Below are 501,965 nucleotides of genomic sequence, written 5' to 3'. Positions count from 1 at the left end.
AAACTCAAGGTGTTCGGTTTCCAGGAGTAAAAGCCTGGATTAAAAAACAAATATTACACCTTGCTTTGTTCTCAAGATTTGTAATAAATGATTCAAATTACAAAAACTGTCAAAACCACATGATTACGTCATCTAGTAAAAGTGTATGTTTGGTGACGTCATCGGTAATATTTGTTTTAAACCAGACCTTTGCCAGACTTGTATGGTGTGATGGTAAAGCTTCAAAGGATGTTTATTTCGATCTAAAAGACAATGAAACCACGCCCTTTCAAATCATTTCACAGTCACTTCCCGTTTAAACAGGTCAAAAGGTCAACGAAAGTTCACCAACATATCCATTTCTATCAAGTACGTAAAGCCCTTTCATACGATGTACAGATTGTCAAAATAGCTTATGTAGTTTAGGAAATATGAACTTAGGAAATATTGACTGACGACTGAAGAAAATACTGTAAGGGGCATGTATGTTTTAACCGCCTTGAACGAAGACTATTCTTCATGAAGCTTTTTCGCGCTCTATTGATAGTATTTTAAAAAAGAAGTAAAAAAAAAACGTGGATCAAAAATAATGATTTTTTGAAATAATAATTTGAATTTTATATTACTCAAGAATGGATGACGTCATCATGACCTAACTCACACATTATTCCACTCCTAATGCATATCTAACTATGTGCGAAGTTTCAAGTTCATACGAGTTTGGGAAGTGTGCTTTTGTTCGAGGACAAGGGACGAAGAGAAGAAGAAGATGAAAATCTGGATTGTTTTATTGATTTGTTTGTACTAAAGTTTTGTTTAATCCGGCAGTTTATTTTAGCAAGACCACTCCTAATTGCTTGGGCCTTATGCTTTAACCATTCTGTTTTCTTTGAATGTTTTGTATTGTAACATCCATGTCTGTGCATGGAGGTAGAAATAGATTAGGTTACGTAACGTCCTTTCCTACTAGAGAAAGTTTGAAAGGGCTTATGTTATTTCAGAGATTTTTTTTCTTCAAAATATTTAACTCAAAATAACTTGGATAGTTGTTTTAACAAATAATCAAAACAATTGATGATTATGCTAAGTTTAAGAAGTAATAGATATCGTAATACTGACGTGAATTCCGTGGGCCCAAAACGCCCTTCACCCGGGGGGAGTGGTCGATCGATGTAACGTCTCTATTCTTCTCGGTGTTTAACCAAAACATGACCAATGTTCTTCATTTTGTACTGTTGTTTTCTCACATAATTAAAAATCCCATGAATCACTGAAGTAGGTGGCCATCTCAGCGAAACTTCGTCTTCAATATCACATTGACCACTAAGCCATCAGAAGGGTAACATTTGAACAATTTGACGCTGAAGATTGAAATGAAATCGTTTTCGCAGCGTTCTGCATAGCTATATAGCTCTATGCATATCACGCTATGGCACAGAGTACAACAAACTTGGCAGCATGCCACCAAATAAATTATGCCTAATACACTACACGTGTACGTCACAAGTGTTACGCACAACCAATGGGGAAATTTCGTAGTTCTTTGTACAAGAAATTGTGAATTTTCAAACTCGATTTTGAACCAGAAGACGAGATCAAAATGGGATCACGTCTGCGAGGCATTTACGGAGTTTTTAACGAACTTTCCGATGATGTGTCGATTGTAACAACCCATCATGTAGATCAAAAGTTATGATTTTTTGAAATAATAAACTTTGAAAATTCATAACTCAAGAATTGATGACGTCATCGTGAAATAACTCAAACGGTTTCTTCTCCTTATACATATCTAACTATGTGTAAAGTTTCAATTTTATATGTGCTTGGGAAGTGTGATTTTTTTAGCGGACAATCGCCGCTAATAAGCAGAATGGATGATCACTGGAGCGTGCTCTGCTGCACCGCTAATACACTACACAATGTGTGTATGCCTACGTGCAATGTTTATGCACATACCAATTGGGATTTACGTTGTTCTTTAGACGTGAATTTTGAAATTTTCAACCTCTCTTTTGAGCTGGAAGACAACATCAAAATGGGGTCATGTCTGTAGGGCGTTTACGGAGTTTTCAATGACGATTCAGATGATGTTTCGATTGTAAGAATCCCTCATGTAGATCAAAAGTTATGATTTTTTTAATTAATAAACTTTGAATATTCATAATTCAAGAATTTATGACGTCATCATGACGTAACTCACACGGTTTCTTCTCCTAATAAATCGCTAACTATGTGTGAAGTTTCAAGTTCATACGAGTTTTGGAAAGGCGCTTTTGTTAGCGGACAAGGGACGCTGAGAAGAAGAAGAAGAAGTATGAAGAACTAGAGATTGAGAGTTTGTGAACAAACTCAAGGTGTTCGGTTTCCGGGAGTAAAAGCCTGGATTAAAAAACAAATATTACACCTTGCTTTGTTCTCAAGATTTGTAATAAATGATTCAAATTACAAAAACTGTCAAAACCACATGATTACGTCATCTAGTAAAAGTGTATGTTTGGTGACGTCATCGGTAATATTTGTTTTAAACCAGACCTTTGCCAGACTTGTATGGTGTGATGGTGAAGCATCAAAGGATGTTTATTTCGACCTAAAAGACAATAAACCACGCCCTTTCAAATCATTTCACAGTCACTTCCCGTTTAAACAGGTCAAAAGGTCAACGAAAGTTTACCAACATATCCATTTCTGTCAAGTACGTAAAGCTCTTTCATATGATGTACAGATTGTCAAAATAGCTTATGTAGTTTAGGAAATATGAACTTAGGAAATATTGACTGACGACTGAAGAAAAGACTGTAAGGGGCATGTATGTTTTAACCGCCTTGAACGAAGACTATTCTTCATGAAGCTTTTTCGCGCTCTATTGATAATATTTTAAAAAAGAAGTAAAAAAAAAACGTGGATCAAAATAAATGATTTTTTGAAATAATAATTTGAATTTTTATTACTCATAAATGGATGACGTCATCATGACCTAACTAACACATTATTCCACTCCTAATGCATATCTAACTATGTGCGAAGTTTCAAGTTCATACGAGTGTGCTTTTGTTCGAGGACAATGGACGAAGAGAAGAAGAAGATGAAAATCTGGATTGTTTTATTGATTTGTTTGTACTAAAGTTTTGTTTAATCCGGCAGTTTATTTTAGCAAGACCACTCCTAATTGCTTGGGCCTTATGCTTTAACCATTCTGTTTTCTTTGAATGTTTTGTATTGTAACATCCATGTCTGTGCATGGAGGTAGAAATAGATTAGGTTACGTAACGTCCTTTCCTACTAGAGAAAGTTTGAAAGGGCTTATGTTATTTCAGAGATTTTTTTTCTTCAAAATATTTAACTCAAAATAACTTGGATAGCTGTTTTAACAAATAATCACAACAATTGATGATTATGCTAAGTTCAAGAAGTAATAGATATCGTAATACTGACGTGAATTCCGTGTGCCCAAAACGCCCTTCACCCGGGGGGAGTGGTCGATCGATGTAACGTATCTATTCTTCTCGGTGTTTAACCAAAACATGACCAATGTTCGTCATTTTGTACTGTTGTTTTCTCACATAATTAAAAGTCCCATGAATCACTGAAGTAGGTGGCCATCTCAGCGAAACTTCGTCTTCAATTCCACATTGACCACTAAGCCATCAGAAGGGTAACATTTGAACAATTTGACGCTGAAGATTGAAATGAAATCGTTTTCGCAGCGTTCTGCATTGCTATATAGCTCTATGCATATCACGCTATGGTACAGAGTACAACAAACTTGGCAGCATGCCACCAAATAAATTATGCCCAATACACTACACGTGTACGTCACAAGTGTTACGCACAACCAATGGGGAAATTTCGTAGTTCTTTGTACAAGAAATTGTGAATTTTCAAACTCGATTTTGTAACAACCCATCATGTAGATCAAAAGTTATGATTTTTTGAAATAATAAACTTTGAAAATTCATAACTCAAGAATTGATGACGTCATCGTGACATAACTCAAACGGTTTCTTCTCCTTATACATATCTAACTATGTGTAAAGTTTCAATTTTATATGTGCTTGGGAAGTGTGATTTTTTTAGCGGACAATCGCCGCTAATAAGCAGAATGGATGATCACTGGAGCGTGCTCTGCTGCACCGCTAATACACTACACGTTGTGTGTATGCCTACGTGCAATGTTTATGCACATACCAATTGGGATTTACGTTGTTCTTTAGACGTGAATTTTGAAATTTTCAACCTCTCTTTTGAGCTGGAAGACAACTTCAAAATGGGGTCATGTCTGTAGGGCGTTTACGGAGTTTTCAATGACGATTCAGATGATGTTTCGATTGTAAGAATCCCTCATGTAGTTCAAAAGTTATGATTTTTTGTGTGAAGTTTCAAGTTCATACGAATTTGGGAAAGGCGCTTTTGTTAGCGGACAAGGGACGCTGAGAAGAAGAAGAAGAATTAAAAAAATCCGAACAAAAATAAGAGGTGTTCGGGTTCAATACCCGAACACCTAAAAAGAAAAAAAAAACGAACAAAAATAAGAGGTGTTCCGGGCTGTTTGCCCGAACACCTAAAAAGAAAAAAAAACGAACAAAAATAAGAGGTGTTCCGGGCTGTTTGCCCGAACACCAAAAAAAAAACAGAAAAACATACATGAACCGTAGAAATTAGAACAGCAACAAAATAATACAAAATATCAAATGGCACAAATAAATAGTTTTTAAAAATACACCGGAATTAAAATATCCATCAAAACATAAAATAAATCAAGGATGACTTTGAATTGACATGGGGACAGAAAAAGGACAGAAGGAGGGGTGGGGTGGGGGAGTGGGAGTGGGAAGACAATACATGGGAACGAGGGAGGGACTCATAGTCTGTATAACGAAACCTCACGTATATTTGACCCATGGTTGCCCATCAGAGCCTCACGGATGCCCGTACATTCGCAGTGTTCTGAAGCCTCATGTTGACTTTTAATGGTCGACCATAAAGCCTCATGAATGTTGTATATTCGTATTGAATCCAAAAGTAAATTCGTAATTATCACTTGGTGTATCTAAACAAATGCATAAAATAACAAACCTGTGAAAATTTGAGCTCAATTGGTCGTCAAAGTTGCGAGATATGAATGAAAAAAACAAAAAACCTTAATCACACGAAATTGTGTGCTTTCATATGCTTGATTTCGAGACCTCAAATTCTAAACTTGAGGTCTCGAAATCAAATTCGTGGAAAATTACTTCTTTCTCGAAAACTACGTTACTTCAGAGGGAGCCGTTTCTCACAATGTTTTATATTATCAACCTCTCCCCAGTATGCGTTACCAAATAAGGTTTTATGCTAATAATTATTTTGAGTAATTACCAATAGTGTCCACTGCCTTTAAAAACCAGTAAATGTGTTTAATTTCCAAAGCCATAAGACAAACAAAAGCTGCTAAAAAAAAAAAAACACTAACCACACCATACCATAAGAAACGAAAACACTAAAAATGCACTGAAAAAGAGGCACCCGCTTTATTTACAGACATGTCGTCGTCGACGTCCTAATAAGAGTCACGACTGACTCCTTTGTGACCCTGATTATAATGAAGTTCCACTTCTCTAACTATATCGGTCAAAAGTAACCAGCATTTTTGTCAAGGGTAAAATAACAATTTATAGACTTGATTCAAGTCCCGTTCTCGATCGTGCGAGAGGTCCCTAATCCGCCGTCGAAATGGTTGGGGGAGTTTTCTGATGGTAGGCGATGGGTCTGAAAGTTAAAGCACTCGCACGAGATTGGGACTTGAGTAAAGTCTACTGGAGGGACTTCTGATATACTTTTTGTTGCTGTAGTCTGTTAATATTTGATTCTTTGGTCTTATCGCACATTTTACGATAACCAAACTCCTGTAGGAAGAGAAGCAATTAAAGTAAAGCATCCTGCTCAAGAACACAAGTGTCACTTTTCACTGTGATGTACTACCGTTCTACCGAAGGCTACCTACCGGCGATGAGCGCCGGACTTTCCGAGCACTCCCGGGGTAATTGAGCAAACTTAATTGTATTTCTTTAAATATTCTATTCGGCCGAATCTTACTTTATTGTACTGATTCATTTCACTTACGAATTATGCCTTGCGATTATGCTTTATCTAACTTCATTTTGCCATCACCCTTTGATAGGCTTCGATGTTGTTAATTGTTACTGTACACAGAATGTTTCGACTGTTGTCTTTGTAAGTTGCTGGTTTCCTTTTCTTTTTTAATCGTTTTGGTAATGCCATTGTTTTATTAGTCTGCCGTGCGTACCAACTGTGGGTTGGTTGTACATATCAGCGCCTTAAAAAAATTCCGACGAGTGGCTTTTCACTCTTTTATATTAAAGACACTGGACACTCTTGGTAATTGTCAAAGACCAGTCTTCTCACTTGGTGTATCTTAACAACATGCATACAATAACAAACCTGTGAAAATTTGAGCTCAATTGGACATCGAAGTTGCGAGAGAAAGAAAAAACACCCTTGTCACACGAAGTTGTGCGCTTTCAGATGCTTGATTTCGAGACCTCAAAATCTTGTTCGGTTAAATTGTAAGTGATGAACAATGTTATGACGTCAGAAATCCAAAATTCATTAATACTCCGTATTCTGATCCAGGGGCCACAAATGGGTTAACTGTGTTTAAACACGTCTGGCTGTGTTTATATCACCCGTGTAAGCACCCGAATGTGATGTCCTCTCAACCAATCACAATGGAGAAACTGCCCCAGGTATTTATGAAAGGTAGTTTTTACAAAGTATAAAGTCCTTGTTACATCCTGCATTGACGCAATGTGAGGGTTGAAACTTAAGCGCTGGTCTCTGAAAAAAAAATTGTTATTTTATTGGATTTGTTCTAGATTTTTTGCGAAAGGGTATTAAAGTTTAAGCAAAATAACATGAGACCAACATTCACTGCTGACTCTTAGCACTCGACGGTTAGACTTGATTTTAGATCTGCTTGCTTCTCCATAGCCAGCGTGAAAATGACAACTTTTGGAAAGTTGTGCTTGTTTGCCACTGTCGCCTTCGCAGGTTAGTACAAGTCGATATCCGTCATCATTAATCTTTAATGAACCCCATCGCTATTACTATTGTTATACTATTCATAATGTTTACAGATTTCGATGTATTGTTTTGGTATTGTAAATTGTTAGTGTGTATTTATTAGGTATTATCTTATTTTTTGACACGCAAAACCATCTGTGAAAATTTGGGTTCAATTGGTCGAAGAAGTTGCAAGAGAATAATGAAATCCAAAACACCCGTTTTTTTTTTAATAACACGAGTTACCGGCTTCAAAAACTACGTTAAAACAGAGTGAAATGCATTTTAATGAGGCCCTGCTAAAAAGTAACCAGAACAGCCCCTTTTTATTTTTCACATTCTTTGATACATTCCCCATTATGCTTTACTATAGCGGCGGCATCCATCCATACGACTAATCTGGTCCAGTTTGGTGACATGATTCAATGCCTTACGGAACGGTCTTTCCTCACCTCCTTTTTGGACTACGAAGGGTACGGTTGCTGGTGCGGAATCGGCGGGAAAGGCACTCCGCTAGATGGAACTGACGAGTAAGGATTCTTTGTTGTTAGGCCTACTGTACTCCTAAAATATTACAGAAGTCTCCCGAATTTAAAAAATTCTACTCTGCGGTAGTAAAATATACAGCAAGGCAATAAACATAAGAACAGCATGACAAGTTTTCAAAAGAACATAACCTACCCATCGATCGTTGTGGGTTTAAAAAGCAAGCAAACACTCGCACCATTAGTTTACTTTTACATCTAATATCCAGTACCGTCCTTTAAAAGACAGAAAACTCTCACATTTAGAAATTTCTATACATTTTATTGCCGAGTTATGTGGCATCCGTCGCTTCAAAGGTATACTCATTGTTATGTCTAATTTGTCAATGTTAGCATGAAAAATTAAACCGAATTGATTTGAATTGAATTGAATTGAATTGAACTGAATTGAATTGAACTGAATTGAATTAAACTGAATTGAATTGAATTGAATTGAATTGAATTGAATTGAATTGAATTGAATTGAATTAAATCGAATCGAATCGAATCGAATCGAATCGTATCGAATCGAATTGAATTGAATTAAACATTGAAGGTCTACATCGAGCCCTCTGGCAGCCTTACACGTTCATTTTATACTACAGTGTATTTGTGTACAGCACAGAGGAAAAGTCCTACATATGAGGCTAAGTTTATAGCTAAACTGAAGTATTCCGAATGCTGTCAACCTCGTCCCAAGGGTGTGTCGAGCGGTTACAAGGGAAGGTTGACCGCTCTCTCACCCTGGTATTGGATCGTTTGCATCCGAAATGTTTTAATATGTATGCAAATTCAAATAGTCTGGCTACTTTTCGAAATTCGCATCTTCGTCATAAACTCGTAGTACGGTACCAGATTTCATAGCTTGTTTGTACATTGTTGGTTGCCGGCGGTTGGCTGTACCTATGAATATGGAACATATTCTAAGATTGTAAAGTCGTTGTCCAATCAGGGTCCAAGTAAAGGAGTTTCCATCCCAAGGTTTACTATTGCAAAAAAGGTTGAAAATAAAAAACACCATGGAGACGAGGTTGAAATGTTGTGTTGTGTTTTGTAGGTGTTGTATGATCCACGACAGATGCTATGACGCAGTGATGGCAGGTGGACGCTGTCCATTAGACGAGTATGTGTACATTGCTGTATACATAACCTCCAAGTATGACTGCAAATCACCCAATGCCCGCGTTACCTTTGGTAAGCTAACATACGTTATAGTTATGAAAGTAACTTTTTATAAACTCTTTTATGGATTTTGTTTTCGCATTTGATTGTTTTCGGATGGATTAATTTTCATAGTTTAAATTTATTTTTAGTGTTCATAATATTAAATTACTTACCGGAATTGTGGTTTTGTTGTGCGCTATCGAACAAGCTGGTCCTGGAGAGAGCGCAACCTAAGGTCAATAAATTATAGATCGAATAATACTTTTCCAACCAAAACTTTGTTATAGTAGTCGACTCACAATTTAGTGCGCCACCAATCGTCCACGTTAGCCTTCCTACGTCAAATAAATGTCTGTTAAAAACATAACATTAATGGAAGTTCGGCCCAAACGAATGGAGCTACACACGAAGCACAATTATTTAGGGAGAAGAGAACTTGGGGTTGCTGAAGGTAGGAATTGACAGCTCTTCAAACAGTCTACATTGTCCATTATAATAATGAATTCAAGGTTTACGTAAAAATGTTTATTTAATTTCACCCAAGTAATGTAACATTCTTGTTTCTTTCCAATTTTGTTTTATAGCGAGGGCCGAGGACTATGGGTATTTTAGCCCGTGGCCCTATTGCCGCGAAGCCGTTTGTCAATGCGACCGTGCTGCGGCAGAGTGCTTCGTCGCAAATGCCTTCGACACGACCTACACCAACTGGGACAAGGACATCTGTTAAGTAGGTCTTTACCCGAAAAGCTTTCTACGGTTTTCAATTGATCATTTTTCAACTTCCATTAAATTCATACTTCAAAAATAAAGCAGATACTCGGTAGGGTAACACAAGCGGGGTTCTTAGATCCCGGATCATACTTCCTTTGATATTTTTATTTTGCCCAAGTTGGACAAAATTAGTCCGTTTGAGGGAAAAACAATATGAGACCATTCCATGTCTAATTTGAAAAGTGACACATAAAGGCCGCTGGGCACTTTTTGGTTATTTCTCAAAACAATTGTTAGCATAAAAAATTACTCGGTACCGACCGATGTATTGCTGTTTATAAGAAACTGTAACAAACGGCTTCCTCTGAAGTAATATATTTTTTTGAAAAAGAGTAATTTCTTACTCAAAAAGTGTAAAGCTTCCGGCATTTAAAAACACACAACAAAGGTGTTTTTTCCTTATTATGTTCTCTTGCAAATTCGATGACTAACTGAGTTCAAATATTCAGAGTTTTGTTATTATATTTATATGTAAGGATACACAAAGTGAGACGACTGGTCTTTGACAATATTACCAAAAAGTGTATTACCTGTGTGTTTAAAAGAACACGTTGCCTTGGATCGGACGAGTAGGTCTATAAAAACTGTTTGTAACCGCGTTTTATAAAATGCATATGGTTGGAAAGATGTTGTACAAGTAGATTACAATGATCCACACAAGTTTGCCTCGAAATTGCGTGGTTTTTCCTTTTATACTGTACGAACTAACACGGTCGGCCATTTGTGGGAGGCAAAAAACTGACTCCCATAAATGGCCGACCGTGTTAGTGGACGACGTAAAAGGAAAACGGTGCACATTGACAACAAGAAGAGGTCATCTTTTGCTGTCGAATTGTTCCTTGAAAACTGTTCTATATGACATGGCCATAAATTATTGAAGTTGCCATATACCACATTCATGGAATAAGAACGATCAATAGTGAGCTTGGAACAGTTTACTATAAATGTATTTATTGAGGTCTATCCGTTGACAAGTTTGTAATACAGCAACAAAATTCATGCTAGAAGATTAGTTGGTATTTAATTACTTTATAATATTAAATAATAAAATTAACATTTGGGGATTCTTTTATTACCCTTTCTTTCAGAAGTGTGATGGGCTACCCTGGGCTGAAAATCAATATTTAATAATAACTCTATAGTTTAAAGTTGTACTAGAAATGACAGCTGAATTAGAGCTTGAATAAACACAAACTATGATAAACTCATGGGATTGAGATGTCATTATATAAATATCACTCACTTTAATTAATGTCGTCAATGTGTATTGCTCCTGGTTGCAAAACAAGACTGCTGTATAATATATGGTAAATTTGCATCGGGGATAAAGAATATTAATTTTTGTTTTTTACCCATACACCGATGTGTGTTAGCACTGTATACTCAGTACTTTCCCGAGTCCTGTGAAAAAAATGCCTGTTAGAAGACTGCTGTAGTAGTAGAATATAAAGCAGGACAAAGTCCCCCAAAAGCACAACCAACCCAGAAAGTATACACATGGTATAGAATAGTTTGCGGTAACACATAACAATCTCTAAACGAGTTCCAACTCATTTAGAGATTGTTATTACATGGTGTGACCGCAAACTCTTCTATATCTTATTTCCGCTGTGCAAAGTTTCAAATCCTACTTCATACACATGGTAATACCTCAAATCAAATATACATTGATACCCGCAATGTAGACTTGACTCAATTCAAAATCCCGTGAGAGTCCTTTTATTTCCAGTTCAATCGTCTAACATTAGAAAACTCCCCCAACCTGTGCCGCGGGACCACAATAGCTTGACGGTGGATATGCTTTGGGACCTCTCGCACGAGCACGAAACTTGAATCAAGTCTACTCACCATGCATCGCCCGTATTTATAAACTGCCTAAAAAAATACTTTCGGGTCGGAATAACCCGGGTCCTGATTCCATTAGGTTTGACCCGTTTTAAATAGGACCCGGATTCTATGTTGATATGACCCAGACATGGGTCAAACTGAAGCAGAATCTAAGTTTATATCCCATTTTTTAAACCGCCTTCTTTGTCAGCCTGACCCGGATACCCATCAGATCCCAAGATACCCATCAGATCCAAGTTACCGGTGAATTTAGGCAGCTGCAGTGTAAAGCCAAATGGTACGACCGTGTGCTGAGACCAGGGAGGCCACCCCGGCGCAGCTATAGTCTGACTACTATTAAAGCTTACTGCCTACAGGCGTGGCAGAGGTCGCCCTGCTGCGCGCTGGGTAGACAACGTCACAAAATGGAGTGGTATAAGCATAGGAGAGCTGAGAAGATTGAACGAGACCAGGGCCCAATTTCATGGCTCTGCTTACCGTAAGCACAGAATCGGCGCTTACGGAAGCAGTGAATTATGTGCTTACGGCAAGCGTATTTCACGGGTTAACGGCGAATTTGGGCTTCTGGGCGTGCGTACTCCACGGTACTATAGGCATTCTACGCTTACAAGGCTAGCGCAGAAATTTGGCGCTTGCACGTAAGCGGGGAATCGGGATCGTAAGCGCAGAATTTGGCGGTAAGCAAAGCCATGAAATTGTGCCCAGGGCCCAATTTCATAGAGCTGCTTAAGCAAATATTTTTGCTTAAGCAAAAAATTCATTGCTTAGTAAAATCAGATTACCGGCCAAGACTCCACTCAATTGTTATGCTAAGTAAACAACAGCTAAATACTAGTCATAAGCAATGTATATGGCATGACATTTTGGCCAGTAACATGTGTAAAATAAGCGAGCTATTTTCGTGCTTAAGCAAATTTTTTGCTTAAGCAGCTCTATGAAATTGGCCCCAGGAGTGCGCCCCCATTACAGTTTGAGGACGAGGCGGCCACGGAGGACTCAAGCCTTTGCCGAATAATGATGATGATGATGCAGTGAAACATACCAAATATCAGGAATTTTAACTGTCACTACGTGTGCTTAGCCATTCGGTGCTAAGGTCTCCGACACGAAATGAATTTTGAAGGACAATAAATAAAAGGTAATAACTCACAACAAACTTATACAAAATAGTTGGTGTCGTATTTGAGTAATATCAGACTTTTTATTAGGCTCCCATAATGTATTGTGACTAATTACTTCATAGAATAGTATAATATTGAGTGGCGACGAGGTCCTGAACTGCATGACACATCAACGTCACCATAACGCGAAAGCCCTAGTTTAACACTGCCTGTCACCATCGAAATTTGTTTACACCCTTGCGTCATCGCAACACTTTTTATATATTAATAGTGTGTTATACATTTTGTGAAGACCACAATTTCTTTTAACTGGCCCAAATCGTTAGGTATGGGCTCATTCTTGAGACTAAATAAAACAAATTTAATCTAAACAAATGTTTTGATGACCCCACAAATTGTCTATTGAGAGTTCCTAGGTACAACTTAATTTTACTAGACACCATTAACAACTGCACATATACTACATTATGGCATTTTCAACAGTTGGTTTTTAATATCTCCTAAGACTAGTCCTAAGTTAGGATAGTCATAACTCTTTGCGAAATCCACCCCTGGTCTCTTTATGGGTACCTACTCTTAGAACCCGCTATGTACTGTGAATCTAGCCTGAATTGTGAAGTTCAAATTTCATGGAAACTGAGTATAAATGATCGACTGAAAGTCATAGAGAGTCGTTTGGGTTGGGTGAGATAGACCCACCTAACAGCTGTCCTTGTCCCAGTTTTTGTAGGTCTCGTCGAAGGCACTTGCGGCGAAGCACTCTGCCGCAGCACGGTCGCATTCACAAATGGCTTCGGAGCATTTAGTCCACCAACGGGAACTTGAATAGTCTTCGGCTTTCACTGAAATTAGGGAGATATACAAGAAATTATGCAATGTTAAAGGCAGTGGACACTTTTGGTAATTGTCAAAGACTAGCCTTCACAGTTGGTGTATCTCAACATGCATAAAAATAATAACAAACCTGTGAAAATTTGAATTCAATCGGTCATCGAAGTTGCGAGATAGTAATGAAAGAAAAAAAAACCTTGTCACACAAAGTTGTGTGCGTTTAGATGGTTGATTTCGGGACCTCAATTTCTAAATCTGAGGTCTCAAAATCAAACTTGTGGAAAATTACTTCTTTCTTGAAAACTATGGCACTTCAGAGGGAGCCGTTTCTCACAATGTTTTGGACCATCAACCTCTCCCCATTACTCGTCACCAAGAAAGGTTTTATGCCAACAATTATTTTGAGTAATTACCAATAGTGTCCACTGCCTTTAAGATTTGAAATATGCCAGGATCTGGACGAAGGCTCAAGCCCAATCTCTGGCGTAAAATGAGACTCAAAGTGGGACGTCAGGTGTCAAGCAACTTTTTAACTGCCTCGTTTGATAGTTTGTGTTCCCTCCTATGACAGCTATTGGTGGCGCTATTGTGAGTCTCCTATGTATGGTCAGGGTAAATCGTACATATGTAGTGGATGCATAGGTAACCATGGAACATTGACTTGTGGGTGGCAAAATGGCTGCCGCTCGGACTTGCCCCTTAAATGGAAGTTTGTGTTCTACCCTATGGCAGCTCTTGGTGGCGTCCTGTATTGTGAGTTTCCTAACAATGTTTCGGATTGGAAAGGTTTACCTATCATAACAATATAAACGCATGCTGTAAACTTACTACATGTAGCACGGGCATTCGGCGTGTCGCAGTCATATGTGGATGAAATGTACAAAACAATGTACTTGTAGTATGAGAACGGACAAACCCCATCGGCAGCTTCATAGCATTTGTCGTGAATCTTACAGCACCTACGAACAAAACACAACACTTGTTGACGTCATCATCACAATAATCTTGGTTGCGCCATTTTGGAACTCCGTCTTCCTATGGTAAAGCGCATGTTAAGCGAGCCGGTGTCCCAGGGAGATTCAGTGTCCCACAATGGGAAATTAACGTTGGCTAAAGAAGGATGTTTCAAAAGAGGGAGCTTTCAGAAGAAGTCTGTACACAGTTCGCCTTATGGGGGGGGGGGACACACACAGAATCTCATGCAACACCGCCAACCAAACCATCTTTTACCATTACAATTTAACGTAATCAAAATTACAAAAAGGAAATATTTCTCGAAATACTTTATACAGATAGATCATTCGCTGATGTGCTTCTAAAATCACTGGATATTTAATAGTAATATATAAAACATAAACTTATCAATGTTACTTGCTGTAAGATTGAAACAAAGTCTTATGAGGCGTAATTTTGTCCATAAATCAAAGTATAGACCCACACCTAGATTTGAGTCGCTGTCCTTCAAATTAGGTCTGGATATTACAGTAATCATGTAAAAGGAAACTGGTACGAGTGATTGCTTGTTGATTGCTTTTGAAAGCTACAACGACATCATCATTGTGTAATTTGGTTTGCGGTAACACCATTTGTAAACTGCTCACAAAAAGTTATGAATCTTTTTGAATCAGGTATATATGTTTTTATTTATTAATTTGTATTAAGTTATACATCAATGCAAAGCTGAGGTGTTCCTCTTTCAAAATGATATCACATTTGCAATGATGACATGTTGCTGAAATTGGCTACATGAATGACAATGAGGCAAAGTCACAAATCAAATAGGTAATGATCAATAATCAAACCGGTCAAGCTTCATAACCTTACACAAAGCGCATCAGTGAGAACACCACAAACACCACACACCCCCATCTCTTGAAAAACACTTTGATTTGGGTACTTTGCACGACTCGTTTCTGAACTTCTTGTCTCAATATAAAGTGGATTAAGATCAGTAAGTTGCCTTGCTTGCTTGCTTGAATTACTGTGTCACCACACAGCATCACAAAATTGCTAATTTTGGCACCGTTGATTTGTGACTCTGTCTCTTTCTCACTCATGTGGCCAAGTCCAACAACATGTCATCATTGCAAATGTGGTATCATTTCAGCTTTGCATTGATATATAACTTAATACAAATAGAGTAATAAATAATAAAAAATATACTTGATTGAACACAAAAAAATCCTTACTTTTTGTGAGCATTTTGTATTGCGGTATAGTTTATGTTCTTTTGAGAACTTGTCTGCTGTTTATTCTCCTACCGCAGGGTAGTATTTTCGGAATTCTTATCAGTAAGATTGTCACAACAAAGTTTGCTTACTCGTCAGTTTCATCTCGCGGAGTGCCTTTCCCCCCGAGTCCGCACCAGCAGCCGTACCCATCGTAGTCCTCGAAGGAGGTGAGGTATGACCGATCCGTAAGGCATCCAATCATGTCACCGAACTGGATCAGATTAGTCGTATGGATGCTGGATGCCACTGTAAAAGATGAGTGTTTGGGAAAAGTGTTCAAGTTTTTAGTCCATTTATGTGTTTTTTGTATGGATATACCAAAAGCTTTGGCTTTTCTGGTAATACCATTATTTCAAATTTCTTTGTAATTGTTATTTTGATTATCTGCCGATATGCGTGTTCTATGTTAACAAAGCTAAATTTATTACGTTTGCTGCTTACGGATTGGCCATAAGCAGTACGTAAATTTCTTTTAAAGTCACTGGACACTATTGGTAGTTTTCAAAGACCAGTCTTCTTACTTGGTTTATCTCAACACATGCATAATATAACAAACCTGTACAAATTTGAGCTCAATTGGTGGTCGAAGTTGCGAGATAACTATGGAAAAAACACCCTTGTCACACACACAAGTTTTGTGCTTTCAGATGCTTGAATTCGAGACCTCAAAGTCTAATTCTGAGGTCTTGAAATCAAATTCATGGAAAATTATTTCTTTCTCGAAAACTACGTCACTTTAGAGGGAGCCGTTTCTCACAATGTTTTAAACATCAACCTCTCCCAATTACTCGTTACTAAGTAAGGTTTAAGCCAATAATTATTATGAGTAATTACAAATAGTGTCCACTACCTTTAAAGGATTGCGATATACGACGTTTGTTTATTGGAACTCGCTGTTTGTTTCAATCCATAGTTGTTATATTTATGCCATAAAATAAACTGTGACAATTTCAATTCAAAACGGGTAACCTTTTTATATAAAAAATGCCGAAAACCTTGAGCAGTTATGTCCACGCATTCCTAAGAACACAAGCCAGACAACTTGAAAGAACGCAATTAACAACAACACTTCTTCTTTATTTAATCATTTAAAATTTACCCAGTTGGTTTCCCTTGTGGTTTATATTGATATCTGAAACAAAAAGTCGCATCCCCTTACGGTGGTCCCCTTGCTGCCACTTGGTATCGTAGTTAGGGTGTGATATGGCTACACGGAACAAAGGTGTTGACAAATTAGGGAGGCCACCAACTTAGGGCTAGATAGCTTATAGGGCGCGTTTATCCGGAGGTATTTGGTTCGAGTCCCACTCTAGTCAATTTGTCTTTGTTCAACCCCCACATCACTCTTCTTTATAACAGATAAATACATTTGTACTAACCTGCGCAGGCGACAGTGGCAAACAGGCACAACTTTCCAAAAGCTGTCATTTTCACAATGGCTACGGAAAAACACGCAAGTAGTTTCAAGATCACTTCACCAAGGTTGATTGCCAGTATTTGGTGTCTCCCGTGATATTTATAGCAAGATCTGTCCCACTCTTGCAGAAAATTGCCAATTAAGTTATGCGTAAAGACCACACGGGCACCAGCATCTAAAAGCACACCCACATTTTGTGTACAAAGTCATATTATTGTTTGCGAAGTCGTAATTATTCGCAACACGTGCGAATTATTATTTGCGATGAAGTCACAAAAATCGCGAAAACGTGTTTGGCTATATTATTATTTGCAATGTCGTAAAATCTTTTGCAAATATTCACATCCTGAGCTCGTTTGGGGGGGGACTATGAAGAGCAAGGGTACGGCCTAGTCTGAGAAAGGAACTCGGTGGGTGTCATGGCCGAGTGCTTTAGAGCATCGAGTTAACCACCAAAACTTGTCACTAGACTTCTCTCAAGTCCCAATCCCGTACCATTGTTTTGTGGTGCTCTGCATTCCCCAACAACCTGTTCCGCATTCTCGGGACCACATTTTGACGGCGAGCTCGCACTCTATATTCGGCTTGTTTGCTAGTTGGCGCGATATGCTTAGAGGTAGGAACCTCTCACACGAGAACTGGACTTGAATCAAGCCTATTAATTCTAATTAAACGCCCTTGGTCGACGGAACACGTTCGCCAAGCTAAGTGCTTGTCATGAATGACATGGGAAATGTTCGGCCGTTGGGTGTTCGCTGCAATGGGAGACTTTTTGAAAGCTCTGCCACTAGAGGGCAGCAGACCTACCAGGTAAGGGTGCACAACTCCTATAGCAAACAATGCTAAATGCTAAACATTCAAAAATACTCAAAAAATATTTAGAAGTCTCTCAGCCTCTTGAAAATTACATCAGGTACATTGTCATACAACTAAACTTAGATTTCTTCTTAATTTTTGGTAGGTCAGCATTTTGTAATTTTTGCTAATTACCCTAGAAGAAACACTCCCCAAAACTCATGCACACCGCTTGTTATCCTTGGGGAACTCGTGTTCCAGTACGTCCTGTTCCAGAACAGTTTGGTTTATGCTGGCAATGTGTTATGAAAAACAAAATACAGTTTGGCTAAATCTAAATACAAAATCAAAAACACGCAAAACACAAGGTATTTGCTGTCAGTGACCGTCACTCATGCTTCTCCTATTCCTAAGTTGTTGACGTTACCTGGTAAAGAGCGCCCTCTCTTGGTGATTGGCAGATAGTCTAAAGTTTCCCATTATAAAATACGTGAATAATCATGTTGCATATTTTGTAGGTTCAGTGCATGCACGCACGCTCACACATACATGTACAGCCATGTACATGTACAGCCATGTACATGTATGGGGCGCCGTTTGTCCATTAATTGTTTGACAATTTTAAGGCATGTTTTTACCATGGTTTACAGCAATTAGATGTAAACCATAAAAACTGTTGCCACATCCTGTTATGGTTTACATACCAGTAAAGTATTTGTTGTGTCTAAGTTTATGGTTTACAAACCATGAACATACAAAAAACATTTACAAATCGTGGTTCATAAACCAAGAAAATTTACGCATCTTAAAAACATGGTTTATAAACCATAGAAAATGAAGCATCAAATTCATGGTTTAGAAATCATGGTTTACAAACCAAGAAAATTGAGACATCTAAAAACATGGTTTATAAACCATGAAAATTTAAGATAAAAATCGTGGTTTACAAATCATGGTTTATAAACCATAACAAATGAACCATAAAATCATGGTTTGTGACAATGGTTTATAAACCATGAAAATCGAGACTTCTTAAAAAACATGGTTTATAAACCATGAAAATTGAGACTTCTTAAAAAACATGGTTTATAAACCATGAAAATTTGCACATCTCAAAAACGTTGTTTGTAAACCATAAAAAAAAGTGCACTTACAAATCATGGTTTACAAACCATAACAATGTGCACTCACAAATCATGGTTTATAAACCATAAAAACGTGCACTCAAAAATCATGGTTTACAAACCATTAAAAAAATGTGCACTCACACAAATCATGGTTTACAAACCATAGAAAAGTTGCGTACACAAATCATGGTTTACAAACCATAAAATTCTATTACGATCGTCTCTAAAACCTCCTTCCCAACTCTGATCGGTTCCCATTTCACCCCCATTTCCCCCCAGCCACGTGCGAGCCAGCAATAGCAATTCACCGTGTGTGTCAATGCTGTGATCAATGCACCGTGTGTGTAATGCTGATGCAATAATTATGGTGGCCCTGAAGGGACATCGCATATCGTAAACGTGTGCGCATACGTATGCAATGTCGTGAAACAATTCGCGAATATGTGCGCACACGTATGCAATATCGTGAAACAATTCGCAAATATGTGCGCACACGTATGCAATGTCGTGAAACAATTCGCGAATATGTGCGCACACGTATGCAATATCGTTAAACATGATACCATGTTGCATACCTTTGAATAAAATATCTAATAATCTGGGGGGTTTCTTTCCAACAGTGAGATAAGCGGTAGTCATTGCAGCAGTAGTCTTTGTTGTGAGGCAAGCGAGGCGGGTGGTCTTCCTTGGCCTGGTGCCAAGTTCCTGGGTATACACATGCTTTACAGAGGGAGCCTGCTGTAGCGCCACAGTACTCCCTAGTTCGGTAACAAATTATCCACAACTATGACATCATCCTAATGGTATGCAACATGGTATGCAATAAAATTCACGACATTGCAAAACAAATCGCATTCGTGTGCGCACATATTCACGATTTGGTTCACGAGATTGCATACGTGTGCGCACATATTTGCAATTTGTTTCACGACATTGCATTCGTGTGCGCACATATTTGCGAATTGTTTCACGACATTGCATACGTATGCGCACACGTTTACGATATGCGATGTCCCTTCAGGGCCACCATAATTATTGCATCAGCATTACACACACGGTGCATTGATCACAGCATTTACACACACGGGGAATTGCATATTGCTGGCTCGCACGTGGCATGGGGGGAAATGGGGGTGAAATGGGAACCGATCAGAGTTGGGAAGGAGGTTTTAGAGACGATCGTAATAGAATTTTATGGTTTGTAAACCATGATTTGTGTACGCAACTTTTTTATGGTTTGTAAACCATGATTTGTGAGTGCACGTTTTTATGGTTTATAAACCATGATTTGTGAGTGCACGTTTTTATGGTTTATAAACCATGATTTCTGAGTGCACATTTTGTATGGTTTGTAAACCATGATTTGTGAGTGCACGTTTTTATGGTTTATAAACCATGATTTCTGAGTGCACATTTTTTATGGTTTGTAAACCATGATTTGTGAGTGCACGTTTTTTATGGTTTGTAAACCATGATTTGTGAGTGCACGTTTTTATGGTTTATAAACCATGATTTTTGAGTGCACATTTTTTATGGTTTGTAAACCATGATTTGTGAGTGCACGTTTTTATGGTTTATAAACCATGATTTTTGAGTGCACATTTTTTATGGTTTGTAAACCATGATTTGTGAGTGCACGTTTTTATGGTTTACAAACCATGATTTTTGAGTGCACGTTTTTATGGTTTATAAACCATGATTTCTGTAGTGCACATTTTTTATGGTTTGTAAACCATGATTTGTAAGTGCACTTTTTTTATGGTTTACAAACAACGTTTTTGAGATGTGTAAATTTTCATGGTTTATAAACCATGTTTTTTAAGAAGTCTCAATTTTCATGGTTTATAAACCATGTTTTTTAAGAAGTCTCGATTTTCATGGTTTATAAACCATTGTCACAAACCATGATTTTATGGTTCATTTGTTATGGTTTATAAACCATGATTTGTAAACCACGATTTTTATCTTAAATTTTCATGGTTTGTAAACCATGTTTTTAGATGTCTCAATTTTCATGGTTTGTAAACCATGATTTGTAAACCATGAATTTGATGCTTTATTTTTTATGGTTTATAAACCATGTTTTTAAGATGCGTAAATTTTCTTGGTTTATGAACCACGATTTGTAAATGTTTTTTGTATGTTCATGGTTTGTAAACCATAAACTTAGACACAACAAATACTTTACTGGTATGTAAACCATAACAGGATGTGGCAACAGTTTTTATGGTTTACATCTAATTGCTGTAAACCATGGTAAAAACATGCCTTAAAATTGTCAAACAATTAATGGACAAACGGCGCCCCATATACATGTACGCCGGACGGTTTTGCTTAGCCCCGGACACGATTGCATATTGTTATTCTTTTATGAGAGTATGGAAATAAATGTATGCTTGAATTGAATTGGATATGCAAAAGTGTCCGGAGCGGACATTATTGCATGGCGGACACAATTGCATCTTACACCGTCTAAGACTACTCTCAATTGTTATGCTAAGTAATTACCAGTCACAGGCAAAATACATGTCATGATTGTTGGGCCAGTTACCTTGGCCCTGCTAAGAAGAACAATTGTTGGGCAATAATTTGTGCTCAGGCCCTGTTACTCACTGATACCGTATGGTTGACCAGCTAATATGCTGCTGGCTCTTCGGAAATTAATGGACTGTTGCGGCCCAATGAAATTGAATGATCTTATTTTTACCAGTGAATACTAAACTGGAGAAATTAACCCCTTTCGACTTACTTTCGAATGCTACTTCAATGGAACGTTCATTTTCAGAAGAAAGTTGTTGAAAACAAAGAAAATTTAGTTGAAATTTGCCGGGAAAACTCTGAAATGGAATTTGTTATAATAAAAAACAGGGGTTGACTACCCAAACCCCGTCCACGAAAAAATTAGAATACCCGATCACTTTTATTGTTCTGAGATATTTTCTCCAATAAAAGGCTTACTGCCTGCCATTGTCTTCTTGTGCATTCTTTGAACCTGGGTTTAACTGTGGAATGCCATGTGGCAAGACACCCATTGTTGTGCAAGTAACGAGTTTGACCTATATAGGCGAATGCAGCACGAATGCAGCGCGGCATTCAGTAGACCCTGGACACTCGCAGCCTGGAAAGCACCACGCCCTGCAGCTCCAACGTGGGACTCGCACCTCGCCTTTTTCTGATGAACTTTTACTGATAAATTTCTCGAAATTCTCACCATGGCAAAGCATGTGCATTCGGTAATATTTCGGCAAGGACTATAGCACTATTGCTACCATTTGATATTCTTTATTCTGAGCCTTGACCTTGGTCAAGATGCGAAGTCAAGAAGTATGAACATTGTGTTGTGAAGGTTTCTCACTGGCTAGACAAAGCTAGAGAGAGCTATGGTGATGTGACTCGCCGTACACTGCAGTGTGAAACTTCGCTTCCAAAGCCGAACACATAGCTCCAACGCAACTTGTTGAGGTAAGGATTGGGAAATTACCTTCGAAATTGTTCGACATACTATCCTCTTAGAACGTGAACTGTAGGTGTAGCACTGGTGGTTCTTTTTTATTTGGGGTTCAAAGAACAAAGGAAACTTAACTAGAGTGGGACTTGAACAAACTAGATCTCTGGGAAAACGTGCCGGCGCTCTATCGAGATACCTAGCCCTAAATTGCCGGTCAGCCTATTTTGTCTCTTTTTACTGACACCCAAGTCTTGTAATCCCACAAAGAATTGTTTAAGCTGACTTTTTCCGTGGACATATTATACTCTTGACCCATTTTGGGAATTAATTTGAATTAATTTTCTCAGGTAAAAAGTCGAGGACCGAGCTGGGGCCTTATCTTGAGCTGCAGGATAGAGGGAACACCACTATGCTGATGGCCCCCCATGAAAGATGGGTGTTGCATGTCTTTGGATAATGTGGTTTGTGGACGTAACATTGGAGTTCACCAAAGGACCAAGGTCAGGAAAACTTTGCCGTTTATCCGAACTCCACTTGTTGAAGTTCCCTTGTGCTCTTCACTTCTTTAATTAAAAAAAGTTGGACTTCATGTCCCCTTTTTCAAATCCCTCAAACAACTGTTTAGTACCCCATTCTAGACAAAAATGTAGAGAAACCATTAACACTATTTTTATATATATTTGGGGGGTTTTATGGTGAAAAACACACAAATTGGGATGAACGGAATTTACATAAAACTCAGGCCTCTTGTGGGTTGTGATGGTTTTAAAAAGAAACGTTAAACAAACAAAAATTGTTGGTCTTTAAAAAAAATATACATTGATCTTAAAAATAAAAACAATAGATAGCAATCCCGATATTGGATGCATCAGGGTCACACTGCTTGGTTTCGGTAATTTGTATCTGTGAACCCAAGTCAACCAGCGGACTCCTCTTGCTCCACCCCCCCCCCCCCACCCCCTCAAAAAGTTCAGTGGAGGTTGGATAACGCAAGTTGGTATTCAAGATCAAGACAAGACGAAGACTGCAAAGAGTAAGAGGAGATCTAACCCGTTCTCTTGCAGAGTCCCACCCCTTTGTACCGCCCCCTCCCCCACCAATGTTCGGCGATCTTGTTGATGTTGTCCTTGCATGTAGTTTCAAAGTTTACCTCACAATGTCTTGGCATTTCTTGAGATGCATATTGGTCGAAGCCAGTGATGCTTTTTCATTAGGAGACTGTTCTTACTGGAAATTTCTGTCATCAGGGTTGATACTTCAAGTCGTCAGTTGCCATATTTATTTTTAGTTGTCATGATTTGATACTTCAAATAGGGTAATGTTTTTAAACAAAAGAAATACCAAATCTAACTTCTTTTAAACAAAAATAAATAATTCCATTAAAAGTATAAGCAAATTTTCTTTTTAAGTAAAAAATTAAACTGTGTAATCAAAGCATTTCAAGTAATTTCTGCACTTTTCTCTATAGCCTTCAATTTGATGGTAAATGTTCGATATAGGAGTACTGAATATATAATTTAGACATTAGCTAAATTAATATTTACATATTCCTTATATCAGCATTACATCAATTCTGAATGTAGACAAAGTCCTTGAAAACTTGTTGATAATATTGAAGAAAATGAATAAATCGTATAACTAAATGCCAAGGTTAAAAAGAAAATGAGGCAAGCTCCAGTCCCGTTAATTAAATTTTGTATATTAAAGCTTAGGGCTCATTGAAAATAGCTTCTTAAAACTACTTACTTGCGAGCGCTTCGAGATTTAAAAACAAAGCGAAAACGGTTGCAAGATAAGAAAGAAAAAAGACTGAAGAGGACACAAGAGGACTTAAAGGAGGTGAACAGAGCAGATCATCAGTGAAGCGTGTTGCCTTGGTAATGTATGAATGGTAAGATAGTCCAGGCCTAGGGGATTTATAGTTAGTTAGACTAGAGATAAGACTAACTCTATCTTCTAACATGTTCCTGAGGCAATAGGTAAAGTATAAGGTGGTGTAGTGCTTAGTCTTGATTCAAGTGTCTTGAAGCAAAACTAACTACTATGCCGTCATCAGTAAATGCCGTACTTAGATGTCCCTGATGAGTGACTGGAAGCAAGTGAGGCCGGGTGTTTGCAGCAATGGTTAAGTATAACAGGCTAAGTATCGGGGTAGTGACCGAATAACAATCGTTTTTTCAAAGGGTCTAATAACAAGCGTTTTTTGCCACAGCCTTTTAACAAACGTTTTTTTCCACAGCCTTTTAACAAACGTTTTTTCTACAGCCTTTTAATAATCGTTTGTTTTCACAGCGACTCTCCCTTTATTGCATTCATGGTTAAGTATAACCATGGTATAACAGGTCAAGTATGAGGTTAATTGGGAAAGAAAACTAACGATTCCTCTACAGCTTTTTACCTTTAATCTGCACTCTTTTAATACCTGACTATCTTTTTTTATTTTCCAGTTTGTAGAGGTCAGTGGGGTCAATGAGGTCAGGTCTTTTGAGCAAAGGTCAAGCGCCAGGTGAAGTATTGGGTAAAGTATCTGGTAAGTCTGCTCCACAGGTCATAACATTCCTTTCTGCATGCATTGATGTTGTTTTTATTTTGTCAACAGATTGTGACATGTTATCGCTAAAGTGGATGTTGTTTCAAGCTTTGAAGCGATGGCTGATTGGGGACACCGTAGCTGACATTGGTTTTGGTAAAGTATTGAGGTTTATCTCAAGTGGGGGAGAGGTAGTGCTTTATGCTCTAGCAGCCAGACTTCTGATGTCTGATACCCAAGCATGGACTATATAAGGGGTAACCCTGTTTCAGCCCCAAGAGTAGGTGGCATCGGCCCCTCGGAAGTAGTTGATTTGTAGCCCACACCTTGAAGTGACCTTCAGGCCTCAAGTTAGACTTGATTCAAGTCTTGGATCGCAGGTTTTTTTTTCTGCATCTCAGCCACGAAAAACGCCCACACTATTGGCTATGCTAAACCGTAGGCTAAATAAATGACGATGGTTGATCATAAGAGGGCGCTGTTTGTAGCGGCTATCAGGACGACTAAAAAACCACGATCAAAGACATGGAACAAAGTCTATTCTCAAGTGTGTATGACCACCTGCATAACAAAAAGTGATGTATATAAGGGTGGACCTCAGGTTGGTTAATTTACCTTAAATGCTAACCTTTCTAGGCATTTTGTGCTTCCAAATTGCAGATCATGTTTTCTTGGAGATGATGTAGAGTGTATAAGATGACATCTTCTCTGAGCCGATGTGACGCCTATATAAGCAGGATCAGTGGTCCTGCAAGAGATTTGGTAATGTATTGGTAGTATCAATTACAAGTAGCAGGTGGAGAGATTTCCTAATTCTTTGACAACAACTCATTTTAGAAATTTTGACAAATTTAAACTAATTCAAACCTATGTTTATTGATGACTTCGAAGGAAAAACGAAGCATGCGCCAACAACAAAAATAGGTTTTTAATCAATTACCAATTACAACTGTCATTTTAGATTCTACAGCAGCCAATATGAAAGACCAGCCAGGTTTAGAACCAGTTGACTTGCTTCCAAAAAAAGAAATTTCTTTTTACAATCCAAGCAAACTGAAATCCTTCCTTATACATTAGAAGTCGACTCTTCTTGGTTACAACAAAAGTGATGTATAAGGAAGGGTGGATCCGACTTTGTCTTTTTGATATTAAGACCCCCAAATGCTTACCTTTTTTAGATATTTGTTTTTTCAAATTGCAGATCGTGTTTTCTTCCTGAAGATGATGAAGTCTGTGTGCGACGACATTTATTCACTGAGCCGGGGTGATGCCTGTTTAAAGCAGGATCAATGGTCTTGCGAGAGATTTGGTAAAGTAGTATCAATTACAAGTTACTGGTGGAGAGATTTCCTAACTATTTGACAACTCATTTTATAAATTTAGGGGATTGTGAGTAAATCAAAACCTTAGTTTATTGACGACTTTGAAGGAAACACGAAACATGCGCCAAAGAAATGTTTTAATCTGTTAAACAAAGTAGAGACAGTTGTTACCAACTGTCATTTGAAATTTTACAACAGCAAATATGAACGACCTGCCAACTTGAGAACCAGTTAACTTTCTTTTCAAAAAGAATTTCTTTGTACAATCCAAGCAAACTGAAATTCCTCCTAAGTCATTAGAAGTTGACTCTTCTTGCAGTTTATCATAAAGATGTGTAAAATAATTAATAAATTGACCCTCAGTTGAGCAGTCTCTTGTGGAGTAGTGACTACAACTGAACCTGTTTGGATGAGCATCGTTGGAGGATACAGTGAGTGGTGCCATACCTGGTTGGATGAGCATCATTATGAGGACAGGAGATCAAAGTCAACAACAGACGACATGGTAACTTTGTTTGTAAAAATTCATCTACAACTTAACTTGGAAGGGAAGAATAGTCTTACAACTTTGGCAGGGGGTTAATGTTTAAGAATTTGTATTTTTGAAGGTTTCAAATCATCAATTTGAAATAGTCCATTTTCAAAGTAGTTGCTGGTGAATGAACTACCTATTAAATTGGACAACAACTCAATCTACAAATTTTCAGGATTATGAACAAATTAGTCTTATCCTTTTTTTTATTGATAACTTTGAAGGAAAACCTAAGCATGCACCAACAAAATAAGGTTTCTATTCCGTCAACAAATCTTTTAGTAGAACCGGTTGTTTCCAACTGTCATTTGATATTCTATAATAAGCAAACATGAACGACCAGCTAACCACTGAGCAAAACAAAACTCGAGAACCAGTGAGCTTTGCTTTTCACAGTTGTACAACCCAAGTTGAAAACCCTCCTGAAACAGTAAAAGTTGGTTCTTCTTGCAGTTTCTCTTAAGGAGGTTTAAAATAATTTAATTTGTCTGTGCCTATACTATTCTCCCTCATCAGTTGAGCAGTCTCTTGTGGAGCAGTGACTACAACCGGACTTTGTATGGGCATCGTTTGAGGAAACAGGTGTGGGAGACAACAGTATACTGCATGGTAAGTTTTAAAAAATCATATAAAACTTTCACTTGAAGAGAAGGTTGCCTCACAAACTGTGGCAAGGTGTTTAATGTTTCAGCACCTTTAAAGGGAAGGGACACTATTGGTAATTACTCAAAACAAGTATTAACTTAAAAACTGACTTGGTAACGATAATTGGAGAGCTGTTGATAGTTGAAAACACTGTGAGAAACGGCTCCCTCTGAAGTAGAATATATTCTGAAATAGAGGTAATTTCCTATCTGAAAGCACACAAATTCGTCCAACAAGTTTGGGTTTTTTTTCATAATTTTCTCCCAACTCCGATTACCGATTGAGCTCAAATTTTCACAGGTTTGTTATTTTTTGCATATGTTGAGATACACCATCTGTGAAGACTAGTCTGTGACAATTTCCAAGTGTCCAGTGTCTTTAAGAGCCTGTCCATGAGAGGACCATGCAGTCCGTGATAAGGTGGGGGTCAACGGATTTGGCTGAAATTTTGGTCGTAGGTGGGTCATAGGTAGCCTTGAGGCTGTGCACAATATTTGGTCAATCCGACCTCCCTAACAGAAAAAATAGCAAAAAATGTGTTTTTTAGTGAAAAAATTGCGTTTTTGATGATTTTTGACTACAAAAGTTTAAACGCTTGCTGCTGAAAGGTGGAATACAGTAGAGCAATGAATTTTGCAGGGTCTTTGGTTAGTATCCTGACCTAAACCACGAACTCAAAATTTTGGAAAACCAAGACTCTTAAGAGGCAACAGTAACTCTTCGTTTAAGGGTACCCCCAAAATTGCGTCACATCTTTGAGTCGCTGTAGAGTCACTAGTGCAGGTCTGTGAGCAATGACATTCAGGTGAAAGAGAGGTCTTATTATGGTCCTTAGGTAGCATCAATAAAATATTTGCCAGCAGTTTTTTGTTTGAAATGGCAGGTGCCTGTTTTTGCCTTATAATGGCGGTTTAGCATTGCATCATTCAAAACTGGTACCTCTTGTGATTTGCGATTGCCTCGTTTTCAACGGTAGTCTCGATGCATTGGACATGAAGCAAACCTCTCATCACCCTACATGAAACAATTATGTTGGTCCCTGAATCTTTAATTAAGTATTTTTGGTAAACATGACCAATTTCCTCAGGATTCAGACACTGACCTTATATTTAAATGTTTTGTTTAGTTTGTCATACTCAAATCCTGATTTATATTTTAATTATAGCCCCCTCCTCCAAGCCTTTCACCCTTTCTGATTTGTATGATCACATGAGTAGCTATCAGTGCCAGTTATTTGGTCCTTGTCAGGCATTTGCAGTATTGCAAAGCCAATATCCTCTTCAGAATAAGTTAATTAGAAAACATTAGATAACAAAATAAACACACCAGGACTTTATTATAGTTTAGAGAATAACACAATAAGTGTCAATGGTTTTATTTATTGACATCATGAGTGCAACAGTTCAATATGTTTTAGTTTTTACCTTCACACTACCTGTGTGTGGTATTCCCTGACTACATGTACATGTATACAGTCAAGATAGAGTGGTACAAGTATTACACCATAGATAATACTCAAACGGCATCACAGTTGAAAGCAGTACTGGCCATTGAGTGATGGATTTTTGGGGGTGTGAACATCAGCCCTGATGGTAACGAGACAATTGGAAAGCTAATTGGCTAGGTGTAGTTTGAGAACATCAACATTTTGAGATTTAAAAAAAATAAAAAATGGAAGAGTAGTACTGACTGTTTAATCAAAAACGAACACTTGATAAGCGTCTGATGGCATCATGCATTTAAATGCCTCAAAGCTCACACTGGTTCTGTACAGCATCCACGAGAACCTGTCTTTCTACCAATTCTACAGCATTATTTTGCACATCAGTCCAGCTCTTTGATGGCAGTGTCCCAGATTTTTGTAGGAGAGCAAGACGTGAAAAATAGCTGGCTATCTGTTGGGTAGTCAACCAGTCATCTCTGTGAAAGTGACTTTTCAATCGCCGGGACACAGTTTCTGGGTTTTCCTTTTTTCCTGTACTGGCGCCAATCATGAACTGAGCAAGCAAAAAATCCTTCACTTGCTGTGAAAACCTCTTCCTTGCCTTGGAAATCTTGCGAGCCCAGCCAGGAAGGATTGCCTGGGACATAGAGGCCGAAGCTGCTCCAGAACTGACAGTCTCAACACCTGTACTGGAACAAGAAGGGCCAGCTTGCATCTCGCCATTCTTTTCAGTCCACTGACGTGCATAGTAACAATGTAATGTTTGTCATGTTGTGGGCCAATATTGATAAAATCTGTCGTTTGGTACACCAGTTGTCTGCAGCTTGATAGCACACAACTAGAGAGCTGGTACTGCTGTCAACATCTTGATCACTTTGTGATAAGTCAGCAGCTTTTTCACCAACTGTGATCTTCATAAGCCCATCTTCTTGACCAGGTGCCAAACAATTGAGAACTAAACCAAAAGCTTCCTTTGCCTTTCTTCTATAATAACGAATGGTACTATCAGATGCTTTTTCTAATGGTCGACGAAGCTGTCCATCAACAGGAGACCTTCCACTCTGGATAAGGAAAGTGTTCAGGGATTGCAACTCCACATTCTTTGGTCGGGGGGTTGGAGCCCAAGAAGAGTCAAATGCACCTAGATCATGTGTAACATTGTCATCAGTTGATGAAGACTCGCACGTTTGCTGAAAATTTGAGAAATTGAATAAATCCAGTGAGGTACTGTATGCTGCATAAAGCAAGGATGAAACAAGTATGTGCTTATGAAGAAGCGTGTTAACGATTCTGTAGCGGACACTTTGTATTCATACTTTACTATTGAGAGGTACTTGCCCATTAGGCGCACCATGAATGCCAAATACATTGTGGGATTGAATACACGGTGTTGACAAGATGGCTCCTGTGAGCTGCGCACAGGTATATAATAAATCATCTGTAATTATTGTATTTTGTATCGTCAAATCCGTTGTAGCCTTTGTCCTGTTTGCGGAATCCGAACAATAAAGTAACGGAGAACCCGTTATAACAACACTCACACACACAAACAGCATAAACATGGCGGAGTTCGATGTCACTGGAAGTCAAAAACGGCCCAATTTTGACCATTGTTTACAAACTGTTGATGTATATTTGCGGTAACCCTTCTTCTCAGGTAGAAACAAATTATGTGGTTTTGGAGTTAATTAACGGCGGATAAATTGGTGGCGACGTGCGGAAGATTATCCCACCTCACGACTAGTTGTTTTATTCGCACCACGACATGGTTTGCCTTTCCCTTCATGAAGTGGATGGGGGGGGGGGGGGGTTGCAATGCAATGTGGGGCGCCCTCTTGCGGTACTTCGCGCTAACTGGGTGGGCGGTTCTGGACGTTCCACTTCCATTATCACGGTCGTTGCTGCAAACAAAACTCTCCCATCCACCTTAATACACACAACTTGCAAAAACTTATGTATCATCTTTGTTGATGTATTTGTTTAATGTTATATAACATCCTATTCCAGACGTAAATTAAAGGCAAGCAATACTTTACTCAGGACTGTATGTAGGTTTGATACAGATACTTATGAACTTTTCCATCTTTGTTGACCCTTCGCAATCAAAATCAAGAAGAGCTGGCAATGTTTTAATTTTTTATTATTGTAGTTGGATATCTAAACTATACTTCCACCAAGTTTGTTGACACTCAGCCCTGCACTAATTAAGTTATGGTTAACTGCGTAGATGGCTTATTTCCTTAGTAGAACTGTCAAGTGTTTTCCTAATGCCTAGATATCTAAAGTGAACATTTTCACACATTTTTGTATTATTTCATCGTGAAGAGGACGATGAGCTCTTTCTTTTGATGTATATGTCGACAAAAATTGATACAGTTTAATGGAATTAACGGGGCTCTAACAGTACGCCAGAAACACTACAAATAAACTCCCCAGAAGTGTCAATTTTGCGCTGAAACTAGTTGGTGCCCGTACTCAGCCACTGTAAGATTTTTGAGCGAGCTGCTCCACCAGGTGTTATGGTCCCAGGTGGGGATCAAAAAGCCAAGATTTGAGTTTAAATCGCTGACCCCCCACCTTGTCGATTTTTGAAGATTTTGCATGGTCTTCTCGTAAACGAACACTTAATGAGTTGATCAACTGATTGGAGTGCGAGGAGAAATTTCTTGCATGACACTTTAACTAATCATCTGAACGACCGATTGTATTTATTTGAAGAGTTTATTATATGAATATTAATCTTTGGAAATTGTATATTTTCTACAACAGATTGAGGCGATGACCAGAGATGACATGCGTACACCCACGGCCTAACCAACGCTTTTCGGACAGTCTATAAAGATAATACTCCACTTATCCAATGAAGTCACGCATGACGATGAACTTTTTGACAGACAATTTGGAGTGTCACCAACTAAAGATAGACTTTGTCAAGTCTAGCCAGGGATGTTGAGGCTTAACCAACACTTTTTGGACTGTGTTCCACCAACTGAAGGACTGCGTGAAGTCTATAAAGATGACTCTCCCTCCACTACAAGTCTGTCCAATGAAATGACGTAATAGTGATCATTGATGAACTTTGAAGCAAACACTTTGGAATGACACCAACTAAAGATAGACCTCTTTTCAAGTTTAGCAAGATGGCTCCCCACTTGTTCAACTAAAGCAAACTGGAACCATGACGAAGCCATATTAGATATAAAGACACTCTAGTATAGGTTGTACCACATTAAATAAGCTCATCATGCTAAATATTTATAATAATAATTGTTCAAAAAAACTCAACAGTATTTTGAAAACTCAACAGTATTTTGAAAACTCAACAGTATATTGAAAACTCAACAGTATTTTGAAAACTCAACAGTATTTTGAAAACTCAACAGTATATTGAAAACTCAACAGTATTTTGAAAACTCAACAGTATTTTGAAAACTCAACAGTATATTGAAAACTCAACAGTATATTGAAAACTCAACAGTATTTTGAAAACTCAACAGTATTTTGAAAACTCAACAGTATTTTGAAAACTCAACAGTATATTGAAAACTCAACAGTATATTGAAAACTCAACAGTATTTTGAAAACTCAACAGTATTTTGAAAACTCAACAGTATTTTGAAAACTCAACAGTATTTTGAAAACTCAACAGTATTTTGAAACTCAACAGTATTTTAAAAACTCAACAGTATTTTGAAAACTCAACAGTATTTTGAAGACAACCAAATATCTTGTCTGGTAACTTTACTTCAATTTTCTGAGCAATTATTTTAGTAGATTAGTCGTTTAGCTTTTCAGACAAAAATAAACACACATGAACGACATGAACTGGTAAGACTCCATCTTTCAAAAGAATTCTGCGATATTATTAGAAAGAAGATATTCAATATAGTCACGGGACAAAAATTCCATAATCAGTGAAGTTTTCAAATTCATCCATTAGAATATGGAAAGATTTGTTTTATTTTCATGGACTCCTTTGCAGCAGAATCAGTGAGAGTTGGCAAATTTGCAGTTATTGTGATAACATTGGCACGCCTGGGCTGGGGTCGATTTCACAAAGAGTTAAAGGAACACGTTGCCTTGGATCGGTCGAGTTGGTCTTTGAAAAGCGTTTGTTACCGTTTGTTATAAATGCATATGATTAGAGAGATATTTTAAAAGTAGAATATAATGATCCACACAAGTATCACTCGAAATTGCGTGTTTTTTCTTTTACCTCGTCGACAAACACGGTCGGCCATTTATGGGAGTAAAGTTTTTTACTCCCATAAATGGCCGACCGTGTTAGTTAGCAAAGTACAAAAACAAAAACGCAGTTTCGAGGCAATATTGTGTAGGTCACTGTATTCTACTTTTAATATATCTTTCTAACCATTTATGTATTTTATAAAAAAACGGTTTCAAACTCTTCTCAAAGACCAACTCGACCGATCCAAGGCAACGTGTACTTTAAGACTATAGTCTTATCTCGAGTTAGGACGAGTTACTCGTTCCGCCCTAACTTGGGACTATAGCCGCAAGTTTTTAATATCTCCTAGGACAGTGCTAACACTCTGTGAATTCGACCCGTTGGTGCGGCTTGTTTAAGTGTTTTGCTTGCTAGAACCCTTGACCACAAATAAGTGAAACATGTCATTTAGTTACAAGATTAAATATGCAGGGGGGATTTTATCACAATTTGAACCAAAGTCAATCTCAGACATTTCAAAACCATGGCAATAAAAGCTCAGGTTGGGTCACTTTATAGCAAACTTTGTAAATTAATATATTTAAAATTTCACAAAGAGTTAGGACTAGTCTTGACTTGGGACCAGTCGTAAGTGATATGAAAAACGTATAGGCAATCAACTCGAGATAATACTAGTCTTAACTCTTGTGAAATCCACCCCTGAATAAAATCGTTAAACAAATTATACAAGCTATGGTATATATGCTTAGTGTTTAGAGGTTATAATGTCTAATCTTATTGCAAGGCAAACCTTACACATTGCTCCATAAGTAAAATTCAAGATGTGTAGGAAAGATAAGAGCGTACACCAAAGCGCAAAATAAACAAAATTAATGCACGTTTCAGCGAAATGCACATTTTAGCAAAATTCCTGAGCAGCACTGGGGCCCAATTTCATAAAGCTGCTAAGCAATCACAAAATTGCTTAGCATAAAATTTCTTACTTGATAAAAACAGTATTTTCAACAGAATTTCCATTAGCATATCGCTTGTTACTGTATTCAGCTGTGGCTTATCCTGAAATTAAATCACATGGAAATTAGGTTGGTAATTCTGTTTTTATCAAGGCAAAAATATCATCCTCGGCCAATTTGTGTAGGTTGTAACCCAAACAACCTTGCAACGTCACAGCACACGTGGCTAGGTTTCACAAAGAAATGGGATTGATAAGAGTTTACCAAAGTGTGATAAATCACTATGGTTATCAACAACTCATCTTAAGTTAAAGACACTGGACACTATTGGCAATTACTCAAAATAATTGTTAGCATAAAAAACTTACTTGGTAATGAGTAATGGAGAGCTGCTAATAGTATAAAACATTGTGAGGAAATGCTCGCTCTGAAGTTTTCGAGAAAGAAGTAATTTCTCACTTAGAAGTATAAAAAGACTTCAGCCTGAAGCCTTTTGAAGGCATCTGAAAGCAAACAAAATTGTGCAACGAGTTTGGGGTTTTTTTCAACTTCGATCACCAACTGAGTCCAAGTTTTCACAGATATGTTTTATGCATATGTTGGGATACACCAAGTGAGAACACTGGTCTTTAACAGCTATTACCAAAGGTGTCCATCATTGCCTTTAATCAACGGCCATCATAGTCAAGAAACACGAGAGTTTGAGATCTCGAGAGAGAGACGTTTTTCAACTTGACCTTTGAAATGACGCCAACACAATCACAGCATGTCCTGATCGAAATGTGAGGGTATCAATGTCAGCTCTGAAACGAATGACGTTCTGCCACAGTGCGTAAAATGTTAATAAAAGTCACTGGAGTATAGCATAACGTGTAGGCCTACTGCACACAATATTAAGCACAAACAACGTGGGTCATTATATTTTGCCTCCAGCAAAATTTGTCATGATCCATGTAGAAATTATCAACAATTATATTTTAATTTAAACCCATCATGATCTAGTCACAAGAGCTGCTTATGCAGAAAATATTGCCTAACAATTTTGTCTGCTTAGCAGAAATGAGCTGGAGGATCGTCACAAATTGTACATGTGTCATTGTAGTTTGGCTGGTAATCTTATTTTGGTAAGCAAAAATGGTAGAAACATGTAGAGCCGCATCCGTTATATAACCAGACGCTGTTTCAGTCATAGATCTGCTATTTTCACATTATTTTTTTTAAGTTTGGCGTTAATTTTTAAGCATCTGCTTGTGTCTGCTGCCGAATATTCTTGCTAATCTGTGAGTTACGCTTATGCTCAAGCTATTTCTTGTCTGCGAAAATTTATAATAGAGATCAATGGTTCTCTAATTAATGTGACACAAAAATTGCACATTTTAATTAGATGACAGATTCACTCTACGCGCCCAGCTGGTATTCCGCAAAAGAGGCATCGTGTCAATAGAGCAACTGGGCCCTATTTCATAAAACCTGTAAGTACCAAACTTGCTTAGCACAGAACAATATTATTACTTAGCAGGAACTGGTTATCGGCCAAAATTCATTGAAGTGACTGTTATGACTGGTATACGCCACCCCATCTTTGCTTAACATAAACGTTTGGTTAGCAGTATTTTCTCTCATTCGTCTCGATCATGTGCTGTCTACCGTATGCATTTTAGGATACGTTAAGATATGATTCATTTGAAATAGATTCGCGTCAAAATACTCGCATTTTCATAACTTGTAGTGACGAGAGGTATCAATGCAGCGCTTGGTGGCACATCTTAAATTGCACAGGTCGGACTTCAACAAGTCTAATTGATAACTATAACACACACCCAACGTTGATGCGACTGGCGCAAGTCTAAGTAATTGATCGCCGAGGCGAGACCCGACTCTGTCCCCGCACTGCTCATCTCTTTACGAGGTTATCTGTCTACAAAATCACCACGCTCCAGTTCGTTCAAACGCTGCACAATTTTTACTCCAAGAAAACTATAGTTTTCTATAGAAACACACACTGCGGTATCAACCACATCTCTAAATCATCACTACTGCATCTGAGATATTTATATAGTGCCTTCAGATTCAGAAAGAGAATCTAACGCAACAACATTGCAACACAAGGAGAAACTGTGTGTACGTGAGGAGGTTGCTGTGATGGTTAGAGCTGAGTAGTGCTGGCGTTCATGCTGTTTGACATCGATTCTAACGGCAGCCCTATTACAAGATGGAGAATGCACGCAGGTGGTCGGTATTGTTCGTTGTTGTTATGGCTTCGGCAGTAGTCTCGGGTAGGTATTGATTTGGCAACATTATGTTTTGGGGGCGGTTGCGATTGATGTTTCCTTTTTCTGTAGGGGTGTGGGTTTATTCTCTGGATGAACCTCATTATTTATTTATTTATTTATTTGTTTATTTATTTATTTATTTATTTATTTATTTATGATCTCAAAACCTCAAAAAATGGAGAAGATAAAAAGATTTATAAAAGTGACATCAAAAATACAAAAAAGGGACATAAAACACGCAAAAAAAAGAAACAGGTTAACCCTGACACTCTCGGACGACCCCATACCATCCTGACAAAATATGAAACAAAGGGATTGTCAGAACGATCTGAGTAGCAGACCGAGAGTATCAAGGTCATCATAATCAAGAAACTGATTACGAAACAAAACTGTTTTTACACTATCAAAAATACCTTGGTTGACGCAGTTTACATATTATTATGGTGTGATGTTTCTTCGAAAGAGGATGGATGCTCTATCCTTCAATGCAATATCACACATTATCTTATTGAAACAAGTTATTTTAGACTCGGAGGTTGCATTCAGAAAGCGGGGCTTGTGTTTGGTAGCCTATGTCTTAAGACACAACAGTATAACAAATTTAACATATCCTTTCTAGGAACAACACTCAATAGGGACAAAACATTAACGGTATATACTAGCAAAAATGGAACTCATTATGTTGTGAAGATATGCCCCATAATGCTTGGCATTTTCTTTCAACGCAACATTTTGTTTACACTAAAACGCAACTGTACTGACCCCACCCCTTTTGTCTCCCTATTCAATGTCTATCCATACCCTTTGTGCTGTCCGACTTTCTCTCCCTAGAATGCAATCCACTGCTAATGTTATACTGTTCAATAAATCTAAATGTGTTGTCATGTGACCTTCGGGAAATATTTGACAGAAAGGATCGAAACGCCAGGCCATTGACTGACTATTAATTGTTTGCATTGAATGAGTTACTGCAGAGGCAGAATTAACAACAATCGGAGCTTGTGTTCGATATGCAGCACTGTGGATATGCCTTGAAAACACAACAGTTCAAAACAAAAAGAGAACGGAGCTTTAAAGGGACACGTTGCCTGGGATCGGTCGAGTTGGTCTTTGAAAAGCGTTTGTAACCGTTTGTTATAAAATGCATCTGGTTAGAAAGATGTTTCAAAAGTAGAATACAATGTTCCACACACATTTGCCTCGAAATTGCGTGGTTTTCCTTTTACTTTGCGAACTAACACGGTCGGCCATTTATGGGAGTCAAAAATTTGACTCCCATAAATGGCCGACCGTGTTTGTCAACGAGGTAAAAAGAAAACCACGCAATTTCGAGTGATACTTGTGTGGATCATTATATTCTACTTTTAAAATATCTTTCCCATCATATGCATTTTATAACAAACGGTTACAAACGCTTTTCAAAGACCAACTCGACCGATCTAAGGCAACGTTTTCCTTTAACAGTTACTACAATAACACACAGTGCACTGCATTGCTTAAAATGAAATCATTATTTTGTCTGCTCTGAACTATAAAGTCAATTTCAAATAGGCCTATGCGTCATGAAATATAAAATGTGAAAATTTGAAAATGATAAATCAAAATCAACAATGTGTATATGTTTTACTTAACAAAAACAAATGTTTCTTTTTTCCAAACAAATACTTTTGAAGACCACTCTGGATCAATAAACCCCATTAACCAGGAACTCCAAAACTAATATGCAATTTAAAGACGGTGTAGGCTAATGGTAATTGTCAAAAGACGGGTCTTCTCACCTGGTGTATCTCAACGCATTCATAACATAACAAACCTGTGAAAATTTGAGATCAATTGGTCGTCGAAGTTGCGAGATAATAATGAAAGAAAAAACACTCTGTTACAAGAAGTTGTGTGCTTTCAGATGCTTGATACCGAGATTTCAAATTCTAATTCTGAGGTCTTAAAATCAAATCCCTGGAAAAATACTTCTTTCTCGAAAACTATGTTACTTCAGAGGGAGCCGTTTCTCACAGTGGTTTATACTACTAACCTCTCCCCATTACTCGTCACCAACACCAAGTAAGGTTTTATGCTAATAATTATTTGAGTAATTACCAATAGTGTCCACTGCCTTTAAGCAGTTTCAAAAAATTCATATAAATTGCACTAATAATAGCCGATTATGATTACGTAAACTGAAAGGGTTAATGTCCGTATCCTGCTACCATTTTTCCATTCGTTATGAAATAAATTGATATCTTTTTTTCTCAAATTATATATATATTCCTTTTGGTAAAAATGGTTGACAAAAAGGTGGGAGGTTCGGAAATCTTTCCACAGATGGATTTGAGAAGAAGATGAATGAATGTAGTGAGGACTATGAGAGTATAGGCCCCTACTTAGGGGGAAACTAGAAGGGACTTGATCTTGTTGAAAGTAATTCACCCAAAGGGATTGATATTAAAGGCACTGGTCACTATTGGTAATTATTCGGAACAATTTTATTGTTAGCATAACCACTTTCTTGGTAGCGAGCAACGGAGAGCTGTTGATAGTATAAAACATTGTGAAAAACGGTTCCTTCGGAAGAAACTTAATTTTGAGAATAAAACAAATGAAATATTTTACACCCAAATATTTAAAGACTTCAGACCTGAATCCCTTTATTTAGGCATCTGAAAGCACATCAATTTGTGCAACTAGGGTGTTTTGTCATTAGTTTCTTGCAACTTTGTTGACCAATTGAGTTCAAAATTTCACTGATTTAAATTTTATGCACAGGTTGAGATACACCAAGTGAGAATGCTGGGCTTTGACAATTACTAAAGGTGCCCAGTGCCTTTAAAAGCTTCAAAGAATTTTGCTTTAATTAAAGGCACTGGACACTATTGGTAATTACTCAAAATAATTGTTAGCATACAAACTTAGCCTACTTAGCCTAGGTAACAAGCTTGATGTATATAAAACATTATGAGAAACGGCTTCCTCTGGAGTAACGTAGTTTTTGAGAAAATTATAATTTCTCAGATCACCCAAATTTTAGGAAGACTTCAGGCCTGAAGGAAGCCTTTTATTGGCATCTGAAAGAACACAAATGTGCATAAAGGGTGTTTTTCTGTCATTATTCTCTTGCAAATTCATTGACCAATATTGAGTTCAAGTTTTCACAGGTTTGTTATTTTATGCATAATATGTTGGGATACACCAAGTGAGAATGTTGGTCTTTGACAGTTACCAATGGCGCCACTGCCTTTAAGAGAAAGTTGTTATCGATTATTCCAGTTGACTATATGCATGGCTCGGTAAGCTATGGTGTGTTGAGAGAAAGTGTTTTTGTACCTTGGGGCAGTGTTGTCTGAGATAGGAAGACAGCTATAATTTGGTTTATGTTGGGGAGAGGGGGGAAATGTTATATCTTTAGTTTATCTATCCGATTAATACTTTTGAGCTGAATTATTATAATGTAGACAGGGAAATAATATTTTGTTAAATGTGTAGAATTTAAACCTGCGATGCCCCGCCATTTGTCAGTTTTACACAAATGCAACCACGTATATATACCTACTGCAGACATTAAACCGTCGGAAAACGTGACAAAAACTCATAGGTTGTTTTTACAATGCTTAGTTCGTTTCAAGTTGTAGAAGAGAATAAGTAATGATTAATTTTTAATTTGATACTATGTTAATTGGTATGTGTTACACTTTAAAACTGCGGTATTATATTTCCAAGCCTATGCAGAAAGTGTTTTCTGGTAACTGGAGATTCTGACCATTGAGTCTTAAAAATAGGCCCTGTCAATCCGTCTGAAGTTAGAACTTTAAAGGTTTAACCTTTTGCTAAAAAAACTAAAATAACGAGTTTAGTTATTAAAACAAATAAGTTTTCGGTCTATGGGCTGCAGACCGGTAGGGCAGCGTAGAGTTAATGTAGATTAACAGGCAATCATGACAATGCTTTCATATTAATTAATATTATGACAAATGTTTGTTTATTGTATCATCAAAGGCTCATACACTATACATTTATACATGTACATGTATCTCTTTAAATGTGCCCATTTTCCGGACGCAAAAAAACACACTAAGACGTCATGCTTTTCCGTGTTATTTATTTTATAGGGGTGAAAGCTGACGAAAGCAAAGTTCGCATCCCACGGAACGTAATGGAACTAGGCGGAATGGTCGGTAAGGTAACGGGCAAGAACATCTTCGACGTGTATTCGTCTTACAATGGCTACGGCTGCTTCTGCGGTATCGGCGGTGGAGGGCGCCCTGTGGACGGTGTGGACAGGTGTGTTACCTTTTACGTAGACTGGACCCAACTTAATATTGTTAGCCTGCTATCTTGTTAATGTAAACGAGTGAAAAATCCACTCTCTTGTCTGAGTGGTGTCATTTTCGCTCTTTTAAGAGTGATAGTAAAGCTGTGTCACACTTTTTGGGTGAAAGTGGTATGAATATCACTCTCAATCGAGTTGAAAGTACCCGTCTTTCTAAATTTTTGATTAGCAAATACATTTGTGATCCCCTGTGTCTTTATCTTCTACAGAATCAGTGATTTCATTGGATACAATTATTTCATTGGATACACGTGCTTCCCACTCTGTTTTTTGATTGGTCGGAGGTTATGTTTGGCAGCTGCATAAATGCAGCAGCGTGCATTTGTTTTAGGTTTTAGGTGGAACTTTACTGAGAATCTTTTGAACGTGGAGTGATGTAGACTCAGGGCAGATCTCTTGTGAAGTTATAGAATCTCTAAATTAAATGTGACGTCAGAGGTTCAAGCTACTTTGACCACAGCACGGAATCTACCGGCAAAAAAACATCGACTGTCAATTTTAAAACCATAATCGTTATAAACATTTTTGATTTCTTTGTTTTAATTATTCTTTGTGTCTTCCTGTTTATTTTATCTCAGTGTTATGAAGAGTTCCATTAAGTGGGCCTGTGTGCTGTTCGTGGTTTCCATTTAGTGCACCACGATGTATTTTGATGTTTGTTCATGCAATATTGGGGGAAAACTAAACTAAATTAGCTATTATACACATGTATTGTAAACTAAGTAGGCTTTGAATCTTTGCATGGTGGAATTATGGTATGGAAATGTTTGTGGTAACACCATGTAATGAGTTGGGATGGTCGTAACACCATGTAATGAGTTGGAATGGTTCTGAAAAGAAATTTTGGTTTCAACTCGACGTGTCAATCAATATGCTGTGATCGTCTTGAAACTCGACGTTGAAACGTCGAGTTGAAACTAACGGTTCTTTTCAGAACTACCCCATCCCAACTCATTTAGAGATAGTCATTTCATGGTGTTACGGCAAACCTTTCCATATATAATCTACTTATTGAACAATGTTCAAATCCTTCATGTTGAATAACGGTGGTTGAAAAAAAATGATGAATACATTTTATTCTCCATACACAGATGCTGCCAGGCCCATGACAGCTGTTTTGGCGATGCAGAGAAGGGTGTCTGCTCCCACGCTAAATCCATATACGACGTGAAGTATGATTATCACAGTAAAGGCTCCACCAGCAACGGCAACCATGTGATGGTCAGATGCGGTACGTAATGAATACCAACACAAAGTTGTGTTTGCAATTGTTGGTTTTACAATCGTTGTTTGGTGCCTTTTTGTTGTTTTATTAATTGTATATTCCTCATCCAACCCCGTACGTGTGTGTTTCTAACCTGTTTTAACCCTAAATTATATTTTTCTTAACGTTTTTTTTAATACTATTTATTGGTATTACATCATTGTAAATCACGTCCAATTTGGCCTGTGGGCCACGAAACGTAATGCTAATGAAATGAAATGAAATTGAAGTTCAGTCTTTGTTAACGGCATTATTTTCTGTCTTATACCCTTTTACGTGTAGGCCCTTACACACTTGTATCTCCTGCATGCTCTTTTCATGTAGGGGCTATGTCTGTCTTTTTGTCTGTCCGTCCATAGGCCGGGGACAAAAGCTGTCGCTTCACCCCAACCTAGATGTTGTAACTTTGCTTAAAGTTCACTAAGTGAACCACCTCTATAAAAAATAATGTATATTTTGACTAGCATTTTGTATTGTCTAGCATTTTGTATTGTTCATTTTGAATTACTGTGATTTATGCAACATTGAATACACGTATTTTGATTGACTGTTTTGGGAAGCCTTGAAATACATGGGTTGAAGGGCATCATTAAGAGTGACATTTAGTGGAATCTGTTTTGTATTTCTCCTCTTGAGTGTAGTTTTATCGAATTTGTATTGAGACAAATAAATTAATAACAATAATAGTAGTTAGAAGAGGAAGACATCCTAACCACGCTGACTATGTCAAATAATTTAAATTATAAAAAACATAAATTGTGTTTGTTATTTTTCACTGCTTATTCATTTATTCTTTCAGTTATGTATTTATGTGGTTATACTATATAAAGTTCATATTCATTTTTTATTCTTTATTCTTCATTTATTTATTTTCATCGGGGGGGGGGTCATTCGTTCATGGTCAAAACATGACTAATATTGGCGAATTGTCTTACACAAATTCGACAAAATGGTGTATGATTGATCCCGGCGTATTTTATTTCTTACAGCCCCTGTTTCGACGTACTCCAACACCGGTGACGGTACATGTTCGAAGACAATCTGCGAGTGCGACAAAGCTTTATCGTTCTGTTTCACTGAGCAGAAGTACAACAACAAGTATCGAGGATACGACAGGAACAAATGCAAGTGAACCTACTTATCATTAATTGTATCGTCAATTATGTTAATTTACAACAGTAATTGAACACAAAATGCATGAAGAATAATATAATGTTACTCTTGTATTGACCTGTGTGTTAGCCTATCACTCTCTTAAATTGGGGAACTGTGTCACACTATTGAAACAGATATAATTTATGAACCTTAATAGGTTTAATTTAACTAAGAAATTACGACCAAGAAGTTTGAAATACCTTTTTTATGTGATTTTTTTTTATGGAAGAGATAGATCAACTAAAAATACAGTTCAAACTATGAGTTTTTTTAAGCTTCAGTTTTAAGAGTCAGTTTTATGGGAGATTTTTGAGCGCTAGATGGCAGCATACTTATCAGGTAAATTATGAGCTCGTGCACATTTCCGAGAAAAGTGGATTTGAAGTAAGTCTGCTGCCACCTGCTTTTGTTGTTTGACAATCACAACGAACATATCAAAGTTACCTAAAATGCGATCCGTGTTTGAAAAAGAAATTGACTCTCTCAAACTTTGCCAAACTTGGCTTAGTTGTATATATGTCCACTTTTTTAACACGTGAACTTTTTAATTAATCTTATTTTTAAAACTGTTTCGAAACGTTCGTCTTTCTTGAGGATTGAACACTGGTCACAACGAATTGAACGCCATTTCGATTTTGGTGTAATGCGAAATTTTCAAATGTAAATTATATCTCCATTTTAAATGTTAAAAGGTATTTGTACCAGAGATGTTTCTAAAGATTTCTTTTTTAACTGACCATATTTGGTTTTCAAGATTTGACATGTAACTTAAAATAATCTATGTTATCATGAAGCAATAATCCATATTTAATAGACACATAAATGTTCAATGAGAATGTATTAATGTTTTTCACAGAACCGTCCCTGTATGAGTGAGCTGAACAATCTATAACAACTCCTGGGTCAGAAATTGATCTGGGTCCCGTGGGGCCTGATCCATTTAGGGGTTTGTACAACTCGGAATATGTATCTATATTACCCAGAAACGAGTCAAACTTACCCAGACAGGGGATCTAGCAACATTGACCCGGAAGCTCTTAAAATTAACCTTGAACTTTAAACCTTGAAAATGTTAACCTTTTGATATTCACCAGGGAAATGTACACGCAGACATGTACATAAATATGTACAATGTAAATGTACATGTATATATCAAAGTAACGGCAGTCAGAAATGTTTCCATACTCAAAACATTCGCGTGCAATCAATGCATTGTAGAAAGGATAACCGAACCACCACGACTTCCTCACACATGGTTTGCCTTGAAACAGCGCCATCTACTGTTTCATGCACGATGACCCACCATGGGTATCCTTGCGCCTTGAATAAAGACTATGTTGACAATGTAGACCTTTCCATTTGACATGGACGGTTATCCTGAAAACAGATGTTGTCATAAAATTTAACATTTCCTGAAACTTACAAAAAATCGCGCCCGTGCAGCATCGCTTGATGCACCACGGCGATGGCAAGCACGTTTAAATGCCACACCAGCATCCAGGTTGTAGTACAGCCAAGTCCAACATCACATCCGCAATATATAAAAATGTTGCCAGTTTCTTCATGATGTACCAAATTCTAAGTGTCAGTATCCTGCCACTTTAATTACGAGCTACCCATCGTTATGTATACTTCATAATTTCTATTTTCCATGATATCCTGTATATATTTTATTATAATAATATTGTGCGAAAAGTATTGTAACCTTTTAACATAACATATACACACATTCTGTTATTAATTATAAGCCTATATTGCTCGTCAATGTGTGTTCAATCTTGATTAAAGTTGGCCTGCTTGGTCTATACCAGAGCTTCGAATTAAGAAAGTTGCGACTATATTGAGATTAAAAACCATTATTTCTGTTCAAAATCGAGAGAGTTCTTACAAAGTGTGACCAAGGCCCAATTTTATAAATCATGTAAGCACAGAAATTTAGCACAGAAAAGTATTGCTCAACATAAACAGGTTACCAGCCAAAATTACTTAGATTTACACTGTTGTGACTGGTACCCCACTCAATCTGCCAATAGCAAAAGAAATCGTCAAACGGTATTTTCTGCGTAACAACTTTATGAAATTGGGTCCAGATTTATTTGGTCACGTGGTTGTTGGCCCTCATTTTAGGTCCAAACGAAGCACAGCCGTGCAGTGTATGGTCTGGCACTCTGTGTGTTCACCATGCTGGTTGTTTGATTGATGATGCAAATACGGCTCTGTTCTCATTCTTGCAGAGTAAATTATTTGCGTGTTCAATTGGCATAATTCCATTTAACATTTACAATAACAAGGTTTTCAGTTCGACCTTCGTTGTTTAGAAGTGCAGACAAAATCATAAATGCAAATTTTGACTCATCTTCATGTTTCTGTGACTTCAGCATGCGTACTTAGATTATTCCGAAAGCATGATTATTGTGTACTAACCTGTATCAGAACAAAATGCTTGCAATAAATGTTACACCAAATGCATAATGTATCGACTGTGTGGCTAGGGGGATTTTTTTAAACGTGTTTGTGCATATACTGAGGCAATGGTTCCGTCACGTGACTTCCCCACAAGGAGCCAAGTTCATGGAGTTCAAAATTTGCTTAGCATGAATTGTTAATATATATATTTGTTTTATATAACTGACATATAGATCCTTGTCATTTTGATGTATTTTAAAAGTAAAACATTATGAAAAATCACACAAATTACTGACATCCAAACTCATAGTATCGCCGCGTAGCGGCAACAATGCACAAATCGGATCACAACCTTTTGCACAGGTGCTCCTTTGGCGGCGCAGTGGCGCTGTACTGCTCAAAAACATTGGGAACAAGGATGATCCCAACTGTTGAATGGGAAATGCTATTCCCCATGGGCGAATAGGTCTTTTTGATCGCCGGTGCAGATGGGAGTAATAGTGAATGTCACGTGAAGTAAGTTCCACCCAATCAAATGACAAGGATCTGTATGTCAGTTATATAACACAAGATCAAATGACAATGATCTGTATGTCAGTTATATAACACAAGATATCGGCCTATGTGCACCTGGCAAGATTCGGCTGGCCAGGTGTACCTTTAACCTCGCATCCCATACTTAAAGACAATGGACACTATAATTGGTAAATGTCGGACAGCAGTCTTTCTGACTTGATGAATCTCAGAACAATATGCATAGAATATCAAACATGTGAAAATTTGTCACACGTTGTTGTGTGCTTTCAGATGCTTGATTTCAAGACCTCAAATTCTAAACTTGAGGTCTCGAAAAAAAATCCGTGGAAAATAACTTCTTTCTCGAAAACTACGTCACTTCAGAGGGAGCCGTTTCTCACATTGTATTATACTATCAACCTCCCCTCATTACTCGTTACCAAGTGAGGTTTTATGACAATTACTATTTTGAGTAATTACCAATAGTGTCTACTGCCTTTAAGGAGATTCGTAGTCGTAGTGAATAATTACATTATTATATTTACATGCTTACAAATATTATAATGGATACCCAGCAGACGCTCAAAGTATACACCAAGAGCGAGATAGTTTGGCCCTATGGCAATCTGCATCGGAGTGATGGGTTGACATTTTGAAGCTCCATTGTTGATGGCATGTGCCGGTGTTTGGGCGCAAAGTTCCGCCCACGTATATTGGATGGGATTTTCACGTTTCCTGCTTGATTGGCGAGGGTTGTCTGTTCCTTCCCGCCCAACCCTTCCGCTCGGCATGCTGCCAAACCCTTCTTTTTAACGTTATAATAAATGTATGATTACAAGGTTGGCGTTAGTCTAAAAGTTGGATAATCCTATTCAAAATCTTGGACATAGAAACACTGGACTCACTAATGGTATAGGTTTTTCTCGGCCTTCGGTTACTGAGCAGCCAATTTAACCACCAAGCTTTTCTTTTTCGCGCGAAATCGAATGCTACTGAAAACAGTTATTCGATTTCATTTTATGATTAGTCAAATGTAATGTTGCGTCATTCGATTTAAAAAAAATAATCTTTCAAATCAACAATTCATCAAAGCAGCATTCGAATTCGCAGACGCTCCTTAAGGCGTGTTACCTCTTTATAACATGAATGTTCTTATAAGAGAGAAGCAAAACAAAACAACCATGTACTTCGTATTTCCATGTTAGGCCTAATATAGGTTTTCTCGGTCAAATTCGGCAAATGGGCAGCCAATTTCATTTTCATGCGTTCGAATTAAAGCTGTTTTGCCTCTCTAGTTGTTACTGCGTTTCAAATTCAGAATTCGGCCATTCAATTTCGTTTTGAGTCGAGTCAAATCCCTTTATCACTATGTTCAATTTAGTGTATTGTCATTCTTTTTCGAGACACACACGCTTCAAGAAGCGACTGAATTTGAATGCTGCTTTGATGAATTGTTAAATTGAATGATTATTTTGTTAAATCGTCTGACGCAACATTACATTTGACTAATCATAAAACGAAATCTAATGACCCTTTTCAGTAGCATTCGATTTCGCGTGAAATAGAATAGCTTGACGGTTAAATTGGCTGCGCTTTTTCCGAAATTGGCCGAGAAAACCTATAATATAAACAAAAGTTATCATACATTGTTGTGCTTCAATATAGCTCTGTGGTTAAAAAGTGTGTTCGGCGTGCTGCTAAAACAAAAGTATTTTCCCCGGCCCATATAAGTACTTTCTTCTGACTCGTTCTAATGTCGACGGTCTTGCAGTTTACATTGGGGAAACATCGGACCAGACACGGCCATAACAGTTGACATTTAAAGTAACTGTGCGTCATTTCCATGTTACCAAAATAATTTCAACCTCAACGAAGTTCCTGTGCTACAAATTTACAGCGATGAGTCATATATAACTTGAACCGTGTAGCATTTATACACCACCGGTATAAGGTTTGAAGTTGGTTTTCGGTTTTTTTATAAAGACTAACGAGAGTTCCAAACTTTAGTGTCAGTGCAGCGAAAAAGTTGGCACGAACTTTTTAGACGGGGTGAGAAGAGTGTGCAATAATGGCGGGAAAATTATCAGCACTTCTTGTGTGGACGGTCTGCGTTTTGGCGATCATATCTAACGGTGAGTATAGTGAAATTTGTTTCTTATTTTTGTTTGTTTGGCGACCCGGTAGTTTGTAAATGAGATCAAAATAATTATTAGACACTGGGCATAGTTACATAAAGCTGTTAGGCAGGACTCACTGCTTAGCAAATTTGTATGCCAAGCAACAAATGTGTGGGGCACCCGCCGGAGGACCAAAAGTGGACAACCCATTTTGCCAAAAAACTGGCACACTAAAACAAAAACAAGAAATTATATTACAGTACCTTTTCAAAGTTTTCATTTTCGGCTCTCAGATAGTACACAGCAATGTAAACAAGACAGTTCCCTAAGAACAAACTCTACCTGGCAATTAGATACACACATGGTGTTACCGCAAACCAAAGATACATTGATACCTCACCATGCGATGCCTCAAATCCTATATGCAATGTAAACTTTATGGACTTTTGGATGGTGTTTCTGCTAAGCAATGTTTTGTCTATGCTTAGTAAGTTTTTGTGCTTACATGCTTTATGAAATTGGGCCCATACAGGACATCAATTAAAATTAAGGAAAGCCAGGTGTTATTGCACCTCCTTGGCAAAGCTTATAACAAGCAGTTTTCACAAACAATTTGTAAAAAACATGTCTTTTCTATTATTTCCCCGATTACAGTCTGTTAGCAGAAATGTTCTTAGCAATGTCTCAATTCAATGCTTGATGGAGACATGGTTTTGACTACCATGCCTTAATTAGTGTCTATGTTTCTCGAGATGTGTCAGCAAAAAAAAGGGTACAGAAAAACAATCCCTTTATTATAAATGCATATAGTCAAAGCCTATATCAATACGCCTGGGATACTACTGTACCTCGCGGAGGATAATGAACAGGAGAATTTAAATTGAGAGTAAATTAAGAAAAGAAGTGTTAAAAGAAATGTCACAGCTCTGTGCGTTAGAAGCCTTGGCCAAATTGCATGGGGAAGCAATTACTTATTTTAGGCTGCTCAAGTCGGTTAGATTTAGACCGCAGCGAAATTTACATTAATATAAGTGAGCAGGATAAATCAAATAAATATGGTATATGGGGCTGTTTTGCATAAAGCCTGTAAAACGGCCAGACATACAAAAACACTTTTTTTAAAAGAGGTCAATTCTCAAATAAGTGTTAAAAAATATTCAGTCATTTTCTGAAAGCACACCAATTTGTTCAACAGGGGGGTTTTCCTTTCATCACTCTCTTGCAACTTCGATGACCAATTATTGAGTCAAAATTTTGACGGATTTGTTATTGAATGCATATGCTGGGATACACCAAGTGGTAATACTGGTAGTGACAATCACCAGGGCCCAATTTCATAGAGCTGCTAAGCACACAGATTTGCTTAGCATGAAATTTCTTCCTTGATAAAAACAAGATTACCAACAAAATTTCCATTTGTTGCAAATTGCTTTTTACTGGTATTCAGCTATTGTTTGCCTACCCTGAAAATCACATGGAAATTTGGTTGGTGATCCTGTGTTTATCAAGGCAAAAATTTCATGCTAAGCAAATTTGTGTGCTTAGCAGCTCTATGAAATTGGGCCCTGATGTGTCCAGTGCCTGTATGTAAGGTACATTTTAACATTATTTTAGTGGGATTATAGTGACCTCTTATGTCCCTTTCAACAGGGGAATGTGCCACAAGGCAGAAACGCTCCGTGCCGCAGTTCGCGCTGATGATCGCTTGTGCCGTGGGAGGAAATCCACTGGATTATAACGGCTATGGATGTTACTGTGGATTCGGTGGGGGAGGAACGCCAGTTGACGCAACAGACAGGTAACTATTAATTTGTAGCGATGCTGTTTCTGGTCCCGGGAGGTTGACATTTGGCGGGTGGTTTGGAAGGAACAGACGTACACTACACCGTCATTGGTGACGCTACTTTCAAGCCCATACGTCATAGCTGTACAACTTAAAATGTTAACGCAATAAGATTCGTCATAAACCTCCAGACATCCTTGTTGCCACAGGCTCATCATTGATAAGTCACAATGACTCAACTTTCCCGCCAAATTTCACTTTCCCGCCGTTTTCTCGTCCCATGTTGTTTTAGGTGCTGTTACAACCATGATCGGTGCTACTCCAGGATGAAGAGCTCGGGCAAGTGCGACAAGGAGACTGGTGATGTGTACATCATGGTGTACCAAAGCAGCCAGGCAAACTGTGGTACCAATAACCCACAAATTACATGCAGTAAGTGTGTGATTATAGTATTGAGATGTTAAAATTAGGTACTCTATTAAGACCAAGGGGTATACAGAAAATAAAGGGTTTCTATGACCATGCATGTGGGAATTCTTGCAGGGGTTCTCCACAAGAAAATTTTCGTAACTTGTCGTGACACTTGTGTCTTTATAAGCAAGACAGTTAAACACAATGCTTCGTCCTTCGGATGGGACGTTAAGCCGTTGGTCCCGTGTGCTGTAACGCACGTAAATGAACCCAGTGCAATTATCGAAAAGAGAAGAGGTTCGCCCCGGTGTTCATGGTTGATTGGCAGCATATTGCACCACATGGTACTATAGAGGAGTATAGATCTTATAATCCAAAAAAAGTGTATTATTGTGTTGTGACAGCATTGAAAATAAATGTTACTGAACTGAACTGAAGGAAGAAAATATGGAGGTAGACCATGGTCCGACATACCTTGCATGAAACTACTGTATGTTAAAGCGTATGGAGCGCCACTGAGTGACGGATATGTGCAGTATATAATAAGCCACTATTGTTATTATGACTCTATCTTAAACGATTATTTTCAGAGCGATCACGGAGGTACGGGTGGCTGGAGAAGTTTATCATCGGTCAGAAGACAGATTGCGCAGAAGGACTGTGCAAATGCGACAGAGATGCCGCCATCTGCTTCAAGAGAAACAGAAACACATTTTCTCCCAGTTATATCGATTACCACAAGCACACAACTTGCTTGAATTAAGAGTTTGGGTCATGCATTTGGTGACCGCAATTAACATTCTCAGAAAACTTTCTGTCTTATAATTTTGCATTCATCATCACTTTGCCGAACTGGCTTTGGCAATAAAATATTGCAACTTTATACCTTATTTTATATTGATAATATTAATTCATTTATGATGTGTATGGTCGACGAGCTGTAATCCAACTAATGTACAATATCCATCATCGATGTTGTTTGTAGTAAATTTTTTGTAAATGTTTTTAATTCAATTCACCTCAACAATGTATTTTGATTATAGGCAAGGAAAAACTTCACCTTTATCTACCGTTTCGCTCAATAGATGTTTGTATCAAAAACATATTGCGAAAAAAATGAAGTAGCTGTTGAAAACAACTTACCAACCAAAGGGGGGACCGATGGTATAAAAATAGTTAATGGCCTGAAATTTCGATCCTAGCAGACTCTTTTTCGAAGGCTGACGTTTCGAACCTGCATCAGAGTCTTTTTCGACCTTGCTAAAGGACTCTGCTAGGGCCGAAACGCCAGGCAATGTTAAACAAAAAAGCAAAAACATAAAATGAAAATAGGTAAAAATTTGTAAGTTTCGGTTTTATTTATTCAAGATCAAAAACTGTTATGTAAATTTGTTTTGGTTATATATAATTGTGCCTTCTAAAGTTTCTCTCTGTTAATCTTAAACTTATGCTTGCCATAAGGTGAAATTTATTTCTGTGTGGGAAAAATAACAACATAAAGATTAATAAGGAAAAAAAAATATTGTTTTGTTGTATTGCTTTTATTTGCTTCATTTCACGTTAAGTTGTTGTAGGTTGACCTACCATTTTTGCACGGAAAAGCTTCATTTAACAAGTGGCTTTGGGGTTTTTTTTTTAACACAAAGGGACACATATAAAAGGAACGCGTTGCCTTGGATCGGTCGAGTTGGTCTATGAAAAGCGTTTCCCGTTTGTTATAAAATGCATATGGCTAGAAAGATGTTTTAAAAGTAGAATACACATGCCTCGAAATTGGACGGTTTACCGTAAAGGAAACTTAAACAAATAATGTGCACTAAGTAGGCCTAACTAGTTTTGGTTTGAACAAAGCAAACAATATTACTGGAGCGCGACTTAAACCAACGACCCCTGGATTAGCTCTGCCAACTGAACTATCCATCGTGTTGGCAGTCTCCCTTATTATTCGTCAGACTTGAGCGTATATGTTCCAGTTTATATATTATGCTTAAAATGTCAAACAGGCTAAAACTACTGGTCAATTTAAAACCTGTGTTAAAGCACATTGTTCAATCAGTGTAATCAAAATTTTTAAAAATTCTACCCTTTTCAACAAATTTCTTTCGCTCTTTAAAGCGTGTACGGTGATGCGCTATAATATAAGACTGTCTATTGTTAAAAAAATATGTTAGATTGCTGTGAACTATAGCCCATTTTTCAACAAGTAGCATCGTCAGTGGCCTGCTTACGTTGACCTCAGCAGAATCTTTTCCGAAGGCTAAAATAACCAACTACATAAATAAGAACTGCATAAAAGGCAGTCGAGTGAAAAGGGAGAGAGAGGCAGAAAGCTAAAGCAGGGTTTGAACAATGAACTGAACAAAGATTCATGAACATTTCAATGATAAATCAGCCTGCATGTGATGTATGGATTGTGTCGTGACCTATAAGTTATTAGGCAGATTTATCAAGTCGATCAAAATATGTGTTATCACAACAAACCCAACGGCACACCCGCAGTTTAACAATGCATTCTTCCGTGCACCAGACTTGAACCACGTTATGTTGCTCAAAAAATAAAAAATAAAAAAAACTTTACTGGCTCGAGGTTGGCTTCGTTCTTTTTCCCACAAAGAACTTTTAGAGTCGAAAAAAACAACACCGTTGTTCACAGAGACTTTCGAGATTCCAAACTTAGCGACAAAGTTGTTACGAACTCCTGAGACAGAAAGAAGAGTGTGATAGGATGATGGCGGGAAAATTTCTAGCACTTCTTGCAAGGACCGTCTGCATTTTGGCGATCATATCTAACGGTGAGTAATGAATGGTTCTATTGCAGACTCAGTATAGCTGATAAGCTAAACAGTAGGCACCAGACATCAGACAAAATGAAGGTGGCAAAAAGAAAATCAGGATATGGGGTAATTGTGGATAACTATGTTTTTATCAGTGCCAACCCTGTTGCATCTTCTTGGTCAAAGTCCACATACAATTATTTTCACAGAAATTGGCAAAAACAAGAGGTTTTACCAGAACAGCTTGTAGAAATCGGGGAGCCAACAGTTCGCGTGAGAGCAGTGATCTCGCGAGAGCACCGGCAACTCGACTATCTTACCGCGTGTGGCCGATTTTAACGACTTGTCCACAAGTCTAGGTTGTTAGCGAAAATACAATGTTTGTCTGTTATTATCCATTTCTCGCTTACTGTTACACTATATCAGAAAGTTCTGGGGTGATTTTCAATGCTTTTCGATATCATTGGGACTTGGTGTAGGCAAACGTCTGTACGTGTGTTTCTCTATTTCTCTTAGATTTTCACATATAGATGAAAGTGGAGATCCTAAACCATGCAAATTTGTGGTTCTTCTTATCACGTCAAAGTACGTTTAATTAAGAACAGAGGGGGGGGGGGGCAGAGATTGACGAGTTTCTCTAAACATCTGCGCGAACGAGGTTTGTGTGCAGGGACAGTGCAGCACGGCTGTTAGTGAAAACCAGGTCACACAAAATTAGTTGCCTTTCGTATGCGTAAAACTCTAAACGCAGAGTAGTCGTTTTTGGCCAAGGGCAGCGCTATTGATGTAAAAATATCGGCAAATGTGAAAGTGTGGCTGGTCGTGAAAACGCCTAAGTGGGAGTTTGGTAAAAAATGGTCATTGGGCTATATAGTGTAAATAGAAAGAAAACAAATTAGTTAGCACTTGAAACTGGGAAAATGTGGATTTCACTAAGCAAATTCGAAAATGTACAAAAACACAGATTTGCCAAAGGGTGTGTTTTTTAAAGAATTTTCTCTTCGTAAACTGGTTTTACGAAGTATTAAATGTACTGAACCATATCAAGAAGAGTAATAAATAACCAGATCAAGTTATCAATGTTGAATAACTGTACATAAACCTACATTAACTTAGGATTAAGATCACGGTTAATCAAAAACCTTTCAATCATTGAAATCCAATGCAATTGAGCGTTCCTATTCAAACTTAATTTAAAGAAAGGTCGAGTGTGAATTTGAACTTAGAGGTTTTGGTTGAAAGTTATATAAAAAACTTTTATTAACCCAGAAAGCTTAACATGCTTATCGAGGTTGCATGGTGTGCCATTTAAAAAACTGTTGGGGATTTATTGTACCATTTTCCTGTCCCTTTCTGCAGCGGACTGTGCCCAAAGGCATAAGCGCTCAGTGCCGCAGTTTGGGCTGATGACCTCTTGTGCCACGGGAGAGAATCCACTGGATTATAATGGCTATGGGTGCCACTGCGGAATAGGTGGGGGAGGAACATCAGTTGATGGAACGGATAGGTAACTATTGTTTCGGCCTATATCGAGGGGTATCCGAATTGGCGTCTACAGCTACGGCTACGGCTGTTGCTAAGGGTGTTGGTAAGGCCGTCCTATAAAAATCAATGCATAATGTCGCGGAAATCTAGCCGTAGTCGTAGCTGAAGCCTCTAATTCTGAAAAGTCATAAGGGTGTATAATATAACAACATATTTGTTCTTCGAGAACTTGTGGCTGTTATTTTACTACCGCACAGTATAGAGTTCAGAATTCGGGAGACTATCTGAAAGGAGCTGTCCCGGATACTTAAACTATACTATATTTATACCCGGGCACAATTTCATTAAGCCAAGCCTGTAAGCACAAAATACTTGCTCAGAACAAAACAATCTTGTTAACCATGTAGCGACTGGTGCCCTACTCATTTTTTGCTTAGCCAATAATGTTAAGCAGTATTTTCTGCTAATGAGCTTTGTGAAATGGCCCCCAGCCGGGTGGAAGAGTTATGTATTGTAAACCCATTGTTCTCAGAAGTATGCGCATGCTCAGAGTTATGTAAGCATGCAGTTAAAATCTACCTGGTAAGTCTGCTGCCACCTAGCGTTTCAAAGTTGGTCAAGTTGGTCAACGTGTCGACGCAGTACTTCAGACCATGGACCTCCATTATACTTCAGACCCATTGCCCTACATACCCTAACACAACTATTATCAAGATTCGTTACTGCATAAAACTCCAGAAATCTCCCAGATCCAAGGCTCCTTATAATCCGTCACAAGGAGTCAATTTTCCCGCCAAATTTCAATTTTCTCGTCCCATGTTGTTTAGGTGCTGTTACATCCATGATCGGTGTTACGATTTGTTGGAGAGAACGGGTTTGTGCGATGATGATTCTAATGACGTATACATTATGTTGTACCAATACAGCGCATCAAACTGTGATACCGCTAATCCACAAATTAAATGTAGTAAGTATGTTTCAAATAATTATGGTTTTATGGGCGGTTGCGCTGGAATTTTTGTTCTTTCTCATAGTTTATATACAATATTTTGGTAGGCAAGCACCCATACCTGCAAGGGAGATGTTGCCGACAGTAGAGACACACTTGAAACACAAACTTTTTAAGACAACTTTTTAAGGTTATTTGATAAATGAAGTCTGCAGGTATCAATCAATAAAATTCAAAAATGTCAAATGATTTTCCTTTCGGGGAGCTGTGTGTTTGTGCTAGTCTTGAACACGTGCACGTTTCATTGATGAAGTTGGTCAATGACAAGTAGGATTTGAAACTTTGCATGGTGGAAATACGATATAGAAAGGTTTGCGGTAACACCATGTTATGACTATCTCTAATGAGTTGGGGTGGTTCTGAAAAGAACCGTTGGTTTCAACTCGACGTTTCGATCAATATGCTCTGATCGTCTTCTGGAGATCGTCTTCTTTCAGAACCACCCCAACTCATTAGAGATAGTCATAACATGGTGTTACCGCAAACCTTTCTATATTGGTAAATGACGTCATGCGCAATCCATTGTGACTGTTTGTTTATCTTTTTTTCAGAGGAAGCAGAGAAGTACGACTTGCTGGAGCAATTGCTCGTCTTTAAAAGGACTGAATGCGCAGAAGAACTGTGCAGATGCGACAGGGAGGCAGCACTCTGCTTCAAGAGGAACAGAAACACATTCTCCCAAAGTTTCGTCAACTTCGACAAAGAAAAAAATTGTGTCGATTAGTCATTTTATTACACTGCCATTTATAAGCAAAATGGCTAGTTCAGTGTTTTGCTTTTAACTAACTTCTGCATATACAATTTAGTTTAGATTCCATTTCCCCCGACTTTTAAGAGAAACAAAGTTCTGAATTCTTATTCTGAATGGACTGGGGTAAGTCACCCGTTGGATGTTTAACAACCTACAATCCATGGCCATGCTTCGTCGTGTATTTCCGAGGATGGGGTGGGGTGGGGCGGGGGATGGGCACAGCCGAAACTCCGGAAGGACAGATTTGCCTGCCACACCAGCCCCACAAGTGGTGGCTAATGGCTACATATGCGGCAGTGGCTAAGGCTCAGGATTCTTAAAAAGGCCCTTTATTCAATTTTATTTTAATGAGTGGCATTGAACTGGTCATGTTGTTTTAAACTTCAAACAGGGATCCTGTGTGTGTGCCCTTCCTGCAAGAGGTTTTGCGGAACGAAGTTAGTTATTTTTGAGTAGAAAGTAGTTTTATCAACTTTTTTATCAACAAGTGGTTTTGGGACGACTTTGTTTATTGGATGTAGATTGTTTAGAGTTGTTTTGAGTAAACAGCAATAAAATAGTTTTTATTAACGGCAAAGCTGTAGTAAATGTATTGTTTTGTCTCAGTACGAGTTTACGCTCCATTCTAAGCGGGAATTGTATAAAGCCACTGTTGGTAGTAATTGTCAAAGGCCAGTTTTCACTTCGGTGCATGACTTGCATAAAATAACAAACATGTACAAATTAGTACTCTTGGTCATCGAAGTTCGGTAAGAGAATAAGAAAGAAATAGCACCCTTGTTGCACATTAGACCCAATTGGGTTTTTTTTTTCAAAATTTGACATTATCGGCTAAATGACCATTTATGTCAAAATTTCGGGGGAAAAAAAATCTAGCGCCCCAGTCACTGGGTCTAGCTGCACATAATGTTTTCCTAATGATTTCAAGCGAAGTATTTGAGCGGAATGACCTATACACAATGTGATATAATATCATCCATTACTCGTTACCAAGTAATTTTGTATGCTAACAATTATTTTGAGTAATTACCAATAGTGTCCAGCGCCTTTTAACAACCATGTTGATGCCGAGCTTTGTGCTGTTTATTTTACAACACCAGAGAAAACGCAAAATGGGTTGCCCGGTTTTGGTTCATCATGATCTGCCGCTGTAGCAGCCGACTCGAAAAACGTCTATATCACGCTCGTCACCAGAATGAAAAGTATTCGCTCGTCCCCGTTAGTTTAACACATTGTTTGTTTGGATGGTTGACAATGTACACACATTGACACGTTAACAACATGGCGGCGGACAGTGGGACTGCGGATGGTGGTGAGCCGACAACCCGGCTTTCTCGAATTGCTGCTGCAGTTTTCTACGGTGTCACTTCATTCTCCATCGTCATGATAAATAAAAACATTCTGACGAATTACAAGTAAGTGATATAAGGTTTCATGCTCGAATTAACTTTGGTTCACCGCCGACGTGGACGCCAATCTGCATTTTTATTGATTGGATTGCGACAACACCCCCACCTATTCGGGTCCTACTACTTGACTTGCCGTCAACTCGCCGTCAACTCACTTGCGCCGTCAACTCGCCGTCAACTCCTCCGATATACATTTAAAATCCACAAAAGAAGCATAGAGGGAAAAGTTTCCGTATGGCGCCACCACTTTTTCATTTGATATGAAATAATATAGGAACTTATTTACCTGATTGATATATCCCTTTTTCTAAAAATGAGTGAAAAAGTGGTGGCGCCATGCGGAAAGTTATCCGCATAGAGCTGTAAAATATCAGTTCAAAGAGATTTCGCGAAAGTTTTAGGTCAGATTTCGGAATAAAAATTGAGTTTTTTCCTCGTGAAAAATTATCTTGAAACAGCAAAACCATTTTTTAACCATTGCACGAATAAAAGCAGTCAATATTTGTTTTATAACACCCCAAACATTTCTAAATACTGTACTATTATTATTAAGTTACAGACCTGAATGCTACAATCTACGGACGACGCGAATACAGATTGCAAACACTTTTACTTACTGTGTTGCATGTAGTGTCGTGCAATCCGAAATGGTTACAGACTATTAATTTATCATCCTCGTACACGCAACGGACCTCTGGATACTGCACGCCATGTGCTAGTCTGTCGGACTAGTGCACGGCGCCGTGTGCTAGTCTTCGGACTAGCGCATGGCAAACCGACGCACTATCACACAGCCGTCGTCTAGCAAAACTAAGACATGTCATGTGACGCGCTCTAAACCAATGAGCAGGCAGAATACTTGCAAGGGGTGTTATAATAGGCCCTATAAAGCTATTTTTTTAGATGTATGAAAAATTAGTTGTTGAAGCAGGGTTCCTTTTCAATTTCTGCAGGTCAGGACTCAGGAGGCTTTTTAACTATTGTTATTTTTTCCCCTATTTTTTTCTTCTTATATCCCTGATGAGTTTACATTAAAATGTGGATTCACCATTTTCCTCCGCTCTTTTTCGTTCAATCTCAGATTTCCCTCCTTCCAGTTTCTTGGACTTGGACAGGTATGTATTATTTTTTTGCACATTATTGACATTTAATGTATAGGTACAAGATAACTCTTCTTGTAAACAAGGGTTTTACATGGTAAATAGGGGTGCAACCCCACTAAATAAACTTCTATAGTATACAATGCAAAATGCCCAATATTATGGCTGTTCAACTTAATTGGGGCAAACTTGCATGAAAGAAAACATTTAAAAATGCACCTACTCATTTGGACGAGTGCCTAGTTCCTAATTGACAATTCCTGTAAACTGCAAATTTCTGTTTCCCTCTTGAACAGGAAGTTGATCATTTGTGATTGACAGATTCATTTACCATGAGGTGGATAAATAGGAAATTTAACATTTGATTTAAAGATATTGAACGCTATTGGTAATTGTCAAAGACCAGTCTTCTCACTTGCTGTACCTCAACATATGCATAAAATAACAAACCTGTGAACATTTGAGCTGAATCGGTCATCAAAGCTGCGAGATAATAATGAAACAAAAGAAACCATTGTCTCACGAAATTGTGTGCTTTCAGATGCTTGATTTTGAGACCTCAAGTTCCAAATCTGAGGTTCCAAATTTTGAAATCAAATTTGTGGATAAGTACTTTTTTCTCGAAAGGTTCTCTACATCAGATGGAGCCGTTTCTCACAATGTTTTATGCTACCAACCTCTCCCCATTACCCATTACCAAGTAAGGTTTTATGCTAATAACTATTTTGAGTATTACCAATAGTGTCCACTGCCTTAAAAGGGGGGCTCCAATATCAAATTAAATTTTCTAATCGAAAATGGATTTGAAGTTCGTGTGATTTCTAATCGAAAATGGATTTGAAGTTCGTGTGATTTCCCTGCAAGTAGACACTGTTTTCAGCTGTAACTTTCAATAACTTTTACTGTATCTTTCTGGATTGTTTTATTTACACAAACCAATATACGACAGTAGTGTCAACAATAAACAAGCAGACGAGATAGACAAGTTATTAAATGTAATTTGTTATTTTTTTAATAGATGGTTGCTACACTCATTGTCTTGTCTGTTGCCAAGCAACTCGGACTCATCACTTACCCTGGCTGGAGCAGAAATATCTTTGGGAAGGTACAATCAATATTTCTTATATCAGGCCTGTGGGCCTAAACTTCGTTTTTGAAAGGGCAAGGGCACCAAGGCATTTCCTACTTGGTAAAGGGCACCTTATTAGGAAATTGTTTATTTCTACTATAGCATTTCAAGGGCACCAAGGCAGTGACCAGAGGGCGTGGAGGTTCGCCTCCGTGGAGTATCAGGCCTATTATATAGAGCTCCTTTTAAAAGCTGAAACAGATTTGAGTAGGGCTCAAATGTAGCGTAAAGTTCCTTAAGACCGCAGGGTTTGTAGCCCAAAAGGTTTACTGGACCAGAATTTATTTTACAAGACAAGAATATTCATAACAAAGAGCTTTCCACAGAGTTTTAACTTGTTAATTGTGACCCAGTCTGTGAAAATGAGTCAGATGTAGGCAATTACAGAAATTGAGTTATATGCAGGGCTGGAAAGAACACATCAGCAGCAGTAATTTGGTATGTGTCTAAGCTTTGGGGTGTATCGCGTTGCTGAGTTACTCCAGTTTGAAATTAGCCACTACACCATTATTTGTGAAAAACGAATTACAAGTAAAATGATATTTTAAACTACCATTGTGTGCAAAAGGATACAAATTAGACATAAGTATGATCACAAAATTATGTATTCATAGCTTTATTGCCTAAATATAAGTGTTCTAAAGGTTAACCATGCAACTAAAGATCTTAAAAAGAAGGGGAAAAAAGGTTTTTTTGTGTGTGTTTTTAAAACATTTTCCACATTAAACTGTCCATAACTTAATATTTTACTGGGCGACATGTGACTCATTTTCACAGAGTGGGTCACAATTATTTTCATTTGGCCAAGCACTAAAGGAAGATTGATCTCATTTGTGTTATGGGTTAGTATGTTTAGATACTCAACGGATTGTATTTCCAAACTCAAAGTTCAACATAAGAACATCATTTCTTTGTGTCTTTGGATTTTGTTAATAGTGAGTGAGGATTCTAAGTAAATCACCCTAAGGAGGTAGGGTGTGATGTTGTAACTCGGGAAGTGTAACTGAAAACCCCCCCAGTAATAAACAGTTCACAAGGCTGTAAGTGATTGATTCTTTTCATTATAAGGGAGGGTATTTCTTTGGTAACTACTCCAAAAATTAATGGCCATCGGGGCCCAATTTCATAGCGCTGCTTAGCAGCCGATTTTGTGCTTACTGTGTGATTTCTGTTTCATAGCACTGCTAACAGTAAGCACATGAATTGGCACGCTAACCTTCTGGTGTTTACCACGCGAAAATAATTGACGTCACAATGCAAATCCACAATAAAAACTCAATATGGCCGCTCAATTTTTCTGCTAACCTGTGAAATACGCTAAGGCTTAAGCAAATTGTTCTGCTACAGTAAGCACACAAATCTGCTTACTGTTTAGCAGCGCTATGAAATTGGGCCCGGAACTTACTTCATAAGAAGCACTTGTGATTCTTTGAACATTTTGTTCTCTTTTCAGGTATGGCCCCTACCCTTGATCTACCTTGGCAACTTGTGTTTTGGGCTTGGTAGTACAAAGAGATTAAAGTAAGTCATTTTGTAAAGTAGGAACTTTTCAATGGCTTTGTATTGCGCTGTATTTTTGACCGCGTGAGGGCGCTCTCAAATGTATTTGTATCACTTCCGGGGGTATATTCATTCTTACCCAAAGTCTTGAACACATTACCGGTACCACCTCAGACATCATATCCAGCACGAACAATAAGCCTTTATAGGAGTTTTTATAATCCACCTCTAAAGCAACTAAAAAATATGGTGCAGCAAAAGTGAGAGAACGCCTATTAAAACTGTGCAGGACAATTTATGTATCCCCCTGCTTTTGAAAGCGCCCTCTTGTGGTCAAAAAGAAGGTGCATTGCAGGAATTTTTTTTTTTTTTCCAAGTTATTTTTTTCCCTTAAAATAAGTAATATTGTAAAGTAGGGATTTTCTTCGTGGTTTTGTAATTGCAGGCATGTTACTTTTTTTAAAGATTTTTGTTTGTATATTTTTCTCTTGCAGTTTACCGATGTTTACAGTTCTTAGAAGATTTTCAATACTCTTTACAATGATTGCTGAATACGTAGTATTAAGGTGAGTGTGTAGAATTTTCATCGGGAATTTGTTTTTTGTTACCTAATACTGATGTGTCATTTTGGGAGGCAGTTTCCTTGTACATTACTATACATTGGACAGTTAAGGCAACAAACCTGTAGGCCCAATTTCATACAGCTGCTTTTAAAAGAACAGAAATTGACTGAGCACCCGACAAATTTGCTCACAGATATTAAAGGGTTACCAGCCAAAACACCATGTCCTATGCACAGTTTTTAACAGGCTCCCTGCCTATTTTTGCCTAGCGAACAATTTGTAACCATTATTTTCCAATATGAAATTGGTCCCTGGTTATGTAGAGACATGGGAAGGAGGTCGATCCTAAGGACTAGGATTCACCAGAACACAGCAAAATCAGAACCATATTTTGACGTCGTAAAATGTAAATAATCTCCTGGATTATTAAGGGTGAAAGGTCAACGCAACACGAGGCTGGACACAAGCTTTCAAAGATTCCATCAGTCCTAAAAATGACAATATTTCTGGAATTAAATAAGGATTAGATACTAAACAATACCCGCAGATAGCTCTCTATGTCCCTATCACTCCCAGATAAATATTATTTGGAGCTTGGCCAGAGCCCATGCTCCGTAAAATAAAGAAAGAAATACCTAGAGAAAATTAATGTGCTTTCTTGTTTTTATTCAGACGGAAAGCATCTTTACAGATACAAATTGTTGTCATCACGATGATAGTGGGTGCCTTCATTGCAGCTAGGTGAGGTGAATTTATTCAATCACTTCATTACCTTTTTTATCATTTTTTTGAACACACCATAAAGCCTGTGTGTGTCAGGTTTTCTCCTTGTTCTAGGACATAGATTGGTTTTTGTCCATGTAATACTGAATAATTTGCGAAATTATGAAGACAAATTAAAAAAAAGTCATGTGAAAGTTTCCTTGATGATAAGGAGTGTCTACATGCAAGTACCTTCATTTGGCTCCCGGTGGTGCTTACTCCTTAGAAGTTTATTCACCGGAGTGTTGGGTCGAATCCCGGTCGTGACACTTGTTTCCTTGAGCAAGATACTTTACTATAAGTGCTTCTCTTCACCCAGGAATATAAATGGGTACCTGCGAGGTAGAGGTTGATATTGTGAATGAAAAGCCTTCAGAGCGCCATGGCAGCTCGGGGCTGTATACTCCCTATTGGGAGCTGAGAAATATTAAAGAGATTTTGGCCCAATGACCAGGGGACTAATGTAAAGTGCATTGATACGGTTTATTGTGAAATGCGCTATTGAAGAACCTATTATTGTTAGTAAGCAAGTAAGCAAGCATTTGTTGGTTGCAAGAGTTCTCTTGTCCAGATGAACAGGAGCAGTATAATGGCGAAGTTGAGCTTCTCTATTATGCGGGCAATCACGTGAGCCTGAACAGTAAAAGACTGTGGTGTTTCTTGGTGACGTCGCCACTTTGGGCTTATTGCATGCTCACGTGTGACGTTTACACGCACGTCTGAACCTGAAGTGAAAAATGTTAACTTCACGTATGCTAAAAATGTGAGAATTTAACAACAACATTTTCTGGTGGGAATGTGCGGCTAAACCTCCCTATTACTGGAGGGCCCTTACAAAGTCTAGTTTGCCTATCAATGTTATTATCTCAGTCATGCTAAATATTGGGCTCCGGAAATGGCCGCCGCAATGTAATGACCTCAGGTTGACAATTTCAGTTGCAATTTGACCCCTTGGTAATTTTTCACTTTCAGAAAGCACTGAATACACTAAACTTGTGTAATGCAAAAATAAATCATGTTGACCTTGATAGATGTTTGTTTTCTTGCTAGTGATGATTTGGCGTTCGACAGCTTGGGGTACTTCTACATTGTAATGAATGATATCTTCACTGCAGCCAACGGAGTATATACCAAACAAAAATTAAATTCAAAGGTAAGTTATAAGAGCAACAAGGCATACAGGTCAAGTCACACTGCAGTGATACAAAAAATGATAACAATCACGACGCAGAGAGAATGTATTCATTGTTTTGCGTCGTCGTTGTTTTTGTCAACTGCACTCACACCCCCCCTTCCTTACCATAGGTGACCTTACCACTGTACTCATACTGAGAAACAGATTAGATAGTTTCTTATGTCATTTTTTGTTTTTATTTTCCCATCTTCATTAGGATTTAGGTAAATATGGTCTTCTGTACTACAATGCTGCCTTTATGATCATCCCAGTTAGTCTCATGTGTTTCTACTCCGGTGATGTAGAGAGAGTTCGAGAGTACCCACTCTTGACCGACCCGTCCTTTATTTTTCAATTCTTCTTGTCTTCAATCTTTGGGTAAGTTATCGGTGTTCATGGTTTTTTCGTTGAGGTGGCTTGCTGGGTTCATAGTCTGGGCAGCTCTTATATGGGGGTTTTCTAATGGGCGATGGAAGATTTTGTTGCTTTGTCCTTGTTGTATATTAGGGCAATCACCTATGCTCTCTACTCCCCATTTCATTGCGGCAGCGCCCTCTATATATGCAAAATACATCGCAAAATTAGTGTCACAGGATGTTGTGCTCTCCCTGCTGGAGATTCAGAGACAAGCACAAGACAGGAGAGAATGGAAAAAGCTTGTGTCCGCCTGCCGTGCAGCCGACTGATGATGATGATGATGATGATGATTTGTGTATTAAATAATTTTTTATAAAATATATGGAATTTTGAAATCCATTTTTTGTTTTTGTGGCTTATATTTTTATGAGCCTTATTACCAATGTATTATTGCACAAGGGATGTTGGGTTGAGAATCCCACCTGAGGTGTGTGTACAATTTCCTACTTGTCCAATTGTTCATTAGTTACTCTTTTTATTTACTTTCCAGGTTTATATTAATATATTCAGTGGTGCTTTGCACTGCCTACAATTCGGCGCTCACAACTACAATTGTTGGCTGTTTAAAGGTAATCATAACATGAAAAGGTCATAGGTTATAAGAACATTTTGGAGGCATATATACGTAATTTATTTTAAAGCCATTATACACTTTCGGTAAACAGTTTTGTCCAAGTCCCACACTTCGTGTATCACAACTTATATATAAAATAACAAACCTGTGGAAATTTAGACTCAATCGGACATCGGAGTCGGGAGAAAATAACGGGAAAACCCACTCCTGTTTTCGCGCGTTTCGCTGTGTCATGACATGTGTTTATAACAAATCCGTAATTCTCGCTAACGATAATTTATATTGTTTTACCGTTTTCTCAAAAAGTAAAGCATTTCATGGACTAATATTTCAAGAGAAGTCTTTCACCATTACCTTCTGTAAACCCTGTAAATTATTTGTAAATCTGTGAACTTTTTTTTTTTTTTTCTGTACCGAAAGGGTCCAATGGCTTTAATTCAATTTGAATTGACACTGGACGATCGAAGGCAACTGCTGACTTGCAGCTCGACTACTTCAAATGTTACCGAAAGCTCTTGGTTAACAAAAATATTATACTGTTCGTTTTAGAATGACATAGTCAGTTGAAAAAGGATATGAATTAGTTTTGCAAGAATGATTTATTATTATAGTTTTAAAATGGAAGTTTCTGTTGGTTTTATGTAGTTAAGGTGTACATGGTGTATGGCAGTAAGGTGTTATTTTTGACAGGCAATTTGGAACATACAGTCATGCATTTCGCGTCAGAATGGCGCATACGCACATTTCACCAACCTAGCAGTTTTGAGAAAGAGGTAATTTCTCACCAACATATTTAAAGACTTCAGGCCTGAAGCCTTTATTGCACATCTAAAAGCAGACACATTTGTGCAACAAAGAGTGCTGTTTTTTCTTTCATTATTCCTTTGCAACTTCGACGACCAATTGAGAGCAAATTTTCACAGATTTGTTATTTTATGCATATGTTGAGATACACCTATTGAGAGTCATTTAAGTTGATGTGTTTATCTTTTAAATGGCAGAATATGATTATTACGTATGTCGGGATGTACTTCGGAGGGGACTACATCTTCAGTTTGGTGAATTTCTTCGGTCTGAACATTAGGTGAGTGCACCTGTGTGGACAATCATGACATACTGATCAAAACGTTGAGTTTGTTTACCTCTGGTTCATTTCAGAAAGGCCACTACTCAAAAAGAGATATTGAGATGGTGTTACGGCAAACCTTACTTAGTTATTCTTCCACCATGCAAATCCTACTTATCGTGGCTTTCTCCTGAAGACAAGCAGAGTGTACTGTTCAAATAAGTCGAGATCACACAGACTCTTTTAAGAGCCAACACTCCCTCAAAAAGTGTACTGTTCAAAATGTGGAGACCAAACTGGCTCTTTTCAAAGCCTACACTCCCTAAAAAAACTATGCTGCTCAAAATGTCTAGACCAAACCGGTTCTTTCTAGAACCACCATTACTCAAAAATATATATTCCTGTTCTGGATTCACTTGACAAGTCCCCTCAACACACCTTTTTTATCCTGTATCCCTGATGCAAACCTAGCATTTATTGAAGTTTCTTCACTTTTTTGTGTTGACAGTATCTGTGGTAGCATAGTGTATGTTTATTACACATTCAATGAAAAGCAACCAACGCCAATTGCAAGAAAAGCATCACCGGCCGACAACAACGCTAGCAAAAAGGGTATTTACACTTCTGTATAACAGTCATAACTCTACTGTCATATTATTCCTATTCATTTCTTGACATCATAGAATAGTAGTTGAATATCAGTGAGTCACTCATGAAACAGTAGTTAAATCTTTCTTGTTCTTCCTTATCATGTTTCGTCCCAACTTGAGAATCATCCCAACTATAGTTTGATCGTACACCAGTCCCAACTTGAGTGTTACAGTTGGGCGGCCTAACTATAGTTGTGATTATCTGAAAGTGACAGTGATAGAGGTCCTTCTGTTAAACCCACACTTGTCAGTGGCCAGTAGATATCTAACCTTAAAACAGTAGCTGAATATATTTGACTCACTCTTAAAACAGTAGTTGAATCTTTAGTGTACTTCAAGAGTGTGCTCCATTCCAACTTAACAACTGTCTGAACTGGCCCAACTCTAGTTGGGATTGCTTGATAGCGATAGTGAGAGAGATGTGCTGCTATTATAAGTCACTTTATATCCTTGAGTTTATCTACTCGGCTTAACATGATACATGGTAATGAGAGACTTTTGAACGATCCTTTTTCTTAGTTGTCGCCAGTCATGGGCGTGCTCAAACCTACGCACACAATACTGAGCATGTGCACGCACGCGCAGAGCCGCACTAAAAGGAGCGTCGTGTCTGCCTTCCGATTGTGTCTCAAAAGTCTCCCATTATCATGGCAAAATTTGAAAAACAATCATCTGTTACTCCGTCACGTTTACGTAAATGAATTTACCCTCGCCCCCTGCCTCCTGGGAGCAGTCTTATTGTTGGGAAGAGAAAGTTGTTGGCACCCTGCATACTATTAGAAGCTCTCTGGACCCAGCTTTAGTTGGGCCATACCTCTGTCCATCCCAAGAATTAAACTCAACATGGGACCAGTCCCAATTACTCAAGTTGGGACTGGTCCAAACTGTAGTTTGGGCGAGTCTTAAGTTGTTACTTATGTTCATTGTTGCCTGAGCTTTCAAAACAAGGCTGATGCATCAAACTTTTAATAGGTTGGGCAACTTACTCCAGTTAGGTAGTAATGGGTTTAAAATGGGTTCATGTTGGGTTCAAAGTGGTTTTTAAAGCACCAAAATCTACTAACTTCAGAAAGGTGCAGAAAGGTTTAAAATGGGTTCAAATTGGGTTCAACTGGGTTTGTTATAAACTTCAAAAACAGACCTTTGATCATTTACTTTCATTCTCGTTATTCATACCACAATAGGCATTTAATAGGCACTTTTAACCCATTGTATGACAGTGTCTGAACCTTTGAGCCCTGCTCAGTGGACCCCAAGCATTCATCCCAGAAACTATTTCAACTCTTTCGGAGCATGCGGCACCGGCAGCCAATTAGGCACTTCTCATTCACATCAACCTGTCTACCCTCCCATTTACCCAAACACTCCTAGGAACTATCACAACTCCTTGGGAGTATGCAGTAGCGGAAGCCTAAATGGTGTTTATCATTCACGTCGATCTGTCTACCCTCTCAGGTGCCTAGTAACTCCTAGGTGATGAGAAGTAATTATTGTAAAATGTCTTGCCCAGAGCCACGACCAGGATTCGAACCCACACCCTGTAGATTGATAGAATTTGAATCTGATGCACTAGACTACTTAGCCACTCGAGGGTGTCCAAAAGTAAGTTTGGATAAACTAGAGGTACAAAAGTAAATTACAGATAAACTGGCGGATACTAAAATAAATACTGGGTAAACTAGGGTACAAAATGCAATAATGGATAAACTTGGGTGCCCTCAACCTTGTCCCCAGTGTGTGTCGAGTGGTTACAAGGTTGACCGCTCTCTCAGCCTGGTATTGGATCATTTGCATATCCAACATTTTTGGATACGTATGCAAATTAAAATAGTCTGGCTGCTTTTCGTAATTCACATCTTTGCTGGCTGGCTGGCTGTTTTGACAAAAGGTAAACACTGTAAAGTCATTGTCCAATCAGGGTCCAAGTAAGCAGTTTCCCAGGGAAACTCCTTACTTGTATACATGGTTGAAATATTGTATACATGGTTGAAATATTGTATACATGGTTGAAATATTGTATACATGGTTGAAAATAAAGTAAACCATGGGGACGAGGTTGGGATGCCCCTAAATAAATAATGGACACACTAGGGGTGCAAAAGTAAATAATGGACAAACTAGGGGGTACAAAAGTAAATAATGGACAAACTAGAGGGTACAAAAGTAAATAATGGACAAACTAGGGGGTACAAAAGTAAATAATGGACAAACTAGGGGGTACAAAAGTAAATAATGGACAAACTAGGGGGTACAAAAGTAAATAATGGACAAACTAGGGGGTACAAAAGTAAATAATGGACAAACTAGGGGGTACAAAAGTAAACAATGGACAAACTAGGGGGTACAAAAGTAAATAATGGACAAACTAGGGGGTACAAAAGTAAATAATGGACAAACTAGGGGGTACAAAAGTAAATAATGGATAAGTATCAAATAGACAAACTACATATGGTGTCTAAAAGAAACCCAGACTAGTTGGTACTTATTTTTATTCAACTGTACATTAATGTGTATCATAGTTTTTGATAAATTATTATTATTTTTATATTGATATAAATAGCTTTCTACATGATATTTGTATTTTTGTATTTGTTTGAGAGGGAGATTTGTTTTCTTTAAGTTGATGGGTCTTCCCCTTTTTATTGCTTACACCCATTTTTCATCAGTCCTCACCACATTTCATGCCCTTTATCTATAATGGCCTATCTACATGTATAACAACTTTGACTGCAAAAAAAACTAAAATATTTGCTTCCACCAAATTGTGAAAGTTTTGTTTCTGTAAGTTTGATTACTAATCGAAAAAGAAGTTGCTGCAAGCCACTTCAGCTTGTCTTACTAGTGTTCATAGGTTTTGGAAGTACGTGGGTCGGTCGACCACGTCAGAGCCAATTAACAGCTCTCCCTGGGTAGCTACACCCACAATTTACATACATGACGGACGTTGCAAAAGTTTCCTTTAATCTGATTCATCACAGCAGCGTGAATATCCATCGGCCGAAGGGTTCAAAAACAGTCAACGTGAGTTGAGTCGGTCCTGCACTGTTTTTAACAGAGGGAACTCTTTGTGTTACTTGGTATGCCACGAGCACACAGTCTATTCATTTGCCTTTGAATAGCGCGGGTAAACTTGCCAAGTTTTTACGTCATCGCAGCAGAGACCGAAACATGAATATTCACCCTGCTGTAATGAATCAGAATAAAGAAAACTTGTACAACGTTCGTCGTGTATGTAATTTGTAGGTCTAGCTACCCAGGGAGAGCTGTTCATTGGCTCTGACGTGTTCGACCGGCCGACGTACCTCCAAAACCTATGAATACTACTGTGAGCCACTTTCCTGCAAGTCGCTTCAGCTTGTTGGTGCATGCCTTTCAGCTTGCCTTAAAGGAACACGTTGCCGTTGATTGGTCGAGTTGGTCTTTGAAAAGCATTTGTGACCATTTGTTATGAAATGCATATGGGTAGAAAGATGCTGTAAAAGTAGAATACAAAGATCCACAGGAACATGCCTCGAAATTGCACGTTTTTCCTTTTACCTTGTCGACTAACCTGGTTGGCCATTTATGGAAAAGTCAAATTTTTGACTCCCATAGATGGCCGGTGTAGTTTGCAAAGTAAAAGGAAAACCACACAATTTCGAGGCAAACTTGTGTGGATCATTGTATTCTACTTTTAAAACATCTTTCCAACCATATGCATTTGTTACAAACGCTTTTTATAGACCAACTCATCCGATCCAAGGCAACGTGTTTAATGCAAGCCTCTTCGGCTTGCCTTACTGCAAGCCACTTCGGCTTGCCTTACTGCAAGCCTCTTCGGCTTGCCTTACTGCAAGCCTCTTCGGCTTGCCTTACTGCAAGCCTCTTCGGCTTGCCTTACTGCAAGCCACTTCGGCTTGCCTTACTGCAAGCCTCTTTGGCTTGCCTTACTGCAAGCCTCTTCGGCTTGCCTTACTGCAAGCCACTTCGGCTTGCCTTACTGCAAGCCTTTTCGGCTTGCCTTACTGCAAGCCACTTCGGCTTGCCTTACTGCAAGCCTCTTTGGCTTGCCTTACTGCAAGCCTCTTCGGCTTGCCTTACTGCAAGCCTCTTCGGCTTGCCTTACTGCAAGCCACTTCGGCTTGCCTTACTGCATGCCACCTCAGTTTGCCCTATGCAAGTCACTGAGTGTTTAGAATGATAAATTTACCAGCCACTATCAGATAATTCATGTTTCATACCAATAATCCAAATGCCTAACACTAACATAAATAATACCTCATTTTGAAGTCTTGTACATACCTTCTACTGCCTGCTAGCAATAGTTTTCTTCCTTGTTTTTGTAGGTAGCTACATGTAACATTGCACCAGACTAACTGGGTAGCTAGTGGCACTAACCTCACACACCTACCCAAGATTTTATTTTCCTGCTTATCACGGATCTTTTAATGCTGATTGTGGGTGGCCATGTTTTCAGATGATCACGATGTCAAAGTCGACACTGGGGTTCCAACGGAAGACTCTGCACCCACTACCACTCCCAATAACCCATCGTTGAATAACAATGCAAACGCCGTAGAGGAAAGTGCTGTTTAAACATTGCAGAATTGGTTTTTACTCACAAAACAGTCGCTGAAAGTGTAAGCACCTTATGTAATCCACCATCTACTGAACATAAACTGACAAATCTGAGAAGTTGAAGATCGGTTGGCCATCTGGGTCACGAGAAAAATAATGAAAAACCGATTACACGTTTTGCATGACATCGATTCAAAAACAAAATGAATAAAACGCTCACTGAGCGGTAAACTCTAAATCCTACTATCATCATCATTAGACCATGTAATTTTATGTAAATCTGTGATCTTAGACAAGTTTTTTCTTTTCAAATCTGTATTTTTCCCTTAATGGGAAAAAGAATAAAGTTCTTGTTTTTAATGTTCATTCCAATCGTCACAGATTCAAAATGCTTCCTAGTAGAAAAATGAACCTTCAAAGGTTGGTACATTTTTACACTGACTTTACACGCGACTATTTTCCGTTTATAATGGTCAGCCATTTTGGGTTCAATTGCATGTAACACTATGGTGTGTATCTAATCACTGCATGGGTTGTCTTAATATGCACTGATCCAACCTCGATTCCGGGGGTGATCGATCTATCTGCACCGTTTGTTCCTAGCATGCCTTGCTCTGTTATAACCCCTGAAATTGGTTCATTAAAATGTGCTCGAATCTGGCACATTATAAGTAGGCCTGTGGCAGATCCACTCTACCTACCCGCACAAGTATGGTAATGCGCAAAAGAGGCACCAAGTCAAAGAGCAACTGGTCTCCTCTCATTCATCTTTGATCTTGTGATATGTCAGACTGTATGCAGTTGAGGGTGACTGTTTAAAGCCATTATACACTTTCGGTAAACAGTATTTTCCAAGTCCCACACGTCGTGTATCACAACTTATATATAAAATAACAAACCTGTGAAAATTTAGGCTCAATCGGTCATCGGAGTCGGGAGAAAATAACGGGAAAACCCACTCTTGTTTCTGCACGTTTCGCCGTGTCATGACATGTGTTTAAAATAAATCCGTAATTCTCGCCATCGAGAATTGATATTGTTTTAATGTTTTCTCAAAAAGTAAAGCATTTCATGGAATAATATTTCAAGAGAAGTCTTTCACCATTACCTTCTGTAAACCCTGTAAGTTATTTGTAAATCTGTGAACTTTTTTTCTTTCTTCTTTTCTGTACCGAAAGTGTATAATGGCTTTAAACCCAAGATTCATTTGAATGGAATCGTGTTAAAAAATACTTGCATTTTCACATGCGCATGCTATGTGACCTACAAAGTGCCATACAAGCGCTTGAAAGCTTTTAACAAGCGTGCATGCAAAGTATTCACTTTTGGTTAGCCAATTGGCATTGCTTTTTAGCACATCCCTGCCAGGGGTTATTGACGAGAGGTTTCGCATTACAGGAACACTCCATTAAAGAAAGGGGCTTAAAAGTCATCCTTTTCATCTGGCAACTTACACCTGTTATCTACATGTAATTGCTTTCCCAAACAGTGGACTTAATTAGATCATAGAGCAATATCATACACAAACCAGTGTGACTGCTGAATGCCCCGGGCAAATTAACTGCTTATCCATTAAGTTTAATGACCCAAGTAGTTCACTGTAAACTCACTCACTAGGAAGGATGTATACTTTCCGAGTTTTTGTGGCCAAACTCGGACCAGTAATGGATTTGGCGCGCTGCCCATGGTAGCGAAGCTGGCACTGATAAGGGGGGGTAATAACATAGAGCTGCTTAAGCAGATAACATTGCCTAACAATTGTCTCCTAAGCAGAAATGAGCAGGATACCAGTCACAAATTGTACATGCAACATGGTGGTTTGGCTGGTAACCCTATTCTGGTAAGCATAATTTTGGTGTGCTTTGCTAATTTTTATGCTTAAGCAGCTCTATGAAAATGAACCCAGGAACATTATTTGGAACCTTGATACAAAATGGTGCTTTAATGGGTTATGACGTCAGGGCCCAATTTCATGAAGCCTATAAGGGAAATATTCATGATAGGTAATAACGCTTTCAATACCGCTTGCATTGTTTATAACCAGCCAAAAATTTCAGTAACGCTTACATTGCTTTGACTGGTGCCCTGCTCACTTTTAAGGTATACACTCCTAAAACTAATGCCAATTGGTTAGAAGTACTGGAGCGTTGGTTAGTATGAACAATTTAGAGAATCATTTCACTTTGAAGTAATGTGGTTATGGAAAAAGATATCGGTTTTATCCCCCCAAGTTTGAATCTGAGAAACATTACCGTCAGATTCTGTATTCCAATTACAGATTATTCTTCTTGCAAGGACATAAACCCTCCAAGTTTTCGGTGATATCTGAAATACGCTTCCACCTTTTGAAATAAAAGTTCCACCGATTAGTTTTGCTGAGTATACCTATGTGTAGGATTTATTAAAACAAACAAAAAATTCCCCAAACAAAATTCCTTTTAGAAGAGAAATTTGCTAAGTACGTGTAGTATTTGCTGCTAAACAGCTTAATGAGTATTATATGGATCAAAGTGAATTGGATCAAAAAAGAGGCTTTTTAAGAAGAAGTGGAGAGACTGTGGTGAAGTCTATTTTACAAGTGCCTAAGTAGAATTTGTGTAAGTGGAATTCGTTTTTGAGAGTCTAGGCTCATTTATTTTTGCAGGGGGTGGGTGGGAGGAGGGGTCTTTGAGTAAAATCTCTGACCCCCCCCCCCCCACACCCTTTTTCTTGGGGGAGGGGGGATTATTTGACAAATGAAATAAGGTTAACAACTGTTTTTGTGTGTATATTTTGTTTAATTTAAGTTTGTAAGTTTGATGCATCATTAATAATAACATTCTGTACACCTTTAATAATGTTACATGGCATTAATGTACACATGTAGGAGGCAATGCAAGTCCTATGACTATTTAAAAAATTTCAGGGGGAAAAAAAATCACTCGTTTTGACAAGATGAATAGGACTTGTCCTTTGAGTTTTTTTTTAAGTAACCCACCGGGCTAGTAAAGTTTGACTTTAAAGATACTATGTCAGATTTTTGGCCCCAAACATTAAAAAATAGATTTTTTGAGTGAATGGTATTTCAAAGAGTTGTACCCGCTATAACGAAAAAAAGTTTAACTTTTACTTTTAATGGTCAGGAACCATGACAACAATTTAAAACGTTTCTTATTAAACACATAAGAATTGGTCATGTGATGTTTTCAGCACTTTATTTCACTGCTACTAACCATTGGAATGGCTCAAATGAAAGCTTGTAACTTACTCGACCCCCATCAAAATACCTATTGAATTTTAAATCAAAACTTTTTGGTCAAATCGGCCAAAAATCTGACATAGCATCTTTAAGTTGCTCTCAAGAAGTTCGAGTTGTCTATATTCCAAACATGTTTTTCATCTTATGTATCTTTCTGACATTAATGGAGTGATCACAACCAGTTTGATTTTCAAATGAAATTACTTTCACTGATTCAAAATATGTTTATTTGTAAACCTGGGTGTGACCCCTGGCTACAGGTTGTGAAGTGCAAAAATTTGTAAATCGCTCAAATGTTGATAAAGCAAGTATCACAACCAATCAAATAAACCCTGGTTTGAAGAAGAAACGGATTACAGCCTTACTAAAACCAAATCTGCAGACACACAGAGGAGTGAAATCTTAACATTGTACAGTTCTCAGGTACTGGCCTAAAATTCTTAAATACAGTAGACACTATTGGTAATTGTCAAAGACTAGTCTTCACAGTTGGTGTATCTCAACATGCAAAAAATAACAAACCTGTGAAAATTTGAGCTCGATTGGTTGTTGGAATATGGAGATAACTATGAAAGAAAAAACACCCTTGTCACACGAAGTTGTGTGCTTTCAGATGCTTGATTTCAAGACCTCAATCTAAACTTGAGGTCTCGAAATCAAATTCGTGGAAAATTACTTCTTTCTCGACAACTATGTCACTTCAGAGGGAGCTGTTTCTCACAATGTTTTATACTATCAACCTCTCCCCATTACTCGTTACCAAGTAATGTTTTATGATGATAATTGTTTTGAGTAATTACCAATAATGTCCACTGCCTTTAAAGAGAAATGGAAATGTCATAATTATTAAATTTTGTGATGTACATTTTCCAATAGATAGAGTCATTGTGAGTGGGGAAAAACTTACAAGTCTCTAACCTCACTTTAAGAGAGAGTAAATTGTAAATTATCCTATACCTTTCTTGTGCAAAATGTGTCAACATCCAATGACATAAATCTGGGGGGGGGGAGGGGTCATACATTTGTTTAAAGGGGATCTTTGGTTTATTCCTGACTTTTTCATAGCAAGGTTCGAAACACTAAATGACATTTGATTTTAACACCTAGTGGGACTTTAGATTCTAAGGAGGAATATTGAAATATTTCACAGTTAGTCAAAATATCAAATTTAAGACAGTTTTGATTTAAAATCATTGAAAGGACCCATTTCTCTCAGAATGATGTCATGGAATGTTTTTTTCAGTGACAAGTTTTGCACTAGAAGTGTATCAAATACAATGGCAATTCACACCATTTTAACTTGAGGTTAGAGACTTGGAGTTTTGTCTTCACTCAAATGATCGTGACTTTATTTATTGAAAATTGCAGAAAGACTCTGCTAGGATCAACGTCAGGCCATTAAATATTCTTTGAAAATTTATTACCAGGTTCATCACAAAATTTAGTTAAACTTTTCCTTTTCTCTCAAATAAACTTTGTAGAAATTATGAGTCTTTTTCTACCGTAATTATTTTATACAAGGGAAATATTTATTGTTCTATTAACTTAACAAAATAGATCTATAGTGTTTGTTTTTTGGAATTAATTTTGTAGTTTTTATATTGGAAAAAGTGCTTAACGTTAATTATTATATAATTTCTGAATGTGTTTTTGCTATAAAAAATAAAATGAAGTTCTTTTTATTTAGATACGTTTTATTGTTTTCAATTTGATTTTCTTGTCTTTATCAAATTTCTTGACTCAACGGCATTAATTGTGCCCAGGACTGAATTACATGAAGGTAGTTGATAGGAATATACAATGGAGGTAGCCTCAACGAATGTACTCGGCAAAGTCAAAAGATGTTAACGGTAATTGTCAAAGACTAGCCGTTACAGTTCGTGTATCTCTATCTATGCATAAAATAACAAACCGGTGAAAATTTGAGCTCAAATCGGTCATCAGAGTTGGGAGAAAAAGATGAAGAAAAAACACCATTGTTGGACGAATTTGTGTGCTTTCAGATGGGAATAAAAGACTTCTAGCTAGAAGTCTTTTAATATTTTAATGAGAAGTTAACTCTTTTTCAAAAATCTATGCTACTTCAGAGGGAGCCGTTTCTCACAATAATTTATACTATCAACAGCTCTTCAATTATCGTTACCAAGTCAGTTTTTAAGGTTTTGTTTTTAGTAATTACCAAACGTGTACCTTCCCTTTAACCCAAACATCGATCTGTGTAATTACAAGTCCCTTGAAATAAAAATTCACAGGCATATATGAGTTTTACTCTGGAATGTGCATCAGTGCTTGACACACATTGGTGTCTTGATAAAACCATAGAGTATTAAAGGTACATTACATAATTGGTTTTGCTTCCAAGTAAGTTGCTGGCAGTGTAAACACATTATATTATTCACCATAATATACACAAACTGACAAACTTGTAGAAGTTCGAGATCGATCGGCCATCTGGGTCACGAGAGAGTACTGAAAAACCGATTACAATTTTGCATTGCATGGATAACAAAACAAAAATGAATAAAACGCTCACTGGGCGATAAACTCCAAAAACGCAAAATTAGATTATTTATTTTCTCATCAAATATGAAATTTCAGACAGAAATACTTCAAGGGATGCTTTCTACTATCATCATCATCATTAGACCGTGTAAGTTTTATGTAAATCTGTGATCTTCACATTTTTTGTTTCTTACCAATTCTGCGTGCTCCTTATCCCCGGCTCCCCTGATACTCGATCCCAAATGGCCAGTGTGACTAGAGCATCAACAATAATTTTCAATAATAATATTTTCCTGCAAGTATATCGGAAGGCATCAGTCAATAATGGGCTTAGAATTTTATAAAACCACAAGGGTTAGGCCTTATTGCATTTTAAGTAAAACTCTGACAAATCACAAGGGGGTAAGCCTTGCATGATAAGTAAAAAAGAAATGCCAAGATAAAATCACTGTTTAGTAAAAACAAAAACAAAACAAAAAACAAACAAAATGTGCTTGGGAAAAATAATATTTCACATCTTCTAAAACCAGTTTCCCGGTAGTGCAATCTTTATTTTATTTCCGAGTGCATATTTATATTGTCAATGCAGCTAGAGTAGTTTCAGGAACTGTTACGAAACCAAGTTTGGTTCGCGAGGCTTATGGAACAACGCACAACATAAAATCAGGCATAAAGTTCAATAAAGGCCACAAGACCGCATATTCTTTCAGCCACTTTTGGTGTTACATTTTTATTTGTTTTGGCGAGTGCATTTGTTAATATATTTTCAGTGCATTTATTTTTAGTTATGCATATCTATATTTTCAATGCACACGCAGTGAAATATTTGGTTGTGAAAGTTTTTGATGGATTTTGAATTAAACATCATGGACAGTCATGGTTTACATTATCAAATTGTCCAGGGCTTAATCAATTACCAAAATAATTAAGTTCATAGTAAGTTTGGTCATCTCAGACTTTGTGAAAGGTGTAAGGGAAAAATACAACCTTGCAGTTTTGTGTGCATAATTAGCATGTTCGCTGGTGTCCCGTACTTGAGACGCCCCCTACGTGTGGTTAAGAAATCAGAACCTCGTTCAATGTGGCCTGACACCAGCGACATTTAACCGGTTGTGTACGTTTTTATAGGAAGTGTTTATTTGGCAGGTAAAATTTCTTAGTCATTTAGAAGAGGAGTTTTTACCCGTAGTTTTCTTCACTTGTAACCCGTGATTTTATCAACATGTCTCATGATGAACTTTGTGAAAGTCTATTAACCTGGGTAAGTGTACTTGGTTGGATATTGTTGTCGTTTTTTTTCATGGAGAAAGGAGTTTGTTGACGTTCCTTTTACTTAGTTTTTCTTTGCCGCGTATGTATAGCGTACACGGTATGGGGATTCCACGTTATGTGATTGTGGTAGGTACTAGAGGAATCTCCACGTAGAGTTGCCCACTCTTTGGACAATCGAAATGGGGGAGGTTTCTTCTTCCTAGGTAGTAGTAATAGTAGATTATGAGGTTCTTTAACATGAATAAACTGAGTGCCAGGGATTGTGTTTAAATGAAAATGTGTTTACATCACTGTGTTGTTGTTTTTGAGAAAGCTTTCCTTATAATATCCTAATTTAGACCCAGTAACTGGGACGCTGTACTCCTTTTTTCGAATTTTGACATTATCGGTCGTACGACTGATAATGTCAAAATTCGAAAAAAGTTGTACAGCCGATAATGTCGTACGACCGATAATGTCAAAATTCGAAAAAAGAAGTACAGCACCCCAGTTATTGGGTCTAATTCTAATTCTGCCACCAATTTGTCACTAATTTTTCCAAAAGAAAGAGTAAATCGTTTGACATGTTTGACTTTGACTTTTGAGCAAATTCATGAAATATTGAAAAAGTGGTGGCAGGGTACGAAAATATTTACAATCTGGTCACTGACACATTTACTCACAGAAACTATTCTTACAAAAATGGTTGAAATTGCACGGTATGACATATTCTATTGATTTGTTAACTTTAAATGAATATGAGGTTGTCTTGCTTTTCATGCTCAGAGACTCAGACATGTCAGATTCGGAACCCCCAGGTCATGCTGGTCTGCAACCCGACCCGGGTCCTAGCTCTATGTGATGAGTAACTCCGTTCGTAGTGAGACTTACGATAATCCTTATCAATTGTGTTTATAAAAATGAAAATCTGTAGGAGGTAAAACAAAAACACCCTCAAAAACTTGTTGAGTATGTTGTCTTTTATTTGGAGTAAAAATGTTATTGTTAGATTGGGACTAACTAAGTTTTAGACTTTTAGGCTTGTTTGTTGGCCCTAAAATCATCATTATGGCAGATTTAGTACATCCATCGTGTCTATTGTTTTTTGCAGGTGCAAACTTTTAACTTAGAAGCCAATCCAGAGACAGTAGATGAGCTGACAGATGGAGTTGCTCTCAGTCAGATTCTGTGTCAAATGTAAGTTTGTTTATTCAGTAATAATGTTAGAGATGAGTAAGTTATCGTGGCATGTCATGACTAAACCTTGGCGACTCGTGCGACTAGTGTTGTAGTTATGACTATTGATTACTTAGTCGACTCATGACTACTACAAAAGTACAGTTGCAACTACTACAAAAATAGTTGCGACTACCTGCTTAGTGAACCAATTGTGCAGCTCAAGACTACTCAGGACAACATGACAAAATCTAATGAAACGCAATCAGACATCAGTGACAATCCTTTCAGCTTGAATTTTACTATTGCACCTGCGACAAACAATGCGTCTTGGGAATTGAAAATTAGCGACGACTTGTATCGAAGTCGCAACAATCTGAGGCACGACTAGTCGAGTAGTAAATTTCACTAGTCGCCCAGCCCTAGTCGTGGCAAAGCAGTCTAGTTCACCATACTCGAGACTCAAGCAGAGTGTGTGTGTTCAATTCCCTGCCCTTGAGCGAGGCATTTAAGCATAAGTTGGGAAGGTAACATTTGCTATCAGCCAGACTCCTACTCCTAGAACTTAGAGGTTTCGTTCGGCTTTCGTCTAGCCGAACGAAACCTCATAGTTCTAGGAGTACCAGGCTCCTACTTAGTAGATGATTCTCGAGCCTACTTCTTTGTACTGTGAAGGGGGCGACCCTGTTTCAGATCCAGGAGTAGGTGGCAATGTATCTCTGGTGACAGTTAGGTCAATAGCACACTCAGTTTTAGTGAATAGACCTCACCTTAAAGCGGCCTTGTGATAAATAGGCCTAGGCAAATTCTCATTAAAAACAATAACAAATTTGTGATACATGGTTGTGACTAAAGCCAGGGTCTTAGCTTGTTTGTTAAAAGTGGCTGTACACATTGTTAATTGAACAAGTTCTGTGCGCACAGACTGCTAATTGAGTAGCAAATCAAGATTTTCGAGAGTAACATTTTATGTTGCATTTTGCTTTAACGGAAATCATTGCAAAATGTCAGGAAAATGGTTCAATTATGTACGTGTGGTTTTTACAGCAAGTATTCCATTTTACTCACTCAACCACCATGCATACATGTAACCTTAACTCTTTGAGTTTTAATTATCAATACTTTTAGAGGTTTGCATGTAAAGCTTTTTGTACTTTTATGAGTACACTATGGATTCAATATACCTTAGGTCAGGATACTAACACTTGCAACCCCCCCCCCCCCCATGTTTGAGGAGTGGATAGAACAAAACTAAAAGATTAACAAAAGCATTTAGAACCCGGGAGCATTTAGCCTTCAGGGTATCCTTGGAAGGCTACTTATAAGTCTTAAGTCGGAACTCGGATTCTGGAATCCATCTCTTCTTTCCAACGAAATTTTACCATCAGAATGGGAAGTGTTTCACACCCATACAAAATCCCAGACAATTAGCTCAATGGTGGAGACGGCTTCACAATTGATGAAATGGAGTAATTGTGACTTATTTATAGCATAGAGGAAGGACAGTTTGGTGAAAGGCCATTGAGTGTACCCTTTTTTCATGGTTCAGTGGATACATGACCACGGCATAATCTGGGGTGGTTTTCACAAAGAGTTAGGACTTATGCCGAGTTAGGATGAGTTTCTAACTTAGGGCTAGCCTTTAAAAGTTTTTAATAACTCCCAGGACAGGACTAGTCTTAAGTGTTAAGGACTATCTTTGTAAAATCAACCCCAGGCTCTTTGGAATCAGTCCACATCTTTTCTGGTGGCATTGATGAGCAGGCCTGTATGCTTCGTTTTTGAAAGGGCAAGGGCACCAAAGCATTTTGTCCTTGAAAGGGAGAGTAAAGAGAGTAAAGGGCATCCTATGAGTAAATTGTTAATTTATATTGGAGCATTTTAAGGGCACCAAGGCATCGACCAGGGGCAACGAAGGCGATCGCCTTCGATATCTCCGTAAAGTATCAGGCCTGGATGAGTGTACACCAGTGTTGTTGGCTCGAGTTAGTGACTTAGACTTGAGTCACCAATTTCACTGAATTGCGACTTGACTTGAGGGAAAATGACTTGTGACTTGATGCAAATAATTTGACTTGTGACTTGACTTGACTTGAGCAATAAGTTACTTTTGACTTGAATTTAGAGCAAAGATGACTTGCAACTTGACTTAAGAAAAAAATTACTTGGTTATTACAAAACTGGTGTACATGAGACATACAAAGTACCAGTCAAATTTGAAACAAAGCATGAAATACATCACATGTTTACACAGGCCTTGAGATAACCCACGGCACCCACAGCAATTGCTGCGGTGCCCAGTGCTTTTGCTGTGGTGCTCTCTGCAAGGTTTCAGGACATATTTTGTTTTATCAGACATGAACATGCCCCTTACCAGAGTGAAATTGCTGTGACCCTTGATAGACTGTGTTTATGTAGACACATTCAAGCTTGATGTTCAATATCTCTGGCACATGTTTTCTGGTTTGGTTCTGTAGTATTTCAACACAAATTCAAAGTGAACCTTCAAACAACAATGACATTTTTGATAATGGAAGTGCCCCTGTGTCCTTGCTCTGTCTGTCAGTCCTGAATTCAATTCAGTGTCTGTGTCATAATGCCTTTGAGAAAGTGCACCGGGTACATTTCATGTACAGGTAGTGTATCACTTTTAATGTTGACATGGATACAATGCAATTGTTCTGGATTGAATGGCTGAAGTTGAGTAGGAGGCTATTAGGGAAGTGCCAGGGTCAGTCACAACACAGCCAAGGATCTATGACAGCTGAGTCGATGGTAGGCTTATAGATTGAAAAAGATAACATGCATAAAGTCCTACCGGATTGAAACAAAAACTAGGAATGCAAGAACGTTTGTGGATTCGCCCCTGGTTTTGATGAATTGTGGGAGGATCTTGGTGACAGTTCACTTGAATGATGCAAGTCGTGTAATCTGAGAGTCCTTGGCTTCACAACCAGAATAAATTAAATGAAAAACTTTGTTCTTGACTTTAGGGAAAAAAAAATCTTTTGACGTGGGATGTTAAAAACCAGCAATTTTTGTTTTGCAGTGGTTTTCATTGACAGTTTTTTTGTTCTCTTCTTCTTTTTTCAGAGCACCCAATTTCTTCAACGCAGGATGGTACGGGAGGATAAAAAAGGAAGTTGGGGATAACTGGCGAATACGAGTCAGTAACCTCAAAAAAGTTTTAGAAGGCGTTTTAGACTTCTACAACGATGTAAGAAATCTTGGTGTTCGGTCTTTCAAAGGGATACAAATTTCAGACCTGATTTTTTAACCAATGCATTTTGCCCACTGGTAATTGCCTTGGTCCTCCCATAGATGAAGATGGTCCTCCCTGATGTTTCAATAGAAATCTGGAATTTCATTTTTGAGGTGCCCTTTACCAAAAACGCCTTAGTTTTCTTTGCCCTTTCAAAAACGAAGCATCAGGCCTGAAAAATTTGTCAACTTGACAAGTTCAAAGCTACTGTTTGGCCTAGTTGTGTATGGACATGTATAGCTACATAAAAAGGCCAAATAAAAAAGCATCCCTGCCTGCTTTCTTTTTAGAGGCTGTCTCCTTTTTTTCCCCTTTTTGTTTTGAAACGAACTAAATAATAAACGTTTTAACGATCTCAGACAAAAAACAAAACAAATTATTTGAAAAATACCCCATCCGGTTGTCTTTAAAAATGTGTCGAGTGGCTTTTTAAATATATTAAAACAGGAGTTTAACTCCATCCTGTTTTCGATTTTGTCTTATGGGTAGCCACAAATTTAGACTGAACTTATTTTGTGCACACTGAAGGCCAATATTGAGTAGAAAATCATGATTTTTGAAAGACTGGCGTCTAATACAGTTTGTGTAGCATTTTGTTCTGCTATGCAAGGGAAATCGTTCGGGGCCTTATGGGAACTCCATTTCCACCCTCACCTCGTAGTAGTCCAAACGGACCCTTCCTGTAGCATTGGGGACATCTAACGACCTATTAAAAACATTTCCTGTGTGGTCGATACTCCCACATGTACATATAAATATACAGTCCCGTCAAAATAGTCCAACCTTCCAAAATAGCAGAGAAGCTTAATGGTCACAGGATATTGGATTAAGGATCGAAGGGCGCAGATCCAAAATAACCCCATCCTAACGTGTCTGGTTTGTACTTGGGCCGTCATCTGAACATGTTAGCTCTGTCTCAAGGCTTTTAACACAAGCACCCAGCTTTGATTTCACACCAGGTAGCATGAATAACAATACTGGCATGGTACTGCAGTACTTGGTGACAGTATACCGTGGGGTCGAAGAATGTTTTTTAACCTCGTACAAGGAAGCCGAAATACGAGGTTGAAAAACCATGATTCGACCCCACGGTGTACTGTATATATCAAGTACCGCATGCAGTACCGTGCAGTTTGTTGTCCACTGTATGATTCATGCTACCAAGTGAACTCAAAGCAGGGTGCTTGCATTACAAGGGTTCGTAATGTGTCAATGTTAGACACCTGTTGTGTTTACGTGTCTCGGACTGTCAAGCGCAGCATGTTGTTTACTCGTTTAATTTGAATGAACCTACATGTAGTCATTAATTTGGGTTACAGGGTTAATAACATGTACAGTTGTCTATATTGAAAGGAATTGTATACACTATGTAGCCATTTCCGAGTTACATGTAGATTTGAATCAAGTCTGGTACATTGACTTGCAAACTTGCTTAGTCGAGAGGTCACTGCTTACATTTGAATTTCTCAGACTATTGAGACTGTTGCTATGTCAAATGGTTACTTCCAGATGAGCAAACCCTGGTACCATTGTGCCGAACGACTTCACTCAGAATTTGGTGTGGGTGTTCGGTGTTCACCATCTCCTTTGTAGCTACCAATAACCTTACCCCAAATCATGTAACATAGCAACTGTCTTGATAGTCTGAGGAATTCAAATTGAAGTGGTAAATTGCGATCAAGCAGTCATTGTACCAGGCAGTTTTCAAGTAGAACTTACTGTACATTGTATGTCTGTAGCGAGCCTCTGTCTTTCTACAGAAATTTTCATTGAAAATGTTTCGGTCTGTATGCTTCGTTTTTGGAAAGAGCAAGGGCACCAAGGCATGTTCTCCTTGGTAAAGGTCACCCTATACAAGGAAATTGTAAATTTCTACTTGAGCATTTCAAGGGCCAAAGGCATTTACCAGGGGATATGCATGGAGGCAATCTTCTTTGTTGCCTCTGCGAAGTATCAAGTCTGAATGTGCCACCAGTGTGTCTGACCTTATTACTGTTATCAGGATGTTTGAGTGTGACACCAGACTTTCTGCTTATTCTCACCCTCATACACTCTTGCTTTGCTGAGATGCCAACAGCTTTATTTCACGTATTGCATCTCTTTTGAACACTGTTTTTCTCCATCTTACAATCTAGACTGTTTCAAGCAGAATATTAATTCCTACTTTTAGCTCACCAGAGTTCTTTCCTACTTGTCTTCTTGTTAATGTAGCGCCTTACCAAGAATGGCTTAAGGCTGGTTTTGGCAAACTTGTATTTTTATAAGAAAAACAAATAATACAAAAATGCACGCTGCATACATTTTGAAGAGTTCCTAGTTAATTGACAATTCCTGTAAACTGGATATTTCTGTTTTCATCTTAGATTTTTTTCTTCTTGTACATGATGTACATGTACTAAGCCTCTCTGAAAGAGTGGCTGTTAGCCTTACTTGGGTTGAACTTGCCCAAAAACAAATCTGACCCCAAAATCTTTTCACCTAAAGTATTGTGACTATTGTTTGTGTGTTTCTTCTTTGAAGGTTTTGGGGCAACAGATTCGAGATTTCAAGCATCCTGATGTCTCGAAGATCGCTGAAAGGCGTGACCTTGCAGAGATGGGTCGGTTACTGCAATTGGTGCTTGGATGTGCGGTGAACTGCGAACATAAAGAAGGTTGGTGTACTTATGTATAATATAGGGTGTTAATGCAAGGGCTCATGGCCTAGCAGTTTAGAGCATTGAATTCAAGTTCTGTGCCAAATTTTATACAGCTGCTTAAGCACGAAGGGTAGCTAAGCATAACAAAATTAAGCTTAGCAGAATAAGGTTACTAGCTGAACTACTATGTCGCATGTACAAGTTGTTGAGTGATATTTAATGCTTAAGCAGCTCCATGAAATAAGGACCTGGTGACTACATGTAAGTCATTGGGGTGTAGGTTTAAATCCTGGTCATAAATAACACTTGTATCCTAGAGTAAGATAGTTTACTATAATTGCTTCTCTTCACCCAAAGAGTATAAATGGGTAACTGGAATCGTAAAGGTTCATAATGTGTACTACAATTTTGCATTTACATGGTTTGGGTACTTTTTGTACGACACGTAACACAAACTTCCACAGATTTACATGACACTTGCACAGATTTTTAAGATTATGATGGTAGTAAAACATCCCTCAAATTAACACTTGCTGAGTTGCTGTAGTTTTTGGAGAATGAGTAAAACAATTTCACAAGAATATTTTTTGTCTCAGTGAGATGAAAATTATTTTAGCATGTACGACGTATTTACCCGACTCGCCTGAAAACAATGCTCTATGATTTATACATTTCCCTAAAAAACTTGCGACTATTCAAGCTGCTACTTGTGCAGGTAAATTATACTACATATAGATCTTCATTCACAGTGAGTAGGTATTCATGTCATGACCAACAACTACAGAAGGTATCAAAAACGGTTTTCCGTAGGATAGATCATTGTGATCATGCGAATGGAGGAGTATAGAGTCAATTAAGCATGCCTACACAGAAAATAATGCTAGGCAAATTTCTTTACTGAGTAAAAATTGAGTAGGGCACCAGCCACAATAATGCAAACTTAATATAATTTTGGCTGGTAGCCTGTTTCTGCATTTAAAAAAGCAATTAAAACATTTTAAATGTAGATACTATGTACATCGAAGATATTATGTACAGCTCTTTGTAACTTTTGGAAAAGGCGCTTTATAAATACTATTAATTATTATTATTTGGTTGTGGTTTTTTTTCTTTCCGTAGAATACATCAACGTAATCATGGGAATGGAGGAGTCGGTTCAGCACGCTGTGATGAACGCCATCCAGGAGCTGATGTCCAAAGAAATGCCCTCCAGCGAGCCTCCTCCCGAGGCCTACGCTGAGATAGAGCGTCAGCTAAAAAGGACCATGGATGATCTCCAGCATGCCCTGCTGGACAAGGAGGAGGTCCTGCAACGATGTCATGAACTGGATGTTCAGGTATGGTTTTACATCGATTAGCAGAAGCTTTTCAAAACCAGGAGAAAAGAGGGGTGGATTTCACAAAGAGTTAGGACTAGTCTCATCTCGAGTTAGGACTAGTTACGTACTCATCAACGAGTTACTCGTCTTAACTTAGGACTAGCCTTAAGTTTTGGAGTAGTCCTAAGTCCTAAGTTAGGACTAGTCCTAAAACCCCAGGGCTAATTTGATAAAAACCTGTAAGCAGAAAAACTTGCTAAGCACAGAAAAGTTTTGCTTACCAGAATAGGGTTACCAGCCAAAATGGCACAACGTGTACAATTTGTGACTAGTACATGAGCTCTTATTTGTTAAGCAATACTTTCTGCATAGGCAGCTCTATGAAATTGGGCCCATGGGGAAGTTTAACTGTTGTGATACTTGTGTCCCTGAGCATCATCACCATCCTTCGTCCTTTAACGAAATAGTAGAAGCAGCTTTGATGAAATGGTGCCAGGTCCCTGAGCAAGACACTTTCTATAATTGCATCTCTCCACCCAGGGGTAAATGGGTACCCGTGAGGGCAGAGATGGTTGTTGTGATTAATTTAGCTTAGTAGCGCTTATTTGTTGCACGCGCTGTATACTCCCCCGGAAGCTGAGATGGTTTAATGAATGAATTTCATGGCCCAGTTAGAAAGTACCAGGGATAAATGATGTTGGAGCGCTTTGAGAAGTTCTTTTCATTTTGCAAAGAGCAATTCCATTGGAAAAGTCTTTGGGGAACTTTTAAAGGGGCACCAATGTTTAGACTAGACAACAGAAGCTGTGGCTTCCGCATTCAGCATTCAAGACCTATGTTGATATTAAATGTATGCACAGTAGGAGGGTCAAGAGTAAACATAAACCTTTGACACCATTGTATTCTAGGTCGCTACCATGACAGAGGAGAGGAACACTTTACAGATCGAGAATGAACACCTACACCAGAGGCTCGACCAAGGCGACAGCGTAGACGACCCAAGGTAATCTCACACTCCTAGACGATTCATAACAACATCCTTCTGAGATGTCTTGTATTTCTGCATCCTGGTTTAGACGATATTAATAGGAAATACAAACGACAATATGTAGAAGGTTGGATTGCGGATGTAAACATGGGGAAGGTACCACGTCCCAACTCCAAAGAGTTGCTTAAGCAGAAAATATTGCTTAACAATTGTCTGCTTAGCAGAAATTAGTAGTACACCAGTTACAAATTGTTCATGTGACATAATTGTTTGGCTGGTAACCTTGACAGGGCTCTTGAAGGGGCGAGTATTAAGAGGGCCCACCGATGATGAAACACATCTAATGAAACTGAGCAGGTTTTTTTTTATACCTATGATAATTCTTTCTGGGGGGGGACAAACTGTAAGAGCAAGAACTTTCCTGTTACGCACTTTTTTGCCTGACATTATTGATCTCTTGCACAAAGTGGAAAGCACAGCATGATGTGCGTTTACCATTTCCAACGTTTTTAGGGGTCGCTTTTTCTGTGTGCATTTGACTCTAAAAATGGCGGATCCAAGATTATTGTGATGATGGCATCAGGTGAATAGACCCTTCCCATGAAATATGTAAATTTCACATAGCGCGTGCGCACTAACGTTTTGGTTGGCAAAATGACGGAACATCGCACGGTTTTGTACACGACTAATGGCTGCGTGACGCAGACGCGATTGCGCGTCTGCTCAGTGGACAACTCTATGGTGTTTGCCAACCAACAGGGTCTGTATACATGCGTGAATGTAATTAGCATATTTCATGGGAAGGGTCCATTGGGTTAATAAAGTAACTACAATAACTCTTATAACTACTTCATTTTCATTTCAGTCATTCATTCAATCTGCATATTATTCATAATCTCTTGACATTTACTGCCAATGGAAGTTCTATTTCTGTGGCTTTTAACGCTGATAACTTGTTTAACCTATTAAAAAAAATTAAATCCAAAGTATGCTGTATGAAAGAAAACTAACTTTTTTTATTCTTATGCCCTTATTCCCGCTTCCTCAAGCAAAAAAAGTGCAAAGCCAGAAGATCAAATCAGGTAGTTGGCCAATCAGTGGCTTCCCGACTATGCATAATGCATGACATGAATTATTCATGAAGCACGCCTGGCATGCTACTTTGCATAATGAGCATGTACTCTCTATGGTCTCAGGGACAGGGAGAGCTACTTTGTTTTAAATGCACCAATAAGCCATTTGCGAGTTAGACTTGAATAATGTCTGGTACAATGACTTGCTTCGTCACAATGTACGCCACTTACATTTGAATTCCTCACACTATAGAGACAGTTTCTAAGTCAAATGGTTTCGGGCAAGATTTTGTATAGCAACCTCCAGATGAGCAAACCCTGGTACCATTGTGCCATACACATCCATTCAGAATCATGTATGGGTGTTCACTGTCTCTTACGTAACTAAGCAAGAGCTTGCCCCTATACATGTGACAAAGCAACTGTCTCGATAGTCTGCGGAATTCAAATTTAAGTGGTAACTTGTAATTCAGCACGTCATTGTACCTGACAATATAAAAATCTAACAGGCAAATTGCTTAGTTGCAGAACTGCTTGTTATGTATGCAAGGCTTGCAGAGTACATGGTCATGAATTATTCATGAATATTGCTTGAATATTGCATGAATATTGCAAGGCTTGCATAATGCATGGTCTTGAATTATTCGTGAATTATTCATGAATACTGTTGTGCATGCTGGAAATTTCCAGGTGATGTCCAATGTTTTCTTGGTGGCTGGGACAGTGAGTGAACCCTCCTACTTTTGTTCCCTTCTTTTTTTGTTGCCTTCTTTCGGTGATCCTAGTTTGTTACCAGCAATTTTATGCCTATTTTGATGTAGGTTCTCTTAATACTTTAGACATTTTATGTTGATATGTGGCAAATACTGTAGACATTTTATTTTGGTATGTGGCTATTGAGAGTAACCAATGTAAAGAGGAAATTCTAAATTGGGGGTCAAAAGAGTTGCCTAAAAATTTCAAATAAAGTTTAGAATTAAAAGAGGGGAAAATTGTTTGGATAACCGACCTCCATTATTCTAGATGGCATGTATTTCCTAAACTACAACGCTGCCAGGAAAAGCCATTGAAAATCTCAAATATCTGCCTCATTTTAAGCATTTCTTTTTTTGTTCAGTGTACATGTATACATATGGTTATATTTTTTTAAATAGAGTGTCAAATATTTATAAATTGAGAGTTGGGCTGGGTTGAAGAAAAAAAAGAATTGAATGAAAAAATGTTGATTACTCTGAATGGTCAAATTCTTTTAGTCTTTTGTTTTAGGAAGGAGTTTTTTCTTTTTTTTCTTTCATTTAAATCAAATGGTTGTGAACTTTCCTACTGGTGGCCCCTGTAATAATAAACATAATTTAATTATAATGGTACACAGTCTTTCCCTAGGCTTAATTAAGTCTGTTAAGGCGAACATTGTTAAAGGAACACATTGCTTTTAATTGGTCGAGTTGGTCTTTGAAAAGCATTTGTAACAGCATTTATAAAATGCATACGATTAGAAAGATATTTTAAAAGTAGAATATAATGATCCACACAGGTATCACTCAATTTCGTCGACTAACCCGGTCGGCTATTGTGGGACCATAAATGGCCGACCCTGTTAGTTCGCAAAGTAAACGGAAAACCATGCAATTTTGAAACAAATTTGTGTGGATTATTGTATTCTACTTTAAAATCATCTTTCTAACATTATACTTTTTATAACAAACGGTTACAAATGCTTTTCAAAGACCAACTCGACCGAACCAAGGCAACGTGTTCCTTAAATGGCATGACGTTTTGACACTAGCACAGTCTCTTCAAGGGATAAATGTCTCTAAAACACACATTATGAGAGTGTGCTTTGGTCACATAGAGACTGTTTTGGGGGGTCAAACGTAAGGTCATTAAAAATTGTTAGACTTTGCTTGTTTTGTGATGGTGTTATTGAAGACTAGAGAATGAGATTCTCAATGTAGTGTGCCCTCTACACTTTTTATTTTTTAGTTTATTCCTGCAAATACCAACAGACCAATGACATGATGTACTTTCCCCTTTAAAAAAAAACGCATGATTCTAACGTTAACACCAACTAACAAGATGCTTGCTATTAATATGGTTTAAATTTAAAAGTATTTTCTCTTGTTTGGAATCTGAACAGGGTGGTTAAGCCTTGTAATCTTGCTACGCTGTGCTGCATACATATAGCTTTGCTTTTTCAGGGATGTGATTTCCTTTTTTCAAAAATCCAGAAATCCATTTTTTGTCCCCCTCTTTTTTGTTCTTCTACATTTAAATATTTTATAACGAAGGTCAAACTCATTAGAAAATTAAGATCAAACTGTATGTAGCACCCGATATGACAGTGTAGGGCTTTCAAAACCAATTTTTGCATGTATGTAAGCAGGCTTCGCACTTGAAAGCTTTCGCGCTCGCAAGCTTGTACACTTTGCGCTTTCAAGCTCATAGTTCAGGGGTTTTGTTTTTTTCCAACAGCCTATCTTATCCCTGCTTTTGTCAAAACAACTTATGTTCCAAAAACTGATTCACTTTCTCCTGACTGGTTCACAACTCAATATTCAGCACCCCCTCCCCCCTCCTCAAAAAAAGTACCAAAAATGGTTTTAAGCTGTGATTTCTGCTCAATAGCTTAAAGACATTGAGCCCATACATGTACATTGTCAGATCTGTATGCTTCGTTTCTGAAAGGTGGAGGGCACCAAAGCATTTTCTCCTATGATGAATGTGCACCCTTTGATGAAATTGTAAAATTTCTACTGGAGCATTTCAAGGTCACCAAGGCAGCGACAAAGGGCATGGAGGCAACCGCCTTTGTTGCCTTCATGAAGTATCAGGCATGGGTTGTGGTTTTTTCCGTCTTCAAATGACCTGTGAGCTCCTGTGTAACTCTTGAAAGTGAAGTTGCTTCTTGTTAATTCTTGGAAAGTTTAAGGTGTCCTCCTGTTTCATCACTTGCCTTTGACTCCTTCTTTGCACAAAATGTGCTGCTTAAATCTCCACATTTATGTAGGGTGTTTCAAAGGCATATTTATGAACTCTACGTACTGAGCTGTCTTGATGAAGCACGTAGTGAGAACCCCCCTTTTGAGTGAAATTCTTTTTGTTCTTCTTGTCGCAACTCCATGAAACTAGGCTCAGGTCTGAAATAAAAAAAGTTTTTCTGATTGGCAGTTATTTTGCTGTCATTTTTAATATCTCCTACAGTTCTTTTTCAGAACTGAGAAGTCTCCCGAACATCAGATAAATTTACTCTGCGATAGTAGAACAAAAAAAAACAGTTCTCTAAGAACAATTATTACCTGGCAAGTAGATACACACATGGTTTTGCTGCAAACCAAATATGTTTGAACTTGACGCACTGAGCTGTCTTAATGGAGCACTAGTTTTGAGAACCTCTCTTTTGAGTGAATATTTTTCTTGTTCCTTTTTGTCGCAACTTCATGAAACTAGGCTCAGGTCTGAAGTAAAAAGGTTTTTCTGATTGTCAACTATCTAGCTGTCATTTTAACGCCTTTGATTTGTCATATTCCGTAAATGTAGTACCCCAGCTGGACGGAGGCATCAGCACCTTCAGCAAACCGTGGAAGAGTTCCAAGAAGAGAACTTCCGTCTTGAAAACCAAAAAGATGATCTCCAGATCAGAGTTGACATTCTGGAGAGAGAGGTGGTCGAGATATCCCAGAAAGTAAGATAGTTCTTGGGTACACTCTCTCTAGAGAATTTCTTATTTTGATTTCCCTCCAAATAGTAATATTATTTAGGAGACATACGCCTTTTGGCGACAGTTATTTTTTAACTTTTATGCTCTCCTGGGCACCCCACTGTTGTTTTTCTTTGTTTTCTTAAATATTTTTAATGTATGTATATGTGCTTGTAAATGTGATTGCCCGAATAAATATTATTATTATTATTATTATTATTTTCATTTTGTTTTTTACCCATATACACCGATATGTGTAAGCACTGTATACTCAGTACTTTCCCGAGCTTTGTTTGAAAAAAACTACAGGCATATGACTCGGGTTGTATTCAAACCCTCGACCTTTGCACTTTTTTGCCAACTAGACAACCGAGATTGCCTGGTAGCTAGAGGCAGTTCGAATCGCTCGTTTTAGCAGCGGGTACTGCAAAGGATTTTATGGAGGTTGCTGGGCTGAATCACACCTGAGTAAAATGCCTTGGCTTTTTTTTCCACAGGAAAATACCAAGTGCGCTTACACACAACGGTGTATGTGGGTAAAATAAAAAAGATTTACGATGTTAAATTTGCGTCGGGATAAAGAATTTTCTGTTTGGTTTTACCCAAACACACTGACAAGTGTTAACACTATACATTTAGTACTTTCCTGAGTTATTTATTTAAACCCTTGGTGGACTTAAAAAAAGTTTGATTTATTAGTCACCACTAAAATTGATCGAGCTACAATCCTGGCCGGACTGACTTTACTTTACTTACCCCTCTCCTTACTTCCAGAATGAGCAGCTAACGAGTCTTGCGGAGGAGGCAAGATCCTTGAAGGATGAAATGGACGTCTTGCGGCACACCTCAGACAAAGCCGCTAAGTACGAGATGGCGATAGAGACCTACAAGAAGAAGCTGGAGGACCTCGGTGACCTGAAGAGGCAGGTCAAGCTTCTAGAGGACAAGAACACAATGTACATGCAAAACACAGTTGAGCTAGAAGAGGTAATAAACCATGGACAGGGAACGATTTCATCCAGCACTTTTGCCTTGCAAAATATTTTGACTGAACAAATTTTGTGCACACTGAATGGCAAAACTGAGCAGCAAATGATGGTTTTTTTGAGTAGCAACTGGTACATTTTGCATAGCCCTTTGCATTGTTATACAAGGGAAATCATTTACTGATGGACGACCGAGTTTGTAGCGACGGTGGGTGGTGCTGGCCTGCCAAGGAATTGTAATTTTAAGTAAAATACACTGTGCCGCCCAGCACAAGTTTCCCCTAGAATAAATCAACATTTTTTTCCACTGTGCATTGATCTGAGACGCAGCTTATGATAAGGAGTGTCTAATGTCCCAGAGAAAGAACTCGGGAGTCGTGGCCTTCAAGCCCTTTTCAGGAATAATCACAATTTTGTTTATTTCATACTTTTTTGTTCGGGCACTTCAAAATGTGTCCCTTCCTTAAAGGATTTGGGTACTTTTTCAAAATGTCCATAGATTAACACTAAACTTACTGGGTTTGAAGATAATGATAGTGGAAAGCTTCCCTTCAAATATTACTTATTGAGGTGCTGTAGTTTTTGAGAAATGAGTAAAACAATGTCATGAAAATATGTTTGTAAATGATTAAAATCATTTTCATCTCATGAGACGAAAATTATTTTTGTGACATTGTTTTACTCATTTCCCAAAAACTATAGCACCTCAGCGCGTAATATTTTTAGGGAAGCTTTCTACTATTATTTTCTTCAAACAGTGTAAGTTTAGTGTAAATCTGTGGACATTGTGTTTGTTGTCCTACACAAGTTACATAGACCCTTTAATATTCTATTCTCGTCCTTTCCAGGAACTAAAAAAAGCAAGTGCCTTAAAGTCACAGCTTGAAAATTACAAGCGGCAAGTGCACGAGCTGCATGCCAAAGTCTCGGAAGAAACCAGGCGGGCGGACAAGGCAGACTTTGAAGGCAAGCGACAACTTGAAAGAGTTGGTCAGATGCAGACAGAATTAGAGGTATGTAGTTAAGTTTACAGTTATGGTTTGAAATAGATGCAGGGATGTGATTTCTCCTTTTTAAGAGTTTTTGAGAAATGAGTAAGACAATTGTCACAAAAAAAATGTTTTACTTAATAATAACCATAATAATAATGGTGCCAAATTATAATGCGCCATGTCTGTCTAAAAAGACACTCCTGGCGCAGGAGAGATGCCGAAGCCAGATTGCAAAGAATATAGTTAAGCACAAAAATAAGTTTTCAAATGGGTTGTGAAGCTGGAATAAGTAGTGATTTGTCAGAGTTTAGGGAGGAGTTTGTACATGCTAAAATTACTTTCGTATCACTGAGACGAAAATTATTTTTGTGACTTGTCTTACTCATTTCTCAAAAAGTATAGCACCTCTGCAAATAATATTTTCAGGGAAGCTTTCTACTATCATTATCTTTAAACTGAGGTAGTATAATGTAAATCTGTGGACACTGTGTTTTGTAAAACAAACAGTACCCACACCCTATAACCAAATACAAAACTTTTACTTCTAACTCTTTGCAGCGGTTGAGAGTTGAGAGAGACTCACTGCGAGAAACTAATGATGAGTTGACCTGCAACCAGCTCGCTGGCAATGTCGGTATGGGTCTGTCATCCGACAGGCCATCCAGCCCGGGCAGCCCCTTGTCCTCAGGATTTGCTGATATGCTTCCTTCAGAAATAAGGTATGTTAAAGACATTGGACACTATTGGTAATTGTCAAAGACCAGTCTGCTCAGTTGGTGTATATCAACACTTGCATAAAGTGACAAACCTGTGAAAACTTGAGCTCAACTGGTCATCGAAGTTGAGGGATAATAATGAAAGAAAAAACACCCTGGTCACACAAAGTTGTGTGCTTTCAGATGCTTGATTTCGAGACCTCAAATTCTAAACTTGAGGTCTCAAAATCAAATTCGTGGAAAATGACTTCTTTCTTGTAAACTACGTCAATTCAGAGGGAGACATTTCTTACAATGTTTATACTCTCAACCTCTCCCCATTACTCATTACCAAGTAAGGTTTTATGCTAGTACTTATTTTGAGTAACTACCACTAGTGTCCACTGTCTTTAATACTTAGCCTGTGCGACTAGTGTCGCGACTATTGATTGCTTAGTCGAGTTGCAACTACCGTTATTTAACTACTCGGTTAGTTGGCCGCCACGACAACTACAAAAATAGTTGCGACTTCCTGCTTTCGAACCAATTGTGTAACTCAGAACATCATAATTTACATTCAAAACACAACCAGACATCAGTGACACAACCTGTCAATCCTTTTTCACACAAATTTGACTAAATTGCACCTGCGACAAACAATATGCTGTAATGCATCATGGGAATTATAAATTAGTCACGACTAGTGCCAAAGTCGCAACTGTTTATGGCGCGACTAGTCTTCTAGGCTTAGTTAACACTCAACCCGAAGGCTGTATCTAATTTGATGGCTACTACTTTGGCTACAACTCATTGCTATTGTTGCTAAGGACGTCCTATAGTCCAACGCATGGTAGCTAAGTGGATTGAGTGGCCTAGCGGTTAAGAAACTGGACTCAAGCTTTGTTGTTTCTGATCAGCAGAGTGTGTGGGTTTGAGTCCTTGTCTTGACACCTGTGTCCTTTGTAAAGTTGTTGGTCCCATGTGTTGTGTGATGCACTTCACATGAGGGAAATGAGTCAATTTTATTTTATTTTTATTTTTATTACCTTCATTGCACAAATACATAAAAAATGACACCAGTGCAAAATTTAACTTCCCATTTCCCTTCATCATTAACCCTCTCAAGTACCACTTTTGTGAATTATTTCCTTACCGAATAAGCAGGTCATAATAGCACCCATTCTGAAAACTGTGTGTTTGTGCTGTCTTTATTTTTTGTTTAACAACTCTTTTTCTGAAGCGATTTTCCGGTTGCTAGTGACCTGTGGGCACAGGGAAGAGTTAAGAGCTCTTTGTTTTGTTAAAGACAAATTGTTGTCGTCTCATTTATAAGAAAACTGTTTTCTCTTTCAGAGAAAAGATCATCCGTCTTCAGCATGAGAACAAGATGTTGAAATTGAAAGCAGGAGAGTCGAGCGATGAAAACACACAGCTGTTACAGAGCCTTCTGGACGACTCAAACGCCAGACGGAACGACCTAGAGTCGGAAAACAGGTATTTATTTATTATTTATTTATTAGGGTGTCATGGCTGAGTGGTAAAGGCGCATCAAATTCAAGCGCTGGTGGTTAAGTCATCGGAGTTTTGGTTCCAATCCCGGTCATGACACTTGTGTACCTGAGCAAGACACTTAATTATAATTGCTTCTCTTCACCTAGGGGTAAATGTGTACCTGTGAGGGCAGAGTTGGTTCTTGGGATTGATTTAGTTTACTAGCGCATATTTGTAGCACAGGATGTATACCATGTATGCTCCACAGAGAGCTAAGATGTTTTAAGAAATGAATTTAATGGGCCAGTGACCAGGTGTTCATGTAATGATGTTTGAGCGCTTTTAGAAGGCAATCCGGTGTGAAAAGCAGGATATAAAAACCGATTATTATTGTTATTATTATTTATTTATTTCTTGATTACCCTCTCAGCAAAAATTTTTTTTTCCGAGGAGCCCAACAGCTACAAACAAACATTAGAATTTTTTTAGATGACAAGAACATTAAAAAGATATTTTAAAATAAAGATAATAACCGCCAAATTAAGAAAAAGGCCAAATGTCTTACCAACCATACGACAGAGCGGTACTCCCTGCTAAAATATTGGATTCAAGCTGCCTCTAGCTACCAGGCAATCTGGGTGGCCTAGTTGATAAGACACTGCTCTAGGTTTGCACAGGTTGTGGGTTTGAATCCCACCTGAGTAATATGCTTGTGATTATTTTTCACAGAGCTCAGGAAAGTACCGAGTATAAAGTGCTAATACACATTGGTGTATAAGGATAAAACCAAATTTGATTTGGCATAACTCGTTCCTTGTCTTCTTTCTCAGGATTTCCAATCAGCGAATTCTCTCACTGGAAGTGGAGGTTGAAGAGCTGAAGCTGCAACAAAGGGAAGAAGGCGTATCGTCGTCGGTCGTTGGAGAGGTAAAAACAAAACACTTTTCTCACTTCTGACTTTAACTCAACTGATTTCTGCCATTACGTGAATCATGCATTAAAAGCAGACCCGAGTTTGCCAACGAGAACTATGGGTTGGTACTCGCTGGTTTGGGAAAGAGCAGTTTTCAACACGATCTTTCTTATCTGAACAAAAGTTTACAAGGCGTAATCATAGGGTTTAGGTTATCACTGCATTTGTGTTTACCGGCACAGATACCTACAAAATTTCACAGGTTCTTGTTTATAATTTTTAGTAGTGGGAAAAGATGTTATCAACCAACAAAATGTATCTTGAGAAATCGAATTGGGAAACAGGAAGCAACTTTGATCATAAAAGACAACCAAATGTATCTGGAAAATCGAAGAACAAACAGCAGAACTTTCTGCTCTTAGCCAAACTTTCTGCTCTTTAGCATTTCGGGTATTTGACACCAATAGTAGGCTTGTGTGCCAGGATCACTGGCCTTGGGGAAGTGGGTTCCAGGGTGAATGTTTATATAACTACTTTATTGATAAACGGCTTGTAAGAGTCACATGCAAAGGTGAGTAGAATTCAGAGATTTTGGATGATGGGAAATTCACGTAGTGGCCGTAGTATAAATCATGCTGCGTGGTTCACCTATTTTGGTCGTGTGGTGGAGTGCTTTGACCATTTGACTTGTGCATGGTTTGATGCCAGCCGCCAGTAGCATCTCTTTAGCGTAATGTAGTAGGTCTAGTGCAAGATCATTGATGCAGTGCTTTGATCAATAAAAACAGACGGTAGTCTTTAAGGCATTGGACACTGGTAATTACTCAAAATAATTGTTAGCATAAAAACTTACTTGTGAACAAGCAATGGAGAACTGTTGATAGTATAAAACATTGTGAGAAATGGCTCCCTCGAAACGAACTTAGTTTTTGAAAAAGAGTTAATTTCTCTCTCAAAAAGACTTTAGGACTGAAGCCTTTTATTACACATTTGTGCAACAAGAGTGTTTTTTTTTTTTTTTTTTTCATTGTTCTCTTGCAACTTCGAAGACCAATTGAGTCAAAATTTTCACAGGTTTGTTATTTCATGCATATGTTGGGATACACCAAGTGCGAATGCTGGTCTTTGACAATTACCAAAGTCGTCCAGTGCCTTAAACTCGGGTACTGATGGAATGCCAGTGGTTGATAAAAACCATTATCTAATATAGCTGCCAGCTGATTTTTCAAATAACATAACGTACCTCTTCCGATATTATAAGTTATCACACAAGCGCGAGTGGACTACGGAAAAATATAGCCCATCTGCTACCCGTATGGGATGCAGACGCGCTATATTGTCCCGTATTTCCACGAGCGCGCAAACTTGGCGCGTGACATAGAACACATAATATGCATGGTAGTGATATAGCTGTGCAATATGGGTTTATATCACCCCTCCATTCTGCAAATCTGATTGGAGGATTAGCGTGTACTGGAAGATAATGAATATAATACTTGTCTTTTCACAAGGGTTAATTTTGCGTTTTTTCTGATAGGTGCTTTTTTTTTTTTTTTTTAATCCACATTAACAATCTGTGTTATATGTCCACATTTATTCCTCACCGTTCACACTCCAGTCTTCCCAGAAACAAAGCCAAGAGGTAACCCCTGAGAATGAATTTGACCTTAAATTTGCCTGCTTGCATACGTTTGGAATGGCTTGCTGTGCTGCCTGTAGGCATTATCATACTAATCAGTTTTGATTTACAGATTTTATTTTGATTTTTTTTTTCCTTTTTATCTTTTGTGGTTGTTGTGGTTTTTATAATTTGTGTGGTGTTTAACTTGATGATAATGTGGAGTATGTATAATTTACTTGTTTTCTTTTTTTTTTAATGGCTATTAGACCTTAAAATGCCATAGAAATCAAGATCACAAGTTTATTTTATTTTGGGTGAACATTGAGAACTTCAGCCGATTTGAACCTGTATTCTCCAGACAAAGGGGGTAACCCTGTTTCAGCCCCAGGAATAATGTAGGTGGAAACGTTCCCCTGCAGGGGTGGCAGTTGGTTTGGGTCGATAGCCCGAATCAGTTTAAGTGTAGCCCTCACCATAAATGGGCTGTGGTAGCCTTGTGATGTAAGGCCATCTCTCATAAAGAATAAGGGAATCAATGTGTGGTGAAGAGGTTTTCAACTAGTGGTTTAATCCCAACGAGGCCTGGTTCTTGATATATTACCGAGACAAAGTCAAGGTAAATTATAAAGAACCAGGCCTCGGCGGGTTTAGACCACTAGTTGAAAACCGATTCAACACACTTTGATTCCCATTCATAAATACCTTTTCGGTCAAAAACATCATCACTTTTTGGTCAAATAGTTAAATAAATGCAAAAATTATAATTGTTAAATGATTTCTTTAAACACAACACCCCTCCAGCTATGAAATGGTAGAGCCATCCGCTGCCCTCGCGTAAACAACTCCTTATAAGGGAATGCTGTGGGCGTATTGCGTGATGTGGCACAACTGTTTCAGCCGTTGCTCTTGACCAATAGGAATGAAGAAATTGTCTTATAAGAACAGGTGCAAGGTTGCGTGTCACGCTAATGAATTAACACTATTTACCGGTCATTAACAAAAGGTTTATGCACACCCACGTCACGCGCTCTCCACCAATAGGAGTAGAGAAACTGTCTGGGGTATTTATGAATAAAGGATAAAAACCACTATTATATAAGGCACTGGCTTTAAAAAAAAATTATCAGTTATACTCAGAACTTTAAAGTTACATATTAAAAAGGTGCCTTCACATCGTATAGAACTTTAAGTCAGCGAGGCAGGAATACTCCAAATTTATCTGCACTAGGTGCACCGTTTTACAAGATTCTTTTGGCTTTATTGCATTTGATGTTTTAAATCTGTCTGCATTATAGCATGGGAGGATTGTAGCATGCGTATCCTGCCATGCAGAGTTTTATTTTCTTTATGTCAGATTTGTGTTTTCTCCCCCCTCTGTTGTTGATCGTTGATATTTCCAACATATCATCATGGCATTTATGCTCTAAATGTACCTTTATGACTAGTACCATCCTTTATCCTGGACAAATTGTACACTGTGGGGGTATGTCAGGCCTGGAATTTCATCTCTGAAAGGGCAAGGCCATTTGGATTTTGCAAAGGGCACTAAGGCCAAGACCAGGAGCAATGAGGGCCGTGGCCTCCTGTGATTCCAGGCCTGGCCTTTATGCGTTTTGTGGGTCTGCATTTTTTTTTCCAGCTGATTATCTCTGATTTCCCTGTTTTTGATTTCTCTGCTTTGGAGATGAAAGTTGGAAAACACAGGTCAAAGTTCGGCTGTGCCTGACACTGCCTCTGTTTTCTGTGTCCCCAGCAAATTGCAGCTGCATGCCTCAATACTGAATATGGCCAAACCATATAGAAAGGCCCAACATAATGGCCAAGCCAACCCAAATCTAGGACATTTGTGACACTAGTGCAGTCCTGTATGCTTTGTTCATGAAAGGGCAAGGGCACGAAGGCATTTTCTCCTTAGGGCACCCTACAAGGAAATTGTAAATTTCTACTGGAGCATTTCAAGGGCACCAAAATATGACCAGGGGCACGAAGGCAATCGCCTCCAGTGGCTCTACAAGTGTTTTGTGAAACTGTGCCCAGTACTCTCCTGCCAATAAAACCATACAATTGTGTGACTCCCTGCATGTACTAAAATTGTCTACTTTCATTTTAATTGGTTTATTTTTTTGGTTTCTGGCATGCATGCAAGATCTCTCTGTGTCTGGTAACCTAACTCATGGTATTTCTTTGTATTACATTCTAACCACTGTGCCTGGATTGCATGGATGGATTAACCAGTTTGTGAGTACCATACTAACTTTTTTGTTCATTTTGATCCGTCATATTCCATCCATCCATTATAAGTATTTGTTTGTTTGTTTTTGTTTCTCCATACCATTCTCCTCCTTTGCACGAGTCACAACCCCCCCCCCCCCCACCCAAATAAAATAAACAAGAAAACCTAAAAAATAGATGGTGGTAAGTAAAGAAATAAATACTTTTAATAAACCTCGCAATGTCAAATTGGGTTGGCATGCTCATGTTCACCTAGTTAATCAAGGACATCTTTTGTTATCCCATTCCTTAGACTTTTAGTTTATTTGAGGGCCACATGTATCTATAAAAAAAATGGAAGACCTCGGTTTGTCACACCACCCCGATATCTTTTGTAACAGTCCCTGATGTGAACAGTAAGCCTGGGCGACTTGTGAAATTTACAACTCAACTAGCCACGCTTCAAAAAGTCGCGAGTTTGACACACGTAGCGACTTATTTTTAATTCCCAAGATGCATTGCAGAATATTGTTTGGCGCAGGGCAGTTCAGTAGGATCGAAGGATCGCGTCACTGATGTCTGATTGTGTTTCGTAAGTTGGATATGTTGTCGTGAATCGTGATGAGTTACATAATTGGTTCACCAAGCAGGAAGTTGTGACTATTTTTGTAGAAGTGTAACCGAGTAGTTGAAAAACGGTAGTCACGACTCGACTAAGCCATTAATAGTCGCGACTCCGACACTAGTCGCAATAGTCGCCCAGGCTTGGTCAATAGGTTGCCATGCTCGAATTGAGTGAATCACTTCAAGACTCTTTTAAAGGCAGTGAACACTATTGGTAATTACTCAAAATAATTATTGTTATAAAACCTTTCTTGGTGACGAGTAATGGGGAGAGGTTGATGGTATGAAACATTGTGCGAAACGGCTCCCTCTGAAGTGCCATAGTTTTTGAGAAAGAAGTAATTTTTCACGAATTTGATTTTGAGACCTCGGATTTAGAACTTGAGGTCTTAAAATCAACCATCTAAACTGTGTGAAGGGTGTTTTTTTCTTTCATTATTATCTCGCAAGTTCGATGACCGATTGAGCTCAAATTTTCACAGGTTTGTTATTTTATGCATATGTTGAGATACGCCAACTGTGAAGGCTAGTCTTTGACGATTACCAATAGTGTCCACTGTCTTAAAATATTTAGTGGATAATGCAATAAGCCTTTTTGAGGTATGGCGGATGTGATAGGAGTGTACTGTTTGGTTTGGGTGTATATACACAATTTTACCCAATCCTTATAGTGTTGTAGCATTGTGTCTGCCATATCTCAAAAAGGCTTATAATATCCTCATGCAAGTAGTCTGTTTCAGCGTGTAGTTCACTGTAGAGATTTCATTTTACTGGTCAAGGTAGTGTCTTAAAAGTCTGGGCCTTATTTCATAGAGGGGGAAAATGGAAGTGTTGGACAGTCTGTTAATGGAACTGATGCAATAGACCCTTCCCATGAAATATGTAAATTGCACATAGCGCATGCGCACTAACGTTTTGGTTGGCAAATTGAGGGAACATCGCGCTGTTTTGTACACGGGTAATGGGTGCGTCACGCAGACGCGATTGCGCGTCTAGTGCACAACTCTATGGCGTTTGCCAACCAACAGGGTCTGTACGCATGCGTGAATGTAATTCGCATATTTCATGGGAAGGGTCCATTGGGTCCATTAGTATGCTACTGCCATTTTGACTTTTTAGGCACTCCCGTAGTTGTAGCTTTCTTCACACATTAAAAAAAAAAAAAAATGAAACTGTTAAATTTTTCAAGCGCATAGATCTCTTCATATCGACATGCAACTAATGCCATTCTGCGCATGTGTCAGGATTATTGTGTATGAATGAACCCTGCGCAGTGGTCGCCATCGGCAAAGTGCGCACATGTATGTGTGATGCGCAACTCTCAGCCAATGAGTGGTCTTCCTCATAGGGGTCTTTGTATTGGTAGTGAGCTTAACAGATGCCATTTTTCTAACATGCTAAGCTTCTTACTTTACTTCTTTTACATTTGTGTTGTCATTAACTGCACCCGTTTACTAATATTGTCAAAAACTAACTTTATTTTTAACATAATTAAACCAACACTATGCATTAACTCTGGTTATAAAACAGAAAAGCAAACTTAATCACCATACCAGCCAAGAACCCCATACGAAGAAGACACCATTTCAGTTTTAGATGTGGGAGGAAAACCCCAGACACCTATTTCAGGAAAAAAGTAGGGACTGGAAACCCTATCCACATAGAAGAACCCCTGTAGGGTTCGAACCAGGTCCCAGAGTTGGAAGTTGAGGAAAGAATCCACTGAGCCAACCTGACTGTCCCAATTTTATTCCTCTGAAATATTTATTTCGTTGTCTTCAATCATTTTCATGAAATCTAACACTTATTTATTCTTCTCGTCTTCTAGAATCAAGATCTGAGACTGAAGCTGAATGAGCACAAGTAAGTCATTGGAACATTGGACACTTTCAGTAAACAGTATTGTCCAAGGCCCACACTTCGTGTATCACAACATATATATAAATAAACAAACCTGTGAAAATTTAGGCTCAATCGGTCATCGGAGTTGGGAGAAAATAACGGGAAAACCCACCCTTGTTTCCGCACGTTTCGCCGTGTCATGACATGTGTTTAAAATAAATCCATAATTCTCGATATCAAGAATTGATAATTGTTTTCTCAAAAAGTAAAGCAGTTCATGGAATAATTTTTCAAGAGAAGTCTTTCACCATTACCTTCTGTAAACCCTGTAAGTTGCTTGTAAATCTGTGAACTTTTTTGTTTGTTTCTGTTCTGAAAGTGTCCAATGGCTTTGTCAATGTTCTGATGAGACAAAATCCAAATCTCCCTGATTGTAGAAACCTGTTCAGTATTGTGTCGGCTTGTCCTGGCCGAGCAGTCAAGGTCTGCAGACTCAAGCTCTGGTTATTCTGGTCAGCAGAGTGTGGCTTCAAGTCCCGGTCAAGACACTTGTGTCCTTAAAAAAGACACTTATTGCTTAGTCCTTCAGATGGGGCGTAAAGCCAGAGGTCCAGTGTGTTTTAAGAACACTGCACTTGGTTTGATCGGCAGAATATTGTGCCACAGCACATTGGAAATCATTACACAGTGCTATGTGAAGGCATAGGTCCAGCAATACCTTGCAGGAAAGTACTGAATGCTGAAGCACAATGAGCGTCACTGAGTATTGGATATGTGTGCAATAGAAGAAGCCACTATTATAATGGAATATATTTCGTAAGTTTTTTTACGGGCTAAGATTTTGTTTCATGACTGGTGATGTCCTTTCAAATGTGTTGACAAAAAAGATACAGTTTCACAGTAATTCATTTGTCTTTACTTATTATTTTTTTTACAGAGAGAAGCTACGGGAGACCGATACCGAACTTCGACGCAATAGATCCTACATTGATGATCTGGAGCCCAAGTATGTAACAAGCTGTAAGTAAACCTACATCTTCCTGAAACCTTGTACCCTAAGTAACCCATAGTAACAATCTGAGCAATTGTTGTTAACTTCTTGGAATGTAGATATACAAAATAAACTGTGGTCACCTTTTTGTATAGACAAACATTTTTACCAGCGTTACTACAGTAAGGCTATTCAGATTCAAATGTTGAAGCATCAAAAATTATATATATTTTTTCATGACTACATTACTTCAAAGTGAATTGATTCCAAATTGTTTTTATACTATAAGCTGATGTAGGCTTCCAGCCAAAAGTTTTAATAGACAGACCCAGTAGGCTTCGCCCACGACGCACAGGTGAGCAAGAACACGTGGGCTCTCCAATGCCTTTCTGCACAACTCTGCCGCATGCGCCAAGATACGCGCACGCATGTCGGACCTTAGTGTCGGACCTTCGTTGTGTTGTGATTCGTCAATACGCAATGGGGCGGAGCTTAATGGATCGGTCTATTGTAATTATCTTTAAAGACACTGGACACCTTCCGGTAATTGTCATAGACCAGTCTTCACACTTGGTGTATCTCAACATACATATCCACAAAATAACAAACCTGTGAAAGTTTCAACTCAATTGGTCGTTGAAATTGCGAGATAATAATGGAAGAACATAAACCCTTGTCACACGATGCTTGAATTCGAGACCTCAAAACTCTGAGGTCTCGAAATCAAATTCAAATATTTTTGTGAGAAATAACTTCTTTCTCAAAAACAACGTTACTTCCGAGGGAGCCGTTTCTCACAATGTTTTTTACTATCAACATCTCTCCATTGATCGCTAACATGGTAGTTTTTATGCTAACAATTATTTTGAGCAATTACCAACAGTATCCATTGCCTTTAAGAGTGATTAACAAACCTGTACCTTCCCTTGAATAATAATGGCCTCTTATATAGCTCATATCCGTCACTCAGTGGGGCTCAAGGTGCTTTAACATTCAATTATTTCTTTAAGAGGAGAGTTTATTCTTATTTGAACCACCAGCCGGTCAGGTGACCAAGCTCCAAGACATGCTGAAAAAGAAAGAGGAAGACATGCACTCCATGGAGGAACGCTACAAGAAATACCTGGAGAAGGCTAAGAGTGTGATTCGAACCCTGGACCCTAAACAGAGTCCGGCAAGCACTAATGAGATACAGCTCCTTAAGACACAGCTTAATGAGAAACAGAAAATCATCGAGCACTTAGAGGTAAGAGGAGGAGACGAAGGGTGGGGGGATTGGTTTGTCTTTTAACCCATTAGACAGAGACCATTAATTTCTGTATTTATCGTAAAAATACGCCAAGATTTCGCTAACATTGTTAATTTATTTAATCAATTTTTTGCAGTAAAAAATGTTAACACAAATAACGTGACACAAACATTTTCTTTGGTTTTAGAAATTTGATGCATTATTAACAATAAACTGCCGGATGTATCTTTCAAAATGTGGTGGATATACACGCCAACCGACTTAAAATGGTTATTGTAATTTTTTTTTATTCTTCTTCCATTTCATTTTCCTATCAAAATATGCATGTATGAACTCACAGCAGCAAGGGCTTTAAGATCCAAAATAATTCAGAATTGTTTTGGTTCAAAATAACACACGTTTAAAGGGTCTATGTACTTTTTGTAGGACAAAAAACACAATGTCCACAGATTTACACCAAACTTATGCAGTTTGAAGATAATGATAGTAGAAAGCTTCCCTGAAATAGTGTGTGCAGAGGTGCTGTAGTTTTGGGGAAATGAGTAAACAGTGTCATGAAAATAATTTTCATCTCACAGATCATGAGACGAAAAACTATTTTAAGCATGTAAAAACGTATTTTCATACCATTGTTTTACTCATTTCTCAAAAACTACAGCACCTCAGTAAGTAATATTTGAAGGGAAGCTTTCCACTATCATTATCTTCAAACCCTGCAAGTTTAATGTAAATCTGTGGACATAAGTGGAAAAAGTACCCAAATCCTTTAACAGCACCTTAAAGGACATTGGTTCAAAACACGCCCAAGTCAGTTTTTTCTTGTTCAACCCAAAATTATTCTAACTACTTTGCTAAAATGCACAATGGCTGGATGAAATCGTTCCCTTACAGGGAATGTGTTGATGAAATACGCAATCTTCTTTTTTACTTTTAAAGCATGAGCGAGAGAAATCGAAGGTAATGAGAGATGGGGAGGAAAAGCTTATAGTTTCAGCTTGGTATAACATGGTAAGTCGTTTTCTAACCTACATCATTCATTGGCTCTAAAGCTTTTAAGCATAACTTAAATTATTTACGCATTTGTAATTGGCTGATTTTGTGTTTGGGTGTTATTTTTTCATGTGGTGTTTGGTGTTTTATCTCTGATTTTTTATGCCTTAACTTTTTATTAGTATCATTTTGTGGTCGACCGCAGAAATAATACTAATAATAGTGGCTTCTTTATAGCGCTCATATCCGTCACTTTAATACGCTGAGAACTAGAACAAGCATCAAACGTCAGGTATCATTGTGTCTCTGGTCCCCTCCTTCTGCACTTTACACTGGTTAGCATAAAACAAGGCTGTGAGGCTGGTTCTAAACGGCCGACTACAGTAGTCAACCAATGGTCGACCAGCCCGGGTTTTATTCAAAATAGTCAACCTTAAGTTTGTTGTGCACTAGAACTTACTCAAAGCTTCAAATGTGTCTCTTTTCCTATTCTTGATGGGTATGCTCATGCACCATAAGGTGACCGAGGACAAACTAGCCAACTGCTATAATACTAATAGTAGTGGCTTCTTATAGAGCGCTCATTTCCGTTACTCAGTAAAGCCGAGTACTAGAACTTACTCAAAGCTTCAAATGTCATTTATCATCGTGTCTCTTTTCCTATTCTTGATGGGTATGCTCATGCACCATAAGGTGACCGAGGACAAACTAGCCAACTGCTATAATACTAATAATAGTGGCTTCTTATGTAGCACTCATATCTGTCACTCAGTAAATAATAATAATAATAATAATAAAGAATAATTATAAGCCGCCAAAATCCACCACAAAGAGGTGCTCAAGGGGCAAAGTAAAGCTGAGCACTAGAACTTGCTCAAAGCTTCAAACGTCACTTATCATCACGTCTCTTTATCTCTTTTTGAAGGGTATGCACATGCACCGTAAGGCGGCCGAGGACAGGCTAGCAAACTCCTCCACCGGTCAGTCATTCCTTGCCAGGCAACGTCAAGCCTCCAGCCGACGCTCGCAAGCCATCATCAGTGGTCACACCTCAAATACCACCAGGTGAAATGGTCACAACCCCCCCCCCCTCCCCACCCCAACCCAAGCTGTCATGCCACTGTCAAGCTAAGGTATCCCCGCCCTTGATGAAGATACTAACAGGCAATTGATGCTATCAAATAGATTCATTAGGAATGTTCATTAAAACTTCAGCAAAGGTCAAGTTCGAGCGAGGGACAAAAGTCGACCATCATTGAATGCATAGGTTACCATGGAATATTGACTAGTGATTGGTCACCACTCAATGCATGGATGAAAAATGGAGGACAAACTCACAATTGTTTAGTGCCGTTTCAACACTACCGTAGTGGCTTCTTCAGACTGGCAACTCATCACGCTGGCAGCTGGTGTTTTTTTTCCCTTTATACCACTTGATGAAAAAGTCCGCAGACAAAGGACTCCATCCCTCCACCGTTTTGAACACGCAGTTGGTGTCATTCCTCTGTCACTACTTGATGAAATGTCTCATGCTAAGGAACCTCGACCCTGATGTGGTTTGTGAACGCACAGCTAATGTAATTTCTCTGCTACACATCTTAATGATGACCTCCCGGGCTTAAGACTCACTACCCCTAGCATCCTTTTTAGATAGGCGCGCCAGATTCGCATTGAACCAAATAGATTAGGAGCAACTCTAGGTTGTCCCAAATAAATTTTGGTTTTAGACCGGCAACATCGTGACAACAGTAAATCTTTTAACTTCTAGCGCGTTCAGTCGCTCCTTTCTGTTTCAGACGTAGAACTTTTCATGAACTGAATTCAGAATTTGGTTCTGCGTGACTCTGGAGCGCCTGTCTAAAACGGGTGTTACCGATGCCATTGCAAATGCGCAGTTGGTGTCGGGCACTGAAAACTATTGGACACTGGTGACGCCCCCCCTCCACCCCCAACCCATCATCACCACTATTATCATGTCACGTTGTAGTTGACTTGCAGGTGAGATTGTACACCGATCATATCTCAGGACGATACTTTCAAGTCTAAAGAATTAGGAACCACTTGTTGACTTGTATTAAAGGCACTGGACACCTTTGGTAAATTGGTCAAAGACTAGTATTCTTACTTGGTGAATCCAAACATAAGCGCAAAATAACGAATGCGTGAAATTTTGACTCACTTGGTCATCCAAGTTGCTAGGGAATAATGAAAGAAGAAAAAACACCCTTGTTGCACAAATTGATGTGCTTTCAGATACCTAGTGAAAGGCTTCAGGTCTGAAGTCTTTTAATAATTGAGTGAGAAATTACCTCTTTCTGAAAAATAACGTTAATTCAGAGGGAGCCATTTCTCACAATATTTTATACTATCAACAGTTCTCCATTGCTCGTTACCAAGTAAGTGTTTTTATGCCAACAGTTATTTTGAGAAATTACCAATAGTGTCCGGTGCCCATATAGAACACACAGAGTGCCGTGCTGAGTTGCTGTCTGGGAGTGCTAGAGCTCGCTCTCTATGGTCCTTTGGAATCCATGACTCTAATCTAATGCATCAAAAGTTACTTATTATTATCTGCTAACTTGTGATTTGTCACTTGAAAATATACTCTTTAATTAACATTTGTGTCCAGAATACCTTGAAATTACTCTAAGCATTGTTAAGAAATTTTGTTGTTTATCAAAACTACATGTAGCAGCGGGGCCCAATTTCATGAAGCCTATAAAGTACAAAACTTGCGAAGCACAGCCAAATCTTGCTTAGCAAATCAGGTTACAGCCAAAATTGTATCAAGTTCGCATTGTTACGACTTGTGCTCAACTGATATTCTGCTTAGCAAACAAACTCGCTTAGCAGTATTTCCTATTGAACACCTTTTTGATATTTGGCCCTGACCATGTTCAAAACCTAAAGCTTTTTATGTCCATTCAATCAGACTGGTGCTTTCGAAATGATTAGCTACTTAATAGATATCTTTATAAACAGAACGTAGGAACTAGACAGAGAGTACATGATGGGTAACTTTTTGCCAAATTCAAAAAACACCCCCAATGCCACCCTAACGATTTGCTTTCCTTTTATTTGTCGTCCCATTCCCGTTAAAACTGTAAATAATCCAGAAGCGTACGTTGTCATACACTTTTTGGACATTAATATATGGTATACATTATATATTTTAATATGAAAACTAAATCTATTCACTTGTTGAAGTTGAGTGCCTGCATGTGGCACTATATATGCATTGTAAATACACAAAATCCTAAACGACAAATTCTTGTGGTTAAATTTTATCGGATATTTTTAATTTAGATGATGACTGTGTTTTGATAGTGATTACGTGTATCGTTTAATATTAACGAGCCTAAAAGTGTACCATAACCCACCTTGGCAATTCTACGTATTATTAATATATCATATTTTTAAATACTCTATTATTTTAGCAATTACGAGGGAGAGGACGAAACTTAACTTTTGTAATGTCCTGTAATGGTGTTCTTAATCTGCTTTCTTCAAATGTTATTAGCCTCCATACTTAAATCCGTTGGCCGCAGGTTCAAATCCCGCTCTAGTAGAATCGGTGGAAATTTTAGATTTATTATTATTTTGTGTTAAAGGGTCTGGTTACTTTTTGTAGGACAAAAAAACACAATGTCAACAGATTTCCAACTTACACAGTTTGAAGAAAATGATAGTAGAAAGCTTCCCGGAAAATATTACTTGCTTTGTGAGAAATGAGTAAAACAATGTCATGAAAATAGTTTGCGTCTTGGTGATCATGAGACAAAAATCAGGTTAGCATGTAAACACGTATTTTCATGACATTGTTTTACTAATTTCTCAAAAACTGAAGCACCTCAGCAAGTAATATTTCTGCTATCAATATCTTCAAACGGTGTTAGTTTTATATAAATCTGTGGACATTGTGTTTTGTGTTACAAAAAGTACACAAATCCTTTAAAGGAACACGTTGCCTTGGATCGGACGAGTTGGTCAAAACAAAAGCGTTTGTAACCGTTTTTTATAAAATGCATATGGTTGGAAAGATGTTTTAAAAGTAGAATACAATGATCCACACAAGTTTGCCTCGAAATTGCGTGGTTTTCCTTCTACTGTGCGAACTAACATGGTCGGCCATTTATGGGAGTCAAAATTTTGACCCCCATAAATGGCCGACGTGTTAGTCGACGAGGTAAAAGGAAAACCACGCAATTTCGAGGCATGTTTGTGTGGATCATTGTATTCTACTTTTACAACATCTTTCTACCCATATGCATTGTATAAAAAACAGTTACAAACGCTTTTCAAAGACCAACTCAGACCGATCCAAGGCAACGTGTTCCTTTAAGGTTGGGTCACATTTATACTTTGCAGGGTATTTCTGATTTGTAGTGAAGGATTTTTTGCCGGGCATTTGTGAATGGGGAACTTTTAGAACACTAGGTGGCAGCAGACTCACCATGTAAAACCCTTCTCAGAAATGCTCAGAACTACCGAAACGATAAAAAGGGAGTGCGAGAAGTTAAACACAGAATGGTCTACCCTTTAGAGATTGTACTGGGCCCAATTGTATAAAACCTGTAAGCACAAAATCTTGCTAAGCACTGAATAGTATAATAGAAACAAGCGCTTAATAGAAACAAGTTACCAACCAAAATACATTTTACATTATGTTTTTATTCTTAAAGCTGGTGCCCACTCAACTTTTGCTCAGCAAAGAAATTTGTCAAGCAGTATTTTCTGGTTAACATGAAATTGGGCTGTGGACGAAAGTTGATTGAACTACATGTGTTACCACTATTGCAGCTAAAATTCATCCAGCAGTATTTTCTGAGTATTTGCAGTCTTTGTTTTACGTTTTTTTGTGGTTCTTTTTGAGGAATTTCAACTTTGAGAGGGAAAGGCCATTTTCATTGTGCGAAGTAGGCACTACTGTTGCTAAATTTAAAAGTCTATTAGAAACTTTTGGCCAGAACAATGGGTAGCAGAGGCCATTTCCTCCCTGGCTGGCATTTGTATTTTTCCTGGCATTTTTTTTTTTTTTTTTTTTTAAATCAAAGGTGACATTTTGCAATATTTCCAGACACATTCCCTGAAAAGGGGTTGTTTCCAAATGGCGCTCTCTGTACTTTTTAATTATGCTTCTACACGGTCTCTCAAAATTTTGTGTAACAAAATGTTGAGCTCTAAATTCCTCCTCCATTCCCCACCAATCGAATCTCATTCTATTGATTTGTGCTAATTTTTGGTTAATTATGTATATGTATAGCGTTATTGTTTTATGTATTAGCATTATTGTTTTAACATGTATATACAAGTATAAAATGTACAACTTAAAATGCTGCAGGTTGATTGTGTTACATGTACTAGGGGCATGAATTCCATGGGTTTCGTACAGGAGAGGGCTTGGTCAAACCATGGCACAATGTCACGAATCTGCTTACCGCGTAATTCAGCGCTTACAATCAAGATCCTGCTAACCTGTGAACTACACTTGACGAGCTTAGAGTTCCCTGCTTCCACAAGCGCAGACTCTTTGCTTATGGTAAGCAGAGCCATAACATTGGGCCCATTTGTAACTGTGGACAACAGGGGAAATCTTTTGTTTGGGGATTTTCTTAGCTATGCCACTCAAAGTCCTAAGTCCTCCTGTGCCTTAAATACTTTCCTTGTATCTGTTTGGTCATCTTGCAAAACAAGGTTCATAGAAAAGTTAAAATAAGTGGGAGACTTTCACAACTCAGTTCTCAGTGTCACAGAATTAAGTCTTGGGTCTACTATGATGCTGAAATTCTTCGATGATAACTTTCAATTTCGTATAAATCAATTTCAGTTTCGGTAGATTTTTGTTCTTGGCAAAATTCATCATAAAAAATCCTTTTTTCCCTGTGTACTTAATTGTTTAATTCTGTGTTTTAATGTTTTAATAATATTGTAATTTAAGTAAATTGCCATGGTGATCAATCTTGTTTTATGTTAGTGTACTTCTTTGAATCGGGTGTAGGACGCTCAAATCAGGTTGTTTTAAGTTTAACTATGAAAAAGTGACTAACAATTCCTTACAACGACTGGCAAACATAAACTGTTTGTGCCGTTGGTGAAAAAGGGTAAACTGCATTGAATAGTGTGTCTTTAATTCTGAACATGTTTAGCAGCAGTACTTGATTGTATTTTAAGATCATACACCCCTTTTACTTGAAATTAGTAAACCCTCCATTCCTTCGCTCTATGTCAGGCTTTATCAGCCTTGCTGGCTAGTGCTACAACTACAACTGTTGCTCGATGCTAGACTTGTGGACAAGTCATTAATGGTCTGCTGCGGTGAGATGGTCGATTTGTGTCAGGGCTCTCGCGAGATCACTGCTCTCGCACGATCTGCTGGTTGCCGACCTCTAGTCCCAATGAAATGGGACCGTAGTCGTGAGAGCAGTTGTCTCACTGGGCCAGCAGTCTCGCGAGAATATCGCGGGAATCGCGGAGAGAGTCGGAACGCTATCACCGCGACAGACATTTAACGACTTGTCAACAAGTCTAGCTCAATGCATGATGGTGCGCCAATCTAGCCGTAGCTGCCAATTTAGACATGGCATAAAAATTACCTCCTCCCCAATATTCCCGCCGATAGTACTCTGTATAACTATACTGCTAACAATGATGAGTAAATGCGGGTGAGCGACTTGTCTTGACCAGAAACTGTGATGTAGCTCTGGACTTGACCATGGTTGACTATGCTCCAGTGCATGTCTCGATATAGTCAATCTCTGCTCTATGGTTACTGGTTAATCTAGTCAGTTGTCAAGTCTAGTTGCCACCCGAACTTGGTTGATGATGGAACTTTGATCACAAAGCAGCCATTTTTTGTTTCTCCAATTCAGCGCAATGTAACCAAACCGAGGCTGGAAGCAACAAATAGTCTGGTACTTCATTAAAGCTTAGAATAAGTACCTGTCACTGTCATTGTGTGTAGGGGATACCTGACCAAGTTATGATGAAAGTACATTGGACTATCCAATAAAAGTATTGGCGACTCTAGCTACCGGGCAATCTTGGTTGTCTAGTTGGTAAGACTCTTAAGTTGCAAAGGTGTTTTGCTTTTAAGCAGCTCTATGCCTGAGATTGAGACCCAGGGCAAATTTTTATAGAGCTGCTTAAAGGCAGTGGACACTATTGGTAATTACTCAAAATATATTTTAGCATAAAACCTTACTAGGTAATGAGTAAAGCGGAGAGGTTGATAGCATAAAATGTTGTGAGAAACAGCTCCCTCTGAAGAAACGTAGTTTTCAAGAAAGAAGTAATTTTCCACAAATTTGATTTTGAGACGTCAGATTTAGAATTTGAGGTCTCAAAATCAAGCATCTAAAAGCACACAACTACGCGTGACAAGGATGTTTTTTCATCTCACAACTTCGACGACCGAATGAGCTCAAATTGTTATCGGTTTGTTATTTTATGCATATGTTGAGATACACCAACTGTGAAGGCTAGTCTTTGACAATTACCAATAGTGCCCACTGCCTTTAAAGCAGAACAAGTAGGTACACATGGTGATATTGACTCCCAAAATTATGGTTAAATCTTGCAGATGATTGTAATGTGGGAAATCCACTTGACTGAAAAACTATTATTAACTAATTTTCTATACTTTGTTCAACTAATGTTTACAAAATGATTTTCAAATGCAACAAATAAACAAAACTTAATTTTTGGTTCATAGATCATGGTAAAAATGTATATACAATATAAGTGTATAAAAAACAACACAGGTCATCAAAGAAAATAAGAGTATTATTTTTAATTATTAAATATATAGGCCTCAAAAAGTGTGATTTTCTTGTACAGTTTCTTTAAATTTGTATAATGTAATGTGTATAAGTTAAGAATGTTTATGGATCTTTGAAAAATCCAGAAATAGTAATAAAAGAAAAAAAGAAATGATACATACTTTATTTGTTAAATGTCGTCGAAGTTGTAAAGCCACAGATTCACACTTCATGTGAGCATTGAGGTCAATTTAAAATGACATCCACATTTTCATTTGCAGCCTATAATTTTATACAGATATGACATAAATTATTTGTTTTTTAATTTCAGCTCTTTCTTTTGTTCAATGTCAACTCATATTTTTTACAAAAAAACTAGGCGTAGCACTCCTTAAACTTCGTAGTGGCCCACAGTCTGGATTGCCACAGTGTCATGCAATTAAGTTTTTAGTTTCTTCTATTATTATTAGTTTTACCTGCCAATTTCAGGCCCTCTTTCTCAAAAACCTTGGTTTCGAAAAGACTGCGATTGTCCGACCGAGAGAGGGCGCAGCATAAGCGCTTTTGCGACGCGCCAACGACTGTTTGATGTTTTAACCGGACAAAGACTGACTAGACACACACCACACAGGACAGAAACCGGCGGCCAAAGACTAGAGAGAGGGGGTCACGGAGGTGTCGTTTTTGGTGGAAGAAAGTGACCAAAAGTACGTAAATATTGTTTTAGTTACTTCAATGTCGTTTACAAGTTACATTTCATAAAAAATGTCGGGGTGTTTTACGGCAGTTTTTGTGAAAGTTCCTTAAGTTAAATTAATAATAAATAAGACTAGTAAGTTGGTCGAGAGTTCAGTCGATTTCCCCGATCGTTGTTGTCACGTCTGTCATGATCATGTTGTTGTTGAATGATCATGTTGTTGTTGATTCTTTGTTTTCGCTTAGACCATGGAGGTAGAATTAGATCTCCATGCTTAGACCCAGTGACTGGGGCGCTAGATTTTTTTTCTCGAAATTTTGACTTATGACCGATAATGTCAAAATTTAGAAAAAAAGGAATCTATCTAGCGCCCCAGTCACTGGTTCTAGTTTTCGCTGTATCTTTGCTTTTTGTAAACATAAGTTTGCCTTCGTTTCGGCCGTCGGGAGGAGGGTTACGTTATCGCAACTAGCCTTCGTTCACATCTATTTCTACTTCTATTTCAGTACTTGGCATAGTACTTCAGTCAGGATGTAAACGCCAAGAATAGTAGTTGCGATAACGTAACCCTCCTCCCGATGTACGGTGCCAAGTGTTGCGGGTGCATTTTAGGAAAAGTTTCCGTATGGCGCCACCACTTTTTCATTCGAAATAAAATAATATAGTATCTAATTTACCTGATTGATATATCCCTTTTTGTAAAAATGAGTGAAAAAGTGGTGGCGCCATACGGAAAGTTATCCGCATTTTATTGTACAAGGTGCAAGTAAAACTAAAAAGTTGGGAGGTAGCTAAATGTTTGCTCTGTAGGTGCAAGATGCAAGTAAAACTAAATAAAAAGTTGGGAGGTAGCTAAATGTTTGCAATGATTCGCAACAGTTGAACCGTGTTCAACGACTGCAAAACATTCGCTGCAAAAAAATGCAACTAGAGAACTGTGTAACACGTACACCTGCAGGCGGTAGCGGCCAACAGGCTTTCTTCACAGTCATCACACCTACATTATTGAGCAATCTTCCTCTTCACATCCGTCAGGCCTCCTCCCTTGAATCTTTCAAAGTCACGTTAAAAACTCATTTGCTTTTAACACTAAATAAAGTTATTAATATTTTGTGTTTATTTGTAGACAATGTACAGAGTTTTTGTAAAAGTCATTTTATAAATATTATTAATATTAATGTTATTAAAGCCATTATACACTTTCGGTAAACAGTATTTTCCAAGTCCCACACTTCGTGTGTCACAACTAATATATAAAACAACAAACCTGTGAAAATTTAGGCTCAATCGGTCATCGGAGTCGGGAGAAAATAACGGGAAAACCCACTCTTGTTTTCGCGCGTTTCGCCATGTCATTACATGTGTTTAAAATAAATCCGTAATTCTCGCTAACGAGAATTTATATTGTTTTACTGTTTTCTCTAAAAGTAAAGCATTTCATGGACTAATATTTCAAGAGAGGTCTTTCACCATTGCCTTCTGTAAACCCTGTAAATTATTTGTAAATCTGTGAACATTTTTCTTTTTTTCTGTACCGAAAGGGTCCAATGGCTTTAAACTAATGACCTGTCTTTTTCACTAGGGCTTTACATCATGCCTCGTAGTAACAGCGGTAGTGACTCCTCACTGACTTCACTCCAACCAAGTGGATCCGGTTGCACAACGCCGACATCGCAGAAAAAGATGGTCACTTACATATGCCGCTGGGAATCGTGCAATATACAGCTGGACACGAGTGCGGATCTCGCCGACCACGTCCGGATTGAGCATGCCCAGAAACAGGTATAGTAAATTGTAAAAATACTTTGGTTTGGGGTTTTTGTTTTAACCCTTTGGTACACAGATGAGTTTAAGATAAAAAAACAAATTCAACTGTGTTAATTCTCAAACAGGCCTGGAATTTCATTTTTGAGAGGGCAGTGTCGTTTTCATTTCGAAAAGGGCACTTCTATTGGAAAATGATTGAATCTTTCGGAACCTTTTGAATGGGCATCAATCTCAATCCTAAGCAGTTTGGTAAGTGGTAACCTGAAAGGTAGTTCAGTTTCGCATTATCTTGTTGACATGATGGATACAATACATAAGAATATTGATAAGGGTGGAACATCAGTCAACTTGTGTACTGTTGATTTTAGCAAAGCTTTTGATCACGTCAATCATACAACTGTTGTTGAAAAATTAATACAACTGGAAGTTAATCCAGCCTTCCTTCCCACCATATGTAGTTTTCTTACAGGTCGAACCCAAAGTGTTCGGTATCATGGTGCAATCTCAACCCCACTGAGACTGACATGTGGTGTCCCACAGGGCACAAAATTGGGACAATCCTCGTTTTGGCCATGGTCAATGATGCTGCCAATGATATCCAAAATCGATGGAAGTATGTCGATGATCTCAGTGTGGTTTCAAACTTACAATCTGGTGTTAATGATCTTGTGCATTGGTGTGATGTTAATGATATGAAACTGAATCCTTCCAAATGTAAGGTAATGCAGATTTCTTTTCTTAGAAATCCGGTTTCATCCATTCAGCTGCATGTCAATGGTGTGCAACTTGAAGCTGTCTCATCACTGAAGCTTCTTGGGATTACCATTCCAAATAATCTCAAATGGGACCAACAAGTTCAACAGATTGTCAGTATGGCTTCACGACGACTTTACATACTAAGTAAATTAAAGAAAAATCAAGTTCAAGCCAATGACCTCATTGTTATTTATAAACTATACATTTGCCCATTACTCGAATCCGGTGTTGCTGTTTGGTCATCGGGAATCACTGAAATACAAGCTAATAATATTGAAAAAGTTCAAAAAAGGGCTTTGCGTATTATTGCTTATCCGAATATTTTGTCTTATCTTGATCACGTGAATTTTTTTAGACTTGAATCATTGAATGAAAGGCGTAAACACCTAGTTCTTAAATTTGCCAAATCTCTGCTCACTTCTGATAATCATCGCCACCTCCTCCCCCCAAAATGTAAATCTAATTATTTGTCAGAGCCTACTTTAAGAAACACCAGGCAACTAGAACACCTTCAGATAAAAACTCAGAGATACAAAAACTCGCCAGTCCCCTCAATGCTCCAGATGCTTAACTCAATCAGTTCATGATAACCGCTCCGTTTCATTTCCTTTGTGCTCATGTTGTGTTCAAATCTCCCTTGCCTACAGAATGTTGCTGTTTTGTTTTAAACTCCCTTGTTTTGTTTTTATTTTGTGTCCACAAATCCCCCCTCATGTCCATAGCTGTTTTCCCAATTCCTGTTTGTCTATTTAACTCTAGTAATATTTAAAATATTATTGTTTTATCATGTAAACTTGTACATATATTTTTGATGTAATTTTATTGTTAACCAAATGCCATTAGTCTATGACTTTTTATTTGGTCTTGTATTTTTATATGAAAATAAACCAATAATGAAATTGAATTTGAATTTGAAGACTAGGGCCACGGAGGCCGTGAAGTAGACCGATCCAGTAGGCTCCGCCCACAACGCACGTGTGAGCAAGAACACGTGGGGCTCTCCAATGCCTTTCTGCATACCATTTTTGCGTTCATACCATAGGCCCTTTTGGTTGGTAAGCAGTTTGCAACAGCTAATTCTATTTTCTCGTTAATTAATTTTCCTGGTTTTTTTTGTGTGTGTTTTTTTGCTTTCCAGGTGGACAAGGGGGTAAAGAAGTACGTCTGTTTGTGGGACGGCTGTAAATGGTTCAACACGCCTTCCAGCTCTCGTTCGTGGCTCTTCAAGCATGTCTTACCCCACTGTGGGGATAAACCCTTCCGTTGCCTCTTGGCAGGATGCTTGATGAGTTTCCCAACAGAAAGTGGGCAACTCCGTCACGTACAAACTCATCTTAGTGAGCAAGCCGTACAGAAGACGCCCAGGAGTAAGGAAGACAGTCCCGGCAGGATGATGAAGAAGAAAAGATTGAAGTTCAAGAGACGATTTTCACAAGGTATAAAGAGCTACCAATTCTAAGTACACACAGGCATGATCACATTCCTGCCTCTTAAAACATGTTTGGAATTTTTGGTGTAATGGAGGAGGTGTGGAAAGTTGCCAGATATCCCACACATCCCTGTTGAGTTTTAGGAAATCTTGACTAGCCCTTTCCCTGTATGTTTTCTCTAATTGTTGAGCTCAATTCGTTTCATTTATCTTTTTGGGTTCTTTTTTTTTCTTCCAAACACTCAGCTATAATCGATGATTTCCTTGACACCTGTAGATATGACTAAGAAACCCCCTCCCTACATGTTTTCTCTAGTAGTTTATCTTTTGGGGTTCTTTTTTTCCTTCCAAACATTCAGCTAAAACGGATGATTTCTTTGACACCTGTACGATGGACAGACTGCACCATCAGCTCGTGGCTATTAATTCATCAACTCAGATTGATACGGCTGGACATGGGCGGAATATACTCTTCCACAGTCAGGTAAGATTTCAGTTTTAGTCTTAAGAGGCTTAGATTTTGTAGCTTGATTGAAGGGGCTCTGTCACCATTTGTTGTGTTTCTTTTGTGATTTTTGCTGTTGTTATCATTTTATCATTGACCTTTTGCTGTTGTTGTTTATTTCATTGTTTCTTGATTATTTTGTTATGCGCTTGTGTACATCTTATGAATTGGCTACAGTATAACTCAATAAATTATTATTATTATGATGATCAAAGCAGACCTGTGGCTGTACATTTATTTTTTAACTCTCAGTTACAGCATGCGCTATATGCGTGGGCGCTCTCCCCATAGATATGACAGAGGGTGCACAGAACTTTGTGAGAGAGTTTATAATTCAATGTACAGCTACAAGCCTGCTTTGATCTACGGTGAGCTGTGGTATCATTTGGGTTCTAACGCCGTTGTTGTTATTGCCTTTTTACTATAATTATTGTTGTATAGTGTATTTTGTTGGTATCTGCCCTTCTATCTTTCTATGGTTCACTTTTAACTTTCTATTTAGGCCTACTTTTAATACTCTATTGTACTGTTTAACCCATTTTTAACGTTGGTATTATGTTAAATTGGTACGTTTGTATGTATAAAAAAAAAAGGCGAATGTATTTCCCATGCAGGGACAATAGGTCTTATTGTACTGTCTCTTTAAAGAGCCAATAAAGGATGATCTCTATATGTCAACTATTACCTTTGTATGGCCAAATAGACATCGCAGATACCGGTTAATAACCATTTTACTCTCAAAATTTACATTTAGTAATAAATATCTCGAGTCAAAAATGCACCCGGCCGCGCGGCTTTTTCAGCCGAGAGTCAAAAACGGCTTATCTAATATAATGACCCTGGACGCCACTGCTGAATTTCCCCTATTGGTTTTGAACACAGTTCTCCAGCTTTGGCATTTCCACACCAAATAGCCGCCACTGACGTCACAATTCCTTTGTCGCGCGGGTTTGTTTGACCCCACGTTTTTCAGAAATTTGGCTTGGAGCGTTCTGGAGAAAACCCATTTTTTTTTACCATGTTTTAACAGGAGGTAAGAGACTCGTTATAATTTTTATGTTTCCTTGATGGACTGCAGCTGTTAGAAAAGTGCAATATATAGATTTTTTGAGATCATCCTTTATTGACTGTTTAACTGCCCTACCATTCAATACATAGGGTTCTGAATGGTACAGTAGTTTCAGCCTGCAGTATATGTGGTGATTGCATGTACACATAGCTTATGGTGGTTACTCCCGCTTACTGATAATTTAGATTTTCTTGACCATGCTTTAATGTACCCATGTCACTATATGTTTATTTGATGCATGCTTTTACACGTTTATTATAAATATTTGATACATGCTTTAGTATTTTTATTGTTATTTGTTATTTGTTAAATAATTAAATTGTTATTCTTTTCTTAACTATAGGCCTTTGTGTGTGTGTATTTGATGTATGCTTTTAATTGTGAATTTCAATTTTCTTAACTTTGAAAATACTTTTTACACTTGAATGGTGTCAACCTTTAAAAAAAGAAATATTCAAATAAATATTTATATGCTGTTTGTTTCAGGTTGTTGGTAAAAGAGTTGATCAGAATGATCAAGTCCGAGTTCTACTTCACTGGACTCCAGAAAACATGTAAGTGGTTATGATCTTGAAGTCAAAGGTTGTTAATATATTTTTTGGCGTCGATATCTGATTTACTTAGACTAATTTACAGGGACGCACTACCCGCGGATTGGTGCTTTGGGTTTATTAAAGCCATTATACACTTTCGGTACAGAAAAAAACATAAAAGTTCACAGATTTACAAATAATTTACATGGTTTACAGAAGGTAATGGTGAAAGACTTCTCTTGAAATATTGTTCCATGAAATGCTTTACTATTTGAGAAAACATTAAAACAATATCAATTCTCGATAGCGAGAATTCCGGATTTATTTGAAACACATGTCATGACACGGCGAAACGCGCGAAAACAAGAGTGGATTTTCCCGTTATTTTCTCCCGACTCCGATGACCAATTGAGCCTAAATTTTCACAGGTTTGTTATTTTATATATAAGTTGTGATACACGAAGTGTGGGACTTGGACAATACTGTTTACCGAAAGTGTATAATGGCTCTAAAAGCGATTAATGTAAATAGAATTTTATTTGAAATTTGTTTTGAAGCTAGAATATAATAATCGACACAAATATACCTCGAAATAGTGTAGTTTTTCCTTTTACTTAGAAAACTAAAACAGTAAAACATTTTATAGAACCAAAATCTTTTTGCTCCACAAATGGCGGACCATGATTCCAATACTAACTATTTTGTTCTATGTCTTTACAGCCTTCCAGATTCTTGGGTGAATGAGCGTGAAGTCCAGAGGGAGGCACAGAGGGCTGTTCCAATGACCAGCCTTTCTCCTGAAACAATGAGGCTCTTACATCCGGGCTTAGGTGGGCTCCACAGGTTGAGAAAACATCGGAGGAAATAATACCTCAATATTTCATCCACTAAGTCTTTTTTATTTTTTTTTATTTAACCAGGAATCCCTCAGGGGCGATATTCATGGCTCAGTTTACAGTGGAATTCTGAGCTTATCTGAGATAAAACTTTTCTTACAGGGTAAGCACCTAAATTCTGCACTAGGTGTGTAAGCAAAAAAAGCACAGTAACTTGAAGTACACATGGACTAAAGTGAAAAGTCTTTGCTACACCTGTGACATACATATTTACACTAAGCGCAGATTGTCTGCTTCAGTAAGTGCCGTTTTCCACTAAAATGAAACTAAGCTCTGTGTCCATTGACTGGAAAGTTTTTAGCAAACTATTTGCTAGGCTTAAAAATTATCTCTTAGGGGTAATACACGTGACTGACAAACCAGAAAACAACCTGGACCCATTTTACTGGCTGTGCTTACCGCCGAATTCTGCACTTAGACCACCATTCTCCGCTTACTGTGTAAGCGCCAAATATCTGTGCTAGCTGTGTAAGTCAAGTGTGCCGAGGGCTCCCTTCAAGTAAAATGACTTTCTGAAAGTCGACCTGTTCTGTTTTACCGTTTTGTGCACAGCATGTTTTCAAATTAGTTTTGACCTCAAATGTAGACTTAAGAAGATTTTTGTACTAAGTAGAATTTTGAACTTTTTATGGAGGTTTGCAGAAAATACTATGAAATTTGTTCGTCGAAAATTGGGAAAATCAGAAGAGAAAAGGAAAGTGAAACAACTATTGGGACAGTTTATCCACTCTGATTGGTTGAGAGGAGGTCACATGGCCATGTGTGACATAAACATAGTAAAGAGTGGTTAAACATAAGGTCTGGAGCGCTAGCTTACATGGGCGCTTATTGATGTGTAGTGCAATCAATACATACCAGTACTCGATGTAAAATCTATCAGTATGCGCTCATGCGCAACTGTTGGGCGTTGCATGCAATTTGAACCTTTTCGCAAAATGGAGACCGAGGACAAAATAGTAGGGCCTACGAAACAGGAGTTGAAACTTAACCGTTTTTTAGATTTTTCAAGTAAGTTTTTTAACAAAAAGTGCATTCATGAACGGGAATAAAACAGTAGCAACTCTGTCTTAAACGTTCAATATTAAGGCCCTCGCCTTCAGACGATCAAGAGCTCGTCGCAACTCTTTCATTCACTTCATCAAATTTTTACTGTGAATAACAAAATGGTGCAACTGCAATTTTTAATAGGAGCTGTATTCAGTCCTTTTACTAGTTCACTACTTGCCATGTTAGACATTATTTGGAATATTACAATTTTGAATTTAGCCATACACTGATGGGTGTGTTTTTCGTCCTATAAAAACCAAAATTCATAAACTACCAGGGTTTTATATTGGAGGTGAAAATCCCTTGACCATTAGGGCTGGTAGCTCAAAATGTTTACTAGACCAGCAGCCAATTTCACGAGTAAAAATGAGTAACTCGTCCTAACTTAGAATGGGTTCAATGCGGCTTCACGTCTGTGGATAGGGAAATTAAGTGGTCCTTAGTCGTGAGATTAATCCTAAGTTAGAAGAGTTGGCGACTGAACTCTTTTCACAGGAAAAGAACCATAAGGAGAAGAATATAAACCTTTTATTTTTATTTGAACAAGCGCTTGGGGGAATATTTTCGAGTGTACTTCGATACTCACAGAATTGAAAGACATTACAGTGATTTTTTGTGCAATTAAAAAATGCTACACTTGTCAGGGCTAGGTAAACTGGCCCAACGTTAAAATCATTTCCCTCAAGCCAGGACCAAATTTCAAAGAGCTTCTTTAAAAGTAGAAAATAATGCTAAACAATTTTCCGCTTATCAGAAATGAGCAGGATACCAGTTACAAATTGTACAGATGACATGGTAGTTTGGTTGGTAACCTTATTCTGGTAAGCATCATTTTGTTGTGCCGAGCAAATTTTTGTGCTTAAAGGCAGTGGACACTATTGGTAATTACTCAAAATAATTGTTAGCATAAAACCTTACTAGATAACGAGTAATGGGGAGAGGTTAGTAGTATAAAACATTGTGAGAAACGGCTCCCTCTGAAGTGGAGCAGTTTTCGAAAAAGAAGTAATATTCCACAAATTTCATTTTGAGACCTTGGGCTTAGAATTTGAGGTCTCAAAATCAAGCATCTTAAAGCGCACAACTTCATGTGACAAGGGTGTTTTTTTCTTTCATTTTTATCTCGCAACTTCGATGACCAATTGAGCTCAAATTTTCACAGGTTTGTTATTTTATGTATATGTTGAGATACACCAAGTGAGGAAACTGGTCTTTGACTATTACCGATAGTGTCCAGCGTCTTGAAGCAGTGTCTTGAAATTTGGCTCTGTGGTCAACAGTGAATTTCGAGCCCTGACTACTCGGAAGGGATGTGAACCTATACTCTATAGCAAGACTTGAAAGTAATGAGTGAATAATGCTTTAAAAAAACAGTCTGTCAGTGTATCGGTTAATATAAAATTATATTAATTTTCTCCAATGCAATTATTTCATCAATAATAAATATTACTTGGGTTACTTTTTGAACCTACAATGAAGAATACAACAATTTTCTGAAATTTTAATTGAATTTTTTTTTTTTTTTTATTCCATAATGTAATTACATTCCTTTGGTATTTTACAATGTACATTTGTTGCCAGTTTAGAAATGTGAATTTCTTATAAATAATATTTTAGAAATTGAAATGCAATTTTCTGAATTTCAGCATGAATTAATAATCTGTATTACACACAAGTTGTAAGAATAAATTGTTGGGATTTTAAACATTGTCTTATGGCGGTTTATTTTGTTTGTCTTTTCGGCCACACGGTTTTTAATTGGCAGTGCCCAGGTTAATATATGTCATTCATAAGTAACTGTGTTCAGTACTCAAAAGCATTCCCACATGACTAGGCACTTTATTGGTATTATTATAAATTCTTTCCATTTATACAAATATCTTCAATTTATTTCTCTCAGTAATTCCACTTCAACCTTAAATTAAAAACAAACTACATTGCATTTATACCATAGGTCCTTTTGATTGGTTAACAGTTTGCAACAGCTTATAAGCCATTGACGTGTTAGATTTGAATAGTGTCTGGTACAATGCAAGCTTACGTAGTTACGTAAGAGACGGTTAAACACCCATACACAATTCGGAATGGATGTGTATAGCACAATAGTACCAGGGACTTCTCATCTGGAAGTTGCTGTAGATGCAATTTAAGACTTGCCCCGAACCATTTGACATGCCAACTGTCAACTGTCTCAACAGTCTGAGGAATTCAAATGTATTAGCGGTATATTGTGACTAAGCAAGTCATTGCACCAGACATTATTCAAATCTAACCCGCCAAAAGCTAATTTTACTTCCTCATTTAAATCCTACTACGGCCGTGTCCGAAATGACGACTTCGGCTACAGCTACGTCTAGATCAGCGCATCTACCAGTGTTGAAGAATAGGCAGACGCGTGCGATCTAGCCGTAGCTCTAGCCGAAGTCGCCCTTTCGGACACGGCCTTAGATACAAAATCAATGCTAGCAATCCACTGATAATGATGAAACGTGTACAAAGAGATGCACAGCCTCAGCTTCCTGCTAGTGCACTGTGTTTTCTTAATTACCTTTTTTCTTTCGTCTTTAAAAAAGAGGGTTTATTAAAAATTTAATTTTAAAATTAAAAATTAAAAATTTACATAACGATTTACATAATGATTATTCTCGGGATATCTAACGTGGACCAATGTTCTTTCAGGCAAATCACATCACCTCCATGATGCGTCAGGTCTGATCTGATCTCGCACATCAAATTTCATTCTGCTGTTCATTGGCTTACGAGTCGTTAGTTTATGATGATATATGGGTTTTTAATGTGATTGATGGATGTTCTTTCAGGCAAATCATTGCATGAACTTACACATTGAATCTCTTTCTAATGTACTGTCCAAAAATGTTTATGAGAGATGGGCTATCGGCTAACATCACAAGGCTACTTCAATGTGAGGGCTACACTTAACTGATTTAGACTATCGGCCAAAATCAACTGTCACCAAGGGCTCGTACCACCTTCTCCTGGGGCTGAAACAGGGTTATCCCCTTCACAGTCAGTAAGGATGTAGGCATGGGTATCATCCACTAGGAGTCATGGCTGGTAGAGCAGAGTTCACTACCTTCCAATTATGGTTATTGTGCCTTTAAAGTGTCATGACTGGAGTTTCAACCCACACTCTGCTGCTGAAAACACCAAAAAGCTTGGGTTCGTTGACTTAGACTGCTCACCCTTGACTCGGCACATTGATGTTCGAGTCCTACTACGATGATAAATGGGTGCATTGGTCAAGGGCACAAGTGTCATGACCGGGAATCGAAACCCACACTCTGCTGTTGACTAGTGTCATTCTGTTATGATGATATTTGTATTCCTGACATGACCACTGGCTGTTCTTTCCTCCTCTCCCGCTCCTCCTGGAGAATCTCCTTCTGTTTCTGAACAGCGAGTGATGGGTCAATCTTCGGGAGAGGTGGACATTTACAAAGTTTCCGTAACGCCAGTGCCTGCCATAAATGAGAGAAAAAATAATTGATCGTGTTGGTATAGGAGCAGGCCTGATGGGTTCGTTCTTGAAAGGGCAAGGGCACCAAGGCGTGGTCTCCTTAGGGGCACCTCTACGGGAAATCGTACACCACTATTAGAATGTTTCAAGGGGCACCAACGCTATGACCAGGGGCATGGAGAAATTTGCCTTTGTCACCTCCTTGAAGCAACAGGCTTGTAGAGGTGGTAACACAAGATCTTAGTTCTTTTTTCAAACCACTTCTCTGACTAAGGCTCGATCAGGTATTGTGAACTTGAAAATGTATGATTTTGGTACAGGGTTTCAAATAAGCAGAGCGAGAGAGAGAGAGTAAGCCTGAGCCCAAACCGAAGCTATAGTCTGGAAAAATGGCCTTCGCATGTGAAATTGGATATAACTGTTGATTGAGATCAGTAAAGTACAGACCAACCACTTTCTCCCAGGCACCTTCAATCCTACTCATCCTTCTCTTCCATTCATATGGCCTACTGATAGGCAGTTGTTATTAGGGCCTCAGTACTTAACCAACCACAATCAGACATTATCTCGGAGATGATTTGGGAGGCTTAGGGTTAAAGGCAGTGGACACTATTGGTAATTGTTCATGACTAGCCTTCACATTTGCTGTACCTCAACATATGCATAAAATAACAAACCTGTGAAAATTTGAGCTCAATCGGTCAAAGAACTTGCGAGATAACAATGAAAGAAAAAAAAAAACCTTGTCACACAAAGTTGTGTGCGTTTAGATGGTTGATTTTAGATGGTTGATTTCGATACCATCAATCTCTCCCCATTACTCGTCACCAAGAAAGGTTTTATGCTAAAAATTATTTTGAGTAATTACCAATAGTGTCCACTGCCTTTAAGGTTTTTTTGGTCGGACCCAGAGAAGATTCAACTTACTTGTGGCATGAGGGTGTCTAGTTTATCTGCTCGGTTCTGGTGTGTTGGATGTGTACTCAGCCATTCAATTTCTAGATCCTCGCCACCACCGTTACTCTGTAAGGCCATGGATTCCCAGAAGGCTTTGCTTTCACGGACATCAAAACAGCTCTGTCAGACAAAAAAGGGTGATTTTCAGTGAAGATCACAGGATTTTTTTTTTTTTTTTTTTTTTTAGATGATCTTCCCGTCGAGGGAATTGGCAAACTCCCACAATGGGATACAAACACAAAGCTGGCAACAGCCAATCTCTCTCATACAAATGATTATAAAGTGCACAAATCAAGAAATTGGGATTCAGTAACTAGACGACAATATAATGGGAAATATGTTAGTGTGGGAGGACTCAAAACCACAACCTTGATTTCATAATGCTGGACAGCACATGAACGTTCCGGGTGCAGAGAAACCTTTATGTGAGAATAAAGTTTGGCATAAAGTGATGGACGTAAAGTTGTCAGAGTTTATCTAGAATGGGAGGTTGGCTGAGCTGATTGGGGACGTTGGTGTCTTACAGGTGACGCTAAGTTAATACAAAAGGCTATGTGGTGTGCTCATGTGATGTCACGTAAAAGAACCGAGAACAATTTTCGTCGAAGAGTAGGGTAAGGCCAGTGTTTCTGGTTCGCATAGCAATCACCCTTGTTTACATGTTTCCTCAGGCTTGGGAGCTACAGTGATGAAGTTCACTTATAAAGCAAACTTGTTTTTTATTATCAGAAATGTATGACAAGAGTAACATCATTGTTATCAAACGAAAGTCCTTATTTACCTTTGCTGCAAGGATTAGGCCAACTTCATCTGCCTCAGCTTCAAGATTACGACTGTAGGGCATTTCAAGTACGAGCTGGGAAAAAAACCAAGAGAAGGCAACAAAAAAATCAGCGGTTCGCTTTTATAGGCATCAAACCCATATTAACCTTGTGATACCCACTGGTTTTTTTTTAGTAATCAGTGAGCTGCCTCTAATATTATTAGTTATAAGATTCAAAAGTCAATATATACACTGTCAGACAACTTGAATACAAATGATTTTAATTATGTCTCTACCTCCACGACTTTCTGTTTGAACCACGTTGCCACCAGCGCTATCCCATCATTCGGTAGAAGAGCCCAGAGTGCTGCCAAGACGACGATAAGAAGCAGATCAACAAACTCGGTAAAGCTGACCTGCTCTGCCTGTTGAAATAGAAACAAAGAATGATTGGGTTTAGCAGTAATTTGTCTCCAAGGAAGCTTGAATAACTGTCACCTCAGGTTGTTGATGTTCTGAGACCCAAGAGCATACTAGTGCCAATGACGGGATGGATAGGAAACAAGAAATGTTAAGTTTTAGATGTGGGAGGAAAACCCCAATGGGGGAAACCCAAGCAATTAGGACCCAATTTCATGGCTCTGCTTACCGCCGAATTCTGCGCTTACGATTGCGATTCCCGGCTTATAGCAAACGCCGAACTTCTGCGCTAGCCTTGTAAGCGTAGAATGCCTAGTACTGTGAAGTACGCATGTGCAGAAGCCAAAATTTGCCGCTAACCCGTGAAATACGCTTGCCGTAAGCACAGAATTCCCTGCTTCCGTAAGTGTCAATTCTGTGCTTACGGTAAGCAGAGCCATGAAATTGGGCCCAGGTAGGGACTGAAAACCCAATCCACATGCAAGGCTCCAGTCCGGGATTCGAACCGGGGTCCACAGAGGTGTAAGGCAGCGACAGAAACCACTAAGCTATCATCAGGCGTGGAATTACTCACAGGACACGCATGGCCTCGGTTGCCCCTAGTCTTGGCCTTGGTGCCCCTTCAAAAGTTTCTCATTGACTTTAAGATTTTCCGATGGAAGTGCCCTTTGCAAAATGAAAATGGCCTTGCAAGGCCTGCAAGATGATCCCCCTACTGAGGATATCCTAAACCACTGCAAACTAGCCGAATCTACAGATTGTGTTTTATGTAAATAAGTGCTTACAGGTGAAAAGTGCCCATTTGAATTGTTGCAGTAACTCCTATTGACATGATTGATCTCTCCTCTGATTCAGCGTGAATCTAATAGCGGGAATTTTGAAAAGCTGTTCTTGTCAATAGGAATTACTGCAACAATGGAAATCGGCACTTTTCACTTGTAAGCACTTACCGCAACAACAATACTCGACCGATTGTTACAAAGTGTCAAAATCTAATAATTTAATTGTCCGTCTCCTGGTATTTTCGTTTTTAGAACATGAGTAACAATTTTAAAATATAGGTGCTTTTACAACAGCCGAGTTACTTTTTTTTGCTGTCTTTAGTACATCGATGTGTGTTAGCACTGTATACATGCATCTGCAATTCTAGAGCATTGTCTTACCAACTAGACCACCGAGATTGCCCATTTGTATGTGATTGATGATTGGTCAGGGTGTATAATTGTAAATTATGGAAGGAAGTATGGGTTTATAACTTACAGCGTGGTTTAATACAACATGTGCTATCTCATGAGCAAGCACCGTGCCAAGTTGTTCTTCATTCGCTACAGCTTTCAGAATACCAGTAAAGACAAAGATTTCACCATTCTGTAAAAAAAAACAGTTACAGTGGAATTATAACAGTGTTATCTAAAAGTTCTGTATACATTTGGTAATGTCAAAGACCAGTGTTTTTACTTGGTGTATCCCATCATAAGCATAAAATAACAAGCCTGTGAAAATTTGGGCACAATCGGTCATCGAAGTTGCGAGAAAATTATGAAAGAAAAAACACCCTTGTTGGACGAATTTGTGTGCTTTCAGATCGGAATAAAAGACTTCTAGCTAGAAGTCTTTTATTATTTTAGTGAGAAATTACCTCTTTCTCAAAAACTACGTTACTTCAAAGGGAGTCGTTTCCCACAATGTTTTATACTATCAACAGCTCTCCAACCCTCGTTACCGAGTCAGTTTTCAATTTAATATTTGTTTTGAGTAATTACCAAACATGTACCTTCCCTTTAAAATAAAGTATGTGACATATTTATAAAGCGTAGTGTAAGGGTTTACCAAACCAGAAACTCAATACACCAAAGATCTAAATGACTATTAAATCCAATTCTGAACCATACCACGCTCTCAACCAAACATATTGACTTACCGGCAATACAAATGCATTCTTTTCATCTTTGTCAATGATGTGTATCATCCACGTCCGGTCCGCTATCCGTGGAATATCTTGATTGGCTCCAGTAATCTTCAACACAATTTTTCCGATGGTCAAATAAAGAGGATGTGAGCTGTGCACGCATTTATCAGCGTGTAGCGACTTCATCTTAAAGGAACACGTTGCCTTGGATCGGACGAGTTGGTCAAAACAAAAGCGTTTGTAACCGTTTTTTATATAATGCATATGGTTGGAAAGACGTTTTAAAAGTAGAATACAATGATCCACACAAGTTTGCCTCGAAATTGCATGGTTTTCCTTCTACTGTGCGAACCAACACGGTCGGCCATTTATGGGAGTCAAAATTTTGACCCCCATAAATGGCCGACGTGTTAGTCGACGAGGTAAAAGGAAAACCACGCAATTTTGAGGCATGTTTGTGTGGATCATTGTATTCTACTTTTACAACATCTTTCTACCCATATGCATTTTATGAAAAACGGTTACAAACGCTTTACAAAAACCAACTCGACCGATCCAAGGCAACGTGTTCCTTTAATTGTATGAAAAAATAAAAGATTGCGGAAATGTTAAAAGAAAAATTCAATCCTTAGCTCCCTACATCGCAAACTTGTTGTCAATATCCACAAGCTGACTACTGATTAAAAGGTATAATAGATGTTAAATGTTAAATTTGCATCGAGGATAAAGAGTATTAATTTTGGTTTTTTACCCATACACCGATGTGTGTTAGCACTGTATACTCAGTACTTTCCCCGAGTCCTGTGAAAAAATATCACAGGCATGTTACTCGGGTGGGATTCGAACCCATGACCCTTGCAATTCTAGAGCAGTGTCTTACCAACTAGACTACCGAGGTTGCCCGGTAGTGATTAAAAGGTGTCATGGCAGAGTGGTTTAGAGCATCAAATTTGGGCAGTTAAGTCATCGGAGTTTGGGTTTGAATCCCGGTCATGGCACTTATGTTCTTGAGCAAGATGCTTTGCTTGATTGCTTCTCTTCACCCATGGATATAAATGGATACCTGCGAGGGTAGAGGTAGTCTTGGTTCAAGACTCTCCTGGATTTGTTACAAGAGGGCGCTCTATCATCCCCGACGTGCTATCAAACGATATCACAGGAGAGTCTTGGCACATTCGTTAAATCTCCCCCCAAAATGCTGGCTCTGCGGGAAACCTACGCACGCGCATCTAACGAATGTGCCAAGACTCTTCAGTGATAGCGGTTCTCGGGTGATAGCGGTTCGTGGATGATAGCGCGTTGGGGATGATAGCGCGCCCTCTTGTGACAAATCCAGGAAAGTCTTGAACCAAGACTAGGGTAGAGGTGGATAAGGCAGCTCAGGGCTGTATACTCCCCAGGGAGCTGAGAAAGATTAAAGGAATGCTATTTATTGGCCAGGGCACTGATGAAAAGCACATTGAGAAATTATTGTGAAAGCGCTATATATATAAGAACAAGTTATTTTCATTATTATTATTTTGATTCAGTTTCATTAAAATGAGAACATTGCCAAATTGAAGACTTTTAAGAATAATACTGAGTGATGGAAAATAAAATGGAGCAAAACCTTTGTTTAACCTACTTTTTCATACTCCGTTTCAGCAATTTTCCTGAACTGGTTGTCTGTAAGTGCTATAAAACGTCTTCTGTTAGTGATTGGTGTCATTTGTATGTGACTGTAATAGTAGATAGCACCAACTCCTGTTAACCCGGCCAATGCAGCTGCAATCTTGTACTTGTTCCTACGTAGGCTTTCATAGAAGTATTGTCTTTTATTGTGAGGTAGTGCTTTCCACCAATTCCTGAAGAAACTGTAAGTAAGAATAAAACGTTAGGACATCAGTTGACATTATTAACCCTTTATTCTTCAGAGCCCATCGATTTCTTTACAATCCCTACCAAAATGCTAGATAAGGCTAATAGTTTTTGATGATGTTATTAAAGGCTAAATTTTAACAGAAAATCAACTTCTTTTTAAAGCCATTGGACCCTTTCGGTAAACAGTGTTGTCCAAGGCCCACACTTTGTGTACCACAACTTCTATATCAAATAACAAACCTGTGAAAATTTAGGCTCAATCGGTCATCGGAGTCGGGAGAAAACAACGGAAAACCCCACCCTTGTTTCCGCGCGTTTCGCCGTATCATGACATGTGTTAAAAATAAATCCGTAATTCTCGTTAACGAGAATTTATATTGTTTTGGTGTTTTCTCAAAAAGTAAAGCATTTCATGGACTAATATTTCAAGAGAAGTCTTTCACCATTGCCTTCTGTAAACCCTGTAAGTTATTTGTAAATCTGTGGACTTTTATTTTTTTTTCTGAACCGAAAGGGTCAAATGGCTTTAAAGGCTAAATTTTTAACAGAAAATAAACTTTTTTTTAAAAAGTGCTGACAGGGTTATAAAAAGACTGGCTTCTAACTGCACTGCCGCCACACCTGAACAAAGATATTCACAAAATAGGGGGAACACCTATCGCCGCCAACATTAGGGCTAGATAGCCCAGTCTATATAATGGCAGCTATAACATGCTGACGCTCCACCAAATTCCAAGTCTGCGATCGTGGCTTTTAAGCTACTTGACAGCCAATACATTATTGCCTGAAATATCGCCCTCTTGAAGACTAACCTCCGTTATATTAGGAGATTGCAAGTTAGGGGCGCCTAATAGCTAATCTGTGGGGGCGTTTTTCATGGCTGATGCACAGGAATAACCACGATCTCAGAATTGAAACCAACTCTACCAACTGAGTTATCTAACCCTATGTTGGCGGTCTTCCTATTTTGGCAATATCTTTGTTCGGGGTGCCAGTCATCAGAAGCCATCCTTCAACAACAAAACTTTAATCCTCTTGTGATGACGACTTACCGCCCGCTGAATATCGCAGTTAATTTTGCAATCGGTTTGACAACTAGAAAAGCAATCACAGCAGGAAGGGCCTGATGAGGGGGAGATGTTTTGAATTCTCTCGTTAAAACTTTCACCGGCCTGTCACGCCCATACAGCAAAGTCCTAGACCGACTGGTTGAAAAGTCAAATAAGAACTGTCTAAAGGTTGCTGGTTTCTTGGTGTTCAAACAAAATCTGTTCCAATGTGCTGAAGTACAGATCGTCCGCCAGGTTTGTTTGGTTGGACAGTTGGTCTGGGGAATCTGAGGATGACGTTGAGCCTTTAAGGAATCAAACCATCTTATGTTACAGTGCAACCTTGTGTACTGACGACTTGCAGAAGGCATCCACTGCTGCAGAAATCTTCTCGCCATTGTTTATCATTAAACAACCTGTGTGAAACAAAAAGAAGTTTTATGTCAAATTATCGGTAATTAGTTAAAATAGTCAAGTTAAACAGTAAGATGGCAACCTGTGTATTGTTACTTATGACGTTCAATCAATCAATCACACAATCAATCATAGAAGACATACAATGTAGCGCCAAAATCAACAATACTTGTAAATTATTACTGTTGTTATGTGTCTCATTTTTGCCTACTTCTAGAAACTATAACGCTCACCGGGGAGCCTTGTAATTTGTTCCAAAGTACCACCACTCTTGACTGGGGATACACATAGTTGCGATAACGTAACCCTCCTCCCTACGGCGTGAGGAGAGTTATGTTATCGTAACCCTCCTCTCAACGGCGTAAGAGGAGGGTTACGTTGTTATCGTAGTTATCGCAACTATATACACACACTGACACATCAGCCACATCAGTTTCGAAATTGTCAAAATTTCGAAAAAAGGAATCTAGCGCCCGCCCCAGTCATCGGGTCTAATATATATGCCCTTCTTTAACGTGACCTTCTTGACTGCGCACTCAGAAGCAGTGCAGTTGTTGCAGCCATGGAATTTTCTTCCTCCATGTTAAAGTTGCAATTGTGTTGTCGTTTATAAAAAAGGAAGAAAGGTAGGCCTAACTTTTATTTATTAAATTTTAATAAATATTAACTTTAAAAAAAAACATTCATAGTAATTTGAGCTAATTTAGGGCGGATAAATTGGTGGCGAGGTGCAGAAAATTATCCAAGAGTTTGTTCAAACATATTTACAGATCTATGCAAGAGATATCAGTAATTCACAAACCAGATTATGGTCACATTGAGTTAGAAGAATTCCGCATAAACTGCGATGATGACATTTCCCACACCGGCTTCCCCCGGAATGAAGGAAAATTAACGCTTGGTGGCAGCATTTAATACATCCCTGTACTGCATGGGTTATATGATTGTATTTGTGTAGTGTTCCTTTCTAGCCACAGAGGGCGCTGTTTAAGATGAGTACACACGTGTGTGTAGGCAGGCACGACCAAACAAGATTTTTCAGCTGCTTCTTGCTTCTATTTTAACTTTAGGTCCTAATTAAAAGATGGTTTTGCCAGTTCCACTGTCACATATGACACCCTACATATTCAGTGTTTGAAAGGTGAATTTTTGTTTAACTGTTGTTACAACTTGTATTTTCTTTTCCCAGGTGGGGTAGGAAGTGGACTCAAAAGTAAAACATTTGATTTGTTTTATATAAATATTAAATAATGTATTTTTCAAATAAATTGTTAATGTTGAGGGGGGTGGGGGCGGTGCGGGTTTCGGGAGTGGAGTAGGCTTGATGAAGTATTGTCTTTTGTAGACTGCCACTGGCACTAACGCTAAAACAATAATAATGCCAGTGCATTTATCCTCACATATGCGAGGCTGCACTTCACAGGAAGGAAGGAAGGGTGCGTAGCCCCAACCCAAGTTCTGCCATACTCGGGGTGGAGAGTTGTCCGGCTGGTCTGCCTCTGTCTTTACTTGAATTTTTGATTTGATTCTTGCTAATGCTACAGTTCAGAAACTCAACTTTTTCTTCTAGTTCTAGTTCTAGAAAATCCGTCGAGTTGTCGAACCGTCAAGTTGTCTCAACTGTTGAGTTTTCCGAACTGTTGAGTTGTCTGACGGACGAGATGTCTGACACACTCTGACCACCATCAGCTACCCTGGCAATAAGGAAGTGTGATGACATTGACTTGAGAGCTTGCGGCTTGGTTTTTGTTTTGTTGTTATTTTCTCCTCCCTTAAAATAAAAAATGTGCACTTATTTATAGTTGCGTTTAACGTAACCTTCCTCCCGACGGTGGGAGGAGGGTTACGTTATCGCAACTAACTTATTTGTTACCCAACAAACAAATTTGTGCAGCAAATACATTCATAACAAGAAAATTAAAGATAGTCACAGAACTGGTACGTTTGAATGACAACTGACGTGGGTACGTGTGTGATCGTCAGAGGGTTTAAACACTAATTGTATTATTAGATATTAAAATTTGTGTAAGTTTTTATAACTCGTTTGTCAATTTTGTTGACCTCCTCCACCCATATCTACCCTTTGTTGCATAGCATATTCAACTAGCTGGATTTAGGATTACCCATCGACCATGTCAACGTTCCGTAACAAGATCGCCACCAAGCGAATGCAGAGTGTGTCGTTCTCTTCCTACTGTAGCTCAGAACTGCGTAAGCTCAGTGTCAAAGAGGTTAGGAATCCAAAGTCGTTTGATGACCTGGGTCACGCAAGCACCAGTGGACTTTACGATCCTGTATTTGGTGAGTGATGGCACTGGAAATGAATCCTTAACCGCTTGAACAGTGTGGCGTGTCGTGGCCGAGTGGTTAAGAAGAGCTATGTTCAAGCGACACCAAATAATGAGTGCCTCCGTACAAGTTTCTGGAAATGAAAAACTTCAAATTTCTTTTGGGAGCCTTTACTACTCTGTTTGATCATCTTTTATTTTGACAGCAATATTTCACCTCAATGCTTTGGACAAAGTATCATGATTAACGTTTCCTTGAATAAATTGCTAAAATAGTTCTCTGTGACCGGTTTTGTATATTTTCTTTCTTGTCCAAATTTATTCATCATTTGTAAACGGTGTTATAGCTAGACCAATTTTAGTTGTGGGCTCTAAATCCAATTTAGTCCACTCAGGGCGAGCACGGGCGACAAAATTCTTTATTGGATATGGCGCCATCATTGTTGAAGTGCAGTCTTGGGGAAATCTGTGCTGATGGGTGGCACTTTACTGAGAGTGCTGGGTAAAATTTATTTGTTCTGTGCAGACACCGCCCACTGTGGCTACAACATTGATAATTACAATTTGTCAACCTTAGACTTTATTTGTTCTTTGATCTACCAGGTCCTGTTGGTCGTGATGATCTGTGTGGAACATGCTTCCTCGGTACATTACACTGTCCAGGTCACATGGGTCATGTCAGCCTCCCGCTACCAGTCTTCAATCCATTGTTCTTCAATTTAGTCTACCGGGTATGTATAGACCTTTTTATATAACTGACATACAGATCCTTGTCATTTGTTCGCTGGAACTTACTTCACATGACATTCACTATAACTCCCATCCACACCGGCGATCAAAAAGACCTGTTCGCCCATGGGGAATCGCATTTCCCATTCAACAGTTAGGATCATCCTTGTACCCAATGTTTTTGAGCAGTACAGCGCCGCCGCGCCGCTGCTAAAACAAAAGGCTGCTGTGCAAAAGGTTGTGATCCAACTTATGCATAACTGCCGCTACGCGGGGCTATATGATTTTTGGTTGTCAGTAATTTGTGTGATTTTTCATAATGTTATACTTTTAAAATACATCAAATGACAAGGATCTATATGTCAGTTATATAAAGTAAATATTGAGTGGCTTTAATTCAGGGAATGGAAGGAATATTATTGCTCAGTAAATTTTGGACTGTTCCGTTTGACTCGGCTTCGCCTTGTGAAATGGAACAGTCCCAATTTTATCTTGCGATAATATTCCTCCCATTCCACTCATGAGCCACTCAATATTTGTGCACTACTGCAACAGCACAGCCCGAGTGGAAAGCCATAAATGCAAAACAAAAACAGAGTCCAGCATTCCCTTATAAGGAGTTGTTTACCCGAGGGCCTTACCATTTTATAGCTTGAGGGGTGTTGTGTTGAAAGAAATCATTGAACAGTTATAATTTTTGCATTTATTTTTACTTTTTGACCTAAAAGTGTTGATGTTTTTTGACCGAAAAGGTATTTATGAATGGAAATCAAAGTGTGTTGAATCGGTTTTTAACTAGTGGTTTAAACTCACCGAGGTCTGGTTCTTGATAATTTACCTCGACTTCGTCTCGGTAAAATTATCAAGAGCCATGCAGGCCTCGTTGGGTTTAAACCACTAGTGGAAAACCTCTTCACCACACATTGATTCGCTTAGTTCTTTTCAGAACCAACACTATACTCAAAAAGAGATATTCACATGGTGTTACCGCAATCCTCTTTAACTTCCACCATGTAAAGCTAAAAAAACCTACTCAAATCAAATCAATGAAAATGTCATTCTATTTGTTTGTTTAGTTGCTGAGAGGGGCGTGTCTAAAATGCCACATCTTTCAGCCACCTCGTTGGATCATCCGGCTCATTAAGCTCCAGATTAAGGCTCTCGATCGAGGATTATTAGCTTTAGCCGATGAAATGGCGGAGATCGCAAGAACCATTGTATCAGAGAGTGAGGAGGATAATTATGTACTTGCCGACAACGTGGAGACAGCATTAAAGGAGCGTCTTGCAGCTGCCATGAAAGAAGGTAAAAAAGAATCTCTTGTATTGTCGTGGTCGGGCGGTCTAGTTTACTGAATTCCTTGCTTGATTCTTGGCAGTGAGCAAGGCAGTGACCATAGTTGCTTTGTAAAAAGTTAGGAAGTGTATAGCTGCTCTCCAGTCATGCCAGTTGTTGATAATGTGTCGTGGCCGAGAGGTTAAGAGCACCGAATTCAAACTCTGGTGTTTCTGATCAGCAGAATGTGGGTTTGAATCCCCATCCGTGACACTTGTGTCCTTAAGCAAGACACTTAACCACGGCTGCGTCCTACTGATGGGACGTAAAACCGTTGGTCCCATGCATTGTGTAACGCATGTAAAAGAACCCAGTGCACTTATCGAAAAGAGAAGGGTTCGCCACGGTGTTCCTGGCTGTGGCTGCTGTATGCGCCGTAGCACCTTGTAACGCCTTATAAGGTGCTACATAATTGGGTCTCAGAATTCATCACTTCAATAACCTATCTTTCTGAAAGTTTGTATATACTCAGCTCCTTGAGTACCTTGTTTGGTAGATACGTGCGCTATATAAGACTTCGATATTATTGTTATGATACCCATGGTTACATTTTTACGGACTGTAAAAGGGGTTTCCGCCCCAGGAGTTGGTGGCAACGTGCCCCTTGAGAAAGTTGATTTGACTGCCCAAATCAGTTTAGTGTTCCCTCACCTTGAAGTGGCCTTCCGGTCTTGTGACGTTGGTTGATATCTTATGACAAAAATAATTTTAAAACTTTGTAGAGGGCACCACAGCAAAAGCACAGTGCACCACGGCAATTGTTGTGGGTGAAATTTAGGTGACTTTGAGGCTTGAATCTATGTGCTAAGAAGTTGATTTTTCTCTTCCAATTTCAGAAGGTGACAGTGATTCATCCAAATGTCAGAGTCGTCACGTCCAAGATCACCGTCGTCAGCTCATTCAGGATTTTCTGAAGCAGCATCTTCTCTCCCGAAGCCGTAAATGCTTCAAGTGTAGAGAGCACATACGTGATTTCCGCTGTGAGCACAACAGTAAGCTCTTAACGAAGACAGGGGACAAGAACAAGATGCATTTGGTATTTGTATCGCCCCAAGAAGCACGCACGCACTTGCGGAAAATCATGAAAAATGAAGGTGAGAAAGGGTTAAGCGACCAAATCATTAACTTCTTACATCCAAATGGTGTTTGGAACCGTATACAGATTTACATTAAATTACAGGGTTTGATACCTAAAAGTTCAATAAAGTTCAAAAGTTAAAGTTTATAAACTTGGTGGAAAGAATATCTCACATAGAACTACTAGCACCAAGATCAAGAAATGACACAGAAAAGTGTAATGCGACTGACCATGGAATTGCCCATTAGGATAAAAAATATTAAGCCCGGTTCATACTTCCTGCTAATGCGAATGTGATACGAATGTTGACGCCACAAATTCGCAACGAATAATTCGCAGCAGTTCAACTTTGTTCAACTCACTTGCAAATATCACTGCGAAAGGAAGGTTGTGGCGTCAAATTCGCTTCGCATTCGCAGGAAGTATGAACCGGGTTTTATTTGTTTCCATCAGTGGAAGGGGTGAAAGAAATTAGATGTTTGATCCTGCTGGACTTTGGCATGCCTGAATGTAATGAAAGCCAAGGTCTTGTACTTTGTTTCTTGAAAACATTTGACTTCAACATTGTAATACTAATGAAACAGAGATTTGAAATGGAAGTAGAGATTTGAATAACTCTCGGTTATTTTGGTGTCCGAAGTATGATAGTGTCATTTCATTTCATCCTGGGCCCAATTTCATAGAGCTGCTTAAGCAAAAAATTTTGCTTAAGCAAAAAATTCATTGCTTAGTAAAATCAGATTACCGGCCAAGACTCCACTCAATTTTTATGCTAAGTAAACAACAGCTAAAATTAGCAATGTATATGGAATGAAATTTGGCCAGTAACATGTGTAAAATAAGCGAGCTATTTTTGTGCTTAAGCAAATTTTTTGCTTAAGCAGCTCTATGAAATTGGCCCCTATTCGACGGCAAACATTATAAAAATTGCAAATCACTTGACCCATAAGGAGAAACCATACAAAAGTTTTAAGTTGAATACAACATTGCACTGTACCGTCACAGAATTTAAAATATGAAAAATATCGGTCATGTTTTTTATTAAATTTGTGTTCGTCTAGGGTTTATTTTGAAATGTGTCTTTGGGATGTTGGACGTCGCAGCAGCGATGACTGGAAACGATGAAGGTGACCCGATCGATTACTCCGGGGTAGATGTAGATAGAGATGAGAGTGAAGAAGGACATTCAGAAGGCGGAGAGGAAGATGAAGAAGAGGATGAAGTCATCGAGGACAAGGAATGCCCAACAGATCTCATGTTTCTTGATCTATTGCCTGTCATACCCTCCAAGTTCAGACCGGTGAGTTGAGTATCAAGATTTTGTAGGGCCGGTTCATACTTTCTGCGAATGCGAATGCAATACATTTTTTTTTTTTTTTCATTTTTTTTTTATATGTTTGAACTCAATTCAAGTCAATATTTATTTCATACTACTGCCCTTATCAAGATATTACATACATACAAAATATTGCACAGATGTATACAAAATCATAAGCACAGAGAACAGAGCGAAATATTTAATCTATGTAAACCCAAATAAAGAGAGTATGAGGCTGTCAGATTTAACCAAGGCTTGTAGAAGACAGCCTAGACAGACAAACTACAAACAAGGAGACAAGACGAACAGGTAACAAGGAAACATTTACAAAAAAATAGAATGGGTTGCAACAAGAGAAATATGTATAAACTAGCAGGACTAAAGCAAATGGCTGATGACAGACTTATAAAAGAGAGCTATGCCACATCATAGGGGAGAAGAAATCTTTTGTAAGAATACTTGAATCGACCCACAGAGGGCAATTGTTAAACTTTCGATTTAACTTTCAGGTGACCGGAGTGATGGATAAGAAATTTGACAATCCACAGTCGGCCAATCTGGCTAAAGTAATCAAGGACTGCCAGACTCTACGCCTGCTCTTGAGACATATGGGTGAACCAGTCAAGGAAGTGAATCAGGAGAAAGAGACAGAGACGATTCAAGAAGAGGAGGAGACAGAAGCAGACATTGATAAGGTCAGTTTATGACAACATTGTTTATGGGATTTGAGGAATTGCATGCTGAGGTTTCAATATATATGGGTAAAAAACAATTAATATTCTTTATCCTCGATGCAAATTTAACATCTCTTAGTATCGTTGCGGTACCCGCTGCCAAAACATAGGATTCGAACTGCCTCTAGCTACCGGGCAACCTCGGTAGTCTAGTTGGTAAGACACTGCTCTAGAATTGCAAGGGTCGTGGGTTCGAATCCCACCCGCGTAACATGCCTGTGATATTTTTTCACAGGACTTGGGAAAATACAGTGCTTGTGATCTCAACATTTTGAACAGTATACTCTTCTCGTCTTCCTAGACACAGGATACAATCTTTCGATTGTCGTTGTTTGTTCCAGTACAGATTGAAAGTGTCTGAATTGAATTGTCTATGTTCTTTATAATATCGAAACCTGTTTCTTTTGTCTTTAAACAGACCTTTTTGAAAATGATTCCCGGAAAGACGAATGCAGAGAAGCTTCAGAATGCTTGGGTCACTCTACAAACTCACGTCAATAATGTCATTGATAGCAACTTGGATAAATTATCACGAGATAAACAGCCCGGAATCAAACAGGTGAGATTTAGACCGTGTCTGACTTGGTGGCTACAGCTCTAGCTACAATCCCGGGCCAAAAGGCTTGGCCACCCATTCCTAACGTTGTATGAAACTATTCCCTGTCCACTTCCCACTGACAACAAACATTGTCACCCCCGCCCCTCGTCCCCCCGCTCAATGTTGACTGTAACGCAGAAGACGGGCAATAGACCGATCCAGTAGGCTCCGCCCACGACGCACGTGCTTCGTTGTGAAAGGGCAAGGGCACCAAGGCATTTTCTCCTTGGTAAAGGGCACCCTATGAGGAAATTGTTAATTTCTACTGGAGCATTTCAAGGGCACCAAGGCAATGACCAAGGGGCATGGAGGCAATCGCCTTCATTGCCTTACTGGAGTACAGGCCTAGAGTTAGTTTGCTGAAGTATAAGACCTATTCTTTTGTAGCACCAGGTATGGTTTACAAGGTGCTGTGGCGCAAAATGCTGCTGATCAAAGCCGATCAATCTTATAATAATAATCAAAGCATTTATATAGCGTTCTTACACAAAAGAGGTACCACAACGCTTTACAACAGAATAACAAGCAATTAAATATTTACAATACATGTACAACGCAATGTGAAATAAATAAATAGCTTAAGAAGCGAAATAAGTATGGAAAAGGTGTGTTTTGAGTGATGTTTTGAAATCGGAAAGTGAATTAGCATGACGTATTTGATAAGGAAGAGTGTTCCAAAGGCTTGGTGCTGCTGCATAAAAACCTTTGGACGATGAATGAAGTACATGTAGATGTCCAAGTAAGAGCTTGTCCTGTTTTTTTTTATGCCAGCTCCTAGAGAAGAAGGAAGGACTGTTCCGCAAACACATGATGGGAAAGCGCGTCAACTATGCCGCTAGATCTGTCATATCTCCTGATCCGTACATCAACGCAGACGAGATTGGTATTCCAGATATCATCGCTAAGAAGTTGTCATATCCGCAGCCAGTCACTGACTGGAATGTACGAGAGCTACGGGAGGCCGTGATTAATGGACCCAACGTGCATCCAGGGTATGTACGGCCATCTTGTCTTTTCCTTTATTCTACTCTACTCTCGTCACTCACCCCTAGTAGGGATGGACTGAGAAACCATGCCAACCCTACCAGGGTGACTACTTTGCGTGCACGCTTTTTAAAAACATAAATAATAAATCAATTTTAGGAACTTTCAGTAATTTAGTTGACATCCCTTTTCAAAACATTTTGGAAAGCATCCTACATGACTCTCCAGAAAATACAATCTCCAATTCCATCAAATTCGTCACTCGACTAAAATCTATGACTAATTTTGGGGGTTGAACAAAGAATTGACTAGAGTGGGATTCGAACCAACGACCTCCGGATTAACGTGCCCGCTCTACCAACTGAGCTATCTAGCCCTATATTGGCGGTGTCCCTATTTTTTCAATATCTTTGTTCGGGGTGCCAGTTAGAAGCCATACAACCGTTAACTGCCATGTAGCCAGGGATCACACCCAAATTATGATACATCCTGGGAAGCGGCAGCAAGGGGATCACCTTAAGGGTTGCGACATCAGTTTTTTTTCCGGCCACCATCAATGACTGGAATGCCTTACCCTGTAAGGTGATTTTCAGCAACTCATTAGACATCTTCAAAGACACTCTCACTAAAAGTTTGACATTCTCACTAGAAATTAAGCCATCCCGTCTTTAGAAGAAAAAAATGTCGGCTCAATATACAGATACAGATTCGTAACAACATTCAATATCATCCACTGTGGTTTTGATCGGTAGATGCACTGTGCCAGCCTGTATTATGATATCATGTGGTGGATGCATCTACACAGTACACGGTCAACCCTCCTACTGTCTGACCAATCAATGATTCGTTGTTAACAATGTCTTTGTATTTTAGTGCTTTATTGATTGAGAATGAGGATGGCAGTCAGATGAGATTGAGTGCCTTTGATCCTTCAAAACGTGAGGCAGCCGCTAAACAACTTCTGGTACCTAAGAATATTCACCACGGACCCAACTCTCAGAAAAAGGTTTGTATCTTGAAGGAATGATGTGTCCTTTGTGCCGGAGCTTCTGTTAGTTTTTATAGATAGAGTGCGGAAACGTATATTTAATCTTGATGTCAAAGATTTGGGATCAACATTACAACCTCTTTCCCACCGTAGGTCTGTACCCAGCCTCTGTCTTTTGCGCAGATATTTTCATGGTTTGTGCTATGGGTGTGTCCGACCTGATTCCCCCTATAAAAATGTTTGAGCGTGAAACAAGGCTTTCTGCTTCTTCTCATCCATACACTCTTGATCTGCTGAGATGTAGAACAAAGAGCCAAGGAACTCCTTGCCTGGTGAATGTTTCCCTCCATCCTACCATCTAGACTGTTTTAAGAGGAGAATCAATTTCTACCTTCAGCTCCCCAAGTTATTTTTCATCTTGAATGATGTAGAACAAAGAGCCAAGGAACTCCTTGCCTGGTGAATGTTTCCCTCCATCCTACCATCTAGACTGTTTTAAGAGGAGAATCAATTTCTACCTGCAGCTCCCCAAGTTATTTTTCATCTTGAATATATTTCTTGTTGTAGCCGCAAACCAAGAGTGGCCTTTACCCTTGTTTGAGGCAAATTTTGTAAGAACAATTTAACAAGAAACAAGAAAAACTGTTGGACCATTCAGTGCACTGTTGATAAAGTATTTCAGCCTGCGAAAATTAGCAACTATGAAACTGAGAACTGAGCATTAATATCAACAAACACTATTTTGCCAAACTTTGTGATAGCAAAAGTCAAAAGAACTTCTCCTGAAGACACGCAGAGTATACTTCTAGAAAAGTCTAGAAAAAGGCGGCTGTTTTCAGAGCCAAAACTCCTACAAAAGAGATTTACACATGGTTGCACCCTCAAGTTTACTATTTATTTATTTATTCATTTATAGTTTTTTTCTATTAAAAAGAACCGTTTATTACTACCTTATTCATTTAGTGAACTTGTTTGTTGTTGTATATTTGGTTTGCGGTAACACCATGTGTGTATCTACTTGCCAGGTAGAGTTTGTTCTTAGAGAACCGTCTTGCCTTATTCTACTGCCGCGGAGTAGATAATCGGAGGTTTGGGAGTTGTTGTTATTGATGTTATTGTTATTGTTGTTGTTGTTGTTAATGAGTTATTGTTGTTGTTATTGTTGTTGTTGTTGTCCAGGTGCATAGACATATACGGACAGGAGATATTGTGTTACTGAATCGGCAGCCAACACTACACAAGCCCAGTATCATGGCACACAAGGTAAGAAAATGAGAGTGAAACTTTGTAAATACTCACCAAAAAACTTACTTGTTAGAGAAGCGAGCAGCTGTTGATAGTAGAAACCGTTTCGATTCTCTTTAAAGAGATATTTGTTTTGGATTAATAAATATTCATGTATGCATTATTGATATATTTCTGAGAGTTGGTATCCGTTCGTGAATGCTGTGGCCAGAGATGCGGTTGGTAACTGCTGTCACCTCGCTAAATGTTGATAGACTCCTTGTTCTTGTGAAAATACTGTGACAGTTTGTTTTCTCAACAAGTAGATACCATATTCAGTTGAAACTTTCACAGGTGACTTTTACTGTATCGTTCTTAATAATTCTGCCAATAAAACACCATGACGTTGACATAAAACCAATTTATGACCCTTACCTTTAAGGTCCGCGTCTTACAAGGTGAGAAGACTCTTCGACTTCACTACTCCGCTTGCAAGACATACAATGCTGATTTCGACGGAGATGAAATGAATGTTCACTTCCCTCAGAATGAGCTCGGAAGAGCTGAGGCATTTACGATAGGTGAGTTTATCAACTTCAAATCTTCCTTGACAATAGGGTTTATCCCCGGGCCCTCCGGAAAAATCAAATGTTTGCGATCTGTGGCTGTGCCCTGTGATCATGGGTTGATGTGGCTGGCCGTCTAGGGCACCCTCGCATGCCTGCTTCTTGCACACAAAGACACATCCTTTGCCTCTCAGTAAGAATGATTAGCCTCAAATTGTTATATTGTTGTTATATAGAAAGGTTTGCGGTAACACCATGTAATGACTATCTCTAATGAGTTGGGGTGGTTCTGAAAACAACCGTTGGTTTCAACTCGAACCTTTCTATATCCTATTTCCACCATGCAAAGTTTCAAATCCTACTTATATTATTATTGTTATATTATTACAAGAAAATGTGCCATGTATGTTCAATCAACAACTCTACTTTAAATTCCTTTTTCTCAGTTTCGTTCTCTTCTTTCTCTTGGTGTTTCTACTTGCAAAACTTTTGAACCGAAGTAGGTATCAGTCTGGGGTCTTAACAGCATTTAAGCATACACTCTCATGTCATACCTGACCTAGGTTGACAAATGACTCATTTTGCTTGACCGCATATTGAGTCTCTACCATCTCTCAATTATCTTCTCTCGTTTTGTTTGTTTGACAGCAAACACCAGTCAGCAGTACCTCGTCCCTAAAGACGGTACTCCCCTGGGTGGCTTGATCCAAGATCACATGGTAGCAGGGGTCAAGATGACGGTCAGAGGTCGCTTCTTCACAAGGTATTCATTATTCCAGTTCCGGTCACCAAACCTAATTCCTGCGTCAATGTTTATTGCTGTCATCACATTGACGATGGCTTGTACCCTTTTTGTTGTGCCAAGAACTTACTTTTGCAGAGAGATCATTCTATATGAATGGCCCAAAATGTGGAACAGGCTTCCTGTACATTATAAGTGCCTCAGTACCTTAGAGTAAACTTTGCATTTTTACACTTTATTGACCCAACTCACCTGACGTCAGCGTCAGAAAATCTTGGAACCGCCACACTGGTGGGCAATGCGGACTGTGCGTTATTCAGTGAAGTGAGCACTTTAGGCGACGCGGCGTTTTACACGTTAACCTATTGACCACCAAATTGGTAAGAGTGGCACAGTAGCAAGGGGGTCAATAAACGACTTTTGATTAATTGAACTGATTGAATGATTGATCAGGGATGTCATTTCTCTGGTTTTAACAGGAAATCCGGGTGTTTTTTTTAAACCCCCACCCCAAAAAATGAATAAATAGATGAAGGGAAAAAAAACAATTTAATTTTTTATTTTTGTTTTGTTGTTGTATCTTGTAACTAATATCAAATTCGTAAGAACATGAAGATAAAACCATATGGAACACCCCAGATTGCAAAGTAAGGCTTTCCAAACCAAAGATAAATGTATGTAAGCAGGTTTGGCACTCCGCAGCTGTCAGGCTCGCGAGCTTTCACGCTTTGCGCTTGCAAGCTTTCACGCTTTGCGCTCATTGTTTAGGGTTTTTTATTTTCAACAGCCTCCATTCCTGATTGATTGATTGATTAAAACTAACAGACTGTATTTTTGTAATTTTCTTTTTGTGTCGGGCGCTTTCCTTCCAGGGTTGACTATCAACAATTGGTGTACAACGCTCTGACTGACCATCCTGGTGAGATACGCCTTCTCCCTCCAGCCATCATGAAGCCATTCAGGCTATGGTCTGGCAAACAGGTTGTATCCACACTCTTACTCAATGTGATTCCTGAAGAGTCAAAACCCATCAACTTCAAAGGCAAGGCTAAGATTGGCAGCAAGGTAAACAACTTTGGACATATAGGAAGAAACGATAAATAAATAGTAAACTTGCGGGTACAGCCATGTGTAAATATCTTTTGTGGGAGTGTTGGCTCTGAAAAGAGCCAGTGTGGTCTCGACATTTTGAACAGTATTCTCTGCTCATCTTCAGGTTTATACTGTTCGAAACGTCACAACCACACCGGCTATTTTCAAAACCAACACTCGCCCTAAGAGATTTACACATGGTTGTACCTGCATGTTTACCATTTACTTATAGTTTCTTCCTATGAATACACACCATGCAAAGCTTTAAACAATACTAACTTTGGACATATCCAAGTTAGAGTCGGTTGTTACATCCTGCAAATGCGTTACAAATTTTGATGCACAGCTTTGCTGGAATAGTTTGCAGGAGTTGTACACAGCTCAGCTCTTCTGAATTATCCGATGCGAGTGTGTGACTTTAAACTTTGTTTCGCACTTGCAGGAAGTACATTGTATGAATCAGGTTTTAGAGTATGCTTTTATTTTCTAATGGGAAAATTTAAGAAACTTGTAAAAAGTTGGGCTCAATTGGTCATCAAAATTGCAAGAAAATAATGAAAGAAAACACCAACCCGTTGCATAGAATTGCAGGCTTGGAAGTGTGTGCTTATAGATGACTGAGAAAGGCTTTCTCAGGTTTACAATTTTTTAGGTGTTCGGCCACCAGCCGAACAACTATTGTTATTGTTCTGTTTTTTTTTGTTTTTTTTTGTTTTTTTTTTTTTTTTTTCTGCGTGTTCTTCTCCTCGAACGTTCTCGCGCGATTTTCGCAAAAACTAAAGCTTGTATGAACCTGAAACTTACCATATATATTGATCTTAATGAGTAGACGAAACAGCAACATTTTTGGAATGATGACGTCATTGATGACGTCATTACGTTCAAAAAAACGCTAAAAATTGGAGAGTTCATATCTTGAGAACTACAAATGCCACACACAAGATATTTGGTGCATATAAAAGGTCTTGTAATTAGCTACAAAAGTCGTGCACAACGTGACCTCATGTGACTTTTACTTCCGGTTGAAAACGGAAGTTCAAAATTTCAAAAGTTCATATCTCAAGAACTATATATCATATTCGCAAAATTTGAATATCAGTTTGAAGATCAGTTATCCTGCTCAAACTTTTGCACAAACATAATGCCAGTTGAATTTTGCCTTCTGGTCGTAAAAGCGCGCGTTTGTGTTGACCTCCATTCATTACGCGTAGAAACCAGATAGTATCGCCATTCATGTATGTGAATGCTACTATGTGTGCGTGTAGTTCATGTAGGCCTACATTGTATCCATGCTCTACGACAAAACAGCACTGCGTGGCTGTGGGCATTACGGGTTGTGTATACACATGCAGACTCCGTTGAAGGCGCGCGTAATTCAAATTCCACTACGCTGGGATTCGCCTCATCTTTCTTCGTGCGATTTTGAACAAAATGTTAAACTACTATGAACTTGAAACTTATCATAAACATGAACCTTCATGAGTAGATGAACCCGCAACTTTTTTGGAATGATGACGTCATTGATGACGTCATTATGCTCAGAAACACGTTAAACACTAGAAAATTCATATCTTGAGAACCTCAAATGCTACATACAAGATTCTTTCACTACATGAAACCTCTTGTAATGTTCTACAAATGTTGTACACAACGTGACCTCATTTGACCATTCACCCGAACACCCTGAGTTTGTACACAAACTCTCAATTTCTAGTTTTTTTTTTTTTTTTTTTTTTTTTTTCCCCTGGAGGGGGAAATTTATTCAAGTTTCTTCAATGTACAAAGCTACACAAACTACTGGTAAAACCAACTACTTATAGAACGATACTAAGAGAAAAGGCAAATTGCAAAAACAGGAAGTTTGATGATAATGCAAGGCATTTAGTTGGTACATAGCAATACAAAGGCTCCCATTTGGTATTGAACTTATCTAAGTTGTTATTCTTAACAAAGATCATTTTTTCCATTAAAAAATAATAATGGGGGTGAAAAAATGCCCCTTCCTCTAAAACTACATTACTTCAAGGGTGTCGTTTCTAACAATGTTTTGTACTATCAACAGCTCTCCAGTGCTCTTTACCAAGTAAGTTTCTAAAGCCATTAATTTTTTGAGGTAATTACCAAAAGTGTAACCTCATTTTAATAAATACTGTACTTCCATTTTACATCACTTAATAACTTAGTAACCATTGTTTGTTTTCAGTCTTGGACATGGTGCAACAGAGAGTCTCGCACCTCATCGTTTGGTGGAACACCCCTCTCAGGATTGTCGATGACGGAGTCCGAAGTCATCGTGAGGGGTGGGGAGCTGGTATGCGGGGTTCTGGACAAGGCTAATTATGGAAACACCTGCTATGGACTGGTCCATTGCTGCTTTGAGGTAAAATAGTCGTTTGTAAAAATTATTATCAAGTTTTTTACTTGACATTTTGCACTTGATGTTCCAGGTAGAAGGTGCTGTTAGCTGATGTCGTTTTCCCACCTCTTCCGAGGCCTAACCCGTCTTTATTTGTCACAGTTATTGTTTTAAGTAAGATGCATTTTGGGAGTCTACTGTTTTCCATTCTTACTATGTGGCCAAACCAGGAAAGTTGGATCTTGTAGATGAAGTGATCAACTCTGGTAGGTTACTGCCAGCTGACTCTCCTCCACACCTCGTCCCCCTTTTCCTTGCAAGGAGATGATCAGGGTGTTTAGGAGGCAGCGGATCTGGAAAGCTTCAAACTTACTTTGGTCTACCTTCCTGTTTAAGTAAATCCACTCTGTGTTTGACATTCAACGGAGGTTTCTCACAGTCAACAGTTGAGGTTCAAAGGTCAGGGGTTATAATGTTTTCCATGTGTTGTTTGTCTTTAGTTATACGGAGGACAGGTCGCAGTCAAGCTCCTGAGTTGTCTTGGACGGCTTTTCACGACCTTCCTGCAGCAGTTCACTGGCTTCACCCTCGGTGTGCATGACATCCTAATAACCAAAAAGGTAAAGAGGAGATCTTAGTAGATGGTTCTTTCTGATTTTCTCGAGTCAAATTTCTCGAACTTTGGTTATAATATAATAATATCAGAAACCCCAGAGCCTGAGTCCGGTGCTCTTATCCCCTCGGCCACGACACGCCACACTGGCTTATAACGTTTGTTGATTGGTTGGCTTGTTACCAGGGTAACTACAGACGCAGGAAGATCATGCAGAAGGCAGGTGGGATTGGACCGGACGTCGTTGCTAGCGCTTTGGGATACGATGACTCCACCGATATTACGGCATTGAAAGAAAGATATGAAGAAGCACACAGGTTAGTTGTCTATGAATGTCCAAAAACTATTGGCTCTTTTTTAACTTTAGCTTAGCCCTTTCCTTACCATTGTCGACTTTAGTGGGCCCAACTCACACACAAAAAAACACTTGAGCATGAGGACAAAAGAGTGTATGAGATTACAGATCACACTGAGGAAAGGAAGACAAACAACTTTGACATTTAAAAACCAATCTCAATGATTCTCTTGATTATATGAAAGGGAATTCAGTAAGTAAGACCTTTTCATTACTTATTTAATATCTTCGTTGAGATAATGGAGTTTTTAAAAATGGCTGTGGAACAAAAACATTGGGTTGTGTAAGAATGTGTGCAATAACAATGTGTGCATGGCATACAACATTTATAATTTTAGAAATTATAAATATATTTTGTTTTTTTCTCTGAAGGAAATCTGCTGATACCGAGCTACGAGAGATTGATCTAAAGATGAAGGGTCAAACGGATCGATTCACAAATGAGATTAGTAACGCCTGCTTGTCTAAAGGACTGGAGAAAGAATTCCCTTATAACAATCTTCAGCTTATGGTGCTGTCTGGGGCTAAGGGTTCCCAGGTAATATACTCAAGTTTATCTTCTTCAATAAAGTTTCTAAAATTATCTACAATCATTGATGCAGTTCTGCTCAATTGATGGATTCAGTGCTGCACTTTCAAACCAAATGGCGAGAAGGTCTTTCTCATTAACGTTACAACTGTGTTTTTATCTGGCTTATTAGAGCTTCTTGCTTAAAGAGGATGTTTTGGGGAATCACTCTTTAAAATAAAAACCCTTGGTTAGAGGTCTTTCGATAGAAAAAAAGCATTTTGAGAAACATTTCACTTCAAAGTATTATGGGGTTTCGTAAAAAAAAAAAAAAAGTTTTTATGCCACAAAGTTTTTATACCACATAACGTTTCCTAGATTGTGTAATCCAATAAGGGGGTAATCTTCTACATAATAGTTGCTCCGGATTTTCAGCCATATCTCAAAAACGCAACCACCCTTTGAAATACAATTTCCACAGCTTAGTTATACTGAATACATCTACATTTACACAGGATTAAAACAAATTGGACGATTCCAAAGCGAAAGGTTTAATTTGTCTTGGTGAGAAGAGTATTTGTTTCTTGATGGTAACACTCTTAAGTTCTTCAACTATCTTATTCACAGGTGAACTGTATGCAGATTTCATGTCTGTTAGGTCAGATTGAATTGGAAGGGCGTCGGCCGCCCCTCATGGCAAGTGGGCGGTCCCTCCCATCCTTTCTGCCCTATGATACATCCCCGAGGGCGGGCGGATACGTGGATGGACGCTTCTTGACCGGTATACGCCCGCAGGAATACTTCTTCCATTGTATGGCTGGTCGAGAGGTAAATATTTATTTTTATTTTTTTTCACTCCCTTGAAAATATTGTATTGGGTGTGATCCCTGGGCCCAAGTTCATAAAGCTGCTTAAGCGGAAAATACTGCATCGCACTCTATTGCTTAGCAGAGATGAGCAGGATACCAGTCACATATGGCACATGTAACATTGTATTTTGGCTGGTAACCTTATTCTGGTAAGCATAATTTTGTTGTGCTCAAGCAGCTTTATGAAATAGGACCCTGGTTAATCAGAAATGACGGTTTGAATGGCTTCTGAATGGCACCCCAGAACAAAGATAGTGACAAAACACGGCCAACAATAGATCTAGATAGCTCAGTTGGTAGAGATCGGACATGTTTTTCCGGAGGTCGCAAGTTCCATAGTTTTTCCTTACATGACCACTGGAAAAATATTAACATTCCAAACGTGTTTATTTTCTTTTAAAGAATTTCTGAAAACTGACAGAAAGGTATTTTACTTTGGAGAAAAATTTGGATTAAATAAATTGATCCAACATTTTTAGTGAAACCGTTTGTGCTTCTTTTAATTGATGTTCAATTAGAAAGCTCCCTAAGTGAGTTGTGATTTGTTGTTTCCATTAGGGTCTTGTGGATACTGCTGTGAAGACAAGTAGGAGTGGATACCTGCAGAGATGTATTATTAAGCACATAGAGGGCCTCGTTGTGAACTATGACCTCACTGTAAGTACCATGATTTGAGAGGGGACACTGCTGTGCATCTTTTAACCTTTGATCTCCGATAGTAACACACATTATAGGCCATAATACATGGAGGCAAAATGTCTCTATTTTTTCAATGTTCCACAATTACCATTACAACACTTTCTTTGTTCATTTGATTGTTGGTTAATGTTTTGATGGGGTCTTGTTGTTACCTTTTTATCCAATTTTCAAGACAAAAATATGATGTTGAACTGTGACACAGTATACCTTTGGTTTTGTTCAAGTTTTTCTGTTACCTTTATTAACAAACCCAAAAGATTTTAAATTTACAAACGAATAGTTTTGAGGACTTCTCTGTTGGCCTGTCTTGGCTTGATTCTCCAAACATCTGTTTCCAAAAAAAACTGATGTATGCCGGTTGTCTAGTTAGTAAGACACTGCTCTGGAGTTGCAAAGGTCGTAGGTTGGATTCCCACCCGAGTAACAGGCATGTGATTTTGTTTTCACTGAACTGTAGAAAGTATAATGTATATGGGTAAAAACCAAAATTATTATTTTATCCTGATGCAAATTTCCATCTATAGACCTTTCTCATGGTGCAGCCATTTTGAATTTCCCCCATTGATATCAATGTAACCAAACCGAAGCTGGAAGAACAAAATAATCTGGTTCCTATTTGCAAAACGACTAGTAGCATTCATTATTGTTGTCCGATACAAGGTACATGACCAAGATGAAGGGCAGCATGATAGAGGTCTATTAAGACGTATGTCTTAATCCCGTTACATTTGTTGTCTTTTTTTTACCTTTATCAAACCCCAAACAAACTTTCATAGATTGGTTTTCTTGAATTGTGACAGGTGAGAGACAGTGACGGTTGCATTGTTCAGTTCTTATACGGAGGTGATGGATTGGACATCCCGAGGACGCCCTTCATTAAAGAGGAGCAGCTACCTTTCCTTCTAGACAACAGCGCCAATTTGCTGGGAAGAAAATGCAAAGGGGAAGACTGTGACGCTACCAAAGCTCAAAAAATACAAAAGAAGGTAGTGACCATCATAAGAAATAGCCAGATTTGTAAACTGAAAAAAACAATATCAACTAATGTTCGTTAAAAGAAATGGTCAGAGCTTTGTTTAAATTTTGTTAGAGTTTGTAAGTTTTGTAAGATTTCAAAATATTTTTTTTTGTGATGAGGATACTGATTTTGCTATAATAAGACAGGTTTAAAAAAGTTTGGGCCTTTTTCATCTTTTTTTAGACTTTGTTGTCTGCCCCGTGAAAAATGTAACTGTTTTTTTTTTCTTAATGAATAAAAGAATCCTGCTCTTTTATTTTCATACTTGTTTTGCGGTGAGGAGACTGTTTTTAAAATCTCCTTGAAATCTACAACACTAGGCTGGTCACTGTACCATCCAATGCACTGCACCTGATCTAAGGAACAATCTCCCACACCACATCAAAAACTGCCCTGTTTACTGACCAAAGCGCGTAGAGACTGTATAAGAATCGTTTATTATTTCTATTAATAATATTATTATTATTAATTTTGGTTTTTACCCATACACCGATGTGTGTTAGTACTGTATACTCAGTACTTTCCCGAGTCCTGTGAAAAAATATCACAGGCATGTTACTCGGGTGGGATTCGAACCCACGACCCTTGCAATTCTAGAGCAGTGTCTTACCAACTAGACTACCGAGGTTGCCCGGCAGCTAGATGCAAATTTAACATCTATTATATTGTTGCGGTACCCGCTGCCAAAACATAGGATTCGAACTGCCTCTAGCTGCCGGGCAACCTCGGTAGTCTAGTTGGTAAGACACTGCTCTAGAATTGCAAGGGTCGTGGGTTCGAATCCCACCCGAGTAACATGCCTGTGATGTTTTTTCACAGGACTCGGGAAGTACTGAGTATACAGTGCTACCACACATCGGTGTATGGGTAAAAACCAAAATTAATATTCTTTATCCCCGATGCAAATTTAACATCTAATATTATTATTATTATTATTATTATTATTATTATTATTATTATTATTATTATTATTATTATTATTATTATTATTATTATTATTATTATTATTATTATTATTATTATTATTATTATTATTATTATTATTATTATTATTAATTTTGACTGAATTGTTTGGTGCTCGATATGTGGCATGGTGTACCCCCTACTATTTTGTTTTCATTGCATTCTTGGCCTCTTCAGCCGACCTCAGGTCGACCTTGCGTCAACAAAAAACAGTCGGCAACTAACTTTTCAGGATCACACTGCGCCTGAGCTAAGATCATCGGGAACTTCTTCAGTCAGGGATTATTTACAACCTGAGCGTAACTGCGATGATTTTAAGACAATCTGAAACAGTCGCCCCTCAAAAAAATTAACAGTCCCAAGAGTAGAACAACTCCAACTTGTACGATGTGACCTGAGCACATTTTGTCCTGTATGTTGACGACAGATTGTTGCAGGCGCAAGAAAATCGTAGGTCGACCTGAGGCCGGCTTTAGGCATCCTATAAAGGATTTTAGGAAAGGGAGTGCTCTTGTGCAAGAGGAACCTACTAATGTATGGGAAATTTTGTACTTTTTTGGGGGGGAGGGGGATACAAATATCGGGCATGGTACAGGCTAAATGGAAACTTCTTAAAATCACTGCATTATCATTCCTGAAATTTCTGAACCCGTAAAGATCTCTAATTGGTACAAGAAGAACGGTTCCCGTCGGAGGCAAGATAGACGTTCCCCATTTCTCAGCTACTCCTCCAAGAAGATGTACGACTTGCTTGAGGAGCGAGACAGCAGAACCAAAGTAGACGGAGAACCAATCTCAGTCCGAGATGAAATGATCAAGATGTGGAGGGAAGATGATAACAAGGAGAAGTAAGTAACAGGCCGGAGATTTAAGAAAGCGTCTCAGAAGAAGATTAAAAGGCGCTGGACACATTTGTTTAATTGTCAATGATCAGTATTCTCACTTGGTGTTGTATCTCAATATATGCATACAGTAACAAACCTGTGAAAATTTCGTGATCAAAGCTGCAAGAAAATAATGAAAGAAAAAACACCCTTGTTGCACAAGATTGGGTGCTTTCAGATGCCATAAAAAAATATTTAAAGATTTCAGGCCTGAAGCCTTCTAATGTTGGAGTGAGAAAATGCCCCTTTCCAAAAACTACATTAATCCAAAGGGAGCTGTTACTCACAATATTCTATACTTTAAAGGATTTGGGTACTTTTTCAAAATGTCTACAGATTTACATTAAACTTACAGGGTTTGAAGATAGTGGAAAGCTTCCCTTCGAATATTACTAACTGAGGTTGTGTAGTTTTTGAGAAATTAGTAAAACAAGTCGCCCTTAACCAGTTATGATATTATACCCAAACCATAGCATAACTGGTTAATACGTTTTTACATGCTAAAACTGAGACGAAAATTATTACTTTTACTCATTTCTCAAAACTACAGCACCTCAGTAAGTAAAATTTCAAGGGACGCTTTCTACTATCATAATCTATAAACTGTGTAAGTTTAATGTATATCTGTGGACATTGTGTTTTTTGTATATATGCCCTTTAAACAGCTCTCCATTGCTCAATGCCTAATAAGTTTAAATGCGAACAATTATTTTTGAGAATTTCCAATAGTGCCTTTAAGATTTGCCCAGGCATGCAACTCTTCCGCGTTTCCGCGGAATTCCGCGTTTTAAAAAATATGATTAGCGCTAAAAAAAGACATTCCGCGGTTAGCGCGATCTTAAGACAAATACAACAATGCATCGTAACGCATGGTCTGGCCTCTGCCTCGGTACGCAATCCATTCTACTGCATGGTCAATCTAAAGCCCACAGCAAGCAATGCATACGTTTACACACTGCGTGCGGTCATTAATAGCCGTGTTTACGGTCGAAAAATCTGGAACAGTGGAACGCACCCCGTGGCGCGGGCGAGTTGTGTGCTAAACCAAGTTATTATACAGCCTTGAAATGAGTCTAAGGTTGTGTCTTCGTCTGGTCCCGCTGTTTTGCAATAGTATACACGTGTTGTACATGTATGTGTGTGTGAGTTAGTTACCAAACGTACATGTATACTGTGTGCTTGTCTCACATTGCGTTACGAAACAGTCGCATCTTCAAACGTCCGTCAAAATGACATCCAAAAGAAATTATATTTTAGAGCGGGACCGAGTGGTACCTGGCCAAATTAAAGCCATAGATAAAGGAGTAAAAAATACCTGGAAGTGGTTCTGGTTGGGAAAAAAAAGACGTAGACGGTAAACTGCTCTCCGAAACCGTCCGGAAAGTGGACAAGCCAGGAATGGCATATTGTGTGGTGTGCAAGAGGGAGATTTAACGGCGGCAAGCGGGGACAAGTGGCTCGCACTGACCATTGTAAGGTGGCAAAGCATCGGGAGTTGATTAAGTTGAGGAAAAATAACTATTGTTTCCCAGGTAGTTATGAAATTTGCATAAAATTATTATTCCCCCCCCCCCAAAAAAAAAAAAAAAAAAAGATTTTTTTTTTTTTTTTTTTTTTCTATTTTGGAGGGGGGGGGGGGAATAATAATTTTATGCAAATTTCATAATTATCTGGACAACAATAGTTAGTTTTCCTCAACTTAATTACGGTGCATACATCATGTACATAGGCAAGGTGTTTTTTCCATGTTATTTTAGTTGTATAAAACACTCCACTTTGTCTTACATGCTAACAATGAACCTAAGAGCATAAAAAACCTCAACACTTTTTAGGGTACCATTGTGGGTCTCGAAAAGTTTCCTCTTTTTTTTTCATCGGGCAGTTGCATGCCTGTTTGCCGTCAATTACTTTTGGAAAGAAGTGTTGCTTCATCAAAATGGTTTTAGTCAGTCTTATAAAATTTGATACGTGCATGGTAAAGTAATATTCCTATAAATCTGGTCTTCATTTTGCAGGTTTTTGAAAAATGCATCCCCGTGTCCAGAGCCTGTGCATTGCCAGCTCCGACCTGACACCAACTTCGGTTCAATCTCAGAGAAAATTAATTCCATCATAGAGAACTACATCAACAACACGGGGGTGCAACACCTAGAAAAGTACGTGAAGAGCGAGGCAGAAGATGGGATCCCCCCTGAGAAGAAGTTTCAAGATTTGCTGTATTTGAAGTATCGTCGCTCTCTGTGTGAGCCAGGAGAGGCCGTTGGACTGCTTGCTGCTCAGGTAAATGAAGTTAATCGAAAATGAGAGATAAAATAAATCTGCTACCTTGTGTGGAATTAAGGAATGAAAGAGTGGAAAACGAGGTCTTGAATGACCCTATGAATTTAAAGGTACTGGACAAGTTTCTTGAAATATATATTAGCATGAAAACTTACTTGGTATTGAGCAATGGAGAGCTGTTGATAGTATAACACATTGTGAGAAATAACTCCCTCTGAAGTAGCATAGTTTTTCAGAAAGAGGTAATTTCTCACTCAAATATCTGAATCTGAGTAGTCTCAAGCATCTAAAGGCACAGCACTTTGTGCAACAACTGTATTTTTTCTTGCAACTTTGATGACTCATTGAGCCCAAATTTACACAGATTTTTTTATTTGATGCATATGTTAGGATACACCAAGTGAGAATACTGGTTTGTGATAATTACCAAAGGTGTCCAGTGCCTTGAAGAGGCTTTCTATCTGTACTTTGGAAGGCGAAAAGCACTTTTATCTATCAGTGTTATTTGTCAATGAATTACTGTGTATAACCTGTGTTGTCACCTGTTTCAAACAGTTGAACTTTTGCTTATCTAACTCATGTTTTTTTTTTTGTAGTCCATTGGTGAACCCTCTACTCAGATGACCTTGAATACGTTTCATTTTGCTGGTCGTGGAGAAATGAACGTCACTCTTGGAATCCCCAGATTAGTGTGAGTATAAAGCATATATTATGCTTAAGCAGGAAACGTTTCTGCTAAGCAAAAAGGATCTAGATACCAATCATAAATGTGCCGTGTCGTGGCCTAGTGGATAAGAACACAGTACTTAAGCTCTAATTATTCTTTGATCCTATTGACTTGTCTAGAGAGATCTTAACCGTTGCCAGTACCAACATCAAGACTCCAAGGATGGATGCTCCGCTTCTGACTACGCCTCATGCCAAGAAGAGAGCTTCAAGACTCAAGAAGAAACTAACCAGGGTGGTCCTGGCTGAAGTAAGTAGTCTTGATCAATCTCAACCTGTGAGGATCCAGTTGAAGAACCTCAAGATCTGAAGAACAAAGAATGCCTCAAGTGTACCATATATTTAAGATGAAAAGTCTCCAGCCTTCAGTTTAAACATTGACTATTCTGAGTAACCCCTAATACTAGCGTATTTCATAGTAGAGAGGTTTTGAAGATTTTCATTGCGTTATGTATGTGTTTCTTATCTAGGGCTTTTAATTTTCCATTTTTGTCACAATTGTTTTAATCTATTGTTTTGTCATCTCTAACATGGCGCTAATTAAAGGAATAGGTCTCATATTTGGTTAGAAGGGTTTTGACAGCTTACATTTATAACATTATTGCACTTTTTTAAAACAGTGCTAGACTTGTTATTTCTATTGAGAAGTCATTTAAAGACATTTGACATTTGTTTTTGTGATCTCTTTTCAGGTAATCGAAGACATCTCTGTGAATGAGTCGTATCTTATCATTGACGCAGTGTAAGTAAATAATGTTGTTATGTTCCCTATATACACATTGTTGCATGTAGTTCACAAATGAAAAAAGGAACCTGACTATTTTGCCCTTGCAGCCTCAGTTTAGGCCATGTCCGAATTGGTGGCTACGGCTACGGCTACGGCTAGACTTCCATGTCATCATGTGTTGAGGTATAGGCATCCTTAGGAACACCCTTAGCAACAGCCGCAGCCGTAGCTGTAGACGCCAATTGGATACGGCCTTACATTGCCTTAAAGGCAGTGGACACTATCGGTAATTACTCAAAATAATTATTAGCACAACACTTTACTTGGTAACGAGTAATGGAGAGAGGTTGATGGTATAAAACATTGTGAGAAACGGCTCCCTCTGAAGTGACGTAGTTTTTCGAGAAAGAAGTAATTTTCCGCAAATTTTGAGACCTCAGATTTAGAATTTGAAGTCTCGAAATCAAGCATCTGAAAGCACAGAACTTCGTGTGACAAGGTGTTTTTTTCTTTCATTATTATCTCGCAACTTCAACGACTAACTAAGCTCAAAGTTTCACAGGTTTGTTATTTTATGCATATGTTAAAATACACGAAAGTGAGAAGACTACTCTTTGACAATTACCAATAGTGTCCACTGTCTTTAATGAGAAAACAAGATGGCCGCTTGGACACAAAGGTAAAAAAGGTCAAGTGTTATTTTATTTTAGAAGTGTCATCTTCCAGGAAAGAATGTGATTATCAAGAAACAACCAATGAACTTGACCCACCATTATGTGGAACGAAACAGTCCATTTTTGTCTCCATGATATTTACCGGGCCTTTCTTTCTAACTTTTGTTTGTTTGTTTTGAGTTTCGTTTTAATAAACTCTTGATGAGATTGTCTTTATTTTCTTTTGTTCACAGTGAGCAGTATAGGATTTTCAAGATCAGGGTGAACTTTCTGCCACACACGGAATATAAGGTATGTCTGAAAAACAAAACGAGGCATAGAGGTTTTAAACCAAATCACTTTTATGTTGTATGGAGGGTAACCATTCTGAACATTTAACATTTTTAACATAAAATCTCTTAAAGACAGTGGACACTATTGGTAATTGTCAAAGACGAGTCTTCTCACTTGGTGTATCTCAACATATGCATGAAATAACAAACCTGTGAAAATTTGAGCTTGATTGGTCGGCGAAGTTGCGAGATAATAATGAAAGAAAAAACACCTATGTCACACGAAGTTGTGTGTGTTTAGATGGTTGATTTCGAGACCTCAAGTTATAAATTTGAGGTCTTGAAATCAAATTTGTGGAAAATTACTACTTTCTCGAAAACTACGTTACTTCAGAGGGAGCCGTTTCTCACAATGTTTTATACCATCAACCTCTCCCCATTACTCGTTACCAAGTAAGGTTTTATGCTAATAATTATTTTGAGTAATTACCAATAGTGTCCACTGCCTTTCATCAAATCCCACTTTAAATCTAACAATGGATCTTTGAATCAAATTCCACATCAAAACCCTCGAACAAATCAAACTGGTTTTGACGTTTTGTTTATTGGTTGGTTGGTTTGTAGTTTTGCAGACCGATTCTGAAAAGCTGTGATGAAGACACATTGAGTTTCCACAATATGTTAACAAATTGAGTTTCATGCTCAGTCATGTACGCAGTTGATCCCTCCTATTGGTCATCATCTTTGATGAAGCGTACATGCATGAAAGGCTACCATTGGTTGAGAGTCGCGCGCGTTGGCAAGTACACACATTCATTTTATCCATTGATTCACAGCAAAGATGGTGGTCAATGACGTCATGTGCAATCCATCTATATGTTGTTCTGCGCTTGCTTACTTTTAATCTCTGACCTTTTCCATTTCTTGAACAATTTTTAATCTCTGTAGTGTTTTTTTTTGTTTTGTTTTTTAGGATGAAATGCACATCGACCCAAGCAGCATCTTAGAATATGTCGAGAAACGTTTCTTGAAACGTCTCACAGAAAGCATCAAAAGAAAGACTAGGGGCCTGATGAAAGTCCGGTAAGTTCTTCTCTTTTTCTCTCACATTTCCCTCAAAATAACAGAAACTTTGGAGATAACAATTTGATTACCTGGAGTTCATCGAGATCCCAATTTCTTTGCTGGGGTAGCAGTTGCAGCAATGTCAAATTTCTAAGAGTAACTATAAATATGAATAGTAAACTTGCGGGTACAACCATGAGTAAAATCTCGTTTCAAGGAGTGGTGACTCTGAAAAGGGCTGGTTTGGTAAAATTTCTAGCTGGTAACCAGTTTATGTTCAGCAAGTTTTAATCCTTAACAGCTTTACGAAACTCAGCCAATGTCTTAATTTTAAAGAGCTGCAATAATTTTGTACAATTTTTGTTATTATTATTTTTGTTATTATTTGATCATAGCTTGGTGGAAACAAAGAAAGCGAAAGAAGCCACAACCGAAGATGGGGAGCAGGTTACTGATAGGCCGATAGATGAACCAATCACCATGGATATTGAGGTGGACGCAGCATCAGACGATGAAGAAGGAGAGCAGGATGGAGCAGCCGGAGCCAAATCTCGTCAACAGAGGGCCGAGGAACAAGAGTATGAGGAAGATGAGGAAGAGGATTTGGACGCTGAGCCTAACTCTGGTAACAAAAAAAAGGGCCCAATTTCATAGAGCGGCTTTAGCAGACAATCTGGCTTACAAATTGTGTGCTTAGCATAAATTGGCAGGATACCAGTCAAAAATGGTGCATGCCACATGGTATTTTGGCTGGTAACCTTGTAAGCATGATTTCATTATGCTTAGCTACTTACCTAGCTTGAGCAGCTCTGTTATTGTGTTGATTGATGTATTTATTGATGTATTGATGTATGTACTTATTGATGTATTTTCGATGTATTGATTGATGTATTTATTGATGTATTGATTGATGTGTTTAGTAATGTATTGATGTATTGAATGAAATATAGATTGATGTATTGATTGGTAACTGATTGTTGATTTAATTATGTATTGATTTGTCGATTGATGTATTGATTGAATTATTGAATGGTTGATTGATGTATTATTTGATTGATGCAGTGATCCGTTGATCCAAGGGTAACTGATATTCTTTCAATATTTTGTTAAGATGAAGAAGAAGGAGAGAGCACTGGTAGTCATGATGAAGATGATATGGTGGAAGAAAGCATCCAAGATGAGCCAAAAGTAAAGAGAAAGAAGGGCCAGAAAAATACAGCGAGTGATAAGAAACGTAGAGTCGATGTGAGTCCAAGAATTAGTTACACATTTTTTTTTTCTTCAAATAGTATGGTCTTATTGGTGGTATAAGCATACAGGGATGTGAGATCTCCAGTTTAAACCAGGAATCTTTTTTTCTTTTATTTCTTTTAACCCCCCAAATTTTATAATCTTATTCATATGAAAATGAAGGTAAAACAATTATGGAGCACCCCAGTTTGCTGAGTAGGGCTTTCAAAAGCCAAAGATAAATGTATGTAAGCTGCTTTGTACCCTCACAACCTTAGCGGTCGCAAGCTGTCACACTTCAACAGCCTTTCACATCCCTGATCCTTTCCGCATTATTTGATGTCAAATTTTGTTTAACTAAATTGCATTTTTCTCTTACATGAACTTTCTAAGAAGGTTGCAAATAATGCTGCTATTTTATTCCATTCTATTCTAGATTTGTGTTTCTCTGATATACATTTCCTTTCGGTGTTATTTATTGCAATAATCACTTGCTTTTTTCCCCCTTTTTTCCCAACAAATATTTCAGGATGTTCTTGAGGTCGGTCAATACTTCATCTCCTACGATTTTGATGTCGAGAAGCAAGAATGGTGTGAGTTTGCCATCAAGGTAAGCGTAAATTCTCTCCAACTTCAAACCCTTGATACGGACACAGCACTCGAGCTCTGGTGTTTCTGATCTGCAGGGTGTGGGTTCGAGTCCCGGAGAACGCTGTAAGACGGGCTCTACAAAAATGAGTCGCTTGTCGCACAACCCATTTTCCAGTACAGGGCTGTTGATTTTTGTTATGTGGTTTTATGCTTCTTTAGGGCCTGTATTTTCACATTTTCTAAGAAACAAACCTTTGTTTTTGATCGATTAAGGTGAATAAAACATGTACTTTGTGTTCATCTCCTATACATCAATTGTTGATGTTTTTATTAACGGGCTGTTTGCCCAGTATGGGTTATTTTCAGATTGTGACACCATCTATTTTTCATATCTTATGTACCAAACATCACACAAGTGTGTAAGATATGTCAAACTGAAGCTTGTTGTATGCTCTTTTCAACCATGTATAAAACCCAATAAGTCAATTGTCCCCGCTTGTGACTAATTTTTGCAGAGCCCATCACATATAAGCAGCGTCATTGAAATAGGGCAGATATAATGTAGAAAATGTTTGTGGTTTTTTCTTTCTCTTTCAGCTGCATTTAATTTGCAGTCACTTGGACATGATGTCCTTAATCCACTCTGAAGCTCAGCAAGCAGTGGTTCATGAGGCGCCTGGTATCATGCGTTGTATCATCGCTGATGGTGAAACTGATGGCCTGAAACTACTACAGACAAGTGGAGTCAACTTACAGGTCGGTAGAAACAAATTTCAACATCACCAAAACTTCTTGACACGAGGGAGATTTCTGGACCTGGATCGGGATAAATATTGTCAATTCTCTAATTAGAGCCAACCGAGAAGAGAAGTTGATGAAGAAATTTCAGTTTTAGATGAGGGAGGAAAACCCCACAGAATTATTCAAGGGAAAACCCAAGGTAGTCGGTAGGGACTGAAAACCCTAATCCACAAAATGCCCCGGTGGGATTTGAACCGGTGTCCCAGAGGTGGAAGGCGAGATGTGAAGACGGAGTGAATCGATTCGTTTTGCAAGGAAGTTTTTTTCTTTACCAACTGTTGGTGTATTAAATGTTTTGATCCCTTACATAACGCGGGATGACCCTCCAAAAAATGCTCATCCACCATTTCAGACATTTTGGGAGTTCTTTTTTGTGCATTTTAACTCCCGAAATGGTGGACAGGGTGGGTGCTGCAGGGGTCAGTGCTGGGTCCGGTGGCTTTGTGTATCAGAAGGACCTCCCTCAATACGACCTTTTTGCAATGAAATCATGCAACTCAAAAGATGTAATGAGTTGTTCATCAACTCAAATAGATTTCGTAGTATGAATCGGAGTCCTAAACGAAATACTACTAAATTGTCTTGTCATCGAATGCTATTCAATTGTATGCTTACTTGTAATCTGTTTTTCTTTCACTCATTGTCTATTTCGTCGTTCTCTTTATGCACTAGGAGGCTTTTGCATCAATGTGCTTAACAAATGTCTTTATTATTACTATCATGTGAAATTTGTGCTTTCTTTGATCATATTGTGATAATTTTTACACTCTTTCTGTACAATCTTGTTATATTTCTCAAAGCTGTGTTACTTGCTGCTTTTATTGTTTGTCTGTTTCTTTTATAGCAACCTGATTGAGTTTTACTTTTTTTGAAATCTTTCAGGGGTGCCACCTTTTTTTTTAAAGCTGGTGGTCTATTGTGTTTATCTTTCCATTGTATGCCCAATATGTGTGTGAGGGTGTGTACCCCCCCCCCAATGTTCTTACACCCTTGTCCTCTTACAGAAGTATCCCCCATCATCTTAAGAGTTCCTTAGATACCCCCACTACCATTCTTGATCTTAATTGTTGTTTTGTGCAGTATTTGTCTGCATCACTGTCGTTCAATTAAGGTTTCTTTACCCTACAGTTTATTTGCATAGGCCTAATGCTATTTAAAATCAATGCCTTGTATTGTGTTTATTTTGCATGATTGTATGTTGCATTTTATACAACTTTGTTTTGTTTTTCTTAATAACATGTTTGATTTTTAGTCTTTCATCATATTTTTTCATAAAACTGTTTGATATCAATATTTTTTAATGCTCAATTTGTTTATACTAGGCTTAATTAATCAGATTTTGAATGAACCTAAAATTACAACTGACCTGTTTACTGCTACCTAATGTTAGTTTTTCTTTACGCCATACATAATGTAGTTTCATGTATTTGTAAATATTTTTCATAAAAGTATGGAAATTAATGTTTATTTGAATGGGAGACTTTGGGAAGCTAGGTGGCAGCAGACTCATCAGGTAAATTTCCATTGTTTACGTAGTTCTGAGCGTGAGCACATTACCGAGAACAATGGATTTTACCTGGTAAGTCTGCTGCCACCAAGCGTCCCTAAAGTCCCCTATTCAATTGAAATCAACACTAACAATCCCGCTCTTTTTTTCCGGTATAGGAGTTGTGTCAATATGATAAGATAATTGATATTCAACGGTTATACACCAACAATATTCACGCAATGGCCAACATGTATGGGATAGAAGCCGCTTGTAGGGTTATCATCAAGGTAAGGACTAAATGGAAGTATTAAGGTAGAGAAAAAGTGTTATTTTATTTTATTTTATTTTATTTATTGACATCCAACAGCAGAAAGTTGCCACTTACAGGAATCGTTCAAGTTGGTTTTACAGAGCCCAATTTCATGGAGCAAAATGAGCAGGATACCATGTAGCAAGTTGTGCAAAATATTGCCTAATAATTTTCTACTTAGCAAAGTTAGCAGGATACCAGTAGCAAATTGTACAAAATATTGCTTAATAGTTTTCTGCTTAGCGAAATTAGCAGGATACCAGTAGCAAGTTGTACAAAATATTGCTGAATAGTTTTATTCTGCTTAGCAAAACTGAGCAGAGTACCAGTCACAAATTGTACATGAGACATGGTGATTTGGCTGGTAACCTTATTCTGGTGAGCACAGTTTTGTTGTGCTTAGCTGCTTTATGAAATTGGGCCCCAACTTGGTCATGACCACAGAGTGAAGACCGGCTTTGCTCATTGTATTATTGCTGTATGAATCTAAACAGGGCATCATAGTATGAATCTAAGGCCATATCAAAAATGGCGTCTACAGCTACAGCTTTATATGTTGCTAGGGCTGTTGCCAAGGATGTCCTATACCTCAACGCATGTTGACGCGGAAATCTAGCCGTAGCTCATGCAGCTGCCAATTTGTACACGGTTAAGTAATATGCAAAGTAGCATTTTGATCGTTCAAAGAAGGGCGGTCTCAAGTCATTATTTGTTTCATTGTTCAGGAAATCCAAGACGTCTTCAAAGTGTACGGAATTTACGTCGATCCCAGACATCTATCTCTCATAGCGGACTACATGACACTAGAGGGCATTTACAAACCATTCAATCGTATCGGTCTCGAGTCCAACTCGTCACCATTACAGAAGATGAGTTTTGAGAGCACCATGCATTTCTTGAAGCAGGCAACAACACAAGGTTGGTTTAGACAATAACTCTCGTTTCTTCCCCAAACCTCACCCTATCCCCAACTATACATTTTTTTAACATTGGTAAAGAGCCTCTCACATTGTTTAGACCCTTTTTAGATTTTATCGCTTGACATACTACAGTAATTACATGCGCACGTCCGAACACAAACTGTTCTTTCAAACAGGCCCTTGATGGGTCTTATCCACCATATCTATAATTTTATTAACATGGTATACATTTTTTTCTTTACTTTTGAAAAAATAAGATGAATAGTATTGGCATTTGTTCAGTGAATGGTCGGGTTAATTTATCAATGTTTTTCTTTCTTATCGTAGGTGTATGTGATCCTCTTCAGTCACCATCTGCTCGACTGGTAGTCGGCCGAGTTGTTACCGGTGGAACAGGATGTTTTGATCTTGTACAACCACTTGTGTAGGAAATCAGCAGTAATGATCAAAAAGTTAAAACAGATTAATCGGTGGTTGGTTTGAAGATATATTGTCTTGGTTCAATTATATTCTTAAAGGCACTGGACACCTTTGGTAATTGTCAAAGACCAGTATTCTTACTTGGTGTATCCCAACATATGCATAAAATAATAAATCTGTGAAAATTTGGACTCAATTGGTCATCAAAGTTTTAAGAGAACAATGACAGAAAAAATATTCTTGTTGCACAAATTTGTGTGCTTTCAGATGCCTAAAAAAAATATTGGAAAACTTCAGGACTGAGGCTATTTAATATTTGAGTGAGAAATTACCTCTTTTTTAAAAACTACTTTACTTCAGAGGGATTCGTATTTCACAATGTTTTATGCTATCAACAGCTCTCCAATGGACATTACCAAGTAAGTTTGTTATGCTAACAATTATTTTTGAGTAATGACCAATAGTGTCCAGTGCCTTTAAAACAATACTTTTTTTTTGGGGGGGGGGGGTGATTTTAATATTTTATGTACAGTTTGAAATGCACTGCTGATCCAAAGTAAGAATTGAAGCAATAATCTAGAGGGCGGTGTTCAATTACACAAAATGAAAAACAAAAAGGACTTGAAATGAACTGATCAAAAGAATGACAATAATACAACAGGACATAATAGATGGTTATAAAAGCTTTTATTTACAAACTCAAGAAAGCATGTGCAAACTGGAATGTGACAAGTTCTTTAAAATAAGTTTAAAAAACAAAGATGTACTGATCTATACGCCAATCTTTACACAACAATAGTGCCTTTTGAATTATCAAAACAAAATTCAGTTAATCAGTTAAACCGGTCCGTCTGAATCAAGAAAGCTCTTTCCTCGTCAAAAATTTGTTAGGATTCATTTAAGCATTTCTGAATTACTTTATTGCATGTAATAAAATCATTTTAAGAGTCGAATTAGACAATTAAATTTGTGGTATTTTCTCACTGAAAGTTTTGTACTGAATTTGACTTATTAGTTGTCGATTTGAGAAAGAATTGTTGGTATTTTCATCATACCAAACATAAGAGCACACGACTGTTTTTGATACCCAATTTCGTTTGGGAGGGGGAGTTTAAAGAAACTGTAAAAAAATATATAATTTGTTTTTTCTTGTTTTTTCTAATAAACATGCATTTGACAAGTTGCATCTTATTGCATTGAATAAAAGTGATGCAAGAATTAAATTGCAGCCTTTTGATGGCTCCGGCATCAATTTTGGATTAGTGTTCATTTGGGTGTGGGTTTGACTCCCGCTCATGACACTTGTGTCCTTGAGCGAGATGCTCGTGTCCTTGACCAAGATGCTTTACTATAACTGCTTTCTTGATCCATTGGTATACATAGGTACCTGTGAGTGTGGAGGTTGATATTGTGTATGAAAAATCCTTTGAAGCACCAAGACGGCCCTTAGTTGTATACTCCCAAGAGAGCCCAGAAATATCACGGGATTGTTATTGGGCCAATGACCCGGGAGGGCACTAATGTAAAGCGCATTGATATGTTATTGTAAAATGCGCTGTATAAGAACTAATTATAATTATTATTATAGTTAAAATAAAAAAAGCCAAGAGTAAGTTTGTATGGTACATGTATTCACATAGGTACATGCTGTTGTTTTAAAAGTGGTATGACATCTTATCTATAAAGGCGGTGGTTGTGGGTTCGAATCCCATTGAAGGAGTATGCCCATGGAATTTGTTTTCAGTGTGGGTAAATCAAAATAACAAAGCTGCATAGTTGTCATTAAACCTGTATACTCAAAAATATGACCCATAAATGTATTATTTTCTTATCAAATATTGTATAATTAATGGAAAATAAACACACAAAGTAATAAATACATACAATAAATATTTTGAGTTATACAAAAACGAAGGACCTGTTGTTGATTTTATCTTATGGAGGGTGGCGTTAGAGTAAGGTGTTTTGTTGGGCGATAAAAAACATAAATTGTTTCTGTTCCTTTGTTCCTGTTTTATGTGAAACTGTTGTAACCCGAGGTGTATTTCTCTTCAATTTGTAATTGTGTCAGGCCTGTGTCTAGCCAGGATTTTTCCTGATTTCAAAATTTTCCCAGCAACTCCTTTTTTTCTCCTCGAGCCTTCCCATTACCTTGACAGAAAGTGAAACATTTGCCAAAGGGAGAAAGAAATTGTCAAAACCTGTGGTTGTGTAATTCCGGTGATGCACAGAGTCTGTAACGGAATTGTAACATCTGGGAGGTCTTAAACAAGGGGGGACCCAGGCCCGCTAGCCATTTTCAGGATTTGTTATTTTTAGTCAAATCTAATCCCTTGAAGGTGGAACTTCAATAAGTAACAAGTGATGGTCTGTTCTTTTTGTACTAGATGTTCCAGGAGGCTTCCCCAAACGATTTGATTCCCGAAGAGTTTCACCAGTCTCTTCCAATGAGAGTACTTTTCTAAGACTAAAGTTCTGATGATACTTTAAAGGTATTAAACTAGATCCTTGTTTAGGAACCCTTTCCAGGCTCGGTGTAATTGATAAAAAGCTAACAGGTATCGGATGTTCATTACTCAATGGTTCAAACAAATCTCCTCAATTTTCATCCAGCCGTTTCTTTCATCACATCCGCATGTGGCCATAGCTACCAGAGTATGACCAATGCGTTAATGTCCAAACCCCCGAGTGTTTATTACCACTCATTAGTGGGGTGTGATCAAGTTTACAAGAGATGTGTCATTTTACGTTTTCTTCTAGCAGTGTAAATAAAGATAGGAGGTTATTGAGTTTACCAGAGGAACCTAATTGCTCATCCGTCTTGTTGCGTCAACACACCAGCGTGTGTTCAGCTGAGCTGTGCTAAGTCTATTCTTCCTTTGATGCTATGGGAATAGGGATGTTGCATCAACAGGGAGTGGGTCAGGGATTAGATATTTGAGACTTTCATCTGAATTCAGACTTTTTTTTTGTGTCTGCCTGGGGTGACAAAAATCTGGGGGGGTTTTCTTCAGATATAAAGAAATTCTGTGCTTTGATCTACTTTCTAGGGCTATGGATACTGTTCCTTGAGGCTCCTGCAGCCTATTCCACGAAACACTAGGATTAATCCTAACTCGAGTTAGGACCAGAAACCCGTCCTAACTTAGGATGGGTTCAATTCGTCCTACGTTTTACAATACAGAACATAACCTGTCCTAAGTCATAAGATGAATCCCACGTTAGGAAGAGTTTGGTGAAATCAACGGCTGTAAATCTAAACTCCAGAGGTTACCAAAAGGTGAAAATACCCTCATTCCAATCTCCTTAAAGGCAGTGGACACTATTGGTAATTACTCAAATGTAATTACTAGCATAAAACCTTTCTTGGAATCTATAACTCTAAAGCTTTACCAATGAGTAGAAAATGCCATCATTTCTTTGTACTTTCTAAGATCTGGACCCCAGTTGCAGACTTTTTCATCAACAATGACTCCAAAGAGACAAATTTGAAAGACAGAACCGATTTTGATAACGGATGACCCGCCATTGAGACGGATGTCCACTCCAATGAGCCAGACACCTGTTTCTAAGCAAACGTTAACTCTGTTTGAGAGTAAACATGGACGTTGTTTAGCTTGGAGTCTTTGCAGTCTTGTGGGTTCCATGTGGCCATTACCTTAATGCATTGTAGAGTCAATCATTGTCTTATATGAAGGGAAAAGGTGAATGCACTCCCATATCAAACCCACTACCTCCATATATAGGGTTTTAGGCATTGCATGGTGAGGTATCAATATATATTTGGTTTGCGATAACACCAGTGTATCCTACTTTTCTGAAAGTTTGTATATACTCAGCGCCTTGGGTACCTTATTTGGTAGATACGTGCGCTATATAAGACTTCGATATTATTATTGGTATTATAAAGTAAGCACTGGAAGGTTAGAATGCCTTTTTCGTGTGCTTACGTTCAGCAGCGCTGTGAAATGGAACCTGAAACAGTATTAGCACAAAATCGGCGATAAGCTCTATGAAATTAGGCCTAGAATAAACCATCAATAAAAACCAAACAAATTATTCCTAAAGTAGTCAATTTTTGGGATGTTTAAAAATTAGTATCAAAACCATTTGTCAGATAATTTCCAACTGTGTTCTTCTAAGCCCTAACGTTCACCAGAAACCTGAGAGTTTATGGGGAAAAAAATATAGTTTAACAATAAATAAACTTTTTAAAAAGCATTTTAATCACCTAATTACCACAACAGATTAAATAATCTGTTTTGAGTTAAATTTACGAGCAAGGTGGATATTAATCCTCCTTGTATGAGTGTCTGTAAGTACCAAGTGCAAATGGAATATATCTTGGTGCAATAAATAGTTTGTGGACGGAATTTCAAAAAAGGTTTTGTTGGTGTGTCTTTTAAAAAACAAAACATGTACGTAACTTCTTATAATAAATGCACTGCAAAACTATTAAGCAAACTTTTTGACAAGAAATATCAGTCATTAAAGTCAAGTCAAAAACAAGCTCATCCGAACAAGGCCCAGAGTTTGTGACAAAAACAACTAATGAATTCTAGCCACTATAAAATTTTCCTTTTCTTTTCTAGAATCTATGCATGAACAACTTTTAATGTTGGAATGATGGTGCTTTGCCGTTCAAAATCAAGTCACTCACTCTGTGAACAAACATTTTCCTATGAAATATTTTTAATATTTCCATGTTTTACTTGTAATTGATAATAATTTATATTGTCTCCAAGTTGGTCTAGCCTCCAGTGCTATTAATGCCCTGTAGCTCTTGTAGCTCTTGCCCTGAAGGCAACCTGACTGTTGCTTTCCAGTCAAATAGGCCTAGAAGGTCAGTAGTCCTTGACAATTGCCTCCAGACTATAGTCTACTGCCCAGCCATCCATTACACTAAACTCTTCCCAACTTAGGATTAATCTTAGGATTTAGGACGAGTTAAGTTCCGTATCCGAAGATTATGTTAGGATGCATTGGACCCATTCTAATTAGGATAGGTTACTCGTCCGAGGGTTTCATGAAATCAGCTGCTGGATGTGTGTCCTCCAACTCTTGCCTCCTGTCCACGCTTTTGCCCGAAGGTCTAGTTCCCCATGTTGTTAATTGCATTCCTGACTAATGCCTTCCAGTACAAAATATTGCCCTGAGGTCTTGTTCCAAGCTCTAATGGCCCTCGTCGTCTAGTCCCCAATCTACCTCCTATCAGTCCTGTGTAGATCTCTATGCTGTAATCTGAACTGGGTCGCCATGTTGTTCATACTCTGGGCACTCAAACTGTGGTTTTCATAGACAACGTCTGCTCGGTTTGACTGGTGGTGATGCCTGGTCTCTGACTGAGGCCTAACCTCTGAGCTTCGACTCTTGGATGACCTCTCTCTCCGCTGGCAGAATAGAAACAAATAAAATGGCAATAAGGGTCACTGAAAGTCAAATGCCATCAATCCAATGTGGAGCTAAGCAAGATGTAAATGAATCAACTCTTTTTAAACAAATGCATGCCATGGCCGAGGAGTTAAGAATACGGGACTCAAGCTCTGGTGTTTCTGATCGGCAGAGTATGGGTTTGAGTTTCGGTCTTGACACATGTGTCCTTGAGCAACTTACTTTGTCACAATAGGAAAATGGCACATACCGATTTGTTAGCACCTTGTACCTTGCAGTTTATTACATCAATGTTTGTGTTACATAAGTTGCTCCCAAATTGCTTTCGCGTGATAAACTGAGCTTAACTCTGTCTGGGTTTTCTTCTCACCCTGTAACATGGCAAGGTTTCACAAACCAAAACAAAATATTGTGTCATGTATAATTCCTTCAAATGAATTTGTACAGATTTATATTAAATTTTAAAAGCCTATAGTAGCTAGAGGTAGCGGGGCTGAGACCCTAGTTCTGGTCAAATTTACCAAATTTACACCATAATGTCAGTGGTGTGTGTCACAGAGTTAAAAAATGTATCTTTCAGTAAAAATGCAACACGTATCACGCCCCAAGCTTCAATGGTTGCATTACTGGATCCACCCATCAAGTGCCATTAGGGCCAAATAACGCTGCAGCATATTTTTGTTCCCTGTCGTCCCACGTCCCAACCAGCCTTTAGCCATTCCCCCCTAAATACACGGACTGTCTAATTGTCGTAATGCTAAAAGCATCAAGGAGGCATTCAGACATGGAAATGGATGGGACATGTTATTTATCAGCTGCAGCGAGTCCGAGTCCACGGATAGCCACAAAAAAAAAAAAAATCACACTATCCAGTTTTTTTCTTCTTCTCTTTTAGAATTTGTGGGCCCTTGGGCGGTGCATGATGTTTAGAGCGGTCAGTCAACTCTCTAGTTTTTTTCTCATAACTGATTCTCCGTCTGTTTCTAGATTGTTGCAATTTATCATGGATATTAGCAAACATGATTTTCAAACATTGACAAATTTCAATCCGACTCCAAAACATTTTAATGGAGTGTTAAAAACATTACAAAGTATGGCATTTATTTCCTAAATAATGAACTTCAATTTACATTGCAACACAGCCACAAATCCCCAAGTTGACAACAATTTGCAATTTTGTTTCAAAGACTTTGCGTAGATCACCAAGAAAACCACTTGATTTTTTTTTTTTATTAATCGGGCAGATTATTTGGTATTAAGCTGCACCCAGAACCAATTATCATGGAAATTGTTTGTAACAATTTTCAATAAAAGAAAATGCAAAACTCCCCCCGGAGACAATATCAGGATCGTATCCCTAGTCTCCAAGCCATGATTGGCGGCAACGATACAGGAACAAAAATTAATAATTAACCCCGGGGCTACATCCCCCTCTGCCCCCCCCCCCCCCCCACCTTCCCGGACATCCCTTCTGCCCATTATAGGCTTTTGTTCATCAGCGGCAACTTAATCCACTGACATGAAGGATAATTGCTAAATCATATCATTCAAGATATGTCATCTGGGTTTAACTCATTCTATGAGTAAATGTCAACTCAGTCAAATTGGTAATTTATGTGTCCAGAAAGACTCTACTATTTGGTTCAAAACGTCTGGACACTAATTATTTGTTGCATTTATACCATAGGTCCTTTTGGTTGGTAGCCATTTTGCCTATCCCATTTTTTTTTTTTTTTTAACCTGAAGCAGACCTTCATTCAACAGATCATCGCAACAGCTTGGATACAATTGTGAATCGCTTTTTATTATAACATTTACAGGAAACTATACAATTTTTTTATTTATTTTTTACTGTGTAAGGCCAAGTAAAAAAAAAGAAACATGTTTAGCGTCCCCGCCCGCTTCCTTTTTACAGGCCGCCTCCTTTTTTATTTATTTTTATTTTTTATTTTTTTATGCACATTTTTTTTATTTTTTTATTTGTTTAAATAGGGTTATTTTAAATGATCTCAGCAAAAACAATCTGAATGTCTTGTCTGAATGCCTCAACTAAATTGTTTCATTTATGTTTTGTGTATTTCAGCAGTAGAAAAAACAATGGATATTTGACATTTTAACAAAGAATGGCGGCCATCTTGAAATAAAAAATTAAAAATAAAAAGCCCCTCTTCCTCCTTTTATTGAAAAACCCGGACGTGAAACATGTTTGTTTTTTTACTGTAGAATGGAAGTGGTGTAATTTATTTAACAGCTCTGTTAGTGTCTGTTTGAAATTTTTTTAATTTAAACCTTGCTCGCCTTTTTTAAACGAGAAAACAAAAAAAAGAAATGTTCAGTATTTTTACTTTGGATGTGTATGAATCCAATGTTGATGGTGCAAGTTATAACAGATTGGTGTTTCAAGTATGGTCTATTTAAAGACAGTGGACACTTTTGGTAATTTCCAAAGACCAGTCTTCTCACTTGCTGTATCTCATCATATGCATGAAATAACAAACCTGTGAAAATTTGAGCTCAATCGGTCATCGAAGTTGCGAGATAATAATGAAAGAAAAACACACCCTTGTCACACGAAGTTGTGTGCTTCCTTATGCTTGATTTTGAGACCTCAAATTCTAAACTTGAGGTCTCAAAATCAAATTCGAGGAAAATTACTTCCTTCTCGAAAACTACGTTACTTCAGAGGGAGCCGTTTCTCACAATGTTTTATACTATCAACCTCTCCCCATTACTCGTCACCAAGAAAGGTTTTATGCTAATAATTATTTTGAGTAATTACCAATAGTGTCCATTGCCTTTATCTGGCCATTGTGGAAGCAACCAGAACAGGCAGTCAAGATGATAAAAACTGCAAGGTCTTATATTTCAAAAACAGAGCCCACATACCTTGCAGGAAAAATACTGAATGTTTGAGCAAGGAAATGGGCCTTTGAAAGCATGCTGTGAAAATAAAGTCAATTGGGATTTTTCCTGCGCACTTGAACAATCCCATGGTTATTCAATTTCTTGCATACTTTTATCGAAGAAGGTATGAAGCGTACGGACAGTTTCCTCTTAAATTTTGACCGAAAAAAGAAAAAAAAATTCAATCAAAACCTTCAAATACAAATCCAAAAAAATAACACACACACAAATTATTCCGAGCTCTCAAAGTTGAATGACTCTACAGTTGCTAACCCACAAAGCAGAGAAACATCAAGTTGTTCCTGTTTCCCCAAGACGGTTTAGTGGCGCCCAACGTCGCTAAGCTGGTGGTCAGGATGCTTCAATATCACAAAAGATTTGTGGGTAATTCTATTCGGCAAACCGACAAGACGAGACTCAAGTTGCGAGCATCAATTTTTGATTGGAGCGGTGGACTTCTGAAAGCTGGAGAAAATTACCACTCAGAGCAAGTGGCATTTTTATCTTAGATTCTAGATTCTTGGGAAAGGGGGCATAAAAACATACATCATCTCTTTTTTTTAACTCCGATTTTCCTAAGAAAAGGCTTCAAGCCATGAAGGAATAATCAAGCTTTCTATTCAATCAAACACTAGGATTTGTCCTTATGAATCTAACATTAGGAAAAAGGTCTTAAACTTCAAAAACATACCTTGCAGGAAAAATACTGAATGTTGGAGCGCCATGAGCGCCACTTAGTGACGAATATGAGCGATTTTCACAAAGTCACTATTGTTTTTATTGGTATTACTGTTATTTTTAATACTATTAGGCATGATGGAAACCATAGTGTTGGTTCATGGAGAGGTCAGTTCATTCAAATCGTCAAGTTTCAAAAAAGGTTTTACTTCACATGAAAAATTACAAAGCACGAAAACATTTAGAACTTGAGTTCTCGAAATCAAGCATCTGAAAGCACACAACTTTGACAAGGTTGTTTTTTTTTCTTTCATTATTGTCTCGCAACTTCGGCGACCGATTGATCTCAAATTTTCACAGGTTTGTTATTTTATGCATGTGTTGAGATATACCAAGTGAGAAGGCTGGTCTTTGACAATTACCAAATGTTTCCGGTGTCTTTAATATTAGTTACTGAATCATATTGGTTTGTGTATCGCTCACAAGGTACGTGTACAAGGTGATGTCTTTCTTGAGACAAGCTAACCGCTGATTTCACAAAGACTAGAATAAATAATAGTTAGTGAATCAGATTGATTTGTGTAACGATCTCATAACAATTAACATTTGCCTACTAAATGGCACCCTTGGGTGTTTCATGAAGACCTCCAATTCTCCATCTTGCGTCTTCAGCGTTCTATGATCTTTGCTTTATTAAAGGCAATGGACACCGTTGGTAATTGTCATAGACCAGTATCCTACCTTGCATAAAATAACAACTCTGTTAAATTTTGACTCATTTTGTCATCAAAGTTTGCACACACAAAAAAAACGAAAGAAAAAAACACCCTTGTTGCACAAATTTGCGTGCTTTCAGATACCTGATAACAGGCTTCAGGCCTATCAGCCTGGGGACGATTTCACAACGACAAATTGTCAGTATTACCATAGTGATTCCTATTGTGACTTCACACTTTACTTAGCAACTACGATTGATTTGCAGTTAAGATCAATCTTTTACCTCTTTGTGAAATTGGCCCCTGAAGTCTCTCAATATCTGAGTGAGAAATTACCTCTAGCTCAAAAACTATGATACTTCAGAGGGAGCCGTTTCTCACAATGTTTTACACTATCAACAGTTCTACATTGCTCAAAGGTTTGTATGCTAACCAGTATTTTGAGTAATTACCAATAAGTGTCCAGTGCCTTTAAAATTTCTTTAAAGACACTGGACACTATTGGTAATTGTCAAAGACAAGTCTTCTCACTTCGTGTATCTCAACATAAGCATAAAATAACAAACCTGTGAAAACTTGAGCTCAATTTGGTCGTTGAAATTGCGAGATAACTATGAAAGAAAAAAACACCCTTGTCACACAAAGTTGTGTGCTTTAAGATGCTTGATTCAAGACCTCAACATCTAATTCCGAGGTCGCGAAATCAAATTTGTGGAAAATTACTTATTGATCTTGAAAACTACTTCACTTCAGAGGGAGCCGTTTCTCACAATGTTTTATACTATCAAACTCTCCCCATTGCTCGTTACCCAGTAAGGTTTTATGCTAATAATTATACTGAGTAATTACCAACAGTGTCCACTGTCTTTAAACCAGTCTATTTGTTCTTACCTGTGAGGAATGGTTAAATGGTAGGACAGTCGGCTTGGGTTGAATAAGAGATGTCAACTTGTAATAGTCCATGAACGTCTTAGCAAGGTTGCGCCCAAGCCTCATGTCTGTTTAGCATGACTTGAGTTAAGACAAACTTATTTAGCATTGATTTGGGTTTTGTGTTACAGTAATTCACTTTGTAATAATAATAATAAAGAATATTTATAGGGCGCCAAAATCCACCAAAATGAGGTGCTCAAGGCGCACAGGAGGGGGAACCACACACAGCAAGGAAAATAAGACAAATAGACCAATTACATATAGGCGAGATTAAACAAAGTGGTTTTCAACTTAACCTTGAAAGTATTGATGTTAGAAATATTGCGGATTTGTAGAGGCAAGTCATTCCAGAGTGTGGGTCCAGCATGGGAAAAAGACCTATCGCCCCATGACTTGCTACTCTTAGTAACCTGTAGCATGCATGTATTGGAAGATCGGAGAGATCGCACAGGAGTAAAGTTGTGTAGTTTTACTTATTAGTTTACTATTATATAACTGGAGTTGTTTGGGTACTATTTGTCCGACACAAAACCAATGTCCATCAATTTTCATTCAACTTAAGTGGATTAAAGATAATGTTGATAGAAAGCTTCCCTTAAAATATTACTTGCTGATATGGTGTAGATTTTTTGAGTTATTAGTAAAGCAATGTCACAAAAATAACAATGTCACAAAAACATTGCTCTGTACTTTTTCATTTTTTTCTTTCTCATAAACTTAACTAGTGAAGCTGAAGCTGCTACAGGTTAATTGAATTACATAAATCTTAATTCACGGTGAGTAAGGATTCATGTCATGGTAAAAAATTTGATCTACAAAGGGTATCAAAACCCTTCAAGACAAACTTATTTTGCATTGATTTAGGCTTTGTGTTACAGTAATTACTTTGTGTAATTTACTATAAATTGTATAATGGGTTGATTAGTGTCACAATCTCCATAAGAGGTCATTCACTTGGTGTGCTGTTAATTTGTTATGTCTTTCATCTTCTAAAAGTCAGTATTTGAATGCTGAATTAACCAACGGCACCCACAGCATTGCCTTGGTGCCCTGTGCTTCTGCTGTGGTGCCCTTTGCAAAGTTCTAACACAGCTTCCTTTAAAAATGTCCTTATAGGAGTGCCCCTTGCCGATGGAAACTTCCTGTGCCTCTTCAAGAGTGAAGTTCAAGGCCTGCTGAATGCACCACCTAAACCCTTCTAAGGTGCTACATAAATGGGTCTGCTGCAAAGTCAAAACATAGCTTTGCTTATCCTGTTGAAAACCAAATGAGCACTAAATACGCCTAGGGCTAGGGGTGTGATAAAGCACTAAGAATTGTTGTAATTCAGCCTTTGTGCTGCGAGGACAGTCTTTTAATAAACCATTTTATCTATCTGGCTGGCTTTTATTCTGTCTGGCTTTTATGAGCAAACAAAGTGAACTTGAATATCAACACCTGAAACAGGCATGATATTTGTTTCTTGGTTCACGGGCTAACCTACATGTACACATGGTGTAGGTTTTAATAGACTTTTCAGACTTTATTAATCACAGTTTTTCAGTTTTGTTAAAAGCCAACAAATCGAAGTATAAGAAGAAACTATAAATAAATAGTAAACTTGCGGGTAAATCCATGTGTAAATCTCTTAGGGTGAGTGTTGGCTCTGAAAAGAGCCATTTGGGTCACGATGTTTCTAACAGTTTACTCTACTCATCTTCACGGTTGTACCAGCAAGTTTACTTACATTTCCACACCATGCAAAGCTTCAAACCATACTTAAATCGAAGTATCATGATTGCTATTAATACTTTCACCAATTATTACTGTCAATTTTTTATGAGTAAATAAAGTGAACACGAATTTCACAGTTCCAAGAGTTATTGTAAAAGAAAAGGATACATCCCTCCTCATCATATGGTACTAGTGTACTACCTCCAGTCATTGTATAACAGAAGAATGAAACCTCTAGCGTATAACACAATGAGTTCTCATCTAGAATCCCACCCAGGAAACGACGACCAGTTCCAGCTTTTACAGCGTCACGGTTGAAGGACGTGTTCATCTGTTGGTCCAAAACAGAAACATAAATATTTACGTACCATTTCAATTGTATAGCAGAGCAAAATGTCAAAAATAAGCATTCAGTGTGCAAACAAAGTTCAGTAAAAATTTGTGAAATTGCTGGACGAAATATTTCCCTAAATATGATTGAAAAATTGTAGTTTTATGATTGAGCAAGGCCAGAGTAGGAGCTTATCGGGAAAAACCATGACACTGATCGTTGGTATTATGGGCCTAATTCGTGCAAGAACTATTGTTGACTTTCGACTAAGTTAGCCCCAACTCTGTCTAGTCGACGATAGATGAAATACGCTAGTGGATTATTTTGAACAAATAGGAGACAGCCAACATAGAGGCTAGATAGCTCAGTTGCTAGGTTCAAGACTCTAGTAATTTTATCTTTATTCAACCAAAGATGATTTATGCACTCAGCAAATAAGTTCACTCAACTAGGCAACTCTATGTGAATTTTAGCAATGTCGAATGTTCCCTTGGTTAAAAAACACGGCTTGAAATTAAAAGGATCAAATGTGACTGCTGGACTTGGGGGTTGAATCAAGAAGGAGTTAAAAATAAAAGGGTCGTGCTTTTGACTTTACCTGAATTGACTCGGTTACAACTCTGTAAGGGAGTTTGTTTCAAAGCGAGTCTGTAATTTATCTTCAATTACTGCCAAGGTGAATGAACCAGGATAGTAAAAAAAAAATGTTAGTTGCCATAGGAACATGACAACTTAAAAGGGAGTGCTTTGGGGCATCTTGAGCCGGTTTACTGAGAAATCCACAAACGCAAAATCTTTAGGAGCGAGTTGCCTTTGTGGACACTCCTCATCAGAATAAGGCAGAAACCTGGATGCTGATTAAGGGATTCATTTTGACATAACAGGCTTAAGTACAGTAATATACAGAGCTTTTAGGTCTAATTGGTTAATGCATCCCATCACATGACTGTATTGAATTTCCTGTGGGGTAAAAAAAAAAATATTGAGATTCCCCTTTATGCTGTACTACTCTCATATCAGAAAAAATACATAATAAGAAAAATTGCATTATTGAAATATTATTTCCAAGTTCTTGAAAAGATTTATTTTTGTTAGAACTTCTTTCGACAACTGCAGTTAAACCTCACTTAAACCTAAAGATGCCCACACACAAGGGATGGTACTAACTCGACAGGGCAGTCAGGTTGGTGTAGTGGTGTCTTGCCTTGCCTTCCACCTCTGGGACTTCGGTTCGAATCCCACCAGGGGCACTATGTGGATTGGGTTTTCAGTCTCTACTTGACCGTGTGGGTTTTTCCCTGGAATAATTCTCTGGGGTTTTCCTCCTACATCTAAAACTGTAATTTCTTCATTGTCTTCTCTTCTTGTTCAGCTCTAATTAGAGCGTTTAGAATATTTATCCAGATCCAGATCCAGACAAATATAATCTTTGGCACTGAGTGTATAGTGATTAGAAACATTCAATAATAATAACCCTGGATAAGAACCTTTTTTTTTTTCAGTGTACTGTAAAACTGATCTGGCGCCCTCACTGTTCTGTAAAAAATTCTGTATTGTGCACAGCCAGGAGAAACATAACCGACCATACAAACTTGCAGGAAACTATAAATGCTATGGGGGCAGGTATATCTCCATGCCCATTTGCGTCCACTACCATTGGATAAAACCCTTTCATGCACCATTTATTTTAGTGATAAATTGATGGTAAGGACACACTAATTTTTTTTAATTTTATTTTTTACTTTACTAATGGCAACCTCCAAAACATCATCTTCAGGATTCCTCTTTCCTTTTCTTAAAACTTTGTGGCCTTTTTCGTTTTCACAACTATTTTAATGAAGGAGTTAGAAGCAATGAAACATCTTCCCAATTTTCCTAGAAATGTTTTTAGATTATTACTCCTGGCGACACACACACACAGCAACCTAGTTCAAAAATTATCTCCATAAAGGCAAAGCATCAAACTTCTTAGCAAAAATGAAAACAATATATTTGGTTTGCGGTCACATCATGAGTGTATCTACTTGCCAGGTAGAGTTTGTTCTTAGAGAACTGTCTTGCTTTATTCTACTACCACGGAGTAGATGGGGTTCGGAAGACTTCTCAGTTCTGAAAAGAACTGTCCTGCTTTTTAACTACTACCTGGGCGGATGGTATAGAAAATAGGCTGGGACTACTACTTTACTTACAGGATCGTGATTAACTGTACTACCGCGGAGTCAGTTCTTTTAAAAATTGGTCTCAACGTTTCGACTAGCTTGCTCTCATCGTCAGGAAAATAAGAAAATTAACAACCCTATAAGTACAGACTATATGACAGTTTGAAGACATGCCTTTGAAAAAGAAGGAACAAAAACTAAGCAATCAATGAAATTCAGTAATTGGCTCACTAAATGTAACAGATGTAGTTCAACTTGTAACACAATGATCCGTAAAATAAATTACACCAAATAGCAAAACCAGAATGAATCTCTTAAAAGTAAAATAACAAGAAAATAATTCCACGTTTAATACTCAAAAAACATTTATGTATTTATTAAATTTTATAGCTCTGATTGCGAAGCAAAGGATTCTCAGAAAAAGCAAATTTAACCACTATATTAGCCTATGGGGAGAAGACTATGAAGGAAGTTTTAGTTTTAGACATGGGAGGAAAAACCCTGTAAGCTATTTTAGGGGAAACCCAAGCAGTTAGGCAGGGACTGAAAACACAATTCACACAGTGCCCCCGGCGGGGGATTCGAACCACGGTCCAAGAGGTGGAAGGCAAGGAAAGAAGACACTTTTTCCAACCCGACCGCATAACAACCATTGTCAGGAAATTCCAGCAAACTCTTTTAATTTATGTAATTATGGGTAACATTGTTCAGCAAGTTATCTGATCGATTAAACTTGTAGTCTCCGCAAGCTAAAAGTGGCAATTACGCACCCCGCTCTCTTATTTAGAGACCGTGACTCACAAACAAAAGTTTAGACCACTTAGGACTTTGCCCAACTTGAGAGTGGATGACGCAACATTGACTCAACAGGTGAAAGTCTGTAGCTTTAGGGACTAGGTATGAATCACATCTGATATGTCCCTCGTTTGTTTATCGTTAAACTCTTACTCTTTACATTTCATGTACAGTCATCGTATCTATGTGTATATATGACCTCACTGTGTGGGACGGAACTATATTTCTATACGCAGTCAGGTTTCCGTAATCTACATGAGTGTATCAAATCCGTTACTCCTGTCTTTATCTTCCGTTGCATGTTATGAGAGCTGTTTGAGAACGGGATGGGGGGGGGGGGGCCTCAAGCATTCACTGGGTATCGGAATTTTTTACTCCATCCTCCTCTGACTCATCCGTTAATTCACGCTCAAAAACAGTGCATCCATCATCGTCAAGGTTACGGCGTGTTCGTGGGGGGGGGGATTTGGCGGCAAAAACATCTCTGAACGGACTGGAAATGGGAACCAACCTTCTGACTAATTCTTGATGAATTTCACACCTGACGTGGCCAGTTTCTTACCTTATAAACTGTGCAAAGCAGAAAATATTTGTTGATTTTTATCACCGCTTTTTTTTTTCTTCTTCTTCTTTCTTTTAAGCGTCTACATTCCGTCATGTGTTATGAGTCACTGAATGCTTAATTTCGCTTGCATTGACGTAGGATTTAATCAAAAGGATTTAAGTGTAAAAGCGGAACTTTATAAACTTTTATAATCCAAAAATCTTACAGTAAAAGTAAAAGTAAGACTGGCTAACGGCCTCGCGTTTTCAACCTAGAAGAGTCTTTCTCAAAGGCTTCATAGGCTGCTGTTCTTTTTTTAAACCTTTGAGAACCAAGGTCATAGATGTACAATGTATTTTAGGTAATCTGAAAGTGCCATTGTCATACATGTTGTGCAATTTCTTTTGCGTACTCAAACAGTTTCATCAATAGTACGACCCATAATATCCTTCTTCGTTCGTCATGTGTTATGAGTCACTAAATGTTTAATTTCGCTTGTATTGATGTAGGATTTAATCAGCAAAAAGGAACTTTGTAAACTTTCATAATCCTTTCCAGTATATCTGACAAAAAGTCAAAAAATGGCTAACGGCCTCGCATTTTCAAACTAGAAGAGTCTTTCTCAAAGGCTTCACAGGCTGCTGTTCTTTTTGAACTCACTGAATACCAAGGTTATAGATGTACATTGATTTTATGTATTCTGAAGGTGCCATTATCGTACATGTACAATATTTTGTGCGTATTTAAAAGGTGTCATCAACAGTTCGACCCATAATATACGCCTCTAATATACATTGTAAACTTTCATAATCCTCTTCAAAAAATCTTACAATAAAAGTAAAAATGTCTGAGTCTTTCTCAGAGGCTACTAGGCTGTTGTTCTTATAAAACTCTTTCAGTGCCAAGGTCATAGATGTACAATATGTCTTTTATGTACTATGAAAGCACCATTATCGTACATGTACAATAGAGAATGACTTGGTTATGCAACATCCGGATTAACGGACCACCCCTCTACCAACTGCAAAACCTGCACCCTAGTTTTGTTCGATTTTGTCAACTTCTTGTGCTTTTTATTCCCATTGGTATTTTTTCTTTCTTAACTTGCACATTACAACGCCAGGCTGCACCATCCACATTTGTGCTGCAACGGGATCACCTTACTCAAGACTTGAGCTTTCTAGCCCTATGTTGGCAGTCTCACTATCGTGTCGATATATTTGTTCTCGAGTGCCAGTTAGAAGCCACAAAGATTTTGTAGATAGTCACAAAATGGAGAGATCACAATAGGCCTATTATAAGCTCAGATGTTAGAGCACCAGCACGTTAATTTGCCAGGAGTTGAAGGCTCGCTCTAGTAAAATACCCAAAATTATAAAACATTTACCCGAAACGTTTACTTTGTGTCTTAATACTTGATTAACAAAAACAGTTGACGATATGTGTTTGAAATGCCAAAACATCTCATTTAACAAAAATTATAGTTATTCTTTATGAACAAAAAATGCCAGCCAATCAAAACCATTCAAATGGTATTTTAGCCAATGAAACACATTCAATTACTATTCATGCCCAGTTTAAACCGTGTTGTGATCCATTTGAAAAGCTTTTTAGAAAACTTGGTAAAACCACTAACAACTAAGCCACCCGATATAACTGGTTTGCAGGGTTTTTATTCATATTTTGAAAGTAGCTGTTGCGTGGAACCCTCAAATCTTCACTCTGAATTGGCTTACATTTCACTTAAAAAAATTAAAAAGAGAAAATCTCAGATGATACAGCCACGAAGAAGCACTTTTGAGTGAACCTAAAAATCATTTATTGAAATTCAATTTCATCTGTAAATCATTTTTAACAACTCCCGTAATAAAAAGTAAACTCTCACTCCGGGGATCAACAGAGCTTTGAGTGAATAAAACACGATTGACGTAGATTTTTAATAAATATATTTTGTTTGTCAGTTTCTGTTTTGAGAATGGTGACGATGTGTTACGTTCATAATCTGCAAGTATGATCCTTGATACATACTTCCCAGTGGGCACTATAAAGAAAGTGACGAGCTTCGCTTGTGAGTCAGAATGAATAATCACAAATGAAAGTTACAAACGGAGAACAATTCATCGACTCTGGAGATCGGAAACACAAACTGCAAAGGAGGATAACATGTGACTCTAGAGACTACAACTTAAAACTGATATAATAATAATAATCATAATAACAATAGCATGCAGTTATTATATTATAGCACTTTTACTACCCAGAGTGCATCTCCAAAGCGCTCATATGTAATTGTAGAATCCAACAAGTGTTTTCTTCATTACATGAAATATCATAATCTGGTTATACTGATTTTGTTTTCTAGATATAAAGTTTTGTAAAATTGCAGTAGTGTATTTTATGTTTTTAGTTGACCACTATATATCTGGATTGAACTTTGAAAGTTTGCTAACTGGGTGTTGGTTAAAGAGATCGGAAAAACTGATGATGCTACCTATATCTATTGTTGGGGGTGAAGTAATCGTGCAAGGTTCGAGGGCTCGAATTTGACATTGGACCTCGGGTCCCTGGCCAGTGGTTTTTAGTGCCGGGCCAGTGAACTTATGACTGGATAAGTCTGGTTATTTTATGTTTTTCAATTTAACAACAATACATGTACCTCACTGTGTAGTATCTTGAACAGAAACAAAAACATTTCAAATGTTGACTTTTGCGTCTGATAAATAGGCTACCTTTTTTAGTCTATGAGTAATGAAGTATCTTATTAACCCCAAAAAGACGGATGAGATTAGTCTCATCTCAAGTGTCTTAGTGCTTACATGTAACTGTTAAAAAATATAAACAGTACAATGCTTTCTGTCAGGGCTCGATCATTTTTTTTTCTCGATTTGGTTCTGGTCTAGCACAAGTATTTTAAACAAACGAAGTCAAATAACTTTTGATAGAAATTATGGATAATGTTAGAAAGAGAGAGAGAGATGTATTTTTTACCATTGAGAAGTCCTCGGCGTTTGCGCACATTAATCTCGGGAAGACAGCTTGTTTCTCGTACCTGACTGGATCATCGTAAACATTGCCGTACATAAAGCCGTTCATAAGTGTAGAATGGGCGTGAATATCGACGTAGAAATCTACATCCATTTTCTGTGTTAAAGATCAGAGAGATTGAAACCATGGTTTAGTCCGTTTGCATTTGACAGAACTGCTAATATTTACACCGGGTAGATTTTTTCCAGCAAGCAGGGAGATACTTAGAATAACAATAAACATGGTAGGGGAAATAGTTTCCATAATCCAGGAGATTTTCAGATTTGTTCATCAGAACATCCATGGAAAGATTGGTTTGTTTTAGGGGAACATTCGCCGAATCAGCTTGAGAGTTAACAACTCTGCAATGTTTTCCTTTGTTTCAATAGTAGTGGTGTAATTGTTTTTTGGTGTAATTATAAGTGAAGATGGTAAGATGTGATACAATGTCTTAAAAGACATTGCAGCCGATTTCAAGAAACGCTAGGATTAATCCTAACTCAAGTTCAATGCTTTCTACGTATTTGGATACAGAACTAAACTCCTCCTAAGTCCTAAGATTTATCCTAAGTTATAAAGAGTTTGGTGAAATCGGCGACAGGACACCTTTGGTAGTTGTCAAAGACCAGTATCCGCACTTGGTGTATCCCAGCATGCATAAAATAACAAACCTGTGAAAATCTGGGCTTAATTGGTCTTCGAAGTTGTAAGAAAATTATGAAAGAAAGAAAAACACCCTTGTTGCATAGAACTGTGTGTTTTCAGATGCCTGAGATAGGCTTCATGCTTGAAGCTTTTTTCAGCTTAAGGTTGTATGGCTTCTGTCTGGCACACTCAAACAAAGATATTTACAAAATAGGGAGACCACCATCATAGGGCTAGTTAGCTCAGTTGGTACAGCGTGGAGGTCGTTGATTCAAATCCAGCACTTGTAAATATTTCTTTGTCCTTTGAGGAAAATGTAAATTTGTACTGGAACTTTGCAAATGGCACCACAGCAAATGCACACGGCCCAAATTCATAAAGCCGTTAAGCAGCAAAATTCTACTTGACCAATTTTGTTTGCTAAGAAAAATTGAGTTGGGCACCAGTTGCAGCAATGTAAACTTATATTTTTGCAAATCAATGATTTTCCGTGCTGAACACATTTTTGTGCTTACATCAATTGCTGTGGGTGCCATGTGTTAATTTGAGGCCAGGGCCCAATTTCATAGAGCTGCTAAGCACACAAATTTGCTTAGCATGAAATGTTTTCCTTGATACAAAATGTTCAAGTGTTTTTAAGCATTTACAAACAACAGCTGATTGCCAGTATTACACTAGCAATATACAACAATTAGAAATTTGGTTGGTAATCCTGTTTTAATCAAGGAAGAAATTCCATGCTAAGCATTTTTTTTTTGTGCTTAGCAGCTCTAGGAAATTAGCCCCTGGAAAGCCACCACAAATGTCCGTTGGAAGCCATTGGAATGAAGTATAGATTAAGACAATGGCCTTACATTGCTATCATTCATGTCCATAAGGAGATGCTTATTGGCATGTAGGGTAGGGTGAGCCCAAGGGGATGGTTCGTGCCAGTGTCGATTCAAATCAAATCCCATTAGAGAACATCTGAAGATGAAATCATAAATAAATTTGAGTACATGATCAATACGCGCATGATGACAACATCAAACGCTGACTAGGTAGTTTAGTAGCTCACATGATAAAAACAACATCAACTTTCTCTCTTGTTCATTCTTGGTGTTTTTTAAAGGCAGTGGACACTATTGGTAATTACTCAAAATAATTTTTGGCATAAAACCTTACTTGGTAACGAGTAATGGGGAGAGGTTGATAGTATAAAACATTTTGAGAAACGGCTCCCTCTGAAGTGGCGTAGTTTTCGAGAAAGAAGTAATTTTCAACGAATTTGATTTTGAGACCTCAGATTTAGAACTTGAGGTCTCGAATAAACACACACAACTTCGAGTGACAAGGGTTAGTTTTCTTTCATTATTATCTCGCAACTTCGATGACCGATTGAGCTCAAATTTTCACAGGTTTGTTATTTTATGCATATGTTGAGATACACCAACTGTGAAGGCTAGTCTTTGACAATTACCAATAGTGTCCACTGCCTTTAAGGAAGTAATTTTTTTTATATGCCCTTGTGTGAATACAGTTTAAAAGGATTTGGGTACTTTTTCAAAATATCCATAGATTTACATTAAACTTACAGGGTTTGAAGATAATGATAGTGGAAAGCTTCCCCTCAAATATTACTTACTGAGGTGCTGTTGTATTTTTTGAGAAATGAGTAAAACAATGTCATGAAAATACGTTTGTAAATGCTTAAAATAGTTTTCGTCTCACGAGACGAAAATTATTTTCATGACGATGTTTTACTCATCATTTCCAAAAAACTACAGCACCTCAGCTTATTATATTTACAGGGAAGCTTTCTACTATCATTATCTTCAAACTGTGCAAGTTTAGTGTAAGTCTGTGGACATTGTGTTTTTTGTCCTACAAAAAGTACATACACCCTTTAAGTTTCGATGGGTAAATATTGTTTACTTTAGCATAATTAGTTATTCAGTAATTTTGATAGGTATTTTTGTTTCTGATATGAGCATTTTCAACAAAGCAAATTTTCTTTTTATAGGCAATAAATATTGAATTGAATTGAAGTCAAAACGATATCTTCTTCAAATGAAGCAGCCACAATGGGTACACTTTTTGTTATACAAATTAATTAATCAACTTTAAAGATACTATGGTAATTGTCAAATACCAGTATCCTCAATTACTTTATCCCAACATATGTATTCAAGAAAAAGCATGTGAAAAGTTGGGCTCAAACAGTCATCAAAAGTTGGAAGAAAATAATGACAGAAAACCACCCTTAATTGTTGCATAGAATTGTGAACTTTCAGATGCCTGAGAAAAGCTACATGCCTGAAGTCTTTCTCAGATTCAAATTTTGGGGTGAAAATTTACCTCTTTCTCTAAAACAACATCTTTAATCGGGTCGTTTCTAACAATTTTATAATATCAACAGCTCTCTAGTGTTCTTTACCAAGTAGGTTTTTTGTGTTCATTGATTTGGAGGTTTATTAAGGAAACAACCTTTACACACATACTTGTACATGATGATTTTTGGTACAGCCTCACCTGTAATTGCCCAGGTATACCCCATCTGGGTTTAACATGGGTACAATCTTGAAGACAACATGGTCACGTAGCACTCTTGCTATGGGATGCTGACTCAGTAGAAAATCTATAAGCCCTGCATGTAATAAACGAAAAAAACAGTCTGTCCTTGCCCTTTGACGATGTGGGATTACAAGTGTCCTTAATAAGATGTTGTTAGGGTCATGTCTGAGGCTCAATAGACCGATCCAGTAGGCTCCGCCCGCGACGCACGTGTGAGCAAGAACACGTGGGGCTCTCCAATGCCTTTCTGCACAACTCTGCCACGCGCGCCAAGCATACGCGCACGCATGTCGGACCTTAGTGTCGGACCTTTGTTGCATTGTGATTGGTCAATATGCGATGGGGCGGAGCTAAATGGATCGGTCTATTAAGCTGACAGATACCATCTTGCAAGAAACAGTGAGTGAGGTAAAACAAGAATATCTGCAAGAAACAGTTTTAAAAAAAACCAAGAATATCTTGGGGGAAAAAATTCATTTAGAAAAGACAAGAATATCTTCCGAGAAACAGTGAGGAAAGACGGAAATATTTTACAAGAAACAGTGAGTGAGAAAAGAAGAACAGATTTTTGGGGTTGAGCAAAGAAATGACAAGAATGGGATTCGAACCAACGACCTCCGGATTAACGTGCCGCCGCTCTACCAACTGAGCTTTCTAGCCCTATGTTGGCGGCACGTTAATCCGGAGGTAGTTGGTTCAAATCCCACTCTATAGTCAATTCTTTGTTCAACCCCAAAAATCATTTCAAAATTTACCCAGTCAGTTTCCCTTGTGGTTTATATTGAAAGAAGAACGGACAGACAAAAAAGTTGTAATGAAAGCATCAAAGAGTGGCACCTCAAAATTTACAAACTCTTGACCTATACGGACAGAGATGTTCTGTTTGGAAAATAACAAAACAAAAAATTAGAAAATAAGACTAGAATGCAATCACTTTTATGTGGGCCTTAAACAAATTTCAACCAAACATCCTCTTTAGGAGGTAGGACCTGAAAACCCAATCCACATGATAGAAAGCCCCAGTCTGCGGTGGGATTCAAACCAGGGGTCCACAGAGGTGCAAGTAAGGGATAGAAACAACTGAGCCAACCTGGGCCCATCTTCATGGCGCTGCTTACAGTAAGCAAATAATCGGCGCCTACGGAAGCGGAGAATTCCGTGCTTTATGTCAAGTGTATTTCACAGGTAAGCATGTTTTGCCTGGCATGAGCGTACTCCACCTTTCTAGGCATTCTTAGTTTACACAGTTAGCGCAGAAATTTGGCGCTCGCACAGTAAGTAGAGGAATATGGGGGTAAGCAGAGCCATGAAATTGGGTTCCGATCCCCAAGCCAGTATTAACCCTCACAATACCTTGGCAGACATAAGAAGCGGGCGTTTCTCCAGGGTGTACTCGAGCCGTTACAAACACAACACGTTGTTTAACATCGGGCTCTAGGTTCTCTGCAAATTAAAGAAACAACAGCCAGGGCTAAATTTGTTAAAGGGTTTGGGTAATTTTTGTACGACACAAAACACAAACATCCACAGTTTACATTAAACTGACATGGTTTAAAGAGCTTTCCTTAAAGTATTACTTGCTGAGGCGCTGTAGTTTATTAGAAATGAGTAAAAAAAAAAAATCACAAAAAATATTTTTTGTCTCAGGGAGATGAAAACTATTTTAGCAAACACAACTGATTTTCGCAACTGTACTGAAAAAATTGCTCTACGATTTTTTTTTTTTTTTTCTTCTCAAAATGACTAATGAAGCTGAAACCTCTACAGGTAAACTATATTACACACATATATCTTCATTCACAGTGAGTAGGGATTCATGTAATGGCTGAAAAACTTGATCAACAAAAGGTATCAAAACCCTTTAACTGGATGAACATGTCCTTATGAATTCCATCTTTCTCGTTTTTCTCTTGAGACTCTAAACCAGAATCTAACTTAAATTTTCTCAAAGAGGGAACAGATGTCTCAGATCAATCAGTACTGGAAGCAACTTTGAGACAAATCAACAATTTCTTCTTTAGACAAGACAATATTTGCTTCTGATTTGGGGTTATCAATAATAAATAAAAGAAAAACTTTTAAATCAGAGGTTGAATGACCTACAGTCAAAGGGGGTTGGTGTGACTCCCCCCTTAGGTCATAAATATCCATAGTTTTGAAATTGACGAGGTGGGCAACGTTTCCTGGGGAAACGTTTTTTTTGACTCGCTCTGACGCTTTTTTAACTTGGCATCCCCTGAAGCCTTGAACAAACACTTGAAAGGAGCAATTTGGCAACCAAAAATGTACCCTCGACAGATGTTGATTCTATGTGTCATTCCAATACACACTCTTTAAGTGATCACTCTATGACAGTTTGCTTAGAATATTTATTTGTGAATGGAGACGAGGCAAAATATTCTCCAAAGTCATCGTTGAGGTGCTTGTGTACACAAATATCACTTATATTACTACGATAACTTGTCGAACGGTTGAGAGCTTTATAAATATGTTTTAATAGTTTCGTTTGGGTATTTTTTTTTTTTTTTTTTTCATTGGAGGTGTAGAAGGTCTACCAAGTTCATTACCCTGTACACATTTCCTTGACTTGTCTTCTGATTTTTGGGGGGAAATGCCTGTACGAAGCTCCCAGGCATCTGAGAGCACTTCAAGTAGTTGAATTGCAATGCATTTATCACGGTAAACATTATCTCAAGTAAAAGTCGAATACAGATATATCTATGTTTGTTCTGAAAAGTTTTTTACTCGAGTGCTTTTTAATAGCCGTCTTTCGATTCCATTAACAGGTGCAAATACATTATTTGTTTGACACTTTGGGAATTTGACACTTTCAATATACGATAGAGGCCTACTCTACAATGCATCAGGTTGTAAGGAAACAAATATTTTTAAGTGAACTTCAAAACTGTCCAGCTTTTAACACTAGAGACAAATTTGCTGCACATGTTCAAGATGTTTTTGCTGGTGAACTACCAACAGAGCTAATGTTCATACAGCTTCTCAGCAGAAAATGTTGCATACCAAATGTATATACTCTGCAGGGAACCAGTAAAAAGCTGCCAATACTTACTGAATGGTATTTTATCAAAATAATCCCCTTCTATTATATTAAACAATCAGGAATATCTTTGCTAAGTACCTTGTAAGACAAAAATGTTCCGGCCAATAGTTCCCAGTTGTTGGTTAATTAAATAACTACAATGTACAGGTTGTCTGCATTCCTTGGTACAGTTTGTTTTAAATGCAAGTTTGGGATAAAAATAAAACTTTTGCTCAATTTACGATTCCAATCAAATTTAAAAAACTCCTGTATTCTAAACAGATATAAACTGTAGTGTGTCATGGTCGAGTGGTTAAGAGCATCAAATTCAAGTTCTAGTGGTTAAGTCATCGACTGTGGGTTCGAATCCCGGTTGTGACACTTGTGTTCTTGAGCAAGATACTTTACTATAATTGCTTCTCTCTACCCAGGGGTATAAATGGGTACCTGCGAGGATATTGTGTATAAAAAGCATTTGGAGCACTACGGTTGCCCAGGTTAATACTCCCCAGGGAGCTGAGAAAGATTAAAGGAATGTTTTTGGCCCAATGACCAGGGTAATGTAAAGCGTATTGAGACGGTTATTGTGAAATGAGCGATATATGACCTAGTTATTATTAATATTATTATTATTATTATTATTAAACTGAATCTTCTCTACCCAAATACATGATCTTCGTTTTAGGTAAAGCAACAGACATATCATCTAGTCTGAACACGATCACAGCAGACTCTCTTTCTCAAACTTCAAGAAAACAAAAACAGCCTCTGGTTTTTGCGACACGCTTTGTACATGTTCTCAGCTGCGTTTCCTGTTTAACCCTCCAAAAAAATATGAACCTCGCGGTACAAACTTTGGGAGCCCGGGCAAAGCTGCTTCGATTCATGGCATGGATGAAAGTAAATGTCGCATAATGCTACGGGCAGTGACACCCAAACCTTAGACGGTACTTCACGTGCCTACATGAAAATTCATGGCAGTCTCTTCTACCAGTCCATAAAATTCAAATCATGCCTCTTGACTTCATAAACAAGTGGGGAGAAAAAACAGAGTGTGAGGGATTTTTTTCTTCTTTTTCGGATCAGGACGGCAGGGAAACTTCAAAATGTTGAAGTGAAGAAAACTATGCTGTTTTTTAACATATTTTTCGGTGAGGACCTTGGGGGAGAATTTATCAACCGTCAGACGGGGGTCATTCTGTCTGTGGTGAAAGAAAAACATTCAAAAATGTGGTGATTTTGTTGTTGTTGTTGTTGTTACAATAAAGCCAGGTTCTAACTTCCTGTGTATGCAAGACAAATTTTGTTGTCACAAGTTCGTAACAAATAATTCGCAACAGTTGAGCTGTGTTCAACTCCTGCGAAAACATTTTGGAGCGAAAAACAGCCAGGTGATGTCAAAATTAGCTTCAAGCCAAGTCGTAAATATTTAAAAGGATACTGTCACTTTTTCATCATCAAAACATTTGAAAGTTTAAGGACTACTTTTATCTATTAGGATTTTGAAAAAGTTAACCTACTTATTTCAAAATATTCATAAGTCATTTCAAATTAAAGATTTTTGGGGGGGATTTTTTTTCTTGAATATGTTGCAACTCAATGGGTGCATAAACACCTTGCTAACTAAGAATTAAGTAAGTTGAGTTAAAATTGAAAAACAAGATTAACCTTGTAAAAATATACACAATTTTGGAATGAACTCAATAAGAGTAAAAACAAATTTTTAAAACTCATCAAACTTGTTGTCTCCATTCTGTGTGAATATGAGCAAATTTATGGATACTTAATTGATAATTCTGAAACCATTAGGCTATACTAAAATATTCTTTGGAGTCGGAGAGTTGTCATTAATAGAAAGCAAATCACTTTGTTTGTTGGGAAGACCTTTTCCCTTATTGTTATGGTCATTATCATATCACACACTACCACAGTGCGGACTTTCCCTTGGAAGAAGCCATTTACGGACAAATTTCCCTCCGCTACCAGTTCTCCAAGGTTACCCACCGGTAATCACCGCTACACAAAAGGTTAATAGCATGTTAATGCACTAGCACCGGTACCCACCATGCATCAATAAAGCTGTAATCGGGCACTGCGGACCCTCCGAGTTTAATTAATACCGCAGTTTGGTTTGAAAGAAGAAGGGAGAGAAAATGTAAACCCCAAGGGTACACTCATCAGCTCCTGCTAAATTCCGATCATGCGGGATGCATACATCAAATCTTCAAGTATACGTTCAGAATCAAGAAACACATGTAATCGTGACATGATAATCGCTCTTAAAATGCTTACGGCAATTTTTGTTTTCCCTCGGAGGGGCCCCGCCTTCCTCAAACGCCGCTCATTTCCGACTTTGTAATTCTGAGTTCAGCTGCATTAATGTGCATACAGAGAAGATGTAAGCATTGAGACTATAGCATCAGGACAATTGTTAATAGCCGTTTTCGATTACATCAAGCATAAGTGAGTTTGGTTCAAACTTTTTAAAATGCTCAGCTTTAAAACTTTTGTTTCAAACTATATACAAATTGTAAAAAGGCAATGATGCTAGACATTGCTATAATAACAAAAAAGTTCAGAACCTTACAACTCGTTAGCTCGGTGCTCTAAGGCTGTAGTTGCAATTTTATATCCAAAATAATCAACATGTCATTAAAGGGACACGTTGCCTTGGATCGGGCAAGTTGGTCTATCAAAAGCGTTTGAAAACCATTTCTTATAAAATCCTTATGGTTGGAAAGATGTTATATGTCGTGAACCTATACTGCACGCCATTTTACAAAATGGCCAACCATGTCGTTTCACAAAATAAAAAGAAAACAAGGCAATTAAGAGGCATATTTGTGTGGATCATAATACTCTACTTTTAAAACATCTTTATAACCATATGCATTTCGTAACGAACGGTTTCAAACACTTTTAATAGACAAACTCGCCCGATCCAAGGCAACTTACTCTTTCAGTAAAAACCTTGCACAAGTTTGAACAAATAAATCAAAATCCACCAGAAAATTTTCGTTCTAAAAACTTCTTTTTTGGCAACTTGGTTCTTTGGAGACCACTCTTGATCGTAATACAGCTTATTTTTTCAGGAGCTCCAATAAATGCAAAACACATTTTATGAAATCCATACTTTAATAGAAAGACTATTATGTTTGCGATCAATTGATTGACTGTTTCATGATTGACTGCTAAATACATACACATAAAAACATTATTTCTTTATTACTTGTTATATAAAATAAATCATTAAATGTTGAACAATTTGAAACTTAAGTCTTCCACGCATAGCAATTTGAGCAGAACCTGAGTCAGCCGACATTTAAATCACACAGTGTCCCGAGATCGGGATAAGACCTCCCCTAACGGATACAGTGTAAAGTGCTATTCCCTGTAGCTTCGGTCTCGACACCTCCTTCTGTTCTAGAAACACTTACAAGGAACATTCCGATGACATCGTAAGGAATGTTCCGAGGGTGGCTTAAAAACGCATGTTGAGTCACTGAGACTGTGAGTCATTCTTTCAAGTTCTTTCATAAGAAACTCAAGTTTTGTGTCATAGCGGCAACTTTTTTAAAGGGAAGGTACACGTTTGGTAATTTCTCAAAACAAATATTAACTTAAAACCTGACTTGGTAACGAGCATTGGATTGGTAATAGTATAAAACATTGTGAGAAACGGCTCCCTCTGAAGAAACATAGATTTTGAGAAAGAGGTAATTTCTCACTTAAATGATAAAAGACTTCTTGCCAGAAGTCTTTTATTCCTTTCTAAAAGCACACAAATCCGTCGAACAAGGGTGTTTTTTTTCTTGCATCATTTTCACTTCGATGACCAATTAAGCTTAAATTTTCACAGGCTTGTTACTTTATGCTTTTGTTGGGATACACCAAGTGACAATACTGGTCTTTGACAATTACCAAAAGTGTACATGCCTTTAAAGGGAGGGTATACTTTTGGTAGTTATTCCAACCATTTATGTGAAAAGAAAAACAAGTAAAAAAAAAACACTGCAGCTGTTGATAATGTGTAACATTTTGTGAAACAATTCTCTTCAGAGGGATGTGGTTTTGGGGAAGGTTTCAACAACATTTCAATCTGAGAAATGCTTCAGCATGAAATTTTTTTTTTTTTTTTTCTTCAGATTTTGTTAATGTTTGTAATTATGGATTATATACCTATAATGTGGATATAATCGCTCCAGATTAAATTTTTGAATTTGTGTAGTTTTTTTTTAGTTTTTTTCGGAGTTGCCCAGCTTTGCCTGCTGGTGGGTAGTAAGGGGGTTTATTTGGTCTTTTATTATGGTTTTAAGAACCAAATAGCCAGCCACATTGAAAGTGATTTTCTGTCACTATTGGCTTTCCCTGCCAGTGTTACTGTTCATGTTTAACCACCCCCACTGGAGATTGTTTCCTACATGTATCCACTCCTCAGAAATTTGCTTAATACAATTTTACATTGTACTGTTTGTTCTTTTAGATCCTTTGATTATGCAATTGTTTTTGTGTTTTGCTGGCGTATAAAATTAAATTTTATGAAATAAATTATGAAGAAAATCATTAGGTTAAGATACAAATTCACCAGCCATTTAGTTTAGATTTGTTACCTAGATAGGGCTAGATGCCTCTGTAAAGATCAAAACATTACCGATGCCACAGCATGGTGAGGCAAGGGTGAGGCTAATATAATAAGTAAATATTTGTTCTCTGTTGGCGGGACAGACATATCCCCATAGTTTGGGCACTCTAGCCTAGTGACCAGTCTTGTGATCTCATCTTTTTAAAACGTGTTATGCACTTTTGATCATTTTATAACTCGCACTATAAATCTTAGTTGTTATTATTATTTATTAGCAATTTAATGTTTGAACAAAAACAGTAGTCCCATAAATCCATTGGAACAAGCACAGCTTTGAATGAAAGAAAGCTGTTGATAGTATAAAACATTGTGAGGAAAACGGCTCCCTCTGAAGTGACGTAGTTTTTCAGAGAGAGGTAACTTCTCACTCAAATATTAACAGACTTCAAGCCTGAAGCCTTTCTCAGGCATATTAAAGCAAACAAATTTGTGCAGAAAGTCTGTTTTTTCTGTCATTGTACTCTCGCAACTTCGATGAACAATTGAGTCCAAATTTTCACAGATTCGTTATTTCTGGATGAAAAGTGAAAAAATATCTCCATAAGATTTTAGAAGAAATATTGTTATATTCAGTAGCAGAGCTTTACATGTCATTCTGTAGTTTGAGATTTAGACAGACGGCGCCAGCGTTTGTTTTGATAACTTAAAAGGAATTTACACGTGTATCCTGGCTTGTCAAATGTTGTCACGTAATGTACTACCAGCCAATTACCTTGAGTTGGTCCAGTCTGTTCTTAGTGTGTTCGATCAGTTACATAAGACTTCTGTGGTTGACAGGTTCCGAGTATTCCCTCGGATCAAAGTTGATCCCAGAGAGTGTAGACACACCCCAGGAAGATGGACACAAAAAAGATGGATATATCTGATAATCTTCATGATTCATTTTGCTCAGCCAACGAGAAATGAAAAGAATACAATGGTATTGTGCAAGGCCGGCTTAGCACAATACAACGACGGGAGTACAAAAACACACCGGTGCACGCGATGTGCACCAGGGAGGCCGGCTGTAAAGTCAAGGTCACCCCGGCAGCTATAAAATGAATTAGACTGCCATGGCGAGTGGGCCTCAAATTTGATTTCAAGCGCTGCGGCAAATGAAAATGTGCGAAGCCCCGGAATCCAGCTACGTGCCGCGGCGCCGTGTCGGAGTGAGCAAGGGAAGATTTAAGCGGCTTATTACATGCTGCCCGCTTGTTTCGTTTGTTGTGTTTCCCCTTGTCGTCTTTTTTTTTTTTTTTTTTTTAACTCGCTTCCTTACCACCTTGTGCTAGGCCCGGGTGCTTCCCTGATTGATCTGATTTGTGTGGAAGAGACAGCCAAGCGTGAGCAACGAGTCGCTCTAATGTTCTCACCTCGCTGCTCACACTTGTAGCTGATGTAATCAGTGTCTGGCAGTACTACTCAACGGCCACGCAAACCCTGGCAACTCCCCATCTTGAACGAAGGTGGGGTGGGGGGGGGGTAGAAGGGGAGGTGTTGCATGGTAGTGTCTGCACTCACGCTCGGCCGGTTCACATACTGCCCTCAGCATGTTTAGCTCGCAGGAATTGATGTAATTCTGCCAGGGAATTACCATACGCTTGTAATCACGTTTGCATAAGTAGCTTTAAAAAAAAAAAAAAAAAGGAGGGGAGGGAGGTATAAACAAAAAAAGGTAGCGTTAATGGTCGTGGGGTACTCAGGGTTTTTACACACGTAGGCCGTACGCATCAAGATTACATGATTTCTGCGATTCGGTGAGGGATTCAAATCTATTTATGGATCGACGGCAGAAGACTCCCGGCGCCAGGGAAATTGGACAATACGCTTGGGTGATGGACAAAACTCAGGTATCCTCTCGCTAGGACGTTTATTGGGACTGTCAATTGCCTGATTCACAGCCAACGGAAGCCTTGACACTGAAAGCGCCCAGACTTTTTTTGTCAGACCTTCAAACTTCCAAGCATAAACAAAGCAAGTTTGATTGGAATTGGGCTTGTGTTTTTAAAGTGGTGAACGGGAATTTAATGGCTTTTTTGATGCACCGGCTACGGGGGAGTTTCCGTTTACTTTCTTATTGATCCCAGCTTTAGAAATTGTCATTACATTCGAAAGATTGTAGTAATGAAGTTATTATTTGACTACCTTCTAAGATTATGAAAGTTTTATAGATGATAAAAAAAGTATAGTACATTATTATTTTCAATTCTAGCTTAAAAATGTTTATCATTATCCCAGTGCCTTGAACACTTTATTGGTATAAGTATGTAAAAACTACCCCCTCCTATAAATACAGACTAAATTAAAAGGAAAAGACACTCACGATGAAAAAGTTACTCCCTTAGACCGTTTGTCTGAACACTGTCTCTGGTAGTCTTTATACAATCCATTGTAAGTCGGATTTGAAACTTTGCATGGTGGAAATCTATTGTAGTGATAACAATGCTGAAACCCCCCGCCCCCCCCCCCCCAAAAAAAAAAAAAAAAAAGTTGGTCGAGCACCGCCATATTAATCCAGAGGTAACAGGTTCAAATCCCTGATAAATTTGTTTTAATTTTTTTTTTTACCCCAAATGTTTAAAAAAAAACATCTTTGGATTCATACAAGTATTTTACCTGGGCCCAATTTCATTAAGCCTGTAAGCACAAAAACTTTGTAAGCACAAAAATAGTACTGCTTAGCAGAAACATGTTACCAACCCTAGTTACATTATGTTTGCATTTTAGTGGCTGGCGTCCGACTCGATTTTTGCTTAGCAAACAAAATTTGTCAAGCAGTTTTCTCTGCGTTACAGCTTTATGAAATTGGACCCTGATGTTAAAAGCTCCCCTTCAAGCTTTGTTACAATATTGACAGAAATATCATCTTGGAGACTGATTCACTTTTTACTGAAAAGAATAACCCCAATAAAAACACCTTACAATTTTCTTGGGGGGTCGAAATTCACGTGTATCTTTAAGCCTCGACGGAAGCAGACTTTCCAATCAACACGGTATTTGCACAAAGTGAATGAAGTGGGACTATATGATAAACAAAGACAAAGAAAAAGAAGACTGTCCCATAACAAACAAGGGAACATCTTCTGATTGGTCCAGCAGGTATTACTAATGTAACCCTCCTCCGTATGTGATTGGAGAGTTAATACATACAGACACCTTGACCTTCAAACAAATGAGACCGGTTCAAACCGGTTCAATCAGGCATGAACTGGCTGTCACAGGTGGTGGCTGGCTTGTTAGACATGCATGAGGCCTCACCCTAGCGCCACTATCCACGGTGGCAGAGCCGGTTTAATTCCGGTAAATTATGTGGGCTAGGCGGCGGGTCTCCTATCGATTTTAAGAGTAAGGGAAAATTTGTGAAATGTTTTGATTCGGGACAATCTGGATGTGGCACGTTATTAAATGATGGCTTTGTCGATAAAATTCACCGTGCTGACTGTCCCAAACAGAAACTTGGAGAAAACAAAAATGCATTTACTTGTCGTCTTCAATTGGAGGCGAGGTGCAGTCAAATGTTGTTCTGTGAAGAAATTTCCTTAAAAGCCCACTTTGGACAATAATGCTAGAGAGCATTTTAAACCAATGAAAACCCAAACAGTGGAAAACAAGTGACGATTTGATTAAACAATTCAGCATCAAATGCTGGAGTCAACTTGAATGATTATAAAACTAGTAGCAATTCCAACACAAGAGGGCAGCATTTATCCTTCCATGCATGTCAACTTACACACAAACTGTGTTTTAAAATGTGGTTTCTCCAAAGATCATCATACACAACATGTTCTTATCTTTGCTGCAAATTTGTATTTGACAGGCCTGGAATTTCATCTTTGAACATACTGAAATGCCAAGGCTATTTTCATTTTGGGAAAAGTCAATGGAAAACTTAAGATGGTTGCCAAGGCAAGAAGGCCATGGCAGTTTTTATCCCCCAAATTTGAATCTGAGAAGCATTTCTGTCAGTACATTTCTAGACTGTGTATTCCTACAGGGATTATTCTTCATGCGTAAATATATGCACTGCAAATTGTTGGCGTTATCTCAATATACAACCACCTTTTGAAAGCAAACAGCTTAGTTTTATTGTATACATCTACACTTATATAGGATAAGAACAACCAAACATTTCAAAAAATCAAAGGAACACTGTGCCTTAAAAGGGTCTATGTCCACAGAGTTACACTAAACTTACACAGTTTGAGGAAAATGATAATAGAAAGCTTCCCTGAAAATATTACTCGCTGAGGTACTGTAGTTTTTGAGAAATAGGTAAAACAAAGTCATTAAAATAATTTTCGTCTCACTGATCATGAGACAAAAATTATTTTAGCATGTAAAAACGTATTTTCATGACATTGTTTTACTCACTTCTCAAAAACTACAGCACCTCAGCATCTAATAATTTAAGTTAGCTTTCTATTACCATTATCTTCAAACAGTGAAATTTAACGTAAATCTGTGGACATTGTGTTTTGTGTTACAAAAAGTACCCAAATCCTTTAGCATTTTCTTTGTATACCCCATGTTCCTCTCATCTTTATGTGCCCCTGCCCCTAATAACACCCCATGAAGGAAGGAGCGCTCTTTCAACAGCCTGTCTTCCTACCTGAAGGAAGCTTTCACACACATTGTGCCAACACTTAACAAGCCACCGACATTCCATTAATTGAATTTACTCCCAATGGGCTACATATGACATTTAAGTGACGGCTTTATAAATCATTAAAACAAACAATTTTCTTTGGAAACCTTTTTTTGTTTATCGGGAAGTGTTACTAATCAAAGTTCACCGCTGAATAAAATAAACTGAGCAGGATACAATGTTGACATGAGCCTGACAACAAGAAATTGAAATCGAAATGGTGTAAGGCTTCAACCTATTTCACTCATTGACAGATTCCATTCAACTCCATTCAACTCATTGAATAATGCAAGACTTTGGGGACACTTTGGGGGCAGCAGGCGTTCAAGGTAATTTCCGTGTAGGGTGTTGTTTGATGTGCAACAAAATCAAGTTCTGGGGGTTTAATCAGCAGGGTGTGAGTTCGAATCCTGGTCATGACACCTTGTGCAAGAAACTTCATTATTATTGATTCTCTTCACCCAGGGGTATAAATGGGTACCTGCAAGGGTAGGGGTTGATTATAGTGCTTGAAAAAAAGCCCTAGAATTGCCATGGCAGCCCAGGGATGTATACTCCCCAGACAGTTAAGTAAGATTACAGGAATGTTTCTGGTCCAATGACCAAGGCACTTATGTAAAGCGCTCTGCTCACGAAAAATGTACGCGTGCTCAGAATAAAGCAAACAGTTGATATTAAACAAAAATAATAACAATAATAAGACTTGTAATGCGCACATATCCACCCTACTGGTTGTTCAAGGCGCAGAAATTACCTAGAATTACCTACAATGATGTTCAATTACCTAGTATCAGGCCTAGAAACTCATTTCAAAAAGGGCAAGGCAAATTTGATATTTTGCAAAGGGTACTTCCATTAGAAAATCTTAAAGTCTAAGGCGCCAAGGCTGAGATCAAGGGCAAGAGGCTGGGCTACGTGGCCTTCATTTAATTCAACGCATGTAGTATATCTAGCTGCCCGGGACATCCCAAGATCTCCCAGACTTAATGGCAGTGGACACTATTGGTAACTACTCAAAATAATTATCATCATAAAACCTTTCTTGATTACGTGTAATGGGGAGAGGTTGATAGTATAAAACATTGTGAGTAACAGCTTCCTCTGAAGTGACATAGTTTTCGAGATAGAAGTAATTTTCCACGAATTTGATTTCGAGACCTCAAGTTTAGAATTTGAGGTCTCGAAATCAAGCATCAGAAAGCACACAACTTTGTGTGTGATAAGTGTGTTTTTTTCTTTCATTATTATCTCGAAACTTCGACGACCGATTGAGCTCAAATTTTCACTGGTTAGTTGTTTGATGCATATGTTGAGATACACCAACTGTGAAGACTGGTCTTTGACAATTACCAATAGTGTCCACTGTCTTTAATAAACCTGAAGACCTGAATGAAACTTCAATCGAAAGGTCCATTGTTGACACATAGACAATCCAGCACTAACATTTTTTTTATTTTTTTTTTTATTTTTTTCAATTGCCACAAACAAATCATTATATCTTTGTAGTAAACCAGTGACTTTGAAGCGAGAATTTCATCATTTTATTATTTGATTAATCAATTATGATCTCAATTTGGACAAAGTATTGATTCAATTAAACGATCAACAAAAGGAGCCTGCTTTACAACCCCCCCCCCCAGCAATGTTGCAAATTGATTTTCAAATGTGATTGTTGTGAGTTTTTCGAGGCTTGTTTCATGTCTGCTGAGAACTTGAATATACTCTTCTTAAAACATTTTTACGGATTGTCTTTTAAAATTTAGGAAGAATGTATAATAAAACTTACCAGGAGCTGAGATTGTCAGTAGGTCGAGCTTCCGTTGTTGCTAGAAGAAAAAAAAACGGAAGAATGTGATCATTTGAATGACACTCACATTTTTTTTTTTCATTTTTTTTTTTTTTTTAATCAATTTGTTAGCCTTCGGAAACAGCAGGCCAATAATTTTTTTGTGTTTGCATTTATACCTTAGGTCCCGTTTTTTTTTTAGCAACAGCTAATTCTATCTTTTTCATTTATTTATTCAATCGAATAAAATTAGATCAACCGATCATTAACAGTTTGAAGAATTGAATTGAATTGAGAGTACACAAGAATGATCAGGTGATGTTTTTAGTAGGACTACATGAATGTATAAATCTCCTTTAAGTTCCGTGTTGGTTCTATCAAAGAACCTGTGGTTCTATTCAGAGAGTTGACAACCACCGGTTCTTCGTAGCACCAACACTACTCAAAAGAAATTTACACATGGTGCTACGGCAAACCTTACATGATTATATGCCCACCGCGCAAAGTTTCAGATTTTAATGGGTTAAATTGTGCCATTTCAGCGAAAGACATCAAACTATAAATTACATCTGAGAGTTGTCAACCACCGGTTCTTCGTAGCACCAACACTACTCAAAAGAAATTTTCACAGGATGCTACGGCAAACCTTATTTTATGCCCACCACGCAAAATTTCAGATTTTAATGGTTTAAATTTCAGCGAAAGCCATCAAATTATAAATTAATATCAAGGTTAATCAATCAATCAATATGCCAACTAGAATACTGATTATTTGTCAAACATTGATCATTCTGTATATCTTTATTTTATTCACATTAAAAAAAATAAGGAAGGTTGGACACATACATCCAATGTTCTTAATGCTTTTTATTATTTAATTTTTTTATATAAAAAGGTAAACAAAGGAAAAAATCATCAGTTATGCTGGTGCTGATGCAAGATGCATTTTTTTTTTAAACATAAGAAATGTAATACTGAAATCAACTATAAGCACAAAAATAAAACTATGCCAGTTTAACATCAACAAGCAGTCCTTCAAGTCCGCAGAAAAGAACAAAAAAAAAACATAATAAAAACACAATAACTCTAATCACCTCTGACTAATACCAAAATAGATTGACCTTATCACACTGAGTAACAACCAAGGTCACTCCCACGAGAAATTCATTTCATCAGCTCATCTTCTTTCCCGTCAAAACACAACCCACATCCAACCCCCCCCCCCCCCTCCCAAAACCCTAGTAGTACTACCACTCTTCAATGGCAATGCACTCTTGTTATCACGCAACAATCGGAGGCCATTCCCAATGCCATGCCTACAACGTTAATAGCTACGGATGGCTTCTTTTGTTGGATTCACAAAGACACCAGCGTTGGTGGGAAGCTTTTGTCTTAATCCCCCCCCCCCCCTCATCATCTCATCTTCCTCGCACGGTAAACCGCAGACATGATTGCATGTGACGGACTCAGCGAAACAGCCAATGCTCATGTCAGTCTTTGTTACTGATCAGACCCAGCGAAGATACCACACAGTGTCAGCGCACTTTGCATCGCAGCAAATAAAATATTCATGTGGAATTTGCATGAGCCGCTGGGCGTTTGACAGCATAAAGAGAATGGCAAAATCCCACCGGGATGAACAGCAAGAAATTTTTCTTCTAATATAGGTTGGAGATTGTTTGCCCTCCACTGAGAGATCTGTGTTGGTATTTCTTTTAAAGGCACTGGACTGGTGCGGTATAATTGTCAAAGACCTGGGCCCAATTTCATAGAGCTGCTAAGCACAAAAATTTGCTTAAGCAAAAAATTCATTGCTTAGTAAAATCAGATTACCGGCCAAGACTCCACTCAATTGTTATGCTAAGTAAACAACAGCTAAATACTAGTCATAAGCAATGTATATGGCATGAAACTTTGGCCAGTAACACGTGTAAAATAAGCGAGCTATTTTCGTGCTTAAGCAATTTTTTTGCTTAAGCAGCTCTATGAAATTGGCCCCAGTATTTTCACTTGGTATAGCTATCCCAACTTATGCATCAAATAACGAATCTGTGAACATTTTGGGCTCAATAGTCATCAAAATTGCAAGAAAATATTAAAGGGAAAAACACCCTTGTTGCAGAAATTTGTGTGGTTTCAGATGCATAATAAAAGGCTTCACCTGACGTAATTCTCAGATTTGAGAAATTACCTACTTCTAAAAATATATGATACTTCAGAGGGAGTCGTTTCTCACAATATTCTATACCAACAACAGCTCTCAAATGCTCCTTGTGTCAGCTGAGACTCGAACTCAAGCATCTGAAAGAACCCAACTTGTGTGTCAACTTATTTTTCTTTTCTTCCATTATTCTCTCACAACTTCCATGACCAGTTGAGCTCAATTTTTCACAGGTTTGTTATTTTATGTATATGTTGAGACACACCAAGTGAGAAGACCGGTCTCTGACAATTACCAAACGTGTCCAGTGCCTTTAAGCAAGAAGTTTATAATTGACTTGCTTGTGGTCCTCTTGGAGCTCACTCTGTTCAATTCATTCTTTACACTCAGCTTCTCACACCTTTTATTATGTGGATGGCATCATGCACTGTTTTGGGGGATTCATGCAAGTGTTCTGTGCTTTACAAAATTAGATAATTGCCAGTATTGGTCTGCTTGAATTTTTTTTTCAGGCTTTTTAACATGGGCACTGAAGTCATTCAAAAGATAACTAAGAAATATCATATTTATCATACTGTGTACTGTTGTTTTAAACACAGGGGTGAGAGTCATTACAAACGAAAAAGTCTGAAACTTGGACACAATTTCAAAGGTATGTTGAAATGCTACCTTATGGGAACCCCTGGGGTTATAGATTCCAAGGAGCTTTTGGAAACAGTATCCAAGGCACTAGTGAAGTAGACTAATGAGCAGGATTTCTTTATTTGTGGATAATAATATAGTCTGATTTTCTTCACCAAGCCGACATAAAAAGTCTGAATGCAGCCAAAAGTCTGAACAATCTCATCCCATGTAAACACTCATGACATAAGACTGGAGCTAGAATTGCCCAAAATTGTAATGAAATTTCCCCAAAAATTCCACAAACGTACTTTAAATAAAAACAACAAAATTACATTCATTAAACCTACTGAAACCCATCAACACCCCTCATAAAATCACTCAAAACACATCTCATAACACCCCTCAAAATACCCCTTAAAACCCCCAAAACACACCTCATGAAAAAGCACTAAAAAACGGTAAACTTAAAGAAATCCATCAAAACACAATTCACAAAATCCCTTAAACACACATGAAATCCCCCCCCCCTCAAAAAAAAAAAAAAAAAAAAAAATCAGCACAATCCTTTACACACACCAAAATAAAACTCTTTTTAAAAAACGAACTAAAATCTACAAAAACCAACTGCAAAATCCATCAAAAAAAGCACATCTAAAAATTATCTTAAAACGCGTCCTTCAATCCCTCAAAACACACCACAATAAATATCACACACCATAAATTTAACAAACAAATTACTTAATGCCCCTTCTTCATTTCCTACATGTTTGTTTACATAATGTACTATTAATCATTTTTTTGCACTTAGGTTGAAAACAAAATATCTAAATAATGACTTCAAATCGCTTATGAATTAAATATTCGTGGCTTACACGCACCAAAGTTTCACACACTCTCTGGGTCTTCCATTAGTTCTTGTACGTTATTACAGTACTACAAACACGTAACAAATTTTAAGCACTGCCTTTAAAAACTCTATTTAAAAAAAAATATAACAAAAGCCATTAATCTAGAAAAGCCTTTTGTCAGTAAAATAAAAACCCGCCCCTTGTCAAGGTTAACATACTTTGTCGCGTGACAAAGTAGAAGGTGTTGGTCTGCGCCAACGAGCGCGTCCCTCAAGGCAATCTGCACTCCCAGTTCATCCATTCACTCAGCCAAAGGCGGTAAAAATATTCCGACAGTTTGTTGTTTCTATGACTGTAGGCTCGCTTTAAGACCTCTGTAAAGATAGGTCTCTTATCAGAGTATATAAAATAAACAATGGTAGCCTGGCTTTCTGCTGATAGATGTGTTAGTCTCAAAAATAGCTCTAGGGTTTTTAATATTTACTATTTTGGTTTAGTTGGTGATTATTTTTATATTTTGTGCAGTTTTTTTGGTAGGTGAATTTTTGATTTGTTTTTGCTTTTCTTTTACAATTGTTTTGTTTCGTTTTAAAGACACTGGACTCTATTGGTAATTGTCAAAGACCAGTCTTCTCACTTGGTGTATCTCAACATATGCATAAAATAACAAACCTGTGAAAATTTGAGCTCAATCGGTCGCTGAAGTTGCGAGATAAAAATGAAAGAAAGAAATTCTAAATCTGAGGTCTCGAAATCAAATCGTGGAAAATTACTTCTTTTTCGGAAACTACATTACTTCAGAGGGAGCGGTTTCTCAAAATGTTTTATACTATCAACCTCTCCCCATTACTCGTTACTAAGTGAGGTTTTATGGTAATAATTATTTTGAGTAATTACCAGTGTCCACTGCCTTTAATGGTACTTTTTGTTAACTGCTTCGGGGTATTTAGGTATACACCTTTAACAAAGACAGTGTACACTATTGGTAATTGTCAAAGATCAGTCTTCTCACTTGGTGTATCTCAACATATGCATAAAATAACAAATCTGTGAAAATTTGAGCTTGATCGGTCGTCGGAGTTGCAAGATAACTATGAAAGAAAAAAACACCCTTGTCACACGAAGTTATGTCTGTTTAGATGGTTGATTTCGAGACCTCAAGTTCTAAACTTGAGGTCTCGAAATCAAATTTGTGGAAAATTACTCCTTTCTCCAAAACTAGGTCACTTCAGAGGGAGCTGTTTCTCACAATGTTTTATACCATCAACCTCTCCCCATTACTTGTTACAAAGTAAGGTTTTATGCCCATAATTATTTTGAGTAATTACCAATAGTGTCCACTGCCTTTAAGCCTTCGAGAGAGACTCTGCTAGGATTGAAACAACAGTATGCTTTGCAGATATATCTTTATCACCTTAATCTCATTTTCCTATCATTATCTTTTAATTAGGTCACAGGGAGCAAGGGACTGATCAACAGATTTGGTTAATCAGAAGCCAAAATGGGTCGCAGAAAGTGCTTTTCCTCACTTCATTGATTACGGACAACGCAATGACCGCACGAATCTTTACAAAATAAAATAATAAATAAGTTATATATTTATTTACTTGCAACCATACGGAATCACAAGGTTTAATAGAAATGTTAAATTTGCATCAGGGATAAAGAATATTATTTGGTGTTAACCCATACATCGATAAGTCTTAGCACTGTAAGTTCAATACTTTCCTGAATTCTGTTGACAAAATCACATTCATTTTACTCGGGTGGGATTTCTAGAGCAGGTGTCATACATGCTTGGACTATTTTTACACTCTCATCCCAATTCTTTTTTTGCCAATACAGCTTATTTGTGTGCAAAATGTAATTTCTTTTAGTTCTACCCACTACATTAAAAAAAAAAAAAAACATGTCTGTGCAAAAAATATGTTTTGTCATAGAAGGGCCATTATTTGATGAATTATTCTACAGGCTCTTTATCTTTAAACTGCTTCATACAAGGGCCAAATTTTATGTTTCTGCTTTACCGTAAACGAAGAATGACCGCTTACGGAAGCAGGGATTCCGTGCTTATGTCAAGCGTAATTCAGGGGTAAGTGGGAAATTTTGGACTGTGCCCATGCTTACTCCATGTTACTAGGCATTCTACGCTTACACAGTCACGCAATAATTTGGCGCTTGCAGTTAAAGGAACACGTTGCCTTGGATCGGTCGAGTTGGTATATAAAAAGCGTTTGTAACCGTTTGTTATAAAACGCATGTGGGTAGAAAGATGTTGTAAAAGTAGAATACATTGATCCACACAAACATGCCTCGAAATTGCCTGGTTTTCCTTTAACCTCGTCGACTAACACAGTCGGCCATTTATGGGAGTCAAATTTTTGACTTCCATAAATGGCCGACCGTGTTAGTTCGCAAAGTAAAAGGAAAACCACGCAATTTCGAGGCAAACTTGTGTGGATCATTATATTCTACTTTTAAAACATCTTTCCAACCATATGCATTTTATAAAAAATGGTTACAGACGCTTTTTATAGACCAACTCGTCCGATCCAAGGCAACGTGTTCCTTTAAGCGGCGAATGGTGATTGTAAGAATAGAATTCGACGGTAAGCAGAGCCATAACATTGGGCCCTGTAGACCAACCACAGTCTGTCGGCATAAATTAAAGCAGCCCAAATTAAACTGGCTCAACCTATAATGAGGCCTAGACTCTGGCCATGGCCTTGGCCTTGTACATTAATTTGTCTCGGATTACAAAAATTTTAAACATGGTCTTCAAAGGAAAGCTTGCCAGTCCCAATCACCGGTTGTATTTCCCTTCTAATAATGCCTCTCCCGAAAAGCTATGTAAAAGTATACATACAACGGACAAGCCTCTCTTAACCATTCTAATTAAGTTATCCTCAATTTAATCCCCGTGCATAAACCACAATAGAGCCTTAAAAACCCACAACCAGTTGAGCTACACCGCAGGAATGCATTTATTCATTTAGCCATATTAACCCGACCCACTGCAATAATAAGTAACACTCACAAGGTAAACAAGACCAAAAAAAAAGAGAGAAATAAACACACACACGCGAGACGCGAGACGTTGTCAGCATTTTGCGAGTCCCGCTCCAAGATCAGAATGGGGCAAACATTAGCCTCCAGAATTGTTGTCATATGTCCTTGCATCTACTAGTAAATCTTGATGGGTACCGGGCAGACAGCCAAGGGAGAGATAATGCGTACTTGGGTTATCCGCTCCGTTGAATTTACGTCTACACCGCAACTCTGTCGAAGGGCACACCTCCACTTTCCCTTCTTCAACCCCCCCCCTCTCTTCCCCACCCCCCTTTTCCAATAACCTTGGCAATGGATGTGAGCAAGCATGCATGAAGAAGCTACGACTGATAAAAAGCAAGTGTTGGTTGTTGTGGCTTTAGAGCGTTAATGCTGACAACTCTATCTGACTAAATAAAAAAGCTCAAGTGGACATAGTGTGGGTACGTAATGCATAGGAATAAGTATCATACAGAACTACTTGATAGTATTAATGTTTATAGGAACATGTTGTTGTTTTTTCCTTTTTTTCTTAGTTTGTAAAAAGATAAATGTTTGGTTAATTAAACACTGCCATAGTCACACTACCTAATAATAAAAAAATCTGTTAAGGCAGGGTACTTTTGGTAATTACTATACATGTACAAGTTTATAACCATACAAAATTACTTTGTAAATACCAATAGAGAACTGTTGACACTATACAGCATTGTTAGAAACGACTCCCTCTGCAGTACTGTAGTTTTAGAGAAAATTGTCATTTTCACCCACAAAATTTGTAGCATGGAGCCTTTCTGAGGCATCTGAAAGAACACAATTCTATTCAAAAAGGGTATATTTTTCTTTCATTATTTCTTGCAACTTCGATGACAATTGAGCCCAAACTGTCACAGGTTGGTTATTTTATGCATGTTGGGTTACACTAAGTACAAGAGGATTCCAGGGGTGGATTTCACAAAGAGTTAGGACTAGTCTTATCTCGAGTTAGGACCAGTTACTCGTCCTAACTTAGGACTATCCATGCAGTTTTGTATATCTCCTAGGACTAGTCCTAACTCTTTGTGAAATCGACCCCAGGTCTTTAACAATTTAGTGTACCCTGCCTTTAAGACCACTGTACCATTGCCAGATTCATACGATGTTTATTTTTACTCTTAGAGAACTGCAAATGAATCCACAGCTATTTATTTGACCAATTATTTCCCCTTATTGAATGACATAAATAACAACTTTTTTAAACACAGATGATGAAATTCCATGTGGTCTTGGAAATCATGATTTTTTTTATATATATATATATATATATTTTTTTTTTTTTTTTTTTGGGGGGGGGGAGTTTGTTTGTTCATTCTATTCCGTCCAGGTATATCCCTATCAGCGCCCTCTAGAGTACAAACAGGGCCAGGTCTACCAATAAAGCTTGTATGGTGACCTAACCTGAACATCTGACATCACACTAACTGCGAGGCTCAAGAATTACGCCAGAGATCTACTGTTAACCCATGTACTCAATGACCTTTGACCTCGTATCATTTCACAAGGCCTTCTTGGCTCTGGAGATTTGCAGTAAAACTCGATGTACACATGTCCCCATCATATGCCCTTACCCATGCCAGTTTTTTACCCATAGACCTTTCCATTGTTGATAAACAAACTGCCTTGGTAGGCATGGACGTATCAACAGATGTTTTAACCAACTTTCAATTCAATAAAATACCTCCCATGATTGGTTGTTTTGTATCCAACAAATTCAACACAAGTTTGAATATTTGTGTCACATCATTACTAAGACAGTAGCCGTCTGTTTTTGTTTTGCATTTATGGCTTTCCATAGTTTTCCAACCTAGGTTGGCAAAAACCTATGTCAGGCCTGATACTTCACAGAGACAATGAAGGCGATTGCCTCCATGCCCCCTGGTCATTGCCTATGTTGCCCTTAAAATGCTCCACTAGAAATTTACAATGTCCTCAAAGGGTACCCTTTACCAAGATGAAAATGCCTTGGTGCCTGTGACCTTTCAACAATGAAGTATACAGGCCTACTGCAGTCTGTGCAACCTCTCTGCCTGCCCCTTTCAATATAATCAACAACAAAAATTCCAACTTATTTTATAAGAATTAATTAAAGATGACGGAGCATAACAGTCAGACTTTCCTCTCTTCTCGTCCGGCTCGGCGAATCTTCACGTCACCTCTTCAGCTATCATCACAAACTTCCCTTCTCTTTCCTTCCACCATTTCCCGGTCATCTCTTTGTGGTGTTTCCTTTCTTTAAACTGAAAACAGGTGACACTCCAAACACTGGGATGTATCAACCACCAGAAGAATATTTTTCATTCAGCTTACTCCCTTCTATATCAACCCTAAGGGTTTTTTCGTGTGTGTTTTTTTGTCTTCTTTTTCTTTTCAATGTTTTACATTTTATTTTATTCTTCTTTTTTTTAATCATCAGCCACAGAGACCTTTTCAGCTAATCAACGTTGACAATGAAAGTCAAGGCCACTCATTTTTCCTCATTAGGGTATCTGCAATGTGAGATGGACCATTCTCCTCTCTTCCTCTCACAGTTTATGACTGATATCCGATAATTTGTTTGGAACCAAGGTCGTTTAGCCATTGTTGCCAAACCGGGAATGAGAAATGTTGCTAATGACTAAATGGTCTCATCTCGGTCTCTACACCTGGTGGTCATTTGTGTATTTTGACTGCTGTTTATAGCTGTTCGATTGCCAGACACCGAACACTTTAAAACTTGCAAAAAAATAGTTAATGGCCTGATGTTTCGACCCTAGCAGAGTCTTTCTCGAAGACTAAAATGACAACTCAACAAACATGAACAGGAAACAAAGTGAAACATAAGCAGTGAAGTGGAAATACATGAATGGTGTTAGAAAGCATACAGCTAAAAAAGTAAGGGGTGAACAATGAATAGGGGACAAGTGGGGGGGGGGGGGGGGTTGAAGAGAAGGGACTGGCCATTAGTTATTTTTTGCATTTATACCATCGGTCCATTTGGTTGGTAAGTTGTTGGGAACAGCTAATTCTATTTTCTCACTTTAAAACTTACTTAAAAGCTTTTTAAACAATTTTTTTTAATAGGATAAAAACAGTAGTAGCTTTAGGACTGTGTTATGGAACTAAATGCAAGATATATCTTTGTAATGTTTTGATTAATTATTACCAATTTACCAAGTCAGTTTCCTACGTGGTTTGTTACAAAACATTTCTCAAGATGATTGTTCCAACCAAACACTCAAAGCTTTCCTTTTTGTCCAGTTTGTCTTTAAACTGAGCACACAATCACAAAAGTGCAAGGCTTTTACAATAATTGAATCAAGTCAAGGCTGTCTAAACTTCGTGCCATTCAACGAGTTTGTGTTTCATTAAGAACCTGTAACACTTTTACCCAAACCCCTTAGCATTTATAACCAAAGAATTTCAGATAACCAGCCAACTCCAGTTTGTCTCTAAACTGATAAAAACAAATAACAGTGCAATACTTTACTTAATCAAATCAAATCTTTCTAAACTTCAATTTCTGCCCTTCAACAAAAAGTGTGATGCAACAGGAACCTGTATTACTTTTATCAAAACCACTTTGCATTTATAATCAAAGATTTTCCAATAGCCAGTGAACTCCAGTTTGTCTTGCTTTTGCTTGCTTTTCCAATCTTGCTTTTCCAATCTAATCAAATCTTTCTGTTGCAACAAGAACCTGTACCATCACCCAGACCACTTTGCAATTATAATAAAACAAATTCCAAAAAGAACTAAACTCCATTGTGCCCTTGAAAAGATAATAAAGAAACACTAGAGTGCAATGCTTGCCCAGATGAAATCAAAGCTTACTAAACTAAAATTGTTTCCATTCAACGAATTTGCCTTTCCAAAAAGAACCTGTAACACTTTTAACCCCAAACCACTTTGCATTTATAATAAAACAAATTCCAATCATAAGTAAATTCCAATTTGTCCTTAAACCGATAAAAAAAATAATAAGAGTGTAATGCTTTTCCCTAATGAAATCAGGGCTTTCTAAACTTAAATTTCGCCAAAACAATTTGTGTCCAACAAGAACTTTTAACACTTTTACCCCAAACCACTTTGCATTTATAATAAAACAAATTCCAATCATAAGTAAATTCCAGTTTGTCCTTAAACCGATAAAATTAATAATAAGAGTGTAATGCTTTTCCCTAATGAAATCAGGGCTTTCTAAACTTAAATTTCGCCAAAACAATTTGTGTTCAACAAGAAGCTGTAACACTTTTACCCCAAACCACTTTGCATTTATAATCAAATATTTTATTTCAAGTTCGGAACTTTCACCTTGAATGTCCCTGAAATAAAAGAATACACATGAGGGTTGAAGACAATTGTCAATATTCTGTGAGGTACCCGTAAGATGATGGACGAACCACCATGACAGTAATCCTATAACGCCGGCCTTGGGCCTCGACCAAAACACAGTCAAGGGACAAATATACCGGAGCAGAATGTCAATACTGACTTTGAGATGTCAATCAAGCTGCGAAGATTTACTTTCCCGATTCGGGAACAGCGAACAATATAAAGAAATATATGTAATAAACTAAATAAAATAAAAACTTGGGAGGCAGGTTCTGGTTTGCAAATGGGAATCGCTTGGGAGAAGGAGGGGGAAAATATTGGATTACTGGCTGATTAGATAAAATGATATGCTCACAATTTAAAGGGTAGAACTCTATCGGCGACAATGTAGTTTGAAGGTTTCAATGGGCACTTAAACATTTATAGGTGTACATGTACTCTCACTACAAAATTTAATAAGGCTTTTGAAGAAGAAGAAGAAAACACTCCTAGGCAAGTTCATTCTGTTAAGAATAGGGGGCAAGTGTCTGGAGCTAGCTTGTTAACTTCTTCATGTTCAGCAACAGGGCCCGATTTCATAAAGCCACTAAGTAGATATTTCTGCTGAGCATATGTCTTTGCTACGTAAGAGTTTAGTGGGGTGCCAGTCGCAGCAATGGTAAATGTATGGTATTCTAGCTGGTAACCTATTTTTGATAAGCAGGAGAACGATCAAAGCATACTGATCGAAACGTTGCGTCGTTAACCACCAGTTCTTTTCAGAACCAACACTACTCAAAAAAGATTTTCACATGGCGCTACCGCAAGTCTTCGTTATACTTCAACCATGCAAAAATTTCAAAATCCTACTTTTAAATATGATATCATTTGAGTAGGATGCCCTCACCTAGTTGAGGCCCAAACAGAGGTTTTGTTATCGGCCAATCCTTTGTACACGACATACAAATTTGTGAGTTTCAAAGCAAGACTTTGGGACACTAGGTGGCAGCAGACTTACCAGGTAAATTTTCATTGCTTATGTAGTTCTGAGCGTGCGCACATGACCGAGAACAATGGATTTTACCTGGTAAGTCTGCTGCCACCAAGAGTCCCAAAAGTCTCCCATTGTTTACCTTGGGTGGTTGGGTTGTCGTAGTGGTATCATTCCTTATCACCTTTGACCCCAGTTCGAATCTCGCACGGGGCACTATGTGGATTGGGCTTTAACAGTCCCCACCAGACTGCTTGGGTTATCCCTAGGACTTTTTCTCTGGGTTTTCCTCCCACATCTAAAACCAAAGCTTCTTTCCCTATCAACCCTCCATTTGGTTCTAGGCTAGTACAGTGGTTAAATTCGCTTACTTGAGGGTCCTTGGCTTCACAACCAGAATAAATTTAAATGAATTGAATGGCGTCAATGTATAAGGTCTGTTGCACCCTGTCCGAACCTTGGCTAACAAAGCACTTTCTGAAATTTACCTGTCTCACCTTTAAAACGAAACCCTTCATAGATTTGTTCAGCTAATGTTCCTGAATTTGAAGTTGTTGGCCAGTAAACCAACACTGTAGCATTGCCCTCCGGTAAAGCCAGGTGGTTGAAATGAAACTTGACAACAAACTATGGGGCTCCGTTTGTCAACTAATTGTTTAGCACTTTTTTGACAAGTTTTCACCATTAAAGCAATTAGATGTATAAACTAGTGAAAATGTTACCGAATCCTTTTTATGGTTTACATATCAGTAAAGTATTTTTTTGTGTTTAAGTCATGAACATGCAATAAACATTTAAAAATCATGGTTTATAAACCATGAAAATTGAGGCATCTTAAAAACATGGTTTATAAACCATGAAAAATGAAGCATCAAAGTCATGGTTTACAAATCGTGGTTTTTAAAACCATGAAAATTGACACATCTTAAAAACATTATTGACAATTAAATGAAAAACAGCGCCCCATAACAAACTATTTTACCTACCACGCTCAGACACAACAGCTCCCGATTGAAATAGTCCAACTTCCTTTTCTCCACTGCAGCAAGATACGTCTGCATCCTTGTGTAGGAATACGGGTAACAGTACGCAAACTGGTATGTGTCGCCCTCTTTGTCAAACGCAAATGGAAACGACATGACATAGTTCTTACGGTGGTCGGGGCATCGGTAGTAATAAACATTCTTAGAGGGAATTCTTTGCCTAAATGGAAACATAAAGAGAAGAAATATTTTATAATCTTCATTCAGACATAAAAAGGTTTCATAAAGAAAAACAAACAGTGAAATGTAGAGAACTATAAAGAGCATAATAAATTTATTGTGGATTGAACAAAATCTATTCTATGCTTTTAAAAATGGAGATTCATTTGGGCTATTTTTTATATATATTTTTATTATTAAATAAAAACAAATATTTGTTTTTATACATTTTTCTTTTGTATATCTTCTTTTTCTAAAAGGTTGTGTTATAATATGGACTGCTATTTAGGGGTGCAAAATAATTGTTAAAATTCCATTTTTGAACCTACATACACCATTTACATTTTAACTTAAGAGCTTAATTCACTTTGAGACATAAGCCTCCCAGTTTATTTTTGAAGTAAAGAACCAAATGAAAATACGGGAAAAAAAACATGGATTTTGAATTGAATTTATATGTAACTAATACCGCCATAATGAATGAACACCCAATACACATGCACATACATTAGCTATGCGTAAAATTAAGACACGATCATTCGTAGTGAAAACACAAAGCTTGAGATGTGAGGTTACCAACTCCCCCCTTTGGCACACCATCGCTTTCGACAAGACCCCCACAAATTATCGAGCATGGTTACGTTGTTCTGGGTAGGGGGGCAGTTAGCCTTTGGCGTAAAAACATGAGCCATATTTCAAAATTATATGCAATTTTGCGCGAGCTAATGAAATTAGTTCCTCAAATGTTTTGTGATGGATGTGGTGGAACGAGATTGATTCAATAAGTCGCAGGGAAATCCTTCAGGTGATTTTTTTTCCTCCTCTTTCTTTCTTTCTCTCTTTCTCTCTTTCGTGTAATCAAAGAAATTTGTCAAAGAAAGGTTATTGTTTCCTCAGACAGTCGGACTGAGTTTCAGCACGCACTGCATTCAAATGTTTACAAGCTAATAAGCATTTATTGGTGTCACTGAAAGGGTTATTAAAGAAACTCAGAAGAAAAGGATGTTTAGCGGTGGGCAAAACTGTAACAAATGAATAGCTTTATGTTTTCTCAGGGGAAATAATGGAGCCTTTTCCCCCTACTCATTCCTAAATTTTATGGAACTGCCTTGAGAATTTTGATACATTTGCTTCAATAATGTTTCAAAATGTCAATAAAGATAGCGTATGTGCTTTAATAAATTGAGCGAAAACTAAGCTATGGAAATAGTTCTGGTCAGAATTTTTCCATCCTTAGTTTTCTGTTATTAGCTCTTCCATGGAAGCAAGCTTGAACACTCCTTTACTTATATGTTGTTATTATTGAATGAACTTAATTCAAAGGTTATATACATGTACATCATTGTTTAATGGCACTGGACACCTTTGGTAATTTGTCAAAGACCAGTCTTCTCACTTGGTGTATCTCAACATATGCATGAAGTAACGTGAAAATTTGAACTCAATTTGTCGTCGAAGTTGCGGGATAATAAAGGAAGAAAAATCACCCATGTCACATGAAGTTGTGTGCTCCTCTATGGTTGAATTCAAGACCTCAAGAGTGAGGTCTCATAATCAATTTAAACAGTTTACCAGAGAAATTACATCTTTCTCAAAAACTATGTTACTTCAGAGGGAGCCGTTTCTCACAATGTTTTATATAATCAACAGCTCTCCATTGCTCACTACCAAGTTAGTTTTTATGCTAGCAAATATTTTGAGTAAGTACCAATAGTGTCCACACTGCCTTTAACTGTAGTCTGAAAGGCTACTAAACCTGAAGGTCATAATAGAATTATTTTGGGTGCAATAGTTCCCTCTGAAATGAATATTCAAGAAAATATCTGAAAACCTTTTTAAATTTTTTTTTTTTACCAGCTTATTCTGGTTGTTACAGCCAAAACTAAGTATAGAGTGGTTATCTTTCGGTTTCACCCATACACCAAATGTAAAGCACTGTGTACTAAGTACTTTCCCCGAGTCCTTTGGAAATAAAACCCATACACAGAGGGATTCGAACCCATGACCCATGCAATGCTAAAGCAGATGTATTATCATTACACCTCAAAGACCAAAGTGGTCCCAAAAATGAATACGCGCATGATCTATTCATGCTAGAATATCAATCATTACTACCTGATGGTCCCTCAATATTATATTTCTTACATGATCATATTACTACGATGTACACTTGATGGTGTGATGACAAAGGCTCCTACCCTGCTAGCTATGCATTGACAATTAAGACGAGATGGGACTCATACCAAACAGCTGTTGAGTGTAGTGAGATTTACCACTGGATGTAATGACACATTATGCGGCAGTTGTAAAAACCTTTGGAATAACGACTTCATCAAGTCATTCTCTAACTTTAACTTTAAAAGGAAAATACATCATTGATTTTAAGAATAAATTTGATATTAATACTGTACATTATTAAGCACCATAAATGACACTCCTGGCACGAAATATCCAATTTGGTTGAGCTTGTTAAGAAAGACTTTTACTAGGCATAGCAACTATAACACAACCTTAAAGGTATACCAAGTGAGGTGGTGCATTTCGGTACCAGACCTTGCCAGAAACACCTTTCCAATAAGTGTACTAGGTTTCTTTATGTGCATCGCACAACGTACGATACCAATGGCTAATTGGCTTTACAACCCAGCAGAAAGACAATCAAGGTATCTTGTGTAAGGACACAAGTATCAAGACCAGGGGTCGATTTCACAAAGAGTTAGGACTCGTCTTATCTCGAGTTAGGACGAGTAACTCGTCCTAACTTAGGATTAATCTTAAGGTCTGCATGCTACAGTGCAGGGTTGGGACTCGTCCTAAGTCCTAAGATTAGTCTTTTAGATAGGTAGAGTTTTGTGAAATCGACCAATCCCAAACTCTGACCAAAAAAAACAGAGCTTGAATTTCAGCGAGTTCAGGCAATGACCAGGAGCAATGCCCAGGGGCATCAAGGCAATTTGCCTCTATTGCCTTCATGTTCGAAGGCCTGCTGTTGAAGCATGTTGCTGAGAGAAATGTGAAATTGCACAAAAGCAGTACGGCATTGACCAGGGGCATAAGGCAACTTCCTATGTTGTCTGCCAGTGTGTGTAGAACTATAGTCAATTATTTGTATCTTGTAAATATTTATCCTGTACTTTAAGGGCATGAATGCACCAAGCCAGCAACTTTGTTTGTAAGGGCAAGGCATTTTTTTATGAGCAAAGGGCACCTGCGAATGAGAAATGTGAGCTTGTATTGGAACATTATTGGTTGTACAGGCTGGCAATTTTGTTTGTCAGGGCAAGACATTTTTTCCGGATTCAAGGGCAGCAAGGCAATGACCATGGGCTTGGGGGCAATTGCTTATAATGCCTCCCTGAAGGCATGCTGTATTATGTTCATGGTGTATGCTGTCAGCCTCAGGGAGAAGAATGTGCCACAGAAAGGCCTGACATCTAAATTAAGCACTTGGCAAGTCGGCCAACTAGCACATACTTTTGATCGATACATGCATCCGCTACGTACGCACTGAATTCAAATCTTAAATATCTGTGTGCAACATCCATCAAAGTAAAAGCTTGTTGGTTTTCCCAACGTCAGATAAGCACTTGTATGCATAAATGCTAGTAATTGTTACGCCATTTGTGAAATTAGAACAACTCTGACATCACAAGATTTTACATCAGCTTGCACTGAAACCAACATCATTTTATCTTATTTTATTAGTTCCAAAATATGTCTACATGTTAAGTTGTGGGATTCCGGCTTTGCATTTCAGTAAACATTTTACACGTGTTGCATTTTAGTCTAGAAATTTAAATCTAGTTTCAATGAATCATGCATCGTTATTTTTCAGTAAAGAAAGGTGGCGTTGCTCACTAACATCCACGTACATATGGGCAGGCATTAAGGGCAAAACATCACAAGCAAATACATTGTATGCTATTTTACTAGCCTTTACATGTTGTATAATACAGGTACATGTGCTGACTTTCCCCTAACACCATGAACACATACCCCAAAATGCTTTTTTTTTTAAGGGGAAAAACTTACACAACTGGTAACTCTTACATTTGACCCCTTTACTCTATGCTATTGTATAAATACCCTGCCAGGCCTGGCGCTTCACGTAGGCAATGAAGGCGATTGCCTCCGTTGCCCCTTGCCATTGCCTTGGTGCCCTTGAAATGCTCTAGCAGAAATTTACAATTTCCTCATAGGGTGCCATTTGCCAAAGAGAAAATGCCTTGGTGCCCTTGCCCTTTCAAAAACGAAGCATACAGGCCCGACCCTCTTTACCAAACAAAAACCAAAATCAATTGTTCAAAGAAGATTCACCAATATCACAAGGGTTCAAGCTGTTAAGCTGTTTAAGGTAGTAAAACCAAGCCAACTAAAATATTCCGCAATGATTCCTGCCCAAAGATTTGTTGATGAAGGTGAACCAAGAAAGTTTACAGTAGAGTTGCGTAAATCCGTTGATGTACATGCTAAAATCATTTTTTGTGAAATTATTTTACTCATTTCTCAAAAACTACAGCACCTTAGCAAGTAATATTTTAGGAAATATGTAGTAAAACCAAACCAAATCAAAAGATTTTGCTGTGATAATATTCCTGCTGAAATGTTCATTGATGATTGTGAATCAGCAATGTTTTCAGGAGAGTCACGTAAATCCATCTCACTGAGACGGAAAATAAATTGTGATTTTTTTTTAATTTCTAAAAAAAAACCTACAACACATCAGCAAGTAATTTTGTAAGGGGAGCTTAAAGGGTAGTAAAAGCAAAATTAACCCAAAGATTCTGCAGTGATTTCTGCTCAAATAGTGGTTGACGATGGTGACCCAGCCAGCCCTTTAAAAAGGTTGTGTAGAGGCAATGAGGGAGGGTAGATGATTCCCACATTATTCACAATATGCATCCTGAGCCTCGGGCCAACGCCACCACGAGAGATAGCGACCGGCGTAAACTAACCCGCCGATGCCCCGAGCAATGCGTAACATTGCCTTGACTTTCCCTGACTGCACGGCTTAAATTCAGTAAGAATTATAGATCGGTTGTTTGCCAATCTGCGTACTACGAGGGGGTAATAAACTTCCCGCTTTCAAATTTACTTTTGTACTTTTTATCATTTTTTCCCGTATTCCCCCCCCCCCACCAATGTACTACGTCTCTTCAATAAACACTTTTGTAGAATTTAATCTCATTTGAATTCTTCGGTTTGCTTCATTTCATGCAATGCTTATTTTAGGATGAAATGCAGCCGTGTGTGTTGATTTGACATGCTTCATTCTGTCTTTTTTATTACCCAAAGCAATATTCATGACAGTTTACACGTTCGCCCGTACATGCTATAAACCTTTAGACAAGACCTTGACTTTTTGTCTTCACAACACTGACGCCTTTCGGGCGGATTATGCGTAAATTCTCAAATACACCATTCCAACAGGCATTTTGCGATACACAATTCCAGCTATAAATCCCTCTGAACAATCGTCACCTGCCTGAGAAAACAGCGCTATATATCCGTTGGCGATCCTGCACTACAAACAGCTCCTATATTTATTAGAAGTTGAACATTTTGACTTCTAGACACAAAAAAATTGAAAAACCTTTCCACTTGTCATTCTCAGAAAATCTCGGTAGATTGATACGTAATCAAACAAACCTGGGGTGAAGTTTGAAATTGTAAACCTATGCTGTTTTTGTTTGACAGTCTAAATGGAAATGACAACGGGAACAAATTATACAGAATCTGAAATTGCAACATTCTGAATAACATCATAATATCAAATTTTGGGAGGGGAAATCCTTGAAGTTTCTCGCTTATACTTTTGTTGGACCAGAATTTATTTAACGAGACTGAGAATCTGATGAGAAAGAACTTTCTGCTCAGTTTAGCATGCAGGCCTTGAGTTAACCTACAGCCCCCACATCAATTCAATTGCTGTGGTTCTGTGCTTTTGCTGTGGTGCCCTTTGCAAAGGTCAATACAAAATTACATTTTCCGAAAAAAAAGATTCAGACAGTTCATTGTGCAATTATAGGAAAAAAAACACTTTGACTGTCTGTGTCTCAGGAAATAGTGCTATGCAGTTTTAAACTCCAGCTTCTACAGTCTTCATCTCTAAATCTTCTGCAAGAACCTTCCCCTCCTCCACGGACTCGCTTGTATGGCAGTAGAGCATTCAGCATTGTAGCCCCTTCACTCTGGAACAAATTGCCACCGACCATCAACGAGTCGCCCACCATCGAGCTGTCGCCTTAAGACTCAATCTTTTGAAGCAGTATTTTTTAACATTGTAAAATTTGAATTGGCGTAATTTTTACATTGTAAAATGAAAATGCTGTTTTGTGTCCATTTTACTGTCCAGTATTTATGACTATGACATTGTTTTTAACTTTTATGAATCTCATCTTTTTAAAATGGTTGTTTAACTTTTTAATTGTTTGCCAGTTTTTTGTATCTAGATTCCTTAAAAATTGTTTACTGTGTAATAAAGACAGCAAAAAAAAGTAACTCGGCTGTTGTAAAAGCACCTATAATTATAATATAATGAAAATACCAGGAGACGTACAATTTATTTACGGTGATTTTGACACATTGTTTGTGAAAATTGGTTGAGTATTGTTGTCGCGGTGAAAAGTGCCCATTTCCATTGTTGCAGTAAACTCCTATTGACATGATCGTCTCTCCTCTGATTCAGCGTGAAGCTAATAGCAGGAATTTTCAAAAGCGGTTCTTGTCAATAGGAGTTACTGCAACAATGGAAATTGGCACTTGTCACCTGTAAGCACTTACTGCGACAAAAATACTCGACCGATTATAACAAACGAGGTGTCAAAATCACCGTAATTAAATGTGCCGTCTCCTGGTATTTTCATTTTCAGGATACGAGTAACAATTTTAAAATTATAGGTGCTTTTACAACAGCCGAGTTACTTTTGTTGCGGTCTTTACTTTGATTTGTATAAATTTTGTCTGGTCCAGACTTTTATTGTTCTTTTCCAGCGCTTTGAGGCTGATTCTTTCTGCAATTGTTTTTGCGCTTTATAAATTTCTCTTTATTATTATTATTGTTGTTTAACGATTCTAGTTGTGACCACCGATTAATGCGAACCATTCTTTTATTGGTTATTTATCATTTAACTGCAAGAAATTCAAGAGAATGTTACCTGATTTTCCAAAAAGTATAATGGGGGTAATGAAGGCATTGAGAGAGAGGGAGCGAGAGTGTGTGTGTGTTCAGACCTCTGGTTCACCTGTTCTGTGCAGTAATCATTAATAAGAAGCCACGGACAAAAGGAAGAAACGAGCGCAGTACATCGACTTTGCCGCGGGGACCCAAGCTCAAGATATAACTGCCTCTAAATTTGATATCACAACAGAGCTAACAATCTAAGCTACGATAACAGCCTATGGGGAGACACCCAATATTCCTCCCCTCCACAGAGAAATAAATGTGTGTTTCCGAGAGGATTTTTTAAGTGCTATCGGTGGGCCCTTTTCTTCCCGGTTCTGTTAAAAATGTAGGAAGGGAAGTTGAACACAAACTGAAAGAAAAGGAAGGGTAGAAATAACATTGTTTATTATTCCCATTGTTTTTCATGTAAATGGACTGATACTTATTGATCAAATACTTTGATCAATAACCAATCAGGCGAAAGTACTGACCTCAACAACCAATCAGACATAGAACTGACCCTGTTAACCTATCAGGCAAAAGAACTGACCTCAATAACAAATCAGACATCTTATTTCAGTTAACAAAAACTGACATTTTTTACATCAGGGCCCAATTTCAAAGTTGCGACAACCAATTTATGCACACCGCTCTTTTGTTAGATATTTATCATTTACTACAAGAAGTTCAAGAAGTTGTAACTCAATTTCCCAAATTTCAAGAAAATACTGCTTAAAAAATCACTTTTCGGCACTAATGAGCAGGATGCCAAGTAAGTAAAGTTTGCAGTGACACTATGGGTGCGTTCCACTCGCGCAAACGACTCGCAACTGTTCCCGCAAACGTTTTTTATCTTTTGAACGATTGGTGCATATATACGATGTCAACATGGCAGCGCCCTGAAATGAAGATGGCGCGCACCATACGTAGTTTTTTAAAAACTTTGTTTTTGCTGCAATAGTGCTCTTTTTGACATCATTAAATCAACTAATATACTTTGTTATTCCAAATCTGCATTATCATCTACCAAAAATACAATGTAATTATGTTTGTGACAAAGAAATAATACCGTATGCTTGTCCGCCATTTTAAAAACCACTCGCCAACACCTCCGAAGTATGTTCGCCTAAAGTTGCCAACGTTCGCCAACGGTGGCAGCGAACAACTCGTTCCCCTTGAAATTGTTGGCGAACGTGCGCAACTGTTGGCAACGTTTGCGCGAGTGGAACGCACCCCATGTAAGAATCTCTTTTGTGATTAGAGTAGTGGCTCTAAGCAGAGCCAGTTTGTTCTGTTCAGAATACCAGGAACAAATTGTACAGACACACTTTGCCCATCAATTAAGTTTGGTTCACAATTAAGATTAATTTGAGCTTTGTGAAGTGGACCTGTTCTGTTATCTACTTCTTTTGTACTAAGGCTAGTAACTGTTCCCAAAAGCTCTTAGAAATCTATAACTGCATGTTTTTTCTCCATTGTTTCATTTTTAGTAATCATCCTGTATTGGTAATAACCATAATATTGTACTCTTATAGTAACCATCTTGCACTGCTTATAGTAATCACATTGTACTGGTAGTAACCATAAAGCGAATGCTGTCCTTAGAGAGAAAATTGTGGTTGTAATGAATACGATCACATTCATGTTGTCTACTGGCTAAGCTTGGGCGATATCGATTTATTTTATTCACGATAAATCGCCGACAATATATCGCGATATTCAATATAATGGCGATTAATTAAATTTGACATCATCAGTCTTCAAACTCCCAGTGAAAGTTGTAGAAGAGACAGTCATAGCATACGAGAGGTGTTCTAATGACCTATTCTTCTGGTTTTACTCCAAACCTAGCAAGATGTCTCAGCTAGGAAATACATCACGATATTGCGATACTTAATCAATATATCGCGATATCGCGATATATCGCGATATATCGATATTTCGATTAAAACCAAATCGATCCGATAATCCCATTCATATTGTCAACTGGCAGCACAAAAAATGTAATTATTGTACCTACAAAATCTACAGTGTTTACCTTTAAAAACTTATCTAATGTTTAAATGAAATCTTTGGTTTAATCAAATATTTAATCAACCAAATATTGAGGTGGATTCTCATTAAAAATCAACAATGTAACAAAAAACGCACAATACGGATATACATTGACAGATATTTTGTCAAAAGGACGACATGAATACTTTAAAGACAATAACCCAGGCCCCTCGTGGGGGACTATCTCAAAAATTGAAAAATAAGTGGCTAATGGAAGGTGAAAAAACGGCCATCACGCACCCCTGCAAACATGTTTTATTTTGTGTAAAGGCAGGAGTGAATATATGTCTTTATCACATGAATTGCCGTAGGGGACTGAATAAAGCACAGCCGAACACTAACGTGTTGAGCAACATTGCGTCGTTATGACCAGACTGATCAAATCGGTTTCCAAAAGAGCCTGGGCCAGGTGAGAGGGGCTTGTGTGAACAATCCCATGCCGCCATGGTTAGTTTATTTTCTTCCTCAGTTCCCTGTGTTATTTTTGCCGGCGTTTCCTAAAGTACATAGGTCAAAGACTCCTTAACCATAGGCTCTGCCCTTTTTCAGTGACAGAGCCAGACAGGACCGTTCTCCTGAAGACGAGCAGAGATAATTTCAGAAACGTCGAGACTGACCAAACCGGGATTTTTCAGAGCCAACACTCCCACACAGGAATTTAATACATGGTTGTGCCAGCAAGTATACTCATACTATTCGTAGTTACAATTAGCTTGTCATTTCAATGGTCCCCCAATGTTTTCACTGGTCCATATTTTATATTAAAGCCATTGGACCCTTTCGGTTCAGAAAAAAAAAAAAGTTCACAGATTTACAAATAACTTACAGGGTTTACAGAAGGCAATGGTGAAAGACTTCTCTTGAAATATTATTCCATGAAATGCTTTACTTTTTGAGAAAACAGCAAAACAATATAAATTCTCGTTAACGAGAATTACGGATTTATTTTAAACACGTCATGACACGGCGAAACGCGCGGAATCAAGGGTGGGTTTTTCCATTGTCTCCTGGCTCCGATGACCGATTGAGCTTAAATTTTCACAGGTTTGTTATTTGATATAGAAGTTGTGGTACACAAAGTATGGGCCTTGGACAGCATTGTTTACCGAAAGGGTCCAATGGCTTTAAATGGAAACAAAATTCAAAATACGGCAACATGCGCAACCTCAAGGTTTTGAAGAAAAAAAAGAGACACACTATAAGCTGGAATTAATAAGTCTGAATTCAAATAAACTTCTGAAATTTCTCATAGCTGTTTTTAATTTAATCCTCCATGTGCTGGGAACTTTACCTGATAATGGGAAAGCACTGTGTATAGGGTTTGATCCATTAATCATGCTACTGATGAAACGTTAGAGTCAAGGCCGTTCCGCTTTTTGGAATGAGAGACAACATAATGCGGAGCTACACTCTTAGGTTGACAATGGAACCAACATGGATGATTGATAGCAACATTCATTGTGACAGCTAGGTATGCTGTGACACACGTGGGCCCTGCCATAGAAAACTAAACAAAGAAATACATTTTGAGAAAAGCAATTACAAAGATAAGCAGTTTTGCCTTATTATACAAATAGGATGAAATTGTGAGAGTGGCCAAAATATGGGACATGTTATTGACGATGTGACCTCTGACATCACTCAAAAACGATAACATGATTCGCGCGCACAACCACCGGGCGTGTTTTGGCAGCCAGCTAGAAAATACACGCAATCTTAACATGACTACGTGTCTTCTTGCCCGGCGAAACATGACGTGTACAGTGTTTTGTCAACAGAGGGCGGTTTGAATGTAATCATAGGTCACATTGCTATATTCACATCCATACATCCATTAAAACTTTGAAATGAGGAAAAGCGCCCTCAATTTACCAGAAAATGATTTTAAATTGAAACCCAACATTTTCAAGTTGGAATGTTGAATCTGAGAAGCGTTATTTCGGCGATATCTCAAAAAAAGCAATTACCTTTTGAAATGAAATTTGCATATGTTTGTTTTATTGTGCATTTGACGAGTACACGCATACCCCCAGTTTCTGTGTCTTCGTTATTTTCAGAATAAACCTTCAAACTACATACAGTTCATTGTCCGTTTCCCATATACATCCATTTAAATTCAAACAATCAAATGCATGACTGATACTTCATTGAGGCAACGAAGGTGATTGACTCCATGCCCCCGGTCACTGCTTTGGTTCCCCTTGAAAAGCTCCCGTAGAAATTTACAATTTCCTCGGTATAGGGTGCCCTTTACATAGGAGAAAATGCCCTGGTGCCCTTGCCCTTATAAAAAGAAACCAATGGTATACAACTCCCTTTAAAGTAGAGAAGAGAAGAGCATGAAGAGAAGAGCATGAAGAGAAGAGCATGAAAAATGGCTCCATAAAATGTCCCTACATGTATATGCCTTGGAGATAAACGCCACCTGAGATCAGCTTTTAACAGGTGTGAGTCTTGAGGTGTTAATGGCAAGATGAGAGGGCAACCATAAGGCATTGATGTAGACAGACAGGGCAATAACTCACGTGCACTGCCATTAAATTGTCTAAAGCAACCCCAATTCAACATTTGTCAAACCTCGGAAAAACTTTGAAAAAAGAAACAATTGGAAAGGATAGGGAATAGTTTGTGAAGAAGCAAAATGGAATTCAATTTCAATCATATACACTGGATTGAAATGTGATTGATTTAGAGTTAAAGGGAAGGAGAAGGAACAAAAAGAAACAAAGTAGAAATGATAGGGAATAGTTTGTGCAGAGCAAAATTTAATTCAATCATGAATAGAGGGTATGGACTAGAGTAAAACTGAAGAAGTATGCTCAAAATTATTTTAATCTTTAATAATTCTGTTAAGGGCTGTTTTTTTTTATTTGCGCTAAGCAGTTCTATGAAATTTGGCCCAGGCCAGGAATTTAATCTTTGAGAGTGCAAGGCCATTTTTATTTTGCTAGGAGTATTTTCATTTTAAATTCTTAATGCCCATGTGGAACTTTTGAAGAGGCACCAAGGCCATAAGACCTGAGGGGCAACATATTATGCCTCGGTGTTAAACTATCAACATGGAAGAATATAGGAAATTATCTCACTAAAGTGTTTAAAGGGTGTATGTATCTTTTGTAGGACAAAAAAACACAATGTCCACAGATTTACACAAAACTTACACAGTTTGAAGATAATGATAGTAGGAAGCTTCCCTGAAAATATTACGTGCTGAGGTGCTGTAGTTTTTGGGAACAATGTCATGAAAATTATTTGAAGCATGTAAAACCTGTAAGTTTAATGTAAATCTATTGACATTTTGAAAAGGTAACCAAATCCTTTAAAGGTAAAGTAGAGATTGGCTTTAAAATGGAAACAAATTACAGAATATCTCATCAAACTAAGCTTTATCTCAATGTATCAAACCAATCCATAAAATTGACAACAGTAAAATAGTCTGGTCCCATTTTGGTGAAATCAGGATTCACTACAGCTATTGAGAATGCAGGAAACATGACAAAGATGACCGCCTCCAGACAAAAAGCAATGTCAGGAGAAGGCAAACCAGGGTAAAGTGTTTGGGATCAGTGACCAGTCAATGTTGGTCCGTGCCTGTCCATTATCATTTTATAGGTAATTCAATCCTAGGGGAAGAACAGCAATATCTGTAAGGCTCCCCGCCCCAAGTTCCCAACTCACAATTAAATCATTTCATACAGCAGGCAGCAGATGACACAATAAAATAACATGGAGCCAAAGGAATATTTCACTCCGCAGTCAAGAACAAGATTGACACTTACAAGATAACGCTATAAATAACCAAACATGGCAGAAAATTATGCAAGCAGCTGCTTTTTTGGAAGCCAAATTAGATTTGAGATAATCTGAGACCTTTCTGAGAGTTTCGATACTTTGCAATCTGTGTGGGTCATAGGTCAAAGTTTACTCAATGCCATTATGTTAAGTACTACAATTGAAGAGCAAGGTTGTTCTTGTTTATGGTTTATATTAGCATAACAACTTATAAAACATTGTGGGGAACGGCTCCCTCTGAAGCAACTAAGTTATAGAGGTGATTTCTCACTAAAATGCTTGAATTTGACTTCAGGCCCGCGAAGTCTTTTTAGCAGACATCTAAAAGCACACAAATCTGCGCAATAAGAATGTTTTTTTTCTTTCATTATTGTCTTGCAACTTTGCGATGACCAAATGAGCCAAAATGGTCACAAATTTGTTATTTTATGCATATGTTGGTATGTACAAAGTGAGAATACTGGTATTTTACAATTACTAAACGTGTGCCTTTAAGCATCTCTATCAAATGGGCCCAGAAGTTTCCACTGCTCCTGTAAGGAACAGGGCAAAATCTCATAAAGCTGTAAAGCACAAAATACTGCTTTCTAGCAAATTTCTTTGCCACGTAAAAACATAATTGAGGCACCAGTTGCAACTATGTAATTTTGGCTAGTAATCAATTTCTGTTAAACAAGATTTGTCTATGCTTAGCAAGTTTTTATGCTTAAAAGGTTTAAGCAATTGGGCCCAGCTTGTAAACAAAAATTGCAGATGCATAATAATGACGGTTCTGAAAGGTCTTTGAATTCTTATTCTTTGCCACAGATGTTGTTAAATGCCTTAAAATCCCTCAAGCCTAGATGGTGATAAGTCTCGACCCAGACTGCGCTAAAGAAGGAAGCCTTTTTCCCTATAGGGTCTTAGAATTCACACCCCGGCCTCTCCCTGTTGCATCAATATTTCAAGATGAGCTCCCTCGTTGGATAGTGTTGGGGGAGGATAAAGGGATGCGATACCGGGGCATGGTGGGAGGTGTTATGGTGTGGAAATGCTACACTTAGCTAAGGGACTGTCTGCTTCGGTTACCATGTGTCATTGAGAAACCTGCGGAACAGACGTCTGACACTAAAATGGGCATTTTAGTTTTGATGAGCGCACGTCTTAAAATTCGAACTCATCGTATGCTTTACTGATCTCAACCTACTTTTTTATTTTACAATGTTCTATCTTATATGTGATCAAGCTAAATGAGTTGTTTGTCGGGAAATATCAGTGTGGAGAAACAAGCCAAAACAAGCCAACAGGGTAGACATTTTTCAAAATATTTTGTAAAATTTAAATATCAAAACATGTATTGGCAACTTCTTTCCTGATATAACATTTTTTTTTAATTAATAAAGCATTAACAGGAAATGTGCTGATGTATGTTCAATAAACAACAGGAATTTTAACTCCTTTTTCTTAGTTTTCTTCTCAATTAAGGTGTTTCTACTTTCACAACTGTTGAACCAAAGGTGGTATCAACATGGGGTTTTAACAGTATGAAAGCACAGATATGCTCTTTTTAAACCGATTAACAAATGACAAATTACCTGGGTCGACAAATGTCTCATTATAATAGATGTTAAATTTGCATCGGGGATAAAGAATATTAATTTTTTTTTTTTTTTTTTTTTTCATTGTCTCATTGTTCTTAATCATATCACATATGCATGAAAGGATATTTTGGGGCTTTTTATGTTATTTTGATATGTATATTTTTTTATTGGCTAACTTTTTAGTCAAATTGTACAGTAGAAAACACACTTTACCAAACATGTTTATTACAGTTTGGTATGACATTTTAGCATTCTTAGAAGTAGGCTGTACAGGTTTCTAATCATTTCGCCATACCATCTCCAAAATAACACAACTACAGTTTTTTTCCCCTTCGTCTTTGTTTTCTTTTGTCGTCATTCCATTTAGCAATCTGAAATGATTGAAAGATTTTTGACTTGCTTCTGTCAGCCAGTAGATATCCTTACAACAACACACAACCACCTCGTCAAAATTAAACTCAAACAGATGCAGCTCTTTTGTTTCCGCATTAAGTGAGATTTAGAAGGGGGGAGTCTGCCGTACAATTAAAGAAAATGTAGGCCGAGAGAAAGTCATGCAGGTTGGAATATTTTATTACAGAGGTACACTACGAGAGCTTCAGATCAGGAAATTAAAATCCCCCCAACATTATCGGCCATCGGTAATCAAGCGCAGACCCCCAAACAAGCTTGCATAAATTCTGTCATATAAAATTTATTTGTGGTATCAACTGACGTGGATTGCTTCACTGTGGCTTTTAAGTGCTCGGGTGCAATGGTTGTTGTGGGTGGACATAGTAATATACCAACACGTGTCTGTGGTGTCGTTTCCTAAAATCAAAATCACAATTAAGTGCTGTTGTGTTCGTTCGTGGCACACACTCATTTGCCCATTTTGTGCGGCTGAATTAAGAACGATCCATTATGAATTGTAGAAAGGCGAAATTCACATTTGGCATGTTGGATCTGATAACAGCTTACTGAATACAAAACATTATTAGTTGTGCTCAGTTAATTACAGGTATTTTAACATTGAAGATAATGACCCAAATAATGGTTCTTAGTCAGATAAGAGGTAATTGTGTAATGGGATATTTTTCCAGTTGTAGTCCATGTATAATTTGGTAATAACTCTTAAAATTAATGACAATAAAACTTACTTGCCTAGAAAGTACAGCAGCTTTCGATAGTATAAAGCATTCAAGGCTGTATGCTTCATTTTTGAAAGGGCAAGGGCACCAAGGCATTTTCTCTTTGGCAGAGGGCACCCTATGAGGAAATTGTAAATTTCTACTGGAGCATTTCAAGGGCACCATGGCAATGACAAGGGGCAACGGGAATCGCCTCCGTTGCCTCCATGAAGTATCAGGCCTGGCATTTTGAGAATCCGTTTTACTTTGAAATAATGTGGTTATGGAAAATTAAATCAGTTTTTATTCCCCAAAATTGTGAATCTGTGAAACATTACAGTTGGATACGTTTCTCAGGTTGTGTATTCCAATTACAGATTACTCTTCCTGCGTGGAAATAACCACTCCAAAATGTTGGCGCTACCTCAAAACTGCAACCTTAAAGGAACATTACAGAATTGGTTTTTGCTAACAACACAGTTGCAGGCAGTGTAAGTACTCTATATAATCCACCATATACATAAACTGACAAACCTGTAGAAGTTTGAGATCGATCCGCCATCTGGGTCACAAGAGAATAGTGAAAAACCGATTATAAATTTTGCATTGCATCGATGCCAAAATAAAAATGAATAAAAATGCTCACTGAGCGATAAACTCCAAAAACAAAGTTAGATTATTTATTTCTCATCAAATATGACATTTCAGACAGATATATTTCAAGGAATGTCTTCAACTATCATCATCATTAGACAGTGTAAGTTTTATGTAAATTTGTGATCTTCACGTTTTTTGTTTCTTACAAATTTTGTAACGTTCGTTTAAGAAAATTGAACACGTGCTTAAATAATTTTTGTTAAACTGTTTTACTCATACCTCAACATTGACAACACCTCAGCAAGTAATATTCTTTTAGGGCAGCTTTCTACCGATATTTGTGTTCAACAAAAGGTACCAAAACCCTTTAAGACAAATTTAAAATTTTAAATGATGTTCAGAATGATTCATATCAATCAAGCCTTTGTAGACTTATTCTTCTTCCTTTCTAGCCTTGTTTCCATCAACTCAAAAACCATATTAATCACCGAAAATATCCTCAACGCTACAGCGGTACCTCAAAAAAAGAACATTTTCTAGTTTATTTAGTTCACGTTTAATAAGATAATTATCCTCCCGCTGTCTGGCAATCGAGACAGCCTTCTTATTCTAGAAGACCACACTTGTACTTTGTTTACATTATCAGTGCAAACCTCCATGTATCAATTAGCTGTGTTAGATCTCTCTGTTAACGTTTAATCAGCGAGACCCAGTGATGGCGCTGAGATGATTGGGAGACATTTCAGTTGTGGGGGAAGACGACGAATAATATGAACTGTTTTAAAGGGTTTTTAAACCTTTTGTAGATCAAGTTTTTGGCCGTGACATGAACCCCTACTCACTGAATGAAGATGTATGTTATGTACTATACATGTAGAAGTTTCAGCTTTATTAGTGGCCAGTTTTTGAGGGGGAAAAAAGGTGAAAATCACAGAGCAATGATTTAGGAGAGTTGCGTTAATCTGTTCTACGTGCTAAACTAATTTTCATCTCACTGAGATGAAAATTACTTTCGTGAAATTTGTTACTCGTTTCTCAAAAACTACAGCACCCCCGTAAGTAATATTTGAAGGGAAGCTTTTCACCATCATTATCTTTAGACCGTGTAAGTGTAATATAAATCTGCGGACGTTAATGTTTTGTGTCACACAAAAAGTACCCAAACCCTTTAAAGAAAATCAGTCAGGAAGTCTCTGGATTATTCTGATAGATTAGCCGAGCACGTTTGTTCATACCTCTCATTGTATCGTTATTGTCCCTGCATCATTTTTGATGTGGATTTAGTATTTTTTAGCATGACGCTTAGATTTGATTTGTGATTTGGGTTCTGGGGAGTGAGATCTGCTGCGTAGGCGGGCCGCCCCGTGGCTCTCCTACTTCCCAAAGGCCTTGAACTTAATGCTAGATTCAGGACGATGGCAACGAGGAATTCTATTACTAGGCCCTGGGTCAATCTCAAGACGCCCTTATTTTCAAGAACGATTGCATATTGTTTTACTGAAAGAAAAGCTTTTCCTTCGGGTGAAAAACAGTGTCCCTGCAAATGTGTAGATCAGAAGATACATGTATTAAGTGAATGTTTATTAGAGATTTGGGTTTGCGATGCTTCACGGTCAGTGTATGCGTACTCACTCTCCCCGAGTCTGGTTCTTTACATGAACTATCATCAGATACAGGGCCCATTTTCATTGAGCTGCTTAAGCAGATAGTATTTCTTAAACATTTTCTGCTTAGCAAAAATAAGCAGATACCAGTCACAGGAAGCGATATGTTATGTTAGTTACTAGCAGTAGGCTACTAGTGGTCCCGGGGACACTTTAAACTCAATTGGATTATGCAAAGAGTGGAGCCTGGGCCAATTGACATGTGTCTACCCCGCCCCCTCCTCCCAACATGCTAGCAGTACAACTGGTCCTACTGTAACACTCATTCAAATGGATTAGGGTAGAAATGGAACAATGGTAACCGATGAAAGCAATCCAGCCCACTGTGATGATTCAACTACGCAATTATGGGTCTGGTTCCCGTACTCATTACATCTAATCTGTCTTACAGACTATTTCACTTTAACTCGGCCAATAACAAAACCAAGTTAGTATACACCGTGATGCATTAATGAATCAGAGTAAAGAATGCTGGGGGTATACAGAAATTAGCGTCCGTCTGAGTTCACCATGTTGGGGACGTACGACGATAGATTCCCGATTCACTCAGCACCATTTGCTTTGTTCGTTTCTTACTCACTCAAGATTTTGGGTTCTGGGATGATGGAAGTGATGCCCCAGAATCGAGAATCTGTCAAATTGTGAGAGATTACCGACTGATAAATCTGGTGGAAGACGAGGGGGAGGGTGGGAGAGGAATTACCTCAGCTTGCCTGCCTTTTCACAGGGACAGGCTTTTTTGGGTCGTGTTTTCTTGAGATCCTTCTGAGTTGCAGTCGAGATGAAGTTCTAGCATCAGATGAATGCATGCTGACAACTTGATCGATCGCCATGACAATCAATTTCATGAAATTTGGGTTACAAATGTACATACATACAGAGTTTAGTACAATTCATTTGTATTTGAACAAATCATACATTGAGGAAATAAGGCTTCAGTCAGGCACATTCAGAAATTGCACCCATAGAACCCATCAACAAGTGACAGCTCAACCAACTGAGTTTCAGTATGTACAGTCAGGCCTTGCATTTGGGGGAAAATCCACAAGAACACATGGCTTAATCAAGCTAAAAATATTTCCTGGACCTAAATTCTTTTTACAAGACCATACATAAAATAAAAACTTTAAAGACAGTGGACACTATTGGTAACTAGCCTTCACAGTTGGTGTATCTCAACATAAAAAATATGCATAATTAATTAATAATAATGAAAGAAAAAACACCCTTGTCACATTAAGTTGTGTGTGTTTAGATGGTTGATTTTGAGACCTCAAGTTCTAAATCTGAGGTCTCAAAATCAAATTCGTGGAAAATTACCTCTTTCTCAAAAACTAAGGCACTTCAGAGGGAGCCGTTTCTCACAATGTTTTATACCATCAACCTCTCCTCATTACTCGTCACCAAGAAAGGTTTTATGCTAATAATTATTTTGAGTAATTACAAATAGTGTCCACTGCCTTTAAGATATGCTAAAAAATGTACAGTAAGATAATATTTATTTGTTTGTCTTTTACTATTATGTACACTTCTTTATCACTACTCAGTAGAATTGAAAGGTATTCTATCAGACTCAAAGTCAACATTTGAACATATAATTTTTTTTCAAGATATGTGACACAGTGACTTATTATTCTTCAATAATATTAAGTAAAAAAAAACACAAGACTGTCAGACTTGTCCGGTAAAAATTTCTGTTGACAGTGGTGTTCGTGGCACTATTTTCAAGTTGTGAATTGTGAAAATGTTTCCTGCTAAGCTAAAATATAAGCAGGATACCACTCACAGTTCTTGTGGCATGGTATCTTGGCTGTAACCTTATCCTGGTAAGCATAATTTTGATTGTGTTATAAGCTATTTTTCTGCTGAAGTACAGGCATGATATAAGAAAAAAGTAGGAACACTTTGTTATTACAGTACACACGGTGTGGGCTTTTAATATAATAATAATTATTATAATAATGGGTGTTCAAGGCGCAGCAAAACCAAAACCAAAAACAAACAAAAATAAAAACAGACACAACAAAAATTAGTCCTTGAAAACCTGTGACATAAGATAAGTTTTGAGAAGAGATTTTAATTTTGTGGTACAAAGACAAGATCTAAGATTAAGTGGTAGAGAGTTCCAGATGCGTGGCGCAGCTGAAGAAAAAGACCTGTCACCCCATGAGTGTCGAGACTTGGGAGAAGCATGGAACTTAGACTTTTCAGGCAATATGTATAATGTCACGGATCTTGTGGCATTGGCTGGTAACCTTATTCTGCTAAGCATAATTTTAATTGTGTTTAGCTCCTTTTTTTCTGCTGAAGTACAGGCATGATGTTAGAAAAAAGTAGGAACATTTTTAAAGGTACACATGGTGCAGGCTTTTGTAGACTTTACAGACAATTTGTAGAACACAACTTACAGATTTTTTTCAAGGGCCCAAAAATCGGTAATCAGACTGAAGTAGGAAGAATATCGGTTTTGTAAGAATGATGAAAGTACATTGTCTTAATCTGAGTAGAGTCATTTGAGCTTAGGAAAGACTTAACAAAGGACTTCAGCTTCTGTAATATGTAATAAACAAAGTAAGCTAAAACATAAGCTGGGAACTTTAATTTAATAAAATTACGCAAATACTAAAGCCCGGTTCATACTTCCTGCAAATGCGAATGCGATACAACTGTTGACGTCACAAATTCGCAACGAAACTCGCAACTCACTTGTGAATATCGCTGCCAAAGGAGGGTTGTGACGTCAAAGTCACGTCAAATTCGCTACGCATTCGCAGGAAGTATGAACCTGGGCCTAACGCTCCCAGAAAGTATATGCTTATTAATTACAACATGCAGTCAAATTAAGCAGTAAGTTATGGAATAATAACGGCAAACAAAGAATAAATTCTTGAAAATAAAATGTTAACACTTTATACTGGACGAAAAGCATTTCTCGCCCACACCAATGCTGTAGCAATTTCCATTGAAGATAAACATGTACTTAGTGAAGTGTTTTTGTGAAATGCGATATCCAACAAAAAGCAGTCTTAATATAGTCTTAGAGCGGGCTGCCAGTCCAGTAATTGCCTATGTCACCTGGCATTATCACAGCGACCATTATTTATTCATATCTGGCGGTTTGCTCTATTATCAAGTGTCCATCCACGCCTCCACATGGACGTAAGGCCAAGAAGGAAAAAAACAGTTGATTGTCCGGGTGAGGATGAGGGCCTTGTATTTTTCTTATTTTATTTTTTTTATTTTTTTTTTAAGTGGCCGCCAAGTATTTTAATTCAAACTGGCCACCAATTCTTCAGTTTAAAGTTACTTTATGTTGACAAGTTCTTAAAAAAGTATTAGTAAATTTTATGAGAATTACACAGAAAATTTGTGATTTTTAACAAACAAAAAATTAAAATAAAAAAACTAAAAAAGGATGCGGCAAAAAAATAAAAGATGAGGGAGGGGACGATCAACTGTATTTTTGTTTATTTGGCCTTATATTGGGATGGCATCGGCCACAGCGTAGGGAAAGGAGTGTGGTATGGCCGGCTTCGCTGATTGCTTTTATAATAAGAAAGTAATGAAGTGTGTCAGATGGGGGACTGTGGGATTAGCTGCCAGGGGACCAGGGAAGCTCTCTCGGAGTCTTGACCAGTTTGATATAGTAAACTTGGTTGGGATGGAAGCAATTAGGCGAAGTATGTCTCAGGGGTTGATCTTCAAAGGAGGTATGAGACAAAAAGTAAACAAGTTTAAAACAACAGAACAACGACCCCTCGACAACAGTGTCCATTTTGTCGCAGCTATTGTGTTTGCCCGACTGGTCACAGTGGTCAAGAACGGGGCCCGATTACATAGAGGTACTTATAAGCACAAAAATTTGCTAAGCACAACAAATAATGGTTACCAGAAAAATTTGACCAGTTACAATACTATCCTTCACATAGAGCATCTGTGACTGATATCCTGCTTTCTGTTGTTGCAGACTGTTAAAGAGAAGGTACACGTTTGGTAATTGTCAAAGACAGAATTTGTGTGCTTTCAAACTAGGAATAAAAGACTTCTGGCAAGAAGTTTTTTATTATTTTAGTGAGAAATTACTTCTTTCTCAAAATCTATGCTACTTCAGAGGGAGCCGTTTCTCACAATGTTTTATACTATCAACAGCTCTCAAATACTTGTTACCAAGTTACTTTGTGTGATGAGGGTGTTTTTTCTTTCATTTATATCTCGCAACTTTGATGACCAATTGAGCTCAAATTTTCACAGGTTTGTTGTTTTATGCATATGTCGAGATACACCAAGTGAGAAGACTGGTCTGTGACAATTACCAATGGTGTCCACTGTATCCCACTCCCCTCCCCGAAAGAAATTGTGAACCCCCGCTGTGCGCACAAAAAATGTTACCCTAGTTTTTAGGCCTGAAAACAAAGCTGAAGAACTTAACAAGCTCCACTCTTTCCAAATTGGATGTAACGTCTTAATACCAATTCCATCATTCTAAATACCACAGTAACAGAATCATGAGAAATAATCTATTATACCCACAAAATCAATAATCATCCCAAAGATATATCATTCTTCATCATTCCAAGACAAATGACATCTTGGTCATCTTTCAATGCCAGACAAAATAGGGCATTCCAGAACTGACAGGCAATCTCATCTGGAAATTGACGCTAAGGCAAATATCTGAATCGGCTGTCACGGCTAAGGCTATGACTGTGGTTAAGGGTTTAGCAACCTAAGGACATCGTATACCTCACCACATAATGACAACCGTAGCCGCTTCCCAAATTGCGAACACGGCTTAATGCAGAGGGCCAGAGCTGCTTAAACTTCCAATCGTGCAATCGGGGAGATTTTTAACTTTGTTAATCAGAACAAGGAAAGATCGGTTTATTTTTTAGAGAATTTTCTGCTTAATAAGGGGGGGATTGGAAGCTCTGCTTAACATCCCGAATATCTCAGATCGTAAATTATAGAACCAAAACCCCGACAACAAAACGATAAGTTGGTTCTGACATCATTTTTTCCTTCTTCTTTTTTTCTTTCTTTTTTTTCTTTTTTTTTTGGAGGGGGGGGGGCCTTTTTTGTGGGGAGGAATCATTTTTTCTTTAATTGTGTTGAATTTTGTCTCATTATCTGTTAAAACAATAAAGTGTTTTGCTTACATTCAGTCGTCACTGCCAACCAGCATGGTTTGTTTATCAACAAAAGAAAAGTCTATCCTCGCGCTGCCGCCATCTTTTTTCTTTTCTTTCTCATTTAAACCAGTGTAACCAAATGGAGGCTGTCAGGCCAATTAAGTCTAAACCCCCTTTGAGTACGATGAGAACCAGCTTTCATGACCAGCATGATAAAGTTCCGTCCATGTAAACACGTGTATACAATCAGCAGTGAGTCGTTAACCATATTCAAGAGAAACTTTGTTAAGAGGTTGCGGACTGAAAGCCAAGTTCCAGCCGTCCCATTAAAATTTGCAATGCATTAAGAGTAATGACAGCTCTTGAAGTATGTTGAGCGACCGTCTCCATGTTATAATGACTATGGCAACAGATCAAATTAACTCCAATAATGGGGGGGGGGGAATTAATAGGCCGTCTATTCCCAAGTCTGTGAAATCCAACTTTACACCAGGATGTCAGAATTGAGGATGTCCACTGGATCATCAGAGGAGCAATGTGGAAATGATGGTTTAAATTCTATCTATTGATAATCTCATGAGAAACGTGGCATTAAAGGACTAGATTAGGTATTAGCATTAGGTGAAGACAAGACCTTGAAGTTTGAAGTATGAGGCTAGACTTAAGTCGGATCCAAATTTATGGCTGTACTTAATCAAAACAAAAACACAGGAGCTCATATAAGCAGAATATTATGTTGTTAAACTATAGCCAGAACACTGAACCCAGAACACTTATAGTGGAAGAGTAGGCGTTGACCCTGGTGTTTCTGGTTCACATAGCAAGCATCCTTGTCTACAGGTTTTCCTCAGGCCTGGGAGAAATAGACCGTATTGAATAACCCCTTTTTTGCTATGAAAAGTCGCCATCTTGTAGGGCAAACCGTATGCGCGTCCAAACACGTACATCATCAAAGTAGTTATAAAATATATAAAAGAAAATTAAATTTTAAAAAATTGGGTGAGGGTGAGTTTAAACAGTTCAAACAAATTTCTGGTTGAAACAGAAAAATCACATCCCTGCAACAACAACCGCAATTATGATTGCCTCCATAGCCAGTCTTTATTCATTTTTCAAACAACAAGCAAACCCAGATTGCAGGAAGAAAGGAAATTATCTTATTTGATTCCCCTATTCTCTTAACAAAGATGGAGTATGATCGTAAATCTCCTGCTAGCCAAGCTGAATGTAGTTCTCTGACCATTATGCCATGAACTTGAGCTTCATTGATAATGACGTTATTTATTACCGGCGTTCCTTCCATTGATAATGAAGGGTTATGGTCGGCTTAGGTAGGGCAATACGAGAACTGTGGAGCCATATTAATTACTGCATTTACTACTCTCTCTGTCTTAGAGATAGGGAGTAATGGGATGGATCTTAAAATCAGGTAACGTCTGGTTACTTGAAATGAAAAGGAACATGTCAAATCTGCTTAGATGTGAAACTTTAAATTGAATGTGAAACTTATTTTATGTGTATTTTTTTAGCTTTATGCAACTGTGTCACAGGGCCTCTGCGAAACCATGGGTTTGGATTGGGCTCAGGCTCTGACTTAGGCTCCATTCACCTGCTTAATATAACTGTGGGAGACTACGCCACAGCCAAAGTCGGAGCCCAAGCCCTGATTTTGAAAGTTTACTCTCATTTTTGGGGAAATTGTCATAGGATTCAAACTGCCTCTAGCTACCGGGCAACCTCAGTAGTCTAGTTGGTAAGACACTGCCCTAGAATTGCAAGGGTCGTGGGTGTCACAGGACTGATATTTTGTCACAGGACTCGGGAAAGTACTGAGTATACAGTGCTAACACACATCGGTGTATGGGTAAAAACCAAAATTAATATTGTCATTTTTGCTGGTCATCAAGCACGCCTGATGCCTCATGAAGGCAACAAAGACAATTACCTCCATGCCGCGGTGCCCCTTGAAATGATCCAATAATAGTTTACAACTTCCTCATAGAGGCACCCTTTACGAAAGAGAAACACGCCTTGGTGCCCTTGCCCTTTCAAAGTGAACCTGAACAAGGTTCCTGAATCAAGAACTACGAGTGAGCAATAACTGAATCTGTTCGATCAAGATAAATAAGGAAAAAAAGTGAATGGCCTGCTGTTTTGTCCCTAGCAGAGTCTTTCTCGAAAACCAAATGACAACACAACACAACACACCTTGACCAAGATAAAGTCTGTTTCAATTAGAGGCCTTGTCTCCATTTGAAAGTGTTGTAATATTTTGTTCTTTTATATTTTTTGTACGACTACTTTTTATTTCAAGCAGGCCTGATGCTTCATAAAGGCAACAAAGGCAACTACCTCTATGCCGCGGTGCCCCTGGAAATGATCCAATAATAGTTTACAACTTCCTCATGAAGGCACCCTTTACGAAAGAGAAACACGCCTTGGTGCCCTTGCCCTTTCAAAGTGAACCTGAACAAGGTTCCTGAATCAAGAACTACGAGTGAGCAATAACTGAATCTATTCGGTCAAGATAAATAAGGAAAAAAAGTGAATGGCCTGCTGTTTCGAGTATACAGTGCTAACACACATCGGTGTATGGGTAAAAACCAAAATTAATATTGTCAATTTTGCTGGTCATCAAGCAGGCCTGATGCTTCATGAATGCAACAAAGACAACTACCTCTATGCCGCGGTGCCCCTGGAAATGATCCAATAATAGTAAACAACTTCCTCATAGAGGCACCCTTTACGAAAGAGAAACACGCCTTGGTGCCCTTGCCCTTTCAAAGTGAACCTGAACAAGGTTCCTGAATCAAGAACTATGAGTGAGCAATAACTGAATCTGTTCGATCAAGATAAATAAGGAAAAAAAGTGAATGGCCTGCTGTTTTGTCCCTAGCAGAGTCTTTCTCGAAGGCCAAATGACAACACAACACAACACACCTTGACCAAGATAAAGTCTGTTTCAAGAGGCCTTGTCCCCATTTGAAAGTGTTGTAATATTTTGTACTTTCATATTTTCCTGTATTTTTATTCTTTGTATGACTACTTTTAAATTCAAGAAGGAATGATGCTTCATAAAGGCTACAAAGGCAATGGAAATGATCTAATAATAGTTTACATCTTCCTCATAGACACGCGCCCTTCAAATTTCATTCATATATTTATTTATATAAGTGATTTGACTTTGAGGCTCTGCATAAGACACTTTAAAGCCATTATACACTTTCGGTAAACAGTTTTTGTCCAAGTCCCATACTTCGTGTATCACAACTTATATATAAAATAACAAACCTGTGGAAATTTAGGCTCAATCGGACATCGGAGTCGGGAGAAAATAACGGGAAAACCCACTCCTGTTTTCGCGCGTTTCACCGTGTCATGACATGTGTTTATAACAAATCCGTTATTTTCTATAACGAGAATTTATATTGTTATACCGTTTTCTCAAAAAGTAAAGCATTTCATGGACTAATATTTCAAGAGAAGTCTTTCACCATTACCTTCTGTAAACCCTGTAAATTATTTGTAAATCTGTGAACTTTTTTTTTTTCCTGTACCGAAAGGGTCCAATGGCTTTAAGCCTTCAGTATTAGTATATTTTATTGTTATTATTATTATTATTAGTATTATTATTATTATTGTTATTTTCTATTATAAGACAACAAGTGTACACTACTACATGTAGATTATCCAGATAACAGTGTTGTACAAAAGACAACATAAACAAAATCTCTTGTAACGTTTGAGGTTTAGCATGATGGGGGATCGATGAAGGTTTGGGTTTGCAGTAGACCGTGTAATCTCGTCTAACAAAGTGCTTACAGTCAAATACAGCAGGTGTCATCAAAAAGTGTTATAGGACCTGCGCCTAATTTCATAGCACTGCTAACAGCGAGAATTCTGCGCATACAGCCTGTCGACTCTTGCACTTTATATAGGGTACTGTAAGCACAAAATTAGGTGGTTAAGCAGTGCCGTGATATTTGGTCCAGGATCCAATTTCATGAAACTGCTTATAGCAGAAAATACTGCTAAGCAAATTTAGTTGCAAAGCAAAACATGAGTGTGGCACCAGATGCAATGTTAATTGTATGGTATATTAGCTACTAATCTATTTGCTAAGTAAGATTTTTCTGTTCTTAGCAAATTGTTGTGCGTACAGACTTTATGAAATCACAGGGTCTGATTTCATACAACTGCTTTATTAGAAAAAATAAATGCTTAGAAATGTTCTGCTAAGCAGAAATAAGCAGGATACCAGTCACAAATTGTACAGATGACATGGTAGTTGATTAGCTAGTAACCAAGCATAAATTTGTTCTGCTTAGCTATTCTCTGTGCTCATAGAAATTGAGCCCAGGTGTTCTAAAGGTTACACAATCCAACTCTACCAGCCCCCTTACAAATCTTGCATAATAACACATTGAATTACCTCACTTAAGATTCCCTCATTACTGGACATTGCAAATTGATTCTGATCGGGTAGATGCGACGTTGGCGATGATTTCACCAGAGTAGAGGAAAATGAAATGCATTTAAATATACAGTAGATTACATTCTAAAGTCAATCTAGGAGGAGGAGGGCTCTTTGCGCAGATTACGCCAAGTTTCTGCTAACTGATCAATTTGCATTTTGAATCAGGAAACAATAAAGGAATAATTAGGGGGGAATAATTTGTAGCTTTTAGTGACAGATCAATTTAATGAGATTCCAGTGTCCATTTTTTCCAGGTATTTACAAACATAAGTTGTGCACTCTAGTTCTTTGGGTACAAGCGCTCTGACCCCTGTTCAATGTTGCTTTGCATCGCACATTCCCCGCTCCAGCTGGGGTTAACGACATTGAGCGGGGGAACGAGGGAGGGTATGTTTTGTTTCACATGGCCCAAGCAGTTTAGCTAACAAATTATGCTAACTGTGCAAAAAGGCCATAAGACGGTCAATGCCTTTTCATTTTCACATTTTGTTGGGCGAGACTTCATTTTTTTAACTGATTTTCTTTTTTTACAATTGAATTATCTTGACTTTTAACAAAATGACTTGTGTTGACTGCCTTCCAATAAAAAAAATTACAAGTTTATTAATTAATATGTAACTTAATGCAACTGGGATGAGACTGTAGTAACAATAAAAATTTAACAATACAGCATTTATGAGGCGCACTTTCTTGTATACCACTTAAATGCACTGGTCTAGAAGAAGTGTCTTTACACTGTTTAAAGTCTCTTTTAAAAACACATTTGTTTGAAGTTGCTTATTTGTATTGTTTCTTTTATTGTTCTCGCTATGCACTCAGAGGCTTTTGCATTAGGTGCTTTTGCACAAATGTCTTTATTTTTTGCAAGCATTTAACAAGTGTGCATAGAGGACAGTAACCCATCAACACCCATATCATTGAACTGGTAACAAAAGAACCATCAACAACTGAAAGTTGCGGATGACAATGGACCACAGATCAATAAAATGTCTGCCTTACTCTTACTCAGCTTGAGCCGTTCTTTTGTGAGAAAGAAATCACTGATGCTAAACTCATTTTAAAAGCATTAAGAAAATTCAATACTGGTACATTGTTTGATAACAAATGAATGTATGAGGGCACTGGGCTGGATTTAATTTATTTTACACCTCATACAACAGCGGTGATTAAGTCACTCCTCTAAGTGGCCGGAGATGGAGTTAAGTCTGAATCCTACTGCTGTTTAGAATTAATTAATCTCTGCAATTAGCACTTGATGATCTGGAATTAATTAATGCCACCATGTGACTTCTTTCACTTCAGTATGACAAATGAAGATTAATTACCACTTTGCTTTGTGTGTGAGTTTATAATGAATATTCGGTGCCAGCTAATTTAAGAAGTAAAAGCACTTTGGATGAACTGTGGTAAAAACACTTGTATACAGATATTGTGCGGGATGGGTTAGGATTAAAAATACCAATGTTTAATGTTAGTTTGAAATATTACTAACTATAAAATTCATCCTACAACCTTTTTTTCCTGTGAAATATTTCTCTTTGAAATGAAGTCATATTCGTCACAACTTTTTCTGAAAACCTTAAAAATGCATTGGTTGTTACAACCCAAATTAAGGCAAATTGTGAATTTTTTTTTTTTGTATTTTCTCCGGACTCACACATTGAATTTAGCCCAAATTTTCACAGGTTTGTTATTTCATGTATACATTTGATCCCACAAGAGATGAACATACTGTGACCATTTTTTCCAACTCCACTAAATAGTTAAAATGGATGCTACGCTAATGTTTACAAGAACAACTGATATCGGAAAAAAATCTATGGACAAAAAAACTATAAATTTTAGTATTTGGTGCAAGTTGTATCATTCATATTTGTACACAAACAAAACAATTTTCTGTTATTCCAGCAGATTTAAAAATAGTTCATGCAAACTGCTATTTGTGCTGAGTGGGCCGGTTGAGATAGTTGAAGTCATGGGAGGTCTATTACCAGCCCCTGAAGTCCATTATAAAAGTCATTAGTGGCTATGCACATCAGTCACTATTGCCTGCTAAAGACCAGGCCATTTCCTTATCCCCTCATCAATAGAAGTTTGTATTGATTTTCAAATTGGAACATATTACAAAGCAAATGACAAAGAGACTCAGTTATGTCCATGGAATCCACTTTGGAGAGCTCAAAACTCACTTGTATCAGATGTAATTTGTTGTATTTATAGATTGGTCTTGCTCTTTCCAGCGCTTTGATCTTGATGTAAAGGCGCTTTATAAATATTTAGTTGTATGTATGTATGTATGTAAGATAATACTATTTACAGCATTGAAAGTGGGTCCATTTTTATTGTTTTCCCTCATTTTTGTGGGTTTTTGTATAACACAAAATACAATGTCCACAGATTTACACTAAACTTTTGAAGATAATGATAGAAAGCTTCCCTTAAAATATTGCTTACTGAGGTGCTGTAGTTTTTGAGAAATTATTAAAACAAGTTACAAAAATAATTTTAGCATGTAAAACATATTAACAAGTTATTATCGCCACATGGTTTGACTCATTTCTCCAAAACTACAGCACCTCAGCAAGTAACATTTTAAGGTAAGCTTTCTGTTTTAATTACTTTTAAACCGAGTAAATCTAATGTCAATCTGTGGACATTGTGTATTGTGTTCAAAAAATTACCCAAATCCTTTAGCATTGATTATTCTGAATGGGCCGAAAAATCCTAAATGCTTACCAAACAATATGGTTGGACTTGCAAAGAGTTTAAAATAATAATGAAATCTTACCATTTTGGTCGACTAGATGATTTAACTAACGGTGACATTCCCTCACGATATAAACTCTTAGTCTTGCTGAAATTGACGATATTAAAGATGACTCTCTGTTCATAACATCAAAAAGAGTTGGACAATAACATTAGAAGAACTCACTCTGTGGTAGTGAAGTTTGCAACGGGGAGTCCCTAAAGAACGCTAAGTAGTAGTCCCAGCCTATTTTCTGCCTTCCGCCCAGGTAGTAGTTAAAGGCAGTGGACACTATTGGTAATTACTCAAAATAATTATCAGCATAAAACCTCACTTGGTAATGAGTAATGGGGAGAGGTTGATAGTATAAAACATTGTGAGAAATGGCTCCCTCTGAAGTGACGAGAAAGAAGAAAGTTTTCCACGAATTTGATTTCGAGACCTCAAGTTTAGAATTTGAGGTCTCGAAATCAAGCATCTGAAAGCACACAACTTCGTGTGACAAGGGTGTTTTTTTCTTTCACAGTTATCTCGCAACTCCGACGACCAATTGAGGTCAAATTTCACAGGTTTGTTATTTTATACAAATGTTGAGATACACCAAAGGAGAAGACTGGTCTTTGACAATTAGTGTCCATTGTCTTTAATAAGCAGGAAAGATCTTTTTAGAACTGAGAGGTCTTCTGAATTCTGAAAAAATCTACTCCACTATACATAAGCAAGACAAGTTTTCAAAAGAACATAATCTGCCTGACAAGTAGATACACACATGGTGTTACCGTAAACCAAATATATATTGACAATAACATTGGCCTCATGGTCACACTAAGTTCGTAGAACTACTCGGCAAATAATGCAAAACAATATACTTTTTCACAGATAATGGTGTTTGGCTGAAAACCTGTTAAAAAGCTTTAAATATCTGTCATGTTCTGGAGCTTCAATAATATGTAGATGTTCCATTTATATCTTTTTAATTAATATTATATGGACAATAAATGAAATTGATTGAATTGAAATGACCATTTGTAAAGAAAGTCTCTCAGAAATTCAGCCTGCTAGCAAGTGTGCTAAGCATAACAGTTTGATCAGTGTAAATGAAACACCGTGTAAGCAAGCTTGCCAAGAGGTCATTGGAGGTTTTCAGTGAGTGCCCAAGGAATAACGTATGACCCAGTTCACTGTGTATGTATGTGCACGTATCAAGTGAGAAAACATGTAGCGATAACAGATCAGACAAAGCTGGTCCATCTCTCCATAACATGTTACTACAGCACGTCACCCCTAGGGAACATCCAATGTACTGTTCGTTGACAGAACCATATCTCAGCTTTCTGGGATCGGGCGTACTTTGGGAAAACGGAAGTCTGGACTAAACTGGTTTATAAGAAGCCTCGGAGAAGGGGGGTGTAGGGAAGGGATTTCATTCATTGAGCCATCTCAGGTTGGATAAAGAGAAGAATAAGGTAAAGAACTCTTATCTCAAGATGTGGGGGGGGGAGAACATCTGGAGACAATAGAAGTAAAGAGGATGGTAGGGCGAGATGGAAGGAGGTAGAGAGGGATAATACACCCTAGGCATGAGTAGATTCAAGATACATATTACTAGGTCGGAGCGTTGGTAAAAGCTGTTAGGAGTGTGAATTTTCACGGCTTTGCAGATGTGCGCAGGCATGCAAACTCAACTGATACTTAATAGTGTACCCAACATCAATTCATATCATTAGATGTAAGGTATATTGTTCTGTATGTCCACGCAGAACGCGATGCACATTCAAAATATTCAATCACACGGATCTTTTAAGAACATTGTTATTCATATACAACATCTTCTGAAAAATTTCTTCAACTTGTTGAGATAAAGCACTGTAAAAACAAGTTATTGTTATCAAGTAATGAACACCTAGTCTATTATGTTAGTTAGGAAAAGTAAACTTAAGAGTACAGTTTTGTTTCTCTCAAGTGCAAAGCTGTTAACTCCGAGTATAGTTGCACCAAAATAAGATTCTTATTGCTTTTGAAAATAAGAATAATAAAAGTTGGGCGAGGAACGTTGCCATACGATACGGATTCAAAGATTCAGACTATAGAAGAGCAAAGTATCACACAAAGACCGAGTGTCAAGAAAGAATTACAAAAACAAATTTTAAAAAAAGAAGAAGTGAAAATCGATGTAAGGGGAGCTATAGATATGAGTGCTGCAAGCTAACCTGATCGGCTTTGACGTTCTCAACGGTGAAGTTAAACCAGACTCTGAATCGAGGATTGCAGGTGTCCGGTCTGATGAAGAGATCGTACTCAAACTCTGTGATGCAATCTACCCTACCAAGATTTCCTGCATGGAAAATTTTTAAAAAAGGAAGAACGAACCCGAATTCACTACCGACCAAATATTAAAAAAATCAAATTATAAACCATGAGGGTTATCTAAAATAAAAATTAGTTGCGTCCCCTTTAAAGTTTTTATTGCCACTAATTTTGAGAGGGATTACCAATTGTATACCTTCCCTTTTAGCTGTAGTAACATCCAACGATAAACATGACAAACAAAATGTTCATTACATGAAAGTTTAACTGCCTAACCCCCCCCCCCTCCCCCTCGAACCTCCTGAATCTATTGCCTGTGCTGTTGTACAATCAAACACAACCAGGCCTGAGCTCTTTCAGTAACTACACGCTTCATTTTCCTCAAACTCACCTGGCCAGTTACAGGGACAGGGCCTTTTTCAACACAATACCAAGACTTTGGAATTCACTTCCTGAAGACCTCAGATAATTGCACAACAACAGTCTCTTCCAACAGAAACTCAAAACATACTTGTTCATGCTTGCTTTCTAAACAATTTGACAATATTTTATCTTAGATTAAGCTTCTGCTAGACCAGCGACTTTGAATTGTTATAAGTGCGCCTTATACATGCCTTATTATGAGTATTATTATAACCAATTCCAGTATCTTGAAGCGCCTTACCACATTCAAAACATGCATCAAATATCAGATGTCCCTTCTTTGGCATGCCAGTGTATCCAGGCGGCACAACAGCAAATTTATTGAGGTTTCCGACCACCGCGTCATCACTGCCATCATCGCTACCTGTAAACAAGTCAACAACAACAAAAGTACAAATATGTCATCATTTGGACACAGATTAGGTTATTAACTTGGATTTGCCTTGAATGCAAATTTCATAGAGAAGCTTTTTAAGCATAAAAAGTAGCTAAGCATAACCAAATCATGCTTACCATAATAAGGTTACTAGACAAAATACCATGTCACATGTACAATAAGTGACTGGTACCTGCTTACTTTTGCTAAGCAGAAATTTTTTAAGTAACATATTCTGTAGAGGCTGCAAAAAAGTCAGTGTTTTCTTTTAGCAAAACGACTTTTGTTTATTTTTTTTGTAAATGTTTAGTCATCATTTTTGTTTTAATGAGAAAATTAACAGAACTACTTTTTATTTATTTGACAAATTGTGGTTCGTTCAATATCTCTCTATCTGTCATTTCTATGATGCATGCATGTACCATCATAGAGCAAGTCCTTGCTCTATGCAAATTACTTGTTTTGGTTTGTTTAGGAGTACTGCTGCTTCTGAATGTAGACCCACTTTTCCCCCCATGTTATACACTGAGTGTTAGAAGCCTGGGGTAAAGATAAGGGCACCGAGGCATTTCCACAATGATAAAGGACACCTCTATGAGGAAATGTGAGTTTCTCTATTTGAATATTTCAAGAGCAAGGGCACCAAGGCATTTTCTCCTTGGTAAAGGGCACCTCAATGAGAGATTGTAAATTTCTCTCTTGGAACATTTCAAGAACATGGACACCAAGGCATTTTCTCCTTGATAAATGAGAGGAAACTGTAAATTTCTATTTGAACATTTAAGGGGCACCAAGGCAATGGCCAGTGGACAACGGAAGCAACTGCCTCCCGTGAAGTATTAGGCCTGTTGTTATTTGGCATGAAGTGTTAATATAGTTGAAAGCAATGACTGTTTGATGTAGGGGAATAATGGTGAACAAGTTCATATAAATTGAAGCAGGGCTTGATTTCACAAAGCAATAAAATCCATCGCAAGACAATTTGTCAGTATTACCATTGTGATTTGTATTGTGACACCATACTTTACAAAGCAACTCCAATTGACTTGCAGTTAAGATCAATCTTAGCTAGCTCTTTGTGAACCGGCCCCAGGAGATTGACATGTTTGAGCTTAGAAAGTTAACAAAAGAATCATATAAATTGTACAAAACTTAACTAGTAGCCAATACAATTTCATTAGTACTTGTGTAATATGGTAAGAACGATGCAAACAAGAAAAGAGGTGAGCAGCAGTGTTGAAATACTCCCTACTAAAATATTTGGACACTCCACCTGCTATGAAATCCAACCCCTGCACTAACAAGACCGTTTCTAAATTAATTACAAACCAAGAGCTACTTTTATGGGGTGTTTTTTTATACAGTTCATGAATGTTGTCAACTTCAAAATAAACCATATAAGTTTGTTATTATGACAATAATAAACCGAGCGCAAGCGAGGCTTCCTGTGTAATGAAAAGCAAGATTATCTCCAAATTGAACAAAATCCCCCACAAATAAAATCAAGAAACCTGTGCTACCTGACAATTTCAATGCAACACTGTCTGGGAATTGAGCATTCCTTTTTTCTTGATATTGCGTTTTGTTGCCAGACCCTAACTATCTGGATTGATTTATATCAATGTAATAACGCTACGGACAAAGCACACAGGAAGTCATAGCGAGCAAAGTGAATTGATCAACGGAGCGTGTTCTCATTGGTCAACGCTCATAGAAGCTACCCATATCGTCCGTCTGCATCATCTCAGCTAACAATTTACACAATGATATTTGATTTTGGTCTCGCCAGACCAAACACTGTACATTTGCGTCACACACGCCCCTTCCCCGCACTATGCTGTAATTACGCTTCGTTTTGGAGGGAGCCGCGGTGTTTTGACGTGCGATGTGATGATGGGATTGGACAGGTTTGAAGAAAGGAAAGGAAATGGTGATGGTAAATTGATGTGTGGTGAGCTCACACCTAGCCGACACCTTCTCCCTTAGTGTACAAGATATGTGTGCATGTACTTCTTAAAGGCACCGGACAATATTGGTAATTACTCAAAATAATTGTTAGCATAAAAACTTCCTTGGTAATGAGCAATGGGGAGCTGTTGATAGTATAAAACATTGTGAGAAACTTCTCCCTCTGAAGTAACATAGTTCATGAGAAAGAAGTCATTTCTCACTAAAATATTTGAATTGAATTCGAGACCTCAGCTGAAAGCACACAACTTGTGTGACAAGGATGTTTTTTCTTCCATTATTCTCTCGCGACCAATTGAGTTCAAATTTTCACAGGTTGAGCTAGTTTAGCTACCAACCTAAATTACAGTAAGTTTACATTACTGTGACTGGTGCCCCACTCAATGTTCACTTAGCAAAGAAATTTGTCAAGAAGTTTGTTTTTTGCTTTTACATCTTTATGAAATATATTTATAGAAGGAGCGGGTTCGTCCAGCAATTTTTGTTTAGCAAAACAAAGTATTTAGACTAAACACTGAGCAGCAGACACTGAGTTTTCGTAGCAACTGATGTAACTTTTTGTCACGCATTTTGCTCTGCTTTCAAAGGAAATCGTTCAGTGATTACAAACAACCGCAGACAGACAAAATCACAATAATAAAAGTACACAACGACAAAAAATTGATAGCGGCACTATTTTCTCCCACTCAACGCACAAAGCCGTTGTAACATTCCTTAGAAATGAAACTGCAAATTACTCGGACCGTCGTTGTGGTTTTTACTCGGATTTTATTTATCAATCACCTTGTCTCCAACCATGAACCAACTAACAGTACAAATGATTTCTCAAGTTAGTGGCGGCATTCACACTTCATACAGGCAGATGTTGGCACAAACCCATCGTCGCCGGCGCCAGTTCTCATTTCCACCAGCCACCATCGCGACAATTGACATTATTTACTAGCATAGAGGAAGCGGCACTGCTAACAAGGTGCGACTTAATAAGACCACTGTGAGTCCAGAGGTAACTCATTTTTATGTCAGACCCGTTTCCAAGGACGAAATTTCAAGGCTATTTTTTTTTTATGATTAAAAGCCGTCCGTATGTGACAAACAAAAAACAAGTGCATTTTGTGCACATCCAAACTCAATGAAAACACTTTTTGTTACAAAGACACCATGAACAAATAAATATTGAGTAATTCTTTGCGTGGTCCAATTTCATGGCTCTGCTTACCATAAGCAAAGAATCAGCGCTTCCGGAAGCAGGGAATTCTGTGCTTACGTCAAGTGTATTTCACAGGTTAGCAGGGAATTTTGGCTTACATACTCCACGTTTCTAGGCATTCTAGGCTTACACAGCTAGCGCAGAAATTTGGCAATTGTCGTCAAGTGGAGAATGGCGTTAGAATGGCGATTGTTAGCGCAGAATTCAGCGGTTAGCAGAGCCTTGAATTTGGGCCCAGATCTTGTACTTGACACAGCGATTGTTGATTAACTTTATGATAACTGCTACATCAGTTGTTTCAAACTATTGTTTATAAATTGCACTAATTGAAATGTGCACCCATGATTCTGGCTGTGCCATTAACAATTTTCCACTATAATTATAACCAGTCAGATTTATGAGGTGGGTCGTGTTCATCGGTGATAAGAGAAAACCTACAAATCTATTAAATTGTGGGAATCTGTTTCAAATAAAGAAAATCATAAAAATGTGTCCAATGAGTTTTCTGAACTGTGGGGGATTCTGGATCCACATTTTGGAAGTTTGCCCGGAGCATGCTAAATCAAAATGAGGTCTTCAGAATGTTGTCTACTGTCCAATCTGGGGCTTCCAAATGGTTTTATCTGAATTATTTTTGTGAATTTGATCTTCAGTAAAAAAATTATAATTGAACAAAATTATTACTTTTTTGTTTGCGTATCAGCCGCAATTTGCGCGTATCGGCACACAATATTTGCGCATCTGCATGCTAGCTTTTGCCCTGACATAGCTGTACTTTGTTCCCCTTTCTTCTGCGTTCGGGTAACATTGGCCCTAATTTAGACCATTAGTCCCATATGCTACCTTTTGTGCAGAGGGAGAGAAACTTACCACGCAGTTTTCTAGCGATTTTCCCCGGAAACCAATCTTGTACCCCCGTCCTTTTAATTCTGTCTCTGAGATTCTGGAAGATTTTGCTTTCAGCCTTCCCCCTACCTTCTCCCCCCCCCCCCCCCCCCATTGGAAGTTGATGTACATGTCTAGTCCCAATTGCCCCTTAAGGAATGCCTACGCACATTGATCCAGGAGTCATTGTGAATTAAATTTGCAGCTAGTTTACTTTGCCGAGAACTGACATTGTGATGAATAAAATTGATTTGGGCTGAGAAGAACCAATAATGTGGTCTCTTATTTCTGTGTACTGCCAGATGTCTATTAACTTACACTTTTTTTATGTGTACCATCAGAAGTGTGTTAAAGACTTGCTTGAACGAAAATGTCAAGTCATGAACTTTGCTGAATTTCGTTTAAAATAAATTCAATCAATGAGGAAATCGAGTCATATGACTATAAATGGATCTCAATTGTGTAAAAAACCAATCATTTGAATACCCTTATCCAGCGCTTTTCTGAAAGATTCTCGAAAAGCTCTGATTGCATAATGCATATGCATAATGTTACGTCATAGTTGGGAGCTCCAATTTGTAGCCGTTTTTTGCAGCGGTGAGGTAGCAGAAGTGTTTTTACGATGTAGTTTTTCAAAACCTTGAGGTTTAGGGCCTTATTTTTTATTTAATAATTGCAAAAAAAATTGTCAAAACTACATTTAAATGGTGAACAAATGCGTTATAAACAAGTTAAAATAGCAAAACATTCTGCTCAAGTAGCTGTTTAACATTTTCCATGGGTTCGGCTGATAAAGACAGAAAAACAGGGTCTGCTTATTATAGGCCATGGACACCTTTTTGTAACTGTCAAAGACCAGTATTTTCATTTGGCGTATCTTATTATGTATGCATAAAATAAATAGACCTAATCTGTGAAAATTTTGTTAAAGCCATTATACACTTTCGGTAAACAGTATTGTCCAAGTCCCACACTTTGTGTATCACAACTTATATATAAAATAACAATCCTTTGGAAATTTAGGCTCAATCGGACATCGGAGTCGGGAGAAAATAACGGGAAAACCCACTCCCTGTTTTCGCGCGTTTCGCCGTGTCATGACATGTGTTTATAACAAATCTGTAATTCTCGTTAACGAGAATTTGTATTGTTTTACCGTTTTCTCAAAAAGTAAAGCATTTCATGGACTAATATTTCAAGAGAAGTCTTTCACCATTACCTTCTGTAAACCCTGTAAATTATTTGTAAATCTGTGAACTTTTTTTTTTTTTCTGTACCGAAAGGGTCCAATGGCTTTAATGTGGTCATCAAAGTTGGCAAAAAAAATATCGAAAAAAAAAACACCCTTGTTGAATAAAATGCGTACGTGCTTTCAGATGCCTCAGAAAGACTTCACAGACCTGAAGTCTTTCTCAGATTCAAATATTTTAGTTAAAACTTCCTCTTTCTCAAAAACTATGTTTCCTCACAAAGTTTGATACCATTCAATAGATCGCCTAAAATATATTTAACTATAAGTACCATGTTTCCAGTGCCTTTAAATCAAAAGGCAAAGGGACATTTGATGAAAGTAAAAGACAATTGAATAAAACAGCTGAACATTAGGAAATAAACTTAAGAGCATGTTTAATTTGTCTCTGGTCCTGTCCGTGAAAAATCACAAAATTTTTATACAAATTATTTAAATACTCATGTACTGTTAATTTACTTAGTAATAATTAGTATGAACAACGAATCAATGGATTTTCCATTTTGTGTTTCCATGAAGTGACCTTTCATTATAAACCACTTTACCTGTGATCAATATACAAAGCGCTATTTCGGGTTCCAAAGTCGCGTACAGATGACTTATGCAGTTTCATCTGTCAGACTCTTTGGAGCGAACTATTTTCCACACAGTGACGTTTTGCAATAGGCCTAGATGGTCTGAATATGCATTGGTTTGTACTAAGCCTGGGAGACTATTGAAACAAGTCATGCCTCAAGTCACGCCTAAAAGGCATTGGACCCTTTCGGTACAGAACAACAACAAAAAGTTCACAGATTTACAAATAATTTACAGGGTTTACAGAAGGTAATGGTGAAAGACTTCTCTTGAAATATTAGTCCATGAAATGCTTTACTTTTTGAGAAAACGGTAAAACAATATAAATTCTCGTTAGCGAGAATTACGGATTTGTTATAAACACACGTCATGACACTGCGAAACGCGCGAAAACAGGAGTGGGTTTTCCCGTTATTTTCTCCCGACTCCGATGTCCGATTGAGCCTAAATTTCTACAGGATTGTTATTTTATATATAAGTTGTGATACACGAAGTGTGGGACTTGGACAATACTGTTTACCGAAAGCGTATAATGGCTTTAAATAGTTGCGCCATCGGCACTAGTTGCAACTAATTTTTCATTCCCATGATGCATTGCGGTATATTGTTTGCCACAGGTGCAATATAGTAAAAGTCACGCTTAAAGGATTGAAGAAATGTGTCACTGTTGCCTGATTGTGTTTCACAAATAAAATATGTTGTTGTAGATCGTCATGAGCGACACAATTGGTTTACCAAGCAAGCAGTCAAGACTATTGTTGCCATTGGCAGTGCGATTAACCGAGTCGTTTGAAAATGGTAGTTACGACTTGACCACGCAATTAATAGTTGCGACTTCACGCTAGTTGACAAAGCTTACTCAATATGCAGTGGTTTGTATGCAGAACTCTTTGGGCAAAACTTCACAAAGAGCTGTGGGTGAGAAATTAATCACTCAGTAAAACAGTTGCGAGAACAAAAAACATATAGGCCTAATTGACAATTCTGTTCAATTGAAGAAGTCAGCTTCATTTGTGTCTTAAAGGGAAGGTACACGTTTGATAATTGTCAAAGACCAGTCTTCTCACTTGGTGTATCCCATCATAAGCATAAAATAACAAGCCTGTGAAAATTTGAGCTAAATTGGTCATCGAAGTTGCGAGAAAATGATGAGAGAAAAATCACCCTTGTTGGACAAATTTGTGTGCTTTCAAACTAGGAATAAAAGACTTCTGGCAAGAAGTCTTTTATTATTTTAGAGAAAAAATTACCTCTTTCTCAAAATCTATGTTACTTCAGAGGGAGCCGTTTCTCAGAATGTTTTATACTATCAACAGCTCTCCAATGCTCGTTACCAAGTCAGTGTTTAAGTTTATATGTATTTGTTTTAAATAATTACCAAACGTGAAACTTCCCTTTAAAAAAAAAAATCCAAACAGACTCAGAAAAAGCATTTTCAAAAAATAGTGCAACTTAAACTGCAATTTTCTCCAAATAAAGATTTTTGTAGCGTAGATCATACAATGTATGTCAGTACTGTAAGAGTACCAAGTTGTCACACAAGTGCGAGTGGAATATGAACAAATATAGCGCTTCTGCGTCCCATATCCTACAAAGCCTAACATCACAATCGCAGTAAGTTGACGGGGAGGTCTTTTTCCGAAGATCGAAAAAGTTTGTGCAGTAAAAAAATGGCAGCTTGCGCGAATTTCAAAAGAGTCCTTCTTTTCAAAGATTGTGCCCAATATTTATTTTTTAGTATTATTTATAGCTGGCTGCAGTATGGCGGTGATTTAGTTTTTTGGTCGGTACATTAGTCAAAAGCTTACGTGCAAACTGTGCAATTCCAATGTCAGAATTTTATCTCAACACCCCTTTTTTGTATAATAGAAGAGTCTGCAAAAGTTTATTTTCCATGTGTAAACCCAGTAGTACGGTAGTCAATTGTGTAGCACAGTAGCTCAGTAGTTCTTTGAAACTAATAATCACCCATTATAAGTTTCTAAGAAAACCACAAGGTATGCAGCATGCAGCTTTTTGTAACTTTTAGATTTGAGTTGCTTTTACTTTTAGATTTCACTGAATGGTTAGTCAGCAAATTTGCTTTTGGGGGTTGTCATGCTTGAGAAAGAAATCACTTTGTATACAGAAGTTTAAAATTCACAATAGTAGCCAGGGTCTGGCATTGACAACAGTCGTGCACAAGTGGATCAAGTTGGAGTATAGTAAGAGTTACAGCGGGAAAGTGGGCAGATTATATTCAAATCAAGATTGAGAAGACGTGAGTTTGATCGTGCCTCTAGAATATAGTCATCGGGCGTAGCTACAGCTACAGCAGACATATTTTTGGGCAGCGACTTTTTGAAGACATTACTTTTGTAGTGGGCTATTTATTTAAGCATTGCCGAGTGCAATCGTCTATTTGTGAGAATCGTCAGGGCCAGTGTTGCCGCTGTACAAATAAGATACACCATGATGTAGAAATCGCAAGTTATGTTTATTTAATCCTAAGTTTCACAGTTTTGAATGAAGACAATTAGCATTCATTGTACTATACCTAAAACAAAGAGCAGGTTGTTTGATTAATGGAAGAGTTGTTAAATAGATCTTGCTCGTAACAAATATAACGCTTCTGTGTCCCATATCCAACAAAGCCGAAGGAGTTCTTCCGTGACCTTTTTCGGCACATTAGTCTTATATCACATTTGCGGTAAGTTGATCAGGAGGTCTTTTTCCGAAGATCGAGAAAGTTTGTGCAGTAAAAAATAGCAGCTTGTGCGAATTTCAAAAGAGTCCTTCTTTTCTAAGATTGTGCCCAACATTTATTTTTTAGTATTATTTATAGCTGGCTGCAGTATGACGGTGATTTAGTTTTTGGTACATTAGTCAAAGCTTACGTGCAAACTGTGCAATATGTACAACGCAGGTTTTAAATCATAACAAGTAGAACTACCCTGGAAATAAAGGTATTTTTTTACAGTATAACTGAATACTTCTCGCAGTGATTATCAAAACGGAATAAATTTTTATCAGACAAGATTCCTCGGAAGATAGGATTCAGTAATGATTTTTGTTTACCTTTGCAAGTTGGTTAAGACGCGTCTTTTCTGCAGGAAACTACAGTATATGACTATGAGACACAAAAGTTAAAAATGGTGATAATACTATTAGGCCTACACAAAAAGAACCGGACAGGTTCATGAGGCTTTTCCTTTATTTATTCAATTAAAGTTGCTACATAATTGAAAGTATTAGTAACCCTCCATCGTCCAGACGTTTTTGCAGACCGGAGGGTTATGAGCAAACCCATTTTTGACAGACTTGTGACCAGATTTGCGAAATTGTTACCACTTTCAAAAATCGTGACACAGTATTCCAGTCAGTAATGTGTTCATTCTTAAGAACACAGATTTGATTTGATTTTATATTCAAATATGTGTTCATGAATCAATTTAGAACACTTGAACCATCATCCAGAGGAGGGTTACGATTATCGAAACTAAAGATTAAGAAGTCACTTGCTGACTTTGTGGTATTTGATGCTTTGATTGTGGCTTCACTGAGTGCTGAGCTCAGTCAGAGCTGGGCTGCTGAGTGATTTTTTAATTAAAAAATGTTTGTTGACACCATTAATTTTTGACACATTAACCAACAAAATGTAAATTTACGTGTCAACAAAATGTATAATAAATGGAGACATCGAGTTGATCAAGATGAAAGAAATTTATTCAGTATAATTCATTCATAGCATTGCAGTTGCTAACCTGTTGCTAATGACAACGTTTTGAAGAGAAACCGGTCAATCAATCAGCTGATCTAAAATCTAAAAAAATCTCTACTTTGGAAACATTTTCCCACACCGATCGCTAAATAATGCACCTCTTTATCTCACATACTTAGATTAGAAGTAATCATGAGTCTATAAAGAACTTGGATCTGTTAAAACTTTAACAATCAGTCAAATATTTAGCATAGAAAACTCGTTATTTGCTGAGAGAATTATTCTTACCCGAGTCCGGTTGTTTATCCGCCATCTTGGATAGTCCGCTTTAAGTAACGGCTGTTATTTGTGTAGCCGTTTTTTCCATGCAACAGCCGTTGTGTTTGAAAGTGCGTAAACAGCGCTGTGCACGTCGAGATTTAAACAACTTCGATGTTGATATTCGCCAACTTGCTGTTAGCTTTGTTAATATGAAATTAGAATCTCCTACTTGACGGTCCTTAATCTTTGGTATTGTTATCAGAAAATTTACATTTACAAAGTACAATATCTTTTTTTATATATGAATAAATCAACCAGCGGCTGCTAAGCACGGAAACCAGTCACTTGAATATAACCAATATGTTTGCTTATATAGGATTTCTGGGAAACCCAACCTTCTCATTAAACAATTTTTTTATGGGGGAAACAATTGGAATTGTCCACAACCTAGTTAGATTTGTCATAATAAAGATAATATAGACCTTTGCGTAATAATGATCTCAATTAATTATACATTGCATAATAATTTAAAATGGGTAAACAGTTGAACTTTGGTTTTAAATACTAAGCTGTAATTGTCTGTGGGATTTGAGGCATTGCATGGTGAGGTATTGGATGGTCTGCGGTAACTCCATGTCCGTATCTACTAGGTCAGGTATTATGTTATTTGAGAACTTGTCTTGCATTTATCATTGTCTCGTTCACTATACATCGACAAACTCTGAACAAACTGCATAGATGTGCACGTGAAAAGGTAACAAGAAATTGAATACGACCCCATTCATGATAGCGTTGTACTTTTGGATGGTTTCGTTTTCTTTTCTTTACTGTCTTTGGTTATGGAGGCTAATCCAAGCCCGAAGTCCGGAACTGTTTTTTTTTTTTTCACTTCAAGTCGCGTGCCAACGTCTCACACCTGTTGCGGTTTAGCAAACAACCAATCACCTTGTTCAATACACCTCATTTGCATAACAAAGCTGTTGGCAAAGTACCAATTCACCTTCCATTCCTACCGAATTTTTTACAAGTTGTGACAAGTTGTCGTCTGCGCTCAGTCTCGGCAAAAAGGTGAGAATTTGATTGTTTACTTTATTTAGTTGGTTTTTATAATACGAATAAAATTTAAAAATGCATTTCCATTTGAAAGGACAAAGTTATCTTTAATGACCCATTAATTTATAGAGTGACTTGGTCGTTATTTAGTTAAGTTTAGTTACTAGAAGAAAACGGGCTAGTCACTAAATGAAGCACAATATTATATGATAGGTTTGTTTTTAAAATTTCAATCTTTGGACAATCTACATTTAAATGTGCCTATAGGTAAAGACAAAAGGTTTGTTTAAAGGCAGTGCACACTATTGGTAATTACTCAAAATAATTATCATCATAAAACTTTTCTTGATTACAAGTAATGGGGAGAGGTTGATAGTATAAAACATTGTGAGAAACAGCTCCCTCTGAAGTGACGTAGTTTTCGAGAAAGAAGTAATTTTCCACTAATTTGATTTCGAGACCTCATGTTTAGAATTTGAGGTCTCGAAATTAACCATCAGAAAGCACACAACTTCGTGTGACAAGGGTGTTTTTCTTTCATTATTATCTCGCAACTTTGATGACCGATTAAGCCCAAATTTTCACTGGTTTGTTATTTTATGCATATGTTGAGATACACCAGGTGAGAAGACTGGTCTTTGACAATTACCAATAGTGTCCACTGTCTTTAAATAATTTAATAATACAGATAGCATTTTAAAACATTTTATAAAGAAAGTAGAGTAATATGTATGTTTTTAATTATTAGGCAAATCCTCGGCTGAAGAAAAACCAACAGACTATTTTTGTCCAATGTAGAATCATTTGGTTGATTTGCCTCATTGTAAAAAAAATATCCGCTTTAGGGCACTAGGTTTTATACACGTTTTAAGTGTGCGGCTCAAGCGGTGTGGCTTTTATGCGCACCGAGCAGAGGGGCCGTGTAGCTACCGGAACCGCGCTAGGTTTCCCCCACGGTATTTGACGTGGAAACACGGTCACGACAACGGTGTTCTACGGTAGCATTGCATGCCTTGCCAGTGTGTCTGTGAACGGGCCGGACGAACTGATTTGACGGTCCACCAATAACATAAAATACGGTGATAGTCTTTACCATTTTTTGTAGATTTTTACGATTTTATGTGAGTGTTTTTCGTTAGCAATGCAACCTTGAGCCGTTTTTTTTAATGAAAGGAAATGAATAGGCTATGGAATGCCAGCTATCAAAGTAAACTGTAAAGCATTGTACATGCCTACCATTTATAAGCATTTAATTGGGGTTGAGCAAAGAAAAACAGCTTTGTAAAACAACGAAATGGGTACGGAATTTCTCTTTCAATTTTACCCATTCTGCTCGATTGATGTTAAGATTTTAATTGCTTCAATTTGCACTTGTAATTGTGAGAGAGAATCAAGAAAAATTTGAAAATGCCAAATCTACACAAATACATTTTGTAAACATATTAATTTCTAATTAGTGCCTCATCTTTTTATGTTTTATTATCATCGTATATTTGAATGCAAATTAATTGTGGAGTGTCCTTATAGTGTCGAATGGTGTGGGAAGTATAGGGCTGTGATAGGAAACGATCTAAAAACGTCTCGAATGTCAGAAATATGTTGTTTCCCGTGTTATTCTGGAATTCACAGCTCATAAAAATTTGGTAAATTTACGTTTAGCAGAAACCTTTTTTGTGTTGTTATGGGTTGGATCTCACTTGAGTGGGTAACTTTATCAAATTACATTATAAAAACACTGACCTTTTGGAATATTTATTTTTAAAGGCTATAGGCATAGTGGTACGATTTTAAAGTAATATTGTTTGTATTTTATTTTAAAGGCAGTGGACACTATTGGTAATTACTCGAAATAATTATTAGCACACAACCTCACTTGGTAACGAGTAATGGGGAGAGGTTGATAGTATAAAACATTGTGAGACATTGAAGTAGTTTTCGAGAAAGAAGTAATTTTCCACGAATTTGATTTCGAGACCTCAAGTTTAGACTTTGAGGTCTCGAAATCAAGCATCTGAAAGCACACAACTTCGTGTGACAAGGGTGTTTTTTCTTTCATAGTTATCTCGCAACTCCGACGACTAATCGAGTTCAAATTTTCACAGGTTTATTATTTTATGCATATGTTGAGATACACTAAGTAAGAAGAATGGATTTTGACAATTACCAATAGTGTCCAATCTAAAATGTAACTTTTCAGAATATGTTAACGGCATGCGTTTCGACTAGAGTAGCAGAGTCTTTCTCAGAGGCTAAACAAAACGGCAGCCCAACACACATTGAAATTGCATACATATTGTGTTGTAATTTTAACATTCAGCCTTCAAAAAAAGAAGTGCAAGGGTCAAAACTTCATGCCTTTAAAGGGAAGGTACACTGTCAAAGACCAGTCTTCTCACTTGGTGTACCCCATCAACTGCATAAAATAATAAGCCTGTACAAATTTTGGCTCAATCGGTCATCGAAGTTGCGAGAAAATTATGAAAGAAAAAAACACCCCTGTGGGACGAATTTGTGTGCTTTCAAATAGGAACAAAAGACTTCTAGCCAGAAGTTTGTTTATTATTTTAGTGAGAAATTACCTCTTTCTAAAAAAAAACACACTACATTACTTCAGAGGGAGTCGTTTCCCACAATGTTTTATACTACTATCAACAGCTCTGCTATGCTCGTTACCAAGTCAGATTTTAAGTTAATATTTTTCCTCATTTTTTTTAAGGGGGGGGGGGGCGTGTAATTATACCACAGGTCTTTTTGTTGGTAAGCAATTTACTACTTTATTTATCTTTTTGTTTTTATAATCTTGACACCAGTAAAATATCCTGGAAAGTGTGTGCATGTATAAAATAACCGTGCACAATGCTTCATACGTGTGTAGTGTAACAACCACGAACAACAACCATGCGCAAAGCTAGGTAGTGGAGTGTCACAACCACCCATCTTGCCCCGATTTCAAAATAAGAAAGAAAGCCCGAATTCCATACATTTGTTATAACCCCCCCCCCCCCCCCGGCCAGGGTTATTTCAAAAAGGGGTTCATATTATTTGCTCCTTTTCAAAGATCATTCTTTGACTAGTTCCAAGAGTAGCAAACCCAAATTCACCTGTCTTATAGTGAGCCATTTACAACCCACTAATCTTTGCATTTATTTGTATCAAACACATTAGCTTCCGAAATGTAATTAATTGGTCTTTATATAATACTCCCACTTTATATACCTTTCTTCTGAAATGTGTCCTCTTTTATAAACCTGTCAATAAAATCGAGCTAGCGCGTCTTCCACGCACTTGCTGAGGCTACAATAATTGTGATTGCATTAGACGACTATTAACATTCTATGCATATTCGCAACATTGTATTACATTAAAAGAACGATTATTGCAACAATGAAAGTAACTTCACGCTTGATTGTATTGAAGACTTACTATGGGCAAAGGTGAATCGCGGGTCAAGTGGCCCCTGCCAATGGACAAAAAAATCCCAATTTAGTGGGCAGTCGGATCACATAGACGTTTTCTAAAGTTTAGGTTCATCTCCTCTGATCCATGATGCTTAAAGAGACAAACTGTACAATCCCTAACTTACAACAAAACAGTGTAAAGCGAACATTACATGTGATTTAAATTATATGACCTTGAAGTTGTCACTGGTATTATTTAATCTGGTTTCACATAACTATGTTTTTACCCCTCGGTGCAAAAGACAGCTAGTAATAAAGAAGGCCGTTATAAATAAAACTCAAGTAGTATAATCATAAATCATCTTTAGGGATACATGTTCAAAACGATCTAGAATTGAAATTAATAAACTATTGTTTTGGCCTACCAAGCACACGTGTGTTAAAATACAGAAAAGAAGAATGAAAAAATAAATAGATGGTTGTGAACTACCGCTATTTATGACGTGCGCCCTCATTCATCGTAAAAACAAAACGTGACTAATCGGTCTGTCAAGTCATGTACACACGCAGTGTGGTCAGTTTTCGCCAAATCTCTATACATCCACTAACAATGGCTCAAATTGTCCGTTCGTGAAGAGTAAAGTAATTTGATTAACACCCGGCCTTGGTTGGAAGCAATGGTTTGTACCATACAAGGAAACATGGTAGATTTTTTTTTTTTAAACAAGATAAAGAGGTTTTCGCTGGATTTTCATCCGATGGCCGCCCCGGATGAAAATTGTATGCAGACGATAAGACACCCACTTGTTTGAACCTTTGTTTAAAAATGAGATTGCTTCATCTTAAAAATACAGTTTTAACTCTTTACTCTGTAAATAACTTAAACTTTGGATAACAATGGAGATAAGGACATAAATTCTCGTGGTCTTGGACAAAGTGTGAAGGACTGATTTAAGAAATGCATCTCAAACAGAGCATATGGGCCGGTTTTAACATTTTGTTGGTCTGTATTAATGACATTAATGAAAACAATTTAGGTCATAACAAGAAGTCAGCACCAAATCAATTGGAACAAAACAATTGCTTAATGATAAATCAAAATAAGCAAAACGTGCATTTTTTTTGGTATACATTTTCTATTTATTTATAATGTATACAACAACACCCTTTTCTACAAACACATTATGAACTAAATTAAGAAAGAGAGAAAAGGGAAGATTTGATAAAAATGTCAGCAACACAATGCCAAGATCTTCAGTGTATTTTAAAGTTACTCCCCTCCTTCATCTAAACATATGCTACCTCATCTCACAACAACCATGTTTAATCAGAATAATTTCCATGCGAATTGTTCACCACGAGGTAAAAAACAGTGACAAGATTTAACTGTTAGCTTTGTCTGCGAAGAATTCGAAGCAGACCACCGAAATCTCTAATTAAAATTTGGATTTAAGAATTATTCATAAATTTCCCGACGTAAACACACCACCAGACATCACCGACACACGCTCAAGACAAAACCGCAACATCACCAGGTAATTATGCAGCGTAGTGATATTCACCGACTGACAGATGGTGACCAGTCTGCACGATATAAAGGCTTCGTAGCACGTTGTCTGTATTTTTGTTCGGTACTCAGATCCGTACGTGTTGTGTTCATCTGTAGGAGTTGACAAGTCATTTCGTTGTACTAAAATTTACCTCTTTTTAAGCAGTTATCCATTCGTTTGCAACTGGTATTTTTATGTCAGCCGTCTAGAGCAGTTTTAGAGCTTATCCAGCAGTGTTTTGGGGGCTCGAATAAAAGGGACATTTTTTGTATTTTCAGCATTATTTAGTCTGAGGTCATCCCGTTACAGCCTCGGCTACTCCGTACTTCGTCATCTCAACATCCAGCAGTCTTCTTGCGGTAGTACAGTCACAGTGACTCACAACAATTCCAGTTCAACTCGGTCCTTTTTCGCGAGCCGAATTCTTCGCTACTTATAACACAAACCACGGCGACATTTTCCGGATTAGCACATAAAACTGAATCTTGGTCAGAGTTGACCCTTTGCTCGTATGAATTGTGTGTACCAGTCCACGGAGTTTAGTAGGTCCTCGGACGACTATTCTGGTTCGGATCCAACATCAGGAAGGTAAGCACGTGTTTCTATTCAAGATAACATTTTTCCCACCACAACAACAAGCACAACAAACAGCGTATTCAGAGACTCAAAACTCTGTATTTCACAGTTCTTTGTCAAGCCCCTTTGTTAAACACGCTAAGTTTAACAGTTTTTCACTGAATAACATGTAACGGTCTACCGTCGTTTGGCCGAGGGTAGACATGTTTGTCCTTGTCCACCAGCCGAAATTTCAATTTGTCATTCCTGTTAAAATTATGAATTGTTGTACGTAGGGCCTAGGCCTACTGCTAAAAAAAGGCATTGTATGTGATGTAACTATGTTTTACTGTACCTGCCCTAGAATAGCTAAAAGTTTATCGTAAATTTATTTAAGTTAGCTGTGATAGGCCTAAGAAACAAACGTCAAAATTTTACTGAATATCTGTAAAAAACGTGTAGCCTAATTTCCAGCCTAGATTTAGTCGTCATTGGACTTGGAGTTTAGACTAGAGTTTACACACATTTTGGCCACTATCGTGTCTATCAAATTCGGGAAGGAAATCCTGTGTTACAAGTGTCTTAAAAAATGAAAGACAAAAATCACTTTTTTTTGTATAGGCTCGACAGCTTGATAAAGACCATTTTCCCCTCGGGGAGGACCAAACCTTCTCTCGTGTGGTGTATTTTTCGGAAAAACCCAGTGGCATTTTTGGATTTAAACTGTTATTGTAAGCTCACCTAAAATGTCACAGTGGTGTGTTCAACTTAATATGGTTTTTTTTATATTCATAAACATGCACGACTAGCCTATCTGACCATAGATTTGTAGGTGGGCCTACATACAAATCTGATAAATATAGGCCCGATGCCTTAAACAGAAATGAACCTCTTCCTACGCAATTCTTTTTAACAAAACAAATGCAAATTGTTTGCTGCATATATTTCACAGGTTTTGAAAAACAAGAACTTAAAAGCTTTCATGGGTTCAACTTAAAACACTGTCCCTTTAGATAAATTTTGACATGGTATGTTTTTAATTTATGTTTGACTAGTGCCGTAAATTCACTGTGGGAAAAACATTTCCGTAGACGTGTTACTGTTGGCTTGTTTTGAATCCAGCATTGTACTTTGTAGTGGGCCCCCTTCTTCCTTTCCCCCCCAAAGTATACTGTATTAGATTGCCTTAAAAGTCAAACCACACCAATTTCCTTGTGGTGCTGTTTCTTGAGGAAGCAGCTGATTTGGCTAGTTGAGACTTTTGTCCTTGACAAAGTTCTCAGCAGTATGCATTGAAGTGCCACACGACACGACCCGCGCAAGCAAAGGGGGTCGCGTGCCGGCGGGGTACTATTTTGGGGCTAACTTCCCCACCACGTACGACCCCTCTGTATGTAGCCTGCATACTGGGCGCGAGGCATACACGCTTCAAACGTCAATCAGTAACCGTACTGTAGTAACCCAAGTTGGACCCATGCTAAGTGCATTAGAAGTCTGGCCTCTCCTATGCCGCACGTGGTCGGCACGCGCCACATTAATCCTTGGCTCAGCGCCCATTATGTCCAGTGGCCCCTCAATATGGACAACTGGGGTACTCCAGCTGATGACACAATGGGGTAGGTTTGGTGGGCCAACAAAACATAGTCCCAGAGTGTGTGCTGTACACAAAGGAATTGGAAGTAATTTGTCCAATGGAGCACCATGTTAGTGGTAGTTTATTGTTAAGGCACATACCAGTGGTAGATTGCTAGCTAGTAATAATTATCCCAGTCAACTATTATTCAACTGAAGTCACATTAATCATAATATAATATTTTCTTTAAAATCTATTCTTATGGAGAATCTTGGTTTGGTATTGTTCTTGCTTCCTGCCAACATTTGTTTCAGTATATTTTATCTCTGTCTATTTGACACTGTTGGCAAAGCATGTTGGTTTTTAAATTGCATTTCAATTAGTTCCCACTATTACTACAGTCAACTCAAGGCTATATACCCGACCAAATTAAGTCCCTGCAACAATAAATATGGAGGGCAACAAAACCTTTCAGACTCTAAATCTGATTGACTAGTCTCCATATGCCTGCAGTTCCAACCAAACCTTGATTTATTTCTTAGATGGTGCGGCAATTCTGTTTGGTTTATAATGCCATCCATTACAACCAGCAAATACTGTGTACTTGCATAGAGGCCTTGTTCTCTATGCTAGATGCATAGCCTGTACTGTAGTAGTATAGCTAGTTCTTGTTGATAAATATTATGTGTGTGTGCTGCTGTGTGCGGCCATTTTCTAACACAGTGCACAGTGTAGTGCAATCCCATTGAGGAAATAAGCTACAAAATTGAACTGCAGCCTTGGCTGATGAAGAACTTAACAAATATTGGTTTACCATCAAGAGTGTGGTCACTGTGTTGGCTTGATGCTAGAATCTTCTTGGCACAACATTAATTTTAAGCTTTAATTTTCAATACGTACAAGCGGGAAAGTATAGGATTAGGAACACATGAGTACTTATCATAATTTGTTATTAGGCCTAACAATAGATGTTACTTGCATACTGCTTTGGGTGGCAACCTATTTTTACATCAGGATTTACACTCGGGAATTATTGACCATTTTGATGCTAGGCCGCTCGGCAAAAACATATCCATTCAGTGCATGTAAATTTTATCGGACTCAAAATATCCATCCAGTAAAGGTCAATATGTCGGGGTTGTCCCAACAGTATACGGAAAACTCCCAAGTTACTGCAACTGAAATTCCCCTTTTTGTCTGATCTTTGAAAAACATCTGTTCATTTGCCAGGTAGCCTATAAAAAGATAAATTCATGCTTTTACAATCGCCACTTCTAAGACAATTAACCTAAATGTATCACAGAAAGCGTGCATTTTAATTGCATGTTATAAAACAACCTAAATATCACAGTAACTAGCTCGTAGGCTATAAAATGGTTCTGTTATTTCATTCACCCTTATCCAAATACCCTGAAAGGAAACTGTACAGTAGAGCTCTTAGTTAAGTGTTGCAATTAGTAGGACAGGCATGGCAATTACTTACTTTGAACCCCCCATAAAACGATCTTGAATCACACATCGCACCTGTGCATTTTCTTGGCTTCAGTTGCCAAGGCTCTATAGATATGACTTCCCCTCCATTATCAAAATGATTAAGTGATTACTCTCATGGTTTCTTTCATCGTTGAAGAATTGGAATTCATACAAATGGATGGATTGTGGCAGGTTTTGAAGGGTCTATTTTTCCTTTAATTGGTTTGCGCAATTGATTATTTTTGTATAATATTGGACTCCCCATCATCTACTCATAATTTATGTAGTATAATTCAGCGTACATAGAAACCATTGATCCCCAAAATTATATCAAAAAATAAGATTTAAAAAAAAAAACCTTATAAATGTAAGGGACTTTGTATTTTATTTGCAAGGACATTAATGCTCTCTGGGATACTGAAAATGTACACAATAGAGGTTGAAAGTAATCAACATTGGCGACGATCAGAAAAACGAGTGTCGCGGTTACTAATGTAGGATACAATCGCTGGATATGTTATCCATAGCATCATTTACACTGTCATTGTATTCCATTAGAAACAAACACTCCTGTCTAGATTGATTATGCTCGCTAGAATTCCTCAGACACAAACAAGTAATGGTTTCTCATGTCCCACTGTAAACTGAGTATTCCAGCCTAGGTTGGATCTCTAGTTGTACATATAGTAGCCATATTGGTCGTGGAGTCAATTACATCATGGCAGTCTCCTAGAGTAGATGAACATGAGCTCTTGCCAAACTCATCTTATTAGTATCATCATGAACTAGATCAAGAGGCTGATGGGTTAGAGCCAGACACACAAGGCCACGTTAGAGAAGACCCCCATTGTTGTCTATAAATTGTGGCATGTGTGCTTATTTGGGCAACCTAGGGTGACATTGCATGGAGCGTTACATGTGAACCTTTAAGCAGTATAGAGGTATATATTGATGTGGAATGCACTATGATGCACTCAATCATGCACACATTACGGAGGATAACCTTTTCATTTGTCGCAATGAGCAGTTTCTCTTGTGAAATATTTCACACAAGAAAAATATCATGTGCTTGAATACATGCAAGATTTGCTGTTATTTTGGATTAAACAGTATTTAAACACAAAAATGGTTAGTACTGTCAGACAGTTGTACAGAATTGTTGAACGAAAATGTTCCCATATGTTACATTTAGTCATTGTTGCAAGGCAGTTTAAGATGGTGTATTGCGTTACATGCATGAGCCTATCATTTTTAAATTTGCTCTTATTTAGTTATTTATTTGAGCAAACAAAAATGGGGCGGAAACTTGAGAAGTAATAGCAGTATACAAATGATTACTGAGTATACATTGCTAACACACATCGGTGTATGGGTAAAAGCCGAAATTAATATTCTTTATCCCGATGCAAATTTAACATCTATTATATTGTTGCGGTACCCGCTGCCAAAACATACAAATGCATAGCTCACTGTAGACACATCTCATATTAAAAAATATTCTCAAATAAAATTTGTTGTGCGGCTCTTAGACACAATGACCATTCTTAAAAATTTGTAAATTAATTCAAACATGTCAAAAATACCAATTGGTAATGAATTCGTGCCACAGTAAAGAAAGTTATCCTATTCAAACGCTTAAAATTCAAGAGCCATACATTTTGGTAAAGAAAAGAAAAACGTTAAAAAAGACTGTTTTTTATTATTGCTGTCATTTGTTGTTTCATTAAAGTGATTTTGTATAGCTTTGAGAAGGGGGCAATTAAAAATCAATTTGAACCTTGTACATAACCCCCAAAAAGAATTTTAGCCATTGTTATGGTCTGAATGCTTTATAAAAATGTTAGACCTTTTCATTGTTTCAAATTTATTCAGACAATAAACCCTGCTGGTCGCAAATACTCAAGATCCTATCCTAGTAAGTTGTATTAAAGGCACTTAAATGCTTAATAAGCAATGCGTAATAAGCAATGCTTATCAGTGGAACAGACCTACCACTCTGTCATCAAAGTCCACACAGTTTGGTGTTGAGTTACCATACAAAGGGTCTCTACAATCAAGGATACACATACAACTTCAGATCCCAAGTTTCTTTTACATTGTCCAATTTGGATGTCTTATCTCCATCTTGAAGACCCTTCACCAGCCTGGTCCTAGTCTAATCAGTTGTCAACACCTTTCCCTAGATAGAGGTCCCTATATCCTTGTTCTCTCCCCCCCTGGTATTCAGTGGCAATGTCCCTTCTCTTCCTGTGTTTACAAGAATTGCGTTGCCATGACCTCTTCCTTGTTGCCTTATAAGGTATGAACATCCTGTACTGGTTTTCCTTCCCTACATGTGTGTATCCTGCTGCAAGCTACGCTGTAGCTTGGTGTGTACATGTATGTGTACAGGCCTGCTGAATTTAGGAAGGAACAAATCTATAAAAGACCCCTGATAAACATTCAGACCAACAATTATTTCACAAGATCCATTTCATAGCGCTGCTTTTAAAAGAAAAAATATTGTTCAATACTTTTTTTGAAATGAGCATGAGACCACCAGTCACAAATAGCGCCATTTTGTTTACATGTAGTTGCCAACCATATTCTGTTATTGGTAAACACAATTTTGTTGTGTTTGGTTACTTTTTGCGCTTAAGCAGCTTCATAAAATTGGGCCCAGAATATGAGGGAGAACTCTCTGTGATACAGTTTCGCAAACATAATGTGTTTTATTTAAAATAAAAAGAACAAAAAGTAAGAGATAATCTCATTGTCTTACAATATTAAATATGATTCAACACTTAACACAATTGAAAGATATTTACCAGACTCAAAAGTCAACATTTCAACCTTAATGTTTTTATTTCACAGAAAGATACCTTTTTAGTCAATTGAAAAATGGGGGGGGGGGGGAGTTGGTACCAGCCAAAGGTCAAAATAACTGGCCTCAGGTCTGCGTCCAGTTTTAATTTGGAACCCTGATGCACTGAATACATGCAAGCCTTTTAAGGGAAAATTATGTGGAACTTCTTGAGAAGTGTTTGGAAAAACCACAAAAAGTCTGACAAAATAGTTTCAGTTTGTTGCCGCCGTTAATTTGACAGTCATTGACTTAAATTAAACTTACCTGAAATAAGCTTCAGTGGGTTTCAAATTCTAATGAAATGAAATGAACATTATTGCCATTATGCTTTGTTTGTGCTTAAAATCATCAATGGAATTACAAAAATGAGCTAATATGTGATGACCTTAGAAAATGTTTTACTTTTGTAGCTTGCCAAACATTACAAACCTGTTCGTTGATTTAAAGGTTTTGTTTAGTTTCCAATTTCCAGAAAGCTGCAGATGTAAGATGCAATTCCAACAGTCTGAAAATTCTTTGATTCTATCTCAAGAGTTATTCGTCATTCAGTAGGGTGTGCTCGTTCTAAAACTGCTGACATAGCAAATGGTCTTAATTCAAAGTTTATTAAAGACAAATGTTGTGTTTTCAATACATTTGAAGGAAAATTTGAAGTGACTGCCAAGGAGGCATACTTAATATCATTACCAGTGTTTGTTGTTTCTGAGTATTGAACTAGAACCACCTCGCTTCAGATAAGGAAAAAAAAGACATGCATAATTTATTGTTCTTATGCCCCAGTCATAAATTACTTCATCATCAGTGTAGCATGTGTGTGGTTGTTATTTTACATTAATATTTAATATTGCCTTTCATGTCCTTGTAAGTATGCAAATTAGTTGTTTTTCTTGTGTATTATTATATTGACTTATTCATTGTGAGTATTATGTACACAACTATCATGACCAGTGTATGTTTGTTGATACCGAACTGAGTTTTATTTACATCTGCAAACTTTGATATTGAGGTCTATATAAGATGCAATAGCAGATTACCAGCTAAAAATACCATTGAAATAGTATGTTTTGTTTGTGAATGGTTCCCTGTCTTTGTACTTGATGGAGAAAATTTTATTTTACATTTACATACTACAAATAATAAAGAATTACATTTAAATGCATACGTATGAAAAATACAGAAAAAGAATAAACTAAAAGCGCGTGGAAGCAAGGCCCAAAATAAGCCAGGTAGCCTGTAGCGGCTTGCTTTTACATATAAAAAAACAAAAAACAATTGACTATAATACTTCACTGAGTATTTATTATCTGTGATTTAAAACAAAACTATGATTAATCTGGTAGATAAATTTCATTTCTGTTGAGTATCAAGGTATTACCCATAAATGTATGAGATACGTAAATATTCTCTTTCACTCACGCGAATTCCGCCCCCCCCCCCCCCCCCAATCAACATTGCAAAATTGAAGTCTCATTAAGAAACATTTGGTTTCTTAATCAAGAAGAATTACATGAAGGCCTAATGAGAACACATCAGACAAATTGATCTTTTAAAGTGGCAAACATTTTAAATTAATATGCATTTATTTTGTATGATACATGATAATTTTAGCAGTCCCTTTGGGTGTAGATTTTTTGGAAGCCAGAATTCTTACAAAGTGGGTCCTGTTTATTGATAAAAACAACATTACAATCAACACAGTTTCTTGAGATTATTTCATGTCAAATCACAAGGAAAATTGCACGTTCTTAAAACAAATTATAAATTTCTTACAACCCTTGACTTTAAATGCACATCAAAGGTTGAAAGAGTAGACCTGCACTATAACTCGCTGCAATATTTTGGTTCATTGCATGTGCAGAATTCATCCCGTTTTAATTTAATCCAAACATTCATCCTAGCTTTTAAAGGAATCGGTCTATACCATCTCCTCATGCTTATTTCATTCCATCAACATCCCAGTACCCACTGGATGTTTTTTTTCTAATTATAATTTCCTCCTAACATCATCATAGGAGGGAGAACCCGGCTTAATACTATGACCAGCCTAGGGAGGGCCAGACTAGTAAACAAAGAAAGCAGAGGGTTCCTTTGTGGTTGCTGGCTGTACTGGCATTGTCCAGCCTGCGCTGAGCCAATAACCAAGGCAAATTCAATAATATTGGCGAACGGCTGCCATTGATGGAGCAATCTGCAGTTATTTTAGGAAGAAATTGAGTGCATTTACCGAGCGTGGCCTAATTTTGGATGTGTTCTGGGGCAACCATGGCTGGTGGGCATTTAATGTATGTGGTGTTTTTTTCTTCTCATATAATCTCGATATGATTGTCACTGTTTGGTACAGCTACTAAAGGGCTGTATAGAGTCTTGAGTAGAGTCTTGAGCATTGTACGCGAACAATATGGATTGCACTTGATTATTAGAATGACGTTACCAATGTTCTTTTGATTCCAGATCAGACAAAATGGTTTCTTAAATTTTCCCAGAAATGGCATCATTTGGCAGATATTGAAAATTATTATTTCTTAGTAATTTTTACTTTTGAGGGTGTTTTTGAAAGAAAAATATGTTTGTTAGCCTGCCTAGAATTAACCAATAATTTTTTTTAAATACTAGCCATCCCTGGACGTAAGATTTTATTTAACGAGCGTAACAAGGTAGACAACAGAGCCACACTCCATCAAATGTTTTGCTGCACTCTGATATTTGTAAGCTACAAATATTTCATGGCTATCTCCGACAGACACAATAAATAATTTCTTGGTTGTGCGAAGGTTCAATTTATCCATCTCGGATCATATTTTCCAAGACATCTCAGTGTTCAATGGCATGACTACAGGGTCATGTACAAGCAAGCTGGCGGCAAACCAGGTCATATATGGACATGCTTCATTTAGTACATGTCTGTGTGCTGTAGGCAGTGAACTATGTTCGCTAAGGGAAACACATTGAATGCCAGTTAGCATCCCTCTAGATTTCGTGTTATCTTGAAGATGGGGTATGTCTGGATCTTGGTGAATACTCAACTTTGTAGATGTCGATTTAAATAGAATTAATTCAAAAGGTGAATCAATTCTTGATATTAAATTTGGCATCTTGAAAAAGAAAAAGAAAAAATAGTAACTGGATTTGTTTTTATCAGTTGTGAAGAAATGAGTAAGTGAAGGTAGTGTCCTCTCCTTTTATAAAAGAGAAAACAGTGCTTTTAAGAAACCATAGATTGTTTTGATGGTTCTTGTTGCCAATTCCATATCCAACATTGACCCTTTTTCTTTTAAGTGAATTGACATCTGGACACAAAATAGTTGACCTTTTAAGAATCTAGCCATCTGCTTACAAGACAGTCATATTTAATCAGAACTTGCGGATATTGATCTTGTGAAATAAAATCAATTTCCTCTACTTTCAAGCAAAATACATGAAAGAAGTTTAATATTTATTTATTTTTTAAAATCACTGTTTTGCAGGAGCATAAGTTTCCATCCATTAAAGAGTAAAAATTTAATTTAGCTCCAGAAATTTAAGATTTGATTTCTTAATTGAAAGAAACTGCAGAATCTATTATCATTAAATACAACTACCATTAACAAATTTTAGTTTCAAAACAATAGTTTTTACTTGTGATGCATTCATTACTAAATTTTGCAATGCAGTTCAAGATCATCATAAAATTGAGATGAATTATTGGCGTTTCCGAAACATTTTCTTCATGTTTGTAACAGTTGTTATTTTTTCATCAACATACCTTTCCCATAATTTGCTACGCAAGTAATTTCCACGATTAAATTAAATTTAATTTGAGAAGCATTTCATCTTGACATGGAAGGAGAAAATGTTAATTTTACAAAATGCCTAGCAGTGCTTGTTTGAGTTGTTTAACACTGTAATCTGAGCAGACACTGTGTGTACGCTGCTGCATATTCTGCACTGTAGGAAGCCCAAGACGTGCTGAGGAATACGCTTTGTGTTTCCTGCCACCACGACCCGCTCAATATGCTGACCTGTTTTGAATGAATCCGTAGGGCATGTTGACAATTAAACTGTGTCAGTGAACATGATGATTCAACGCGGGTCGGTTCATGCTAAGTGCGATGATGAAGGACTACTAAGTAAAAATAGATTTAGTCTGTTAATCTCAGCACATAAATAAGCAGGCTTTTAGACTGGGATCAATTCTGCTAAGATCACTCACAATGACTCCTCTGGAATAATATCCGGTCGTTATTTATCAGTCTAACCTCTGAGACTTACTGTTTTTTTCTTTTTAAATCGGGTTAACCTAGTTCTGCTTTGAATTTTAAAAAAGGGAGCTGGCAAAGTGTAATATGACACTCACTGCCTTAAACCACTGTTCTAAAATATAAACCCAAATATTGATGGATACCCTACACTGTTCTGAAGTTGATGAATTTAGGCAATGTGTACTTGCTTTAAAAAGTCACATTTTGAGTGTTATCAAAAGCTAATTTAATTCTTTTTGAAAACATCTTTGCTTTTAAAATTAGTTATTTAATATCCACAAAAGTGCAGTGACTATTTTTTCTAGTGATTATTTGAATCTATTTTTTTTAAATCAGAGCGAACAGATTTCACCTTTATCCAATCCGCTTTAATTTCAATACCAGCAAATCAAACAAATACTAGACTGCTTTTTTGTTATCAGATACCTGCAATCAGTGTTGATAACGACTACTTATGATGTAACACTTCCATTACATCAGGGATAATTGGCAATTATAGGGATAGAATGAAAGGCTTATTGCGAAGAATTTTTGCCCAATTTAACCACTTGGTGAAAGCATGCAGTTGGAATCGGGGCCAAATGCATCCAAACTTGCTAAGCGCAGAGAAACGCTGCTCGTTGTACATACAATTTTTGTTAGACTTTGTTGGTAATTTACATTCATGCACACTTCATGGATGATTCTGAAAGAGGGAGTTTGATATTCTTCATGAAGAAGAGACCAAAACAAACAATTGGAAACTCAATCTCTATTTAATACAAGTATTTGCAACGTTATGTCTTTATAAGCATTACTTCTAACTAGATTGCAATACCATGATGAATAATTACATGGTCAAGGATCTTTTAATGAAACCTCCTTTCCCAATCCGGCTCAAAAATGTCTGATTCTCATTACATTTCTTTCATGATCTGTGATTAAAACCGCCTCCTTGTCATTCAAAGAGTCAGGAGATCATTATCAAGTGTAATACATGTACATGATACTTGAAATCCTAAAAGTTGCTGATTGTAGCCAGTAAATCATTGAAAACGAACTCAGCATATTGAGGGATCGAGGTACATGTTGTACTATTAAGTGTACTACACTGCTTCAAAGAGTCCTTGACTGCCCACAACAGGAGATTAACTGTTATTACTTTCAAACAGAAGTGCAGACTAAAGCCGATTGCCGTGTCAGAGTTGCTTTGCTGAGAATGAAATTATTGCTAAGCATGTTTGATTTCTAAAATAAACATATTCATTCTTTCAACAAAACTTAGTGGTGATACATTGTAGTCAGCAACCTTACATGTAATGTACATGACTTTTAGCTCATTAGTCTTTTGGACATCCTGTATTAATTTTGGACACCCTGATTTGTGTGTCATTTACATATTAGTGTATTAAAAGTGAACAATTTTGATACACAGTTTATCCCATGTACCAGTTCTAGGTAAAACTGTGAATCAGTACATTTTACCGGGATGAGAAATGTTAAGAATTTCATTTTGAATCTATATATTTGCTTAGATCTTGGTAAAAACAAGAGCAGATATTATCTTTTCTTTACCTGTTTCTCTCACTGCTCTTCCTGAGGATAATTTTTCCTAGAAACTCCAACTAGGTTCACCCAAATGTGGAAATGTCATTTCAGTATGCTTCCTGATAATTCTGATCCTAGAGTCAGACCTGCAGCAATGATTCTCACCCCTGATTATAGCTACATAAAGGTTGTTGGTATAAAAAGAAGTAGTTCAAATGCAAACCCAATGCTCGTAAGATATTCCTCCTGAACTGACTTTAAGAAAATTCAAGGTCTGACCATGTCCATTCTGAGATGTAAGAATGGATAGTATTGTTGTGAAAAAATCCCACAATTAGAAACATTTCAAGATTTTACGCCGTAGTTGAGTGAGTGACGAATTTTTCTCTAATAACCACGGCACATTCAATGTTATTAGGAACCTTCTATGATAGTGTCCAATGAATTGCTTCTGAATTAGATTATTGTAAAGTTGTTAAACAATGCGGCAAATTGCACAAATAGAAATGTCATTAGAAGAGGCCTAGTTTTTGATCTGACTGATGGAGTATAACGTTTGAGTGACTGTGTTCAAAAATAAAAACATTTAAAGAACAAAAACATGGTGTAGAATAGATTCAAAATAGGCTGAAACCATGGAGACACAGGAATAAAATATGTTTAAAGGTATAGGAAGTGAGGCCATTAAAAAAAGAGTTCTCTTTTCGATGACATGCAATTTCAGAATAGGACTGGTAGTGGTAGGTCAGGGAATAGTAGTCGCTAAAATGTAAGAAAGTCCAAGTGGTTTGTTTTTCCTGCGATTGATTAAGAACGGATGTTTCTGTAAACATCACTTAATAGATGTAGACTCACAAAAGAGTTTTAATTCCCTTTTGATTGTTGTCCTTGTTTTTAATTATATTGTAAAGCTTCAAAATAGATGACCAGCTGGGCCCTAGACTGGACGAAGACATAGAAGTCCGTAATTGAATAACTTAAAAAGAATGAATGACTAACATAGTTGCTGTGGCTTACTGGATTGACTGGCTTTCTAGATTGACTGTTTTGGGATTCCGACATGTGCCAAATTTCATAGAGCTGCTTTTAAACACAAGTAGCTAAGCACAATGCTTAACAGAATGAGGTACAGCTAAAATACTGTCACATGTACAATCTGTAACTGGTATCCTGTTTATTTTCTGTTAAAAATAAGCGTCTTTATGAAATTGAACTGTGGTATGCTTTACATGTGCGTGGTGTAGAGAACAAAAATGGTAAACAAATACCTCGCCATTTGGTTTTTACATTTGTTGATTTTTATTAACCATTGTCGTTTTTATATTATTATTTTTTATAAACAGACTACCACCAGGCACAATGATGGACGGACCTAGTCAGATGCAGAATGGTGTAATGGCCAAACCCAACAATAACAACAATAATGAAGACAGTAAGACAAATCTCATTGTCAACTATCTGCCACAGCATATGTCACAGGATGAAATGCGTTCACTCTTCGGAAAATTTGGAGACATCGAGTCCTGTAAACTCATCCGGGACAAAATCACAGGTAAATAAGAAACTTCATTAGTGTAATTGAAATTAGTATCTTTGTAGGCCTTTTTAGAACAATCATTGTTTACAAAGTGATAGATTTTATTTGTATTGGTATCAGTGGATAGGTCAAAGGAAATAACTGATAACAGAAATCAAGTTTAAAATTAAAATGGTAGAAAACAATTTTGAGAAGGGAAAACATCAAGGCTTTGCAACCACTTGGCCATGTTTATCATTATAACAGAACATTATTCCATGGACATAATGGAATAATTGTACATTAAATTAGGTCGCCCTTCAAAACCCGAGCATGTACATGTAGAAGTTAGTCAGATGTCATGTTTATCACATAAAGTGTGTGGAGGATTACCTCATAAAATAAATGGCTGTCTGGATTTGAGGTTCTGTGTGCAGATTTTGATCACCCAGGGCAAGTTAGGATGCATTCCCCATATGTTTTCAACATCTGAGGATATACGTGCTTCCTACAGATGGTAGAGAAATATCGCAAAGACTCATTTTTATTTTGAGCTTTACTTTTGGCATCGATATAGCCTGTCGCAGTAGTCTCAGCTTAAACATAAAACTGCTGGCGTTATGACATCATCCACTGCTATGGCAACTGCTAGGCCCGGCATCACAAAAGATTATGCTTTTGTTAGTGAGTGATAAAGCAATATAATTTGTAAAGCTAACATGTTCTGGTGGAGGTTAAAGCGGTATTGTCCGCCAGTGTATTGTACTATGTGGACCCCAAAAAAGGAAAAACCAATTCAAATGATCAGGATGTTATTTGAAAAAGAAAATTGGAAACACCAAAATATTAAAGACGTCAACATGGTTTCTCAGGATGTTGTTTGGAAGAAAAAAATGGAAACACCAAAATATTAAAAACGTCAACATGGTTTCTATTGCCCTTGTTTTTTAATTTTTTTCCTTTTCTGTGTCTGTGAATAACAATCAAAACTGTTCATGACACAATTAACCACAACGTTTTGAATACTGGAATATTCCGGCAATATGCATGCAGACTCAAAATATATTTAAATGGATGTATTTTGCTGATTGCCTAGACTTAGGTGATTGTGATATTAAATGGATGGGATAAATGTGGGATAAACGCAAGGTCACTTTTCTAAATATATTCTGGTGCTTTTGTCTGTTATATTTTTCTTTGAAGATGTGGCATATGATTCTAATTTGTCATGTTTTGAGGGGAAAATAACTAAGATTTATTGAAGCCTAATGCCAAGGCGTGTTTAAGATGGTGCAAACTTATTATCTTAAATCAAAATTAGAGTAGCCATCAAGGCTGATAACGGAGACAATGGCTACAATTTGTTTCTGTGTCCCTTGTAATGTTCAAACAGAAATCCGCTAAGACGTGCCCTTGCCCTTTCAAAAACAAAGCTTTATGGGTTGTATTTTTTTGACAAAATAGTATTATTTGGTATGCCAGAAATCTAGGATAATTGAAAAAATTTCTGAGCTGTATCCTTGTTATGTAAATGGCGATGATTACATTCAGTGCTTGTTTCAAAGTGAAATTGTTGGTTCTGTAGCTTGTATTGTTTGATTAGTGGGTCTCTAGAATAAAACAGTGATGGAAATTTTTATGTAAAGTCAAGGTTTTAGTAAGGATTTGCTAAAAAGGGTGTCAACATTTGCTGGAAATTAAAAAACTGGGTGTCCAAATTGTTCACTTACATGTACATGACGGATAAAATAGGGTGTCTAAAAACAGGGTGTCCAAAAGATCCCAGACAGCCATAGTTATAGTGTATGCAACTTCAAGACTCAATTTTATAAATCAGGGAACAAAGCAATGCAAATTTTGGGAAGCCTGACTCTGCTATACTTTACATGAGAAATCATTGTTCAGTTTAGTTTTGATAGTCCATGAGTATCAATGATGTTTTAACAGACTGGAAAGTTTGATCTGTTGGATAGTGGTGATGGTTGATGTTTTTTTTTTTCTCAGAGTTCTTCCTGTTTGGGCATCCGGTGATGCTCTAAGTATCGTGCAGGCAAATCCTTTCCGTTAGTAAGCTACACAAAAACACATAGCAAAGTTCAATGATAGAGGGAAATTGGTACAAAAAACCTTTACAAAATAGAAGAAAAAAAGCTTTTTGAGGACTATGAACTTTAGCTGCAAAATATGGGCATGCAGCTTGTCAGCAATGTAAATCTGACTGCTGCTGTCTATGGCTTAATACGTGCTTTTTGTGCGAGTGTTTTTATAATTTGGGTGAATGTTTTTCACATTCATGTTTTCAACTCCAAAACTACCCCGAGTGCTGCTGGGTTGCAATTGTGATTTTTTTTTAAAGTCAAGTATTTTTAGAGAAAAAGTCACCTTTTGTTGTGAACCGCCAGTAATCAAAACAGAATTTTGTCAGGCAAATTATTCTAATTCAATCAAACATTTTAATAAGCCGAGCTGAATTGCCAAATCCTTCGAAATTGTATTGTACAAAGCCAGAATAAATTGCTTCTATAAATGATTAGCTGTCTTGGACATATATAAACATTTATAAAATGTTTTAATCAATAGGCAATTATACATAATTTTGTTGGGGGGGGGGGTTGAAAGTGAGACAAATTATTTCTTTAAACTTATCAGCTGTGTGAAGTACCTGTAAGTTCAGTTACAGGTACAAGTTAGAAGTATTATTTCTGATGTTAATCTACCTTAAAAGATAAGATTAACATTTAAATCACCTGATTTCAGTCCTGATGATAAATCGCAACATAGGAGGGCTTTCTGGTAGCCTAGGGGGGATCCGAAGATACAGCAGTTTTGATTTTCATAGTCTGCGGAGACAGTTGCATCCACTAATTATGAAATGTGACACTGTGAGAAAACAGTGTAGCACATGTACTGTTGTGCTTTGGTTGTTCTCAGTGTATCACAATTGATTTATGGCCAGCCTGTAGGTGTACAGCATAGAGAAAGATATTGCTCTAATCAATACTTTCTGGACTCATTTTACTGTGTTCCTCAAATAACATCCAAGAACCTGCCAGCGGATGTCTGCCATCCAACCCCACTTGTTCTGTTTGGCAGCTTTGACCTTTTGGCCTAGAAAAACAAATGCAAATTAGAGACAGTCTGATGGTTCAACTGGTTTTGGGGGAAAATGAAATTAGTACGGTCAATGGATTATTTTTCAGAGACAATTCTTGTAACAGTACAGACATGTACATAGACTTGGCCTCGGTTTCATTTCTCATTCCTCCTAAGTCTTCAAGATGATGACTATTTACATTCAGGACTCTGAAGTTTTATTGTTAAAAACAGCAATGTTATTTGATGTAATTTTACAATTAGTATTCTTTGTTTTTTTCGTCATTGCCAAATTGTTTCTTAAGGATAAAATTATGCACTTGCTTAGGGCCGTTTTCAAAGATAACTAATGAGTATTCCTTATCATTTAGATGCTCAAGCAACTAGGCAAAAATAGTGACCAAATTTATATACAAGTGCTTAACACACATCTGTGTTCGAGTAAAACAACATTAATATTTCTTCATCCCCAAAACCAAAGTGAACATTTTTTTTCTATCAAAAATAAATCACTTTTAGTTGGTCCTTTAATACATAAAAATATATTTATTTTCTTTAATTGAAAATACATTTTGGACAACAGTTGATACTAAGTCTTTGATGTATATTGGCTGATATATAAAATTGTTTTCATAATAGTTTTGAAATTCCTCAATGGTTAACTGGCTCAAACATCAGCATCTTGTTGTTGCATTAAAAGTTGCCTAAATAATTTGAATGTGTTGTCGTGGACTTGGGTGAATTTGAATCCAAGAAGCCTCTTCTACCGTTCAACGTTCTTTCGACACAATGAATTATGCATTGATGGAATAATAGCTTATGGCTTTTTAAATACAGTGGATGTTTTGTGTTTTAAAACACGTTCTCCCCCTGTGCCAGCCAGCCAGGGATGTCATTCAAACTAAAGCGCGATAAGTGGTAAACATCTCTTGTTTTTTCCTCCCCGACACATTTTGGATCTTAGGCGTATACACCTGCTGTTTCACCTTCTGGCTAGAAACATGTAAGGACAAGAAGAAGAGAAGAACAAAAATTAACTAGAAAAAAATGGACGGGGGGGAGAAAGAAATTAGAAATTTTCTTCGGAAATTGCAATAAACATCCCGAAGACATGGTTAGTATTCACTGTTAAAGTTGTGTTCCCACTTGCTAAGGGACACAATCAATATTAATTTGTGTGCAGGTTTTGTAGCTTGCACATAAATGTAGTTTAAATTGTCGAACAACTAACCTGAACAATTAAAGCCCACAAGAGATTTGAAATATTGTTACAGTTGTCAAAACATGCAGATTACTAGAGTTAAGGTTGCTTGTGGGGATTGAGAAAACAAATCTGGATTCTAGTAGCTTCGGGTGAAACTTGGCTACTCTCTAGAATTTCATTTCATTGTGGCAGGACCCTGGAAACTGCAGGGTGGGTGGATGCTGTGAAATAAAGGTTTTGCAGTAACTGCTATGTCTAGGTTGGTAGGAAGTAAATGCAGCTCTCCTGGTACACTATTAATTAGGATTAATTTGGTTGGGAGTATTTTTAATAAAGCTTCAGTCCAAATTTCAATTCATGTAGATACAGTTTTAATTTAAATCGCTAGGATACAATTTTGATTGAAATCAGCGTTTCATATTTTTGAAATGTTTAAAGCTGATTGCATTAGGCAATTAAAAAAGAGGAGTTATCTAAACAAAAATTCTGGAAATCCTGCCCTACAGCAAATCCAGCATTACCTTCCATCTATATTATGTTTTCCTCAACTCCTTGATATCCCTGTTTAGTTTCTACCTTTTTCTCTATACATTTTGTAAATTTCTTTAAATGCATTGAAATGTGAGGCATGCTGAGAGTTGAGCATGTAGTCCAGTTGTCAGAAAATATTTTATCTCGGTACAGAGCCTAAAATGTGAAATAAAATGTAAAAATTATTAGGATGAAGAGGTCTTTCCACTTTTGTCTTCAGAGTTGACTTACAATGCATGTGTTCAGCAGAACAAAAGACTGATTGATAGAAAAATTTACATCCATGGCACCATGCCTTCTGATTTGTGGAGATTGAATTGTCCTGTAGTCACTTTGTGTGTAAAGCTGTACACTGTTTTCTCTCTACTGTACTCTACATGGAGTGTGTTCTACATGTACTACAAGTCAGGCAGCTGTTAGTGGCCCTGTACCATGGATAAAGTTGACCTTCTAGTTTTGGTATTACAGTCAAACTGGGCACAGCCTGAGTACCACACACCACAACACACAACGGATATCCTGTATACCATAATACCACAACCAGTATCGCTAAATGCATTCTGCTCATGGTGGAATTACTGTTGATCTTGCTTCCCATCCAGATAACAAAGCTTTTCCTGCTATCTCTGTGACAATATTGCTTACCATGGAACCACGGTTTCAGTTTCTTCAGGAAGGGAGTTTTGTTTTCCTTGTGTGAGTTTTAGCCAAAAAGTTTCCACATATCTTTCTGGAATTGGAATAAAGTGTAAATATCGATGCTTCGTTTTTGAAAGGGCAAAGGCACTCTTAAGAGGAGAACATTGTAAATTCTTATTGGAAGATTTAAAGGGGGTACCTAGAAACAAGGGTGCAACAGACAATTGCTTCTTTTGCCTTCATTATTAGGCCTGAGGTTGACAACTAATCAGGATGAACAGATTGTTCTAAAAATTTAAAAAAATCACCTTTAAATGAAAACGTCTGGAGCCAGTTTGCTATAAGGGCAAGAATAAAACAAGTAAAGTACTTAAGATGATATGGTCATCAACTCAGCAGAAGAGATTTAAATTCATGTTGACCTACTAACGGACAACAAAAATATATTAAAAAAATATTGACACCAAAGAGATTTCCTCAAACATTTTTCATGCGACTCGAGACACATTGCACTTCATTGGTGGCATCAAACATTAAATTACAAATTGATGGGCAGCGACAGGAGTGCATCAACTGAGCCTATATTGAATGATATTATAATGATATTTGCAGATCTGGGCCAGGTCACGAAGTGGTATAAATGAATTGAGACTGATAAATTGTTAGGATTCAAGGCTGTTTCCTGGTGTAACAAAATTTCACTTTCTGATTATCTAAATTGTCGAAAAAGAAATTGAGTAAACTGCACTTATTTATTTATGTATTGGGTTTCATTCTCGTTCTAAATATTGGCCTTCGTTTTTTTTCGGTTCGTTATTTTCGGTTTATTATACCTCCAGTATTACAATAGGATGGTTTCGCATGCGATTGGATACGTTTAGTGGGACGGATACGTCGTCATTATGACGCCACTTGCTATCCGCTATACGTGCAGACGGCACCGATATCATGCTTGCTACGCGTAAGTAAGTTACGGAAGGCTAAATGTATGCATATCCGTCCGGCATGCGAAACCTCCTCAGTATCAATGCTTTAAAGACTAAAATAGGCCAATGATTTTATGATTTTAATTAATATCTTGGCTTTTTAAATTGCTGAATGTAAATTAAATATATATAAAAATATATATAAAGAAAATTGTTTTTGTTTGGTTTCAAAGCTTTCACAGAATCTGCTCACTGGGGCGCATTTCCTGATCAATGCATGTCTTTCCATTATACAAATTTCAACCTGCATTTAATAAAACTGGACTTTGGTTTTTGCTTTCCAGTCACTGAAGTCCACGGGACTTTGGTCTGAAACACTTGATGTCAAACACCAAATAAAAGAGTCAAAGATGTTTATAGTAATTGCTCTCTCCCTTTACAGAATAACTCATCCAACAATGGACAGCCCTTGTCATTTTAAAAATTAATTGTTGGCCTCCCACCAGTTTAAAAACAGACTGGGAATTATTGATTTCCTTTGTTAGATGAAATGTTATTTCTTGACTTAAGAAAGTACTGTAGACCCTGGTCTTTTTCTGCCATCACAAAGAAAATTGCAGTGGCTGAAATTGATTGGCCACCTGGCTATATGTGTACAGTTCTGGTTTATTCACAACTAACTTTGTGGTTTGATTGTTAGTATTGATTTTTTACCGTTATACAAATAGTTAGCAGTCAGATTATGGGGATTATGGTAACATGTCAATTTAGAGTCTAACAGATGTAGACAAGCTTATTAAAAACGGGAGGTTAGACATCCAACTGATGTTTGATCATTAATCTTTGTTAAGCAATCATCACTTAGGACAGCCTAACAAAGGGAAACCTGTTTATGAGGCATCAGAAAGTACATACTGGTTAATGGATGTCTGCATTTATAATGACAGGATATTCTTCACACTTTAGTCTGATTTTTTGTTTGCCTTTATAAAATCAGAAAAAAATTGCGAGTAAAAATCCTGAAAGTCTATTATAAAGCCTACACAAGCATGTTAAGCCGTAAAATGTTTCAATGTTGTTTCAAGGGCTAAATGATCGGGCCTTTAAAGAAAAGTGTTGAAGAGACTACAGTATGTTCTCTTTATTTACAAAAAAAAGAAAATTTTCACTTCGTCTAGACATAAATCGGGACGACACATATTGGGTTTCTTTAATGTTTATCTACTTCAAGTTATCAATGTCACATGGAAGAAGACAATATTAACAATATTTAACAGAGTGTTCATCGTTGCACGGCTACGGCTTATGTTGCTTCGTGCCTTCACATCTCACCGATCCTCATTATCTTGTCGCTGGCGATCAGGAGACAAGATACCTTGACGATGCCGAGGCAACTAATGCATAGAAAACGCTCACAGATGAGCAACAATCATTGTAATTTTCATGGCTCGTGGTCTATTGCACACAAGCTGCCTCTCTAAGACTCCGCAATCCTACGGGAAACTCTTGAAGGTTGGGGGGTGGTGCACTTTTCACCTGTCACTGTCAGTGAGTTTGTGCATGGATATTCTAAAATTAAATATTAGCGTATGGTTTGACTGAGGATGCCACGTCAAAATTATGCTGAAGCTTAATGACTTGAGAATGGGTGGCTTCAGTTAATTTTGATTGTGGCAGGTTCACTTTTAAGAAGAAGTAAATTAAATTTGCCTCGCACAATTACGTTTTTTTTATAAACACAGCTTAGTTTTAATTTCACAGCGGTTTGCTAATTTTCTTTAAATAAATATAGCTGACCACATTAACATATTATATTGGTTGAGAGAATGTACAATAGAGATTGAGGCTTGGATTCCTGTAGTGGGATTGGGATGTAGCCTCATTGATAAACCCATTAGTGATTAGACAATACCTACTTCAATCATGACTTCTTCCCAATATTGACTAAAGGCTTTTTGCTATTAACACCACCCAGCGTTGATGCTTTAGTGTTGACATAGAGCCAGGGATTGGAACCACACATGTATATGGTGGCGTATTGCTCAAAACCAAATCCCTGTAAAATGGTCCAGATCTACCTCTCTGCCCGACTTTATTACTTTGTCACGCTCGCAATGAGGAAAAATTATAGCCTTAGCGCTACTCGTGAGAGGCAATTTAGCTGAGATGCTTACGGGTCCAGAGAGTGGGGTTATTGTTGAGAAGCTTAGGGTATGAACCCAAGCAACTCCTTGGCCCAGCTTCCATAATGGCAGGAAACAGGAAGCTAGAGCAAGACAATGGATCAAGATTGTGGTCTTTGTCTCCCTCCCACCATCTGGCTCTTAATATAAAACCAGTGCCACATCCATTAGCTGATGGCTGGGATGGGGTGTGAATTTCTACTCAAGTCTGTCTGGGCCCCGTCCCATTGGCATTATGGATCACGTATAATACTCGGAGTCTACTGTATTATTCATGAAGTGTCTTGATACGGGAGAAGGCTAAAATTATCTTTGATCTACGTTTAAGTGCATTAACTCGCTGAATTGGGGACAATGAATTTATTAAATGACCCCCACCCCTTTGAAAATATTCATATTAGATGTCTCGGTATCAAGTGAATATGTGGGTGGAAAATGGTGGTTTTGAATTTTAAAATTTGTCTTTGTAAAAAAAAAAAACATGTCTATTAATTTATTAAAAACGCTTAATGAGTTTGCTAGAACCCGGTTCTCTTAATTATTGAAAAAGTAAACATTTGTTCATTTGCATAGCCTGTGCAAATAGCTCCATTTCCATCTAGATTGATGAATATCTAGTGCTAATGTTTGCTGGGTTTTACTTGGCATGTACAAAAGTACACAATAATTAAGTAGACAATGAAATGATCGTGTGCACAATGTGGGCCTTTACTGTATAATGTTTCATTGGGTGAGGCCAAAGAAAATAAATTGTTAGTTTCTCATCAACCCATTTCTAAAAAAAATTATCAAGGTACTTTTTTTAAATTAATTATTCATTGTTGGTTGTAACCTTTTTTCTAAATCAAAATGCCTGACCGTTTTTAATGGTTAATTTTCCGCTTTAATTTTTAGGGCCCTAACAATTATTGTCAGTTGATTTTGGGGGACTCATGTAATTTGTATACGTTTTTATAAATTGTGTTTTTTTTTATATGAAAAAAGAAAGCTTTTTATTTTTCTGCACCAGAATATTTTGTTGGTTGACTGTTGGGGACTTGGGTTTCTTTATAATTTGTATGCCCTTTTCATTTTAAACTTGTATAATCAAGGGAAAACAACTTTCAGTTTTCCCAAGACAATTTGCACAAGAACCAACTTAAAACAAAAATAGATTGTGGAAATTTAAACAAATGAAAAATAAAAATATAAATCACATCTTTGAGTGGAAGAGTTGTCTTGGCTATATCTGCTCGTGGTCTCCGTGCAGACATAATTATTTTGTTAAATTCTGCCAGTAGGAGTTGAGCGACTGATATGATGAAAGTGGAAATGTATGAAAGATCATTTGATAGTCCTCTATCATGCAGCCGCCATTAGTGTTATGTCCCTAGGGGTACAGTTAAGATCACTATAATGTAGGTCAGCACATCAATGGTACCAGACTATTCCATTAACTCATTTTTTAGAAATCAAGATTTGGTTTAGAAAACAATACAATTTGATCAATGAAACTGGTTTATTTTGAGGTTATGCCATTATGACCTCTCACACCCAGACACTCTGAATGCCCTGAGCTTTTATTATATTCTTTGGATGCAACTTATTTTACATCAAGACTTTTTTTGTGTACAGAAAAACCATGGATAAACTAAAACCCCAAAGCTTGTTGCAATTGTTTAACACCAAGGGTCAAGATTTGGTTTAGAAAACAATACAATTTGATTAATGAAACTGGTTTATTTTGAGGTTATGCCATTATGACCTCTCACCACCAGACACCCTGAATGCCCTGAGCTTTTATTATATTCTTTGGATGCAACTTATTTTACATCAAGACTTTTTTTGTGTACAGAAAAACCATGGATAAAATAAAACCCCAAAGCTTGTTGCAATTGTTTAACACCAAGGGTTACCAACAGGTAGACATGCCATCACAATTTGGGATCCAATTTTCAGACCATAGAGTTATATATAAGAACTAGAGCGCGCACTGGCCTATATACGCGCCCCGGTATGCGAGCAGGCGGCCATTTTCTAAGTTGACAAAACAGCTATCTCACAGCGTGTGTTTGTGCGGCCATTTTGTAAGCTGAACAAACAGCACCGCGTGAGCGTTCAATAAAAAAAACTTTGAACGTGTATTTCATATTCAACGCACGTGCAGAATGACGCGCTTGTCATCTTGCGGTCCCGTGGCGTTTGTGCACAAAGCATCACTCGTGCGCCCTCTAGTTCTTATATATAACTCTATGTTTCAGACCTATTTGTCTATCGGCAATGACTCTCACTCCTGTATGATGAAAATTGCAACTTAGTTTCAACACCTGCACTAAACTATTTCTAGGGAAGATTGATTGCATAAGATAATAATTAAAAAGGTAGTGAGATTCTGATGTGATAAATCTGTTCACATCACATTCTTGCATCAATATTTAGACAATTAAAGAGTTAATCAAAATGTTCTTAATGATAAGGTACACACACATATCTGACATTCCTTGTCCAAGCTATGACCTTACATGGGAATCTCTGAGCTCAATTTATGTTTCATTTCTTAAGGTTCAAGCTTTGAAGGAAATAATGATATAAGTTTATAAGGAAATTCAGAGTTTAAAATCAGGGCTACATGTAGATAACTCAAGTGGTATAGAGTGCAAGCTTGATAATTTCATTGGTTCATTGGGTCATTGGTTCAAATCCCGCTCTAGTCAATTTGTCTTTGTTCAACCCCAAATTATTTAGAGTAATGTTATGAAAAATTCCATATTACTTAATGAGACATTCACATTTATGGTTTTATTTAAAACAAACTGGCTGGAACTTTTTTTATCTGGAGATTATGAGATCAAAAGGTGATGAACAAAATACGTAATTGTTGAGGGATGGGTGAGCAAATTATTTGCAATAATTGATGTCGACTGTTGATAAAAATCCATCATCTCTCCTCATCATATAAAAACAAAGTGTGTAGAATTACCTTCCATCAGTTCAATCAGCAGGAGACGAGAGTCTACTCTTCTTGCTGGCCTAAGACACTTGTCTAAGATGTCTTCTTGTTTATAATGAGACCAGCATGGTGCCTCCCATGTTAATGGATGAGAATTGTAACCTTGTGAATTTACCATTTTGAAGAAACTGCTGGACGTGATGGACGTAGCGGGAGTCTGGATATATGTCACTTGGATGACACCAGGGTGTCTGGTCAGTTGTTGGCTTGGCCTCCCTGGGTCGTCTCGGGTCACTGACCTAGACTCTAGAGCTGCTTAAAAGCATACAAATTTGTTAAGCTTGAATAAGGATAAGGATACTAAACTGCCATGTCACTCAATTACAAATTGTAACTGGTATCCCACTCATTTCTGCTAAGCAAAAAAAACCAAAACAGTTAAGCGATATTTTCTGCAAGCAGCCCTATTGGGCCCAGCAAAGCTATCGAATTTTAAGTTTTAAACTTGGAAGACATGTTTCAAAACATGTCATCCTTGTTGGGATCCATGAAGTGATACAACAAAAACCATGGTTCAACGATGATAGCTTGAGGTCCCCGTCGCCTTCCTCATCAATATCTGTGAATATTGTTTATCAATCTCAGCGAGGAAGGAATATTGTTGGCAGAGCGCCTTTAAGACTTTTCCAATCCATTGAGGGATAATGAGCTTATTACATGTAGTGCCAATGGTACAATGAACCTGCAGCAATTAACTGATTATGTTTTGTTGTTGTTAACTGCAATACACTACGTTATGTACATTCGCTGATGTATTGTATTGTGTAGATTAAAGTTAACTCATTCAGTGATTCTTGGCTGCAATTGTAACACAAGTTGGCAGCAATAACATTGTTGACAATTAAATTGTGGACAAATGCATTTGTGTCAACTTCTTGTATTCTCAGTTGTTACAGAAATTGTTGAATTTAATCTTGTAAGTGCATATTTATATATTTGATTTGAATCCAGTAACACCTTACCATTGAAGAATTGCATTATTTTATTTTAATCTGTGATTTGTTATTGTTGTTAATGCAAATGGATACACTCATGCCAATTAGTTGACAATTTTAAAACTACATCAAAAGTAGTCAAACTGAAAAGACAGTTTGTATGTGATATATTACCTTGGCATGCCTGCAAAACCACTTTTTGTAATGTACTGTTTTTGTTTCCTCTTTTCTGTTCCTTATTCTTACTTATTTTACTTTGACTAGATGTAGATTTTTAAGTTTGGTTTAATGTGGTTAATGCACAGGTCAAAGTTTGGGCTATGGTTTCGTAAACTACATGAAGCCAGCGGATGCTGCTAAGGCTCTCACCATGCTCAACGGCCTCCGTTTGTCCTCCAAGATGATCAAGGTACTTCACTTTTTTATTTTTATTTTAGTTCTTCCCCCTAGTTTTCCCAATTTTTGTTTTTCTTTCATTGTAGTATATGTTGACAACAGAAAATTGTTTTATTTTTCTATAGTTTTTTAGTGTATAATTTAAGCAGTCATTTGTAATTTTGGGGAACTACTCAACAAATTGCATCAAATACTTAAAATATCCTCTGCAGATTTTGAACGGACATTTTTTATTGAAAAAGTATATCAAACAAAATATTGTTAGCCTGAGTTTTTTTCTTCTATTTTCTGTGTGGAAAATCTATACTTTTAAGGAACCTAAAATGTAAGAATACAAAGAGTTTTGAAAAGGTAGACATTATTTGGTATTCTGTAGCTACTGCTATATCATGGCTGTTGATGGATGTGTCACACCCTCGGTCAACCTTTATTACGATCTGGTACCAGCCTGTGCAGAAAGCAAGTCTGGTATGGAGAAAATGTACCCTTAAAATCCAGAGATTCCACAACCTTGGTGTTAACAGTGAAAGCTGGCTTAAGACTAGTGCAGACAGATTCTTGATAGTATAAGCCATGTGCAGGGGCCCATAGTGACAAAGTCTTCCAGCTACGGAGAGAGCGTTACCAAAAAAGGGAGCCGTGTCAAGATCTAGGGTTCAGCTCTACAGCGAGTTGGCAGCGCATCTTATATGCATTAGCTAAATCCCTGTAGGGGTTCACTCAACAGTGCTGTTGTTGTTTTTTAGTGCTGCGTTGGTCGTTGCGTTATTGGCACTAGGATTTGGTGGCTTCTGGTGCAAGTATTATGACTGATAACATGCTGATGATCTTTCTCTAATTTGTTGAAGGGGTCGTTTCCGACTCTTGTGTATGTGGGTTCCCGCTTTAGAGGTTATCAAAGCGGGACCAAAATAGAGCGAGGGAAATGAGCCGACCCGCTGCCCACACAGGTCAGGTTTCATGAAATGCTTCATGATAGTTCTGTCATATCAGGTCTATGATGATTACAGGGAGGGTGTATGTTATTGCGTTAACTTGATAGGTTCTAATGGAAAGATTTCACGGTTATCTGCCCATGGGAAACATGAGGAAGTGATGTGGAGAAAATCTACTCTGGGCACTATCAAAATTACTGCAAGCCATGCAGCCAGCCGCAGATCGGTTTCATTATTGTTAATTAAGTTCTTGAAATAATGTGGAAAATGTTACTGTAACTGCACCCTTGGGAATAGGCTTGTCATGTTTGTTAGTGTGCCGATATGAGATGGTCTCCCAGTTACTGACAACAAAATATTTAAGCCGGCAGACATTAGAAACGCGCCGTCCGAAAGTAATTCAGATCTCCCAAAAAACAACAACATGTGCCCTGTGCTTTGCTGTGGTGCCCTGTGCAAAGTCCTCATAGACATGCCCCTTACCAGATCTGTGCCCCTTCGAAATAGAGACTCGAGGCTTGGTCATTTTGAGAGTCATTTGTCAATCTGAAGCATTTATCCGAATGAAGGCATGTTTTACCTTCATAATGCAGAGCTGGCACCTCTCCCTTGTTCTGCAGAAAGTTCCCGAAAAGAAAAAAAAAAACAATCATTCTCTGTTAAGTGATGGACAAATATGGAAGAGAAAAAAAGCAATACGACCTTTAATGTAATATCAAGAAATGTCAAGTAAATTGAAAAGAAAATGGGAAGTGACATTTTTAAGATTCAGAATCTACTTCTCTACTTCCCATTTAAATCACTGAAAATGTAAACCAAAACACCTCTTGCCTATGATGTCACAATCTTAAACAGCGCCCTCATTGAGGTCAAAGGGAGACCAATGGCATACAAACGGGTGCACTTTTCAATTGTTTGATCGTGAGCGAAAACAAATTGATTTTTAAAAGTCCTACACGTAATGTAGCTCGGGTTTGGAAATCCTTCTGATGTGAAGGGCTTTCCATGAGAGCCAAGTCACTGTACCTTCATTGTGGTATAATCATCTTGTTTTTCCCAATCAAGTCAATGTAACCAAAGTGAGGCTGGGAGGTGAAATAGTCTGGCCCATGTTTAAATAAAATGTCTGATTTTAGGCAATATATATCAGGGCACCCATCTCTGGCAATATTGTAGTCTGTTTCTGCTTTCTGCTAGGCAAGTTTCTTTCTGTGTTAGAATATATTTCCATGGGCCAATTTCACAAACGGCTGAGATTGATCGTAATTGTGCATCAATCTTAGTTGCTAAGAAAAGTTTGATGTCGCAATACAAATCACTGTGGCAATTTTGAGAACTCATCTTAAGATGAATCTTAGTGCTTTGTGAGATCAAGGCCCCGTGTTTTTTTTTTAGTGACTCTTTATCAATTCACCCAATGAGAGCTCTTTAGCTATCTCTCAGTCAGAATTGAAATCTTAGAAACTCTTCAAGCAAAAGTTAATTCTGCTTTCTCTTTGTATTTTTTTTTTCTTCAAGGTGTCATATGCTAGACCAAGCAGTCAAGCCATTAAAGATGCTAACCTTTACATCAGTGGTATCCCTAAGAGTTACAAACAAGAGGATCTTGATAAACTCTTCAGTCCTTACGGCCACATCATCACTTCCAGACTTCTCTATGACCAGGACTCAAACACATGTAAGCTCATCAAATCATCTTATGCTATTTTCACTTTTATTTGTAGTGTCTTATTTTGTGTGATTTTATAACTATCAATTAATAAACCACAAGGGAAACTGACTGGGTACATTTTAAATAATTTGAAGATGACAGAGTGTCTGTGTGGCATGAGACAGCGCCCTCTTTTGAAATCGTCCTCATCCAGCCTTTTATAATTTCCCATACGGGGGACAGAATCTCAAGGCAACTTATTTACTTATGACATCAGCACATTAATCTTGAGGTTGTTGGTTCAAATGCTAGGAAAATGTATGGGGAAAAAGAATAATATTTTTCTGTTACTCACATGTAGATCTCAGAGGGGCTCCCAATATTTGCATCTACTTTCTGTGGAATTAGGGAGAATTTCCAGCTCTGAGATTATGCAAAAACATTAGAAAATAAAGATTCAGGACATGGCCTTGTTGGTTGACTATAACACTTGCGGCTGTTTGTGGCTGCGATGCTCATTTTAGAACAAGCCATTTCTGTTCACTATGGTCCCTAATGGGAAGAAAGACATACCTTGTAGCTCTGTATTGTCTTGAAACCTCTAGTTTTCTATTTGTGGTGATAAAGAAAGTCCGAGAGCGAATACAAATTGATTTTAAATTGAAAACAAATTGATTTTAAATTGAAAGACATACCTTGTAGCTCTGTATTGTCTTGAAACCTCTAGTTTTTATTTGTGGTGATAAAGAAAGTCTCTTAAACCCCGAAGGTTCAGATTTCATCTCCAAACAACAGGAGTCACCAACCTAGTGTTTTAGGATATTTTGTTTGTTGTGCATGTGACGCATAAAAAGAGACACATTTTGGATTAATTTTTTGTTTTGTTAACTGCTTCACATATTTTTTATATTGTGTCCAAAACATCCCTTACCTAATTGATCATACATTAGTGCTTGATTTGAATTGGTTGCTTAAAGTCCCCTAATCTAACAAATTTGTACACATTGTTTGTTTTTGTAGCTGGTCGCTCACGCGGTGTTGGATTTGTTCGTTATGATAAACGTGTGGAAGCAGAAAGAGCCATCGAAGCTCTTCATGATAAAATTCCAGACGCCGGCACGGACCCCTTGATTGTAAAATTCGCCAACAACCCCAGCCAGAACTTCCACAAGGTCCTGCAGCAGGCCTACATGACATGTATGTCGCCACAGCGCCGTGTCGTGCCAATCGGATCAGTGGGACCAATGCGTCATATGCCACCATGCTTCAGGTAAGCCTTTAATGTGTACGTGTGTGTTGATGTGGGAGTGTGGTTGATTGTATCATGAAATATCTGTGAATGAATGTTGAAGGAGAGTGTGGTACACAACATCCGTCTTTTTTACATTTTAAATATTTTGACGATGAAGTCGCCTGATAGACGACAACATGGCATCGACCTGGCTTCAGTATTTCAGAGAAGCCTGTCTTGAATTGTGTCTTGTATACTATGAGTGCTACATTTATATCTGTGACTGGATTTGTTTTAGAACCTGATTTTATTCCCGCTTAAAACACAAACACCTTAAATGTCCACTGACATTTAGATGTGCTAATGTGGTCGTTTCTGCCGTAATGTTTTTGAAAATGGTATATGGAACATTATGCCATAGAGTAGAGTGTCCAACCTGCATAATGGTGTCTTAATTGAGCACTTAACAGTGATCTATTTTATTTGTGTTCAGGGCAGGTAGTCAAACAGGCTCCTATTTACTAGTATTATGCAAAATTACCGGGTCGGGAATTAAGAATGGCGACTTGGCAAGCAGTGAACATTACGGCTTGTGTCACCTTGGTTGTTGCGAGCTTTTAAATAGCGACTGGCTTGCTGGTAGAAACGGCACATAAATTCACTCATTAAGGGTGTACATAGATGTTTGGTTTATGTATGTGCCATCTGCCTACAGTTGATGTAATGGTTTGTGTACAGTGTGTCTACGCTTGTGTTTTGAACATTGGTTTGTAAGACCCAACTCTTAAACTGTGTCTGGTGGCTTCACCCATTAATGATTTACTTTGCTGTGAAGTAAAAGTCAATTTGTAACAAGGGGAGGGGGAATTTATAAGATTAATTTTAGTCTTACAGCAGAGCATTGTTGAAATTCAAAACAAAAAGGTACCATTTCAAAGACTTTGACGATCATGTGAAAACAAGCAGGTCTTACCATTTTGAGCAAAATACATGTTTATTTGGTTAAAAATAAGAACGCAAATTAAATGTACTATATTCATAGATTGTCACAAACAAACTATTTGAAAAGATAAATCAAATGACTGAAAATTTAAGATTTGTGTATTTAGGCTTACTGTCACTGAGCTGGGTTTCTTATATACCACAACCTCAACCCTGTCCCCTTTCCTTCCCCACCACCCCCCCCCCCCCCCTCCCAAAAGAAAACAAAGATTCACTGATAAATGTTTTCGCTTTAGTAACTATCCAAGCAACAGTGAAATTGTGTTTTGGCTTCTTTGTAGTCCAATACCCATTCTTTTTGGTTTGAATTCAAGAAAAAGTTACTTTCTGTATCAACAACTTAACCAGGTCTTTATCTTCTTTAAAGAAACCCAGCTCTAGTATTTTGTTTGTTTTTATCTTGTGGTCCGAGTAAATTTAAATGATTTGAAGATCTGATTGTGATCTCTGTATCATAAAATTGAAAGCAGGTTTGATATTTTACAGGTTTCTACCTTCAGTAACTTCAGTTTTATTATGGAAACTGGTGGAGCCTTATTTCACAATTATTTTTGACCACAAAGAAATTTGAAACATTTTCTGGTACATCAAAGGATACAAATTTGAGAAATGAGGCGTACCAAGTTTCTAAGAAAATACTGACTTTACTGGTAATTTTGTTTAAATTTTGTGCTGGCTGATGCTTTATTGAAAGTAGATTTCAAATGCATCTCTGGCTAGGAGTTTGAAGGTCAACTTAGCTACCTTGCTGCAGCTACGGTGTTCAAATATATTATTTCTTTTACAGGACGTTCTGCAATAATTTTTAAATGTTGTTTTATCTCAGCAATTACACAGGCCGGCCCACTTTATAAATGTTATACGAGAGGAACTCTGTTCATTTGTACAATTTTGATGTAAATCCAAGACTTCAAATTTTGGATAGTCAGGGACTTTTTTAAAGAAGATTGTCTCACGGTAGAGATAAAAGTAGCTGAGAACTGCATTGGTTTGAACTGAAGAAAAAAAAATGAAAAAAAAAAAAAAAATGTACAAAGTTCCACTCAAAAAAGAAATGGAAATAGTTATTGCATGACTTAGTTTCTAAATTCAAATGGGTGAACCTGTTGCTCAACCTGAAAGAATTTTTTTTTATTAAAGGGGAAAAAAGGGGGAACAAAATGTGGGGAAGGGGGTTCGGGAGTCTTGAGCATAACCCTTGCAGTCTATTTCCAAGAGCCCAGTTTGCTGTATCCTTTCACCTACCTGGCTGATTGATCACATGACACATGATATAGTGAGCTGCTTGCTTGATTGGTTGATTGATTGATTGAATCGATCAATTGGACATGAATGAAGTTCGTATCTGAAAATCTCCCCATGTGAATGTTCTGTGTAGGTGGCAACACTTAAGCGACAAGATGCAAGGACTTCTTGGCAAGATATTGCCCAAAAACAGCATGTGAGTACCCCAAACCAAAATCCAAACCAAACACCAGTTTATAGCCACATATTACTAGGTGTTCAATACTGCATGTCGATTTCTAAAGCTTCCGTAACACGTTTGTTATTCACCAGACATTTGTTTGATAGTTCGTGGCGCTTTTTTTTTTTTTTTTTTTTTTTTTTTGAGTTGGTTTTCAGGGCTATTGTTACAGTACCTTTATTTATTTTTTACTCTAACTCGTCCAGTGTTGGGATGACTACCCTTTGCAAAAGTGATGATTTCTTTGGCCGAATTGAGAGTTTCCAGACAAGAAAAGTTCTCCAATGTTTTCCTTTGATGCACACATGTGGAAGCAAAATGAGAAAACAAAAGTGAAAGTTACGATATATTTTCACACACCAGCAGGAACAGTGTGCTCAAACTCTAAAACGTACTAGCCATTGCTCATTTCTTCCAAAGAGATCATCACATTTTGTGTTACTAACTGTATGACAGTGCATATTTTATTATGATTTTTGACGAGTTACACACAAAAGTTTCAATTAAATAAAAAACCTGGTGCATTCTTTCGAATTGGACACCCTGACCTGTTTGTCATTTAATATTCATGCATCTGTTTGATATGTTAAGACTTGCACCAATTATTTTTACTTTAATTGTAGGTGAAAGGATATGTGGACTGTGGTTTTTTATTTGAGTTATAATTATTTTTCCGAGTCCCTCCCCTGGTCAATTTTCATAATGTTGGTGGATATCAACACCCTGTTGATTTTCAATTTGTCTTTCTTTCATTTTCTGTTGATACTCACAAAAAAGGTTTTTATTTCCATTTTGCAGTTCTGTTCTGAAGTTGTCGTTTTTAGACTCTTTCGTTCTTTATTTTTTACTTGTGTGCATTATTACTGAATGACTCATCTTGTTTGTTTTCTCTCTGATTTAAAAGGTGGTGGTTTGCTTAACTTTTTAGTTTCTGTTGATTTTCGTTGATATCCACTCTACAAAATGTACAGCCTCATTATTATTGTTTGTGGTGACATCTTGTTCCTATGGCAACAAGTCTGTTCAAAGTTTAATTTCAAACTGTGGTGACACTCACTTTTGTTCATTTGGTGGAAGTTTATAAAACGATGCATTTGAAAATGATTATTTTCTTTTAACAAATCTGAAGTTGTCCAGAAGAAAAACTTTGAGAAAGACTTGGTAACATTAACAAATACTGTTAGAAAGAAATGTATTCTATGATTAACATTAAGTTATTTTTGCCTTGAAGTTGAGAATTTGCAGTGATTTTGTTTTGAGAGAGAAGTGGAGTAGAGTAGGCAAGATGACTTCACAATGGTTTAGATCTCAGGGAAACAATCATATAACTAGCCTTCTTTGGTTTTACTTAAGCTAGAAACTTTTAAAGTGTCTGGGAATTTCAGATCTTAAATACACTTAACTTGGAGTTCATGCAGTTTTATCATTTCATTTGTAGTTCCCCAGTTTTTTACAAAATTATATTTTTTCCTCCATTTTTTTCCAGAGGTTTTACTGTCCCTTGAAGTGACACAAAATTTAAAAACTAGAACAAAATTAATATTTTTTAATACCCCCTCCTTTTTATGTCAACACTTTTAAACAACACCTTGATAGGTTATATTTTGTATAATAATTTTCTTCATGGGTGACCATGTTTGGGTTTTTTTCAATTGGTAGTTGTACCACACTTTTATTAAATTATGTTCAACCCCAAATCACTTTAATTTACCTCGCCAATTCCACAAGTGGTTTATAGTATAGAATATTAATACTACTTAATTACTTTTATTATTATTATTATGGTTGCGTCATCTGGAGTCTCCATAGTATTTTGTTATGAACACTGGCCATCTTGTAGCAATAAAATCCTAGATGTTATCAGGGGTCAACTTGCAGGTTCTACTCAAACTTCTCACAAAATGCTTTGCGGATTCTCAACTGCTAGGTGCTGCACTACAGGCAGATTGTCATGTAGCATGCCACAATGGCCAGCAAGCAGGTGTTGATATGTGTGGCCGTTGGCTTTCTCTTTCTACAGGTATTCACCCATGACACTGCCACATACACAATGTAACGATATGCTCAACTCGATGAACCTCCAAGCCATGACCAACAACGGCAACGGCTGGTGTCTATTTGTCTACAATCTGCCCGCTGAGAGTGAGGAGTCCCTCTTGTGGCAGCTCTTTGGTCCATTCGGGGCTGTCAATAACGTCAAGGTAGTAAGAGATTTCAACACCAACAAGTGCAAGGGATTCGGCTTTGTCACTATGCCCAAGTACGAGGATGCACACCGCGCCATTGAAGCCCTCAATGGGTATTGCCTCGGTGCGCGCACTTTGCAGGTGTCTTTCAAAAAGGCGAAAAATGAGTAGGGTTTGAAACTAAGGTAGACTTGTCATCCGTGGATCTCAAACAAAATCACATGGATGGTTAAGGGAAACCAAAAAAAAAAAAAAAAAAAAAAAAAAAAGCAAAAATTTAATTAACAAAAAAAGAATGAGAAATCAGAAAAAAAGTCATTCTGTCTGAAGGATTTTGAGAGGAGACGACAAATTGCAATCACGTTTTGTCTGAGAAAAGTTTTAAGAAGTGGTAAGAGATTTTAATGAGGACTTTTTATTAGCCCCATTGTTATTTTGTTGTGGGCCAGAGGTTTTGAACTTTGTTTTAAAAATGGTGAAATCTTAATTGGTTAATACCCTAATTTTGACTGAAGAAATAAATAACTATTTAAAAAAAATTGTTTTTTGAAAAGTTTTCAATTTTGTGGAAAAGACTAATTTCTGAACGTGTTTAAAGCCTGACTTTTTTTTGGATTAAATCAAGTTTTAAATTTAGTTAAGTTTTATGTTCATGCCAATAAAGTAGTTATAATGTATGCATGCATACGATTATTAATTTTAGCTCTTTGTATTAAAATTGTGTTGAAACTGTATGGAATTTAATTGAAGAAAAAAAAATAATAATATAGAAAAAAACAACTATATTGAAAAGTGAGTTCTATCAATTTATTAGATGAGATGATTTTAAGTATTATTAACTTTTTGCTTTCGTGTTTGTGTTTTTGTTGTAGTTTATATCAAGTAGTTTTTAACTTTAAAGTGACCAAGAAAACATATCCAAATCTCCCAACGGCTTGTCCAAACCAGATGATACAGCGGCAGCCTGTTGGGTATTTTGTTCATTAATGGTTATTGGCATGACCAAACAGATTAACTCTTTGTTTCATTTTTAAGTTTGGATCCTCATTTAATGACGAGTTCGTAAAAACAAAACGACTGGGGGAAAACACGCCCCTCTCTCCCCTTTTAAGAAAAGACCACAAGGCAGAAAGATGGATGAAAAGTGCTGCAATTTACTGTGCTTCTGGGTTATATGATGTAGTAAATGCACATAAAGATATTTCTAAAACGTTGACTTTGCATCACAATGTTGTGCTGCTTGATGAGTTGATTTGTTTTTTATGTTAACGATTTTAATTAGCTCAGTGGAGGCTTATCATGCCATCTATTTTTATAGCATGTGTAAGTATGACGTTTTGATGTGTGAAATGATTGATTTAATCTTGTGGTGGATAAATTAAACAGGCATGCTAGAAGCTTACACTGAGCTAACGTGGATGTCTTTCCATGAAGCAAAGGAAACAAAAGGTGACAAGTCCATGATGAATATGGGGTCCATGTGGACAACAGAAGAAAAGTTATAATTGCGTACCAAGCGGATGTATTCCAAACAAACCAAGAATTTAACATTTTGGTGACGAGAAGAAGACGAGTATTACTACTAATATAATAAAAAAGAAGCCAAAATTCATCACATCATAAACATTTGAAAAATCAATGGGAATTATTTATTGCGGCTTATGAGATGTTGCCCAGCTTGAATGTGTTGGGTTTTAAATAGACCATTTTGCCATTAAGCTGCTCCCATTTATGCATGTACCGTATATGTATATTTCTGGTCACAAAAGTGTAAATAACAGTAGGTGTCGTGTGAATAAGCGTCAGCAGTTTGTCAAAAAGCAGGGTTCCTGTTTAAAAACAAGAAAAAAAACAAAATCAGTTGTATATTCCTCCCTCTATCTATGTGGCTGCCAAAGTTTAAACCAAAAAAGAAAAACTGTTTAAAAAAAATGAGATAAACGAAGTAAACTTGGTGGCAGCCAAGTAAACAGGGGCTTTATTTTTGGACTGGTTGAGCATGCTTGCTTCGGCATGTGCTTTAGTTTTGTTTTATTGGATAGTTTGGTGATTTTAGTTGAGCTGTTGGGTAAAAAGCCTCAAATATGGGTTTCTTTGGCTAACTTCGTTTTTTGCATATTATTATTAAATGTCAGTTTGTAATTCCGCTTCTAGTGAGTGACATAAATACCAGTAAAATTTGCAGCAATTCTCTGTGGCAGAAAGGTGCTACATATTCAAAAAACGTATTATAGACTGTTCAACTTCTAATTACGATTCTTTGCTTTAAAAAAAAAATGTGTTTAGTGACAAGTGATTGGTGGTATGGAATCTATTTACTCCATTATAACCTTTTTGCATGAATTCTAATCGTTGCTTCTATTTTAATGCTTTTTGCTCTATATATAAAAGGAGAATTTCCTGTAGTAGCTGCAAGTTATGAATTTTATGGATTCTTGTTCGTATTTTCTGTACAACTTGTGATTAATTTGGGGTTGATTTTTCTCCCAATAGCTATTAATTGTATGTTTCAGAGCTTTGGTGCATATAGCTTAATATTCCTCCAAGTTTTTTTCGTGGGATCCGTGGCGGTTATTCCAGTTGAAGCGTATAACATGATTGATTTGAAATTATTATGATTATGAATTGTTTTGAATCTGCTTTTGTTGTTTTTTGCGAAAAGGCGTGGGTCACTGATGCTGGGTGATTTTTCCGATGATTTGAAGCTTTTTGGTTGGCATTTTCACTGGTGGTTGTTCCGTTATATTTATCAGTTGGGGAGTGCTCCTTGTATACCATGCACAGATTTAAGACCAAAGACTAGTAACTTAAATTACTGCAAGAGGTGGGAGTTGTGAAAAAGCCTTGTGCCTGCTAGGTTCTCCTAAAAACCTCTGATGTATGTCAATGAGAATAACTCATTAAATGGTTCAGCAAACTAGTAATGTTGGCATCAAATGTCACAAAAAGAGGATAATTATAAAAAATAGAAGTCTGTGAACATTGGGAAAGGTTAAATGTGGTGTTAGCATCGTGCAGTAAGGTCTTCTTCTACTATTCAGGTAATATTGAGATAACGTTTTTACATTATAGAGTACTTGAAACAGTCACTGACTTTAATATTGGAATGCCAATGTCTAACATCATTCTTGACCTTTTCCCGTGGCTCCGATCTTGTAAAATGTGTGCTAATATCTTCCAGAAAAAAGATTTAAAACAAAATTTCTATAACTCTTTGTAATGAACCTGTTAAAAAGAAAAACAAAGGGCCTAGCCATATATAAGAAATCATTGTTATTGAATTATGTAAACGTGTGTAATTAAGAATCAAAGAGATCATTTTCCTCAACTCACTAGACCCTTTCAAAAACCGAGATTCTAGGATATGTGGGCTCTATTTTGTGCTTGCAGTAACTGACTCTGTATCAAGATGTGAATAAGAAACTATTTTGGATCCAAAGTGCCCAGATATTGTAGAATGTAAACTAGTTTTCTATAAAAACCTTTCTTTCTTATCGAGGGTAGGAATAAATGGTACTTATAACTGAACTAAGTCCATATATAAATGCAGCTTTCTTGAGCATTTAGACAGCAGGTCTAAAACATGCACAAGTATTTTGTACAGATAATGTACATAACAGAGTATGGATTTGTACTGTACAAAAAGAGAGAAGGGTTCAAAAAAGTAGATAGATGTAGGGACAGCCAGTTTGCTGGATGGGTCCTGTTTAGGAAAGAGGAACGGGTTGAACTTGGAATAAAACGATTTTCATACCAAAACTATAAAATCAGTTAAAGACTCGTCTAGACTTGGGCAAAGAATTAATACCTGCAAAGGAATGAATGCACGAATGGGTTTATGGTTAGTCTACCTTCCAATAGCAACAAAGTTAGAAAGAATTTTTTTCTTGTCCAAAGTCGAGGATGAACTGGAACAATGTGCAATCAACAAAAACTATATTAAAAAAAAAGAGAAAGACCAACAATTCTTGCTGCTTTCCAAAAATGGAAGACGAGTCGTCTATGCAAGCATTTCATCTCATGTACTAATAAAATAGTCCGCTTTATAGCCAGCAGCCATAAACTTAAAAGCTCAAAAATCTGAGACTCCGATGGAGTTGCAGCCTTCCAAAATGTAGATCCCATGTAGTGTGCTTTGCTTGTGCTAAGATTCTTAGAGTACTGGCCAAGCCAGGCTTTAAGAATGACTAGTTCCTAGATACCTTGTCTTTGTTGTGTCCTCGTTCTAGAATCAGTACAGACCTAAAACTGAAACGGGTTTTCTTCCAGCAACAAAAACAAATTGAAAAAATAAAAAAAGCCTTTTTCCGTCTTCTTCTGGGTTTTCTCTTGTATAGGGAAACTCAATCAAACTTGTATTCCAATTTTTAAAGATTAAGAGAAAAAAAATATCAAAGACTGATTTCTTTGGCTGTTTGTAAAATCTAAACACTGAGCCTTCTTTGACATGATGTTGTGATATTTGGACACAATTACTGACAATGTATCACTTGTGCAATCCTGTGTAACCAGGTAAAACCATCCTGTGTTTTAACTGGAGTTATACAGGGTTGATTTTTTATACTTAAAAAAAATCAACAGCTTGCAAAATTCCCCATGTCAGCAGTGTATACAAGCTTGTTATGAGCCAAGAACGGCAGCAAATAAAGCACTGTTGCATTTTAAAGAGAAAAACAAAACCTGGCATTTTTTGGGACAAGAAAGGGAGAAAATTTACCCTGTTTAAAAAAAAATGTGAGAGAAAAATCTGTGTGATAAAGCAGAACATGTTGGCTGTGGAGGAAACAAAGATTTTTGCTCTTTGCTTAACATTGTAATTGTTATTGCTATAAATTTGTACTTTTTACATGTTGTTGAAATAAAAATGCAAAAAAAAGAAGAAAAAAACAGTGATTGAGTTTTAACAGTTGGTTTTCTTCAGAGTAGTCCTGTGATATTTGTGAACTTGTTATAAATTGCATGAAGTGTTGTTTTCAGTCAGCACACCGATATATTTTTTTTGTTTCTAATCTTTTGCGGCTTGTTTTGTTCTACCTGAATTGTGTTTCAAACGATGATTTCATTGTGACAATCTATGAATATTGAAGCTTTATGATTATCTTTACGCAGAATGTTGGTATGAATCTGATTTGTTTCCAAGGTGACGAAATGGTTTTTCATGGTTGTGCCTGTTTTCACATATCAGCCTAATATGTTTAGCTTTCTGTTAGAATTTGCTGGGCATGTGTCAAGCAAAATGTATTACAACCAATAACTGCCTTTAGTGTTATTTTTGTAAAACAATGACAGTTATACTTTTTGGTTTTGTTTTGATTTTCAGTTTTGTAAAGTTTATTTTTTGTTTTGGCATGATTTCTCCCTCTGATGTGTGTAGGAACATTGTTTTGAATTTAGTTTTGCTTTGTTGTGTTCTTTAATTTCATTTTTGTTCATTTCTTTTTCTGTATTTGGGGGGAGATGTGAGTGGGCGATATATCTTTGGTCTAGTGAAAAATATCTTGGACATGAAACATATATTTGATGTATCACATCAATATAGAACCCACTTGTATCCAGACAAAAAGACAGACAGACGGACAGAGACCCAATGTCACAGCACTGACCACACTCTGACAATACCCCTCCCATCAGTGTTTTACTCAAATTTGATTAAATTCACAATTGACTTTTGAGGAAGCCCATAGAGTACTCAATTACAACAACTTATTTAGAATAGCATAAAACAAGGAACATTTTTGAGTCAAGTGATTAATGGCTACCTGCTATGGCTGTTCAACAACATTGAAGAATGGGCCTTTGTTGTCAATCCAACTACAGCCGTAGCCATCAACTCGGATGCGGCCAAAGTGATCAGTTTCTTGAAAGAGTTCTGCAATTTATTTTGGTGTTGCTTTTCAGCTCCATAATATACCCCAAAAAACAAAGCCTTTATGGTCAGAGGGAGGATTCATGCGTGAAGTTATTACAAGACTTGTTGCGACCTTCGTGTAGCTCCGCAACACTTGCCACGACACGTACCACCGCTTGCGTTGACTCCGTTCCGTCCCCACAAAATCTGCCGAGTAATTTACCCGCGGGTACCAGTTATGTACTTGCGGGGGTTTGGAATTACTTGTGACTGGTACTGTATTTTATAAGAAGCCCAGTTAGGAACTTATGACTGTATTGGATATATAAATCTAGGTTATTATCAATATATAAAGAAGCATGATATTCTTCCTACGTAAGTCTGATTTCAGATTCCTATTTTGGCCCTAGGTCAGGCTTTGTACTCTTTTAAATACTCCTTCCTTTTCAAGGACTAAAGATCACGCCTGTATAAACCATTCCGTGGACGGAAGAAGTGGATATACTTAAAATTAAGACACTTTCTCGGGATCAAAGGTACACTGTTGGTCACTGACACAAAAACAAAAACACATCTTTACAAATAACTTCAAAAAACTGTAACGCTAATTGTTTTTCTCCACTCCTTTAAGTCGGCTAAAAATGGCAACGTCCTCATTAGTCTGGCTTCATTTCAGGAGCAAATGGTCAGAGTGAATGTCCACTCCGTGCCTGACATTTCAGCGTCTTGACAGACCACAATTCACCGATTCACTCGATTTCCTATCCGCTTATCAGATTTCAGTGTTCGGATACCTTCTGTATTGTCCCATCCCTAGGAGGAAAACAAAGATATTCAGAGACATTGATTGAGTATAAAAGACAGTACTGCCTTCAAGACACTCCTCTTCAAGTAGACTAGCAGTGCTTGACCTACATGTAACCTTACTTATCCTTATCCTTACAACCTTGTTGGTTTATAGCGAGATGAACATTTGACAACTGGGCGAATATTTAAGAAAAAGTACAAGTGAAGTGTGCCTTCATTGAAATTTCTACCATGAAATTGTTTTATCCACTATATTTGTAATTCAAAGATATCTATCAGACTGGTGGTCAATTTTTCACAGAGCTACATATTACACAATGCAGTAGCCGTATTTTATTCTATTGAAAAACACAAGACCACTGGGCTTAGCATTTGCTTAGCATGAAATTTCCTCCTTGGTAAAACGGGTTTACCCACCAAATGTCAATTTTTTTGCATATTGCTTGTTACTGGTATTCAGCTGTTGTTTGCGTATCCTGAAAATCACATGGAAATTTGGTTGGTAATCCTGTTTTTATCAAGGAAGAAATTTCATGCGCACGCGGCAAATTTTGTGTGCTTAGCAGTTTATGAAATTGGGTCCTGGTCATCGAGTTTACTGCCCCAAATTGAAATCGACTGGCCACGGGCCCATGGTCCAGTGTTAATTTTGAGCCCCGATTACAGTATTATATAACATGTAATTTTATTGCAAACCTTGAGCATTTATTTCAGTAAACTTTCCAATGCTTAGTTTGTGGGACATGTTTTAAGAATTATCAAATTAAAGTGAATGTACTCTGCTTGAACCCAATATGTCGACACCACTTTAGGTAAATTTACCTAGTCACACTTGATGCTCTGTCTTTCCATATCCATATGCTTAATTCTATACGCAACACATGGCAGAATATTCATAATATTACTATCCTACTGCATCAAACATTTTTGATATATTTTACAGACAAAAAATGCACGCAACATTTAGAAAAGAATATACATGACCTGATGGTGTACTTAATTACTATCATTTACTTTCCTAAGCAAGCCAGCCATGCATGCCAAAGAGTAAATTCAAAACAATAATTGATTAAAGCCGACCAACACCAAAAGAACAGGAGCACTTCCTTGTCAAACAAAAACAGATGAGGTAACATATAGTATTTCATTTATCCATACACTACATTCACTCAAAGCGGAAATTAAACACACTTAATAAAGTGGTTTTTCTGAAAGTTCCAAAGTCTGTTTCGCTAATATGATTTGTTACCAGCAATCAAACTAATTTTTTTTATTTTTTTCTCTGTTATTTTCTTTGATGAGGTTAGTTTTGGGACAGTCGGCCAGTCTATTATCATTCGTTGGTGGTGCCAGTGTTTGCTTAAATCTGATGAACCTCTTTTTTACTCTAATCAAATTAGCCTAGGTTCATTCTGTGAAAATTGTGGCCTTTGTTCTGTTTATACTAATTATTTTTCCTGTAAGTGATTTCAGGTATCTGGTTGTTGCCCAAAATTTTAAAAAATAAAATAAAAATTCAAATAAAAAAATGTGTAGAGACAGGCACACAGAATTTGCAAGTCTAATTTCTAACAGTATAAGAGTGCAGTTTTAAACACACAGTGGATTACATTGACAAACTTCTATAAGCAAAGACTAAAATTATGCCTACCAGAATAAGGTTACCAGCTAAAATACCATGTTAATGTATACCATCTGTGAATGGTATTCTGCTCAAATTTGCTCAGCAGTACAGGGCCCAATTTCATGGCTCTGCTTACCGCTGAATTCTGTGCTTACGATCACCATTCTCTGCTTACCGCTGAATTCTGTGCTTACGATCACCATTCTCTGCTTACCGCTGAATTCTGTGCTTACGATCACCATTCTCTGGTAACATGCAAGCGAAGAATTTCTGCGCTAGCTGTGTAGGTGTAGAATGCCTAGTTACAGGGAGTACGCAAGCGCAGAAGCCAAAATTCGCCGCTAATCTGTGAAATGTGCTTGACGTAAGCACGGAATTCCCTGCTTCCTGTTAAGCAATGTTTTCTGCCAAATCAGCTCTATGAGTACATATAAAGTTGATTGAAAGCCGTGCGTTAAAATTGAACAATTTTGCACATTTTTTTCTCTCTTGGGAAGTAGAGGAATGTATATTTGGTTTGCGGTAACACCATGTGTGTATCTACTTGCCAGGTAGAGTTTGTTCTTAGAGAACTGTCTTGCTTTATTCTACTGCCGCGGAGTAGATAATCGTAGAATAAAGCAAGACAGTTCTCTAAGAACAAACTCTACCTGGCAAGTAGATACACGCATGGTGTTACCGCAAATCAAATATACATTGATACCTCGCCATGCAATGCTTCAAATCCTATAGAAGTAGAGGAAATAACAAAACACAAAAGCTGCGTATGATCCTTGAGTATAATGCCCTTTGTCATAGACATCAGTTCTTATCAGCTTCACTTCACAAGGGCTACTAAAAAACCCAGAACCTTAATTATACATTACTCTGATTCCAGTGTGGGGTTTATTTTTTCATGGGAGAGAATTCTATCGAATGTCTGCAATGTGATTGCCTTGTTAACCTACTTCATGCATGTCAAACTGACTTGATCTTCAAACTTGCTAATACAATAAGCTGATAGGATTCTATTATTGAATTCAGACAGAAATCCGGTTATCCGAAGTACTGTTCCCATTCATAGAGCTAGCTGCTAAGCACAACCAAATTATGCTTACCAGAATAAGGTTACCAGCTTGATTACAATCTGTGACTGGTTTACTGTTTTTGCTGAGCAGAACATCTTTAAGCAATATTTTCTGCGTAAGCAGATCCATGAAATTAAACCCTTAACAAATTGACCAAATAAGAAATGAGACAAATACTTTGCATCTTTCCTTTTAAAAGGCATGGTATACTTTTTGTCATAGACAAGTATCCTTTCCTAACATACGGCCTATGCATTATGTATCAATCCAAAGAAAATGTGGGTTCAATCAGTCATCCAAGTTGCAAGGGAAAAAAAAATGAAAAGAAAAAAAAACTCCTGATGCATGGCATTGTGTGCTTTCAGATGCCTGAGAAAAGCTTATTGCCTCTGGCATTGAGGGTAGGATACTGTTCTCATAAATTTCTATGAATCTCAACCGTAGTAAAGATAGAATGCCATCATTTTCTGACATGTACCTTTGGATTGTGGATTCAGCTGTCGATTTCACAAAGAGTTAGGACTCGTCTTATCTCGAGTTAGGACGAGTAACTCGTCCTAACTTAGGATAAATCTTAAGGTCTGCATGCTACAGTGCAGGGTTGGGACTCGTCCTAAGTCCTAAGATTAATCTTAAGTTTTTAGGAAGAGTTTTGTGAAATCGACGTCAGGCCTTTTTTATCAGCAATGACTCTCACCACTGGATGAAATTGTTCAGACTTTTGGCTGAATTCAGACTTTGATTTCGGCCTGGTGAAGAAAATCACGACAATATTTTGTATCCATAAATAAAGAAATCCTGCTCATTGGTTCTACTTCTCTGGTGCTTTGGATACTGTTTCCAAAAGCTCATAGAAGTCTATAACCCCAGGGGTTACCAAACAGTAGAAATGGCATCATTTCAACATACCTTTGAATTTGTATCCAAGTTTCAGACTTTTTCGTTAGTAATGACTCCCCCCCCCTGTATTAAACAATGGGAATATGAACTCATTTAGTGACTTCTGCCATCCCCAGATCATTCAAATCTTCTGACTGCCTCCCCTACCTCCCCTGGACAAAGATATTGTCAAAATAAGGAGACTGCCAACATAGGGCTAGATAGGTCAAACGGTACAGAGCACCGGCCCTACATTAATGCGAATGTCCTTGGTTCAAATCCTGCTCTAGTCAACTTTTCTTTGTTCAACCCCAAATCTTTAAAAATCATATGCAAAATGGTTTAATCAATAATAAGTCTATGTTGAGCTGCTAACTCTCCCTGATACTGCAAAAAGTTCCCTGAAAAAAAAACCCCACCTCATTACAAGTTCTGATGAACAAACTTCAAAATCTCCCTGTACAAAATATTCCTTGATTGCAAGATATAAAAAAGCCAGCATTGCTGGGAGTCTATCTAGAAATGAAAAGTCAGTAAATGCTCTGAATATTTTCGAATGTAACCTGAAAGTTGTAATATTAGTCTTACTGAACAGTTGGCTAGAAACACTAGCACTGTTGCTGATGCACACCAATGGTTTAGAGTGGAACTCAATATTTTGAATATCATATCGCCATCTTGTTTATCAAAAAATCATTCATGCGTTGGGGAAAATACAGTCTCTTTCCAGCAGGAATGAACACTTACTTTAAAGTGACGAGTTCAGCAAGTCATGGACTCATAAGAAAGTATATCTCAAAATTTGTAAATTTTTTATAGATTGCTTTTAAAAATATGGTGAAACTAAAATTCATGTGACAGTTCAGGATAATTTTTTTCTTGTGGATTTTAAAACAAAATAGTTCAATAAAGAAAAAAGAAGAATAATTTACTTGCTAAGATTAAATGGCAGGACACCAGTCACAAGAAATTCAATTCAATTCATCAACATTTGATAACAGTACAATTGGTTGGTAACCTCTTTCTTTTAAGCCTCTAAGCTTAAAGCGAATTCTCATGCTAAACAGCTTAGAACTTGGGTACCAAATGATTGATTGGAAACCTGTTTCTTCTTAGCTTAATGCAAACTCTCATGCTAAGAAGCTAAATGAGATCTTGAGTCCTTCCTAAAACAATCAATCATGTTGCACAATTTATTCTGCCGAGAGCTGTACAGTTAATGATGTTCAACTCTTTCTTCATTTAAATATGGCATTGAATAGTGTGATTTGTGTTTTTCTAGGTGTCTATCTCTTTAAATTAAAGTAGCCCGAGGCCTGTCCGGTGAATTTATTATTTAGGACAATTTTAATCATGTTGCAATATGGTTCCAAGAGCAACAACACATTGCACTAATGCAGCTTGACAAGGCTGAAAAGCAAAATGCTGCTGTTATAATTTTAAAATTCTGAACTCTTTGTTTGAGATCACATTATAACCTACCGTGCAAGTTGCTCTAGCAGTATTAACACATTGGAATAAAAGCAACATCGCTGTAAACCTGTAAATTAATTAGATGCGTTGTGTGAATGGTGGCGACGCTTTTGTGCCGTCTACATGGACAAACAAACGGCATCGATAATGAGATACTACAAATCTGAACAAACATGGCGCACAAACACTTCAAGTGAGTCACAAGGGATGTTGCTTCATCCGAAAAGACTGATCATAATTAGGAGTTAAACGGTATGATTACATAATCGTAACTGTTGGCTTCACTAATGGTGTAATTATACTTCGATTGAACGAAGATGAAATAATGGGCGACTGAATGGAATGGATCGAAGGCAAGATATTTAAAAAGGTCATCAGATGTATTTGTTGCCATTTAATTTTATGAAATCATTCGTCAGTTTATGAAAGGGTTTCAGATATTGTTATTTTTTACTTTGGCATGACTCTTTGGATAGTATAATAAAAACTGGCAGCAAAATGGCAACTGTTCTTTGTTGAGTATAGGTGCAGAATGATATATTTATTCATGAAGCTAATCAAAGCTGTTAGCATTGTACTCTAACACAAGTTACAGGGTGACAAACCTAAATCAACAGCTAGCCTTTTTCATCACTTGACTTATCGATTCTTAAAGGTAGTGGACACTATTGGTAATTGTCAAAGACTAGCCTTCACACCTGGTGTATCTCAACATATGCATAAAATAACTAAACTGAAAATTTGAAAATTTGAGATCAATCGGTCATCGAAGTTGCGAGATAATAATGAAAGAAAAAAAAAAACCTTGTCACGCGCAGTTGTGTGCGTTTAGATGGTTGATTTCGAGACCTCAAGTTCTAAATCTGAGGTCTCAAAATCAAATTCGTGGAAAATTACTTCTTTCTCGAAAACTATGGCACTTCAGAGGGAGCCGTTTCTCACAATGTTTTATACCATCAACCTCTCCCCATTACTTGTCACCAAGTAAGGTTTTATGCTAATAATTATTTTGAGTAATTACCAATAGTGTCCACTGCCTTTAAGATTTACAAACGCCTCTTGACAAAAACTACACTTTCCTGTCATTTGTAATCATGCAACTAAAAACAAAATATCAATACTACAAAGTATCTAGTGCTCTAATACCAGACCATTCTTGGAATTAAACTAAAATGCTATCAAACTAAAATTGAGAGATGGGGTGAGGGGGTGGAGGTTAACGTTAAGGATAACCCACTTCCTCTTTTAAAAAAAAAATCATGTGTTTGTTCTTTTAATGCACACACTATAAAGTATTTTTGTTTGCCCATTGCCGCCCCCAAATTCCACACATTGAAGTACGTCTTTAAATCCATGGCAACTGCTCCGGGACATAATGTCAAAGTAAACAGCAGGATGATCAGCTGTCTTGAAAATAAAAAGTGACAGTATCTGACCTAGTTAAAGTCTGGGTGCCATACTTAGTCTATGGGAAACAATTGGTGCTCTGGATATCGCTCAAGTAATGAATAATAACACTAACCCAGAATGTTCTCATTATATTAGGGGTGTTCCAATTTGTCTTTTGACAACAAGTTTGCGCATTGTTTTTGTGATGCTTGCGTTTTGCTTTTAGATTGATGCACAACATTCACCAGCATTATGAAACGACATGTTTCCCTTGTGATGTGTTCTGTAAAACAGAATCTCATTTGAATATTTGGTGAATAAGCTTTACAACAAACAAGAGTAAACAAGGAAACTATGTTGTCTCTTTAAACAAAGGTCATGCTTCCTAAACAATATTTATACCATCTGCCCTTATTGCAGTATGTCATCTCAATGAAACTCAACCAGTGATGGTTCATATGATAACAATTTCATGTGTCTGTTTTTTAACCAAAGTGGAACAAGAACATTATTTTTCACATCCTGAGCCCAATTTCCCAGTAGTAGCTAAGCTCATGATTGTCTAACTAAATTTAGGTTACCGGCCAATCTATATGTAGTACATTGGTTTTGACTGGTTCTCTGCTGATATCACCTTCGCAATATTATTTGTGTGCTAAACAGATTTGCTGACAATCTAGCTTCTGTAGGATGATTGTGAGGATTTGGTTGAGACATTAAAGGATTTGGGTACTTTTTGTAACACAAAACACAATGTCCACAGATTTATACTAAACTTACACCGTTTTAAGATAATGATATTAGAAAGCTTACCTTAAAATATTAGTTGATGAGGTGCTGTAGTTTTTGAGAAATGAGTAAAGCAATGTCATGAAAATACATTTTTACATGCTAAAATAATTTTTGTCTCATGATCAGATTGTTTTACTCATTTCGCAAAAACTACAGCACCCCAGCAAGCAATATTTTCAGGGAAGCTTTCTACCATCATTATCTTCAAACTGTGTAAGTTTAGTGTAAATCTGTTGACATTGTGTTTTTTGTCCAACAAAAAGTACATAGACCCTTTAATGATAAACCCACATACACAAATTATTAAGTGACCAAAAAGAGTCTTTCTCAAAGGCTTAAAAAATGAATCTATTAAAGATAAATCATTTTTCCTTGTGGGTGGATCTAGATGTATTAACTGGATACAATAGTGTCAAGATTATTAATTAGTTTTCGTTCAAATTTTGTTTCAAGTGGATCTGTTGATGGAGTGACCTCAGTGCGATTAAGATGACAATTAACTCGTTGTTTTGCTTTTCTTATCTTTTGGGGTTAAGAAGCAATGATGCCCAACCATCGTTAAAGAGGCAGGCTTACGGTTCTTTTCAAACAGTTGTTGATTCTAAAGAAAGTATGCGGTGTATTGCTGGCCCCTAGGTGAATCATGTAGGGACTGAACACTAAATCCAAGATGGCTCCAGGTCAAAGGTGGGGTTTGAACATAGAGTTATATATAAGAACTAGAGGGCGCACTGGTGATGCTTTTGCACAAACGCGACAGGACTGCGAGGAGACACGCGCGCCATTCTGCACGCGCGTTGAATATGAAGAATTTGTTGGAGTTGTGTTTATTGAACGCCAGCTACAACCTGATTTGATTCTTATATTCCAAGTATGTAGTGGATGACTGGCTCATTCTGTAATCAGTTAGGGCTTGAAAACCCAGTCCACATGCAAGAGGTGGGATTCGAACCAGGGTCCACAGAAGGTTAAAAAGCAGGGAAAGAATCCACAACCTGGTTTGATTCTTATATTCCAAGTAGGTAGAGGATGACTGGCTCATTCTGTAATCAGTAAGGGCTTGAAAACCCAGTTCACATGCAAGAGGTGGGATTCAAATCGGGGCCAACGAAGGTTTAAAGGTAGGGAAAGAAAACCACCCAAACCCCAAGCTGATTTGATTCTTATATTGCAAGTTGATATTGTATGTAGTGGATGACTGGCTCAGACTATAATAAGTTAGAGATTGAAAACCCAGTCCACATGCAAGAGGTGGGATTCGAACCAGGGTCCACAGAAGGTTTAAAAAACAGGGAAAGAAACCACAACCTGATTTGATTCTTATATTCCAAGTATGTAGTAGATGACTGGCTCATTCTGTAATCAGTTAGGACTTGAAAACCCAGTTCACATGCAAGAGGTGGGATTCGAACCGGGGCCAACGAAGGTTTAAAGGTAGGGAAAGAAAACCACCCCAACCCCAAGCGGATTTGATTCTTATATTGCAAGTTAATATTGTATGTAGTGGATGACTGGCTCAGACTATAATAAGTTAGAGATTGCAAACCCAGTCCACATGCAAGAGGTGGGATTCGAACCAGGGTCCACAGAAGGTTTAAAAAGAAGGGAAAGAAACCACAACCTGAATTGATTCTTATATTGCAAGTTGATATTGTATGTAGTGGATGACTGGCTCAGACTATAATAAGTTAGAGATTGCAAACCCAGTCCACATGCAAGAGGTGGGATTCGAACCAGGGTCCACAGAAGGTGATAAAGCAGGGAAAGAAACCACAACCTGATTTGATTCTTATATTGCAAGTTGATATTGTATGTAGTGGATGACTGGCTCAGACTATAATCATCTATGTCCTGTTCAGAGTGAATCTAGTCCAGACATTTCCTGTGTGGCCCATCGCTGATAGGCTGAAACCCAAATCAAATCATACCCTAGGAGGCGGAGAAGCCAGTCAACAGGAAATGCGTAGACCTAACACGACCCCCCCCCCCCCTCTTCTCCTTTCTTCAAGTTTTTTTTTCATCAGTAAGAATGTAAAAAAGAGGTCCAGAAGGGAGATTGGAGCTGCAAAGGAAGTCGATGGGGGATTTAATAATTGTAATTAAGATTCGTGATCGATGGTCTGCTGTTTAGGCTAGGTAAATAGAAACATAGGTTAGCATTGCCAATCAATTTATTTATATATTGTTCCCACTTTTTTTTTTTCATGGTGTATCTAAATCCCCCTAGACGAAATAAGGGCAAAGAAAATCTAAACAATTTTTTGTTTTAATAAAACGGAAATGTCTAAAGTTTAAACAGCAAAGCAGTTCAGCAAAGCAGATAAACTGTAAAATCAGGTGATTTCCAGGATTTATTTCTCTTTTTGTAACCCACAAGAATTTATATAGTTTGGGTCATCAATTTTGATTTTTGTTTTTTTATTGAGAAGTGTTCTGGGTTCTTTTACCTGCACACAACACAAATGACCTATAGGCTTATTACCAAAGGCTGGAGCAACAATGATCAAGTGCCACGACCAGGACTTGAACCCCCTCTGCTGATCAGAAACGTGAGAGCTTGGGTCCAGTGCGCTTGACCACTCTGGCATGACACACCATAGAAATAGCATTAATCTGTTAGGTGTAGCAACAAATGCTGCTTATTAAAAAAGCGTTTTTCTGCAATATGTGCATGTTTATGAACTAAAACAATAATAAAGGGTTCCTGAGAAACATGAACTGAAACAACAATAAAGGGTTCCTGAGAAGAAGATGTTTGAGTAAAAGTAGTCTTCCTAAATCCATTGATGTAGTTCCCTTGAGGGAGGATGTTGAAGATTAGACACAGGTGATTGTAAAACTTGTACTTGGACAAATTAATAGATTCGCTCGTTGTTCTTGTATGCACCTGTGCAAGATCAATCCACAATCTAGTACGTCATAGAAACCATGAACTTCCAATGACCTTTTTGGAGTGAAAATGTCAGAATTCTTTATTTAGGGATGGGGCTGTCCCAAGCCTTAGTCAACAGTTTGACTGTATTCTCGCAAAAGTCACGTACAGCTGATTTTAATCTCATATATTAAAAAAGCTATTAGAACAAAAAAACATAGGCCTTCCTTCCAGCTTTGTGATGATATGATATGTGAATTAATGCATACAAACATTATGGGGAAAAAAATTTAAAAAAATGAAAATCCTCACCCATACAAAAAACAGATACAAGATTCAATGTGTCAGTGACAAAAACATTTACATTCAAACTCACACAACCAGGGCCAGGTTCCATAGATCTGCTTATAAAACATAGTATTGCTTCATATTTTTCTGCTGGTAACCATATTCTGGTAAGCATATTTTTATCGTGCTTAGCAACTTTGTATCTTTATAAAATTGGGCCGAGAAGATTTTTAAAAGATAGGCCTACTGATGGAAATCACGATAACACTAATTGACCACAACTCTAATAAAAAAAAATCATTAATTTTGATGTAAAAATATTTCCTTTATTTGACCAAAAACCTCACATGATTACAAGAGATGTAAATCAATAACATCAATTAAAGAAAACTGACACAAATATGATTTAACGAACCAGAAGAATTGTATCATTATTCATACTCGATTTAAATAAAAACATGTCTACATTTTTTTTATAGATTTTACTGAAATAGTAAATAATGAAAATTTATATAAATATATATATATATATACAGCTAAAAATACTGGTTAATTAATACTTTATCATTTTGGGATTCTGTGAGAAAGTGAAAACGAAACCACAGACCACAACTATTTGAGGCAAAAGATTACTCCTGGTTTCGTTCATCTAGTTTCAAAGAAATCTTATGTGAAAACTTTCACTACTTGGTTTTGACACTGTATTACTTCCTTGTGTTCCGAGCTTTGACCTACTGCTTGACAGTTTGTCAATTTTGCATGACCAGACCAAAATTTCATCAGGTTAAGCAAAAAATACTGCTCGACAAATTTCTTTGTTTGTGGGGCACAAGTGGCAACAGTGCAAACTCAATGTAAATTTGGCTGGTAACCTGTCTCTGCTAAGCAGTTCTATTCTGTGCTTAGGAAGATTTAAAAGCAGAAAATATTGGTTAACAATTGTCTCCTTCTGCTAAGCATAAATGAGCATGATACCAGTCACAAAATGTACATGTAACATATGGTAGTTTGACTGGTAGCCTTATTCTGGTAAGCATAATTTTGTTGTGCTTAGCAAGTTTGTGTGTTTACAGTCTTTATGGGTGAAACTGGGCCCTGATACTATAGCAAACAGGAAGTGATTTACTGTGCAGGGTCATAACATACAAGTACTGGTATACACTTGATTTGCGGTTTTCACACCAAATCTACCGTCTCACTCTGAGATGATATAGTCTTGCAGACCGAACCCTGTCTTCTACTCCCAAGACATTTTGACTGTTGCCTGCTCTATAATTGTATGAAACACTTCTGTGCCGCGCGTCTGCGAAAATTATTGGCTCCAAGCCAAGTAAAAACACAAGTGAGTCATCCCAGAGTTGAACCATTATTCAAAATGGTGTGCAGCGATCAATTCATTTGTTGGCAATTTAGGGTCAGCCTTGTAAGAAAACCACTGTGGTGATATTGGCAATTTTGTTTATAAACATAATTAACTATCTTGCATTCTATCAGTTTGAGTAGAATTGAGGTTGGAGAGGATTTGAGTATAGATCTTTGGGCGAATGCCACAATTTCTTCAAACAGTCCTTGAACATAGAGCAAGACAAGCTATAGTAGTATTTTGAAGGGACCAGTAGGTATGTAACCACGTCTTGTTTTCACTCCATGCATGTTGTCCAAAATCACAGCAAATGAGAACTCTGATAAATGTTCGGCCAAGTAAACCAAAATACTCTTTATTCTCTTTTGTAAAACAGACATTATTTTCCCCGGCCCAAGTCTGAAGAAATTAACCACACTATAACCATGGAGGTACGATAACCATGCTATCTTAAAGGCAGTGGATCAGACACTATTGGTATTTACTCAAAATAATTATTAGCATAAAACCTTACTTTGTAACATAGTGTAAAACATTGTGAGAAGCAGCTCCCTCTGAAGTAACCTAGTTTTTGAGAAACAATTAATTTTCCCACGAGTTTGATTTTGAGACCTCAGAATTAGATGAGGTATCGTAATCAAGCATCTGAAAGCACACAGCTTTGTGTTTGCAAGGATGTTTTTTCTTTCATAGTTATCTCACAACTTATTTAACTCAAATTTTAACAGGTTTGTTATTTTATGCATGTGAGAAGACTTGTCTTTGACATTTACCAATAGCGTCCAGTGTCTTTAAAGACATCTTGCCAAGCGGTTAACATAAAAAGGTGATTTAGCAAAGGTGGGTCAATGTTTGTTTAAAAATTCCAAGAATGGGAAGACGACCGCTTTTATAACCAAACCTCGCCATTTTGTTTAAAGATTATAGTACCCTCCGGCTAAAATCCTACCAAAGTCTAACTTTAGAAATAATAAAATTGTAGACGTGCAATTGTGCAAAAAAACAAAATCATGAACAGCTGCGATGAAGAATAACACAGTCTGTATACAAGCTTGGATCAAACTCCAATTATTAAGTTAGACTTCATTGATTCAGCTTTGCTAGACCATGCCGATCTGTTTACAGTGCGAACAAGGGGGAAGTTACCCCCCATGCATGTCAACTGGTTTTCACTGAGTGGTAGCTTTAATTAAATCTTAAATTCTAAATTTGCAAACTTGATTGGTATAATGCGACTAAGCCTACACAGCCGAGCTTGGCTACTGCTTAGTTCGTGGAGGAAAACACTTGTAGATGCCACTGTAGCAATGAAATGAATACTACTCACAAAAATAACAGTTCAAACACTTACTACTAATTCAGTGCTTTTATCAAAAATGCATATCATGAAGAAGAAAAACAAATTAAACAAATTTGGAGTATTTTTTTTGCAATTATTTGTGTGGTATGGAATTTCACAGATTTACAATTTCAAGTACCCAAATAACAGCCCTAAACTGTGTTTATTTATAAATTAAAATGAAAGCATTAGTTATAGCTTCCTAGCAATGGTACATCACTGGCACAATTGGATTGGTCTATACTATGTTGTGCCTTCTTTGTGAGATTGACTGAATACAAATGTGTTAATTTATACATCATGATTTTTTTAAAATATGCTTAGAGACACTGGACACTATTGGTAGTTGTCAAAGACCAGTCTTCCCTCCCATTTGGTGTATCTCAACATATGCATAAAATAACAAAGCTCTGAAAATTTGAGCTTGATTGGTCGTCGGAGTTGAGAGATAACTATGACAGAAAAAACACCATTGTCACGCAAAGTTTCGTGCTTTCAGATGCTTGATATGAGACCTCAAATTCTAAACCTGAGGCCTCAAAATCAAATTTGTGGAAAATTACTTCTTTCTCGAAAACTATGTCACTTCGGAGGGAGCTGTTTCTCACAATATATTATACTATCAACCTCTCCCCATTACTCGTAACCAAGTAAGGTTTTATGCTGATAATTATTTTGAGTAGTTGCCAATAGTGTCCACTTCCTTTAAACAATGTTGAAAGAGTAAAAATAATAATTTCATGTTAAAGTAAATCAGTTCCCACATTCTATGTTTTACATCCCATGAAGAAATCTTTGGATCTTTCCTTTGTACCTGTACTTAACATCCTCTGATACTTTGAGCACAACATTATTTGTTTAGCACCTGAGGCCTAGGACGCATGGTAGGCCACCAAGGCTATGACCTTCGTTGCCCCTGTTTTCGGCCTTGGTGCCCCTTCAAAAAGTTTCTCATTGACTTTAAGATTTTCCAATGGAAGTGCCCTTTGGCACAATGAAAATGGCCTTGCCCTAACGGTGAAAATCCAGGCCTGTCCCAGTCTATAGAACTCCCCAATTAAAGGCAGTGGACATTATTGGTAATTACTCAAAATAATTATTAGCATAAAACCTTACTTTGTAATGAGTAATGGGGAGAGGTCGATAGTATAAAACATTGTGAGAAACGGCTCCCTCTGAAGTGAAGTAGTTTTCGAGAAAGAAGTAATTTTCCACGAATTTGATTTCGAGACCTCAAGTTTAGAATTTGAGGTCTCGAAATCAAGCATATGAAAGCACACAACATCATGTGACAAGGGTGTTTTTTTTCTTTTATAGTTATCTCACAACTCCGATGACCAAAAGGTAGTGTATTAACCATAAAACTGGTGATAGTATAAAATTCTGAAATAGAAGAAAACGCTTTTGACTTATACTGGATGCTGTGTTATTTTGGAGAGGGTGAAATAGTCTGTTCTGAATTCAATACTGGTGTTTTCTTTGTGAAATTCCATCTTGCACATAAACATTGAATACAGTTGAGCTGTTTTTACTATACTCTCTAGGTGTCAGGGATATGTCTAATAATACTACTATACTACAAGACATTTAAACAGCACAGAATACAGGAGCCTCTATGCGCAACACAAATCATATTCCACAGAGTAATGATCGATTTGTAGGGTGGTGATAAATAAAATTGAAGAAAATGTCAAAAATTCGACCTGGACACAAATAATATGAGAAGGGGGAAAAAAATTACAGTGATTTTTTTAAACACTAATCCAAATTGAGTGAGTTTGATGATTTCCCTTGGTCTTACAATCTCTAATCATTTCTCACTGAACAATATTGGTCTGATAACAGAGTAGAGTCTTTCAGAAACTAATGATAATATTTTTTTAAAGGAATTACTTTCCTGTGTGTTATGAAGCTTCCCATATACGGGTATAGTGTGTGAAAATAAATTATACTTGTTTGCTTGTCGACACCATTAATCATGTTTATCAAGGATGGACAGTGAATTTCATTTCGACCGTGCTATATGCTTTAATCTACATTCATAAGGTCTTGATAATAACATATTCACCTTTTAACATGTTTGAAATAAATTCTACTCTAAATTCCACATTGATCAGAATAAAACAACAGGCCGGGGCGTTAATTTTTTCATATAAATGTTGTTCAAGCTCAAAATTGTAGTTTTTTAATACTTGACATTGTGGCAAGATCCACACCATGAAAATTGAACAATAATATCATACCCTGTGCTTTGTGTATTTTGATGAAATACAAATTAAGTACATTCATAAACAACCCTGCTATTTGCCTTGTTCCCATGACACGACATAAATAATCATGACTGTGTTATGGATACCAAAGAGAACACCCAATCCCAATTTTGGCCAGCTCCAAGCTAATTTTCCTTCCATCGAACAGTGGCTGAGGCCAGTGTAGATTTTGCCGCCTTCCCAAGAAAAGAAGGAGTGTGTTGGAGCGAGCATGTCAATTACTGGGAAGAAACCTGAACCTGACAGCTCGGCATCTAACACCCAGACTTGTGGGGGTGTGTGTTACACAGCCCCTGTGCAGCGCGCATGCTATTATACCCGACGTGACAAAAAGGGAGAAGTCGTGTAGCAAAGCAACCATTCAAATTAAATTTCAAAAGAGTATGATGTACAACAACGCAGAGGTTGATATCTGGATTGTTTGTGAATAGACTGGCCAACACACATTTTGTGTAATCTGATTTTGGTCTCTTTCTTATCCGATCATCCCCAAGTGGGTGTTGAACTTATTTGCAGGAAGCTTTAATAGAAAGATAATATTTTGGGAAACGGTTAAAGTGCAAATCCTGGTTTTCTTAGTTTCTAACATATTGTAGCAAAAAACTCATGTAGTGTCAAGAATTCTTACTGGTAAGAATTGAAAATAGTGTGCCTACATTTATATACTTCTAGAGCAACTGTTTTGGCATCTATATAATCCTCTTTGAAGCTGGGGCAGAATGTTTACTTGAAAACGGTTTAGTCAAAGAAAGGGGAGTTAGGTCCATACAATTGCAAATCAGGAGATATTAGCAAAGAAATTGGGGGGATATTTTCAGATTTGTTTACTTTGTCAACATTTCTTCCTTGTACATTAAAAGAATTAACACCCCCACCCATAAAAAAGAAGAAATCTAAAACATTAATATAGACACATGAAAGTTTAACATTTTCTGAAGACACATGATGTCATCACCTGAAGGGGAATTTCGGCAACCTTTCCCAAATGAGATGAAAGAAAAAGAAAAATAACCTACAGAAACTTGTCCACTTTTCCTTTTAAGCTTTACTGCCCGGTGGGCAACTTTAACCATGACTTGAAATGTAAACCACAGTTTCAGGTGAATCCAAACAAAAAACAGTTCCTCAAAAGGAAGACTCAAAGAAAATCATCCAGTTTCGGTGTTATTTTCCCACAAGGGGTGACCTGTTTACCCGGTTTTGATATCGCAGATATTTTGTGTAGAGAAAGGGTGGGTGGGAATCAACGACAACAATTTTGTGTACTTAGCATAAGAGGTATATGGAGGGGTTCTCAAACTACAGAAATTACACTTTCCGTTTTTGGACTTTCACTATCAGTTTACAAAGAGAATTGATTTTTTTTTTAAAACCTTATCATGAGGCTACTGCGCAGGCAATGACTTTTTTCTTTTCTAGTTTTTTTTTTGCATGAATTTTTTTTGGGATGAAAACAAGAAAGGACACTTTAATAAAGACGATTCCGTTTGAACCTTTTAAAGTAGACTGACCTGACTTGACCTGTGTTTTGAGAGGCTGATGTTGAGTCTGAGCTCTCCGTCAAGGAAGCCATTGTCCACACCTGTCTTCTTTTAAGCCTTGCCTGGCTTAAGCCCTGCCTGGTTTACTAGCCTGGCTTAAGCCTAACCTGGTTTTTAACATCAGGTAACGCTCAATTTCATTAAGGTAAAAGCTGATAAGGAAATTCGCTTTGAGGAACAAGGAATACAAATCACATGGTATTTTGTCATACTACAATAGTTGGCATTGCTTATCACATGTGTCATAAGGTAGCTGATGCAATTGGCCTTTGATTAGTTCAAGCCATGATGATAAAATGACATACTATTCTCCCTGGGGTAGGCGGGGCGGGGGGGTTTCAATGTTGGGGGATGCTAGAATTGGGGTCGGGGCATTGCGGACAAGACAAGAATTCGTTGAGTCTGATCATATTGAGGTTAATTTCATAAATTTGTGAAAACTATCCGTAAAAGAGGGAGCGACTGATATTGCACACCTCTGAAAATAGAACAGAGTTGGCATTGCTTATCACATGTGTCATAAGGTAGCTGATGCAATTGGCCTTTGATTAGTTCAAGCCATGATGATAAAATGACATACTATTCTCTCTGGGGTAGGCGGGGCGGGGGGGGGTTTCAATGTTGGGGGATGCTAGAATTGGTGTCGGGGCATTGCGGACAAGACAAGAAGAATTCGTTGAGTCTGATCATATTGAGGTTAATTTCATAAATTTGTGAAAACTATCCGTAAAAGAGGGAGCGACTGATATTGCACACCTCTGAAAATAGAACAGAGTTGGCATTGCTTATCACATGTGTCATAAGGTAGCTGATGCAATTGGCCTTTGATTAGTTCAAGCCATGATGATAAAATGACATACTATTCTCTCTGGGGTAGGCGGGGCGGGGGGGGGTTTCAATGTTGGGGGATGCTAGAATTGGGGTCGGGGCATTGCGGACAAGACAAGAAGAATTCGTTGAGTCTGATCATATTGAGGTTAATTTCATAAATTTGTGAAAACTATCCGTAAAAGAGGGAGCGACTGATATTGCACACCTCTGAAAATAGAACAGAGTTAATACACTTCTGATCAAATGCGCGATCAGGGGAGGGCAGATCAGTTTCCCAGCATTGCTGCATAAGAGTGAAAGGCACGCACGACCCACCCCCACAAGGGGCATCTGTGCTACTCGGTTTTGGGCTCACAGGGAGTGGGACCGCACTGTGGTCATATATGCTGTACTTGCTGTAATCATTTCTGGTGTTGGGGTAGAGTAACGGGAAATCGACAATCCACTTCGGCCTCGGGGCCTATGGCATTGTGTGTGAAAACACTGCAAGGTGTAATGAGTCAATGAGTGTATGACAGACGTTGGGTCTGCCAACGGAATCAAAAGGAAGACTAGGTTGGTTAATAAAAAGTGAAGAGTACAAAAGCCTTCCAATTAGTTCATCTATGTGACTTTATTTACATTTGAAGTAGGCCAAGTCCACTGGACAACAAGTTGAAATTTCATTATCTAAGGTGTACCTGAAGAGAATTATCTGTTGTCTTCTGAGTCTATAATAGAAAGCCCCCATGAAGAAGATGATTATTCACAAAATATCAGCACGCTGAATCGCAGCCTGATATTCCGCTGACGAATAAACACCATAATCAAAAGTGCAAGAGGATCTCCACGTGCCAAACTAATTAACGACGACCATGGGCGTCGATCGCTACTCAACATTAGGGGGTGTCACACACACACACACAATAGCCCAAAATAATTGCCAATATTTGTCGGCATTGGTACTTCTTCTTCTTTTATGGAAAACAGTTAAGTGTGTGTTGATCTGTGAGAGAAAATCTCTGCTACAAATGCTTAGAGCAAGAGGCATTCTAGGATAAAGAGGGATGGAAGCATGAACAAATATTTCAATCATTAAACCCTGATTTGTTCATGGTTTTGTGATTACAGTTTGTCAGTTTAAGCTCAGACTGAACAATTTTGCTCATCAATAGGGTTTCTTCCCCAGTTACAACAACAATAATAATAATAAATATTAATTTTGTTTTTTTACCCATACACCGATGTGTGTTAGCACTGTATACTCAGTACGTTCCCAAGTCCTGTGAAAAAATATCACAGGCATGTTACTCGGGTGGGATTCCAACCTACGACCCTTGCAATTCTAGAGCAGTGTCTTACCAACTAGACTACCAAGGTTGCCCGGTAGCTAGAGGCAGTTCGAATTCTATGTTTTGGCAGCGGGTACCGCAATGATATATGAGATGTTAAATTTGCATCGGGGATAAAGAATATTAATTTTGGTTTTTACCCATACACCGATGTGTGTTAGCACTGTATACTCAGTACTTTCCCGAGTCCTGTGAAAAAATATCATAGGCATGTTACTCACAGGCATGGGAGTAATAAGAAAGAAGAATTAATAAAGCGCAAAACAATAGCCGAAAGAATTCGCCTCAAAGGCTAAACAAAACTGTACAAGTTTCAGCTGATGAAACATTCCCCTTTGTAGTGCCTTAACAACATGAAAAACCAAAGTATAAAGCTTTTGTACAGGATTGGTAAAGATTGGTAAAACATTGTTAAATTCTAGTCTGAAAACCTACTTATTATGAAATTCATGGAACCGGGGGGGGGGGGGGGGGATCATATGAAAGGGGCTAAATACAATATGCATTAATTGTATGTCTGCTAAGTGGATGCACTCTTCAATAACCAATGTCATACCATCTCACCCAATTACTTGATTGGTCCTAAAGCTCAATGACAAACAGCACCAGTGCTCATAATTACAGCTAGGAGTAAAACAGTAAAACCACAATTCTTGTCTTCCTCCATGGTCGAATACCAAAACACAGCAAAAACGAGAGATAACGAAAACCATAGAAAATTAAAAACACAATAGGCTGTAGTAATGGGTTTTACTCCCAAGGTCTTTGGGAAAATTTGATTAGAAAGCGAATGAGCTACTGCTTTATAGTTTATCCACAATAATTCAACCAAGGGCAAGGCTATCTTTGACATAAATTGTGTATTTATGCAAATTGCTGAAGATGAATAAGTTATTGATGATGGTTATTCAACAAGGTATATTTTTTTTACAAAATATGTTGTTGGAACACTTTTTGTTTTAAACTATACATCAGCAACGTCAGCTAAAACTTCTTCTTGGGGGGGGGGATTGGGGGGGGGGATTGATTCTAAGGTGTTACCCCAGTGATCAAGGTCAAGGGGTTGAAAGCCCAGGATGCTCAGTGGTTTAAATAAAATAAACCTTAAAAAGTGAAGAACTATGTTTAAATTTTGAAGTTACCACACAATAGCTTAAATTGTTTTGAGAAGAGGGTGTGAGTGAGACGCATTAGCGATACCTGTTTGATCATGGATCATCCTGCCGTAGGCCCCCCCGTTTGATAATGGATCCTGCTGATATAAAAAAGGGGATATTTTTAGGTTTTTTTGTCTATTTTGCTTGTAATTACTTCCATGAAGCTATCAATGGAAACTGATAAGGTTTAGCAAAACCACAATTTACTGGAGTAGGAATTAAACCTGTCACCTTCAGATTAACGTGCTGGTGCTCTGCCAACTGAAATATCTAGGTCTTATGTTGGTGGTCTCCCTATTTTGTCAATAACTTTATTTCGAATTATGGAAATTTTATCCCCCCCTTTCAAGAAAAAAAAAAATGAATTTATTATTTTGATAATAAATGAAACTGAATCACTGACACTATTTCATGGGGATTGATAACAAACACAGATAACAACCTCTCAGTGCCAATTTGCAATTATTCAATAAAAAGTACCAGTAAACTGTTTTGGATTGATCCAATCGCATCATACAAGACTGAACCTTTGGCCAGGATACAACACCATGTATTTTGTAGTGAAGGGCTTTAACAATTAATTTCATTTATATTCCTAATTGTTTTCCAGTACAAAAAGCAATTAGGTGAAACCACAACAGGTGTATTGCTTAAGGTTATTGAGATGGTGATGGTAGAATGTTCATCCCTAGTGATCCCTAGTTAAAGCAGCACACATCACTATCAGACCTGGGCCCAATTTCATAGAGCTGCTTAGCACAAAAATTTGCTAAGCCTGAAATTTCTTCCTTGATACAAACAGGATTACCAACCAAATTTCCACGTGATTTTCAGGATAAGCAAACAACAGCTGAATACCAGTAACAAGCAATATGCAACAACTAGAACATTTGTTTGGTAATCCTGTTTGTATCAATGAAGAATATTCATGCTAAGCAAACTTTTGTGCTAAGCAGCTCTATTAAATTGGGCCCAGGTCTGTGGCGGCAACAGCTACGGCTACCTAGCTAAGAACTGCCAACTCTCCCTGATTCTGCAGAGAGTTCCCTAAAAATACACCCATCTGCCCATATTCTGATTGTTAACAAACGTGAAAATCTTCCTGTTTATGGAAACTCTTGCATGCCACATTTTGTCAAACAATTCTAAATGTCTTTCTGATTGTTGGGAAAAAATCTTCCCGATTGCAAGCTGCAAATGTTGGCAGCTCTGGAAGTATATGACCTAAAGCAACACTCGTGGCAATAAGTCGTAGCCGTAGCTGTAGCCGCCAATTCGGTTACGGCTTAATTCCCATGTGATTGGAACTCACTGGAGTAAGTCAACTCTTAAAATGTTGGATTAGGTACGAACATTTACAGTCTGAATGGGTCTCCTACTCTCAATTATTCAAATGCAATTAAAATCGGCTTCACCATTCACTACCACACACATCAGCTTCTTAAACGCAACATGTGATGAACATATGCTCACTACACTGCCATCATGCAATTGTACATACAAGTTTGAGAGACACTTGTCCCGAATTGAAATACATACAAAGCATCCCTCCTGGAAAATTTAAATAATTGAACAAAATTCCGACTCCCTCTGCTAAAAAGCAAAAACCCCACACATCACTGCACTCATCTCCGATGACCTTGTTTCGTGACGGTCGAACACGAAGGTTATTTTCCTCCTCTTCTGCGCACTGCTGGGGGCCATACACAAGGGCAGTAGGCAGGTAATTTCTAAGCTAGCGCCACAACTAACGGATACAGTCAATGGGAGTGGGGAAAGTGCAAAGACCCCTCCTCTAGGTTGCTAGGCGAGGATAATAAATTGGGTTATAGATATTTTTTTTCTTCTTCTGTGAGAGAATGTCTGGTAGATTAGCGCACACATGACTAGGCATAATGCTGAGATGGATAGAGTTGTGGAATGTGTCACACACATAGAAATCAAAATGAGGAGTTTTTTTCCGCTGCAGTCTAAGAAGGACTTAGAAAGTAAAATCATCTTTGAAGGAACTGGACATCTTTGGTAACTGTCAAAAACCAGTATTTCCACTTGCTGTTTCCCAACAAACCTGTGAAAATTTGGACTCAAATGGTCATCGAAATTGCAAAAGAATACTGAAGACAAAAAAAACCTTGTTGCACAAATTTGTGTGCTTGTTCAGATATCTAAAACTAAGTTACTTCAGAGAAAGCCGTTTCTCACAATGTTTTTTACTATCAATACAGCTCTCCGTTGCTCGTTACCAAGTAAGTTTTTATTCTAACAATTATTTTGAGTAGTTACCAAAAGTGTTCAGTGCCTTTTAGACCCAGCCTGTCAAGGTGATTAACATTGATGTGTTATCCAACCACCCCACAAAACATCCACACCTACAAAATACAACACATTCTGAAAAAAAATGTTTTTATGCTCCAGCAGTTGCAAAGCGAAACAAAACAAATGAAAACAAAAGACGAAACACAACAAACAAACTCGTGAGTTTTAAAGCCATTATACACTTTCGGTACAGAAAAAAAAAAAAAAGTTCATAGATTTTCAAGTAATTTACAGGGTTTACAGAAGGTAATGGTGAAAGACTTCTCTTGAAATATTATTCCATGAAATGCTTTATTTTTTGAGAAAACATTAAAACAGTATCAATTCTCAATAGCAAGAATTACGGATTTGTTTTAAGGACATGTCATGAAACGGCAAAACGTGGGGAAACAAGAGTGTTTTTTTTTCTCCTGACTTCGATGACCCATTGAGCATAAAGTTTCACAGTTTTGTTATTTTATATGTAAGTTGTGATACACGAAGTGTGGGACTTGGACAATACTGTTTACCGAAAGTGTATAATGGCTTTATGATGCTTTTTAAACTGGAAAGTGGAAGTTTCATTGGCCAATGAATGAGATGTTGAGATCGAAAGTATCAGAGAACTTCATGAGGATGAATGGTCCCCGGCCTTCTAAATAAAAAATAATAAAAAAATTAAAAATTGGCATATTTTACATATCCTAAGTATACTTGTGGGGTTACGACCATTGTCAAACTTTTGTAATAATAATATTAATACTAATACCCCGTTTTTATACGGCACTTTTCACACCCGAAGGGCGTCCCAAAGCGCTTCACATTATTACCCCTGGTCACTGGGCCTTAAATTACTCCTTAAACCATCTCAGCTCCCTAATGGGGGTATGCAGTATGTAATAGTTTGACAGTAGTAAAGTAATTCTGAAATAACAAGCGCGCTGTGAAATATGTACTCAAGGTATTGCTCATCATGATGACTAAATATTAACACAAGAACACTGGAAAAAACATGTCATTATTGTACGATATTTTATCAAAACATGAGCCACCCCTCGCGATGAAGGTTTTGCTGCTGGAAAATTGAAACTGATATGATTATTCTTCAATGAAAACTAAATCTGTACTTCTTGTCATACTCATCATGAAATACAGTTTCCTTAACCAAAGAAAACAGCAAAATCATTATACCCCCCCCCACCCATTCCCCAATACAAACAGCCTAACAGGTTTCTGGCACTTTTTGTTTGTATAAAAAGTTGTTAGTTTGTATCAGCAGCCACATCTAATGCTTGGCTGATGGCTTTAGCAACATATTAATGTGAAGAGGCCGGGTCCAGACTCAAACCTAGCCCTTCCTTCCACGTTCAAAATGATGCGGCGAGAGATGCGGTTGATACTCGCCATCAATTAGCTTTACATTAAATGAATTTGACATTTTTGGGGAAAATACTGTGACAGTTTGCGCCGTTTTCTCAGCAAGAATGCAGCTGAAACCTTCACATGAAACTTTCATAGTGTACCTTTCTTTTAAATGTTGTCAAAAGTCAATCTATGAACCCAGCTTTATTCAAGTTTCCTTTGAAAAAAATTACATGACTTATCAGACCCTTTTTCAGACTCTCCTCAGTACATACATTACTTTCTAGCACCAGGTATAAATACATTAATGATCACTAGCTAGTACCATTTCCAAATCTCCTCTTTTAAACAGACTTTCCATTAAAGTGGTCATTGTTTTGAAGGAGAAACAAAAGAGTTAATTCCACATAAAGCCTCTCTTCTACATCCAATCAGTTAACCAAATCAAATTGGCGATGAAATTCACTCAGTTGTTTTCGTAAGTGATGCTGTTTATACAGCATCTACACTCACTTAACGCTCTCCCCAACCCCTCTCTCGACCAGATGTAGTTTTTCTCTCTCTTCCTTTTCTTAACGAAGTGGGTCGAGTCCGTCGAGGTAATGATGTTATTGTGTCTCACTGAGTCTGGACGGAACTTAATAACCATCTTCTTGATGGATCTATGAATGCTTTCCTTTCCTCTTCCCCTCTTAATCTATTGATGATGAGCGCAGAAGATTTTGAAAAAAATACACAATCCGATAAAGCTGTTTTTCAGTCTGTGACATTTTGTTAAGTTTAAAAGCTAATCCGTGGATGTGTTGATTGTTTCTACACTTAGCTATCGATTCTATTTCACTTCACAGAGTAGCAATTTACTGGTTTTTTTAAGATTTATTTGTAACTGGTGTTTGGAGCTTTGCATGGTGTGGACGATAAGGAAGCTATCAAAGGGTGCGTTCGATGAACTCGGAAGGGCCCCTGACAAGAGTTAATCGAACAATCACACTCGCCCTCTCGTGGTGACGGCATGCACCTCAGGTGACCCCCACTCCACAAGCAGGGCACTGGGGGTTGACCCGGGTGAGCCCCGTCAATTCAAACGTACCGGGGCAGACGGGGGTCGACCCAGGGAAGCTAAATGAACGCACCCAATAGTAAAGTTGTGGGTACAACCATGTGAAAACTCTTTCAGGAGAAGTGTTGGGTTCTCATTAGAACTGATGTGGTCTTGACGCTTCAAACAGTATTTTCTACTTATTTGCATGTGCATGAGACAAGCAGAGTAAGCATTTGAAACATCGAGACCATGACAATTCTTCTCAGATCAAACACTTCTCCCACAATAGATCTTACACAATTGTACCTGCAAGTTTACCGTTATAGTTACCTTACTTATTAGTACTGTGTAAAAGCTTTTGGGGACTTCCATTTTGTTTATTTTTTTTTTCTCATGTGGTTTTGGTTTACTTTGGTCCACACAAACATCAGTGTTATCCAATCATAATAAGATGGTCAGTTTAAACTGGTGTGGAATATGAATGCACTCTGCACTAACAGATTTCTGTACCTAGATATCAGACAACGTGTCAAAGTTCACTAACAAACGGGTGCGGACATGTCCAAGCTTGACTTGACTGTAAGGACGTGTTCAAAACGGCGACTTTGGCAGGGTCACTTTGGCCACAGCAGCGACTATATTGTGCACGTCTGCCTATTTTTCAGCACTGGCAGACACGCTGATCCTAAACTGACGCGCTGATGCATTGATGGCATAAGAGCTAGTGGTAGAATGTTTGTCTGACATCCGGTCAATTTGAGCCAAAGTGACGTCATTAGTGCGAAAAGTGCAGATAATGGTAAATTACGACTCTCTCTACCATAAATACGACACATGTGGTGACCATTTAGACAGATGGCATGATAGTATATCTTTCTATTGTGCACACTTTGATACTCATCTCTCTGTATCGAAATAAATAATTGCCTCCAACCTACTTTCTAGAAATTACATCTTTCCAGACTTGTTGAAAACTACACTGTCAATTATTAATGGAAAGATGTTGACATTGTCTTTTGACGTTGCTTCTGACCATCCCAGTGAGACGGGACCTTGCCCTTAGCTGGATCCATTAATAGTTACTAAAGCCCCTCAGCTATTAACGCCCCTGGTCATTAGTAGCTGTTAAAAACCAGGACAGTCCTGTTTTTACTTCCTTCAAACTGAAAATGCATGCTTTTCAACACTTTGGAAAATTGAAATTTAAGAAGTCGTGTGTGTGTATGTTGGCTGTTGAAACATGATGTTTCTAATGTAGATTAAACACATCTATAAACTAGTATTTAAAAATATCACAAAATAGTTTGGCCTTAGGTTCGACCCTAGCAGCATCTTTCGCAAAGGCTAAAAATATCGTTAGAAAAAGTAAACAAACAAGACATCTTTCCAAATAAACATATTTGAGTAAATTTACATTTAAGAAGTAGTGTGTCTTGCAATATGATGTTTCTATTGTTGGGTAAAACACATAGGCTTATCTATGAACAAGTAAGTAAAAATATTAAGAGCAAATGTAAAAAAAGCATTAAAAAAACTCCTCTTTCTACAAAAATAATCATTTGAGAAACGAGTTCCATTCACTCGTATTTGTTATGCATTATTCTAGTTTTAAATCCAGACAGAAATAGGGTAATCTTTCCCCAAACTATAACCAAGGTTCAGCATTCTTTACAGAATGATATCAGTTAATCTGCCACATATGTTTTTTTCAAATATCTGGTTGAGTTTCTCCTTCTTTAAACTATGAAACTGAATGTTAAGAAAATTTTTTTTAAACAATGTCATTACCAAACTGAAACAGATTTCATAAATAGAATTTGACGAATGTTTGTATAGGTACGGATCTCTATTTTCACTTGTAGTGTGTCACGCACAGAATTCAATGACATATTGATCTTAGACTCATTTCTATTCGTTTTTCCAGCTATCAATACCATTTTGGCAAATGAACCCAAACAATAAAATTAAAAAAACAAGAACTGTACTTCATTTACAACTGAAAGCAAAATTATTTCATATGATGTACTTCGATTCATGGTTCATGAGAAACAGAAGCAGGAAGAAATGATCAAGTACTCTGCTCTGTTATTATAATCTGCAGCACCTTCTCAACTGACTTAAAATAATATAAAAAAAGAGTGAAATATCACTTTCATATGGTGATTACAAATTAATATTCCTTTTGAGGGAATCGTCCCCCAACGGAGGTTTTCGATAACACAGCGCCACAGAAACGCAGAGGCAAAAAACAAACACGAGGGTTGCCGTTACATCTATCGAACGCTGCCCAGACATGTCCATTAGTAAAGAATTAATGATCAGCTGTTATTGGTATATCTAAAAACGAGTCCTCCTTTCTTTGTCCGTTACTAAGACACAAACATGCCCTGGAAGAATGAGAGTCAATAAGCTAGTGAGGGTAAGGTCAGAGAATCGGATCTGTTACACTGGTTAATTTTTCTTTTTTTTTGCAATTGACAGTTTTATCTGAGAAGAGTGGAGGCCATATCTCTGTGATTAGTTACCAGCAAATCAATCAATAAATTGATGTTAAGATGGTTTGGTCATAACTTAAGATTAGGTCTGAATAAGTACAAGTCTTCACATTGCAATACATTGGGCGTTCTCAAGCCTGGCATTTCATCTTTGAGAGGGCAAGGTAGTTTTCACAAGAGTTATTATTCTTATACTTAAAATGGAATGCTTTGAACGGTTATTTACTGCCCCTTTAGGTTGTACAAGAATTGCAATTTACAGTGATTGAGTAATGCATTCAAATTCAGAGCATACTGATCGAAACATCGAGTTGAAACCAACGTTTTTTTTTTCAGAACCATCCCAACTCATTTTAGAGATTATCATAACATGGTGTTACCGCAAACCTTTCTGTATCGTATAACCACCATGCAAAGTTTCAAATCCTACTCGTTCAAATTCTGTGTGAGGTTTTTACAAAGAAAAGTTGAATAGAAATACAGAAGGCCTATGGGCATCATCATCATCTACAAAATCTGGTGAGCATTTGTATGAAAAATGAAGTAACTTCTTCACTTATATAAAAAAGGATATTAATTTCACCTTGCTGGGCCAAATAACAAATACATGTTTACAGATGGAAACCACAGTTTACACTATCCGGTAAAAACCTGGAAGAAAAATGAAGTATTTTAATTTACTATTTTATAAATGATGTCAATTTCATCATGCTGGACCAAATAACAAAATACCTACTCCTCGACAGTAGAATAAATGCAAGACAGTTCTCTAAGAACAAACTCTACCCGGCAAGTAGATACACACATGGTGTTACCGCAAACCAAATATGTATTGATACCTCTCCATGCAATGCCTCAAATCCTATATCACAAAATACCTGTTTACAGAAGACTAATTTGGAACCGACATTCACATCATCTGGTGAGCATTTTGTAAGAAAAATGAAGTAAATTTGTTTTTATATTATAAACGATGTTAATTTCACGGGGCCAAATAACAAATAACTGTTTACTGTTCTCCATCACTGACTTGTCTTAAACACAGACACAGACCAATGGAGCGTGTTCGACAGACAACGCGTCAACGCAATACTAATATTGACCGAGATCTTCTAGCCGCTACAGCAGCTGCCGCCGCAGTAACACAACCTCTGCCTTCCATCAACCCGATGGCGCTCACACCAACCGTCGTTCCACACTCTGCATACTACACCACACCCCTCAACACGACCACTCCTGGGTATTACTTATTGCCGTCGACCCAAGAGCAGACACCAGGGATGGAGGGACTGTGTCCATGGCCCCTGAGTTACGCCTTCCAACCATGACGGACATGCAAGGACAAGCCTGCTGAGCACCATATGGAACGTCTTGAACCGTAGGTGTGAAGTTGGCGAGATGATGTATCCAAGATGCAGTGGAACGGCCCAAGACTCATCCTCAGAAGCAAATATAATGCATCTCAGATACTTTACATATCTACGAAAGTATTGCATCTGAAATGCATTAGCCAAAGCTTTATGAGTTTTTCTCTCTTAATTAACTTGTATACACTTTATTCATAACCATTAACAATTTCCTTATTCTTTCAAATGTAGCATCTCTGAAGAAGGCCAAAGATAATTAAGGAAGCTTACTGACAGGTTTCTGAAGGAAAATTTCTTACAGTATTACATTAGCCGATAGTGTGTGTCTACACCAAACTTGCATATTTATTCCATTTAATTGCCTCTCAGTTTTGCCTATTCTTCATCAATGTATTATACATGTATCTGTGAGGATATCGATTACCTTATTTGAATGCATTTAGCTGGTGCTATTAGAGAGAGAGAGATGTTACTAGTAGAATCTTTATGAAACACTCCACCGAATTTTGTGTGTAATGTCTGTCACTAATAATAGTTCACTATTACCTACGGTAATGTACTTGTTAACATGGTCACACAATTTCAAGAAAATGTGCTTAACTTGTTGTTCTCTCCCTTCTTAGACAAATCCATCAACTGGGATTCAACTCCAGTGACTCTGGGTTGTGAAAAAGCTTCAACACAGGGCAATGCAACAATCTTACTCACTTTGAGGGCCATGGGCAGTTATTGTTGTGTTTGTGGCCATGCAGTCTAGTTCACTGAGCCCAAGCTCTGGTGTTGTCAGCAGCAGAGTGTGGGTTCGAATCCCGGTCATGATACTTGCCCCCTTGAGCAAGGCACCTAAACATAACAGCTTTGTAAAAAGTTGGGAAGGTAGTTCATTCTGCTCTACCAGCCATGGCTCTTAGTAGATGATACCCAAGCCTACATCCTTAGGGACTGTGGTGAGGTAACCCTGTTTCAGCCCCAGGAGTAGGTGGCAACTTGCCCCTGGTGATAGTTGATTTGGGTTGAGGCTCAAATACGTTACGTGTAGCCCTCACACCATGTAGTAGCTGTCTGCTCTTGTGATGTAAAGGCTGGTTTATAGTCGGTCGTGCGATAGTCATGCGATGGAAATCGTGCGCGCGATCCTAAGACTGAGGCCTCAGAATTGTGTATTTTTTATGATTGCGCGTCAAGATTTTCATCGTGCGACCATCGCGCGACCAGCGCGCAACTGACTATAAACCAGCCTTAAGGCAATCTCTCATTTAAAAAAAAAATAAAAAAAATAAAAATAAAATAGATGGGGGATATATCACTTGCCAGAGTCCATGCACTCTTAAGAGCACATTTAGTCACTTTTTTGAGATATTTGAAATGCTTTTCCCTCATGTTTGAGTGTGGATTTGATGGTGCAGAACACCAGTTGATGGATTAGTCTATATCGCTTGGAGCTGAGATACAACAAGAAATGAAAACTGCTTCCATGGGTGTATTTACTCAATCTCAATCGGGATGAACAGGTCATTATTCAGCTCGTCTCTGAGGACTTTGTTTCATTCCTAGGAGGAATAAGATGTATTAAAGACAGTGGACACGTTTGGTAATTATCAAAGACCAGTCTTCTCACTTAGTGTATCTCAACATGTGCATAAAATAACAAACCTGTGAAAATTTGAGCTGAACTGATCGTCGAAGTTGCGAGATAATACTCTTTATAGAACTCAACTGTCAGAATTCAACCACACTGGGTGTAGACTGTTTGATAGCAAAAGATTTGCAAAAAAATATTTATGAAAACGTGTGTGAAAATTGTTAGTGATGTCATAAACAATGTGACAATGTTGAATCAGTTCATCAAAACATGTTACTTCATGATGACTGGACATTCCCTTGCCCCAACTAAATGACGTAATGGCATCAATTTTTCACAATCGTGGTACTGGAGTTGTTTTTCATCACCACCAGGTATCAACGATATCGAAAACTCAGCACAAGCTTGCTTTAGCTGTTTAGCAAATGTAACCTGATCGCTAAGGCATAACATACATGTGTTTGCTTGGTACAGTTGCTGTTTGTTTATGAGAAGGACAGGTTCATTGGATTAGGATCAATGTCGCATTCATGAATTTGAATTAAAATAGGGCACATATTAGTTGGAACCGAGAGAATTGATAGGGGTGCGATTCACGCTGGCAAAACAATGCCAACAGTGACCAAAATAAGCCTGGTATAAAAGTCAATCTAGGCAATATCAAGGAAAAAACATGTTCACCTTTAAAGGGAAGGTACACGTTTGGTAATAACTCAAAACAAATATTAACTCAAAAACTGACTTGGTAACGAGCATTGGAGAGCTGTTGATAGTGTAAAACATTGTGAGACATGGCTCCCTCTGAAGCAGCATAGATTTTGAAATAGAGGTTATTACTCACTAAAATAATAAAAGACTTCTGGCTATAAGTCTTTTATTCCTGTATGAAAGCACAGAAATTCATCCAACAAGGGTGTTTTTTTTCTTTCATCATTTTCTCTAAACTCCAATAACCAATCGAGCTCAAATGTTCACAGGTTTGTTATTTTATGCATATGTTGAGATACACCAGGTGAGAACACTAGTCTTTGACAATTACCAAAAGTGTAACTTCCCTTTAAGCCTGGTTCATACGGATAATTTGAAGGGTTGAGCTGTGCTAAACTCCTGCGAAACATTCCCTGCAAAAACATTATGAACTAAGAACGGGCTTTAGAATGTCATTGAAATTTTCTCTGTGAGAGTGAGGCACTGTCTGAAAAATGGATCTTGAGGAACTTAATTGTCTAGGTTTTTTTTTTTTAGTGTACTCTGGCGTATCTTTACAAATTGCCATGTGTAACATAGCCATTGCACCAGGGGACCGGTCACCCAAATTTGTTATGCAGAATACACTTTTTAATTATCAGGCAGAATTTTTAACTTGTTATAATATTTGGTAATTCTCACCACCCTTCTTTGTAAGAAACAAAGAGAATGGACATGAGTTTTACCAGGGAGTATGGAAAATAATATGGAAGCTGTTCAATGCAAAATTACATTTAAAAATACTACAAGGGGTAAGTCCAGCACTTTTATCAAATTTTTAAGTTTTTTGGTTAGTTTTTTTTTTTAATAAAGCAGAAGGCTCACTTGACCTAGTATAAAGGCTTTATTTTGAGAAACATTGACAGTTGAAAATTAGGGCAAAATCTGAAGAAGAAAAAAACCCGACAAGGGATAAGTCCAGCATTTTTAACAAATTTGGGCCAAATTCAAGTTGCGATTTTAGGCTCTAAAATGACGCAGTAGGCTCTACTGATGCCTTTTCATTACACGTGACCACTTATAAAGGCTATAATTATTGTATGAAAAATTGAAAATAGGCAAAAATCTGAAAAAATCACAAGGGGTAAGTCCAGCATTTTTAACAAATTTGGACAAAATTTTCAAGTTGCGTTTTTAGGCTCTTAAATGATGCAGTAGGCTCTACTAATGCCTTTTCATGTCACTTGAACAGGTATAAAGGTTTTATATTGAGCAATATTGATAGTTGAAATATAGGCCATAATCCGAACACCATCAAGTTTTATCAAGTTTGGGCCAAACTTTAAGTTGTGATTTTAGGCTGCTCAGTAAAAACTGAGACCTGAAGTTAGCAGCTTGCTCTGATCTGGCTGTAACACCTCTATTAACGGACAATGCATCTTATCATCTTTTTGTAAATTCAGAATTGACAATTGTCTTTCCTAGAATGTCTCTTGACCCCCCCTCCTCCTCCTTCCCTTTTCTTCTCTGTTTACTACTATATATCTTCCAAGAGAAGTGACATATATGCAAGACTCATTAAAAAAAAAAGAGTAATAACAAAATAGCTGTTTTGATATAAACAAAAATGTTTCCCGCCCCCCTATGAAAACTCGTTTTTCAGTCAGTCAGTTAGTGTACATTTTCTTAGGTCACTGTTTAGTGTAAAGTATACAACATTCCACTCTTTTTCCTTGTAGCTGTTACATGTATGTGATATGTATTTGTGGATGTTAACATGAATGGAAAGTAAAGTAGGTTTAACGGCAAACAAAATCGCAAACTGTGTGCTCGAGGCAGGTAGCACAGTGTGAAATGGATTTTTTCACAAGCTTTTGGTGTGAGGTACGGTCACTCTTACACGGGCAACTATAGTGTGTGCTTTTAATAAGAATACTCGCTGATTAAGAGTAATAATATTAATAAGAATAATAATAGTTAGTGACTTGTGTTTTTTGAACATGTAATCAATCAAATTTACAACATAAGGACGGTATTGATTAGGTATACATAAAATGGACATGATCAGTTAATTCATATAAAGTAATGCTAAAATAGACTCGTTGATCAAACAAATTTGAGCCAAAATGGCCATGCAATGTACATTAGTTATGCCTGTTTCATTACTGATATTTTCTAAGCAGATGACTTTGATAAGAAACATTAGCTGCGGAGTAAGCTCAACAGGATTGGATTGGGCCCTTGCAATTGGACAATGGAGTGGTGAAGACTAGGGGATTTTTCAAACTGCAGGTTTAGGTCTGGCTTTGGACTTCTTTTTGATGTCAAAGCATTGATGAAAACTCACAAGTATAAGCCACAGACTAATCCTAGGTTGAAAAAAAAATGAAAACAAATAAACCTTAAATTTATCATGCTGTCGCCATCTTGTGTTTTTTTCCCCAAGCAAAATGAGGCTGGAAGAAATCATAGTGTGGTTCCTTTTGAAATATCAGTGCTATACTTATCAATGGATTCAGGGAACATGGTAGAAATGGCCACAGCATGATAAATGTACTGATAAGTATAAAGACTTGAACGGCTATCATTGACTTAAAGTTACGGCTTGGCTTAGTCAGGGCTATGGCTAATTCTGTGTATCGAACCATGGCTACGGCTTCTAATAAACTCCTTGCATTGGCTGCCTGTCGCTGAGGGCAAACAAAATGTCTACGCGACGCGCACAAGGTTTAACCAATGATTGGTCTAATTCTCCTCAGTGAGGGCGCTGTGTGGGCTTTTGACGTTAAGTGCATCGTTGAGGTCAAACAATGGAAGTGTCTTCGTGGCACTTACAAGTTTTAACCAATCTTTCTTTGACCTCATTGAGGGCGCTGTTGGCATTATATGCAAGGGTGTATTGGAAAGGGCTACACTGGGTGCGTTCTTTTAGCATCCTTGGGTCGACCCAGTCTGCCCCGGTACGTTTTAATAGCTTTGACGGGGCTCACCCCGGTCAGTCCCCAGTGTCCAGCTTGAGGAGTGGGTCACTTGGGGTGCATGCCGTCACCACGAGAGGGCAAGTGTGATCGTTCGATTAGCTCTTGTCAGGGGCAGACCCGAGTGAGCACCGCGGGGTAGACCAAGAGAAGCTAAACAAATGCACCCACTATAATTGGGATAACTACTGTTTTAATTATTGCATTAAACAAAATGTAACTTGTTTTGAATAACGAGAAAATTATGTATAACAGAGGCTGAGTGGAATGATTTGGGCTTTCAATGAATTGAAGAGTAATTTACTTAGTATTAATTTTGAAATTTAATTTTTTGTTAACTAAAAACTTTTTGTTCAAGAATCATGAGCAGTAATTTCAGATACAAATTATACTCAAAGTTGTTTAAGAAATATTTCAAAGCTTATTCAGGACCATTGTATGTGTGTATTTATGCTTATAAAGAATCCGCATTTAAGATGTTTACTTACGACTGGATTAAATATCGAATTTAAAATGATGTTCACAAAAAATAATGGGAAGGAATCCCTTACTTTCCTTTTGGCACTTCTTTTTGATCACAGCTGCTTTATTTTACAAGTTGTTGGTTAGCTGCATACATGTACTCAGTCTGCACTTGGTTTCAGCATATTTTGACTTGTGCTTCGTACCAGGGGTCAGAAGTTCACATTCAACTTGACACACATGGGCATTTCTCAAACTTCGGCTTGGGCTCGGGCTCCAAGCGCCCTCCGATGTTTGAACCACCACCAGGTACAAAATAAATGCTGCTCCAACAGTACAGGCCTGAAGGCCGTGCTGCCTTTACGGAGCCCAACCCGGAGACTGAGCTTAAAGCCCGGTTCATACTTCCTGCGAATGTGAAGCAATTTGGTGACGCAACAATCAGGAAGCATTTTGTGACACAATGAAATTCGCTTGGCACGAAGCATTCGCAGGAATTATGAAGCAGGCTTTAGGCGGGGTTTGAGAAAGGCCACATGTTCGGCTAACACATGTGACCACTAGATACACGAGCCAAAATTCTCAACAGTTTGTTTAATAAAAATATCCAGATTTTTTATTTACTTGACCAACTATTTTAAATGAACTTATACTTTCTTTTATTATTAGTAGTAAGAGCCAAACACAGAGAGGAGAATATATACTGTATAAACTTTGTTATTTTGAAGCAAAAATTAGTTGAAGATCTCTCTCATTCAGGGAAGAATACTTACTTTAAGAAACAGTAGCAGATAAAAAGGGTAGTAGCTTAGTAGAATTAACATCTTAGATCTTAAAGATACAAAGGTCAAGAAACTCTTACTTTAGTGTGTAATTTTTTAAAGGCAGCTTTTGTTAATGCCTGCAATTTCAAAGTCACGTTCTTTCATTTCTTTTTTAGGTCTAAATAATTATAGCTTATTATATAATAAAACTTGCACTTATGATATCAGACTTATTAGCAGGTGTTTATACTTGAAGAAGAGTGTATTATAATTTGATGGTGTTTATTATTTTAATATTTGTACCTTAAAGAACTATGTTGCAATATGTTTGTGCAAGTCATTTATAGACAAAGGCTCTTGTAAAGGTTCTATACAAGATTGGTAACATCTTTGTTTATTTTTAGTCTAAAAAATTACTATGGAGGTTACTATAACCATCATTTCTATAAAAAATTTCCATGTTCGAGAAAACTGTCTCTGAAAACTTGAAAGCTGCAACAGCTGATTTCGGCTGTGACAACCATAATTACAGGCAGTGGACACTATTGGTAATTGTCAAAGACCAGACTCCTCACTCGGTGTTTCTCAACATATTATGCATAAAATAACAAATCTATGGAAATTTGAGCTCAATCGTTGTTCGTCGAAGTTATGAGATATTAATGGGGAAAAAAAACCACATTGTCACACGAAGTTGTGTGCTTTCAGATAAATGATTTCAAGACCTCAAGTTCTAAATCTGAGGTCTCGAAATCCAATTCGTGGAAACTTACTTCTTTCTCGGAAACTACCCCACTTCAGAAGGAGCCGTTTCTCACAATGTTTTATACTACCAGCCTCTCCCCATTACTCATCACCAAGTAAGGTTTTATGCTAATAATTATTTGGAGTAATTACCAATAGTGTCCACTGCCTCTAAGCGCAATGTGCTTCTAGCTGAAAATTGTGCATGGTTGTTCACATTTTTGTCCCGACTCACTTGTGTTACCAACTATATAGGCCTACTCTTTATATAATATATGGTTGATGACACAAAACATGAACACGGTCGGCGACTATTCTGTCAGCTCCACCAATCCTGTATAGACGATGTCACCTCTGACGTCACACGAAAACCATAACATGATTCGCGCGCATACCGCCGGGCAAAACCTTTGTGTTTTGGCAGCCAGCAAGAAAGTGTTCGCAATCTTACTTTGACTACGCAACTCAGTGCCCGGCGAAACATGACGTATGTAGTGTTTTGTCAACAGAGGGCGGTTTGAATGTAAACATAGGTCACATCGTCTATAGTACCTCTAATAGCATAAAGCCTGGTTCATACTTCCTGCGAATGCGAATCGAATTTGCCGTAAATTTGTTTTCACAACCCTCCTTTCGCAGCGATATTCGCAAGTGAGTTGAGCAAAGTTGAACCGCTGCGAATTATTCGTTGCGAGTTTGTGACGTCAACATTCGTATTGCATTTGCATTTGCAGGAAGTATGAACCGGGCTTTAGGGTCTATCTGCAAAAACTGGTCCTCGGTAGGATTCGAACCTACACTTACTGTCTTGAAAACAGGTGCTCTACCATTAAGCCACAAGGACTGACAACTATTGCAGATTAACCGATGATGCTTGCCACTGTAAGCTTAATTGATAACAAATAATTATGTAGACTTTGTGCTAACTTTTAAGCATTATACCTAATGGTCAGTATTGGTCAATAGTTAATCTAAGCCAATCTTACTTGATATTTCATCAGCATATTTTATTGACACCAATCAACAAGATCTATCAAAGTGCTTGTTAATTCTTTCAAATTGGCAAAATGACAACATCTTTTAGTCGGAAAAGTATGGCTTATGCCACAGTTTTTCAAATAAACGGTGCAAAAAACTGAGCTTGCAGTATTTGGGGTTGAGAACAGTTTCTGAAAATTTGACAAGCGTTAGCATTTTGAATATCAGCAAAAACATTGGATTATTTTATGTGTAAATGATTTTGAAATATTTTTGTTAAATACAGTTGAACATTTTGATTGAAACTATAAATTTATTATCAGTTGTGCTTAAAAAATAATTCTAAGATTAAAATCTCAAAAATTCCCTTTCGGATAAAGCCTCATTAAGAATTAAAGTCCAACTATTGAGTGTGTGTTATTTATAAACCTTTGAAACCATTTAACTTAATAGATGACCAAGTTCAACTCAAAAGATAGTTTGAAAAAAGCCATAAGCTTGCTGTATGTTATATTTGTGAATGACACATTTATTTTGCGACAAGTAATTTTTTATTGTTTAAGTACACCATAACCAAGCTCTGGAAATATCGTTAGTAAAAAAAAGAATTTTAACCATTTATTAGTTTAAAGGTCACATTATTTGACAAGGTTTTTATTCTCATTTAGGAAATGAGTAAGCTACAAAGTTAATTGTTTTAAGTATTATTTTTGATGCCATGGATTAATTAACCTAAATAAAAAGAAAGGAAGATATTTCCTTTAAAATTAAACCATGATGTGTTTATGTTTACAGTGTTTTAAATTTTGGTGAAGTCATAATTTTTTATTATCGGATTTTTAGATTTTGAAGCGAAATAAGCAGTTCTTTGTTGACTGTCACTGATATGTTATTCACACAGCAAAAGAATAACCATAAGACTTTGATCTTAGGCACTGGACACGTCTGGTAATTACTCAAAATGATTTGTAGAATAAAAACTTACTTATTAATTTTGGTTTTTACCCATACACCGATGTGTGTTAGCACTGTATACTTGGTACTTTCCAGAGTCCTGTGAAAAAATATCAAAGGCATGTAAAAACTTACTTGGTAACGAGGAATGGATAGCATGACGAGAAACCGCTCCCAATGAAGTTACATAGTTTTTTAGAAAGAGGTAAAAGACTATGAAAACACACACTTGTGCAACAAGGGTGTTTTCAAGAGATGTTAAAATTGCATCGGGGATAAAGATTTTTTTTTTTTTTTAACCAATACACCGATGTGTGTTAGCACTGTATACTCGGTACTTTCCCGAGTCCTGTAAAAAAAATATCACAGGCATGTTACTCGGGTGGGATTCGAACCCACGACCCTTGCAATTCTAGAGCAGTGTCTTGCCAACTAGCCTATTGAGGTTGCCTGGGTGTTTTTCTTTCATTATGCTCTTGGAATTCTTTGATGACCGACTGAGTCCAAATTTTTCCAGATTGGTTTTTTTATGCATATGTTGGGATGCACCAAGTGAGAAGACAGGGCCCAATTTCATGGCTCTGCTTACCGCCGAATTCTGCGCTTACGATCCGATTCCCCGTTTACGTGCAAGCGCCGAATTTCTATGTCTAGCCTTGTAAGCGTAGAATGCCTAGTAACGTGAAGTACGCACCACAGAAGCCCAAATTCGCCGCTAACCTGTCAAGAGCCATGAAATTGGGCCCCGGTCTTTGACAATTACCAAAGGACTGTGTCCAGTGCACTTATATCAGAAATACTGTTCAAACTTTCAATGTGGGTGCATAATTTTAAAGCCTCCATCCTTGGAAGAAAAAGTCAAGATAAAATGAGCTTCTTGAAATAAATTTAGGTTTAGTAAACTTTGGCATCCCGATTAAAGGGAAGGTACACGTTTGGTAATTACACAAAACAAATATTAACTTAAAAACTGACTTGGTAACGAGCATTGGAGAGATTTTGAGAAAGAGGTAATTTCTCACTAAAATAATGAAAGGCTTCTAGCTAGAAGTCTTTTATTCCTATCTGAAAGCACACAAATTCGTCCAACAAGGATGTGTTTTCTCTCACTATTTTCTCGCAACTTCGATGACCAGTTTTGCTCAAATTTTCTCAGGCTTGTTATTTTTTGCAAATGTTGGGATACACTAAGTGAGAAGACTGGTCTTTGACAAATACCAAACGTGTACCTTGCCTTTAAGGGACATAGCACTCACTTGCATTGTCCCCGTACTGGCAAGTTTAGTTTTACAAGCAAACTCTACGGATCATGCACTCTTATAAAGAAAATGATCTTATTTGAAGTTGTTTTTGTAGTTGGATAATAAGTGGCCTTTTTCAGTTGAACATGTTAAAGACACTGGACACTATTGGTAATTGTCAAGGTCCAGTCTTCTCACTTGGTGTATCTCAAAATACGCATAAAATAAAAAACCTGAATGCTTGATTGCGAGACCTCAAAATCTAATTCTGAGTTTTCAAAATCAAATTCGAAATTTACGCTACTTCAGAGGGAGCCGTTTCTCAAAATTGTTTATACTGTCAACAGCTCCCCATTACTCATTACCAAGTAAGGTTTTATGCTAATAAGTATTTTGAGCAATTACCAACGTGTCCACTGCCTTCAACTTTCCTTCCCATAGCCTTTGCAGTTAGTACAAAAACCTATAACTGTCATGAGTCCTTGTACTGTAAAGTGCAGGATCAAGCGGTTATGGATCAAGCGGTTTCTTGAAGCTGAATATTTTCTCTTTCCAGTGGCACAACATGAATGGTGATTGGTTAATCATAACCAGTTGCCATTTGACTGAACAGTTGATCATCCAATAGGAATGACTGTATCGTAGCATGAGTTATACAGGGATGAGATTGTTCCGACTTTTGGCTGAATTCAGACTTTTTATGTCAGCCTGGCGAAGAACATCAGACAATATTTGTTTCCACAATTAATGAAATCCTGCTCATTGGTCTACTTCCCTAGTGCTTTGGATACTGTTTGCAAAAGCTCCTTGGAATCTATAACCCCAGGGGTTCCAATCAGGTAGCATTTCAACCTACCTTTGAATTTGTATCCAAGTTTCAGACTTTTTCGTTAGTAATGACTCTCACCCCTGGTTATTTATAGGTCAGAATACATAGTGTGTATGCACGTTTTTGTACAAGAAACTCAAACATACAGTGCATTTGAGCACTTCCCATGCACTGTATTTTGTTATGTTTCTCCATGATGGGAACATTTCCCTCACAAGTTCTTCTCCAAAAATGGAATTGTAAAATCTCAATATTTTGAAGGTTTTCCAAAGACAGGACAATGTTATAAGCCTTTAAGTTTTCCTAGGATTTAAAACTAAAACTTGACTACGTGCAGGTAATAAATAACACCGGAGTACGAGTCTCAAGAAATGGTTGCTGCGTAGCTGAGTTCAAAGCGGGCAAGAGGCTTTCTCCAGCAAAAAAAAAAGATCAAATATTGGCATTCCAGGTTCCATTAAGAATTGAAAGCAGACGTGGCCGTCTGAAGTGCAAGACGTTCGTCAAGACTTAACCGCATACCTGCCGTTCCTATCCACAAAAAGGTCTCCCCTTTTCCTGGTTTGCCCGTCGTCCCGTTCTTTACTACAGATACAGCAACCAAACACTCAGCGTTGCTTTCATAATGTTGAATTTTGGCTCAGTGAAAAAACAATTCAGATGGTTGGGCAATATAATGTTGTCCTGTGAGTGTTTATGCAAGAGGAACATTACCTCTGCTCGCGTGGCATAACGTACTTGGCTACAACCAGACGAATATTATGCCACCGAATTCAAGAGACGACAACCAAAGCATGGGCTAGAATTTATTGGAAGTGAAGGGTCGTTCCAAATGTTTCTACTGCTGCAAAGTACCCCATGATAAAACGCCACGGTCAATATTGTTGCAGGGTTTATAATTTCAGGAAGTTGAGGGAAGCTTAGACTCTGGGTTTTTCATTTCAAAGTGCAGCAGCAGTTTTTCTGGTCTATGTTGAATGTATTTACGAACGCTCCGTGACATTTGGTGACTTCTACAAATATTTTGACCTTAATAAAACACTACTCTTCATCACGCATGGAAACGAGGAAGGACATGACCTGAACTTTAGTAACAGGTCAATATATTCACTCAAAAAGTTCTAAGGGTAAGGTCATTGTTTTTTTGTCAAAATAATGCTTATTATGCAAAATTATCAAGAATAATACAATAAAAGTCACATGTGAAAGTTTCACAGTGTCTCTTGTTTAGAAAACAGCACAAAGTTGTCTCAGTATTTTCATAAGAGCATCAAATCCATTCACATTTAGTGAGGTGACATTACAATGTTCATATTAATAGTGACTTCTTCAGCGCGAAACACCGCGACGAACCCCTTCTCTTTTCGCTAAGTGCACTGGGTTCTTTTTACCTGCGTTACACAACACATGGGATCAACGGCTTTACGTCCCATCTGAAGGACGAAGCATCAAGGTTAAGTGTGTTGCTTAAGGACACAAGTGTCACAACCGGGAATCGAACCCACACTCAGCTGATTTGTTTAAATGCAAAACAATTTCTACTTACTTTATTCCTAGAGAATGGTCCTTTCTCTATGCTTTATTCATAGATTCATCAGAACAATATTTATGAAGTATATATATTTATTTATAAAAAAATAAAAAAATAAAAAAAAACACCCCTTAGAGGGAAAGAATGCTTTAATTTTTTTGAAAACATTCATTTTTTTTTCCACTCTATGTTTATGTACATATAGATATCTGTCCACACTGCACGAATAATGCCTAATATGAATACCCCTTATGCATTGACGTCATCCAGCCGCCATCTTAGTGGAAAAAACGGTGACAAAACAATCGAAACGCACAGATTTGTATGCGCGGCGCACAGGATTGGCCAATGAACAACCTCCTTTTGGCCTCTAGGTGAGGGCGCCCTACTGAAATGACGTCATGTGCATAAGTTCTATAGGGGCCAACTCAATCTGAGAAACGTTTCATGTACAAATGTTGCCCAGCTTAAACATATTTTGAATCCTTCTCTCTAAAAACTACATTCCTTTAAAGGGAATGTCTTCCCAAAAAACATTATCAACAGCTGCAGTGCTTCTTACCAAGTAAATAATGATGGTCATTAATTTTTGGAGTATTATCACCAAAGGTGTACACCCCTTTAAAAGTGCATTTCGCTGAATGCCTGATAACATTACTAGCTTTATATTCAGTTTGTTTCTAAAGTGAATTAGAAAGTCTAATTCAATTTGAATTACCGATTCTCTGCCTTATTTTTAAAGTCTTTAATCTAATTCGTTTAATAACTTAATAAAGAAACAGAAGATATGAAAGGAAACCTCTCGGACAGGAGTTTGTACGATCCCATGATAAGATGTCAATACAGCGATAAAAATAACCTATTGATCTGAAGATACTCGTCCTGAATTAAGACCTAAGGATACAACAAAAAACTACATGAACCTGTAGAGTTAAATCATCAACAGGGTCCAATTTCATAGAGCTGCTCAGCACGGAAATTTGCTTAGCATGAAATTTCTTTCTGATAACAACAGGATTACCAACCAAATTTCCACGTGATTTCCAAGATATGCAAACAACAGCTGATTACTAGTAACAAGCAATATGCAACAAATTGACATTTGGTTGGTAATCCTGTTTTTATCAAGAAAGAAATTTCATGCTAAGCAGATTTTTGTGCTTAGCAGCTCTATGAAATTGGGCCCTGCTATCCAACTGAAAATTATGTCAATGCATGAAGAATAATCCTAATAGGAACACACAATCTGAGAAGCGTCACTGACAATAACTTTTTTTCAAAATTAAAATTTTGGGCCACAAACTCTGATATCTTCCAACATAAACACATTATTCTGAAGTGAAATGTTTCACAAAATGCTTTATGCTATCAAAAGCTGCTGTGGTAGGCTTTGAGAAAATTTTGTTTTACTGCCATTACTTTCAAGAGTGAAAAACCAAATGGTACCTTCCCTTTAATGTAAATCTTTCTGATTTTTTTCGAGGGCCAACAAATTATCACTTTTTAACTTGGAAAGCAGACTAAAGTAGAGAGGATATCATGCTTGTATCTTTCCTGGAAAAAGGAACTTCAATATGAGTTTGACAAACTTCTTCTTCCTCCGAACAATTGAGACAATGACTATGACAAGAGCAAGCTAGTCAAAACGTTGAGACCAATGGACCGTTCCGGCTTTCCACTAAGCTCTGCCCACCGCACACGTGAGCAAGACACGTGTACGAACACTCCCAATGACATTCTGCACGATTCTGCCACGCGTGCCAAATATACGCGCACGCATGACGGAGTTTGTCCGACCACAATCATTGCTGTGATTGGTCAAATGGGTGAACACGCACGGTCCATTAAGAACTCACTCCGCAGTAGTGAAGTTTATAGCAAAAAGTCCCCTTGATCAACTGAAGCTAAAGTAGTATAGTCCCAGTCTATTTTCTATTCCGCTTAGGTAGTAGTCAATAAGCAGGACAGTTCTTTTCAGAACTGAGAAGTCTCCCGAATGCTGAAAATCTACTCCGCGGTAGTACAATATAAAGCAAGACAAGTTCTCAAAAGAACATTTAAACATATTACTCAGGTGGGATTACAGAACTCGGGTAAATACTCAAGTACACTTCGGTGTATATGAGTAAAAACCAAAATGAATATTTTTCATCCCCGATGCAAATTTAACATCTATACACATGCATACACCGAGAAAAATATATATTGATACCTAACCATGCAATGCCTTAAAATCCCATTATAAACTGAGATTCTCCTTAAAACTAAAGCGCCCCCTATTGACAGCCTTTGTTCTGGTCTCTTATTTGATCCTGGAATGAACCCTGTCAATGTTAAGGCTTCTCGAGACTAAAAATACAGTGCCGGCTGCCGATGGAGTACCTGAGACTGTCAAACATTATCAGTCAGGCTTTTTGTGGTCAATACATGCTGGGAAAAAACCAAGAGGATAAAAATAACTTCTGCATCGTTGACCAGTGGTCAATGATGATGCAATTGTCGCTAAGGAAACCAAGTGGTTTCTCAAGAGATTGACAGATGAAATATTATTGCCAAGTTGGAGTACCAGCACAGGATAGTGCCACTACTATTAATAAGACACTGGTTCACACAAACTGAAAGTGTTTGCTGAAGAAAGTGAAAAATTACTTGCAAAATAACTACTCATTCCTGTGTTGTCGTTATATGCATGTAAAAGAACTGTTCCTGCTTTGATTGGCTCTATTAATAATAATAATAGTGGCTTCGTATATTATAAGTTATCACACAAGCGCGAGTGGAATACGGAAAAATATAGTGCTTCTGCGTCCCATATCCAACGAGGCCGAGTTGGATATGGGACGCAGACGCGCTATATTACCATTTTCCACGAGCTGCGTATGATAAGGTATTGATCTTCAAGCAAACTTGGCGCGTGACATAGAACACACAAGGCGCAAGTAGTGATATTAGCCGTGCAATACAGGTTTTTACCACCACTCCATTCTACGAATCCGATTGGAGGATTAGCGCGTACTTGAAGATAAAGCGCTCATATCTGTCACTCAGTGACGCTCAAGGCACGTCAACATTCAGTATTTTCCTGCAAGGTATGTGGGACTACATTTGAACCACAGTACCTTGTAAACCATGTCATAGTGCTATATAGAGGAAAAAAGTCCTATACTTCAAAACGTAACTCAACATTACTTGCGGGGGAAAAATACAGAGTCCTTTGAGACAACCATCAGGTGTGATAAAGCAGAAATATATATGAAATATGTATTGTTATTATTATTCCAAAACTGATGTCAAGCGCTCAGGTGTTTGAGTTCAAACCAAATTGACTCCAATTTGATCTTTCAAGCAAAGACACTATTAGGGTTCAAAAATCAGGCCACAATTTATTAAGGTCCCCTGGTAAAAGTAAAAAAGTTTCCAACCGCTAAGTCCATTTTCTAAAATAAATAAAAAAAATAAAAAAAATAAAAAACTATGAAACCTATCCTATAAACAGAACGTGAAACCTATTCTATAAACTGTCTACTTTTCAAAAAAACAAAGTGTTTCCTATTGTTATCAATCATTTTTAAACATGTTGTTTCCAAATTTATGTAAGTTTTGTCTCATAAAGCACTACAGTTTGGTAACTGAGTACGTCTGGTTCTAATAAATTCCTCATTCCAAAATGGACGTCAACTGCTCAGGGGTTTGAGCTAAAACCAAAATGACTCCAGATTGATTGGTTGTCATGGCTACAAATGTAGCAAATTATGACAAATGACAACAGATGCTTTTATGGATTTCTTTTGTTTCAGCCAGCAGCTTGCGGCTGTTAAAATTCCGTGAAATTCATGTCTGAAAAGATCTGTGTATATATGGTAGTGTCTTAAAAGGCAGTGGACATATTGGAAATTCCTCAAAATAATTAATAGCATAAAACCTTTCTTGGTGACGAGTAATGGGGAGAGGTTGGTGGTATAAAACATTGTGAGAACTGGCTCCATCTGAAGTGCCATAGTTTCCGAGAAAGAAGTAATTTATCACGAATTTCATTTCGAGACCTCAGATTTAAAACTTGAGGTCTTGAAATCAACCTTCTTAACGCACACAACTTCGTGTGACAAGGGTGTTTTTTTCTTTCATTATTATTTCGCAAGTTAGATGACCAATTGAGCTATAACTTTTTACAGGCTTGTTATTTTATCCACATTAACTTTTAAGTGTGCACACAATTCTGTGTCTTCAAATACTTTAAATTAACATATAGTTTATGGCTTTCAAAATCCTATAATATTTTCTTAGTAAGTTAGGAGGCCTAAGCATTCAATTTCTTTTACAGGCAGAGGGTGTAAAAGAAATTCAAAAAGGTTATCATGGACTCTTACAAAAAGCAAATTAGAAAGGGCAAGACATGGCTCAAGTGGGAAGAGAAAACATCCCAAATGTCAATCAAATTTACGCTAAAAGAAAAGACATAAAAACACCAACAAAACTAATATTGTTTTTAGTTGTCTATTTCCAAAAAGCCACCACAACCCTCCCCTAACAAACAAAAAACCCACCTAAAAAAACAATACCTCTGAAAACCATTTTTGCAATTCAGCTTAAAATTATTTGAATTTTTTTGAACCTGCATAAAACAAGACCAGGGTAAAGGTTCAAATTATTTATGCTGTAGTTATTAAATTGTGATTATGCTGAAACTGCTAGATATTTTGTTCCCCTCCTGGAACACCCCCCCCCCAAAAAAAAACAAAAAAAAAACAAAAAAAAAACACCAACAACACATACTTACACCAATATTGTAACTACCGTGCATATTTTAGTCATTTCTGGCATTACACAAGTAATTTTGGTTTTATAATCGTCACATTAACTCTCCCTGGCAACAGGAAACTGTTTTGCTTTCCAAATGAGATAAATCATGCTGTCATACTGCGCCAGAAAATTCATTTATTCACTTAGGCTAATTCCTTTTCTACCCCATGGTCTGCTCAATTATTGTACGGTATATAACTCGATATCTCACGGCAATTGAGTCTGATACTAAAAGGGAAAAAAGAGCAATGGGAAACAACATCAGTAGATTTTTTATTTCAATTGTCTTTGTGTGCAATTTCTTAGGAGAGGAGCTCCCGAGGTCAGATTGAGTTTTGTGATGCACTCATTTTCTAATAGAGTTCTTACTGGGGAAGAATTACGAGTGTTAAAATGTAGTCTTGAAAGTCTTGTTGGGTTAGTAACACCATAAAACCATACACTCAACACTACATACTCGTCGCAACTATTTCGCAGATAGAATAAGTCCTCTGGAAGTCGCAAAATCCTTCAGCCAAAACGTAGTTGTAAGTGTGATGTGTGAAGGTGGTCTGGAAGTTTCCCAACAGCGCTCGCTATTGTTCGATGGTAATGTGCGCGCCACGGATCTGAGCGGGGGATCGCGATACTTTAACGAACAACATCTTGCAACAGGATTAGTTAAAATGGTGTGAAATGCCACTGTGTTTCATCAAACTGGAGTACAATTTTCATAAAAATCCACAAATGTTTTGCCAAAGCACATTGAATTGAAACAAGGTCATCAGAATATTTTCTACTAGGTTTTATCTTGGTTTGAAAAGCCTTACTGTCCAATCTGGAGAATTCTGTGTGGTTTTCTCTTCACGTTTTTTGTGAGAAAAAAGAAAAGAAAAAACCCCACCTCAACCAAGTATTAATGTTTTGATTATTTTGTGCGTATCAACCAAAATGTCGGGTAGCAACACACATTTTGCGCGTATCGGCTAATTGAGTTTATAGGGACAACCCCGAGGCCTAATGGCTAAAGACAAACTTGCTCAGAATCTAGGTGTTTTCTGAAGATAAAAAAAAAAAGTTTATGGATTTTCAAACACAAAAATATACTTAAAACATTTTAGTTCATGGCTGACCGGGCCTTTGAGAAAGACTCTGTTGGGGTTGACAAGTCAGGCTAGTTTTGTCGGTGAAGCAGTTTGCAGGAGCTCATTCGTTTTTCTCAGAATTAAAAAAAAACTTGCTCAGAATAACTTGCATCAGTACAGCTTCATACAAGGATTAGTCACCACATAAAGTATTCTTCTGTGTTTCTGGTAGCTTTAGTAGATCTCCAGATTCCTGCAAATGACGTAACACTTTCAAAAAAGCGCCCTCACTGTGGCAAGGGAGGCAAATCATCGGACGATAGCTGTAATTCTTTGTGTATAAAACATACATAAAACATCAGCGTCCCTGCAGCGTATCGCATTATGCAAGGGGTACATTGGAGGCATACAAATGTATTTTGTATTGAATATTTGAAAGAATTTTCCTGTCAGGGAAGGAGGGGTAGTCTGTATTTCTCTTCAATTTTGTTGCAAACATTTTGGTTGAAGGTAAAGATATGTATCAGTTCTTGAAATCTGCTCTAAACTACTTAATCCACTGGCCGATTGACCTCTACGAAACTGCACTGAGAGGAAGAACGAGAGAAACTAAGAATAAATCAGACGTCTAGATATATTCATCGTGGGGCACATAATGCAACTAATGGAAAATGGAACTGCTACAAATTCACAGTTGGTAGCACCATCCTAGCACTTATGAGATTAAATTTCATGGTTGCTTGCGGTACGTAGCTTGTTCACAAATGGTATCAACAGCTAGCGGATTGCGACCACCATCTCTATAAACCTGAGTCAGGGAAATCCAGCTATATATGGAGTTCCGTTTATTGATGATAGATTCTGTATTTTGTTTTGGGCATTTTTTGTTTTCTCCCCGGTTTATTTTTTCAATAAAAGAGTCCTTCTGCTGTTATTGAATGTGAGTTAATATTTTATAAAATCTTGCTGGTGTGAGACCTAGTTGAGTTGATAAACAACAATCTTAGCAGTTTTTTATCCAGTCCTTTAAGGGATTGGACACCTAGTAGGTAATTGTCAAACACCAGTATTCTCACTTGGTGTATCCAAACATATGCATCAAATAACAAATCTGTGACACTTGGGTTGAATTGGCAATCAAAGTCGCAAGAAACCAATGAAAGAAAAAAACCACCCTTGTTGCACAAATTTGTGTGCTTTCAGATGCCTGAGAAAGGCTTTGAAAAGTCTTTCTCAGATTTAAATATTTTAGTGAAAAATTACCTCTTTCTCAAAAACTGTTACTTCGGAGGGAGTTGTTTTACTATCAACAGGTCTCCATAATGCTTGCTACCAAGTAGGCTAAGTTGTTGTGTTAAATTTTTGAGTAATTACTAAATGTGTACAGTGCCTTTAACTTATTTGATCTAACATCAAGACGAATCTAACATGGATTTCTTGATTGTGGTCTTAACTTAAATACTAAACAAAAATAATGTACCTAAAATAACATTACCATTATCTGTCAGTGTTATGGTAAATTCGTTTTGTACTTAAACCTCGATCAGATTCAATCCTTGGTCTTCTCAAACTATTCTATATCTATCAGATCATTCATTAATTGTTGTATCGCCACAACCAAAAATACATGTAGGTGGTCAGTTTAGTGACAAAGGTCTGACCATGTGGTCTGTAATGGAGTTCCTTGCAACATTTATGAAGAGGTGTGTTGTGGCAGAGCAGTAAAGAGAACCAGACTCAACCTGTGGTGTTTCTCTTCAGCTGAGTGTTGGTTCGAGTCCCAGTCGTGACACCTGTGTCCTTTAAGCATGACACTCAACCATCGTTTCTTTGGACGGGATTTAAAGCCATAGGTCCCGTGTGTTGTGTAATGCCCCTAAAAGAACCCAGTACAAAATGTGCTTACCACTTTGGGGCCTATAAGTCCTTCGTCAGTGCTGGACTTCATATTGGAGGCACAAATACAGTGAAATCCATGTTGATGCCACACTCCTCCAGCGTTTCTAGCGGGTGGATGATACACTGCATTTGTATTGTTCGCTGTCTATCAGTTGTTGTGATTCTCTAGACTCACCGGGCCGAGGCTGGGCAGTGAATTGTTGAGTTACTGCCAAGCCTGTTGTACTTTGTCATAAGCTGCCCAGATGTTCAACAGATCTGTATTTAAAGAAGTAGTTTTAAGTTATGAAAACTTTTCGATCAACTTGTAAACAACATGCATTATGCTCACTTCATTTTATCTAATACAAGATGAATAAAAAAGCTAACAGTGCATTTAAAGTTTTGACAAACTTCTAAATTTAATCAGGGCTGTGTAAGGTCCATCAATCCAAAGAGAGAACAAAACTATAAAAAAAAAACAGTTTCATTAAATTTGTATCTGGTTGTGAACCCAAGGACTCACAGAGAAGCGAACTTAATCACTACAAGCCAAGAACCCCATGGAGAGAAGACAAGGAAGGAGGAAGTTACAGTTTTAGAGGTGGGAGGAAAACCCGGAGAAAAAATCCAGGGAAAACCAAAACAGTCAGGTATTGACCCCTTGCACGCGCATCACACGCGGCGACTGATGCCACGCACTCACCATGTTGGTGGTCAATAGGGTTACATGTAAACGCTGCGTCAGTGAATAACACACGTTGACATTGACCACCAAAATGGCGCATCCAAGATTTTCTGATGATGACGCCAGGGCCCAATTTCATGGCTCTGCTTACCGTCGAAATCTGCGCTTACGAAGACGATTCCTTGCTTACGTGCAAGCGCCAAATTTCTGCGCTAGCCTTGTAAGCGTAGAATACCTAGTAATGTGAAGTACGCAAGCAAAGAAGTCAAAATTGGCCGCTAACCTGTGAAAAACGCTTGCCGTAAGCACAAAATTCCCTGCTTCCGTAAGCATCGATTCTGTGCTTGAGGTACGCAGAGCCATGAAATTGGGCCCAGAAGAATTGGGTCAATAGGGACTGAAAACTATATCCATGAAGCACCCCCGGTGGATTCAAACAGGGGTGAGGGGTCCTACAAGTGGAAGACTTGGAAATATTTACTACTACGCCAACTCAACTACACTTCTTAAACTACTTTGCCTCAAATGCTAACCAAGAAAGGTTTTATCTTCAAATATTGTTTCCAGAGCCCTGAACCCCATACCCTGGTAGGTCCATGACCTCTTGTACTCTTCTGTAATATTTGCGCATTCAGCCTTTGGAAAACGTCAGGCCATTAACTATTTTTTTGCTAATATTTGCCTATTGATTCTTTTCAAGAAAATGGAGCAAAAGCAATGATAAAACATGCACTTCTCTTACTCAGAGAGGCTTAGAATGCAGCAGAGAACACTACCACACACAACATTTTGGGGTTGTTGAGCGGGCTCAGGACACTACACAACAATAATTTTTTCGATTACAGAGATAACCATGATACCCTCAGAATTAAACAGGGAGCAAAATCATCTCAAGAAATTTCAGGGGGCAAATAATAAGCCACAAGGGAAAATGACTAAATCTTAAATGACTTGCAGTCGAACAAAAACAAGTTGACTAGAGCTGGACTTGAACCAACGACCTCTGGATTGCGTGCAAGTACTTCACCAACTGAGCTATCTAGCCCTACGTTGAAGGGTATCCCTACATTGTCAATATCTTTATCCAAACATAGCCCTTGACTATACATGAAGTTGAAACATTATACGAAGTTTCCTTCAATATATTCATCTCACATCGGTTATGTATTCAAATTTTAACCCCCCCCCCATTGCGCAATATGGATTTACCCACATAGGGCCAATCATCTGTTCTATGTCGACATAACTTTGCGGTTTCCATTGTTTCAATTTAATTTTTTCCAACCACGATGACGGTCGGATGACGTCAATGCTTAAGGTCTTCAATCGCGTTGTAGTGCGAGATTTTCACCCTCGCTAATCAAAACGTAAACCTGCCTCGGTTTTTACACGCTGACAGACGCTCTGTGTCTAGACAACATAATGTATTAAATATTATCCCTAAACAAAAACCAAACCAGGTAATGCATTATATTAATTTCACTCTGCACCTTGGGCTATATTTTCAATTTGAAAGTCTCTTGGTTTTTTTCCCCTGAAAGGTAAGACAAATCTTATTGATGCTTGAATGGTGAGATGTGTTTGAACTTGAGGGAGGTGTTTATCTATGGTGAAGAAAAAGTGCGGAAACGCTTTAATATTAAGGAGATATGTACAATAAATATGTTGGGATTCAAAGCCGTAATAAGCCGGATAATTTTTTTTTTTTTAAAGTAAGAAATAAAGGTTATCCCATGCTCATAAGATGACTCTTAGTTCTCCTTCGTTTACTCGCTACTAACTCATTTAAGATTCTCTATACAAATAAAATCCCTGTTGATAACACCTTTGGTTCAAACGATGTGAAAGGAGAAACACCAAGAGATAAGAAAGAATGAAACTGAGGAAAAGGAGTTTAAAGGTTGAGCTGTCTATACTTCAACCCATTTTCTTTCAATGTAAATTTTAACCACCTTTTAATGCAATTTATCAGAAAGGAAGTTGCCAATACAAGATTAGATGTTTTTTAGCATTTAAATTTACTCCCCCCCACCTCCTAAAAAAAAATTATGAACATTTCACCCAGTTGGCCTGTTTTTGACTTGTTCCCTCACAATAATATTTCTGAAAAAGACTCATTTAGCTTGAAGATGATTGGAGCATACTGATCGAAACGCTGAGTTGTCAACCACTTGTTAACGAAACAGCACTTTACTCAAAAGAGATCATTGATGCTATCACAAACCTCACCTTATTACACACCCACCATGAAAAGCTTGAAATCCTACTCGTTAGCTTGTATCACAATTGTTCAGGAAGAACCCATCAATATCTACGATTTGTTGCTTTTTATCACCTCCAACCTATTAAACAGGAAATCAGTAACACAAGAAGGTACATCCGTTCCAGCACAGGCACCAAACAACAAGGAAACATTATAAACTATGCATAGCACCAGATAGGCTTAGAATAGACAGACGTTCTTGTGACAAACAGCCTAACTAAAAAAACTTGTTTTCTTGTTATAAGAATATGATGAACATTTGATTGGATTAAAAATTATAGAGTTGTTAGCTGATTTATGATTTTATTAATATTTATACAAGTTACAAACGCTCTTTTGTTTTCTTGTATAAAAAATGATAACATATGATTGGATTAGAAATTATAGGGTTGTTAGGTGATTTGTTATTTTACTAATTTTGGGTGCGTTCGTTTAGCTTCCCTGGGTCGACCCCGGTGTGTGGCGTTTTTTTACCTGCAACGCGGGTTATTATCTGCACACGTTCGTCCTGGAAAAAGAAAACGCCACACACCCTGGGGTCGACCCAGGGACGCTAAACGAGCGCACCCATTGATACAAGTTACTATCAAATTCTTGCATTCTTATATTCTTACATTTTGTCGCGTAATCAACCACAAGGGATACCTTTTTTCGAGCTGACAAAAATAGTCACCAAAATCATTTACAGATGGTTGTTTGTTATTGATAAGGGTAAATTGAGAGATTTTTTTCCCATTTCAAAGTTAAAAGGCATACAATGTATGGATGGAGACTATTTTTATAAGCTTCCACAAATTTAATTTATCACATGCAAGAATTTAATAGCAACAAGGTGTTAATTTGTAATGGTTGTTATTTGATTTTAAAATACCCAATTTCATGGAAATTTAATCTTCTTCAGAGAGCGTTTGTAACTTGTATCAATATCCATAAAGTCATGAATCACCTAATAACTCAATAATTTTTAATCAAATTTCACATAACTCCCAAAAGAAGATCATATGCTTCAAACGCTGATTATCAGAAAAATTATTCAGACAAAAAGATTGGGAAAAAAACCAACACGTTATAGGGGAGTGATTTGACATACTTTGACTACATATAATTAACCTGAAACAATTTGTAATTTCACAGCGCCTGTTTCAAAAAGCTGTTAAGCAGAAATTGGTTTTAATCCTATATAAATGTAGATAAATACGAAAGAACTAACTGGAGTGGTAATGTTCACGCGGGAATAATCTGACGGGAAGAGAGATCCAGGATTGGAATACACAGTTTAAGAAACGTATCGTTTCTAAGATTGAAATGTTTTTGAATGTTTCTCTCTAAAACCACATTCCTTTTAAAGCCAGTGGACACTATTGGTAAATGTCAATGACCAGTCTTCTCACTTGCTGTATCTCAACATATGCATAAAATAACAAACCTGTGAAAATTTGAGCTTGATTGGTCGTCGGAGTTGCGAGATAACTATGAAAGAAAAAACAACTAAGTTGTGTGCTTTCAGATGCTTGATTTCAAGACTTCAAGTTCTAGGTCTCGAAATCAAATTCGTAGAAATTTACTTCTTTCTCGAAAACTACTCCACTTCAGAGGGAGCCGTTTCTCACAATATTTTATACTACCAACTTCTCCCCATTACTCACTACCAAGAAAGGTTTTATGCTAATAATTATTTTGAGTATTTACCAATAGTGTCCACTGCCTTTAAGGGAATTATTTATCGAAATGTTATCCATCTACAGCTGCAGCGCTGATTACCAAAGTTACAAGTTTTTATGGTAATTTATTTTTGGAGCCAACCCTCCCTTTAAAACAAAGACAAATCGGTTAGAGCAATTGGACCCTTTCGGTAAACAGTATTGTCCAAGGCCCACACTTCGTGTATCACAACTTCTATATCAAATAACAAACCTGTGAAAATTTGGGCTTAATCGGTCATCGGAGTCGGGAGAAAATAACGGGAAAACCCACCCTTGTATCTGCGCGTTTCGCTGTGTCATGACATGTGTTTAAAATAAATCCGTAATTCCCGTTAACGAGAATTGATATTGTTTTACAGTTTTCTCAAAAAGTAAAGCATTTCATGGAATAATATTTCAAGAGAAGTATTTCACCACTACCTTCTGTAAACCCTGTAAGTTATTTGTAAATCTGTGAACTTGTTTTTTTTTTTCTGTACTGAAAGGGTCCAATGGCTTTAAACAGTCTGATATCAGATAAAAATGTCATGAGTATAAGGATCCTCAGTTCATGGATCTTATTTTTCAAGTCTTTGCCAGACTGTCTAAAAGCCAAGCATCAAAACTGTTTTCCCCACCAGTTAAATTGTTTCCTTCCAACTGTCGTCTGATATATTGATCTTATAAACAGATTTATTCCCTAAGCACATAGTTGGCAAATATTTGAAAACACAAACAGACATCTCAGTATCCTTCCCTAAGTTGTTTTTATTCTAAATAAGTTGGTTTCGCGATCACAAAAGTTCCTTCTGTTTGGAAGGAGCTTTCAATCAAAAGTGTGACCAGGGACTAGTTTAAAACATTGGAACGTAGCGCTTATTTGCGTTGTCAGGTGTTTTTAGAGCCACAAACGCACAAGTTTAGTTTTGCAGATGCATGTTTTTGTCAAAATTCAAGAGCATCAAGTTGTTTTTATTCTAAATAAGTTGGTTTCTTTCTCACAAAAGTAAAGTCCCATCTGTATGGAAGGAGTTTTTAAGTTATTTGTTTCTTGGGAATAAGTTGCCTTTTTCAGTTGAGCAAGTTAACCTTCATTCCAAAGTTAATGCAGTTAGTTACAAAAAGCTATTGTCACAATTCACACAACTGGAACTATTACAACTCATGTAAAGCACAGTCAAACAGCTTCTTGAAGCTGAATATTTTCTCTTTCCATTGGTGTAACATGAATGATGATTGGCTAATCATACCAGTTGTCATCTACAGAAAAGGAAATTATCCAATAGGAATGACTGTTTCATAATAGCTATACGCTAGAGGTCAGAATACGCAGTGCTTGTGCGTGTGTGCGTGTGTGCACACGCAAACGCACAAATACCAACACCAGGGCCAATTTCATAGCGCTGTATAATGGCCGATTTTGTGCTTATACTGTGCGATTTCCATTTCATAGCGCTGAAACCATAAGCATAAGAAAAGGCATGCTAAACTTCCTGTGCGCTTACTGTATGAAAATGAATGACCTAACAATGTAAATCCATGGTGATCGTGCAAGATGGCCGCCTAATTTTCGTGCTCATCTGTGAAATACGCTTATGCTTTAGCAAATTTTTCTGCTACAGTTAGCATGAAAAATGTGCTTATCGTTAAGCAGCGCTATGAAATTATAGTGCATCAGTTTTTGAGGGCTAATTCTCATGCCTTATACGCCTCTCTTAATATTTATGCATGAGGTACGTCACAATGCTCACCCAAAACGAGGTGATGGGCGCAGCCACTGCAAGTGATGAGGGAGTTGCGCCCATAGCCTCATTTTGGGTAAGAATTATGACGTCATGCATAAATATTAAGAGAGGCGTATGTTTCAGTTCTGATGGTCTGCGCATTTATTCATGTATATCAATACAACTTAAATATGAAAAGGTGTTCAACGAAAAATCACAAACATTTCCAGAAACACCAGGAACTAGAATTATGCAATTATTTAATCCTGCTGCTGACAGAAAACTTCCTGTCCTGCTGGTTAAAGGGATCAATTACAACATTGGTTTTTGTTACATCCTTGTTTTTAAAGGCAGTGGACACTATTAGTAATTACTCAAAATAGTTATCAGCATAAAACCTCATTTGGTAACGAGTAATGGGGAAAGGTTGATAGTATAAAACATTGTGAGAAACGGCTCCCTCTGAAGTGACGTAGTTTTCGAGAAAGAAGTAATTTTCCAAAAATTTGATTTTGAGACCTCAAGTTTAGAATTTGAGGTCTCGAAATCAAGCATCTGAAAGCACACAACTTTGTGTGACGAGGGTGTTTTTTTCCTTTCATAGTCATCTCGCAACTCCGATGACCAATCAAGCTCAAATTTTCACAGGTTTGTCATTTTATGCATATGTTGAGATACACCAACTGTGAAGATTAGTCTTTGACAATTACCAATAGTGTCTTTACCACTGTCTTTAAGTATTCAGAAAACATATACACAATAAGCAGTGAAAGTTCCAGATTTAAGACAAAATCAAATTCTAAAATGATAGAGTTAGCTGTTGGAAACTGCTCACCAACCAAAAGGACCAAAAATATTGTTGTAGATAAAACCTTAATGGATTGACATTTCGACACATGCCGAGCGTTATTTTCTTTTTAGTGTTAATAAATGTCAGCTTGCATACACACACAAGTCATTAAAAGTGAAGATTGTTCACTGTCACTTGTCACTGTGGTCAAGGGATAGACTGCAGGACTTGCAATCACAAGGTTGTGGGTTCGAAAACATGATCACCTTTTGAAATTAAATTTACAGATGCTAGTTTAATTGTGTGTTTTAAAACAATTGAGCGGTATACTTCACCTTTAAACAAAATTAGGAAGAATTCAACTCTCCCAGAAACTGATTGTACCTCATACCTTAAATCTAATTTATATTTTGCACGCCATAAAGCAACCAATGCAGAATGTTCACCAACTCACACACACACACCACACAGTCACCAAACATTCAACTCATGATGAATACATTCATAATTTGCCAATTTGAGTCCTTTGTCACGGAGAATACAAACAAATCAATCTTTCTTTTCCTCAGACCTTCAACTTGTTATCCCCCCCCCAAAAAAAATACAAACCTCCACTCCACACAACAAAACCAGAGCTCCCTCCAGGCACAATTATTTCCCACCATCCGGGGAAATTTCTCCCAATAAACAATTCCCCTCTTTGTCCACTTCAAAAAAAATGATCATTTTTCTTTTCAAATAAATTTGCACAAAGTCTGGAGTCCCGACAACCTCCTATGTTGTGTGTACTATATCTGACAATGGATCCCAGCCGCTATGCTATCCAGGAGATGGATTGCCGGGACAGGGGCCCGCAGACCGCCTGTCTGGCCTCTTTATGTGTGATTTCCTCTACGTGGTTCAACTCTCGGATCCATCACTCACATCCCATTCTATGCTCCTCCTTACTCCTCCACCACTGCATCATATAGCTCCTTGACAACCTACCCGCATCACCATTCTTCCCCATCTCTCTTTCCCCTCTTAAGGTGGAGGCAATTTTACTCAGCGTTGATTGTAACAACTTGATGAGTTTGCACTTTTATTAATAAATCTTGATCTTTGCTGTGGAGGGCTGCTTGCCAGAAAACGCACTGATTGAAAATCATAATAAGATCATGCATAAGATGTTTTTTTAAAAACAAATTCCAAGTGTGTGTCACTCCAACATGGGTTTTAGCCAGGATTTGGTAAAAATCAGGATTTGGTTAGCGCCATGAGCAGCTTTTTAGGCGGAAACCACCGCTGTTTTAATTTTTCTTAAAACATTTTGTTCTTAAATGTGTCTTGAAAGGGTGTTGGAATTTACTGGAAATTTCAAAGATTGGTGTCCAAATTGTTCACTCGCAATACATTTACATAAATGACAGATAAAACAGGGTGTCCTTATTTAAAACAGGGTGTCCAAAAGGCACCCAGACACCTCTCTGTCTAACACTATGACCCCAAACAATGCAACATCTCACTTTATTATAAAACAAAGACTTTCAATTTGTGTCATTTTATCTTGGTAGGAACAAACAATTCTGACATCTTTTTAAACAGTAACCCATTTGCATTACCCACTGGTTTTGTTAAAATTTTCAGCCCAGTTGAATTGTTTTAACTGTAATAGCCAGATGCTGAGGCCGTACCTGAATTGGTGGCTACGGCTGCGGCTACGACCGTTGCTAGGGGCGTCCTATACTTCAATGCATGACGACGTGGTGATCCAGACGTAGCCAGAGCCGCCAATTTGGATACAGCCTGAGGATCTTTGCTGAGGGGGAATCAGGCTGGTTCATATCTCCCCTCTTGCGATTGTATCAATTCTTTTTACAGTTCTACTTTTTGTTGGTATATGTATTGTATTGCTAAGATGAGTGTTTTCTACTCTCTTAAAGGCAGTGGACACTGTTGGTAATTATCAAAGACTAATCTTCACAGTTGGTGTATCTCAACATATGCATAAAATAACAAACCTGTGAAAATTTGAGCTCAATCGGTCGTCGAAGTTGCGAGATAACAATGAAAGAAAAAACACCCTTGTCACACGAAGTTGTGTGCTTTCAGATGCTTGATTTCGCGACTCAAATTCTAAACTTGAGGTCTCGAACTCAAAATCGTGGAAAATTACTTGTTTCTCGAAAACTACTTTACTTCAGAGGGAGCCGTTTCTCACAATGTTTTATACTATCAACCTCTCCCCATTACTGGTTATCAAGTGAGCTTTTATGCTGATAATTATTTTGCGTAATTACCAATAGTGTCCACTGCCTTGAATGCATGTAAACGAGTGAAAATTTCACTCTCTGGTCCGAGTGGTGTCAGTTTTGCTCTTTTTAGAGTGAAGGTCAAGCTGTGCCACTCTTTTTGAGTGAAATTGGAACAAACTTCACTCTAAATTGAGTTGAAAGTACCCGTCTTTCACTATAAGAAAAGAGTTGTCCGCCATATGGCTCTTTGCAAGAGTGGTATGGCGGACAAAACAAGTGGTTTTCACTCTTTTACATTAAGAGAGTAGATTTAATATGGAGTAGTTGATGATTTTTTGTATTTATGTGAAATACATTGAGGCCTGGCATAATGTGCTATATAAATGCACTTATATTTTTATTATATGAAATACAGGTAAGGCCATTTGCCAATTCAGAACCTAGGACAGGAAGGGATGTGACATTTAACTTAATCAATTCTGATTTAATGTGGAATTATGTACGTGTTTCTTCAAGTCCAGATTATCCTGTGTTGACGATTCAGAAGTGTTCAATTCCATGTACATTTTTAAAACAAAATATCATTTAATAAACCCTTAGCTTTTTTTAACAACTATTTTTTTTTTTCAATATAAAAACTAAACAATTTGTGTAACTTATGTTTTAGGAAATTTATTAGTGTAATAGGAAATTTATTCATGTAACAACAGGTTGCATAGCTTTTCTATATGAATGAGTGAAAAAAATAAATTATTAACACCATTGGTGTATACTTTGTTTTTTTTGTCTTCAGTTTAACACTTCTGAGATGGTGATAAAAAAACCAGTGATAATTAACTGGTAATCCATATACACCAATGTTTTCTTGAATAAGGACAACTCAGTACTCCATATTTACACCAATTGTTTCTTGAACTAAAATAGCTCAATATTTCAAACAATATTCATGGAGTAAACACAAGCAGTAGCCTTTGCACAAATTAGAACACAAAACGTGACCTAACAATGGCCCAAGAAACACAAATCTTGAGAAAACACAGACTTCAAAGCTGACAGACTTTCCGCTGTGATCGCTGTAATCAAGTGTTCACGGATGTTTACAGAGAGGCAGAGAGCATTGATTATGCAGACCCCCACGCTCTTGGGCCCTTCCACTTGCATCCACTCCGCTAGGCTTTGAATCATGCTTCTAACGAAAAGAAGAATAAAAACCCTCAAAAACCTCCCCTAACCTGACAAAGACGGAGATCTAGAGACGGACACACGACACTTTGTGGATCCAAGTTGAGTAGACAAGAAGCTTCACGCTTCAAAAACAAACAGCATTTCTTTCAGTTCTTTGTTTTGTAATCTGGCAAATGTAGATTAGATAATGGCTGCCGCGTACACGCACAACACAGATTCATTTCCCTGTCACCATGTCCAGATAAATTGATTGCAGAGGAGAACTAGCACACACAATCATGTCTGGTCCCTGATTGCATCTCTGGAATTAGTTTTCTGTGTCTCACTCTCTGTTTGGATTACCTTTAAAGAAGCATGGTGTGAGAATTATTTGTCAAATGTGCGGAGCACGTAGCACCTGCACAATTCGATGGGCGCAGGGACCAGGAACAAGATGACTGTAGGGAATCAGAAATTGGCCAGACATCATGTGCAAAGCCACACACAAATAGATGTTGATGTTTAACTTAATTTAAAAGTGCCAACTATGTACAGACAACGGACAAACAGTGAATAAACTGTTCAAAGAAACAACTGAGGTTGACAAAACAGTGCGATCTGTGTTACAAAGAAACAACAGAGGTTGATAAAAACACTGAGTGCGATCTGTGTTTTCAAAGAAACAACAGAAGTTTATGAAACAGTCCTCTGACCTGTGTTTTCAAAGAAACAACAGAGGTTCAAGGGTCAAGGTTCATGTTTTTCCACAGTTCCAAAAAGCCAAAGGTAATATGTGCCCCAATAAAAAGAAGTCATTACCAAATGCAAAGTATATGTTTCACAACATAGATTTGAAGAACTATATTATGACAAAGCAAACGTGACAAAATTGACACTTTGGAGGGATCCAGTCGACGACCTGTGTTTTCAAAGAAACAACAGAGGTTGACAAAACAGTGGTCCAAATCCGAGCCCGCGTTTAATTGGAAAACAAATGTGACAAAATAATCGCGAATAAAAATAGAAAATAATTTATGGTGTGCCAAGTTGTGAATGAAGACTTCACAGAGCATGACCTTTTGAAACAAATCACACGTCTCTTCAGTCTTGGCTTTAAATAGACACGTCAATACCTCAGGAACCACATATCATACTCAGAGCAATAAGTCAAAGTATACCTTTTTCCTTCTTTTTTCGTTCAGTTGTTTTTAATAATCCCTATATAAATGTAGATGTGTGCAATAAAAGTATCATCTGAAAAATTTCATTTCAAAAGGTGGTCGACTTTTTGCGATACTGCTGAAAATCTGGAGAGACTAATGTATCCATATCATAACAAACAAATTTTTATATAGCGCATTTCACAATAACCGTATCAATGTGCTTTGTTACATTAGTGCCCTGGTCATAGGGCCAATAACATCCCTGTAATGTTTCTCAGCTCCCTGGGGAGTATACAGCCCCCTGGGGAGTATACAGCCCTGAGCTAGCCTGTAAGGCGCTTTTGGCTTTTTCATATACAGTATCAACATCTACCCACCTATTTATACCCCTGGGTGAAAAGAAGCAATTATAGTAAAGTATCTTGCTCAAGGACACAAGTGTCACGACCGGGATTCGAACCCACACTCCGGTGAATCAGCACCAGAACTTGAATTTGATGCTCTTAACCACTCGGCCATGACACTCTGGAAAACCAGGCAGGAAGAATATTCCCTAATAGGAATACACAGTTTGAGAACCCCTACTCAGATTCCAATTTTGGGGCATAAAAACTGTTATCTCTTTACACAACCACATTACTTCAAAGTGAAATGTTTCTCAAAATGCTTTATACTATCAAACGATGCTGATAAGCTTCTAATCAAAGGTTTTTATTGCCACTAATTTTAAAGGCAGTGGACACTATTGGTAATTACTCAAAATAATTATAAGTATAAAACCTCACTTGGTAACGAGTAATGGGGAGAGGTTGATGGTATGAAACATTGTGAGAAACGGCTCCCTCTGAAGTGCCATAGTTTTTGAGAAAGAAGTTATTTTCCACGAATTCGATTTCGAGACCTCAGATTTAGAACTTGAGGTCTCAAAATCAACCATCTAAACGCACACAACTTCGTGTGACAAGGGTCTTTTGTCTTTCATTATTATCTTGCAACTTCGATGACCGATTGAGCTCAAATTTTCAAAGGTTTGTTATTTTATGCATATGTTGAGATACACCAACTGTGAAGGCTAGTCTTTGACAATTACCAATAGTGTCCACTGCCTTTTACGAGCGATTACCCAATGTATGCCTTCCCTTTAAGCTTGATTGAAGAGTCAAAAGAGGATTAAAATTCTCATACAACTATGTGGTGACAAGGAATACACCGTGGCCAAAAAAAAAAAAAAAAAAAAAAAAACCTTTATTGCTGATGAGAGCTTGTCTACCATCATGTTTACAATGCACCTTTAAATTGGATGCAACTAAAGAAGTACTGTACAGTTACAAAGGTATGTTAAACTGAACTTTATAAAAAATCTTACTTGATTGCCACCTGTGGTCATTTATTAATGAAAATGAAGCCTACCCTACACAGCCTTTCAATCACTTTAAGACTCTAAACATCACCTACAAGTCTTGTTTCTTATACTTGTTTTTGTATGAAAAAAATAAACCCTTTCAAAGGCACATTTGGTAATTGTCAAAGACCAGTATTCTCAACAAATGTAAAAAATAAATAAAAAAACTGTGAAAATTTTGGCTCAATTGGTCATTGAAGTTGCAAGAGAATAATGAAAGAAAAACACCCTCAGATGCACAATAAAAGGCTCCAGGCCTGAAGTATTTGAATGAGAAATAGCTCTTTCTCAAAACCTATCTGACTTCAGAGTGAGTCGTTTCTCACAATATTTTTTACTATCAACAGTTCTCCATTGCTCGTTACCAAGTAAGTTTTTATGCTTACCATTATTTTGAGTAATTACCGAAAGTGTCCAGTGCCTAAAATGTGAAAGTAATTAAACCTACTCTGTGGCCTACCCTGACTGTAGTGACAATGTTTTTTTTTAAATAGAAGTAGCTGTTGCAAACTGCTTTCAAACCAAAGGTGGCCTGATGTTTCGACCCTCGCAGACCTCTTTCTCGTTTTCGACCCTAGCAGAGTCAGCTAGGGTCAAAACCTCAGGCCGATAGCTATTTAAAAAAAAAAAGTGTTTTTGTGAACGACTGCCTCAAATCAGAGTCCCTTGATCTGTCTATAGCTGGTGAAAACATGAGTAACATAGAGGGCGCTATTTCCATCAAATGGCAAATACTTCTGGGAAGAAACGGAAAGATAATGTGATGAAACTACATTTTAATCTTCAAAAAACATCAAATCAAACCTTATCAATAATTTTTGTTATAAAAAAAAAATCATTTGAAGATAAACAATTTCCTAAACTTAAGTTTTAATTAATATTTTTGTTATCCTCCTCATCAGAAATTGAGCAAAGACCCACTTATCTGGTTTTGTTTTCAGAATGTTGTTTCATTTTGAAATGATGCATTATATTTGAAGAAAACAAATTATGTATTACTTTAAAACAGACAAAAATAGATTCTGATTTTTAGCATTCGTTATCTTGAAATGACTGTCACACATTAGTTTTATTTTTACTTCCTTAGAACAACAATTTGATGAATGAATCCCAATAATTGTCAATTGTATTACCCACTCAAAATTCTATTTGCAGATTGTAAACAAACTACATGTTTCTCCAATTTGGTTAATATTGTCACCTTAACAATAACATCAGGAGTGCTGTGCGATGTGTCACCGTTCTTATCAACTGTGTTATCGATATTTGTACTGACACCCTTGCAACTACGTCACGTTAGGCTACCAGGGTTACCCTGGATTTTAAACTGAGGGGCATATTCTGGACCTACATTTCTGAAGTTTGGCTGAAGGATGCTGAATTGAAAAAAGGGTCTTTGGAACGTTTTCTACTTGCTGTTTATCATCATCATACATTTATCTTATTGCTGCCCATACGCGTTCACGTTTTAACAAAGGTTGTCAATTATCTTGGTGTTCTAATAAGTGCGTTCTGGAGCATCATTATTGGTTTAACTCACTGATTTTTTTTCACAAGTGTGGGATGGGGCATTCGGGACCCAAATTCCTGCAACACGCTGAATTGAAACAAGGTTTTTAGAATGTTTTCTACTTTTCTATTTTGCTTGGTTTTAAATGCCCTTAATGTGCAAAATTGGAGCATTATAAATGTTTATAATTATCTCTGTTATTTATTTTTGTGTTAGTAAAAACAATCGGTCGGAATATGCTTGTATCGGCACACGCTTATTGCACGTATTGGCCGGATATGCCAGCTTGTGCATCGAGAGAACCCTAGCTACTGTATTCCATGCTCGCCCATTTTGGGAGTCAATTTGCAAATAAAAGTTACGATAACCACATGAATGCTGCGCAGCCGCTGTATATCGTATGAAGACAATCTCTCAAAACTACTAAACCAAGATGATTGTGATAATGACCCCCAGGTTGATGGGTCAATACATGTAGGTCGAATGGGTCAATAGGTCAAGAGGGTCAAAATTCAAACTAGAATAGAGTTATTAAGTTTACCCTAGTTGAGAAAAAGCTATTTCTCACTCAATTAATAATAAAATACTTCAGGCCTGGAGCCTTTTATTGTGCATCTGAGGGTGTTTTTCTTCTTGCAACTTCAATGACCAATTGAGCCAAAATCTCAGGCATGAGATTTCTCAATTCTCAGGATTACATAACTGTACATAAAAAGATTCTCAGCCATGATTAGTACACAAACTAAATTGATCTCAGAGGAGGAGTAATTTTGTGAGCAATTCAGTTTGTTGGCAAAATCTCTCTCATAAAAACATTGGTTTATTCAAACATAGTCCTTTGTTTTAAAGACACTAGATACTATTGGTAATTGTCAAAGACCAGTCTTCTCACTTTCTGTATCTCAACATATGCATAAAATAACCTGTGAAACCTGTGAAAATTTGAGCTCAATTGGTTGTTGAAGTTGCGAGATAGCTATGAAAGCAGAAAACATCCTTGTCACACGAAGTTGTGTGCTTTCAGATGTTTGATTTTGAGACCTCAAATTCAAAATCATATTCGTGGAAAATTACTTCTTTGTCGAAAACTACGCCATTTCAGAGGGAGCCGTGTTTCTCAGCCGTGTTTCTCACACTGTTTTATACGATCAACCTCTCCCCATTACTCGTTACCAATTAAGGTTTTATGCTAATAATTATTTTGAGTATTTACCAATGGTGTCCACTGCCTTTAAGCCCAACTGACCTAGATTTACAGTATTTGCACCATCTTCCCAATCACCCCAAACCTGAGCCGTTACCAAAGAGTTCCCCAATTCCTCCAGCTATCCCAGCCACAGAAACAACTTTTTCAGGGCCAAATTTTTGTTCACTCGCCGGTCGGACGAGTCAATCAAAAATGTGGGTCGCCTGCAAGTTTTCTTCACTATAACACCAAATGTAATAATGCACAAAATTTCACTCAAGTAACTACGTAATTTTGAACCCTGCTCTGCTCTAAACTTTTTTAATTCACTCATTGGCCGAGGTCAACCAAAAATTTGGTCCACCCGTAAGGTTTTTTCACTAGTCCATATGTAATAATGCACCCACTTTCACTGGAGCAACTGCTTAATTTACAAACCCTGCTCTTCATATTAATGATATGTGATCATTGGCTACGTACCCAGCCAAGAAAGGGCAGGTGTTGGTATGTCTTCACCTCACACCTCCCAGCGCTAATTCATTCCTTTGTCCCCGGTAATTAATATCCATACTGTCTTTGAACACTGGCCACCTGCCGGCTAATTGGTCCATAAATATTAAAAGCCAACAATGCATAATGCACCGGGATGGCGACAGCGCCGGCATGGGCCAAAGGAAGATCTCAGAGAAAAAGAAAAATCGGAAAAGGCAGAAATCATAACAATGCGGAGCACGTAGAAGGTGTAGGGGCAAGATTTCAGCTGAAGTGGATTGTGGCATCCAAGAGGTTTGGACTAAAAATTTGACATTTTAGGCACATTTTGGCTGCAAACTACATTTTTATGTTAAATCACAACAAAATACTGTCTCATGCCTCAGTAGGGTTTATAGTAATTAACAAACATTTTGTTGATCTGTATACCACTTATTTGCATAACAAAAGGAACTAGCACCATCGTCAAAATAACAATGAAGACACTAAGGGAATTGAGAATTATCATCATTATGACCCCTTTCTTAATTATAGTATGACAATTTATGTATGGTTCTCTGTGTACAAAACACACAATGATAATGTAATTTTCATTTTACAAGATTATAACCAGACTATTTTGTTCACTTTGGTATCAAAATGATTAAGAGGGTATAAGATGACTTTTCATCATTCTTTTTTGCAATAAACATGAAAGTAAAATTTCAGCTTCATTATAAACCCTTTCAACCGTTGAGTACAAATGATTCACTCCGGATGTACCAGAAATTAAACAAAACAACTTTTAGTGTTTAATGTTACTGTCCAAAAATAAAAATACAATAAATAATGTACCTCATCTTAGAACTACAATAACCATGGCTCATGGACAATTCACATGTTAACCACAGTCCTGCAATTATCAACTAAGCTTCCCTATTATCATTAAATCTGTTCAGAGTAATTAACACACTTCAACAGATACAGCCAATAATCATCTCATAGAAATACACAGACAACATTAACACCACTGCTATTTGATTACTGCATTCTATTTATCACATTATGGAAATTCATACATGAAACAGTTGTAGTGTCACAACCTGAAGGTGCTTTGTACACTGAGGGTTCAGAAGTACAGACTGACCAACGGTTGCCGTCTAGACCCGACCGGATGCGTAAATACTGAGCGTGCTCAGAGCAGGAGGAAATACATGCGCATAGCACAGTGGCCGGATTATACGTTTCTATAACGGGCCACGGGCATGTATGAATAGACTACCAGGTCACTGAACTTGCGGACTACAGTTTGACCATCAATACCGTAACCTCAATATTGCCCTGGATTAAGGCTTTTTATATCGTTCAATATGTTTTGCGATTGATTGGCCGGTCGGGGAAAGAGAGTGTGGGATTGTATGGATTACAGTAGGTTTATCTTCACTTTGGGCAATCGTAGACCATCAGTTTATTTTATGCTTTAGATTTGTTTTAAATTTTTGTTATCGTAGTCGTAGGTTGATGTTTTGATGGTGGGGATTTTGTTATTAATGATAATTCAAACTACAGGCTAGAAACAGGTCGATCACCATAGTGAGATATGTCATTGAATGAGTTGGCTACTGTGATTTATTGGTAATTAAAATCATGTTACCTATACAAGACAATGAATTACACGACAAATTTCACAAATTTCAAGAGCCCGAATCATATACAGGGCCCAATTTCCAGTGATGTTGTTTGCCTGGTCACCTGATTCTGGTAAGCATAATTTGTTGTGCTGTAAACTACTTTTTTGTGCGCATAAGCAGTTTCAATCTGTGTAATATTTTCAACAAAAAACAAATCTTGACTTTGAGTCAAGTCTTGTAAGTCCATTGAGTGATGAGGTAGATTTACTGCCTGTACAGACAAATGAGATAAGGCTTCTTTTGCATTTCTCACTGACTCAATCAAATAAATAAAAAATAAATATTTAATGTCTTCAAATAAATACGGTTATATGCATGTTAAAATGTGTCAGGAAGTCTTTTCTCATTTTGATTCCATGGTTTTGAAAGAACACTTCTGGTTCAGTTAACATTTGAACAAATCCTTTGATCTTCTGAACTCTACCCCCCCCCCCCCCCAAGTAACAAAATGAAAAAAATTGAGGCATGATCAGATATAAACACTAAAATATTCCTTCTTTTTTTCAGATTAGAAATAAAGCAAAGAAAAAAAGCTGACTAAAAATTTACATTTCGGATAAATTTATGAATCTTCGAGTGTCATAGAAACCCTGCTTAACATTTTTTTCAACATAAAGAGCGGTCGAATTTCAATTATCTAAATCATGTAACAATCAAATCTAGCGGACAGTGAAGAATCGTCTGTTTATATATAGCCGTTAGACAATCTCCGAATATTTCCTCGAAGAGAGGAAGAAGAAGAAAAAAAAACAGCCTGCAAAGATTAAGGCTTGATTTGTGGTATTATTGTACTCGCTACAATGACCAACACAGTGTAGCAGAGCCAAAGGGAACGCTATAAGAAAGGCAATTACAGTACAATGCCATGGGGGCATCTCTCAGCTCAAAGAAGCCCCTACTCTCACCGGGGATCTCTCTTATTTATGAGATTTCTTTTCATCATATTGCATAAAAATATCACCCGGTTGGGGATATTTTATGCTTAGTAAGCTGCTGCAGAGTAATATACAGTTATCAAAAACCCTGTTAAATGTAGATATTCATCAGTTGACTAGTGATATATAACTTTAAAATGTTTTATTTGATAGCTCCTTTCTTTCTAGTTTCCACCCCCCCCCCCTTTTGGAGAGGCATAAAGAGGGGCTCCAAGGTCAAATCAAGTTTTGTGATACGCTCATTTTCCATCTTGAAAGGAGGTAAAAAGAAACACGTCTCTGGCTTAAAGGGTCTAGGTACTTTTTATAGGACACAAAAACTCACACAGTTTGAAAATAATGATGTTAGAAAGCTTCCCTTAAAATACTACTTGCTGATGGAGGTGCTGTAATTTTTGAAGAATGAGTAAAACAAGTTAGGGGAAAAAAAATTAGCATTTAAATCATTTTTTTCGTAACATTGTTTTTCTCATTTCTCAAAACTACAGCACCTCATCAGCTAGTAATATTTTAAGGTAAGCTTTCTACCATCATTCTCTTTAAAAGGTGTAAGTTTAAAGTAAATCTGTGGACACTGTGTTTTGTGTTACAAAAAGTACCCAAATCATGTAAACTAACATTTTATTTGGAACTCTTTCAGAGCAAAATTTGAAACATGATGTGATCGTGGACAGCAAAAACAACTGCACCAGTCAAATGCAATGATGTTTTGATTGAATACCATGGGAATTCAGGAATAAACTTTAAATTTCCTGAAACAAAGGACACAGACCATATATTTGAAGTGTGACCACATCAAATACTTTTTCAGTTTGAAAAAAAAAAAAATGCTGCACTTCAGGTCGAGAGGTTTTTATCTTTAACAAACTTTGTTGCTGGAGTGCCTTGAGTTTGGGATAAATTAGAATTTTACCAGCAAGGTTGCCTCTGTCAAGAAGAAAAATATACATCAAAACTCGTTGTAACAGACCCTTCCCATGATATTTGTTAATTGCACACAGGGCGTGCGCACTAACATTTTGGTTGGCAATCAGGGAATATCGCGCTGTTTGTACACAACTAATGGCTGCTTGACGCACACGCCATTGCACAACTCTACGGCGTTTGCCAACCAATGGGGTCTGTGCGCATGAATGAATGTAATTAGCATATTTCATGAGAAGGGTCCATTAACTTTTCATTGGTTGTATCATAAGATAAGATTGGTTGTATCTCAATATAGCTTGGTGGACTGAATCGAATAAAAAACACATCTGCACTTTTCTCAGAAATCACAGTGCACCAAGCGAACTCCGAGGTTCGATAGCAGATATCCAACCATGACATTTGCAGACACAAATTCCGTAATACCCTGGTGCAGTGGAACTACATCCAAAGCAATAATATCCTCAAATTTATGACAGACAGTTGATGTCAACTATAGTATAGCAGGATCCAATGAGCTTGAACTACCTGTTCATTTGATTAAGTCTGTGACCCCCAACTCGCAGGAATATGATCTATTTGCATGATTTTGGGTTAAACTAATCTTCTGAAACTGACAGACGGCTCATTTTCAACTGTCAGGAATTAAGTCAATTCTACCTGCACTTGCTTTCAAACTACATTTTTACATTCTTTATACGGGCCTTCCATAATTGTTTTTTTTTTAAGGCACAGTAAAGACCAGTATTCTCACCTGGTGTTTTCCATGCAACATTGGTCATTAAAGTTGCAAGAGAATAATGAAAGAAAAAACACCCTTTGGTACACAGTCTTGGGTGCGTTCAGATGCCTAAAACGGCTTCAGGCCTGATTTTTTATTTTTTTCACTGCTTTTTCAAAAACTATGTTACTTAAGAGGAAGCTGCTTCTCACAATGTTTTATACTTCAACAGCTCTCCATTGCATTTTACCAAGTAAGTTTATAACAATTATTTTGAGTAATTATCAATAGTGTCCAGTGCCTTTAACACACAAATTAGGATAAAGTACTCCCTAGATTACTGTTTTAAATGGACAGAGCACCTCCTCTCCTTTAGAATAATCTCCAGGGTCACTTTGAAATTGTGAAGTTGATGATGACGCAATTAAAAGGTTTCTTTCGTTCCTAATCATTGAAAAAAAAAATAATACCAATAAAAAAGGAGACAACTCTCCCCGGGCTCCTTAAATCTTTAGATTCCACTTTCCTCTTTCTCAAGTAGGAGCAGAATTTTATTTTAATCCATCTTGACTTCAAACCCCAAAAGTTGTTTTCCCCAGCCAGCAAAAAAGAAGAAGATATGTGAATAAAACATTTTTTTCTTGGCTTGTCTTAAGGTTATGTTCCCCGGGAACAAAAATTTATGTACATTCCATTAATGCTGTAAGCCACAGCGTCGCAGAAGATAGCATTTTCTTTTTTCATAATCTTTGAATCAAGGATATAACTTTGCTGACGATATTTCCTATTTTTAAAACCGTCTTCAACTCTTCAGGACAAGTGTCAGAAAAGGCATTAACACTTCAATCCATCTATTGCCATGGCAACATCCCAAAAAGGAACCCAGGGGGAAACGTCTGCATTTAGTAGCTTGATGCCCGGCAGTTGCTGGCTGTATTGATTGGTCACTAGATGAAGCCGAACTGAAAAGGTGATGGGCTGTGCGTGCCGCAAACAGGTGAAGTGCAGAGAGGATCCCAGGAGATGCTTTGTTCTCTCTGTGTCGTTGAGGTGCTCCATCCTCTAACTGGTTTCTCTTGGGGGGCTCAGTGCAACCCCGGGCAGACCTCTTGTGTGCCCTACCACTACCCCCTAAGTGGGCATGTGCGTGTGCGCACGCCATAGACAATTATCCGAGATGGGGCTAAATTGCAATTTTATTAGGCTCTCTTTCTTCGTGTTTAGAATGGAGGGAATTGCACGATAGGATTTTGATCATCTTGGTGTGTTAGTCTAGGTGTAGCTCGCAGCAGCCAGCTGATGTATTATCAATACTAACTAGAATAAAGCACGCCCGATCGTGTGTCTCAAAAGATACCACATTCAGCCGTTGATTAAGTAATTATTTGACCTTTTAAGGAACGGTACCAAAGGACCCTGTGTAGCTAACAATTTTTTTGAAGATGTGGAAGTGTGGCTGACAATAAGTGGACACTTAGAAAGCTGCATTAAGCAAGAGAATGATGTATCACCGTGGAAACAAGACCGCTTCAAGACATCCACCTTCAAAGGTGTCGTCAAAAAGAACCTGTCAATTTCCTCATTCTATGATTTGTAAGATGCTCTCAGGTAATCTCGACAACCTCAAGGATAGCAGCGGACAATTGTTTAATTATGCTGGATGTCCATTCATATATTAAAGGAGAGAGTGGCACTTTGGAAGCATCGGTGTCTGTAAATTGCATTTTGTATCTAATCAGAATCAAGAGGTATGTGTAAGAAACCGCAGACACAGCGGCCAGAGTCTGTTGCGGCTTATTGAAAAGAAAGATAAAGTACATCGTTTCATTTATAGCACAAGTTTAAAATTTAATGAACAAGAAGATTTTGTTTTTGTACATTTCGGTTTTGAAATATATAAATGGATTTAATGATTTATTTAAATGTTACACTTTTAAAGGGATGCATAGGGACATATAGTGGGAGAACGGATCAGAAACAGACTCAACTTCAGACTCATCTTGAGACTTCTGCAATGTTTTAGGGTTATGAACTCTACCCAAGAGCTAGGCGGCCTGGCTAGGCCATTGACCTCAGTTTTGCAAACCCTGCCCTACTGGCTGCCCCACACTCCTATACCAATTAAGTGCAATTCTGTTTAGGGGTTTATCACACGATTTAGTCTTTGAGAAAGACTGTGCAAGTGTCGAAACGTCAGGCCATTAACTCAGTTTTTTGCTGGTTTTAGTTTGATTTATTGCCTTTTTTGCACAAAATATCAAAATACAAGGGAAACCCCGAAGAGGCATGCAAGCCCACTAAATGGGGCCCTTGATAACAAATCAGAATGAGCAAAGACAACTGCAGACATGCAAAAACAACAGAAGAAACATGGAAAACCAGGAAGTACATTATAAGAGATGTTAAATTTGGAATCGAAATTGAAATCAAAATTAATATGGAAGTAGCCTACATGTATAGTAAAAATCACACCCAACCTTTTTACATTTCTTACAGGAGAACAGCAAGGGTTTATACAATATAGAAAGTGTCAGATTGAATTTGCTTCATTATTGATAAGGTTTCACCGACCAGCAGGATAGGAATTACACAGAGGCCCCGGCGACCTCTGTTGCCCCTGGTCTTGGCCTTGGTGCCCCTTAAACATTTTCCCAAAGACTTTAAGATTTCGCAACGGAAGTGCCCTTAGCACAGTGAAGTTGGCCTTGCCCTCTCAAAGATGAAATTGCAGGTCTGTTATTTCCATTACAGCTACAGGATACCCATATTTGGATGTTCAAATAATAATCTTAAAGAATTCATCCAAGTCAAATGATGTCTGTTCCCCCGCTCCCCAGCTCAGAATTTGAAGAAAGTTGACTTACTCTCAGAGATGCATGCATGATATGGAAAATTCATAACAAATTCATTAGCATGATGCGTAACACGTACGTTTTCATGTTTCACCCCCCTCACAAAAATTACACAACAAAACTTGAACCCTCAATACAGCTGAGGGTTATTCCATCACTCAAGGGTTTTATAAGTGTGTTTTGTTTCATCTTATATTGTTACGCCACCAAGTGAAGTTTTTGAAATGGGTCTGTCCATCGGAGAGATGGAATAGGAAATATGTAGAAGTCAATGCCCAGATTCAACCTCCGAGTAGAACCTCAAGAGAGGATCGTAAGAAAGACAAGGACAGACATTGAGACAGAGGTAGAAAACACGCCGTCAAAATGAATTCTTCTCGGGAGCGAGGCATCAAGAGTGGATAAAATTGGACTTTGGGAGTATAATTGAGCCGGGAAAAAAAAGTTGCCGCGCAGACAAAACACGCCGGCCAGGAAGAGCCAATTAAGGAACTGGAAATCCCTTGAATATTCTTTTTTCTAGATTTAAAAAACTTAATAATAACGGGGAAAACTTTGTAAATAATTAAACGGGAAAATGAGTCCTAAGGGTCCTGGTAATCCTTCCCCTGGGTTAGCGACTGAAGGCCGATTGTCTGGTAGGGAGACCGTAGCGCTACTCAGCCTAATGCATCACTAAGCGTTGATGTTTGAGCGCAACGACAGCAGCTGAGGAAAGACATGGGAATAATCATAATGATTATTGTTTATGCACAAGAAATGGTTTTATAACCGACTCGGACGGCCACGGGAATCACATACCATTAGTGCCGGTAACCTGATCGCTTTTTATGTATTAGCTCATCTCAGATATCATGACAATCGGTTGGAAATATGGCTCGGAGTGAATCGGCTTTCAACTTTCTAGTGAGATTTAATATCCCTCTTGTAATAATTTCTAATAAGAAAAAATATATCAGGCGGATGTTTATGAAGTATTAATGGACGTAAATGATGAATGGTCAAAATCTGATATTACAACATGACGGCATTTCACTTTTCAAAATGCAATAATGCTCATGTGCAGAGAGTATCATAAATTGGTTCTGGCATGATTTAAATGTTCTTTATCAACCTCGGTCCCAGTGAGCCAAATTTCATAGAGCTGCTAAAGCAGAAACACTTTGCTTCACAATTGTCTGCTTAGCAGAAATGAGCAGGATACCAGTCAACGATTGTATATATGTGACATGGTAGTTTGGCTGGTAACGATATTCTGGTAAGCATAATTTTGTTGTGCTGAGCTACTTTTATGCTTGAGCAGAAATGAGCAGGATACCAGTCAAAGATTGTATATGTGAAATGGTAGTTTGGCTGGTAACGATATTCTGGTAAGCATAATTTGGTTGTGCTTAGCTACTTTTATGCTTCTGCTTCTCAGAATCAAATTTTTGGCCCAAACACTGATATCTTTTTACATAACAAAGTCATACACAACAAATCCAATAGCAAAAACATTTGTTTGAAAAAAAAACAATAAAAAAAAAAACACAAAAAGGTATACCTTCCCAACATCTTAAAGCCATTGGACCCTTTCGGTACAGAAGAAGGAAAAAAAGTTCACAGCTTTACAAATAATTTACAGGGTTTACAGAAGGTAATGGTGAAAGACTTCTCTTGAAATATCAGTCCATGAAATGCTTTACTTTTCGAGAAAACGGTAAAACAATACAAATTCTCGTTAGCGAGAATTACGGATTTGTTATAAGCACATGTCATGACACGGCGAAACGCGCGAAAACAGGAGTGGGTTTTCCCCGTTATTTTCTCCAGACCCCGATGTCCGATTGAGCCTAAATTTCCACAGGATTGTTATTTTATATATAAGTTGAGATACATGAAGTGTGGGACTTGGACAATACTGTTTACCGAAAGTGTATAAAGGCTTGAAGTCTAACAAAGACATACACAGCTAATCCAATAATAAAAATATTTGTTTGAACAGCTAATCCAATTATAAAAATATTTGTTTGAACAGCTAATCCAATAATAAAAATATTTGTTTGAACAGCTAATCCAATAATAAAAATATTTGTTTGAACAGCTAATCCAATAATAAAAATATTTGTTTGAACAGCTAATCCAATAATAAAAATATTTGTTTGAACAGCTAATCCAATAATAAAAATATTTGTTTGAACAGCTAATCCAATAATAAAAATATTTGTTTGAACAGCTAATCCAATAATAAAAATATTTGTTTGAACAGCTAATCCAATAATAAAAATATTTGCTTGAACAGCTAATCCAATAATAAAAATATTTGTTTGAACAGCTTATCCAATAATAAAAATATTTGTTTGAACAGCTAATCCAATAATAAAAATATTTGTTTGAACAGCTAATCCAATAATAAAAATATTTGTTTGAAGCATGAGTAAGGTAGATAAGCCCTAAATCCTAAGTCTTATGAAGTCATACACGACTTTATTCAATAATAAAAACATTTGTTTTGAGAAAAAAAGGAGTCATTATTCCCCAAAATACCTTCCCTAGGATGTAGCTATCACAACGATGAACAACCGAAAATCCTAAGTCCTTTGAGGTTATACACACATAATCCGATAATAAAAGTGTTTGTTACATTCAGAGAAAAAAAATACCATCTTATCTGTAAAGTGGCTGCTTATCTCTTGATGAGAAAATACTGATCCAAGGTGAACTCTAGACAGTTCATTTCAAGCTTAGTTGATTCTAGAATTGAATACATTAATGAAGGTAATCAGCCAAGGGCATCACTCCTTCACTCATGTAATTTCTTTCTCAATTTGTTTTATATCAAACAAAACAGATTACAATCTTAAGGGCTAGATATCCACAAAACAAAAAAAGAAAAAAAAAGGAGATGATGAAAATTACAAAGACGGTGTGATGAACTTTCCATGCCTGATGCCCAATCATCAATTCAAGGTTTTGCCGGTGGCCGTCAGTACGACATTAATTCATGGGGGGTAATAAACTGGCTCTATCCTCAAACCTTCCAAAGAAATTGTAGTTTTCTAAACTTATGTAGTTCCACCAGACAGAAACCCCATGCATTATTCAAACGATCTTCATGGTTTTTCAATTCTTAAAGAGAACTTTCATGGGGACCATCCTTCAAATTTGGGTATCTGATCTTTTTTCATTTGTCTCGAAATAAATTGACAGGCGAATTTTTAGAAACAACCCAGGTGTTGATAAATTGGTAAACAGTAAGGGGTCTTCCATATTGTAGGGTTGAAATTTCCCATCTTAGACCAGCCTGCATATGACGAGCAAGGTGACTGGCTGTAATTGAGACCCTCTTAAATAAATGCATGGCCTGGTAATTGCAAAGCCCCTGAAGTTGACGATGAAACTTGAGACTAGCGAGATGTATACAGTGAACAGAACTAACACCTCGGCCTGTCTGTTGTTTGTTGCTTGTCAGTCTTTATGAGATGTCTAATAAGGAGGGGATAGATCATGATTAAAGTATGACTGTGTGTAGTTTCACACCAAAGGAGGACAGAGAAGACAGGGAGAGAAGAGGGGCTAAGAAGGGAGGACGAGGAAGTTAGACGAGACGGTCTGGAAGCAAGGCCGGGTACAAGGGAGGGGAGGGGCTAGAAAAGAGAATGGGTAGGTGAGAGGGGAGGAGCTTAGAAACAAGCGGAGGGATTACAGAGGGGGAGGGGAGAGGGGATAAGGAAGGAGGACGAGGAAGTTAGATGAGATGGGCTGGAAACAAGGCCGGGTACAAGGGAGGAGAGGGGCTAGAAAAGAGAATGGGACGGAGAGAGGGGAGGAGCTTAGAAACAAGCGGAGGGATTACAGAGGGGGAGGGGAGAGGGGATAAGGAAGGAGGACGAGGAAGTTAGATGAGATGGGCTGGAAACAAGGCCGGGTACAAGGGAGGAGAGGGGCTAGAAAAGAGAATGGGACGGAGAGAGGGGAGGAGCTTAGAAACAAGCGGAGGGATTACAGAGGGGGAGGGGAGAGGGGATAAGGAAGGAGGACGAGGAAGTTAGATGAGATGGGCTGGAAACAAGGCCGGGTACAAGGGAGGAGAGGGGCTAGAAAAGAGAATGGGACGGAGAGAGGGGAGGAGCTTAGAAACAAGCGGAGGGATTACAGAGGGGGAGGGGAGAGGGGATAAGGAAGGAGGACGAGGAAGTTAGATGAGATGGGCTGGAAACAAGGCCGGGTACAAGGGAGGAGAGGGGCTAGAAAAGAGAATGGGACGGAGAGAGGGGAGGAGCTTAGAAACAAGCGGAGGGATTACAGAGGGGGAGGGGAGAGGGGATAAGGAAGGAGGACGAGGAAGTTAGATGAGATGGGCTGGAAACAAGGCCGGGTACAAGGGAGGAGAGGGGCTAGAAAAGAGAATGGGACGGAGAGAGGGGAGGAGCTTAGAAACAAGCGGAGGGATTACAGAGGGGGAGGGGAGAGGGGATAAGGAAGGAGGACGAGGAAGTTAGATGAGATGGGCTGGAAACAAGGCCGGGTACAAGGGAGGAGAGGGGCTAAAAAAGAGAATGGGTAGGTGAGAGGGGAGGGGCTAGAAACAATGATGGGGAAAACAGAGGGGACAGGGGCTAAGAAGGGGGGACGAGAAAGTGGGACGAGACGGGCTAGAAAAGAGGATGGGTACAAGGGAGGGGAGGGGCTAGAAAAGAGCATGAGTAGGTAAGAGGGGAGGGGCTAGAAACAATGATGGGGAAGACAGTGGGGAAAGGGGCTAAGAAGGGGGGACGAGAAAGTGGGACGAGACGGGCTAGAAAAAGAGGATGGGACAGAGAGAGGGGAGGGGCTAGAAACAAAAATATGGAAGATGAGGGGGGCTAGAAAAGAGAATGGGTAGGTGAGAGGGGAGGGGCTGGAAACAATGATGGGGAAGACAAAGAGAAGATTGAGGGGCTAGAAGAGGGGGGTGGGACGGAGATAGGGGAGGGGCTAGGAACAAGGTTATGGAAGATGGGGGGCTAGAAAAGAGAACAAGAAAGTAATAGGATAAGACGTCAAGCAGTGACAAAAACAAATTAGGGCCGTATCCGAATTAGCGTCTACACCTACGGCTAAGGCTTATGCTAATGAAGTCCTATACATCAACACATAATGACGCGGACATCTAGCCGTAGCCCTACCTGGTAGCCACTGATTGTACACGGACTGCGACTAGAGTCTCCTCTGTCTTTCATGTTTTGGTATTTCATTTTGATAAAGAAAAATAGACAACATTGGTAACTGTAAAAGCCCATTATATGCACTTTATAATAATCAATAATATGTGACACAACCAGTGAAAGTTTAGGCTTAAATCTGCCAATGGAGCTACAAAACAATAATGGGAAAAAAACGTTTTATCTTTTCAATGTTTTAGAATATCAATTTTTTTTCTCATGAGATATTAACTATTTGTTTTCCTCATTTTCTTTAAAACTGCAGGAATTCAGGCAAATTCAAGCAAGCAGAGCAAACTGTTTGAAACGTTGAGACCACATCGTCTCTTTTTAGAACCAACACTCCCTAAAATGTTACACATGGTTGTACCCGCAATTTTACTATTTCAATTCTTATCTTATATCCGGGTAATGTCATTGGCGTGGAAATCTTTCTCGCAGAAATCATTTGGAATCTCAATTCCCAAAAGACAGATTCATCAACAATACTTTCCTTAATTTTGAACATCATGTTATTTGATACCCGTATCATAATTCATCAATTTTTACAAACACAAACTGTTAGTGCTGAGCTCATATAACGTAGTTTCAGAGAAAAATGATACGCTATCAAGATCAAATTTCTTCGCAGGAAAAATATTGCTTTCTCATAATATTCTCTTGTTATTATTTTAGGAAGACTAACACCGTTTTCAAATATCACTTTATAAAACCCCAAGGAAGCGTACACTTTCAGTAATTGAAGCGTACACTTTCAGTAATTGTCAGAGATGACCATTATCCCCACTTTTGCATAAAATAGCAAACCTGTTAAAATTTTCCGCTTTATTGGTCATCGACGTTGCAAGAAAATCATGGAAGGGCATATGAAGCTGAAAATATTGCTGAACAATTGTCGTCTAGCTGGATATCAGTCACAAATTGTACACAATAACTTATAGTACAACCGGTAACCATATTCTGGACAGCATAATTTTGTTGTGCTTAGCTGCTTTTTGTTCTAAGACACGTTGTACACATTTGGTTATTGTCAAAGACCAGTCTTCTCACTTGGTGTATCCCATCATAAGCATAAAATAACCAGCCTGTGGAAATTTGGGCTCAATCGGTCATCGAAGTTGCGATAAAATGATGAAAGAAACAATACCCCTTGTTGTATGAGTTTGTGTGCTTTCAGATAGGAATAAAAGACTTCTAGCTAGAAGTCTTTTATTTTTTAAGTGAGAAATTACCTCTTTCTCAAAAACTCTGCTACTTCACAGCGAGTCGTTTCCCACAATGTTTTATACTATGAACAGCTCTCCAATGCTCGTTACCAAGTCAGTTTTTAAGCAGCGTTACAAAATTTGGTCCAGAATTCGGCAGTGACAAGAAATTGTGACGTTGGCCTAATTTCATGCCCTCTGCTTGCTGAGATTTTCTGCGCTTACAGGGTCTTGTAAAGCACACAGTTCTACGGGTCATAAGCGTATACTTCCCAGCCATGAAAGTGGGTAAAATACAGTCAACTAACAAAACAACTTGAGAAAGACAGCAAGCTGTCAAAATGTTTGCCTGGAAATGGCCCACTTATTCAACTCACACATTTGTTCCCCACCGTGAGCAGAATCAGAAAAGAAAAAGACAGGGGGAATAATATAAAAAAAAATAATGCGATAGTCTTACCGGGATAAGGCAAGTACCTGAGTGAGATTGACAAGAAATCTATCGCTAGCAGATGAGAATAGCAGATGACTAGTCATAAGTTGGACTGAGTCATGACCCACTCCCGCTATACTACTCAGTCAAAGTGGGTCTGTCACTCAAACTCAGACAGAATAGAGGTGTAATTCCAACCCCCCCCCTCCACGCCATCCTCCTCCTTTTCCGCAATGACCTTATTGACTCCCCCAGAACTGGTGTCCCCCCCCCCCACACCTCACTGAATCACTTCATAAACCTGACATGGCTGCATCCTCAACAAATATTCCTCCTAAGTTAAAACAAAAGGAGGAAGTTGTTATCGAGCGGGTAAAAATCACAAAACTGAACTTGCTTGCAAACCCAGAAGGCTTGTCTTGTACGATTCATTCAAGGCTTGAGTGCAACAAATTATAGGTCATTCTAACTAGGTCATAACTCATTTTGGCTACAGGGTTGTATCATGCACACTTACATGCAGGGCTCATTTTCATAGAGCTGCTTAGCACAAAAATTTGCTTAGCATGAATTTTTTTCCTTGATAAAAACAGGATTACCAACCAATTTGTTGCACATTGCTTGTTACAGGTATTTAGCTGTTGCTGATCCAAATCACTGCGTGGAAATTTGGTTGCTAACGCTGTTTTTATCAAAGCAAAAATTTCATGCTAAGCAAATTTTTGTGCTTAGCAGCTCTATGAAATTGGGCCCAGGTCATAACTTCCTTGTAGCAATAAGATCGTAACTTTGCACATGTCAACGCAAGGTTCCAGGTCATGAAGTGCAAACTATAGGTCATTTACCCTTTATCAAAAGGTCGTATCTTGCACAATGCCATGTCATTGTTACTAGGTCATATCTCATTGCAAAGTGTCAGTGCAACTAGGTCATACCTTTTTGCAGCAAGGTCTAATCATGCACATTTCAATGCCAGGTTTTAGGTCAGAGCTACTTTTAAGTCAAAACTCATCCACCAGGAGCCTTGCTGATAGAGCAGAATGCAATCCGTACTTTTTTTATGAAGCACTTAAAGTTAGGCGCCTTGCTCAAGAGCACAAGTGTCATCACGACCAGGATTCGAACCCACACTCTGCTGCTACACAAATCAGACAGCTTACAGACAGACAATCTCAAAGACACACATTTTTGTGGTTAAAACAAAATGTACCTTCCAAGAAAATGCCCATCTTATCCCCTAAGCGTCCATGGCACTACTTCTTAAAAAAAACCAAAAGGAGTATATAAACATGATGCAACTTAATATGAGCAGGTTATCAAGGTTCCAAGATATAATAACATTTCATAAAATGAAGAAAAGGTAACTTGATAACAGTCACCATTACAGCGACTAAATCTTAATATCAGGACTGTATAGTCCAAGCAGATTAGCGCAAAATGGGACCTTCCAGAGTCTATAAGAAGTAGTCTGACATTTGTAAAAATAAAGGGTGTCGCTTTGTAAGGTTGACGAACGGACTTGATATGAACAAAATTTTAATAAAAAATTTCTCATCTTCAAATGCCAAGGTGAGAGAGCATAATAAATACCTCCGTATCAGGTGACAATGCTTGTGTAATCGACTCAGCATCCTGTTCCAAGTGTTTTTGTCTTTTGCAATATACTTCAGAAATGTTTGGGCTGTCTATTGTTTGGTTACCACAGGTTCATTAAGGACAAAGCAACAGGGATGCAGTTTTCGTGGTCCAAAACCTACTGTTTTGGTTAATCACTGAGCAATAACTGAAATTTTTTTTTAGTAATGGCTGCAAATATCAACCCTCCTAGATTTTGTGGTTGATCGGGCAAGTCAGTACATTGCACACTTGAAGTAAAGAGAAGTTGAGACTATTGTCCAGTTGTTAAATTACAGTTTTGACTGACGTTGATGTGTTTCCTAAGTAATGCAGGGAAGAGGAAAAAACATTATTCCCGACACAAAATATTACATTATACATATGTTGTGTCATGTTTTTAAAAAACCAACGACCCCCTAAATAAGTTTACAGTTACGGAATTTTTTTCATTGAAGAATATTATGACTACTCCATTTTGTGTGGTTTATCGGACAACAATTTGGTATGTTTCATGTTTTTATATCATGATGAAGAATATTAAATGAAAATGAAATGAATGAATTATGCACTCTGAACTATACAGTCAGTAAACTATCCCAAATGAGTTCAGGTTCTGTTCTGGTTGGAATGCACTTCCCTCAATGGGGATATCAACATGCACCAGTCAGGGTATCATAAAGACACTGTTGCCTTCAATACACCTTTCAAGCATCTCCTCAAGAAAATGTAACAAATGCAACTCTAAATAGCCTCGACTGGAATTTCCCGACCCTCAACTCCTTCAAATTATGACTTTCTCAGATGCTGAGCTCTTGAAACGTTAGATACAGATTATTGAGTATGTCTTTCAATGGATATAACATAAAAATGTGACTTGGGTTTGATCCGGCGCATTCACACCCCCCGAAAATGTCCCCTTTTTCGAGGCAACACTTAAAAAATTGAATATGGCCGAGCCACCTGCCCGTTTTAGCGTTAAGCGCCCCGCGATCAAATAGCGATAACTGTCCATGCTTTGCATGCTGATAGTAAATTAAACGACGCTGCCATGGCAACACCTCCTAGGTTCCACAATCTTGGCAGACGTGGGGAGATATCTGAGACGATTGGCCGTAGGGATGTAATAATGCCCTCATGGTAATGTTGCACGGAGAGGACATTTGAGGACAAGTTACTCAAACAAACAACGAGAGGGAGAAACGGTGATAGGGGCTGGGGGTACAATCGGAATGGGAGGTGCTCCTTGTGATGTGCTGCTCAAGACTAATGAGGCTGAACACAATACAACCACCAGTTGATGGTGATTATTTCAGGCATTAAGAATCCTGACAGAGACAAGACAGGAACAAAAATACAGCCACAATCCCTTTTTTTTTTGGTCTCTATTTTATGAGCAATAGTTTGAAAACCACTGATGTACAAGTACAATGCTATTTGAATGTACCAATTAAGAGTTTGTGTTTTTTTAACAAAAAGTGCACCCATGATTGTGGCTGTACGCTAACAGCATTGACGTCATCCAGCCGCCATCCAAGAGGTAAAACGGAGAGGAAACAATCAAAACGCACATATTTGTGCGCGGCGCACAGGATTGGCCAATGAACAACCTGCTTTTGACCTCTAAGTGAGGGCGCCCTACTGAAAGGACGTCATGTGAATAAGTTCTATGCATTTCTTAATGTCTACGCTTGCCTGAAAATTGTTTCCTCGTTTTTTGTAACCCTTTAGCGGCCAAGAATGTCTCACATAAAAATGCCCATAGCGAACAGCTGAAGGTGGCTGCAAGATCTGACCTACTTTTACTCAACCAAAAGGGTATAAGTAAGAGTCATGTCCTGATTTTAAATTGTTCCAAATTGTTTCCATGTTAACATGCACCTGTTTCTAAAACAAAACCCAAGTTTAAAATTACAGAAATGAATGGTCTCTACATAGAGAGGGGGGGGGGGGTGTCATGACAGAGATTGGCCACGTCTTGACAAGGAACTTAAAAAGCATTAATAACTCAAGACAATAAATTTTCCAAAAAACACAATAATGTGTGTTTTGTCCTCTCAAGAAAGGTATATAAGAGAACCAAAAATAGATCATCAGTACAAAAAATATGACCAGAATTTATACTCGCAACACATTACAGACTAAACATAACAGAAGTAGCTTGATTTATGCCACAGCTTAAAAGTTACTCCAAAATTAAGCTGTGACAAAGTGACAATAATAATGCTCCCGCCAAACTTTCAGCCACTCAATTGCAAGACCAATCCTAATTGGTCAACCATTACCATGTAAACCAAACCAACACAAACTTATGTAAGCAATGCTCCCATTGGTTGCTGAATACCTTAACACTACCATACATAATACCACACACACGACAAGCCTTCGTGTTAATGCAAACCGTAAGGGAAAAAACTAGACTGGACAACAAGTCTCAAAATAACGCATGCGAGCTAACACCAACAGGGAGTAATGTGTGGAGTATAAATAATTTTATCGCTTACGCGATAAAATTCATCATTTTAACAAGACCAGAACCTATGGGCCTAATGAGAAAGAACTCTTTCCAAAGTTGAACATGTAAAGTTTTTAAAGTGGACAAGTGTTAAAGGGAAGGCACATGTTTGGTAATACTCAAAACAAGTATTAACTTAAAAACTGACTTAGTAACGCGCATTGGAGAGCTTTTGATAGCATCAAACCCTGTGGGAAACGACTTCCTCTGAAGTATTGTAGTTTTTGAGAAAGAGGAAAGAGGAAAAGGAAAGAGGTAATTTCCTAACTCAAAGCACACAAATTCATCCGACAAGGGTGTTTTTTTCTTTCATCATTTTCCCACAACTTCGTTACCAAGTCAGTTTTTAAGTTAATATTTGTTTTGAGTAATTACCAACAGTGTCCACTGCCTTTAAAGGTGAAAAGATGATCATGTGACCAAAACAAAGTGCAGAACAGGACAGATCGTACAATTTCAGACAGATGGAGTTGTCCCAATTTTGGTTATATACATTCAAGAGGCAACAACGGTAGAATAAGATATCTTTTTCCATAACCACATTACTTCAAAGTGAAATGATTCTCCAAATGCTTTATACTATCCAAAGCTGCTGTACTAAAGATGTTATTACCATTAATTTAAAGAGTGGTAACCAACCATATACCTTCCCTTCATATGGTCTATGTACTTTTTTGGGAAAAAAAACCCCACAATGTCCACAGATTTACATTAAACTTACACAGTTTTAAGGTAATGATAGTGGAAAGCTTCCATGAAAATATTACTTGCTGAGGTGCTGACGTTTTTGAGAAATGAGTAAAACAATGAAAATAATTTTCGTCCCACTGATCATAATATGAGACCAAAATTATTTTAGCATGTGAAAACGTACTTTTATGACATTGTTTTACTCATTTCTCAAAAACTACAGCACCTCAGAATCTAAATTTTCAGGGAAGCTTTCTATTATCATTATCTTCAAACAGTGCAAGTTTAATGTAAATCTGTGGACATTGTGTTTTGTGTTACAAAAACTACCCAAGTCAACCAAGCATACAAAACAGATCCACAAAAATACTGTTTTTTCGGGGGTGAAAACATCTCAAAACCCAATGTATGCACTCGGCTAATATTAATTCTGCATGTATGCTAAGAAAAAACATAGGATGTTTCACACTTGATCAGGCCCCAAGGAAATGCATTCAGACAGCGATTCTTCAGACTTTGGCTATTTTCATCGCGCGACCTGACGTCACAGAAACTGTCAATTTGGCTTTTGGAGTTGCCACATGTCAACACTTTATGTTCAGAATGAAACCTAGATTATACAAACTTGAATAACACACAAGATGCTGGACGAGGCTATGATATGAAAGCATGATATACACATAGACACTGAACATGTGAGTGAAGGGTGGGCTGAGAATGAGGGGACAGGAGGATGTAGTCAAGAGAGCGTAAAAAATGTTCGTTTTTTTTTTTTTTTTGGGGGGGGGTTTATGGGGGGGGGTTATTGAGGTGTTGTTGTTTGTTTGTTTGTTTGTTTGTTTGTTTGTTTGTTGTTTGGTTGTTTGTTTGTTTGTTTGTTTGTTTGTTTGTTTGTTTGTTTGGTTGTTTGTTTGTTTGTTTGTGTTGTTGTTTGTTTGTTGTTTGTTTGTTTGTTTGTTTGGTTGTTTGTTTGTTTGTTTGTTTGTGTTGTTGTTTGTTTGTTTGTTTGTTTGTTTGTTTGTTTGTTTGTTTGTTTGTTTGTTTGTTTGTTTGTTAGTTTGTTTGTTTGTTAAAGGCAGTGGACACTATTGGTAACTGCTCCAAATAATTGTCAGCTTAAAAACTTATTTGGTTGGTAACAAGCAATGGAGAGCTGTTGATAGTATAAAACATTGTGAGAAACTTCGTGTGACAAGGGTGTTTTTTCTTCCATTGTTATCTCGCAACTTTGACGACCAATTGAGTTCAAATTTTCACAGGTTTGTTATTTCGTGCATATGTTCAGATACACCAAATGAGAAGACTGGTCTTTGACAATTACCAATAGTGTCCACTGTCTTTAATCAAGTCTGACAATTACCAAAGTGTACTTTAATTTCCAGTCAAGTAAATTTACAACAAGTCATAAAACATTGGCTTTGAAGAAACTAAGACATATTGGTTTTGGAGGGCCATCTACAGAAACCCATAGGGCTTGTAACGATGACCCTATGTAGTTGTCAATGGGGAAATGGGTGTTTGCATGCAAAACTAGAAATGAATGGATTTACTTATTTATTTCAACATGCTTTTCAAAGAAAGCAAAAGTTTTCACGATAACAAACAAATTGTCATCTGGTTACTGGATCACAATTGCTTGACATGTGCAATTCATAATCATAGACGTTAAACCAATGTTTGTTTGAGAGAAATTGGCTGTTGCCAGCTTTATTATCCCCTTGTGGGAGCTTTGCCGAGTTCCCTTGACAGGAAGATCTTCCTCACAAACCGAACCGAACAAACAACAAACAAAGCGAAAAATAAGCCACAACATGAAGAAAGTTTCTGGACAATAAGAAGTAGGCCATGAGTTTCTGTCCAAAGAGTACAAGAGCTTGGCATCCTCCTCTCTGAATAGTCTAAAGATCGCTGCAGGCAATACTGCTGAAGATTTAGAGTGGAAAGCTATTCCTAACAAAAACAAAACACACACAAAAAAAAGAAAGCAAGATGCCAGGTCGACCTTTAAAAAAAAAAATACAAAACAAAGCCAAAATAATGTGCGGGGCAAAATATCACATTATCGCACGCGCATCTCTCATGCTTAAGCTGTCTCAAAGCTCTCTACAGTTGATCTTATCTGGTGTATAAGCCATGGCCACAAGCCAAACAAGAAATAAAGGAAACACGGAAAGATAGTTCAAAGAAAGAAAGAAGAAAAAAAAACATGTGCGGGCTGGTAATGCTAAACCTAATCTAATCTTCAGTTAGCATACGCAAACATCCCTGCCTGCCCCATAAGGAAACATGTTACACTAGGGGGTTCTTATCCGACCAATGTATCGGCCTACCTCCCCCTTCTCTCCGCCACTCCCCCCCTTACCTCTCCAACGAGTGATCCAATCTCAAAGAATATACAGAAAGGTCTTGATGGAATTGTGGGTAATAGAGAGGAGTTTACATGGGACTGATCGGACGAGGCGATAAAGAAACATTATCGTGTTTCATCAGGTAAATATGTCTAATAGGTTTAACAAACTCAATATCAGAAAAAAATGCTGAGGGAAAGTGCAAACCGTTGGCTGAAGTTATGGCTAAATATGTCACAACAGACAGAAATTCATTTCATCCTTTTTTAAAGAAAAACTGCAGCTACTATCTTTCAAAGTTTTGCAAAAGACTTAATTTCAATCCACACTAAACTTGCTTTAGAGTAACCTGTAAATATTTCATTTTAAAGGCAGTGGACACTATTGGTAAATACTCATTAGCATTGGTAACGAGTAATGGGGAGAGGTTGATGGTATAAAACATTGTGAGAAACGGCTCCCTTTGAATTAAAACGTAGTTTTCGAGAAAGAAGTAATTTTCCATTTTCTCAGATTTAGATTTTGAGGTCTCGAAATCAAGCATCTAAAAGCACACAACTTTGTGTGACAAGGGTGTTTTTCTTTCATTATTATCTCACAACTTTGACGACCAATTGAGCTCAAATTTTCACAGGTTTGTTTTTTTATGCATCGGAGATACAACGAGATAGAAGATTGGTCTTTGACAATTACCAACAGTGTCCAGTGTCTTTAAAATAACCTATCCAGTTAGGAAACTACTGTCCCAATGGTAAAACCACTGGCCTTGGGTGATGAAGTGAACTGTGATGAAGCGCTAAAAAAAAAACCCAGAGTTACACTCACCAAAGAAACTGAACTACTGCCTTCAAATTAATTCCACAGTAAAACCTTGGTGATTAAAAAACCCAAATTGTTCCTCCGCAGCCTTCATCAAGGCCAAGCCTAATCTCCTGAAGACAATCAGAACATGCTGATCGGAATTTTGAGTCGTCAACCACCGGTTCTTTTTTAGAACCAACACTACCCCAAAGAGTTTTACACAGGGTGCTACTGCAAATAAACCTCCCCAGATAATACTCCGACCCGACAAAGTTTCAAAACCCACTGGTGGTTATCAGAACTAAGGCCGTGTCCGAAACGACGACTTCGGCTACAGCTACGTCTAGCCGCAGCTGTAGCCGAAGTCGCCGTTTCGGACACGGCCTAATACTCAACTCGGCAGAGATTCATATGGTGCTACAGCAAACCTAGTCACCCAACGACCCCATATTATTTACGATTTACCCCAATAAGTTTCCCTTGTGGTTTATTATTACTTGATAAAACAAAAAAAACTAGCGCACCAGCGTCACTGCATCATGGTCCTAGGTATGACTAATCATTGATGGAGACAGAAGAAATTGATCAGTTTTTATACCTGGATCAAAAAGTCAATAAATACGTCTACGGTCTGCTCATACCGTATCATCGTTCCTGCTGCAACGTAAATAATTACAAGTTCAATCAGCAACAGCTAACAAAATAGCAACGAAGGAGAGGGGGGAAAAAGGGAAACAGGAAACATCAAGAGGCTAATTGGTGGCTGTGAACGCTGTATGTTTAATTGACTACCAATCGTAGATCTACGACCGGAATGTTCTAATCAGTGTAATCAAATGCAGCTCCTCTATCTCTCCCTCTTTCCCTTAAAGGGATGCAAAATTTATTTAAGAAAAAAGTTCATCAGGAACCACACATTCTAGTAGTGGATTATTAATACTAACTGTTAATTGAAACTTAAAATTGCCGTTTTATGTTTTGATTTTATTGGCTATTTTCCATCGAGCCCCTGAGAGTAAAACTAATGCAAAACAGATTAAAACACACCAATAAGGGGCTTGTACTAAATGTCCACAGCAGCTGCAACTGCCTAGTACTAAAATGCCCTTAGCTGCCACAACTGGCAGTGGCCTGTACCAAGATGACAATAGCAGCCACAAGTGGCTTGTGCCAAGACGACAATAGCAGTTGTGCCAAGATTACAATAGCAGCCACAAGTGGCTTGTACCAAGATGACAATAGCAGCCACAAGTGGCTTGTTCCAAGATGACAATAGCAGCCACAAGTGGCTTGTACCAAAATGACCATCGCAGCCACAAGTGGCTTGTACCAAGATGACAATAGCAGCCACAAGCAGCTTCCAACAAACTGACTTAACAGCCACTGGTGGCTTGTAATAAAATATCCATAGCAGCCGCACACAGCCTGTACTGCAATGCCTTTTTTATAGCAGCCACAAGTGGCTTGTAAGAAGATGCCAATAACAGCTGCAAAACAGCCTATACTGCAATGCCTTTTTACTATACCTCATACATATTAATGACCGAGTGTCGAGTTTTCATTGGTCCATTCATCACCATGTGCCAGGTGTTAATTTGGCTAATTACCTGGCGCGCACGTAAGTATTCACGCAAGTGGTAAATGAGCATGACAAGTAATAGCTCCCCGGGAGCTATTATACTTGTCATGCGATGTACGATCGTGGTACTGTTTTGTAGGCCATAGTTTTTCGAGAAAGAGGTAATTTTCCCCCGAATTTGATTTTGAGACCTCACATTTAGAATTTGAGGTCTCAAAATCAACCATCTAAATGCACACAACTTCATTTGACAAGGGTGTTTTTTCTTTCATTTTCGCAACTTCTACGACTGAATGAGCTGAAAATCTTCACAGGTTTGAGATGTTGAGATACACCAAATGAGAAGACTGGTCTTTGACAATTACCAATAGTGTCCACTGTCTTTAATCAAGTCTGCCCTTCCATAAAAGCTGATAGTATGTATCCCAACATATGCACAAAATAAAAAACCTGTGAAAACTTGGAACTCAATTGGTCATCAAAGTTGCGAGAAAATAATGAAAGAAAAAAAACGACCTTTGTTGCACAAATTGTGTGCTTTCAGAGATTTCGAGACATCAAGATCTAATTCTGAGGTCTCAAAATCATATTCGTGGAAAATTACTTCTTTCTCAAAAACTACGTTACTTCAGAAGCAGCCATTTCTCACACTGTTTTGAGTAATTACTAATAGAGTCCACTGCCTTTAAGCCGGTCTGCCCTTCCATAAAAGCTGATAGTATGTATCCCAACATATGCACAAAATAAAAAACCTGTGAAAACTTGGAACCCAATTGGTCATCAAAGTTGTGAGAAAATAATGAAAGAAAAAAAAACGACCTTTGTTGCACAAATTGTGTGCTTTCAGAGATTTCGAGACATCAAAATCTAATTCTGAGGTCTCAAAATCATATTCATGGAAAATTACTTCTTTCTCAAAAACTACGTTACTTCAGAAGCAGCCATTTTTCACACTGTTTTGAGTAATTACTAATAGAGTCCACTGCCTTTAAGCCGGTCTGCACTTCCATAAAAGCTGATAATGTACACCGTTCTTAAAACAATATAGAGGCAATCTACTCTCACCAGCCCACAGTCTCCCTCAGTCAATTGTATACAAAACAAAACAAAGCAACTGATGACTGTTCTTTGTACACAGCTGTGGCTGCTCTGTCTATTGAAGGTGATAAGCTAGTGATTGTTCAGCCGTTTATTAAGGAGAAGGCCAAGGGCAAACAGGGCTCCGTTCAAGGCCAACGCTACTTCCCAACGATGTCGTTTGCAATTTTGATAAAGACAGGAGGGGATAACATGATAAAAGGACTATCGGGTTCGGGACGTGAGTGATCAGTTCGGTAAAGCCGACTGACGTCATTCAAGGAATAATTTGAAAAAAATGATGATCTGCAATTAATTCTTGATTGCTGGCTTTCAATTTTTTTTTTTTTTAATATGCAACAAGGTTTTGGATGATGGCTATCTCGTGGGAATACTTTATCGGCAAAAAATTTAATGGTGAGGAATGAGTCAGACCAAATGCAATTAAGTTATTTATTACACTCCGAAGGAGAAAATTTGCCGTTATTTTATTTAAGGCGATCTGGTCTTCTAACGAAAAACTGATGATTAAGTAGGTACAATGCGTCCGTTAAATATTCTAATGTGCTGACAAAACTGTTTATAAGTCTAAATTATTACTGAGGGTTTGAGTGGAATTAAATTGAAGAAGCTACAATCATGATTACCTTGCATACTTTGAAAAGAGACAAATGGTAGAAAACATAAATTCATTAAATGAAGTCATTCCAGACTATTTCAATTAATTATTCAATGAATAAATTACAAAGAAAAAGTGAAATTTTAAAAAGACAAATCAAGGCTGCTCCATGAGGAGACAACATCTGTATTCACTGTGTTTTTTTTTTTACCCAAAATATCATTCATAAATACCTCAGACAGTTTCGCTATTCCTATTGATGGAGAGCGTGTCACATGGGGGTGTTTTAACCGTTGATAATGACCAGTGTTTATAACCGATTGTGAGCGGAGACTCTGTGCTAGTCTTGATGCAAGACGTTTCTTGTTACGGGCGATGCAGGCGCTGTCGGTGAGTTGGCGGCGCTATGTGTGAAAGGAAAACCAGCGAATATGCACCAAGACTATACACGCATGCGCACGAATGGAACCGGAACACACACGCGTACAGACGTCGTACATGTGCATGTAACATGAATACTGAACATACCATGGAGGTGGAAACATACTCAAGCACTCGGAAACGGATTAACCAAAAAAGGTATTTATGAATGGGAATCAAAAGGGTATTGAATCGGTTTTCAACTAGTGGTTTAAACATGCCGAGGCCTGGTTCTTGATGATTTACCTCGACGAACCAGGCCTCGTTGGGATTAAACCACTAGTTGAAAACCTCTTCACCACACACTGATTCCCTTATTAAAGGTAAGGTATACAGTTGGCAATCACTCTTTAAAGTTAATGGCAATACTATCCAACTGCTTAATTGGTTAAAAGTACAGCTGCTTTCGATAAAGTAAAGAATTTTGAGAATCATTTCACTTTAAATTGTGGTTATGGAAAAAGATATCAGTTTGTATACCTAACATTTGAATTACAAATGTTACTGTGAGACATGGTTTCTGGATTTTCAGATTTTCTTTTTTAAATCACCACCTCTATACTCCTGGGGTTGAAACAGGGTTACCCCCTTCACAGTCCATAAGGATGTAAGCATGGGTATCATCCACTAGGAGTCATGGCTGGTAGAGCAGAATGCACTTTATTCCCAAGTTTTTACGAAGCTGTTATGGTAAAGTGCCTTGCACAAGGGAACAAGTGTCGTGGTCGGGATTCGAACCCATGCTCTATGCTGCTGCAAACACCAGAGCTTGGATCCAGTGAACTATACTGCTTGGCCATGACATGCCACAAATTGTATTAAGTTATTGATTCTGTACACCATCAGTGGGTTATTGCACTTGTACAAAATTGCAAATTGATAGTGAAATATTTTGATTGAAAAATCAGGAAAATTGTTATTTTTCCAGATGTTTTGATGAGAATCTACTACACACTTTGTTTAAGTCGATATTCGTAAACCTTAAACTATTAATATCAATATATATCTGGTATTGAAACCAAGGATGCCCCGTAAGTGAACTTATCACTGTAGCTCACAAGCCAGAGGAATTGCTTGCTGTGTGAACTGACCAATTTTGTAAAAGTCACCAGGGCTCAAATTTAATGGTAAAACTCCACAAGACTGGCTTTTAGCTCAATAAATTTGTGGAACCAAAATTTTTTAAAACAATTTTTCATACTACGCAACCGAATTAAAAGATATTTATCACACTCGAAGTCAAATTTTTTTGTAAATAAGATGAAGGTGAAGTTTTATTTTCAATCACACAAGATCGCCGACTTCAAAGTCAAAACTTTACTGACCCGATACCTAAAACACTGGCCTAGTGCCTGCAGTCCATTGTTAATTTGGAGCCTTGGTCATGACTTTCTTTTTCTCTATGCGGTTATAAGGTCCTTTCTTAAGAGCCTCCAGTATTAGCTAAGCAGTAACGAAATATCAGTTAATGGTATTACAAGCTCTTACTGTGTTTGCATACTGAAATGTAATAGCGCCAAACTGCCTGCGTTTGTTTCAACAAACAATACTGTTCAAATTTGTTGAAACTGCGCGTGCATTGTCCACATGTTTAGAGCAAGGGGGAGGGGGTAGGCTACATTAGTGGCCTATTTATAGGTGCTTTATTGACAGGTAAGAATGCGGAAGATATAAAATAGTTGCACCCTTGGAAAATTGCATTCACTTTAAGACAAATATTTTCATTGTAAACAGATTCCTTTGTGCGGTTTTAGAGTGCTTTCTGTATGATGAAAGAAAGCAACTGGTCTTCAGTCGCAGAAAATGAGTTGTGTTCGTCCATTACCTTAATACCTACTCACAAATAATTACTCTTTAATTTAGCGGCCAGTGGTGTACTAAGCCGCCAAAATACCGGAAAGGTCAACCAACTGTTTCAGGAAGAAAAAAATACGACCAACAACGTCTATTTTTTCATCTTGTACATCGTGCTGGCGTCGGCAGCATGCGACCTAGTTTAGTGTTTCCTATTAGCCTGGCTGGCGTTCCGATAAATATATGTTGAATGAGGATGAAGTCTGCTCGGTAATCCGCTTTGACAAATGTAATTGCAGTATGGATGAAACCTATTACCGATGAAAGGGTTGGAAATGCTTTTTTGAGTAGATCCGATGGTGCGTAGAGAGAATGCACACATGTACACAAAAAAACGCAGTTAGATTTCAGGAAGGTTTTTTTTTTTCAGTCGTGAAGTTTGGAAGAATTGATTTACCAAGCACAATCAGCCATAAATAAGTAGACAAATGACTTTATTATGGACAATGATCGTGTTTCACAATTGACCTGAAAGGAATTGTCAAGGGGAAATGTAAATCATGTTTGTAAGTTTTTTGTGAAACAACGTTCTGTGTTTAAACAAGGATTGGATGTAAGACCGTGTACAATCTGTGTACGTTAAAGGGGTTATAGAAATGTTAATTATTTAGGAATACATATATTGAATATCACTAAATCTGCTAGTTGCAGAAGATGGTCAATGGTCAACATTTAAAATAATTGTTATTTATATTTGTTTTATATATTTCTGTTAATATGAAACCAAGGATGCGTCGGAAGTGAACTTAATCACTGTAGCTCACAAGCCTGAGGAAACCTGTAAAACAAGGGTGCTTGCAATGTGAACCAGAAACACTGGAGTTAACCCCTACTCTTCCACTGTAGCTCACAAGCCTTAGGAAACCTGTACACAAGGGTGCTTGCAATGTGAACCAGAAACACTGGAGTTAACCCCTACCCTTTCACTGTAGCTCCCAAGCCTGAGGAAACCTGTAAAACAAGGGTGCTTGCAATGTGAACCAGAAACACTGGAGTTAACCCCTACCCTTTCACTGTAGCTCCCAAGCCTGAGGAAACCTGTAAAACAAGGGTGCTTGCAATGTGAACCAGAAACACTGGAGTTAGCCCCTACCCTTTCACTGTAGCTCCCAAGCCTGAGGAAACCTGTAAAACAAGGGTGCTTGCTATGTGAACCAGAAACACTGGAGTTAACCCCTACTCTTCCACAATGAGTTTTTCCAGGGTTCTTGGCCAAGCATTACTAATCCCGAACCTATGGCTTAATGTCCCATCTGAAGGACAAAGCAATAATTATAAAGTATCCTGCTCAATGACACAAGTGACGCGACCGGGACTCGAACTGTGACATAAGATAAGGTTTGAGTAGAGATTTGAATTTGTTGGTTCTAAAACAAGATCTAAGATCTAAGATCTCTTTAATAATAATAATACACGGTTTTTATATAGCGCTTTTTCACGGGGTGTCTCAAAGCGCTTCCGACATTATTACCCCTGGTCACTGGGCCTTAAATCATTCCTTAAACCATCTCAGCTCCCTGGGGAGTATACAGCCTGTGCGACACTTATATGCGCTACATGGCTAAACCAATCACAAGAACCATCTCTGCCCTCACAGGTACCCATTTACCCCTGGGTGGAGAGAAGCAATTATAGTTAAGTGTCTTGCTCAGGGACACAAGTGTCACGACCTGGATTCGAACCCACACTCTGCTGAACAGAAGCATCAGAGCTTGAGTTCGGTGCTCTTATCCACTCGGCCACGACACCCCACGACACCCTCTTTGGCTACGGAACATTGTTCATAGGCTTCATGATTTAGCAGTTGGTTCCATCATCCATCCACAAGAACTCCCATAGGATATAAGGAATCTCACAGGCCTGGGATAACACAGACGCCCTGCGAGCCATGGCCTTCGTTGCCCTGATCTTGGCCTTGGTGCCCCTTCAAAACTTTCCCATAGACTTGTTTACACAACACACAGGATCCCTATAAGCCTTTTTGAGGTATGACAGACACTACTGGAAAGCACTGTTTGGCTTGGGTGTACACCGATAAGTCAATACCCAAACCTAACAGTAGCACTGTGCCCGCCATATCTCAAAAAGGCTTATGGCTTTACTTCCATCTGAAGGACCAGTAATAATAGATAAATAGAAAGGGACACAAATGTCAAGAGTGGGACTCGAACCCACACTCTGCAGATCAGAATCACCATGGGCCCAGTTTCATAGAGCTGCTTAAGAATAAAAAGTTGCTGAGCACAATCAAGTTTGCTTTCCAGAATAAGATCGCCAGCCTATAAATACCATTTTAAATAATACAACATGTAACTGACATCCTGCTTACTTTTGCTTAGCAGAAAAATGTTAATAAATATTTTCTGCTCAAAGGCAGTGGACACTATCGGTAATTACACAAAATAATTATTAGCATAAAAGGTCACTTGGTAACGAGTAATGGAGAGCTGTTGACAGTATAAAACATTGAGGGAAACGGCTCCCTCTGAAGTAACGTAGTTTTCGAGAAAGAAGTAATTTCCCACGAACTTGACTTCGAGACCTCTGTGACAAGGGTGTTTTTTCTTTTTCTATTATCTCGCAATTTCGAAGACCAATTGAGTCCAAATTTACTATTTTATGCATATGAATGTCGAGACACACCAAGTGAGAAGATTGATTGGTCTTTGACAATTACCAAAGGTGTCTAGTGTCTTTAACCTGCTCTACAAAATTAGGCCCAAAGGTTAAGTCTTGTTCACCATTCGACCATGTTCAAATGCCACAAATTTTTTTAAATAAAAAGAAAAAACCTAGCCAAATTAGTATGCGTAGAAAGCATAAGAAAAAACCTAGCCAAATTAAGATGCATAGAAAGCATTAAATAAAAGTAGTTAGAAAAAAATGCAGGACTTTGGTCAAGGAAGGAAGTCCTTGCATTTTTCTCCCTCTAAGATGCATGCTGTATTCAAAAGATACTTCCCCCATTATTCCTGTATGGGCTCCTGGGAAATAGTTTGAAATAACATCTCCTCCCCAGGGCGACTGATTCTCAGAATGAATCTGGACCCACCGCCTTTCTTCAGTTATATTAACAGAAATATTTACACTGTTTTGCTTTAAGCAGCTCTATGCAATTGGGGCAGGGCCTGAAAATGTTGGATGCATGAAACACAATGGCAGAGATGTTTATTATTTCATATGTACAGAAACACATCAGCAGAGATGTTCATTAGTTCAAGTGTACAGTTATCATATACATCTAGAACTAGCTTCATCTAATCACAAAGAAAAAGATCAACACCACAATCTCAAGTTTGCTTTGAGTCATTCAAAAATTGGCCAATTATGTAAAGTGACTAATAATTGTCTGCTAAAATATTGAAGTGTACATTTCCTCGATCTTGAAACTTCAGAAATTCATCCTGCTGATATTTTTAATGTAAACAGAGTGTGCCATATAAGAAGAAAAAAAACCTATATTCAGTGTCGCACACGGAACTGGAAAAGGCGTCCGTCTAGAACCGAGGTTGCTCGTGTTACACCTCAAATTACCCCAGCTAACGATTTGTTTGTTGCGTTTGTGGCAGAATCTATGCATATTAACATGGCATGTGGTTGTATACACAGTAAATGAAACACTAGGATGGCTGCTCAGCTCCATTCAATATTCACTATAATTATCTAAGGTTGTGAGACTACAATTGATCGTACCAGAGTGGAAAGAACACCCAATTATTATTCAAAAATTATCCTTTGATTTGTATATCTTTTTGTTTCCTTAAAGGCACTGGACACTATTGATGATCACTTAAAATATTAAGTAGCATAAAATCTTACTTGCACAAGCAATGGAGAGATGTTGATAGTAGCCTATAACAAATATTGTGAGAAATGGCTCCCTCTGAAGTAATGTAGTTTTTGAGGAAGAGGTAATTTCTCACTCAAGTATCTGACTCTATTAAAAGACTTCATGCCTCAGCCCATTTTAAGCATCTGAAGACACACAAATTTGTGCGACAATGGTGTTTTTTCATTCATTATTCTCTTGCAACTTCGATGATTAATTGAGTCCAAATTTTCACAGGTTTGCTATGTCATGCATATGTTGGGATACACCAAGTGAGAATACTGGTCTTTGACGATTACCAAAGGTGTCCAGGGGCCGATTTCAAAAAAAGTTAGGACTAGTCCTAACTTAGGACTAGTCCTAGGAGATATTAAAAGCGTATGGCTAGTCCTAAGTTAGGACAAAAACTCGTCCTAGCTAGAGATAAGACTAGTCTTAACTCTTTGTGAAATCCACCCCAGTGCTTTTAAAGAGAAGGTTTACAGGTAATTACTCATAAATGAAAGACCACCAAAAAAAACCTACTTGTTTGTTGCACTCTCCAAAGCTCTTTATACCTAGTGATTTTTACGGTCACTATTTGAGATTTGCAAAGTCTACCATTCTTGTTGAACTATAAACAACATTCAATCAAATCTAATAGCGGAGTCAGAAAGGAAGAAGCTGAATTTGTTTGCCAATAATTGCAAAGTTTGCTAAAGTGGGTACACAGATCTCATTTTTAATAAACATAGCATATGTTTGTACTATTCTGTTGTTGATTTGATTGGGTTTAAGTATGTCTGAGTTAATTTGTCATTGGTTTGCCACGGAAAAAGAACATCTACCTGCTTTGAAACATATGAAGAAAAAATAAGGGGAAAAAAGAAAGTATACATGTATGTTGGTATAAAATAGCTTTTAAAATTAACGATACTTTTGGTTTTTCACCAATGGGTGTATTAGCAATGTATACTCACTACTTTCCAAAGTCCTGTAAAAAAAAAATCAAAACATTTTACACGGATGGGATTAGAACCCACAGCCCTTGCAATTCTAAAGCAGTGTCTTACCAACTAGACTACCGAGATTGCTGGTAGCTAGAGGCAGTTCGATTGCTATGTTTGTCAGCAGGTATCGCAACGATATAAGAGATGTTAAATTTGCATCAGGGATAAAGAATGATAATTTTGGTTTTACCATTACACTGATGTGTGTAAGCACTCTGTAAAAACCAAAATTATCATTCTCTATCCCCAATGCAAATTTAACATCTTAAAATTAATACAGCAGCTTCTTTTCTATAGTATAAATTATTTTGAGAAACATTTCACTTTTGAAACAATGTGGTTTTAGAAAAGATATAAGTTTTTATGCCCCTCAATTTGAAACTGAGAAGCGATACTGTCAGGAACATTAAAGGGTTAAAACCAATCATGAGACGAAAATCATTTTAGCATGTAAAAACGTACTTTCATGACGTTTTTTTTCCTCATTTCTCAAAAAACTACAGCACCTCATCAACTTATATTTTAAGGTACGCTTTCTACTATCATTATCTTCAAACAGTCTAAGTTTAAGGTAAATCTGTGGACATTGTGTTTTGTGTTACAAAAAGTACCCAGACCCTTTAAAGTCTGTGTCCTTTTGGTTAATATGGAGTTTTATCAAAGCAGCTAAAATGTTTGATTCAACTTCATGGGGAAAAATTTGTGGAAGTTAAAGCATCGCTGACATTGATCAATTACAAAAATACAATATAACTATGATTATTTGACTTTTTTTTCTATTCTTCCCTAACCTTTTTCCAGCGTGGGGGAAAGGATCCAGGGGGGGGGGGGGAGTGTGATCATTATGACGCAGACTTTGACATTTCGGTTTAAACGGCCAGAGCTTGACCTTTTTAACGATCATTCCTTTCATGTATTTGAAGTGACATGATTCTGATGTTTGTTTTTTAAAGCGAGTTCAGAAGAAATCTCCGGAGTAGATTAGTCTCTTGAGGGAAATCCCAAACCAAAATGGGCATCAAATCTAAATCAGGGTATGTAACGCGGTCCTCGGCCCGAATAGAAAATTATTCAAAAGGTAATCTTTTTGGATCGGCAATAATTCCCTTATTTCTGGCCCGTCCGCAAAAAAAATTCAATACTAAACATTTCTCTCAGACTCAATCACCGTGATGCGATGTGTTTCATCGTAACACCAGGATCATTTCTCGGGTTCCAGTCACGATTTATTTTGACAGGGGGGCCTGGGCAATTTATAAGTCAATTAATACACAAAATCAGCCACGCAGAGACGTGATAAATTGAATTTGAAAAAATTGATTTCTTGGGACACTTAGCTACCCATCCACAAAGCTGCAATCCAATCAGCAAGGTACCGATATTTGCAATATCGGTAAGAAAATAAGGTCCCCCCAAAACAATTCAGCCAGTGTTTCTCCGAATCAAATGAAGCCTACAGTGGAAGTCCCGACTTAGATTTTCTGGTTCAGTAATCAATGGTCGTTTGTGTTGACTGGAAATTAAAATCATTGTGGCTTAGGATTTGTCGTTACGAGAAGCTCTAGGTTTCTTTATTATAAGAGGCCCACCAAAGCGCTAATAATAAGTAACATTAATACTGCGCATAAAATACACTCCTGGCGGGAGTCAACAAATCTGGATGAGGTGTTATAAGAATTATTTTTATGAGGCGTAGCAACCATAATACAACACCATGAAAGGGATACTAAGTAAAGTGGTGCATATTGCTGCCAGAACATGCCAGAAACACCCAGGCAAACCCTTTCTCTTTACAATAAATGCACTGGGTTCTTTTACAAGTGGCTTAGGGTTTATAGTAATGGGGTGGGATCCCCTTCAGCGCTGATGAAACCAGGGTAACATTTTAGTGTGTGTCGGGGGGGGGGGGGGGGCACAAGGAAGTGTACAATTGTTTTTCTAGAGGGGCACTTATGGTCAGGTTTCCATTTGCCTTTATCTCTAGCCCCTTTCCAGAGCCTTTTTAAAATGTAACTTACTCAGATGATCTGGCATTAGTGTAAAAAATAAATACATTGTCTGTATGTTAATGGAAAATATGGGTCGAAAAACATTTAATTTACTCACTTAAAAGTGTAGTAAATGTCACATTTGACATTTTAAAATGTTCAAATCTCGTAAGTCAAGATTTCAAATGGATGGTCACCTGAGGAGCACCGACATCAATTTCTCCCATTCAATACAATGTAACCAAAATGAGGCTGCCAGGAAAAACAGTCTGCTTCAATTCTGTACAATGAACACCAGCATCAATTACTGTTACTGGATACAGGGGACATGACCAAGACGGTAGCAGCATGATCTATTGTGCAAAACTGTTCAGAGTTTAATGAGCTGGCATGGTTGAGCAATTCTAACAAAGAGGTCCATCCATGATGTCATATGTCTTGAGCTTTAGTGTCATTTACATCAGCTGAAGAATCCACGACCAACTTCACAGCTATATCCAGAGCAAATAATAATTCTTTCTTGTAGAATATTTTAAGAAGGTACAATCCATAAAATTAAAATAAAAAACCTCAGATTAAATGCTGATCATCGTCGAGTCCAATCCTGTCCAGCGTGTTAACTTACTCATAAATAACGCACGCGGCGCGGTAACTTCCGACCGAACGGCATGCATGATTACCTCAAAATGGATTACAGCCATCCCGGCGTTGAATCATCCCAAATCATGCATATTGATGTAACGGTCAGTGGCTATAGCCAAACGGTCATTGCGGACCACTCGCCTTGGTTAATATCCTGTGTGCTATGGCTCCCCGGAGGAGGGGGGGGGGGGGGGTTGCTAGCATCATGACCACGACACCTCCAGCAGAAGAAAACACACGGACACACCACAAGTTCAATTATGAAGTCGAGAGTGATGCGCAAGCCATGTGTAGTCCCCCCTTAAGCCCTGTCCAGTAATAACACTAATAGCTACCTTGATTACCTTTAGCGTTGCCCCCTCCGGTAAGAAATCATGCAAGTATTAACCTTTTATATATGCAGTGACGGTAAGCTGACCAAGATAGATGACGAAGGGGGGGCTTAAAAATAAACTGGATGAAGAAAGGTCAGTAGGCCATAAGGAAATGAGTTTCGATGCCTTCGGGACAACAAGTCCAAAACTCTCAGAGACAAAAGCGAGGGAAACATTTATTTTTAATTTTTATATTTAATATTTACAGCATTTATGCTTGTTGGAAATTCTTTTTTTTTTCTTTCTTCTCGAACGTAAACATGTTTGTCAAGAAGATAGAAGATGCATATGCTGATGGGGGTCATACAAAGGACAGTGTGTCGGTTTGTGTAACGTGTTACGAGGTTGTATGCATCTTAAAATAGAGAGAGAATCCCCTCAATGCTTCTTGTATGGTTGCTGACAGCGTCTAGGCTTACATTAAATTCTCTCAGTTGTAGACGTTTTGTTTTCCCAAATAGCTCTACTGTTAGAAACAACATTCTTTCAATTTAATAGCCTGTCCTTGTGTGCATTAAATTCCAAGAAAACTTAGTAACAATATCTCTGAATTCCACCAACCAAAGGTTTTTAACTTTAAAACATCGAAAATAATTTAACTTTGATTGAATTATCAAAAAATCCAGAATTAAAATTTAAAACGACAAATCAAATTTTAACCAAGTTTTAAACAAATATAGTGCAACGTTTCCAGATAAACCAGCATTTAAAGAATAAAACATGGTGAACTAAAAAGAAACGAAAAAATAGCCAGGATTGAAGAAAAAAAATCAGCGAGAATGCAGTCCAATAAATATTAAAACTCCCCCATCCTGCCACAAAGAATTGCCTAATACACCCATGCATGCGGTCCGTGTGTCAGTAGGGATAGCGGTAATGTTTGGACAGGCACGGACGCTCTGCCGCCTACACTCAACCCGCCGAGCAGCCGGGATTTGCCTTGTATAAGCCTCGCTGATGAGAAATGAAATATAGATCATACCCCTAAAACATCAACTACTTGAACAAGAGAGGGGGAAGAAGGAAGAAAAAAAAAAAACCAGCTCACAAAGCAACTGCATTGCTTTGTACGTGGCAGTCAACTTGTTTCCTAATCATTGAAGAACCCAGAAATCTGTACACTAATTCCTCCCCTTCTCTTTGTTTAATTTTTTTCTTCATTTTTCCCTGGTGGTGTAGTTTACGCTATATTTTCATAGACAATAAACCTTAAAAATGTACTATCTCTACAACATAGAGGCATATGTGCTCAATTTCCCTGGCATATTTTTGGTCAAAAATAATGAAAGAAAAATAGTGTACTTCCCTTTTTTTTTTTTTAATAAACACTACCACTGCAGGGAATGGTTGAAGATTTGGAGGTGTATACACAAGTGAACATTATTTTGTAATATCATTTTTCTCCTGGGGTGGATTTCACAAAAGTAGTCCTAACTTAGGACTAGTCCTAGGCAATGCTAAGAGATAGGACTGGTCCTGAGTTAGGACCAGTAACTATCCTAACTTAGGACTGGTCCTATCTCTTAGCATTGCCTAGGACTAGTCCTAAGTTAGGACTACCTTTGTGAAATCCACCCCTGGCCAGTCAAATGTTCAACACAGTGTGTTATCAGATCAATTGACTCCAACTTTCTATTTTTGTTTTAGTTAGTCTTGCATTTGTTATGTCCTACACATTTAACGAATGACTCAACGGTAAAGTTAAGTTTTGCATTTGTTGTGTCCTAAACATTTCATGAATGGTAGAGTGTCATGGCCGAGTGGTTAAGAGCATCGAATTCAAGTACTGGTGCTAATTCACCGGAGTGTGGGTTTGAATCCCGGTCGTGACACTTGTGTCCTTGAGCAAGATACTTTACTATAATTGCTTCTCTTCACCCAGGGGTATGAATGGGTACCTGCGAGGGTAGAGGTTGATATTGTGAATGAAAAGCTTTCGGAGCGCCACGGCAGCTCGGGGCTGTATACTCCCTGATGGGAGCTGAGAAAGATTAAAGGGATGTTTATTGGCCCAATGACCAGGGGACTAATGTAAAGCGCATTGATACAGTTTATTGTGAAATGCGCTATATAAGAACTTGTTATTATTATTATTATTATTATTATTATTATTATTATTATTATTATTATTATTATTATTATTATTATTATTATTATTATTATTATTATTATTATTATTATTATTATTATTATTATTATTATTATTATTATTATTATTATTATTATTATTATTATGAATGACTCAACGGCAAAGTTCAGTTTTGTGATGCACTCATGTTCCAAATGAGTCCTTTATACATCAATTCTCTAACATCAGGCTAAGAGCACTGGCACTATTGGTTACTACTCAAAATAACTGTTAGCATAAAAACTTACTTGATAATGAGAATTGGAGAGCTTTTAATAATAAAAAAACACTGTGAGAATTGGCTCCCTCTGAAGTATCCAAGTTTTGGAGGAAGATGTCATTTTTTACAAAGAAAAAATAACTACAGTGGGATTTGAACCAATCACATACAGATTAACATGCCTGCGCTCAACCGACTAACCTATCTAGGCCTATATTGGTATTCTCCCTATATTGTGCTCAGGGGGGAGGGGAGGGGGAGGGGGAGGGGGAATAGGGGAGGGGGGAGAGGGGCGGGGAAGTCAGCTAAGACTTGTAATGTTTTCCCCAATTTCATGAATACTCTTTCTGTAAAATGGGTGCATCCCAAAACAGAATTTTACCATAGAGCCCCTCTTTAGTGGCGCCAATTGTGTCTAAATTACGTCTCCAACCAAACGTCTGCAGTTCATCCAAATCTTCCAGACATCCCAGGGAAATGCAGTGTACATCTTGGCACTATTTGATGACTCCATGGAGGGTTCCATGGCCTTGCTCTAGTCTTACCCATCCTCAAGGGGTACAACATGAAGAGGACAAGGTCTACTGGAAACAACAAAGTACTTCCCAGTTCCATAAAATAACTAAGCTAAAATTACAGCTTATTAACAACACCAAAACTGCTAAGCTGGAATTGAAAGGGATTGATTCATAAGAGAGGACAAGGTCAAGTGGAAACAACAAAGTAGTTAAATTACAGCTTATAGCATAAAAAAATAAGGAGGCCTACTTCCCAATGTCATTAAGCAACTAAACTGAAATTCAAGATTCAAGATTTCAAGAATCAAAATATTTATTGTCATGAGAACAAAAATGAAACTGGTATAGGGAGAACAAATACAAGCTTATATATTTTTTGAAACAAACCGCTAAGCTCAATATGGAAGTAAATTGAATCATAAGAATTGAGCAAAAAGAATTAGCTGTTGCCATTTGCTTATCGACCAAAAAGACCTTACAAAAAATACTGAATGGTCTGTCGTTTCAACCCTAGCAAAAGCTAGCATTGACAGAAAATTACTTTTTGGTTGGTTATGGTGTTTTCTCTTCTGGAAACACTAAATAATTGAAGCAGAAAGGTTCAGGAACAGACAAACAAAGGACAGTAAGATAAAAAAGGACAAGCTTATTTACTTCACAGCATCTCATCATGTGTGCCTCAGTGAACTTCAAGGTTAGAGAACAGACTTCAAGACCTGAGGGAGCAGGGAAGATTCGCTGTGAGCGAATCATTCACAGTACAAGAGTTTACTGATTGTAAATAACGCATTGTCCCAAGATGTGCCGTCTCACACTGGTAGAACCAACGATCTACCCAAAATGGTGTTAATAACAATAATAATAACCAGTTTATATATTGCTCTTTTCACACTCGAAGGGTCTCTCAAAGCACTTCCAACATTAGCAGGTATATTCATTTTGGTTATTACCCATACACCGACGTTTGTCAGCACTGTATACTCAGTACTTTCCCGAGTCCTGTAAAAATGAATATTCTTTATCCCTGATGCAAATTTAACATCTCTTATAACCGTTGCGGTACCCGCTGCCAAAACATAGGATTTCAAACTGCCTCTAGCTACCGGGCAACCTCGGTAGTCTAGTTGGTAAGACACTGCTCTAGAATTGCAAGGGTCGTGGGTTTGAATCCCACCCGAGTAACATGCCTGTGATATTTATTCACAGGACTCGGGGAAAGTACTGAGTATACAGTGCTGACACACATCGGTGTATGGGTGAAAAACCAAAATGAATATTCTTTATCCCCGATGCAAGTTTAACATCTCTTATAATTAGCAGGCATGATATTTGGTATCCTTGGTAAAAAGCAGGATGACTTTATTGAGTACATGGGCTGAACTACAGGTTTACATCCAGTAAGATTTCATAGACTCATTCAGGCTACCTAATCACATTTTAAAAAAAGTTCTAATACATTTTTCACTCATTCATTCATTTATTCATTCATTCAGTCATTTCACTATTGGTTTATTCTTCATTATTGGGTTTTCTTTGTTTACCCTAAATAGCTTGTCAACTTACCCAGTCTGTTTCCCTTGTGGTTTATTGGTCGATTTAAACAAATAAATAAAACAAATAAATAAAACGCTTTGAGATGCCTTAGGTTGTGAGAAAGAACTGTAGAAGGACTGCTAATGATTATGTAATCAAAACCGATCAGTTGTTTCTCTAATTTTATTGATAACTGATTTGGGTTCTGAACAAATTTCTCTTGACTAGAGTCGATTTTAACCATCGACCTCCAGATTAACGTGCAGACATTCTACCAACTGGACTATCTAGCCCAGAAGGGCACATGTACCAAGGCATTTTCCCCTTGGTAAAGGGCACCCTATGAGGAAATGGGAAATTTCTACTGGAGCATTTCAAGGGCACGTAGGGGGCATTGAGGCAATCGCCTTCGTTGCTTCGGTTAACTGTCAGGCCTGCTATAGCCCTATGTTGGTGGTCTTCCTATTTTATCATTATCTCAACCTTTCTCACTTGTTTTGTCAAGCTCCACGTGTGCCATAGCCATTTTTCATATCTACGATGAACATAACATGATGATGGAAGACCATAACGCCATTTCTTATGACAGGCTAGTAATCCACAATGGATTAGTAAATCCACAAGGGGATTAGTAAATCCACAATGGATTAGTAAATCCACAAGGGGATTTCTATGAGTCAACAATACTTGAGAGGATTAATGAGCTTAAGCCTCGGATCTATTATTACTGCAACTGATACAGGGATTAAGTGAGAGGTATCTCCTGCACAGATGTCCTCTACGACTTCAAACTATGACAGTTCAGAAACCTGCACAGCTAAGGTAAGTTCAGTTATTTACTGTTCTTATTCTTACTCTTTATTTGTGATCCCTGGCTACATGACAGTTAACGGTTGTATGGTTTCTGACTTGCACCCCCGAACAAAGATAGGGACACCGCCAATATAGGGCTAGATAGCTAAGTTGGTCGAGCGCCGGCAAAGGTCGTTGGTTCAAATCCCACTCTAGTCAATTCTTTGTTCAACTCCATAAAAATCATTTCAAAATTTACCCAGTCAGTTTCCCTTGTGGTTTATATTGATATCTTGATTTGGCCATTAAACAATCACAAATACAGTGTAACAGTCAGTAAGTAAAATGAATATATAAATAAAAAAAAGCAATACAATCCAGGGAGGCATATAACATTTACAAATCAAACCGTAACGTGATGGCCATGAGTCCCATGACCAACAAAAATATAATTAAACTATTAGGTCAAAAGTCTGGTTTTGTTTTATTATTAATAATGATAATAATAAAAGTGGTAATAACACTCATATTTGTCACTCAGTGACACTCGTGGCTCGCTCCAACATTCATTAGTTTCCCAGGTCAAAATTCCAGTTGAACCTAGTAAACTGGGGTCAACTGGTTCAACTGGATAGTGACCAAACTCGTCCATTTTCCAAATTAACCAACTGGTTTGGACTAGGTTTAACTGTGTTCAACTAGGTTGAAATTATAAACAAGTTGGTCTCTGTCCATTTTCCATATTAAACCAACTGGTTTTAACTGTGTTTAACTAGTTTATCAACTGGTTTCAACTAGTTCCAGTTAAACCTAGTTTAACTAACTAGGTTCAACTGGAATTTCGACCTGGGAAATTTCCTGCTACGTTATTAGAGTATGGTACCTTATTCCTTTACTTAGCACCATGTAATGGTTTAAAAAGTGGAGGAACACCTTGCTGCGACTTGTTGTACCCAGCTCATTTCTTGCTTAGCCAATAAATTTGCTAAGCAGAATTTCTGTCTAACAGCTTGGTGGATTTTGAGCCCTGGTCACAATTACAATGGTAATTTATCATGCTGCCAACATCTTAGTAATGTTCCCTGCATCCACAACACTTATACAAATGCTAAGATTCATTATACAAAATAAGGAGCCAGACTAATTCTCCTTCAAGCCTCAGTTTAGTGACATTGATTTGACTGGGAGTAGATCAAGATGGCTGTCACCATACTGAAGGTATGATATAAAGACCTTTCCTTTGCAACGTAACAGCCTGAGGTTTTGCCAACCCAGGTTGGAAAGTTGGTAGAAATCGTAAATTTGGTTCAAACATTTGTTAATACCTTCTCGATATGCCGGCTCCAAGTCTTTTTCTCTGGCTGGGCCGAAGGAATGGAACAAATTACCCAAACTCATCAGGGAATCATCTTCTACTGCCATTAAAAAAAAAAAAAACCTTAAAACCTACTTCTTCAGTCAGCCTCGTCATCAATCCTTTGCTGTTTTGTTTATCTTTCTTTCCTTGCTTTGTTCTTGTTTTATTTATTGTTCAGCGCTTTGATCTGTGCTAAAGGCGCTATATAAATACTTAATAGGATTGAGTGTTTTACAAACATTTGGCCGTTCATGCCAACCAAGGCAGTTTGTTTATCAACAAGAGAAAGGCCTATACCTTTAAATCATAAAGTTCATACAAAGTTCACAGTGGAATCAAGATAGCTGAACCATAATGAAGGTTTATGCCGTATACCTTTATATCATCAAGTTCATACGAAGTTCACAATGGAACTAATTAAGGTGTTGTTTCCACTAGGGAAATGAAAAATAACATCATAAATAAACATTAAAGAATCAAGAGTTAAGTTGTCGTCCAATATTAATTTTGCCGTCCAACGCTGGTGATATTAATGATGCTTTCTAATAAAAAATCACACAAAAATTATTAAATCTGGTCAAATTGTGTATCAGAAATCAATTAATAGCCACGACAGGATTTCTATTCTTGGAGCGCTGCAGAGAATACTTAAGAGAGTAACCGTGACCGTTTTCGGTACAGTCTCAAATTTCCGCCGACAATAGAATAACAGTAACACTCTAAGGCAAAACGGCAGACAGCCATAATCTCAACCAACTTCAATAAGAAAATTGAATGCCACACGTGTAATTCAATTCAGAAGCGAAGAAACCACCATCACCCTTCTTCACCTCATCTACAGTTAAGATATGATCCATTTTCCCCACCGCACATTATAGCAAGCCATGTCTGAAGGATCAGTATCTTCTTACATATACTGCCTTCAGTGTTTAGGGCGACGAGATACGGCAAGCAAGCCACGGAATTGTGGACGGACAGAAAATTGAGGAGTGGGGAGACCAGCTCATCGTAATAGACGGGAGACTTCCCAAAAGCTGACCGTTAGTCCCTTGGCTTAATGTCTTAATTACCCTGGGTACTGAACTGTCTGGCTGTGTTATTTTTAGGCTGCTCCTTCGTTTTGTCTCCCCCTCTCTCTCTTTCTCCGTTTCTTTCTCTTTAAGTGTTTTCCAACGGCTTGTGGAGGATAGAGAGAGCGGAGTGTGGGAGCAATAATGTGGCCGAGGAGTATGACTTGTGGCCGAACTAATCCAATCTGTCATCTCAAACCAGGATGGAGGGAGACGGGTTCTTTCGTTTCATTTCAGAGTGATTGGTATTACTTCATTGTCCTCTCCGCAAATATTGGAAACCACATCCTCGGAGTATCCTTTTCTTATGAGGTTCTTATAAAAAAAAAAGATTTTTTTAAAAATGAAGACAACAAATAATTATGATATGGAGCAGTCTTGGGGTCCCTTAATTCTAAGTCATGTGACTATACTAAGAAGAGGACCTTAAGAGCCCATCTGACGTGAATTTGACGTCACAACCCTCCTTTCGCAGCAATATTCGCAAGTGAGTTGAGCAATGAGCAAAGTTGAACTGCTGCGAATTATTCGTTGCGATTTTGTGACGTCAACATTCGTATCGCATTCACATTCGCAGGAAGTATGAAACGGGCTTAAGTAGCCAATATTGTGGAGTTATATTGCAAAGTCGCTGACATTGTAATTGTTCATCATCAGGAAAAAATATGAATTGGAGACTTTTCAGAGAATAACTGGCAAGTGATCAATACAAAACAGAAAGCTGTGACCATTTTACTTAATGAGGCCTACACTTGTTTGCTTAGTAAGCAGTTCTCACACATCTGCTTACCAACTTCTTCCAAACAATTATTACCTTCAATTCTTTACAAACATTTGCCTATTAGCTTCATTCAAAAACTTGCCTACCAACTTCTTCCAAACACTTGCCTACCAATTTCTTCCAAAACACTTGCCTACCAATTTCTTCCAAAACACTTGCCCACCAACTTCTCCCAAATGTTTGCCTACCAACTGACAGCTATTAAACAGAACTACAGATCTTCCAGATCTTCCGAGCCATGAAGTGCTTTTAAGACAAGTGTAAGGACTAAGTATTCAATTCATTGTTACAAGGAGCCAGCAGAGTTCCTTAAGGAAAGGGTTGATCTGTTTGTGCTTCTTGATTTTTCTTTCCCCAGAACTAGAGCGGAAAAAACCTAATCACCATTCTGCCCCCTCTTACAATTTGAAGAAAATCACATCACTGTACTGTGAATAAGTTTGAGATTGGTTAGTTATATTCCACACCTACGCATCACTAAGTTCACTTGTACTCGAGCTTATTACACTGAACTACCTGTAAGCAGAAAATAAAGTTTCATTATCACTTTTTACCTCGTTTTACACGGGGAAAAAAGTGCAGTTTGTAGGAATTAACATACAGCAGGACGTGATTGTCATTTAAGGTTAGTTTTTGATGTAATTTTGCACAAGACAATGGTGTATATCACATCTTGAATGCAGGAATTACCCTCTCCAGTATCTAATGAAGTAGTTCATGCATCTTTTGTTATTCAGTTAGCCTAAAGTGCTAGCTACTTGTCATTTAGTCTCGATTGAACTTTTGGGGACCTTTGTCTTCTAATAAAAAAGCTACTGAGCACAAAAATCTTGTTTATTATTGCTTATTACAAACGCAATAACCGTCCAGAAAACAATCAAGGCATCAAACATTTCAAGAGCAAATAAGTGTTTCAGGCTCCAGGCTTGAAAATAAGCCTTAATAGATTTCTAAGAGATGCTTAGAGCAGGTTTAATACATTTAGTCCCCAGAAAAAAAGTAGGACAAATTTATTTAGTACATACATGTTTGCATGGTGAAGGCTTAAAGGCCCTGGACACTATTGGTAATTGTCAAAGGCCAGTCTTCTCACTTGGTGTATCCCAACATATGCATAAAATAACAAACCTGTGAAAATTTGAGCTCAATTGGTCGTCGAAGTTGCGAGATAATAACGAAAGAAAAAAACACCCTTGTCACACGAAGTTGTGTGTGTTTAGATGGTTGACTTCAAGACCTCAAATTTTAAATCTGAGGTCTCGAAATCAAATTCGTGGAAAATTACTTCTTTCTCAAAAACTACATCACTTCATAGAGGGAGCCGTTTCAACCTCTATCAACTATCAACCTCTCCACATTACTCGTCACCAAGTGAGGTTTTGTGCTAATAATTATTTTGACTAATTACCAATTTTCAAATTTTTCCAAGGGCAAACAAGTCGAAAATCGGACTAAATCAAGTCTATTAGAGAGAAAGCTGTGCATAGTAACAAATTTGCAAAATTTGCAAAATTTGATAGTTTCAGCTATTTTTAATACCAAATCATGGTATCTGTTAAGGTTAGATTTAAGAATTTTATAAAAACATAATTGTCAGTGTAAGAAATACAAGCAGTTCAATGGGGGACTACACTATTGGGCTGCCTTTTTGGTTGGTCAGTATATATCTACAGTTACTAACAATGATGGCGCCACTGACAGATCATGAACAGCATTGAAGAAGTAACATGGTGGACTCTTAGTTCAATATCAAGGGACATTGTCTTAAAGGCAGTGGACACTATTGGTAATTACTCAAAATAATTATCAGCATAAAACCTCACTTGGTAACAAGTAATGGGGAGAGGTTGATGGTATAAAACTCTGTGAGAAACGGCTCCATCTGAAGTGACGTAGTTTTTGAGAAAGAAGTAATTTTCCACGAATTTGATTTCGAGACCTCAAGTTTAGAATTTGAGGACTCGAAATCAAGCATCTGAAAGCACAAAACTTTCTCACAATGTTTTATACTATCAACCTCTCCACATTGCTTGTTACCAAGTAAGGTTTTATGCTAATAATTACTTTGAATAATTAACAATAGTGTCCATTGCCTTTAAGCCAAATTGTTCAAAAACAATCATTCTTCATGTATATGGTTCATCACACAAACCATTAACACTGTATATGACTACTTGGTCAGCTCCACCAATCCTGAATCCTTCAAAATAAAATAACTCAAATCACTCGACTAATTTTGATGCTCTTGCCAATTTCTTTCCGAATTTCCCCCGAACATATACAGTGCGCAAGGAAAACACAGTACCTAAAGGTAAAGCAATGTTAAACATTCCCATCTTAAAGATGTCATCTTGACACAGTTCCAATATTAGGGTCTAGGTTTTGATGTCTTGTAGACATCCGACACTGCCAAGTCGCTCTCTGAAGATCCAAGCACTACAGACCAAACAAGAGTTTGATTGATTAGAAGAAGGGAAGTAGGACAAAAAAAACCTAATCATGCTAAAAACAAGTGTCATCACTATGTTACGTTTGGCCTAGGCATCCTATTTTTTCTATTTGCTAAAGAGTTGCAGCCAGCATGACATTCTAGAGGTTTGGTATATCGTTCTTCCTGTCCGACTTAACTGACAAAGTTTGCATCAGGCCTAAATGTGGACGGCTGGCAGCGAGCAAATACACTTGGGTCACTGATAGACGGGTGCCCTACTTTCTATCTTTACTCTGCGAGCAGTGTGACATTGTCTTAGCGTGAAATACACTGGAGACTAGAAACCAGTGACAAGTGATGAGCAACGAGCTTTATTTTTTATTTTTTATCTCAGACCTTTTTTCTCCTCTCTCATCTTCTCTCGGTATGCTCTAGTGGGATCGGTCTGAGCACATTCAGCCAAAACTGCATTATTTTGTCATGAGCTATATTTACTTTGAAATCGAACTCCTCGCCAGGAATTACCCAGTCCGATATGAGCAAATAATCATTGGTAACATCGTATTAGGTATTATAACCCAGTTCTCTATTCTCTGGTCAATATATAGAGTGAATCTCAAATGCCTACCCCCTCACTAAAGGGACATCTCATCGGCTCGGTGCCATAAGTTCAATTTCATAGCCATGATAATAATCAAAAGGAAGTGAGTGAAAAATACGCATACATTTTGAAAAAATAAATAAAATTCAACAAGAAAATGTCTTTCTCAGAAGCTGAACATTTCTTGTTGCCAACTTACTGACCACTTTTGATCAATGAACACCATTCACCAGGAGCTCCAAATTATGGGAATCCTGGGCCCAATTTCAAGGAGCTGCTTAAGCAAAACAAAAGCCAGAACAAAATTACGCTTACCAGAATAAGGTTACCAGCCTAACTACCATGTCACCCGTCACATGGTATCTGCTCATTTATGCTTAGCCAAAAAATGGTTGAGCAACATTCTCTGCTTAAGAAGCTCAATGAAATTTGGCCCAGTCCATTAAATCCATACAAACTACACTGGTGAATAAGAACACACAATCTGAGCTTTTAAGGGAAAAATTTCCCCAAACTTTTAAACTATCAAACGCGGCTGTAGACTTCTAGAATCCAAAGGTTTTTATTTGTGGTTAATTTTAAGAGTGATATCAATAAAAACCACAAGGGAAACTAACTGGGTACATTTTTAAATGATTTTTGGGGTCGAACAAAGAATTGACTAGAGTGGGATTCGAACCAATGACCTCTGGATTAACATGCCGGCGCTCTACCAAGTGAGCTATCTACCCCCCGAACAAGGATATTGACAAAATAGGGACACCGCCAACAGGGCTAGATAGCTCAGTTGGTAGAGCGCCAGCATGTTAATCCGGAGGTCGTTGGTTTGAATCCCACTCAAGCAAATTCTTTGTTGACCCCCAAAATAAAAAATTCAAATAATATTAAGAGTGACTACCAAATGTTTAACTTCCCTTTAAAGGGATGCACAATGTTGAAATCTTGAAGAGGACATTGAAGAGGGAAGTTATTAACATATCATACATGCTTAAAGGAACATTACAGAATTGGTTTTTGCTAACAAAACAGTTGCTGGCAGTGTAAGGACTTAATGTAATCCACCATACACATAAACTGACAAACCTGTAGAAGTTTGAGATCGATCGGCCATCTGGGTCACAAGAGAATAGTGAAAAACCGATTATAAATTTTGCATTGCATCAATGCCAAAACAAAAATGAATAAAACGCTCACTGAGCGATAAACTCCAAACGCAAAATTAGATTATTTATTTCTCATCAACTATGACATTTCAGACAGAAACATTTCAAGGGATGCTTTCTACTATCATCATCATTAGACAGTGTAAGTTTTATGTAAATCTGTGATCTTCATGTTTTTTTTGTTTCTTACTAATTTAACATTCCTTTCAGTTTGCCCCGAAGGTGATAGTCGCAACATCCAGTCATCATTTTCTAGGAGATGAGAGTATTTCAAGTGGGGTACTGTGCCAAGTGACTGGTACTTGTGTAAACTTAACATCCAGAGAGCTTTCGGAAAAAATAACTGGATAATTAAATTTGCACATTTTATATCATCATCTGATAGGCGCAACTTCATTGAGCTGCTTCAGCAGAAAATATTGCTCTTAACAATTTCCTGCCAAGCAGAAATGAGGAGGACACCAGTCGTAAAACGACACGATAGTTTGGCTGTTAAAATACACATATCTTAAAGTCGAACTAAAATTAATATATATCTAAACGAAAACGCTTTTTTATTAAGAGATGTTAAATTTGCATCGGAGATAAAGAATATTATTATTATTATTTTTTTTACCCATAAACCGATGTGTGTTAGCACTGTATACTCAGTACTTTCCCGAGTTCTATAAATATTTATTACCAGAACCAAGTTCTTATTCAGTAAACCATTCAAAGACAGTTTTGCTGAAAATAAACCCTCATTTATGTAAGTAATCTTTGCAGAACACATAGGGGATGAGTAGGATTTGAAACTTTCCATGGTGGAAATATGATATAGAAAGGTTTGCGGTAACACCATGTAATGACTATCTCTAATGAGGTTGGGGTGGTTCTGAAAAGAACCGTTGGTTTCAACTCGACGTTTCGATCAGTATGCTCTGATCGTCTTCTGGGATGCTTTTACATAGCTAGTCCCACAATATATTCAATGGTACAAGAGGATGCATTACAAAGAATAGTTATCTTCAAGTACGCGCTATTCCACCAATCAGTTGGACTTAACACAGTGGTCTTGATTTTGATCATAACTACATACTGGGGAAGAAAAAACTTTAGAAAAATAAATCTGGGAAAAAAAGAGGGTAGCACTACCTTTAAGGTAGTGGACACTATTGGTAATTACTCAAAATAACTATTAGCATAAAACCTTACTTGGTGACGAGCACTGGGGAGAGGTTGATTGTACAAAACATTGAGAGAAACGGCTCCCTCTGAAGTGCCATAGTTTTCAAGAAAGAAGCAATTTTCCACAAATTTGATTTCGAGACCTCAGATTTAGCATTTGAGGTCTCGAAACCATCTTAAAGCACACAACTTCGTATGACAAGGGTGTTTTTTCTTTCATTATTATCTCGCAACTTCGACGACCAATTGAGCTCAAATTTTCATAGGTTTGTTATTTTATGCATATTATGTTGAGATACACCAAGTGAGAAGACTGGTTTTTGACAATTACCAATAGTGTCCAGTGTCTTTAAACGAAACCAAACCTAAAATAAGAACTTTACCACACAGATAACCTGCAAAGGGGTACCCTATACCTGGCAATGATTGCAGCAGTGTTACAGACAAAGGTATCAGACTACTCAGTCGTGGTTTAGTTGAATGCATTTGTTATAAAAGAGAGAGAGAGAAAAAACAAGATGGCCGCACAGTGTAAACAAATCCCTACCCCTCCCTCTCCCCCCAAGCAGAGCTTAGAACCTACCCAATGCTATGAGAAAAACTCCTACAAAACAGCAAGGTGATGACTTACCCCCGTTGGTCGCAGCGTTCCTTTCTTCCTGACTGTCAAGGATCATGTCTTGCCAGCGGCAGTACATTTGCTCCAATTCCTCGTGTCCATTATCTACTGACTGTTATTTCCTGTTGCAAAGCTCTTCTATTCTGGCTGGGACAGCACCCAATAATGAAGATGGCGGTGAAAACACAGTCAAACCCTACGACATAAAAATCCAATTTCACGCAGGGTTCAGTATCACTAGCTTGTCTTTTGATATAGTAATTTTATAGTACTTTCATTCAATCTTTTTTTTTTCTTCTTTATGTAAGTGTGAAAGTAAAACCTCTTTTGAGTGCAACATAGGTGCGTAGATATCACGCTATTCACAAGTGGTGAAGTACCACAGGGCATATACTCCTTTGGGAACACCATTCAAGTCTAGGTAATCCAAGCTACATTGTTGGACATTTTACAAGATGTTTTGATGCGATCTATCAGATTGTACATGTTTCATACACTAATTCACTCAAATTACAAACGGTACGAATGTAAACAAAAGAAAATATGAACAACAACAAAACTTGACGGAGCAGTCTAGACTTCCATGATGGTCTTTACTTCTTGTATAATGTGAATGTTAATCTTCGAAGAGCCTTCTTCAAACATTAAAGGTCAGTCAGGGACAATGAACAATAAGAAAAATACAACACAAATATGAATTTTTTCTACTTTGCCATTACTACCTATTGGTTCTCAAGATTTATGATTCAAAGACAATATTTGTTGTCTTAGTAAAAAAGAGGAAACTTGTCTTCCCTGTGTAATATTTATCAAATAAATGACTACAAAATCAGAATAAGACTTGACCTCTGGTTCAGGTTACTTATAAATAATTAAGAATTTTGCCCAACTGACATTATGCTACCATTAAACGTACGTAGCAGTCTGACAAGTTTGGGTAGATTGGTGAAAGATTTTCTATGCTAATATTATTAAATGGTTTTTATAAAAAAAAATCTTAAAACAGCAAATTCCTTAAACATTTTTGATTTTCAAGAGTTATTAAGTACAATTAGAATTTAAAAGGAAATTTTTTATTCAAGTTGTTTTGGTCTACAATTTACTTCTTTTCTCAACAAGACTTGCACTGTCTACTAGGAACATTTTCTATCTACAGTGATTTCAAACTTTACATGATTCACAAACTCTGATCCAGTGCGGAACAAACCAAAGTTTCTTTCTTTTCATAGTATCTTTGATACTAAATTGATCAATCTAATGAAATTGGGCAATTACTAGCGAGTTTCTTGGAGAGACATACTTGTGATTAAACTGGTTCCCAGCAGAGGTAATTAATCCAAACCTGTTGCTCAATCAGCGGGCTGTCCGAGTCTTGGGGAGCATCACAACTCTTGGCACTTTGCCAACATCGCCGTCCTCATCCTCGGAGTGCAGGAATAGAACGGGAGTCTGTAGATATGTCAAATCACATAAAGAACGGCGGAATGAGGACAAAATCAGACAGCAGTATTTGGCTGAGAGGGCAATGCAAAATACGATTACAGTCCCGTGTTGACTTAATCTATTTTTGATAGTAACTGTTCCAATTTAAGGTCTGAGTCTGTTTATGAAACGATCAATCTTGTGCAGGAGAACATATATTTGTCAGTAAAAATAATATTTTGAATGTTTTTCTCTTCAAATTCCATCATAATATTGACCGACTTTGCAGCTTATGAGGGCAAAGTGAGTGGGGGAGAAAGCTTGGTAAGAAAGCATTTAAAGGGCATGCGAAAGGTTTAGAGTGTGAAAACTCCCACAATATACTGGAGTCCAAAAACAGGTGGGGGCCATTGTGACATGTAGTGACCATCATTGTTGATAGAGGAAAGGGGACACAGTATGTAACATTTTTACAAGTTTTGCAAAAAAACAAATTCCTCCATTAGCAAGAGGCAAGTTCTGCTTCTCAAACCAAGCACAACTAATATTCTATTAAATCATTGCGGTACGCGATAGTTGGTAAGACACTGCTCTAGAATTGCACAGGTCTTAGGTTTCGAACCCATAGAGTTATATATAAGAACTAGAGGGTGCAGGAGTGATGCTTCGTGCACAAACGCCACGGGACCGCAAGGATATACGCGCGTGCCATTCTGTATGCGCGTTGAATATGAAACACACGTTGGAGTTTGTGTTTAATGAATGCTAGAAAAACGCTAGAAAACCCCCCAAAATAAAACAAACAGGTCTTTTTGCGGAGCAACTTAAATTGATATTAATTTTAAATTAAAAGAGAGCACTCTGAAGTCATAGGTAAGATAGCCACTTTGTTTCACTTTAAAAACAAACATTTTTTCCCTAAAGTCATAGCTGAGATAGCCAATTTGGTTCAGTTGAAAAACATACATTTTTTCCTCTGAAGTCATAGCTGAGATAGCCAACTTGGTTCAGTTGAAACACATACATTTTTTCCTCTGAAGTCATAGCTGAGATAGCCAATTTGGTTCAGTTGAAAAACATACATTTTTTCCTCTGAAGTCATAGCTGAGATAGCCAATTTGGTTCAGTTGAAAAACATACATTTTTTCCTCTGAAGTCATAGCTGAGATAGCCAACTTGGTTCAGTTGAAACACACACATTTTTTCCTCTGAAGTCATAGCTGAGATAGCCAATTTGGTTCAGTTGAAACACATACATTTTTTCCTCTGAAGTCATAGCTGAGATAGCCAATTTGGTTCAGTTGAAAAACATACATTTTTTCCTCTGAAGTCATAGCTGAGATAGCCAATTTGGTTCAGTTGAAAAACATACATTTTTCCCTTAAGTCATAGCTGAGATAGCCAATTTGGTTCAGTTGAAAAACATACATTTTTTCCTCTGAAGTCATAGCTGAGATAGCCAATTTGGTTCAGTTGAAAAACATTCATTTTTTCCTCTGAAGTCATAGCTGAGATAGCCAATTTGGTTCAGTTGAAAAACATTCATTTTTTCCTCTGAAGTCATAGCTGAGATAGCCAATTTGGTTCAGTTGAAAACAAACATTTTTTCCTCTGAAGTCATAGCTGAGATAGCCATTTTGGTTCAGTTGAAAAACATTCATTTTTTCCTCTGAAGTCATAGCTGAGATAGCCAATTTGGTTCAGTTTAAAAACATTCATTTTTTTCCCTTAAGTCCTAGCTGAGATAGCCAATTTGGTTCAGTTGAAACACATACATTTTTTCCTCTGAAGTCATAGCTGAGATAGCCAATTTGGTTCAGTTGAAAAACATACATTTTTTCCCTTAAGTCATAGCTGAGATAGCCAATTTGGTTCAGTTGAAAACAAACATTTTTTCCTCTGAAGTCATAGCTGAGATAGCCATTTTGGTTCAGTTGAAAAACATTCATTTTTTCCTCTGAAGTCATAGCTGAGATAGCCAATTTGGTTCAGTTGAAACACATACATTTTTTCCTCTGAAGTCATAGCTGAGATAGCCAATTTGGTTCAGTTGAAAAACATTCATTTTTTTCCCTTAAGTCATAGCTGAGATAGCCAATTTGGTTCAGTTGAAAAACATTCATTTTTTCCTCTGAAGTCATAGCTGAGATAGCCAATTTGGTTTAGTTGAAAAACATTCATTTTTTCCCTTAAGTCATAGCTGAGATAGCCAATTTGGTTCAGTTGAAACACATACATTTTTTCCTCTGAAGTCATAGCTGAGATAGCCAATTTGGTTCAGTTGAGAAACATTCATTTTTTCCTCTGAAGTCATAGCTGAGATAGCCATTTTGGTTCAGTTGAAAAACATACATTTTTTCCTCTGAAGTCATAGCTGAGATAGCCAATTTGGTTCAGTTGAAAAACATTCATTTTTTCCTCTGAAGTCATAGCTGAGATAGCCATTTTGGTTCAGTTGAAACACATACATTTTTTCCTCTGAAGTCATAGCTGAGATAGCCAATTTGGTTCAGTTGAAAAACATACATTTTTTCCTCTGAAGTCATAGCTGAGATAGCCAATTTGGTTCAGTTGAAAAACATTCATTTTTTCCTCTGAAGTCATAGCTGAGATAGCCAATTTGGTTCAGTTGAAAAACATTCATTTTTTCCTCTGAAGTCATAGCTGAGATAGCCAATTTGGTTCAGTTGAAAAACATACATTTTTTCCTCTGAAGTCATAGCTGAGATAGCCAGTATTATATGTTTCACTTGAAAAACATACATTTTTCCCCCTTAAAGAACAGGGTCTCTGCCCTTTCCAAAATGAGCTAGATCTTCACACGTGACAACTGTCCAATTTAGCAAATTTGATGAAAACAGTCAAGGAACAAATGTTTTCGTTTCCAGCATGTAATTTTTCAAACAAGCATTCCCTCTAGCGATACTGAATCTGGGGACACAACAAGGGAGGCCCTACATCGGCCGGGGCTGTAGCGCTGCGTTCAATCGACGAAAGGAAAGTGACCAACTAGAAGCCGAGGGCACTCTTCCATTGACGCAGCAATGCACCTTTCTTTGAGGCAGGTGTCTTCATTAAGTCAAGAGGGACCAACTTTAAAATATATTTAACAAAAAAAACACACACACAAGATAAATGCATGGAGAAGCAGGACGGAAATGTTTCTTCGAATAATGAATCTGAGTTTGGCAGCGGAGTTTGTGTCTCTCTAGCACCTAGCAAAGATGTTTTCTACATGAAAAGAAACAGTTTTTGTTTCACTATTTATCTTTGATTTTATTGCTATTATAATTAACATCTATTATTATAATTAGTATTATTAATTTACCAAGAAGCAACATTATTTGTCTAAAAAGGATGGGGAAAAAAGGAAAAAAAAAACTTTGTCGTTTTTTTAAACAATGAATATTTGGTAAATATTTTTACAGCAAAATTATGTTGTTTTTTTAGTAGTTATTTGTCTTGAGAAAAAAAGGGGGAAATGCCACAAAACAGCAATCTTAAGTAAATAAAAAAAATTAAAAAAAAATTCAAAAAAGAAATCAGTTAATGTCATGTTAAATAAATTTAATTATCAATTGATTTGAATTTCAGCAAAAATCACTTCATTCAAGCTGGTCTTCAAGACAGTCGTAAAGTTGTCTCTTTCTAAACTGCAGAATTTGTTTTGAAACAGAAAAAATGACACCCCCCTATACGGTGGTTCACCTTTGAGCCCCAAAATGCCCCCGCTTGTAACAAATTGAGCAAAAAGTCACACACAGAAAAAGAGAGTGTAGAATTTGAGATTGCTGTGGTTGAATTTCTAGAGCCGTGCCGGCGTCAGATTTAAGGAGTGCAGAAGCCCTCACAGGCCAGCCTCCGAACCCTCAGCAACAGGGTCTGCAATTAACACTTAACCACTTACCGGTTGCGAAAGCAGAATTTTTTTTTATGGAGGTATATAACAGTGACTAAAAGGTATCGTGCGTGATATTTCACCATAAATGAATACAAAAAAATTGCACTTTAAATGTCTTATTTGGTTTGCAAAGATGGTCCTGCTGTACGGTGCACACTGGGAGAATGAAATGGTTTGCGGTTTGAAGTAGTAGCACTTTGAGATGGTAAAAGTGAATAATGAACTGTTAGACTGGCATGAATCGCCCACAGCTGATCTATACACATGGCCCATAAAGTTGACCTCAGCTGTATTGAGGGTGCACAATGGGGCAGGGTCATACCAGAATAGAACAACACTGCAGTACACCAAACAAACTGTGGCACACTGGCGCAAGAGTGGCACAAGAGTGGCACACGCAGGACACATGCTGGGCACACACCAGCCACACTCCTGGCACACTTCCCCATCATCAGGCTTTACAGCAAGGCTGCATATTACAAAAGCAGGAGGTTAGTGACTGATAGGGTTTGGGGTTACAAGGATAAGGACATGGGCAGTTTTGGCTTTTAGCTCTCTGTGACAATAAGTGTAACAATTAACTGACATGTTATTATCAGGGTGTACATTTACTGTGTGGTTACATGCAGGGCTGGAATTACATGAAGGCTACCAGGCCATTGCCTCTGTTGCCCCTGGTCTTGGCCTTGGTGCCCTTCCAGACGTTTCAAATAGACTTAGAAAAGCCCTGTAGCAAAATGAAAATGACCAAATTACTTTTACAGACAACATCGGTTTTAAGAACACAACTTCTGACTAACAGCAGCCTGCTCAAGACGCTTAATAAAATTCCTGTCTACTTTAAAATGGAAATCTTGGCCATCTACTGCTCCTGTAACCAGATATTCAACTTAATATCAAAGGGCACCTTTTCACAAAATTTCCTCACAAATAATACATGTTTCATTTTACAAAAAAAAAAAATGATCGCCACTAATTAGCATTTCTCATTATTGTGACACAACTCCAATCTGAATGAACTCAAAATGTAATTGGGCCAAATCAAAACAACATGACAAATTCATTTCCTGAACAAGTGAACTGAACACTGGTTCACAAATAAACCTCCATGTCCTCTCCAGACCCACACAAAAGAGACAGCTGATGCTGTAATACCCTGGCTGGCTCCCCAGGGGTCCGTGCTGGGCCCTCAGTCACAAAGTACACACAGTGGCAAATCCCCCAGCAGTTCCTAGTGGGCTGGAGTAGCCTGTGTGTGGCCAGCCTATCTTCACCAAATAATGGTAATTGCTTGTTGTGTCAATGGCAGGATCAAATAAACTAGGTCAAGAAAGTGAGTATCCCTATCATGTGTGGTGCTGTCTGCATTATGCATGATATAGTCCGAATTCTCCTATTGCTCCTTGCAAGTCCCCATACTCAGCTATAATGCACTTTCTTTCGACAGAAGCAAGGTATGGTATTTGTTATTGATTTTTTCTATGCTGTACTAAATATTTGCATGCTGCCACAACTGCCTGAACTTTGTAACTAACTCACATTTTAGGTTGAACCATGGAGGTCAGAACTTTTACCTCTATGGCATGAACTCTGACAGCTAAGCCTTTAGTCTTTCATAGAGTCTTACTCTAGAATTCTTTCATGCCATTCCACTGCATTTCATAAATCCATACCTTGCATAAATTACTCGTTCAGTAGAAGGTCCAAAAAGTCATGAATAATGATACCTTGAACAATTTTTTGAAACGTTTTTGTATAAAAGACAAAATAATTAATCGGTATTGAATAAAAGTTCATACCAGATCCTCTCAAGAAATATTTCTATCGTACTCTTAAGGTATCTACGTTTATATGGGACAAACAATCTTACGGTTTAAAAAAAAAATGTTTACTTTCCCTTTAAAGTTTATAAATTCCAATCACATGAAGCAAAGAGGTGCTTTTATATTATTGTCTAAATTTACCAACGGTGTGCATTTCCTCTAAGGTGTACTTTCTCCTGTTTCTTGTTTAGATATGTGGCAACTTCTGATGGAACAAACTCCGTTTTAAAATTCATATATTCACCGAAAATATCAGATAAAAGCTCCATGGCGCAGGGTCATGCACCATTAGGCTGGCATGGAGACTCCACGGCAAACCTCTATCTCTCAGAATCACCATCCAGTAATATGTGCTTCCACATATTCAATATTATAGCCCCCTTGTTGACTTTCCCCGCACGGGATCGCACAAAATTAATGGACGCAGAACGGATTAACAGATACACATTAAACCTCGGAGAAATGTTAGCACGTTTTTATGCTTAAAAGTCGCTTCCCACCCCTTCAGTTTTTGAAACAGATTGTAAATGACTACTGTAGGTCCTGGAAATCAGACAACTGTTTGTATAAAGAAGCGACATACTAATTTGTTCTTTTTTGTTTTTGAGAGATGAATTCTGGAAAAAGCACTCATGTATAAACATGAAATGATACTCGGCCCAGCACTCAAGCCCAACTTGTACCTCTCATAACTCACCACAGTCAACTCCCTGAGTCAGCTCGGCCATTCATCACACCACATCAATAATGTATAAGGTACTCACGGAAGTGCAATCGTGTTCATGCAACACCCCGGTTATTTTCTCAAGTAGAAAATATACGGGCGGACTTTTCTCCCCAAGAACTTGCCAAAGAACCGTTATAGGGCTATGACTAATGCAGGTCCGAAACACCGGGAGGTAAAAGAAAGAACACAAACCTGGAATACCCTTTTAGAAATAAACACAAGTGGTGCTAGTCACAAATGGGAATTATCGGTACTGATTTCTAGTGTGATGGTGGTACTTGTAAAAATCCAAATGCAGAGGCATTGGGATTGCGTCTATAGTATTGTCTAGCATTTAAGTGGGCATCGTAGGAATATTTTGTGTTTTTCTTTTCTTCTTTTTTCTTCTTCTCAAGTTGTTCCTCTTTTTCGGGATTTATAGGGGAAAAAATGGAAATGGAAATAAATTTAGGAGATTATATTGGTAGATACTCCTGGAACCATGGCATGGTTTACACCTTACACAAACTTCTCATAATAACCACTTGGAGACAACCAATTTAGCAAAAGGGGTGTTCAACCTCAGTTGATTTAAATGTAATTTCTTTCTGAAACTGTATGCAATAATGATGAATAAAACTGGGTTTACGTCACCTCCCTCCCCCTCACAATTACATCAACAACTTATTACCTGATGGTACACGACGAATGCTTCCACATCTATATTCTCATTTCTTTAAGAGGGATTTTCGAATACGAAGTGTCCACTTTCCCCAACTATGCAGGTGCGATAACCAAATACAATTTTAAGTGCGTGGAAGATGTGCCCAAAATGGTTTCTAATGTCATTAGGTTTACATCAATTTGTTATTGCTCGTTCTATTAATTACAGCATAGAAATAGTGCAGGCCAACCTGCGCTTGTGTGTGGATATAAAAACGCGTAGCGATTGGAGTTTATATCAATAGGCTGATACTGTAGCTGATTGGTACCGTGATGGGAAAAGTACATTGACCTGTTAGATGCTAGGAAGAGGTCACTTCTGCAGACTCTTTGCATAACGCGAAATGCTACACGTATGTTGAGCTCACGCGCAAGTTTTTACTCGCAAAGTTCGGCTATCATCCAATCATTTGATGAAGTTGAAAGAGAATAATGAAAACTGTTGCAAAAAGTTTTATGCTGTTAGATGCATAATACATGGATACAGTGGAAAATTGCTTCTTTCACGAAAACTACGTTACTTCAGAGCATGCATGCTTCAGAGGGAGCCGTTTCTCACAATGTTTTATATACTATCAACAGCTCTCCTTTGCTTGTTACCAAGTAAGTTATTATGCAAAAAGCTATTTTGAATAATTACCAAAAGCGTCCAGTGCCTCTAAAGTAAAGGCACTATATAGAAACAAAAACTATTAAAAAATAAGGAATAAAGTCACTTGCACCAAAGATTCATATCTGCATTACTTTCATCTTCTAGAAATGTGTTTGATCCTATCTTGCTCTGTTCTTTGCAAGTCAATAGAAGTATTATTACACTAAGAAGGATTAAAACTGTTACAACGATACATATCTTTTGTATCTTAAAGTGAGTATGCATGATGGAGAACTTTTAAATGATGTTCAACGGGGATAAAGAATATTGCTTTTATGTGCTTCTAAAGCATCTGAAAGCACACAAATTTGTTCAACAAGGGTGTTTTTTCTCTCACTATTTTCCTGCAACTTTGATTTTCACAGATTTATAATGTTATGCAAATTTTCACAGATTTTTAATATTATGCATTGGTTTGCAGATTTTTAAAATTATGCATTGGTTTGCAGAGGTTTAATATTATGAATTGGTTTGATTAAACCAAGTGAGAATGCTGGTCTTTGACAATTACCAAAAGAATATTGGTAGTTATCAAAGACCAATATTCTTACTTTGTGTATCCCAACATATGCATACAATTAGAAACCTGTGAAATAAATTAGTCATCAAAGTTGCAAGAAAATGATGAACGAAAAACAACCCTTGTTGCACAACTTTGTGCATGCTTTCAGATGCCTTAATAGAAAGTATTTTGCTATTTGAGTGAGAAATTTCTCACAATGTTTTATACTATCAACAGCTCTCCAATGCTCGTTACCAAGTAAGTTTTTATGCAAACAATTATTTTGAGTTATTACCAATAGTGCCCAGTGCCTTTAAAGGATTTGGGTACTTTTTCAAAATGTCCATAGATTAACATTAAACTTACAGGGTTTGAAGAAAATGATAGTGGAAAGCTTCCCTTCAAATATTACTTACTGAGGTGCTGTAGTTTTTGAGAAATGAGTAAAACAATGTCATGAGAATATGTTTGAAAATCATTAAAATAATTTTCGTCTCATGAGACGAAAATTATTTTCATGACATTGTTTTACTCATTTCCCAAAAACTACAGCACTTCAGCGCGTAATATTTTCAGGGAAGCTTTCTATTATCATTATCTTCAAACTGTGTAAGTTTAGTGTAAATCTGTGGACATTGTGTTTTTTGTCCTACAAAAGTTACATAGACCCTTTAAATCAGAACATCTGTTTGACTTCATGTGTCCCACGGATTGTTCATCTGAACGGATGGATGCAATCGGGACAATGTAACCCATCATGTATAGAGCATGAAGAAACATGGCTAAACTCCCATTACTAGTTATCAGACCATGTCAATGGAATGAGTTATCGGAGTCGACAATAAACTCTGTAGATTTAAAGGACTTTTTTTTCCACTGCTGGGCCCAATTTCATGGTTCTGCTTTTACCCTAAGCAAAGAATTATTGGACAATATGTTTTGGCCGACATCATACCAAATACTACATTCCAGTTGGAAGATTCATCTTTGAGGCAGGAGTACAACAAGTTGATACAAAGAAGTTAAATTTTCAGAAGCATGACTTCTTCAAGGAGGAATTCCATACAAACACAAATACTATAACTATTGGCCTAGTGGTGAAGAGCACCAGATTCAAAGCTCTTTTGTCCCCCGATCAGCTTAGTGTGGGTTCGAGTCCTGGTCATGACCCTTCGGCTCTTGAGCAAGATACTTGCTTTGTCCTTTCGGAAGAGACAATAAGCCGTTAGGATTGGGAGTAAATACAAAAGAACCCAGAATTACACTTATCGTTGAAGAGTAGGTTTTAACCCCGGTGTTCCTGGTTCACATTTCAAGCAAACAGTAATTAAGTTTTATGAGGCATCCTCGGTTTCTTTACCCGAAATACAATACATAAATAACTCACTTTTCGGGGGTTAACAAGTTGAGCTCATCATATGGACAGCACCTTTAATTCCCGTCTCATTTTTCAACCTCATTAGTGCTTGTACAAGTGTGAAGACAATAAATAATAAATGACAAACAGGCACTTTTACATGAATGATTACGATATACTGGCTTGAATGCTCATAACTGATGCATATAATTAGATTCATGTGATTTGTTAGTCACAAAGAATGCTATCAATACGAAATGCTCAGACATGGGAATAGAACATTGCTGTAGTTTTTTAAAAAAATCTAACTGGTTATTTATTAAAAGGGAAGGTATATGTTTGGTTTCACTCGTGAAATTTATCGCCAACATTTGGTTAGAAAACTACAGCAGCTTTTGATAAAGTAAAAAGCGTTTTGGGAAAATCATTTTACTTCAAAGTAATCTGGGCCCAATTTCATAGAGCTGCTAAGCACAACAATTTACTTAGCATGAAATGTTTTTCCTTGATAAAAACAGGATTACCAACCAAATTTCAACGTGATTTTTAGGATAATCAAACGACAGCTGAATACCAGTACCAAGCAATATGCAAAAAACGGAAATTTGGTTGGTAATCCTGTTTTTATCAAGGAAGAAATTTCATGCTATGTAAAGAGATATAAGTTTTTATGCCCGAAATTTGATCTGAGAAGTGTAAGGCTGGTTTATAGTCGTTCTCGCGATGGAAATCTTGTCGCGCAATCCTAAAAAGTCATTGCTGAGGCCTATAGACCGTGTTTTTTGTAATCGCGCGTCAAGATTTCCATCGCGTAACCATCGCGCGACCAACGTTACTGTAAACGACAGATTGTGTATTCCTATCTGGGATTATTTTCCTGCATGGACAAATTCACTGCGGATTTATTCGCTCCGTATAAATATCATCTCTTCCCTCACAGATATCCATCTACTCCAGGGTAAAGAGAGACCATTATAGTTAAGTACATGTTTCTTGTTCAAGGACACAATTGTCATGAAGTGGATTCGAGCCCACACCCTGAAGATCGACTAATACCCAAAAGAACCAATTCAAATTCACTTACTCTGCCTCGACATGACATAAAAAACAAAAAGTCAACAGGTATCTTCTTTACATAGTAGCAAATAAACACATCTTGTAATCATCTTGGTCATGTTCCCTGTATGTATGCAGCATCTATTACAAATACAGAGTCACAGTCTACAAAAAAGGAACCAGACTAATTTATCTTCCAACTTTCGGCCGTGTCTGAATCGTTGACTACGACTATAGCTTAACCGCCGCGTTATTATGCATGGTTGTAGCCATAGCTTTAACCACCCAATTAGATACTGCCTTAGTTTTATGACACTGATATCAGTGAGAAACAATTAGATGGCAGTAAAACGGCCTGTCAAAATATCCGAGCAAATGTGGAATGTGAGGAAGAATAAATGATGAACTTTTTTTTTCTCAAACGGTTATAAGGCATGTTGGACCATCTCATCGATGGTAGATAATTGATTTGGAAGGATATAGTCTTACTGCAAACAAAGATGACATATAAAATTTCCCTTAATGCAATGGAATTTCAGACGGGGACTCAGCGAGGAGAAAGGATCATTCGGTCAGCTCAATCACACCTCCCCGGGACGACCAAGATTTGATACTCCTCAAAAAAATATCGCAGGTCTTAACAAGGAATATTTCAAACGACGATCCACAAAAACCCCTGTCTGTGCCTTGAAGGGTTTCATTATTTGATTATGGATGAACGTATTGAGTTGCCGAGGCCTCCATCACTACTTGTGTCTTAATGAAGAACCCCTGGGCTCTGGCACACCATGTTAATAAGCCAATCACATTTGTCATTTGGAGATAACACAAACCAAGCTGTTGACCGTACAGGAGACGGCTCTGCTTGCATAACCGATCTTGTGCGAAGCATACAGTCCCCCCGCTTTTTCCCCCATGGCCCCAGCCGATTTGGTCGTCCTCACTAAAATTGTGATTAATTTACAAGAGCTCCACCATAACAGGATGCGAGAACAAATTGGGGTGCTATAACATGATAAGACTGTGTCTGGAGACCAGACTATTTGGGTAGCAATGACTGTGAAATAGCCTTATATTTATGATAGCGAGGAGGCCAATCATATACTTCCCCGGTTTTTCCTACTTGGCATGTCTTACTTCTGGGAGCATTAATCAAGGACACCCGCGTTTTGGGTTCAGACCGTAAGAAGTGGCGATGCTTTCGATGACGGAGCCTGAGCAAGCGACTTGATGGAGTTCAATGACAGATATGTCGGGAAACCCTAGCCAGGTGACTGATGGGATGACACGTGCAAGAAAAACAACATGTCACAAGATCTTAGACATGGAGTGCCGTAATAGAGAGGGCTAATGTCTATGATTTGTCACATTAATGCATGTAACTTTGGACACTGTCTTATATCAACGGGCATCGAGAGTAATATTTTCTCCCGGCTTCTATTAAACCCCGGACTTGATATAATAACCATGATAGTCAATTTGGCATTCCGATGCCAGTTTAAATATCTGTCGAAACACAAGACAGCCTAACTGCGGAACTTTCTAGAGTACACGAACACGATCATCTTCTCTGCTGATACACTGTAATATAGATTGACATTTTAAACATGTCTCCTGCCCTCAAAACAAATACAGACCTTTCAGAAAATGTCCCGGGTAGTATCAAGATACAAAAATGAATTTCCCATCTTCAAATATTATTTTAATTTAGCAATTTTTTCCCCTCTCAGTGTAGGATTTCGTTTTAACTCATTTTAACTACCATGCACCTGCCATTCTGCCTCTATGCAAGTTGAGGCCGTAACAGCATAATAGACCCTCACCACGGAAGTGTACGCGTGTATGTATACTTTTATTATATATAATTGAATATGGTCACACTTCAAAAAAACCTTATACAATTTGGAGTGTTTGCAAAAGCAATATACACAGTTTCAAAACTAACCACTAATTTACTTTTTCCCATATCAGAATTCAAACGGTGTCTCCCGAGGAGCAAGGGGGGGGGGGGAGCGCAAGAGAATCTATCCATATAATGGAGCCGAGTTTGACTAGGCAAAATGTCATAAGAAAAGATAAAGATGTCCAGAGAAAAAGTTACTGCTTCTAGGAAAATAGGAGTAAAACAAAAAAAAATTCATTGTGAAATGTCTGATTTCTTCAGACAGAAAAAAAATGAGATGCTTGAAAGGTATCAGGAAAGGGACGCAGAAAATTGGTCTTTCTTGCTTTGTATGTTATGAGAAAATACAAGGGGATGAATCTACCCGCAAGTTTACTATTTATTTATAGTTTCTTCTTATGTCTCAACACCATGCAAAGCTTCAAACTTAATGGGAAGAATAGTTGAGGATCAAAGCATTATTTTTTTCTGTACTCATTTATTTAATTGACAGAATGGCCCTTGTCAGGACTTTTACACAAAGGAAAAATGGCTATTCCCACAAAACTTTTCTTCGTTCGTCTTGAGACCTGTACCCCCAGGGGAATTTAGATTTTAGAAAAGGGAATTAAAGAACACTGATAGCAGGACCATACAGACCTAATCCGTGTGATCGTGTGCGTCTACGGTTTTTTTTTTTTTTTTGGGGGGGGGAGGGGAGTTTGGTGGTATAGGAGATGGCGGTTAAGTGAATTTTTCATATGGAGAGTCCTAGCTGACGACAGCACAAGTCTCATAAAATATGTACAAGGCGACATTATGGCTGTATCATCTCTACAATAACACATGGTCTATTCAATCATTCATTGCATCAATTAAAGTACGCTCATCATGGCCCAGTTAAAAAAGCCCCCCCCCCCCCACCCACCCAGCCCCCTGATTTCAGGTATCTACTAAAATTATATTATCGCTGCTACTATGTATTTCGCCAATTTCTTGGTGTGTTTTATCCTAATAACTTCAAATCAAATTAAAAGGTATCAATCAAAATCAGTGATTTTTTCAATACGTAAAATGATCGTAATCAGATATGTAAACTGGTGATTTTTGAGCTTAAAAAAACAGCCAGGGATTAGATTTCATTATTCTGGCTGGTGGCTCCTCTGGGTTCCCACCGTGTTCTAGACCCAGAACCTCACAGATGTTACAATTCAGGAGGTTCAAAGACTCTATTCACACAAGGGCCCAATTTCATAAAGTCTGTAAGCACAAAAGTTTGCTTAGCATGAAATTTCTTCCTTGGCAAAAACTAGATTACCAACCAAATTCCATTTGTTGCATATTGCTTCATACTGGTATTGCTCAGCTGTTGTTTGCTTATCCTGAAAATCAGGTTGTGGCAATTTGGTTGGTAATCATGTTTTTATCAAGGAAGAAATTTCATGCTAAGCTAATTTTTGTGCTTACAGGCTTTATGAAATTGGGCCCTGATATACAAAACTATTGGTCACAATGTCACTGAATGTAGACTATTTCTTTCTCCCTTTGGTGACTGCTTTACATTAAAAAAAAATCTGAGGTCTCAGGTGAGATTTTGAGGAAATCCCACAGTCGGGGGGAAAAATCATGAGAAATCACACACCTGAACAAGTTTGATATTATTTATGTTGCTGAGATTTTAAAAAGTGCATTTGACATTGGCATGGTTGGCTTCAGTCAATAGGAAAGTACATTCATTTACTATTTATTCATGATTCCGTGCTTCATCATACACCAATGAAGGGCAAAATACTTTTTTTTTTCCTCCTGTGATGTTGAAATTGCATCACATTCAATTAGTTTCTTGAGTTTCCAAGAAACTTAAATGTCAAGTCATTAAAGTGGTGGCTCGCATTTTAAAACCTTGTATTAGTATTATTCTTTTGAATTTTATACAGTTCTGAAACCAAGGATGTCCCATAAGTGAACTTAATCACTGTTGTTCATAAATAAAGCCTGAGGAAACCTGTAAACAAGGGTGCTTTCTGAAACCAAGGATGTCCCATAAGTGAACTTAATCACTGTTGTTCATAAATAAAGCCTGAGGAAACCTGTAAACAAGGGTGCTTGCAACTTATGTGAACCAGAAACACCGGGGTAAACCCCTACTCTTTTACAATAAGTGTCATGGGTTCTTTTATGCGCATTATTGGACCTACTGCTTAATCTGAAGGACAAAGCAATTAAAGACAGTGGACACTATTGGTAATTGTCAAAGACTAGCCTTCACAGTTGCTGTATCTCAACATATGCATAAGACAACAAACCTGTGAAAATTTTAGCTCAATCGGTCATCGAACTTGCGAGATATGAATGAAAGAAAAAAACACCCTTGTCAAACGAAGTTGTGTGCGTTTAGATGGTTGATTTCGAGACCTCAAGTTCTAAATCTAAGGTCTCGAAATCAAATTCGTGGAAAATTACTCCTTTCTCAAAAACTATGGCACTTCAGAGGGAGCCGTGTCTCCAATGTTTTATACCAGCAACCTCTCCCCATTACTCGTTCTTAAGAAAGGTTTTATGTTAATAATTATTTTGAGTAATTACCAATAGTGTCCACTGCCTTAACGGTAAAACATCTTTCTCAAGGACACAGAACCAGGACTCGAACCCACACTCTACTTTGAGTTTGAGCCCGGTGCTCTTTAAAATCGCTCAGCCTAGCCACACCACAGGACCCTAGAACTGACCCTACAAAATCACTAATTAGCTAAATATTTTACCATAACCCACAGAGAAAACTGACTTAGTAAATTTAGGGGGACTGCCAACACACGGCTAAATAGCTAAGTTGGCAGAGTGCCGACATGTTGATCCAGAGGTCACAAGTTTAAATCACGCCCAAGTAAATTTTCTTTTCAGATAGAACCCTATTCTCACCTACACATTATCAATTCACACTGATTGAACTCATCGGTTTTTAATTTGATGGTTCTTAAATCCATTAGAAGTTCCCTTCATGCCAAATAATAATATGCCTAAATAAGGAATCCCAGCTCAATACTAATCAATGATGATTACTTTGGGCTTTTAATTAATTGCCAAGAGCTGAATGTACATTGATTTAATTGCTCTGCGGTAGCTTTTGTTGGTATTTTGTATTCAGTGTAAGTGTGCAGACCAAGTGTTGTACACAATGGTTAATTCTTGTTTGGTTAACTGAAAGCGGGTGTCGTGGCCGAGCGGATAACAACACTGGACTCAAGCTCTGGTGTTTCTGCTCAGCAGAGTGTGGGTTCAAGTCCCAGTCATGACACTTGTGTCCATAAGCAAAACACCTAAATAATATTCAAGGACACAATGGTTTAATATTAATGTTCGGTCAACTGAGAGCGAGTGTCGTGGCCGAGCAGGTAAGAACACCCGACTCAAGCTCTGGTGTTTCTGCTCAGCAGAGTGTGGGTTCAAGTCCCAGTCATGACACTTGTGTCCAAAAGCAAACACCTAAATAATATTCAAGTACACAATGGTTATTATTGTTCAGTCAACTGAGAGCGAGTGTCGTGGCCGAGTAGGTAAGAACACCCGACTCAAGCTCTAGTGTTTCTGCTCAGCAGAGTGTGGGTTCAAATCCAAGTCATGACACGTGTCCAAAAGCAAAACACCTAAACAATATTCAAGTACACAATGGTTATTATTGTTCAGTCAACTGAGAGCGAGTGTCGTGGCCGAGCAGGTAAGAACACCCGACTCAAGCTCTGGTGTTTCTGCTCAGCAGAGTGTGGGTTCAAGTCCCAGTCATGACACTTGTGTCCATAAGCAAAACACCTAAATAATATTCAAGTACACAATGGTTATTAATGTTCGGTCAACTGAGAGCGAGTGTCGTGGCCGAGCAGGTAAGAACACCCGACTCAAGCTCTGGTGTTTCTGTTCAGCAGAGTGTGGATTCGAATCCAAGTCATGACACTGGTCATTACAAAGGTGGGTTTTTTTTTTCACTATCTTTGCAACTTCGATGACCACCTGAATCCAAATTTTACGTTACTTCAGAGGAAGATGTTTCTCACAATTTTGTATACTATCAACAGCTCTCCATTGCTCGTTATACAAATTAAGTTTTTTATGCTAACAATTATTTTGAGTAACTTCCAACAGTGTTCAGTGCCTTTAAGGTTGACTGTCTGTTTGTCCGAATCAAAGGTCATACTGCAAAAAGAACCATCATTACATTTAGCACACAAATTAGTCAGAACACATTTATTTTCCTTCCAGAAAGTGGGCGAGGTGACGCTCCACTTCTAAATATGCACATGATGTCATCTAAATATGAACCATGTGAGCTCTTACCGCCCCGAGATACAAAAAGCGGTTTCAAAGGCCTCTGATCGCAATACAATGATCGCGGCTGTTTTTAGCATGCTGGGAGGCGACCGAGGTTTCAACCGCTAATAATATGCGAGTAGGAGAGTTTGTGGCCGAGGGCTGTCCCATCCCGGCAGTGTCGTATCCAGACGGATCGATCATCAGAGGTTTCACAATCATACTCACCTTTCGTTCCACTTGCTAGCTCATTTAACGGTAAAGTTAAAGCAGAGACGATGCACCGTGGTCGTGTCGTATTCTCCTGAGCGTCTCACCCTCTGAATATTCTGAGAAGAGAGACCTGACGGACCAGGCCAATCTATAAAATATTGATGGGGTTATATCATGTTAAGAGATCGGCAGTATATGATGACTGCTTTTATACAAGTTTACACTTGCGAGTGCTAATTGAAAGAAAGTGAGGGGAAAAAAAAAAAATCTATCCTTGATTTTGAGATAACATTCAGTCTGTGTTAAGTGCAGATTGTTCTTCTTTTTTTCTTCTTAATTACCCCCATCAAGACATCAACTCTTAGAGCCTGGTTGAAAACAAAATAAAAAAGTTCATGTAATGACCACTTTTTCTACAAGAAATCTACAGGTACGATAGTGAAAGGAAAGTATAGAGAGGTGGAAACATGGTTATAGGGTCTCTTCATTCGAAAAGCAAATTAGTCTTTTACTTTCGCAGTTCCTAAACTCCCGCCTGAAACTGTGTATTGGTGACAGTAATACTGCTGACAAGGCGTGGATGTAGTTGATATAATACCCAACCACTCTCCCGGGCATGTTTGTTTGTTTGCTTGTCTAAATGGATACTGCCTTCTTCCCAGGGCACTTGTCAAAGTACCAAAGAGGGGATAAAATAAGTAAACTGGCATAATCCAATTTCTCCTTGAAACTCAAAATATTAATCTCCATTACGGTTTGCAAGAAAACATTTGAATATGGGATTTGAAAATAGAAAACCATCAGGGTCCAATTTCATAAAGCCTGTAAGTACAAAATTTGCTTAGCATGAAATTTCGACCTTGATAAAAACAGGAGTACCAACCAAATTGCCACGTGATTTTCAGGATAAGCAAACAACAGTTGAATACCTGTATCAAGCAATATGCAACAAATGGAAATTTGGTTGGCAATCCTGTTTTTATCAAGGAAGAAATTTCATGCTGAGCAAATTGTTGTGCTTAACAGGCTTTATGAAATTGGGCCTTGAAAGGTTGTTAATACTCCCAACAGCAAGGTAAGGCTGTTTCTGAATTGGCAGCTACAGCGTATGGCTACAGCTGTTGCTAAGAGTGTTGTGAAGGAAATCATATATACGCATGATGAAGCCATGAGCCAGCAATAGTCACAAAATCAAACATGGGTCTATTTCAACATGTTTTGAAGCCTTACTATTGTGCGGTGTACAGACACCATTAATAGTTAATTATCTTGGCATCCCTTCAAACATAGAAGGGATTTTTATATGTAGCCTGTGTATTTTATAAAAGTGTTCACGGATTTGCTTCCCAATTTATGTGAAAGTACTAAGTAGGCCTATACATCAGTGCTTACAGGGTAAACAAAAAATAATATTGTTTATCCCCATAGCAAATTTAACACTATATAACCATAGCGGTACCGCGGCAAAAACATAGGATTTTGAACTGCCTCTGGAGGTACCGAGGCCATCTCAGTGGTCTAGAGGGTGAGACAACTGCTGGTTCAAATCCCAACCGACTAATAAACCTGTGATTTTTTCACTTGGGAAAGTAGTGAGATAACATTTAGTGCCTACACACATTGGTGTGAGGATAAAAAAACAAATAATAAACGTTTTAAAGAGTTCAGCATTACAACTTCTTTTAAGATTTCTGCCTAAAATATTTAAACACAATCATGTGTACATTATATTTAGATAAATCAAACAACTTTTGAAAACTAAATGGAATAAATGTCGTGTTTTAAAACATAACATTGAATTTGTTTGAACATGAACATGTGTGTTTACAGAATTAGGTCCCTGGATTTTTAGACGTTGTTTTTCTCTGACAAACACGCCAACCTGTTGTGATGTGACTCAAACCAAGATGTTTTTTTTCCTGTTTTTTTTTTTTTCTTCCACCATATTTTAAGTTGTTAAGGTTTTCTCGGCCATCCCTCTATATTTGTGTGTCTCTCCCATACAAACACACCGACCACGCGGCCTGGTCGCACAATCCATACACCGAGCAAATGGAGGTGCGTATTGACACAGGTCTTCTTGTGTATTTTAGTTTCGGCACCGCGTATATACACACTAAGTCACACACTACATGCGCATACATGTGTATTTGTTAGCCATCTCCGGTACATTTATTCTGCCTATCGGCTTACACCGTCCTCGTGCACATGTTCTTAAAATTAAATTTTCTGTTGCCTGGTTGTTCTGTGGGTGCACATTGCTGGAATTTGCTCGGCACGTTAGCGCTGGCAGACCTGAGGCGGATGAAAGCTGAGCTTTCAGCTATCGCCACATGCTAAGATACCACACTATACACCAGCACAGGGGGAGGTATCTATAACTAGTGTTAGGATGCTGTTCTATCTGCTATTGTATGAAATTATATGGATCATGTTTGCGATTGAGTTACAATTTACGGTTTCCAGTGTGCAATGAAAAAATCTTTGGCTGTTTTCTTTTTTTGGGATAATTTACTTCTCTAAGTCGATAAGTACTTCAGCTTCTGGAATTAGTTCTCAAGTTTAATGCACAGATAAGTCTCAATAGAAGTCTGCAGGCAATGATGATGAGGCCGACGTTCTAAACTAAATCGCTTTTTTTTTGTTTTTGTTTTATACAGAAAAAAAGGAAATAACTTTTAGCACTCTTTCACCGGAGACAAAAAAAATCGAAATATTTGAGCTTCTTTGATTACTTCTCCTATCGAGTTACAGTATGTGCTTGATGCAATTTAAAATACATGGCAGGCTTTTGGTCTGGTAATATTGTGGTGAACAGTACATTTGATGTACTGTTCACTTTGACATGGCCAATGCTGTGTGTCACCATGAATTATGTTCACCTGAAATCAAATGCAGAATCTAATATGGTTAATATATCCGTGTCTAACAACTTCACTGTGGTGAGTTAGGGTACCACTCTTAAAAATTGTAGTTTTTAACTTTTTATAAATTGTTGTATATATATATATTTTTTTAAATAAGAATGGTTTCTACGCTTGACTTTATTTGTTAAAGGCAGTGGACACTATTGGTAATTGTCAAAGATTATAGCCTTCATAGTTAGTGTATCTCAACATATGCATAAAATAACTAACCTGTGAAAATTTGAGCTCAATCGGTCATCAAGTTGCGAGATAATAATGAAAGAAGAAAACACCCTCGTAACACGAAGTTGTGTGCGTTTAGATGGTTGATTTCGAGACCTCAAGTTCTAAATCTGAGGTCTCGAAATCAAATTCGTGGAAAATTACTTCTTTCTCGAAAACTATGGCACTTCAGAGGGAGCCTTTTTCTCACAATGTTTTATACTATCAACCTCTCCCCAATACTCGTCACCAAGTAAAGTTTTATGCTAATAATTATTTTGAGTCATTACCAATAGTGTCCACTGCCTTTAAATACTTTTGCCCAAGACAACGCTAAAAAGACAATCTTGGTAAGGGGGCTACAAGAAGAAAGTGTTCAAAGATGACAATAACTCAGAGGAGCTGATCTGAAAGTAGGAACTTATATTCATCTTAAAACAGTCTAGATTGTAGTTTAAAGGGAACCATGCTCCAAACCCTAAGAGTTCCAACTAGGAGATGCAGTACGGTGGAATAAAGCTGTTTGAATAGTTCTTTGTTCGACATCTCAGCAAAGCAAGAGTGTAAGGGTGAGAAGAAGAGGAAGCAGAAAGCCTAGTGTCACACACAACACAAACACCCTGATAGAAGGAACCAGGGCCCAATTTCATAAAGCCTGTAAGCTCAAAAATCTGCTTAGCATGAAATTTCTTCCTTAATAAAAATAGGGTTACCAACCAAATTTCCACGCGATTTTCAGGATATTAGCATACAACAACTGAATGCTTAACAAGCAATATGTAACAAAGTAAAATTTGGTTGGTAATCTTGTTTTTATCAAAGAAGTAATTTCATGCTAAGCAATTGTTTTGTGCTTACATGCTTTATGAAATTGGGCCCTGGTTCTTACTGATGAGGATGATTTCAGTTCAGCAAAATAATTTCCTATCAAGACAAGTAATATCTATGCACACTTTATACCATTCTTTTCTTATGGAAAGAGTTCACCCTTGTCCAAAACGGGGTGTTCAGGTCTAAGACCCTGGTTCGAATCTCACCGACACTATTCGACTGTTCCAAAGCAACTGATAAACTATGGAAATTAAAATTTTAATGTTTTTCTTTTTGGTCCATTAACAGTGACCAGCCACCAAACCGGTCATTACCACACAGTAAAGACCGGCTCCTCACACGATTATTCCCAAATTAAAACAATTAATTTCCTTGTATCTGCCTCTAGCAGGAATTTCTTCCCCAAAATGCCCCAAAACTGCTTCCTCAAACCACAGCGAAATTAAGGTCGCTCAAAACCATGGTATTTGTTACATACATCCCTCTTGGAATGAGCATTGACCCTGATGTAGTTCCATTCTAATCGCAAACATACAAACTGACCCCTACACAAGCAGGATTCAAAAGCAGCTGTTTGAAACATCACTTACCTGATTGAGAATGACATGCATTTACATTAATTTTTATTTCTAAATGGTGAGCGTAAACGATCAGTGTGGGTTTTTATCCCTGTGATCGGCTAGCCTCGGGGTGGGCAGGTGGCTCCATTGGAGATGGGACAGCTGGGGCTCTTGGGACTGACCAAAATGAAATGCAAAGACGACAAAAAAAAAGTACAGGGCCCAATTTCATGAAGCCTGTAAGCACAAAAACTTGCTAAGCACAGAATATCTTGCTTAGCAGAAACAAGGTATCAGCTTAATTTACATCAGTTGACAATGTTGTGACTGGTGTCCCATTCGATTGTGGCTTAGCGAAGACATTTTTTCCAAGCAGTAATTTCTGCTAAGCAGACTTTCAATTCTTGGCTTACGGAAGACATTTTTCAAGCAGTACTTTCTGCTAAACAGCTTTAGTGAAATTGGCCCAGGAAGGTAAATATGGACTGAGAATGCTCAAACTCAAATCTTAGCTCTAGTATTATTTGACAAAAATGTTATCTCACATAATGAAGCGCTATGGTGAAGTGTGGGGGGGGGGGACGTGGTAATTTATTAAAATTTAGGTATAAATTTGTTTCAGAGGGAAAAGACTGTTCCACTGTTTTCAAAAGAAATTATTTGAGAAACTGTTAATTGGTAATTAAAGATGTTTAAAGAGATTGGTAATTTGTCATGTTTTGTCTGATCAACCATACAATGTATGTGCTGGCAGTGTAAGCACTTTATGTAATCCACTGTATACATAAACTGACAAACCTGTAGAAGTTTGAGATCGATCAGCCTTCTCGGTCACAAGAGAATAGTGAATATTTTGCATGACATCAATTTTTCAAAATGAATAAAACGCTCACAAGTGAAACATTAATTTGATTTATTTCTCATCAAACCTGACATTTCAGACAGAAATATTTCAAGGGATGTTTTCTCCTATCATCATGATTATACCGTGTAAGTTTTGTGTAAATCTGTGATCTGAGACAAGTTTTTTTCTTACCAATTCTGTGATGTTCCTTTAAGTGTGTGGGCAAAAACAAAAGTTACATTAATGTATATCAGTTAGCAGAAACAAATACTTATCTTTTACAATACCTTTAACAAAATTTAAGCTAATCACAACAAAAACTCTGTAAAACATACTTGTTTTTTATCAAGGAAACACGTGGTGATGTAAGCATGTTCTTACACTATACCTCTGACATAGGCCTGCATACTTTCAGAAAATAACTCAAGAGGTATACAAAACCAACTCCAGGCCATGCAATCTGTATGCCCCTCTTCCTTAACAACTAAAAAAAAAGGAGCCATTATTCAAGAGCAACCCTTTTTCACTCTAGGATGACCAGCTATGACACATTAACCAAGATTGATCAGATCCGTACACACACTCAAGATCACTAACTGGGAATCCTGAATGCCCAAATGGGAATGACTGCTCTCGCAACGAGATACCCTCTAAAATGGAGACAACGTTTCCTGGGGGAAAAAATGTCTTGAAAAAAAAGGGGGCAGTCCGTTGAAATGTACATCATCAAGATCACCATAACTGGAAATCTTAAATGCCCAAATGGAAATGACTGCTCTTACAATGAGATCCCCTCCCAAAATGGAGCCAAACGCACAGGAAAGAAATAGAGAGAAAAAGAGGCGGTCCGATGAGGTATTGTCCCTGTTCAAGTGCAAATGGACACAGAAGAAAAATCAAGATCACTAAGCGAGAATACTGAATGCCCAAACCGAAACCACTGCTCTCATACTGAGATCCCCTCCCAAAATGGAGCCAAAGTGTCCTGCCAAACGCACAGGAAAGAAATAGAGCGAAAAAGAGGCGGTCCGATGAGGTATTGTCCTCGTTCAAGTGCAAATGGACACAGAAGAAAAATCACCACTTCCAGATATGCAGATGGTTGTCGACAGTGCCTTAAAAGAGGACATGGTGGTTGCGGCCAGAGCGCATGCATAGTGTTAAACACTGTTTCCTGTCTGTGTGACATTTCTGAAGTACTTTAAAAGGGTGGTTCTTTTTTTAATGCATGTGCATTATCTGGAGTAGACTCTAGACGATCATATAAAGGTAGAGCTTTCTTCTGTAGAAAGTGGAGTCTCCTTTCCTTGGCCTGGCTGGAGTGCTGGATTTGCTATGCCCCTTCCCAGCCCTGGGATGTTTGAATTGTAAGCGGGAAATGTAATTCAAACTAATTTCCGTTTCTGGTGTCACCCTAGAGAACAAGATGTTATTGTTGCATGCATTTAATAGCTTGCAGATGGAGAAAGCTGTGCAAAATATGTTGTCGGACGAGTGTTATTTCGAAGAGTATATATGTATTTAAACATATATTATATTCAAAGTTCTAACAGCTTTTTTGATTTAAGCGTGAGCCACAACAGGTAAAAAATACCGTTTGCTTCCTTTTAAAGGCATCAATGAATTGAATAAACAAACAGGAAAATTAAAATTGGTGTAAAAGTTATGAATATAATAACGTAAAACAATCAAGCTTTTACTAAGAAGAAATTACTGGAACATATTTGAGTATTACATTAGGGAATGAAAGAATAGATGTGTTGAGGTCTTCAAGAATGGCTGTTTTAAAACTGAAGGGGTCATGGCCGTGCGAGAAAGGACCAAGCCGAGAAAGGACCGAGCCGAAGACAAGGACCCTTCTTGCACGGCAACGAACCCGCGAGGTTTTAAATGGCTGTTTCAGTCCAAGCTACCTCGATGGCTCCGGCCACTGCTTTTTTTTTTATTCCAATTTTTTTTATTCCAATTAGTAAATACGCAATAATGTATGAAAGTTTTCTTTTGGGTTGGCGTAACTTTTAAATTCCTGTTCTGCCTCAGACTCCTTTTTGCAAAAAGTCAAATTGCAGGGTTGAGGGTCCGCGTGCATGCTGATAGATTTTACATTAAGTACCGGTATTTATTGATTGCATTATGCATGTCTTTATCAGTTGTTTTAAACTAGTCTTAAAAAGCACTCATGAATTATTATAAAGATAAAATGTTGGCTTTGTCAAATAAAACATTTTTGAAAAGAACATTTGAAGAAAACATAGTTTGAAAAATACAGCAAAACTTACACCTTTAATTCACTGAACACCACAAGAGAAAACGGGTTAATTTAAGATAAACTCAACAAACACAATTCCATGTGGCCGAATAAATTCCCTTCAAAATAAGGCTAATAAATTACACCTCTGATAGGAATATGGAATGAGTCTATGGGCATAATAGTTACAACTGACACCCCCTGGGCCATCTTGTCTCATTTTATAGCATAAAACATACAAGACAAACATCCCTTTCAGACGCCTGATGTACAACTATTTCCCATTCGACGAGACGTACCTCATTAATCAGCCTATATCTCTTCCTTCTTGGACCAAAGTTCGCACCCCAGTTTGTACAGCGTAACTGGGACAGCAATGGATATAAGTTAATGACCGATTTTCTCAGCAAATTAACGCCAGAAAGTGAGTGCTGTTTGTTTGTTGTGGGGGGAGAAAGTGGGGTCCGGGACCAGATATGGGAGTGGGTCACTTTATCATTAATTGCTTATCAGTGAATCTGCCGTTGGTTAAGTGGATGGTTGAAACAACCACGGAGGAAAGAAATGCAACAAGGGTGACTAAATAAGGGAGAACAAAATCAAATCCGTGCTTCAAGCAAATACTTGTTTCAAATTCAAAACTCATCTCAAAACATATCGTTTTCAGAAACATTAGCCTTCAAACTTTTGGTTGTCTTGTGTCATTGTGTATTAGCAGAGTTCTTCTTTTTTGCGTCAGGAGTGTCATCGTTGACAGACATGGCACAAGAACTATTCAACATTATTATTATTATTATTATTATTTTTTTTATTATTATTATTATTATTATTAAGAAAAGCACAAGAAACAAATCATAAAGGCATAGTAAACTCTTGCACTTGTTTCAATTGGTTTTTTCAATTGGTTATTTTAAAACACAAACAAACACAAACAATTTGGGCTCAATTTGATCTTCATCATAAATTACCTATTTTCTTATGATCAGAATACATATTTTGTGAACAGTGTATACAGGCCTAAAATTTCATTGAAGCAAAATTGCCCTTGATCATCGCCTTGTTGCCTTGATGTCCAGATTGTGTATTCCAATTGCGGATTATTTGTCCAGTGAGGACTAAACTGCTCTGGACTTTCGGCAATATCTCAAAAACTTGAGGGTAATTTTGAAATTACATTTTCTCAGGTTAATTTATTTTTATTATTATACTTTTATTGTAAGTATATTATTTATACTTGTATAGGACAACACTGCCTTTAAGGTGAAATTTGGTTTGTATATTATTTATATTTGTATAAGTATTAAAACAATCAAATGGTCCCAGAAACCATGAGTATGTCCCCTTTAAATGAAATTGGGTCAATGTCTACAAAGAGAAAAAAGGAGTGAGTATTTGCTCGATCATTTTCCTGAACTCAGAACTAGAGAATTCTAAGTATGCTTTATTCATTACCTAGAAGCACCATATGGAATTCCTATTCACTTAAATTTCTTCGATGAATATTCTCAGTCATATCCCACACACTAGGAGAGAGAGAGAACTCTCTTCCTTCAGACACACGAGGGCAGCACACTGCCATGACAGGAAGATGCCCGAGCAGCATGAAAGATTAATATTTTTTAAGACAGAACGTATCCGTTGAGTTTATTGTCTGAAAATGAAGTTACAAATTGTGAAACATTTACATGGTAAAAATGATCAAAAGCTGAAAAAAACTACTTCAATCTGAAGTTCTGTCAAATTATTTGAAAACAAAATTGTTAAATATCTGATTGTAGTTGTCTTACATGCTATGCATAACTGAAGACATAGGCATGAAACCATTCCATTTTAAAAGATGTACGTGGAACACCAGTTGGTTGAAAATATCCTATCTCTGTCAGCCCCCACCCCCCCCCCCCCCCCCACAAAAAAACACTACTTATACCATCATTTATAGCCTTATCATTCAAGTCTCTTTCTGAAGCAGCTTGTTTTAATAGTAAAATGTTTCAGAAGGTAAAATATACGTTGTACATGCTTAAAGGCAGTGGACACTATTGGTAATTGTCAAGGACTAGCCTTCACAGTTGGTGTATCTCAACATATGCATAAAATAGCAAACCTGTGAAAATTTGAGCTCAATCGGTCACTGAACTTGCGAGATAATAATGAAAGGAAAAAACACCCTTGTCACTCGAAGTTGTGTGCGTTTAGATGGTTGACTTCGAGACCTCAAGTTCTAAACTAGAGGTCTCGAAATCAAATTTGTGGAAAATTACTTCTTTCTCGAAAACTATGGCACTTCAGAGGGAGCCGTTTCTCACAGTGTTTTATACCATCAACCTCTCCCCATTACTCATCCCCAAGAAAGGTTTTATGCTAATAAATATTTTGAGTAGTTACCAATAGTGTCCACTGCCTTTAAATAATTTCATCTCTTAGTAAAAATAATTTAAGTGTCATTATTTTACTAATTCCCATAAACCTACATCACCTCAGCATATAATATTTTTAGGGGAAAATTCTACCTCCAACATCTTCAAACCCTGTAAGCTTAATGTAAATCTGTGGCATTGTGTTTTGTGTCATACAAAAAGCACCCGGACCCTTTAATACATGTATAGTCTTCTTTTCAAGCTTCATATTTCAAAGGTAATGAATTTGTGAGACACCTGGGGCAATAGAACGCTGGAAACATTACACTGACAGAACCAGAGAGCAGATGTATATTTACACTTCTGAGTTGAATGCTGATAGATACATACAGCAATACAATAGGTGGAGACCCTAGACTTCATTTAGAAGTTGTGTTTAGTTGCATCGGAGTCAGTTGAAATCTGAGCGTATGGTACGCAATTAGCGCGTATCACCCCAGCGTACTGGCTAGCTTGTGCATAGACCTTTATCGCAAATACTCAGGCACGCGCGTTAGGCGTGGAATTAGGTGCATTCTGGGACAGCTAGGGATCAAATTTGATCCATAGCTATCCCAGAATGTACCTCATTCAACAGTTGGCGCTTGCGCAATGGGTATTTGCGAAAATGGAGAGAACCTTGCATACACCACCAGTGTGTGTAAGCGCTGTATATTCAGTACTTTCCAGAGTTCTGTGAACAAAATCACAGGCATCATTACAGGGTGGGATTCTAACCAGGTACCCATGACCAATCTAGAGCAGGTGTGTTACTACTAGACCACCGAGATTGCCTCGTAGCTAGAGGCAGTTCCTATAATAACACATTGACTTTGAACCTACTTATATGTGCATAGTGTTCCCGCAACCTTACTAGATTGTATCCACGATGCAAAGTTTCAAATCCTACTTATGTTCATGGTGTTACTGCAAACCTTACTAGATTGTATCTCCATGCAAAGTCTTTAAAACCTACTCATGAACATGGTGTTACTGCAAACATTACTAGATTGTATCCACGATGCAAAGTTTCAAATCCTACTCATGTACATGGTGTTACTGCAAACCTTAGATTGTATCTCAAACATGCAAAGTTTCAAATCCTACTCATATGTATGGTGTTTGTAAATACTGCGATTACGGCTAGTAGCCCCTTTGGTAGAGCGATGGCTCGTTAATCCGGAGGTCTTAAACCCCAAATTGTTTTAAAAAAATCCCAGAAATCATAATAGTTAGTTTTCATTCTTCTTACAACTTGAGATGGTGAATCAACTTTAAGGTCATTTCTTACTTCACTAAAAGGGCAAAGGAAACTTTTGTGATCAGTTGGTGAATACTAAACCGCTCAACTTTTGAGAATCTTTGGCCCAAAATCTCCATAAACCAACATTACTCTTCAGTCTGCATTGCCATCCACACTGAAGAGTACCAAGCCTTTCATAAGGTTTTCTGTTTGATCCTGAAAAATGGCAAAGTCTGACTGTATGTATGATATCTAGGTCTTTGCAGATACAAGTAAAATCAACACAGAGTATTAGTCCAGCTGAGATTGTTCACCTCCATACCACTGCAACATTGTTAGGATGTACGGACTTAAAGACAGTGGACACTATTGGTAATTACTCAAAATAATTGTTAGCATAAAACCTTTCTTGGTGACGAGTAATGGGGAGAGGCTGATGGTATAAAACATTGTGAGAAACAGCTCCCTCTGAAGTGCCATAGTTTTCGAGAAAGAAGTAATTTTCCACGAATTTGATTTCGAGACCTCAGATTTAGAACTTGAGGTCTCGAAATCAACCATCTAAACGCACACAACTTCGTGTGACAAGGGTGTTTTCTTCTTTCATTATTATCTCGCAACTTTGATGACCGATTGAGCTCAAATTTGCACAGGTTAGTTATTTTATGCATATATTGAGATACAGCAACTGTGAAGGCTAGTCTTTGACAATTACCAGTAGTGTCCACTGCCTTTAAGAAGAAGAAAGAAAAAAAAGTCATCCAGACTAGAGACAGAACTCTGACTGGAATACATTATAAAATGTGCTGAATACTCTGCACCCAACACAGGCCATGGCACTATGCTCCAATTATAGCCGGCCACAGACTATGCCTCCTTTTGGAGCTGTCAACAACTTAAGTTCAGGATTGCAGTCATGTAAAACAGTGGAAGTTTATCATTCAAGTAGTGTTACTGACACTGTGGCTGTGTGCTTTTTGTCACGAGCATTGAGTATGGATTGCATGAATGACGTCAGCCTAACTCATGTGCTGTACTCCCCTAATAAACAAAACAACAAGACAAGATTACAAACCCGATGAAGTCTTATTTGAGATGAGGGGGGGGGGGGAGGAGATCTTTAAGATCATCTCACAGGATGCGGCATTCGGGATGATAGATATATGAGGACTACAAGAGGCTATGTCCTAGAACCGGACCCCGTCTGATAAAACGGTGAATGTCACAATCTTAAGATATGTCAGTTCTCTCTCTCTCTTTGCATTGCTTGTCAAGCCCATCAATCAGTAGTAAACAAATGGAGACGCACACATAGGAAGATGGGGTTTTAGAATCAGGTAGATACATAACCATCGATTCTCTATTCCATTAGACGGTATCTAGATGGGAGTAAAGCATCACGGCTTCAAGTGGCACAGACAGCCATATTTCTCCTGATATTTCCACTTACCACGAACGATCAATAACCACTTTATTTCCAACTTTCACTACATTTCCACATATGGATACAGTTTCTGGCATTTTGTCTGATAAACAACCATTTTTATAAATGTGTGGGCAATCTAGATTTTTCTCACTATTTGCAACTTCAAATATTTTTCCGAAACTGTAAAGTGCGGAAATATTCACAAAAGTAGACAGCAAAACAGAATTACAGCAAAGAAATTTTTTAATTAATGTGACACATTTGTAAAAACTTTTTAAATGTTTATGGTGCAAAAAAAAAGATGATTTTGATTTGCTTGTGATGTTTCAAAATTGAAAGATGATAGGCAAAGAATTTAATAGGAATCTACTTTGATGGAGAAATTGTTGAAGAATGCAAGAAATATGAAGAACACGTTTTTAACACAGAAAGGATGAGATATAAAATTGAAGCAACTTTGTAATTTTTGTTATTTTTTGGGGGTGCAAAATGAGCAAAGAAAAATTTGCTTAATTGGGAGTCAAAGGACTCTCAAGAAAATTTAACTTAATCACGGTACTAGACAAGAAACCAGTTGGGAGAAAACAAGGAGGAAGTTTGAGTTTAAGATGTGGGAGAAAAACCTCATGAGAATCATTTCAGGTGGAAACCCAGGCTAGCAGGTAGGGACTGAAAACCCAATCCAGATAGTGCCCCCCCCCCCAGCAGGATTCGAACCTGAGTCCGGGAGGAAGATTCCACTATCAGACCACCTGATTTCAATGCATGATAGCACAGCAATTCAGATGTAACCATAGCTCTCAAATCAGACACAGCCTAATCAGGGCCCAAGTTCATGAGCTGCCTAAGCAGGAAATACTGCTTAACATTTTTCTGCTTAGCAAAAAGAAGCAGGATACCAGTCATATTTTGTACATGTGAAATAGTATTTTGCGGGTAACCTTATTCATTTAAGCATGATTATTTTGTGCTAAGCGACGTTTAGTGATTAATCAGCTCTATGAATTTGGGCCCTGGTCTAAGCCAAGTTCAGTTTACAAGGTACTGCCTGGAAAAAACCCCAAGGAATACCTCTCATTTCCTGACAAATTTACACACTTATTTAATACAAGCTATTTGCCCAAATTCATTGTTTCACTCTTCCACAATTTGCACTGCAGCATCCCTTTAATGTGGTATAAACTATAATTTTTGTAATGGGCTTCGGTTGATTACTACTGCCCCCAAAAATGCAAGGCATACATGCGCCGTGATTGAAAGGCATTCGCACCTGTCCTTTCAGTGACTGACGGCCCAATCCCATTTACTCCAAAACCCGTCTTCCTTATTTCCTCATGTATCTTAAATCTAGGACGCTAAAGATCTTGCATCCATTTCCCCGTCCATCATCTTCCTTCTGTTGTGTCTTATTTACATCCACCTTCATATTTTCTCAGTCTCTCCCAATCTGGTCTGAACACTCACTATGCTAAATCCCTCTCCCAATCGATACTAGATAAGTGCACCGGCTAAGGTCACCACAGGACCAAACCGACACAGGAACATCAGAGCATTTAGTACGCTACTGCGATCTCCGACATAGATTAAAACCAAAGTTGGCAACTGCTCGGTACCCAACCACCTGAAAGCAAATGACCGCTGTACCGTGCACGCGTATATGCCGTCATACTAATCGCAGCGTTGAGGATTAAATGGGGGGGGGGGGGCTGGGAGATGGAGAAAAGCACCTTGGAAACAAATTCCATTTGCGAATTAAACTGCGCATATTTTGCACTTGACTGGGCCGATCGTCTATACATAGAAAGATCATTGGGTTATTTTCTTGCAGGAAAAGTGCATTTAATTCTGGAGTAAACACATCAAAGTGACAGTACCGGGGCACCGTGTGTACGCGCTGTAGCAGGGCAGGATGGAAAGGTGTTGATGCATATACTGCGCAGGTTACCTTAACTGTAAGATTGGCAGCAGACGATTGCACTTTTTCTTAAGAATAAATAATCAAATTGTGCGCCATTGATGGATACAACCAATTACAGAATCTACAAGTGATCTAAGCAAAGCGCGCGGCAACAGTGCAAGCAACTACACCACAAATAATGCTCAGGCTTCTGTTTGAAACCTAGATGCGCTACAGATCATCCTGCTCCCTGTTTACATGGTAAGACCGCTGGGTTTTTGTTTCCCCTCGTGTCTAGAAAAGTTATGTCATCAAGTGGGAAAAGGCGTGCATCTTAAAAAGAATCCGGAAAAAGAATATTACCGCTGAAAATGTTGTTTTCATGTCTTTTCACGTTGGTAGAAAGTTCAAACCACAATCTTGAAGTACATGTTAAAACAATTTTGTTCAACCCAAAAAACATTTCAAAATTTACCTAGTCAGTTTCCTTTGTGGTTTATACTGATACATTTGAAAACATCCAAAACACATCAGATTTATATGTCACTAGAATAAAGACTATTAATAATAACAAACATTGGCAGTATAGTCAGAGCAAAGACCCTGTGACAAAATCAACAGGCAAATCGCTGGGGTGGGATTCGAACCAACAACCATTGCACTGCTATAGCAGATGCCTTAATCACTAGACCACCCGAGCTAGCCCATTGGCCAGAGGAAGTTCAAATTCTATGTGTTAGGAGTAGTACCCCAACAATGTTTATTTTTACATCAGAGATAAAGAATGTAACTTGTTTTTACCCGGCATACACATATATGTTTAAGCACAATCAGTTCTTTCCCGAGATCTGTGAAAATAAAAGTCCACAGGCAAGTTACTCTGCCTGATACACTCCAGTGTAAGGGTAAAACACAAATTAAACCATTATAGACAAAAACATCTCAAAATGTTTGGTACAAACAACAATCACAAGCTTTCTTTATAAACTCACATTTTTTTTGTCTTGGAAGACAAAAAACAGATTGGCAGTTTTATTGATAAGGGCATTTCAAGTCTAAATGTCAGATATTGTGCCTACTGATTAAGAATTGTAACGATCCAACTTAATTGACATTTAACATTTTAAAGTTATCAGCAGATCTAGACTGGAGGCATTCTATGAATTCCTCCGTCAGGAAATTGGATTTTGTTTTACTTTAATATATCATGAGAGAACTGCAGTTGTATATTTCAATATCAAGTTTTTTTCTTCGTTTTTTTTCTAGCAATTTTATATTGTGAGACAATTTTTTAAGGAAAGACAAAATGGACAGTTATTTATTTTGTCTGAATAAAAAACTCTCTTGTAATTTTCTATATGTTTTCCTATAATTTGTTTAATGTCACCGTTCTTTTGATTTTTTTTTTATACTTTTGATCTTGTTCTTTTTCAAAACAATGTGAATATAATTTATTTTAGATATAAGCAAATGTATAAAAATTAACCTTATAATTTTATGATATTATTTTTAACTCTCCCTTTTTGGAAAAATACTGGCTTTGCCTTTCTTTTCTTTGTTACCTAAAAGCCCTCTACATTTTTAAAGACAATCCAAATGAATGCAAACATTCTGAAAAAAAAATCCCCAAAATTTAAAGACCTGGAAATTTTATTGTACAGGGGATAAGCCCAAATGAGTCTGGTCTGAAAATTGAGTTTGATTTAAAAAGAAAAATGGCTATAGAAAATACAATAAAACTGAAAACCATGAAAATCAAGTAAATTAGGTCCCTATTGTATACTTCCTTCCCCATTAAGAAAAGTGTGCAATCTTTAGAGGACAAAAATCTAATTTTTTAAGAAGGTTCTTTTTGTGAAGATGACAATTTTTACTTTAAGTTGTTGACTTTTCAGTGTTGGTCAACGACCTTATTCACAATGCCCTGGAACTAATTTCTTCTCATTCTTTTCATTTCCATCCATAGTACCTCAACTGCAATGACGTGCAACATCCTTGACTTTTTTTTTCTCTATGTTAGGTTTAAATCTCTTCTTCTTTAGAGGGAAAGACAGGTGAGGGTCTTTGTTAAGGTTTGTGTTTAATTGCCTCCTACAGTCCAACGGCAACCCAAGCAAGTCCCCTAGGGATGACAAGCGAGCATTTAGTCCGCTGATGATTATCATGTCCCAGTATGCAGCACACCGCTTTGCAAATCAGTTTTTTTTTTTGTGGAACTGCCTTCGCTAGATCTGTCTATCTGTTCGCCCGACGTTGCACTCCAGCGCAGTGGTTTGTGTTACCGCCCTGCGAGGCAAACCCCCATGCGCTGTGCATTTGGGGTTGATTCTTACCACTTCAATGGCAATTTGGCCGGGCACTCAAGTACGTGCCGCACATAATGGGCTCGCAGTGAGACCCTCTCCATCGTGCTCTAGGCCAGTCGGCCAACCTCTTGACATCTCTTTTTTCGGGTTGGAAGTGGGCCACGTTGCGCTGTAATTACAAACGGGAGCAAAGCCGGGATGTGGGGTGCAGAATGCTAATCAGCGAGCGACCACGCCGGGCATGTATGCAGCATCTCATCCCGCTGATGTGTGTATGCATAGGAGAGCCTCATCACATACTGCCCAGAATGCACGTACAACTGCTGTGCGTAGGATTGCATCGATACTGCATGCATAAAGACCTCAACTAAAAATGTATATATCAAAAAAAACTTTTTAAAAACCTGAGACTGTAAGTCACGATGGATGAAAACACGCTAGAAATCAGGAAGCGCTTTTCATGAAGAGTTTTGGTCATTTTTGTTTTGTATGTACACACACTGTTCCGATTCCACTAGGCAAGCAATATGTGCTTTAACTGGACATCAATAGGCCTACAGTACAAACCTAGGTTACTGCACAAGGTGGCATTAAACTCTAACCGCAATCCATTTAGTTTTCAATTCTTAAAGCATTTTTAAAAGCTGTTTTTAATACCTTAATCCGAGCGTGGATGCGAGACTAACTGAGCAGATATCCCGACAATGGGATCATATGAAATTCCACCAGTTGATGCAAAATATGTGACAATTTTCTACTTCCAGGAAATCAGTAAATCTATTTTTGGGTCTTGAAATAACAGGTATCATAAAACTAACACAATAGAAATGAGATCAGTTTTTTAGTTGTCTCAAAAACCATTAACACTTTCCGAAATGAAATTTGTTCAAAGATTAGTTTTAATGAACTACATTTACATTTAGAAAGGATTAAAACAGTCAAACCTCTTTATGCTCTGTGAAATAAAGTCCTAATTCTTCTTGCAAATATCAAAGGACTGAGAAAACCCTATATAACCTGACTGAATAGAATACGTATATAAACATGACACTAGAGTTCCTCCTCAATGCTCTCAATTCCATTATAAAATATAATTATTGACCGATTGGTGTTGAATTGTGATGATGATACTCACTTTCACATCAAATGATTATCCCCCAAAATAAATATTTTATTTAAAGATATGAATTGACTCAAGGTCAGTGTGTACCATGTGCCCAGATCAGTCGGTTGGACGGTCGGTCGGTCTCCAGCCATCGCAACCAATTCCTGTCCATTCCCATGCCAACCAAAGCTTAGCGAGGTGTAAAAATCTCTACCAGAGTTGCGGCCGGCCGCATTGACTGTGCCGCTATTTAATTAGTGCAATGAGCGTGAGCCGAAGCAGCTGAGATTTGCACCTCGTTGACTGGCAAAGGAAAAATCGACATGACGGGGGTAGAGGTAGGGGCTCTGAACCTGGTGTTACTTTTCATTGAGGACCGTGAAAGGGTTCAGTCAGCCGAGCGGTGTTAAGCCAAAAGGGCTGTGTGTACTGGTTACAAATCTCCACAGTGGACACACAGCGTTTTGACTTACTCAACCTGCGTGTCTGCAGGCAAAATGGTCTTTTGTAAAATAGTCTTTTTGAGTTCAAGTGAAGGAGCAGATGAATTAGTAAGGTCTTGATGACTGTTCTGTCAGGTTTTTACATCACTTGTACAACAAGAGCTTATTTCAAATTAGTCACATACAAAACGTATAAGTTGGACACAGTACGATGTGTTGTTTTAATGCTACAGAGAGGTCACTAATACTTGTTTTGTTGTCAAAGAGACCTGAAGGTTTGACTGAGGGTCACAAACTCTGCCTCTCCCTAATCCAGCCCCGCCCCCCCCCCCCCACATTGAACAAGAAAGGCAGGCCTTGAATAACAGAGGCAACAGCCATCAATGCCCTGGTCCTGGTGCCCCTTCATAACTGCCGATATAGACTTCCAGATTTTCTTACAGAGGTGCACTTGGCAAAATGAAAAAGGCCTTGCCTCTCAAAGATGAAATTCCAGAACTGGAAAAGGTATTAACACTTGCAGACAACATGTGCCCGAACACTAAAGAGATGGGCCATCTACACACACTCAAGTACTTTTTTTCAATGCTACTTATACATGTCCCGATTCAGCAACAGGGGGCTCCAGGTGATGGGCAGCCACAACAGCCTGTCAAATCACACAAGTACGCAAGTACTACAAAAGACAAAAACAGACGACCATGTAATGTAAACCCAGCTTCACCAATCGTCTCAAACCCACATCTCGTTTGGGGTAATTGCTAGTCTGAGTGATCCCCCCCCCCCATCCCCCACCACGTTCTTGACTAGGCCAGGACGATCACCGGCATCTTTGTTTTTGATCAACCCCTTCTGTCGGTTTTCATCGAGATGCATTAGCCAATCAGCTCAGAAATATATTGCGCAGCAGTCTGGCCAATTGGACATTCTGATGACCGGTGGTTGAGTTGCCGACCATCGTTGCAGTTTATTCCCCTCTATGTCGATCCTCTCTTTACTGTAGACATAACACACAATCACCCCGACCTACTTCTGCTATCTGGGCCCAGTTTCATGGCTCTGCTTCAGCGCCAAATCCTGCCCTTCAATCACCATTCTTTGCTTTAAATTAGCAATACTGAATCTCTGTGCTAGCTGTGTAAGCCAAGAATGCCTAGTAATGTCGAGTACAAGGGAAACTCCCTGCTAACCTGTGAAATACGCTTGCCGTAAGCGCAGAAATTCCTGCTTCCATAAGCGCTGCTTCTTTAATTGCAGTAAGCAGAGCCTTGAAATTTGGCTTAGGTTATGGGGGGTGGTCTTGGTACAACTGAGGTCAGTTGCTTCAAAGACGGTGACCAAATTGGGTTTCTGTAAGATATTAAAATCTCCTCCAATGCTTTCATTTGTACTTTTGATTGTTGTAGTGATATTTGAATTTCTCTAGATATGATCACAACTTTAGGTCGCATTTGCATTAATATGGTAAGCCAATATACAAATTAATCAGAGATTTTATAGGATACTTTGGTTTCATAAAATGTTTTCATTTATTGCTGCTGTAACGATATTCAACATTCTCCTATTGACAGTAAATCTAGATTTTACACTCCACTTTGTAACACTAACCCCAAAAAACCCAAAAACAAAACATGAAGATTTTAAGCTGTCACTAGTAAAACCACTTTTTTCAAACCATTCTATAAAATGAAACTATAGCAAGGCCTAGAGGGGAAAACAGCCTGGTCTCTTTTTGTATATTCATTTTATGATAGCTAGAACTCTGGGATTATAATGACAAACATGGTTAGGTCTCTAATATCCACTTTGATAAACTGTGTTAGCTTTTCAAAAAAAAAGAGATTAGTGCAAGTTTTTTCAAAGTTTTTCAATCATAATCTTCAAGAGGTGTTTGTATATTTTGTTGAAAATACCTCTGTGAAATTTCCGCCCATGCCTCATGGACTACTATAGGGAACAGTGTCTGCAAGCTGTGCTTTTTAGTGGATCCCTCCACAGTATCACACTGACTTGATATTGTTCTCATCTGTATGATTTTAATAACATGCGTAACTTGTGGTTTGTTTTCTTTGGTTTAAACCTTTAACCTGAATTTCCTATTGCCACATTATTGCTTTAAGCGATGATCTAAGTGAAGGTAAAAAACAATTTTTTAACTTATTAAAATAATACAATAACAATATTTTTTTAAATTGAAGAAACTATTATCGAGAAAAAAAAACATCCATACACATGATCCCCTTCAGCGGGAGTCTGCGAAATGCACCCAACAGAAATGTTAATAAGACTACATACTGGGATTAAAAAAAGAAAAACGTACTGTTCTACTTAATAACATGGCCTGAGTCTTAAGAGTAGAAAATGTAAAATTCATAACAGGCCTCTAGAAAGAACAAATGAACACACAGCGGCAGAAAACAATTTCCAGCCGAGATGAAAACCTGAAGTTGAGTTTTAGAGGATAATTAAGGCTAAATTGCCAGTTGCATATTGGATTAACGCATGCGTCTTATACCGACATTGTATACCTACATTGTGGGTTATCACCCCCTTAAGATCTCTAATGGACGACAGGAGGGAGTTTGTTGTAATGGCTCTATTAAAACCAAAGGAAGAAAAAAATGGCCAAGGCAGAGAGTTAAAAAAAAAAAAAAACTGGTCAGAAAACGACTGCTTACCAGAATTTAATACTAGTCCGTCAGTACAGACAGTATTGATTTCAATTGCAGGCAAACAACCCTAGGGGATGATGGGTTTGCGATAGCTCTGTTTTTATAGGCTGTCACTGCCGGTAGGTGCTAACATGAAATGGCTTTTCATAAAAGCGAAACTGTTTCTCCAATGTGGAGGAGCACCTTCCTCACTATATTATGAAGGGACCCTTTTTTTTTGAGATGGTTGGAGATCTTTCCAGAAACATTACCCCAGGAAATCTTCAATTATTACTTATGTCTTGGACGTTATAGGGAAGTCAATTTTTATATAGAAGTCACTTACAATTCATCTTTATCTCCCCCTTAATCCTTCTTTATCAAAGGTTTAAGAGATCCAATGCATAGCAACTATCGCTCTTAAAGTTTTGTGTTACTACAAAAGGTGCATTCTCGAATCTCAGAAGTCCACATAGTGTTTCGAGTCTTGACAATGTGTGGACCTCTTTTGTTCTGAGGTCCACACTTTGTATGTAACACTTAAACTACAACAAGTGTATTCTCAAAACTCAGATGTGAGTATTTCAGTCTGGATGAGGCTCATTCAACTTTGAACAGGGCACAGCTCCAAAGGGAAGACAATCAACAAGTGTGTACACGTCGAAAGTCCCAACAGTGTGTGGACCTCATTTGCTCTCAGGTCAACACTTAGTACTCACCAGTGTTTGAGAATTGTTTTTTTTTTTCTTCTTAAAGTCAGTGGACACTATTTGGTAGTTACTCAAAATAATTATATGCACGAAACCTTTCTTGGTAACAAGTAATGGGGAGAGGTTGGTAGTATAAAACATTGTGAGAAACGGCTCCCTCTGAAGTGGAGTATTTTTCGATAAAGAAGTAATTTGCCACGAATTTGATTTCGAGACCTCAGATTTAGAATTTGAGGTCTCGAAATCAAGCATCTGAAAGCACACAACTCTGACAAGGGTGTTTTTTCTTTCATTATTATCTGGCAACTTCGATGACCGATTGAGTTCAAATTTTTACAGGTTTGTTATTTTATGTATATGTTGAGATACACCAAGTGAGAAGACTGGTCTTTGACAATTACCAATAGTGTCCAATGTCTTTAAGTGCACAAGACAATTGATAATTGTTTTAATGTTTTCTCAAAAAGTAAAGCATTTCATGGAATAATATTTCAAGAGAAGTCTTTCACCACTACCTTCTGTAAACCCTTTAGTTTATTTGTAAATCTGTGAACTTTTATTTTTGTTCTGTTCCGAAAGTGTCCAATGGCTTTAAAATTAAAGTTCCATCCCAGGAGAATGTTCTTTCCCCCAACCTGAAACTAAATACAAGCACCTCTGGATCTCATGTGATAAACAAAACACATTCACTACAAAAGCTTCATAAATATACTGCCATATTCACAGCTGCAAACCGCAAACTTCAACAAATTTCCATGCCAAAATGTCCCTGACAAAATTTAATCCCGTACCATATGGAGCCCCATGTGCAAGCCAGCCCCCGCAAGCTGAATAAGAAACATTTTGAATCGCTCGTTTAAATAGCTGAATTCTTCAATTTAAAGGCACTGGACACTATTGGTAATTGTCAAAGACCAATCTTCTCACTTGGTGTATCTCAACATATGCATAAAATAACAAAACTGTGAAAATTTGAGCTCAATTGGTCGTCGAAGTTGGGAAATAATTAAGAAAGAAAATGCACCCTTGTTACACAAAGTTGTGTGCTTTCAGATGCTTGATTTGCAGAGGTCTCGAAATCAAGTTCGTGGAAAATTACTTCTTTCTTGAAAAAATTACACAACTTCAGAGGGAGCCTTTTCTCACAATGTTTTATACTATCAACCTCTCCCCATTACTCATTACCAAGTTAGGTTTTATGCTAATAATTATTTTGAGTAATTACCAAAAGTGTCCACTACCTTTAATGTCAGTAACTTACATCCAAACAATGTTATTGAACCCCACACTTACTCTGGATATTTAATTCATCAATTTGTCTTCTACTCCACCTGATGTAGCTGTTCGGTCAGTGCCCCTGCTGCAAGAATCCACGATAATTGCAGACTGTTTTTCCGTTTTGGGGATTTCAGATACTTTCATAACTTGGTACGAAAACAAACAACTTCTTTTTTTTTCCTGAGCTCATGATACAGCTTTCTCATAAATATTATTTTTACTAATTTAGACTCGGTTATTTTTTTGTTCATAATAATTGGAGTTCTGTTTTCCATTTTTCAACTTATTATACTAGGAAAAAATCCACAAATTTAATTTGAACTCGTCTAATATGTGTGAACCTCTTTCTATCACACAAAGAAACAACAGTCAATTAAAGCCATTGGACCCTTTCGGTAAACAGTTTTGTCCAAGGCCCAAACTTTGTGTACCACAACTTCTATATCAAATAACAAACCTGTGAAAATTGAGGCTCAATCGGTCATAGGAGTCGGGAGAAAACAACGGAAAAACCCACCCTTGTTTTTGCGCGTTTCGCCGTGTCATGACATGTGTTTAAAATAAATCCGTAATTCTCGTTAACGAGAATTTATATTGTTTTGCTGTTTTCTCAAAATGTAAAGCATTTCATGGAATATTTCAAGAGAAGTCTTTCACCATTGCCTTCTGTAAACCCTGTAAGTTATTTGTAAATCTGTGAACTTTTTTATTTTTTTTTCTGAACCGAAAGGGTCCAATGGCTTTAACTCCTTCTAAAAAAAAAACATCAATAAAACAAAATAAAGCAAAGTAAAGTAAAACAAATACAGTGTAAAACAATTTCAGTAAACAAATATCAGGAATGATATTTGATTCATGGAAACATTTATTTTATTAGAAGGGCTGACTTACTTATTCGTGATGTAAGGTTTTTACAAAAAATGTTAGGGGATGCTATTTACCTGCCATTTTTCAGATTTTTCCCAAGGGAAAACCAAAATCGGAAATCAGACTTAAGTGATCACGCCTCAAATATATAAAAGAACACTAAAAACCATATTTCCAAAATTACTTTTTCCAAACTACACGAAAGTAGAAACACAGTTTTTCAATTTTAATCCTTTCCATTATGACAACAAAAAAATAACGCCAGACGCCAGTGTCGTCTCTGCCGTCATCCCAATCATCGCTGCTATGTGCAAAGAGTTTCTGACCGTAATAATGTCAACCCCTCTGTCAACATTTTGGCAAGCGGCAGGAAACAGGTTGTGGCCTTATTAGGCGGGCACAAGAAAAAACAGGTGCTTGACTCCGTTCATCACGAGTAATTTTGCCGATTTGCATTGGGCTCCGAGGCTTTCTTCCAAACTCTCTCTTTTCTTTTTCTTATCCCCTCTCCAGCATCGTTGCATCCTCACCCCCGTATTTCTTACCCTCCTCATATTCTTAGAGGCGAGATTGCTCTTGTAGATTATTGTCAAAAGCAAAGAACATCGCCAGTGGAGGGATGTGACTTTAATATCCTGTGAGCAGGCTGCTTGTCTACTGTTTCTCATCAAGACATCCCATGTGTCTAATCCATAGCAAGGAGGCTTCAAACTGTTGCCACGCCAGATTGCTGACCGATATTGGCTCCGCCTGGCTACATTGTCTGCCTTGAATGGCAGTTTTTACTTGTCAGGGAGTAGCTGGGAACATGGCTTTTGTGCTGGATGTTTCCTTTTGAACTATTTACTGCGGTACCTTTCATTAGATTGCTGTCAGTTTTGTCACCGTTTGTTATATCATCTCTCGACTCCAACCCACAACTATTTTCTCTTCTTTGATTTCCTTACCCCTCAAGGCAAGAGTCTTGAGGCCAGCTTCATAGCACTGCTTAACAGTAAGCAAATGTCTGTGCTAACTACAGCAGAAAAAAGTATGCCTTTGAAGCGTTAGTGTACTCCACAGGTCAGCTTGTGTGTCCACTATAAATTTACATTGTTAGGCCTTTCATTTTCCTGCAGTAAGCATCGAAACATAAGCATGCCTTTTTATAAGTGTGGTTAGGACTAGCAGCACTATGAAAAGAAACCGAGGTAAGCACAAAATCAGCCTATCAGCTAAAGCTGTTTAAGCAGCAAATACTGCTTAGCAAATTTCTTTACTTACCAGTTGCAATAAATTTTACAAATTCATAATTTTTTTGCTAGTAACCAGTTTCTTTTTAAGCAAGATTTGTCTGTTCTTCTTAAGTTTGTATGTTTACAGGCTTTATGAAGTTGCCCCTGAGCAGTTTACACTTGGCTATTTGCTAAGTCAAAGATTCATCCCAACCCTAAACTTTTGAAAAGTCAATAATATACCTCCTCGCAAGAGATGCTGCAGCTCACTTTGTTTTCTCACACACTCACTTTTTACAAAAGAACAGGGTCAACAAGTCTTCAAATCTACCGTACAAGAAAGGAACAGTAAAGCCAGCCATAGAAAAACAGTCCTCTCCCAAAATAAAAGCCCCAAAAGAAAAGAAAAACAATCACAAACTCACCCAAAAACTCAAGATGGAGGCTTGGTGCCTTTTTAGAAAAATAAAGGATATGGGGGGGGGGGGGCAGATACGAGAAGTGTTTATTATTCTTAAAAGTAGTTTATTATTATTTGTCTTCCTTATTTGCTTAGGTTTCTCTACAGGTTAATTGTCATTGCTCTCTAATGCTATGAATTTACCTGATTTTTCTTTGGATTTTGAAAAAAAGGGAGTTGTTTTTATTATTTCAGTCGTGCACCATTGGGATTCGTACTACTCAATAGACCCTTAAACCTCATACCACAAATCCCTGAGCATGTAATTCGTTTTTATTATGCATTCGTTTCCCTTTCTATCTTTTGCATTCATTCTGCATGAAAATTTCCCCCGAGGAAGCGGAGACCTCCCTGTGGACTACCCATAGAGTTCCCGTGTTAACATTTAAGCTATGTTTACGTGTCTACGCACGGTGGCGTTTCTCGATCCCCCAATCACCACTCCAACTCTTTTCCCTTTGCAGTTCACGCTAATCAAGTCCTGACTGGACTTGGACTACCTAATGATAAGTGCAGGGGGATGTTTTGATGATGTGTGCCATGAATCAGTAAAAAAAAAAAAAAGCCTTTACAGGTTAAAAGGTTATCACCTTTTTCACTAGAACATAGGCACATGAAGTACACCTTCGGGATCTAATGGTCATAACAAGCACAAAAACACACACAAAATGGTGGCAAATATACAGATTTTTTTAGATCAGACGAATTTTGTTTTTCAAGTTTGAGTATGCTACGATCGTGCCATCTGCTGAATTTATTCCGATAAATGGGTTACAGCAAACGCAGGTGCAGGACAAGGTGGCTAGGAAAGGAAGGAGCAGAATTTTTAAATGGTATCAGTCTAAGACTTTAAAAAGTTATAAAGTTACACTCAGCACTACTAGGCTGACCTGGGAATCCAAGGAACAAATGCATTAGGGTGATTTGCTTCTCTGCATCCGGGAGTATAATTCGGTACATTAAGGTACTCAAAAACTCATTTCCTATGCTGCATGGGCTCCTTTCTATTCTGCATGGAAATGAGTGTAAACCTTTTACCTATATTCCAAGAGGATGTAAAAGTCTATTACACTGTTTGGGAACAAAGTGCTAGCAAGAGGGTGTCTTTTGGACACCCTGTTTCAAATTTGGACACCCTGCTTATACCTGCCATTTACATGTAAATATATTGTACATGAACAATTTCGACACACATTTTTAAAATCTTTGAGAAACTTTGAACATCCTTTTACAAAATCCTGTCAAAAATCCTGTTTGGGAATTATTGTTACACAAGATATACCCATCGAACAAGTGAGCAAATGGTGAAGATAGTTTGAGTTGTTTATAAGCAAGCTAGGTTGGGCTCATCAGGTCTCGAGCATCACTAGCGCTGCATTTCAAGTCATTCGTCACTTCAGTTCACCATGATTAACGTGCCATCAGTGTGGACTCTAGTCAAACACTGAGCCATCAGACCCCAGGAGTACGCAATTTCAGAGAATGGGAAGAAGATGAAGTGAAGAAAAGTAGGATGGAAAGGGGAAACAAAAATCAGGAATTGGAAATATCTGAGCTCGTCTGGTCAGACAGCACGAGGACAATAAGCCTGAGGAACTACAATCGGAGGAATAACATCCTTACAGGTGATGCTGAAACCACTTGTGACAACGCTAGTAATTATATTCTGTGTGTGCTGTGGCTCCGCACCGCGCATACGTGTGTGACAGCACATGCTCTGAGCCATTTCATGTCTTACCCTATCTCCAAGGAGACCATTTCTAATTCGTTGCGTTGGTGGGGAGAAAGAGGGGAAAAAGAAAAAAGAAAAAAAAAGTGGACGAGAAGGTTGAGGAGAATATCATGTCAGATACGACTGTCTTCTGGAAACAGATGCGGGTCCTCCGAGGGAGGTATACAGTGTCTGGAACTACAGGGCATTGATAGAAACTCACGATGAGGAATATTAGAAACGGTGTGATTGAGGATGTGAGCTGAGTGGGATGGGCTAGGGGGAAGTCCCCCTGTGTATGTCAAAGTCGAAGCAACTTGTTTTTTAGATGAAACTACAATCGAAAGGGATGATTGTAAAGAACGGGGAAGGAGGTGGGTGTGGATCGCAAAGTATCCACTAAGTAGAACACAACATTATTAGTGACCAGTCAGACCCATCAAAATTATTTGTTTCATTCAAATGTGACATCAGTAACAATTATTTGACTCAGTGGGGATTAAGAGAGTTTTAGGGAAATAAATTTATTCTAGTCTACTAAAAAAAACTCAATAATGAAGTATCCATTGAATAACAAAAACTATGTTACTTCAGAGGGCTCTGTTTCTCACAATGTTTTATACTATCAACAGGTCTCCGAATTGGGAAGGTAGTGCTTTCTGCTCTACCCCGCTAGGCTTCGAATTGAAGATACCCAAGCCTACATTCGTATGGACTGTGAAAGGGGTAACCCTGTTTCAGCCCTAGGAGTAGGTGGCAATGGCCTCTGGAAAAAAAAAATTGTAGCCCACACCTTGAAGTGGCCTTCAGGCCTTGTGTGTCAGGCGACTTGCCTATAAAAAAAAGAATATTAAAAAAAAATTGCTCGTTACCAAGTGAGGTTTTGTGCTGACAATTATTTTGAGCAATTACCAATAGTGTTCAGTGCCTTTAAGGTGATCTATGCAGTAGCTTCCCAGGTTGTATTGTAAAGTCGACTGTGAGCCCTTGTTACACAACAGTTTAGGGTTGAATGACTTCTGACTGGCAAACCCAAACAAACATAGTGACAAAATACCGAGACTGACAGGCTGAAATATCATTCTAGAAAATTTGTCTCCATTCACCCCAAAATTTTGATGAAAATATGTACTTTTTATGAGATTATAGTCAGATAAAAGCAAAAGCAGTTAAAAAGACCACTTTCCTCAAACTGGTTAATTTAATTAGTGAATGAAATTAATGTAAATGACCCAATCCTAAAATAAATATATGTTCAAATAAATCTTTTTAGCTTAGTGTGCAAAAAATATATATATATTTATATAATTTATTATTAAAATAATGAACAGGGTAGGTGGCCTTAGTTTTCGATCCAAATCGGACCTTCTTCAGAGGCATAAAACAAGTACAAACAAATACATATCCATTTATAGAAAAAGAGAGGGGGAAGGGATTAAGGGAAGCATCCAGAAAGAAGCAGGAAATTTATTTATTATTAAAATATATACAAAAACAATTTGTATTCAATGAAATTCAGTGTTCGTGTTTTTATCTGATGTAAAGTAGACAGCCACAAGAACATTAACAAGTATCAAACACTGGCACAAAACCACTTGACTGTAAGCCAGTTCTGAAAATCTACATTACTGGAGAAGTACTAGGAGCATGAACAAATCGGAAGCTTCAGAACTATTCCCAGACTGCATGCCAAAAACTTTGGACACTTAATACAACAACTGATCACAATTCCATACATGCTTCAACAATTCCCCTGTTATGCCAATCCAGAAAGATTAAGGAAACGAATCAGAGAGAGGAAAATATCCAGCCAAGATTTTTTTTGTTTTCTTCTCTCAGGTCACTAATTGTCTGCTCCTTCTGTTAATTCAGAGGGAAGCAACACGAAGAGTCTGGCATTGTCTGTCCCGATGGCCAATCACGCTCCAATAAAAGCCAGCACTCAACACCTGACAATCGCCCGGGCACACGCAGAGAAAAAAACCTGGTAGAATTAGATTTAGACTCATCACACCTCTCAACAATGGAGACGGGTTGATTGCTAGCCCGGGCACCATGTGAGCTTTGTGTTGCACCAGCCTTGGGAGAGCGTCTCAAGAAACTCCATCTTGATGAGAGAAGTGACGTCCAGTCAGTGGGATGACAAGACAAGACATGGGTTTTGTGCTCTCTGCTTGTTGATGACGGAAATCTTCTTAGCATATGCAGTGTCAAATCTGACTGCCCAAGAAGACAAAATAATGTCCCGTCTGTAGAATTAGTATCACGTCCAATTAGGCTTGATGAGAGAGAATAATTCAGAGTCGGGGGTCCAGACTGTGAAATCGGACACCGATGGTTAAATGTCTAGAGATGTTTGCCACAGATTTACATTAATTACTGCTTGGTCTGCACACATAACATAATATAAATGTTAAACTCCGAAGGCTAATTAGGGCTGTGGTCTTTGTGATTAAAGTTTAAAATATTACACAAGAAAGCCTCCAGGGGTAAGTCTCAGTTCGCAAACTGTGAAGAAAATTCATGAACGTACGTAAGGTGACTTCGTAAAAGGTTCTCCCAAGGATTTTTTAAACTACCTGTAGGGGGGGGGGGCATTTTCACCCCAAATTTAGGAAGTTTGGCCAACGCATGCTATCTATTTGGTATTTATCTTGGTTTTATCTTGATGATTTTTGTGACTTTGATCTAAAGTAAAACAAATTACTTTGAATGACAAATTATTGTTTTTGCATATCGTCTGCAATTTGCGCCTATCAGCACACATTTCATGCATAGGCCTATTGGCCCAGTGCTTATGCATGGGGCCAGGGACCAACCTTGTAATTTTCAGGAGACATTTTCATGCAATAATAAAATGTTTAGGCAGCTAACACAGGTATTCTTGCTTTTAGCAGAGATTTACATGTATAGTGAGATTACGGTAAACAAAGCCACGGAAGATTAGGCAACAAGCAATTACACCTGTACATGGGACGCAGAAAATTAATAGCCGGATAGAATACATGGACTGAACCAGACTGAAAGATGAATGATAGGGGGGGGGGGGGGGGGTATGGGGCGGTAACAAATGGTATTACTAGTGGCAGGCGTTAAATTTCGGGGCACAGCATTTTTCCTCTGGTCTGCACTTCTATGAGGATAATGTAAATATGTGTATAGGGACTTTGTAGAGGGCACCAAAAGCTTGGGGCACCACAGCAAATGTTATGGGTGCCCTCGGTTATTATGAAGCATGTAGTAGTGGGGTGGCCGGGATGGTTGTGGGGGGCGGGGGGATTCTAAAAAGGATTAACTTCTGGAATCCACGCAACAATAAGAGAGCCATAATAAAAATATGGATTGAACAAGCCAGTGCCAGGTAGAGAAAACAAAATAGCAATAAAAGCTGACAAACAATAGATAACATCCAGAGAAATATGTTTGTTTTCCTCTTTATTCAAGGTCAACAACTTGGATTGTGAATTATCAGGAACGTGAATCCCTTCAAAATGTTGTTAACCTCTCATAAAAATAGGTCATCGAGGCCATGTCTTAGAGCACCTTAAGAGGGGTTGGGCAGATTTTGGTGCCCCCTTTTCATGTCGCATCCACGCTAATTACAATCAAACTAAGACGATAGCTCTGTGTACCAGCAGCAAATCTCTGCCTCATCTCAAATTTCATTTCTGCGGACATCTCCAAAACAAATACACTCCGCACTAAAATGAAACCAATTTCATTAATTACGTTGACTCGTCCTTTGCCCATCTTGACCGATGAAACAAAACACCGGTGTGCAGTTCCCATTACGGATCCCGAACTTCCTCGAACCCTGGTGCGGCATGAGGCCAGCCTCAGTCTGGTGCGTGGCGCACCACGGGAGAAACTCGTGGCTTGGTATCGGCCCGTTGAAAGCCGCAACCCGATCAGTAATCAAGAGTAATTAAATGCCCTACTGACAATAGAGCCCACGGAGTAAAGGCCCTGTAACCCAAGCTCGCCGAGTAAATGTCAGGCTGGTTCATGCCTAGCGATATGCAACATCTTTGTCCGCCAGTTAGCCAATAAAGAGCACAGGAGGAGGGCTACATAAAAAAGAAGAATTGAGAACATCGGTTGAGGTGGTGTATGTATCCCTACTCTCTCCAAAAAGCTCTCTGGCGTATTTACCATTGTGGTTTAATATTTACAGGCAAGACTACAAGTAAGAGATTCCTATGGTTTGCAGTTCAAAGGAGACATGTTTTTTAATTGATGTGGAAAGATTTGTAGCTCGGTGAAAGTGAAGAGAGTAATTGGCCTCGCTGTTGGGTCCGGTGTCTCTGTTTCTAGAGAGGTTTCTTTTGAGGGAATGAACTAAGGCATGACAGTCGTCGAGAGAAAGTACATAATTTGTAGTGTTTGGAGGTATAGGCAATTGGCATGAAATGAAAACTAGCGATGTTCCTTTGTTTTTATGGTTCTATGGATCGTTATGTCTGACAGCGATTGTGAATGTTTCTTTTGGCTTAATGATGAAATGTTTTATTTATACATATCCCATGTTTTAGACGCCGATATATTATTATCAAGGACTGTTTATTGGAATGGGTGATTGCAGCCACACTACTTGGATACGATCAAATGACCACACAAGTTAAGAGTTTTATCTTTTTAATATTTTAATATTAAAAGCATTACAACTCCATCAGTGCAGGTTATCTGAGGCAAAAAAAAACTTAAACCAAGCCTCAGTGGTAACTGAAGGCATTTTTTTTTTTTTTTTAGGCGTTTTTTTTATATATATATAAAATTTAAAAAAAACGGAAATGCAAGACCTTTTCACCTCTGAAATATTTAACAAGATAGGAAATACAAGGCTCCAATTGTACACCGGACCACTGCCCTGAGGCTTGTGCTTTCTGTGTTGGGGCAGCAAGCTACAGAGAGGACAAGTCAGGTGGTCTTGTTTTTTTTTTATTCACAGGGGTGAGAGTCATTATTAACAAAAAGTCTGAAACTTGGATACAAATTCAAAGGTATGTTGAAATGATGGCATTTCTACCATTTGGTAACCCCTAGGGTTATAGATTCCAAGGAGCTTTTGCAAACAGTATCCAAAGCACTAGAGAAGTAGACCAATGAGCAGGGTTTCTTTATTTGTCTAATTTTCTTCACCAGGCCGACATAAAAAGTCTGAGTTCAGCAAAAAGTCTGAACAATCTCATCCCTGAACTCATTATCTTTATCTCAGAAGAATGATGTTCAAATATTGAGTTTGAGTCTCACAACTATCTTTCAATCCTGCTGAGGTATCACCCAAAACAGAAGAGATCAATCTTCTTTTTGTGTTTTTGTTCAAATAAAACAGTTAAGATGATCAAACTGTGGTCTGATTTTGATTCTAGTCTCTTCTCATTTTGATTCTGGTCTTGTAGATATTTTCCGGGTCCAGTAAAGATTCTGAGCTAAAAGTCCTGCAATCTTGTGGATTTTCCCGAAAAAATTAGAGCCCTGTAGTCAAAGTATTGGAACCAAAGATGAAGTGCTTTTGTAAATGAGTATCAATTTTATTTTCAAAAGTCATCAGTCGACAATGTAATGAATTTTTTTTATTTTTTTATTTTTTAGGTTGAACGAAGAATAATTGACTAGAGCAGGGTTTTAACCTGTGACCTCCAGATTAATGTGCAAGTGCTCTCCGACGGAGTCATCTAGCCCTAATGTTGGCCCTCTTCCTAGTTTGTCAATATATTTGCTCAGGGGTAACAAAACTGAGTTATTGCAGACACGTTGTGATAATCACTGTATACTCAGTACCAAGCAGTGTATTCTGAACACACAACAGGTAGTACAGGCAAAAGGCAATACGTCAACTCTAGCGGTGCTTTCAACATTTGCTCACAAGCCAGACATACACAAAGCTTTGAATACCCACAGTCGTAGTGTCCCTTACCTTTTGCCTTGTCCTTTACCTCTATGGAGGTGTTTACATAAACATACTTCTGAGCAAACGGCTTCCCCTCACCTGTCCCAAGGAAACGTTGTGATTGGTCAGGTCACTTCATAATTTTTTTGTTTAGGGGGACTCGCGATCAATACGCAGCGCACAAAGTACAGAATGGGAAAAACACCGAAGGCCAAAATGGCCGGATTGTCTGGGAAATCAATGCTTGTCTGTCATGGACCACCCCTGAGGCAGTTTGCGTCTTCATCGGAGAGGGGGGGGGGTAGGAGAGAGAGAGAGAGAGAGAGGATGGCCGGAGGATTGTAGGAGGGTAAATATAAGGTCAACTTTCGACAAATGAAATAAATACCGGTAGTGGTTTAAATCTGACACTGGGGGACACTGATTTTAAAGGTTAAATTCAAAGCTCCATTGACATCTAGGCACGAAAATATAGATAAATAAATAAATACAATTCCCAGGAAAAATTTAAGCCCCGGGTAAGCGTTATCCACACAGTTACAAAAAGGTCACGTTGTTCTCTTTGAATAAAAAACCACACAGCATCTAGCCTGACTTATAACATTAACATTTCTTAATGTTTCTGTTCATCCAGACAGAGTATTTTAATGCCTGATTCGTAATTTTAATTAAGCTTTTCATCACTTATTCTTGAAGCCTACACGAATTTTGAAATCGTTTTCTACATTACTTTTTAAAAAAATATAGAAAGATTTCAGGTACTATGCACCAATTTTATTGTTCCAAGAATGAACGGGACAGAGTTCCAATACTTTCTTCATACTAAAACTCATGACTGGAGTTTACTTCTGCACAGCACCAAATGTTCAAATAACCATTCATTTTAAAAGAGCAGTGAGGAAACAATCTCCTCTCAATCTCATTGTTCAAACTTTTTTTTAAATGTCCTTGGTCTTCTCCTGAAGACGAGTATACTGTATAATAGATGTTAAATTTGCATCGGGGATAAAGAATATTAATTTTTGGTTTTTACCCATACACCGATGTGTGTTAGTACTTTCCCGAGTCCCGTGGAAAAATATCACAGGCATGTTACTCGGGTGGGATTCAAACCCACGACCCTTGCAATTCTAGAGCAGTGTCTTACCAACTAGACTACCGAGGTTGCCCGGCAGCTACAGGCAGTTCGAATCCTATGTTTTGGCAGCGGGTACCGCAACGATATAATAGATGTTAAATTTGCATCGGGGATAAAGAATATTAATTTTTGGTTTTTACCCATACACCGATGTGTGTTAGCACTGTATACTCAGTACTTTCCCGAGTCCCGTGGAAAAATATCACAGGCATGTTACTCGGGTGGGATTCGAACCCACGACCCCTACGAGTATACTGTTCGAAACGTCGAGACCAAACCGGCTCTTTTCAGAGCCACCACTCCTTCAAAAGAGTTTTTACCCATGGTTGTACCCGCAAGTTTACTATTAATATTTATATTTATAGTTGCTCTTGTCCTAGGTTTTGTCTTGTGTATTTGTTTTCCTTTGTACCCTGATGGAAATCAGGCATTTCTAAACAGCTTCTTGGGCTATCCTCGGCTTTAAAATCAGTTGATTTTGTATGCATTTTTTTCTGATTTGATTGAAATGCCAAATAAAATAACAACCCCAGAGAAAGAAAAAAAAATATCTGCTATAATCAGTCTTGAAGAAAACAAAAGAGTCCTCGCAAATTGCTAATAAAGGAATTTGTCACTTAGGGCTACATTTGAGATTATAAGTTCAGAAAACAATATGAATATTTTGATATTAAAATCTGTCATAATCAAGACGAGAATCAGAGATTTTTCCAGAACAAACACAACCAGTTTGTAAAGCAGGTTTCTAGTCTCAATAGACACACATTGATTCAAGCAGTTATGTCAACACACGCTTTCTTAAAAAAAAACTAAAAACATGGAACCAAACGAAAACCGAACAAACACATCACCATGTTAATCTCCACACTGCGCACGAAACCGACTAACTGCAAACAACCAACTGCCTCTATAATCAGATAAAAAAATCTCTACCGGAATGTCCGACGAGTGTACGGCCATTTTGCTTTCCGGTTATTTTTTTTTTATTCCATTGATGGCGATGTATTGATGAGCTGCCTGATTACGTTGTCGTTGTTTGGACGGAGCCTCTTAAACAGACAGTCACAAGATACAATTTAATTAAAACTCAAGAGTATGGGCTTTTTGATTGACTGTGAGTTTGGCTCTTGCCCGGGATTCTTGTTTACTGCGTAACCCCGCTTTACAAAGGTTGCAAAGGGCAACTGATTATAGTTTATTGTACTTTAGCAGCTCACAAATTATCTTAGATACCATTTCAATGCACTTGATATAAATACACCCACTTCAGTTGAAAAAAATAAAAGTGACCACTGTCAAACTTAATATGAAAAAAAGAGATGAAAAAAAATGGATTACAGCAAAACTTGATTTGGTAGGCCTAATAATTTATTTTATGAAGTAATTTGCAAAGTTTTGAATCCCTAGTGGCTAATTACTCTTACAATTTTGGACAGGATAGGTGGGAGTAAGAGTGCTGCGAGGTTGTACAAGGAGTCAATAAGATGGATCAGCCCAAGATGAAACAAAAGACCCCCTTGTATTAGCCACCATCAGAGAGGTCAAGCAATGGAAAAGTGCGCACATATACACACCGTACAGACCTCTCAACCAATGATAGCTCTTTGTTGACCTCAGTGGGGGCGCTGTTTAGGACTTGTGATGTCATATGCAAGGGGTCTACTTTAAAATGTTAAACTGAAAACTCACCTTCCTAGTGAACCACTGTTGACCATAATCATGAATCACTATTTCTTAGAAGGGGAGAAAAAAACCTTTCCATACTCTTCCATATAACGCAGGTTTTTTTTTTTTCTTTTAATTTTTTATTTTACAGAAAAAGTATTGATTGATCACTAAAGTACAACCTGCAAAAAAATAGTTAATGGCCTGACATTTCTACCCTAGCAGAGTCTTTCTCGAAGGCTAATAATGACATCACAATAAACAAGAACAGGGAACTAAGTGTAGAACTTGTTACTTAAAGTCACCTGGAAGTGGTATTTTGTCAAAATAAAGCTTTTGTCACTTATATATGTGTTTTGATGAGTGGAATGTGAATAAACAGTTAACTAAGGTTTTAAAAAATCAGTTCTTATGTTATTTACAAATTTAAGAGTAGACCCCGACCCGAGAGGGCGCTGTTCGTGACGTCAATCGAGGCAGACTTTGACTGTAATGCGTAGAGTAAACACAATTGCAAAGTACATGTATGGACCAAGTCGTGAGTTTGTACGTTTCAAAAAAAAAAAAATGTGTATTGCTGCTGAATGCAGAAAAACACTTTTTGAAATGTACCAACTCACGACTTGGACGTACATGTACTTTGCACGTGTGTTTACTATACGCATTGCAGGCAAAGTCTGCTTCGTTTGACGTCACGAAAGGGGTAGGCAGAGTCAGCCCCCAAACAACTTTATATATTTTTTAAACATATAAATCGTGACAAACAATTACTAAAAAAAATGTTTTTTATTGTTCGTAAGCATATACTCTTATGTTTGAAAGAAACAAAATTCTATTTCCAGGTGACTTTAAGGAGATGGAAGGAACGATACATCACTACAGGGACAATGCAATACAATATCTAATATCATCTTAGATATGTAACAAAAACATCTCGCTACAATAGTTTTCCTCTAATGGGAATAGATACACAGGACTAATTATTACGTGGAAACATGCCCCGAGCAAACCTTTTTTTCTATTGTTATTTCTTTCTAGAGACTTAAACACCAATGAATGCTCGAGTAAATGAGGCTTTAATTACACAACTGGGATGAAAGCAATTAACTCTATATTTAGCCTACTTAAGTTTTGAATATTTCTGACTTGCATATATGAAGGACAAGGATAACTAGTTATAGCTATCGGTGACTGACCTGTTTAGATACTATAATTGTGACAGATTTTTATCACTGATTTGGGTATATTTGTTGGCACAATCGAAACGTGTGTATATCGGCCCGATAGCTAGATAGCTTGTGCATACTCCTGGTAGACAATTTAAAATCAGATTTCAATAAACAGAAATGGAAAGAATTCAACAAGTAGTTTGCAATAAACATTTCTTTTGTTCAAATTCACTGAGAGGAATAAATGCAAAATAAGCCATTTCTAAACTAGCTCAATTAAATTAGACCGACGTTAACAGTTTACTTGTACGTTAGGTTGTTCTCGCAAAGCATTTTACAGTCCAATTTGCTCTCCCCAAATAACCTTCCTGGAGTGATAGATACCCAATCAAGACAAAATGGTGCTTCCACTCCTAATCAAAATACCCACAGAACCATGAATGATTTCAACATGCTAAGCAACGGGACAGTACCCCAAAATAGACCTGCCTCATTGGGCGCGCTTGCTCTACCCAAATACAAAATTGGATTTGTGGGACAATAATTGGTAAAAATAGTGGCTACGACCATTAAGGGGTTTTTCTCTCTCTATTTTATATATAGCTGTTGTTTGAATGAAAATTATTCCGGCAGAACAATGACGACTGAGGACATAGGACTCGGATTTGAGGATTAACTTTGTTTGAACTAATGAGTTTTATATTAGGCTGGTCATGTATTCAGCTGCCCTCCCGTCTGGTATGGACGCTAAGCTGTGGGATGTAGCGATACTATCAATTATTAAACACTTCTTATTGTTAAAATAGGAATGTTTTACTTATTCATTTGAAGAATTTAAACGTGTTGTATTTTTTACTGTTATATTTTTGATGATGATGAAATTTGTGGAGGCAAATGTTCTTACCACTGACTGATTGATGATTGAAGGGATAATTGAAAATAAAAACGTGAGGAATTTGGGTGAATAATCATTAGTTTATCAGAATCTTTAATATTTTAAATACCTGAAAATTGCACTGAAAATCAAAATTAAGTTTTTATTTTAAAAATGTTTTAAAAAAAAAAATTTTAAAAAATACCCACCTACCCAAGATCATCAACTCATCATAAAAAAAAAAATGCATTAAAAAAAAGGTCATCAAAAATATTGATAATCTCCTAGAATTGAGATTTGGCATTAAAGTTCCCTACTCAGCTATACAGACGAACCAATCCACTAGGAGTAGCCAGGTAATAGAATGGCTGGGTAAGTGGGGTCGGTGGCACGGCAAACCATATAAATGTTATTTCAGGATACACTGTGAAGTTCATCCATTGGTAATAGATAATACATCCATGCATTCATTCATAGCTTTCTTATTAGTAGTTAGTGGCTTTTGGATTGTCAGTGGCCTCACCTCTCTCAGTATCTCTAACCTTCACACCTTCTTTTTTGCTAAGTAAAGTCTAAGATAGATTTCGTAATCAGTTCCTTGAATGTGATGACCTTGATACTCTCAGTCGGCTACTCAGATCAATCCCTTTGTTTCAGACTTTGTCAAGATGGTCTGGGGGTCGTCCGAGAGTGTCAGGGTTATTATGTTTCTTTATAATACGTGTTGTCCCTTATATACTGTATTTTTGATGTAATTTTTAAAAATCTTTCCGTCTTCTCCGTATTAGGAGGTTTTGAGGAAACAAATAAATAAGTAAATAATGAACACTGCTTGAGTGGCTAGGGGTTGTGACTTGAACACTAAAACTGCTTTTTGAGAAGCACGGCCCAGTTTCATAGAGCTGCTGCGGCAGGAAATGTTGCTTAAAAAAACTTTTGTTCTGAGCACATTACAAGCAAAATACCAGCAGAATACCAGTCATAGATGTGCATGTGAAGTGGTACTTTGTGCTGGTGACCTTATTCTGGAAGGAATCATTTTGTTGTGCTCTGGTTCTTGTTGTGCTAAGCAGCTATGAACTTGGGTTCATAACTGACAATTAAAGTGACAAGCCGTCGGTTTCACCAAACTCTTCCTAAGTTAGGATTAATTAATCTTAGGACTCAGGACGGGTTTAGTTCCGTATCTAAATATGTACGACGCGCTAAACCCTTCCAAAATTAAGACGGGTTAGGACGGGTTACCAGTCCTAACTCGAGGTAGGATTAATCCTAGTGTTTCGTGAAACCAGCTCCAGCAAACTTTTACTGTGAATATCAATGAATATCAAACTTCCAATTGGTTTATGTTTCTGGTTCACATTTAAAAGCACCCTTGGATACAGGTTTTTTCAAGCTTGCGAGCTAGTCTAACAGTAATAGACCTAATGCATTGACGTCATTCAGCCGCCATCTGTGAGGTCAAACGGTGACGAAACAATCGAAACGCACATAGATTGGCCAATGAACAACCTCCTTTTGACCTCAATGCGGGGGCGCCGTACTGAAATGACATCATGTGCATAAGGTCTATTATGTTCACTTACATGTATAAATGAGGCATCCTATGATTCTAGTCTTTATCTAAGTCATTGATTATTTAATTCTTAGGAAATCAATCTGTTTTTGACAGAATAAAGCTTTTCAAAACTGATTATTTAATTCTTAGGAAATCAATCTGTTTTTGACAGAATAAAGCTTTTCAAAACTGATTATTTAATTCTTAGGAAATCAATCTGTTTTTGACAGAATAAAGCTTTTCAAAACTGATTATTTAATTCTTAGGAAATCAATCTGTTTTTGACAGAATAAAGCTTTTCAAAACTATCACTAAAACAAAATTGCTTTGAGCCCCCCCCCCCCCCTCCCCCACCCACCACAACCTTTTTATCAGTTGAACATACTAGACTATGCAAAACTTTCAAAGTCTAAAAAGTTACAGATTTTTGTTTTCAAAAATGTGTGTAGGCCTACAGCACTTGCAAATTTACTTTTTATTTCACAACAAAATGACATTAACTTTGAAAGATGCCCAAAGATAAAGCAGAAGAAAAAAAATCAATAACAAGAAAAGTACAGAATCTTTTTAGAACTCACCCATTTGTAGACACACATCACACAGTCAGAAAAAAGCATGGTCTCACTGATGATAAACACAGATTTGTAAAATTGTGGTTGCTAAAGAGGGAGCCCTCTTGTGACACTTTGTAACCAGTCATAGAAACTCCTCATCTGCTGGTAAAACAAATTAAAGAGAGTAAAGTTTTAATTTTGTCTTTGAAAATGAAACAAACTTTCTAAAAACTGTTTGATTAGGAAATAGAAAGTCCACTCTATTGTTCAAAGTGATTGATGAAAAACTTGCAACAAATATTCATCAAATTTGCATATTCATGTTATTACAAAACCAAACTTTGGGATGAAAGAAAGGATGTTAAAGAGAGCTTAATTTAAAATTCTTTAAAATAATACCCAATTTCGTAAAGGTAGTATAGTTTTAAAATGGCAATAGATAACAAGCAAAAACAAAATTAATTTGGTCAGCTCCTAGCCAAAGACCCAAATAGTTGTAGAGCACCAAATACTTTGAGATTGAGTTCAAGATGTAGCAAAAAGCTGCTTAAGAGTATATAATAGAAAAAAAGAAAAAAGAAGCTAAGCGCATCAAAATTTTGCTTACCAGTCAACATACCATGGCCCAATTTGATATAGCCACTAAGCAGAAAAAAACTTGCCAAGCCCAGAAAAATCTTGCTAAATGGAAACTAGGTATCAGGCAAAATACCTGTCTCATTTTTGCTTAGCAAATAAATGTTCTGCCTAACAGAATGAAATCGGGCACATATCACATGTACAATTTGTGCTTGTTTTGAGAGACCATGACCATAACCTGTTCAGGGCCTAATTTCATTAAGCTGCTCAAGCAGTACACATTGCTTATCGATTATCTGCTAAGCAGAAATAAGCAGGATACCAGTCACAAACTGTACTTGTGACATGGTATTTTGGCTGGTAACCTTATTCTGGTAAGCTTAATTTTGTTGGGCCCTGTTCTTAAGACCTTACATCTTTTCACTCAGCATTCTTCCTTAAAGGCAGTGGACACTATTGGTAATTACTCAAAATAATTATCAGCATAAAACCTTACTCCGTAACGAGTAATGGGGAGATGTTGATTAGTATAAAACATTGTGAGAAACGGCTCCCTCTGAAGTGACATAGTTTTCGAGAAAGAAATAATTTTTCACAAATTTGATTTCGAGACCTCAAGTTTAGTAGAGTTTGAGGTCTCGAAATCAAGCATCTGAAAGCACACAACTTCGAGTGACAAGGGTGTTTTTTTTTCTTTTATAGTTATCTCGCAACTCCGACGACCAATCAGGCTCAAATTTTCACAGGTTCGTTATTTTATGCGTATGTTGAGATACACCTAGTGAGAGAACTGGTCTTTGACAATTACAAATAGCGTCCAGTGTCTTTAACAATTGGCCAAATGCTAGTTAAAACACTTTAGGACCAGTCCAAATATTCAGTTAAAGTGGTCTGACTGGCTAGCAGTGCTGAAAAGCATTCCTTTTCAATGTGAAATAAGGAACAAGTGAAAACAATGGCAGATTATAATGGTGGAATGATAAGTTAACTGGTCCCGCTGGCTACTTAGCTAGTCAATGAAAAAGTAGACGAACCCTGCCGTCACCATACCTAGTTGCAGATATTGTATTACCCCGCGTAAGCAGTTCCCTTCACAGCAAAAAAAAAACACCCCTAAAACTATATCAACCCTCTGATTTGAAAATCTTCAACTTTGAACAAATAAAATTGTGCGACAACAAAATGGACCCCAATGGAAATAAGCCGTTTTAAATCAGCTTTTTGGGCTATCCTTGGCTTTGATTAATTGATATGCATTTTCTCTGTATGCTTGTTTTTAAGGCCAAATAAAATAACACAAATAAACATGCACAATTTCCCCCTACTTTATTTTTTTTTTTTTGGGGGGGGGGGTGGGTGTTTGATGGATGATGGAACTAAAGGAAATCTAACAATTATGTAGCCATCTTCAGCACTTTTAGGTTCAAGAGCCTAAAGGCTACTCATGACACCATTTGATTGCATTTTTTCATAATTTTCGCAGAAAACAATCTCCCCTCGATGTGGAAGTGTGACAAAATGACTTCAATACATATTTTATAACCTACTAATGACTAAATTATACCAGCCTAGTGAGGTCACGCTTTCACCCACCCATGAAATGATATCGGATTTTCTGCCGAGTTCTCTCTGATGTAGAGTCTGGGAGTTGCAACATTATGGTCTTGTAATGGGTCTCATGACCTCCTTTTAAAATTCCCTTGTGGGATTAATGATGAATATCCGATGCTAATCCAGGTCTTTTAAAAGACAGCAGACTAAAATCATCATTGAGCAGATTTCTTATGACCTTAGATGACATCTGTGCGTTACAAAGTACAGTGGAAGCATTAGTCCAATAACCCTTTATCATCAGGGCCCAACTTTGTAAATCTGTTAAGCACAGCTTGACAAGGCTTAGCTAAGCAGACATGGAATCGGCTACCAGCCACATCAATGCAAATATAATGTAGTTTGGGCTTACATGTAACCTAACTTTGCATTACTATTCTGTGCTTAGTGAGTTGTTTTGCTTACATGCTTTATGAAATTGGGCCCATGCAGGGCCTGATTTAATCTGCTGCAAAAAAAAAATATTGCTTGACAGTTTTCTCTGCTGAGCAGAAATGAGCAGGATTCCAAAAACAAATTGAACTGATGCGCCCAATTTCATAGAGCTGCTAAGCACAAAAAAATTGCTTAGCATGAAACTTTTGCCTTGATAAAAACAGTGTTACCAATCCAAATTCCACGTGATTTTCAGGATAAGCAAACAACAGCTGAATACCAGTAACAAGCAATATGCAACAAATGGAAATTTGGTTGGTAATCCTGTTTTTATCAAGGAAGAAATTTCATGCTAAGCAAATTTTTGTGCTAAGCAGCTCTATGAAATTGGGCCCTGATAGAAAGCTCAGTCGGTAGAGCTTCTGCACATTATTCCGGAAGTTCCAGGTCCAAGCCCCACTCTAATAGTCACTTTTTCTTTGTTCAACCCCAAATAATAAAATAATAAAATAAAAATACAATACATCTTTAGTGTACCATAATCAAGTCTATTTCTAAAAGCTTTAGTGGCCGTTGATTCATCAACAACAACATTTATGTCCATTTCAGATTATCCCATATGACGGAATCATCCAAAATGATGATTTACATACACACAGAATATACTAATGGTATAAATAATAGTATGAATAGGGCAGAGTTAGTGAAAGGGAGGCAAGCCCTGGGAAGTGTTTGCTTGATTCGGGAATCCCATGGATACTTTAAGGAAAGAAAATAGTTCCGAAACAGCCGAACAAATTGCATTCTTACAAGTCAAATTCACTTTCATTTTTTCTTTCCAAATGTTCAATAACTGATGTCATTTTTATTGGTTGCAAGAATATAGAGCAATTGGGCCTGGTGGCTCGCACCCTAGAGATGTCACAGCTACTCCGTAACGCTGAAACTTTAAACGTGTCAAGTCTCGCATGAATGTCTTGTTCCAATTACAGCTACATTACTGTATCTACAAACATATTATTATGACGACCGTCATTAGATCCCTTTGTCTTTAAAGCAGTTATTTTTGATCATCTGGTTATCATTATACACTTTTAATAATCATGATAATAATAATATTTATAGAGAGCCCTATTCGAGGGCCTCAAAGTGCTTCATATATTTTAAAAACAGAACGTATACTAAACAGCAAAAGGTAAGCCAAAAATCACAAGAAAACTATAAGAACACAATATTATGATGTATATATTGCACGCACAAAATTGTATCAATGCAATCAGGATGCAATTCAACTGCACCACCCCCCCCCCCCCCAAAAAAAAAAACCAAAAAAACATTAAATTAAAATAAAAATAAAATAAAAATAAATAAAATAAATTGTAAAAAAATCAAAAATGCTTTCCTATTTCTTTGAGTCTGTGATGTTATTGATTTTCGATTGATGAGAATCATAAAAAACTTCTATGCTTGGTATTTTTACTCCCTCCTCAACGAGCTTGCCAGCTCATATGCACTTGTATTGACACAGCTAAGCTTTCCAAAGAGCGTATCACTGACAAGAAAAGTAGAAATTAATCTCCTGTATAGCCTTTTAAACCATGGCACTTAGTGGCGGAGTTGCCTTAAAGGCAATGGACACTATTGGTAATTGTCAAACACCAGTCTTCTCACTTGGTGTATCTCAACATATGCATAAAATAACTAACCTGTGAAAATTTGAGCTCAATCGGTCATCAAAGTTGCGCGATAATAATAAAAAAAGAAAACACCCTTGTCACACGAAGTTGTGTGCGTTTAGATGGTTGATTTCGAGACCTCAAGTTCTAAATCTGAGGTCTCGAAATCAAATTCGTGGAAAATTACTTCTTTCTCGAAAACTATGTCACTTCAGAGGGAGCCGTTTCTCACAGTGTTTTATACTATCAACCTCTCCCCATTACTCGTCACTAAGAAAGGTTTTATGCTAATAATTATTTTGAGTAATTACCAATAGTGTCCATGCCTTTAAAAGACTGCAGTAATGCTGCCTCTAAGGGGATGAGTATCTGGTTGTGTCTGTTTACAGATAGGGTCTCAATCACTGCATCACCATGTACTTCAGAACACATCAAATTGTGTGGGCAAACACCAAGCCAGCACTGAGCCTTGTTGGAGGGCCATTTTAGAGATGTTATGACTCCGTCTTTGTAAATAGTTTCTCCTTGCTAGAGGGGGATGAAAAAGGAAAAAAGGGGGGGTATGCATTTTGGGAGGGATGGAAATCATCAAGTAATCACAGATTTAGGCCATAGATAAGTTATGAGGCTTTCAGAGGTTATGGGCTCAACCGTAGACGACACTGTGAGGAGCAATTACGGCGACGTATATAGTCGACATTGATTGCTTGTAAACACTAGCGCGAGGCAAACAGATGATTTCTGGTTCTTCATATTAAACTGTCTGGGAGACTTTGTGGTGGTGTGGGACAATTCTGAAGAGTCTTCATTTATTTAGAATGGCTGAGCTAATTTGACAACCAAGAAAGGAAAAGGTGGGAGGGGTAGACTGTCCACGGGAAAGGTTGGGTAAGAATTTCTCTTGTGGAATGGACTGAAAGAGAATAGGACTCTTGAAATTCTGAAGATTGATTAATCACTTAAAGTTTCCGAAGAGATTTATTAGCGTATTTAGAACGGCATTGCGGTGGTATGACCAATCTGTGAGCTGATGACAGAAAATACGATATTTGCAAATCTTGGAAAACTTTTTTCTTCTTTTTCTTTTCCCCCTATTTCTAAGCATGAATCATCAAACTGATGTAGAAAAAAAAAACGTCAAAGACAAATAACACTGCCGGTAAAATATGAGTAATGCGTCCAAAGTTTGTTAAGGAATACATTTGAGACATGTCCACATTAGTCATAACTTTATTAATAATTCCACTAAAGAGAGTTCTTTCCACTAGTATAGTTTCAGCTGGTGTTTTAACAACTGACTTTTTACCAGTATTCAAAAATAATTAGTCAAAAGCAATAGGCCCAGACAAATGGTCCGGATTATTGAAACGAATGAAATAAATAATTCAAAAATAACTGATGAGCCCTCTTCCCCTGCTTGTGCGTGCATCACTCATTCATTTTCTTTTTAACAACTGTTCTTTCTCAATGTCAGGAATGGGGAACTTCCGGGGAAGGAAAAAGGATGTAGACTTGAAACTGAAAAGGAAGTTAGTCCCAACACAGGATAAAGAACAAAGGAGGGTTGTTTGTCTGACTCCATCTACAAACCATCACTCTCTTCAAGTGAACAACCACATCACAACCAGCTGATGAAATAGAAACACAACACAACTATAGTCGGAAAATCGGAAGGTAAAACTAGAGATACAGAAAAGAAATTCCCAATTCTAATTTTTTGTTAGGTGTCTGTATGACTGGGGCTTTACAAGTTGAAATGGCAAAATGTCTCCTAAAAAAGCATTAAAAATTTAAAATGAACTTTAAATGTTTAAGGTTTAATACTTAGAGTTGCAGGCTGCAATTCAATAAAAACAGGCTTAAATTGTCACAATTATGTTTCTGCTTAGCAAAGTTTGTCTGTGCCTTATATGTTTTTTTTGTGCTTGTATGCCTTTGAATTGGGCCCTGGGCATAGTTTCTTAGCTATGTTTACTGCAAAACTCTGTGCTATGAAGCCCTGTAAAGCACACAATTCAATGGGACACAAGCAGAGACTTGCACAGCCACGAAACTAGACCTCCGTTACAAGACAGTCTTTGACAGATTTTAAATCACTGTTCATTTTGTAAATTTTATAAACATGAAAAAAGTGTCCGAACTTATTATGTAAAATCATAACCACCTGTTATTAATTAATTAAATATGTCAGATAGAGACAGAGATAGGGAGAAAGAAAGAGTGAGTGGGTTTAATCCCAAATGATTCTGAGAGTGCTCAGGGAGACGAACTTAATTGAGAAGTGACCACGTCTTTGGTTTCATCTCTCGCCATCTATTATACCACGCACTGGGAGTAAGACATTCCAGAGGAAGGGTCAATTGCCCAACCACACAAAAGAGAGTACCTCTAGGCAGCCATCTTGAAGAAAACTCTAACTTTATTCGCCTCCGATTTTAGGGCCCGGAGGCGTCTTCTAATTGCTCTCATGATTGCGTTGCTATGGGAACAGCTGATAATCTTTTTCTGATGGTATCTGTCCCAACTCCTCCTTTTCCATGCTCGTCACCACTTCAAACATTAATTTGCAACGGGGCCGACATGTTGACATTTCTACTAGAGAATCTAACGCAATTTCCCCTTGTCTGGCGCTGCTGTGGAGGGTAACGATCATCAATTATAGTTCATTTCTGAAAACAACAGCTTCTGTTTCAACTTAATACCTCATCTTTTAATTAAGGAGTTTTGTACACCTTTATTACAAAGTCCATTTCACAGCTAAAGCACACCTACACAGAAGAGCAAACATTCAAGAAAAGTACAGCAGGAATTCGATACAGATTCCTGCGCGCTCTTGACCATTTTTTTTTTACCGGGCCCTAAAAGTGGCACTTAGACCATTAAGAATTCTCACAAAGATCTTTTTGACAGTAGTTGAGTTAAAGTTTGAAGAATATAACGTATCCAACAAATATAAGGACATCAGGTTGGGTTCCTACAACAAAAGAGAACAATAGGGTTTCTGGTTGGAGAGCCTGTAAAAAAAAACACAATTGGAGCTGTTGCCAAAGAAAGTACATACAAAGGAGGGACAATATAGGAGCTCCCCTGATTGCAGTGTTTAAACACTTGCAATGTGTTTTAACACTAGGCCTACACCCAATGTTTTGACCAAAGAAAAAAAGGTTCCACACAAAAAAAGTTCCCCAGTTGTAGAGCGTGCACACAACCAATGGGAGCTGTTGACAAAAAGTTACTGTACAAACAAAATAAAGACAATAGGATGTCCCTGATTGCAGGGCCCAATTTCATAGAGCTGCTAAGCACAAAAATTTGCTTAGCATGAAATTTCTTACTTGATAAAAACAGGAATGCCAACCAAAAATTTCCATGTGATTATCAGGATAAGCAAACAACAGCTAAATACCAGTAACAAGCATTGATTGGTAATCCTGTTCTTATCAAGGAAGAAATTACATGCTAAGCAAATTTTTGTGCTTAACAGCTCTATGAAATTGGGCCCAGGTGTTTACAAAAGGAAAAGAAGAAATTCAACCTAATTTAAGTACTTGAAACAGGCTGTCAGGAGGGGACAAACATCAAAATTTATGATCAAATAACATAGGATAATGAAGTATTTATACTTGACATAAAAGTGATTGAAATCCTGAGGGAAAACAAGGGAACATTCGTTCTAATTTTGCTTAAGTCTGAAATAACTTTCACAGCACCACTTAATGAGTATAGGTGTCCCTTCTTGGATATTACCTCTGACAATTTATTGTCCCCAGAATGAATGTATTCAAAGCTTGACCCCCACTCTCACCCCTTAAAAAAAAAAAAAACACGAAAAAGACTGAAAACACAATAAAAATGTGTCGCTGTAGTGGAGTTAAAAATGGACTCCTAGGCGAAGAAATTAATATCGGAGCATACAGAGACACTTTTAAAGGTGATTTACAGAAGAGGAGGTGCAATTTCAAGGGAACAATCATCGTAGCCGAAGACCCATGGATTCTCATCTTGTATTCATACAGAGTACCAAGTCACGACTCCCACACCTCATTAGTCAGGCTGGGACCTCATCACAGCTGAAATGAGATCCCGAGGATGGACCATTAATCATAATGAAATGGCTTGGCATACACTAACAACCCCATAAATAAATTAGGACGGTGCCCCCAGCTAGCAGATCATATCATTAACCCACATGGAAAACTTGGGATGGATTAGAAAGAAAAGTTTGTCTTGAAACTTTGATACCAGTTGAATTCTCTTCTAGAAAGACTCTACTTACAAAGTCAAATCATCAGGCCCACTAACTATGCGTTTGCCTTTATACCACAGGTCTTTTTGGTTGGTAAGCAGTTTGCCCAATTTCATAAAGCCTGTAAGTATACAAAATTGCTAAGCACAGAAAAATCTTGCTTAACAGAAACTGGGTCGAAACATCAGACCCACTAACAATTTTTTGCATTTATACCACAGGTCCTTTTGGTTGAGAAGCAGTTTGCAACAGCGAATTCTATTTTCTCAGTTTAACTAACATACAAAATTGCAAGCACAGGACAATCTTGCTTAACAGAAACAGGTTACCAGCCAAAATTCCATAACAAGGTTGGTTGATCCAACTGGTGCTCAACTCAATTTCTACTTAGCAAAGAATATTGGTAAGTAAGATTGTCTGCTTAACAGCCTTATGAAATTGAGTGAGGTTTGCAGTAGCATCAGATGAATTGGTTCTGAAAAAAAGGAACTGATGTTTAAAGACAGTGGACACTATTGGTAATTGTCAAAGACCAGTCTTCTCACTGTAAAATAACAAACCTCAAAAATAACAAAGTCCACAGGACTCGGGAAAGTATTGAGTATACAGTGCTAACACACATCGGTGTATGGGTAAAAACAAAAATTAATATTCTTTACCCCCGATGCAAATTTAACATCTCCTATATCATTGCGGTACCCGCTGCCAAAACATAGGATTCGAACTGCCTCTAGCTGCCGGGCAACCTCGGTAGTCTATGTTGGTAAGACACTGCTCTAGAATTGCAAGGGTTGTGGGTTCGAATCCCACCTGAGTAACACGCCTGTGATATTTTTTCACAGGACTCTGGAAAGTACTGAGTATACAGTACTAACACACATCGGTGTATATGGGTAAAAAACCAAAATTAATATTCTATATGCCCGATGCAAATTTAACATCTATTAAACCTGTGAAAATCAATAATAGGATGGCAGTAAGCATAGAGCATAACAGCAATAAACACAATTTTGTTACTGCATTTCTCACCCTCACTCAACAGCCCCTTTGTTGTTATTATGTAATTTCATTTTATCCTGGTTGTGAAGCCAAGGACTCTCAGAAAAGTGCAATTAATCACTATCTAGCCAAGAACTCCATGGAGAAAAGACATTTTCAGTTTTAGATGTGGGAGGAAAACCCAAGAGAACTATTCCAGAGACTTAACCCACGCAATGGGGGTAGGGACTGAAAACCCAATCCACAAAGTGCCCCTGTGGGATTCGAACTGGGTCCAGGATCTTTTTCATTTTTATAACCAAGATTAGCACTATCTATCATTGCGTGCACCAGTCATTCCTCTAAATTAGTGAGGTACCAGTCGCATGCAACAATGTAAGCTTTGTGGAATGTCGGCTGCATGGTAACATCTTTCTGCAAAGCAAAATTTGTCTGTGCTTAGTAGGTTTTGGGCTAACAATGCTTATGAAACTGGGGCCAGTAAAATTGTAATGCAAGATTTGCTTGTCATACATGGCCAAGAAATCATCACATTAATGACCTGTTCATCAATCGGAGCAGGTAGAGTCAAATCAAACATCCCAAAAAAAACTGACATCGACTGTTTTTCTCCATGGCAGATATTCTTATCAATGCCAATTGGGCATGACTCCAGCCCACACTGATGGCAGAAAACTGCTCAAGTGCATCAAAGCAAACTCTGCCTGCCACAAATCGACCGTGACTACCACAGATGCCTCCACCCCACACAGACATCTGGCTGGCTAGAAAAGGCCGGACCGGGGGCCAGTCGGCCGGTGAAACACAAAGTAAAATTAAAAAAACAAAGAAGAAAAAATGAGAAGAGAAAAAACAGACAGCTTGTTTTTAACGAGATACTGTGTCAGTTTCCAGGTTGTCACCTCGGTGCGCCATCACAATGTCTAACGCATGATGAATGGATGCAGTTTGGTTAATAATCCATGAATGCTTCCGTTTTGGTTGTCGTCTTAGAGGGAAGGATGCTGCCGGGATGGGGAGAGGGGGTGTTTGAAGAAGCTGCTACGCATATCCTGTGAAAAAAAAATCCTTAACTGTGTCATGTATTTAAGGTTCATACACCACCTTAGGATGGATTCAACATTTTTACTAATTAGTGTTTATTCTAAATTAAGAAATTTATAAGATTTTCTGATTAACTCTGATTAGTACAATCCTAATTAAAATTTGAAATGTGTAAACTATGCATTTTTTTATAGAAAACTGTGGTGATATATTTTTCTGTTATTCTGGAGATACCGGTATGTCATTCCCTCGACATCATGGTCCTATTATTTCAATGACAATTTCACAGGTTAATTTCTTACATTTGGAAAAGCAGAGTGTATTGTGCTTCACCCACGCACTTTACACCAAACACTCATTATTTTTCCGAGTCCTCTAAAAAAACCATATATTACTTGGTCGGGATTCAAACCCACAACCTTTGCCAACCTGGAGCATTTGTCATAATACTAGACCACCGAGCTTGCCCGGTAGCAAGAGGCAGTACAAAGCCTATATTTAGCAGCAGATGTTAAGAATGTATTTGTATTTAACCCATCCAACAATATGAGCACTGTTAACTCAGTAAACGTACACCTCCAAAAGTATAGGCATACTTTCCCGCTTGGTGCATTTAAAAAACACACCTATTTTTGTGATTTCAGAGACTTTGGTGTTCTTTGGAGCATGCAGTAAGGTACATTGAAATCATGTTGGACAGATCTAACTATAGCTACTGTTAGAACGTGACAGCAACTCAGATGAAGTTTATACATGCATGGGTGCATCGGCATCCTGCTATACCCAGCTACAACCCATGAAATATGCATGAACAGTGGCTATCCAGTGTGAAGCTACCTCTAACCATCTCATACAGGGAGAAATAATGCCCCATACAGCCATGAGTTTGCTACGAAAAACAAGACAATATATCCACGATGGTGACAATCATAATGCAAAAGACGGTAACAAATGAAAGGTGATCATAAATAGTCAATGTGATTGGCCACGGATTCTAATGGTCATGCTTATTGGACTTTCAAATTTCAACCTCTGATATTTGGTTTTTGTCTGGATGGGATCTGCTCAGTTGGCGGGAAACTGAAGGGATAGGATAGGCTGGCAAAATAAATTTTACATTCTCCAGATGAAGACGAGCAGTGTATTACTGTTCGAATCGTCGAGACCACACTTGCTCTTTCTTACAGAGCCAATACTTCCACAAATTAGATTTACACATGGTTGACCCGCATTACTATTTATTTTTCCACACCATGCAAACCTTCAAACAATACTGGTTCTTTAGCTTTAGCAAAAGCTGTTATTATCCTTCCAAAATAAAGACAAGATTTCCAAAGAGAACAAAGTAGACAATTCTTCCCAGTGGATTATTTTAGTTCCGTAACAGAATCAAACATTTCAATGACATTTAACAACTACAACCACATGGATGAATGTGAATCACAACACATCCCTTCACAAATATTGCAGTTAATACCATACGTGATATTTGTCATTTCACATCTTTATCTGTCATGCAACACGGTAGTGTACAACATGCAAGAGGAGAGTCAGACTACAGGAGTAAGACATGTTTTCACGCTGCTCCTACGAGCCTCTAACGTGCTAGGCTTAAGAGCTTTCACAGACTGATCTTGGCGAGATTCCCGTAACCTCGTTAGTTATTCATAACCAATTATAAAGGATCAACACTTTCTGTGGATCAGGGTGACGGCTTTGGAAGCTCAGCAGGCGCTATCACTCTCAAAGCAACAAATGTTATTTCTACCTGTTCCATTTCTCTCACACTCATTAATGTTGCCGGGGAAAAAACGCAAGAATCATCCACAAAGGAACCAATCTCTCCAAGGGATAAAGACGGCAAACTATTCAACTCGCTGATCACACATTAAGGCTCTAGGGACATCGAGGATACACGAGAATCGGCGTGAACAAGACTCAGCTAGGAAAATACTAGATTGGCCTTTTGAATGTATGCTTTGCTACAGCGTACTTTAGTAATTAATATTCATAGTTGATTGGAGTGTTTATAATTACAATTTGTAGAGATAAACTTACTTATATATAAAGGCATTTTATAGATCGTGCAACTCATATGTGTATTTTTACATTAAAGGACAAGCAAGATTCAGCTAGATTCAGCTAGGAAAATACTAGATTGGTCTTTTGACTGTATGCTATGCTACAGCGTACTTTAGTAATTAATATTCATAGTTGATTGGAGTGTTTGTAATTACAATTTGTACAGATAAGTATAGATCTTACATCAAAGGACAAGCAAGATTCAGCTAGACTCAGCTAGGAAAATACTATTCAATTCAATTCAATTCAATTCAGTAACATTTATTTCAATGCTAGATTGGTCTTTTGACTGTATGCTTTGCTACAGCGTACTTTAGTAATTAATATTCACAGCTGATTGGAGTGATCATAATTACAACTTGTAGAGATAAACTTGTTTTTGTATAAAGGCATTTTAAGTATAGATCGTGCAACTCATGTGTATTCTAACATCAAAGGACAGGCAAGATTCAGCTAGACTCAGCTAGGAAAATACTAGATCTGTCTTTTGACTGTATGCTTTGCTACAGCGTACTTTGGTAATTAATATTCTTAGTTGATTGGAGTGATCTTAATTACAATTTGTACAGATAAGTATAGATCTTACATCAAAGGACAAGCAAGATTCAGCTAGACTCAGCTAGGAAAATACTAGATTGGTATTTTGACTGTATGCTATGCTACAGCGTACTTTAGTAATTAATATTCATAGTTGATTGGAGTGATCATAATTACAATTTGTAGAGATAAACTTGTTTTTGTATAAAGGCATTTTAAGTATAGATCGTGCAACTCATGTGTATTCTAACATCAAAGGACAAGCAAGATTCAGCAAGATTCAGCTAGGAAAATACTAGATTGGTATTTTGACTGTATGCTTTGCTACAGCGTACTTTAGTAATTAATATTCATTGTTGATTGGAGTGATCATAATTACAATTTGTAGAGATAAACTTGTTTTTGTATAAAGGCATTTTAAGTATAGATCGTGCAACTCATGTGTATTCTAACATCAAAGGACAGGCAAGATTCAGCTAGACTCAGCTAGGAAAATACTAGATTGGTCTTTTGACTGTATGCTATGCTACAGCGTACTTTGGTAATTAATATTCTTAGTTGATTGGAGTGATCTTAATTACAATTTGTACAGATAAGTATAGATCTTACATCAAAGGACAAGCAAGATTCAGCTAGGAAAATACTAGATTGGTCTTTTGACTGTATGCTTTGCTACAGCGTACTTTAGTAATTAATATTCATAGTTGATTGGAGGGTTTGTTATTACAATTTGAACAGATAAGCTTCTTTATACACAAAGGCATTTTAAGTATAGATCGAGAAACTCACATGTATTGGTACATCAAAGGACCACTTTAGTCCAACAAACATTGCTTTAAGAGTAATTGGTAATTGTCAGAGACCAGTATCCTCACTTGCTGTGCACCAAACACAAATTTTAAGCATAAACAAATCTGTTAAAATTAGGGTTCAGTTGGTCATCGAAGTTGCAAAAAAATAATGAAAGAAAAAAACACCCAACAGAATTTATCTGAGGATCGATAAAATAATATTGGTAGGTTTTGGAAGATGTGGATCAGTCAGTGGCAAGTATCCACGCAATACATGAACGTTATTCATTTGTCATACAATGAGGTCACTTTAACGATGGTGATTTTTTTTTTTAAAACAAGTTAAAGGGTGTATGTAACTTTTGTAGGACAAAAAACACAATGTCCACAGATTTACACTAAACTTAGACAGTTTGAAGATAATGATAGTAGAAAGCTTCCCTGAAAATATTACGTGCTGAGGTGCTGTAGTTTTTGGGAAATGAGTAAAACAATGTCATGAAAATAATTTTCGTCTCATGAGACCAAAATTATTTTAAGAATTTACAAACGTATTTTGAATGACATTGTTTTACTCATTTCTCAAAAACTACAGCACCTCAGTAAGTGATATTTGAAGGGAAGCTTTCCACTATCATTATCTTCAAACCCTGTAAGTTTAATGTAAATCTATGGACATTTTGAAAAGGTACCCAAATCCTTTAACAAGATCCTTGCGCTTTTACTTCTCTCAACTTGACATCAAGTGAACAACCTTTATATTTATTTTATTAACAAAACAAGCGGTCGTGGAAAAATATGCTAGAATTATCGGTCCAGATAGCCTCGATGACTATTATTAAAAAACTTCTACAGGCAAGTGTCCTTGCATACAAGAGCACTCTCATACCTGAAGACACAATTAAAAAAATAACAATTTTTGAGTAAATATCGGGCAAAAATCCTGAGAAGTGTGCAAATAGCAGCGGACGGCAAGAGGAAAGAATGTCATATTTGAAGAAGGAGATGAGCAAGCGTGTCATCTCGTTTGATATGTAAAAGAAAAGCAGATGCAATATTAATATTCCACAGTTCTCATATGGATGGTTCTTCCCCCCCCCCCCCCCCTTAGTGTTGGCTTAGATGACGGGTGTGGACTAGTTGGCTGTCTAAATTTCTGGCCATCACAGCGAGGGTAAACTAGAGAGAAATTCCAACCTTAAGCAAATGTGGATTGAGTATCTGAAAACACTAACACTACTTAAACAAAGATTATTACCATTATTTTTTGTTGTTGACCTTAACAAAACAAGAACAGAAAACACAATACAAGGTAAATCAAAGAACTATAAAACCAAAACGGAAACAAATATTAAAACAATAAATAATGACAATAGTATTTTTTACAGGCCCAGCCCTTAAATATACAGATGAGCAATATTATAACAATATGAAGATGACATGAGGGCAACCAGAACAATGACAAAATTTGATGAGCCATGGAGGACTTGAGGTGAGCATGCAAGTACAAGAAGTTAATCTGGGGAAGGACACAAGAAAACTACCCAACAAAAAAGTGGGTCAGAGGGACAACAAATGTAAACTTAATCACTGTTGCTGGGAAGCTAGCCACCACAAAGTATAAGACAGGATAACTGGAACAGAAAAAAAGGAGATGAAATTTCTATCAGTCAGAGTTATGATTTCGAAACTAGAGAGAGAAACAAAGTGGGCCCCTAATGGTACAAAAACAAATGTTGTGATATCCCTAAAACAAAATACAAAAACACTCTGGTAATTTCTTTAAAAATAATTGAAGTGTTATCAATAAACCAAGAGCAGAGCAAACTCTTTTTTTTTCTTCTTTTGACATTTCAAAGTACACCAAACAGTCACGTATAAGGTCAATTCGGTGAAGAGGGGGGAAAAACCGCCTGGAAAAATACGAAGTCTCCGAAGATTTGATTGACTTCAAGTCTTAAAATTACCACCAGTGTACGATGACAGACAGGTCTGAGGAAAACACGAGAATCCCTCTCCCCGTCATCTGCTGGAAGCCCACAAAGTGGTTCTGTAATTAATTTGCCTTCACTTTGGCCTAAAAAAAAAACCTGTGGGTTTTCTCCAACCTTTTTCTATAATGTGATGGAGAGATGATCTAAGCATAGGGGATCAGATTCAGCTAAACTCTGTGACCCCTTGACCTCTCAGATCAATGGTGGAAGACAGTGGATCAGGAAATCTATCTTTCTGAACGACCTGTGATAGATTATGCTTCTACTGGGGTTGAAATGAGACCCTAATCTCTAATAATTGAATGACATGGATATGCCTGTATCTAGAAAAGGAAAATCTCTCTAATGATGAGTCTCATGTTTCCTAATACTTGGGGCCTAAGAAGCATTAGCTATCTCCCATCAAAAAGCATGTTTGTTCAGCAGACTTAAAATATGACATGGAAACCAAGAAACAGCATAATGCAAAATATAATATTAAAAATAGTTAGTGGCATGATGTTCCAACCATAGCGCAGGGTGGATTCTTTCTCGAGAAAGACTCTGATAGGTTGAGATTTTCTTAAGAAAAACTCTGTAGGGTCGAGCCTTTCTTGGAAGACTCTGCTAGGGTCGAGCCTTGAGAAAGACTCTTCTAGGGTCGAAAAGACTCTGAGTCAAGTCTTTCTGCTAGAGTCGAGCCTTTCTTGAGAAAGCCTCTGCTAAGGTTAAAAATTTCTTAAGAAAGACTGTGCTAGGGTCGAGTCTTATAAAGAAAGACTTTGCTAGGGTCAAGTTTTTTTATAGAAAGACTCTGCTAGGGTCAATCTTTTCCCAGGAAAGACTCTGCTTGGGCCGAACAGACTGTGTTAGGTTCGAGCCTTTCTTAAGAAAAACTGTGCTTTCGTTCCGCTTCTTTCTCAAGAAAGACTCTGCTAGGGCTGAACAGACTCTGCTAGGGTCAAGCCTTTCTCAAGAAAGAGACTGCTAGGGTCGAGTCTTTAGGGTCGAGTCTTTTTCGAGAAGGACTCGGCTAGGGTCAAGTCTTTTTATCGAGAAGGACTCGGCTAGGGTTGAGTGTTCTTGAGAAAGACTCTTGTACCATAGGTCATTTTTTGGTTGGTGAGTAGTTTGCCACAGCAAATTCTATTTTTTTCAAGAAATGTAAACAAGTCTGTGAAAATTTCATTTCAAAAGGTGGAAGCGTTTTCTAGATATTGCCAAATATTAGGGTCCGAGCAGAAAGACGAATCTGTAATTGGAATCAATCTAAGAAATGTATCTGACACGAATTGTTCTCAGATTCAAATTGTTTTGGGAAAAACCATTTATTTTTCCATACCACGTTTTTTCAAAGTGACATGATTCTCAAAATAATTGATTCTATCGAAAGCTGCTGTACTTCTAACTAAGTAAGTATTTATTACCATTACATTTGTAGAGTGATTACCGATCGTATACCTTCCCTTTAAACTAAAGTGTTTTGGTATATTTATTATTTATTTCAGTTGCGCATTTTCAATCCTAGGGCACTTGCGTAATCTATGAATGCTATTCAATAACCTAGTAGGATACAGACTATTTATTGCATGGAGACTGTGGAGGAAGATGAATATTTTTCTCTTTCCAATTTTCTAAAAAGGGGGCTATAGCCTGCTGGCTACGACACGCAATCATTATGGAAGGGGTTTTGTGTCCATGGTAAAGTGTGCGTGTGTGTGCGTCTCAGACAAAACAGTCTTTGATTTATTTTTTTTCAGGTATAAATTTAACTTGCACATTACAGCTTACGGGAACCCCAAAGGGGAAGATAGTCTTGTAATTTGTCAAGTTGTAGTTTGATTCTAACCGTTAAGGGAATTCAGATGGATAAGAGAGAAACGCGATGGGGAGTTTAACCAGTGAATAGTGATGATAAAAAACATCTCTATAATGGTTATAGGAGCAGAGTAAACAGAAGTGTTTGTGCAAGAAGAGGGAATTGTGACAAATGAAATTATGATCCTTTGAGGCAGAATTAGTAAAATTACAAACAAATTTCAAAATGCAGTTAGGAACAGTAATCCTCTTTCTTCTTTTTAAGGTTGAAATTTTCTTCCAAGATTATGATGCGAAAAACTCTCACATTGTTATACTTTCAAGAATTTTGAAAATTGTGTTAGTGTAATAACATAGCCATTTTTGTCAATCATTACAAAAAAATGTGCAAATACATGCACAATATACACAAATATAAGCAAACTAACAGTATTCAGGCATCTGAAAGCACCCAATTATATGCATTCAGCGTATTTTTTCTTTCACTACTTCTTGCAAATACAATGACCAATTCGTCCCCAATTTGTACAGATTTGTTATTTTATGCTTATGTTGGAATACACCAAGTGAGCCAAACTGGTCTTTGACATTTACGAAACGTTAACCTGCGTTAAAGGAAACCTTCCTTCCTTATTTTAGTTTTTGATCAAGTGAGACAGGAACATTTGTGATTTGGTTTTTAACTGGTTCGTGACCAATACATTATCTCCATTTGGTTTTTATGGTTGTGTGCGCTTTTTTTAAACTTTGACTGATTTGCTGAAGAGCTTAAAACATTATATTTTACAAACCAGGGGATCATGAAATGTTAATTATAAAATGTTGGAACAATCATTTTACAGGAGATTCACATGCAATGTCAGTCATAACCAATGTTGGGCTCTTCTTCAGTAAATATTTCAAACATTTTCCAGGAATCTTAAATTGTATAATATTATTACATTGCAGACCACGGAATCAGCTATCAGATAGTATTTTCATTTATCGAAAAGAGCAAAAGGGTCAATGAATGCTTTGTAATTTCTGAATTAATCTGTAGGCCCCCACACATGCCCAGGGAAGGAAAACAACCATCGCTGAAAAACAGGGGCTTGCCTGCCCCACTTTAAGAAAAAAATATGCAAATGAATCCCTAGGGGGTAGGGCACCTGTCATAATGATTGGCAGGTGGTTCCCCCAGGGGGGTGTGCCCCAAATTCCTCCTGGGGGGTCTTGGAGAGAGGGAAAGAGAGAGAGAGAGTGTAGAGTGGAGACTGCTACATATTGCATGAGCAATCCCTCACTATAATTATAAGTTGTGTGTTGATTGGTAGCCGATAGCGCTCTGCATAGGGAGTGCAGGGTAGGACCAGTCCTAGACACGCAACATACGCCCTCGGGGGATGCGCGACACAGAATTATTCCCCTCTTCTTTGGGAGCAATCAATTTTCATTTATCACGTTTGGATGGTCGAGGTGTTGCTGGCATCATCCATATATAGAGGGTTTTTTTATTTCTAGGGCATGGAAACCATGGAATGGATGGATAACGGGGAAAGGAAGTACCTTAAACAGACAATCACCATCTTTGTTCATAGTACCATGAGAACAAACTCTTAATAAAACACTCTCAATTTTAAAGATATCGTTGCGGAGATTTTTCTCAGGAATTTTATCTCGTCTTTCTTAGAGCTTGCAGTAAACTGAACAGAATACCCAAGGAGCCTCATTGTTCCTTTCAATGCAACATCACTTCAGAATGAGTTTACCAACTTAGTGACCACAATGGACAACCGGATTTATCTAACCATTGGTTTGAATGAACTCCAAGGAATGACCATCCAAGTGATTGTCATAGATTCCTTTAAGTCAAAACAACACAAAACAATAGACTTATAGCCATCTATCACACAGGCCTATTATTTAGCGGAGCCTGAAATAACTGGCCCTTTGAACCTGGAATTGCCTTCAAGTATGAAACCTCCTGAACTCCCTGTTTATTCATATCAGAAAAACCGTACTACTTCTACCTTTTGCCGTTAATC

At 37.7% G+C, this 501,965-nt stretch overlaps 11 protein-coding genes and 1 long non-coding RNA gene across 17 annotated transcripts; 8 read left to right on the top strand and 4 right to left on the bottom strand.

Annotated features, from left to right (window-relative positions):
* The first annotated feature begins 6,797 nt into the window (after window positions 1-6,797).
* On the top strand, window positions 6,798-11,228 carry LOC139945923 (phospholipase A2 AP-PLA2-II-like). The gene is made up of 4 exons (XM_071943440.1): window positions 6,798-7,026; window positions 7,412-7,568; window positions 8,620-8,756; window positions 9,311-11,228. The coding sequence occupies exons 1-4, from the start codon at window positions 6,978-6,980 to the stop codon at window positions 9,451-9,453; spliced, it is 486 nt and encodes a 161-aa protein (XP_071799541.1). The 5' UTR covers window positions 6,798-6,977; the 3' UTR covers window positions 9,454-11,228.
* Window positions 11,229-12,352: 1,124 nt separating this feature from the next.
* On the bottom strand, window positions 12,353-17,041 carry LOC139945924 (acidic phospholipase A2-like). Its single transcript, XM_071943441.1, has 4 exons — window positions 16,908-17,041; window positions 15,618-15,774; window positions 14,126-14,256; window positions 12,353-13,308 (listed from the first exon to the last, which is right to left on the bottom strand). The coding sequence occupies exons 1-4, from the start codon at window positions 16,954-16,956 to the stop codon at window positions 13,166-13,168; spliced, it is 480 nt and encodes a 159-aa protein (XP_071799542.1). The 5' UTR covers window positions 16,957-17,041; the 3' UTR covers window positions 12,353-13,165.
* Window positions 17,042-35,815: 18,774 nt separating this feature from the next.
* On the top strand, window positions 35,816-45,422 carry LOC139945922 (basic phospholipase A2 caudoxin-like). Its single transcript, XM_071943439.1, has 4 exons — window positions 35,816-36,206; window positions 40,307-40,478; window positions 41,619-41,758; window positions 42,781-45,422. The coding sequence occupies exons 1-4, from the start codon at window positions 36,143-36,145 to the stop codon at window positions 42,921-42,923; spliced, it is 519 nt and encodes a 172-aa protein (XP_071799540.1). The 5' UTR covers window positions 35,816-36,142; the 3' UTR covers window positions 42,924-45,422.
* A 2,442-nt stretch (window positions 45,423-47,864) lies between these two features.
* On the top strand, window positions 47,865-56,369 carry LOC139946301 (uncharacterized). Its single transcript, XM_071943924.1, has 7 exons — window positions 47,865-48,000; window positions 49,636-49,783; window positions 50,061-50,200; window positions 50,770-50,931; window positions 54,313-54,460; window positions 55,266-55,405; window positions 55,999-56,369. The coding sequence occupies exons 1-7, from the start codon at window positions 47,937-47,939 to the stop codon at window positions 56,169-56,171; spliced, it is 975 nt and encodes a 324-aa protein (XP_071800025.1). The 5' UTR covers window positions 47,865-47,936; the 3' UTR covers window positions 56,172-56,369.
* A 1,110-nt stretch (window positions 56,370-57,479) lies between these two features.
* On the top strand, window positions 57,480-75,945 carry LOC139946300 (solute carrier family 35 member D2-like protein). The gene is made up of 12 exons (XM_071943923.1): window positions 57,480-57,613; window positions 58,689-58,722; window positions 59,726-59,812; window positions 61,290-61,357; window positions 61,831-61,902; window positions 62,572-62,640; window positions 63,712-63,814; window positions 64,053-64,213; window positions 64,743-64,821; window positions 65,828-65,910; window positions 66,401-66,504; window positions 70,999-75,945. The coding sequence occupies exons 1-12, from the start codon at window positions 57,480-57,482 to the stop codon at window positions 71,115-71,117; spliced, it is 1,113 nt and encodes a 370-aa protein (XP_071800024.1). The 3' UTR covers window positions 71,118-75,945.
* A 2,017-nt stretch (window positions 75,946-77,962) lies between these two features.
* Window positions 77,963-110,899, top strand: LOC139945899 (protein Hook homolog 3-like). 2 transcript variants are annotated; one of them, XM_071943400.1, is made up of 18 exons: window positions 77,963-78,100; window positions 79,202-79,287; window positions 82,360-82,483; window positions 85,049-85,181; window positions 86,286-86,503; window positions 87,394-87,488; window positions 92,084-92,228; window positions 93,018-93,230; window positions 94,078-94,242; window positions 94,780-94,940; window positions 96,270-96,410; window positions 97,238-97,334; window positions 98,939-98,962; window positions 103,605-103,639; window positions 104,556-104,638; window positions 105,650-105,855; window positions 106,795-106,866; window positions 107,774-110,899. In XM_071943400.1, the coding sequence occupies exons 1-18, from the start codon at window positions 78,062-78,064 to the stop codon at window positions 107,915-107,917; spliced, it is 2,181 nt and encodes a 726-aa protein (XP_071799501.1). In that variant the 5' UTR covers window positions 77,963-78,061; the 3' UTR covers window positions 107,918-110,899. The 2 variants fall into 2 exon arrangements, with proteins under 2 accessions (XP_071799501.1, XP_071799502.1); XM_071943401.1 differs by lacking the exon at window positions 98,939-98,962 and having other exon boundaries at window positions 107,774-110,898.
* Window positions 110,900-115,224: 4,325 nt separating this feature from the next.
* LOC139946078 (zinc finger protein AEBP2-like) lies at window positions 115,225-122,232 on the top strand. Of its 2 annotated transcripts, none has more exons than XM_071943681.1 (6): window positions 115,225-115,316; window positions 116,885-117,084; window positions 118,964-119,261; window positions 119,614-119,738; window positions 121,315-121,382; window positions 122,082-122,232. In XM_071943681.1, exons 2-6 carry the CDS (start codon window positions 116,896-116,898, stop codon window positions 122,227-122,229), a joined length of 828 nt encoding a protein of 275 aa, XP_071799782.1. In that variant the 5' UTR covers window positions 115,225-115,316; window positions 116,885-116,895; the 3' UTR covers window positions 122,230-122,232. The 2 variants fall into 2 exon arrangements, with proteins under 2 accessions (XP_071799782.1, XP_071799781.1); XM_071943680.1 differs by having other exon boundaries at window positions 115,231-115,312.
* A 4,397-nt stretch (window positions 122,233-126,629) lies between these two features.
* LOC139946077 (metalloendopeptidase OMA1, mitochondrial-like) lies at window positions 126,630-135,069 on the bottom strand. Of its 2 annotated transcripts, none has more exons than XM_071943677.1 (9): window positions 134,957-135,069; window positions 133,744-134,156; window positions 132,456-132,684; window positions 130,844-131,017; window positions 130,183-130,290; window positions 128,799-128,927; window positions 128,521-128,595; window positions 127,710-127,859; window positions 126,630-126,783 (listed from the first exon to the last, which is right to left on the bottom strand). In XM_071943677.1, exons 2-9 carry the CDS (start codon window positions 134,136-134,138, stop codon window positions 126,631-126,633), a joined length of 1,413 nt encoding a protein of 470 aa, XP_071799778.1. In that variant the 5' UTR covers window positions 134,139-134,156; window positions 134,957-135,069; the 3' UTR covers window position 126,630. The 2 variants fall into 2 exon arrangements, with proteins under 2 accessions (XP_071799778.1, XP_071799780.1); XM_071943679.1 differs by having other exon boundaries at window positions 130,844-130,939.
* Window positions 135,070-135,164: 95 nt separating this feature from the next.
* LOC139945779 (DNA-directed RNA polymerase I subunit RPA1-like) lies at window positions 135,165-167,647 on the top strand. The gene is made up of 35 exons (XM_071943197.1): window positions 135,165-135,295; window positions 136,249-136,455; window positions 137,046-137,173; window positions 138,248-138,476; window positions 139,343-139,600; window positions 140,646-140,884; window positions 141,412-141,597; window positions 142,055-142,195; window positions 143,006-143,226; window positions 144,092-144,224; window positions 145,386-145,469; window positions 145,873-146,011; window positions 146,645-146,759; window positions 147,611-147,803; window positions 150,034-150,210; window positions 150,687-150,806; window positions 150,986-151,116; window positions 151,527-151,692; window positions 152,290-152,490; window positions 153,090-153,188; window positions 154,031-154,216; window positions 155,869-156,059; window positions 158,111-158,375; window positions 158,972-159,066; window positions 159,222-159,351; window positions 159,794-159,843; window positions 160,736-160,793; window positions 161,748-161,857; window positions 162,235-162,464; window positions 162,951-163,084; window positions 163,599-163,679; window positions 164,258-164,416; window positions 166,127-166,237; window positions 166,986-167,178; window positions 167,508-167,647. Exons 2-35 carry the CDS (start codon window positions 136,287-136,289, stop codon window positions 167,606-167,608), a joined length of 5,223 nt encoding a protein of 1,740 aa, XP_071799298.1. The 5' UTR covers window positions 135,165-135,295; window positions 136,249-136,286; the 3' UTR covers window positions 167,609-167,647.
* Window positions 167,648-172,795: 5,148 nt separating this feature from the next.
* Window positions 172,796-260,599, bottom strand: LOC139945780 (cytosolic carboxypeptidase 6-like). The gene is made up of 13 exons (XM_071943198.1): window positions 260,575-260,599; window positions 250,567-250,689; window positions 249,806-249,930; window positions 247,638-247,732; window positions 217,066-217,282; window positions 204,079-204,118; window positions 191,340-191,429; window positions 189,945-190,059; window positions 188,288-188,399; window positions 186,753-186,905; window positions 180,104-180,266; window positions 178,181-178,287; window positions 172,796-172,990 (listed from the first exon to the last, which is right to left on the bottom strand). Exons 1-13 carry the CDS (start codon window positions 260,597-260,599, stop codon window positions 172,802-172,804), a joined length of 1,554 nt encoding a protein of 517 aa, XP_071799299.1. The 3' UTR covers window positions 172,796-172,801.
* Window positions 260,600-266,630: 6,031 nt separating this feature from the next.
* Window positions 266,631-346,049, top strand: LOC139946229 (ELAV-like protein 1-B). Of its 3 annotated transcripts, XM_071943847.1 has the most exons (7): window positions 266,631-267,136; window positions 280,103-280,311; window positions 293,081-293,184; window positions 295,625-295,784; window positions 296,778-297,027; window positions 299,369-299,431; window positions 301,476-306,528. In XM_071943847.1, the coding sequence occupies exons 1-7, from the start codon at window positions 267,060-267,062 to the stop codon at window positions 301,810-301,812; spliced, it is 1,200 nt and encodes a 399-aa protein (XP_071799948.1). In that variant the 5' UTR covers window positions 266,631-267,059; the 3' UTR covers window positions 301,813-306,528. The 3 variants fall into 3 exon arrangements, with proteins under 3 accessions (XP_071799948.1, XP_071799950.1, XP_071799949.1); XM_071943849.1 differs by lacking the exons at window positions 299,369-299,431; window positions 301,476-306,528 and adding an exon at window positions 336,752-346,049; XM_071943848.1 differs by lacking the exon at window positions 299,369-299,431.
* Window positions 346,050-357,608: 11,559 nt separating this feature from the next.
* LOC139946231 (uncharacterized) lies at window positions 357,609-482,281 on the bottom strand. The gene is made up of 5 exons (XR_011787225.1): window positions 482,235-482,281; window positions 442,060-442,192; window positions 424,806-424,954; window positions 423,518-423,701; window positions 357,609-357,844 (listed from the first exon to the last, which is right to left on the bottom strand). It is a non-coding gene; the product is annotated as an uncharacterized lncRNA (long non-coding RNA).
* Between the last annotated feature and the right edge of the window lie 19,684 nt (window positions 482,282-501,965).

This window comes from Asterias amurensis, chromosome 13, assembly GCF_032118995.1.
Source record: "Asterias amurensis chromosome 13, ASM3211899v1".
In the NCBI taxonomy this organism is placed as follows: domain Eukaryota; kingdom Metazoa; phylum Echinodermata; class Asteroidea; order Forcipulatida; family Asteriidae; genus Asterias; species Asterias amurensis.
This window is presented reverse-complemented; position numbering and strand designations above follow the sequence as displayed.

Excerpts from the sequence above, each read along its gene's own strand:
- LOC139945923 (XM_071943440.1), top strand. The coding sequence starts at position 6,978 with ATGACAACTTTTGGAAAGTTGTGCTTGTTTGCCACTGTCGCCTTCGCA. Across the intron at positions 7,569-8,619 it reads CCGCTAGATGGAACTGACGA|GTGTTGTATGATCCACGACA; the intron begins GTAAGGATTCTT and ends TGTGTTTTGTAG. Across the intron at positions 8,757-9,310 it reads CAATGCCCGCGTTACCTTTG|CGAGGGCCGAGGACTATGGG; the intron begins GTAAGCTAACAT and ends TTTGTTTTATAG.
- LOC139945924 (XM_071943441.1), bottom strand. The coding sequence starts at position 16,956 with ATGACAGCTTTTGGAAAGTTGTGCCTGTTTGCCACTGTCGCCTGCGCA. Across the intron at positions 14,257-15,617 it reads CCGCGAGATGAAACTGACGA|GTGCTGTAAGATTCACGACA; the intron begins GTAAGCAAACTT and ends TTTTGTTCGTAG. Across the intron at positions 13,309-14,125 it reads GAATGCCCGTGCTACATGTA|TGAAAGCCGAAGACTATTCA; the intron begins GTAAGTTTACAG and ends CCCTAATTTCAG.
- LOC139945922 (XM_071943439.1), top strand. The coding sequence starts at position 36,143 with ATGGAGAATGCACGCAGGTGGTCGGTATTGTTCGTTGTTGTTATGGCT. Across the intron at positions 40,479-41,618 it reads CCTGTGGACGGTGTGGACAG|ATGCTGCCAGGCCCATGACA; the intron begins GTGTGTTACCTT and ends CTCCATACACAG. Across the intron at positions 41,759-42,780 it reads CCATGTGATGGTCAGATGCG|CCCCTGTTTCGACGTACTCC; the intron begins GTACGTAATGAA and ends TATTTCTTACAG.
- LOC139946301 (XM_071943924.1), top strand. The coding sequence starts at position 47,937 with ATGGCGGGAAAATTATCAGCACTTCTTGTGTGGACGGTCTGCGTTTTG. Across the intron at positions 50,932-54,312 it reads TTACCACAAGCACACAACTT|CGGACTGTGCCCAAAGGCAT; the intron begins GCTTGAATTAAG and ends CCCTTTCTGCAG. Across the intron at positions 54,461-55,265 it reads TCAGTTGATGGAACGGATAG|GTGCTGTTACATCCATGATC; the intron begins GTAACTATTGTT and ends CATGTTGTTTAG.
- LOC139946300 (XM_071943923.1), top strand. The coding sequence starts at position 57,480 with ATGGCGGCGGACAGTGGGACTGCGGATGGTGGTGAGCCGACAACCCGG. Across the intron at positions 58,723-59,725 it reads AGTTTCTTGGACTTGGACAG|ATGGTTGCTACACTCATTGT; the intron begins GTATGTATTATT and ends TTTTTTTAATAG. Across the intron at positions 64,822-65,827 it reads CAATTGTTGGCTGTTTAAAG|AATATGATTATTACGTATGT; the intron begins GTAATCATAACA and ends TTTAAATGGCAG.
- LOC139945899 (XM_071943400.1), top strand. The coding sequence starts at position 78,062 with ATGTCTCATGATGAACTTTGTGAAAGTCTATTAACCTGG. Across the intron at positions 94,941-96,269 it reads ATGCTTCCTTCAGAAATAAG|AGAAAAGATCATCCGTCTTC; the intron begins GTATGTTAAAGA and ends TTTCTCTTTCAG. Across the intron at positions 103,640-104,555 it reads CTGAAGCTGAATGAGCACAA|AGAGAAGCTACGGGAGACCG; the intron begins GTAAGTCATTGG and ends TTTTTTTTACAG.
- LOC139946078 (XM_071943681.1), top strand. The coding sequence starts at position 116,896 with ATGCCTCGTAGTAACAGCGGTAGTGACTCCTCACTGACTTCACTCCAA. Across the intron at positions 117,085-118,963 it reads TTGAGCATGCCCAGAAACAG|GTGGACAAGGGGGTAAAGAA; the intron begins GTATAGTAAATT and ends TTTGCTTTCCAG. Across the intron at positions 121,383-122,081 it reads CACTGGACTCCAGAAAACAT|CCTTCCAGATTCTTGGGTGA; the intron begins GTAAGTGGTTAT and ends ATGTCTTTACAG.
- LOC139946077 (XM_071943677.1), bottom strand. The coding sequence starts at position 134,138 with ATGGCGAGAAGATTTCTGCAGCAGTGGATGCCTTCTGCAAGTCGTCAG. Across the intron at positions 130,291-130,843 it reads AGAATGCATTTGTATTGCCG|AATGGTGAAATCTTTGTCTT; the intron begins GTAAGTCAATAT and ends TTTTTTTTACAG. Across the intron at positions 128,928-130,182 it reads ATGTTGTATTAAACCACGCT|GCAGAGCAGGTCAGCTTTAC; the intron begins GTAAGTTATAAA and ends CTATTTCAACAG.
- LOC139945779 (XM_071943197.1), top strand. The coding sequence starts at position 136,287 with ATGTCAACGTTCCGTAACAAGATCGCCACCAAGCGAATGCAGAGTGTG. Across the intron at positions 141,598-142,054 it reads CAGAAGCAGACATTGATAAG|ACCTTTTTGAAAATGATTCC; the intron begins GTCAGTTTATGA and ends GTCTTTAAACAG. Across the intron at positions 142,196-143,005 it reads AACAGCCCGGAATCAAACAG|CTCCTAGAGAAGAAGGAAGG; the intron begins GTGAGATTTAGA and ends TTTTTATGCCAG.
- LOC139945780 (XM_071943198.1), bottom strand. The coding sequence starts at position 260,599 with ATGGCGGATAAACAACCGGACTCGG. Across the intron at positions 191,430-204,078 it reads ACTGACAATCTCAGCTCCTG|AGAACCTAGAGCCCGATGTT; the intron begins GTAAGTTTTATT and ends TTTAATTTGCAG. Across the intron at positions 180,267-186,752 it reads ACGCCGAGGACTTCTCAATG|ATGAACACGTCCTTCAACCG; the intron begins GTAAAAAATACA and ends TTGGACCAACAG.
- LOC139946229 (XM_071943847.1), top strand. The coding sequence starts at position 267,060 with ATGAATTGTGTGTACCAGTCCACGGAGTTTAGTAGGTCCTCGGACGAC. Across the intron at positions 297,028-299,368 it reads CATATGCCACCATGCTTCAG|GTGGCAACACTTAAGCGACA; the intron begins GTAAGCCTTTAA and ends TGTTCTGTGTAG. Across the intron at positions 299,432-301,475 it reads ATATTGCCCAAAAACAGCAT|GTATTCACCCATGACACTGC; the intron begins GTGAGTACCCCA and ends CTCTTTCTACAG.